This window comes from Rhyacophila brunnea, unplaced genomic scaffold, assembly GCF_057557595.1.
Source record: "Rhyacophila brunnea isolate RB1 unplaced genomic scaffold, BYU_Rbru_1.0 scaffold_5, whole genome shotgun sequence".
NCBI lineage: Eukaryota > Metazoa > Arthropoda > Insecta > Trichoptera > Rhyacophilidae > Rhyacophila > Rhyacophila brunnea.
In genome coordinates, this window is record NW_028233170.1 from 3855158 (window position 1) to 4423959 (window position 568802).

General features: G+C 34.0%; 17 protein-coding genes, 2 long non-coding RNA genes and 1 other non-coding gene across 25 annotated transcripts; 8 read left to right on the forward strand and 12 right to left on the reverse strand.

Annotated features, from left to right (window-relative positions):
- Positions 1-3549: 3549 nt before the first annotated feature.
- Got2 (glutamate oxaloacetate transaminase 2) lies at positions 3550-18458 on the reverse strand. Its single transcript, XM_085955356.1, has 9 exons — positions 18266-18458; positions 14803-14959; positions 12533-12676; positions 11344-11550; positions 10082-10177; positions 9424-9574; positions 4752-4926; positions 4112-4262; positions 3550-3895 (listed from the first exon to the last, which is right to left on the reverse strand). The coding sequence occupies exons 1-9, from the start codon at positions 18349-18351 to the stop codon at positions 3773-3775; spliced, it is 1290 nt and encodes a 429-aa protein (XP_085811482.1). The 5' UTR covers positions 18352-18458; the 3' UTR covers positions 3550-3772.
- A 6246-nt stretch (positions 18459-24704) lies between these two features.
- Positions 24705-50613, forward strand: Wdfy2 (WD repeat and FYVE domain containing 2). Its single transcript, XM_085955935.1, has 8 exons — positions 24705-24886; positions 26906-27086; positions 28857-29023; positions 30400-30513; positions 33189-33314; positions 36717-36913; positions 40652-40793; positions 49492-50613. The coding sequence occupies exons 1-8, from the start codon at positions 24726-24728 to the stop codon at positions 49640-49642; spliced, it is 1239 nt and encodes a 412-aa protein (XP_085812061.1). The 5' UTR covers positions 24705-24725; the 3' UTR covers positions 49643-50613.
- On the reverse strand, positions 46462-48202 carry LOC147065918 (uncharacterized). Its single transcript, XR_015071578.1, has 3 exons — positions 48127-48202; positions 47573-47778; positions 46462-47148 (listed from the first exon to the last, which is right to left on the reverse strand). It is a non-coding gene; the product is annotated as an uncharacterized LOC147065918 (long non-coding RNA).
- Positions 50614-61715: 11102 nt separating the features above from the next.
- On the reverse strand, positions 61716-103995 carry LOC147065919 (zonadhesin-like). Its single transcript, XM_085955293.1, has 2 exons — positions 103771-103995; positions 61716-65116 (listed from the first exon to the last, which is right to left on the reverse strand). Exons 1-2 carry the CDS (start codon positions 103856-103858, stop codon positions 63165-63167), a joined length of 2040 nt encoding a protein of 679 aa, XP_085811419.1. The 5' UTR covers positions 103859-103995; the 3' UTR covers positions 61716-63164.
- On the reverse strand, positions 93207-95581 carry LOC147065920 (uncharacterized). Its single transcript, XR_015071577.1, has 3 exons — positions 95506-95581; positions 94952-95157; positions 93207-94527 (listed from the first exon to the last, which is right to left on the reverse strand). It is a non-coding gene; the product is annotated as an uncharacterized LOC147065920 (long non-coding RNA).
- A 56207-nt stretch (positions 103996-160202) lies between the features above and the next one.
- Positions 160203-290079, forward strand: ck (unconventional myosin-VIIa ck). Of its 3 annotated transcripts, none has more exons than XM_085955936.1 (14): positions 160203-160394; positions 248640-248697; positions 258027-258287; positions 261576-261854; positions 263690-263974; positions 265329-266924; positions 268695-268922; positions 270102-270341; positions 272048-272212; positions 273815-274099; positions 275814-278282; positions 282283-282482; positions 283303-283570; positions 288277-290079. In XM_085955936.1, exons 2-14 carry the CDS (start codon positions 248680-248682, stop codon positions 288481-288483), a joined length of 6501 nt encoding a protein of 2166 aa, XP_085812062.1. In that variant the 5' UTR covers positions 160203-160394; positions 248640-248679; the 3' UTR covers positions 288484-290079. The 3 variants fall into 3 exon arrangements, with proteins under 3 accessions (XP_085812062.1, XP_085812064.1, XP_085812063.1); XM_085955938.1 differs by lacking the exon at positions 160203-160394 and adding an exon at positions 248354-248506; XM_085955937.1 differs by lacking the exon at positions 160203-160394 and adding an exon at positions 248459-248538.
- A 3875-nt stretch (positions 290080-293954) lies between these two features.
- On the reverse strand, positions 293955-308979 carry Su(H) (recombining binding protein suppressor of hairless). The gene is made up of 4 exons (XM_085955964.1): positions 308126-308979; positions 299002-299246; positions 295699-295924; positions 293955-294772 (listed from the first exon to the last, which is right to left on the reverse strand). Exons 1-4 carry the CDS (start codon positions 308969-308971, stop codon positions 294608-294610), a joined length of 1482 nt encoding a protein of 493 aa, XP_085812090.1. The 5' UTR covers positions 308972-308979; the 3' UTR covers positions 293955-294607.
- An 89-nt stretch (positions 308980-309068) lies between these two features.
- On the forward strand, positions 309069-317267 carry mus201 (rad2 superfamily protein mus201). 2 transcript variants are annotated; one of them, XM_085955940.1, is made up of 8 exons: positions 309069-309420; positions 309923-310028; positions 311508-311683; positions 313003-313232; positions 313598-313787; positions 313871-315713; positions 315794-316062; positions 316485-317267. In XM_085955940.1, the coding sequence occupies exons 2-8, from the start codon at positions 309941-309943 to the stop codon at positions 317175-317177; spliced, it is 3489 nt and encodes a 1162-aa protein (XP_085812066.1). In that variant the 5' UTR covers positions 309069-309420; positions 309923-309940; the 3' UTR covers positions 317178-317267. The 2 variants fall into 2 exon arrangements, with proteins under 2 accessions (XP_085812066.1, XP_085812065.1); XM_085955939.1 differs by lacking the exon at positions 309069-309420 and having other exon boundaries at positions 309578-310028.
- On the forward strand, positions 314305-314388 carry LOC147065924 (small nucleolar RNA SNORD66). Its single transcript, XR_015071681.1, has one exon. It is a non-coding gene; the product is annotated as a small nucleolar RNA SNORD66 (small nucleolar RNA).
- A 3505-nt stretch (positions 317268-320772) lies between the features above and the next one.
- Positions 320773-337714, forward strand: LOC147065925 (nuclear pore complex protein Nup93-like). Its single transcript, XM_085955945.1, has 16 exons — positions 320773-320858; positions 321102-321297; positions 322537-322717; positions 324670-324972; positions 325176-325318; positions 327482-327715; positions 328050-328191; positions 329191-329365; positions 329490-329595; positions 330280-330365; positions 331190-331316; positions 331424-331589; positions 332491-332571; positions 334164-334394; positions 336107-336307; positions 337502-337714. The coding sequence occupies exons 2-16, from the start codon at positions 321125-321127 to the stop codon at positions 337619-337621; spliced, it is 2469 nt and encodes an 822-aa protein (XP_085812071.1). The 5' UTR covers positions 320773-320858; positions 321102-321124; the 3' UTR covers positions 337622-337714.
- Positions 336658-343800, reverse strand: LOC147065926 (ADP-ribosylation factor-like protein 2-binding protein). The gene is made up of 5 exons (XM_085955986.1): positions 343223-343800; positions 342208-342458; positions 339545-339723; positions 339274-339370; positions 336658-337812 (listed from the first exon to the last, which is right to left on the reverse strand). Exons 2-5 carry the CDS (start codon positions 342331-342333, stop codon positions 337723-337725), a joined length of 492 nt encoding a protein of 163 aa, XP_085812112.1. The 5' UTR covers positions 342334-342458; positions 343223-343800; the 3' UTR covers positions 336658-337722.
- Positions 343801-344508: 708 nt separating this feature from the next.
- LOC147065927 (aldo-keto reductase 1B-like) lies at positions 344509-373780 on the reverse strand. Its single transcript, XM_085955982.1, has 7 exons — positions 373665-373780; positions 353089-353231; positions 351668-351809; positions 349415-349609; positions 348002-348201; positions 344969-345124; positions 344509-344648 (listed from the first exon to the last, which is right to left on the reverse strand). Exons 1-7 carry the CDS (start codon positions 373737-373739, stop codon positions 344603-344605), a joined length of 957 nt encoding a protein of 318 aa, XP_085812108.1. The 5' UTR covers positions 373740-373780; the 3' UTR covers positions 344509-344602.
- Positions 373781-379369: 5589 nt separating this feature from the next.
- LOC147065928 (aldo-keto reductase 1B-like) lies at positions 379370-391161 on the reverse strand. The gene is made up of 7 exons (XM_085955983.1): positions 391004-391161; positions 388197-388339; positions 386967-387108; positions 385682-385876; positions 383679-383878; positions 381309-381464; positions 379370-380072 (listed from the first exon to the last, which is right to left on the reverse strand). Exons 1-7 carry the CDS (start codon positions 391076-391078, stop codon positions 380027-380029), a joined length of 957 nt encoding a protein of 318 aa, XP_085812109.1. The 5' UTR covers positions 391079-391161; the 3' UTR covers positions 379370-380026.
- A 5459-nt stretch (positions 391162-396620) lies between these two features.
- LOC147065929 (aldo-keto reductase 1B-like) lies at positions 396621-409107 on the reverse strand. The gene is made up of 7 exons (XM_085955246.1): positions 409030-409107; positions 403594-403736; positions 402509-402650; positions 401471-401665; positions 400770-400969; positions 399093-399248; positions 396621-396666 (listed from the first exon to the last, which is right to left on the reverse strand). Exons 1-7 carry the CDS (start codon positions 409105-409107, stop codon positions 396621-396623), a joined length of 960 nt encoding a protein of 319 aa, XP_085811372.1.
- A 5203-nt stretch (positions 409108-414310) lies between these two features.
- On the forward strand, positions 414311-419898 carry LOC147065930 (coiled-coil domain-containing protein 43). The gene is made up of 4 exons (XM_085955984.1): positions 414311-414507; positions 414616-414840; positions 418263-418411; positions 419627-419898. Exons 1-4 carry the CDS (start codon positions 414343-414345, stop codon positions 419697-419699), a joined length of 612 nt encoding a protein of 203 aa, XP_085812110.1. The 5' UTR covers positions 414311-414342; the 3' UTR covers positions 419700-419898.
- LOC147065931 (secretion-regulating guanine nucleotide exchange factor) lies at positions 419820-426561 on the reverse strand. The gene is made up of 3 exons (XM_085955979.1): positions 426399-426561; positions 424219-425071; positions 419820-422075 (listed from the first exon to the last, which is right to left on the reverse strand). The coding sequence occupies exons 1-3, from the start codon at positions 426414-426416 to the stop codon at positions 421819-421821; spliced, it is 1128 nt and encodes a 375-aa protein (XP_085812105.1). The 5' UTR covers positions 426417-426561; the 3' UTR covers positions 419820-421818.
- Positions 426562-428377: 1816 nt separating this feature from the next.
- On the forward strand, positions 428378-434580 carry LOC147065932 (dnaJ homolog subfamily B member 12). The gene is made up of 2 exons (XM_085955980.1): positions 428378-429257; positions 433004-434580. The coding sequence occupies exons 1-2, from the start codon at positions 428529-428531 to the stop codon at positions 433367-433369; spliced, it is 1095 nt and encodes a 364-aa protein (XP_085812106.1). The 5' UTR covers positions 428378-428528; the 3' UTR covers positions 433370-434580.
- Positions 434581-444057: 9477 nt separating this feature from the next.
- Positions 444058-458409, reverse strand: Su(fu) (suppressor of fused domain protein). Its single transcript, XM_085955285.1, has 13 exons — positions 458309-458409; positions 456652-456863; positions 456222-456296; positions 455953-456049; positions 455679-455771; positions 455401-455480; positions 454155-454259; positions 453562-453785; positions 452105-452190; positions 448409-448559; positions 446854-447590; positions 446619-446757; positions 444058-444316 (listed from the first exon to the last, which is right to left on the reverse strand). The coding sequence occupies exons 2-13, from the start codon at positions 456851-456853 to the stop codon at positions 444137-444139; spliced, it is 2169 nt and encodes a 722-aa protein (XP_085811411.1). The 5' UTR covers positions 456854-456863; positions 458309-458409; the 3' UTR covers positions 444058-444136.
- Positions 458410-466067: 7658 nt separating this feature from the next.
- Positions 466068-470695, forward strand: Zw (glucose-6-phosphate 1-dehydrogenase Zw). Its single transcript, XM_085956101.1, has one exon. It carries the CDS (start codon positions 466435-466437, stop codon positions 467923-467925), a length of 1491 nt encoding a protein of 496 aa, XP_085812227.1. The 5' UTR covers positions 466068-466434; the 3' UTR covers positions 467926-470695.
- An 18160-nt stretch (positions 470696-488855) lies between these two features.
- On the reverse strand, positions 488856-567311 carry cnn (phosphodiesterase 4D interacting protein centrosomin). Of its 3 annotated transcripts, none has more exons than XM_085955942.1 (15): positions 567059-567311; positions 526475-526530; positions 504845-505032; positions 502493-502630; positions 501487-501666; positions 500366-500502; positions 499758-499823; positions 498434-498485; positions 497282-497348; positions 497100-497191; positions 495952-496005; positions 492479-492792; positions 491601-491672; positions 490059-491500; positions 488856-489190 (listed from the first exon to the last, which is right to left on the reverse strand). In XM_085955942.1, the coding sequence occupies exons 1-15, from the start codon at positions 567097-567099 to the stop codon at positions 488997-488999; spliced, it is 3093 nt and encodes a 1030-aa protein (XP_085812068.1). In that variant the 5' UTR covers positions 567100-567311; the 3' UTR covers positions 488856-488996. The 3 variants fall into 3 exon arrangements, with proteins under 3 accessions (XP_085812068.1, XP_085812067.1, XP_085812069.1); XM_085955941.1 differs by lacking the exon at positions 567059-567311 and adding an exon at positions 551448-552036; XM_085955943.1 differs by lacking the exons at positions 495952-496005; positions 567059-567311 and adding an exon at positions 551448-552036 and having other exon boundaries at positions 488857-489190.
- Positions 567312-568802: the final 1491 nt, after the last annotated feature.

Here is a 568802-nt window from a genome sequence, read left to right on the forward strand (position 1 = left end):
GAAGTCATGTTGACACATACCTGTGCGCATGCGCTTTAAAAATGTATGGCCATTTTTTAATAATATGACAATATTATGCGCATACACGTGTTAAATTTTGTCAATGCTCCAGGATTGAAATTTGCATTTTAATCATACTTTGATTTTTTATAGTTTAATTTATTTAATAATAGATATAGCTATCATTTCATTATGTGATGTGAGTTCGATATATTTTTTAAGAATTTTATTTATAAAACCTATTTTTACTTAAATTTGTAAAAATAGTGATCAGTTCAGTCGGTAGGTATGAGGTGAAGAGTAAAAAACATAATAACCCTCCAATCTTCTAAATATATTGAAAAATATTATATTTAGCTCCAGTTCAGTATATTTTTTATTTATCATTTACTTCTATCATTGCCATTATGTATAGAAAACGTTAAAAAAACAAACAATTTTTGACATGTTTCTTGATTCCAATAAAAATAAATAATAATTCTTCTTTCGACCATGTCCGATCCTAATAGGATCATATTGGCCTCCACAGAGTAGAGGTTTGTATTAACAGATTTTGTTTTTTACGAGAAATGGATGTCAGCCACTTGCTCAACCTATTAGGTCCATACCCTGATAGACAAAAATTGAAAAACAATACGTGTGTCCCGAACCTGGGACCCATGGTGTTATAGCCCAACGCTTAAGCCGCGCGGCCACCGTGAGTGTGTCAATATCTATAAATATTTTTAAAGGATTTATTTGAATTAAATGAATAATAAATGAGTTATATCAATTTTAGTAATCGGTGTGCCTTTATAAGTGATCCTGCAAAATCCACCATATCTCCAATAGATTAATGGATAGTCCACGTAATATGATCAAAGTCTAATGAAGCTACATATTATTATATTTTCTACATGTAACTTCACTAATAATATAATCTATAACTTTTTCAACCCATCAAAAAAATACACGAAAACGAAGCCACATGCCCAATTTTATTTTGTTTATGCAACGATTAAGGTTTAACTGACTAATAAAAATGAGCATATTGTTCTATTGATGAAAAAAAAAACAAACATTGAAACTAATCATTTAAGGTGAACATTCCAGCTACCAGTGGGGTATTCTAAATAGTTACTACATTTCTGTTATTTTTATTGCCCCAAAATAACACAGATATCACTCAGAGCAATTCCATAAACAAGGCTGTTGTCTACAATAATTAATTGTTTATATAACAACACATTTTACTTGATTCCAAATGTGTTACTCAATGATAATTGACAGCATGTGGTTAACATAGTCAATGGCGGCCGTGTTAAAAAATATCACATCTGACTGTTAACTTCCTCGGATAATAATTGAGTGACTGAATACAACATATCATATTTATCACTTGTTTTTGGAGTGAAATTTTAGAATTTAAATATGCATTATTAAAAAAATGTCTCAAATTGCAAGCGTCATATTTTTCCACTAAGTGCACTGGTAGGTGAAGTATCTGGGAGGTATTAGAATGACGTATTTCGATATTTTGATGTATTTCTATAAATAAATAAAACCTTAGAAACATGATTATTTAGAAATATATAAAAAGTATATCATAAACTATGTTTACAAGAGATGGCAGTATATTGTGTACAATATATTAATTTTTTTTTTAATAATCGTGTAGTGAGTGTAATGTACAGCGTGTACACACACTCATTTTCTATGGTTGGCCTTGCATGCACGGATTTGTAGAGCTTGTGGCATACATCTGGTTAGGGTTGACACACAAAAATGTTGTTTTCTCAGAAATATTGAATTGTGGGCATATCAGTACATATTTGGAAATAGGAGCCTCAAAACTATCATGGTATATTGTAGTAAGAGTATTAGTCAATAGGCGCTTACTGACTAGGGATTCCAATCGGATTCGGGATCCTGATCCATTTTCGATACATTTGAATCCCGGGATTGGTAAATATACTCCCGAAACTTTCGGGATTGATTTTTTTATCAATTTTTATTGAAAATAAAATATAACAGAAAAAATACTTTTAATAACACATAACTACATTAGAAATAAACTGAGTTTGAATGAAGTTTGATTTAGTACCCATGTGTTGTCAATATATTTTTATATACAATTTATATGAGAAAGATTGGGAAAAAACAATGCTTCACACATTTAACAAAGTGATTCCACCATGATCTCATAATATGTTTTACGATAGTTTCATATTTGGCTGACTAATTAGATTTATGAAGCGGAAAGGCCATAAACCATCATTTACTTTACTATTTTAAGTCTCGCTAACCCATTCATTAAGTCTTTACTATCAAAAAAAACAATCTCATAATATGTAAACACTAAACACAATATTGATTTTACGAAATTTTATAAATGAAAATCGTTTAGATTTGTAAATAGTTTAATATAATTTAAAAATTTCACATAATATGTACGATGCAGGTAAAATCCATGAAGTGAATTTGAGAAATAGAATAAATAAATCAAGAAACATTTAGTTAGACGTTTCAGCCATTTACACCTAAGCTGTCTTCTTAGCTAGAGTAAATTATACTAGATTTATTTTTGACCGATTTTATCAATGTTATTTGTATATTGTCGCTTAAGAAACAACACCGCGGAAGTCAATTAATTTAAATTTTCAGGGGCAAACAAAAACCGTCTCAAAAAATTGAAAATTGATACCTTTTAACTTATTTTTTTTTGTGTTTAGTTAAAAAAATGTTTTTTTAAAAGGTTAAAAGGTATCAATTTTCAATTTTTTGAGACGGTTTTTGTTTGCCCCTGAAAATTTTAATTAATCGACTTCCGCGGTGTTGTTTCTTAAGCGACGATATACTTAATTATATTATTAAAAAATGCCAATCCCGGGATCGTCAAGCTGTAATCTCGGAAACCCAAAACATTTTGGCTCGGGATTCGATTCCCTAGTACTGACAGAGCGAGCAGCCTCGGGCATTTCGTTCACGAAAATCGCTGCGCGAGGCAGCTTGCGGACTAGCTCGCCAAAAAAATTATCGTCATGCGAGGCAGCCGCGCGCAGCATCTTTGCGTATCGATAAACCGACGACTTCGCGACCATGCGAGGCTGCTCGCTCAGTCAGTACACACCTAATAACAGTGACTTTTCAGGATTATAAATTGAGAACTATGGGTTTAATATTTTATTTGGATATATTATTTATTATACAATACGAAAACAATCACACATTGGGAATAAATGCTTTTATTTAAAAATATTTTATAATATATCATCTGGAAAGAAGGCAAAATATGTATGTAGATATAAAAATATGGCAAGAAGAAAAGTTTTTCAAAAATAATAGTATGAAATTTATATAAAAATACAATAAAAAAAATATTATTTAAATGCTTGTGAAATGCGGAGTAAAAAAACAAAATAAAAAAGTATTTAAGTAATTTTTGTGCATTTTAAATGCTAGGTAACCATACGCTAGATCCAATCTAGTTGCGTATGAATACTAAAAGTACACATACCGAAAATATTAAAGAATAATATATTACTTATATTTGAAAAGTGCACTTAGTTTATAATACAGTGTGATTTTTGAAGGACTGTTACAATATGTGACAGTTTAATGATTTTTGGAGTATTATCATTTAAAAACTAAATAATCGGTGGACATAATAGCTCTCTATCCGCTTAATTGAATAAATTGTTCACCCTGTGAATCATTAATCTCGCCATTGTTTGAGGTGTGAATATCGATCAGTCATCGAAGGGCACGGTGGAGATAGGACGGAAGTGTCAGATTACTTGGTCACTTGATAGATGGCGTGGGCTAAGTATTCGACGTTCTTGCTGGTCACACCGGCGACTGAAATACGTCCGTCTTTGGTCAAGTAGATGCTGAATTCCTTTGTGATTCTTTCAACCTAAAAAAAGAGTAACCTATTAACTTTATAAAACAATCACTTTTGTAGTAGATCTTAGGTAAAAGTATTACAATGGATGTCTTTTTAATATATTTTTTTAACTCATGTAGTGAACTTGGTGTTTAAATACAGTTATAATTTAGCTTTTCACCTATAAGTAGAATAAAATTATGAATGTTAATTATGACACTTAATAGTAGTTTCAACATTGCTTGCCTGATCTTTGTTGAGTCCCGTGAAACAGAACATTCCAATCTGGTCCGTGATATGAGACCAGTCCTTTTGGCTTCCTTCTTTCTTGAGATTGTCTTTCAGAGATTGACGCATTGAAATAATTCTATCAGCCATCAGCTTCACGTCGGATAACCTAAATTGAGAAAAAGTAAATAATATGTTATTAAATGGGTCAATGCAATGAAATTGAAAAATATTGAGATCCCCACATCTTCAGAAAATACAAAACTGCGATTGTATTTATTTTAAAAATTTTGTTTAGAAGGCTGTTTGGAAAACTAGAAATATTGTGTCATTAATTTTCAGTTTGAATTAGGTATACAATAGGTACTATTATTTTTTACAATTTTTTTTTGGTAAATGTTTTAAGTTATAAAGAACAGAATGAATCGTAAAAACAAAGAAACCTCTAATATACCAATCATATAATAAAAAACTTGACAGGCCAGTTAAAACTAATGAGAAGTGGCTGCGCAAAGCTGATTAAAAAAAAAGTTTGGGAGTTTTTTCATATCATAATAATACGTACCTATATGGCAACTTTGATACCAGTTTTAAATAAGGAATGTTGTATCACAGTTAAAAATGTGATTATGACAGATCGACAAAATTAAAAATTCACCATATTTTCTTGAGCTCAGCATTGCCCAAGATTTCAGTGACGAGGCGGGCTCCATGAATAGGTGGGTTGGAGTACATGGGACGGATGAGAATCTTGATTTGGGAGAGGGTTCTCTTGGCTTCCTCGGGGGAGCCAGTCACCAAGCTGAAAGCTCCAGCTCGTTCACCGTACAGTCCTTGAATTTCAATTATTATATAGATAAGAATTCAGACATTATCATAAAAGATTATAACACTTTGTTGAAAATATCCTTCTCCTATAAAAGTGGAGGATATAAGTATATGAAAATGAAGGCTACTAAAGCTAATTATTTCATAATCTTTGAGATTTATTTACCAGAGCCGCATAAAATGCTGTGAATTTGTTTTACAAGCTTATACAATAATTGTGTCAACTCGCAAATAATAGTATGTAAGTAAGTAAAAGCGCCAATACTCAGTCATTGTTTACATATATTTGCAAACAATGGATTCAATGCCACCAAGAAAAATATTTACTTCTTTATAATAGTTACAAATTCGATCATACTAAAAAATTTCAGGAATCGCTATTAAATTTATTGTGATACAAAGAATTCAATATATTTACACACTATAAACATTTTCAATTAATTATAGTTTTTTTTTTAAATCTTCGTAAATGTGCCACAGAGGTGGACATGAGATTTTACAACTTTCTTTTTAGACCAAACCAAACCTAACATAATCTAACCTACCCCAACCTCATATAATCTTAGTTTGTGATAATGGTGTATCAAAATATATGAAAATTTCAAATTTTCAATTAACGATTATTGGATCGAAAAGCCGATGCGCCAGCAGAAAAAGGTATTTATTATAATTGTCTACATGGAATAAACTGTTTTCGTAAAAAAAAATATATAAAAGCTCGTGTCCACCTCTGCGGCACAATTACCACAAAATAAATCATTAGGAATATGACAGCTAATTTTTCATGTAGGGGAGAGCAGGTAGGATTCGTACACTTTTTACTCTAAGCCGTATAAAAACAAAACTGTAAGATATTTTTAAATAACTTCAATGCTGTTATATATCAAATATATTTGGCTTTAATAATAGTGAAGTATAGTTTAGATACAAATCAGCATGGCGAAGCTACGGTAACTTTTCTGAAAAATGGAAAACGTACGAAACTACCCCACACGTGGGGTAGCTTCGTACATAGTGTGGGGCACATTCGTACATAATGGGGAACCTTCGTACAGTCAAAGAAAATGCTATTTATTCAATGTAATATAATCATGTATTGAGATCAAAGCTAACACAGAATCAGTCTTCATGTAATAATAATTAACAGTTATTGTTTTTAAAGTGCTTATAACTACTTAGTCATGAAAACATAACACTTTTATTTATTTTTTTGTTAATAAAGGAACGAATAAACCAACATTATAAAATTAACCATTAGAGTAATAGGTCTTAATCGTATTTAATAGTTGTACTATCCAACATTATAATATATAGATCGGTCTTTTTCGAAGCTAAATATTATCCGGGCTGTTGCTGTAAAAGCAGATTTTGATAGCGGGAAAACACATACCACATCTGATATGTAAACTGTTCCTTCATCTTTGGTAGTGGGAAAGACAAATTTCCAGGTATGAGGCTTCTTCCTCAAAAATGAAACTTTGTATTCAACGGGACTATATTTTTTAAGCGCCTGCCCAAGATAATTTAAACGGTCTTTGTTTTCTTAAACTCTACTATCACAAAGCGTTCTTCTTTGATGTTCTCTGACGTAACTGGAGTTTCATTGTCAGTATCCGATCCTTCAGACGTCTCTTCGATGAGAGAACAAGAACTTTCTCTTAAACTCATATTAGCCTCATCCTCACGATCAGTTTCATCCTGACTATCAGTCTTTACAGTTTTATTTTGCCTCTTTGGTTTAGTTGTCCCTGAAGTTTTCTTCTGTCTCTTTGTTTTGGTTCTTGTATCTGACAGTAAATGTAATGCTCGCTTCACCTCCTTAGCCCTTTGTTTCCTCTCTTGCTCTTGCTTCTTCAACTGTTTTGCTTTTTCTATTTCTTCTAGTCTATTTTTTTCAGGGGTATCTGTATATATTCTCGATTTTCCTGGTAGTTTTCCTTTCTTCGACTTTTTAACGCATTTTTGTCCACTCTGGGATAAGGCCGGATAATTTCTGGAGTTATTAATCCTACAGTTGATGAAGATGCAGGTGCAGTTGTAGGTGATAGCAAGGAGGGTGATACTGGCGCTGAGCTCCATGAAAGATCTTGTTGAGTAATCTCTGTTTCTGCAGGTAGAGTTTCTGGCACATTGGCATCTTGGCCCGCTGTAGAAGTTGATTGTCCACCTTACGTGGATTCTAACGGCTGCATCTTGCATCATTGCATCTTCATCAACGTCTCCTGTTCCTGTCCCCTTTTTCACATATATTCGCGGCATGGTTCTGTAACAATAATATTTCTGGTGGACAATCTTTCTACTGCCACGCAGTTAGGAATGGGGAACATTCGTACAGTACGAATCTACCCCACTCATAACTGCACGTAGGTACCCCAAACCGAGAAATCAACAAATTAATTGAAAATAAAAATAACCGCTATAGTTAGCCTAAAATGACTATTTACATATTAAACAAAGTTATCACTTCATAAACTATACTAAGTCACTTATAACATTCGTGCAAAACTTATAACAGTTAAGCGTGTTCAAAAGTGAATACAAAAAATACTTACGTAGAGCGAAAACACGTATCGGCATGCTCCGTCGAAGCTGTTGGCCGCACTGATGCCCTGCCCCGCGGTTACACTATGCGTATGAGCGGGAGTCTTACACACAAACGTGAGCACGCCAAAGAATTGGATAGTGAAGATATCGCCACTGTACGAATGCTCCCTGTGTACGAATCCTACCTGCTTTCCCCTAGATATTTAGTATGATTCAGAGTCGGCCAAATAATGTGTTTTACAAGCACAATTTAAATGCCACTTTAGGTTCATTAATTTCTCTTCATGAATGATGTGGAATATGTATGGAGTTTTTTTAGAGTGTAAATAATACAAATTTATTTATTCTATTTTAATATCTATTAAAAAAGAAGTTGGTTACCAAAAATTTTATGTAAGTAGCATAAATTATAGCGTCATGAAATCGGTGTTTGAGGGATGCAATGAATACGTTCGGACTATTTTCATGTTTGTCTTTGGGGTTACATGTAAATTGTACATATTACATTTCACCGTAGCACAGTTCATCGTGAGCTATCTTATCAGAAAGAGATGACTGTATACTATTCGAGTCATCTCTATAGCACCGAGATGAAAAAAATACGTGTTGTTCTGCATTTCTAATATAATTACATACCTATTTTTACTGTCTTTCCCTTGTATTTTGGTAGTTTTTATTATGTATTTTGTAAGTGTTTTAGATACAAGTTGGTTCACAAGAAGCCAGGTAGGACCCGTGCCGTTTTTACAGCCGATTTTGGCAAAATTCATGAATTCAAGAATGAAAACCTAACCTAACTTAACAAATAATCCAGTATATCGGCTATTTTATATTATAAATTTGTTTGCCGCTCTCTTTCTTGTAAACCGACAAGAACCTTGTTTTATTTAGACATGAATTTTATCTCAGTACTATACGACCCAAAGAGGTTGGACGGTCTTTAATATACGACCATATATTTTCGATACAACATTTCACGGTGAAGTGTGATACGGCGAACTGCATACGTACAAATTTCCGGACACGTGTCTTTGGTTACCAATTCAACGACACTAAAAACTTTCTGGAACCGTCATTCAGGTGTTGTAATATGAAAAGTTATGGGTGTAAGAATTTTACACAGAGGTAGATATTCGATAATATTAGAGTATTCAATGAAAATCTCATTTTGATATGTATGTATTTATTTCATTGAAAATTGAAATTGATTAAAAATAATAACCCAATCGATAATTTAATTGAGTACTTATTCTCAATGACAAAAACTCTGCTTAACAATAACTCCCGATAGTAAATTAATTTGACCTTGCTCTCTGATATGAAATGAATTGTTATTGACAAATAAGTAGAACAAAGCAAACAGCTGATAAAACGGTTAGAAAAGTGTTGTCCATACAAACAAGTTATTTGTGTATACAGATAACAAAAATGAATAAATAATGATAATTTATTCATTTCAGAAGAAAATTGCATTAAGATTTAAAACAATCTAATTTAATTGCAGTTTCTTCGATTCAGCTGAAAATAGATAGAAGCAAGCGGGTCTGGAAACCTACATTTAAAAACTGGAGGAGTATTTATAAGTTTGGCAACACTCCAAAAATGTATTCGCCTTAAGAAATATTCAGATTACAGACGGCCCTCGACTTTCATATGTAATTTGTTTCTGAAAATGTGTACAAATGTTGACTGTACGAAAGTAGAGCAAAAAAAAACATCGAAAACTGTACTTTAAAATATTTATTTATCAATAATTGGTATAATAAAGAAAGTTAACGAGGTGTGTTAACAATCAGGTGTATTCTTTATAAACTTGTCAAGAGATAGTTGAATACCAACGAAATGTATGAAATAACTAATTGTACGAAAGTCGAGGGCCACCTGTATATCTTTCTCATGATTAAAAATGATTTTTTTTGTCATTAACTTAATCATTATAAATGTAATTAATACAATACCCATGTTCTTGGCAAAGCTCTGTGCCAAGGCGATGTGGTGTCCATCCTTGAGGAACATTCTCACTGCCTGGGCGTCCTTGGCGACATCTCCACTGGCGAATCCTTGATAAGCCATATCGAAGAATGGGAATATCCTACGTTTCTTGATAACCTGATGAAAATTTTAACGGTTTATATACTTACCAATCAAACAGTTTGGACTGTGCCTAGGGGAATTATATAAATTTATTGTACAATATTTGATAGAAATTCCACCAAGTATAAATACTTCTTTCATATTATATAACATATTTATTTATCCTCGATATCATGTTAACTGGGTGACGGATTAACCATGATGGAATATGTCATAATTGGTATTTATAGAATGATTGCATTGGTAATTTTTACAAGATGAAATATTATTTTCTTTATTGTGTTTGACTTGAGTCGAGATGACAGACCTTGTCACTCGACGCATCAGGTTTGGGCATCTGTTTAGTGTGGTAGTGTCATTATCGCCTAGCGCTGTCGCAACCTTTGAATATGTAGCTTTAAATTATTTTTAATGAAGCCATTGCTACAGGTCGCATAAAGAAGATAGTATGATAATACGTGTGAGGCGTCGAATCCCAGCAGTTAAGAGTAACTAATAATAAAATAATTGAAATATACATACGTTAGAGAGTTCCGCCCACTGCTCTGCGCTGGGATCCACTCCGGTAGGATTATGCGCACATGCGTGAAGCAGTATGATTGAGCCGGTGGGCATTTGCTGTAAGATATCAAATTGATAAAATAACAAGTGAAGAACACGTTTAGTAAATCATAGTCTTATTATTTCTAGACACATTTACACTTTGATACAAAAATAATGTAGCCATGAATATGCCTGTTAATTCTTGGTGGAAATACATTCTATTAATATAATAAAACACAAAATGTAGTACTAGAGCTATAAATGGAACTATAGCCTTACCATTATATCTTGGCAACGAATGTCATAACGGTGATCTGGGGAACTACGGACCCCCCGCACTTTCAGGTATAAATCTACACCCCTAACCTCCGCTGTAGTCCATAACACTGCATACGACGCTATAAAATTTTAGCCAAGATAATATAATGGTTTTAGTAGAGTACCTACTAAATATTGTGTTTTATTTTATTAGTATTCGATTGTATTGTTAGGTTTATGACAACGAGCCCGAAATGTCGAGGAAAAGAGGAGGACGAATACAAGACAACCCAACAATCTATTATGATAACAACTTACTGTGAAATGATAAATTAATGGTGGTTTGCTTTTTTTAATTTGATTGGGTATATGTAATATTTATTCTATGTAACAATTTGGTCATAAACAGTTAAGTATTTAGAAAAACATTGTCTGAATATTTTACCTGTTGGCATTTACAGTGTTTTCATTTATCACAGTCGAATAGGTATGTACCTAACTCTGAAGTAAGTATTTGAGCCAATTAATATTCTGTCCACCTTCTTCAGACATTGTAACGCAGAACGTAAACCAAGCAATAACTGTTTAAGTGTGAAATAAAATTAAGTCAACGTACGACCTCTAATACCAGATATTCATTTCATTCATAACAAGTGTACATCCTGGGTATATGATCGGTGTCTTCAGGAGCAACAAGGCCAGTGCCAACCCAACGTCGTCTATTACTCTACAGTCTACACTCTCCGCACCCCTTTTACTTGCAGACCTATTCCATACAGTTCACTTACTTCTCTCATAATTATTGTTACCAGTAAAATTGTTTTATTTTTATTTGACTGATCAGATAAACTTAAAGGCAATGAGAATAAAACAACAGATACAACAAATCAGTTTGACATAATATTATTATGATAAGAAATGCATTGAATATTTTATCTATGTATAAATATTGTGATGTTGATAAAAACGTTTTTCATACTTACATTAATATCTTCCATTGCTCCCTTGAAGTCAAATCCACAAGTCTTTGGGTCGTAATACCTGTATGCCTTTGGAACGAGTCCTGAATGTTTGATGATGGGTGTGTGATTTCCCCATGAGGGTGAAGGTAGGTATACTCCCCGGTCGAGCGTGTGGAAGGCTGAGAGGAATGCAAATCCTACTCGAAGAGCACCGGTTCCGGAAATTGCCTAAGAAAATAATCAAGAGAATATAACAATATAGAATCTTCGAGAACAAGATATTTTCTCAGAATAAATCTGTATATCATACATGAATATAATATTACGTATTGATCTAAATTTGAGACAAAGAATACTATATATTATTAAAAATCAAGCATGCTCAATAATAGGTTTAAATAATATTATATAGGATCTATCGATCTGCGGTTCCACCGAGATAAAACTTAATCGGACTGTGAAGAAAACCTGTACATATTTTACTTTTTGGTAAGATAAAAAAATTATTATTATTCTCACTCTACTAATAAAAGATTTATAAACATTCGCCGATGCAAATATACGAAGTACGAAAATATATGATATGTCAAATAGTAATGACTTTAATGTACTAAATACAAACTAACCTTAGTTTAATATCATTATTTTGGGGTCAAAACAAGATTTTAAATTTTTCAATAGTAGTTCCAATCAAATACTTGAAAAATGCGAAATGGAGGTAGTAATCGCCTTTTAAAGTCTAGTATGCACAGTATAACTGATAATCTGACTAAATTCACCATTCAACGGAATGGTAAATTATTCAGTTAGATTGCAATAACTAAATTCGTGAAGTAAGAACTAAGTGCAGAACTATTCTAACTCACATTTGAAATATATTTTACAGAAGTATTCTTTGAATCTTCCTATTTAAGTTATTTATTATTTATATAGACATATTTTATGCATCATTATTATCAATAGTCCTACCAAAATATGATGTATACATTTATTTATACAAATGATAAATATTTGAAGTAGGCTGTTTCAAAGAACTCCCTTCTGAAATATTTCAAATGTGAGTTAGAGTATTTCTGCATTCAGCTAATTTATAATGTTTTATCATTCTAATCAGTAATTGAATCAAAAACAAACATTTGTTAACTGATTGAAAATTCGTTTAGTTAGTACGTAGTAGAAGTTAGTCTTATAAAGTATAACGTATACCTACTTGAACAGTTGATGTAACACCATCAGCCACCTGTTGACTGTCGTCTCCGAGTGCCAAAGAGATGCTGTGCTTGCAAAAGTCTGCTGATCCAGATATCGGTGCGTATTCATGGTCCAGTGATTTTGACAGGATGTTTTGTTCAGCCTGCGGGTGTTAAAATAGGACATAATTGAAAATATTACATGTTCAGTTTGTTGTTCTTACTAAACATGTTATAATTATATTGTGTTGGTAGATACATTATTTATAATAATATGTGGACAAAAATACATCATTATGTTACTGATAAGAATTATCATAATGTTTGTTTTCTATTACGAAAGATATTTGTAATGCCATTCAGAATTTGATCGATCATCTGATATCGAGAGAATTAAGTATCATTGGACATATCTATTGCACATCACTCTATACTTTCTTCATTAGAAAAATACAATATCATAATAAATTGTTTACCAATAGATAAGTATCATAAATTGATGTGTTTTATTCATTAGAGAGTCCAAATTGGAGGATATTTTTAAAACTAATAATAATGAGATAGTTAGTCTTATTCTGCCTGATTTTAGAGGGTATGTCAAACATTCCACTTGCAATCACTCCGTAACACGACTTAGAGACTTACCAACTTTTGGTAGTAACCCCACGAATAATCATGTCCGGAAACTTGTACGTACGCAGTTCGCCGTATCACACTTCACCGTGAAATGTTGTTTCGGAAATATATGGCCGTATATTAAAGACCGTTCAACATCTTTGGGTCGTATAGTACTGACATAACATTCATGTCTAAATAAAACACGGTTCTTGTCGGTTTACACTTTACAGGAAGCCAGCAGCAAAAAACTTTTGAAAATAGCCGATATACTGGATTATTTGTTAGGTTAGGTTAGGTTTTCATTCTTGAATTCATGAATTTTGCCAAAATCAGCTATGAAAATTGAATTAATGTTCATATTGAATCTAATAAAATTGGAAACCGTATAGTATACGGTCATCTCTTTCCGATAATAAAGCTCACAGTGAAATGTTTTACGTACAATCTACATGTAACCACGAATTATATACTTACTAAAATATAATGGGATTATAGAAACTACATGCAAATAGCGGAAAAATGTGGCACTTAAAATGGAGGTTCCACTGTAGGTGTTTTAAATTTATGTTTTATGTATTATAGCATAAATCCTTATTTACCAAAAGTCAATAAATTATGTAATTTGTCCACCTTTTTTACCACTTACTTTACATTAAGTTTAAGGTATACCACGCCCCACATACCTACTCACATATTTATTAATGGCATGGCCACAGGATAGCAACTACATTGATGATCAACAGTTAAATTGGTTATGAAAGTGATGAACAGAACAAGTCTGTTATTACATAATAATGCAGGAGATAAGTGGTTATCACTTGAACTCGATGCATATCTAATATATTGTTTGCTGTGGGGACTAATCATATTTTAACTTGTAGAAGGAATGAATTTATGATTTTTCTTCAAAATTTAATTATAATTAGAAATTGGGGTTCAATAGAAAGTTATAGAAGAACGGACATTATAAACATCCATGCCCCAGAATCCAAAGAATTCATATTAATTGAACAAATAAATGTTGGATTCAAACTCAGATCCACTAATTATAAGGGCTTTTGCATATTTATTTTTTTACCACCGATCAATGTCGTATTAAATTATAACTCGACTGTCCCAAACAAAAATATCATTGTTGACTCGTTAAAACTCCTGATGATACAATTATATTGTCAAAATAGATTTTTATATTTTCTGTTCATTTAAATTAGACAAATTCATAGTTGCATGACAGTATAAATTCAGTGTGAGCTGTTGTATCGCAAACAGATGGCCGAATGGCATTGAGATCAATTTCATCTCTAATTAAAACACAAAATATACATAAAAAGCACAGGAATACAAGGGAAAGATAGTAGAAAATAGGTAGGTAATTCAGTATATTATATGTATATAGAATTCTGAATAATTCAAAAGTATTTTAGCAAGTAGGTGTTTTTGAAATGCTCCATGAACAAAGTGTCACTTCTTGATCTCAATACTATACGTCCAACTGTTTCCAGTACAACAGCTCACAGTGAACTGTAATACGGCAAACTTTATATATACAATTTACATGTAACCGCATAGTTTAATAAAACCATTAATGTCTTACTATATACCCCTGTAATTAAAATGTGATTAATCATAGAAATTTCCGATGAAACCTATTTTAATAAGATTACTATAATACCTTCTTAACGCTGGGGAGTACAAAGGGTTTGCCATTATCGTCGCGGTACGCACCAACTCCAAGATTGATCTTCTTCGTGTTGGTGTCTTTTTTGTAGGCTTCCGTTACTCCCAAAATGGCATCAGGTGGTCCCATCTCAACATGGCTCCACCACGAACTACAGACAAAAAAACGATCATTAAGATCCATTACTTGGCTACACAATTTATTGTCATTGCTTTAAAATATATAAATAGTTAATATAATTTAACATTGTATTTGGAACGAACGTGGAATATACAATAGGATAATGCTTACCAGCCTTTTTCACATCATGGAACAATATTAAAATTATAAAATTTTAGCGGCACAATAAGAATGCTTATCACGTTTTCAAAAGTTCTTGTAGTTAGTCCAATGCGTACGGCACTGGCTTCTCATCTGGGTTTGATTCCCAATGAAGTCACAATACAAACAGGCGATTTTCTTAAAATCCCGGTTGTTTCTGTGATTGGTTCACTGTTAATACTATACTTTACACTACTACTACACTACTATAATTAAGCCCCATAACCTGTTGTGGTGTTGTGATTATTACACCTAAAAAAAATAACCAGATGCAATTCTTTCTAATAAAGGTTTTTTGTACTAACACAATATTGCAATCAAACTAATTTTAATTATTTAAACAAAATTTATTACAATATAAAAATATTACGAAATAAAATTAATTCTTTTAATGAAATACTCGCGGTCGATGCTTGAAAGAGTCATAATTTCTATTCAATAAATTTTAAAGGTGACATTTTAAATTCTTAGTAGTGGCCATCGATGAGAAAGATTTGTCAAAGATATATGTGGTGGTAAATGGCAGATGAAACTACTTCTTACCTTTTCTGAAAATAATGGAAAATATTCTTTTACAGTAAAACAGAATTCAAACAAATACATTTGAACTGAAAATCAAGCATATTTTTGTCAACCAAAGAAGTAAAAAAGTGTTATTGAAACTTTGAAGAGTGCAGTTGGTAGATTTATTGATACATTTTTAATATCAGAATTAATATGTATCGCACCTATACAATTTTATTTGTCATCTTTGGTTTTACCAAATGTGACAATATTTGGACCTATCTTTTTCATAAGCATAAATTCATGCTATGTGGATGAAATACAAAAACAACTAAATTATCACTTGCGTTTCTGTAATCCCGGGATTGAAAAAATACCAATCCCCAGTTTGAAAATTCCACGCGGGTTTGCAATCCTTAACCTGTTCACTGCAAGGGCCGAGTTAATTCGTCTAATCATGTATGTCGCGTCAGGCCGTGGACGAGTTAACACGTGCGTTCTTGTAAATGTCATAATTTCTGAATAAACTTACTGTTTGTGTGAGAATATTCACGATAAACTCATGAAACATATTGGTTTGGTAAGTTTTCACAAATATTTATCATTCTCTGTTCCTATTTCATATTTTTTAAGGGATTTATCTTATTCCAAAAATAGATGGCCTACAAAGTGTCCATCTAGTAAAAATTGGCTGGCAGTGAAAATACATTTAAGATAGAATATGGAAACATGGGAATAAGTTGGAAAGATTTAGAATTTGGAATATAAAAACAATGACAATATTTTTAAAGTTATACTTCTTTAAGCGCGTTTTCAAAATCAGATCAATGTATTTTTGGCGTGTGACATGTAACACATAATTTATTTTTTCACACAAAAATAAACACGCTCAATTGGATTCGAACCACCGATTGTTCGGTTATCAGCCGAACGCACTACATTTACGCCACAGTAGGATACTCCAATCGTGACAATTATACAGTATAATATTATAGTTTAGAATTGTTCCGTTGCCTAGGCAGCGAATTTATTATTGTTGGCCATTTGCAATTCCTTACGTAAACAAACTATTAAACGTCGTAATGGTAGTTGTTACTTTAAAAATAAAAACAACGACAAATAATTATATAATTTAGTAATATAAGTTAAAGTGTATAGAAATAAACCAACGGCGTTCCAATAAGCAGTCCTTTTTCTTGAGTGTGTAATTTAACAAGATAATTAAGAGCTAGTCGAAGAATCTAGTTTATCACAAGTTTTGTTTTTGTTTTGTTACGCCAAAGTATAACTTCTAACGCACATACATAAGTACACACACCGATTTATTTTTATTTGAAGCATCAACTTTACTATCCCTTTACAATTTATTATGTTTCAATTAAAATAGTCCAATTAGAATCAAATAAGAAATAACGATTGGGTGATGTGAAATAATAGCATATTTTTCTAATTTCAAAAGATATTATGGTTGAATGTTAAGGGGTTTTTCAGTGACCTAGATATTTATTTACGACGCAAATACAGTTCACCCTCCATTTAAGATCATTATACTGACTGGGTAGCGGATTAACAGGGATGGAAAAAAACATTTCAAAGTTAAATTCAAAGCATAATAGTGTGAGAAAAATACTTTTCACCATTGATTTGAATTAAATTTTGAATCTGTGTTAGTTATACTAATAAGTGGTAAGCGATTCACCACCTAGTAATATTATATTTTTATGAAGAGGTAACTCATTTCTGTCAGCGCGGTTGTACCTAATCCGTAAACATTTAAATGAACAGTAAAATTAGTCAAGAATATCAGGATTATTGTATAGTTTTGAATATTTTCATTGACATCTTGGATTAACCAGAAAATTGATTCCGGGGAATAGACTTTTCCATCTAGTCTAGGTAGGTATCTACAAAAATGTTATTGAAAAAAATGTGTACCGATGTTCATTAATTTCTTTTGTAAGCAGATACAATATTAGAAAATTGTTTCTACATATTGTTTTGATAAGCTAATGTGTTCACTTTCTTCTGTTTTTTTATTCACAGCTCTAGTTATGTAATCTAATTATTTAATGAAGACTCTACCTACATATTATTACTACTTAAGACCATTTACCATCAAAATGGGAATGTGAAAGATAGTTACAATCGAGACAACCCTATGCGTAGGTCACTCAGCTGACCCAATGGACTAATTATTGTGTACCTACCTCTCTAAGAGTAATAACTTTAATTTTTATTAACTATAATGGTTATGATTGTTATGAATAAGCAACCGGGATTTAAATTTTTATTACCATAGTTTTTACATAATACAGGTAGGTACCTACTTACGATATTATTTAATTTTAAGTTTAGTACTTAAGTACTTTATTATTAAAAAAAAAACAAAGATATTTTCTTCTATCTACAAAAAAACATTTAAGTACCTAAATAGGTAGGTACCAACCGAAAGTTTGTTTTTAATATAAATAGTAATCATAGTGTAAGTTTTATATTTTAAAATCCGAATTTTATCACACCACATAATGGTGCTAACACTTGGAAACGTCTCTAGACTTATTCCCGGTAAAAATATTTGAATGACATTATTATAACAAGTTTGATTTTATTTATTTATTAAAACGTGTTATACCTGGCACGGCTGATGACAACATTGAAAGGGTTGGTTTTATAAGACTTTAGGGCCAAATTCGAGATATTCTTTACAGACTGAGCCATTTCGATAATTTTACGGAAGCCTGCTGAAATTGAAATTTACCGGACACCGGTAAAAAAAATACTGTGAAAAATGACGTATGTAACCGGGAACACGTAGCTGCTCAATGTCAAAAGGTTATTTTGAAATAAATTGCCATATGCAAAAAAATAATATAATTACATATTATGATTCCCATTGCGGAACTGTCATTCAAATTTGAAACATCGATATTATGTGAGTTGCCTTTTTTTTTTAATTATTAGAACCGTACCATAATATAAATACCTAGAGCGGAATGCACAATCTAAGATTTCGTTCCTAAGGATAAGTCGCCGAAAAGCATGACTTAACTATAGACAATCCTGAGTATAGAGTTAAGGAATCCTTAACCATAAACTACTTTTGTTATGAACACGCTCCCTTCTGTATTTCCATTTACCACTGACAGCTGCTGTCAAAATAAATTCGCATGTATCTAACACAGTCCATACACTCAAATTCATTTAACAATGTATCTCAATATGGATATTGATAGTGTTAATTCGTTTGGCATGTACTTGCAGAATATTATTTTATTTTTATACGCCAGCCCGCAGAAATACAAAATACCAGATGAAGAATGACAATTGATGCTAGTGTTACCATGTTAAAAAAAAATCTTGTGGTGCCTGTGGAATCACGTATAATGACTTATAACGGAAACATAAGAGTATTATAATTAAATATTAATATGTATTTATAGTTATTGCATTTATAAAATGCAGTTGTCATATTTTTGTCATCGTTTAACAATTATAAAATAATTTACCTAATTTACCTAACGAGAATTTTTAAATATGGTATTATTTTCAATAAAAATGATCTTAACTAAGGACAGTGTTTCTGCATAGTGTTTTCTGCTAAGGAAATTTTAGTTATGACAAATGTTTCTGCATTCCGCTCTAAGATTTCGTTCCTAAGGATAAGTCGCCGAAAAGGATGACTTAACTATAGACAATCCTGAGTATAGAGTTAAGGAATCCTTAACCATAGACTACTTTTGTTATGAACACGCCCCCTTCTGTATTACCATTTACCACTGACAGCTGCTGTCAAAATAAATTCGCATGTCTATAACACAGTCCATACACTCAAATTCATTTGACAATGTATCTCAATATGGATATTGATAGTGTTAATTCGTTTGGCATGTACTTGCAGAATAATATTTTATTTTTATACGCCAGCCCGCAGAAATACAAAATACCAGATGAAGAATGACACTTGATGCTAGTGTTACCATGTTAAAAAAAAAAACTTGTGGTGCCTGTGGAATCACGTATAATGACTTATAACGGAAACATAAGAGTATTATAATTAAATATTAATATGTATTTATAGTTATTGCATTTATAAAATGCAGTTGTCATATTTTTGTCATCGTTTAACAATTTTAAAATAATTTACCTAATTCACCTAACGAGAATTTTTAAATATGGTATTATTTTCAATAAAAATGATCTTAACTAAGGACAGTGTTTCTGCATAGTGTTTTCTGCTAAGGAAATTTTAGTTATGACAAATGTTTCTGCATTCCGCTCTAAGATTTCGTTCCTAAGGATAAGTCGCCGAAAAGGATGACTTAACTATAGACAATCCTGAGTATAGAGTTAAGGAATCCTTAACCATAGACTACTTTTGTTATGAACACGCCCCCTTCTGTATTACCATTTACCACTGACAGCTGCTGTCAAAATAAATTCGCATGTCTATAACACAGTCCATACACTCAAATTCATTTGACAATGTATCTCAATATGGATATTGATAGTGTTAATTCGTTTGGCATGTACTTGCAGAATATTATTTTATTTTTATACGCCAGCCCGCAGAAATACAAAATACCAGATGAAGAATGACACTTGATGCTAGTGTTACCATGTTAAAAAAAAAAACTTGTGGTGCCTGTGGAATCACGTATAATGACTTATAACGGAAACATAAGAGTATTATAATTAAATATTAATATGTATTTATAGTTATTGCATTTATAAAATGCAGTTGTCATATTTTTGTCATCGTTTAACGATTATAAAATAATTTACCTAATTTACCTAACGAGAATTTTTAAATATGGTATTATTTTCAATAAAAATGATCTTAACTAAGGACATTGTTTCTGCATAGTGTTTTCTGCTAAGGAAATTTTAGTTATGACAAATGTTTCTGCATTCCGCTCTAAGATTTCGTTCCTAAGGATAAGTCGCCGAAAAGGATGACTTAACTATAGACAATCCTGAGTATAGAGTTAAGGAATCCTTAACCATAGACTACTTTTGTTATGAACACGCCCCCTTCTGTATTACCATTTACCACTGACAGCTGCTGTCAAAATAAATTCGCATGTATCTAACACAGTCCATACACTCAAATTCATTTAACAATGTATCTCAATATGGATATTGATAGTGTTAATTCGTTTGGCATGTACTTGCAGAATATTATTTTATTTTTATACGCCAGCCCGCAGAAATACAAAATACCAGATGAAGAATGACAATTGATGCTAGTGTTACCATGTTAAAAAAAAATCTTGTGGTGCCTGTGGAATCACGTATAATGACTTATAACGGAAACATAAGAGTATTATAATTAAATATTAATATGTATTTATAGTTATTGCATTTATAAAATGCAGTTGTCATATTTTTGTCATCGTTTAACAATTATAAAATAATTTACCTAATTTACCTAACGAGAATTTTTAAATATGGTATTATTTTCAATAAAAATGATCTTAACTAAGGACAGTGTTTCTGCATAGTGTTTACTGCTAAGGAAATTTTAGTTATGACAAATGTTTCTGCATTCCGCTCTAAGATTTCGTTCCTAAGGATAAGTCGCCGAAAAGGATGACTTAACTATAGACAATCCTGAGTATAGAGTTAAGGAATCCTTAACCATAGACTACTTTTGTTATGAACACGCCCCCTTCTGTATTACCATTTACCACTGACAGCTGCTGTCAAAATAAATTCGCATGTCTATAACACAGTCCATACACTCAAATTCATTTGACAATGTATCTCAATATGGATATTGATAGTGTTAATTCGTTTGGCATGTACTTGCAGAATATTATTTTATTTTTATACGCCAGCCCGCAGAAATACAAAATACCAGATGAAGAATGACACTTGATGCTAGTGTTACCATGTTAAAAAAAAAAACTTGTGGTGCCTGTGGAATCACGTATAATGACTTATAACGGAAACATAAGAGTATTATAATTAAATATTAATATGTATTTATAGTTATTGCATTTATAAAATGCAGTTGTCATATTTTTGTCATCGTTTAACGATTATAAAATAATTTACCTAATTTACCTAACGAGAATTTTTAAATATGGTATTATTTTCAATAAAAATGATCTTAACTAAGGACAGTGTTTCTGCATAGTGTTTTCTGCTAAGGAAATTTTAGTTATGTCAAATGTTTCTGCATTCCGCTCCTAGGTATTATGTCTAATCGTAATAATCAAAGAGAAAGAGTAGTTGATAATAATGGATGTAGTTAAGTAGAAAACATCGAAGCCACAATTTTACAAACTGAGAAAAACGCATTTAAAATTTTGAAGTAACAAATTAACAAATTAACATTTAGTATACTTGTAAAAGATTCTTAAGATTAAATTTGTAATTTAAATACTTACATGGAATTATAGTGCATATTTATTGATTAATAGATTATTGAAAAACATAGGTACTAATTTAAAAGTTATTAAGTGTTTTGAGGGTTGGATGTTTCCTGCAAATTATAAACTGATTTTGTTGTGCTTGTATTTTCTTAAATATTGTATTGATCTTAGCACATAAAACCTTGGGACAATCATCTTTATTTGAATATTTCTTTATAAATAAAACACTATATTAGTACATTTATTTTATTTTACACATATATTTATTGGAAATTTGTTTAATAAAAAGGATCAAGCAATAATCATTAGAACATAGAATAGGTATGGGAACTGTGGTCAAAATAAATTTATATGTAAGTACTTAATGTTATATTGGAAGTTCAGGTTCAAAATCTAATATTTGAGAATTGTATCCATACACATCCTCGGTACTAATAATATTTTGGTGAACCTATACGGTTTTCATAGTGTATTTTTGCATAATTAAATGCATGATGCTTTTCAAACCATTTAATTTTGGAAGAGCAATAATTGCTTTTCCTTCTGGCCATAGTGCAATTAATAGACTTAAAAAATTGTCAGTCGATACACCCCTACGCTGTATATTTACTGCTACGAAATCCTCTTCAAAACTATTGCTCTTGATATTAAGTAAATATGGATTCTCCTTTATCAACTTTATCGCCCTTATTTTGAGCCAATTTATTTTTTGGCCATTGGTATTGACTTTTCTATTCACAATATGTTTTTCAAGATCTTTACTACCCTCGAAATCAATGCTTTTCATTTGCGTAACAATCAAAGGATTTTTCTTACAGCAATTTTCCATTACGTTTAAGTACCTATTCGAATGGAGTGTATATTCTTTGCTGGTGCTTAAGACTGCATTCAATATCACCAAAATCTTTGTCGTTAGGCAGATAATTATGTCCACTAGGTACACAAAATTTTAGTTTTACTGTATTGAGGGACGGCTTTGATTCAAGTAATGCCTTAAGCATTAGGGTAATCTTAATATTTCGGTTCTGTCCCCCACATGAGTCTCACCATAAAATTAAATCTTTAACTGCTGAAGATATTGTGACTTGAATGCTTTAATATGCATGATCCAACATGGATTACATCATTGCCGACTGAAGTAGAAAGCCGATACATTCACAACGGTCCTACTTTTTCCGCCCCTCCTGTTTTTGTCTATGGATGACCTGTCATTTCCTGTCATTATTCTATAGCGTGCTCATACTAACGCGTCTGTCGTGTTCACACCGGGAATGGTTTGATTGGAATAGATGAGTTAGATGATAAATAATACACTAGCATTAACACACCTTCTACAAATGTAACGCATAGATCAATGCTACATATTTTTTGGAAATCGATCTTATCACCGGTTTTTGTGTGAAGGACTAGTCTGACTTTAACAGTTGATGAATAACAGGAATGTACCTATATTATTTATAAATAACAATTATAGTTAATATGTTTGATTTGAGAATTTCATATAATTCAATTTGAAACGAGAAAAGGCGAATCATTATGTCAAGCAATCTGGGATCCGATTTCGACAGCTGAACAGTGGACCACTCGTTGCTTGTGCAAAAATTTATGCTCAGGCTTCATTAATCTCAAGATGGCGCTGATTACATACATGCGAAGATTTAAAACTCCTACACGTCCAACTCACATGGACGTATTCTGACAATATTAAAATTATAGTTTTGTCTAATTGAAATAAAAAACCACATGAACGTTTTCTCGATACTATTTTCGGTAAATTGTTAATAGGTATGTGGGTTAGAAAAAACAGAGATAACTTTTTCTGGGTGTACCTATATATCTGGTTGAACGTTTTCGCCATATTAAAATATTGATGTTTTGAAGCATTATATTATAGAGTCGTTTAACAAAGAGATTGGACTCGTGTTGGAGTCTTCAATCTCTTTGGTCGTGAAGCTCTAAAATATTATTCCCCAAAAACCACAATATACCACATTTAAATAGCATGCTAATTATATCGAATGGTCACCTAATCATTACGCGCTAGGTGCGTCTTTAGCGTCCAATGTAATAAATAAAATAAAATTCACTATGGTTGAATATTTTTTCAGCATGGCAATTTATGGAAATTAGTCACTATTCGAGAAATGGCGCTTGATACAGTGTTGCCAACCGTACTATAATTATAGTATTTGTACTATAATTTTGGTCCGCGTACTATGTACAGTGTACGTCGTACGATATAAAACAAGCATAGTACGCCCAAAATACTATAATTTTGAATATCGGAAAAAATATGTAAAAAGTACTAAAATTTCGATATTTTCGTTCGATAAATTGGTGCAGAGTACTTTAATTTCGCAACATTAGATGATTTGGAGAACTTGGAAAAAAATTTGCTCGAAAAACGTAAAAAAATCTCTTGATTTTCGTTTAAAATGAAATTTCTTGAATTCTTCGGTAAGCATTTCTGGTCGGAAGAGGTACCTAAATAAGCAAGGGGTCTCGGAGTTTCTCAAATTCTCCGTTATTTTTTTCTGAGAAACAAAAAAACCTATACATTTTCAACAGAATCTGATGACCCGTACTATATTTTTCCCCCAAATAATATAATTTTGGAAGCTCTGTAGTCTGTACTATAATTCCACTTTTAAAAGATGGCAACACTGGCTTGATCTCGATACTCGACGATTTGTCAGTTTTGGTCGAAGAAGAAACATGGCTGCTGAAATAAAACCAGCTCCTCGTACTGTCACTGACAGGTTCTCTACAGTTAAAAAACCTGCGCTTTTAAGTAAATTAGAAGGATGCAACGACGATATAAATGCTGCCGTTCTTATACCTGGCGAAGACGGTGTCATTAGTGTCAGTGATGACAAGTAAGAACAACCCCATTTGACAGTTGTCAATTTTATTATTATTGCACAAATATAGGCTAACGTATAATAATCTAATAAATAATTAATTATTCAACAACCTCACTTCTAGATGTTTATATATTTATCACTTATTTAAAAGGATATATTACTACGTAGCATATCGATAATTTTGCGTCATTTTTATCGTTAGGTAGGTAACTGGTATTACGTTTGATTTTCCATTATATTTTCGTTTGTTATCTTTCATTAAATCGCTAATTACTTCGTGAAAGATAATTAGTTAATCTGCATTCCTAATACTACATTCATGTGACCTGTTGTTATAAAGCAGATTGTTTGCACATTGGGTAGTCACCTACTTAATTATTTATTTACTCATCTCGAAGATGATGTAAGTGGCTGTTGGATGTGAAACAGGTAAATATCTTTTTTGCTCCTAAGCAAAGCGAAAAGTGCTTTCACTGAGTGGAAGTTATATTAACAGGTTTTTTGGGAGGGATAGTTGTTAGCCATTCATTCAACGTATTGAGTTCTTGCTCTGGATGAAACGCATAACTTGAACCTACAACCCATGAGAGGCGAACATTCCATTACTCCACTGTGGGTGTAAGAAATAGATTGCCTACCGTCTTCCATAGGGGCTGTAGATACTAAAACTAAAACCTATCTCAATGGAAAAGCACAATACTCTTATACATTTTTCTTCCAATTGCACTCCTTCGATCCCTTCAGTCTCCGATAGTCTTCGATCAGCCTTGCCCCATCACTACGTAGTCTCCCATCACATTGATCCGGTAGAGTCGTGGTCTTGCCAAATTCCACGACGTCGGTTAGTAATCAAAAGTAATAGTAATATACCTACTTTGATTTAAGAAACAAAAATCGATTGCCAAAGTAGCTGATTTGGAAGGAACGCTGATGGGTAGGTATAGAAATTGACCAATAGTTAAAATTTGTTCGCTATTAGTATGTCACGCTGTAGCATAATGGCTTAATGCGACGGATGAGGCGTATACTCGGGAGATACAGGGTTCGATTCCCCGTCGGGGTGACTTACTTTTTTCAAAAAAGATTTTTTCTATTGGTTATTTATACTCTATCAGAAAGTGTTTTTTTCAAAATAATATATGTTCAATAATCAGAATGATATATTCTTAAATCTTGTGAATTATTCGTTGAATAAAAGAAATAGTTAATTATAAATTATTAGCAAGTGCAAGTAGCTACATCTAAAAAATATTGGAGAAATTCCACGACGTCGGTTAGTAATCAAAAGTAATAGTAATATACCTACTTTGATTTAAGAAACAAAAATCGATTGCCAAAGTAGCTGATTTGGAAGGAACGCTGATGGGTAGGTATAGAAATTGACCAATAGTTAAAATTTGTTCGCTATTAGTATGTCACGCCGTAGCATAATGGCTTAATGCGACAGATGAGGCGTATACTCGGGAGATACAGGGTTCGATTCCCCGTCGGGGTGACTTACTTTTTTCAAAAAAGATTTTTTCTATTGGTTATTTATACTCTATCAGAAAGTGTTTTTTTCAAAATAATATATGTTCAATAATCAGAATGATATATTCTTAAATCTTGTGAATTATTCGTTGAATAAAAGAAATAGTTAATTATAAATTATTAGCAAGTGCAAGTAGCTACATCTAAAAAATATTGGAGAAATTCCACGACGTCGGTTAGTAATCAAAAGTAATAGTAATATACCTACTTTGATTTAAGAAACAAAAATCGATTGCCAAAGTAGCTGATTTGGAAGGAACGCTGATGGGTAGGTATAGAAATTGACCAATAGTTAAAATTTGTTCGCTATTAGTATGTCACGCCGTAGCATAATGGCTTAATGCGACAGATGAGGCGTATACTCGGGAGATACAGGGTTCGATTCCCCGTCGGGGTGACTTACTTTTTTCAAAAAAGATTTTTTCTATTGGTTATTTATACTCTATCAGAAAGTGTTTTTTTCAAAATAATATATGTTCAAAAGTATGAATTTTCTTTTAGGACTGTTCGAGTTTGGCTAAAACGTGATTCGGGACAGTACTGGCCAAGTATTTGTCAGTACATGCCGTCAGGATGCACCTCGATGTTTTACACGCCAGAGACCCGCCAACTCTTCATAGGACAAGAGAACGGGACCGTTTCAGAATTCACTTTAGCCTCAGACTGCAATAGAATAAACCCTGTAAGTGTTAAATTATGGCATTTTAGTTATTGTTTTGCCAAATATGGTATATTGTAATAACCAATGACATTATTAATGGACAACGCACTCAATACAGCAGCTAGCAAGTAAATTCGCGCATAGCGACATTCGCACATGTATAGGTAGACGTCATGCAATTTCCATTATGCGATATCACGCATCGGGAATTTATAGCAATATCACCTTTATTGTAATGGTGTTAGAACAGTGTTTCTAGTGTCAATGTTCTTTTTACGCGAACCCGTTCGAACCGAACCATTCGGCAGACCCAACAAAAAGCATCGGGATTTTATAGCAATATCACCTTTATTGTAATGGCGATAGATGCTTCGTCCATATTAATGTCATTGGTAATAACAGAGTAAAAAGTGTGGTAAAAAGTAAGTATTTTTCAACATAACCTTCCCATATAGGGCCAAGATACATGGCACTGCAAATCGACGCAGACTGCAGTGCCACAATACATATCATGCTTGATTAAAAACGTATCCATTTAGTATCAAGCAAGAACCACCACAGTTTGCATCAATTTGTTGCAAATTGCAGCGTCGTGTGTCTTAGCCCTTCGTGCTACACACTTGTTCCACATTTTTTCATTTTGATTGCAATGACTTCCTGATTCTTCCCACCGATCTAATTTTGCACTTAGAAAAGTTAAGGGAATATAATGGATGAAAAACTAATTGCAAGTTCAATTTATGCAACTTTGCCGTTGTAACAATTGATTTGTGAGATGGATCGTTGTCGTGGCGGAAAAGAACTTTCTTTGCTTTTTTTTCCTTGATCTCGTTATTTAAACGATTCAATAATGTCACATAATAGGCCTATCTTATTGTCCTGCCCTTTTCCAAGAAATCAATCAATGATTCTATGGGAATTCCATAAAAACACCATAGTTCAAGCAACAGCTGAACCAAAAATTTTGCATGAAACATTACGCTGTCAAGTTGAATACTGGCAATATTTTTTGCCGGTGTTAATGTTTAAGCTGTTTGTAATAGGAAAGGGGGAAACAAAAAATTAAAGAAGTTGACTGTAGTAGAGTTTGTTATTTTTTCAACCTATGCGAACTTGCCTCCTTTTTTCAGTTTCGGTAGTTTTCTTGGTTTTGTGCAGTACTGTAAAAAAATAAATTGTTACGAGGGTGTTGGCCGTTTCTTTTTTTTTCTAAAGAACATTTTATACGTTGGCGTTTGTTGAGTTGTTCACAAGATATTGTATTTAATGGTTTAGATCACTGATTCTCATTTTTTACACCCGCGGACCACTGAACATAAGAGAAACCACTAACACGGAGATAAAAATATTATTTGCATAGTAACGTATAATAATGTCTGATCACGTTTGATTTCGTCACGTAAAACTATTAATCTATTTAAAGAACAAAAACACAATGCACCAATACTTGCAGGTTCACAGGATTTGAAGATTTTATTGGAATTTTTAGCATGGGCATTTGGATGCCAAAAATTTGCAGACTACAAGAAAAATTCTGCAGTCCACCGGTTGAGAAATACTCATTGAGATGGTGAGAGTGTGAAAATCGTAGGTGATTTTGATACGACCACCATATTGGCGGTTATCAAGATTTTTCGATGGTTCTTTTTTTTGATCACATTCATTATCCTTACCTTTCAAATAATATATCATTTACTGTCATAGTCGAAGGAAGCGTGGAGGTGACCCTACTATGTGTCCCGAAATGTTTTACGTCAAAACTGAGACCGATTGTCGTTTGTTTGTCATCAGGTAAAAGAGTATTTGGCTCACACGTCCAGAGTGACTGGAGTAATATTTTCACTGGCCTGCGAGTGGGTGCTTTCGGTAGGGCGAGACAAGCTCTTTTCGTTTCACTGCAGCGAGACCGGCAGAAGACTCGGGGGCTACACCTTCGAAGCCTGGTGCACATCCCTGCAGTATCCTTTCTATCTAATTTATTGATTTATAATCTATACACGATTAAAATGCTTATGTCAAGTCATGGTTTTACGAAGGTTCAGAAAAACAGTATACTGAGGTTCAAAAATGTGTGCTTGCGCCTGATACAGGGTATACGGTGAAAATTAATTTTTATTTGAATATTTTGTAAAAATAAAAAAACCAATGTCCTGGGAGGCTGCAGACGCGGTGTATACGGCGGATCTACAGGATGCTGACATGACCTGGGAAGATGCAACAAGACTGACAAGCAATAGGGATTCTTGGTGGTGCTGTGTGGTGTCCATATCACTGGCGAAAGGTGGAGGTAGGCTGTTAAGTTTCGACATAAATAGTACACACTAAACTTTGTCAGTCATACGTATTTGTTTTCATTGAACTAAGGCTACAATATAGAGATAGTGTTGGTTAGTTTATAAAAACTATTTAAACCCTACGTCACCAAGCCATTTAGGCAGGGCTTAATGAATTTAAAAAAAACTAACCAACACCATTTGTAATAGTATGTATTCTTAATTCAACGAAAACAAATAAGTATGACTGAAAAAGTGTGCACTACTTGTGTCGGATCGCTCATAGCATACGTAAATTATTATTGTTTCGTTTAGGCAGGGTTTAATTGATTTTTAAAAACTTACCGACACTGTCTGCAAATTGTAGTCTTAGTTCAATGAAAATAAATTTGTATGATTGACAAAGTTTAGTATGCACTATTTATGTCGGATCTTAACAGCCTACCTCCACCCTTCGCCACTGGCCCATATGCTCCATCTAAGGAACGGATTTGGCCTAAGATAAGAATAATAGTAGAACATATAGATCCCTTTACCTGCTATTTATAGGAATATAGCAAAGGTTAAGAGCATAACATCAGTGAAATGGCAAATAATTTTCAACAATAGGTGGGACGAAATTTCGCACTCATTGCCATTCGGAGAGAGGTAGTCGAGATGCGAGCACGTCAATTTGTTTTGTGATGGCGTCGGAGGAATATATTCTTAAATCGTGTAAAGATGACTAAATTACATTACGCATGTACTCGAAAAAAAAACATGTCAATGAATATATTATTATTATTACTAATATAACAATAAACATAACATTAAATGGACGCATGTTGAGTTTTTATGACAAATTATGTTTTGTTCGGCGCGCGTCGTTTGCACAATCTGCGCGTCGCGCTGTCACAATCTTTTTAGACCATGCCTCAGCTGAAGTATAGCCTTAAATACTTAGTTGTAAAATTACAGTGTCCTGTTATAAGCTATGATATAAATAAGCCGACATCTGACTGTTAACTGTATCTTTGATTGAATGAAGTGTCAGATTATTTCCTTAATCTTTTCTTAATCAGATTTGATTCCCAATCCAAATTAGCATTTATCGGGGACTACAGCGGGCAGATCAGTATGATTAAATTGGACAACAATGGCACCAGCTTAGTCACCACTCTCAAAGGTCACACCGGGTATGTTCTATGGTTTCATTATATATGTAATATATAATAATACAGTCGAACTCGGTTATTACGATCTCGGACATTGCGAGATCTCGGATGTAATGAGGAAACATTCGTTGACATTTGGTATATGATTTTCTCCATACATTTATTCACTATTATAACGAGCAACTTATCGGATATACCGAGCTAAAATACTGTTAATGTGTCGATCGTTGAAAAACATTTCGTCCCTAAGCAATAAAATCCGATTGGACAGGATGCTGCCAGGGAAGGATTACGTTTATTACACTAGTTAAGTGTTTAATTGTTGTTTTCGCTGACAATAATGAAAAAGTATCCACGCACATGGTTGAAAAATCCAAGGTTTGTGAAGTCCGTAGGCCATTAGCGTCATAGCGTATTATTGTAATAACCTAGCAGCGTTCATTACAATAAACAACTTCTTTTATAGTTTATGAAGGCCATGCTTGTTTTGTGGATTTTTTATGATGGTTTTCAGATTTTTTATTTTCGACTTTTTTTGTTATGTGACCGCTTATTTAAAAATACCTATTCTCTGATATAATGAGTACCGCTTATAACGAGCAAATTCAGTCGGTCCCATCTTCCTCATAATAACCAAGTCCGACTGTATATTCAAATCGACATCTATTCTTTCTTAAAATAAATAACTGTAATTTCACATTGGGTGATTAACGTCTTTTAAATTTTAGACACAAAAATGCGTACGTTTCTCCAAATGGAAGTGATGTAATAAACTATTATTGATATTTTGTTAATTAAAATATAAACTACATAATTAACATAATTTAATAACCATCACGACTGGTTTCATCCAATTAGAACAGGTGGTGTACTATCCAAGTTTACACCATTTATTACGGTTCACCGAAATAAAATTTGTGAAAAAATATCCTAGCATTTCCTAACCAGATTTTCAGTAAAACATGGTGAAATCTTTCATCTGTTCATTATATTTTTTTGCTAAAGATATCATTAATACACTCTGTAGTATAGATTTATTATTCATTTGCTACATTTTGGCGCATAGCACATATAACAATGAACGTGTGTCAAAAAGAACAACAACAAACAACGCATCAAAGATGATGTGCTTCAAAGACACCAAAAGCATGATTGTCATTTTACAAGTTGATAAATAATATGATATTCTCTCATGATTGGTCAATACATTGCTTTTTGTACATGTGTACCGAGCAGTGGTGAAGACTCCATATTAGGTGATTATTTAAAGCCTTCCTTCTTAACCCTTTCAGTCACTTTTTTATCGGAACGAGATGACCATATTATGCTATACGGTCTGGAATTTTATTAGATTCAATATGATTAATTAGTTAATTCAATGTTCATAGATGATTTTGGCAAAATTCATGAATTCAAGAATGAAAATCTAACCTAACCTAACAAATAATCCAGTAAATTGCCTATTTTCAAAATTTGTTTGACATGAATTTTATGTCAGTACTATACGACCCAAAGAGGTTGGACGGTCCTTAATATACAGCAATACTGTCATGGCGACAAATTTAGTCATACGTTTTCGTCATTCTGCAGAATATTTTGAACGATCACTATCTATAAATTCAATGATGGAGAGTGCCAACTCTAATGTATTAGTATTTTGAATTATTCATTATTCATGCTAATTTCAATGAATTTTAATAGTTTCTATGTGTGCGTACATTAAAATTACTTGCGATATTGCATCCATTGATAATATTTTGGACAGAACTCAACCTGCAAAACGTAGATAATAGACAACATTCCTATAGAAAATACATAGTGCCAACCGCTAAAAACAAAAAACAGGCGATGTTGACGTGAGTCAAAAATGTGTAGGCTTGTAGAAAATGATAAAAAACATTCATTGAGTCATGTGGGTATCGATGCAGTGCGGTACGCGTGAGGTGACCTCATTGTTGTTCTGGTGATTTCGGCAGATTTTGCTAACTGACAATGTTTGTTTAAAGGTTCAAAATGTGCTACGGGATGGTATCATCAGTCTGATAATATTTTTAACACCAAGAAAAACGACATTACCCTGTAGCGCGGCACCTTACTGTGGCATGTGCGCGACGTGCCTCATAATGTAATCACAGCATATCTGTCAAATAATTTGATCATACATGCGTGATTCCACTCATTATGACAATTCTTGATACATGACACATGTTAATATAAGTGCGGGACAAAAAATATATTATCAAAATTAAAATATAACGAATTCGCACTCGTTGGGATTGCGATGAACGGGGGTCTATGACAATGTGAACTATGCGACAGATCACAGTGAGAGACGTTCTGGTTAAAAATTGGGTACCCAATTTTATCATCCTGTTTATTTGTTTGAAATAGATTTCTGTAAATTCTGACTATTGTGGCTACTGTCCGACAAGAAGATCTAGGCAATAACCGGAAGTCGCTAGTGCGGTTAAAAGTGGGAGGAGCTTGTTAGTTCACAGTTTTAACACATGGCAAATCGTCGCTAACCGGAAGGCGCTTCAATCAGAGCGCGATTAAAAATGGGAGGAGCTTGTCAGTTCACGGTTTTAACACGTAGCCAAGAAGATCCTGTTGGACAGTAGTTACCTGTAGTATTGAAATGTTATAGAATTTGATTGAAAGTGTTAACATTATGCATGTACATAATATGATTGTAGATCAGTTCGAGCTCTGACGTGGGCGGCCTTACCCCAGTTGCTATTTAGTGGATCTTTCGATCAGTCAGTTATCATTTGGGACATAGGAGAACAACGAGGAACTGCCTACGAATTACAAGGACACAGGTAAAGTAGTTTTCATTTTATGATTATATCACACTGTTGCTTTGATGTTAATATATCACACAGACACTGAATGCTCCAAATCGAATGCACAAAATATTAAGTACAGTAGAACCTCGTTGATAAGAACACGAATAATTCTAAATTCGCCGTAATTTGAAATTTTCGCAAAAGTCCCTCAAACATTATTTTCATATAAAACCATATTAATTCGAATTTCGTAATTCGAAACTATTTCAGAGTCCTGGCATATAAAAATATTTAATAAATCATAATAAAGTACACTATTTCATGAGCCAGTCATTGAGAATTGTGACAAACTTTCGTAAAACATCATAAATTACTTATTTTAAGAAGGTAATAAAAATAATCCTGACATTTTATGACCCATTAACACACACAGAATCGGAAATTTGGTAGGCACATCTATCATCGTTAACAATATTGATGAAAATCATTTTTTTCTTTTTTTCTTTTAATATTTTCCCTCCATACATTTCATAATTCATAATTTGAATATTTTTCAATTTTCGATCCCATGGAATTCGTATTAACTAGGTTTTACTGTATAACCAGGAAAGAGATGATTTTATTGTGGAGCTGGTAAACTGAAATTAGTCACACTTTCATGACAGTTCGTCTTCAGACAAAAATGTTGCTATTATAATAATATAACTACATTTTATATGTAGGAGTTCATGGAATGTAATCTAACGTTAGAAATAATATGCTTAAATACTTTAACCCTTTTACTCCCAAGTGACTTAGCCTAGCATATGTGAAAACTCCCAAGCGTTTTTTGCCAAAAAATCGTTGATTTAGTTTTTTTAAAATTTGAAACTTTTTTTGTGTGTTCTCAATGGTGTATTAAAGCAATAATAAGTAATAATATTGATAGTTTACACCGTTTATTTAGAAATGAACGGATAAAACTATGTTTGAACTACAAAACAAGTGTGACGACATTTTTTTTATTTATAATTGATATATCAAATTGTATCAGGGCTCGAAATGGAACGGAACGCACCGGAGCGCCGTTCCGGCTCGTGAAATTTGTAAAATTATCGTTCCGTCTCGTGGAAAAAATATGTTGACCGTCTGATCTAGATAGGACATAGAATAGAAAATCTGATACACACATTTAAAAAAAATACACATACGATTTGATAACTGTGTAAATATCTTCAGAAAGATTGTCTAGCGCTCCGGTTCGTAAACATTTCCATTTCGAGCGCTGAATTGTATAGTATAATCTATTCTTATCTAGTAAGAGAAAAAAAAATAAACATATTATTATTTCTCTATGAAATAGAATTTTTATAAACTAATCAAAAAAAATCGTATAGTGTCAAGGTATTCAAGAATATTATTCAATTCACGAAATCGCACGAGAATTCGATACAGTATTGAGGACCAACTGATATGGGAATGAAGTAATTTCAAAAAATAAGTTTCAAAGCACTAAAACTATTATAATAATATTTATTCATGTATTTTTTCACCATTCTACCAACAGAACAGTGAGCATTCATTGTTCGTTCAGTCAGAGTTCATTAAAATTACAAAATTTATAATTATATGATAAATGAATCATAAAACAACTAAAAGAAACCTCAGAACTTAAAATGTGTCATAAAAATAATGTTTTATTATTTTTATGACCCTCTTTGGCTTCGCGTTCGACAGCTAGAGCAATTATGACTTGTGAGTTATTAGGGTATGCCACAATTATAATCAAGTGTGACACTAAAATAACTATTAGTCACACCTAACACATACCGAATATAGTGTTTTGTCTACATGAGAAGAAATATGACCGGAAAAAAATTGGAATAAATCGTAAATTTGGATCCAAACTTTCGGCCGATGGATCGGCCCAGATGGAGTTTTCGCATAGGTATGGTGGGCCGAAATATCGGCCGAATGGGAGTAAAAAGGTTAATACAGTAAAACCTGTTATGTTAATTTTTAAACATAACCAACTTTAACCCGCTGGCAACTTGAATTATTATTGATGGTCAAGTTGACAAACAGATGTCACTGTTGGTATTTCCGGAGACAATGTCAGGTCGCGTGGAGTGACAGTAGAAACAGGGCTTTTTTATTTTGTCTGCCGCCCTGAACAGCCGTGCTCTGGTTGGGTCTACCCAATAGTAATTATGGACGTCACCTAACGGAGTACGATGAAGCCGTCATGTCAAGAGTCTCTGATCGTTCCAATTATTGGGTATTTTAAAACTATTTAATTGATCCACTATTCTTGCTTTATTTCTTTTCAAACTTAGCCACTTGTATTTAAAGTTAGATATTCCAAATTTCAGTATCGAGCTGCCTAATATCCATTTAATGTATTTTAAATTCTTGTCTTTGCGATAATATAGTTTCTGTCAAGTATAAATCGCTCTTTTATTTTATTTGTTCCCATATTCCATACTGTTTAATATTATCTTTCACGGTCGTAAGATCGTGTGGCGCCCAGAAATTTATTATGTTATTCCTAACCCTGGATTCCACGAGCCTACAGCCGTGCGAATCCCTTTTTTTTAAAATCCAAATTCCAGTTATCAGTTGCGAGATTTCTGAAGGAGTAGTGGAGTTCGGCTTGGAAAAAATCAGGTAACTTCACGACCCGGTTTCATGTCTCATGCTCATGTTTGCTTATTTTACTTTATTATAGAGATCCATTTATTTTGTAATTGTGACGTCAAAAATCACAATTACAAAATTTTATATAACAAACCTCTTCAATAAGAACACTGATAATTCGAAATTCACCGTAATTCGAAATTTTCACGAAAAAAAAGTTCCTTGAACATTATTTTCATATAAAGCCATACCTTTAATTCGAATTTTGTAATATGAAATATTTTCAGATTCCTGGCATATAAAGGTATTCAATAAATTGTAATAAAGCACACTACTTCATGAGCCAGTCATTGAAAATTGTGGCAGATGTTTTTTTAAAACATCACAAATTGCTTACTTTATGAATGAAGGTAATAAAAATAATCCTGACATTTTATGACCCATTAACACATCAGTGGCACAACTGCACAGATTTTAATTTGAATGAATTGTATCGGAAATTTGGTAGGCACATCTATATGGTCGTAAACAAAATCAATGACAATCAAATTTTTTTTTTCAAAATTTTATTATTTTACCTCCATGCATTTCATATTTCGTAATTCGATTTTTTTTTTCGATTTTCGGTCCCATGGAATTCGTATTAACAAGGGTTTACTGTATAACTTTTCAAACAAAGCAATGACACGCTTGAATCCTTTCTGTGTGTAGCGTTGTTGAAACTACCTAAAATAGCCTAATTTCTTGTGTGTCGCTTGAATTCTTCTAATTCTGAACCCCTTATATGATGTTTCACAATAATGTATTTGATATTTCTAGCAACAAGGTGACGGGGCTGTGTTACGCAGGCGGTTGTAGGCGTTTACTATCAGCCGGGGCAGATGGCGCCGTCGGTTGTTGGGACATGTCCGCCCCGCGTAGAGAGACCCCCGCCTGGCAAGAGGCCGACGCTTGTCATCTCTGTCATAAACCGTTCTTCTGGAATATTCGCGCCATGATGGACCAGAGACAGTTAGGTGAGAAAGTGATCTCAGTAATGTTTGTTGTACGAATGCGGGCAGTTTTTTCCGATTTTAAAACTTTAGATAAATGTTGTTTCGAAAATGTTAAATTAAAAATTAACATAATCACTCTTAATATCTTTCACCTCATTTTTGAGGATGGTGATTGCGACAATAAAATTACAGGCATTGCTAACAATTTCGTCGTGCCGGAGTGATCCTGCGCTGATCTGATTGCTTCAGCCATTATGTCGCTCCATCTGAAAGGTGTATGCCCTCACAACCTTCTTCTGTCGATATAATTTACATATATTATTTGCATCTTAAAAGAGGGGTGAAAAAAATTATTGTGTATTGGATTAGCAACTTTAGATGGTTTATATTATTAACCACAGTTGACAATAGTTGGTTTCATTGTGTTCAACTTACGACATTCTGATGTTTACACTACTGAATAATGTTATGTTTTGAATTTGTGATGATTAATCCCTGGCTATAGAATCTGTGTTGCCAACTGTTGTTGACAAAACCATGCCAAATGGGATACGAAAACAAGCTATTTGGCAGGAAAAAACGCTAGATTTTGTGAAAATAAAATATTAATACCTTTTAAAAAATTGAAAAAAATTCACAACACATTTTCCCAGAAACTCGTTTCAAAATTGACAAAAAATAATTAATTAGTCTAACAACCTACGATAAGTATTATTTAATTAATTCCAGGGAGTGGAATCCCCGATAATCGTCAATCCGATGCCATATGCCTAAGTACACATTAAATTACAATATCTGATATCGTTATATCACTCTAACGCCAAGAATGCTCCTATTGTTTCATTGTGTTGTTTTATTTATTACGTGCCGACCTACCTTCATTAAATATCTGAGTAAATAAACTAAATATCTAGCTTATTTTCATCACATTTAAAGCTGTTGAAGTCATCAAAAAATGCTAATAAAAACGCCATAAGCTAGATCAGGGGTAGTCAACCTTTTTATACCTACCGCCCACTTTTGTATATCTATTAGTAGTTAATTTTTCTAACCACCCACCGGTTCAACAGTAATGGTGATTTATAAAGTAGGGAAGTAATTTTACTTTATAAAATTTATCAAGCAGAGTTACAGCAAGTTAACCCTTTCTAAGCGTTACGAATCCCGACTTAGTACAACAGTGCGCGTTGTGATTTCAAGCATCAATAAATCGTAATAAATGTCAGTCAAACATACACAAATAGAGTAGTAAAAAATCGGAGTCAAGTTCAAAAATGATTATGACAGAACCTAATATTTTATGTGACTCTAAAAATAAACATTCGTCGCCTAAATCTGATAAGAAATTACGAACAAGACTTCTTCATTGAAAAAATGCCAGCTTACTCGAGCGGCGCCATGACACTTACGAAATGGTGCTGGACTAATGCGTCGATGACAGATTAACAAGTGTAAGAACAGTTCAGTATTCTTATAGTCTACCGGCTACCATTTCGACAAATATGCCATACACATAATGAATAATAATATGGTTTATGACTTTTATGAGCATTTTTGTTGAGTGTGTTGAAAAAATATCAGTCATAAATAACTCATTTTTATAGCATCCAGGACATCTCAAACTGTGTAACTTTTGTTTGAACTCGCATACACATTGCAGCACTGCAGGCCGAGTATAAATAAATCATCCTTGAGAACTACTGGCTATTTGAGAGTGATGTACTTACCACCAGTGCCTGGTTTGTACCCAGTGTTGCCAACCGTACTATAATTATAGTATTTGTACTATAATTTTGGTCCGCGTACTATGTACGATATAAAATAGATATAGTACGCCCAAAATACTATAATTTTGTCTTCGAAAATTTGGAAATCTGCGGCCCGCGCCGAAATATTTTTCCTAAAAAAAAACGAGCCGACTAGAAAAATGAAAAATCGGGAACCTGCGGCCCGCGACGAAATATTTTTCCTAAAAAAAACAAGCCGACCATGAAAAATTGGGAACCTGCGGCCCGCGGCGAAATATTTCTCCTAATAAAAACGAGCCGACTATGAAAAATTGGGAAAATTTTCATTTTCAACAGATGACAACGCGTACTATATTTTATCCCCAAATAATTTTGGAGGCTCTGTACTATAATTCCACTTTCAAAATATGGCAACACTGTTTGTACCTACCATTGACCCCGAACTGAATGGAATCGAATGACACATAGTTTATATAACAAAATGGTTTATTTTTCGAATACCTATTACAATTCGTAAAATATTAAATTTCAAACACTTTTTGCACTTCTAAATGCTTTATAGTCACCACAATTTTATTTTCAAGTTCATTTGTTTTTTTTTTATTATATTACTTCAATAACCTGGTACTAGAATAGGTAATCTCTTATTTTATTATAATGACGTGATAGTAAGTAACTCGAGTTATTTTCGACTATAAATATAAGAAGAATTCTACATAAAAAAAATAGTAGTCATGAATCAAACCCTTTTGAATAGTATTACGAAAAAAATAATTCTCAAGTGTCTGTCTCACACCAGCAGACGATGATTTGCCGCGCAGTGTATAAAAATTCAGTAGCGCGGGACCTGGTGTTTGCGTAATACGACAATTTCCGCATTTATGCGGGAACGGGCGTCTGAGTGTTCGTGTCTTTTCTTTATAAATGGCTGATAACTAGGGTAAATAAATAATTTTTGTCTGTTTCACCTAATACTATAACCAGAAAATAGTATTTAAAAATGTTAATCAATGATAAACAAAGAGACATATTAAATCGCGGAATTCTAGGTATATTTAAATGACACCTGGTTCAAATTATTTTCCGAAACTATAAACTCTCGGATAATATACTGGCAGATAGGCGAATGAATGCAATCTCCAAAAGCATTCCTTTTGTAAAAATATTTTGTAAATTCACTTTGATCAATGTAACTTTCGAATATTCTATTTAACAGTTTACGCACCAAATAGTTTTTCAATCACTAAAAAACAATATAACTTATTATATCGCAAACTCGTATCGTTACAAACACGTCAGTCAAATGTCTTCGACGCACATGCACTAAGAAGCGATAAGACACTATATACGCGGCAAATTTGAATTGGCCCGATGACTGATATATTTTTATTCAAGACACGCTCCCGAAAAATATTTATTTAAATTAGATAGAACAAAAGTTTAGGCTATCCATTGACAGATGTCAAGAGAAGGATGATTTTTGAATAAATTAAATCAATATTCGAATTATTCGCGCCTGGCGGAAAGCAGTACTAGGCAAACGAAAATCGAAATGACTTTAGTCAGCTGACGCGCGGATGACTCGCGCGTATAGGCTGACTAAAGTCAGTTGCCGCGTTAGAAAGGTTAAAGCATATAATATTAATGACTTTCCAAATACTTTATGTCAGACTTTCGACAGGTGTGGCAGAATAAATCTTTATAAAACAACTTACTGTAACTAGTTAAATCTATCTTTTTATTTATATTTTGCATACATAGAAGCATGAAGTCTGGTGAAATTACATTTAATTATTTTTAAAAACCCTACCGCCCACTATGAAAGCTAGAACGCCCACTAGTGGGCGGTAGGAACCAGGTTGACTACCCCTGAGCTAGATGCTAAATCTGGCAAGAAAAACACTAAGTTGGCAACGCTATATAGAATGGTCTAAGTGAGAACAAAATATATATATTACAAATAATAACAATAATTATAAAATCGATAATCATCGTGGATTTGGGCGTATAGGTCTTCGTCAGCATCATTGCCGGTGGTGCGGGATCGCTGTGTGCGACGCTTGTTCACCGAATCGTTTACCGTTGCCCGTCATGGGATTCGAGTTCCCGCAGAGAATTTGCAATTCCTGCTACAACACACTCAAAGATGAACCGTAAGTAACTACATTTGGCATATTTAATTCCCTTATTTTTCCTCACCTTTCAAGAATAAAAATATTGATTAAGGGGGAAGGTGTTCCATGTCAGCTATTTTCTGGTATTTTCAGAGGTTAAGCCTGAATAGTACGTAAGATTTGTAGAAAAACTATTTATATCATTATGAAGCTTATTCATCGTCAAATATTTATGTAAAACATTTGATAACTACATAAAGTATTTTTATGACGTAAAATAATATTCTTTGAAACCGTGAAACGTGATAATTGAGAACGAAGCCATATTTTTGTGACATTAATAGGCTGTGATGATGACAAATTTTTCCCTTAATTATTATCTCAAACGATTTATTATAGATAGTTGTAATGTTATAAAACATAATGTAGTAAAATATATTCAGTATAATTATAATATTTGCAGTTTCTATTGGTTCTAAATCTAATGGAAGCGAGTGGACATTTTGTTATTTAAATATGCTACAATTATAGACATACGAAATAATATAAAGCTACGTATCAGAAGGTTTATCATTAATCATTGAATAAATGATGAAATATCTTGTTAGTTATAAATTTGTAATACTAAATAGAGACCTTTTTAAAACAACTGTTTCCACGAAATATTCGACCATCTTGATATCCGCCAGACCCACCTGCGAATTGGTGTATGATGTATGGAATCTTTAGCTGGTATTATTTTAACTTTATATGACCAAAAAAATACGCCAACACACAAGTATTGTACAAAAATATGTTTATAAAAGTGAATGCTACAAATTGAACACAAAAATAGGCGAAACAAACACAAATTCGAACATATTATTCAAAAGGAAAACATATTTTGACATTTGAGGACAAAACAAAAAAAAATCTGAAGAAATTTGTATTTGCGTCAATTCTACGTTATGTCATACTAAATCATACATTATAATTTTTAACACTGTTGCAATCTATTTTGCCTAATATTGCAACATAGCAATCAGTTTTCTGTCCCTTTCTATAACTATCTCCCTCTACATTCAAAATAATTATGATTGTAGTAGGTATGTATTTTATAAATTGTGATAGATTTTATTTTATTTCAGTGACATATATCGGGTCGTCCAGTATTGCCATATCTACTAAAATATTATTGAATTGATATTTTAGTAAATAAGAGAATGAAGTTTTTCACCATTTGTATCTACTATTAGTTTTACTATTTTTATTTAATAAATAATACACATGAGGTTTTACGAATTTCACATTTGTTATTAAACATACTTACATAATTTAGAACACCCCAAACACATCGCGAAGTAAAAATATCTATATTTTTTACTTAGCCAAAATTATGAATCAACATAGGTTAGGTACCTACTGATGTTTATATTACAGAAAATTTAACTTTTACTAAATTATGAATTTGCGAGATTATAATAATACAGATGATTTTAAAGAATACTTTCATCAAATAACATAATAATGGATGCCTGTACTTACATAATATTTTCCAATGTAATTTTTTTTTTAAAAACTAACTTTAATTTCGAAAGTTTAGCCTGGCAATACTATGAACGTCATTTATTTCAGCGGGAATGCGAAATTTTCATCCTCTGTTTTTGACATAGGTACCTAACAATATTATCACAATTATTTATATCGATTGTACTTACAAAAAATGCCACGAACTCACTATCCGATGGCTGGAAGTTCCAAAAAAAGACGTAGGAGAAAAGATGGAAATATTAATTCATTAAAAACACAAAGGTTTGAAATTATTATTTTATAATTTGACATAATTATACATAGTTGAAAAAACCACATTTCACAGAAAATTTTGGTTCATAATATTTATTTATCTTGCAAAAGGAAGTTTTGCGTATTACTTATTAATACACACAATTAAGTATAATGATCATTTGTACTTATATTATTTTTATATTATGTTTGTGCCATGTCTTATTCGAAATTAGTGTGTCTGTGACAAAAATTATAATCTGGTACAATAATTAATAGCAGCTATACATTTTGTTTTCTGTTAACTATCTACTAAACTAATATTTTTGAATGTATTATAGTATTGATATATTGCCGAAGACTATGCCTGAGCATGGAAATCCTCAAAGCATACTACCTGAACCAGAATTTCATCCCACATTTGAACACGAACACGAAGAATTTATTATAGAAAATGAAATTGAAGATTCAAGCCCTAAATTCCGTGTAGAAGGCCGTAGAATTATAGACTTTTCATATTTTTTCCAACAACTTCAATTAATTAGCCACCATGATTCTCCATTTAATTGTAATTTATCACATTTAGAAATTTTTGGGGAAAATCGGGATAACTTTAGTAGTACATTTTTTATTCAATGTAAACTTTGTGGTAAAAAATTAAAATTATATACCACTGAAATGAACAAAAACAAAATGAATCTGTGTGACGCATTTGTATCCAGTATAATCAGTATCGGCAGTGGATTTTCAAATCTGGAAGAAATGTGTTCAGCAATTGACGTACCATCGATTACAGCAAGAACATACAGAAAGAGTCAACAGAAGGTGTACGAGTGGTTTGAAGAAACCAAAAATAAGAGTATGGAAAACGCTGCGAAAGAAGAGCGACAACTTGCAATCGAAAATGGTGACGTCGATTCTTCTGGTATTCCCATGATATCAGTTGTTGCAGACGGCTGTTGGTCGAAACGTTCATACAGATGCAATTATTCCGCAGCATCTGGCGCTGCCACGATCATTGGTCAAAGAACCGGAAAGATTTTGTACATGTCAGTGAAAAATAAATATTGCGATTTGTGCGCCAAAGCTAAAAATAAAAATATCCCTGCTCAACAACATAAATGCTTTTTAAATTATACCGGTCCGTCAGGTGGAATGGAATCTACAGCAATATTAGAAGGCTTTAAAGAATCTATTAATACACATGGATTGATTTATTCAAAATTGATTGCTGATGGAGATTCCAGCACATACAAAAAAATTCTTGATTGTCACCCTTATCCGAATGTAACTGTCGAGAAAGTTGAATGTAAAAACCATTTAATTAGAAATTATTGTGGCAAAATAGAGGCATTAACCAAAGACACAAGATATCCCTTGAATGTAAGAAAAATCATTGCGTCAAGAAAAAGACGTCTGCGGAAAGCCGTCATAGGTGCAATCAAGTATAGAAAACTACAAGATAGTACTTTCGAAGAAAAGGTTATCGCTCTGAAAAAAGATTTATTTAATGGACCGCACCATGTTTTTGGAGACCATACTTCTTGTCTACCATATTTTTGTACAAATGAACCAAATACAGAGGACATGCTTGATGTAAATTATGTACCAGCATTAAAAGAATGCAGTCTATTTTCTCAATTAATGATATATAATTCTCGTTTGGTGCTAAATTCAAAAAGTTTAATTTATAATTTTTCTACTAATATTTCAGAATCTTTTAATAACATGATTGCAAAATTTGTAGGCGGCAAGAGAATTAACTACTCTCAAAGACAATCGTACATGGGACGATGTGCAGCGGCGGTAATCGCATTTAATACAAATAAGTTACATTGCACAATTCAAAAACAAGTTTATAAAAATAGCCCAAAAGCCTTCATAAATCGCTTAGAATCAAGAAGGTTGAAAATAAATAAAAAAAAAATAGGAAAATCTTGGCGAAAACCAATACATACTGTTCCTTTATCTAATCCAGATTATGGAGAGAGTTGCCAAAAACCTGATATGGACAAAAATCAATATCAATTGTTAAAAGAAACTTTTTTGAAAAAACTCAAACTGACAAACTATGAGAGGAGGGATATAGAAAGACGCACCGTATTACAATCTGAATGTGCAGAATGGCTAGAAAGGCGACGAAACCTTCTTACTGCCTCTGTTTTTGGTAAGGTGTGTAAGCGGCGAGAAAATACAAAATTTGGGCCTTTGGTAAAACGTTTATTATATAGCCAATCATTAGCCAACGTGAAAGCGGTAAAATATGGTAAAGAAAATGAATCAATAGCTTTACAACAGCTTAGTGTACAAGAACGGATTAAGATTGAGAGATGTGGATTGTTTATCGATGATGTGTATGATTTTATCGGTGCAACGCCAGATGGCATCAGCGATGATGATACAATTATTGAAATAAAATGTCCTTTCTCAGCTGCTGGAATAAGTGCAGATGAAGCTATTGTACAGAAAAAAATTAAATTTTGGAAAGTAGATAAAGACAGGAATATGGTAATAGATAAAAATCACGATTGGTACTTCCAGATTCAGGGGCAGCTTCATATTACTAAGAAAGATGTCTGTTTATTTGGAGTTTGGACGGGACATAATTTTCCTGTTAAAATAGAATTAATCAAAAAAGACGAGACATTTTGGATTGAAAAGATTGAAAAAAAGATATATCACTTTTATATGAATTGTCTACTGCCAGAAATAGTAGATCCCAGAACCAGTAGATCTATGAATATTAGAGAACCAGAAAGGCTGAATTTCTAAATTTTTATTTTAAATTTTATTATGCTTAATATATTTTCAACAAGTCTATATTACATCACTATTTTATAGTTCATCAAGATATATCTAATTTACTAATATAGTTTACTGTTACGAGACACCCAGAACGAGTGTAATTTTATGAAATTCAAAATAATATGTATACTTACATCTAAATAATGATACCTGATCTTGCTGGCGATTCCACTGCGCCATATTTTGTATAAGCATTCGTCTCTGCAGCCGTGAGTTTTGGTTCCGTGTAAAAAGTACATTTTGTTCTCAAGGTCAAAAACCAAATTGGTTGTGCCAATGGCTTATAACCATTCCTCATAAATGATTATAACTGATATCACCTCATGATCAGTGCCACGCACGAGTTAACTCGCGGGATCTTTTAAACGTCATAACTTCTGAATGAACTGTTTGTGTATATTTTCTTAACAATATTTATCATTTTAGTGTGAAAATATTCACGTTAAACATGTTGATTTGGTAAATTTTCACAAATATTTATCATTCTATTCTTATTTCATATTTTTTAAGGGATTCATTTTATTCCAAAAATAACTGACCTACAAGTACCCACCTGGTAAAAATTGAATTTGGATTGGATGGAATTTCCTAGTAGATGTTCCAACTAAACAACATGACGCTTTCTATATATTATTTACTGTTAGTTTTGAAATTATTGTATTTGAAATAAATAATGTATCAATAATACACATAGAAATCAATAGATATATAAAATAGATATCACAGTTTAAAAATCAGAAAGATCAATGCATATTACCATTGTTTATGTTACAATATAAAACAACATTTATCATTGAACGTAGGTACCAAGAAAAATAGACTTCATTAAAATGTGTCAATATAGTATATACCCGATATAATTATATAAATTATTATATTGTTAATTACTCTGTGGGGTCCATATATACTGCTTCAATTGTAATTTAATTTTACAGTATAATTATTTATGTTAAGTACTTGATTTACTTATTATATGTACAAATGTAATATACTTACCTACTTATTAGGATATATCTTGGTGAATTTTAAAATAAGAGGAAATTAAATGGAGGTCATCGTGTCTAACTAGATGTCTAACTAGACGTTGTTAAGTCTTATATAAATATTTATACATTATTAAATTGTTTTTCTGTTTTTTATTGATGTAAAGACATGGCATGTATTCAAAGTAATAACAAATTAGCTGTGTACTATTTATTTAACTTATATTAAAACCCCAAGATTGATTTCGTCTTACGACATATTTTATTCTTCTAAGTTTTACTATGACATTGTAATATGAACCATGGATATAGTATAGTACTTAAAAAAATCAAAACTGGTAATATATTATTTCAATATTTAATAGTCAATTTTCATTTGAAGTCAGCATTTAATTACTGGTATAACACATAATTATTAACTGATATCTACAACTTCAGATGGACAAATTAATTGATATATCATATTATCAGTTTTCATTTCCTTTCAACAATGTATTCATTCTAGCAGCTATTTTAAATATCTTACTAGTTTTTATGTCATGGCACCTTACAAAGGCTCCGAGCAACCGTATACTGAGCTTCGAGAACAGATGTTTACGACGGATACTGGGTGTGCGGTAATTTTAGAAGTAACGGGAGATAAAAGAACGCACCAAATAGCCTCGCATCACGTTGAGAGTGAATACGCAACTTTGTACCTGGCCCGGCCACGTGCTGCGAGTGCCTGAAGAGAATCCCAATCTGGTTTGCCTGTTCTTCAAGCCAACCGGATTCCGGCGTCCTGGATGGCCGCTAAATACTATCTATATAGCATATCTGGCGGAGTTACGGGCTGCTAGTATGACCTGGAACGATGCAAAAAAACTAGAGTGACAGAGATTCTTGGAGGCGCCGCATTGTATCCATATGCTGCAACTAAGATGCAGATATAGCCGAAGAGAAGAATTAATATACAGCATCTAGAAAACTTAAAGTCTTTGAAATGGTGTTAGAAAGACAATGTTTCTAATATCAAAGTGATATTGAGGATGAAAAAGAAAAGACTTGGAGAGTAAGCTCTACCAAATGACATACCTGATATGATACAAGTAACTGATATGCAAAATTATATTATATTTTAGAATATTATGAATCAATTTAGCAACTTTTATATCATTATCGATAATAAATTTAGTGCAAAAATGTAATTATAAAATTGTTTTATTTTTTAAATATGTATGCGAGATAGATATAGCTATAGGTTACAAACATTAGTCACTTTATATTTACCTTTTGTAATTGTACTATTAAATCTATAAAATGGGTATATATGCTTGATGGTCTACGTCATAAATAATATTATATGAATCACGCCATGTTCGGATCGTACGCCGAAAGTCGGATTTATTTCATTATTAATTAAAAGATTTATTTCATTCCATCTTATTCATATGAAACCGTCGACAAGCAAAGATCTCGGTAGACATTTTCTCCATCTGCAAAAAACATAACATATGAACTGTTAATAGTGTGATTTTTAATCTTTTATAGTGTGCGACTGTTTGAAGAATGGTAATTAAAACGGATTAGTGATAATACAAAGCATCAAAAAAGATTGATTAACTAAAATAAAGTAATCAGGTAGGTAACATGTTTAATAACAACTAGAACGCCTTAGATTATATCAAACAAATAAATATGAAATCACAGGCATTCTCGCAATAACCTCTAAACTAACCACGCAACTAATGTAGACTAAGAAAACAATAAATTAACACTTGAATAATATATGCAAAACACACAGAATACTACTACAGTAATAAATAACACAATATTGTACTTACAGATAGTGTTTCTTATTCCTGATATAAAACACAATTCCTTCGTTAGGTATCTTGCAATTTGCTATCAACATAATCTGACAGGAGAAAGTTTTTTCTATTAGTCTATGGCCAAAAATACGGATTTACTTGGCCGGCTAAAAAAAAGATTTTAATATAGCAAGAACATTTTGAATATGCGACAAATAAATAAAAGTATATATAATATAGTTGTTAAAAAAATCTGTGTACATTATAAAATATATTTAATATTATAAATACATATATTTTTTAAATTCATGTTATAATTTGTAAACGACGAAGCACGTCAGCTAATACGCATAGTAAATGTTTAAACTTTGGTAATCAAATTCGAATGTGACAGAAAGAGAAAGAAAAACTTTTTAATCATATTAGCATGCGTAAAAGAGATGTAACATAATATCACTTTCACTTTAAAAATCATACCTAGTATTCAATGTCATAGTTCAACTTTAAATGAAAAAACAGAAACTCTAGGTAAGCATGTGTGCCCTTAATATTGCAATGGTCTTTGAGCCAGATAATATAATCCGTAATGTCACAGATAAATGATAAATCTATTTAAATGCAATGTCATGATTAATAAAAACAAATGGCTTAATTAATATAATCTATTCTTGTATTTTTTTTAATCATTCCTAAGATTAATTTTGTTTGCTGTAAAGTTTTGATGAATGATTATTTGTAATCGATATCAGCTAGGGTTGATTCACTGTTGGATGATGGCCTCGCCTAGTTTCTTTTACTTTTTCTTGGTTCCTGGAAGGTACTCTGCTGCCGGGAATTCGATGAATTCGTCAGGGAGTATAGAACGGTCTTGTGGTCCTTTAGTGTCAATTGGGCACCACCGCATGGCAATATTTGTCCTGTGGTTATCTAATCATGATAAATTAATAAAAACAATTAAATTTTTTTTTTAAATTTTCTTGGATGAATGTGCAAAGACATTTCCTAGCCTAGCATTTGGGCCTCTGCAGAGTGGATGTTTATTTTAAGACATTTTTTTGATTAGGAATGGTTGCTGGTCATTCACCCAACCTATTGAGTCCTTGCAATGGATCAAACATTCAAAATACAGTATGTAATTTTTACCAGACGTGGGATTTGAACCTGTACGCATTGGTTCAAAGGCGGGTGTCAACTATGTCACCATCAATGTTCCCTGTAAAGTGTGCGCGCGTGCTGACTGTGCGTTGGACAATGCTGATTCCACCAAAAATACTATCACGACATATGTAAATGCAAAACTAAAATAAAATCACTTGATAGATGGATCAATGAGTGGCGTATGTATTCAGATCGTCGCTTTCTGAATGATGATGAATGGTTTTTGGTATTTTTTTTCAGACGTGAATCGCTGGCATCGTTCCATGACGTGAAGCACAGCGTAGTCCACATGCACATGGACGAGTCGACGGGGCGACTTTGCACCACGGGCCACGACCACGTCATCAAACTGTGGGACGTCACCCCCTTGCTCGCGCCAAACGCTAACTGAAACACATGCCACCCCACGCACACAACCTTTTGTATCACACGTTGAAATTATTTTGTTTATCTTAATGTAGTCGCATTCCGCCAAAGCTCCTGCCTAATGGTAACGATTATTAATGCTTTTGAAGGTATGCTCCGAAAGAACTCTAGTTGTTTTATCCGCATATAGTTTTGTGCGACTCTTAGGATGTACTCCGATCGAATTGACTCGACTGCGATGTGATGACTGTTTTTGATGATGTTCTGATTTTGTCACTGTTTACACACACCCATTCCATGGAGAAATTCATCTATCCTCTCCCTAACCAATCTGACGCCGGTATGCAAGACATAGGCAAAAGCCAAGATGTTTACACATCGAAAACTTTTAAAGACGGTGGATGTATCCAAATATTAAAAATAATAGAAAAGAGAATGTTTATTGCTGCAAAATAATTACCATGAATGACAGAAAATTACCATGAGTCGGCTGTTGGTTTGGTTGCAATCAGTGTTGTCAACTGTCGTTCACGGATATATGCCAAATGAGGTTAAAAAATAAGCTAGATGGCAGGAAAAAATGCCAGATTTTCTCCAAATTTAAAGTTTACGAATAAGTCAAGGTTTTTTTTTTTTTTAATTTTACCTTGTGTTCAAAGTCATGATCGATAGAAAATTTGAATACATTTTGTCAACATATTTTTTCAGCACATTTAAAGCTGTTGGAGGCATATAAAATACCAGAAAAATTGCCATATGTTAGATGCATTTGTTACAAGCTAGATGGGTATCGAAAAACACTATGTTGACAACGCTAGTTGCGATTGGCTTGATGTGAGACATTTGTATAGATCATGATCGCTGTCGCATAGTTTTGTTGTGAAAACAGCCTTATAATCCTTAGTTGTCAGGGAAGTGTCTGTTTATGATTTATACGTTGATTTATACATTATTTGTAAAAATATACTTGTTTCTTATAAACAGCCGAGCTGCGTTAATCCAAATTGTTTAAATTTATTACCTAATTGTGTGTATGTATTTATTATATACATAACATATATATATATATATATATATTTATTTCATTTTTATAAATATTTTTACACACCAGTTCATATTGGGAATATATAAAAAAAAAAACAGATCTTTCATTATTAAATTAAACAATGTTTTATTGCAGTTAATATCTAATAAAAATTACCAAATGTCAAAGATACACATGTGATAAGTTACTCTTGAAAGATTTATTTGTTTTCCTCCAATCTTTTCCCAATTTTTATCTATTCTTATCTTGAACTGGTGCAAAGATGTGACACATTTCTTTTGAAAACACATGAGGTTGTATGCAATCTTTAGTTGTGTTTTTTATTTCCAAACAATCATGGCCGCTTTATGGCAACTATTATGGGATTATTTGTTGCTATTATAAGCAGCCTAACGGCTTATTTAATTGTGATTAATTCCATTTGTCTTTTATTTACCAAAATAGGTTTTTACAGTTTCAATAATATTGTTGCCAAGTTGGTAAACTGATTTATTCCACATAATAATATGTAACTTTCATAGATATGGACTTTTCAATATTTTTTTTCAACAGACTATTTTCAAAACATCACTTGACGTCTTCGCTACAATACAAATAAATATTTTTAAAGCCGATTAGTTAAACAATAATTATGTCGAGTTGGTCAGTTTACTACAATATCAACATTATTCTAAAATATGTTTCACGAGTCAAATGATTCACATTATGGGTGAAATATTCTCTGAATATTGATAATGCTTTGAAGAAAGTTAAACATGCGTCGTCGCATAACATAATTATACAATTTGAATGAAACATTTAGATCTGAGATTAAAACGTAATATGTAAATTCAATTTGTAAATAAATTTTGTAAACTAAGTAGGTAGGTAAAGATTTTGGATCACAATATTTTATGTAAAACTTAATACAAAGGTATAACTTATTAAGTGCATTCTGCACTTCATGAGTTTTACCTCTGGTACTATGATATACCTACTATTAAAATTACTTTAATTTTATGATTCTATGTGAAATTTGTTTGGAACAATATATTTATACATATTATTATAACAGAGATAGATAATAATATGTATATTAATTCTGGACACAAGAGTGTAAGTGTCGCAAGTCAAAAAGATGACATTTTCAGTTACATCACTTAAAAACAATCACCATTTTTTGATATCCATACCTTAACAACTCATACAGAGCCTGCTACGTGAGAAAACCGAATGTCAAAAGTCTGAGGGGATTGATTGAGAATTGATGACGAAATAGACATATGTGATGTACAGTGAAATCCCGAATTTACGTTTTTGAGGAGACTGGCAAAAACATTAAATAAAGGAAAAACGTATATTGTGGGTATTGACAAACCTAAAAAATTTAATTATTTTTTATTAAATCATACAAATTAGTTTGAAGCATATTATGTTAATGAGTTCTTTCACTTTGTCAAGAATGTTTCTTTTCTGAGACATAATTTGAACAGGTGTAAACACCATACATAAAACTTTTACAATCACATTGCATAAATAACCTTGCTCTTGCGCACTGCAGACATGTCCATAAATAGAAACGCACACACGCGTCTGGAATTCATTTCAAAGATTGCTATGCCTTGAATTGAATGTGTTCAAATAAATTGGATTTTAAATTTTAATACGTAATTTTAATTGAATTTTGAATATTTCAGACGTAGACTGCATGAAATAAAAATGTTAAATCGGGAATTATGGGACTGCAGAAACTATATGCGAACAAGGGGAAAATGTGAATTCCGGGCACGTAAAATGCGGATTCCACTATACTCAATATGGTACAAATAACATGAAAGTATGATGCAGACTGTCATTGTGTGTGTAATAGCTTTGGTAAACCTGAATATACAAATATGTGTGCCTAACCTGTTGATATATGCTAAATTCACCGTCAAACAAATGAATAATTGATAACAAAACAGTGACAGGAATTTATTGCCATAATAGAAAATAATGTGTTCTTCTCTTGTGACAACACTTCCACTCTCAGTTCCAGAATATATAAATAAATGGGCTTGTTTGCAATTGGATAAATAATATTATATTTACTGTGCACTGAACTTCAATGTATAATAAGACTGCTTATTTTACTAAGGCTTATTGCGTCTGTTTGCTGATCTTATGCGTACTTTCTTTGATAATACGTATAATGATTATCATCGCTTGGCATTATGCAGTTATGTATAATTTTACGGAAGGTCAGAAGTGTTTTGTTTTAGGATTTTTATCACCCATAAGGCTTGTGATAATCATACTCCAACAGATGAAGCAATGGGAAAACTTTATTTAAAATCACAATCATGTATTTATAAGTAACACTACCGACTGATGTTACTTGATTAAAGCTTCTATTTAAATACTGATTAAAAAAACTGATTTTAATTTGTTGTATTCAATGTGTTTTTCAAATCATTCATTAATTATTAACTGTGTTGATAACATAACCACACAAAATAACATCAATTAAATTTATGGTATTTTGTTTACTAGCAATTTCAATTCTGTATATGTTACAGATTTATATACATTGTTATTATATCAAGGTCTGATGACGTTGAATGCTGGAATCCATGTCGTATCCATGGCAATATGGCGATTTTTAATCAGTTCTGATTTATTTGTTTTTTATTTTTTGTTTTATGGCTGTATACTAAAAATAGACTTGCTTGAATTAACGATTAATATTATTATAGGAAATCTCACATACTTTATTGTGTTACTTTATATTATTATTCATTAGCCTACCCTTATTATCTTATAAGTATGTTTTCAAAGCCTCTACGGCATAATTCTACACATCGGTCTAATTATATTTATTGGGGGTTTTTTTTAATAATTTTTTTCAAAATTCTTTTTATAGTTATAAATGTTTTACTAGTCAGTAGAAAGAAAACAGGCGATTTCTTTATCAAAAAAAAAATATTGAACAAAAAAACGACATTCCAGTTATTTTCCATTGTCATTTTTTTTCACATTTATATTGAATTCATTTCTTATCGTTTCATCTTCATGAACATTATTATAATTATTATGTATATTTATTACTGAAAAATTCTATATAATATTTGCAATTTTATGTAAATATTTTTAAGTCATACTTATGATGCGTAGAGTTTAGTTATGGCCTGCTGACAACAAGCCTCTTATTCTAGCGAATCCATCCTCTGGATCCAAACACATGTTAAAAAAAATATTTTTCTTTATCTCACTACTCTGCCAGTTTTTTTATTTGTGACTTTTTAAATATTTACCTACCTGTTCTAAAATGAGATCATGTTTATAATGATTACTTTAAAAATACATGTATTATGTAATATATATATATATCAAAGATATTGAAGAAAACCTTCTTTGTTAGAGATGGGAGCCTTAAAACATGTAAGTGGCACTGAAAAATGGTTTGCTTTGCAGATTCATTTGTGGCAATCACTATTGTGCTTTGAAATTTATTTGAAATAAAAATCTACTGAGATTAAAACCCCTTGATTTTGAATATTTAGATTACAAACAACCATAATTCGTTAGGGTTACTGCCAAAAGTTGGTAAGTCTCGAAATCATGTTATGGAGTTATTGCAGTTTGAACATTTTGACATGCCCTCAAAAATCAGGCATATTGTATAATGCTAATTTCCTTGTGTTTTATGTGCATGTTCTATATTTCGGATAACGTTGAATTTTTTTTTCTTACATACATGTTTATAATATGTAGAGACATAATCTGTTAACTCTAAATACCTAAATTATCGACTTACCAACTTTTGGCATTATAATCAAATACCTTATAATCAAATACCAACCGTTGACTTGTTTGTACCTGTCATTTTGATTGCACCAATGTATAAAATATAAATCTCTTCAATGGCTACCATTTTATCCATATTAAAAACGTTCTCTAACAAGAATTTTATGGGAATTCCCCCAATTATAACCAAAATTCTTTGATATATATATTTTGTATTTGCTATTCTTGTGTTCAATAAAATATCTAATGGCATAACCATTTTCAGTGAAGAAGAATTGTATTGGCAGGGAGAAATATAAAAATGGCACGGCCGGTGATTGGCGTAATTCATTCGGCCGTTGTGTCAGATGTTCGTGGGTGATTTCATATGTTTGCTTGCCGTCGAGCTTCGGCCGATTTGCCTCCCACGATTTTTTAAACCAAGACTGATGTAATCTAAGAGTAAATTTTGGTTTCCTTCTCGAAACGATTTGATTCACCTCACGCTCTAATTGCATGGTACCTGTTATTGTTACACATTGATAATGTTTCATACATTTTAAATCATAGTGAAAGATAAACTTTCTACTGGAAATGTACCCAATCTCTCTCGTATAAAATTACACTGTAAACTTTTTGCATTCGGTATTACTGTGTCTGTTTTTGGTTAGGTTGCCACTGTGTTCTGATTTATCATCTATGTAAGTTCAATACCGCGGAAGAACCATTTGTCAAAATGTTCAGGAGGGACAAAAAACCGTGCCATTTCGTCAATAAAAAAGAAAAAAAAATTTAAATGCAGTTTATTGTGTCTTCCTGTTTGATATTAGAAAACATATTTTTACTATCGTATGCGTGTAACGCTGTGCAAATTAATTAGGGATATACACGGTCTTGCTTGCTTCTTTAGTATGGATAATTCATGCGCGGTATTCATTTTAACCGAGTGCAAGTAGTCTATTGGTCAATTTCAAAATTTGAATGCACCAATCAATGCGACTTTTGCCGTTTAGCTGAGAGCGCCAAAAATATGTATTTTGAACATATTGGCTCATACGCGGTATTGAACTTACATAGACGATATATTAATATATTAATGGGATTGATTTACATATCTTAAATAGATAAAAAGATAAATCCACTATTTAATAAACTATTATTCTAACTGAATTCAAAGTTAATACTAATCCGTATTATTAAACGTTATTAGTGGTACATATTATACACGAATTATTGTTCTGTAATGTTATAGAGGCTGTACACATACATGGATTTACTTGCAGCAATATTGTGTGTTTTAAACTATCGCGATAATAATTGTTTACACGTAAAAGTGCTCACTGTCTCGCCAATATTGTTCTACAAGAGTAAGCGAGACGCGATGTTGTCATTTTGTAGTACTATTTGACAGGTAGTGAAAATTGGTTAACCTCAAAATGAGTCTCTGCGTGGTGTAATTTGTTTTTTACCGGCAGGTTCGCCAGTATCGTTCTACTGCGCAGATATCGAACAAATCCAACTGTCGCGTGAAAATTCAGAAGCTTCCGAACTTTTTTGATTCTTGTAATCTTGCAACTTGCATGATAATACATGTTTACACTTGCATTTTCTTGTTATGGCCGCCATTATACGTACTATCCATGCACGTGTAAATAGAGTATTATAGTGATTATTAATATTATTCGATATTGCAGTAAGTTGGTTAAATAGTTTCTTGAATATGCTTGTAAATCTATCCACGTAAGCTGCTTAATCAGTTGTCCGGTTACGGATTAATTCAGATATTTTTCAATTCACAATATTCATTCAATAAAAATTTATATGAATTCTACCAAACTGAAACTGTTTTAAAGTCGTTTAATGAATTTTTCATATTTGTATGACATACTGACCTCTTTGATGAGTGTTGATGTCAGTCAGACAGTCACTTGTTTCAAGAACACGGTGGAGACTGAAAAACCAGCAGTAGATACGACACAGAACAATGGGAATTTATTAAAATTCGATAATATTATTGTTATAAATTTCAATGTAAATCTAGATTAATATTGGAGGTTTGTCTTAAATATAAATAATTTTCTTCGGTTTTCTAATTTTCAAAAGGGACAATAAAACATATGAAGTAACCATGTAAATAATGTAAAATTGTTTAAACATATCTAGTAATTCTTGTTAGGACGATAAACGACCGCAAAAAAATAAAGGAATTGAAATATTTGAATAACGTTGTAATGTCGCTTTCTTAAATTAGGATATATTTATTTCTAAATATAAATTAATTTAAAAAAAAGTGATTTCAAAACTTTTGATTTTGTGAAAATTCTATTGCAAATTGTGTATAATAAATTCATATAGATAAATAATGATATTATCATAGAAAAATGCACATTTTTAATAATACTATATTTATTAGCCTTCAACCTTTCCTTATACATCTAATATAACCGTGTAGTTATGTTTTTAACTTCAGGCAGTTTATGTTTTGTAGTAATCTAATCATTTACTATTAAACTAACAACTACAAAATCGTGCATATTTTTTATTATTTTTTAAAAACATTTGAAAAAGTAATTTACTTTGAAGAAAAATTAAGTCATATTTATTTATTAACTTAATATTTCATATTGTAAGCTAAATTCATATAAAAAAATCCAATATATACATATTATATTATAATAATATTATTATCTCATTGGCTCATTACATACATATAAATATAATTATTTTGTAAGCAAAAATTATTAATGTGTTTTATAAAAATTGTATTTCTTTTCATCATCATTGGAAACATGCTTTTTATAAGGACATGAAATAATCTAAAACAATGTTTGTTTTAAATTCTTAGAAATAACATTAAATATTGTTGAATCAATGATATATCTTTTTTAAATGTATATAGTATCTCATTATATTGTATTGTATTCTAAAATAAACCAATTAAAACTCACTTCAAGTTGTTTAAATCTCAATTGATTCCTGCGGGTCTATTCTTAAGAGCGTACTTTAGTGAAACAGCAAATAATTTTAAATAGTAGGTGCGACAAAATTTCTCACTAGTCGCCAATCGGAGATCGACCGTCAAGGTGTCCGCACGTCGATTTGTTTTGTCATGGCGTCAGATGAAAATATTCTTAAATCGTGTGAACATGTCTAAAAAACTTTACGTATGTACTTAAAAAAAAACATGTCAATGAATATACTATTATTATTAGTAATACAACAATAAATATAACATTAAATGGACGCATGTTGGATTTTTATGACAAATTATGTTTCATTCGGCACGCGTCATTTGCACAATCCGGCCATCGCCTAGCCACGATCTTTGTAGAACATGCCTCAACTGAAGTATAGCCTTAACAGTTATCACTTTAGCATGTTTCCGTTATTTTCATTGGTCCAAATTAACACGGAAGGCATTCCATTCACAAAGCCGTTATCGGCGGCTATCTCCAATAGTTGGTAAATTCGTAATACGGCGAAAATTTAGATTGGTAGACATGTTGGTCAAATTCGGGTATGTTCGTGCTGACGGATACATCTGAACCCAAGAATTTTGCATTGTCACGTCAGACATATCAATATAACTTAAAATTTTATTAGTCATGCCATTGGGCACAAAATATAATTACAGTAAAACATATATTTTGTTACTACTAGCAACTCAATATTCGCGGCCGTGATGTAATCATATTTCAAAACAGTCGATAATGCATCTCAATAATATGTAAAATTGATGTACTTACTCTATCTCGCTCTACAATTTAACACAACCAAGAACGGGGCTGTTAAAAGATAGCACTTTTTGACAGTTCAGACGGTTAGCTTATTTACATAATTAACCGCCTGAATACGTAAAGTGATGCATGTGATATATTTATCACAATTAGCTCTTTTTGGATGTTATGTGATATGTTAGAATAGGTGGAGGCTGGAGCATAATGGGGTCTGCTTTTCTCACCAACTCATAGTCGCTTGGAGGTCAGTGAGGACCAATATCAGTTGATAAATCAGTATCGTATAAAATAGAAAAAAAAATTATCAAATTGCAGTAGTTTTTTGAAAAACAATAACCATGATAATATAATACTAAATTTTTATAGCCATGCGGGTTGGCTATTTAACAAAATTTGACATTAATTAGGGACAAAAAGTTGTGTAAATATTGTATCTAATCTCATCATCACGATTTATATTTATTTTGTTATTTAAAGATAGTTTGTGTTACTGACCATACTGTAGTGGGATACGGGTGAGTTGATTTTGACAAATTTCCTTAAAACAACTGTCAAAATATTAACCTCAAACCGATAGATATATTATATAAAAATGTTAAAAAAAAACACTTTCTACTTCATACCTGAATCTATATCCACATTGGCATCTGGAGGAAAAATAATAGATAAAATATTCTAAAGCGTGGGATAATCAACATTTAAATATTCCAACTAGAGAAATAGTATCGAATGACTCTACTTAGGACTCGCCTGCAGTGGCGAAGGGTGACTTTTGGAAAGAGATAGGCTGTGGAGATCAAAGAAAAATAGCACACTTGTCAGGTATACTCACGGGAAATAAGACGATAATACGATATTACTACTGATGAATAGGTACACACTAATGTCAACATCACACTAAATCGATGAAATTTCAATAGCTCACTGACGATATAGAATTCAGCAATGAATATAAATTATGTATTTTCCTATTCCTACAAGTAACATACGCCTAAAAATATATCATCGGTAAATATTATCAACAGTCCAATATGACAAATAACTAAATAAAAAAATAATATACTTATATGTTCTATAACTGAATTAAATGATAAACAATAATCACGAGATAAAATTATTAATTATTTTTAAAAATATGCTATCTTTATATGACGTATTGAACAAATAGAAATTATTTTTTTTAATTATCACATCATTAATTATTATTTAAATAAAGCGCCAAAACGACAGTCCTCGACACTAAATATATAAGCTTTGCCTTATAAGCCTATAGATTCATATGAATATAAGCAGACTGCCCCGATGCCATTGAGACGTAGTTCATACAATAAGCTCGGCAAATTATCGTCGAGTGAATCGATATTAATTCAATACTTGCTAGAGGCGCTGGTTTGTCACTTATTATTTATTTATTCTACATTATTTTGACGATAGATGGCTTTCATTTATATTTATATTAAATATTAATTATTATTCTGACAATATATTCAATTAGTTCCTGCAAATTTTTTTATTTAAGTTTTTAAATTTAAATACTTGCTATCTATTTTTATTAGAAGGTAAGCTTCAAATAATCGCCTACTATGGAGCCTTCGCCACTGCTTAGCTGTATGTACAATTGTGACGTTAGAAGAATAGGTTATGATCGTGAATTTATAATATGCACTGCCAAATTGCCTTCAAGTGTCATTTTTAAATAAAAATAACGACTTGTGCATTTGAAAGATATTGTATAATCAAAATCCTATCACGGCTTGTTGAAATATCTTTTGAACGCTGTTACTCAAATTCACATAAGTATTGTTTTTTGTACTTTATATCTTATCTACATACTTACTCTGTTCACCTAAGAAGTTTATTACTTGTATGAGGAATATGGAAGAAAAATGAATAGTACAAGGTCGATTATTATTTTTTCCATTTTGATTTGGTTTATTTTGTTTTATAAAAATCATAACAAAAGACAAACTTATCTTCTAAAACATCATGAACATATTAAATTGTATTACTGTGACATGGACACTTAGGAATAGTATTATTACGGAACACTAATTACATATTCTATACATACATTTCCAATTTACTACATATAGGCTGATTGGAACTTGTTACTCTTAAAAAGCAACAGTGCCAGTCACTGTATAGAATTATTTGATTAAAATTAAACTTTAGTAGTGACTTCAGTTTGAGTATTTTATTACTATTGCCTAATAAATATTACACGAGTTACATAAAATATAAATTACTTAAAATTAATTATTTTGCCAATACTTGTTGAAAATTCGTCAACAAACTAATATCATTGAAATAAATGTTGGCGCGGTTGACACCAGTTTATTTCATTGATTACACATTTTCATATTAACATAATTTGTATCTAGGAACGTATTGACTTATTCTAATAATAAATAATAATATTACATTAGCCTAAACGGTTGTACCCTTCGTATAAATTAAAAATATAACATCATTTCACAACATAGAGTATAGACCGTCACTTCACCGCAAGTAAGAAGCTTTTAAATGATAATTAATTGTTATACTCATCTAGACAGAAGTTACCAGAATTTAAAATTAAAATCACCGGTAAGGTGGTATTAAAAAATTTACACAATGAACTACCACACATTTGCGTGATACCAAACCATCGTCTGTATTCGGGTAAAAGTCACTATCAGCAAAATTTATTAACATCTGTTTTATGGATTCCATCGAGAGCAAACATGCTGAAATCGTGACATTTCGTACACCTTTAATTTTTGAACATATTTTAAGCACCTATTTCAAAACTATGTTTAAGCCAATAGTGACTTTCGTCTGAATTGTTTATTTACCACAAAATGGTGAAGTTATTTTAATTAATGTTTAATATTTGTCGATGATACAATAGCAACTTGTAAAAGTTGTAGAATAGTTTTATTAATCTTTAGGACCTGAAGACGGCTCTTACAAGGTTTTAACTTAATTTTAATATTTTACTTTACTTAAAATATCATTAATACGATGAAAATTATATTATACAGATGAGGTTACACTTTTAATGACAATATTTTGCAGTATTTATTATGACATGCTGTTATAAGCTGACCACAACGTCCTAGTGAGGTGAAATAAAAGAGGTTATACATAGTGGTGATATATATACACATTTGGAATAATATATTGTTAGTTATACAGTTTATACTTGCGGTGAAGTGATTGGTTATATCGATCGATTCACTCTCACTCCATTGAGACTAGAATAAACTTTCTGTTTTTTTTACATCAATAATCTTACTGAGGTAATTAATTATTATTATTTAATCGTTTGTCCCGTTACATTCACCGGGAACTAAAATGAGAATTATTCCACTCAAATATCTAAGTATTTATTCTATAAATTAATGTACACATAGTATGTCAAATATAAAGATAGAACTTATTAAATGACATTTATAACATGATCTGTATCCACTGAATCCAAATATTGTTTTATATGGATAAGAATAATCCTTGCAGTTTTTATAATGGGCAGAACCTATTGTATTTTTTTTGCAATAGGAAGCTATTTGAACGATTTTTTTTTTTTTTTTGGTCATGTAAATAAATATAAATTTGAATTTTAAGATAGAACTCGTATCTGAAGATAAAAACAGTTAAGTACATAATTATTATATGTGTGCACAAAAAGATTTTTTTCTAATATTTAAATATAGTAAATGGATAACTTACTAAGTATAGTAAACATGAACAAATAATTGAAGTGCTGAGGATTAAATGAGTAAAGGTGACAAATAAATAAAAATATATATATATGGTGAGGAGCAATATTCACATCACTACATATCGACTGCTTAATCTCCAAACTAGTTAACTGCACTTTTGATCAAAAATAAGATTTTGATGGCATTTTGTTATTAAGCATAATATTTTCTTTGCTCATTCAAATTTTCAAATTCCTAAACCTATAAATAAATGCGTTATCGTTCTTCACACAAAACAGCAAATTTCCAATAAGAGAAGCTAGAATAGAGTATTAATTTATAGTGCAGCTTATTTGTAAAAAAATTCCAAGTGTATTTTTGGAATTAAATTCCGCTTTATAAGTTTTTTCTCCTTCCTGAACAATTTGCCCAAATGGAGTTAGCCGGTTTGCAGATTAAGCTGTCGATATGTCATATTCGTGCCTGAAACAAGACTCAAACATGTAATAATTATTCTATATGAAAAGAATAATATAACCATTTTGGAGTAACGTATATTCAATGAATATGGTGTGGGGAATAATATAAAATGTCATTAGCAACCGAATACCTATACTTATTTTAAAATTAACTTGTCATCCACAAAACACTAAAAATATAAATTAACACAAAGAAAAATCAATATTCTTTTCCGAAAATACTATTAATACATAATTATTTGTAAACGAGACCTCATTTACAAAATACGGGAAAAAATGTGTAGAATTTACCATCGCATTTTTAACATTGAAGTCGATTTATTCAACTTGGTCACCAGTACACTTATATTAGTTCAATCCTCAGCTTTTCAATTCCTCAGTAATTATTTAAAAAGTACTTAGTGAGTTTTCGCTATAAATGACGATATATAATAAATGTAAGGCCGCACCATCCATAATGACACAATGACCTAAAAGCGTCTTCGATTTTTTTAAATTGAGAAATTGAGATAAGTTGGTACTTATATAAATAATTTTGAAGTGTCAAAAGGCGGAATTATTCCGATGGAATGCCACTAACCTCACAATCATACTTATATTACATTTGCATGAGGGCGCTTATTAGGCTTGACGCGGCCCTGTAATTATTATAATAATATGGCATTTGAATGAAAAGTTTTGGATTGAAAGGAAATATCACCATAATATAAATCAAATAAAATTATCCTTCATTGGTTTAGTAGGTATTCTTTTTTCAAAGTTCAACAAGGAAGACAGTGACGAATGAAATTAATTTATCTAATATATTATTTCGAGCTTAGAAATAATTTGGACATTCTCATACTTAGAATAGAACTAACTATACAGTGTTTCTACAGTGACTTTGCGAACATTCATCAGGGCAAGTGTACTTGTCTTCAGGAACGCACAATTGACCGTTGAACACTTTTTTGCCTTCACAGTACAGCGTCGTTTTCCTCTTGTCAATGCAGATGTGATAAGACTTGCACCGAGTCGTTAGATCTGGGTAAAATCCATCTCTCTCGCACGTGACCGTCATCGCCGAGCAATTCCTGACGATGCAAGAGTTCACTCCGTCGAATATCTGCCCAGGTGGGCAAATGTTTTGTGATGCCAATTTATAATTGACGCATTTGAAATATTTCCTGCATTTAGAACCGTCTTGAAGGTATACTCCATCCGCTTTGAATAAGCAAGGGTTTCCATCTTTGCCCACGGGGCATTGGTATTCTTTTTGACTTACGCACCCTTGTCCATTGTATATTTTACTACCGGCGCATTGAATAGTGGTTAGTTTTTCTTCATTATCGCAAAAGAAATACTTTCTACAATTAGACTTAACGTCACGGTGATATCCAGTCGATTTTCCTTTGCATTCGTCGGATTGGAAAGGACATTTATAACTATCGTCACTGACGCACTTCTCTCCATTGAACACGTGAGATTCCTCACACAAATAAACATATTTATAGTTTTTCGAACACATATAATAAGCCCTGCAGCCTCCAGTAGTTTGCTGGTAAAAACCATCACTTTTGAAATCACAAGCGTCTTTTTCTAGACTCGGACATGTGTAAGTTTCAGAACGAACGCATTCTTCGCCATCGAAAACGTGTCCTGGACGACAAGAGAAGCTCATTCGCAAGTCTTTAGCGCAATGGTAGTAGTTTTTGCAGTCTGATCCACGCGTGCGATCTTGATAGAACCCGGAAGGCCTGTCAGAACAACCTGACCACGGAGCTGGATCTTCGCAGTGGAACTCCCCATTTCCAACGCACTCATTGCCGTTCCAAACTTTTCCAACCGGACACGAATCCCTATAAGCGAGTTGTTCAGACGAGCAATAGAAGTACGATCGACAGTCTTTGAAGTCACGATGGAAGCCGTCTTGTCTGTTAAGACATGGATTACCTTTAGTGGCAGCTGGACAGGCATAGAACAACGCAGAGACGCACATTGAGCCATCAAATGCGGATCCTTCAGGACACGATGCCCCGAATAGACTTTTACGGTTTTGGCAATAGAAATATCGTCGACAGTTTGATACTGGATCTACGTGGAAGCCATTTTCGCGATCAACGCACTCGTCGGGACATACTGTCGATGCCGCAGGAGCACACCTCTGTCCGTCGAAACGATATGAGTCAGGGCAACTGAGAGACGCCTTTGTTTCACCTCTTTCACATACTACATAATCGCGGCAGCGCGATGATACTATTGGGTGAGGACCGTCTGAAAGACCACCACAACGATCTGTTCCAGCTATTGGGAAGGCAACGGCTGTTGCTCTAGCACTTGGACATTTTCCAGGAGCAAAATTCTCAGCAGTTTCCACAGCAGCGAGTGATCCACCAGCGCACACCAAGGATCTACGGCAGCCTTGTGTAGTATCTGGATGTCTTCCGTCCGCTTGTCCAGTACACACAGGTTCAAAGCAAACTCCAGCCGCTCTGCTGCACTCTTGTTTTTTAAAATCGAACCATGACCCAGTAGGGCAGGCCAGTTCTATGGCTACACCTCTCTCGCACTTGTAGTAAAATCGGCATTGCGTTGATGGTGCTGTATAGAAGGCGTCGTCTCCCGGGGCGCACCTATGACGCACGCATGGGACGCGGCTGCGAGGTAGGCATTGTCTGGCGCCGGAGTTGAAGGCTAGCCCTTCAGGACAAGAAAATGTGGATGTGGCGAACCCCTCCTGGCACCGAAAGTATTCTCTGCATTCACTCTCGTGATCTGGCTGCAAGCCTTCTCCGGAACATGATGAACCTTCTGGTACCGCTTGGAGTGATCCTGTTGAAAATAAAAGAATTTCATTAGCTATCAAGATTAACAACAAGTAACAATAAATAAATTATTGTCAATTTATTTGAGAGAGCTACATTATTAATGAATGGGTAACAAAATTCAGCATGTGGCACCTCTGTATCTATCCCTGTAATAGCTTTACGTTAAGACTGCCTCTATAATGAACACCAATGCATCTCTTCTATACACAAGACTGCTTTCGGCCTTTACGGCAGCTAACTAGGGTAGGAAAGTATCGAAATATTAACACTTATCGTAAAAATTACAATAAATTAGCCGCCTGAACTGTTAAACTGTCTATCTCACTCTAAAATTTATCACAGTCAAGAGAGGTGCTGTTAAAACATAGTTCTTATTATAACAATTACAACTAACTTATTGTAATTGTTACGATAAGTGCTAATACTTGGATACTTTCCCACCCTAGATAGCGGCCGAAAGCAGTCTTGTGTATAGAATAGATGCGCAAGTCTGCTACTTCATTCTACTTGACACAACGTCTTGTGGTTGTTGTGGGCGATGGCTCTTGAACGTTTATTCTAAATGTTTCATATTTTTATCACAATGAACAATATACAAAGTGTACACGTTCTAGAATAATATCTAGTAACTAATATACACCTACCTATATAATGTGTAATAGGATATAGAATTTAAAGAATCAGAACACTTATTCTAAAGGTAACTTAGGTATTTTGGTATAAACCTTAATGTCATTGATGAAAAAATGAGGAAACGCTCGAGTAACCTCTTCGTTTTTGAGTATCCGGTTGGCGCAATATTGCTTGCGGCCGTAAAACATTCTCCAAATGTGGGGATATTACGACAATATTATTTATTATATTACACTTTTAATAATGAACCTTCGAGGTAAGAGAAATTTCAAAGATTAACACTAGCTAGGGAAATATCAAATACCTACTTTGATAGTGTTCTATGATCGTTTGATAAAAGTATCAAATTTATACAACAAATCCGATTACAATAATATTGTATGGAATGACAAAAAGGAATGCATTATTTACATAATATTTGGTTCTCCTTCAAAATGTATGCGTTTAACCGCGTTATTATCGGGTAAATACTAACAGCATTATTTCAGTTTATTTTTCAGGTTCTGCGCATCTATTCTATACACAAGACTGCTTTCGGCCGCTACGGCAGCTATCTCGGGTAGATTTGTATCGAAGTATTAGCACTTATTGTAACAATTACAATAAGTTAGTCGTATATACAGTCAAAACTGTCTATCTCGCTCTAAAATTTAGCATAGCCAAGAGAGGTGCTGTTAAAACATAGCACTTATTGTAACAATTGCACCATTGATGTGTACTCGATTTAGAGTCGCCGTGGTTGTCACAATTGGCGATCGCTTCATTATGGTATCCAAGCAGCCAACGAAATAAAAAAAAATATGAACCGGAGCGCTAATTGTAATTATAATTAATAATATGTATATTGTATACAAATAAGTGTGTTAGATTTTTTGTTATATACGTTCCTAGATCAGACAGTCAAATGAAATAACAGTCTTTAAAGTTATGGCATACAAGATTAGAATAGGTACGCAAATTTTCAGCGACGCATGTGAAAAACAGGATTTACGTCATAAATATTACTTTTTTTTACCATGAGTATGGCAATTATAAAAAATATAAAGTAAATGAATTACTAACTCAACAACCAAAATGCAACGTTTAATTTGTCCATGAGTCGGAGCGACAATATTCAGGACTTCATTAACCAGACCTTGGTTCCGGCGCGTTCCGGTCCATTTCAAGCCCGATGGATCATAGCGACTAGTAAGTGAGCATCCCATCCCACCAGTGGTTATAACTGCAATCCAAGTAGGTATTTATCTCTAGAATTAAACCACTCTCTGAGCATGGAGAATGTATGTGGCTGTGGAGTTTTCAAATGCATGTTCGAATGCATAAGACTCTGGTCTCTCATATGGGACCAGTAAGATTGGGGGTTATATGTCATGCGATTTTCTCAAAACCTTGTTGTTTTTGTGATGGTTATCGTGGCCATTCATGCAGCAAAGAATACAAATTGCATGTATCCGAAACATCACCCCCACATCGTAAAGCGGGCCCCTGGGCCAGGATGTTTAGCGCCCCCCTACCTATCGTTAAGTTTAAGGGCAGTGTGATGTTCTACAATACTGTTCCCAAAATGGTATTCTGCGAATTCCACGGTTCCACGATGGTGTATTTTTAACGTTTTTTTTTATTTTAATAAATGTGACCCTTCGCCATATTGGATAAAATTGCATTGCTATTAGTCAGGAAACGTTAAATATAATCATAACATAAAATTCTACACGTAAATATCAAGCAACACAACAATAATATTTTATATTATTATATTTTAATATTTCGTAAATATGATGCAGGCGACTTTTTTTAAAATTATTTGAGCAAATTTGTGTTGTGTATTTATCTCACTTAATTGATTGACCTAAACGCCGCCCCCCCTAAGCCTGGGCCCTCAGGCTAGAGCCCTGTCAGCCTCCTCTTGTAGGGGCCATGATCCGGAAGTAGAATTAGAGAAATAATAAGATTGTGATCTGTGAAGACGGAGCGATAATATTTAGAATTTCATGAACCGGAGCTGCGTTTAGGTCCATTTCGAGCCATTTACTTATCCAGATTATATAATTTTCAAGAGTGACATCTGACATATTCTTAAATGATGTCTGCATTAAATTGTTGTGTGTTAAGTTGAAGAATCGTTGTCGCGGCGCCGCATCGGAGGCTACCCGCTGGCGCTGCCGGTAATTGACTCGTAAACGTTGTTAGCTAATCACGTTTTAAATATTAATCGCCATTTAAGCATTATTGATAATCTTTTTTTCGTGAGCGGACACGGAGGGGGTCCCGCGGAGTGCTCGGGCGCCTCATAAATAAATAAATATATATTCTTATTATTTGGCGAGCCCGCGTGTCCGGGTCGGCCAACCGCGAGGTCGCCCTGCACCGGAGCAGGGATAACAATTTTCGCGCCAGATCGCAATCTTATTGTTTCTCTAATTCTACTTCCGGATACATGCAATTCGGTGCTGTTTAGGCATAACCTGATAACTGCGTTTTGGTCAATTTATGTTAAGGCTATACTTCAGCTGAGGCATGGTCTAAAAAGATCGTGACTATGCGATGCGCGGATTGCGCAAACGACGCGTGCCAAACAAAACATAATTTGTCATAAAAAATAGTTATATTAGTAATAATAATAATATATTCATTGACATGTTTTCTTTTTTGAGTACATGAGTAACGTTTTTTAGTTAATATCTTTACACGATATAAGAATATATTCCTCCGACGCCATCACAAAATAAATTGACGTGCTTACAGCTCGACTGTCACTCTCCGATTGGCAACGAGTGCAAAATTTCGCCCCACGTATTGTTGAAAATTATTTGCCGTTTCACTTATGTATGCTCTTAAGCGTAAAAATTGGGTCAGTATTAACTCCCATTTGGTAATATCCCAATATCTATGTTTCATTTAAAATGCTCAAACCGCTGTGGTAATAATATGATGATATGTGAACAAACACAGTGGTTAGTTTGGTCAAAACATGACGAAATACCTTATCATAATTTGATCGCTGATAAGTGACATTATTTTCTTAATAATTATTGACAATCTAGTAAAGTTATTGTCATCTTCATCTTCATCTTCAGTTATTTATTTTTTAAATGTTTTCTCAATGTTAGACAAAAAATGAACCAAGATTTATGTGGGCAATTCAAAGCTTAAAACTGGTCTCCTGTAAATTAATCATTTAAAAGGTTATGTCCAAACACCACCGAATTATATTCTTTGCTGCATGGATGGCCATGATAATCATCACAGAAGCACCCAGTGGCGAAGGGTGGAGGTAGGCTATTAAGATCCACCATAAATAGTGCACATTAAACTTTGTCAGTCATACATATTTGTTTTCATTGAAATAAGACTACAATTTACAGATGATGTTGGTTAGTTTTTAAAATTCAATTGAAGCCTGCGAAACCAAGCCATAATAGATAATAGTCAAAAAATACTCGTCTATCTATAATAATTTTACCTAAAATTATGCAATTAAATCATACATAATTTTATATATTTTGTAGATAGAATAGTTTTTTATCTATTATAGTTTGGTTTAGGCAGAGCTTAATGAATTTAAAAAAATGAACCAACAATAATATGTGTAATATTTATTCTTAATCTAACGAAAACAAATAAGTATGAATGAAAAAGTGTGCACAATTTTGTCGTATCGTCCAAAATATACCAAAACTATTAATAAAAACAAATTCGTATGCCTCAATCTCACTGGTCCATAGAAGAAACCAGTAATTTGTGCATTCGAATACTTGTGAGTGAGTCACTGAGTGAAATAAATAATTTATATATTTCGTTGAAAGCCCCTGGATTGCGTGACGTTGTTAAAAGCTATGTAATTCAATCCGCCTCGATGGAGAAGCGCAAATTCTTCTAATCAAAGCTCTTAGCTTTTATAATTAATCTTTTTAACAGTAAATTGTAAACTGATAGCCATTATTACTTACGTATAAAATATATAGCGCATGTTTCACAAATAACGCAGGAATGGATGAAAACATTTTCATTGGTATTATGTAATCTTATGATTAAATTTTGTAGACAGATTCATATTTTAATGCATGTTATTTTTGGGCAATAAAGCCAAGCAAGACGTGCTTGTATGTCAAGTACCTAGGTATATATAGAATGGAAAATCCCGGATCTAAATTCAAACTAATATTATCATTACATTGATTTATCAATATAAATAATTAAGTATAGTTGTGGGTGATGTTTTTTACAGCCATACTGCTTATTTTCTTCTATTGAATAGGGTTTTGCGTTGTATAACAATGACGTTTTTAAAAGTCTAAATAATTATCTTTCCTTTATTGAGGAGTATATTTAAAAAAAAGACAATAACTATACATATATTCAATATTCACATAATATTATATAAGTACATATTTTTTGACCACATCCGATCCTAATAAGATCATTTGGGCCCCCACAGAGTGGAGGTTAGTAGGTACAGATTTTTGTTTTTATGAGAAATGGATGTTATCCACTTGCTCAACCTATTAGGTCTATCCTCTGACTCCAAACACAAATTGAAAAACAGTGTGTATTTACAGATTCCGGATTTAAACCTGGGACTTACGCGATCTTGGGTGTGATCTATAACTTAAAACTCACAGAAGGCTTAGGAAAATAATGTTTACAAACTTAACGAAAGGGAAACCCATTATTTAAAACAATACTAATAAATGTCGATACTTAGGTATGCGAAAATTTGTTTTTCCTTTATTTACTGCCATAAAGCGTTAACTACATACATTTTATTCTAATTATTAGGAAATACAATACGATGTAAAAACAAAACTAATAGCGCCTGTACATATGCATGGATTTACTGGCAGCAATAGTGTGTATTTTTAACTATCTTTTTTTGATTCATACGTGCAATCTTGCAACTTGTATGACAATATAATACGTACTGTCAGCAGTAAATCCATGCACGTGTAAATGGGACATAACGTTAAAACCAACCAGTTGCTCTTGATGCAAAAAGATTACTACAATATAACTATTGAACTGTATAAATTATCGGTGTATTTTTTTAACGATTTAATACAATATTTATTTCATTATATTATTTGAATCCATAAAATTTTAAGTATCGCGTGTAAACAACACATTTCAAAGACATCGATTGATTTGTCCAATGTTTTCAGAATTCATGACAGACATAAAGAAATGGCTGACAAAAATATGCCAATAAGAAAATCTGGAGGGATAGTTTTGGGTAGCTTTCAGGGAAGATGAAGCAGATAAAGAGTCAATCAGGCGCTGAAGTGACCAAGTGAACTTACTAAGGATAGTCTTCATTATGCGGAATATGATTGTATTTTGAGTCGGAGAATAGATATTATACAGATGTGTTAAAATAGTGAGTTCCGCAATCTAAAATAAGCAACCGATAACCAAAAAATCATTTATCAAATACCATACCTATCTAAATTCTTTTACATTATTTGGTATTTTAATAATAAATAAATTCATTGACACGAATCGCTATTTTCAACCGCCTTGACAGTTTATTAACACGGCAACACTAAATGGTACTTAGTACAATTATCGAACACAGAATTCTTTGGTCGGTATTCAAAAAATACCGCAAAAATAATTCACAAATCGAACAGTTAATAACATTTACTCTATTAAAATATAGTATACGCTTATAGCAGCTACTGGTCTACTTCTAAAAACAAGTGCAAGGTCGAAGTGAAACTAGAACTGGGTCCTTCCGGTTACCGCGCCGCTTAAAGCGGATATGCAGATCGGAAGACATAAGTGCCGCCTTGGGGTTTTCTATGACAGCTGTGCAATAATTCTATCTCACACTCTAATCAGTAATCATAAAGCTGCTTGATCAACCATTTAAATCACACGATAGATATTAGTCATAATAACAATTAAAACAAACCGTTAAAATGATTTACTCGTACATAACATTATGACGTAACTAAGTGGTTCAATTTAGCATTAATTTATGAATGATCAAAACGTTTTTTTATAGTGGGCAATACAGCTAAAAATCATTAAGAGTAGCGTAATATGGTCAGTGTTGGGCATAACACGGAAGGATAATAACATAAACCAATGAGGTAAGATATGGAAGACACTACGAATTGCTGAAATATTTATAAAATACTTATTTCATAGCTACAAAGCTTGGCGAATGCATTAATGATCACTGAAAAAATTAAATTATTCAACTGTAGTCAAGATAGACTAAACGGTCACAGGGCCACTGTAAAGCTTACTGACTCGACGAATAAATAGATGAAATACGTAACAGCTGACCGTGTTTATTGAAGCTAGGTGAAGCCTTCATATAGACAGTGGATCAACCCTCTAGTATTTAGATATATTATAAGAATTTAACAGATCTATATTCTGTCGTTTAACACTTCTGATATAATCCGCAACAATTCCGAATCGACTTGCCGAGGTTTACTATACATATAGCGCCTGTACTCATGCATGGATTTACTTTCACCAAAAGTGTGTATTTTAAACTATCGTAATCATATCACGTAAAATTGCTGACTGTCTCCAAATCTCATTATTCAAGGGCAAGCGAGACGCGATGTTGTCATTTTATGGTACTATTTGACAGGTCGTGAAAATCGGTTAACCTTAAAATGAGTCTATGCGCGGTGTAGTTCATTTTTACCGGCAGGTTCACTACTATCGTTCTACTACGCAGGTGCTGATATTGCACGGTCCAATTGTTGCGTGAAAATTCATAAGTTTCTGAACTTTTTTTGATACTTGCATGCAATATTGCAATTTGCACGATAATACGTGTTTACACGTGCATTTATTTTGTTATGGTCGCAATAATACGTACTGTCACCAGTAAATTCATGCACGTCTAAACGGTAATATTTTAAGTGAATTTACGTAAGTTCACGTTTAATTGGATCTTATATTGATAGGCATATTTTTGAGGAATAGTTGTCAATCATTCTCTTAGTCCATTGGATCATTCGGTTCTTGTATACAGAGTATATCTTATTAAAACACCTAGAAAATTATCGGGAATTTATTATTTTTAATCTAAAACAATCAAAATCTTAAAATACGATTGTTTTAAGATTTTCGTATTGGTACATAAAAAGTATTAAATTTATATTTCCAAGTTGTGATCCCAAATGATCGTAATGAGTTTTCTGGGGGGTCAACAATTACTTCATACTAAACTAAACACAATATTGTCTGTCAATAGTGTCTCGAATTTTAAATAACATACAGACGTATCAAAAATGTGCAAGCGACAGATTAGATATTAATTAACTGCAAATGCAATTGTATTTATGAACATCGTTTTAGATTATAATTATATTCAAAAAAAATTGATTTATTGTGTTTTCCTTACCATATTTAAAACGTCTATTTATGAAAATGTGGCGGGGGTCGTAGGTTACTTGATGATTGTAGAAGGTTGGGAGCCCCTAGCTTAAGCAGTCTGTGATAGAATCAAAAAGTGAATTAAAGTTTTAAATATTTAAAATCGTAACTCATTCAAAAGCCGGACGCTTCTAACGGATATATGCAAACATATTAATTATTATCTTAACGCGAAAACAAGTTATATAAATCAATCTATAGGAATCCATATGGAAAAATATATTATGACATGAGTAAATAGTATCCGTCTCGACACCGACCGTAGGTCACGGATTCCAATCTTGCTTTTGGCAAATTTACATGGAATACATTTTTTTTTCAATATGCATGTAATCATCATCATCATCAGTCCGAATCTATCCACTGCTTGATGTTGCTACGTACTTTGGTATAATTTAACTATTTCATCCAATCAGCAGCCTTTATAGTCAATGTCTATATTTTGGATGTTTTATACCTTTTGCGTACCTACCACTGGATCACTAAATTTATCCAGCTATTCTCCATTTCCATATATGGTTGAAATTATAAACGTTACTAAGTGTTGAAACTTTCAAGATGTGGCTGTATAGAAGCAGTGACGTCCCTAGACAAAATGCCGCCCCTGGGAAACGCCAAAATAACGCCCAATTTTTTATACAGTATTTTTTATCATCCGTGCACGTATTGTTTTTGGTCACCATAGACGTCGAAGGGCAACGGAAGTAAACAAGACATCGCGAACCCGACAAAAAATTACTGTCCTGTTAAACCTTTTATGTCAATTAATACATTTTGTTTCCAACCAGTGAGCTGAATTTTATTATGGAAAGATATTTTCGTTATTAGGCACTAAGTTTAGGTATCTATTGCTATATATACCAAACGATTCTCCTCGATTTGTCGCCCTTCGAGTAACTGACGCCCCCAAACGACGCTCAATCTGCCTACCCTTACGGGACGTCGCTGTATATAAGCATCCTTAAAATGAACTGACCTGGTGACAAATCTTAACATTCTCAATCGAATGGGAAAGAACCGAGATGTCCTTCATAGTATAAAAACCATAAAACTACAGTAACTACCTCAGCCATATATTTGAGGACAAAAGTACAGTATTCCCCAACTTGTCATCCAATTAGAGATCAACGGTAAGCATAGCAGAGGACGACGCCGCATTTCGTGGCTTAGTTGATTGTGCAGTGATTGGCATGAGTGCAGTTTTATACAACTATTCCGGGAAGCAGACGATACAACAAAGACCGCCCTGATGGTGGCCGACCTCCGTAAGGGATGGCGTAATAAGAAGAAGGATATGCGATCAGGGGTAAGTAGTATAACAAAGATAAAAGCCATATCTAACTTCATTACTGACCAAAAAAGATCCTTATCAATGGCACTCAGCTCGAACAGGTGAAGAACTAACTGAATCTCTCTCGGACAAGTATCAATGCATAGATGTATACTTGATGAAATTGGTTGGAGTTAAAATCTGGGCTGGAGTGCTTTTGGCCACCTAACTAGTGTTTACTTCCCATAATTAATGTATTTGGAATCCAGAGAAAGTATCGAATGATTTGGAAAAAAAATCTAATAAATAACCATACCTTGTATTAATCTGTCAAGATAGCATCTACTCTGTTGATGTCTTTTTACATTTTTTAAAAAGGAATTATGATTATGTTAGGCGGAGTAAATTTTATTCATATATCTATTTTATAAAGAAATGACAGATTAAGCTGCAAAAACTGAATTTAAACTACATTTTTAATAAATTTGGTTGATATGATAAAATGACATCTATTATATTATGAACTATAAAGCCAATTCGTCACTGCATTGTTGCAAATCTTAATAAGGTCATAATTTTGTAATAGGTTGCTCGAGCCATTATTCACAACGTTACCAATCGAATAAAAATAAAAACATAACTGGCTTGCCTTTCATTGTCTCTGGAAATTGATTATTTATGGGCAACAGTGTGGCCACCCGTCGTCTCCGCATTCATAAAAATTCCACTCCGTCCAAATATTTTATATATAACTTGGAGGACAGTCATCACTGTATATGGCCTATTGAAAATAATAGGGTGGCCATGGGTTGATGACAATATTATCCGGGGAAATAATGTGGTATAGGTACTTAATTAAAATTAATAATCATTCATCTTCGACAAAAGAAGCCAAGAAAAGATAGTTATACGGGTATTTTACAGAATACGACAAGCGACAATCTATTTAATCCCAGGCATCCACACGAGAGAGATGGGAGATTTTGGGTCCGGACCCCCTCCAGGAAAAAAATTACAAATTATCGTGACTGAGTATCGTGACCCGGATGGTTTAGTTGTCGAACAGCCATCATAACGAGTTGGCCCGACTTCTCTCGGCATTTTACGACACGTAAAATCAATTGTACTCATGATATGGTGCAATCATCTGGGGCATCCAATATTTGCTTTAATATTTGACGCAACATGTCTTAAAGACAAGGCAGCACGGACGATACAAACGAACACCAACGATCTTAATAATTATGACCGTTAGACCATTCGTATTTGATAATTATACACGTTTAGTTATAGCAGCAGGCCATGTGTTTAGTACTAGAAACAAAGTGCGGAGTGTATGGGTATGAGGATGTACCCGAAAAATTGCGGAGATCCGTGGTTGAAGCAATGAGAATAACATTAATACTATCGACACAAGGTACTTGATGAAATTTGAATTTAAAATCTAATGGATTTAAGTTTTGTACTATTCCATTAGAGTCGTTTTTTGCGACCCGGGTTTTGCCTTTCGGCATCTTCAGGCACTATGTGTACTCGCCAAAAGGTAAATAAATTCTGTCAGTGTGACGACTCAAATGAAATAGTACAAAACTTAAATCCATTAGATGAGAATAACGTCTAATAGTACGGATTGGAGTATCTCCTTCATATTTTTTAATAATTCAAGTTTATAGATAATAATTTGATCGTATGTAATAAAGGTAATTCTTTATTATTTATTTATTTATATAATATATACAAATATTAAAAAAATCCAGTAATTAAAACATATCGTCTGCCGCCAATTATCCACTCAATCAATGATCCTTATCAACCTTGGTGCCATAATAGTGGATGAATGCAAGTATGTGTAATGAAAATTAAAAAAAAAAATGCATTCGGTGTCGAGAACTATGGTCACCCGAGCAAGTAATATGATACTACCGTTTATATGTAAGCAGGATGTAGATACATATCGTCAATACTGGCATCCCATTTTTTGTCCATTCGCACGAATGCTAATTTGATTGTGTTTAATTTGTCAAAACATGTATTCACCATTGCTATTTCCATTCATGACTTCGATTATGCCAACATCATAACCGCCTTGCGATAAATCATTTAGCACTTCCATTTTCCACAACTAAAGCATTTTATTTGAAGAAATTTAATGCACTTATTAGATGCAGTTTGAAATATATACACATTAAAATTAATAATTGCTTTCTTTTGTAGCTACCACGTTGCACTATTATTAGTTATTAGATTACTCTTTCATCAAGGGTCCATGCAGTGTGACAAAAACACGCCGTGTCAGCGACTCTGGACTTATTTAAAAAAACAGAACGCGCTCCGGCACTTCTTTTGCGGATTTAATCTGAGCATAAAATTATATCACAAGAAAGTTAAATTGTCGGATAACTCCTGTTTAGGTGAGGTAAATTATTGAGGGCGCATAGATCATATTATCACTTTTAACTCCTTTCTCCTTTGTTTCGGCAGAGTTTTAGTACAAGGGTACAAAGGACACTTCTTGTCGTCAATGATAAATGGCAGCAAAGAAAGTCAAGATTATTTTTATTTTCCGAGATTTATGGTTGCTACGTCAATCCCGTGAAGCTTCATCTCGGGACAATGAAATGTGGCACTAAAATATTTTCATTCTGATACGTTTATATCGCAATGGAAGGCGGCCGTGCACAAACCGCGGCGGCATACTTAAAATACGGAAACTTAGTACCACTCCACCATGGTACAGTCAAGATAAATATTATTTACCATCATGACCCACAACAATATAGTATAGGTTCTTACTATATCAAAATGTCCATTATTAATAGATACAAGGTAAGTAATGTTAATTAAATATGATTTAAAAAAATACATACATACAGTTACACAGTGGCGCACCCAGGATTTAATATTTGGGGGGGGCCAAGAAGGAGAATATAAATTAGTCCCATAGGCTCTTTTTCTTCTTCACAGCCTAATTTCACGTTTATCGGTCTTTTGTCTATTGCACTCGGTGTACCTACACCATGGTCCCCATGTCCTGAAACGGGCCCTCAGGCTAGGATATTTGGCGGGCCTCCTACCTATCGCTAAGATTAAAGGCAGTGTGAAACACTACATTAACGTTTTTCAAATTGTGTTTTAGTTCAAATTAAGGGTACTTATACAGTGAATTATTGGCGATTTTTAATATCTTTAATAATGGAGCTGTCGAGTATCGATACATAATAATCAAAAAATATATTGCACAATTATATAATTGAAAATGTTCATAGCCACGAAGTATAATAGCGCCGCAGGCGACTTTTCTTACTATTAAAGCTAATTTATGATGTGTGTTTATCTCACTTATCTGGTCAACCCGACACGCCGGGCCCCCCACAGCCCGGGCCCCCAGGATAGAGCCATGTCAGCCCTCCCCAGCCATGACCTACACCACTCCGGAATTCGGGTGGACACCGAGAATTTTTTGACAGTTCCATTAGGGATTGGGTTTCTAAAAAAACCTGACATTAGTGTTTCGAACTTTTTGTGTTAGAAATTAAAATCTAAGAAATTTTTCTAAAAGGGTGCTGGAGAATTGCAAATCATTTTTTTGCCGTGTTTTTATTTGTCTAAGCCCAAAGGTATAGGGCTTTCAGTTTCAATGTTTAAAATCATTCTGATAATTTTCATGTTTGGGGGGTGCCAGGGCCTCTTGGCTCCCCCCCTGGGTGCGCCACTGCAGTTACAAACATTAAATGGAAAAAAAAATCGTGTGGTTAACCAAATACTTAAAAAAAAGATTTCCACTTATAACACGGTGTTTATAATCATTATATTCTTTAACAAATTTGTATTTTTTTCGACCATGTCCAATCCTAATAAGATCATATGGACCTCCACAGAGGTTAACTCATTCACTGCTGACTAGATAATGACTTTTTAATTAATAACTTTAAAATGCACGTTAATTACATCGATCGGCCGCCTGGTCATTACGCGCCAGGTGCCAGGTCTTCAGCGTCCAAAGTATTAACAGGTTTTGTTTTTACGAGAAATGGATGTCGACCACTTGCTCAACCTAACCAAACAATATGTGTACTTGTCAGACCCAGGATTCGAACCTGGGACCCATGCCACTATAGGTCGATGCTTAAGCATAAAATAATTGTCAATTAAAAAAAATACAGATATATTAAGATAACATCAATTAAAATTAATATGTTTTGATTGAAGATAACCATAGAAGGCGAGCAATAGATTTGTATGCATGTTTGGTATAATAATAGCAGCATGGTTCATTTTGGACAGTGTCTAGACTCGTGACACTTTCAAAAAATTAACGAAATATAATTATTATCGCAAAACAACGATAATTCGTGACCGATTTTATCCACTGGTAAAAACATGCGTTGGAGTAAAATTGTACACAGCCAGTCATAATCGTTTTGAGGAGAAATAATTTATTAAACGATATATTTGTAAAATTATAATTTTGCAGTCTTGTGTATATCTTGTTTTTAACAAATAAAAAATCCGTGGTATAATATGAATATAATAACAGATATAACGTAAATTAAAATTTATAAGATTTATCTATTTTCACATTAAAATCTGTAGCATCGGACCAGGGAATGGGACAACTGGACGCCAGGACAATTGGACGCAGCACTATCGTAGACACGTATACAGAACGTAGACGAAGAATTTTAATCAGTTTCTATCTACTACTTAGTAGTTTTAATTCATTTTACTCTGAACATAATGTTTTTTATTGCGGATTGAAAATTACCATGCATAAGGCTTTATATAAAAATAAAAAAACTTTTTTTTCGTTGTGACTTAAACATATTCACGATTAAATCATTATTTACGTGTGCATATTTAAATTCTCACCAACTATTAAATCATAATATTAAATATATTTTTTTAAAGTACCTATAAGTACCTAACGTCTATTTATTTTCGAGTTGAGTGGCGTCCAGTTGTCCCGGTGCCAAATCGTCCTAGACCCGTCGGATCATGAAAAGTTTCTGGCTCTAAGTGCAGTACTGAGACATTGATGAGTAAATGGAAAATAAGAAGGCAGAAAAAATTGATAATGTCGTGTGTAATATTGTAAATTCATTTCCAATCTGTTTAATTACCAAACTAGATTAAAATTATATTCAAATTTTTATTGTTAGTTGACATAGAGGTATAATTGCCCTTCGATGATACAAATATCTTTAAAACGGTGGCGTCATGACTAATACATAACTATGATTTAAAGATACTTAATTATGGTATATACACAACTGACAAATAGTACCTATTATGCTATGTGAATATGTACTAATTAAATTACCGTGAAATGCCGCCATTTATAATGAAACTATGTGGGTTAGTACTGATTCTAAAAAGTCATAAAACATATAGGACGATATACTTTTCAAATTAATAAATATGTATAATGTGATATAACATAACCTAAATTACTAGTAGATGGACTAAAATAAATTGTAACCTCAATACTACAACTAGATAACTCAGATTTGGTCATTGTTGGGAAAATGAAATTTAAACTTTAAGTACTTGATTAGGTATTATAAATCTAGGCTAAAATTATTCTTTGAAATAAAAATGGAAAAGTGTGCTTGTCTAATTGGGAACAATTAAATAATGTTCACAAAATTAATACAGTTCCCATTAACTTCTGACTTACATAGTTTTATCATTTTGTAGAGAAAGAAATGTAGAATCGTATTCAATAGCTAATTCAAAAACAGTGAAAATCAAGTTATCTAGTTGTAGTATTGAGGTGACGAAATAAACATAAAGCGGACAATTATATTTACTAGTCACCAGCGTATACCGCTTTTTTTTTTAAACATTTTTTTTAAATTATTGAAGGATTTGTCGCCATTTTAAATATATAGACGCAGTTAGCTATGCCTGTTTTAATACTGAAGAATAAATGACATTATTTGCAGCACGTGTAAACTGTATTTTAAAATTGTCGTTAATAAAGAGTTATTTTAAAAGCCGATATAATAATGTTAAATGATTGGTTAGTCACAAGTCTTTGCCACTGGTATATACTACTTATAACAGAAAATGAATCCGGTTGGCAAACAATAAGGTTTAACTAGACGTTTTCCTTGACACTGCTCTGACAAATTAAGTGTACATAGATAATACTTACTTACAAGCAATAACTCGATAGGTATTTAGTTACAAGCTGTTTACGTTTCACTTTGGAACCTTTCAACGCCGTATTAATAGTCTGTGATAAGAAGTGACGCAGGCAAGCATTAAAGTTCAGACGTGTTTGACCCACGGTTAAATAAATAAGGAAAATAATATATTCAACGCAAACATATTGAACGAATAATACAAACTTTATGTTTTACAAACATGATATCAATTCTATTTTTTTAGTATTTTATTATTTGTAACTATATACAAAGCAATTTTCTCTGCGTTAGTGGCATTAAATTATTGTTTGTAAACTAAGAAAATGAATGTGTTACAACTGAAACTACTTATTATTTTTGTTCTTAATTTTTATAATCTTCATTAATATCATCGTCGTAATACGACCTTACTATGGCAACTGAGCACGGAATTCTTATCATTACTGTAAACTATCCCATCTTATATGGTTTTTGTACCTAATTACAATTTATCACAGAGCTAATTCACTATTCATAAAAATCATAACAGAGACCAGAAATTGCGAAACATTAAAAAAACCTATATGAACATACGGGGGTCCCGACAAAACCACCCGGACTCTGCCGCCAAAATAATTTAGAAATGAGACAATTTTTATTTTTACATAATAATATATTTTAGATACACAAATAAAAAACATACGAATAAAGATATATAAAAATAAAGATATAAAAAAAATAGTAGTTATTCCAGATATTCCATTAGGGAACTCAGGTATAAGCTATGCAGCTGCATCGGCTTAAACACGTATTATCGGCGACTTCTTTTTGTTTTTAGTACTGAGTGTTAAAAGCTGATGATCTTAAGTTATTACTCTATTAACAATAATTGCAACGGATTAAATCTCTAACTACACTGATTATCGCAATTATGCAATTTTCTATCGATACAAAATTCGAAAAACCAAAAAGCACTTGTTTTATATATTTTTGTATTTTTTGCGGTCGGTTTTGTCCAGGCGGATTTGTCCGGGCGGTATTGACGAGCACTGGTATTGGCGGATTTGGTTTGGTGGCAATGTCTGGGCGGCAATGTCCTGGCGGTTTTGTCGGGGTGCCGAACGTATGCTAACATTGATTGCACTGGATTAATGGCTTATTAATGGCGTAAGTACAAGTATAGTTATTTACTGTGTGATCGCGGTGTTTTGAAAAAGTAATTTAGTGCAGTAATAATAGCCTACGTCGCTGGGTATACGCTCTACGGCTCTACGCTTCTACGATTTGTGAAAAAAACCTCAACGATAGGTTAAGCATGAAACCCGAAAAAGTAAACATTAAAAATGAAATAGGTACGTTTTCGTAGTTTACTCGTATGCGTTACGCCATTATTATTGATTATGAACTAAAAACGATTTTTGTATTAATCCATTCAAATAAAAGTAACAAAACATATTTTTAGTTATTGTATAATGAAGTGTTATAAAAAAAATACCATCTACTATAATTTTTTTTATAACTTCTGCAAACATTTTTTAACCTGTCTAAATATACTGATACCCACATTATTTAAGCGTATTAGTAAATTAAAATATTTAAATCTATATGTACAAATCATGAGGGAGGCTGGTTTATTTTCGAGGATTTATAATATTACTTATAGATGCGCAATAATTTTAAATTAAACAAAGAATTAGATGTGACCCGGAATTGTTTATTAATTTAACTTCTATATTCACTTATCACTTAGAGAATATTAGTTATATGATGATGGGATTATGGTCTGAAACGTCAGTCAATGTCAATAGCCCGAAAATTATGGTAGATATTAAAGAATAGGAACTTTTATATAAATCGGATAGAATTATTTACGTAGGTAGTGAGAATCGTGCAACACTAAGGCCCGTTTCAGACGGGACACCGGTGTCGCGCTCGTATATAATAAGGAGGCCTTTGTATTCGAATAAAAGGGCCTTTGTATTATGTTTATGAAAACCCCGAGCTAATGAGTCAAAGCGTGTCCGGTACACTTTTCCGTCGGCCGCTACATTCTCAAGCCGCCGATACACATGTTTTTATGACCCCAGCCAGTTTTATGTTATAATTTATATCGCGAAATTATGCCTCGACTCATTAGCTCTGGGCGTTCATAAACATAATAAAAAGGCCCCTTTATTAGAATACAAAGGCCTCCTTATTATATACGAGCACGACACCGGTGTTCCGTCTGAAACGGGGGTAAGACGATCAGCTATGTTTAACCTACATATCTGCAGGCTTAATCAAACTATCTAACACCATAACTGCAATTAAAGATAACCCCAATATATTACAAACGTATTCTATATGCAAAACGGTTATTAAAAGTTATCTAAAATGCGAATCATTACAATAACATAATAACTCGAGTGATTATCTAATTAACACACCTGACGGGAACTCTGTTAAAAGTGTTATTTTATACTAAATGCATAGAATACAATATCATCATATAATTTTTACCACTGTTTTTTTTATTATGTTAGAGTTCTAAAATACTTGCTGGAGCGACCATTTAGACTAGCGGCTGAATCAAATAATTGTCTGTAGTTGTTAACGTAAAGGAAAGTTTATAATATGTAGTTGGTTTCCCATATTGAAAGAAGTCTTCAGAGGTACCAGAATGCCAGAATTTTCTTAATGAGACTAGAGGTTACCGTGACCTTAAGCAGTACTGTTGTCAATTTAATTACAAATAGAAAAAAATAATCGCTAAGTTAAAAATAAAATTATGCATAATATGAATGTACTTAATAGCTATCTATATTGTATCTAAATTAATTAAACTGAGTTATCGTTCGTTGTATGAAAGATATGCACCACGGTAATAAATACTATGAAGGATTGCGGTAGCCTTTGATAGTACATCGAATGTTTTTTTTAATCGGAAGGATAAAACTGTTTACTATGTCAACACAAGTTAATTGATCGTCTTGTCGTAGTGGTTATTTGCCGGTTAATTTTCCTAGAATATCGCGCAATGAATTTCCTATATTGTTGACAGATATAATTATTATTTGTTTGCTATTTGATTCAATAATATTGTTATTTTCGATCAAACGATTGTTAGTGTACATTATGTTTTAAAAAAAATCACTTATCCTTGCGGATACACACGTCTTGAGAAATTTAGATTAAAATATAAGAAACATAACAATATGTATGCTATGAGCAATTTATTAAAGTCTTTATTAAGCAATAAAGAGTATTCACATCAACTGACATTTAAAACAATACGCAGATAACGTTAGTTCAATCAGTTTAATATAAAAGTGGTAACTAGGTCACAAAATATAAGGATATTATAGATGTATATTTTTGTCACCGTGATTTACCCACCCTCATGTTTTAAGGGTGGTAAAAGATAAATTCACATGGTAAAGGACTGACAAGGCGAAATAGCAATATTTCTATTATTTTGATTTGGTTTGATCATCTGGAGAGAGTGCTTTCTCGTTTTCTCCGACCTTCGACCTAACCGTATATCATCAGTTTTTACTTGTTATAATCCTGTCTGCTGACTTTGGCTAAATGATTAACAAGTTTAAGAGTCCAGTGCAAGTAAACCGAGGGGAGTCTATCTCGAATGGGAAGTTTACTGATAATAGAATGTTTGTGTGTTTGACCGCCAACAAAACCTCCAACGCTTCGATACATTTTAAATACTTCTGCGCAACCTATACACAATACTGCTATCGGCCGCTATTGAGGGTAGTTTTTCATTCTTTGTATCGAAATATTAACACTTATTGTAGAAATTACAATAAGTTTGTAGTAATTGTTACAAGTGCTATGTTTTAACAGCACCTCTTTTGGCTGTGGTAAATTTGAGAGCGAGATATACAGTTTTGACAGTTTTTAGACGGCTATAATACTTCGATTCAAAAATATTATGAAAAACTACCCTCGATAGCTGCTGATAGCAGTCTTGTATATAAAATAGAAACGCAGGTCTCGTTTGTCTTTACCTTAAAAGTTTCAGAAGTATTTATATAAAAAAGTGTGAAGACACGAGATCTTACAAGCAATAAAACTTAACATACATAATTTTGAAAACACTTCTGAGAAAATATATTATAACCAATAGAAAAATCTTTTTGAAAATGTCAGACACCCCCCCAGGAATCGAATCTGCATCTCTCGGGTTTCGCGCCCACAAACATAGCCCAATTTGCAAAAGGCGCCATACTTAATTGCGACTTATTTTAACTAATGGATTTTAACACTCTCTGAAGGGCTTTCCAAATTGAGCTATTATTGCCGATCGGCTTTTGTATTTTAAATCAAAGTAGGTATTACTCTAATTACTAACCGACGTCAGGGATCACTCCAAGATTTTTTGTATTAAACATAAAACTAATTTAATAATAATTAACGAAGTTAAAATATTAATTTCACAATGTACCTACTAACAACAGTTTTTGCCTGCCTTACTGAAGTTTATATCCTGGTTAATATAAAATTATGGAAGTAATATTATAAATATCTTTAATTATAATTCTATTATGTGAAAATAATTGGCAAACGATTATTTTTATTGTAAAACATTTTAAATAGGATAATTAATACACATTTTTACCAATAGAAACAAGGATATCAGCATGGGGCTGTCGATTTACATTTAATTAATTATTATGGCGTCGTATCGGATTACATTACGGAATTTCAAAAATGTTGGCGCAAGTTGTAATTAAAAATACTCGGTTGAAAACAAAGACTCGCGGTTAAGTGAATAAATAATAATATCATAAACACGTCCGAATATTATTTTTTACCGCTACCGGATTCAAAAGCTATCGATTTTGGGATTTCCACGAATCGCAAGGAATTCCCGCGTCGAGTGTACATCATAAATTAATATGAATTGCTTTTCGTAGGCATTCTAATACACATAGAGATGGCGCTTAATTATACGTAAATTATAGCCTTTTTAAGAGTTTACGAGTGATTATTAATATGAATTTAATATCTTGACAGAATGAATGACGAGATTTTCCCGATTTAGAACTCGCGCAAATATATCAGAAGTTTTTTACTATCTTACAATCATTTCATTGGCGGTTTATTGGTTTTCCAAATTATTAAAAATTTAACGTGAGCTTTTAATGAGGAAAAAGCTCGATGCAATTAAAACATTAACATACATAGTAATATTAATACTATCGACTGAAGGTACTTGATGGAATTTGAATTTAAATTCTAATGGATTCAAGCTCTGTACTATTCCATTAAAGTAGTTTTTTGCGACCCGGGTTTCGCCTTTCGGCATCTTCAGGCGCCGTGTACACTCACCAAAGGTAAACACACACTGGCGACGAACACTCTTTACTCTAGCTTATATAATAAATCAATACAATAAAGTAGGTAAAAACTCCATTACCTACCTATCAAGTCAAAGGTCACAAAAAATACAATATACAAATTGTACACGGCGCCTGAAGATGCCAAAAGGCGAAACCCGGGTCGCAAAAAAACGACTAAAATGGAATAGTACAGAGCTTGAATCCATTAGAATATACATAGTAATATTTAATTTAAATTTATCATTAAACATATATTACAAAAATATCGATAATTACATTGATAATTGACAGAGAAACAATTCATTAGGAAATATCATATAGAAAATAAAATATCATGAATGTATAATTAATATACAGACACAAATTTTATTCTTAGATAAAAACAAGCTTTTTTGTAAAAAACCTAAAATTAATAAATATATTATTGAAATAACATACATAACAATATAAATGATATTCTCATTCACAATGAATTAAGTAAATCAAAAAAAAATAGTTTTTTGTTAATGCCAGAAACAAGGAGATGTAAGACCGAACCACGTAACCTCCTATTACACAAAAGATCAAGATGGTATGTTGGGCCTGGCTTGACTACGTTCTACGAGTGAAATTGTGCCCAGGAACACCGTTAAATACCAACCACACGATGTAAAGGGCAATGACTTTACAGAGTTCTTGGTAATTAAAAGTTTTGAGATTTTTCTGTGTTGGTAATATTACGATATACTTCCATAGATATAATATAATAGTATATAAACACGATACAGGATACTGGTATGACCTGGAATGACGCAAAAAAACTGACAAGCGACATGGATTCTCGTAGACGCTTTGTGGTGTCCATATGCTCCAGATCATGGCTGACATGGCCGAAGAAGATAATATACTTATGTGAAAATGAGTACTAAATCGTTACAACGAGATATTTTTTTATTCCACTTTTATTTTTCTATAGTCTTAGTAGGGTTGATACCCGTCGTCACATAAGATAGAACCGGCGCTGGAAATCTATTATATACACAAGGATGCTATCGGCGGCTAGCGAGGGTAGTTTATAATATTTATGTATTGAAGTTTTATAATTGTAATTGTTAAATAAATTAGCCGTCTAAACCGTCAAAACTGTCTATCTCACTCTAAAAGTTTACACTGCCAAGAAAGATGCTGTTGAAACATAGAACTTATTGACAGTTTAGACGGTTAACTTATTGTAACAATTAATCGCCTCAATACATAAATATGATAAACTACCCTCATAGCAGCAGCATAGATAGCAGCCTTGTGTATAGAATAGATGCGCTAGTACCAATATATTATCTTAAATCATAATTAATTGATATTATAAATATGATTAAGTTTAACAATTTGCATATATTATTACTAATTATTAAGTAAGTGTAATCAATCAATAAGTAACGACACGTATAAAACAAGATTTTAATTTACCTACACAAAATCATGGTGTGATTAATTCATCCAAATAAATTGATGTTTAACAAAAACTAGCGGGGATTTACCTCTTTCTGGGGTTTTTTCTGGATAAATAAACAAACTTTTAATAATCTACTCCATTCAAGAACTAAGTAATTATAAAGTTAAATATTTCTTTGCTAAGAGATAATCTTCCTCATTGAAACGATATTATGTTTTCAGAATAAATTAACTCATGGTTACAATCATGGCCCCCACAAAGGGGGGGCTGACAGGGCTCTAGCCTGCGGCCAGGGCTTAGGAGGGGCCCGAAGCAGCAGGTCAACTAATTAAGTGAGATGAACACACTGTAAATTTATAAGCTCTATTAGAAAAAAAGTCGCCTGGGGCGCTATAAGATGGATAGAAAATTTAGATGATAGAATATATAGCCTGTTTTTATTTTCATTTTCACATTAAAAAATTATACGGAGTTCCGCGGAATATCATTTGGGAAACACTAATATAGAACATTACACTGCCCTTAACCTTAGCGATAGGTTGGGGGGCCCGTCAAGTATTGTTGCCTGGGGGCCCTCTTCAGGATGTGGGGGACATGGTTACAATACATTAAATTTGCTAAGTAAAACAATTTTAAACACATTGTAAATACTACGTCAACTTCTAAGTGAGGAAATTTCTTGAATCGTTGGACTAATGTCAACTAAATCTAAACAAAGTTGTAGAATTTATATTTACAATTTAAAAATTATATATTTTCCTATATAGTCTCTTGTCTCTTAAAATATATAAGTTGGAAAATCCTTAGAAACATTTTATATAGGTAAATGCTAATGAAAAAATCTTCGAAAAGAAAGGTTGCCATTCAATCACGTGTAGCTTTTGAAAGCTGATCGATTGTTTCAATTAAGAACGGTGTATTCTTAAGGGGGAAGGTGTTCCATGTCAGCTATTTTCTGGTATTTTCAGAGGTTAAGCCTGAATAGTACGTAAGATTTGTAGAAAAACTATTTATATCATTATGAAGCTTATTCATCGTCAAATATTTATGTAAAACATTTGATAACTACATAAAGTATTTTTATGACGTAAAATAATATTCTTTGAAACCGTGAAACGTGATAATTGAGAACGAAGCCATATTTTTGTGACATTAATAGGCTGTGATGATGACAAATTTTTCCCTTAATTATTATCTCAAACGATTTATTATAGATAGTTGTAATGTTATAAAACATAATGTAGTAAAATATATTCAGTATAATTATAATATTTGCAGTTTCTATTGGTTCTAAATCTAATGGAAGCGAGTGGACATTTTGTTATTTAAATATGCTACAATTATAGACATACGAAATAATATAAAGCTACGTATCAGAAGGTTTATCATTAATCATTGAATAAATGATGAAATATCTTGTTAGTTATAAATTTGTAATACTAAATAGAGACCTTTTTAAAACAACTGTTTCCACGAAATATTCGACCATCTTGATATCCGCCAGACCCACCTGCGAATTGGTGTATGATGTATGGAATCTTTAGCTGGTATTATTTTAACTTTATATGACCAAAAAAATACGCCAACACACAAGTATTGTACAAAAATATGTTTATAAAAGTGAATGCTACAAATTGAACACAAAAATAGGCGAAACAAACACAAATTCGAACATATTATTCAAAAGGAAAACATATTTTGACATTTGAGGACAAAACAAAAAAAAATCTGAAGAAATTTGTATTTGCGTCAATTCTACGTTATGTCATACTAAATCATACATTATAATTTTTAACACTGTTGCAATCTATTTTGCCTAATATTGCAACATAGCAATCAGTTTTCTGTCCCTTTCTATAACTATCTCCCTCTACATTCAAAATAATTATGATTGTAGTAGGTATGTATTTTATAAATTGTGATAGATTTTATTTTATTTCAGTGACATATATCGGGTCGTCCAGTATTGCCATATCTACTAAAATATTATTGAATTGATATTTTAGTAAATAAGAGAATGAAGTTTTTCACCATTTGTATCTACTATTAGTTTTACTATTTTTATTTAATAAATAATACACATGAGGTTTTACGAATTTCACATTTGTTATTAAACATACTTACATAATTTAGAACACCCCAAACACATCGCGAAGTAAAAATATCTATATTTTTTACTTAGCCAAAATTATGAATCAACATAGGTTAGGTACCTACTGATGTTTATATTACAGAAAATTTAACTTTTACTAAATTATGAATTTGCGAGATTATAATAATACAGATGATTTTAAAGAATACTTTCATCAAATAACATAATAATGGATGCCTGTACTTACATAATATTTTCCAATGTAATTTTTTTTTTAAAAACTAACTTTAATTTCGAAAGTTTAGCCTGGCAATACTATGAACGTCATTTATTTCAGCGGGAATGCGAAATTTTCATCCTCTGTTTTTGACATAGGTACCTAACAATATTATCACAATTATTTATATCGATTGTACTTACAAAAAATGCCACGAACTCACTATCCGATGGCTGGAAGTTCCAAAAAAAGACGTAGGAGAAAAGATGGAAATATTAATTCATTAAAAACACAAAGGTTTGAAATTATTATTTTATAATTTGACATAATTATACATAGTTGAAAAAACCACATTTCACAGAAAATTTTGGTTCATAATATTTATTTATCTTGCAAAAGGAAGTTTTGCGTATTACTTATTAATACACACAATTAAGTATAATGATCATTTGTACTTATATTATTTTTATATTATGTTTGTGCCATGTCTTATTCGAAATTAGTGTGTCTGTGACAAAAATTATAATCTGGTACAATAATTAATAGCAGCTATACATTTTGTTTTCTGTTAACTATCTACTAAACTAATATTTTTGAATGTATTATAGTATTGATATATTGCCGAAGACTATGCCTGAGCATGGAAATCCTCAAAGCATACTACCTGAACCAGAATTTCATCCCACATTTGAACACGAACACGAAGAATTTATTATAGAAAATGAAATTGAAGATTCAAGCCCTAAATTCCGTGTAGAAGGCCGTAGAATTATAGACTTTTCATATTTTTTCCAACAACTTCAATTAATTAGCCACCATGATTCTCCATTTAATTGTAATTTATCACATTTAGAAATTTTTGGGGAAAATCGGGATAACTTTAGTAGTACATTTTTTATTCAATGTAAACTTTGTGGTAAAAAATTAAAATTATATACCACTGAAATGAACAAAAACAAAATGAATCTGTGTGACGCATTTGTATCCAGTATAATCAGTATCGGCAGTGGATTTTCAAATCTGGAAGAAATGTGTTCAGCAATTGACGTACCATCGATTACAGCAAGAACATACAGAAAGAGTCAACAGAAGGTGTACGAGTGGTTTGAAGAAACCAAAAATAAGAGTATGGAAAACGCTGCGAAAGAAGAGCGACAACTTGCAATCGAAAATGGTGACGTCGATTCTTCTGGTATTCCCATGATATCAGTTGTTGCAGACGGCTGTTGGTCGAAACGTTCATACAGATGCAATTATTCCGCAGCATCTGGCGCTGCCACGATCATTGGTCAAAGAACCGGAAAGATTTTGTACATGTCAGTGAAAAATAAATATTGCGATTTGTGCGCCAAAGCTAAAAATAAAAATATCCCTGCTCAACAACATAAATGCTTTTTAAATTATACCGGTCCGTCAGGTGGAATGGAATCTACAGCAATATTAGAAGGCTTTAAAGAATCTATTAATACACATGGATTGATTTATTCAAAATTGATTGCTGATGGAGATTCCAGCACATACAAAAAAATTCTTGATTGTCACCCTTATCCGAATGTAACTGTCGAGAAAGTTGAATGTAAAAACCATTTAATTAGAAATTATTGTGGCAAAATAGAGGCATTAACCAAAGACACAAGATATCCCTTGAATGTAAGAAAAATCATTGCGTCAAGAAAAAGACGTCTGCGGAAAGCCGTCATAGGTGCAATCAAGTATAGAAAACTACAAGATAGTACTTTCGAAGAAAAGGTTATCGCTCTGAAAAAAGATTTATTTAATGGACCGCACCATGTTTTTGGAGACCATACTTCTTGTCTACCATATTTTTGTACAAATGAACCAAATACAGAGGACATGCTTGATGTAAATTATGTACCAGCATTAAAAGAATGCAGTCTATTTTCTCAATTAATGATATATAATTCTCGTTTGGTGCTAAATTCAAAAAGTTTAATTTATAATTTTTCTACTAATATTTCAGAATCTTTTAATAACATGATTGCAAAATTTGTAGGCGGCAAGAGAATTAACTACTCTCAAAGACAATCGTACATGGGACGATGTGCAGCGGCGGTAATCGCATTTAATACAAATAAGTTACATTGCACAATTCAAAAACAAGTTTATAAAAATAGCCCAAAAGCCTTCATAAATCGCTTAGAATCAAGAAGGTTGAAAATAAATAAAAAAAAAATAGGAAAATCTTGGCGAAAACCAATACATACTGTTCCTTTATCTAATCCAGATTATGGAGAGAGTTGCCAAAAACCTGATATGGACAAAAATCAATATCAATTGTTAAAAGAAACTTTTTTGAAAAAACTCAAACTGACAAACTATGAGAGGAGGGATATAGAAAGACGCACCGTATTACAATCTGAATGTGCAGAATGGCTAGAAAGGCGACGAAACCTTCTTACTGCCTCTGTTTTTGGTAAGGTGTGTAAGCGGCGAGAAAATACAAAATTTGGGCCTTTGGTAAAACGTTTATTATATAGCCAATCATTAGCCAACGTGAAAGCGGTAAAATATGGTAAAGAAAATGAATCAATAGCTTTACAACAGCTTAGTGTACAAGAACGGATTAAGATTGAGAGATGTGGATTGTTTATCGATGATGTGTATGATTTTATCGGTGCAACGCCAGATGGCATCAGCGATGATGATACAATTATTGAAATAAAATGTCCTTTCTCAGCTGCTGGAATAAGTGCAGATGAAGCTATTGTACAGAAAAAAATTAAATTTTGGAAAGTAGATAAAGACAGGAATATGGTAATAGATAAAAATCACGATTGGTACTTCCAGATTCAGGGGCAGCTTCATATTACTAAGAAAGATGTCTGTTTATTTGGAGTTTGGACGGGACATAATTTTCCTGTTAAAATAGAATTAATCAAAAAAGACGAGACATTTTGGATTGAAAAGATTGAAAAAAAGATATATCACTTTTATATGAATTGTCTACTGCCAGAAATAGTAGATCCCAGAACCAGTAGATCTATGAATATTAGAGAACCAGAAAGGCTGAATTTCTAAATTTTTATTTTAAATTTTATTATGCTTAATATATTTTCAACAAGTCTATATTACATCACTATTTTATAGTTCATCAAGATATATCTAATTTACTAATATAGTTTACTGTTACGAGACACCCAGAACGAGTGTAATTTTATGAAATTCAAAATAATATGTATACTTACATCTAAATAATGATACCTGATCTTGCTGGCGATTCCACTGCGCCATATTTTGTATAAGCATTCGTCTCTGCAGCCGTGAGTTTTGGTTCCGTGTAAAAAGTACATTTTGTTCTCAAGGTCAAAAACCAAATTGGTTGTGCCAATGGCTTATAACCATTCCTCATAAATGATTATAACTGATATCACCTCATGATCAGTGCCACGCACGAGTTAACTCGCGGGATCTTTTAAACGTCATAACTTCTGAATGAACTGTTTGTGTATATTTTCTTAACAATATTTATCATTTTAGTGTGAAAATATTCACGTTAAACATGTTGATTTGGTAAATTTTCACAAATATTTATCATTCTATTCTTATTTCATATTTTTTAAGGGATTCATTTTATTCCAAAAATAACTGACCTACAAGTACCCACCTGGTAAAAATTGAATTTGGATTGGATGGAATTTCCTAGTAGATGTTCCAACTAAACAACATGACGCTTTCTATATATTATTTACTGTTAGTTTTGAAATTATTGTATTTGAAATAAATAATGTATCAATAATACACATAGAAATCAATAGATATATAAAATAGATATCACAGTTTAAAAATCAGAAAGATCAATGCATATTACCATTGTTTATGTTACAATATAAAACAACATTTATCATTGAACGTAGGTACCAAGAAAAATAGACTTCATTAAAATGTGTCAATATAGTATATACCCGATATAATTATATAAATTATTATATTGTTAATTACTCTGTGGGGTCCATATATACTGCTTCAATTGTAATTTAATTTTACAGTATAATTATTTATGTTAAGTACTTGATTTACTTATTATATGTACAAATGTAATATACTTACCTACTTATTAGGATATATCTTGGTGAATTTTAAAATAAGAGGAAATTAAATGGAGGTCATCGTGTCTAACTAGATGTCTAACTAGACGTTGTTAAGTCTTATATAAATATTTATACATTATTAAATTGTTTTTCTGTTTTTTATTGATGTAAAGACATGGCATGTATTCAAAGTAATAACAAATTAGCTGTGTACTATTTATTTAACTTATATTAAAACCCCAAGATTGATTTCGTCTTACGACATATTTTATTCTTCTAAGTTTTACTATGACATTGTAATATGAACCATGGATATAGTATAGTACTTAAAAAAATCAAAACTGGTAATATATTATTTCAATATTTAATAGTCAATTTTCATTTGAAGTCAGCATTTAATTACTGGTATAACACATAATTATTAACTGATATCTACAACTTCAGATGGACAAATTAATTGATATATCATATTATCAGTTTTCATTTCCTTTCAACAATGTATTCATTCTAGCAGCTATTTTAAATATCTTACTAGTTTTTATGTCATGGCACCTTACAAAGGCTCCGAGCAACCGTATACTGAGCTTCGAGAACAGATGTTTACGACGGATACTGGGTGTGCGGTAATTTTAGAAGTAACGGGAGATAAAAGAACGCACCAAATAGCCTCGCATCACGTTGAGAGTGAATACGCAACTTTGTACCTGGCCCGGCCACGTGCTGCGAGTGCCTGAAGAGAATCCCAATCTGGTTTGCCTGTTCTTCAAGCCAACCGGATTCCGGCGTCCTGGATGGCCGCTAAATACTATCTATATAGCATATCTGGCGGAGTTACGGGCTGCTAGTATGACCTGGAACGATGCAAAAAAACTAGAGTGACAGAGATTCTTGGAGGCGCCGCATTGTATCCATATGCTGCAACTAAGATGCAGATATAGCCGAAGAGAAGAATTAATATACAGCATCTAGAAAACTTAAAGTCTTTGAAATGGTGTTAGAAAGACAATGTTTCTAATATCAAAGTGATATTGAGGATGAAAAAGAAAAGACTTGGAGAGTAAGCTCTACCAAATGACATACCTGATATGATACAAGTAACTGATATGCAAAATTATATTATATTTTAGAATATTATGAATCAATTTAGCAACTTTTATATCATTATCGATAATAAATTTAGTGCAAAAATGTAATTATAAAATTGTTTTATTTTTTAAATATGTATGCGAGATAGATATAGCTATAGGTTACAAACATTAGTCACTTTATATTTACCTTTTGTAATTGTACTATTAAATCTATAAAATGGGTATATATGCTTGATGGTCTACGTCATAAATAATATTATATGAATCACGCCATGTTCGGATCGTACGCCGAAAGTCGGATTTATTTCATTATTAATTAAAAGATTTATTTCATTCCATCTTATTCATATGAAACCGTCGACAAGCAAAGATCTCGGTAGACATTTTCTCCATCTGCAAAAAACATAACATATGAACTGTTAATAGTGTGATTTTTAATCTTTTATAGTGTGCGACTGTTTGAAGAATGGTAATTAAAACGGATTAGTGATAATACAAAGCATCAAAAAAGATTGATTAACTAAAATAAAGTAATCAGGTAGGTAACATGTTTAATAACAACTAGAACGCCTTAGATTATATCAAACAAATAAATATGAAATCACAGGCATTCTCGCAATAACCTCTAAACTAACCACGCAACTAATGTAGACTAAGAAAACAATAAATTAACACTTGAATAATATATGCAAAACACACAGAATACTACTACAGTAATAAATAACACAATATTGTACTTACAGATAGTGTTTCTTATTCCTGATATAAAACACAATTCCTTCGTTAGGTATCTTGCAATTTGCTATCAACATAATCTGACAGGAGAAAGTTTTTTCTATTAGTCTATGGCCAAAAATACGGATTTACTTGGCCGGCTAAAAAAAAGATTTTAATATAGCAAGAACATTTTGAATATGCGACAAATAAATAAAAGTATATATAATATAGTTGTTAAAAAAATCTGTGTACATTATAAAATATATTTAATATTATAAATACATATATTTTTTAAATTCATGTTATAATTTGTAAACGACGAAGCACGTCAGCTAATACGCATAGTAAATGTTTAAACTTTGGTAATCAAATTCGAATGTGACAGAAAGAGAAAGAAAAACTTTTTAATCATATTAGCATGCGTAAAAGAGATGTAACATAATATCACTTTCACTTTAAAAATCATACCTAGTATTCAATGTCATAGTTCAACTTTAAATGAAAAAACAGAAACTCTAGGTAAGCATGTGTGCCCTTAAATACCGTATATATTCAGAATCATATATTTTAGTTTGACAGTTGATATGATGCAGTTTTCATTCGCGTTCAAAAGATATCGTAATTTAATGAAACGAATATTATAGTTTTACTATTTTTTAAACGTCATGACTGTCTTGCGTTAATATTATTTTGAGATTATAAAATAAATTGACGCGGTGCTAATTTTATTGAAGTTTATTTGCGAAAAATGGGTTGAAAACCATCTTATGTGATTCAGCATTTTCGTTTTTTTATAGCATTTAAATAGGTATTCATTAAAAGGATTTCGTTATACTAACATAGGCCAGGAATCTTAATGATTTTATTATCTAAAATATATTTATATGGTTTTGGAAGAATATATACCTGACGCTTCAGGTTTCATATCAACTTTCAAATAAGTAGATGACAACTAATTAACAATGTTATATGTCAATCTTTCATTTAGTGAACATTATTATAATAATATATATGGGTACATAAGCCGGTAGGGCCTAGTAAATCGTCCATGATTTCTCATTGCTATCAGTCGTAAATTATCGGTTATTATTGGCAATCCACAACTCTGCTTCATTCATTTGTATGAGAAAATGGATTCCTTGACTCGGATACCTCTATGATCGGAATATTGTTTTTGTAAGTTAATTAATAAACAATAATTGTAAACACATGATACGAAATTGCTTTTATTTATCGTCATTTCCATTACAAAATTGAATATCTGCAAAATATTCGTTTTCACATTTTTGTATACTTAATTAAAACCGCAAAAATCACCTTTACACAGATGCAAAATAACACAATTTGCTAAAATTGTATTTTCGTTGAAATTATGAAAACCTTTTTTGAATTGATTCAAGTGCCATACATTTTTACAACGTTTTTATTAGGTCGTATTCTTATTTGTCCGATACAAATCTTGCAATCGATTTTTAACTAACTTCCCGACTAGCTAGACATTTGAAACTTTTAGAATATATCAGGACACAATGCCAATGCATTTTTAATACTTTTAGCCATCTTTAAGTAGAATTGAATTCATTTATAGATAATTCTGTTTTGTATAAAAAGTTATTTCAGAAGAAATCCGTAATCCAATCCACTATTATTGGTTGCTAGGGTCATAACAACTAAATTATTAATATATACGTGCGTTACTATGGAAATCAATATGAGTGTCAAAATGACATTTCAATATTATTTATATCAAATATCAAGTCAAGTTTATATGATTCAACAGAAAATTTAAAAACGTTGTATATAAAAAGTTCTTTTTATCTTGTAATTTTTATGCTCCCATAAAAACTTGAGATTTTGCAGATACTTATACAATTTTGCAATGGAAACGACGATATTATAATTTAAAATTCATAAATAAACTTCAAGTTCATGACATTTTCATTTTAGATTATTACTACTTTTGGTTTGAATAATGTAGTATTGAATGAAAAACTTCCTAAATTATATACGGTATCAGCAGAGAATTAAATAGACGGTTGACTTTTAAACTTTATCTGGTGGCATAGAATTATGCAATTATACACTGCATTCAGAAAACTTTTATTTTCCAATATTAAAAATAATATTATTTTTATTTATAAAATCCTCTGATTTGTTTAACATCTATTCGATATTTCTTACGACGTAGCGTCAAACTGTGAATCAAAAAGAAAACGGATGTAATTTTTATCAACCACAGATAATAAAACTTGCGTCACATTTGAGCACACGTAATACATTAAAAAGACATTGTAAACCCGTGTAATGCAATTACAGGTTATTGTCAAAACAATAATACTAATTAGCATATGACGTCAAAAATGTGTATCTACGTTTCACTTGCTACCCCCGGGCACATTTATTATCGGCGAGCGTTATCAGTTGTGGAAAAGTTTCATTCAATAATTTGTGAACAGTAATTAGATAATATATTATGCTCTTCAAGTGTCGTGATTGTCTAGCTTATGTGCGTATATGGCGCGAAATTAAACGTATTAGTAATTTGTTATCAAAATACTGCGCCATTCATAATAATATTATTGTCTAGTCTATCGACATTTTAATTGTTTATTGAAAAACAATACGTAGCAGAGGAAGTACATCATTGTTTTCTTGGTAAACAAATCGGTAGTTAGATGGCAAAAGAGCCCATCTGTCGATTTAGAGAATGTTGAGGAGAGCAATAATAAGATTTTTATTTACTCTAGGGAACAAAATATTTGAGTCATATACACAACATTTTAGTATTATTTAACATGTTTAGGTATTGTTTGATTAGTTTGAAAAAAATCATATTCGTTTTAATTGAGTTATTCGATATTATAAGGCAGATGGGCTCTTTTCCCATCAAAATGTTTTTGAAATAATTATTTCAAATGTGTATTTGTTCCGATTGGTAGTAAAAATATTAATTTTGCTATTATTGTTAGAATGAATATTTCAATTTTAAATTAAGACATTTTTAAGGTATGTACAGTTTTTACTAGATTGTCTTTACCTTGTATATTGGTGCATAGTGTGTGGCATTTGATTTGTAATGCACTGACAAATGTGTCATTTTTCCACATTGAAGATAATGTATTTAACAACTTATGTGGAAGAAAACTTGAAAATAGAAAAAAATCCAGATGGGCCCTTCTGCCATCTGACTACCGAAATATAACACAAATATTATTAGAATTATAAATATTTTAAACATAACTATGATAAAACTCATGAAATCTCGGTTACATAACTAGTTTTTTACTTGCAATCGTCTACGACTTCGCTCACGTGATATACGGAAAGAAAATGTAGACTGATATAAACATTGTAGAAATATATTGACTTGTATTTTTAATTGTTTGATTTATAGGCATGCGTTTTTTTACTCTCACCTCACGTCATGTTATTTATTGATAAATAAATTATTCGTTCGATTTCTAGACGCATGTTTTACATTGTGCGCCTCATCTCATATAATTGCAAGTCCGTTATTTTTGAGATAGGTATCTATAATCAAAATGATAGTTTATTGAGTTGATAGTTACTATCTTTGCTTTTCAAATTTCACCAATATTGATAAAATAGTTTTTGAGGTATAACCGAACAACCGGATAGACAAACAAATGCTCCAATTTTATTTTTCGCATAGATATATGAAAATTTCAATGTCTTTAATCTTGCATGTATATTATATTATTCCATTACCAAAAATCTATACACTTCTCTCTAAATCTACAATACTTTATGCTTATATATATAAAAAAAAACAATTAAACCAGATATTTAAAAAATAATAATATTTTAACACAATATGTCTCAGTAGCTTTGTATTTACAAGCATATATTTTTCTGTAGATTTAGATGTCCTGATCAGTTGTACAATTACATCCAGTGGCGTATCAAGCACGTCTTCAAAAATCGACTAATAAAGATCCTGGCGGAGATATATTATTATTATTACCAATTTCCTGTTTTAAATTATATATTCTTTCTTCTTCGACCATGTTCGCTCATTGGTTAAAGTATATAGACTCCACACGGTGCCTCCAATAATCCATTCTGCTAGCCAATATTCTTGTATCTTCAAAGTTCATACTAGCATCCTGTTGCTCCGCCGTATATACTCTTTGGATGGTTCCGATTGGTTTGAAAAATATACAAGCCACTCGGTAATACGTGGTAGAGCCAAGTCTTTGCTTCTTTACTCTCAGTATGATGAGAGGCTGCTTTTTTGTTCTCTTATTTCATCGTTATTCATAAAGTTTTGCCGCCAAACACCAAATATCCATCGTACACTGTTCTCGAAGCTCAAGCACACATTTTCTTAAAACCTTTTTAACTTGAAACCTTACACAATTATAATCTTAGGTACTACGCATTATTAGTATCTACCTACTCAGTAATTTTCATCATTTCAGTTCATTTTTGCTTTGTTACGCTGTGCTCTGTTCATTTTGACACGTCACTTACTAATGTACTGTGTTCGGACACTTTTAAGTTACTAAATCACTCGCCACTTGACTAAATCACTCGAACAGTCCAAACCAGCCTTAAGGCTTGTCTATAAATATGTATATTATTTTACCAGAAAATATTATTTAGCGATATGAGTATCTGAAAATAATGTTAAATACTATGCAGTATGTAATTCAGAAATGTGTTTGTTTTTAATTTTCTTTAAATAAGTACGAGTATATTATGCATACGTGACTGAAAGGAAATAATTTATACCATATTCACATGCCGTCGGTAAATGGAAATATAATAAACACGTTTTATGATATTTATATTTTAGCGAACTCGATTACGCTACAAACCTCAAATGAAAATGGGCTAGACACATGGCTCGAAGAAGGGAAAATCGTTGGATAAATCTAGTCATCCAGTAGTACCCAAGAGTTACAAAACCTCCGTAAGGTAGACCTAGAGGCCGCTGGACCGATGAAATTATAAAGTTCTGCGGAAGTACGTGGCAACGCAACTCACAGGACCGAGAGAAGTGGAATCAGCTTGGAGAGCCCTTCATCCAGCAGTGGATAGATTCAAGGATGATGATGATATATTTATATGTTAATTATAATATATATATATTACAAAGGTTAATACTGGAAAGTTTTCCTTTCACCTGTCGTTTTTGTATGTCATTTTAGGGAGTTATTAGCAAATAAAGAACAAATAAAACTGTTGTTTGATTTCTAATGGAACACGTCTTAACTGTGTGATTTATTTATCTATTTTGTGGAATTATAACTGTAACGATAACGGGATAGGTTCCTTATACCGGATATTCAACATTCTGGAGAAATAGAGATTGTAATCCACCATAAAAATTACAAAACGTCTACTACTAAATGAGAACCTTCACGTCTTACAAAATATATGGTAAGAGAGTACTATAATGAGAACTAATGACATGCGGTGATTTAAAGCAATTTTTCGCCTGAAAAGTTTTTAAAATAGTGGATTTACACAAAACTACCTCTACTAATTAATAATCTATTGTTTATATAAAAAAAATCTTATATAAATAAAAAAATAATTATTGTAATATACATATTTCTATTTATTTTGAGCAAAATTAACTCTTTATTCACGCGTCTGCGTGCAAAAAATACAACAGAAAATTAAATTCCTCAAATATATGTACATATCCAATGTTAAATAATACCTATATACAGAGTAATTATTTAATTCTTTTCAATTAAAAGTATCTAGTAATCGGTAAAATTCCCTTATGACAAATGTGTATAATATAATATAGATAACCAAAGTAATAATTATAGTATTAGCGTCCCTCACTGTGTTAAATTTAATAAACAAATCTCTTTTACCGCTGTATTTTAATGTATCCTTGTCAAGATGTTATATTTAAAAAATAAAGATATAATATAATAGACCATTATGTTTAATTATTAATTTGCAGAGTATTATGAGTTTTGAAAAATACGACTATATTACAATAATTTATTATGCAATACTCAAAGTTGGAAAAATAAAATAATAATCATTACAATGTACGGATATGCAGTGTTTTACGTTTTACGAATTTAAAAAAAATGATGGGTAACTTTGTCGTTTGAATGTGTACATCAATGGTATTATTTTTTTGAATCTATTATTTGGATAATCGATTTTTTACTGAAGCGTTTTAATAATAGTTATAATGGATTTAACGACAATTTTATATAACCTTCACTTATTGCCGATTGTTATTTCAAATTACATTAAAATGCAGTAATTTAAAACAATGGATACTTAAAGTCATATTACCCATTTTAAAATAATATGTTCATAATGCTTAGAAGATTCAGTTTTACAAACGGTAAAAAGACACTAAATTAAAATTATTTTACTACACAAAGAGTATTCCTAAATTAATATGAAGATTTTTTTATGTGTAAAATAATGTGATATCATACTTATATTATTTAGCGAAATAATAACACATAATTATAGTAATATATATGTATTTCATAACTACTTTTTGATGCTGTTGTATTCTTAGATAACTAACAATTGCTAACTGGAGACTATTGAAAACCAAAGAGAAAAGGGAAGGAGAATTTAAGAAACCAATGCTTTATTTGGGATGTAGCACTATTGGGAGAAAGAAGAAATTTATACTTACACATTCTAGAGGTTATTGTGCTCATGTGAAAATACAATATTTGTCTTAACACCATAGGCTTAAGTTTATACGATGCATTGCAATGTTAGCACGAAATACGTTCTCGTAAACTTTAAAGTGTATTTGTTGCTTTATTTTATTTCTTATTTTATTACTCTTTGTATTATTAAGTCACATTTCTCTGTATTTTTATTTAAACAATTTTTAACACTTATTTTATGTCATGTCGCGAACGCTTTGAATTTGTGATTTGTTATGTTCATTATATGTAAAATAAATAAATTTGATTCGATTTGATTTGAAAATAAAATGGTTTTGTTAGGATTTTTAAACTATCAATGCATACGTTGATATTTATTTTAAAAATATATAATATACAATCCTAATGCGGTAATTTTTGAATTTTTTCATTGAGTAAATTATGCAATAATTACCCGATTAATTTGACGACTTCATCATGAATGTTCCAATATTACATATCTAATATTCAGATTACTAAATGGTGGATTATTAAAATACACCCATTTTAGATGCCATACAATTTTAAAAATATATTTCAACTAACCATAAAGTGACTATTGAAAATAATGGTAATATTTTATAAAACGACCCTTTTCTAATTTCTGCAATACACAATATTATAGGTAAGCTTTCATACCTTCATTTTTAACTTTGATTTTAATTGTGATGCAATTCACTACTCTATTACTAATATAACATTAACTTCTTCCCTATTTTTTTCTTAATATTCTCTTTGTGCCTACTTAATATGTAACTTACCTCACTATCTAGATCAATTTAAATAAATGTAATCACACGATATAAATCTACTTCCAAGAATATTTTTGAACGTAATTGGATTATTATCTTCTAAACTACTATCTAATTTATTTTACATCCTATTCGCCAATAGGTATGTTAAGTATAGTCAAAGATAAACCATCATATAATGTTTTAATATATTACCGGGTTGAATTTCGACTTAAAAAACTGCGTATTTTTTGCCCTCGTAGTCTCAGAAATTAGATTAAAATGTGTAAATAATGTACATTATTTTTTAAATTTAATTGTTTAATTTGTATTATTATTTATTTTCCGATCCTAATAGGATCATATGGGCCTCCACAGAGTAGAAGTTTGTATTGACAGATTTTGTTTTTTACGAGAAATGGATGTCAGCCACTTGCTCAACCTATTAGGCCCGTACCCTGACTCACACACAAATTGAAAAACAATATGTGTACTTGCCAGACCCGGGATTTCAGCCTGGAACCCACGGCGTGATAGTCTAACGCTTAAGCCTCTCGGCCAACGTGGGTGTATGTATACACAATATAAATTATATAAGTAACCTCCCTATTGGAACGTTCAAGGGCGATAAATAAAATTACTGGTTAATTGAAATATTTAAAATATATTTTTTAATGCCAAGTAATTTTTGTTTTGTAATCATTTTCGGACTTCTGTTAGTCCTGATGGTTTTTTTTTTAAAATTTAAAATAGTAAATGAAAATAAATACCTAATATTTAATTATTCAATTAAAATGTAGTAATTATGTAAAACTTACTTACTTGTTATTATAATTATACTTATAAGCATATTTGGAGGACAAAATAATAATAAAATATATTCTTACCAATAAGTGTAATGTGAATGACCGTCGCTAAAATGATTGTTCCCGCCATTATTGTTAATTTCTTTGTTTTATAAATAAATATTATCATTTAATGTTTAATTATATTTTTTAAATCACTGAAAACTTTTCTTTGTTAACCGTTTTACATTTATTTATGGCAGATTTATCACAAATTCGTATAATAATATTCCCTCAGTGGAAACCGAAGCGCGTCGAAATAACTCGACTCGTTAAAATGTGTTTGTTTACAGTCGGATGATCACTCTCTTTACAATAAGTCTTATACGGTTGGTGTTCCAAACCAAACTGCCCGTTTTTACCAAATTACACTTTTATATATCGGGCTGAGAAATACACCAATAAGCCAAATCTGCCGTAGGGTGTGGTGTGCCCACTGACAGACATTAAACGAATTTTGCCTCGGCAGATAAACGCTTTGTTTGACCCGCAACCTGTCGAAAGTCACGCGATGTAAGATGCGGCGCAATTAGGTTGCATTTTATTGCATCCCAATCCCAGCATTTCAAAGTAACACTAAAAAAAATAGCATCCACGCGGATTTCGATTACGTTTGAACACCATTTTTTTAAATTTGCGATACACTATTTAAATTTGAAACGATTTCTCGACATTCTATTTTCAAATATAATTTCTAAGACAAATGAATCATAATGGTATTTTTAAGGTTATGTTGCTTTATTATTGTTTCGTATTAGTTTAACATAACGAGCAGTCTCTGAGACTCCTCTGGATTTATTCACGTCACGTTTATTGGTACTCATATTACTCGTAAGTCACGAAAAGATTATGTTTACCTTTTTTTAATTGCTATAAAATGCTCTAAGGATTGTTGTCGCGATTCGCGTATTTCATAGCTGAGTATCGAACAATACTGACATAAGCCGAACAGAATCGCTGCACTTTTATATTATAAGGTAGGCGGCTGACACATTGCCAGTGCATCGCAGGGTCACACAGAGAACATAGTGATCTTAATAACGTATTAGCAACGATCGCCTATAAAAAATCAGCTGCAAATTAATTCAATGTTTCTTTCCCTTGGCAATGATAAACTTTTTGCTTATAAACACACTCTTGTGTACATATTATTGCTATGTGTTTATATCAAAGTTGTTGAAGAAAATCTTGATAGAGATGAAACCTAAACATATGAAAATAAAGACAACATATATCCACTAAATACCTTATAAGATTTCTCTTGGATTATCTGTAACGCACGAGAGAAAACATATGAACATATAAAAGAAATAGAGCAAAACAGGAGAAATACGTATTAAATATAAGTGTATAATATGTAATTACAAATAATAAATTATAAATTTAATCGAGTCGTGAAAGAAAACAATTAATACTCTCATAACAGTCTGACAGATGGTTAAAATGCGGTGACATATGTCGAGTGTTGAGAGTAGTGAGAGATTTGTGTAGTATCGAAGAGATTATCCTAGTATTATCCAAGAGACACCCACAATGTCCTTCTTCTTCTTCGACCATGTCCGATCCTAATAGGATCATATGGGCCTCCACAGGGTAGAGGTTTGTAATAACAGATTTTGTTTTTACGAGAAATGGATGTCAGCTACTTGCTCAACCTATTAGGTCCATACCCTGACTCACACACATATTGAAAAACAATATGTGTACTTGCCAGACCCAGGATTCAAACCTGGGACCCACGGCATGATAGTCCAACGCTTATGCCGCGCGGCCACCGTGGGCATGTCACGCACAATGTCCACGCGACTTAATCGTCGGACTATAGCGTCGTGAGTCCCAGGTTTGAATCATGGGTCTGGCAAGTACACATATTGTTGTTCAATGTGTGTATAAGTCAGAGTATGGACCTAATAGGTTGAGCAAGTGGTTGACATCTATTTGTCGTAAAAACAAAATCTTTTAATACAAACCTCCACTCTGTGGAAGCCCATAAGATATTATTAGGTTACTAGGATCGGACATGGTCGGAGAAAATAATAATAATAATATAGATAGAGTGCTGTAACCTATTGTAACCTTGGGTAACATACTCGATCGATTAAAAATCGAAACATCATGAATGAGAAAGAATTATCAGATACGTGTAGCAACTTGACATATGAATGAATTCAGCGATGACGAGCTCGGCAAAGTCAGGAGGCTCTACAAGGACTCCGACATGCTGATACAACAGGTTACAGACAGATAAATAAATAAGCCTGAAACAGTAGGACAAAAACGGTAAAACTGAATATACGCGTAAACGTATGAGACAGGAAGAAGACGTATGAGAATGTTGTCTGGTGGTACGGTCACCTGGTAATATTGGCTTGTTATCATAATATAAAACTCTGAAAATAGAATAAGAAACTCATTATTTGTTGCATAGAAAAATGGCACAAACTGGAACTTGCTTCAGCGATTTTTATTTATTTATTTAAGAAAACAAAACGGGATAAGTCGGTTATCCTGGATACAGCGGCAAACACATTTTGAAAATAGCCGATATACTGTACTATTTGTTAGGAAAACCTAACCTAACCTAACTTGACCTAACCTAAACTAACCCAAACTAATAAATAAACCAGTATATCGGCTATTTTCAAAATGTGTTTGCCGCTGTATCCAGGATAAACGAATAGAACCAACAAAACATTCACGTTCACAACAATATGAGATTTAAATTATAAACAAATATTACTATTACAAGAGAAAATAAGAAAATAACAATAATAATAACTTAAACAATTCTATACAATAAAATAAAGTCTCAAAAACAAAATGCAAAGTACCTACATCATTGAAAATGTCTATGTCTTTAGGGAGCGCATTTACTAGTCGTATACCCCTCGCTAATGGTGCCTGATAGGCTTGACTCAATGAAACAATTCTCACCCAGAATAAGACAAAGCTAAATGTAATTGACAGGCGGCGCATATAAATTTTTTTTTTTTAGACGCCAAGAAGAGAAACCATCCCTCGTGATAGCAGGCAAAAATGTTTCAAGAGCAGAAGTGACCTACGAGATTCAAGAGAGTGAATAGTGAATCGTTGTATATAGTATGACGAATTAGTTTCCCATAATCTAATCAACCCCTTGAAAAAACAAAAATTTTGTGGTAAAATTTGAGGCTTTTGTATATATTTTAATGTTATAAATTTAATATTATATTGTAGGTATAATGCTTATATATATTATTGTACAATATAATTAAATATAGCTTATTTTAAATACACTATACAACCTGTATAATAAAATGGCAATGAAAATATGAGTAATTTATATATTTTTGAGGATGAAATATAATACATTCATCGAACAGGATTGTTAACTGTCACAGTAATCGATCAATAAAAAATGTAGTATTTCAAAATAGCTCACATATATATTACGTCAATGATTTAAGAACACTTTTGTCTATCCTATTGGCAGTGGAAAACTATCAATTATTGATGCCAATCTGATTTTGAACAAAAATTCTAGGGAAAACTGTAATCGGATTTTAATAACTTGGCAACTCTGTGAAATGAAGAAATGCAAAAATTGGCAACTGGAAACAGCTGTAAAAATATTGAATGAAAGGAAAACATCCGATCTATTGGTCGAAAATTTGAATTTGAATCCGAGGGAAAATATTTGATTTACATAAGTGGAAAATCGAAAGGAATGTTAATTTGAATCTTGATGGAAAAATCCTGTTTGAACACAAACTATATGGCGAAACAAAATTGTCACATAATTAACTGAATCCCGAATGAAAATTTTAAATTTACATTTTTTTTAAAGATAAAAAATATAACGGTAACAATTATTGTCAAATTTACCCTATGTACATAATTCGTGCGCAGTAGAAGAAATCACAATCCGAGCTATTTAAAGGTTAAGTTTTTCGACTATAACAGTGGTGGTGAATCTATAGGACGCGAGATAATTTTGCATGGTACGCGTTTGAAGAGAAAAAAATAGATAAGTATAATAATAGTAAATGACAGACCGCATTATATAAATAATAGCAGGCAAATACTTTTCAAAAACAAGCATTACGTTTAATTAAAATATATTATAATTGTATACAACGGTTTTTAGACTTTATAATGTAATATTATCGCACTAATCTCATCAGGCGGCGGGGAATGCCGCGCCGCGAACCTCTATTTTTTATCGATTTACAATGCTTGGGACCATTGTAGAGATATAATGCCTCATCTGATTGTGTCAATTTGTGCGTAAAGAACTAAAATAATTAATACAATAACATTTTTTTTATTTATACCCACAAAAATGACTGCACCAAATAAGAAACAAAAACTTGGTGAATCTAGTAGACTTAAGTAATTCCGACAGTTGAAAAAGTGATAAAGCTACAAATGTGAGATATATTCTGTGATTAGTATATAGAAAATCGTCATTTTTTTAATAGTATTTTTAAAAACTATTTTTTCCGTATAAAAGCTCGCCACGTCAGATAGTTGAATTTTGGGAAATTTTGGCATGTGTACGAAAAAAGGTTCGCCAACCCTGCACTATAACACCATAAGAGCATAAGTAATATAACCACTCAAACATATTTACTTTTACACAAAAAATAAACCACCTAATAATCAAATTATATGTCATCACTGACATTTTGAAAAATAATTATTTCTGGTTACAGAATAAGATTCTAGGAAAGATATACATTGATATTTTTACTATGTACGTTGGTTAAATTATCAAAATTGGTCAGTTCCTTGAGTCAAGTTCCTAAACCTGCACAAATTATAATATCATATTCAGTCCTTCACAATATTATCAAGATGACACTGGTGACATTTGCGTCATTCAAAAACTGTAAATTATCCAACAAAGCATTGCGCAATTATAAATATAAAACTAAGTTGCATATAAATCAGAGATATACTCGTACTACATATTATTATAATTTACACTGCATTACAGATCTTTTGCAGATGAATAGATTCTTTGTTGAGTTTTTTTTTATCAACTCCGTGTGAACTTGAAAAGAATGATCCATCGCTTCGAGAAGTGATAATAAACTGCGTTTAATTCAAATATTGCCGCCATCAATCTACATTCTTGAAGCGAGGACTGGAATACATAATCTGACACCAGTAACCACCACATTTTATTACTTACCAGGTAAGCAGGAATTTAGAAAATGTGTTGAATAATGATGGTTGACCAGCAGTGGCGCAACTCTTAAGGTGGTCAGTTAAATTTATAGTGTATTGATATATTTTTTTTAATATACGTAATTCATTAATGCATACACCTTAGCTATAAATATTTATAATGGAAAAATTAGAAACAATCTCTAGTATATAATATATACATAATATTATATATAACTATTAGATATAAGTTTCGAGCTTGCGCTGCCCGGGATTCGCACCCATGTACTAAGTCATACGTGTCCTATCTAATGACGATGAAGTTAACTAGCGGTTTTTACATTACTCACTGCAGCGTTTTTTAAATTGTGTTAGTATACGTTTTATAACTTTGCACTTTTTTTGCAGTTTTTACTACATTGATACGCCTCTTTGCCTGATTACGTCGCATAAAATTAGATCAAATGATGTTCACTTGTATTAATATCTGTAGTAACAAGAAAATAAATAGATAATACATATTATGTAAAAAAATATTTTTAAAATAATTATATTACATCATCTTGCCGCCGGAGTGCAAAGTTATAAAGCAGCAACTCTACTTGGCAATGGGCTTTTGTATTTTAAATTTAACCGGTTTCAGGATCACTCCAAATTGCACTTGCCAGTATTTTTTATTAAACTATTTTTTTTATTCAATGAATAATTCACAAGATTTAAGAATGTAACATTCTTTTATTGGACATACATAATTTGAAGACATTTCTGAGAAATTTATAATTATTAAGGCGCAGTGTAGCAATGGGTGTTTGATTCGTTGAATAAAAAAAAATAGTTTTTGTTTCTATTTTAAATGTCGCTTTTTGGATACAAATATACACTCAAAAAATCGTTTACAAAATACTGCTTCAATATTATCACTCGTTGACTTATTAATATTGTTATAGTAATAAACTGTTTACTGTGATGTTTGGAGCGGTTCCATGACAAAACAGAACACCGATAAAAAATATAACTATAACCTTTCAGGAAAAATATAAATTTAATATTGAAATTATCCTATCTCTATTATGTTGATAGATTTTTAATAGCACAGATTTTCAATACGCCATAATAAATCAAAATATATACAGTGTTGCCGTACAGTATATATTATAGTGTTGCCGGCAAGCTTAGGATATCTCATCTTAATCAATATAATATATTTAAAATGATTGGGTGACTAGGTACAACGAACTAATGACCTAACCTAACCTAAACCTAACCAAATAGATTCTTCAAAAATTAATGTTTCATTTTTCCCCTGGCTGTTCTGTTTTGTCACTGTTCTTCTTTGTCATGTTCTGTTTTGTCATTTTCTGTTTTGTCATGTTCTCTTTTGTCACTGTTCTGTTTTGTCATGTTCTGTTTTTTCATGTTCTGTTTTGTCCGGTTACCGTTTGGAGCACCTCAAAAATATAACTATTGGGAAAAATATTAAATATAATATCGCGTGGGACTCGATCCAGCATCTATCAAATTTCAATTAATGCACTTTACCAATTGAGCAATCTGCACAATACTAATTACGTAAATACTACTAATAACTATGCACCTGACGATAACAATTTCTAATCACGCTGATTAGAAATGATTAGATTGGCCTATCGAATCAATCCTCATCAGATTAGCATAATTTTTACGCGTTTTCTTTTATCCTAATACATAATATTCTTTATAGAAGATCCTTTTCTACCCCTGCAGAACTAACTATAATAGTAAACGTGTCTTTTTTATCATACAGGGGATGAATTAATGATAAAGAACCGATTTAGGCACCGGTTGAAACTCACCACTGAATATGCCTTATACGTTTTATGAATAATTATACAATGTTTATTATTATCAAATTAACTTTAGTGAGTCTATGCTATGAGGTTTTTTATAAGCTTATTTTAGAACGCGTCTAGAAGAAATTTTTTCGATGTGTTTATTATAAGACATATAACAATTATTTTTCTTTCGATAATTCGTCAAAATGATTATATTCCGACTGCCTTTCTACAAGGCATGCTTACTTTTCACTCTCTTGAATCTCGTAGGTCTCTTCTGCTCTTTTTTTACTACATTTTTGCCTGTTATCGCGTGGAATGGTTTCCAATCCTGGTGTCCTAATGAATTTGAATTTACATGCGCCTGTCAATTACCTACGTAGTCGCAGCCATGATTTATTCTGGATCGGAACCGTTTCCTCGTGTCAAGCCTATCAGGCACCATTAGCGAGGGGTGCAAGACTAGTAAATGCGCTCCCCAAAGACGTAGGCATTTTATTATTATATTAATATTATTATATTATAATATATTCTCTTCTACTCTTTTGTGTGGGTAATATTTGTTATAATGTAAATCTCATGTTATGTACGTCTTGAATTTAGATTTATTATCTCCACAATGTTTTTTTTCTTAAATAAATAAATAATTAAACTTGTTGAAATTATGTTATTATTTTTATTATTGTAGTATTGGTACGCCATTGCATATGGCGCCTCTGAATGCAAAACACAGCACAGTGTGTTGTTTCCATTATTTTGCAGAGAGCTTCTCATCAAATTCCGCCGATTTCACGTTCACACTGCTCCCAAATGTTTTCTTGTAACCGTGCCATTATCGGCGTACTCGACATGTACATCGTAGGCACGAAATACATAATGTTTACATTGATCATACGACCAGTAACACTTTCGACTCAACAGCCGGATGTATTCGCTTTAAAAAGTGCGCCTAAGGGCTTTACACTCGCTCACTACGATACCTGACGAGTGATCCAAGTAAACAAATCTAATTTACGAGTTATTCTGGTGAAAAATTAACATTTTTAAATGTGAAAATAACATTATTCTACCATTATTCTTTAAATCAGATCAGATACAACGGCTGCCTTGTCAGAAGATTTTGAATACTTAATGACGGTATATCGCATACGGAAAACGCGTGTCAGAGGGCCTCAAAATCTTTCAACGCCTTGCATCCACACATTCCTAAAACTGCTGGCACACAGAGTGAGTTCCCTGTGCTGGTGCTCTAATTGTCATTATCGTTACCCATTTGCAAAACTTCTCTAAAAAACAGGCTTAATTTTGAATCTGATTTTCAAGAACATTTTTCTTCAAAAGGTTGCGTGTTGCGTGCGTCGGGGTCACCATTTTTGCGATGATGAAGTGGAGGAGATATAAGGTCGTCTTGCTTGTATGCTTCGAGGATAGTGTTTATTGGCCGTTACAAGAATAAATAAATACAATAATAAAGATGATAAAGATGACAGCGTGAGATTATAATCGCGGGTACGGATGTACTGGTGAGATCGATGTGATCTAGAGATTGATTATAGTAATGAACTGAGAGACTTGATTTGAGTGTAATACCGGTTGACTAGACAATAGTAGTGCATCTCGTGATGGACTCGTCGAGTGAGTAAGGATTCATGCATTGTCCTTCCAATGTATACAAATGTAGTAGATATATTACAAGAGATATTGTCGCAATTAACAAATCATAATATACCATATTGATCTAGTTATTGTTGAGGGAATGCTGATTATTATTGTTGACAACGAAACATAAGTGTGTCACTCAAATAATGCTTAGTGGTATGATTGATACACATATACTAAGTTAAGGCAGGTGTTGTCTAAATACTCAAAACTATTGCAAGTACAGGTATTTAGATATCTTATAATAGGTATCATCAATAAAATGTACTATTGTACGACAACATCTTTTTGGTTACGTGTTAAAACTGAGAACTAATATGCTCCGCCCATTTTTAACCACATTTCCATTATAAACTAACAAGCTCCTCCCATTTAGTAGACAACAGCGCCTAGAAGCGTAGCCTAGAAGATGTTGTCGTACAATATAATCACTAATTTTGGCAGTCTTAACTGGTAAAATCTTGATGAACATCCGTTATGTTAAAGAAACGGAATAAATAATATATAAAAAAACGTATTGTACTTAATTGCATGCATATTTAATGTTGTATTGTTTTGATTAATAGACAATTTTGCTGTAAGCAGATGAAATCATTCCTTTGCGTTAATAAATTATGGTAACTAAGTATCTACATACTTTTAACGGTATTTACGGCTTAATTGGGTAACTATTAAAAAAACTGTGGTCTTTATCTTCGACATTTACACCAAAAAGATATAATAAATAAATTAACTGCCATACACAAACTGTACTTGCGGGTTTATATCACTTAGTATAAAATTTGCAAAGGCAGATTGTTATTTATATGAGAATGACTGGGTCATCGATCAATCGTATTCTGAACGTCGGAAAAAGATGGTTGCAGACCTCACCGTGGTAACGAATAAATAAGAACGTGGGTCATGCTGCCATAGCTAAGGTGGAAATGCAAAAGAGATGGTTCTGAAAGGTCAATAAATACCATCCGGAATTACGAGATACTGGCATGATATGGGAAGCCGTGAAAACCCTGTCAAGCAAAACAGGAGACGCCGCGTGGTGTCCATAATAATATTATGCTTAATTTAAAGACCGGAATTGGAAAAAGAACTATATTTCGTGTTTCACTTTTGTTATTTTGGTAGATTTGTAGCAATCATACCACTCAGCATTAAATGAGTGACATACTTTAATATTATGTGTGTTTTGTTGTCAAAACAAAACAATATAGGTACCGATAATATTTTTTGTCAGCATTTACTCAATCATAACTAGATCAGTAGAGTCTGTTTTGATTTGTTAATTGCGACTACATCTCTTGTAACATAAGTAATAAATTTGTATAAATTGGAAGGACAATGCAGGAATCCTCACTCAACTCATAGAGTCCATCACACGACATACTACTATCGTCACAAGTCCTTCACTCGAAATAGTTAACCGTCATTCCACTCGAATCAAGTCTCTCAGTTCATTAATACAATCAATCTCTTGATCACATCGATCTCACCAGTACATCATTATCGACGATTAATATCTCATGTTATCATCCTTATTATTGTATTCAGTGTATTCTTGTAACGATCAATTAACTAACCCTCCTCAAAACGTCCACGCAACAACGACCTACTATCTCCTCTACCCCATCTACCGCCATGGATTTATTAATATTACTAGTCGTGTTAATGTGTACAATCATCTTAATTATTATTACATATGTTATAAAATAGTCCAACTTGAAATATAACATGTATTTGAATATTTAAGTGTATTATTTATTCACACCATTTAAATATATTATTATGATCATACAAATTTTATATTAAAAGATAGCGATGTATCTAACTACTTTTAAAATTATGTTCTTATCAGATCTCAGGTGTTAGATGAGATCTCTCCTTCATTATTCCATGACGCAAATATATTATAAACATAATAATGTTGGTAAATAATAAATTTGTAATTATAATATGTATAAAATTAAAATATAAATAACCACAACACATTGGATGACATAACTCGAAGATATCTAGCATTGCATTTATCATATTGTGAGGTTAACTTTGTGAATAATCTAAATTGAAGATGATTCTCTTCCGTTCTTACGTTTGAGACCAAACGTTGTCGATTCATTTCCGGAAACAGCTGTAAATTCTTCAAACGTTTGTTTTGAACCACAATAATGGTGTTACAATTGCTGGAATATTCTTGACATAATTGGAACTTATGACAAAATAAAACACAAATACGTAGGTACATAATCCACTTGGAATCCATTCTGGATAATGAATTATGTGAATCAATATGTATATTACATTATGTTTTCTTTTAAGTATAGTGATATCTTCTCATCAATAATTTACATATTTATTTAGAAACTATATATATCGCTAAGGTAGTTCATGAAGCATTTGTTTATTGTATTATTACAATAGTATTTTGTTCTCATTGACATCCCTTAAATCGTGTCCGGAAACTTGTACGTATGCAGTTATCCGTATGTACTTCACCGTGAAATTTTATACCATAAATATATGACCGTATATTAAAGACCGTCCAACCTCTTTGGGTCGTATAGTACTGACATAAAATTCATGTCTAAATAAAACACAGTTTACACTTTACAGGAAGCCAATAGCAAACTATTTTTGAAAATATCCGATATACTAGATTATTTGTTAGGTTAGATTAGGGTTTCATTCCTGAATTCATGAATTTTGTCAAAATGAAAATTGAATTAATGTTCATGTTGAATCTAATAAAATTTGAGACAATGTTATAATATATTATGGTTATCTCTTTCCGATAAAAAGCTCATGACGAACTGTGCCACAGTGAAATGTTTTACGTACAATTTACATGTAAACCCCTTAAATAGGAAGAAATAATGATAAAGGTAAATTGCTATAATAAAAATAGGGACAAGGTAGTCACAATACAAATTTGGTTAAATCCTTAAGACATCTATCTATAAATTAAATTAATACTGTTATCACCTTGATTAAAATTACAATTATTACGGTATTTGTTGATAAAAATTTAAACACTTTCAGATTGTAGATATTGGAAAAAAAATTGCAATGATATCATTTGCGTTGATAGCTTTGTGGTCATTATGGATTTTCTAATCTACATATTTGTGTCTGAGACGTTTTCATGAATTTATGTATTTTAAATACATAATACTAAATTATTATTAAATCTTGTATATTCAGACTTGAATATAATAATATAAATAAGTAACTCTCATTATCAAATTAATGATATATTTTTGTTCATCAAAAGTTGACCGAAACCTTGTAGCGATTATAATATATATATTGTTCTTTAGGGAAATACATTATTACAACCGACGATAAGAATTATACATTTAAACAAAAATCGTATTGCACTAAGCAGATTACATCGATTTTAATTAAGACAGGTACACAAACACTTTACTTTCGTTTCTTCCTCAGTTCGCGACCTTGACAATGTTTCTCGTAACTGATTGACAATAAGTAACAATGTAAACACATCACGCGTGTGCATGGGAACGAACATTCTTGAATATAATTTTATTTGCCGAATTTCTGAATTAATTTGGATCGAGCAGGTTTCTCGCAATAACTGATCCACTTCTTAGAACATATTTCTGTATTGAAATTGATTCGGTAATTTTCGTAGTATTTACTCACTAATAATAGTGTTCCCCGATCTTATATTTTGATATCTAGATAATTCAAAATATACAAACACTATTGAATAATATATTATGATATATCATAACAAGATTATATAGAATTTTCTGGTAACTGAATCTATTGATCAAAAGTTTCGTATTATCGTGTCAGTTTGGCATATATTATTTATTATCTGAAAATTTCTTTTTTTTTTTTAATTAACTATTTCTTTTATTCAACGAATAATTCAGAAGATTTAATAATGTACCATTCTGATTTTCGTTAGTAATTAATTGAAGTAGTAGGTACATACTTTGATTTAATAAACAAAAACCGATCGCCAATAGTAGCTTGATTTGGAAGAACGCTGATGAGCAGGTATTAAAAAGGCCAATAGTTAACGTTAACGTCAGTAGTATGTCACCTCGTAGCATAGTGGATAATGCGTGGATTGGGGCGTAAACCCAAGAGATGCAGGTTTGATTCCTGCCGGGTGTCTTACTTTTTTCAAAAAGATTTTTTCTATTGGTTATAATATATTTTCTCAGAAGTGTTTTTCAAAATTATGTATGTTTTATAAATTTCATTTAATAATCTTCCATCTTATTTTTTATCTTGTACTATTTTATTCATAGTTTTTAGCAATACATTTGAAAACAGTGAAAACAAATCTTCAATCTCGGGCTTCCATACAAATTGTAAGCATTGTGTTCACAGATTTTTATGGTTTTTTTTGCTTTGCTTCTTACTCTGGATTAAATATACATTGAAAATCAACGTGTGTTATTGCCAAATACGGCATTCTAACCCGTGTCTATGGCTTTAGAGATGCACGCTTGAAGGGGCCAAAAAAATCACATTAGTTATATTATATAATTTTATTTATTACTTATATAAAATTATTTTATATTTTAAATAATAATCAATACTTATTTATTTATATGTGATTATTAATTATTTTGGATAAAGCTGCAGTCATGGATGTTAGGCTTACGCACCAGAGCCTATCATTTTGCATACATTGCGATAGACATGCTGAGGTCACGTGACATAAATTACATACAAAAAACATCAGCATTCCCGTCGAATAATCCTATAATTACTTTAGAGATAAGTAGGTAGCACGCTTCGGCACATTTTTTATACCTTTAACAGGTGATGCTATAATCTGTATTTACCTATAATACATTTATACATACACGCCATATGTCGTTGGACAATTAAATTATTTTTATAGGACATAAGTGATGTATGTATTTAAATACGTCAATAGTCAATTAAAAAATATTTTTCTCAAGAATGTAGGCTTTAAATAATCGCCTAGTATGGAGTCTTCGCCAATGTCACACAGCCTACAAATTAGGCTGTATCCAAGGTATGTGATATAAGATACGCTACTTTCTTATCATTTTATTTTGTTATATTATTGTGGAGAAAAGTGGTAGAGTAGGTAAAGACTTCAATTACGTATAATGCGAATTCTAAAGACACACACCAATAACTATGCATCCTAGATAGGTAGTCAGTATATACATCAATGGCGAAGAGTGGGGGTAGGCTGTTACGATCCGCCATAAATAGTGGAAATAAAACTTTGCCAGTCATACGTATTTGTATGTTTGCAAACAATATTCGATAATAGTAAAAACATTCTCGTCTATCTATAAATTGTCTAAAATTATGCAATTAAATTAAAATGAACAAACAACGTGTGTAATATGTATGCTTAATCCAACGAAAACATTACAATGTTTTAGTCACTTTTAGTACAAAGATATTGTATGTCCAGTTTATTATGTTTTGAGAAAATCTATGTTTACAATTTTAGATGCATGAGAAATAGACATATTGTGTATTTGAATGTAACGATATCTTCTCAAATATCCTATTTGGACGTATAATATTTTTACAGCACATATGATCCAACATCTTGTGTATGTTGAGTAACTCAATTTTGACAGAAACTGGACATACAAGATCTTTGCACTAAACTGACTAAACTATCGTCAAATTAATAAATATGAATGAAAAAGTGTGTACAATTTTGTTGTATCGCCCAAAATACATCTATGACTAACAAAGTTTAATGCGTACTGCTTATTTTCTTCTTTCTTTCGACCACGTCCGATCCTAATAAGACCATATGGATTAATAGATTTTGTTTTTACGGGAAATTGATGTCAGCCACTTGCTCAACCTATTAGGTCCATACTATGACTCATACACAAATTGAAAAACAATATGTGTACTTCCCAGACCCAGGATTCAAACTTGGGACCCACAACGCTATAGGCTAACGCCATAGGCCAACGCTTTAGCCACGCGGCCATCGCGGGTGGCTGTTTATGGCGGATCTTAACAGCCTACCTCCACCCTTCGCTCCTAATATACATATAATATCTAATATAATATACATAGAATTTGACAGCATATCAATTTACTACTATAATAATCATGGATCGGAGCTCCTAATGATGAAAATCATGTGACAAAGGATTAGGAAGTTTATCTCCTGACTTACGTTAATACTTGTTAGAAATTATTATTGATATTTACAAGGACCGACGTGTAATAGGAACTGAATGTCGGCCAATGACTCGTATGTTTAGTTAACTCTGACAGTACAATAGTTTCGTTTTGAAATCCACTTACAGCATACCGTAAGAAAATGAGTGGCAACAATCGAGATACCGGACCTTATACAGTAATAAGCAAACACTTCTTGTATGTTAAGCAAATAGATATCATTTCACGAGGCAAAAAACCTGTCTGCCATTTGAAAATGACTTTATAAACATGAGCATTAGATTAGTGTAGAACAACTTTAACCAAGTTATGTTTTTACGAATCGATAAAGCTTATTGAACATAATATATAATTTTGAAAACACTTCTGAGAAAATATATTATAACCAATAGAAAAAGTCTTTTTGAAAAAAGTAAAACACCCCGCAGGTATCGAACCTGCATCTCTCGGGTATCGCGCGTCTATCGTGGGCCCATGTGCGTGGGCGCGTACTCGAGAGATGCAGGTTCGATTCCTGTGAGGTGTCTTACTTTTTTCTATTGGTTATAATATATTTTCTCAGAAGTGTTTTCAAAAGGTATGTTATGTATGTATGTAATTATGTATGTTTAATAATTAGAATGCTACATTCTTAAATCCTGTAATTATTCGTTGAATAAAAAAATAGTTAGATAAAACTTTAGTATGGTGTTTGGGAGAGGTATTAAACCTGTGTACATGCTATTAAAATAATTGTGAAAAATAAAATATATATCTACCTGAAAAAATATCGTAATTTGGTTTCATTGTTTAATAATATTTTTATCATGTTTATAATGTTTCATAATTATTTATCTAAATACTAAATTTATATAAAGATTTAATTTCATATTAAAAAAATAGTAGGACCTTTTAAATTGGTGAGTAATTTATATATATTTAAATTACTATAATTTTCAATTGTCTATATTATTTTTTTTATAAAAATATTGAAATACAAATACAACATAATTTTATTATAGATATTTAAAAAAATGTTACATAATAAAAACAAAGTTAAAATATGGTCGTTTCAATAGTTCTGAATAAATTTTGTCGTAATACTAACGTCAACATTACAAATTTTAAAAAGGCGGTTTTCAAAATACTGTGGTCTTTGAATGGAAAAACATCGCGCAGTTTGCCAAAATGCAGAAGATACTCAGATTATTAAATATTTAATACCAACTATTTGATTTTTAAAATCATTTATTATTATAAAAAAATTACATTGTACACATTTTATTATAAAAATTACAGTGAGAAAAATTAATAATCACAAGTTCAATTTGTCAAAGTATTTATTGTAAAAAAGAAAACCATCCCTAATTTTGAGTCGTGCTTGAAAATCGCTCTAAGTTTTTTGATATTTTCAAGATTGAGAGGCTAACTCGACATGTTATAATAATTATATCTCCAATGATGTCTGCAGTTCTTGTGGATGAATGCATCAAGCGACCCATAGACTCCTTTATCTGGACATATTTTCGAGTAGAAACCTTTTGTTTTCCGTGTCGACCCTCAAAATTTGTGATATCAATCATTTGCCACTTCTTGGTTTTATGGCTAAAAAGACTCTCATGAACAACACTTTGTAGAGCCGATACTTTGACTTTATTTATTCTAATACTTGTCTTTTGTCTTTTTCGCCATTCAGTACCATATTTCAAAGAAATCATTTATCTAGAATGTTGCTCTCAATATGGGAAAGACTAAAGTCTCCACCAGGTAAACTTAGTCCATTTCGATATGGCATATAATATACGACAAATAGATAAGCATAAATGATGAAAAAGACAATTTGTCTCCGAAATATTATTTAAATAATGAATCATAGAAACGACGTTTATTATCTTATAATGAGATATATGAAAAATCATTGATGATTCATAATATTAAGTATATTAATAAAAAAATGAATAAATTATTATTGTATGGATAATATATGTGTTTAGGTACCAATAAAAATATACGGATGCTAAAATCTTACAAAAGTGAATGATTGTTATTTTAATTTGAATGTTATTGAAAGAAGTCCGTTAACTGTATAAGTTAACTTAGTCATATTCTTTATCTGATTGTCCTTTACAAGATAAATGGTTCCCAAACTTGTATTATTACTTTCTTGCCATACGATATAATATTTTATTATTATTCAATATTATCAGTGAATTATTAAATAAAGAATTTCCTAAAAATGATTTATTTTTGTATCTCTGACTGAGTTCTAATACCTTGTAACGTTCACTTTAAAAAATTCATGGAATGAGCAATCCGCTTAGACATATTTTTATGATATAAGGAATTTTAAACCATAGAAATCATCCTAAATAAAAGTTGGACCTAGTGGGATTTTAACTAATATCTTTCACTGTCTGGCTCAAGCTGTCGACCCGTCTCTAATAAGAACTATGATAATGGTAATTATATCAAATTCCGCCGATGAAAACGCCGCAACCAATTTTTTAATTCAATCAACGCATAATATATTCTATACACATCTCACAGAGTAGTTTATCATATTATTTATGTATTGATGTATTATAATTTTTACAATAACTTAGTTATAATTGTTACACTAAGTGCTATGTTTTAACAGCACCTCTCTTGGCTGTCTTAACTTTTAGAGTGAGATAGACAATTTTGTCATTTTAGACGGCTAACTTATTGTAACAATTATAATACCTCAATACATAAATATGAAAACTACCCTCGATAGCCGCCGATAGCAGACTTGTGTATAGAATAGATGCGCTGATATTACTTACGGCGTTAGGTGTTAACTTTATATTTTATTAATGATGTCATTCATTGTACTTGCGAATATTTTAGTTTATTCAAAGCTGAGCAGATAGTCCAACAAGAAGATTTAGGCAATAACAGGAAGTCGCTGTCGTCAACTAAATAGGAGGAGCTTGTTAGTTCTATTAGTTCACAGTTTTAACACGTAACCAAGAAGATCTTGTCGTACAGTACACGATTTAATTAAATGTTAAATTATTATTATTATACATACAACATTTTAGTAGGTATTTATAGTATAAATGTTTTTCAAAATGATTAATTTTCAATAATAAGAATCTAGCATTCTTAAGCTTGTTATTAAATAAGTAAATACAAAAATTGATAACATCTTTTTTATGTGATACATTGCTAATATATTTTTTTTAGTAACACAGTAATAATATATACCTACTAATAATATAAAAATATCAATAATAATTTAATAATGTAACACTGTCTTATAATGAAAATGACAGCCATCATGCGGTGCCCAGTCCATTGATATTTTTCCAGTTGATGAGAGTGATGTGTTAAAATTTATTAAAAAAACTAAAAAATACTCACTCTTTGGGACCTGATAACGTCCCTACATTTTTTTTAAAGGGGTGTGTTGATTTTGTCAAAGGCCCACTTGCATATATTTATAATCTTACAATGGAGACAGGTATCTTTCCGGAAACGTGGAAGATGTCGAAGGTTACTCCAATCCATAAGAGTGGTACAGAGTCATCAGTGGAAAATTACAGGCCGGTAGCTTTTCTCTCTGCAGCATCAAAAATTCTTGAGATGATCATGCACAACATGATTTCTCCAAAAATTGAGTCATTTATAATAAATGAACAGCATGGATTTAGAGCAGGCCGATCAACCGAAACTAACCTGATGGTATTTACCAATTATGTGTCATCGGCCCTGGATAGAGGTCACCAGGATGACTGTTCTTACGATGACTTCTCGAAAGCATTTGACAAAGTCGATCATGATGTCCTGATGGAAAAACTCCAACTTATTGGATTGTCTGATCGATTTTTGAAGCTATTCGGGAGTTATTTTAGGAACCGTCAACAATACGTATCGTACGGCCTTTATCAGTCACAGACCTTTAACACATTTTCTGGTGTCCCTCAGGGCTCAAACTTAGGGCCGTTGCTGTTCACGATTTTTATAAATGACATAGCATTGGTAATAAAAAATGCTATGTTTTTGTTGTTCGCTGATGACTTGAAACTCTTTTTGGAAGTTGTCACCTTGGACGATTGTCGTCAGCTCCAACTTGATATAGATAATATATTAGATTGGGGCAGGCGTAACAAACTAGAATTCAATATTGATAAATGCAATCTTTTGTCGTTTACCAGAGCCTCAAAAGTGTTGTTTTTCCAATACTCGATGCATGGCAGAGTTCTGTCACGAATATCATCTGTAAGGGATCTTGGCATTACGTTTGAGAGTAAACTGACATTTATTAGCCATATAGTTACCATTTGTAACAAGGCGCTTAAAATGTTGGGCTTCGTCATGCGTACTTCCCGGGTCTTTTCGGATGTTACGGTATTAAAACTTTTATTTAATTCTTTAGTTCGAAGCAGACTTGAGAGTGGGTCTATTGTTTGGGCACCGCATCAGTTGAAGTATGGCCTTATGGTGGAGAGGGTTCAGAAGAAATTCTTGAGACTCCTTTATTTGAGGTTGTACGGATACTATCCGTGGCTTTATCCAACTGACTTTCTCTTAGGCATGCTTACATACTGCAGTTTGCAATTTAGAAGAAATCTTTATTTAGCTATGTATTTTTTTCGACTTATACGAGGTATAAATGAGAACTCTGCCATTCTGGGCAGTGTTGACCTGTGTGTCCCTGATAACTATCTTAGAAATAGAGAACATCAGTTGTTTATTCTACCAAGGTGCAGAACCAACCTGCCACTGGTAATGCCAATTGGGAGGGCGATAACTATGTTCAACGAAATTGCTTCGGGTGTTGATATATTCCACCTACGTGAGGATGAGTATAGGTGGACGTTATTTTATAAATTTTTAAAATAGGGTCTGCTTAACTCATCCGGTGTATTTCCATGTACCTATATAATTAATATTTTTGTATGTACATATTTGTTTAATAACATATTATCTATCTCTTTTTTATGTCATGTTGTGAACGTCTTAAACTTATAATTTGTAATGTCCACAATATGTAAAAATAAATAAATTGAAATTGAAATTGAAATTCATGAATGGCACAATGTCACTTTATTAACTTGTGTGAATGTAGACGTAAGATCAGGTGTCGTAATGAATATTTTGTCATTAATGAATGAAATACGCAATGTCGATATAATTAGAGCAATCTAAACAACGATAGTATATTATTTAGTCAATTTTGACTATATTTTGTGAATCATACGATACGTAGATCATTGAAATCTCAAACACTTTGTTTCAAAATCACTACGATACTACTACGTAAACGCCAGTACAAATAATAATTTATTATTATACTATTGTTTATATCAGATATCTTTACCGATTGTAATATGCATGAAATACGCGATTTTATATTAAATCTCTGTACAATACGTAATTGACAGTGGTTGTTCTTTCACAACAGTTATAGATAGCTACGTTTCCATTATACTATGAATCTTTTGACTTCGTTACAAAGAAACGAAATTTCATGTTCGAATTGGTCAATATATTGCGCAAATTTATTTATAAAAGTAGACTTTCATGGTTTATCTCCGCAATATATACATTTTATCTTCTTCTTCGTCTATGACCAAGATAATTTGGCCTTCTGATATTTTGCATTCAGTTGCACGCAGAGTGTTGCACTGTTTAATCGGCCTATCCATATAATTCTAGAAGGTGCTCTTCTTCACCCCCTCCGACCTTCGACCCGATGCAAAATCACAAGTTTTTATAGGTTATCTTCCCTTTGAGATATATCACCAAAAAACTGAGTCAGGCGAAAACAAACGAGGACAGTCTGTTTCTAATCTAGAAATCTACATTTATATTGCAGTCTGAGTAAATTTGAAATTGTACATAATTTTCACTAAAATACTTATTATTTTTAACATAATTATGCGGACCAGGAATATAATTACACGACATAAATTTATATTAAAACATATATTATTTATTTATATTAAATCAAGTTTAACAAAATGTATATGTTTAAGAAGTTTATAACACCAATGGTACGAGGGTGGGTCAATAAGTCCTTAGAAAAGCCGACAAGTGGCGCGACTAGTACTGTAAGCGGCAGTGGCGAAGGGTGGAGGTAGGCTGTTAAGATCCGCCATAAATAGTGCACATTAAACTTTTTCAGACATACATATTTGTTTTCATTGAAATAAGACTACAATTTACAGATAGTGTAGGTTAGATTTTAAAATTCAATTAAACTCTGAGAAACCAAGCCATAATAGATATTAGTCAAAAAATACATGTCTATCTATAAAATATCTAAAATTATGCAATTGAATCATACATAACTTTGAGTATTTTATAGATAGAATAATATTTTTTATTTATTATAGTTTGGTTTACGCAGGGCTTAATGAATCAAAAAAAAGAACCAAAAATATGTGTAATATGTAGTTTTAATCCAACGAAAACAAATAACTATGAATGAAAAATTGTACACAATTTTGTCGTATTGCCCAAATTAGACCAAATCTATTATGGTTTCGTTTAGGCAGGGTTTAATTGATTTTAAAAAACTAACTAATACCATCTGTAAATTGTAGTCTTAGTTCAATAAAAACAAATACATATGACTAACAAAGTTTGGTGTGCACTATTTATAGCGAATCTTAACAGCCTACCTCCACCCTTCGCCACTGGTAAGCGGTTTGTTTTCATGCAGCGGCACTACCGATTCAGTATGCTGCGAAGTTTCAATCAGATTGGTCGGGTTGTTGTGTGTTTTTCGTACATTTAAAAAAAAAAATTTGCTTGTGGAAAATGGAAAAATGGAAAATGGAGAAAATTGAGTTTAGAGCTGTTATTAAACATTTTAATATAAAAGGGTTAGCAGCAAAGGAAATAAAAAATGAGTTGGATTTAGTTCACGGCATATCTGCTCCTTCACTTGCAACTATTTATAACTGGTTAAATGAATTTAAACGTGGTCGTACATCAACAAAGGATGAACCACGCTCAGGACGTCCTGTAGAGGTGACTACACCAGAAATGATCAATAAAATCCACGATATGGTGTTAAGTGACCGAAGATTAAAGTTGAGTGAGATAATTGAGGTTACAGGGATCTCAAAAGGTAGCGTCATTTCTATTTTACATGACAAATTGGGCATGAAAAATATTTCTGCAAGATGGGTGCCGCGTTTGCTCACAGTCGACAATAAACGCAATAGGGTGGTGGCCTCTAAAGCCCTGTTACCGCTCATGCAACGCAATCCGGATGAATTTTTTCATCGCTTTGTGACTGTAGATGAAACATGGATACACCACTATACTCCCAAGACGAAAGAACAGTCAAAGCAGTGGATTGCGAAGACAAACCATGTCCAAAGAAGGCAAAAACCGTAAAATCAGCTGGTAAGGTTATGGCTACTGTATTTTGGGATGCACGTGAAATTATTTTCGTTGACTATTTGAAAAAAGGAAAAACAATAACAGGGGATTATTATGCATCTTTATTGGACCAGCTAAAAAACGAAATTGAAGAAAAATGGCCTCATTTAAACAGGAAAAAAATCCTCTTTCATCAGGAAAATGCCCGTGTTCACACATTTTTACGATCAATGGCTAAAATTGAAGAATTGAAGTTCGAATTGGTCGACCACCAACCGTATTCGCCAGATTTAGCCCCCAGTGACTTTTTCCTTTTCCCAAACTTAAAAAAATGGCTAAGTGGACAACGTTTTTTTTCAAATGAAGAAGTCATCGATCGGACAAATGCTTATTTTGAGGACCTTCCGAAAACTTATTTTTCTGACGGTTTAAAAAAAATTGAGAAACGTCTAACCAAGTGTATTGAGCTCCAAGGAGATTATGTTGAGAAATAAAAAAAAAATACAAAAATAAAAACTGTTGTAATGCTTTTTTCTAAGGAATTATTGACCCACCCTCGTACCTTCCAATCTGTCAATCATTTTTTTAATGCGTTTCTGCGAAACTTCGTCATTATTTGGGAAATCCGACATATTTTTATACCACAGGAAAGATATTGTCCTTTTCTTGAATTTTTAATATATGGTTGCTAAATAAAACCATATTTAAAGGATGTTATTGTCTAGTGACATTGTTTAAATGATCAAAAAACCGCAACCGTTTGAATTAATAATTATATGAATTATTAATTTCAACCACAACATTTTAAACTTAATTTACCCTTTTATAAAATTTAAATAATTAGTAGTTATGTTTATATATGACATATTTTACTAAAAATTAAGCTATTTATAATAAATTTAGCTAAAACAGTTTAATGCGGAAGAAACAGGTCTGAATGTAGTGGTAGACGCTTAGATCCAACAGTGAACTTCTACATGCAGAACAAGACGAATAAGCTTGATTAGGATTAATAAACCATTTCTTTTATTCAACGAATAATTCACAAGATTTTGATAATGTAACATTCTATATTATATTGAACATACATAACTTGAAAACACCTAAGATCTAAGAAAACACATAAGACCTAAGATAAAATCATATTTGAAAAAAAAATACGATACTCGAAGGGATTTTAACCCGTATAACTAACCATTGGTGTCGCGCCAATATGTGCAGTAACCAATTATACTATGATCCTCCTATCTAATTACGACCGATTGTCAATAAAAACGCAATTTGATAAGAATTTCATGTATGACCTACTAGTTTGAATTGTGTCTATTTTCTACTTCGTAATTTTAATTCATTTTTCTCTTACATAAAGTTTTTTATTACCGATTAAGAATGATTATGCCTGACGTTTTATATAAAAATAAAAGAACTGTCTTCTCATTGGAACTTAAACATAATATGCAAAATTAAATCACTATTTACGTGAGCATATTTAAATTATCACAGTATTAAATATATATTTTTAAAGTAAATATAATTCACGAACGTCTATTTATTTTCGAATTTCATTCGATTGTGTAGCGTTCAATTGACCCGGCTCCGAATCGTCCTAGATCACTTTTGATGATTTTACAACGTTTTTTTTAGCTCGTATTCTTATTTGTCCGGTACAATTCTTGCAATCGATTTTTAACTAACTTCCCGACTAGCTAGATATTTGAAACTTTTAGAATATATCAGAACACGATGCCAATGCATTTTTTAATACTTTTAGCCATCTTTAAGTAGAATTGAATTCATTTTCAGTTAATTCTGTTTTGTATGAAAAGTTATTTCGACACCATTATTGGTTGCTAGGGGTCTGGCGTCCTAGCAACTAAATTATTAATATATACGTGGGTTACTATAGAAATCACTATGACATGTCAAATTGACATTTCAGTATTATTTCTATCAAGTACAATTTTTTTTGATCGTTTAAGCTAGTCAAGTCAAGTTTATATGATTCAACAGAAAATTTAAAAACGTTGTATATATAATATTCTTTTTATTTTCTTTGTAATATGTATATTTCTGAGATTTTTTAAATTTACCTGAAATATTTACTAGTACCTACTGAACTATGTATAGTGACTTTTAGATATAACATATAGGAATGTATATTAATTAATATTATATAAAATAGATAGATATCGTAGTTTTCATAAATAGCAAAATTTAATGACGACTGCTAAACTATGAGAAACGCTTGCAGAATGTGAGAACATTTCCAAAAAAAAATATTTGTCATCGCTTTCCTCGCGCGCAAGTGTCCATCATCATCCAACCTTATAAAATAAATAAATCATCGGAAAACGAATTTATAATCGACTTTATTTTATTATAATACAAAGATAAAGAAACCATTTATGATTCGGTGGCGTAATGGTTGATTTGTCGCGAGACAAGGGCCGGATCTAAAAATATATTTATATTTCAGTTTATTTATTAAGTTTATTATAATATACTCAATATAGAGTTCAAGTTATAGGTTATGTTGTGTTGTGTTGGGTTGTGTTGCAATATATATAGGTACAAGCTACGTTCATAGAAAAATAACAATGGTGAATGAATGATTCGTGTCATTTATATAGGTAAACCAGAGATACTATTGACACCTGTGGGTTTATTCTATACTTATCGACTGCTAAAGCGATAAATACGACGGCTAACTAGGGTAGGTTTGTATCAAAGTATTAGTACTTATTGTAACAATAACAATAAGTTGGTTGTAATTGTTGCAATAAGTGCTATATTTTAACAGCACCACTCTTGGCTATGCTAAAATTTAGAGCGAGATAGACAGTAACTTTTTGTAACAATTATAATACATCAATACAAATATGCAATACATACTATCACGTTTAGCGGTCGATAGTCGTCTTGTGTATAGAATACACCCGCTGATGTTCATATTCTTATTTTAAATGTAATAGTGATTGGTGGAAGAAGTAACACCTGCACCAACGTCCTCTTCACGGTGGAAAAGTGCTATGGTAAGGAGTAGTAAAAATCAATTGGTACTGAAAGTTTTAGAGGTAAATGTATGTCTTCAGGCAAATTCCCTTCCTTTTTCAAAATTTATTATAAGGATCACACAGAGTTAAAACTACAATATATTATAACATCTTGTAGTGACGAAAATTGTACATTGTTACTAAATCATTTAACGTTTAATTATAGAAAATTAAATTAAAACTAACTAAATATTAAATATAATTATGGGAATTTGTTAAATTAATATTGATTTATTTTTCCTATATATAGACTTTTACCTCGTTTACGTGTGCATGGATTTACTGTTGACAGTATGTATTATTGCTGCTATAACAAGAAAATTCACGTTTAAACACGCATTGTCATGCAAGTTGGAAGATTGCATGCATGTATCATAAAAGTTCTGAATGTTCTGGATTTTCACGCGATAGTATAAACTTGCATGACGTATGCGCATGTGTAGTAAAACGAGAGTGGCGAACCTGTCGAAAAATACGTACATCGCGCAAAGCATTTTCGACGTTTACCAATTATTCTTTCTTTCTTTCTCCGTCCAACAAGCACTTTTCGTGACCGTCACCTTGTTTGGTTTCCATCGTGGATTAATATTATAGGAACTTCCGATTTCAGCTCTGCGCAGTGGACATAAATTTGTCGTAAGTTTATCGTAAAAGAAAAAATGTGACACGTCTTTATTGAGAAGAAAATTTGCAATTCCGTCATACGTCATAAATTTAGTCATCCTGCCCAATGATTTTTTTATACATTAAAATAAACATTCTAGAAATCGTTTTGCATTCATAAAAAAGATTATTTTAAAATGTTTAATGGCAAATTAACGCAATTCGTATTACTTCGCGACCTAATCAAATATTTTTTTATAATCAATATTATCATATTTTAAATGCATTTTTTGATTATTTAAATTTCCTTTGATGACTAATAAGTTAGTTATCATTTTTAACTGTATTACATAACACTCATTAAGTGGCGGAGTACACTGCAAGAATCCGTGCGATGCGCGCACATTGCAGGGGACCTAGCCGGTACTTGTTTTGCACGCGCGCATCGCACGGCCACTCGCAGTGTGCTTTGTGGCTGTTCTTTAGTTTATTCATAACTAGTTATTTCAAAACCATTGTGATATACAACGATATGATCTATGCGCCCGCAATCATTGCCCCCACAAGGGGGGGGGGGGGGGGGCTGACAGGCCTTTAGCCTGGGGCCCGGCGTGGCGAGTCGACCAGATAAGTGAGATAAAAACACACCACAAATTTGCTTTAATAGCAAAAAAAGCTAATTTCCTTCGACAATGTTATTATTAAAAATCATGTTGTTGCACGATATAATTTGTAATTGTGTATTGATACTCGACAACTCCATAATTCAAATGGATGTATTAAAATATACAAAAAACACTAAATATACACATTAATTTTGTTTGAAAATGCTAGCCAGATGTGGGGCCCATGCCCTCAATATGCACCTCACCTAAATAGTCCACCGCAGCTATCCGACCACTGATATCATTTTAAACCAGTCTAAGTCCAATTTCTTTGGCCTAGCAACCTTAAGACCTTGTCCACATGGAACGTGTCTCGCCGCGATTCGCTGCAAGTGCACGTGAACACCTCAATGAGGTCACCAGTACCTCGACCGCGCGCGACAGTCGTCACGGCGCGAGTACGACTTAATAAAGTCACATGTATTTGGAATGCGCGCGAGTCAAAACGCGCGTGTCTCGCCGTGATTTGCAGCGAGTGCATGTAGACACCTCAATGAGATCACATGTACCTCTAATGCGCGCGACGACAAGACCTTGAGAAGGCCTTAACCTCCCGTGGCGGCGCAGTACAACCTATTTAAAAACAATAACTGTAATATTGTTCACCTCAATATACTTACTTTGAATAAATATAAATTTTCCATTATTTAGATTCTAGGTAAGTTACCCACATTATGTCTCAATGACATCTTGAAGAGACCTTCATCCATTAGTTAACCGATAGCAGTGATGGCGAACCTATGACACGCGAGATGGTTTTGCATGGCACACGATTTGATAGTACCTACCTAATTCATACATTTTGTTTCCAACCAGTGAGCTGACATTTTTAATGGAAAGATATTTCCGTTATTACTAAGTTTAGGTGGCTATTTCTGTACATACATAATGATTCTCCTCGATTTGCCACCCTTTGGGTAACTGCCGTCCCCAAGCGACGGTCAATCTGCCTACCCCCAGACGATACTGATAATGCCTGTTTTTAAGTGAGTTTCAATAAATATTTTAAAGTTTTATTAATAATAATTAATCATCAATGTTTTTGGCAGGTCTGAAAAATGCGCCTAACCAACGATCGTCCTTTATTTCAACGAACTGTCTGCAACGAATGATAATTTGCCGTCGTGCGGTCTGTTGAGACCAGCCTCGTCTGCGGGTCATAAATCTCAACAACTAAATTATGCGATACATACAGTATCATTTTATTATTAAACCGACCTCTTGGAATTGTGAACATGATACACCTGCCATTTTACGATCCGCTCGTGGACGCAAGCCACGTTGGTGAATCACATGACTAATATCTATTCATATTCGCATTGTTTGTATCATCAATCTGGTATTAAATGTATTGTCACTACATTCTTTACTATAAAAGTGTCAAAATTTATTCGTACGTTTTTATACAATTGGCAATATAATTTTATGTCATAGATAGTAATATAATCGGTCAATGTTATTTGGTTGTAGGGATTGCAATACCGGTATTCAATTATTTATCGATACCGGTTTCAATAATCGAAAATACTGGTATTTTCGGTATTAAGAAAGTGTAGAGATTTCGTATAATCCTTCAACCGACATGGTATTGTCTGTGGTCATTTATAAACCACAGACAATAACGTAACCGGAAAATAAGCAGTTGTCTATCGGCCTTCCTTGAATGTAGTCGACACGCTCTACTGTCCATATGTCGCGCACCGTAGCTAAATTTTAAATCAATGTAAACCTTTCAACTCAAACTAAAATCAGTGTGACAGTCATTTATTTGTGCCGTGTTTATCCTAAATTTATTATTACAATATAAACCCAAGAAAATACCAACTCCGTGTATTATTCATCACTGCCCGATCACACCATATCACATACTGATCAAGCAACCTTCGAAGATTAAACATACATTGGGGGTAAGAACAGCACAACATTCTTACCCCCGATAAAAACGACACGTTTATGTTTTTTGAAAATGAATTTAATGTTTTTTTTAATTACTTACTACTGTGTTATACTTATATTCAATTTATTGTATAATATTAGTGCTGCCAAAACGCAAATATATTGACTGAAACTAATAAAAGTTAAATAATAATAAAACAAAATCTCTCAAATATACTTATAGAATTGTCTAGTATATTAATAGAAAAAGAAAACATTCGTGGCAAATATTTCCAATTATTCTATAACTATTAATCCAACAAACCTTGAATTTGAAAGTGATTTTCCTTTACCTGGACTTATAATATTTGTAAAAATTAGCAGTTCTAAAATATTATGATCTATATACATATTATTAAATTTATAAAGGTTAACACAGTAAAATGTAGGTAGATTCTTTAGGTTGCCATAAAATAGTGTTTTCCATAGATTTTAATAACTATATTTATTGATAGGTTCTTCTTTATTTTTACTATAACATGTTTTGGCGAATACCGGTATTCAATAAGAAATACCGAAATATTCATTCGGTATTGCAATACCCATTTGGTTGGTTTATACTTTATAGTTAGAGTGATCAAACGTCCTGGCTTTTTAGTAGTGTGTATTAAAGATAACACTTCAATATTTTTAGTTTACGTATTTGTTTCTGTCTTTCCATCACTAAATATTTACAATTTTGTGAGAGTTTAAATTATTTTTATGTATTCTGGGGTATTCTTTTGAAGTTTTTGTTAAATTTTTTTCTGATTATAACTCTTTTCTGGTGTACTTTATAATAAAATTAGTTACATAGTAAAATAAACTAGATTTTTTTACAATAATTTATATCCTAATACGTTTTTTACGTTAGGTGAGTGGTTCAAGCGCAGGAGCACGACAAATATTTGAGTCCATTGTGGCTATTGACGAAGACGGTTTTTAAATTATATTCGGGTGGACACTGAGATTTTTTTGACAGTTCCATTAGGGATTGTGTTTCTAAAAAAACCTTCGAAATTTTTGTGTTAGAAATTGAAATCTAAGAATTTTTTCTAAAAAGGGTGCTGGAGAATTATTACAAATCATTTTCTTGCCGTGTCTTTATTTGTCTAAGCCCAAAGGTATAGTTTATTGGCTTTCAATTTCAATGTTTAAAATCATTTTGATAATTTTCATTTTTGGAGGGTGCCAGGGCCCCTTGCCCCCCCCCCTGGGTGCGTCACTGCTTTCGTTGTAATAAACAGATAAATACAGATGAAAGTGACAGAAAAATAAACTTTACCTGTATTGTAATCAGGGTCGATTTCTAAACTGCGCTAATTCGTAAACATTTATTTTATTGTTACTTTCATAATAAAAGACAATAAGAATTTTATGAGATACTCGTATTTAAAGAAAATTGTCGTACTTATATGTATATACGTAAAATTTAACTCAACCCATTTTGCAATAAGGATGATTTTTAATAAACTTTACATAGCGCCTATAATAATATGATAGAGGATCTAAATAAAATTAGGTCATGTGAAATAATATAAATAGCTTATAAGGCCTGTAATGTGAAAAGTGGCTAAGTGAAAGAATGATTTAAATATGATTTAAATAATATGCTATTGAACTTTTCCCTAAAAACAAATTGCATTTTTTGACACATACATAATGTGCCAAATAAAGAATTATGTCGATTTTTATATACAAAAACATAATTACATCACATTGCTGTTACTATCTGTAACGAGAAAAATCAAAAACAAGTTACTTATTCAATATTTCCTATTATACAGAATATACTAAGTGAAATTAAACAGATTCTGAATTTCCTTGTATTTTTTCAACACCAGAATATCACTTAGCCACTTTTCGCGCTTTCGCACATACCTGTAGAAGATCACTTAGTAATAGATAACTCATGTTAGCAAAAAATAACTTTGCGCATTACTAAGAATATTGTATCAATTATTTGTAAGAGAAAAAACCTAATTGTATTACTGTATATCGTATATCGGTTTTAATAATAATTATTATTCAGAGTTGATGACCTCCTTTTCCTTGCCATTTTTAGTTATACGTGCCCTTAGTAATTTTGAGATCTTGATAAATGTGTTAAGTGTAAAATACCAAGTCTATTATATTAATGGTTAAGTCACTGTGGTGATTAGTATGTTATGAGCATATAAGATACGATTATTGATACCTGCCAATAATTTTCAAAGGCGTTCGTTTATATATAGCTAATTTAATTCAACCGAATATTGCAAAAATGTTTTAAAAAAATGTATGGACTAAATCAAGCTTTCCTGGAATATATTTTTGAAGTTATACTTCTTTATGGGCGTTTGAAAAATCAGATCAGGGTGTATTTTTGGCGTGTGACGTGTAACACATAATTTATTTTTTCACACAAAAATAAACGCACTCGATTGGATTCGTACCACCGATTGTTCGGTTATCAGCCGAACGCGCTACCATTACGCCACAGTATGACACTCTAATCGTGACAATTATACAGTATAATATTTTAGTTTAGAATTGTTCCGTGGCCTAGGCAGCGAATTTATTACTGTCGGCCATTTGCAATTCCTTACGTAAATAAAAACAACGATACATAATTTTATAATGTAGTAATATAAGTTAAAGTGTATAGAAATAAACCAACGGCGTTCCAATAAGCGGTCCTTTTTCTGGAGTGTGTAATTTAACAAGATACTTAAGAGATAGTCAAAGAATCTAGGTTATCACAAGTTTTGTTTTGTTACGCCAAAGAAGTATAACTTCTAACGCACGCACATAAATACACACACCGATTTTATTTTTCTACAAATCTACACCTTTGGAGAATACACAAATAAACCCCTCGCTTTCTTAAATACTCATCAATGATACAAATATCAACTGTGATGAGAATGGAAAAGTTTTCTTTAAGACCACGCATAACTTAGTAAAATCACTAGGACTAGGTTAATGTGAAGAAAATTAAATATATAGTTGTATACAGAGGGCCAGTTAGACTTTGTATTTCTTTCAGGAAGCATAAAAGTGATATAATAACATATATTATCATATATTAATAATAAGAGTAACATAAAAATCGAATTAAAGGAAGAATAATAACTTGTGCTGGGCCACAAATGTTACTTTGGTCTAATAAAAGTGCTACGTTCTAATTCACAAAACTGACATTTAAAATGCATCTTGTACAACACATTATAAATAAAACCTGTTGTCAAGTTTGGCTGGAAAACTTGGCGCATGACAAATCACATGGAAAGAGTGATGGGCCCATTTATACGACGAGTGCTGCGCGGTATCTTCGGACCCATCAATGATACACCGCCAGGGTTAGATGAAGATGTCATATCAAGTTATACGCTTTATCAGTCGGTTTACTGTCAACACACAATGCCAAGATCCCTTATAGATTATAGTCGCGAGAGAATCACTGTTCCGTGCATAGAATATTACCCAAATGCCTATGTAAAACTACTTACTGTTTATAAATTTATATATATAATATATATATATATATATTATATCATATTTGTTTTTATTTAAGAGTTTGTCCGTGTGCCACTGTAAAAGATATTATTTACTTTTAAGTAAGTTAAAAGTAATATACATTCTAGTTTGTATAGAGACCGGATCCAACAGTCAATAATGTGTGTTGCTGTTTTTTAATACTAACTATAATTCGTCATTTCTCACTTACCTATGCAAACCGTATAATAATTTAACTAGGCTAGGTCGTGCCACATCATTTTGGTTCTTTTAATGCATTCTCTAAACATCAATCATAAAAGTTAACTTGAAAGACATTTGCATGCGAATTCGCCATTATAAATATCATTAATTACTTGTATAGATTGGGTATCAATTAAAATAATGGCATATTCATTTCTTTGTGATTATTTAATGTGTATGATTACTCACAAACTACAATGATAATTTTCAAAAATAGAATTCACTGAAAACACAAAACGCTCTTTTATCTCTTTCCGATATTTTGAAGAAATCATTCTTGTATTAAATGTGAAGTTAAAATAAGGTTTTTGGGGCTGAATTGTCTAGACTAAAAACGAAAATCATTGGATAATATGAAAAGACAATGAATAAAATTTTGGAGTGGTAAATTAAAACAATTAAAAATTCGAAACATGCATTTTATCATTTTCTATTGTGAAAATCCAGTATCCCATAATGCATAGTTTTAGACGTTAGCATAGATGCATACAGTCCGTATATTTTAAAGTAGATGTTATATTAACAGATTTTTTTACAAGGAATCATTGTTAACCAACTCTTTGCACTGGATCAAAAATTCAACAATATATGCATTTGTCTAAGTAATCAGAGGATTGAACCCGCGACCCATGAGTCACGACTACATAAATGGTTTACAAACGTATTTTAGACTAGGGCCCAATTTATGGTTTAAGGTGCCCTGCGCTAAAACATATTGGTGGCCCCGTAGCAACAACAAACAAACCGCCATTTTACAAAATTTTAAATACAGACCTACAATCTGAAGAATGAGATGGGGGAGCCATTGTCGAAAACTACTCAATCAAGATTCGTAACTGGACAAAATCTGAAATTCAAATGTCATTTTCAAAATGGCGTCCAATGGTAGTTCGTAGTTACATTTTTGGCCATTCTTTAGATAAGTTTGTAGGTCTGTACTTTAAACAATCATCTGAATTTATTGCTGTATGATATTGTACCTCATTAAGCCACAGTTTTTTGGCTGATGCGTGGGAAGTTGATAATAATTGTTGTATGTCATAACGTCTGAAAGCTACGATGGTTTCCGATATACAAATTCCTGCATATTTATTATATTATAATAGTGTCGGTTGCCGCCGAATGCTTCGTTTTTCTTGAACAGAGCACAGGACGAACCAGTCAATCATCCAGAGACTGAAGATAAAAGAACGGCTCTCGACAATATGTCTGAGAAGAATTCTGCAGTTTTTTGGACATATTGTCAGGCGTGGACCAGACAACCTGGAGAGACTGATAGTTTTAGGTGGCCTCCAGGGAAGGCAAAGCAGAGGACGAGCGTCTGCGCGCTGGAGCGACCAAGTGAAAGAGCTGAGTGGGGGCACCATCCATTCTGCCTTGAGAGAAGCGGAAGATCGAGAAGGATGGAAAGTCTTGGTCGCTCAAAGGATGGCGAAATTCAAATGTGGCCACGATCTTCAGCCATGAGTGTCACGACCAAGAAGAGAGTGTCGGAAGGCAACTAATCTATTTACCCCATGGTTTTTTCATACAGATTTTCATATTTTAATTCTCAGACCTCGGAGCCCCTGCTTCTTTGAGGACCTGTGGTTACAGCTTCTTTAACCCTGTGGTAAGAAATGCACACCTCAGAGTAATAATATAAAGATAGTGGGTATTGTCCGGCAAAATAAAGCCGTGTATTCACACAGTAGAGTTCACACACACGACATTCACAGTAGAGTGTATTCACAGTAGAGCCTCAATTTTATTATTATTAACTTAAATGAAACGTTATGCCATCACGCTGCTTCTCAGTACGGCTACCTACCTATATTGAAATAACTAAAGTGATTGTTTTATATTTTCGTTAATATATTAGTATTATTCTGCTAATGTTTACAAGTACTTTAATATTAAAATTTTGGATCTGAGGGAGTATTCTAGTATTATATCAATTGATTCAATAGTATAGAGGAAGGGTGTTGGTGTTGGAATCTAGATATCATCATCATCATAATCAGCCTGAATCTATCCACTGCTGGATGCTTCCACTTCTCTCGGTCCTGTGCGTTGCGCTGACACGTACTTCCACAGAACTTTATCATTTCATCGATCCAGCGGCCTCTAGGTCTACCTTGCGGACGTTTTGTACCTCTAGAATACCACTGGATGACTAAATTTGTCCAAAGATTGTCTCTACTTTGAGCTATGTGTCCAGCCAATTTCAATTTGAGGCTTTTAATGAAGTCTATTACATCGCAAACCCTTGTCTGCTTCCTTATCCACTAATTCCTCTTCTTGTCATTTCGCGTTATGCCCAGCATGCACCTCTCCATACCACATTGTGCTATTCTAAATTTCTGGATCTCTCTTTTACTTAGGGTCCATGTTTCACACGCATATGTGATTACGGGAAGCAAACACTTATTGAACACTTTAACACCTATCCGGAAAAAAAAATCGTTTTTTTAAACGGTAGGTACATGTTCAAACACGCGCGTTAAGATGATCTTACTCCCTACTTCATTTATCATTTGTCAATTTATGGCTACGGCAGTATGTTGTAGCTTAGCCACTAGGAAATGCCAATAGAAATGGCGTATTTCAAAAAAATACTACCTTATTCTTAGGTCAATTATTATTATAAAACAATCATTATTCGTAGGATGTTTATCACATTTGAATGATCAAAGACATAGCTTATAATCAGAATCTTTAGAATTATCTTCAAATGTGTAAATCGTGCCCATTTTGTTGAATAATAAAATGCCTAATTCTTGTCAGATTTGGTATCACAGAGATTATAAAATATAATTTTTTATCGTAAATATTTCACTTTATAATGTTAACATTAATTTTACTAATGGTTTTGTAAATGCGTTTAAAAATTAATAAATCTAAAAAATCTTAGCACCACTTCACATGGATATACTGAAATATGACTATATTCTAAAACATTAGATCGAGAGTTTTAAAAGAATATTATGTTATGTAAAAAAATACTTTATGCAGTCATCAAATGTTTAAAATAAATATGAAGGATAATAAGGCTTCAAAATTATATAAATAGATTATCTACAACGTTTAAGGAATGTTCAGGCTAATGCTTTGAAAATACTATAAAATCTCCATTTTGACCATTAAGTAAGTATCTAAGTTTCGTATCGGGTCGCTTGTGGTGACTATTTTTTCTCGGCAAAAAGTCAAAATGCCGAAACGTGAGAAATGTTGCAGGTTGTACGATTTACGTAAAAAAATCGCAAGTCGTGTCTCATTCCGAGCCCAACTTCACCCGGATACGTCGTTACGTGAGTGAGCGCGGTTTGCCGTTAATTGATTCGTCGTTCAGAGTTTTTGTGATGTGGATATAATTAAGTAAATGATTAAACATACACGCAACATCGCACAGGGTATTCAGTCGATGCTTTAATAGCAACACTAAACTTACGCCAGGATGTCCAGCATCTTTGTATATTCCACATTGTTATATTTTTCAGTGTTTATTATGTTCAAACTTGTTTCAAAGCTCCATCCAGGAAGCCGTGAAATATTTAGGTATTTTCAAAATACCGACAAATTAAAAATTAAACACACACACACAATACTTAACCATGTTTGTAGTTGTGCATTTCGTATTTATTTCTTTAATTAATTTATTTGAGAAAACAATATATTGCGGACATAACAAATCATAATTATTCGGAATGTTCACAACATGAGATTTACGTTATAAAAATATTACTTTCACAAGAAGAGTAAAATAAAGTTTCATGCACTGCACATCATTAAAAATGTCTATGTCTTTAGAGAGTGCACTGTTTAGTCTTGCACCCGTCGCTAATGGTGCCTGATAGGCTTGACTCGATGAAACAGTTCTGATCCAAAATAGGTCATGGCTGCGACCACGTAGGTGCCGTAATTGATATGTGGATATAAATTTAAATACGTTAGAACGCAAGAATTGGAAACCATCCCTCTTGGTGGCAGGCAAAAATGTCTCGAGAGCAGTAGTGACCTACGAGATTCAAGGAGAGCATGCCTTGTAGAAAGGCAGTCGGAAAGTAATCGTTTGACGAATTTTTAATATGTCATAAAATAAATATTGTAGATATAGCCTATGTATCTTCATTTTTGTATATATTATAGGAAATATTACATCACTATGGTTGATCCTGAGAGGACCATATTGGCCTCCGCAGAGTGGAGGCTGTATTAACATAATGTTAGCCACGTGCTCAATTTTTAAGGCACTCCAAACACAAATTGGAAAATAACATTCGAATTTGTCAGATCCGAGATTTTAACCTGGGACCCATGATATTATAAGCCGACACCGCTCTGTCATCGTGAGCCTCAAAATGAGTGAGATATTAATTTCAATGTTTTTTTGTGTGCATGTTCTATTTTAAAACTTAGTTCGCTTAACAAACATCAGTGCAGTGCTCCCAGATATTATAATATATGGACATTAGAAAGCAGAAAAAAAGTTTTCTCACAATTTGTACTGCATAGGTTTACCTACCAAAAACGTCGCAATTCTATTTTATGTTTGTTAATATTTGAAAAATAATGTATACCAAAACGACTGAGCTAACAATGGCGGATGTAATCAGACCATCACGCGATGGCTCAAGGTGGGTGATGATTATTGTAAAACCTGTACTTTTAGTGATTGCCGTCCTAAGTAATGAGGAAGAAGTTTGAGTTGTTTTTATTATTTAAATTTTAAAATAAATGCACAAGTTAACAGTAAATACGTTAAAAATCAATGCAATATTATAATTTGTAAAATGTTCATTTTATTTTCATTTTTATAACTAATTTAATAATAATAGTCAATAAATTGTTTTCCATTCGGGCAATATTCGAACTCCAAGATATTCATACGTGTTTTAAAAAATATTATGTAAAGAAGTCCAAATTAAAAAGAACAACAAAAATGTTTGTGCGAACGAAAAAGAGAGATAAGTCTAAACTCTAAGAAGGAACGAGTTTTGGACAATATTATAACTATGTTAGACTTTTTCTTGTGATGCTTGTATTATTCTTCAATTGGGTTGTTATGACTTATCTCGCGGTGTCTCTCGTGGTGCAGTGTGTAAGGCGCTGGCCTTTCATCCTCGCTCCGGGTTCGATTCCCGGTGAGGACATAAATTATATTTATGTGATTTTCTCAAAACCTATGTGTCTGTGATTGTTTCACTTTTATTACTAAATACACTACTGTCATTGGGCCTCTACGCCCAATAAAATAAAAAGAATATATATATATATATTGAAGTTATACTTCTTTTGGCGCGTTTGGGAAATGAGATCAGAATGTATTTTTGTCGTGTGACATGTAACACATAATTTATTTGTTCACACGAAAAAAAACGCACTCGATTGGATTCGAACTACCGATTGTTCGGTTATCAGCCGAACGCACTACCTTTACGTCACAGTATGCTACTGCAATCGTGACGATTATACAGTATAATATTATAATTTAGAATTGTACCGTTGCCTAGGCAGCGAATTTATTGTTGTCGGTCATTTGCAATTCCTTACGTAAACAAACGATTAAACGTCAGACTGTCAGTTGGTACTTTAAAAATAAAAACAACGAGAAACCATTATATAATTTAGTATTATAAGTTAAAGTGTATAGAAATAAACCAACGGCGTTCCAATAAGCGGTCCTTTTTCTTGAGTGTGTAATTTAACAAGATAATTAAGAGCTAGTTAAAGAATCTAGTTTATCACAAGTTTTGTTTTTGTTCTGTTACGCCAAAGAAGTATATCTTCTAACGCGCGTACATAAGTACACACACCTTTTTTTATTTTTTAATATATTATATCCCTTTTTTTTCTAACACAGAAATAGCCGTGAACATCTTTGCATGAATAGTTGCATCATCTGTTTATGTCAGTCAGCTAATACATATGTAACTCATTTATAATTATTGTAAAGTATTTGTTTTAATAATGATAATACTTCACAGTTACCCTGTCAAATTAATGCGACGTAAAACTATCTGAGTTTAAGGATGTTCTTTACGTAAGTAATTGATATTTCGATTGGAATGTAAATGAACTTGTTTTAAGGTCGGAATGGAAACAATATAATACCTTATAACAATGTACTTGGACACCTAATAACATTTAAAATACGGCTTGTTCTGATTTTTAAGAGAGGGTGCAAGGCGGAACTCCATTCTCACGTGATCTGAAGGCTATTAATTTATGGATGCTTCAGATTTGCGGATTTTTATATCACGATGTTTAATTTTGAAGACGGGTAAATATAAATCAAATACTTAAAAATATTCTTTGTACAATAATATATTATACGTACGTGATATATTGCTCGTACACTCAAATAAGTGTGGAAATTATTCAAATAGTATTTAGACGTTGCGATGTATTGCAGGTATCCATTTTGAAAATAAAGTATTAATAACAATTACGTATTAATACGTAATTACGGAAGAAATAAAAGCCCGAATAACAGCTGCAAATAAATCGTACTTCTCATTGCTGCCCATATTCAAATCCAGAAATGTCCACAGAAAAACTAAGACTCGGCTCTATAAAACCGTCATACGCACAGTCGTTGCATACGGGTGCGATTCATGGATGCTAAATATGAAAACAGCTGAAATGGTGGACTGCTTTGAGAGAAAGACACTGAGGCGGATATACGGACCCATGAATGATGGTGGGAAGTGGAGAATTAGGTACAACACAGAACTATACCGCTTATACCAAGATTCAAAACTCTCCACCTTCATAAAACTCCAGAGGCTAAACTGGGCAGGCCATGTCCAGCGCATGCCTAAGTCATGGATACCGAAGAAGATCCTCGAAGGAAACCCAGGGGAAAAAGGCCAGTGGGAAAACCACGCACACGATGGGGATACGACAGATGCCAACCAGCTGCTAAAAATCAGGAACTGGAAAAGACGTGCGGAGGACCGTAGCGGCTGGAGGAGGCCAGGGCTCAACTTGAGCTGTAGCGCCATCGAAGAAGAACAATTGTTTTACTTCTATGTGTTGGATCTATCGCAAGAACCAAATGTGTACACCCGATGGCTAACAACCATTATTAAAAAAATAATCTGCAAATAGCCTATACTTTAATAACCCTGTATTATCCGTTTATGTCCGAAAATATGGACTAATCTTGCAGAGGTTTTAATGCAATTACTATATTTTTACTTAACTACTAATATTTATAATATTACTAACATTTATAATAGTTCTATTTGACTGTCAAAAATAGGGGTGAATCAAGGCCTAAACAAAAACAAACCATAAGTGAGAGTGAGAAAGCAATATGTAAGCTTATGTCTCCGCAACACGCGTTAGAGTAAGATAGAATTTCTACGGTTGAATTAAATGTGTTGTACACGTCGCCGGTAAATATTGATTTGGATGACTACAGTGATTTAAAAACTGCGAGCACGTGTTACTGAAATATATTATTTTTGTATTAAATATAAAGTTAGTTGTAATTATTTTAGTTAATTTAGTAGAAAATATGGTCAACTATGTCGTGTTTTAATTTGGTAGGTAGGGCTTAATTTTCAACTTCATGCTATTAATTAATTAATAACTAATATTAACTAAAATAATGCTATTAAAAGACGGACGCAGATTTTTAATCATGATGATTATTTCAATGTAAGTGCAGTTCATTTTACAGCCACATTCATCTTCTTACTTTTATCTATTTACGATAGAATAAAAAAAATAACCAGACTCAAGTGAACATGAATAGTGTCATTTAAGAGAGATATTTTTCTTCAAATTCGATACACATATATAATAAACAACGATTGATGCTGTGTAGTAATTTCAACACTAGTAAAATAATGACTGCGTTATTCTGTATGCATCAAACGACATTTTTACGAAATTAAAATAATTATAGATACATTGGAAATGCATCATAAACATACATATTAGAAAAATTCTTAAAATAAAATGATGGACTGAGTGAGATTTGAACACAAATTTCTTTTGCTGGGCGAGCGCACTTGTCAGAGAGCTTTTTTCTCCAATTAAAATGTACGAGGATATTTCAGAGTCTTTTTAAAGTTACGTATTTTACTGAATATGTTTTGTATTCTAAAACTTCGTTAAAAACGTATGTATGTATCAATATATCACATTAAACATACATAATTTTGAAAACACTTCTGAGAAAATATATTATAACCAATCGACAATATCTTTTTGAAAAAAGTAAGACACCCCCACCCCATAGGAATCGAACCTGCATCTCTCGGGTATCGCACCCACGTACATAGTCCACTATGCTAAAAGAGACATACTAATTTTAACTATTGGCTTTTGACGCGTACGGTTACATTGCTTGAAGAGATTCTTGCAGCCTGATAAGGAGGATTTATCACACTGGGTGTCAAAAAGGTGTACGTCTTCCAGATGAATTCCCAGTGACATCATCAAGGTAATGGATATGAAAAAATATTTTTTATATTGCTTGACTATGTGTAAATAATGTTGTGACCTTTGATTTTGAAGAGAATATGATCTTTAAAATTTATTTTATCGATTATCGAACGAATATGGAAAAATAATCTGGAAAACCGTGACAGTATTTATTGCCTGAATGGAAAGATATTTTCGTAATTTTATGCGCCTATTGTTAATTTAATATGTTTTATTTTAATTATCAGCCCACCATACGCTACTGAAGTGGAAGTTCCGGGTTCAAATCCTGCCCGAGCGCCTTTACAATGAAATAACACAGCGGTGCAACGGCATTAACGTTTACTTTCTCGGCGCCGGTATTTTATATTGTTGGGAAAAACTGAATTTTGTGAATTAATTATGTATATCAAGCAAAACAATTCTAATACTGGCCAACAATAAATTTCGTAATATATTAATTTCGCTGTTTAAATACAACATCGGGAAGTATTTAATATTTACATTTACATAGCGAATTCGTATAGATGAGTGCAGGCGCGAGCCCAGACAATTTATATGGGAGATCCCTCGTGTCCACGATCGTGTCGCGATCCACAACGGACCTTGTGTCAATTTTTTGTCGCCGTAGGATTGGTTTATCGAATAGACTAAATGTTCAGTAGATGAAAAACAAATTACATTATCCTATATTTAAATACACGGAGGTATTTAAATTGTTGTTTTTACAGCGTATGATTGTTATATTCATTACAAAGCAATTTCAAGAAAAGGTTGGTTCTGGTCCATTTAATATAAAAAATCATTCTACATTAAAAGGTCGATTTCGACAAAAACGGATATTCGACAAAAACGGATATTCGACAAACCAATGTTTTGATGAAACTTTTAAAAATCACGTTGATTCATAAAACTCTCCATTTTATAATGACACACCAGCAGGGACGACTCGTGGGGGTGGGAATATCATGCGTTACTTAGTTGCGGTACATTACAAATGGCGGAAAATGAAGGAATAAGTGGGAATAATATAACTTTTGAGAGCAGTGGCTATTTTCCATGAAGTAGGCAATACGGTCGCTTCATTAGAATGATTAGAACGTGTAACATCGATCGAAAATGGCAGTTTATCGCACAGGCAACATTTTCCCAAGAGGTCTCCAAACCTGTCAAGTCCTCAGCAGGGCTCGAAATGGAACGGAACGCACGGGACAGCCGTTCCGGCTCGTGAAATTTATAAAATTATCGCTCCGTCTCTTGGAAAAAATATGTTGACCGTCTGATCTAGATAGGCCATAGAATAGAAAATCTGACAGACATATTTTTATAAAATACACATACGATTTGATGACTATGTAAATTTCTTCAGAAAATTTGTCGAGCGCTCCGGTTCGTAAACTTTTCCATTTCGAGCGCTGGTCCTCAGACCTTCACATTGGTACCTAAAGATACCTAAAGATGTTTCGTGAAAATGCTCTAATTATCAGTAGATTATAACGTATACCTATGTGAATTTTTAAAAAAAATTTGTTGCACTGTGTCCACACTGGCAACTTCATTAAATTTCGATTAAAATATGTTTTGGTCAAACAAATAAATAGATAAGTAGGTACCCAACAATTTTTCATGAAATTTGAGATTAAAAATGAAAGGGGTACACATGCTAAGTTTGCTTTGCTTAGGAACGTCACTGTACATCAGTCTCCTAATTTGAAAGGAGTATTATATCACGGCTAATGAATATATGAAAAAAAAACAGGGGCATATTAACGTTGACTTATTAAGTCAATCTCACGCAGATCTTGAACTTTTTCATGTATTTATGCAGAGGGAACATCGATCATAAAAAAAGCGGATCAAAAGTGGGTCGATGTTGTTGAGATGTGGTCAGGATTATCTAAACTGTCAAGAGTATCAGCACATTCATTCTTGAAAATCTAAGAACAAAAAACAGACTTCAACAATATTATGCTGATATTCGATTAACTCTTATATTCTTTAACCATATGACTCACAGACGTAGATATGTAATAATTTGCAGTGTAAATAATTGTAAAAGAGGCAGAACACTCGCACGATGGTCTAATTAAGAATGAGATATCATCTGCATTTGTATCAGCAGTCCATCCCTCAGTTATAGGACTACTGAAGGATAATAATGAGCGATGAAGATTATGAAGATAACAGTCACCAGAAATGACTGGACGACTGGAAAAAAATATACTGAATATGAAGGCTCTCTTTCCCCTGCCTACCCACCTATTTCAGTGGCAAGTACATGATCTAATACAGTAGTAGCAAACTTATAGCACTGGCCATAAACCCTTTTAGCCAATGAATTGGTAGCCCTACACAAAGTAATATTAATCAGTCTTGTTTACAATAGTCATTTTTGTGCGAATAGTTTTTACGTTATGCTTTAATGTACATACATATCGTCACCTTACTATTAAGACCTCGATCTCTGATATTATGGAAAAATGAAGTTTGTTCGAAAAAATGTAAACAAAAACATATTTAAAATCATATAAAACCTTGGTTTTCTAGACAAGTATATTTTCCATTTATCGACAAAATTTAAAAAGTCGTAGGTCTCGTTGTTTCAAATATGGAATTAAAACCTCGTATTTCACGACCAGTGTTACTAAGTGTAACTAATTAACTTAACTAACTAAACCGACTTACGAGGTTTTAATAGTAAGGTGATGATATGACATACTATTGGTTGCGATTTTTTGAGATCGGTAAATCAACATTATACCCAGTATACCCCATAGATAGCCAGTAAGGGGCCAAATAGGGTTTATAGAATAATGTTACACAGAAGACGGAAATTTAAATATATATGGTACAACTGGACACACTTACATATTATTTATTTTATTATTAGGTACTCACTTCGATTTATGAAGGAAATGGAATGAAACTCTGTGTCATACTTCCCTACTTTTTACTACTTATTTACAAATAATAATGATTAATATGCATCACGGCTTATAATTATAAATTACATAAGTATGTATTTGTTTAATTATTGGTGTCATTAAAAAGTTTAAAGCATTTTAATTACATAACACGTTAATAGAGCTTAACAAAACATATTTAGTTTAATTTCAATAATATAATTATGGATGCAGTTGGCAGTAATCAATTATAATGTTTTTTAAATAAGATTAATTGAATACCATTAAATTTTATGAGACGGCCAGCATGAATCATTATTGATGAAGATACCCCTCATGGTGCACTGGTTTTGAATCACTGTCTTAGAGCCGCAATACTAATGAATAAACTGTTTTTTTTTCAATGAATACGTAATTTAAACCACGTGAGAATCATAAATAATAAAACATATATTTGTACCTGCTTAGATTTGAAATACAGAAATATAATCGCTAATATAAACAGTCTATGGGTGCATTTTTGTTAGAAAAAATTCGGTGTGGTTAGTGTTGTGCCCGTTGTGTAATCGATGAAATATGGAGGATGCGGGTACTCCCCTCTGATAAAAATATTTTTATAGAGTGTTCCAATCGATGCTAATTACTTATGTTAAAAATACAATTTGCATGCAATGAAAAATTTCATCATTTTAGAGAGAATGAGGGATTCATTTTGTAATATATTTTTTTATGATCATGCAAAGTGATGTTATTTAAAATGTGACTAAGCATATTAAAATTTACGTTTGTTTTCCCACAATTTCATAACATGAATTTACAAATTTACGTTTTCCACTATTTACTGATAAAATTTCCCAGAAAGTGGCATCAAAAAGGCTAAAACTATTACCGACGTACTAATTCAGACACTCTATTTCCCACTTTACCCAGGCACCAACGGTAAAATTTATATATGCTACTAAATTATGATACCTATAAAAATAGTATTAATATTTAAAGTTTATTATAAATTATATTTTCATTCCATAAAAAAATGTACTTATTAATATTTTTCTGCAGGCACTTAGCTTAGTTCTCATTAAATTTAAAACAATGGATTCTCGGAGATATTAAACGATTAGTAGATGATATTATTATTTATGATTTTGATATCTTTCATATTGTTAGATCTAATATATCGATACTTTAATTCAATATGGAAAAAAAAACTCTAAAACCCTTATTGTAACTAAGATAATGTGGTTTGATTTTATTTTGCACAGAATCTTCTTTCAAGTTAAAAAAAAACTTAATGCTTTTATTTAGTTCCTTATAAAATTAGCAGCTTTCAATGAAATGTTATAGTGCGATTATGGAGCGATTGTCATATAATATAGGAGGCCTTTGTATTCGAATAAAGGGGCCTTTGTTTTATATTTATGAACGCCTCAGAGCTAATGAGTCAACGCATAATTTCGCGTTATAAATTAGAACATAAAACTGGCTGCGGTAATAAAAACAAGTGTATCGGGGGCTTGAGAATGTAGCGGACGACGGAAAAGTGTACCGGACACGCGTTGACTCATTAGCTCTGGGGGGTTCATAAACATAATACAAAGGCTCCTTTATTTGAATACAAAGGCCTCCTTATTATATACGAGCGCGACACTGGTGTCCCGTCTGAAACGGCCCTAAAACTGGATTAATGATTAATTCCAGAATGCGTTATCAGATTTTATGACACATTCGGGTATTAATTTGATTAATTAATTTTTTGAATATATACCTACATTAAAACTGTCTACATCGAATGGATTTCTTTTCTGTTAAACCGGGGTATATAATATATTATAATATTAAAGATATAAATAATATTATGTAGATTCATGCTCTGCAATTAGTATAGTAAGTATACATTGTAATTTTTAGTGTTAACGATAAAATCAGCACTCATATATCGTGATTCTGAACAACTACTAAATAAATAATCGTATTTCGTATCCGTTTACGCGATGCTATATTAGATAAAACAATTTTAATGATTTTTTTAAAACAACTCTTTTATTGTTATGTTGTGTTCATTGTTTAAGTTGAACATTAATTTAAGAAAACTTAATTTCGCATAAACTATTGCAATCATAAATACTCGTACATACAAAAATATACACGAATTTGTTAAAAATAAAATAGACAATGTAACTTGTCGATAAAATCATTCTTCTCATCATATTAAATTTAACAAAATATATACGTCATATCATCGCCAGGCACGTGTAATTCTTGGCATATAACAAGAAAAAACGCCCTTCAAATGTATATTGGGAGTAAGGATTCCAATCCTGGGATCCCAAACTATTTTCGATACCTATGAATACCGGGATTGGTAAACATAATCCCGAAACTTGCGGGATTGATTGTTTTTATTATTTTTTATGGAAAATAAATAAAAACGAAAATATAACAGAATAAATACTTTTAATAACGTATAACTACATCAGAAATAAACTGAGTTTGAATGAAGTTTGATTAATTACCCATGTGTTACCAATTCATTTTATTTTTTCACATAAATTAATAAAAATGAGTAAGATTGTAAAAAAAACAATGTTTCGCACTTTCGTGATATGAATTTGAGAAATAGAATAAATAAATCGAGAAATATTTAGTTAGACGTTTCTACCAGAAAATGCTATTCTGGAGACCCACTGATCACAGGGGGAATCAACGGATAATAAATAACCATTTTTGCTGCCTTACGCAATCGTAACAACATCGGAAAAAACTAAAAAAACTAACACTTCATGTTAGCTTGTATTTATTGTCAACACAATATGTTATTCTTTTTATTTTAATTGAATTTGTATTTGTATTTGTTATCTTTTCATAAATAAATAGAACTGTTTAACTCTCACATTATTATTTATATTACAATATTATTTACTCCATTACACCTATGTATTTCCAAGATTTAACATGCAAAATATTAACAATAAATGTCTTAAATAGTATAAATTATTTATTTATTAATTTTTGACCGATTTTATCAATGTTTTTTTATGTATATAAATATTTTATATTAACTATCGAAAAAATGCCAATCCCGGGATCGTCAAATCGGCTCAGAATTGGATTCACTAATTGGGAGTAACCCAAGAAAATCTTACCAAAACTTGGAAAAAAAAACCTGTAGAAACTGTGTATTTGTTCACATTGAAAACCCTCAGTGAGAAAGGTGTCAAAAGACAAAACACCGAAATAGTATACCTTTTGGGTAATGTGGGTAGCGTACTGTATGCAAGTGAGACGCTGTGGAATATGAACGGTCATATAATATTATTACTTATATAATAATATATGAATTAAGATTCGCAGGTGTCACTACCCATTTGCAGGTGGAACTCCCAGAGCTGGGTAGAAGAAGATGGTCGCAAATACGGCCTCTATATCCATAGGAATACGACCAAGTTGATGGTTATTGATCCGTCTAACCTTCTACCACCAGTGAACCATTTTATATATCTGTCATTGACCGTTAGAGGAAAAGACGAAATGCGATGACACGTCTTACCACTAAATAAGAGGATTGAGGAATCTCAATTGCCATGAAATGCATGTGTAAACATTACGTGTTCTCTATTTTTCATGGACCCTAGAGGCTAAGAATTAGAAGGAATTTAAGCATTCAAAGTGCGTTGTTGGTACCGCAATGCTTCGTATTTCTTGAAGTTTCTTTTTTGCAGTTTTTGGATATATTATTTTGCGCGAACCAGATAACGCGAAGAGGCTGGTGGTTTTGGGTTTTCTCCATGAAAGGTAAAGTGGCTTACTGAGGGCAGTATTCAATCTGTCCTAAAAGAAACAGAGGACCGTGTGAAGCGGAGACTCAGCCATGAGTGAAATAGAGAAGAGCACCATCCACAACGCGTTGTGGCCACTTTTTAGCTAACGGAGTATTTTAGATAATTGGGAGTAACATGTTCACTGATAATGACAATACTTGTGTAGAGCCTAGACGAGAAGAGACCTTCTCTCTTGCTAAATATTTACTAAATAATTTGTAATTATCTTATGTGGAGAATAGCTTGCAATAGTTAATGGACACATACGATGTATCTATAGTCAGACACATACTGAATGTCGGATAGACTTAAGTAACTTTGACATCCGGCGGAAGCACCTGTAGACCCTTGTTGGGGGTCTGTCCGCCATATTACTTTGAAGAATTCCCTGACACCAGTGCCATTGCTGACACGCATATTCCAGTAGATTATAATTAATATTTCTGTATTGGTTCCTATAATTATGTTTCTGTATGTCTTCATCTTTTCCCATTTATACCTTGATGTTAGACAAAGGAAAAAATGTATAATAATAGACTTAATTTAGTAATGACATATAATAATTATCTTATAATACAAATTATGTTATTCATATATATATATCAGTTTTACTTCACACTTATAATTATTTCACAGATGCAACGATTAGATATTGACAATAATTATTGATTACACATTTACATCTGGAATTAAGGACGACATTAATGTCAATCATAATATCATAGAAGGTCGTCAATTATATTATTTATTACATCGTATTCACGATAAATTCCCATATTGAATTAATTGATTTGAATACCCATTCACGACTTTATAATTATTGATGTACTAAGAATTAGACAAGTTCAATTGACATAATTTTGTAGGTACATCAAAAGTCAAAGGTCGCATCTAACACATTGAAATATGTTCAGGAGAGAGAAAATTGTAAGTATTTTAACACATGTAGAAATTCCACTTCTTTGATCATGCCGATGTCGGAACTGCGTGTTCAGATCACGTCGGGGTCACCACTTATTATATATTCCACTTCAGCGGTGGACAGGTATTGCAGATGAAAGATGAAAGATGGTAGTAGGTAGTTGTTCATGATGATGGAGGAGGCGAGATTTTATTTACCGTTTCAATAATAATTACAAGAGTACAATCGATACAATATAATAAATATCATGACAATTCGGTGTGATGTGTTTTTAACGACAGGTTATAATCGAGTGACATGTCTAATCAATTACTACCCGCTTTTTATTGACCGGCGTACTATAGAATAATATGTTGAAATGATTATGTAATAAATTGCGGATCCGCTATCTCATAATATTACGAAATCATATTAGTATATACTGGCTGATTCTACGTGAAAATATTTATTTATATATGGAATATTTAATAAATAATATTATAATTAAGATCTGGGTCACAGGAATCTGATGACACCCACACACATATTCAGTGGTTAAGTGGTTAAATACCTAAAATATTAACCCTCCCGTTACTGTAATGTCAGGTTACATGGTTACAGGTCAGGCAAACATGTACCGTTTAAAAAAAAAACATCGGTTAGGTACATGTTCAAACACGCGCGTTAACATCATTTTACTCCCTACTTCAATTATAGTTTATCAATTTATGGCTACGGCCGTATGTTGTAGCTTAATCACTGGGGAATGCCAAAAGAAATGGTGTATTTCAAAAAAACACTACCTTATTCTTAGGTCAATAATTATTATAAAGCAATCATTATTCGTAGGATGTTTATCACACTTGAATGGTCAAAGACATAGCTTATAATAAGTATCTTTATAATTATCTTCAAATGTGTTAATCTTGCCCATTTCTTGAATAATAAAATGCCTAATTCTTGTCAAATTTGGGATCACAGAGATTATCAATATAATTTTTTATCGTAAATATTTCACTATAATAATGTCGATATAAATTATACTGATGGTTTTATAAATGCGTTTAAAAATTAATAAATGTAAAAAATCTTAACACCACTGCACAGTTATGTACTGAAATATGACTATATTCTAAAACATTAGAGCGAGAGGTTTAAAAGAATACTATTTTATGTAATAAAAATACTTTATGCAGTCATCAAATGTTTAAAATAAATATAAAGGATAATAAGGCTTCAAAATTATATAAATATATTATCTACAACGTTCAAGGTATGTCCAGGATCATGCTTTGAAAATAGAAAAAAGCTCCATTTTGATCCACGCTGAGCACATCCGCCCTTAAGCCTCTCGCTCTAATGTTTTAAAATATAATCATATTTCAGTACATGAATGTGCAGCGGTGTTAAGATTTTTTACATTTAATAATTTTTAAACGCATTTATAAAACCATTAGTATAATTTATGACGAGATTATTTTTGTAAAATATTCACGATAAAAAAATTTGACACCTAATGGGATCGGACCCAGGCAAACAACTCCGCTCGTTCGGGGCCCATAAGTGGACAGTCCTGCAGGACGTGCTCTGCGTCCTGCTGGTCGTGTCCACATGAGCAACCCAACCCATGTCTTGCCAAGCCAACCCCTGCAGTTTGGCCGCAAAGTTTCCATGGCCAGACTGAAGTTAAAGTCCCTCCACCAAACCCGCCCCGTACCACCCTCGGCCTTAATCGAGAGTATCACGGGACCCATCAATTGGTGATGTGAAGCATCTAAGAATTGGCCTGGGAGTGTCCTGGGAGAAGATGCCCAAGACTTAGATTGCTACGCTCAAAGTGAGCTCTGACTGAGTTTACTGAGTTTACTCTAATGCAAAGTGCCAGGGAGAGAAAAAGCACATGGAAATTACTAAAAAGAAAATGAACCTACTTGTTTATTAAATTAAAGAACGAAGCTAATCATACAGGCAGCAAAATTTATGTGAAGAGATCTTCACGCCCGTAGTAAGACGCCGCAAATTTTTTGAAATCAAGATAATTGGCCTTAGTAGCAACCAGGTCGGACGGGCCGATGGGTCCAACAGCTGGTTGGACCGACCTGACATGGCCAGTCTGTATAAATTGAATTAATCAATGAACTGTGGTTTAGCGTTAACATGCCAACACGCACACGATGTCTTGAGGTAACTAAACCTAACTTTCATCATGGTCGATCATAACCCGTGACTGGTGGTCTTGTGATAATCATTGGGGATTCAAGGTTAGCGGAAAGAAAGGATGAACGCGAACACAAATGGCCCAACCAGTGGATGTAGGTAATTAGAAAGGTACCGCAGTATATTCGAAAATTTTAATAATCCTTAGCAATCTTAATCCTTAAATCATGCCTCGAAATGGACCGGAGCACATCGGAGCACAGTTTCGCTTAATGAAATCTCCGAAATTATCACTCCGTCTCGTGGAAAAATAATATCTAACTGTTAAAGCTAGGTAGGCCATAATATAACAAGAGATTTAACGTACTTATTTTTATAAAAAATACATAAAATTAGGTGAATATGTTAATATTTTTAGAAAATTATTGAGCGCTGTCTTAAACGCATGGTATAACTTTTTTGTAACAAACAATATCGTTTTTATATATATCGTAGATTTAATCAATTTGATGAATTTAATGAAAAATAATTTCATCAATTAGAATAGTAAGCTTTCAATAGTATTTTTCATTCTCACAAAAAATAAAATAAATAATATAGTTTGATGCAAAACTATAACACTATGAAATGAATGGTCAATTCAAACAATTCACATGGAAGCTTCGTGGAACAGTAGATAAGCATCCACTGAATTTAGTCTATTGTATGATGAAAATATTAAAATTTATGAAAGCCGGCCATTTAACGCCAGATTTTTCAAAAATTTCGTATTCCAGCTTAGAAACTGATTAAAAAAAATGTTCAAGAAAATAACATAAATAAGTTGACATTGATACTACTGCAATCTCCATCTAATGTAACACTAGAAGAGGACTGCAGAGAAATGAGATCAGTTAAACTGATTTGCGATAGTACATTCAACATATATTTTTTTTAAATATGGATTAGGATTAGTTTTATTCAAAACGAAATGTTGCTCGAAAATCAAAGTAGAGCGGTAAATGAGAGTAACTGTGTATATTTATTAATTAAAATGGCATGGGTATGGCGGGATCTGCATTCAGCCAACTTAGAGTCACATGAAGGTCAAAGCTGTATTCTGTGAGGACCAAATGCCGTTTGTATAACGCGTGTGTGCTACCTGTGCTTCTGTATGGCTGTGAGACATGGCATCTTACTAAGCTTCAAAGGTCTCGGCTTTTGAGCTTTGAGAATCGATGTCTCCGCCGAATCTTAGGGGTAGATTGGTACGACCGCCTTACAAACACCCGAGATCGTGAGCAGACACAGCAGCCTTCGCTGATTAACGTAATCGCAAATAGACGTCTTACGTGGCTGGGAAATGTGTTCCGGAGGCCACCAAAGAGTGCGACACTTTGTACCCTTATGGCACAGCCTTAAGGGTTTCATCGTCATGGCCAGCCCTCCCTCACTCTGCAGCGGTGCCAAAAAATCGATCTACGCGCTGCAGGTCTGAAATGGCGGGAGGTGCAAGAGTTGGCGATGGATCGAGGGAAGTGGCGCAAACTTGTGCTTTTTCTATGCCCCACTGGGTCGTGACAGGGTGAAAGAAGAAGAAGAAAGTGGGTAGAGCGCCTGCCTCTGAAAGTTAGGTAGTTCCGGATACCAATCACGCGTAGGTATAACAAAATTACGTAAGTATTGTTTTTTCAACGCGCGTTTGATTCAGAGTAAGGATTAAACTGTTTGGGAAAATGGTTCATATGATAAATTATCTACTTTTTTATTTTTACTAATTTTAGTTCCTTCAGTCCTAAATGAAGTACATTTTATGGCGTAGACGTGCTACGTCGTAGAACAAGAGATATCTTAAGCTTAGTTATTTACTTGTTTCCGAATTCAAACGATTTACGACCGGATGTTAATGAAGGTCAATACCTTCTTTGGTAATTATGTAACCGTTGAGTATATTCTATCGTCGACTCTTTCCTTGGCTTCAATAATTGCATCGCAATAATTATTTCGATTGATTGAATCCACGTGATTAAAAATAATCTGTCAATCTGAAGAATGCCCATTAATCACTTAGGTAGAATGCCTGCTACAGCCTAGTGACGTATAAATGATTAAAAGTTGTGTGTTTTTCCGTTAAAGTAATGCTTAAATGAGTGTTGTTGAGCAAGTGCACTTATGATTGGATATAACCAGATACTTTGGTCAATTGAATCGTATAATTATGATACTCACATATTATTATATTACACATCATATTATTCACATAATTACAATACACTTACTTCGTTTTATTTATTTATAATACAGCTCTTTAAAACTGAAGATTTTGGTTTCGCGTTGCAAGAAAAAAATTATTCATACCATTCAAAAGCTTTTTTAGCTATTCCCAGCTATGAAATTGAATAATATATAGTATACCTGCAGTATATAATATTTAAAAATTACGCGTGGTAATTTATTTTGTCAGAGATATGAGATATCTGATAGAGATCAACGCAAAGTAAACCAACTTTTTGGGCAATGTCACCTGTCTTGATTAACCCCTTTTTTAGCGACGTAAAAACCATCGAGAGTGTCAACAGCTTTAAATATCAGGGGGAGTAGAACACGACTATGAGAAAACTCACTATGCAAATGGGAATATTTGTACCAACATCCGACTCAATGCAGTCTGTCTGGAACTCCATTACTCCAAATACCACAGTGCTGTTTTACGGTAGGGAGTCATCGTACCATATGGAGGCTCAGAGCAACATTTTGCTGAACTTCGAACTATAATGCTTTAGTCGGATACTGGGTATGCAGTGGTAAGACTTGAAACTATATCTCAAACCACATCTGAAATGAAAATGCGACGTTGGATTTATTCCGCCACGTGCTTCGGATACCTCGAGAGAGTGTCGACTTGGCATCCATGTTCTCCTTGCCAACCAGATTCCAGCGGCGTAACAAGGGTGTGCGACGGGCTAACCACCCCAGGCACAGCCTGATTGGGGGCGCAGGAGTGTAATTTGTGTGCAGTAAAAGAATTCGCAATCTGCATAATAGTAAGGTTAAGTTGTTCCACTATAGCAGGGGTTCCCAACCTTTTTGTAGTCTAGAGTACATTCTAAAATATCGGTAGGGTGGCGGGCACCACCTATTTTTAATCGACAAACTCCTTCCATAACTTCTCATTTTCCCATAATTTATTTTCTTATATTCATAATTTATTAATAAATAATAAACAAAAATGTTTCAAAATAATAAAACTATTATTCAAATTGCATACTCACAGAGAAATGTATTTACAAAACGTAAACAAAGTAAACAAAAAACACAAATACAAAGAAAACATTTTATAAAAAAAATTGAATATCAATATGTCAATGTGATCTTTGGCATTGCATATCATTGGCCAGTGCCTCATAATTAGGAGAGTATGGCGATAATCATGTTAGCAAACAATCATAAAGATGCTCATCGGTGAGTCGAGATCTAGGTATATCTTGATTTTATTAAGTTCATGTTTGAAAACAATGATTCGCATAAATATGTCGAACCGAAAAATGATTCAATTTTATATGCCGCTTTTTTCAAAAATGGGAACTTTTCTCTGTCCACTGTATTCCAAAAGTCCTCTGATATTAAGGATTCAAGCAAAATATCATTCTTAAGCTCCAAAATTGTCTGAAAGTGTCGTTCAACATTATGTTTTTTCGGCACTGCAATACTACTACCACACAACAAACAGACGCATTTATTTTTCACATTAAAGAAACAATATGATTCCTCCCAGTCAGTGTTAAAATTATAGGTTCGTTATCTTTTACTCGGTCCACTCATTTTAGAACTATATAGAAGGAATATCAAAACTCCTAATTCGTGTTTCGTCAGACGAAGATGTCTCCTAGCTAACTGTCACGACCCGAACGGGGCAGCAATCGCAATCACAATGACAACAACGCGGTTCCAGGCGGGGAATGCTATTTGCACATCACTCCTTGTACACGCCGAAAACCCGAACTGAGCCGATAATCGCCGAAGCAATCGGGACGGTACGAGCACGTGACTAATGTCACGTGCTTCGGCGTTCATCGGCTCAGTTCGTGGCGTTCGTTCACTTCGGGTTTTCTGCGTGTGTCAGGCTAGCGTGAAAATTCTGTCTCTGTCGAATAGTGGCGGGCACATACGAATCGTTCCGCGGGCGCCATGGTGCCCTCGGGCACGGGGTTGGGAACCCCTGCACTATAGTAACGACTTATATAAAATAAAGGGATATTATTGTTACACCTGTATAAAGCTCATATTCGTTCATGTATGCCAGGGGTCGGCAAACCGCGGCTCTTTGTGTATTGGCGTGCGGCTCTTTGCCAAATTCCCAATTCACATTTTTTACAAAAAATGTATAATTGTTGTCGTTTTAAATCCGCCCATTGCAAAAGTCGACAAATTATATTTTTCTCCATTTCATATTGACACGAACACTTTTGAAATAGATTTTGTTGGTTGATTTAACAAGTAAAGAGTTATGTAGCTCCAAATTTGTAGGTTTTGCTACCAAAATTGTGGATTTGGAGAGAGAAAAATGCAATTTAACTTCACAACACAGCGGAGCACTCTAAAAGATCTACATTATAAGGTAGATACTACGATTTTACATGGTATAGCTTTCCGAACTCATATTCGAGTCTACATAATATGTATGTGAACAATCATTTTCAAACATGAACAATATATATAGCATTTAGAGAAGCCAAATAACCGATGAGAATTTGGAGTCGCCCCTAAAATTGAAAACTACAAGTGACATACCAAACATACATACACTCTCTAAAGAAATGCAAGGAAGATCATTGTTGACATTAGTTTTAAGGAATGAGTGAAAATTGTATGTAACTCATTTTCTGTAAAAATTATATTTATAATTTCAACAATAAAAAAACTTATATTTTCGTTAGTTTTATTCGCAAAATCTTCTTCACTTGATAAATAAACAATAACATTCACTGAAATAAATCATATTTATAAAAATATATGTATGACTCTCGAAAAAAAATTTTACCGTTGTGATACTCATACTCATTTGGCTCTTTTGATCCAAGAGTTTGTCGACCCCTGGTGTATATCAATGACATTATGTGTTTACTGTAAAAATGTGGAATTTATTACCATCTACGTGCGCACTGGTGATGTATCTACCTTTCTACATTACTATGATAATATTTTACACATTCGAATGGTTGACAACCATTCATTTAAAATTTATTAAACAGTGGCGTTTTTTTACGAACTACATGAGGCAATCGTAAGCATTTTTATTTTGACCAGACACATGATTCCTACCTGTATCCACGGTTTAAGAGACGCGTTCTCTAATATTAAGTACATAGTCAGTTTATTGATGAAAATTTGATAGATATATTGTAAATCAGTACTTTTCAAACTGAGGGGCCCTAGACCCCCTGCCAGGGGGCCGAGAAATGTTTCAGTATTTAAAGAAAAAAATCATAAAAACGTGATTAATAACTCGCATTAAACAGAGAAACTTCTTTCCAATACAACTCGATGAATCTACTGATATTACAAACTATGCAGAATTAATGGTTTTGTAAGATATCAGTATTATTCTCAAATTTATGACGATTTGCTTTTCTGTTAACTTCGGTTACTTTTGGCTACACCAAAAGTAATAGATCCACCATAATCTAGGAAATCATGATACAATGTACATTTTTTAATAATAATTAATAGTAAATTATTAGTATGTGTACATTTTAATTATTATTAATAGTAAAGTAATGTTGGTCACTAAAGACTAAAATTTTTGGGGAGAGCCTTGGATTTTTTTCTGATTTCGGGGGCCGTGGTATAAAAAAGTTTGAGAAGCACTGTTGTAAATGACATTTAATCAATGATTATATTTGTATCACGCTGAAATTCAACGACATTATAATGTACGTACATAGTAAATGTGAGTAAGTTAGTACATTAAAATTAAATTCAATGTGAAAAAAATATAATCATTGATTACTGTTGTCTAAAGCGCCTAATATAAAATGTATAGGCAATCGTGGCGCATATTTAATTAACTCTGTTTTACCTTCGTTCTCAGGTGTGCAATAAAACCACCTGTAGATGTAGCACCTTGCCGGGGGAGGTCGGTAAAGCAGTTCCCGCCACAGCTGATGACACGCTGACGAAAGCGAGACAGGTAGGTTAAATTTTTACGGTCAAAACTGTGCACAGGTACCTACTTAGCGGTTAGGGCCGAATCTCGCTGTCGGTGTTTTCGTAAACTTTATGTGACAAAAAGTTAAAATGTGGTGTTGATGGTTGTGAATTGTATGTGACAGCATATTGACAGTGAACTTGTGCTATGGATTATTGCAGGAAAGCCAATTATACGTAAGTAACTGATTTTAATTTAATTTGCGGTAGCGGCGTTACCAACACGTAGCCTCTTTCATGCTGGCCCCTGCTCGCCCATCCGTTGAGGCTCCGGTGGCTTCTGCCATCGTCCCCCTAGTCATTCAACTCCAATATAAGGTATTAAAATACCCATTAAACCTTTTCAGTATGCATAAACAACCCCATAACAAATACACAGTAAAAAGAAAACAATTCGCGATCGTAGATACATAACTGTAAACTTTTAAATTCACACCCACCTACTTCGGATCAAAAGGTTCAAAAACAATAATTATATTTTACAGTTTACATTATATTTAGGTACTAATAATAATGTATTTATTAAATTAAGTACAATAAAACCGTTATTTATTATTGTAATTTATATAAAGACAGTTTCTTTTTTTCGCAATTTAGATGTGTGTACAGTTTTTAAAACACACCCACTTTTAAAAAGACACTTAAAGAATCCAATATATTTAATAAACTCTTTTGAATAACACGAAAACATGCTATAATAATGTATACATATCACTGATATATACGGTGTAATACTTTTATAATAAAGATGACAGCTTTCGCTATTAACACATCATTTCTAAAGAAAGCAATATGACTGGCTACTATAATATTTACATTTTAAATTACTCTATGGAATTATTTTATTAAATAACTATGTTTTAGTATTATAAAGTTTTATATTTCGTAATCTCTGTACGCAAATAATAATTATTTTATCTCGAAGAAGAGAATGTGAATAATAATATTATCTACCTGCCAAAATTGTATTTACATACTTACTCAAATTTTTCTAATAGCCCGAGGAGAAGAGAGCTAATATTTTCTAATCTTCTAATGTCTACTATTACTATGTGAATAAATCTTGTAGGTATATTAAAACACTTGTTTTTTTCTAATATAAAGAGGTTTAGTGCTATAATCTTCGTGTTTGGCGTATTCTAGTCTCCGCCAGTGTTATTAAATTCAATAAATTATTATGTTTTTTTTTAGTTTCGGCTGTGCCGCTCCGTTGAAAGTGGACCGTCTTTAATTCGCTTCATTAAAATTGCTCCAGTCTTTTAAAATGTACATAAATTAAATAGGAAAGAACTATTGCTGGGGAAGCCATTATAATTGATGCGTGCTTACTGCAGCGGTTAAAAAGACCATCAACTTAGATTAAAATTAATTTACAGTTTTAGACGCATGTAAAATAACAATTATAATATATTCATCTTATCAATCACTTAGATACAGGAAAAAATGTTTAATCACACATTAAAGTGTTTCGTTTAGACCAGAGGTTCACAAATTTTTTTGTCAAAGGGACAATTTTGAAATCAAAAATATTTGGCGGGCCGCCCTTTCTTTTGTAAATACCTATATTCTGTTTTTAAAAAACATAAGGCAACAAAATTTAAAAAAAATTTTCATTGTGTAAACTTAAAATATGTAAAAATTTTAACTTAATACTTGCATTATTATTGCTCTTATTTATACACTAAAAATAATATTATTTTTTTTCACAACGTGATTTATGCAATTGTATGTTTGAAACTAGATCCTGCAATCTAGGCTCAAATTTTGTGGTGTGAATACGCAAAATAGATAATAATATTAAGTATGGTTGTCTGTTAATTTTGACCATATGTTTGTTTTATTAATACTCATTTTAAAAAATTGTTTTTTCACAAATATAGGTACTTCCAAATAAATAAGCCATTTGATGAGCGTGTTTACTATATTTTGATATACTTACCTCAAGTGAATGTCCTTTGTAGAATTCAATTAAATTCTTATCACGATAAGATGTTTCTGCTTCCACGTTCTCTTGCAAATCTATTAATTCAAACTGCATATTTACCGGCATTTAATTTTAAACGTAGTTTTTAATATTCGATATGAAGAATAAAAAATAATACAGATTTAACATAAATCTGGCAGGACACATCAAAAAGTCACGCGGGACACACTTTATGAACCCCTGGTTTAGACCACATATAATAAACCTATCACACGCGGACAAACTTATTTTTTTGATACAAAGTAAAATGATTTTGGATGTTAGGTATTGTATTAAAAAAAATTAAAAAAAAGTATCCAAGGCCTTCTTATTCATACAGGCATTCCTATATAATTATTGCGTTACCTGAAAAACAGTGATGTAGTTTTTTCCAGTTATGTACCATATACCTACCTGGGGATGCCTTACGTCCCGTATATACGGGACTGTCACCGTATTTCACTACTCAGTCACGTATTACTATTTATCCCGTTTTTGTCCCGTTTTCTCCCTAAACTCTGTGAGTGAGACAGCCGGCGCGCGTAAAGTAAAATCAAGTTTGAAATATGACTGGGCTAAAATTTAGCTCAAAAGGATTAGCCTTGCATCTTTTTATTATTCTACGTGTTTATTTTATTTGATTGCTTAAACTTTACCGCTTTTATCAAAGTAAAATAAACCATTACCTACCGACTTTTTTCATGTTTCATTTATTTAGCCCGGATCAATGCTTGGCCATTATAGCAACCCTACATATACTACAGTTGCAAGGGGTAGCCACTGGTCACCTCAAGACCTCTAAGTATGTACCCAAATGTAAAACCATAAATAAATACAAAAATCAAGGTTAACCTAACCATAACAACATATTATAAAGGGCACTACTCCAATCATGGTTATCACAACAATATTGTCAAATAAGATAGCACGGTTAAGACGTTCTAGTTACGAGTTATGATAACTAATTTTGACACTTGCGAATGACATTCCTTCAGACATCACTGTGATCTAAACTCGTGAAAAGAATAAGGTCAAATATTTATATATCTGACATTTTCGTTTGTTTTAACAGTGAATAATATAATTATAAGTTTATCTATGTATACATGATCCATATTGCCCTGATTCAATACCTATATTTAAATTTAGAAGAAGTCAACACTTGAAAATTACCCGTCACCATACAATAATTGTATTGTTCTATTCAAAACGGATTTCGTCTGTATAACTTTTTGGCACAGGTTATGCTGAAAAATGGATTGGAAAATGGCTTCTCAATATGAATTTGTTTTGTGGTTATTCATTTGTTTGGCAAGTTTGCTGATTCCGTAGAACGTCCAAATATTGCCAGGATATTAAGATAAAAAATTGATCGACTATCACAATATATACGACACAAGTAGGTATGTATGTATAATTGTCATTTATATCTAACAATGAAAATAGATTTCGGATATAAATAAAGCGCCACATTTAAATTCCTTTCGCCATGTTTTTAACTCTTGATAGCGGTTTCCCATGAAGCTGATTAGTTGAGAAAATACAAAAATCTTTAAAATATTATCTACTTAAGTATATTTTTGACAATTTGAATGTAAAAAAACCGTGTTTTTTTTAAATCCTGATAACGTCACTGTTGCTATATTTTTACATCGAATGTCGGCTTATTGCAATGGTAAAATGTTCATAAAGGGGACTCCAAACATTTCAGCGCCTAGGCCCTGGATCCTCTACATGCCCAAAAGAGTGACTGTCTGGATGCCATATTTACACCAATAATCTTATAGAAATTATATCCAATGTGTTCATAAGGTGTACTCAAAAAATTTCAGCGCCTAGATCCTCTACATGTCTGGATGCCATATATACACCAATAACCTTATAGAAATAAATTATATCCAATGTTTTATTATTAACATTTCATAAGGTTACCTCTTGTTACAGTCAAACCTTTTATTGTCAATTTATACCAGTTACATCCCCAAAAAAGCGACTGTTTTGATGCCATATTTACACCAAAAACATTATAGAAATTACATCCAATGTTATAATTTATAAAATATTAAAATTTCATAAGGTTATCTCTTGTTACAGTCAAACCTTTTATTGTCAATTAATTGATTATGACATCAGTTGAAAATGTCAACATTCTTTATTATGAAATCCAATATATTTATAATTTTGTTTTCTCGTGAGTTTTCCTTCCTTGTCACGTCACTGGCCATTCAGCGTGCCACGAAGTCACATGATGCCACCAGAGTCGACCAGCGTTCCGCGGGAACTCGTTTTAACGGTTCCAAGCTGGAATGGCGGGAAACGTGAGCCATTTTGGATTAAGACCTTTCGCGCTGATCACTAAAATGTCAGAGTGGGTGTGGGGACGACTTTTATTTTAAATAAGTTCCTAATGTGACAAGTTAATCTATTTCTCATGATAATAATATTAACGAGAAAGTAGAATGATTTTAATCCGCTATTAATAGCACTCGTGAGAGAGAATAACTTAGCGAATAGGCCGATTGCCTTAAGGCTAATTCTTCAAAATTTGACCGATTAGTTATATTACTCGTTTTCATGTATCAACACGTGTTTTTATTGTAATTTGATTTCTCTTGATATAGCATGATATACCTATTATATGGCACGAATCATAAAGAACACACGCAATGTTAAATAAACTACGTAAAATTATATTTACCAACATATTCTTCCTTGTATTCCTAGCGTCACACAACCTTATGTGGGTCTTAGCTTCCTTCAGTTTTGGATGACCGTGGTTCTTCGGGTCGTGTACCTACACATGATCGACGGATCGTTACTATTATTATTCTTTTTAGCACTACAACAGGCAGGGTCAAATGACAGTAGTGTAGTAATAGAAGTGAAACAATCACAGACACTCAGGTTTTGAAAAAATTATATAAATATATTGTAACCTCACCGGAATTCAAATTCGGAGCCCCCAGATGAAAGGACAGCGGTTTACGCACTTTACTACGGGGGCCTGACATGCGGAAGTTCGGAAGGTATACGATGGCCCGGTTGATCTTGTACAAGGTGGAGGGTCGAGTTTGATTAAAACTATTGACGTAATAATGAACAATGTCTTCGTTAGAAGAATAAATCAAAAGACATCAACGCGAATATGCAATACTCACCCTTACACAAGTTGCCTAGGTATAATTATTAATACTTACATTAATATTTGTATATAATAAATACTAAATATACAAAATATTTAAAGATGAATGAGCTAAGACTATTTTTATTGAAAATATAATTCATTTTTCAAACGTACACACAATACATTGTAACAATTTGTAGACATATTGTTTTTCAATGTGTGTGTGTCGGACATGGTCGGGATGATTTGTACATATATGGAATTATTTTAACGGACATTTGCGTCCTGCGGACACATTGACAGAATAAGACAAAAATTCGGCAGACTGATATGCACCCTTATTGGAATGTAAACACTACGTGCAAACCATTCCTGATTCCACTCACTAGGTCTTCAATTCCGAGCAGTTCCAGATCAGCGTCCCATAGATCGTTCCCGCGTGAGCTTTCCAGCTTGCCTAACAACTCTATCGCAATGGCTGTCATGAATAGATATCATTGATATCAATTGTTTCATCTGCAGGATATGCCTGGAAAGGATGAATAATAAGTTTGCTGGCAAAAAGATAACATAGAGTGGCATATGTTTGCGGATTGGACAATATCAATAAGAATGCAAGAATCCTGCCTAACGTCGAAATCTGGCAATGAGAAGTAGAGTATCAGGTCTGTTCAAGGATAGTAGTGAATGATTGAACCATAAAGGCTTCGAAAGAAATTGCAAAATAATGATGTTTAGACTTTACAATGTTACTTATCGAATTCATGTTAATTTCTTCAGTCGATGCATCACTAAATTATGACATTGTCATTAGGGTTTACAGCCCGAGATCTCGATATTAAAAATATGAAAAACCGGGATTTTGGCATTCGTTTCAATAATAATTTAAAGAGTATGGCATATCTCTAAAAAATATCATTCACCTCGGATTACGGGTCGAAAATAATGTACATATTAATTGTAAAATATCAATTAAGAGAGTGCAACTAATTGTTAGAGTTTTCTTACGTATACAATTTATTTGGTTAATATAATAGCACCTGTACATGTTATGTTATCATTGTTTGGTACTATTTGACAGGTCGTGGATATCGGTTAACCTAAAAATGAGTCTCGGTGTAGTCCGTTTTTTTTACCGGCAGGTCCGCTACTATCGTTCTACTGCGCAGGCAATTATTGTTGCGTGAAAATTCAGAAGCTTCTGAACTTTATTGATTCATGCATGAAATCTTGCAATTTGCACGATAATACGTGTTTACACGTGCATTTTCTTGTTATGGCTACGATAATAAGAACTGTCAGCAGTAGATACATGCACGTGTAAACGGGATATATTTATTTTATATTGTCCACTAACAGACACTAAAAAAACGGGGCAAAAAGTCACCTGTTTTATATAATCCCCAGAAGTACATTAATCCCGGCAGTGATTTTTTACCGGTATTGCAATTCCTAATTATATGTAATGATTATTATTGTCATATTATCACTACGTCGTGCGATATTTCACGAAAAATGCTGATGGTCAGGTATAATAAATACTTGTTAGCTAATGAATACGTTTTTCTAGAGAATCGATAACGTCATGTATAATATTATTTCGAAGGAATAAAATAAATAATATGCCATATGTGTTCACAGTCAGTATTATTATAATGTACAGTTACGCGGACTGTTAACTCTTCTTTTAATTCAATTGCGGACAGTTGGTCTATGACTTTATGCACATAGATTTATTCGCTATTCATTATTTTAAAAAACAGAAGTCCACAATTCAATATTGTATGGCAAGTGTAACTTTATGGTTTTAACGTTAGTTTCTATTTTCCGCCGTATTGTATTTTAAAATTAGAACAGTATGCCTATTTTTATTAGCCGATAAACCATTTTTTCACGACCATCCTAACAGTAAAAAGAATTAGATGAACAAAATCGTACATAAGAGTGCATCATACGTAGGTACATGATTTGAGTTGCCCCATCGCCATCCGCCATGTATATGCAGCCGCGGTTTGTGCACGGCCGCCTTTCATGATGCTATAAACGTGTCAGAATGAAAAGATTTTAGTGCCACACTTCTTTGTCCCGAAACAATGCTACACGGGACTCGTGTAGCAACTATGCACCTTAGTGCTTAAAGAAAGAGTTTTAGAAAATAAAAAGAATCTTGACTTGCTCTGCCGTCATTTATCTTTACATAAAGTGTCCTCTGTACCGTGTACTGAAACTCTGCCGAAACAGAGAAGTGATGAATCTAAGGAGGGATCGGAATTATTCCGTCCTCCATATAACGCAGCAAATTTTTCAAATGCGTCAAAGTTGGCCTTGGTCGATATCAAGTCGGCGTGGTTTATAGGGCCCGTGTGTGGACGGAGCCTGGCAAACAGCTCCGCTCGGTCAGATCCCATCAGCGGACAGTCCCAGAGGACGTGTTCAGCATCTTGAATCTTGATGGTCGTGCCCGCATGTGCCATGGCATAGATTATTATTTTTCGTACGCCACCACTTCAGCCACACTATAAAGTTTTTGAAATCGAGGAAGTGTTATAATAATGTCCATATGAATCTTTATACTTAGGTACTTATTTATAGTTTAAACACTGGCCGATTTACTATCTTTAACCATTCTTACACCAACCTATTAAAAAAGAAAGTAAATAAAGGTTTTATTTCCTAAACAGAGAATATTGGCCTCCACAAAGTCGAGATTATAATAATAAGAGTGGTTGTTGGTTATATAACCGAATCCATCGGCTTCAAACACACTTCTTTCAATCCTTTATCAGAGGTAGGCAATGATTTTGTTTCTTGCTAAAAACAACAATATTATGTGACTTAGATAGCAATCGATTTTGTAAATGTAATTATGGATCTTTGTTTTGGGGGGGAGACGGCGATCACGTGTGTTAAATCGATCTACGCGGTCGAATTCCTCATTGAATGTAGGTACAACGTGTCTTACATTTTTAATCAAACGTATGCTCCTCAAATAAATTTCTTTGTATTGCGGCATTGTTTTAGTGGGTTACATTTAAAGATGGGTAGGTCGCGAATCGTGATGTAATATTTACTCATATTTTAAGGCTTTCGTGGACTGTACCAACACGATAAATAATGTTATTCCGGAAGTAAAATATGTATAATGTATTGATATTGATTCGACTGACTAAATTTATAATCGTTTGTAGTATTTCCTCTCAATTAGTCTGGATATTTGAGGCTCTACTGGGCCGTGTCCGGAAACTTGTATGCAGTTCGCCGTATCACACTTCACCGTGAAATGTTGTATCGGAAATATCATCATCATCATCAGCCTTAATCTATCCACTGCTGGATGAAGGCCTCTTCAAGCTGCTTCGACTTCTCTCGGTTCTGTGCATTGCTTTTTGCGCTATTATTTCTGATTAAAACCGGTCCGCGAAATATTTCTCCTATATTCACCGGGCCGCAGGTGTTAAAAGGTTGAAGAACACTGAATTCTAGAGTGCAGTTTTATTGGCTTGTGTGAGTTCGGATTAAGTTGACGTTGCGCCGATTCGGCTTGGCTTAGATCTCTCTTATATGTTGAATGGTTTCATGTCATCTCTAAACACATTACGGAAAAAAAATACTCGCTGAAAACATCGTTCACGATAAAAAGCGTACCCAAATAAAATAAAAACAATGGCGCCGACAATTTAAACCAATCACAATAAAATAATACAAAAAAATGTAACATTCTCTTCAGAAAATGAGCCAAAGACAAAGCACTCTCCTAATGACAATGAAGCCGTTAGAGCAAATTGCTTGTAAGTGTCGAATTTTCCCACCTTTTTGTGTTTAATTTAAAATACTCCGCCGGTAAGTATAACAATATTATGTTAACCAAATTATCGTGCATTTCTTTTTTTTTGTTTTTAGAGTGACACATCATGACGAATTATTTTGAAATCGTGGTACGATAATACAGCGTAGATAATATTGGTATTTTATATATATTATTATCAACTTTACTACACTATTATCATCCATGGTAGCTCGTGACATCCTCAAGTAGTAGACTTCAATCTCGATGGTACGAATCACATATAATCACTGACGTTTCGTATCTTAATAGACAAAATTTGTCTATTTTTTGCGGCCTGGATTCGCTTTTCAGCATCTTTAGACACTATGCACACTCGCCAATGGCAAATGCAAACTGTTATTTTACAACACTTCAGCACTTACAACATTTTCAACACTACAATACTTACCTATACTTAATAATAATGTGTCCACGATATTGTATTCTATTAATTTGATACATTCGGTTTCATATTGTGTGCATATTTTATTGTTTTTTTTTCAAATCAACAAAATAGGTATGAAGATTTCAGATCAGTTTACTACTCTCATTGTACACAATTGAATAAGTTAAGAGTTATTATGATCTCGTTCATTACACATTTCACTACGAGGAGGGTCCTGTAGCGTCCCGCTTTAGCTCAGTCCGTCGCAGACCTTCGAGCACAACATACACGCATTACAAATTTACGCACACAAATTAACATATTTATTTAATTGAATCAAATACCAGTCACTCACCTACAACCAATCTCACATACATAAATATATTGTGACCTCATTGAGATTCGAACTCGCGGCCCCCGGGATGAAAGACCAGCGCCTTACAGCGCCTGTACACGTGCATGAATTTACTGGCAGCAATACTGTATATTTTAAACTATCGTGACACTAACTGTTCACACGTAAAAGTGCTGACTGTCTCTCCAATCTCATTCTTCAAGAGTAAGCGAGGCGCGATGTTGTCATTTTATGGTACTATTTGACAGGTCATAAGAATCGGTTAGCCTCAAAATGAGTCTTTCCTCGGTATAGTTCGTTTTTTCAGGTTCGCATGTTCGCCACTATCGTTCTACTGCGCATGTAGCATGAACATTCAGAAGCTTCCGAACTTTTTTGATTCGTGTATGCAATATTGCAACACTGCAGGATAATACAATATGTGTACACATATATTTTCTTGTTATGACTACGATAATACGTACTGTCAGCAGTAAATCCATGCACGTGTAAACGGTGTATTACGCACTGCACTACAAGGGCCGAGAATGCTATAAAAGAAATTTTACAATACTTAAATCAGTTACAATTATTTTAATATCTATTTATCTTTCGAAAGATTCATACTTGTTTTGTTCATTAGTTTGCTGTGCGAAAACGTGTCTCGAATGGCCACAGTCTAATCGGCTTTGGAAATAATTATCTTCTGTAAGTGAATCGACTATAAGTACCTACTCTATCTGTAACACGGCATTGAATCTTCGCTAAATGAACTGGAATGTTACAATATAAGTTGTTCAACAGTGCAATTGCTATCTCTAATTAGAGTAAAGATGCACCGAAATCAACGCAAAAAAATATTTAAAAAAAAAGTACAAAAGTGAACGAATTCAATCGGAAATTTCGTTTTAATTGAAATTCGGAAACTTTCACACAATTTCAATGACATTTTAATCAGCGAGCAAACAGTTGCAAAAATACTATCGAAAGTACAAACGTCTATAGTTTAATCGTCAATAGGTGTGCTATAAAATATAAAATAATGTTGTCACATGCTCCAGCGCATCTATTGTATACACAAGGTTGCTAGAGTCGCTAGAGAACAGAGTTTTTACGAATAATGTTTGTCAGCCATTCACCTGACCCATTGGGTTCTTGCACAGGATCCAAAAATACCTTATAAGAACATATACATATAATATAATGGCTATGTTTAAATCACGTGAGACATTAATCATTAAAATCCACATCAATCTCTGACCAAGCCTTCAACTAGGATAATAATAATACCTGATAATACCTAACATTTATTGAAGGCATCATTCATTTTTCACAAATCGAATCGGTTAATTCCGCTTTTTCAATGCCTAAGCAAACAAAATCGGCTAAGCGAACTTGACATTCAGAAATCGTGTTCTCAGTTTCGTCAGAGAGTAATAATTATTTTATCATGCGCCTCGGAAAGAGTCCTACATTTTGCCGCCAGGCGTGCGCGCAGTACAAACAAAATTTTGTTTGCTTAACAACTTGACAGGAAAATGTACAAAAGTAAATAATTTAACATAGATAGGCAATTCAAAATATAGAATAAAGAACTGATTTTATCGCTCGATATGGACAATTGGCAGAATACTTGCTTCTGAATTCATGTGCTTGGAATCCCGCGTTTGACAAATTTTATTCACATAGTGTTTTTGGTACAGTTCGGTTATGAGGAATACAGCGGAAAACACATTTTGAAAATACCCGATATACTGGATTATTTGTTAGTTTGGGTAAGGTTAAGTTAGGTTGGGTTAGGTTAGGTTAGGTTAACCTAACAAATAATCCAGTATATCGGCTATTTCCCGTAAAAATCTCTTTCAAAAGACAGCTAAGATCCGCCTCAGAATATAGAGTCATTAATGATGGAGAAATCTATGATTTAATATGTTGGCAAGTAATTAATACTATGGACTGATTGAATTTAATGGAATATGAATTTAATATCTAATTGAATCGTTCGAAGCGATCCAATTATAGGTGATATTTAGTTTTATAATAAATCTATGTTATAAAAATATTAAAATCTTCCTTGCAGGTAACAATCTTGCAACCGTGCGACAAACAACCCCTTTATTTGTATAATTTTGAATTTTGTCCAGAAAATAAATATTCTGTTCATATCAAATAATTATTTAATTAGACTCGAATACTGTATCAGAATTTTAGAATAGTAACCTAACACCTAACATACCACATAAGCGACATGTTCTATGACTTTAAGAGTGACAAGGAGATAAGATAGTAAACCAGGCAGCCTTTCATCATGCTTAGGCCTGTTTCAGACGAGACACCGGTGTCGCATTCGATATACTATAGGAGGCCTTTGTATTATGTTTATGAACGTTGCAGAGCTAATGAGTCAACGCGTGTCCGTCGGCCGCTAAATTCTAAAACCGCCGATACACTTGTTTTTATTACCGCACCTAGTTTTATGTTCTAATTTATAACGCGAAATTATGCGTTGACTCATTAGCTCTGGGCGTTCATAAACATAATACAAAGGCCCCTTTATTCTAATACAAAGGCCTCCTATATTATATCGAGCGCGACACCGGTGTCCCGTCTTAAAAGGGCCATATTCTTGTTTCCATATTCCATTTCCATATACATATTCTACAGCAGGTTATTGAACCCAATGACAGTAGTGTAGTAAAATTTTAAAGAATCTTTTAAGTATTTTGTAAAATCTCATTAGAACACACATTTGATTGGACAGGGGTAAAAAGCGACGACCATATTTGTAGCTGTTTATTTATTGAAAGGGTAACCAATTTGTGGCTTCCCATTTTTAGTTGTTTCGCCATGTGAATAATTTTAAATAATTACAAACAGAACTGATTTTGATTGATGTGTATTGTTTTATTGTTCAAAACGCGACTAACTTTACAATGTTTTATTAGTAAAAAAATATAATGATAGTGTTCGTTAAATTCCTATCGGTGGATGATACTATACATTTTCACTTTACGCCTGGCTGACGGGTTACAAACAAACATTTTTTTTTTTTTTTTTTTTATATAATAACCATACCCTTGCTTTTTCGTACAAGGTGGTTGGGTGGGTTAGTTGCATTGATGTGGGGCTAATTAGGTGCCTCCATTTATATCTTTAATTTTCTTTATGGCCAGGATTAAATATTTTGTGTAGTGTTCTTGTGTTGTTCTATTGCTTAGTGCTTCGTGAGGCTTTTGGAGGTCAATTTCGTGATTATGTTGTCTACATCGAGTTCTGAGAGTCCATCGCTCCCTTTCTAGTATAGGGCAGTCGTTGATGACATGCCACACAGTTTGAGATGTGTTGCCGTCACATGGACAACAGTCGTCATCCCTCAATTTAAATCTTTTTAGATAAGCTCGCACCGATCCGTGGCCTGTTAGTATCTGTGTGAGTTCGTGTGATATTTTTAAGTTCCTGGCAAGAGTGATGGCACAGTTTATGTTTGGAATAAATTTCTGCGTTATTGATCCTGTGGCGGATGTTGTGTATCTGTGGTTCCATAGCTCTATGGTATCTTCGTTTAGTTTTTGTTTTGCGTAACTCAGAGGGAAGTGTGTATAGGTTAAAGGTCTTTTGTCTGTTGTGGCTTGTTTAGCGTATTTATCAGCTTCCTCGTTTTCGGCTATCCCTGTGTGACTTCTTATCCAGAAGAATCTGGGGTTTGTTCCTATCATTCGAAGCTGTGTTGACAGTGTTAAAATGTCTCTTACAAGTGGGTGTGTCGATGATGGGTTTTGGAGAGCTACCAGACTGGATTGGCTATCTGAGAATATGTTTACATAGTCGTGTCTGTGGAACTTTAATCTTTTGAGTGTCCACTCGAGAGATTCTCTGATAGCAAATATTTCTGCTTGGAAAACAGTGCAGTAGCTTTCGAGCTTAAATTTTCGGGGTGTTATTAATGTTCCATTTTCGTAGGCTACAAAAGCTGCCCCTACTTTGTTATCGATTAGACTGCCATCTCAATCACACAAACAAACATTGTGCATATATATTTTTAATGATTTTGTGTAAAATATATACCTAATTGTTTTTAGGTGCATAAGTATATTTTATAAAACTCTTCAACGATCACTATCACACGAATACTCGTATCTGAACAAGTTAAACTTTCAAAATACTTCATTGTTTTAGTTAAACGTGAAAATCTCGATTATTTAAATATTTTCATTCATTATATAAAAGGTATCTACTTGTAAATCTTCATCATTCAAAAAAAATTAATCAATTCTCGCGGATTCTCTGTTGCAAATTACAAAGTGAAACAAGACGTAAAACATTGTATTATTATTTCTTAGTTGTCAAATATCTAGTATGATAATTAATACAATGAGTAGGCATAAGGCATTTTATACGTTTAATCTTTTAATCCAAGAAATTAATTTTTCATTTGAAGCGCCAATTAAATGTAATCGATTATAAGACTCTTTTATAACGCCACTTGCTGTTTTGAAAATAAAATACCCACGTTGGCCGCGCGGCTTAAGCATCGGCCTATAGCGTCGTGGGTCCCAGGTTCGAATCCTGGGTCTGACAAGTACACATATTGTTTTTCAATTTGTGTATGAATCAGAGTATGTACCTAATAGGTTGAGCAAGTGGCTGACATCTATTTCTCGTAAAAAAACAAAATCTGTTAAGAGCGTACATAGGTGAAACGGCAAATAATTTTCAACACTGTGGAACGAAATTTCGGCCGCGTTTCCATTCGGAGAGGGTTAGTCGACCTGTTCGCACGTCAATTTCTTTTGTGGTGGAGTCGGATGAATATATTTTTAAATCGTGTAAAGATGACTTAAAAACGTTCCGCATGTACTTGAAAAAGAAAACATGTCAATGAATATACTATTATTATTACGAATATAATAATAAACATAACATAAAAAGGATGCATGCTGAATTTTTATGAAAAATTATATTTCGTTCGGTTCGCATCATTTGCACCCGCGATCCGCAATCCGCGATACACGATCTTTTTAGACCATGCCTCAGCTGAGGTTATAACCTTAATACAAACCTCCACTCTGTGGAGGCCCATATGATCCTATTAGGATCGGACAAGGTCGAATAATAATAAAATATTTAGATTGATTTAAATTATATGTTGATAACTTTCAGTTTTCTCATATTATAGATATTGTCTGTCAATGTATGGTTTTCCAACCACATTAAAAACAAGTGCTGTCGTTAGCTATAGATCCACCGGTATAAGTTTTCCGCTGAGTGAGGGCGCTTCATTTGTACCGATAACATTATTGACATATCATTCAATACTTTAGTAATAAATAAGCTTAGTTCTAAATTCGAACACCTGACGATTTATGATGGTATATCTATAGTTATAGTCCAAACTCTTTACTCTAAATAGGTAAAAAATGTGTTTTGTAGCTGTATTCCTACAGTGATTGTATTTAAACTTCCTAATTGTGATTTGTAATAAATTATACAATATTTCCAATCACTCTTGTAATCATAATTTTCTTATATTCGTTTCATACGAGAAAAATACAAGGTATAGTCGCAGTTCGTCTATATTTTTCTTCTTCGACCATGTCCGATCCTAATATGATCATATGGGCCTCCACAGAGTAGAGGTTTGTATTAACAGATTTTGTTTTTACGAGAAATGGATGTCAGCCAATTGCTCAACCTATTAGGTCCATACCCTGACTCACACACATATTGAAAAACAATATGTGTACTTGCCAGACCCAGGATTCGAACCTGGGACCCACGGCATGATAGTCCAACGCTTATGCCACGCGGCCACCCAGGATATAACTATGTACATGTACATACTATTTTGTGAACTGTTCAAATTATTGATGCTAGAGCTACACAATATTTTCATATACCCCAATGGAATTGACCAAGTGGTAAAGAGATAAGATATATAATATATTTTGGAGATATAGCTCAATAAGTTAATTGTGTCACGAGCTATATGGCATGTTGCACCATCTTGTTGAAACCACATATCGTTCAGATTAAAATCATCTAACGCCAGACAAAATCATATACTGTCTAATTACACCTCCAGACTAGGGATTCCAATCCCGGGATCCCGAGCTATTTTCGATACCTATGAATCCCGGGATTGATAAACATAATCCCGGGATTTCGGGATTGATTTTTTTATCAATTTTTATGGAAAATATAGAAAAATACTTTTAATTAGAAATAAACTGAGTTTGAATGAAGTTTGATTTATACCCATGTGTAGGTTGCCGATTCATTTCATTTTTTCACATAAATTATTAAAAATGAGAAAGATTGGAAAAAAACAATGCTTCGCACTTTTAACAAAGTAATCCCACCATGATATCATACGTTTTACGGCAGTTTCATATTTGGCTAACTAATTAGATTTATGAAGCGGAAAAGCCATAAGTACGCCATGATTATTTGCTTTACTATTTTAAATCTCGCTAATCCATTCATTATGTCTTTACTATCAGAAACAGCAATCTCATATTAAATTCACATTATTATTTATATTACAATATTATTTAACTCCAGTAAACTTGTGTATTTCCAAGATTGAACGTATACAATATTGACAATAAATGTCTTAAATAGTATAAATTATACTAGATTTATTTTTGACCAATTTTATATTAACAATGGAAAAAAATGACAATCCCGGGATTGTCAAATTGTAATCCCGTAATCCTGGGATCAGAATTTTGGCTCGGGATTGGATTCCCTACTCCAGACCATAAACCATACCAAACTATTAAATTTTGTGTATATAAAAGTGTTGAATAACATGACGTGGGTTTAATTACTATATGACAAATGTGCTTATTTACAAAACCTTTTAACCAAAAATGAGCTTCATCGCTGAAGATGATTTTGTCATGAAATTAAACATGAATATTAAATTTTGACGCACCGAATAGTCATTGGGAGTAAATTCTTGTGTTAACTGTATTTTATACGCATCCAAATGCAAATCTTTATGAATAATATGTTATGTGGTGCCATAGAAAATCCATGTTCTTGAGAACAACGTGTAATTCATTGTTCTGGATTTTTATTCACAACATCGATATTTTCAGCAGTACCTACGATTACGTTTTAGACGGATTGAATTTTAAAAATCGCAAACATTACTATTGAACTTGAATTTCCCAATTGCATTACGAATAGTAAGCTATGTATGTCGATTATTTTGACTATAAATTTCGCGTAATGTCCGAAACGTAACTCGGAATAGATTCATTATTGTTGTAATAAATTTTTACAATTTTTATACGCTGTTCAACTGTATATCTTTCCATGATGATTTGTCAAATTATACTGAACATAAATGTTAATTTTTGTGGGAATCAAAAAAAATCTATAATACTAATTTGATAACCCTTTATATTAAATTTGAATAATAAATTTTCCCGCTACATTTTCTCTGTTTGGTGTTAAATATAAATCTGCCATTTTTTGAAAACGGAATATAGGTAATGTACTTGTAGATAGGTAAAATCGGATTTCGCCAGCGGCATTACAATCAACAAACAATATTTTCCTTTTTAATATTTGCGCGGCACAAGGTGAACGTCCGGCCTTTTGACGTGTTTCTACCGTTCAACGTTCACAAGTCACCCGTAAAGATGCTGCTATACACCAATGGCGTGCTTCGGCGGGTCAATGCCAATATCTAGTTATATAATAATAATCATTGGAAATAATAATATTTAAAAAAAATATTCAACATTACTGCATTAATATACACTTTCTATCAATCAAATTCAGCAAGTGGAAGAGATTACAGTGTTAAAAATCACATCGGATTTAATTTAGTGTTACGTAGGTAATAATGTTTTGAAACCTTTCAAATTTCTCTAAATCTGATCTAACTTTTTCATTGTTTAGTACTCTGTTTTTTTCGCGAGATTAGATTGTCGATTGGATGGAGGTAAACGATGAATTTAAATAAAAATAATAACAACAATATACACTTGGACAGTGATCTTCTTGTTTTATTTTTAAAGTACCTGTTATCTTTCCATCTTTTGGGAAATCTACCGGAACGACAACGGATCCCAGTGCATAGTGATAATTTAGAGTTAACAACGAATTATATTGTGTCTATATATAATATATATATATATATATATATAAATATTATGTATCCTAGAAAAAAAACTCAAGGTCATCCGATATATAAAACATGCACATGAAGCAGAAAGAAATTAGCATTATGCCTGATTCTAGAGGGCATGCCAAACTTCAAACTGCAATCCATAACCATAACATGATTTCGAGACTTATCAACTTTTGTCAGTAATCCCATGATACGAGTACATAGTCGTTTATTTTTTTACTGCAATTATTTCAGCACAAATAATATCAATTAGCATTAAGGCCGTACATTAGTTGAGGCACGGTCTAAAAAGATCGTTGCTAGGCGATGCGCGGATTGCGGGTCGCGGGTGCAAATGACGCCTGTCAAAGGAAATATTATTTGTCATATAAATCCAACATACGTCCATTTTATGTTCTGTTTATACGGACGCCTTGGGCAGAATCCTTAATTGGGGGTTGCTGAACAAGCTGACCTTTGCCCCGAGCAAAACGGAAGCTGTCCTCAGGGGTAGTTCTCGGGTCAACATAATTCGACGGCCGCCCACGGTTCGTTTTGGCCAGACCTCAGTGCGTTTCTCCGAAAGGGTTACGTATCTGGGAGTAATTCTTGATGACAAGCTGTCTTTCGTTCACCACGCCAAGACGGCCGTCTCTAAGGCCAATTCGGCCTATCAGAGAATGGCCCGAATGGCGGGCAGCAATTGGGGACTTAAGCCTAGAGCCCTTAAGGTTGCATACGGCGCAATTTTCATGGGAATTGCCGGTTACGCCTCCAGCATTTGGCATTCTCGAGTAAACTCCTTAACTCTCGTGAGACGCGCACTATTAAGCGGGCAGCGACTTGCGCTGATCTCGCTTACCAAAGCCTACCGCACAACTTCTACTGACGCGCTTGCCGTACTCGCGGGGGTGCTACCCCTCGATCTGCACGTCCAAGTCAGAGGATCGATCACCCTCCTCTTGAGGGGGATCAGCACAATACTCGCCGGTGTCCATCTGACACCACCGCAGAGATCCGAGGACGTTCCTTACAGGAAGACTGTAAGTGACATTGTGTACAAGACCGCATTTGCGGCATGGCAGGCGAGGTGGACCGCCTCCCCCAAGGGGCGGCACACTTACCGTTTTTTTCCAGACGTATTCTGCAGGCACCAAACTAGAAGACTCCAACCTTCGCACTGGATTAGCCAGTTCCTCACCGGCCATGGCAACTTCGCCGCCAGACTCCACGAGTTTGGCTTGATAGTAGATGGGCCGGGTTGTACCTGCGGGCATGACCACCAAGATGTTGAACACATCCTCTGGGATTGCCCGCTTATGGAATTCGAACGAGCGGAGCTGTTTGCCAGGGTCCGTCCTCACACGGGCCCAATTGGTCATGGAGATCTGGTAGCAACCGAGGCCAACTTTGCGGCATTTGAGAAATTTGCAGCGTCGTATGGGGAGCGGGATAGTCCCGACTCTTCTGTAGACTCATCCATTTCAATTCGTGACACTCAGTATGCGGGTACACAAAGCGCTTAACGTCAGCGGACAGCAGAGCCAGTCCAAAAACAAACATTTTCTTTCTTAACTTTCTTCTTTCAGCACTACGGTGCATGGTTGCAGCATCAGTCCCGTGCGGCTCCGTCTCGGGACGGAATGAGCACTTAAAATCACTTCTTTCAGACACGTTTAAAGCGTCATAGAAAGCGGCCGTGCATATCCACGGTTGTGCATATATGACGGGTGGTGGTGGGCACTTTAACGTATGTTCTATTAGTAACAATAATAATATATTCATTGACATGTTTTCTTTTTAAAGTAAATGGGTAACGTTTTTAGTCATCTTTACACGATTTTAGAATTAATTGGCCCGTCGCCATCACGCAGCAAAGTGACGTGTTTCTGGCTCGACATTCTCTCACTGAATGGCGAGCGAGTCCAAAATTTCGTCGCGCCTACAGTTAAAAATTATTTGGCGTTTCACTGATGCGTCACCTTAAGTTCATAATATTTAAAGATGTCGCTAGGTTCTCTCGTTATGAATTTTTAATGTTCGTGGCAAGTGAATTTTATTAGCTTTACCAAATTCTCGTATTGAAATTTTTTTTACAAGACAAGTCAAGGCAAAGGTTAAGTTATCGTTTAGCATAAAGTTTTGCCACTCTCTCATACAATTTGACTATAAATATTTATTTTATATTATTATATATTTGACTATAGATAATGGGTGTGGAGTAACAGGCAACCGATCTCAAGTGTGGAAGAATATGAGATAAACTCAAAACGCGTGTCAAAAATACATTATTCTAAGCTTTTCCTTCATTCTAACAACTGCTCTCGGTTTATGCATTGACGCTCATTCAATATTGAATGTTGCAATACACATTATTGCACATCTATAATTTCTGTTTTATTTTCGTAAGACACTCACACATTCAAAGCCTTGCTTCAAAATATAGTGTATTGTGGTGTAGCCTATTTGAATACTATTTATTAATCTGTTCTGTGAATGTGTGAATTTTCGAAATATGAATATAATTTTACCGACACCATTAGAGCACCGATATGTATACAATGATACCTATTAAGATGATGTTTAAAACAAGAAATTTGATTGATACGAGCATTTCATGAAAAACAACAGCTAATGTCAACACGGGTTGTTTCTTTGATTGGATGGCCTCGGTTAATAATCTTTGGGGTTAAATTTTCTGTTATTTTATATATTCACATATTATTTATTACGATTTATACCTTCAAGGGTATTTTATAATGAATGCCGCTGTACTTATAAAATATGAAAAATGTTGCCAACAATGACATAAATTTGAACATTCTTGTGATGCTGCCGGGCGGCGTCTGACAGTCTCCAAACTCGTGCGAGAAAAATTAAATCAAATTTTTGAGATGGAATTTCCGGTGACCCACGTTGAACTCGTCTTTTTCCTTTAATAATGGCATAAAGTAATAACAACTTTCTCTGCACTTTCGTAATGTTGTTTTTATCATAGACAAAAACGGTAATATATGCTGTAAACAGTTTCATTTTTCAAAACGTTATAGCTTATATATGGTTTAACTACTTCAACCGGCAATGGTATGAAATCGTAGTGAAAATGTGTGACCAATGAATAAGGTTAAATTGGTGAATTGAGTTATCAACACAATCTTCTTCATTATTGGCGTTGTGTTGTTTAAACCTCTATGCGACGAAATTTAAATTTTACAGGAGAGACAAAAAATACTTTATAACCACACACATTGAGCTAGACCTTCTTCTCTCTCTTCGTCTTCTGTCGTCAATGGATAACAAGATTTATCTAAATAAGACGTAAAGCCCTCACTTAATTTTGAGTGAGTATTTGTAAATTCCGATGTAATGACTACTCATACATTTTATGTAATACGATGTTATTAAAATTAGTTATGTTTCGTTGGAGGTTTCTATAATTAGTTGTGTATAATTTTTTGTGTAACATAATTATAAGGCTTTACACCCACGGTGGCCGCGTGGCTTAAGCGCCAGACTATCACGCCGTGGGTCTCAGGTTCGAATCCTGGGTGTGGCAAGTACATATATTGTTTTTCAATTTGTGTGTGAGTCAGGGTATGGACCTAATAGGTTGAGCAAGTGGCTGACATCCATTTCTCGTAAAAAACAAAATCTGTTAATACAACCCTCTACTCTGTGGAGGTACATATGATCCTATTAGGATCGGACATGGTCGGAAAAAAAAATTATAAGGCTTGTTTACACTGGCTTAGTGCTGACCATTAGTACTCACACTAATTAATAATAAGCATTAGTATTGGGTCTGTTTACACGTATCAGTATTATTGCGAGTAGCAAGTACTGATGTTTAGTGCTAAGCCCTGTAAACAGTCAGTGTTAACCAGTGTTAGGGTTTAATGTGATATGCGGTATTATACGTATAAATAAAAAGGTGATATTGAAGGGAAAAAAACAAAACATTTTGATAAATTTGTCAGACCAGAGGTTTTACAAGTACGACGATGGTATAATAATATATAAAACATGGACCCCAAATGCAAGAGTGTGAGAGAAAAAAGCCACAACTTGAAGGAAGCTAGCACTAGCTACTATGCAATGACAATGGGCTGGACATATCGCTTAGCGGTTAGATTAATTTAAAAAAAAAAGTAAATGTGCCTTCGTTAAATGAATTCATTCTCTTATTGTATTAGTTCACAGTTTTGATCTATTTTTTTAATAATTAAAAAAATATATATTCTATCAAAAATACTCCCCATCACGGTGACATATTATTATTATACATCCCATGATTTGTTATATCATAACATAATCTATAGATTTTTTATGCTTAGCTCATAATGATACCCCAAATTTATTCTCTTTCGAATAGTTATTATATTGACATGTTGGCACTGACATAATTTTTTGCTGTCTATTTACTGATATGCTGATTTTATGTTATTGTAATTTTTCTTTTCCCATTTTAAATTTAACAATCGATTGTATTTTGTTGTTGTGTAAATTGTACCTAACTATAATATTTTAGTATTATTATTCTATGCATTGGTCGGACATCCATTCTTCTTTAGCTGTACGATTTTTTTTCTTTTTGTGGTATTATGAATTCTCCTATATTGAGTTTCATTTTTATTTTTCCATTTTCTTCTTTCGTCCAAAGACAGAATCTCATCAGTCATCCATTTTTTTATATTCTAATTGATTATTACTTATGGAGGAGAACACATCTTTTATCCTGTCCCACTTGTCTGTTATGTCAGAAGATGTAATGACTGAAGTTTTTATTTGTTCTATTTCTGTGTTCAGTGCGCTTTTCACTTTTTATTTAACTTCGGGATCATATAATATATAGTGCTCTATTTTCCTGTTGTATTATTAATTTTTATGTTTTTTTTTCATAAATGCATGCGGCATTTATTAAAAGCATACTTCAGTGAAACGGCAAATAAGTTTCAACTATAAGTGCGACGAAATTTCGGACTGGCTGCCAATCGGAAAGCGAAAGTCGAGCTGTGAATACGTCAATTTGTTTTGTGATGGCGTCGGGGGAATTAATTCTTAAATCGTGTAAAGATGACTAAAAACGTTACCCATATACTTGAAAAAATAAACATGTCAATGAATATATTATTATTATTACAAATATATCAATAAACATATCACTAAATGGACGCATGTTGATTTTTTATGACAAATTATGTTTTGTTCTGCACGCGTCGTTTGGACAATTTTCGCGTCGCGCAGTCGCAATCGTTTTAGACCGTGCCCCAGCTGAAGTATAAGCCTTAATATTTTTGTCAACTTATACAGTTGGTAGTAGGTGGGCGCTAAATACAAAAATAATCAATTTTAAATATTCAAATAAAGAATTATAGCATCCTGTGTTTGTATTCTAGCAATATTATGTTGAAATACAAAATAAAGACAATTGTAATAGCTCATAGCAATCTAATAGACCGGTTTCATTTATGTATAAGAATGGTAAAAAGGAAGTGTGCAGTCAATTTTACAATGGCGATTGGAGGAAAAAATCAAAGGAAATGAACGATGATACTCTACGGCATTCCATGCAGCCCATTAGGTACTACAGCTGTGCGAATATCTCAAGTGAATGTTGAACGTTTCCTACTTATCGTTAGCCAGAACTACTTATGAAAGCCAGTCGTTATCAAGCTGTACATCGTAGCACAGAGGTAATTTCTCGCATACTACATACAGATATGTCAAATAAAAGATATTTCATAAACATTTTAAAAGATTATTTTATGTTTGTAACAATCAGTTTCCTACCAACTACGTACTTACCTATATTTTGATTTAGTTTTCTTTCAAATTATGGAGCTCACCATATGATTATGTATGTAAACTCGCGTCAAGAAAAGGGATGTGAGACAAAATTCGTTATCAGGGCAGTATGATAATACGAGGGTGGGTCAATAATTCCTTAGAAAAAAGCATTAAAACAGTTTTTTTTTTTGTATTTTTTTTTTATTTCTCAACATAATCTCCTTGGAGCTCAATACACTTGGTTAGACGTTTCTCAATTTTTTTTAAACCGTCAGAAAAATAAGTTTTCGGAAGGTCCTCAAAATAAGCATTTGTCCGATCGATGACTTCTTCATTTGAAAAAAAAACGTTGTCCACTTAGCCATTTTTTAAGTTTGGGAAAAGGAAAAAGTCACTGGGGGCTAAATCTGGCGAATACGGTGGGTGGTCGACCAATTCGAACTTCAATTCTTCAACTTTAGCCATTGATCGTAAACATGTGTGAACACGGGCATTGTCCTGATGAAAGAGGATTTTTTTCCTGTTTAAATGAGGCCGTTTTTCTTCAATTTTGTTTTTTAGCTGGTCCAATAAAGATGCATAATAATCCCCTGTTATTGTTTTTCCTTTTTCCAAATAGTCAACGAAAATAATTCCACGTGCATCCCAAAATACAGTAGCCATAACCTTACCAGCTGATTTTACGGTTTTCGCCTTTCGCAATCCACTGCTTTGACTGTTCTTTCGTCTCGGGAGTATAGTGGTGTATCCATGTTTCATCTACAGTCACAAAGCGACGAAAAAATTTATCCGGATTGCGTTGCATGAGCGACAACAGGGCTTTAGAGGCCACCACCCTATTGCGTTTATTGTCGACTGTGAGCAAACGCGGCACCTATCTTGCAGAAATTTTTTTCATGCCCAATTTGTCATGTAAAATAGAAATGACGCTACCTTTTGAGATCCCTGTAACCTCAATTATCTCACTCAACTTTAATCTTCGGTCACTTAACACCATATCGTGGATTTTATTGATCATTTCTGGTGTAGTCACCTCTACAGGACGTCCTGAGCGTGGTTCATCCTTTGTTGATGTACGACCACGTTTAAATTCATTTAACCAGTTATAAATAGTTGCAAGTGAAGAAGCAGATATGCCGTGAACTAAATCCAACTCATTTTTTATTTCCTTTGCTGTTAACCCTTTTATATTAAAATGTTTAATAACAGCTCTAAACTCAATTTTCTCCATTTTCCATTTTTCAATTTTCCACAAGCAAATTTTTTTTTTAAATGTACGAGAAACACACAACAACCCGACCAATCTGATTGAAACTTCGCAGCATACTGAATCGGTAGTGCCGCTGCATGAAAACAAACCGCTTAAAGTACTAGTCGCGCCACCTGTCAGCTTTTCTAAGGACTTATTGACCCACCCTCGTACCTAACCTAACAAGGGTTTTCAATTCTGAAATACACGAACATAAAAAAATTAAAAGAAATTTCAAATTAGGAATATTTTTCAAATCAAGTGTTCTATAATTTTCTTAAAATTATATGCTATCTTAACTTTAAATTGTGAGTACATATCCATGTTTAAAATGGTTAATTTGCACTATTTAATGGTGGTTATTAAGCGAATTTTGAGGCATTTCAAAAATTTACTGCTTCATATGGACTGGAGGACGGAATAATTCTGATCCCTCAGATTCATCACTTTCAACTCCTGACTCCTCTTTTTCGGCAGAGTGTCAGTACACGGGTACAGAGGACGGCAGAGCAAGTCAAGATTCTTTTTATTTTCTAAAACTCATTCTTTTAGCACTAAGGTGCATGGTTGCTACATCAGTCCCGTGCAGCATCGCTTCGGGACAAGGAAGTGTGACACCAAAATCTTTTCATTCTGACACGTTTATAGCGGCATGGAAGGCGGCCATTCGCAAAACGTGGCTGTATATTATACATGGTGGGTGGAGATGGGGAAACTCAAATCATTGCCGGCTGTGGAGATCACTCATGTTTTTATATACAATATTCTCCTACTGAAATTGAAAAGTATGACGGTCAGGACAGGGAACTCAGAAATAATGGGAACTGAAATACCTAACGGGTGAGCAGTATCAAGCAACCTATCTCAAGTAAAGAAGAATCCGGAATAAACTTAAACACGTGTCAAGAATACGTCATACGTCGAATACTGACAACTGCTCTCGGTTTATGTATTGACGCTCATTTAATATTGGTGTATTACACACACTATTGCACGTGCATATTGCGTGTTTCATTTTCATAGGACACTCATACATTCAAAAGCCTGCATCAAAATGTCTTCTTCTTGGTCATACACTCATGGCTGAGGATCGTGACCACTTTTAAATTTTGTCATCCTTTGAGCGACCAAGACTTTTCATCCTTCTCGATCTTCCGTTTCTCGCAGGGCAGATTTAATGATGCACCCAGTCAGCTCTTTCACTTAGTCGCTCCAGCGCGCAGACGCTCTTCCTCTGCTTCGCCTTCCCTGGAGGCCACCCAAAACCACCAGTCTCTCCAGGTTGTCCAGTCCGCGCCGGAAAATATGTCCAAAAAACTGCAGAATTCGTCTCAGGACATATTGTTGAGAGCCGTTCCTTTATCTGCAGTCTCTGGATGATTGACTGATTCGTCCTGTGCTCCGTCCAAGAAATACGAAGCATTCGGTAAAGGCATCAATTGCCTTCCGTTCCCTTGTAGTGTATTGAATATAGTATATCGGAATTATATTTATTAATCTGTTCTGTGGTTCAGCCCAAGGTACTCTAAAATTAAATTATTTGCCTCGGAGCCTCAAAAATAATTACCTCAAATACAATAGCAAAGGCACCCAACTAATTAAAATTAAATTTAAATGATCAGCTGTGATATTTGTAGTTAGTTTTGCTTAGTAAATACGGCGGTAATAAACGCATTTTTAGTTGAATTTCTCTGCCGTATTGTATGGCACAAAGATCGAAAAACCGTTCCGATCTCAGTATGATAGCGGAATAGCCTTCGAAGCGAATGTATGTACGTAAATGTACCTTCCTTCTGTGGCGCACGCGATCTTTTAGACTTGATATTCGCGATCCGCGTGGCCATTTTAATATTACTGGCCTGCTCGCGAAACCCGCCAGACCGGATACCATTTTTAACGAGAAGAAAATACATGCACACAACTTTTTTTCTCGTCTTCAAATACGTTTTTATTAGCGAGTATCTCCGCACTCGGACAGCGCGAAAGGTCGTTCTAATTTTAAGAATGCTCGAATATGCGTCAATTTAGCTTTTTTATCACAATACCAAGTAATTGAAAAATTCTATGCCCAGTATACCAATTATCTTCGTTTCTTATAAACAATAAAATTACACTATGCATTCTATGCCTTTTACACATATGATAAATAAAACAATATTTTGAATTTCGAATTGAACCATTTGACAACGATGTACGTACTAATTGATTGGTGCTAATTAGACAATATTTCAAAGATATCTTTCGCACTCATTTACAGACCTACAAACTTATCTGAATAATGGGATGGGGGAGTCACAGTCGAAAACTACCCAATCAAGACTCGTAACTGGACAAAATCTGACATTTTCAAAATGGCGTCCTATGGTAGTTCATAGTTCCATTTTTGGCCATTCCACAGATAAGTTTGTAGATCTGTACTATCGTATAATACGTCATGTCTGACTAGATGAGACCATAAACAAAATATTATTGTAAATGTAAACCATGACATAATTCGTTCCATGGAAAAATGGGAAGTATGGAAAATATAGACGAAAATTAATACCTATACTGTTTAATTTTTAATACTTACATTTTTTTATATTTATTTATTTTACATATATAGTGAACTTTACAAATTGTTAATTTAAGACATTCACAACATGATATTTAGAAACAAAGAAATATTATTAAAACAGTATTATATAAAAAAAAATAGATCAGTACAAATTAAGTTATAACAGTAGAAAAGTGTAAATAGAAAAAATATTAATTTGATACAAGGAAGTACCTACACCGAATGAGCTAAGCAGACCTTATTTTAAGAATGTATAAAACAACCTCCACCTAATACTCATCCTCACGTAGGTGGAATATATCAACATCCGAAGCGATTTGGTTGGACAGAGTTATTGCCCTCCCAATTGGCATCACCAATGGCAGGTTAGTTCGGCTCCTTGGGAGAACAAACAACTGATGCTCCCAATTTCTGAAACAGTTATCAGGGACACACAAGTCAATACTACCAAGAATGGCAGAGTTCTCATTTACACCACGTATAAGTCGAAAAAAATACGTGGCCAAATATTGATATCTTTTAGCATTTAAACTACAGTATGTAAGCATACCTAAGAGAAAGCCAGTTGGATAAAGCCACGGGTAGTATCTATATAACCGCAAATAAAGGAGTCCCACAATGTAATAATACAGCCAGATGCATAGTAATGCCCTTATAATATGCCTCTTCACATATGAGACCGAAATTGGGTTTTGATTCGAAAATAGTTTTTGTCGTTTTTGAGATTATTGGTACTCTATACTTTTTTTCGTAGTCACAAGCAAATTGACAAAGTTGACTATTATATATATTTTTAAATTCTGTGTAATATACTAACTGTTTTGACAGCGGCCTCTAAGGCTATTTTGACTATGCATCTAGGTGTTAGTAAATAGACAAACCTGCATACAAAATATATGTAAGTAATAGGTATACATATATATATATATCGATAGAATCAATAATTATAAATTACACATGTTGGTCCATGCCAGTTTATATAAGATTGTGACATTTTTAATTTTTGAGACCAAATTTACATAATAAAATTATTATTTACGTGGTGCATGAATGATGGGCTATTTGCCGTTGTGCTTCGCCATTTTGTACGCTTGATTAGACAGCTAGAAAACATTAATTACAAGCTCATTATTTTCTTCGCTATGCATCGATTAAAAAATTTAAATACACTTAAGCGGGAAAAAGCGAATTCGAAAGTGTTGTTTACTTATTATTAAAATGCTTAGAAGTTTAATTTATTTTGGTTCACTGGTAATAAATATTACCTAATAGGTACCGATAATAATGACTGCATTAAAAAAAAACAATTTGATAACTACTAGTCAGATCATCTTATTTTCTTTCTTCTTCTTTCACCCCGTCACGCTCCAGCATTCGGTCATAGATAGGGCAACATGTTCGCGCTACTTCCCTTGGTACATCGCCAACTCTCGAGCCTTCTACCATGCCAGACCTGCAGCTGTGAGATTGAACCCGCGACATAATTGATATAGTTTCTGAAATATAATATGTACATAAATAATTTTGAAAACACTTGAGAAAATAGGTATTTTCGGGTTTCGCGCCCATGTATTATAGCGCCAGACTATTAAGAGCCATTAGTTAAAATTTGTCGCAATTTAGTATGATACCTATAGCATAGTGGTTTATGTGCATGGGCGCGAAACCCGAGAGATGCAGGTTCGATTCCTGCTGGGTGTCTAGTAATGGTTATTTATATTTTTTCAGAAGTGATTTCAAAATGATGTATGTTCAATAATTAGAATATTGCATTCTTAAATCTTGTGAATTATTCCATGAATAATAAAAATAGTTAAGGGGGGACATGCTCGTCGAAGGTTAAAATTGAGTTTTTATTGTATTTTCAAACCATGATCCTGGACACTCCTTAAACGTTGTAGATAATCTATTTATATAATTTTGAAGCCTTATTATCCTTTATAGTTATTTTAAACATTTGATGACTGCATAAAGTATTTTTGTTACATAAAATAGTATTCTTTTAAACCTCTCGCTCTAATGTTTTAGAATATAGTCATATTTCGGTACATAACTGTGCAGTGGTGTTAACATTTTTTACGTTTATTAATTTTTAAACGCATTTATGAAACCATTAGTATAATTTATTATGAGATAATTTTTGTAAAATATTCACGATAAAAAATTATATTGATAATCTCTGTGATCCCAAATTTAACAAGAATAAGGCATTTTATTATTCAAAAAATCGGCAAGATTAACACATTTGAAGATAATTCTAAAGATATTTATTATAAGCTATGTCTTTGACCATTCAAGTGTGATAAACATCTTATGAATAATGATTGCTTTATAATAATTATTGACCTAAGTATAAGGTAGTGTTTTTTTGAAATACGCCATTTCTTTTGTCATTCCCCAGTGGTTAAGCTACAACATACGGCCATAGCCATAAATTGACAAACTATAATTGAAGTAGGGAGTAAAATTATATTGACGCGCGTGTTTGAACATGTACCGTTTAAAAAAAAAAAAATCGGTTAGGTACATGTTCAAACACGCGCGTTAACATAATTTTACTCCCTACTTTAATTATAGTTTGTCAATTTATGGCTACGGCCGTATGTTGTAGCTTAACTACTAGGGAATGACAAAAGAAATGGCGTATTTCGAAAAAACACTACCTTATTCTTAGGTCAATAATTATTATAAAGCAATCATTATTCATAAGATGTTTATCACACTTGAATGGTCAAAGATATAGCTTATAATAAGTATCTTTAAAATCATCTTCAAATGTGTTAATCTTGCCGATTTTTTGAATAATAAAATGCCTAATTCTTGTCAAATTTGGGATCACAGAGATTATCAATATAATTTTTTATCGTGAATATTTTACAAAAATTATCTCATAATAAATTATACTAATGGTTTCATAAATGCGTTTAAAAATTAATAAACGTAAAAAATGTTAACACCACTGCACAGTTATGTACCGAAATATGATTATATTCTAAAACATTAGAGCGAGAGGTTTAAAAGAATACTATTTTATGTAACAAAAATACTTTATGCAGTCATCAAATGTTTGAAATAACTATAAAGGATAATAAGGCTTCAAAATTATATAAATAGATTATCTACAACGTTTAAGGAGTGTCCAGGATCATGGTTTGAAAATAGAATAAAAACTCAATTTTAACCTTCGACGAGCATGTCCCCCCTTAAGTAACTAATATGTACAATTTACACAAATTTAGGTTTGTAGGTAGGTAAACCTAACCTACCCCAACTCTTTAAGACTCTTCAGCTGAGGCATGGCCTAAAAAGATCGTGACTACGCGACGCGCAGATTGTGCAAACGACGCGTGCGGAACAAAACATAATTTGTCATTCAATCAAAATTCAACATGCGTCCATTTATTGACATGTCTGTTTTTCGAGTACATGCGTGACGTTTTTTAGTCATCTTACACGCTTTAAGAATATATTCCTCCGACGCCATCACAAAACAAATTGACGTGCTCACATCTCGACCACCTCTCTCCGATTGGCAACGAGTGCAAAATTTCGTTCCACCTATTGTTGGAAATTATTTCCCGTTTCACTGATGTATGCTTTTAAACTTGCTAATTATATGAGTAGTACCTACCAGTGATGTCCCTAGACAAAATGCCGCCCCTAGGCAGCGCAAAATGCTGCCCTATTTTTATACAGTATTTTTTATCATCCTTTCATGACTAAAATATCTAAGAAATGTGTTGTATAGATACATTACTAACAAAATATATACTTACCACTAAATCTAATTTAAATGCCATCTCTGCTTCAATAGACAACATTGCGAGTCCACGGTATCAGATATGTGCATTTAAAAATACACCTGACGACCTAAACTCGCGAGTGACTGTCAAAAATATTTGGATACGTTTTAAATTAGGGATCTACGTACCTAGGTACATATAATTCGAAAATCTGCACATGCCATTGCTGGTCATCAAGGACGTAACCTCCAAGGAAAATGGAAGTAAACTAGACATCGCTGCCGCCCCTAAGCGACGCTCAATCTGCCTACCCACACGGGACGTCACTGGTGCCTACCTACACATACAGGAAGTACCTAAGTATGCATTATATTTTTAAGAAAGACTATCACGTAAATCTTTTTATTAAAAAATATGTAGTTCATCGCAAGTTGTCCAAAAAATCTCTAATTGATAAGTGAAAACTAGCTCAAAACGTCAAATCGATACTACGTGATGTAAATACTATTCACGATGTTATTATTACGAGGTAAAAGAAGACTCAAGACACGTAACGTGAGCGATGACTATTCAAATTCAGACATTGAAATACTATTGGAAAATAACGTTTCATTTATTATAATAAAAAGTATATTATTATGCTAATTTGTCGTACTATAGATTGTGTTGAAACATGGATTCTTAATCTGAAAGAGATACTAAATTAATAGTAGCGCAATTAGGGATTGTAATACCGAATGAATATATCAATACCGTTATTTCGGTATTGCTTATTGAATACCGGTATTAGTGAAAACAAATTATAGAAAAAAGAAGTAGATACCTATCAATAAATATAACTATTAAAATCTATTTAAAACGCTATTTTATAGCAACCTAAAGTACCTACCTACATTTATTATGTTAACCTTTGTGAATATATATAGATCATAATATTTTAGAACTGTCAATTTTTAAAAATACTAGTCCCGGGTACAGAAAAATCTCTGTGAAATTCGACGTTGGTTGGATGTTCTATAAACGTTATATCAATAGTTATAGAATAATTGAAAATATTTGCCACGAATGTTTTCTTTTTCGAAATATTATGTTAATTCATCGCGACAATTCTATAAGTATATTTGAGGGATTTTGTTTTAATATTATTTAACTTTTGTTGGTTTCAAGTTAATATATTTGCGTTATGGCAGCATAATATAATATCATACAGTAGTAAGTAATGAAATAATAACATATACGTGTATGCTTTCTTAAAACCGAAAATACCGGTATTTTGGATATTTGAAACCGGTATTTCGGTATCGATAAATAATTTAATACCGGTTTTGAAATTCCGGCATGGCATGGATAGGTGAATGTTGCTCCTAATGCGAAAAAGGTAATGGAAATCAATATAATATAAATAATCGTACGGCATAATATGTCACGTGAAATAGGATTAGGTCGGAAATATAACTAGGTGAGTAAACTATACTTAATAAATTTCATCAAACAGTGGTAGGTATCCATGGCCCCCAAAGGGAGGGGCTGACAGGGCTCTAGCTTGGGGGCCTGGGTTCAGTAGGGGCCCAGCGTGGCAAGTCGACCAGATAAGTGAGATAAACACACATCACAAATTTGCTATAATAGTAATTTTTAATTGTGTATCGATACTCGGCAACTCTATAATTCAAATGGATGTATTAAAATATACAAAAAAAAACACTAAATGGGGGGGCAAACATCCTAGCCTGGGGGCCCGCTTCAAGATGTGGGGGGCATGGTGGTACCCAATACAATCATATTAAACAAAAAGGGAGTCATCCTGAAATATTCAGAATCTTTGAATTGATAAAGTTTGGAAAATTACACGAATTAAAGGCCATGGCGTTGCAAGAGCTAGTTGAGGTCTTCACCCTGCAACTGATGATAAAATGTACTCACTAAATCCGTTTAACGGCCCCACGATGGCCGAGCTGCTTTCACGTCGACTTATAGTGTTATACTATAGAGCGTTCCAGGTTCAAATCCTGGGTCTGGCAAATACACATATTGATTTTCAATTTGTGTTTGGAGTCAGAGTATGGACCTAATAGGTTGTGCAAGTGACTAACATCCATTTATCGATAAACGAAAATATGTCCACTCTGTGGAGGCCCATATAATCTTATTAGGATCAGACATGGTCAAAATGAAAAAAACTATGACAATTAATTAGTGTTGCCAACTGTTGGAAACAGTATGACTGACTCTTTAAGGCTATACTTCAGCTGAGGCATGTTCTAAAAAGATCGTGACTAGGCGATGCGCGGATTGTGCAAATGACGCGAGCAGAACCAAATATAATTTGTCATAAAAATTCAACATGCGTCCATTTAATGTTATGTTTATTGCTATATTAGTAATAATAATAGTATATTCATTGACACGTTTGCTTTTTCAAGTACATGGGTAAAGTTTTTTAGTCATCTTTACACGATTTAAGAATATAATATTCCTCCGACGCCATCACAAAACAAATTTACGTGCTCACACATCGACTGTCATTTTCCGATTGGCGACGAGTGCGAAATTTCGTTACACCTACTGTTGAAAATTATTTGCCGTTTCACTTATGTATGCTTTTAAATAAAATAAGTCGACAGCCATCGATGCTGGTTGAAAATCAACAATAAAAAACTTCATTAATAAAAATAACAGAAGTCCACAATGTCAAAAAATATGTACGACAAAGACGTGTACCTTTTTTGGTTTGGCAGGCATACGCATTACACGCATGGCCAGTGATTTAAATATAAATTTACTCTTTTTTGGAAACTTAAATGTATTTTTGTAGTACCAACGGTAGGTATATTGCCAGTTAAGATTTTTGCAAGCATACTTAAAAATATGATAGATATAGCCATAGACTAATATACTGTATACTAGATATAGCAACAAAAAAAACCTCTATCTTGGAAACGCTGATCCCAGTTCATTAGCTCTTAAAGTGACAGAGGTGTCGATTATAATATTGTGTTTTAGTGAACTTCAATCGATCATTTTTCATAAATAGAGACGGGGCGATCGTGAAACAACGCAAAGGAGGTATACCTAGGTAGTTAACGGTGTGTGGTTGAACTCTGTCAGTGTCTAATAAACCGAATATTAATACTGTTTGCTAGTAGCAAAGCATCGCTGTTATTTTTCGTTTGCAGTTAGCTTCTATAATTTACATTTAAACAGATATTTTCGATTGAATGGTATACTTATTCAAAATTAAATATCTTTTATTCAGATTGTTTTGTTACCATTAACTTGTCATCAATTCTTTACAGGGCTCGAATTGGACCGAAACCCAGCTCTGGTTCATGAAACCCCCGAGATTATAATTATTCTAACACACTTATTTTATAAAATGCATATTCATAAAGTTAGATAAATCTGTTTTATTGATTAATAAAAAAACACATTGATTAAATAACAAATTATTAATTAAAGATGTTCACAATATGACATTTAGAATGAAAAGAACATGTATATCAAGTTAGTACAAAAACAATTCAAAAAATAAATGAAACAATAAAGTAAAATTTTAAAAACAAAATCAATATAAATGTCAACGTCTCTAGGGAGTGGATTTACCAACCGCACAGCCCTCGCTATTGATGCCTGATAAGAGTGATAAGCCTGATACTAGGAATCAGTTTTCATTCAAAAGAGATCATGTGACCACCCATGTAATTGACGGGTGAATATAAATTCAAATTTTCAAGAATTTCATATTGATATTATCAAAAAACTATCGAGCGCTCCGGTTTATCAAATTTTCCATTTCAAGCACTGCCAATTCACTTACAAATTAATAATTCCCATAGCTCCTGATTTTAACCGTTTTATTCACCATACCAAATTGGCGTCATTATTGTCTGACGCAGTATCCGAAAAACTTTCTGTTAATTTTACAAACAGAACCAGTTCTTTCAGCCTAAGAGTAATATAAAAATATTAAAATAATCTACCTTAAACCAAACTCTGTGGTATTAAAATAAAATTACTGTAATTATTGATATTCTGTACCTAAACATTGAACACAATACAATGTAAGATCATCTTGTAATAATTCTTCTCTCATATTGAATATTTTTCCCGTCATAAATGTATAAAAACATCCATATTATTTAATAGTAATATTCTTACGTTTTATTTTGACTATATTTTTTAAGCGACATGTTTCCGCGTCTAAAAAGAAGCATTGCTGAAATTCATTAATTTTGACAATCTATTAGAGACAACGAAATGTCAGATTCGTCACGTATTGTTCAAATAGTTTGCACATTCCTACCCACGCCTACCACTAGTAAAGTTATCTAAGTTGACATTATTATTTTACGAGAAAACCTCTATCATAGTAAGTATGTTTATATTAAAATTTTTAGTAAAGTCGTCGTTTTTTTATAATAATCGCTGATAATCCTTGACACATTAGTCTGGCTACAGCAGAATAATCATTTTTCTATATAAAAAGTACCAACTAAACATTAATGTTATAAACATAATAATTATTTCAAATTAACATAATTACTAACTAGTTCCCACTGATTTATTTTCAAGGGCTTGTAACGGAGAGAAAATGACGCTAATTAGAAGCGTGGGAAACTTTGTCCCAAATATTCATTTAGTCAGCGCTTAGTAAATAATAAAAATGTTGTATGCACACTTTTTAATTTTTAATTAAGGTATAATATTGTACCCATGGCAGTGGTCCCAATTTTTTTTTTCTTGTCAGATCTAATGCTGGCTCTTCACAATGGCCGAAGTCAGGAAAACTTTGGCGCCCTTTAATTAAATTTTTATTTTGATTCCAAGATATTAGAAATTGTGTCATGATCAAAAGTCTCACTGATTCCTGAATCAAAAACACTAAACTAATACCTTGTCCAGACCAAGATACATCTGTTCTTAAACAAATGAATAACATATATAAACTGTTTACAAACATTAATGATATAACGGTTTGATACAATTTTTTATTATTTTGGATTCCACCGCGAATGGATAACATTAAGTAAATGAAATCTTATAAGTGTGACCATATTTAGGGGTATATTTTTACTGGACCAACGGATATAGCGACGTTGTTTTGATAAAATTCCGCACATTTGTACAATGTGGACTGTCCAAACTGCGGGCATGAAGATATTTTCACATATTTTTTGGATGTCCGTATTGTTTAGTTTTATTTTTGTTATATATTTATATTTAAATTCTTTCTCTTTTTTGTTAGTTCTCCACGTGTTTCTCTACCACGACACTTTGCATTAAAATCAACTCAGTAAACTCAGTCAAAGCCAATGACATTATTAATGGACAACGCACTCAAGACAGTAGCTAGCAAGTAAATTCGCGCATAGCGATATTCGCACGTGTATAAGTAGACGTCACGCAATTTCCATTATGCGATATCACGCATCGGGAATTTATAGCAATATCACCTTAATTGTAACGGCGTTAGAACAGTGTTTCTAGTGTCAATGTTCATTTGAGCGAACCCGTTCGAACCGAACCATTCGGCAGACCCGACGACAAGTATTGGGAATTTATAGCAGTATCACCTTTATTGTAATGGCGTTAGGACAGATTATGCCATTCGGCAGACCCGACAAAAAAGTGAGCGTCATTATTTTTTTAAGATGCTTCGTCCATATTAATGTCATTGGTCAAAGCTCACTTGAGAGCGTGACGACCTCAGTCTCGGGCACCTGCATCCAAACATCCAAACGTAGGGACTCGTGATACGCTCGATTAAGACCGAGTGTAGTGCAGGACGGGTTGGTTTGGAGGTCCAAGTTTGTGTTTGTCCAAACTATTTTTATTTTTTCAACAGTACCTACCTATTTACAGATAAAGACGTGCATTTCAAACAAAATGATCGTGCACGGATTGATCTGAACTAACATTAAACAAGTAATACTTGCACCTACCTGTACCCACCTACGTATGTTCAAGTATGCATACATACTTTTAAAGTAAAATAAATTACTAATTAATACCTTTTAATCGAATTAATAATCATTGAAGAAACTTTCAAATTGTTAAACCTAATTGCATCTGATATACAGTTTAACAAAATACAAGAGTTTAATTGATAATAAGATAGTTACGTGCTTGATAAAATAAAATCCAAAATAATAGGCTTCAGACCTTTAATGATGATAAATTTGATAACCATGAATAATTTGGTATGTATTCATTCTTCACATATTTGGTTACGACGGAGGTAAATGGTCATCATATCATTATGTGGCATCCGTAGAAGTGGTTCCGCGCTATTGGTTACAACCAGCTCCAAACAACATCGCGCATAACGGAACAGGTGCGTTCGTACCTACCTGCTGACTACTCGTTACTTTCCTACCTTAATAATATTGTATCTACTCCACGTTTGCCGGTGTGTGCCCCACCTTGTTTATAGACGCACACGCATATTTTTTTAACGGAACTGATCCGACATTAATAACTATTATGAATTGCAATCTATTTACTTTTATTATAAATGACTTCCTAGGGTTCCAGAAGCCTACGTTTTGTCAGTTTTTTTTAGGAATTACTCCAACCTTTATCCGATGGCAAACTGCAGCTCGCATTGAGAAGATTGTTCAAGAGAAATGATACGCAACACCTCATCCACATTCAAATTTCAAATCACATCAACATGATTTAAGTTGCCCCATCTCCACCCGCCAAGTATATGCAGCCGCGGTTTGTGCACGGCCGCCTTCCATGACTTGTTCCGAAGCGTTGCTGCACGTGACTGATGTAACAACCATGCACCAAGTTTTAGAAAATAAAAATAATCCCGTTGATGGGATCCGACCGAGCGGAGCTGTTTGCCAGGGTCCGTCCATACACGGGCTAGATTTGCCATTCCGACTAGATATCAACCAAGGCCAACTTTAAGGTATTTGAAAATTTTGCTGCGTCATATGGAGGACGGATATAATTCCGATCCCTCCTTTGATTCATCAATTTCAACTCCTGACTCCTCAGTTTCAGTACACGGGTACAGAGGACACTTCATGCCATTAAAGATAACTGACGACAGTGCAAGTCAAGATTCTTTTTATTTTCTAAAACTCAAGATTCTTCAAATCACATCAGTCTGAATATAAATAAATATATTTACAGTTTTATCTTTCATTTGTCCCCCACGATGGAGTAGAGGATGGAACGCTCGCTTCCTGTCACGAGTATTGTCTCGCTGGTGGATCATATTATTATACTAGTATTGTTTTCAGTGTGTTTTAATCAATGACATTATTAATGGACGACGCACTCAGTACAGTAGCTAGCAAGTAAATTCAAACGTAACATTCGCACGTGCATAGGTGACCATTATGCGATATCAGGCATAGGGAATTTATAGCAATATCACCTTTATTGTAATGGCGTTAGAACAGTGTTTCTAGTATCAATGTTCATTTGAGCGAACCCGTTCGAACCGAACCATTCGGCAGACCCGACAAGAAGCATCGAGAATTTATAGCAATATCACCTTTACTGTAATGGCGTTAGAACATATTATGCCATTCGGCAGACCCGACAAAAAAGTGAGTGTCATTTTTTTCCAGATGCTTCGTCCATATGAATGTCATTGGTTTTAATACATCAAATAGCTCGCATCTTGAAATTATCAATATTCGTAAAAAAAATCTTACATAATCACCCATATATTGGATGCGGAAATGTAAGTATCAATAAATATTTCCTTTACGTAGCTTGTGCTAAAATAAATTTAAGTTAACATAGAAAGATGGTTGCTAAGGATAATGATTAAATTTGCTTTTGTCATTTTTACAACAAGCTTTGCGCGCATAAGATTCATTAGTCAAGTTGACATTGCGATAAAACCACCTTATAAAGCGTATATTTTTATCAATGTGTTAGTGTCATCATTATTTAGAATTTGGAAGGACACTCACAGAAAATTTAGTAAGTTTCCAAAGAAAAACGTCAAAACTGGCAGCCATTTTAAGCAGCCAGTAAAAACAATGACGACAATTAATTCTATAATAAACAATGTTTCTAATGGAAAAATCCGTTCTTATTATTGTGAACATATTATAAATTATTATAAATTCTAAAGTGATAATTAATTGTCGAGAATCAAACACAGAGATATAGCTATCCATAATTTGTTTATTTTTTAACATTTACAAATTTAACCGTTCAACGTGGAATTTTAAGAAATGTGACATGTAAATACTTAACTTATTACTAAAAACATACATAACTAGCATTTTTCATCAATATATTATTTACATAATTGACCAATAGATACTTCTTATTTTGATTCTTCACATCTCAAACGATACTTAAATCATTGATCGCTTGTCACGGATCGATTCACAAATGTCGTTTTTTTTTTTACTTTGACGATGGTGTTGCGCAAAGAGATTGGATGTTAGATTGCGGTAAACGACATCTTGTTTGCGGTAATTCTGTTTTGAATGTAAACATGACCTCTCAGCGTCCGCTGTGATGTGAAATTTAAGTGAAAACGAGAAAGAAGTTTCGAAATTTTAATTAATAACTAATGACATTGAATTTAACCGGATTAAAATTCGTTTAGCAGACAGGTAATTTAAATATTGATTATATTATTATTATACAGGAAATACATAATAATACGGCAAACTGTAGCACCCATTAACTTACTAATTTATTTATTAACACATAAAAGCTCACCTCAAGACGACATGTATTTCATAATAAAAATAATATTATAGATAACAGAATACTATAAAATAAAAATAAATTGAAAAACAATAAAACTTGACTTAGAGCTTGTCCAGATGACGGGTGTCTCGCCGCGAGGTCACCTGTACTTCGACCACGCGCGAGAAGTGACACGCAGTTGCTACATGTGGACGGCTCAATGAGGTTTGTATGCGTTGCGTTGATGAGTCGAACAGTGTTTGCAAATGGCATATTAGAAGGTCATCGCGAAAAAACAGTCGGAGGTGACAAAGTTTATAACATCGACCACGCCGTTATTGATTTAAATATTTACAAAACCGAAATTAATTTAGACAATACCGTAATACATCACTGAATATATTATATAAGTATACATATCCTGACAGTGCATTGATGAGTCGCGAAGAAACAGTTCTGGGAAAAAACTGGGAAAGATCATCATATCAAAACGCAGATAATTTCTGGGACCATAAAAGTTTATAGTTCAAATAATATCTGGATTAATCTCAATTCGGAACTAATATTCTTACTACTAAAAAAATATAATGACATAATAATCGACCATGTCCTGACAATGTTGATTTTTCTTGAGAAGGCGGTCGTATTGTCTGAAAGCGCAAAGATCTTCAAAAATGCATTGTTATTTCTCACAATTATTCAGGTAGACAAAAAATAATCTAATAAATATTTTTTTTTAATCTTGGAAACATAATTATGGGTAGGTATATTTTTAATAGCTCCATGACGGCACAGCAAATCTCAAAGCATCCCTCTGAATCTAAATCTACCAGCGCCTCAGGTGCCCACTTAACTGAAATGGTCACTGCCATATTATAGAATATAGATTTATACACCATATCTATATAATATTATTATGGATTTACTCAACTCATTCTTGCGTAACATATGAATAACATATGAGAAACTACCCACATTTCATAGTAGGTATTTCAAATCTGCGTTATTGGCTTTACATCATTGTTATGCTATTCTTTTAACGTTTTTTTGATTAAACATACATAGTTTTGAAAACACTTCTGAGAAAATATATAATAACCAATAGAAAAAATTTTTTTTGAAAAAGTAGACACCCCGCAGGAATCGAACCTGCATCTCTCGGGTTTCGCGCCCATGCACATATACCAATATACCAAAGGCGCCATACTTAATTGCGACAAATTTTAACTAACGGCTCTTAATACTCTCCGAAGCGCTTTCCAAATTGAGGTACTATTTGCGATCGGCTTTTGTATTTTAAATCAAAGTAGGTAATACTTTAATTACTAACCGACATCACGGATCACTCCAAGATTTTTTGTTGTAACTTACTTGAACTTACTAATTTTTAATTACTATTTTTTTATTCAACGAATATTTCACAAGATAATGTAACATTCTAATTATTGAACATACATCTTTTTGAAAATACTTCTAGAAATTGTGATTGTCCATATATATTATGTTGATGGAAAAAAAGATGTTTCAGTGTATTTAGCTGCCTATAATATGTGTACTATGTGTACAATAATTGACGTGGTCCATCCTATCCATGGCCCCCACAAGGGGGGGGGGCTGACAGGGCTCTAGCTTAGGGGCCCGGGTTCAGGAAGGGCCCGGCGTGACGAGTCGACTAGATGAGTGAAATAAACACAGACCACAAATTTGCTCTAATAGTAAAAAAAGTCTCCTGCGCCGGTATTTCCATAATTCAAATGATGAAAAGGATGTACATATAAATATAATAAAAATCGCTAAAAATAGGTACACCTTAATTTTACCGCATACACCATGGAAAACGCTAATGTAGCGCGTCACACTGCTTTTACCCTTAGTGATAGGTAGGGGGGCCCGCCAAACATCTTAACCTGGGGGCCCGCTTCAGGATGTGGGGGCCATGATCCTATCACAGACACTACATTTTTTTACATTATGATAAGAATTATGCTTACGGTACGAGAACGACCATGTTTCATGTCTCACGTGGTCTATACATATAATTAATAAAGCAATACCATCCAAAAATTACAATAATTTATTTTCATATCGTTTATTTTGCCAATTTAGTGCATATTTAAATATTTATCGAATTGACATTCTGAGTCAATCTAATATTATGTGATAAACTTGAGATTTTTGACAAATTGAGGTGAAGTAAACCACAAATGATTTTTAATGCAAAATTCCTTCAGTTAATTTAAACATCAGGTATTAGAAATTTTCAGCTAGATACACTCTCAAAGAGAACTAATTGGTAAAAGTCGGTTTACAGGAAGCCAGATGGGAACCGCGCTAATTATCATAGTTAATTTCATGGCAAAATTCATGGATTCAATAAGGAAAACCTAACCTAATAACAAATAATCCAGTATATCGACTATTTTCAAATTTTGTTTGCCGCTGGCTTCAAGTAAATCGACAAGAACTAACTAAATTTTTAATGTCTAAGAGCGGCATGCACAATCTAAGATTTCGGTCTAAAGATAAGTCGCCGAAAAGGATGACTTAACTGACTATACTGAGTATAGAGTTAAGGAATCCTTAACCATAGACAACTTTTGTTATGAACACGCCTCTTTTTGTATTACTATTTTACCACTGACAGCTGCCGTCAAAATAAATCCGCGTGCTATAAAACAGTCCATACACTCATATTCATTTAACAATATATCTCAATATGGATATTGATAGTGTTAATTCGTTTGGCATGTACTTGCAGAATATTATTTTACTTGTATACGCCAGCCCGCAGAAATACAAGATGACAGATGATAAAATGACACTTGACGCTAGTGTTACCATGTTAAAAAAATATCTTGCGGTGCCTGTGGAATCACGTATTATGACTTATAATGGAAACATAAGAGTATTATAATTAAATATTAATATGTATTTATAGTTATTGCATTTATAAAATGCAGTTGTCATATTTTTGTCATCGTTTAACAATTATAAAATAATTTACCTAAACTATAAGAAAGAGAATTTTTAAATATGGTACTATTTTCAATAGAAATGATCTTAACTAAGGACAATGTTTCTGCATAGTGTTTTCTGCTAAGGAAAATTTAGTTATGACAAATGTTTCTGCATTCCGCTCTGAGTTTAAGAAACAATTTATATAAAATTATCATGTCAATAATTTAGCAATTTAATCTATTATTTTTTACAATGTTTTTTTACAACGTTTTTCTTAGCTCGTATTCTTATTTGTCCGGTGGTTCTTTGTCCGGTACAAATCTTGCAATCGATTTTTAGCAGCTATCTGCAGCAATATAGCAGAACATGATGCCAATGCATTTTTTAAATACTTTTAGCCATCTTTAAGTAGAATTGAATTCATTTTCAGTTAATTCTGTTTTGTATGAAAAGTTATTTCGACACCATTATTGGTTGCTACCCTGGGGTCCTAGCAACTAAATTATTAATATATACGTGCGTTACTATGGACATCAATATGACACGTCAAAATGGCATTTCAGTATTATTTCTATCAAGTACAAATGTTTTTGATCGTTTAAGCTAGTCAAGGCAAGTTTATTTGATTCAACGGGAAATTTAAAAACGCTATAAGTATATAAAAAGTTATTTTTATCTTGTAATTATTTATAGTAGATACAAGATCCGTTTCCTCAGTGAATTAATTTAAAATATTGCCTAATTTTTTATTTAATAATGATATTTTTAATATTATCTTGATTTGGTTGGTGGTCACTATAAATTGATTGGCAAATGCATTTATACATAAATAAAGAACAATATTTATTTCGGTAATTATGACCCAAAGATTTTTTTTAATAAAAATACGTAATATAGGTATATCAGAAAGACGTTGACATTAAGTCGGATAAAATTACTGCAAACATTTTATCTTCAGAACGACTTTCAACACCCACCCGCTCAAATCTAATTTTGGTTATGCCAAGTTTGCTGAGTAAAAGTGAAAAAATAATATTGATGATTTTACTTTTAGGATATCTTCATTCTTTAGCGAACCACTTATGTGTTATATTATATCCAATACCACTTTTGGAAATGCTAAAACACTCTAAAAATAACAAGAAGTTTTTCTGATCCTTATTTAGATAGTTGTTTTTATTAATATATACATTGCAAAATTACGAATATTAATCAGCGCATCTATTCTATATACAAGACTGCTATCGGCCGCTATTGACAGCTATCGATGGTAGTTTTGTATCGATTATCGTATTACAATAAGTGCTATGTTTCAACAGCATCTCTCTTGGATGTGCAAAATTTTCGAGCGAGATAGACAGTTTTGACTGTTGAGACGGCTAACTTATTATAACAATTATAATACTTTGATACAAACATATGAAAAACTACCCTCGATAGCTGCCGATGGCAGTCTTGTGTATAGAATGTATGATGCTATGTGTGATGTGATTCCATCAAACGAATTAAAAAAAATAACGGAATTGAAATATTTTCACCGTTAAGCTTTATTTCGTTTACTGTATAACATTATAATATACTAAAATATATTCGGTAATCAGAGTGTGTGATTTTTTTAGAAATTGCAATATTTCGCATTATACGAGTACATATAGGTATTTTTTGACACGTTATATATTTTTATGACATCGCAGTGAGTAGGTAAAATACAAAATGTTAAGTACAAGCGCAAGGAAGCAAAGCTTCGTCACAAGATGATGGCTCCTGACTCTCAAAATCCTCATGATCCACCCACTCAACTACAGGTACCTCTTCCACAGCGGATGTGGCTGGCAGTACTCTGACCCCGCGGGATCCCTTCCAGGGTTTAGCGGTAGAGGTAAAAGAATGTTTGGATGCCCTAAGAGTTAAACTAGGTTATGTAGCTTCAGAATGTACATCAGAATGAGACTCGGGCTCAAAGCCCAGGTGAGAGCTAAACGTGTAGAAAATAGGAAACGGGGTATACCCCCTAGGGACTGGGCGAACATCTTTGATGCTATGAAATGATCCATACAAGATCATAATTTCAAGCCGAACATCGCACTAAAGGATGAACTTTTTGTTTGTTGGACACATAAGGACAATATTCGGAAGAGGGTTTTTCTTAACTGTTTTCCCTCGAAAGACTTGTTTGAAAAGAGAAGGTAAAAAATGTAAATTCAACAATTCAATACTTAGCTAGATTACATGTGAGAAAGGGCATTAACGTACTCACAAGACCCAACCCTAAAAATATTAGTCAGGAAACCGAGGTCTACCTCTCAGACCTCACAAGGTCTCAGTTAAAAGAAAAAAAAGTAGGGGGGAAGTGAGTAGGTAATACTTTTAGCAATAAATGCTTTTGACGTTAATTTGTTAAAATACAGTGTATACTTATTCTTTTGTAAACTACGAGAACAATACTTCTATAAATATGATGGGCCATACATCCATAGTCAAGCCGTGCCTCGAATACAATCAATAATAATTATGTAAGAGTGAATAACCCCCACATATGATGAAATAATATTTTATTTCTCATAAATAAAAGAGTTCAATCAGCCTATATAATTTTGACTTCGCTCGTTCGCCATCTGGGCGTTTCGTAAATATGTAGGTAAGTATATACATATAGAAACACATCTTTCGTTTATTAAAATATATTACTTATAATATTATCAGTTGTAAAGATTCTGCACTACAAAATTATTATTTAACATTTACCTTGTCTTGTAAAAAATATTTTAATTACAAGAATTTGTATAATACAGTAATACCACGAAGTTACGCGATAGGTGGGTCCGAAGAAAATCGCTCGCTCAAGTCGAATTCGCGTAGGTCTGGGTACAATTTTGCATATAAATACATATAAATTTTGTTTAATCGGGACCAAGGACTAACAAAATTACTAGTTCAGAAGAAAATGATTTAATAAAATTGCAGTTCTTTCTACTTAAAAAAAAGTTAAAATCTAAAATTCGTCTGACGCCAAAATGCTTTCTTTATTTACGTAAAATTTTTCTTCGTAGCAAGCTATTTTTTTTAATCCCTTGCTTTGTAGTTATAACGCGTTCTTTGTTGGAGTCTGTTTTCTAAAAAAATAAGCCCTTTTCAAGGAAACTTAGATCCTTTGCCAAGCTTGCAGCTGTCATGTGCTTTTCTTGGTGGAACTGGGTCTGAAGTGTCGGATAAAAAACCGCTTAACTCCAAGTTCGCGTAAGTCGATGTATCACTGTATAACTAGACAATTTAATTTATTTGCATGCATGGCTATTTAGCCATACACTCATGTTCCTTCAATACCTGCGTTCAGACCATAGACTATAGATACATCTAGACGCCACCCGTTGCATTGCTAAATGAAGCTGCGTGCCATGCGTTTGGTTTGTGAGCGAGCGAACGCATTCGTCTACAAATGTTCGAGACCATAGACCATTTCGGTAGTGCTCGCCCAAAGTGCTCGCACTAGACGCTCAGAATTAAAATATATTTTTCTATTGTTTCACGTTATATAGTATTTTTAAGCGGTCAAAATGCAACCAATAGGTAAAGATATCCATAATTTAAGTCTTTTAAAGAAACACTAGGTCACTGATATTAAAATATATAATAATATATAAATACATTATCACGAACATGTATCAACTTACCTATGATACGTAATACCATCTTCTTGCTTATCAGTACGGCTACCATATTTTAATGCAACACACAGAACCATCTTTCCTACTTAATTAACTAAAAATATTTACCACTGACTTTATGTTTAACACAAAAAATAGCAATTTAGCAACACGAGTTACTACGCTACGTGAAGCGATTCACTGCGATTTGTCAGCGATACTTTTGGAAACTAACTAAAACATATGTAGACCTTTTATCTTACTCTAGCGCGTGTCGCAGAGATTATAAGGGTGCCGAATACTTTCTCACTCGCACTCATGCATCGTTTTTGTTCAGGCCTTGGTTCAGACAGTCGATCAGTATATTAATTCATAAATGTGTGTGCTGAATAAATACTCAACCTGTCTTCAGTTTAGTCAGTATACACGTGTATAAGTATGTCTTTCATCATCATCGGCACTACAACCCAATGTGGGTCTTGACCGCCGTCAGGAAACGTCTCCTCTCCCCTCTGTCTGCAGCAAGCTCAGTCCCAAATAAATAAAGTAGTAATTCAAACGAAATGTGTTCTATATTCCATGATCTTAGAGTCCTATTCGTTTCAGAACTGTATTAATATAATTAATTGTATATCTTCCAACAAAATTCCCAGGACCAAATGCGTTAAAGATTGTACAAACACAAGTTGACAACATTATAAAAAACGGCTATTTAACTCGACTCGCCTATTAAATCCCAGAAAGAAGTAAATAATAAAAACAAAGCTGTTTTTAACGCATCTTCTCTTCTCCTTCTTCTTTCACACTGTCACGACCCAGCATTAGGGCATAGGGCTTGCACAAGTTCACACCACTTCCCTCGATCCATCGCCAACTCTTGCGCCTCCCGCCATGCCAGACCTGCAGCGCGTAGATCGCCTTTGTAGCACCGCTGCTGAAGGAGGGACGCATCACCACATTAAAATTATTTGTGTAAACATCTATCAACATATTATCGGTACCAGACTTGTTAGAAACCCCATAACTATATATTTTTTCAAGATAATATCCTTACCAGAGTCTATGGACGCCACATTAGTAAAAATACTTTTGTAAAACATCTCGTCGAAATGTGTAGTGATTAGTATAATAAATTCTTATTTTTTAATATTAATTATTGGCTTCAGAATGAGTGAACCAATATGAAAAAATAATACAATATAAAAATTAAGAAATAATTGAACCCTAAAGGGTTCCGGTTCCAAAATAATTAACGGGTCCCAGTTCCATTTTCAGATTTGTTGTATCTACGGCTATGACATATTGCCAATTATTATTCTCCCTTGTCATTGTAGTATAGACGTATCTACGAGTACCAACTCAAAAAAAAAATAACATTATGTAGGTACTTGATTAGGTACTATCATTCATTGGGCTTTTGCCGCTTTGAAACAAAAACAATTCGTGATTCTAGACAAATAAAAATAACAAAAACATTGATAAAGTGTCCATTGTCCGATGACATTGATTTTGTTTTTATCGGCAACATTGGATTAAGTTTTATAGGCACCATTAAGTCGAGGATTTCTTACCACTTGATAAATTATAATTTTTATATTGATTTGTGACGTTTTCCGTTCGGTAAATAAATGTTGAAAATAATCTTAAAAAAGTGTTCTAAAATTAAACAATCACAGAAATTTTTTGTTACGTTTGTTTTATAACATTATTTTGTTAACATTGTGAAAATAATTACATCGTGCAAAAACGTATTACATTGTTTGTGCACTAAAGACTGTGTTAATAATTGTAATAATATCAACTAGGTACTATTATAAAAACACATAATAACACGCCTTTATAGTTTCAGTGGACACACTAATAATTAAGATGTTCATGTAACTGCTAAGGCATCTATCTGTTTATATTTTGTGTCTATATTTTTGTGCTGAATCCTGAAAGCTTCGACTATATAATATATACTAATATTGTCAGTGTATAATTGCGTATTTTCTATAAACGTTTTAGATTTTTTCAGGTTGACGTATATTTTCCAACAGTATCATTCCTAAAGAGCTTAAAATATACCCATCCATTCTGATTAGGGATTCCAATCCCGGGATCGCGAACTATTTTCGATACCTATGAATCCCGGGATTGGTAAACATAATCCCGAAAGTTTCGGGATTGATTTATTTTTTTTATCGATTTTTATGGAAAATAAAATAAAAACGAAAATATATGTAATAAAATAATCCGTATGTATATTATACTGGGAAATATTAATTTTCGTGTTTTCCAACAATATCACTAGTAACTATGCGGTCTTCGTGATACCCCATCGCAGAACGGATGAGATGTTTCATGGTGCTGTGGATCATGCGATTAACTTATTTGATGGCACCGTACAAAATGATTTTTTTAAACTATACCCAATGTTTATGGAGGTATTTAATAAATTAAATTTATAATTGTTAACACTTTACTTTAATATTTACACAATAACGTCACTGTACATGTCAAGTAGCGTAACCCTCAAATATCAAATTGTTCAGGAAGTGAAAAAAAAACTGTGGGCCAATGGATTTAGTTATTATTTTATACAATATTTATTTATTATTTTATATATAAGTATATTATTTTATTACAAATTGAATGGCTTACTCGGTACGTACCCTGTGGCTTACGCTTAGAGAGGGTTACAGCATTTGGCTGGAATATTTTTTGTCAAGTTACAAACGGCTTTAAAAATAATTTTGAATTATTTTGATGTGAATTTTTTTTTTTGGGATTTATGATACTTGGCCAATTCGTGTAAGAGTTTACAATAAGTCCATTACCATCAAAAAGTCACTTTGGTGAAAAGTGAGGGTTACGGCAATTGGCCTGTACAGTCACAGTAACATGCTTTCTCTTCTACTTTCTTGTTATATTGGTTGTTATTAGTAATTAAGTCATTTTTATGATTTGTCTTTATTATGTAATGCCATAATATCCTTTTTTACTAAATAAAAACAATTAAGATTGCACCAACGTCACTAGATAGTATCCTGTTATTCTTCATAAGTGACGTGATGAAAGAGTGTGTTTCAGGATTCTTCGGTTGAGCAAATGCAGCTTCTAGGAATAACCAAGAGTTCATCGTCCAAGCTTCATAAAAGAATTCCATATCATTTCTAGGTAATTAAAAATAGTTGAGATTCAAATATCCATCTGTCTATTTCAATTACAAAAACAAACGAACATCTATCCACGTCTTAAATTTATATCATCATCATAAACAATCATTAATCATTCTGACCACATCAAATACATTTTTAATTGCAAACGTAATAATATATTTACAGATTCAAAATCAAAATAATATGTCTTCATATTTTACCATGTATAGTTTTAACGTATACGCAGAGAGATTTTTAGAACCGATCTAGACCTATTGGTCTCCCATTTTAAGCCACCAAGCGTGACTGGAAAAAATAACAAAAAAGAAATGACAGTAATAGTGAATAAACAAGTTTCTTATTAATGTTATACATATAACGATTTAATTGTACTGCATAAAAAACCCTTGAGTAATGATTATATTATGATGCACGTCGCGTACTATCACGTGACGTGACAGTAAGCTGCCACTACGGGAAATAAGTGAGTAATGTCGTTTTTCTTGGTGTTTAATATCTAATCAGACTGATGCTCCCGTCCCGTAGCACATTTTGAACTAGTCTAAACGAACAATGTCAGTTGGCAAAACCTGCCGAAATCACCAGAACAACAATGATGTGACATCACGTTGTACCAGACTGCATCGACACCTGCATGACTCAATGAACATTTTTTATCATTTTCTATATGCCTATTCGCTAAATTCGCTAATTCGCGGTGATTCACTAAACCATGACTTTACTATCAAGAGATAGATCGACTCTAGTTGGTGATGGTGGCCAGTCTTAATGATTTTTAAATCGATTCAAAAAAAGAATTCATTAAGTGCTTACTTACTTCGGTTAGGTGTTGCCAGATATAAGTGTTAAAACATTAAAAGTCGTGCCGGATATAAAACTTACCGCTCTTAATGTATTTGCCCGGTCAATGTTTTCAATGAGCCGATCCACCTTTTGTCTAGCTACTAATAATGATTCTTATATGGCTTCATTGTAAAGCGATGGCTACCTATTCACTACGCGATAATGACTTACTTACAATGTTGATGCCAAGCAAGCTGAACATGACAATAATATAATGATATAATATTCTTCAGAGGATTATATTTCAATTACCATGAGAGACACGGGTCATGTTTTACCTGTATGTCTCAGGCATTCATTTTCAAAAATGAATTGCCAAAAATAATTTCAATTTAAGTATTCATTTTTTACATATTGTGGACATTATAAATTATAAGTTTAAGAGTTTGCTAAAGAGACCCTATTTTAAGAATTTATAAAATAACGTCCACCTAAACTCACTCTCACGCAAGTGGAATATATCAACACCCGAAGCAATTGAGTTGAACATAGTTATCGCCCTCCCAATTGGAATAACCAGTGGCAGGTTGGTTCTACACCTTGGGAAAATAAACAACTGATGCTCCCTATTTATTAGACAGTTATCAGGGACACACAGGTCAACGATAATATGCATGGTTAAGCTCTTCAAATTAAACAATAATTTTAAGTTCTCTATACATATTCAAAGATAGAGACTGTGTATAATTTAAAAATACTTACTTTTCTCAGTTTTGCAAAAACGCATGGTAAAATTTAACCGAATATTTTTAAGAAGATAAAAAAAAACATGCTCTCGAATTGGAGTTTGGACGGAATTTTCAGGTAAAGGGGAAAAATTGGCCAAAAAGCTCTTGTCTTTCATTTTTTTTGAATATAACAATTACAAGGAAAACCTAAAATAATAATAAAAAAACGTTTCGTCTTTGATTCTGGATGGGCAAAAATTTTTGACAAGAAAATTTAAAAGAAACTCGTTATGGTTTCTGAACGGATTTTTTGAGAGAAAAACACTGTGTCGATGTTAGAAATGCTGATCCTAATTTATTTATTTAAACCTTTCTGCATATGTACCACTCGTCAATTTAAATATTTTCTTAGTTTTTTAGCGTATATGTTCGCCACCTCTGTGATAAGGCAATATAAAATATACTATCGACCATACATTTTGTTACATATTTATAAATTCTTAAAATAGTGTCTTGTGTATTATATGACTAGGTGTTTTCAAATTATGTATATTCAATATATAGAACGTTACATTCTTAAATCTTGTGAATTATTCATTGAATAAAAGAAATGGTTTATTAATATTATAATAGTTGCATAATATACTTTTATACCATTTTAGAATGAAGCCATATTTTCTTTCATAAGTTATCTGTGATCATTGCACTTTTTCAAATTGTTATTTATTAACACGTATATTATTCATTCTTTTTAATTTACAGTGAACTAAAATAAATTCCGTAAAACTTTATATTGCAGGTTGTAGTTGAACCGTAATTTTGAATAAATTCTTTAGCTCCTTGTTTGCCATATTATCCAACGATGTACTGCTGAATAATAGTGCCGGATCGCATTTTTTAAACATGTTAATTCACTCTCCTCATATCCATCACTTTTTCCAAAGCACATCATGTTTCTTGACAGAGAAATGCCAATGATTATTGACTGACAAAAAATCGAAGTGACGAAATGCTAAAGATCAATATAGTGTCCCATCAACACTTTGAATTTGAACTGCCTAATCGCTTCCCTCACATTTTTTACGCCCAATTTACTAGATTACGATTGTTATCAAGTCAAAAATAATAACACATAATTTTCATTATTGACGTTACGCAAAATTATTGCATGTAACTCAATACTGATTGGCTGGAAAACTGCTATGATCATTTAATAAATATTTTTGTCGTGATCCATCCTTCACTATTCAAAAAATAATAAAATAAGAATATTAATATTATTTTTAGGTTACAAATCATGGCCCCCACAAGGGGTGGCTGAAAGGGCTCTAGCCTGGTGGCCCGGCGTGGCGGGTCGACCAAATACGTGAGATAAACACGTCACAAATTTGCTTTAATAATAAAAAAGTCGCCTGCGGTGCGGCGCTATTTTACTTAATGATTGTGCGACGTAATTTTTGATTATTGTGTGTCGATACTTGACAACTCCATGATTACTAAAGTAGATATATTTAAAATACAAAAAATCGCTAATACACTGAATAACTACCCTTAATTTGACCTCGAACACCATTTGGAAAAAGCGTTACACTGCCTTTAACCTTAGCGATAGGTAGGGGCCCTGCCAAAGATTCTGGTCCGGGGGCTCGCTTCAGAATGTAGGGGGCATGTTACAAATACATGATACATAATCTTCTGCTGGTGATTGGAAAAACTAATATCAAAGCAGACAAATCAATGTATACCACTGAAAATCGCTTCATAATATAAATTACTAATTTCAACAAAAAAAAGTTCAACTATGCCACCTGAATTCATTGAAAAGTTACATCAAAGTATGTCACTTCCACCAATGTGACAACCTAAACATAAATCTCACGTTTCGATTCACGTTTTTATAAATCAATATTTGATACTCTTGAACTAGCAGTAAAAAGAATAGAATATTTACCCAATATGTGTATGGCCTATCTTATCTAATCATTTTTTTTTGTCAAACACACAATTTTATTTATTACCAGTATTGATTTATGTGTATGACTACTTAGTCAACGTATGCACAATCAATTATAACGACAACAATACAAGACTAATATTTTTTTTCTAAACCACCTGTCAAATGTGTCAAATGAAAAGATTAAGAATGACACTACCTCAAGTTAAGTATTTAAAGTGATATTAATTGCTTTATAATAAGATTAATATTTTTACATATAGTAGTTATAATCATAATATATCCAGAATATTCCAGTAGGTAATTATAAAAACCATTGCTACCTTATTTATATCTAACTACCTACTAGCCAATCTTAAGGCTATATACTTCAGCTGAGGCTTGGTCTAAAAATATAGTGACTATGCGACGCGTAGATTGTGCAAACAACGCGTGACGAACAAAACATAATTTGTCATAAAAATTCAACATGCGTCCATTTAATGTTATATTTACAGGGCTCGAAATGTACTGGAACGCACCGGAGCGCCGTTCCGGTTTATTAAATCGGTAAAATTATTGCTTCGTCTCGTGGAAAAAATATTTTGACAGTTTAAGCTAGATATGCCATATAATAGAAAATCTAACACTTATGTTATAAAATACACATACAATTTGATAACTATGTAAAAATATCTTCAGAAAGTTGTCGAGCGCTCCGGTTCGTAAACTTTTCAATTTCGAGCGCTGTATATTTATTTTTATATTAGTAGATAATAATAATAATATTTATTAACATGTTTCTTTTTCGAGTAAATGCGTAACGTTTTTTAGTCATCTTTAAACGATTTAAGAATATATTCCTCCGACGCCATCACAAAACAAATTGACGTGCTCACAGCTCGACTATCGCTCTCCGATTCGGAACGAGTGCGAAATTACGTCCCACCTAAAAATTATTTGCCGTTTCACTGATGTATGCTCTTAGTAGAACCCACAACCAAAAATGGTTAAAATATGCATGGAGATATATTATTTTATCTTCTTTTTTCACAATGATATTGTGTAAAAGCATATTGTTGACCATGCATGACAAAAAGATGATAGTATATATCAAACGTGGTCAAATGTGGGTCCTTGAAAAATATAGTTATTTTCTTTCCCCATTTTACTCGTATTTTTGCGAGTTTTCCTTTCTAAACGTTGTAAGTGACAAGATGCTCGTATATGAATGCAACTGTCAAATACGCACGTATTGTCTATGCGTGTGTGCTGTGCTTTACTAATGCAGCTCAAGTCAAATGCGATAATTGAATTTTGGAAACTTGTGCCAGAATTCAAATATCCTAATTTAAAGAAAGCCGCTTGCCGATTATTTTCCATTCTCCGTACAACATATAGTTGTGAATCGTTATACTTACTCATACAATATGAAGTTTATAAAATCAAACCATCGTTCACAGCTAACAAACGAGCATTTGACAGATTTTCTGCGAACGGTTTTTTCTATATATGTGTATTTTTACACTTTATATAGCAATTAAAATGTGTGTATAAATTTTATTAAATTTGAATTTGTGTATTTAATACTACGTGAAAATGTGACTATATCAGTCGGGATCAATCCACTGCTAGATGAAGGCCTCCCCGAGCTTCTTCCAACTCTCTCGGTCTTGTGTCTTTCGCTGCCACGTATTTCCGCCGAACTTTACCAGTTCGTCAATCCAGCGGCTTTTAGGGCGACCCTGTGGCCGTTTCGTGCCCCTTGGGTACCCCTGGATGACGACATTTGTCCAGCGGCCGTCCTTTCGGCGAGCAATGTGCCCCGCCCATCTTCATTTCAGCTGTTTGGCAACGTCTATTACATCCCGTACTCCTGTCTGCTTCCTAACCCATTCATTTTTCCATAGACGGAAGCATGCATGATAAAATTGTTCGAAGAACAAAGCTGGGATGGAGTGCTTTCGGACGTCTGAATAGTATCTTCAAGAGTGACCTACAATTATGTCTTAAGCATAAGGAGTTCAACCAATGTGTGCTACTCGTGCTCACGTATAGCTGCGAGACGTGGACCATCAACACGAGAGATTTCCAAAAGCTAAGAGTCGCACAGCGAGACATGGAGAGGTGTATGTTGGGCATCACGCAAAATGACCGTAAGAGAAACGAATGGGCTCTTTATATACTTATATGAAAATCCAGAATGTGGCTCTTCGTTGACCTCGTGTATTGCCATCCCTGGTATAGACCATTTTGTTTTCCCACCACCACCCGTCATGTATGCACGGCCGCCTTCCATGACGCTATAAACGTGTCTGAAAGAAGTGATTTTAAGTGCTCATTCCATCCCGAAACGGAGCCGCACGGGACTGATGCTACAACCATGCACCGTAGTGCTCAAAGAAGAAAGTTAAGAAAGGAAGAAAAAAAATTTTGGACTGGCTCTGCTGTCCGCTGACGTTAAGCGGCCTATGTATCCGCATACTCAGTGCTTTTCACTATGCATAGTGCTAGTGCCAGTGGCCAGTAATACCATATTACATAAAATTAAGCTTAGTAGAGTAGGTATATATTATGCTTCATAACTTTGCACTCCGGTAATAGGATGAAAATGATGTAATATATTCTAAAAATATTTTTTTTTACATATATTATCTATTTATATAATTATTACTACATACATTAATACAAGTGTAATATATCAGTTGATCTAATTTTATGCGAGGTAATCAGGCAAAGGCGTATCAGTATAGTAAAAAGTGCAAAAAAAGTTATAAAACGTATACTCTACATGCGGTGTCACGGTTGCCATCTTGAATAAAGGCGGGCGACTTTTAGTTTTTTTCCGCTATATCTTATGAACGATATAAATATCTAAACATGATTAAAATAGTTCAACAACATTAAAAAATACACGGAATTTATTAAAAAAAAAAACATTTTATCGTATCTTCAACGATTACCAAGATTAGGACGATTAGTAAAGTTATTAAAATAGTAAGGAAAGTTTTTTAACACGACTTTCCATATTACATCTAAAGTAATGTCTTTTATCAACACAGATAAATGGTTAGCTATATTGGACTCATCCAATATACAGTTATTTTCTAAAGCCAAGGTACACACTATTCCAAAATTATATTAAAAACAAAAAGGTACAAGTCGGTTATGGGGAAGCCAGCGACAAACACATTTTGAAAATAATCGATATACCTACTTGTTTATTTGTTAGGTTGGGTTAGTTTAGGTTAGGTTTTTATTCTTGAAATTCATGAATTTTGCCAAAATCGGCTAATACCCTATCCATCCAAAATTTTTGAATGCGATTTTACGCCAGATGGCGTGCGAAACGTATAATTGCGTTCATGGATATTTTGTATATAAGCATCTCGCCGAATCCGAGCACAGAATGCCCCTCTACCATAAGTTTAGCGAACCGATTGCAAAATTTGCCAGAGTCGATGTTTGACAGATCGCAACTGACAGCCCGCGTTTGTTGATAATTGTCATAGGTACTTGTTTTCTTCCGTATTTCATTATGATTCAGTGAATTATTTTGATTACATATTGTCTAATGGTATTATCTATTTTACAATTGATCCTATAATTGGTGCTTCATTTTATTCAATCATGACTGCTTTATTTATACTAAACTTTGCTTTCGAATTCAAGAGTTTCGTTAGTAAATACACATCAGACGCAGCGCGGTTCCCGCCTGGCTTCCCCGCAACCGACTGGTATATACCAACAAAATTCTTTGACTATGATAAAGTTGGATATAACATATTATGTTTATTGAATCTAAATAAACAAAAATCTGATTTTATATAATTGCTTTATTGTGTGAGTAACTATGAACATAAAAATAATACTTTTTCACAATATAAAGTTACAAAATCTATTGACTTTTATATGCTGCCAGTGCAACATCTGTAATGTAAACGCGACAATACGTACTGCCAGCAGTAAATCTGCACATGTATAAACGTTATATATTGTGAAACTCATATATCATAATTTAGTAAAAGTGTTATTGATTACGCTATTATTATCAAATCTCTGTGTAATCGATCCACAAAACCACCCAATTCGTATCCGTACAACAAACATTTTAGCCCTCCTAAATATCAGGAATCTTCATTGTGCATAATTTATTTAAGTTTTTAATTTTCTTATATTTAGAATGTATGAAGTTTTCAAGATAAACTGATGTTACTTGCCATCAGATAAGGTTTTAAAATACCATAGGGCATACATAGACTATAGAAAGTTGTAAGAAAGAAATCCGCGGAAATAAAAAAAAAACACCGTGAAATGTTGTATCGGAAATATATTATGGTCGTATATTAAAGACCGTCGAACCTCTTTGGGTCGTATAGTACTGAAATAAAATTCATGTCTAAATAAAATACGGTTCTTGTCGGTTTACAGGAAGCCAGCGGCAAACAAATTTTGAAATTTTGTTAGGTTAGGTTAGGATCTAATAAAATTGGAACATTATTGTCTGCAATGCTCTACAAACAACGCGTATTTTTTTCATCTTGGTGCTATTGAAATGACCGTATAGTATACGGTCATCTCTTTCCGATAAGAAAACTTGTGCTACGGTAAAATGTAATACGTACAATTTACATGTAACCCGTGATGACACCATACTAACTTCACCACATTTCCTAAATTCCACTCTCCGAAAAATGTATAGATATGTTATCGCTTTATCAATCAGTTATCACCATTAATCTATCACGGTGGCCGCGCGGCTTTAGCGTTGGACTATAACGCCGTGGGTCCCAGGTTCCTAGGACATCCTGGGTATGCTTGGTCTGGCAAGTACACATTTGTTTTTCAATTTGTGTGTGAGTCAGGGTATGTACCTAACAGTGGCGAAGGGTGACTTTTGGAAATAGGTAGACTGTGGAGGAAGCACACTTGTTAGATGTATTTACGGGAAATAAGAAGATAATCCGACATAACTACTGAGGAATAGGTAGGTACACAAAAACCGATGAAATTTCAAAAGCTCACTGATGGTATAAAATTAAGCAATTAATTTGAATTATGTATTTTCTTCAATATAAATGCAAGATACGCACAAAATATATTGAAAACATCCGTTGTTGTGAATCTGTTCCATAACAATTTATAATTTAACCCGTAAACTAGACATTTAAAATACTTCTATATTTAAAACACAGACTTAGATACAATATCAGATTTTAACTTACATAATTGGCTGAATAAATTGTCGTAGTCTATAAATAAACTAACTGACAAATAAAAATCACGAGATAAATTATTTATTATTTTTAACAACAATCAATATTTATATGTGATTGAATCCCTAGAAACTATTTTTTTAAATTATCTTATAAATTATTTTGAATAAATGTGCACTTACGTAATATGTAAGTGTAAGCGCTCCTTAAATAGCTTACCAATTTATATGGGCCGCCGCAGACGTCTTGAAATTATGAGAAACAAACTTCATATAAAAAAAGTTTTCGATTCACGCGAACGTAATCCATACAATATGTAAAGCGAAACGAGATGTCGCTTATTTTTTTAAACCTTCGAGACATGCCATAAATGGTGCTTATTGAAATAGTGGAAAAGATTAAAATAATATAATAAAAGTAAGTAAAATTATTATGACAATTATACGATATATGTCGTTGGGCATATTGAATATATTATTATGTGATTATATTATTTAATATGTCAATATAAAATTAAAAAATATTTTTCTTAGGAAGGTAGGCTTTAAATAATCGCCTAGTATGGAGTCTTCGCCACTGGTACCTAATAGGTTGAGCAAGTGACTGACATCCATTTCTCGTAAAAAACAAAATCTGTTAATACAAACCTCTACTCTGTGGAGACCCATATGATCCTATTAGGATCGGACATGGTCGAAAAAAATTATTCAAGGCTTTCAACAGATTTAGATTTTGGTATGTAGAGGTACTTATTATCAGGTATGTGTAAGTTTAAATGCAGGTATGTCTACCGTATCAACTATGTTTTTCTCTTACGTCAACGGCAGGGCATTCCGTTATGTCGAGTAGTTAGTTATTTGAAGTAAGTTGTTGGAGAGGTATCACAATATTATTAGTAATCAACTTGCCATCTCTGCGGAGTTTTCTTGCCAAACCACTTCATCTATGTACCTATACACGTGCAAATTTCCGTATGATCTAACTGATTTTACTGTTACTCGGTGTTATTAAGTCATCTTATAAATTGTTTTGTATATAAATACTATAGACTAATTAATCACGTAAAGAAAATAGACAAATATTCAATAGACAATAAATATTGTTATATTTAATGGTGCTTCTTGTGTGTACAATTTGACAAATACGATTTTTCGGTTCCATGACAAAACAGAACAGTGACAAAACAGAATATGACATAGCAGAACATAACTATGACCTTTCAGGAAAATATATAAATTTAATATTGAAATTGTCCTATCTCTATTATGTTGATAGACTTTTAAAAGCACAGATTTTCAGTATGCCATAATAAATCAAATTATATGCCTAATTTTTGCATTCTTAATCGCTAAAAAGCCTCAAATAAACGGGACTTTGCCGGCAAGCTTAGGATATCTCATCTTAATCAATATTATATGTTCAAAATGATTGGGTGACTAGGTACAACGAAATAATGACCTAACCTAATTAATAGATTCCACAAAAATAATGTTTCAATTTTCCCCTGGCCCTTCTGTTTTGTCACTGTTCTGTTTTGTCATGTTCTGTTCTGTCCGGTTACAGATTTTTCATTATGTATCTACTGTGGGTGACAATCCCCGGCAGATTTTTTAATTCCAAGATTACGGGATTAGAATTTTTCACAAATTGATTTTTTTTATATATAACGGAAACTTAAATTTATGTTTTGATCAAATTAAGGTGCATGTCGCCTACTATCACGTGACGTCACAGTAAGCTGGTGCTACGGAAAAAAAAGTGTAGAATGTCATTTTTCTTGGAGTTTAAAATATTATCAGACTGATGCTCCCATCCCGTAGCACATTTTGAACCTTTAAAACGAACATTGTCAATTGACAAAATCTGCCGAAATCACCAGAACAACAACGAGACCACCTCACTTTGTAATGCTCTGCATCGACACCTTCATGACTCAATGAATGTTTTTTATCGTTTTCTACATGCCTATAAATTTTCGAATGACGTCAAAATCGCGTGTTTTTTGTTTTTAGCGATTGGCACTATGTATTGTCTATAAGAATGTTGTCTATTATCTATTGTCTGCGGGTTGGGTTCTGTTCAAAATATCTATGGATGCAATATCGCAAGTAATTTTGACGTACGCACACGTAGAAACTGTTAAAATTAATTGAAATTAGAATGAATACTAATTAAAAATATTAATACATTAGAGTTGGCAGTCTCCATCATTGAGTTTATAGAGATGGTGAACGTTCAAAATATTCCGCAAAATGACGAAACCATAGACTAAATTTGTCGCCGTGACAGCATGACAGTACGCGACATGCATCTCAATATAATCACAACTTTATAATCTCATATTGATTGTTTCTTCTTATATTATGTGACCAATGTAATCTTGCTATCTCAAAATCCTAGTAAAACCATATTGATCAGTAATAAACGTCGATAGAATAAAGGAGGTAGGTACATAAATTTTCGTCAAATCCTGTATTTTCTCAAAATTCAATTTAAATACATAATACAAAAAAACTCACTCTTCTGTTTAAAATTGTTGTATACTTCCGTTCACAGGTGATTTGATTGCATACAATGCAAAACAGTTCCGTGGATTGTAGAATAATAAAACCACACATTAACCCGGCCGGCTCATTCATTGTTATATTATTCTGTAGGAGAATCCTTTCACTAGTGTTTGAATCACAACGATTTGTTCTGCATCTATTGAATTCACCAAAATAGCTCTGTGACCATGCGGAAGATGTCATGTTGTATTTACTATGGGTTCTCAGTTTAATATCATTTCACGTTGTATAACAACTAACGACCGTGATTTAGCCAAACAAGTTTTTAGCGTAATTATTTTGACAATTAATTTTGTTCATTCGTGTTTTTGACAGATGTATTGTGCTATGAACTCATAATTACAATATAATTCAGTCGCATACTTCTACAGTTCTACGGTTTATATCTTTTTCGGTATTATTAATTTGGTCTGTGTTGCTATGTGTTAATCCTTCATTCATGATTCGACGTATTGGGCACTAGAACAGCGTTTCCCAATTAATTGTAGTAGTGAAACTCTTTTATATTATGGTGTACCTACCTACTTACAACATAATGTAATCTTTTAAATATTTTACTGCAGTAAACAAAACAATATCTCCCTACGCATTTCTTATCCTATGTTAAATTTCGGAGTCTTATAGGGCCTGTACACTTGCATGGATTTACTGGCAGTAATAGTGCGTATTTAAACTATCGCGACAATAACTTTTTACACGTAAAAGTGCTGACTGTCTCTCCAATCTCGTACTCTCCAAATACGTACTATTTGACAGCTAGTGAAAATCGGTCAACCTGAAAATTCGTTCGTAGTTCGTTTTTTTGCCGGCTGGTTCGTCACTATCGTTCTACTGCGCAGGAAAAAATCTTACGTTCGCATGAAAATTCAGAAGCTTCCAAACTTTTTTGATTCGTGCATGTAAGCCTGCAACTGGAGAATAATATCGTCACCGTTTTAGCAAAACCATCTATGTGTCACTTTTATCAAAAATGACTTTTAAATACCAAGTCATTCCTTATTTTTTTCTCTATAGGCCAGTAAAATGATCTATGTGTTGGGTAAACTCGCTCCGAAGTTATTTCAAAAAATAAAAAACAGCTATGTGTAAGGTTCAAAAACCACGGTTCACAAAAACAACTATGTGTATATTATAGTAACATATAGATGGTATTTTGATATCGAGAGTGTAATGTTTTTTTACAGTTTGGCTACACATTGTTTGTTTATATGTTATATGCTATGCATTATGGTCTTGCACGACGGCTTGAAAGATGCTTTCTCAAAAAGAGAGACAGGAAATATTCAATAATTTCTGGAAGATGCCTACATGGTCAATAGGGTATAGGCGAGAATTAATTTAAAAGTTGGATAAACAACTACAAACGTCTCGATGACAGTGGCCAATTGAAAGCAACAATGACAAGTAATAAGAATCTGACTGAAGATAAATAATTGGTAGTGCAACCAAAAATCAAAACGGAGAGATTTGTGGAAAAATGTTACATTATGGTTGGATCTAATTCCAAAGTTCCCAGCCATTATTGCAGAGAAAATACCTCCAGGGTGTGTGTGGAATTGTGTTTCCGATCCAAAATACAAATGCATGATGAATATAAAAAATGGTCTCTGGAAAATGGTCATAAAGCAGCAGAATATACTCCAGTATATTTACCACCAAAAAATCAGTATCCACCAACCACGTAAAGATCAGTGTGCCATCACTGCCATCTGCTGTAGTTATAAAATGAAGAATGTTTCAGAAATGGAATACAATAGCCACATTATTAAAAAAAAAAAAAAGATGCTAGAAGACCAAAAATGAAATGAAGGAGAGTACCAGAAGTATTACTGGACGGTTGTCGGTTAGTAATCACAATGGATCTCCAAAGTGTGCTGCTATGTCCAAAACACAGGCACAAATGTATTATAAACAAAAGCTGCAACTACACAATTTCACCATATACATTCTTCATAATGTATCTTCTAATGAATTTGTCTCATCTCATCGAAAGCAGGACAATACAATGAAATAATTCTAATATCGGATGGGTGTGGATATCAAAACCGAAATAAATTATTCGCTACTGCTCTAAGTTATATCTTTAGAGAGAAAAAACATCGAGATTCAACAGCTTTTTCTGGAAAAAGGCCACACCATGATAGAGGCCGATAGTGCACATGCTACCTAAAAAAAGTATTTTAAGCCTCCAATATATTCACCATCTGATTATATAGCACGTATGCGGCTAGCAAGACCAAAACAACCTTATAAAATTAATGTCATTGATTTTTAATTTTTAAGAATTATGGATAAGATTAAATCTGGATTAAGTTCAATCAGACCAGGAAAACGAATCGGAGATCCTGTTGTATATGATATTAAAATGTTACAGTATCTACCAGATGGAACAATCTTTTACAAACTCAACTTTATCAGTGCAACCGTTTGACTGCCTTTATAATATATATAATGAATCCTTGCCAATATCACAGTCGAAATACATACATCTTCAGGAATTAAAAAGTGTAATAGAGAAAGATCACCACTATTTCTACGATAACCTAACATTTAAACCTGCTAATAGAAAGTAAACGAACTTATAAATATAATATCATCTCACTATTGCATTAATAATTAATAAAATGATATTGCAATTTATCACTAATGCACTATGTATATTTCAACTATTATTTATGTAACAGTTTTTCATGAATTTATTATTATTCACATTTTGATGAATAAATTAAACTATGTGTATTTACAAAACGGTCAAAACAACTTATGTGACATCACAAACTGTATTTTTATTATTTTTGTATTAAAAATAAAAGATTTTTGTAAACAAAATAATAATCTTAGACCATTTTCTGATTATAATAAAGCATTCTTCATAATTTTAATGTTTAAATGTAACATTATTTTTTTATTCAGTTTTATCCTTCTCCTGCACAATTTGAGAAAGTGCACATAGATGGTTTTGCTAAAACGGTGACATGTTTACCCATACATTTTCTTGTTATGGCCGCGATAATACTTACTGTCAACAGTAAATCCATGCACGTGTACAGGGAAAGTCTTTAGATTAACAGAGAAATCGACACATTTATGCCAGGTTATCTATATGATTATTTAAAACTTATTTAATATATTAGCTTTTTAATGATAAATATCAATGAGTACCTACGAATATGTTTAAAGAGATAAATGGAATTTATGTTATTAAGTTATTTGAGTGAAGTGTGACTATTTTCTGCAAATCTGAAGCCGTGTCCACACTGGCAACAAGTTGTTGGCAACCTCATTAAATTTCACGATAACTATATAAACTTGTTTGATCAAAAATTATTTTAATCGAAATTTAATGAGGTTGCCAATATAGACACGGCTTGAGGGATATTCTGCGATCAATGAAATTACATTTTTGTTTGAAGAAAACCTATGTGATGAATGTCTAGAACGTAGAAAAAAACATGTTAGACAGTGACACGATACTTACCTCATTTTTGCCTAAGTTGTGGACTGGCTGCTTTCTACGTTACTGCACCTATTGCAACTTAAGAAACGATTTTATATATCCCATTCATCAATATGTCGGCAAGATTACACTTTTGGATAATACGTATGCCAACAACCCTTTCACCTGGCCAAACGTTCTAACGAGGACTTTTTTACACCATGATGCCACCGGACTTCTGATTGCAAAAGTATTTAGTATTTTAGTTGATCCCAGCGTATGTATATTCTAGTAATTTAAATCAATAATCAACTGATACTATTTCCTCGTTTATCGACAATATTATCACGTGTTGTGGCGAATCTACTCTACCGTGCATGATTTATTTATTATTTTTTTGTGAGAACAAACCAACGAATCGTGGTGGTTGCACTCAGTCATTGCCTTTTGTATTTCTCAACTGGTGCATGCCACAATTTCCAACGAATACACTTAGGTATATACTACCTACCTACCTATTGTGTGCAGCAACTTATACCCAAAGTGCGATTTGCATAATATGATTATTTAAATCACATTAAACTACTAGAAAAAAAGTAAAAGCATCGTCCATTTTATTGGCCAAGCTGACTAAAATCGTAAACAGTACAGTGTTGCCATTCTATTATATATCTCACATCCATATACGCTTAACTTTAACAAAAAAGATGGAAACTATAACCCAATGGCGAAGGGTGGAGGTAGACTGTTAAGATCCGACATAAATAGTGCACACTAAACTTTAAATTATAAAAACACTAAACTATAAAAAATCATATTTGAAAAAAATACGAACCTCGACGGGATTTGAACCCGTATAACGATTGGTGTCGCGCCAATCTGTGCATTAACCAATTATGCTACGAGACTTCTATCTAATAACGATAATTTAAACCTAGTAGGTTATAAATGAGATGCTTATCAAATTGCGTTATTATTAACTATCGGTTTTTGAGTATTAAATCAAGGAATATTAATTACCTTCTGACCAATGTCCGGCTCTCGCCAATATTTTTAGTTATGACGTCTACTTGAACTTGCTAACAATTTATAATAAACTATTTCTTTTATTCAAATGAATAATTCACAAGATTTTGAGAATGTAACATTGACATACGTAACTTGAAAACATTTCAGAAGTCATAATCGTTTGTTTTCATTGAACTAAATGACCACAATGCTTAGATAGTATTTGTTAGTTTTAAAAAATGAATTAAACCCTACCAAATTTAAGCCATAGTAGATAATAGTAAAACATATTCATTTATCTATAAAACATCTAAAATTATGCCATTAAACCATGCATCATTTTAGATATTTTATAGATATAAGAACATTTTTATCGCTTATGGTTTGGTTGGGGCAGGGTTGAATTGAATATTTTTATATATTAAGTTATCAATGATGTTAATTTTTATACACATTTTCTTCAAGCAATATTATTATATTTCATTTTCTTGTGACTAATATTTTCAGAATATTCTTTTTGAGCTTCTTATACCTAGTTAGGTATGTATTATTTACGTTGTCTCATTCTACGCAGCTACCTGTTTAGTTAATGTGAGCTAATGACTGCCATATTTGAATGAACGGTTTAAAAACCTACTTTGAATATTATTATTTTTGGCATGACATTAAAATGCACGTTTGCCAATGACCCGATTTAATTACCTGCAGCCTGACTTAATTAAATAATTTAACAAACTACAATATTATTAATTTAGCTGAAGGATAATGACATCGTTTCGACTATTATATACTTACACAAATTGTATTAGGCAATGTTCCAAAAATAAAATTGTCCTTGATATATTATTTGTAATATTATGGTACCATTGAACGAGTTCCAAATTTAATTCACAGTATGAAAATATACATTGACATTTTTAAATGGGGAATATTTATTATATTCGTACAATTAAATACTAGACTGTTTTCACAAAGTTCCGACAACATTTTTAAAAAGATGAAATTCACATCGGAAATGGATGGTTTCACAAACGATAGACAATTATTGTGAAATAGTAGATTTTCAATATGGAAATAAATAGTTCTCACTATTGTCAATAGATTATTGTAACACTCAAAAATGAATAGATGTTTTGATGGAAAATATTATATGTTGCTCTTTTTTACAGTTAAATTAATATTTTAACATGAGTACCTAACGAGAATACAGTAATAATATCATACTTTATTTGGCAGATCTGAAATATTTTCACCGTGACTATAGTCGACTATTGGTGAAACTGTTTCGCTTTGTGAATTTCCTCCTTTTTTACAACGTTTTCATTAGCTCGTATTCTTGTTTGTCCGGTGGTTGTTTGTCCAGTACAAATCTTGCAATCGATTTTTAACTAACTTCCCGACTAGCTAGGCTTTGAAACTTTTAGAATATATCAGAACACGATGCCAATGCATTCTTTTAGCCATCTTTAAGCAGAATTGAGTTCATTTTCGGTTAATTCTGTTTTGTATAGAAAGTTATTTCAGAAAAATCCGTAAAAAGTAAAAGACTATTATTGGTTGCTAAGGGGGTGGTCCTAGCAACTAAATTATTAATATATACGTGCGTTACTATGGAAATCAAAATGTCATTTCAGTATTCTATATTTGTTTGTTTGTTTTTTATTTACTTCATTTCGAGTACAAGTTTGAGCATATTGAGCATAATAGTTCAACAGAAAATTTAAAAACTTTGTAAATAAAAAGTTCTTTTTATCTTGTAATTATTATATGTAACTTGTTGTCGATACTTAGTTCATTTATATTTTTTAAATGTGATACTTACGTCACTTTTGTTTGGTATTATTTAGCTTATGTGAAAACTAATTTCTAAATGTTTCAATATTTTTTGTTGGCGTGAATTTTGACCAACGCGATGTGCGATTATCTGAATATAATAATGTGCAATATTATTAAGTTAGTATACTCATGTTAAAATATTATTTTAATTAATTTAACCGTAAAGATGAGCAAAATATATTTTCCTTCGATACACTTTTGAGTGCTACGAAACACTAATTTATTGACAAGTGAGAACTGTTTATTTCCATAGTGAAAATATACCTACCATTTGACAGTAAACTGTCGTTCATTTGTAAATCCATCCATTTCATCTTTTTAAACGTTGCCGGCACTTTATGAAAAAAGTCTATCAATAATAGTGCGAAGATTAGTATTCCCATTTAACATAGTATGGCAATATTAATGTAACGACTTTAAAATTATGGTAATAGGTAGTTCAAAATTATTAAGTCAGGAACTTCTTCTCTACTTGGTATGCAAGAATTCTTATTCAAATATTTTCTCACACTATTAAAGTTCACAAAATTGTTATCTTACTTTTAATAATTATTGGTCCATTAAGGTTTTTAACCATGAACTGGGAACTATTAGTTAATATCACCACCGTTATTCGTGGCGTAACGCCCCGGGGATTGTGTCACTTTCTGGGCCAGTCGATTTAAGACCATTAATTGGACTTGGTCAATTTCCACTTCAGCATTATGGCGCCTGTACACGTGCATGTTTTTACTGGCAGCAATATTGCGTATTTTAAACTATCTTGACAATAACTGTTTACACGTAAAAGTGCTGACTGTCTCTCCAATCTCATTATTCAAGAGTAAGCGAGACATTTTATGATACTATTTCACAGGTAGTGAAAATCGGTTAACCTCGAAATGAGTATAGTTCGTTTTTTGCCGTTCTCCTGCGCAGACGCCCTACTTCCAAACTTTTTTGATCCATGCATGCAAGCTGGCAACTGCAGGATAATACATGTTTACCCATACATCGTCGGTGTTTTGTAAAAAGGGCGAATCAACCATTTTGGCGAAATCGAGATTTTAATGAAAATACAATATGTACCCCACTAGCTTTGTTGTGTAAAAACGGCGAATTTTTATCTCCACAGGAAAGTACTTAAAAACGATAATCGACTAAAATTAAATTAATTAAAATTACGAAATAAAAAGCAAATGTGACATATTAGGCCTTTTAAAATATTATTTAATAATACCTATTATAATGACAGTATTCTTTCTAAGCTTTATTATAAACTTGTTAGATATTTATAATCATCTACAGGTAAAAAACAAATAAATGTCAAAAGTTAAAAATCCTCCTCCTGTAAAGTAGCATTTTGGTTAATTCGCCCTTTTTACAAAACACCGACGACATGTTCTTGTTATGGCCGCGATAATACTTACTGTCAACAGTACATCCATGCAAGTGTAAATGGGGTAAAAACTACCCCTATGTTGTAACTCGTGACATGAAGTCACCCGGCGACATGACGTCGTATGACAGCATTGTGACTAGGGAATCCAATCACGAGCCAAAATTCTGATCCCGGGATTTCGGGATTACAATTTGACAATCCCGGGATCCCGGGACTGGTCCCGGGATTGGGATTTTTTTCCATTGTTAATATAAAATTTTTATATTTACAAATAACATTGATAAAATCGGTCAAAAATAAATCTAGTATAATTTATACTATTGAAGACATTTATTGTTAATATTGTATACGTTCAATCTTGGAAATACACAAGTTTAACGGAATAAATAATATTGTAATATAAATAATAATGTGAATTTAATATGAGATTGCTGTTTCTGATAGTAAATACATAATGAATGGATTAGCGAGATTTAAAATAGTAAAGCAAATAATCATGACGTACGTATGGCCTTTCCGCATCATAAATCTAATTAGTCAGCCAAATATGAAACTGCCGTAAAACGTATGATATCATGGTAGAATTACTTTGTTAAAAGTGCGAAGCATTGTTTTTTTCCAATCTTTCTCATTTTTAATAATAATTCATGTGAAAAAATAAAATAAATCGGCAACCTACACATGGGTATAAATCAAACTTCATTCAAACTCAGTTTATTTCTAATGTAGTTATTTTTTATTAAAAGTATTTTTTCCGTTTTATTTTCGCTTTTATTTTATTTTCCATAAAAATTGATATAAAGATCAATCCCGAAATCCCGGGATTATGTTTATCAATCCCGGGATCCATAGGTATCAAAATAGCTCGGGATCCCGGGATTGGAATCCCTAATTGTGACGTACTACCGGAGTGAGTCAACAATCTTCGAGAAATTAACGCTACTCTGATACTGGCGTTAATCACTGTCCCCATACACAAATAAGGGTGTCGGCATAATAACATATATGGTGGGCCGTGCGCATTGCGTGGTTCGCCTCGATGCGTGTATTGAGCATACGTCACAATTACGTCATGTCGGGTGACTTCATGTCACGAGTTACAACATAGGTGTTTACACTTGCATGAAGTTACTGTTGACAGTAAGTATTATCGCGGCCATAACAAGAAAATGAATGGGTAAACATGAGTATTATCCTACATGAATCAAAAAAGTCTGGAAGCTTCTGAATAATTTTCATGCAAAAGTAGGGATTTTTTCCTCTCCTATTGAGGAAATGCCTATCCTATAAATATCACTATCAAGTTATCGTTCGGTAATGGGTAATAAATAATCTATTATTGATTTAAATTGAAAATTCACTTTCAGCCACAAATCCATTTTCAAAAGACAGTCAGTCATGGGAGATGAATGTTGATCTTGTGTTTTTTTTTACAGTAAAACGATGAAGATCATCGCTCACTTACGAATCGATCTCGAATCAATTTTGTATTATTGGCGTTCAATAATATTGCTCTCTATTTAATGCGGATAAATCGGTTACGCTCTCGAAAAAAGATTGTAGCTAGATTCAGAAATCTTCAGGAATTCAATTTTCACAGTTTTCAATCAGTATAAAATATAACAATGTAGTATTTTAGATTATATTAAAAAAACGAATCGTAGATTCTTGAACAAAACCGCAAGTAAATTGAAAGAGAATCTGTAAATTTATAACTTGTTTATATTGTGATAATGTTATGTCACTATCGCCAGACGTCAGGCTGATGCTAATGGATTTCACTCTTGTTCTTTCCAATCTTTTTCGTCCTTAGCTAGCGTCTTATTTTTTTAATTCAATTCAATTTATTTTTTCACATATTATGGACATTACAAATTATAAGTTCACGACGTTCACAGCATGACATGAAGTATAATTATAAAGAAAAGAACAATAAAAACGATAAAAATGAAAATATAAAAAGTGAACATAATATAAACATACAGAAGCAGTGAAAATACAATTATACATAATATATAGAATTCTAAAGAAATACACCCGCTTTCGAGTTCGCTTAGGAGACCTTATGTTAATGCCTTTATGTATATCCTGTGTTTACTATCGAGGTGTCTTTGAAGAATTTATAAACCCAAACTACCTACGTTACTTGATGATAATTAAAAAGTGATCCGTTGAGAAACATGCCTTATTTTAATAGTATTGAAATGATTTTTTTAATATCTTGAATTTTTCGACGGTTTTTTTATGTAAAGATCGCATACTTTGGTTCTGATTTGGGAAAAAGCTCCCGTCATCAATATGGACGGATCTGCTAGAAGGAAATCTAAAAAAAAATGTGTTGTTTTCGATGATGATCAGAATTTTCATTTGAGGCGAAAAAACCGATAATACGGTTTTTTTAATTACGAGCATTTTTACACACTAAGTAGACATACGAAAATATGTATCTTACGGCAGGGAAAACGTTTATTTTCCAATGATATTGTGTTTGATATGCAAGTAATTTATCTTTAGGCTTTGTGCTTTTAATTAATATAGATACCCTAATACTTAGGTATCCAGTGGCAGCTCTAACACTTATCGGATGGTGGGGTCAGATAATATGTCGAACCAGTATTCTATATTATCAATAATTCCCTTGTTCCATTATTATAAAGAAATGCATTTCGGCGCTATAAAAATACTTTCAAACAAACTGACTTGATAGGTAAGTACCTAATATTAGTGGACACCTATTATATATTATTATAAGGTAAAATAATAGGTAGGTATACATATATAATATAAATGCATTTTTATAAAAAAACGCAATCCTATACGACACGATGAAATCGGTATTCATACATAAAAAGGGTGACAGTTCTATGTCCTATGTTCCTGTCGTAGTATGAACTAAAGCGTCAATTACATTGAGCTTTTTTACGAGCTGATTATTGGCAAATTTATAATCTGCCTGTAAATTCGCCCAGTGTAATCATCGAACAAGCTAATAAGCAGGTTTTAAACACTCCACCGAGAAAAGTTGAAAGCCGGTCAACTTTATAAGCTACACGCCGGCTTGTGGGCGTATCGCGTCTGCGCAGTAGAGCGATGGTGGTGGAAAAACGAACTACTCATTTTGAAATTTACCTTTTTGACGTTTAATGGAAACATTATTATGGAGCGTAGCGACCTCCCGGCAAAAAAACGAACTACGTTCCGTCAAAATCGCTCGCTGGCTTGTGGCTTATCAGCGAATGGAAAATTTTGTGTGTAATCATGAAATCGCAGTAGCTGAACCGCCCGCTTTTAAATTTGCCAATAATCAGCTCATAAAAAAGCTCAATGTAATTGACGCTTAAACACACTTGAAGCTTTCAAGCTGAATAAAGCTGAATATACGTATAGCACTATAAACAATACGTTCAAACATTAATTTTGCAAATTGTTATGACAATGGGATAGCTAGTAAAATCACCGCCGCTGGCCGTTGATTCTATTACCCCGTTTACACGTGCATAGATTTACTGTTGACAGTAAGTATTATCGCAGCCATAACAAGAACATATTGTATGGGTAAACATGTATTAACCTGTAGTTGGCAAGATTGCATGCATGAATCTAAAAAGTTTGGAAGCTTCTGAATTTTCATGCGACAATAGGATTTTTTCGATCTGCGCCTGCGCAGTAGAACGATAGTCGCGAACCTGCCGGCAAAAAAACGATCTACGAACGAATTTTCGGGTTGACCGATTTTCACTACCTGTCAAATAGTACGAAATAGTACCATATAATGACAACATCGCGTCTCGCTCACTCTTAAAGAATGATTTGGAGAGACAGTCAGCACTTTTACGTGTAAACAGTTATTGTCACGATAGTTTAAAATACTCACTATTGCTGCCAGTAAATCCATGCACGTGTACAGGGTCTATTTTGTAGAGCGCAAGTCGTGTTCTATCGGTATCAATAGAGATGGATCGATAAAAAAATAATAGGGATGAGAAATTAAAATACTAAAACAGTTTATTCAATAATAAAATTTATTTACTGTTTATATATCGACAAAATATGTAATAAACATAAGTATGTACCTACATATTTAATTATTTCTACGGTAGGTATATTTATCTGTTTACAAAATGACAATTAATATGTCGTCAATGACACAAATGTTTGTTTTATTTCGTCATTTTCATTTAATTGTTACCGGGTCCGGGTATCATCCCCTTGAACCCCTAAGCTAGAGCCGCCACTGCAGAGGTAGCTATTCTGATTCACCTGCTGTTAACGCTGTATTTCTTTTACTCGATTGAGATTTCAACGTCTATCAAAATCAAATCAAAAGCCACGGGTGATCTCTCAATCGTTGATATAATTTGCGAAAGAAAATGGCCGCTAATAACTAAAATAATACAATAATAATTAATAAGCTTGAAGCAAAGAAAGATGACTAATTATAGTTTTACAGTGTCGGCTCCGAGAATAATGCTTATTGAAACAAATGGGTTCTTATTTTTAAAATGATCGATGTTACCAAGAATAAGATTTATAACTATAAAACAACTTCATACAAGTATGTAGACCAAGGCCTGAACAAAAACGATGCATAAGTGCGAGTGAGAAAGTATTCGGCACCCTTATAATCTATGCGACACGCGCTAGAGTAACATAAAAGGTTTACAGATCTGGGAGATGGTTTGTTACGGTCTCGCCGCCAAATCTTAGTTTGTTGCTTAACTAAGCGTCGATAACCGTGTAGCTAAAATTGCTATTTTTGTATTAAACATAAGGTCAGTGGTAAATATTTTTAGTTAATTAAGTAGAAAATATGGTTCTGTGTGTTGTATTAAAATGTGGTAGCCGTACTGATAAGCAAGAAGATGGTAATACGTTTCATAGGTCAGTGGATACATGTTCGTGATAATTTATTTGTATATTATTATGTATTTTAATATCAAGTGACCTAGTGTTTCTTTAAAATAACTTAAATTATGGATATCTTTACTTAATGGTTGCATTTTGACCGCTTAAAAATACTATATAACGTAAAAAAAGAATAGAAAATTATATTTTAATTCTGAGCGTCTAGTGCGAGCACTTTGGGCGAGCTGTAGCGAAATGGTCTATGGTCTCAAACATTTGTATACGAATGCGTTCGCTCACCCAACTACCAAACGCACGGCACGCAGCTTCATTTAGCAATGCGATGGGTGGCGTCTAGATGTATCTATAGTCTAAGATGTAGACACTTTTTAAAATTTTATGTATCTTCGTTTTCTTGTTAATTTTAACCCAGTTACATCTCACTAAATGTCAGAGTTGGTTGTGAGACGTTTTATCATTACCCTATCATAAAGTTTACAATGTAAGTAGTGATTTTATGGTACACTCACCGTGATGTTTAATAATCTGTAAATTTGTGTTCTATTAGTGGTCATAATATCAAAAACATACAAAAATTCGAATAAACAATAATCAACATGACTAGCTGTAGATTAATGGAATCCAATAATCCAGGCGGTACTATTAAAACACAAATCTACAAAAAAATCGGTGTGTGTACTTATGTCCGCGCGTTAGAAAATATATTTCTTTGGCGTAACAAAACAAAAACAAAACTTATCATAAACTAGATTCTTTGACTAGCTCTTAATTATCTTGTTAAATTACACACTCAAGAAAAGGGACCGCTTATTGGAACTACGTTGGTTAATTTCTATAAACTTTAACTTATATTACTAAATTATATAATGGTGTCTCGTTGTTTTTATTTTTTAAGTACCAACTGTCACTCTCACGTTTAATCGTTTGTATACATAAGGAATTGCAAATGACCGACAATAATAAATTCGCGGCCTAGGCAACGGAACAATTCTAAACTATAGTGTTATACTGTATAATCGTCACGATTGCAGTACCATGCCGTGGCGTAAAGGTAGTGCGTTCGGCTGATAACTGAACAATCGGTGGTTTGAATCCAATCGAGTGCGTTTTTTTCGTGTGAAAAAATAAATTATGTGTTACATGTCACACGCCAGAAATACACTCTGATCTGATTTCCCAAACGCGCCAAAAGAAGTATAACTTCAAAAATTACATATTACATTTTTTGTAAGTATATAAATAAAATATATATATAATAGCATTACAATAGGCCATAAGGCCTAACTACAATGTTATAGTAGTAGTTAATAGTGAAACAATTGCAGAAAAACACAGGGTTTGAGAAAATTACATAAATATATTGTGACCGGTCAGGTCATATCGAAAACATCAAAAATTTTAATAAATAAAAAAAAGGCACTAGCTTTTCACCCGAGGGCTCTGGGTTTAATTTCCGATGATGTCACAAACCATTTATGTAATTTTAATAGGCGATAATAAATTCTGCATAACCGTTAACTTACAACAATCTAAAATGATTCATTATTCTTATACGTTCTTAACTTAGCACTATATACTATGCAGGTCCATAACATTCTTCAGATATCTCTATTTGGAGCTTTCTGTCTCCAGTCGACCACTTTCACCCTCTCTGTATCTCTCTTGGCGTTGTCTACCCATCTCCTCCAGAGTCCATTGGAGTTCTTTCATAAATTTTCCTAATCTTTAACATTACTCTAATATCTAATACATATTTAAATTGTACATTATTTCTATCTTTCTCTCTTTTCGACCATGTCCAAACCTGATAGGATCATATGTGCCTCCACAGAGGTTTGTGTTAACAGATATTTGTTTTTACGAGAAATGGATGTCAACCACTTACTCAACCTATTAGGTAAATACTCAGACTCACACACAAATTGAAAAACAATATGTGTACTTGCCATACCCAGGATTCGAACCTGGGACCCACGACGCTTAAGGCCATGCATTAGTTGAGGCACGGTCTAAAAAGATCGTTGCTAGGCGATGTGCGGATTGCGGGTCGCGGGTGAAAATGACGCCTGTCAAACGAAATATTATTTCTCATATAAATCCAACATACGTCCATTTTATGTTCTGTTTATTATTCTATTAGTATCAATAATAATATATTCATTGACATGTTTGCTTTTTAAAGTAAATGGGTAAAGTTTTTAGTCATCTTTACACGATTTTAGAATTAATTGGCCCGTCGCCATCACGCAGCAAAGTGACGTGCGTCCGACTCCACGTTCTCTCAATGAATGCTAAGCAAGTACAAATTTTCGTCGCGCGTACAGTTGAACATTATTTGGCGTTTCACTGATGCGTCACCTTAAGCCGCGCTGTCATCGTGAGAGTAATCTATACCACGACTAAGTATTGATATATTATCCTCCACATACCTAAAACTATCACTTTTTCAGAGTATGTTTCGTGAAAATGCTGTAATTCTCAGTATACGGTGTGTTTCTAAATTTAAATATTTTTGATGTATTTGTCTATTTAAGATACCCGAAAATAAATAATATAATAAGCAATCGGGTACCTAATGAATTTACAGACTATTTTAAAGTAAAAATGAAAGGGGACGGCATTATAATTCTGCTTAAGGGCTGCACTTTCCTTTAAGCAGAATTATACTTGTAATTGAATTTTATTAACGCTATCATTATTGTAATCGTATGACGTAGATAGTATGATGTACATATGTTAAGATATTTTGAATCGGGGAGTTTCAATGACGGCCCGTATTACCGTATTAGTGGCCTAAACAATAATTGCTCCTCTCAACAGGTTTCGTAGAATAAATTAAACGTGTGCTGAACAGCTGCAACTTCTATAATAATTTATTCGGCTGGATATAAGAAGGATTATAATTTATTACATCATCGTAAGCCGTGAGTTCATTGCCAGTATAAGAATTTCTCAATATCTTGCTAATAAGGAACTTATATTTTGTAAATCAATTGGGTATTTTTTATTAGCGACCTGGTCAAATGGTAACCGGTGGCACAACTTTTCTTTTTATTATATTATTTCACTGTCGATCTCAGAACAAGTAAATTTATATACCTACTTATATAAGTAAAAGTATGATAGGAATACATTCTTCTCGGCTTTAGGTAGCTATAATATTATATTATCACTGCAGCGCTCGAAATGAATCCGAACGCACCGGAGCACAGCACGCCTAGTCGAAAAATTAAATATGTAATATACATAATTTGAAAACATCTCATGTTCCTCATCAATTGCAGGAAAAAAATACGACGCCCGACGGGACTTCAACCTGTATCTGCTGGATTCGCGCCAGTGTTTTTACCATTAAACTACGGACGTCTTAGATAATTGCGACGAATTGTGTCTTATTCGTTGAATAAAAAAAATAGTTTATTAAAATTTTATATTTCATTCCGGTTCGTGAATTATTAATGTAAAAAGTTCATACAAAACTTGTTGGAAACCTCGATTTTCGTCCGACAATATTATGCCCTAATATTGCATGCCAAAAGTTTAAAGACAGTTAGGTACTTAAACCGTGTGAGCTTTGGTAGGTTTATTTCTATAGATATAATTATTATATAAATATGTAAATAATTTCGAAAAATTATCGAGCGCTCCGGTTCGTAAAATCTTTCATTTCGAGCTCTGATTATTAGAATGTCAGGATGGGATATTTGCTCAGCCAACTCTTTCCGTGACTCACTGTTGTCCAATAAATCCTAGGCAGCCCGATTTTACTACAATCTCCTTCTAATTTAGTCGGTCCAGGGTGTTGGCGGTTAGAGCGCATTTATACCATTGTACCTACACACCGCGAAAGGAATGTATCGCGACGAGATTATTTAGTTGTTATTTATTACCTTGGTTACTTTATGCAATTGCTTAGAGTAACCAAGGTGATAAGAATTCAATAAACCCGTCGCGATGCATTCCACTCGTGGTGGGTACAATGGAATAAAGGCGCAGATAATAAACTGTCTTTAGGTAGGTATTTAAATAAGTATAGGAATAGTTTTTTTTTATATTTGAAATTGAATCGACATTAAGTGCGTTTACAACACGGAAGATCGATTCGATATTTAAAAAAAGATTTATAATATCTGTACATGGGAGGTAAACTACACTATGTCAAAAAAGACACTTTCTCACAATGGCTGTTCAAAGTTTTTTCGTGAAGTTTTTGTTAGAATACTACCGGTTTTCTCATACTATTTGTTATAATCTTTGGTTTAATGATACTTGAGGTGTTTCTCTACAATATTCAAGGAAAATTTAAAAGAAAATGCATTTGATTCTTAAAATAAATGATGTTTAATGTACATAGTGCTGTTTACCTCTAAAAAGTTTTACACATTCAAATTACATGGTGCAGAATTCTCTAAAAAACTTTTACTGCAATCAAAATACCTATCTTTAAGAAAGTGAAAGAACCATTCGATTTGAGTGATATTAATAATTTTCAGTATTAAAAGATAACAAGATATTAATTTTCAAATTTTATTAGGATTATAGTGATAGTAAGTATCTAAGTATGAAAAATTAGACAGCAAATTATAATACACAAAAAATATGTCTGGTCTTCTTTTTACAGCATCTTATAAAATTCGTGACACTCACTGGGTATAAATGGTAGAAGTGCCATCAAATCGTTGTATTTTGCCGAGGAAATAGGCTTTAAAGTATTTCTACGTGGCCCCAAAGAAGCTGGAAATCTCCCAGACCTTCTTTTTAACGAAATTGTTTAAAATAATTCTCCTTCATTAAAAGAAGTTTTATAATGGAGATCTCCTATATTTTCCTGACGAATTTGGAGATGAGTGCACTGAGATAGTAAAAATGCTTCCTTATCATTATTCACGTTCCTGTTAACAAAAGGTGAGTGTGTACCATCAAAGAGAACTTTAAAATTTTTAAAATCACTAAATTCTAAATTATGTACACGGAATTTATTAGAACAGCTCCTTATGAATTGCTGCCAATCCCATGGTGTCATTATGGAGAGATTGTTATTTTTTTCTTTTTCGTTCGATTACGGCATGAACTGTATCAGCCTCCATATGAGTGTGACCTTTTAATAAAAACCTATGGTTGATTCTCTTTATCTGCGGCCATTTATGCATGATCCAGAAGAAACATGATATTAAAATAATGTTTTTGTTTTGCCCATAACAATTATCTGACCATATTGTGATATTATCAATGGCAGATGTTGGTACTACTTATTCTGCCCATCTCAATAACGCCGAAGCCATCTCTTCACCACCTCGACCTGCCTTTGTTTCATCCCACATCATACAGTGGGCCGAGCCTGTTGTATCGTATATAGTGAAATTGAATGTCCACTGCTTCCTCTTGTAGAAACTTGTTCCACATGTGAGAAGAGGTGTGGGCAGACATTTTTGCAGATCCATCATTATAACAATACTTTTATTGTCACCTTTTGCTATTATAGAGTCTGTGTTTTTTAATTCATATCTTAATTGCGCATCATTGAGATGAGCAGAGTGAATGTGCTCAATGTTTTCTTTTTCATTATCTCCTAATTGAGAGTCCTTCTTTTGAGCCAAATACATGTCGCATGTATCATTTTGTGGAGGCTTAAACGAAAGCTTGAAATATCTGTTGAAAATATCGCCATAAACCCACTTCTTTACTCTGTGTTATACATCAATGTTTTCTGTTTCAAAATAGGCCAAATAAAGTTGGTGCATCTTTTCAATAGACAGTTCAGAAGACAAAAATTTCCTTGCAGATCTCTCCCTGCAGTAATGGCTCTCGTATGCCGGAAAGCTGGAAATGTGGGTTTGTACGTTTTCCATAACATCTTGGGGAGTTTTATTAGAAGGTACTATCTTCCTTCTCCTTTTATCCTCCTCTACCAAACCGCCAACTTGGCGCTTTTTCATTACTGTTATTACAGTAGAATTAAATGAAAAAGAAAGAAAATTAACAATCTCTCCATAATGACACCATGGGATTGGCAGCAATTTATGAGGAGCTGTTCTAATAAATTCCGTGTACATAATTTAGAATTTAGTGATTTTAAAATATTTAAAGTTCTCTTTGATGGTACACACTCACCTTTTGTTAACAGGAAAGTGAATAATGATAAGAAAACATTTTTACTATCTCAGTGCACTCATCTCCAAATTCGTCAGGAAAATATAGGAGATCTCCATTATAAAACTTCTTTTAATGAAGAAGAATTATTTTAAACAATTTCGTTAAAAAGAAGGTCTGGGAGATTTCCAGCTTCTTTGGGGCCACGTAGAAATACTTTAAAGCCTATTTCCTCGGCAAAATACAACGATTTGATGGCACTTCTACCATTTATACCCAGTGAGTGTCACGAATTTTATAAGACGCTGCAAAAAGAAGACCAGACTCCAGATTTCCCCGAGGATGATTGAATTTATTATCAATATTTTTATGTACCTATCATATTTTTTGTGTATTATAATTTGCTGTCTAATTTTTCATACTTAGATACTTACTATCACTATAATCCTAATAAAATTTGAAAATTAATATCTTGTTATCTTTTAATACTGAAAATTATTAATATCACGCAAATCGAATGGTTCTTTCACTTTCTTAAAGGTAGGTATTTTGATTGCAGTAAAAGTTTTTTAGAGAATTCTGCACCATGTAATTTGAATGTGTAAAACTTTTTAGAGGTACACAGCACTATGTACATTAAACATCATTTATTTTAAGAATCAAATGCATTTTCTTTTAAATTTTCCTTGAATATTGTAGAAAAACACCTCAAGTATCATTAAACCAAAGATCATAACAAATAGTATGAGAAAACCGGTAGTATTCTAACAAAAACTTCACGAAAAAACTTTGATGGCCAGTGGTCAACTGCACCAAGTCGTTTCGGTGTTGTTTCCCTCTAACCACTTATCACTTAGCACAATGGGGTAATGAACACCATATCTTCTTGGTGTTCTATCCCTCGGATATAATACATAACATAGTGTAATATGCCTTTCATTATATTCGTTTCTGGCAGGGTTACGACATAGTTGAGTATATCACTGGAAAGAGCATTGCGAGCTATGTAAAAATATGTAAAAATCTCAATTTTGCCAAAAATCGACATGGTGTAGTTTACCTCCCATGTACAGATATGTAAAATAGCTTATTAAAAACATGTAGATCATAAAAATAACCATATATTACGATGTAGGTACTAATAAGCATCAGATTTCCAACGGACGCACATTTTACAACAGTTTCTTTTATTGTATGTCTTTGAATTTAAAAAAAAATATTTTCGTTTTTAATGTTTTTAGACACTTACATAATTATTAAGGTGACACATCAGTGAAACGGCAAATAATTTTGAACTATAGACACGACGGAATTTTGGACTCGCTCGCATTCAGTGAGAGAACGTCGAGCTGGAAACACGTCACTTTGCTTCGTGATGGCGACGGGCCAATTAATTCTTAAATCGTGTAAAGATGACTGAAAACGTTACCCATTTACTTTAAAAAGAAAACATGTCAATGAATATATTATTATTGTTACTAGTATAACAATAAACAGAACATAAAATGGACGTATGTTGGATTAATATGACAAATTATATTTCGTTTGACAGGCGTCATTTGCACCCGCGACCCGCAATCCTCGCATCGCCTAGCCACGATCTTTTTAGACCGTGCCTCAACTGATGTACGGCCTTAAACGATTTAAATTTAAATTACCAGAAACGTGTATTAAACTCAATCTTTCGTATTTTGTCGATAGATACCTTCGGTAAATCCACAGTAGTACCACTTTTCCTAATTGCAAATTCGGTTAGATAAGAATGTCCAGTTCGTTGGTGTCTGCTATCCATATATTCTTATTTGATCTACCAATCAATATCAAACTTATATGTACTTATTTATTTCATCAATTAACTTCAGGTAAGTATGTAATATCTACATCTTGCGGAATATCCCTAACTTTCATCATGCAATCGGCAAACACCTGTTGTTTTGCTTCCGCTATTATACACACTTACCTGTAATACTAAATACAGGGGTAAAAAAGCACAAAGCAGATTTATGATTAATTTATTTTAAAAAGACATACTATTAAATTTGTAGTAGGTATTTAAGTTGGAAGCAGACAAGGGTTTGCGATGTCAGAGTTCATTAAAAGCCTAAGATAGAGATTGGCTGGACACTTAGCTAGAAGAAGAGACAATCGTTGGACGAATTTAGTCATCCAGTGGTATCCAAGAGGTACAAAACGTCCGCAAGGTGGACCTAGAGGCTACTGAATCGATGAAATGATAAATTTCTGCGGAAGTACATGGCAACGCAACGCACAGGACCGAGAGAAGTGGAAGAAGCTTGCAGAGGCCTTCATCCAGCAGTGGATAGATTCAGGCTGATAATGATGATGATTACATAAGTTGTCTGAATGCAATTCAACATATTATTACTAATATTATGTATTATACAATAAAATAGTATATTTTTTTCAAAATCCGAGAAGAGATTAGTGTTTCTTTCCAAAAAAAAATTCTATCCAAAATCAATATTGAGAGCTTTAGCTGTCCTAAAAATATAATTTTAGTAATTGGAATTTTAGGGGCGCCTGTCCGGTTGGGCCCCAATGCTTACATTCTGTTGTGATATGGTTGCTACGCCACTGGTGGGTACAGGTTGTAATGTTGCCTGATTTCTAGGCGCCTTCTAATTTGTTTCTAGTTAATATTACATACAATAGAAAACATCTATCAGTACGTTGAACGGCTAATTAATTTATCGATTGTTCGTAAAACTTTAAAATTCACTGTTGACCGTGGCCTTAATTAGCATGCTGCCTATTTCTTCACAGTATACTCTTCACCAAACCTTATCATCGGCATATTTACACACATTACGAAATATCACAAGTAGGCAACGTTAAATAATAATGAACCATTTAGGAAAACAAAGCTAGTTTTAAATACAATATGCCTTCAATCTTATGATGAAATTTTAACAAACCAGAATTTCACGATTGCCCTGTGGTTTGCTGTTTAAATAAATAAAAATATTGGCAATAATATATAAAATTATTAACTAATTAGTATGTAATCATTAATTTATTATCTATGACCTAAAGTGGTCAAATATATTTAGGTAGATAATAATCATAGACAATAAATACAGTTGTGTTTATTTCAAGCTTAATAGACTTCTTTTGTAATAACCCAATAACCAAACATATATTTAAAAATCGAATGACGTAAGAAACTTTATTTAGAATTTTTTATGAATGAATTATCGTTTGTTCATTCAATCTTAATTGATAATTGCTGGACAAATCTAGTCATCCTGTGGTACCCTGGAGGTAGAAAACATCCGAAAGATGGACATAGACCGCTGGATCGATGAAATAGTGCAGAAGTACATGGCAAAATAACACCGAAAGAAATGAAATCACATTATAGAGGCTATCATCACGTAGTGGATTGATCCTGGTGGATGCAGGTGATTTATGTAAACGTATAATCAAACAAAATAATGCGATGAAATAATTGAATTTGCTAAAAACCTAAAATGAAGATGGGTTGCCAGTATTTAGCTAGTAACTAGTTACAGAATAATAGCCCCTGTACACGTGCATTGATTTATTTGCAGCAATAGTGAGTATTTTAAACTATTGTGACAATAACTTTTTACGCGTAAAAATGCTGACTGTCTCTCCAATATCATTCTTCAAGAGTTAGCGAGGCGCGATGTTATCATTTTATGATAGGTACTATTTGACAGGTCGTAAAAATCGGTTAACCTCAAAATGAGTCTCACACGGTGTAGTTCATTTTTTTGCCGGTAGGTTCGCCACTATCGTTCTAGTGCCTACGTTCTACTCCTAAATTCCAACTGTCGCATGAAAACTTTTTTGATTCGTGCATGCAATCTTGCAACTTGCATGAAAATACGTGTTTCTTATTATGGCCGCGATAATACGTACTGTCAGCAATAAATCCATGCACGTGTAAATGGGGTATAATGCTCATTACGTTTGATCTCAATTTACTGGTCATTTTTTTATTATTAAATATTGCTTCAACTATTGACCATTAGACCTTCTAGATTCCGACAATTCACTTTAAATGGGTGCATACTTATACGGCAATCTCTGGTAATTCAGTTTATTTATTTCCGGCGGGCTCTATTGAATCCAATAAGCATAATAATATAGTGCTCCTTCTGTCCTTAGTGAAACAATAAGCCCATGTCCACTCCTACGCACAATATACATTGCTTATTCTCAAATGGCGTAGGCTACCGATTTTGTTTGAAATTAATACCTTCCTACATACTAACAATTGATAGGTACTAACTTACTGAAAGAAATAAAACCTCCTTATCCAATGTGTGTATGTAAATTCTGATTGAAATTTGAATTTGGAATAAGTGCGTTCGAATATGATTCGTAAAGCGCGACCCACATTGAGGTGCATGTGGTCTACTGTCACGGGCTGCCTCTATGGAAAAAAGTGTGTAATGTCGTTGTTCTTGGTGTTTAAAATGTTATCAGACTGGTGCTTCCATCCCATAGCACATTTTGAACCTTTAAACGAACATTGTCAGTTGGCAAAATCTGCCGTAATCATTAAAACAGCAATGAGGTCACTTCACGTTGAACTGTACTGCATCGGCACCTGCATGACGTTTTGAACGTTTTTATCATATTCCACACACCTGCACTTTTCGAATGTCATGTCAAAATCACAATTTTTTTGTTTTTAGTGGTTGGCACTATGTATTTTCTATGATAATGTTGTATATTATCTATAGTCTGCAAGTTGGGTTATATTAAAAATATTATCTATGGATGTCATGTCAAACTTAATTTTAACGTACCTACGAACACGTAGAAACTGTTAAAATTAATTGAAATTAGCATGAATAATTAATAATAATTCAAATTGCTAATATATTATACCTAGTAGGCACTCTTCATCAGTGCAATTCTTCAGTGAATTTACGAAGACCTTCTCCGTTCAAAATATTCTGCAAAATGACGAAAGCATGGACTAAATTTTCGCCGCGACAGCGTGACAGTAGGCAACATGCACCATGCCATGCACCTCAATGTTGTTCCCGCTTAATTGTCATTCCGTAATGTTGTTGTTGGTTCATAATAATAGGTAAGTATTTTTTTTTCGAATGTTTCGAAAATCTCTGCTAAGATGGTACCCGTGTATTAAGATAATTGAACGTTCCTTCTTCTTTCAAAATATTTCAGGTATATAAGAAATCCTCATAATATTAAATATTGCAACACATTGTTAAATCACTTTTATTACAAAGAAAGACAACAAACTACGTATTAAGTACCTATGTGACATATTAATAGATTTGACTTTTTACCAAAAATTATTATTATGAAAAAATTTGAAATATAAAAAAATGATTCCATAAAATCAAAATAGAACGGAAAAAAATCATTTATGTGGTATTGACCTTGTGATGCATTAAAGCGTAATTGAAAAAAATACTTATTAAGTACTTACTTATTAGTTTTTCTTTACGTTTTCAATTTATAATAAATATGCATATATGTTAAATAAGTGTATCGCATTTTCCAAAGACTCATTTGAGTGGCAAAAAGAAACACATTGTTGCAAATATCAATAATTGTGTGTTGCAAATAATATTTTAAAATAATAAATACTTGTTTTAATATTCATTACACAGGTATTTTTACTCTCTGTTGCATACCTATTTAATCATACAAACTTAAATTATGACTCCCAAATAATATATATTATCTAAGTTTTAATATTCCATAAAATAATATGAACTTTTATCGTGCAATAGTAGATTCACGTACATAACAACTAATTATTTATTTTTACTAAACAATTCTGTTCTACCATTCAATAAATAATGCCAATATTTCGATAAATTTAATGACGTTGGTAATAATCAAAAAATAATCACGTGTCATGTTGCTAAAATGGTGTACAATGAAATTAGGAACAAGTCGCTAATTATTCTAAATAAAATGTACCTATCTATGTAGATATTCGAACATAATAAAGAATATTTTGTATAGAAAACACACAGAAATAATTTCACTTTCAATAATTTAAATCAAATAGGTAATGAATTACTTTTTTATTATGGCTATGGTTTTTTTTAATCCATTTTAATTCACCCACACAATGTGGGTTACTCAATACACCTACGCGCCCTTTGCAATATATTACAAGACTAGTTGTTATTCCAAATATAAAATAATCGATTTAAAAAAAATGCAAGTCGATAAAACAGGTATCTACATGCATAGATAAAACGTTCAATCACTTTTTATTCGATGTATGAGTCACGAACAGCTACTGTGTGATGTTTCATTTTGTTAAATTTAATGCCTGGCATTAAATGCATCTCCATGATTAAGTTGTTCGTCTGTTGAAAAGGAAAATATAAACCCCCTTCATAGTTCTTCCTGTAGAATCTGTAGGTAGATGAATAGTTGTGTTCTGTTTATCTTGTGGAGAAGACGCACTTTACTTGAGTCAAATAATTTAATATCATAATTATATAATAAACATACAGTTTATTTCTTATTTAATCTGGAAATTATTGCGTTAGTGGTTTACCTATTTAGGTAAAAAAAATACAAAACTAATATAAAATACGATTGGCACCTACCAGTGAAGTTTTGTGATTTATTTAAAATGTATGTATAATATTAATACTATCGACCGAGGGTACTAGATGGAATTTTGGATTTAAATTCTAATAGATTTAAGTTTTGTACTATTCCATTTGAGTCGTTTCTTTGCGACCCGGGTTTCGCCTTTCGGCATCTTCAAGCACCACCAAGAGGTATATACACACTGATAACGAGTACAGTTAATTCTTACTTGTTTCTACCTATTTTACTGTATCCATTTATTATAAGTATAAGTAAGAATTGGGTAACTGTATCTGTTGTCAGTTTATTTTAATTTACCCTTTGATGAGTGCACATGGTGCCTGAAGATGCCGAAAGGTGAAACCCGGGTCGCAAAAAATGACTCAAATGGAATAGTACTAAACTTAAATCTATTACAATTTAAAATGTATGTGATTTGATCACATATTTGTTTAATGTCATTTTATTTATAGCTTTACAAAAAATGTATACAAAGTTATGAATTCTAAGATAATTGGTGCCAAAACATAAAACCTGTATTGCTATTTGCAAAATATATTTATAAAGCATTGATTGCTTTTTTCCTTTATAAATTTACATCGATGTATTTTTAAAAACCGTTGCATGCCAATTACACATTTCTACGTCAACGCAGTTAGAGGACTAATACGCCTACTAGCATGACAATCAACCATAACTCGTATTGTGACATGTCTATAATATTGACTTAAATAACCTTTCATTTTACATTCAAAATACTATTATTATACCTCTTTTTGAGATTCGTCAACGAAAATAATAAAGTTGTCAAACAAATAACATCGCATTGTATCCACTTTGTAACGATTAACTTAGACGGGTTTCATCCGTCGACATTTTCAACTGATGAACCGACAAAGACCGGTTCATGTTGATAAAACGTGTTAAAGGTAGAATAAACATAATACCTGTCAGTTGTATTGATATGTTTGTGATTATTAATCTACCTTCGTCAAAAATTAACAGTGACGAAAATTAATTATATATAACACATCTCAAACTCACCAATTGTGTCAGTGAAAAAATTGAGTTTGATATGTACCAGTTTCGAAGGGTGGAGGTAGGCTGTTAAGATCCGACATAAATAGTGCACACTAAACTTTGTCAGTAAAACGCATATGTTTTTATTGATCTAAGACTACAATTTACAGCTGATGGTGTTGGTTAGTTTTTAAAAATCAATTAATACCTGCCTAAACCAAACCATAATAGTTTTCATATATTTTGGGATATCCGACAAAATTGTGCACAATTTTTCATGTTTGGTTTCGTTGAATTAGCAATACATATTACCTACACATGTTCTTGGTCATTTTTTTAAATTCATTAAGCCCTGCCTAAACCAAAATATAATAGATAAAAAAATATTATTCTATCTTTAAAATATACAAAATTATATATCATTTAATGGCATAATTGTAGATATTTTATAGATAGTCGAATATTTTTTGACTATTATAGTCTGGTTACGCAGGGTTTCATTGAATAATTATAACACCATCTGTAAATTGTACTCTTAGTTCAATGAAAACAAATACTGACATGATGGGTATGACTGACAAAGTTTAGTGTGCACTATTTATGTCAGATCTTAACAGCCTACCCCACCACTGCTAAACATATAAGAATAAATTAAAATACCAATTAGTATACAACGACATTAATTATACACTAAAATTTAAATAAACTACGATTAATTGAAATGACAATGATTTTAATTTGCAAAATTATATCTCAAAATAATTAAATTCATGTGGTACCTACCTACCTACAGACCTACAAACTTATCTGGAGAATGAGATGGGGGAGCCACTGTCGTAAACTACCCAATCACGACTCGTAACTGGCAAAATCTGACATTCGGATGACGTTTTTCAATATGGCGTCCTATGGTAGTTCGTAGTTCCATTTTTGGCCATTCTCCAGATAAGTTTGTAGGTCTGTATCTATGTATATTGTATACCCACTGCGACTTTACAATATCAAAAACACACAAGACCAATAATTTATTTTTATATTGTTTCCACCTCAATTTGTACAAACTTCACACCACACTATAATATTTACGATATTATTATTATTTATTATGACAGATAAACATAAAACGAAAGATCACAGATCAGCATAATTATTATAATTGCCATCATTTTGCCTGCTGCTATAATTATTATGTAAACAGATAATGGTATTAAAATAATTTTGTACATAGTGACATATTATCATTATCGTTTTAAAACGTCCGGAGTACTTACTGTTCAGCATGCCTGTGTCTACTGTAACAATGAAAAAGTGTGCCATTTTATTATTTTTCAATGAGACCGGTAATTAATTAACTGCGCGCAGAATGTAAAAAAGATTGCTTTCTTTGATTATTGTGAAATAAAACAAACTTTTCACGTTTTGTGATGTTTTTTTCTTGCAGATCTCTCCAGTGACAGGCGGCACATGAGGCCACCGCCAAAATGGTGATCGTCACAAGAGTGAGTATTTTTAAAGTATTACTGTTATAAACCATTTAATTGAAAATAAATGATTCATTTAGTTAGGTGGTAAATAAAGGGAGGAATATGAAAAGTATGACAATTCCACAATGTTTTTAGTGCGGTTGAATTGGTAGCCATATAATAAAATGAATAATATTCGGAATATTCGCTCGTTTATAGCTGTCATCTATTCTGATTAATGATATTCTTAATGATATAGATTCTTCGCCATCCACAACGAATTCAGCTTTCAGGGTTCATAGTAATAATTTCTGGAACTGTCTTATTTAATTGATTGAATCTCAAATTTTGTTTAAATACTATATGCGATTTTTCACATAATAATATGGATTAAACTTTGTCGCAAAATCATTGGTCGCAGTTACCGTTTTTACAATTTCCCCTTTGTACCTATATTCAGGCTCGGTCTTAATAGCATAACCTCCACCCATGGCCCCTACACCTTGAAGCGGGCCGCCTACCCATCGCTAGGGTTAAAAGCAGTGGGACCTTGTACAGAATCGTTTTCTAAATGTTGTTCCAGGTAAAATTAACGGTTTTCGGTGTGTTTTTAGCGATTTTTGTAATGTTGAATAAATCCACTTGAATTATGGAGTTGTCGAATATCGACACAATAATCAAAAATTGCAACACCGTCTAAACATTTTAAAACTCTACAAATAAAACAGTGCGCAGGCGACTTTTTTCCCCATTAGGGCAAATTTGTGATGTGTGTTTAACTCACGTATCAGGTCGACTCGGCACGCCAGGCCTCCCCAAAGCCCCCCCCCCCCCCCCCCCCAGGCTAGAGTCCTGTCAGCGTAGTCTGGCTAGGGGCCATGCCTCTACTCCTCGCCACTGCCATAAAGATATTTTTCTTTGTGGAATGGCGATAAAGAATCGTTTGAGAATAAAGCTTTGTTTAGATAATGTATGTTAAACTTTACAGATTGTCGATTTACTGAACATTGTTGCCACGTCTTATAATCGCTCAAATCTCAATTTTAGTATTGTAAACATAAATACAACTAGACATATGAAAACGAAACGCGATTAATTACAATTCGTTTCAGGAAACACAACTAAGTAGGCAGTGTCAGATTAAACTTGAAGATAGCAACACTTAATTATCACTTTCTACACCAGAAGAGACTCTTTATCAGAATCGTCTATGTCCAATCGTGTTTTTAATAATACATACATTCATTTGATGCATGCGAACATTTTTTGCGTGCAAGCATTTTAGACACGCCATGCAGTTATCGTAGTATCGTAATTAACGTGATTTTATTGTTAAATATCTATCCGCGTACTGTACATACTTACGTGAAATATGACCAGTTTGTGGGATTTTGTCAATTCAATTCTAGAAACATCAAAATACTTGCTCCATTTCCGCTCCATGATCCGAGTAAACTAAACTCGTAAGTAAGCCTGAACAGAATAATAATGTAATACTTATAACAGTTATAACCATTATCAGCGCTACTATTCTATACACAAGACTGCCATCGGCAGCTATCGAGGGTAGTTTTTCATATGTTTGTTTGTGTCGAAGTATTATAATTGTTACAATAAGTTAGCCGTCTAAACAGTCAAAACTGTCTATCTCGCTCTAAAAGTTAGCACAGCCAACAGACGCGCTATTAAAACATAGCACTTATTCTAACAATTACAACTAACTTATTGTAAAAATTATAATAGTTACTTCAATACAAACATATGATAAACTACCCTCTATAGTGGCCGGTAGCGGCCGATAGCAGTCTTGCCTATAGGATAGATGTACAGGACTGGTTTCACTCACTCCAATAGGACATCAATGTAGTATTATTGAAACGGACGAAATCGGTATTAAATTGTATGGAATAATTCCTACATTTATTATTGTATTGTGTTGTATTTTAACTAATAACATAACTTAATCGTGAACGCCGGTTTCGTCCACAAAGGCATTGTTAACAGCTAGGCATTTAATTCACAATCGCTTTTGTTGTTTATTTTAGCGTAGCCAGATTCGAATTGGCGTCCTAACCACATAGTGGTAGATTTTAATATAATAATGAATTATTATCTAATAATGACAGTGATACAATTTGACTCGGGGTGCTTGAATACTTACTGTAATATTATATACTTAACGACCCACATGCTCAGCGTACGTCAAGATGGAGCTTTTATGCTATTTTCAAAGCATGATCCTGGACATTCCTTAAACGTTGTAGTTAATCTATTTACATAATTTTGAAGCCTTATTATCCTTTATATTTATTTAAAACATTTGATGACTGCATAAAGTATTTTTATTACATAACATAGTATTCTTTTAAACCTCTCGCTCTAATGTTGTGGAATATAGTCATATTTCAGTACGTCCATGTGAAGTGGTGTTAAGATTTTTTATATTTATTAATTTTTAAAAGCATTTATAAAACCATTAGTAAAATTTATTTCGACATTATTATGGTGAAATAATTACAATAAAAAATTATATTGATTATCTCTGTGATCCCAAATTTGACAAGAATTAGGCATTTTATATTTCAAAAAATGGGCAAGATTTACACATCAAATAAGGACAATAAGGCTTCAAAATTATTTATATAGATTATCTACAACATTTAAGGAATGTCCAGGATTATGCTGTGAAAATAACATAAAAGCTCCATTTTGACGTACGCTGAGCATGTCCCCCCTTAATACAACACAGTTCTTGTTTTAGGGTGGACTTTCGCTCTTACATCAGTTTGACACGATTTTTTTTTATTTGTTACTTTTCTGAGGATAGTTTTATTTTTAGTAAGTATATTCAGACTATTGCGGTAAAAAATATTAATTTTCATTTTGTATGATAATTATGTGGTAGGTATGTAATACAAATAATGTGACAAAAATATATAAGTAAGTATAATGATATTATAATGTAGTTTCCTTAGTTTCCTATATTAAAACGTCGTAGAAAATTCTCAATTCGAAAAATAAACTGAAACGACAAATAAAGTAATCTTTTATAATCGGTTTTTGAAAGAAAACAAATGACAATCATTCTCGTATTAGTTTGACAGATATATTTTTGTAGTAATTAGTAGGGACATAATAATATCCCTTTTTTGCTGCTAAAACTTTTTGTACCTACGCTACTGCTGTTTTAAGATTTATATGGTTTTCTAGAATAATAGTTGTGATTAATTGTGATATATCGAAAGTACTTAACGACATTGCAATTAATTTGTGACAGATGGGCATAAAGATATAAACAAATATGGTGGCGGATAGGCAACACGTTTTTTAAAATGACTTATCTCCGAAAATGTCAATATCTTTAAGAATAATATGTTCGATTCAAATGGTAGACAATTCAAGACTGCAAAAATCAAAGTGAATGTGTTAAAAATAGTGGTGTTTAAATAAATAAAAAATAATGTGTTTATTAGAGAAACTATCTGTACATATTACCCATTTCGCCCAGGATTATAATACATGTTGTAAGTATGTGGAAACGCCAGGAAAATATTCTACAACGCAAAAGTTCACCCACGCATACTAGCAAGTGTGCCTATATGTGGGTCCTCTACTTTTAACACTAGCCACTGGGCACCCAGATTAAATATTTTAAATAAAAAATGATTTGTATATTATCAAGTTGCCCACCATGGTCTAGTTCAGCGGTGGCGAACCTGCGGCACACGACAGAATGGCAGGTCCGTGTAAAGTCTCGAGTACTGTTACGCACATAGTCGGATTTATTACAACGTTTTTATTAGGTCGTATTCTTTTTGTCCGGTACAAATCTTGCAATCAATTTTTAACTAACTTCCCGACTAGCTAGACATTTGAAACTTTTAAAATATATCAGAACACGATGCCAATGCATTCTTTTAGGCATCTTTAAGCAGAATTGAGTTCATTTTCGGTTAAGCCAGCGCTCGAAATGGAAAAGTTTACGAACCGGAGCGCTCGACAGTTTTCTGAAGAACAATACATAGATATCATAGTTAGAAGACATAGTTATCAAATTTTATGTGTATTTCATAAAAATAAGTGTGTTAGATTTTCTATTATATGGCCTATCTAGCTCAGACGGTCAAATTATTTTTTCCACGAGACGGAGCGATAATTTTACCGATTTCACGAACAGGAACGGCGCTCCGGTCTATTTCGAGCCCTGCTTTTAGCCATTTTTAAGTAGAGTTAAATTCATTTTCAGCTAATTCTGTTTTGTATGAAAAGTTATTTCGGAAGAAATCCGTAATCCAATCCACTATTATTGGTTGCTAGGGTCCTAACAACTAAATTATTAATATATACGTGCGTTACTATGGAAATCAATATGAGTGTCAAAATGACATTTCAGTATTATTTCTATCAAATACATTTTTTTTGATCGTTTAAGCTAGTCAAGTCAAGTTTATATGATTCAACAGAATATTTAAAAACGTTGTAAGTATATAACAAGTTCTTTTTATCTTGTAATTATTTTAGGAATAAGAACCAGAAAGAAAATTCTGTCGAGTTTTACTTGGGATGGAATTTTAAATTTTGCGACAGTCTTGTATACAATTTGGTTTGCGGTCGACTTGCTTGGTGTCGCGTAAAAATGAGTTGACAATAGTAAAGTTTTGAACGGAACTTCGTAAATTCGCGGATGAAAATTGTTGTCCGGAAGAGCTGTAATACGAGGCAATTTTGATTCTGGACTAAATTTATTATATTCGGGGTTATTTTTTTTACGATAAGGGGTAAAAACAAAATAAAGTAACAGCTTTGCGTTCAATAGATCCACTTAATATTAGTATATATTATATATCAGTGAAGTAGTGGACTAAACAACTGCCTCTAAATCCGAGAGTCGCATGTTCGAATCCCGTGGGTGTATCAACCGTTGCTTGATAGATACATGCTTTTTTTTTAAATGTGTATTCGTATCGAGAAAATGGACTTACTGGGTTTAGGAAAATGAATAACAACCATTATTCACAAAAAAACTAGTACTTAGGTACTATATTAAGAAAACTCCTCTATATTAAATATTATATTTTTTAAATTTACATTTCACCCTGCGGTATAATAACAACTGACTCACAAACTGTTTCATACGTAGGTAGCGCTAATTTTACGTTAAATTATTAATAATATAGTAGGTATCACTTAGAAAATACCCGATTGTCTCCGTTAAAAATAATCTTTTATAATAAAATAACTAATTAGGAATTTTATTAGCATTTGGTAGTTTATGAGAAATAATGCGGGAAATGATCAGTGGCGGGTTTCGGGACTCATAGGTAGGTAGGTACATAGTAAAAATAACAATTATTTTCGAAGATGACAGTGACGACACCGATACTTAATATTAGTGGTTTATTAGTATGGGGATATCTGTTGATCTTAATTAATACCTATACATCTTTTTTTAATTTTTGTATAATTTATTAATAATTATATGACTGGTTTTGAACTGTTTCAAGGCCCCCTTCAAATCTTCCGACGAATCGAATATGTCATCTGCGTCAAAGAAAATCGGAATCACTAAACATGACATAGGTATCTACGATAGCACACGTTATGCAGAAGACAAAATGCAAGTTCAATGATATTTATAAAATCTGAAAATAATCATGTTATAGAATATGTGGGTTAAATACACTCGTCACAGTAGATATTAGTTACTTACTTAACTCGGTCCATCCTACGTCTAGCACCTACCTCCATGCGATACATGCAGTGCGTAGATCGCTTTTGTAGCACCGCTGCAAGGTTAGGGACAGTAGATATAGTAGAACAATTTTACAACAAGCGCAGATGCGATGCTTCTAGTGCGTAAGAATTACACAGTGTGAATTTGATTATTGTTACTGTTTATATTCCCAACTTCAGTTACAACAAGCCTATTGCATCGCTATCATACTATCAAACTTAAACGCTAATGTGATAAGACACTTATGCTGGAGTATTGTTCCAAATACGGTGACATATTTCCGGCGACCAGTTTAATCATCCAGACTACTCAAAATTCTTCTTCGCTTACATGTTCCTTACTTCTGAGGATTGCGACTACTTTTTAAATGTCCTTGTTATATCTCCATCGGTTTCTATATTCTGTCGTCCACGTAGCTGAAGATGTTGAGAAAGCCTTAATTTGGTCAAACCACCGAGTAGGGGATCTTCCTGTCCTGTATTGACCCTCAATGTTTGCAATGATGATAAGCTTTACCATATTACGTCTATGTGGCCAAATTACTGCACACCTTTCTAGAGACACTTGTTAGATAGTCTGTATTCTATTTTTATCTTTTCTTCTACGAAGTCAAAATTAATGGTGCTAAGTAATGTGACCACAATTTATTGAATCTTCAGTTTCAAAGGTGTAAATAAAAATATAATATAATATACAGTGTAAATATTGTTTAAAAAAACATTGCAATACGGCGGAGAGAAATCACATTAAACTTTACCGATTGTAAGTTATGTTATAGTGTTTCTGTTGTCACCGACAAACCGCCGCCATTAGAGGAGTAGTGGGTTAATAACCGGTAGAATGACACCACCGGGTGTATGAATCGGTTACCTGTATCATAAGTTTTAAATCCACTCGCCTCATATGCGCGATTCGCTCTGAAAACAGGAAGTTACGTTTGGTTCCGGTCCGCCGGCTGGAGTCCATATTTCACAAAGCTGATGACCATAAAGATGGCGGCCCGACTCGAGCGTTTGCGCGTCACCACTCACTCACCTGGTGCATCATGCGGAGAGCAGACAACACAGGTGATCGGAGTGGGCAGACCCATCTGTTGCGAATGCACTGCATCTCGTAATCTAAAAATACGCATTGATTGGCTACCTGATAAAACGTTTACAGGTTTACACTATCATATTTTAGTGCGCAATATCCGATATTAATGGCAGATGGTAAATGAACTATCTATGTAGGTATCTACGCCTTCGTACCTGAATAATTGACGAGCGTACAGATTTTCAAGAGTAATAGTAAATATTACATACTGCGATATAGAACAAAATTTATTAAGAGCGTACTTCAGTGAAACGGCAAATAATTTTCAACAGAAGGTGCAACGAAATTTCTCACTAGTCGCCAATCGGAGACCGACAGTCGAGGTGTCCGCACATCGATTTGTTTTGTCATGGCGTCGGATGAAAATATTCTTAAATCGTGTAAAGATGACTAAAAAACTTTACGTGTGTATTGTTGTTTTTATTTAATAAAACGCAATTTTTCTGTAGTACTTATTCCACTTTTAATCAATAGATTAGAACCGGTTTCGTCCGCCTCAGAGGGACATATTCAACTTTCAATCAGTTGAATATGTCTCTCTGAGGCGGACGAAACCGGTTCTAATCTATTGATTAAAAGTGGAATAAGTACTACAAAAAAATTGCGTTTTATTAAATAAAAACAACAATACAATGCAGTTCCACCATGGATTGACAGTTTACAAAATAAAAGAAGTTTACGTGTGTACTTAAAAAAGAAAACATTTCAATGAATATACTATTATTATTAGTAATATAACAATAAACAGAACATTAAATGACGCATGTTGGATTTTTATGACAAATTATATTTCGTTCGGCACGCGTCATTTGCACAATCTGCGCATCGCCTAGCCACGATCTTTTTAGACCATGCCTCAACTGAAGTATAGCCTTGATAATCACTATGACATTACAAAGCAATACTTGTGTATTGATAACTTCACTAATAAAGTGCGGATTTGAGTGCAATGTCGACCCCGGAAATATTGGACTATAATCATGGAGGCTGACAGGGCTCTAGCCTGGGGCCCGGGCTTAGGGAGGGTGGCGAGGCAGGCCGACCAGTTAAGTGAGATAAACACACCACAAATTTATTCTAATACCTAGTAAAAAAGTCTATAATTATTTTCAGTGTGTTCCCCGACTAATAAAAATGACTATTTATCCAATATGACGAAGGGTCGCATGTTACTAGGCTTTGGCTATCACAAAAACGGTCGCGATCAGTGCTTCATAATGATGCCGAGTGCTGACAATTCAAGTGGAATTATTTAAAAATACCAAAAATTGCTAAAATAAATACCTATCGTAGTAGATTTTTGGGTTTCCACCGTGTATATGATAATGGCCTCTACAACGAGCCCGAAACGTCGAGGAAAGAAGGAAGAAGGACACACGGTGGAAACCCAAAAATCTACTATGATAAAAAAAAACAACGGTGAAACCCTCAAACATTATAAAAAAATACTTCTATTATTTTACACGGAACCAGCGCTCGAATTGGAAAAGTTTACGAACTGGAGCACTCGACAGTTTTCTGATGATATTTTATGTGTATTGAGATTTTCTATTATATGGCCTATCTAGCTCAGACGGTCAAATTATTTTATCCACGAGACGGAGCGATAATTTTACCGATTTCACGAACAGGAACGGCGATCCGGTCCATTTCGAGCCCTGCACGGAACGCTGAAGTTCTGCCCTTAACTTTAGCGATATGTTGGGGGGCCGCCAAACATCATGGTCTGGGGGCCCGCTTCAGGATGTGGGGGCCATGAGTATAATATATTATTAATTTTTCAGATAAAATAATATGTAGGTATTCGTTATTTTTAGTCCAGAACAAGAACATCTATCTGTATATTATTATGTTCAATGTTTCCCATCCGCGTCGGTAAACAATTTTGATACATACATCTTTCGAACAGTTTGTATACAATGTTCACCGAACCTATATCGCACACCCGCAACTAAACTGCCACAATCTAAAAAACGCAAAACAGAAAAAATTGGATTTGAAGTTTCTACCTTTCGCATTTTTGTACTGTGTTTTTGAAATATATTTAGATATTGAATGAATTTTTGACTTCAATTTCATATTAAGTCATCAAATTCATAGTATATTATACTATGAACGATAGACAATAAAACGTAGTAATTAACTCAAAACACGTAAATTTGGACTTATGGCGGTAAAGTTGCGGGGTACGATATATCTTGATCTGCTCTATGCGTAACATCTCAACGGCTGTGGGCAAAACGAAGAACTTTTTTTCTGGGGACAACACAATCCGTTGACTGTTTTACTTCTGATTCTTTCTCATCCGCACATAATATGGTCTTTACCTGGTGGCACTGTAATGGGTGTGTTTTATTATTTTTTCTGGTCGGTATCAAAGTCGTTTCGCTACTTGTTTGTTCTTTGGATAAAAAAAAAAGAAAGAAGAATAATAATTTTAAGTTGGACAATGTATTCTGCCAGTGGCGTAGTAGATACGGTTTCGACATGAATACATACCTATCTAATTATACAATATTTTTTTTTCTCTTTCCAGGGTGATTACATCTGGATCGAGCCGGTGTCCGGCAGGGAGTTCGATGTGGCGATCGGGGCGCGCGTGGTGTCGGCGGAGGGGCGGCGCATCCAGGTGCGCGACGACGATGGCTCGGAGGCGTGGCTGGCCGCCGAGAGACGCATCAAAGCCATGCACGCTACCTCCGTGCAGGGCGTCGAGGACATGATCTCTCTCGGCGACCTGCACGAGGCCGGCATTCTCAGGAATCTCCTCATTAGATACAACGAGAATCTCATCTACGTGAGTTGCAAACCATTTTTCTTTACCAGGGTCCATATAGATATGTATCTACCAATGTTCCCTGTAAGGTATAATGGGGGGGTAAATGTAATATTGGGGGGGGCCCAAGGAGGAGAATGTAAATTAGTCCCATAGGCACTTTTTCTTCTTCGCAGCCTAATTTCTCGTTGTCTATTGCACTCGGTGTACCTACACCATGGTCCCCCCATCCTGAAACGGGCCCTCAGGCTAGGATATTTGGTGGGCCCCCCTACCTACCGCTAAGATTAAAGGCAGTGTGAAACACTACATTAACGTTTTTCAAATTGTGTTTTAGTTCAAATTAAGGGTACTTATACAGTGAATTATTGGCGATTTTCAATACATCCAGTTTAATAATGGAGCTGTCGAGTATCGATACATGATAATCAAAAAATATATTGCACAATTATATAAGTAATTGAAAATGTTCATGGCCATGAAGTATAATAGCGCCGCAGGCGACTTTTTTTTACTATTATAGCTAATTTATGATGTGTGTTTATCTCACTTATCTCGTCAACCCGACACGCCGCGCCCCCCACAACCCGGGCACTGAGCCCTCAGCCCTCCCCAGCACCACTCCGGAATTCGGGTGGACACCGAGAATTTTTTGATAGTTCCATTAAGGATTGGGTTTCTAAAAAAACCTGACATTAGTGTTTCGAAATTTTTGTGTTAGAAATTAAAATCTATAAACTGTTCTAAAAAGGGTGCTGGAGAATTACAAATCATTTTTTTGCCAGTGTTTTTATTTCTCTAAGCCCAAAGGTTTATTGGCTTTCAATTTCAATGGTTAAAATCATTCTGATAATATTCATGTTTGGGGGGTGTAAGGGCCCCTTCTCCCCCTCCCCCCCCCCCTGGGTGCGCCACTGTAACCACCTCACTTCAGTGTGAAAAAGCAAACATTCGTACTTAGCTTCCATAGAAATGCAAAGTTTTTTTAAAAAATGCCTGTTTTTAAAGGTCTGGATTTGATGAAATTTACCATATTGGTCTAGTACAGGTAATGTTTTCGAAACTATAGATTCCCTGTGTAAATAAAACAGTGCGTAGATATAATGTTAGGGTTTCTTGTCTTTGCGAGGGTAACAAATCCTTTAAATGAGCCTAACATTGACGGAGCACCATCCATACAAATTCCTCCGTGATATTTTAGATTGTTCTAAATATGAAGAAATAGAATCAAAAACATCTTGTCATGTCGTACGCTCGGTGAGTTCTTTGCAACATAGATATTGATCCACTATTTTGTTTTCATTTATGAAACGAAAACCTGTGAGGCCAACGGTAGACGCGTGCGATCGATTCGGCAACATCGAAATCACATTAGATCTTTCATCGGCTTTCATAATTTCACGAAGGACTTCTTCGGTTTTCGCTATTTCGCGGATTTTTCTGCTTTTATCATTATTTTCGCGGTGCACTTGCAACAAGCCAGCGGTGCACCGGTTAAGAACCACTGGTCTAGAGCCACAATATTTATGCTGAATTCCACCGATAAAAATGTTCTTTTTTTAAATTTACACCACCACCGACTGTGGTGGGCATGGCCCCCACATCATGAATGTTTGTGGTAGTTCTAGAAACACTAAAAATAATTGTAATATAAAATGATACACGTGAATTATTATCATGTAGTTACGTATATCATAATATTTTCATCATACTTCATATTTTTTATGTTAATTTTGATGAAGTAGAATAGCGCCACATGCGATTTTTTTTTATAATATAACAAATTTCTGGTGTGTGTTTATCTCACAATTAGACGAGCCGCCACGCCGGGCCCTCTTAAGCCCGGGCCCCCAGGCTGTAGCCCTGTCAGCCCATGGTGGTGGGTGTAGTCGTACTTTTCGTCGAATTTTTATCGTCGATTTTGGGTTTTTTAATAGTGAAGTTCCAAAATATTAATTGAAAATGGAAAAAAAGTATTATTGCATTTAACTTATAAGTACACAAACCTACCCAACAGAACACAGCCTAATTTCTCGTTCATCGGACTTTTGTCTATTGCACTCGGTGTACACCACTCCAGAACTCGGGTGGACACCGAGAATTTTTTGACATTTCCATTAGAGATTAAGTTTCTAAAAAAACCCGACATTAGTGTTTCGAAATTTTTGTGTTAGAAATTAAAATCTAAGAAATTTTTCTAGAGGGTGCTGGAGAATTTCAAATCATTTTTTTGCCAGTGTTTTTATTTGTCTAATCTATTGGCTTTCAATTTCAATGTTTTTGGGGGGGCCAAGTACCCCTTGCCCCCCCCCCCCCCCCTCTGGGTGCGCCACTGCGCACACATGTTTTCATCCCCGGCACAGTCCTCACACAAAATATTGTAAAAGAAAGTTTCCTTTGCCAGATTTTAGTTTTGCTCGAATGCACGAAACTATCACAAGCACAAATACAAATATATAGATTTAATACAAATATAAAAAAAACGTTCTGCAAGTTTAGTATTTAATTATCAACGTATATTTTTTTTCTTGATTTCCTATTTTTTTTTATTTACTTCAAAAATTATGGAATGTTATAAATTAATGTGCCAATGTTTCGTGCAAAAGTCGAAAAATAAAAAATGTTGGCCTATTTTTGGGAACCAAGTCTAAACAATGTGTAATCTATAGGAAATCTGTATATATTATTACATTAGTATGTATGTCTTGTTTTGTCTCATTCTACAATAATTGACATTTCATGATCATATAAAATATATTAATAATTGTAATTCTTTTAAAATGAGAACAAAGCCATATTTCAAGAGGTCCGGGATGTGGTTATGGCACTTTTTATTTTTTCTCTTTGATTTGACGATTGAAGATGAGAAACACATGGCATTATAATGACATAAGCATATAACTTTCCTACAAAGTCTACAGATTGTTCAGACTTAGCTGCCAAAGATACCTCAAAACGCAATAATTGTGGCACCAGCTAGACGCTCATGCATTTCCACAACCTTACCTGCGCAAACCAGTTTGTATCGGGAAGCTCGTGTGTATGGACGGGAAAACTGTAGCTCGCGCAAAACGCTGTAAAAGTGTTTCATATTTTTAGCACAAACTATATCGCACAGGCAAGTCACTGCCACCGTCTAGCCGGCGCATTAGATGTCATATTAAATACTGATATACCTTAGTTAATAAGCCTCAATAAAATATATTATCAACTAACCGATTAGTCCTTCCCTCATATTATTATAAATAAATAGTTTATTATATTTCTATGTATTGTAATCATTTCTGATATCAATTTTCTCATTTTCAGACTTACACTGGCTCAATATTGGTGGCAGTGAACCCGTACCAAATCCTCCCGATCTATACGGCAGACCAGATCAAGTTATACAAGGAGAGGAAGATCGGTGAACTTCCGCCGCACATATTCGCCATCGGTGACAACTCCTACGCTCACATGAGGAGGTACGGCCAGGACCAGTGCATCGTTATCAGTGGAGAGTCAGGAGCGGGGAAAACAGAATCTACTAAATTAATTTTGCAGTATTTAGCAGCCATAAGCGGGAAACACTCGTGGATAGAACAACAGGTAAATTGATAGATCACTACACCATCATTTTTTTAGACCCCATGCCTCAAAGCGAAGTTGATAGAGTGTCTACCTGTTAAACTATGGGTGCTGGTTCGATTCAGCATTTAACAAAAATCTCGTGTAATTTTTTCAATGTGTGTTTGATTAGGAGAATAGCTAACAACCATTCCCTTAATGAATCTGTTAATATAACATTAACTCTGGAAACCCATATGAGCAGATAGTCAAAAATAATTCCTCATAAGAAAAGGTCTTTTACGATATGCTCCATTTAGAATGATAATAATTTAAAGAGGTAGTTATCGATGTCTCCGCCGAATCTTAGGGGTACATTGGTACGACCGCCTTATAAACACTTGAGTTTGTGAGTGAACAACCCTCGGTGATTGAAGTAATTACGAAGAGATGTTTCACATGGTTGGGACATGTGTTCTGGATGCCGCCGTGGCCCCTTGCCTACGCGCTGCAGGTCTTGCATGGCAGGAAGCGCGAGAGTTTGCGATAGACCGAGGAAAGTGGCGCGAACTTGTGCTTGCCCTATGCCCCAATACAGGGGTGTGATAGGGAAAACTAGTAGTAGTTATTTCTTATTTGGGAAATATATATTTGCACATTTAAAAAAAAAATTCAGTGTGTATGTCAACCAGTAATTACGTTTAGTTAGTTAGTTATATACAATTAAGCTGTGCGAATTCTAGGATATGTAGATGATATACGTGGTGAATGCCTTACCGGAAATATTGCAGTCATCTTCATTTTATATAATTACCTTCTTCTTATTTGACCATATTATTGTCAGTCAGACAAGAGCAAATTGGAATCATACTGCAACTGCAAGAATCACTGTCGCTCGCAGGGGTGATGCATTTGACGCAGATTACACAATCCATTCGTCGGATAATTGCCCATTAGGCCAATAAATAACCACTTGCGTACACATCACTAATATTTATTTGACACACTGATCACACTGTACATCTTACATTATAAATATTATTTTAAATATTCGTATGGGTCATTCTAATATAATAATTATTTAAAATTTACATTTAATCCATCTTCTTAACCGGTTCTATGCCTTCAGCGAGTTTTCTCACTCTATGCACATACAAATAAAATTCAAATTACTAGCCACTGTCGATTGATTTGCATAATCTAAAAAAATAAACACACAGTGACATCTGTTTGAATAATTATGAAATACTAAGCCACAAATTATCGGTATTATAGCGATTTTAGTAAGAGCTTCGCTTTACATTCAACATGCGTCGTTAAAAATCTGCGGCCTGTCAGATACTGCCATAGTAATATTGTGAGACATAGAAAACGTTAAATCAAACCTGCACTGTACCTGATGCTTTCATTTTTTGAACAAACCTAACTGTCGAATTCACTATTGGATTTGTGTTATTATTATTAACAAACATGAATTTGATTATGCTACTGATTGTAATAACATGGGGTAGATAGATACAATGATCATCGGATGACAGCGCCAAAATGTATTTACATTCAACATAACATGTACATTCTATCCATTTTTATGTGCAATTACATTATTATAATATGTGTGATTTAATTGTTCAACATTCAAAAATTTATCGCGTATCTGTTGTGTTACTTTAAATATAAGATAATTTTGATTATATACAATCATTTTAATTACTTTACTGATACTAGATTTAAAAACTATTTTTACTCGTGTGGTTTAACCTAAATTCTTCATGTTATTCTTCATGACAATCATTTCTATTAAGTTTAGAATGACTTCAATTATTGCAGATAATATTTTAATAAACATGTAAAATAGCGATGTGCTTTTCTAATTCCAGATTCTTGAAGCGAACCCAATTCTAGAAGCCTTTGGAAACGCCAAAACCGTTCGGAATGACAATTCTTCACGTTTTGGAAAATACATAGACATTCACTTCAACAGCGGTGGGGTGATTGAAGGCGCCAAAATTGAACAATATTTATTAGAAAAATCAAGAATAGTTTCACAAAACCCCGATGAAAGAAATTATCACATATTTTATTGTTTACTGGCCGGGCTATCGAGAGAAGACAAACAAAAACTTGAACTCGGCGATGCTTCGGAATATAAATATCTAACTGGGGTAAGATAAAACTTCCTAATATCAAAAATTCATTAATAATGAAGTTGAAGAGAATCCTCTTATATAGAGATGGAACTTTAATATTGGCACACCTAATTTTCATACAAACTCTGAAAGGTTACGTATGAGGGTTATTTCTTTTACGTACATACAAAAATAGCGCTTGCGTTAAACTACAACTTGCTTCATCAATTTTTATAGGGAAACCATATAGAATAAGATTCAACATATTTGATAAACATCCACTGATTTATTCATTTTTTTCATTATAGACACAAATATATCACATATTCAAATATATAACTTAGTGGCGAAGAGTAGGGGTAGGCTGTGAGATCTGATATAAATAGTGCACAATTTGTTAGTCATACTCATTTATTTGCATTAAACTTTGAATAGAAATTGCAGATGGCGTTGGTTAGTTTTTAAAATTCAATCAAACCCTCAATAATTGGTAAAGCACATTGGCAAATGCAGGGGATGTGGGTTCAAATCCCGTCAGGCATCGTATTTTTTTCAAAGATTCTTTTTTAGTAGGTTTATTATGATTTGGTTTAGCCAGGGTTTAATTGATTTTTAAAAACCAACCAACGCCATCTGCAATTTGTATTCTAAATTCAATGAAAACAAAAAGATGAATGACTAACAAAGTGTGCACTATTTATGTGGGATTCCCACTATCTCTACTCTCCGCCATTGATATAAATAACTAGGAACAGCGTCAGAAAAATACATATTTAAAAAATCTTGAACCGGATGGGATTCGAACCCACATCAATCGCAGGCAGAGTAAGAGCATTACAAATTACGCTACTTACTCTAGTATTCAGGCCAAAACGTCCTAGAATTATGTATCTGAAGTGTTTTGAAAATCCATCAATAATGGAAATAATTTTTTGTAATTTTATTTTTAAACATCACCATTCATAGATCGCATCAGGAAGTCCTTGCACTTACTAATAATTTTAAGTATATAGTAAAATCTCATTTTTGGTCAAAAGTGCAGTTAGCTGGTTTGCAGATTAAACAGTCAATATGTGTGTTTGGACCCAGAGCAAAGACCAAACAGGTTGAGCGTGTGGCTAACATCCAAAACTCAGAGGAAAAAAAACTGTTAATAAACCCCTTCATAAGACGGTCAAAATCCACAATGGATTGTAGAGCGAATGATTCTACTCTTAAAACTAAGCATACCACCTGCACTTTGTATACAGTTTCAATTAGTAAATTAATGTATGTATGTAATAAATGTCAAATAACAAAACAATTCTAATTTCACAAATTTTGAGGAAACATGTTAGTGTAAAATTATTTTTTTACTTTCTCATTAATAATTTCTTAATTCTTTTTTCAGGGAGGTGGAATAACATGCGAGGGTCGCGATGATGCAGCGGAGTTCGGAGACATTCGATCTGCCATGAAAGTGCTATTATTTACTGAACAAGAAATATGGGAAATTCTGAGGTTACTAGCTGCTCTTTTACATTGCGGAAACATCAAATATCAAGCAACCGTAATAGACAATCTAGACGCCACTGAAATCACAGAACACGTCAATGTTAAAAGGGTAGCCAACCTATTGGGAGTGCCAGTGCAGCCGTTGATAGACGCTCTTACGAGGAAAACATTATTCGCGCACGGCGAGACCGTCGTGTCGACTCTCAGTAGAGACCAGTCGATGGACGTGAGAGACGCCTTCGTCAAAGGAATATACGGAAGACTTTTCATTCTCATAGTTAAGAAAATAAACAATGCTATTTATAAGCCCAAAGCCACGGCAAGAAGTGCAATAGGAGTGTTAGATATATTCGGTTTCGAGAATTTTAACCACAATAGCTTCGAACAGTTTTGTATTAATTACGCTAATGAAAATTTACAACAGTTTTTCGTTCAGCACATTTTTAAATTGGAGCAAGAAGAATACAATCATGAGGGAATCAACTGGCAACACATTGAATTTGTAGATAATCAGGACGCGTTAGATCTCATCGCAATCAAGCAGCTCAATATAATGGCGCTGATAGATGAAGAGTCGAAATTCCCCAAAGGAACAGATCAGACTATGCTAGCGAAGCTTCACAAGACACACGGAACGCACAGAAACTACCTCAAACCTAAGTCAGATATCAACACCAGCTTCGGCTTGAATCATTTTGCCGGAGTTGTATTTTATGATACCCGAGGATTTCTAGAAAAGAATCGAGACACATTCAGCGCAGATTTATTACAGCTTATACATATTTCCAACAATAAATTCTTACAACAGATATTCTCTGAAGATATAGGAATGGGATCAGAGACCCGTAAAAGAACTCCAACATTATCCACTCAATTTAAAAAGAGCTTAGATTCGTTGATGAGGACTCTAAGTAATTGTCAGCCGTTCTTTATCAGATGTATAAAACCAAACGAGCATAAGAAACCGATGCTGTTCGATCGAGGATTGTGCTGCAGACAGTTAAGATACTCAGGAATGATGGAGACTATAAGGATACGACGCGCCGGCTATCCTATCCGGCACAGTTTCAAAGAATTCGTAGAAAGATACCGATTTTTAATATCTGGCGTTCCGCCGTCACACAAGACAGATTGTAGGGCGGCAACTGCAAAAATATGCGCATCCGTTTTGGGAAGATCAGATTATCAATTGGGCCATACTAAAGTGTTCTTGAAAGACGCTCACGATTTATTCTTGGAACAGGAAAGAGACAGAGTTTTAACGAGAAAGATATTAATCTTGCAGAGGTCGATTCGAGGATGGGTTTACAGAAGACGGTTCCTCAGGATGCGCAAGGCTGCCGTTATTATTCAGCGGCAGTGGAGAGGAAAGCTGCAACGGATTCGATATGTACAGATGAAAGTCGGATTCGCTCGGTTGCAGGCTTTGATTAGAGCGAGAGTTCTCGCTCATAGGTTCAGACATCTGAGAGGACATATTGTATCTCTTCAGGTGAGTTTTCGGAACCTAAATAATTACTTTCCTTATAAATTAGCATAAAAATAATCAACAGTTCCATCCAGCATCCCAATTTGTCAGATGTGAAAATTTGCACAAAACTGTCATCCACATTATCATTCTTGAACTTATTTCTTTGCTACTTTCAACTCTTGAAAGGCAAAATTACACAATACTATTTTTTAAAGGCCCCATGTGCCATGTAAAGGTCTAAAATCAAGAATTTGAGGTATCTTTGGGAGCTATGCTTGAATAATTTGTAGACTTTATAGGAAAGTTCTATTTATCGTTATGATGCCCTGTCTTTTGTCATCAATCAACATTTCATTATGACATAAAATATAATTTTAATAAAAAAAAGTGTATAATTGCATAGTCATTTCATTGTTGAGAATAACGGCATATATCAGTCAGTGGCGAAGGGTGGAGGTAGGCTGTTAAGATCCGACATAAATAGTGCACACTAAGCCTTGTCAGTCACATGTATTTGTTTTTATTGAACTAAGACTAGAATGTGTAGATAGTGCTTGTTAGTTTTTAAATTTCAATTAAACCCTGCCTAATCCAAGCCGTGGTAGATAATAAGTCAAAAAATATTTGTTTATCTATAAAATATCTAAAATCATACATAATTTTATAGATAGAAGAATAGTTTTAATCAATTATGGTTTGGTTAGACAGGGCTTAATGAATTCATAAAAACAAACCAACACCATCTGTAATTCAACGAAAACAAATAAGAATGACTGAAAAAGTGTGCACTATTTTTGTTGGATTGCCCACAGTATACCTAAAGTATTATGATTTGGTTTCGGCAGGGTTTAATTGAATTTTGAAAACTAACCAGCACCATCTGCAAATTGTATTCTTAGTATGATTGACAAAGTTTAGTGTGCATTATTTATGTCGAATCTTAACAGCCTACGTCCACCCTTCACCACTGATATCGGTACATGAGATATCTGTGGTTATAGCACTATTCAGGATTAGCTACCTATTATATTTACCTCAAATTCTTCTGATATGGCATTTAGTCCCTTATTAGAGCAAAAACAATAATTCTCAATGCAATCTGAATTTAATCTTTTTATGTTTTGTTCAGTCGTGAAAATAAAACATAGAAGAAGACGTTTTCAGATGCACTGATTTGACAGACTGCAAGATCAAACAAAATGGTGATGTGCGATTTTGCCTTACAACAGTTGAAGTAGTATGTACATATAGGTACAACAATTAAGTAGATATTTCAAATTACAGGAAATACTTTTTGTAAATAAGGTGATGTAATCATAGTGTATATTTAATTAATGCAAGTGTTAATTAATTATAAATACTTGCAAAAATGTCAAAATAACCTTGAGTAGGTTGTAGAAAGTATTATTAATAACCCATTATTATTGTAAATAATTAGGTAGTTGATTAGATTTCATAATGTCAAAAACATAACATGTCTTTTGATTTTCAATATCAACGTGAAACATTGACACATTATCCAATCTAAAATCATCACATTATTAGGAAAAATAAATAAATTATTGAAGTGTGTCCAATTCTTATATGTATTGTTTAATAAAATAGTTTTGTTTGGGCCTTAGCAAAAAGATGTGTAGGTTTATAGAATATTATACTATATCGAATATCGAATTTTCTTAAGTACCAATTTTAAAGTAGATATCCCATTACGCATCATAATAATATAATATCAGACCATAACACTATGTTTTATTATTGAATGGTCTAAAAATGTATCTTTTTATATTTCAGGCTGCCGCCAGGGGATATTTGGTGCGGCGGTCGTACGGCCACAAGATGTGGGCAATTGTTAAAATCCAAGCTCACGTGAGAAGATTAATAGCCATGCGCAGATACAAGAGACTCAAGATAGAGGCGACTCAGCACAGAGAAGCTCTGAGGATAAGGAAACAAGATGAACTCCGCCTCAAGCACCAGGGAAATACGAGAGCCAAGGAAATCGCAGAGCAAAATTACAGGGTAAAAAACATTGTATTTATTCAACGGGTGTTGGTTTAATAAACTGGTAATCCAACAAGTTTAATTTTTCATAAATTATTCTAAAATATTGCAAACTAAATGATGGAATATTAATAATTGATGCACTGTTTAATTCTATTTTCTTTTGCTATAAAAACTTTCTAATTACTATAAGATACAAGGAATATTGCAATACATATCTAAAAACATTAAAAACAAAAATAAATACTTTAATTCAATGATTCACTTACAATTTAAAAAAAACTGATATATTATATAACATAGACTGCAGCAAGCTTAACATGAAGCGTGGCCGTTTCGAGAACTACAATACTGACAATCCTTTCATAATATAATGCAGCACCACGACGGCGGCCATGACAATTCAACTTATAATTTTCGCACTCTAGCCACACTTATTATTCACTCATCTGCCATACATTTATTTTATTGTCTATTGTCAATTAAATAAAGTGTATTGTCACATTGTCACCATTCTCTTGTGACACACAAAGCTAACCACTACTTGTCCGACAACAAGATCTCGTTGATAACCGGAAGTCGCTGTAGTCGTATGTGTCATGGCGGCAACGCGTGTTTAAATAATGTATCAGCGCTCTTTTTAGATGCGACTCCTTTTCAAGCCAGACCAAGAGTTTACTAATAATAATGATCGTTTTATATATATTTTTATTATAAAAAGCATCAAATTACCTAAATTGATAGATCCGTACACCATGGAAGCATAAAATGAAATGATAAATTTAGGTGCGTTGCTCATTTGAAACGGAAGTACGATTAACTGCATATGAGGGGCTTGTTAGTTGACAGTTTTAATACGTAGACAAGAAGTTTTTGTTAGACAATATGTGACTGTTTTACTTCTCCTGATCATCCGACTTCATCTTAACAATATAAAATGTGCATTCGTTGAAAATTCGATTTTAATTAGTACCAAGATTATATTTATAATTAATATGTGGTTTGATAAATTGATTCGAAGTTCACATAAAGATTTTTTAATAATTCTTAGTTTTAATGTATTTTATTTAAAATACATACTTGTTACAAAACTATACTAGACACTTTCTGAGTCGGAAAGGAAATTTGCTGAAAATGTATATATTGTGATTAATTTCTAATTTGGCATTTTAACATTAATACTAATCATATCTTTAGGATCGCATGCATGAATTGGAGCGAAAGGATGCAGAACTGGCGATAGAAGAACGCAGGCAAGTGGAAGTGAAGAAGACTCTCATCCAAGATGCCGTAAGGAAACAGGACGAGCCGGTGGACGACTCCAAGTTAGTGGAGGCCATGTTCGACTTCCTTCCCGACTCCAGCAGCGAGGCCCCCGCACCCAGAGAGACGTCTGTCTTCAATGATTTGCCGCAGCCGCGTGCTGACCAACAAGAGGTATGCCAAATTGACTATAAACTTTGTAACCCAAAAATTTCTCTCTGAAACACAATCCTTCTATTAATTAAATAATTTATTAACTTATTAATTTGATTTACCAAAGATATTGAAAAAACCTTTTTCTATAGAGATGGAGCCAGAATGTATGAAATTGAAGCAAAAAAAGGAGCACGGGTCCACTGATTAAGTTAGCTACAAGTGACTTTGCATTGCATTTTCATTTGCAGATAACTTCACACTATTGCTAAGACATTTATTTGTCAATTTGCAGGATGTATAAAAAGACAATCCATCACAATGAGTAGATAAGCAGCCAATAATACTACAAACATTCAAATATCATTTAAAATTTCTATAAAACCGTTTATAACACTGCACTCGTGTAAGTAAATACAATAAACTTTAAAATGGTCACCATTGCGTATGTAAGAATATCAGAATGGCTACTAAGCGATCTTAATATTTGTGGAGTTTACCAATTTCACCACACTTCATGAAGTGCAAAGTAATTTCAAATGTCATAACAGAAAACAAAAAAAGACTCATTCTATTTATATGCCAAGATCTTTGGTTCTTACTGACTTTACATTTTTTGGTATATAGTTATTTAATTATTCATAATATGCACATATAAAGATAATTCATATTAAGGTGGACAGTTAAAGCATCTATCTCTAATAGTAGGTATTCATACAATGACATCTAGAGACGAATTTATAGATCTTACATAGCAAAACATTGGCCTTCAGATTCTAGGGTGCTACATAAAATATCCGACCAAGTCATTAATAATTGACTGTAAAGGAACTGCCTAGGAATAGCATAATATCTAGTGTTGTGCACGCCTCCGGAGTTAATTATTTATTAGTATACAATGCCATTGTAGTCATCCTCAACGGGAATAAAAAATACCAATACATGAACCAAAAAAACATGAAATTCATTACAAATTTTGAACTGATACAGTGCACCATATCATATAATATCTCTTAAATTATAATTCATCCTTGACTTCACAACCATAACCTAGGTGGAATCCAGCTTCTTCAAGTAGCAAACTTCATGAAAAATGTTCCCCCTCTGTCTGAACATGCAAATTGTAATTTAATTAAAACCCTGTTAATATGAACATGGTTAATTCGAAATTCGTCATAAATCGAAATACTTGCTAATTCATAAAATCTATTTATAGTGATTTCTACTAATTTCAATGTGTGAACCATAAAAGTCACCACTGTTATAATCAGAAAGAAATTGTATCAGAAACAGAAACAATGTTACAAAATTACAACAAAAAAAACTTTTTCAAAGTTTTTACCGTACATTTTGTATTTCGTAATTCGATTTGTTTTTTCAATTTAAGGCCCCGTTGATTTCGAATCAACATGGTTTTACTATATTAACCTTTCAATATCAATAAATTACTCAAATCAGTTTGCTTTAGTCACTTACAGTTACCTGTCATATTTGAACCCTATACTCTAACTATAATGTGACTTATCGCCTGTTTCTGATAAAATACAAGCCTAAATGTAGCTCGTCTAATAAATCTAAGAATTATCTTGGTCACGTAAGTCGTCCAGCCGATATGTTGCTTTTAACAGAGTAATTCCTGTACAGCGAGTACAGGTTTTAATTCATAATATTATGAAGGTTTAATTTATTATGAATTATACTTAATGAAAATGCAATCTTTATTTCAGATGATAACACCAATGCAAACAGCATCAGAGGATGAAGAAGATTTGTCTGAATTCAAGTTCCAAAAGTTCGCTGCGACATACTTCCAAGGAAACATTACGCACCAATATTCCAGGAAGCCCCTCAAACATCCTCTCCTGCCATTGCACACACAAGGAGATCAGTTGGTAATTGCCTATTTACAATATTAATAATATGTTTTCTAAGATTCTAAAATCTGCCTCATACATAGCAATACTTAAACTGCTGTTTGCCTTTTTTTGAAATGTCTAATTTCTCAATACATACATAATATAAACTAGCCGTTGATAGCAGCAGATAGCAGCCTTGTATATAAAATAGATGTGCTGTAGAATTGAATATAATTTATATCAAATCATATCATCATTTTTAGAATATTTTCTTGCAAACATATTTGTAAATAAGTAGAAAAGTCGAATAACCAAATAAATAAAATTACCTTAAAGCAGGGGCGGGCAAACTTTTTGGATGGAGGGCCAAATTCAAGAATTCAAAATGAGCGGCGGGCCGCAAGTAAAACACCATTTTTAGATATACACATTACAAAAAAATTAATGAGAAGAATGAAAGTGTTGTACATTTTTTCAAATTCAGGTGTTAATTTTATGGTTGATATTTTCAAAACTGCTTGTAAATGGGCATCGGAGATATTTGATCGTAAAGAATTTTTATTGAGGTTCATGATCGAAAATGTTTATTCACATATATAGGTTGATCCAAAAACAACGAACATTTTTCTTGCATAATCTTTAAGTTGTTCGAATTTGTCTGAATTAAGGGCATTGTAAAATTTGGATATATCTTCACGACGATGCAATTCTCTTAAATCAGTGTCACAGTGCAGACCAATAATCTCAAGTTGTAGCTCTGTCAGTACACTATCAATATCTATTGAAAATGGATCGCGTACTGTTGCTAAACTTGTCTCAATTTTTCGGAAGTCACCAAATCTTTGTAAAAAATCGTCATTCAGAGCTTTAATAATTTTACCATATTCTTCAAATTTATATTCTGGTATATTCAGCAACTTCAAAGTTGGAAAGTGGTCCACGTTCTTATTCGATATTTGTCGAAGGAACAACTTGAGTTTTAATTGAAATCCATTCAAACTCTTCACCATATCGTGGGCATATATTATTTTTCCTTGCAACGCAGAGTTAAAAGTATTTAAATATGTCACGATGTTCAACATAGAAAATAGTGGTTACATAGTGTGAGACGAGACGCAAGGAAGACATACTGAGATAATCCATTAACGAAACAACAAATTCTTCAAATTTTAATCTATTGTCAATATTTTTTAAAAAAATATAAAAAAAGTTATTCGTAATCAGAAGTACAATTAATGATGGCGGGCCGCAAAAAAATACCCGGCGGGCCGCAGTTTGCCCTCTCCTGCCTTAAAGTCATCAAAATCTTTAAAAAAAAAACATCTTTATAAATATATATAAAAAATGTCGGCTGATGACATTGCAATCAATTCAGTTGTCAATCCAATTTAACACTATTTTACTAATCTGTACTACGTACGATGGAAAAGTACTTACAGTACAAAAATCAAGAAAAATATCCAAAATAATAAAAATGTAAGTGACCGACTATAAGACCAATAGCCTACTATTTACATATTACTATTAGCCTTTCGAAAACTTGTATTTGCTTGATTTTTTATTATTTTGATAATTCACATCTCCAATTTATGATATTATACTGTTTAGTTTCGTAACCAAAATACCTTTTTGTTTCAGGCTGCTCAAGCGTTGTGGGTAACAATACTCCGCTTCACAGGAGATCTGCCAGAACCTCGGTATCATACAATGGATAGAGACAACACCTCCGTAATGTCAAAGGTCACAGCAACACTGGGAAGAAATTTCATCAGATCAAAAGAATTCCAAGAAGCTCAATTGATGGGAATGGATCCGGAGGCTTTCCTGAACCAAAAGAAACCGCGGTCGATACGGCACAAACTTGTCTCCCTGACTCTGAAGAGAAAGAATAAACTGGGTGAAGATGTAAGAAGGAAACTACAGGTAATTATTAATACAATGTTATTTTATCTCAGTTGATTTCAAATTCATTTATTAACATAAGCGTTACAAATTACAAGTTAAATGCAATCACAACATGATATGAAACAGTTATTTTAGTACAAATATTAATATTAAAATAAATGATAATACAGTATGTATTTCCCAAATATACAACAAGCTAAGACCCCTTTCAAAACAGATTTTGCTGGCATACACTTTTGATGATGAATAGTTAGTATTTTACAAGGCCTGAACAAAAACAAACCATAAGTGCGGCACGCTTATATCTCCGGAATACGTGTTAAAATAAGATACAACGGCTAAATTAAATATTTTTTGTACACGTCACCGGTAAATATTGATTTGAATGACTACAGTCATTTAAAAACTGCGATCATGTGTTGCTGAAATTTATTGTTTTTGTGTTAAATATAAAGTTAGTGGTAATTATTTTTAGTTAATTTATTAGTAAATATGGGTAACTATGTTGTGTTTAAATTTGGTAGCCGTACTGAGAAGCAAAATGATGGTATAATGTTTCATAGTTAAGTTAATAATAATAAAATTTAGGTTCTACTGTGACTTATACTTATAAGACTACTACTAAGCTACTTATAAATAGCATGGCTTCATTTTGTCAAACAATACCCACTCTCTTTATTATTACTATGAGGTATTTTATTATTATTTCCTTTCAAAGTGTGGACCTATTTTAAGCCTTCAGAATCTCATAGATGTGAGAAGATCTTAATTAATTTTAAGTATTACGGCCTGCCAATCAAAAATTTGTTATTTAGATTCAGATATAAAAGATTTTTTTTAAATAATTTTAGTATTTCTTCCTCACCAAAATCATAGTACGTACGGTGTTTACATAGTAGTCGAAATCTAACAAAAATTATGTTGGTACCCATTTTATATGTAGGTAATTTCATACAATATGTGATGATCCATAAGTTTCACCCACCAAAAGCATAATATTAAAAAATGCTTCAGAATTTAAAGGCAACTTTGATGAACGTAATGAAATTTCAGCCGATAAATTGTTTAATTTATTCTCTATTAATATTTAATGAAATAAAGGGTTTACAGAAAAGGGTGTATTGTTCAAAATTGAAATATGATGGAAAATATTAAGAGCATACTTCAGTGAAACGGCAAATAATTTTCAACTATAGGTGCGACAAAATTTCGGACTAGCTGCCAATCAGAGAGCGAAAGTCAAGCTGTGAACATGTCAATTTGTTTTGTGATGGCGTCGGGGGAATTAATTCTTAAATCGACTAAAAAACGTTACCCATTTACTTGAAAAAGAAAACATGTCAATGAATATATTATTATTATTACTAATAGAAGAATAAACATAACATTAAATAGATCCATGTTGAATTTTTATGACAAATTATGTTTTGTTCTGCACGCGTCATTTGCACAATCTTCGCGTCGCGTAGTCACAATCGTTTTAGACCGTGCCCCAGCTGAAGTATAGCCTTAACTAATATTAAAACATGAATGAAACAGACTTTAATGACGAAATATTGAATTATGCACTTATCCATTTTTGGAAATGTATGCCTCAACTGTAGTATGGTTGACATACAGTGAATCACTTGAGAAACACTGACAGTACATAATGCATTATTAGTAGTTTCTTATAAATTCGTAAATTACATCATAACATTGATATATTATTATAAATGTTTTTATTTTTTAGGATGAGGAATACACTGCCGACAGCTATCAGTCATGGCTGGAGTCACGTCCGACATCCAACCTAGAAAAACTCCACTTCATTATAGGCCATGGTATTTTAAGAGCAGAGCTGCGTGATGAAATATACTGTCAAATCTGTAAACAACTCTCCAACAACCCTTCAAAGTCATCCCACGCCAGAGGATGGATCCTGTTGTCACTTTGCGTGGGATGCTTTGCGCCGAGTGAAAAGTTTGTGAATTATTTGAGAGCTTTCATTAGAGAAGGACCACCGGGATATGCCCCGTACTGTGAAGATCGTTTGAAACGTACTTTTAACAACGGCACAAGAAATCAACCGCCATCTTGGTTAGAATTGCAAGCTACTAAATCTAAAAAACCTATAATGTTGCCGATTACATTTATGGATGGAAATACTAAAACGTTGTTGGCAGATTCTGCTACAACTGCTAGAGAACTGTGTAATCAATTGTCGGATAAAATCGGTTTACGAGATCAGTTCGGATTCTCACTCTACATAGCATTGTTTGATAAAGTCAGCTCGTTGGGAAGCGGCGGAGATCACGTTATGGATGCAATTTCGCAATGCGAACAGTATGCGAAAGAACAAGGAGCCCAGGAACGAAACGCCCCTTGGAGATTGTTCTTCCGGAAAGAAATATTCGCACCCTGGCATGAACCGACGGAAGATCAAGTAGCTACAAATCTCATCTATCAACAAGTTGTGAGAGGTGTTAAGTTTGGTGAATATCGATGCGACAAGGAAGAAGATCTAGCCATGATTGCAGCGCAGCAATATTTTATCGAATATGCTCTAGATATGAACAGCGAACGTCTTTATACCCTGCTACCCAATTATATTCCTGATTACTGTCTGACGGGGGTCGAGAAAGCTGTCGACAGATGGGGCGCTTTGGTTGTCCAGGCGTACAAGAAAAGTTATTATTTGAAAGAGAAAGTCCCAGCGTTGCGGGTTAAAGAAGATGTAGTCAGTTATGCTAAATTCAAGTGGCCTTTGTTATTTTCTAGATTTTATGAAGCGTATCGAAATTCCGGTCCAAATTTACCCAAAAATGACGTCATAATCGCGGTGAATTGGACAGGAGTGTACGTCGTGGACGATCAAGAGCAAGTGCTCCTCGAGTTGTCGTTCCCGGAGATAACTACGGTTTCTAGTCAAAAAACAAATAAAGTTTTCACCCAGACGTTCAGCTTGGCGACCGTCAGAGGGGAAGAATTCACATTCCAGAGTCCCAACGCGGAAGACATTCGGGACTTGGTCGTTTATTTCTTGGAGGGACTGAAAAAGCGCTCAAAGTTTGTTATCGCCCTGCAGGATTATAAAGCCCCTGGAGATGGATCGAGTTTCCTCAGTTTCCTTAAAGGAGATTTGATTATTTTGGAGGAAGATAGTACCGGAGAAACCGTCTTGAACAACGGCTGGTGTGTTGGCCGGTGCGATAGAAGCATGGACAAAGGAGACTTCCCTGCCGAAACAGTATACGTACTTCCGGCATTATCTAAACCTCCGCCGGACGTATTAGCTCTCTTCAGCCTAGAAGCGGCATCCCACGGAAGACGATTGTCAGCAACGGTAGTAAACGGAACTGAACCGAGAGACAAACCGCATAACTTGGCTGAATATGGATTAGATCATTTCAGGGTGCCGCCGAAGAGAACCGTTTCAAAGGCACTAACTTTAACTACGGCTCGACGTGGTGGTCCTGAAGAATTGTGGCGGCATTCGAGAGATCCCATTAAGCAGCCGATGCTAAAAAAACTTATAGCAAAGGAAGAACTAGCAGAAGAAGCTTGCTTCGCTTTTGCTGCCATTTTGAAATATATGGGCGATTTGCCATCCAAAAGGCCGCGGATTGGAAACGAATACACTGATCATATCTTCGACGGTCCGTTAAAACATGAAATATTAAGGGATGAGATCTATTGCCAAGTTATGAAGCAACTCACAGATAACCGGAATCGAATGTCAGAGGAACGAGGGTGGGAGCTCATGTGGCTAGCGACGGGATTATTCGCTTGCAGTCAAAGTTTATTGCGAGAATTAACATTATTTTTACGAACCAGACGACATCCAATCTCTCAGGACTCATTACAGAGATTGCAAAAGACTTTACGAAATGGACAAAGAAAATACCCTCCCCATCAGGTTGAAGTAGAAGCTATTCAGCACAAAACTACACAAATATTCCACAAAGTATACTTCCCTGATGATACAGACGAAGCGTTTGAAGTTGACTCTTCAACGAGGGCTAAAGATTTCTGTCATAATATTTCACAACGACTTAATTTGAGATCGAGTGAAGGTTTTAGTCTGTTTGTTAAAATTGCGGACAAAGTTATATCGGTTCCGGAAGGAGATTTCTTCTTTGATTTTGTTAGACATTTAACGGATTGGATTAAGAAAGCCAGGCCGACAAGAGATGGTGCTACTCCGCAATTCACATACCAGGTAATTATAGTATAACTAACAAATAATATTACCAGGTGGCCATACCACCTGTCAACATTCTCATAGGTCTTCTCCCTGTCTACCTCTCTTATACGTTAACGTATATGCTCTGTCTTACTGTCTTTGTTCTGGTGTTTCAGACTCAATTATTTGTCTGTCAGCAGCTGGTGAGCTCGGCATGGTGAAGTCTTTGTAGTCTCCTGACTGCCAGGCACATCATGCTCAATTCATTCATTTTTCAAGCGGCAACGCTTCGCTGATGGTTCTTCGTCATTGATCTTCTTCCTATCGTGCCAATCCCTAGCGGAGATCGGCCACCGATCTTTACCTTATTATCTGCTAACTGGAACAGTTCAAATTGTTTCTATATTTGATTGATTGTGTATGTTGCCTAGGTTACAATAGGTTACAGCACTCTATCCTTATTATAATTACTCTTAACTGGATATGTGCTGCCAGCGTGCTAGCACGCTTTTCTATTCCGAGAACAGAGGGCCAGCCATGCAAAATGCGCGTGCAAAGACGCTCCACTTGAAACGCAATATATCGGCCGAGGCAATGTTTTGATTAATTCAATCGCATTGCCCACACAGCGACATCTCTTAGGATCATGGTGCAATACTTACATTTGTAATTTTCTATATTATCATCAACGAAACATCAATTTTAAACAAACCTTTCTTGGGTTACCGAAACGCGTCGCTAGTAGGGTTGTGCCACGGATCCGATAGTTCAAATCCGATCAAATCACACGCCGGGATTCCCGTTTACTTATAGTAGACGCAATCGAAATTATGGTTCGCTTATGCATATGAGAAACGGGGAATACTGTGATTCCTGAATATACACAACTACACAATAGGAGTGACACATCTTGGAATATATGCCAGTTGAATATTCGAAGTCGTATTTGACGTACCTAATTCGGTTTCGCGGCTGAAATATTTCCACTTTATAATTCATTTCAGTAATTTACGGGTACGATTTCATAATTTTTAAACCCTCGTAATCTGTGTTGTGTGTCGTAATTGTTTATTTTATTCGCATAGTGTTTAACTTATTTGACTTTTTGTGTTATATCTTTTTATAATAAGTCAAGTTTCTGGGATATTTGAACTTTTTTACATATAAACCTTTTGATCTTCTTCCTAATCAAAATGAAAGGAACACAAACTACATCAGAAAATGCCGAACAGGTCGAAGATTTGATGTACAGGGTTGGCCTAACTGTTGAATCGGATGATAGTGATTTTGATGAAGAGGAACAAGATGATTTGATTCCCAGTGCATATGAAGCTGCACAAATTGATGAATCTGTTCCAGTTTTCGAATGGGAAACCGATGATTTTGTCCCCAAAATAAATTCATTTGATAGCTCGAGGTCAGGAGCGGACGTAGAAAATGTTGATAGCAGAGAATCGGAGTTTTTCAAGCTGTTCATAACCAGCACGCTCATGGATTTCGTTGCCATTGAAACCAATAAACAATACCAATACGTCAAAAATCACTGCAATGAGTTGAGTTGGAGATTGAAACAATGGGTAGACGTAACAGTAGGAGAATTGTACCTCTTTTTGGCAATATGTCTTTTGATGGCCTGTAATTCGAGAAATAAAATACAACATCACTCGTCTAAAGATATTTTACTATTTTCTCCGATTTACTCAGATACAATGCCCCGCAATAGATTTCAAATCATTCTTCGCATGCTCCACTTTTGTGACAATACGCAACAAATAAGTGGGGACAAGATTTTCAAAATTAGATAGATTCCTAGTGGACTATTTCAAAAAAAAAGTTTGCGGAGTGCATGTATCCTTACATGAATGTGTGTATCGATGGAAGTTTGCTACTTTTCAAAGGCAATTTGTCATTTCGCCAGTATATCCCATCAAAAGCAAGCCGTTTTGGCATAAAATTTTTGTGATATGTGACTGTGCCACCGGATATGTACTGAATTTTATTGTGTACACTGGAAAAACCACCGAATATGTAACACACATGCACATGGGTATTTCAGGAAGTGTAGTCTTGACTCTCATGGAACCATATTTGGACAGGGGACATACCCTGTACGTAGACAATTGGTATACTAGCCCAATTTTGTTCCAAAAACTACATGACCGGAAAACGAATGCTTGCGGCACTGTAAGGAGAAACCGAAAGGGATTGCCAAAGCATACGGAGAAATTGAAAAAAGGAGAAATGAAAGCGTGAAACACAGACACTATTTCGGCACAAATCTGGAAAGATAAAAGGGAAGTGTCCATGCTGAGGACTCTTCATCCTGCCCAGCTCACCGACACAGGCAAAAGAACGTATCGGAATGAACCGATAATAAAACCGGAATGCGTCCAAGATTACAATAAAAATATGGGTGCAGTTGACAAATCAGACATGGTTTTGTCAAGTGTACACTCAACGCGCAAAACAATGAGGTGGTACAAAAAAATGTTCTTCCATCTAATCGACCTCTCACTGTTGAACAGCCACATACTGTTTTGCCAAAAAACTGGAAAACGTGTACCGTTGGCACAATTTCAATTAGAGGTCATTCGACAATTAATTAATGAATACAAACGTGTCGTGCCTTCCAAATCTTCAGTTAGGAAAAGACATTCAGAATTGCCATCGCGTCTCACAGAGAGGCATTTTATGGCAAAATCACCTCCAAGTGCTAAAAAAGTCAAAACAATGGCAAGATGTGTGGTGTGTTTATCCAGGAAACTTCGAAGAGAATCAAGGTATGAGTGCAAACAGTGCAAAGTGGTTCTCTGCGTTGAACCTTGTTTTGAGACATACCACACGGTAGAAGACTATTATTTTTTTTTTGTTATTTTTGTTATTCGTTATATTTTTATATGGTTTTAAGACTAAAGTAGCACGTTGTAGAATTACTTCTCATACATTATCACGTCTCTTTACTGTGTAAGTGTTGTGACAACCCTGACGTTTTGTGAAACATTAATTTTGTTTTATTTGGATAAATAACGGCGTAAATGGACACATCGTGTATTAATTTGGTAAGTCTATATGATATAGTATTAATATAAAGCCAAAAAAAGTATATTTACTAAGGTTTATTTTTTTAAAGAAAATCGCGGCCCTCCGTATATGGCCATACAAATACCTCTTCACATAGAACAGGTTAAATCTCTTGGATAATACACTAATTTCTCGATACTCTAATCACTTGATATACTATTACGGCACTGTAAGTATCTGTCAAGCTATTATGAGAGTATCATTTGTTTTCATTCACGGCCCGATTAAAATAAATGATTTCTACGATTTTTCAAATTTAGAGTTTGCGTTTATATGTGTATGTTTAATACGTATTCTCCACGTCTCTCTTGCTTTACAGATAATCCAAGACAAATATATATAGGGTAATTAGTAAAGTTTCAATTCATAATAACAAGACCAACGTTCAAAACATTTCGACAAATGAACATGCATTGTATACGTCAAGTAAATTTGTCGGACATTCGTTTGAATAAAATTGTGCCTTTTAATCGGCTGGTATGCATGCAAAATTAAATATTTCAAATAACTTTTTTTGTAAACTAATATACCCACAAAAAGGTAATCTTTTTACTGTCGAACAAGAACTTCTTATCCACATGTTAGAACTGTGAACTAACAATCCCTTCCAGTGCAGCTAATTGCACTTCCGTTTTCAAATGATGAACGCCCCAAATTTATCATTTCATTTTATGCTCCCGTGGTGTACGGATCTGTCAATTCAAATAACTTGAACCTTTTTATAATAAAAATACGTCTATCCTATCCCTCAAAACATTAGAGTTCTGCACTGAATCAACCACATATTGAAAATACATCCAATGGATTCAAATTGCTCAAGCAATCCGTGGGAGTAGAACCAGCTACAGTGCAATTTTGATTGCTAGTGTTCTGTCACTACTCTATTGCTAACACAATGATAATAAATGAAAAACAACATTACATTCCTATTACTTTATTATTAATTCTCTTTTAGGTATTCTTCATGAAAAAGTTGTGGACAAACACAGTTCCTGGCAAAGACAAGGCTGCTGATCTTATTTTCCACTTCCACCAAGAGCTTCCGAAGTTATTGCGGGGGTACCACCGCTGCACCAGGGAAGAAGCGGCTCGCCTCGCTGCCTTGGCCTACAGAGCTCGCTGGGGGGAGAACAAACAAGAGCTTCAAACCATACCGTAAGAACTCGTCACATAATTAAAATATTACAATATATTGAAGACGTATTGAAACAAACAAAAATCTATTTACTGAACACTTGGATAGTTTGCTAATGCACTTTTCATATTATTTGTTTATATGATCTTGATTTTACAAAGTTCGCGTGGATATAGATAGAATCCATTTGTCAATTAACAAGATGGTGAATTTGGATTGACTACTATTGAAAAGGAAAAATTGATAGAATTATGTTACACTAAAAATGCCTAATATTTAGTTTCAATATAAATTTACAGTGATATAATATGTAATATAGCATAATTTTTTAAATATTTCTATTTTTATAATGGAAACTGCCACTTTTGTTTCCCACTATGCACAACTGCCGCTTTTGTTATAAACACAACTGAAAACTGCCGGGTTTGTTTCGCAATACCATAAACTCAACTAAACTATAGTAGATAATAGAATATTTTTTTGCAGTTTGGTAAAGTGAGAAACATACTTTTGTCAATAAATTCTAATATCTCAAATTATGAATATTGATGGCAATGTTTGAATTATGGATTAAAATCCATTTGAGATATTATGACCGTGCCAAATAATTACAAATTCAAAGCAGCCACAACATGATATAAAAACAAAGAAAACTAGGTGTTAACAATATTTATATAAAAGACAGGGTAGTATGGGTAAAAAAGTGCATGGAAGCACACCGAGTGAACTAAGTAGAACCTATTTTAAAAACTTATTAAACAACTTCCACCAAAACTCACCCTCACATAACTGGAATATATTCATATATATCAACCTTAATATTATAATGTATTGTTGCAGGCAAATGCTGAGAGATCTCGTTCCCTCGGACCTGATAAAGGTTCAAAGCTCCGCGGACTGGAAGAGAGCCATTGTGGCGGCATACAACCAGGGTGCCGGCATGTCTCCGGAGGATGCCAAGATAACTTTCCTCAAAGTGATATACCGCTGGCCGACCTTCGGGTCAGCCTTCTTCGAAGTCAAACAGACAACTGAACCAAACTACCCCGAAATGCTGCTTATAGCAATAAACAAACATGGAGTCAGCTTGATTCATCCTCAAACAAAGGTATGTATTACATAACAAGGTTTAATTCTAAAAACATCCCATACACTAACACATTTTCTTTGATGGCAGCAATATAATATCAATAGCTATGTCTACATAATATGAATACGTGTATTAATTAAGGCGCTAAGTACCAAAAACATGAAAACTGACATTTTTAAAGAAAAATGTTCTACATACCAACGCCAATAACTTCAATTATAGTCAAGCAAGTCAAAAAAATACAGCAAAATAATTAAACCTGTCGACGTTCTAATTCCGTTGGTGTGTTTTATTTATAATGGTGTAAGTAGCACTGCAGTGGTCAACGGCATTCAATATAAAATAGCTGACGATGGTGTGTTGACACTTGCTAGTTCTTAATACCTAAAATTATAGAAGCTGCCGTGATTGCTTCACACTGTAAAACTACATTTTTCAAAAGGTCTGCTTCATGAAATTTTACTGCAATGACTCGGTATTTTGTAACTACAGGCAATACTACTTTTTGGTACTTAGAGCCTTATTTAATACACGTATTCATATGTTGATCACTTCATCTTCCACATCACTTTATCTTTTTAATTCTGGCTTTAACACCAAGTGGTTTTGCGCATGCTTTAGGTGGAAAGGATGATACGCACCACATACATTAATTATACGTGAAATAGTTTAAAAATTTTCTAATGCTGATTTTAATACAAAGATGCAAAAATTATAGTATTTTGAAAAACCTATAGTACAGTAGAACCTCGATATAGCGGACAAAATATCTCGTCAAATGTGACAGATGTTAAAAACATCCTGTTAATGTAATACGTGTTTATGTACAAGTGTCAATGCTTGTAAACAATATTCTGCACAAGATAATCTAATAACATTTATTGACTATACGTCAGATAATGAAATCCAACTATATTACACCCGTTCATGTAATTTTAGTGAGTTGATTATAATAATGTAGACAGGGCTTATGGGGAAGTATTGATAATGAAACCACAGAATAGATAGAAGAAGGGTTTCTTTAACATCTTTGCAACACACATATTTTGCATTGATTTCATGTATATAAGCAAAAATGACTACATATAATTATGTACCATGTTCGATCCTAAAAAGATCGTAAGGACCATCACAGGGTGGAGGTTGTATTGACAGATTTTCGTTTTTACGAGAAATGGATGTTGGCCACTTGCTCAACCTATTAGGTCCATACTCTGCATCCAAATACACATTAAAAAACAACATATTATGAATTTTCCAGACCCGGAATTCAAACAAAATGAGGCTATTAAATAGATCTCTGGGAATATTGCACTAATTGTTCGTAAACATCTCAGGTTTATCGTGTTTGTTGTTTATTGCTTCCATACAAAAATGCCACTTATATCGAACTGAAACTTGATTCAGTGATTTTTATAGTCTGGCATAGAGGTTGTCATCGAGAAATCTCATCTCGAGAAATAATTATTGTAAAAGATGAAACTAGAGAAACTAATTTAAAAATTATGAGAATTCTCATTTCTTGTGAAATCATCAAATCAAGCAGAAAACATTTTTTTTGCAAGAAGTGTTAAATAAAAGCTCTTGGCTTTGAATCAGAATGAATTGAGCATCAGATTGGAAAAAGAAATACCTAGAGTTATTTCACAAAAATAAAATTATCGAGATTGTTGAGAAATCAATACATAATATACATACTAATCTCAAATTTTCCGGATAAAAAAAAATATTCGTGAGTTATTCAAGAATTCTCGAACTTTCTAAACTTTGAAATTGAAGAAATCACCAGCTCTAGTCTGACTGAGTCTTTAATTATTATTAATTGTTACTTCTTTCAACTATCATGTCTTTCTACCAAGAAATAACAGTAAATTAAATTAATAATAATTAATATTAAATATAATATATAGATAAATAATTACATTTCATTATCATGAAATTGAGAATGTTTGAGTATCACTGAGTTCATATAATGTATGTTAATTAATAGGAAGATGCTCATAAATGATTAAACAATAAAAAATCTCACGCATTTGTGGAAAATAAAAGGGGGAGAACTTGTTTACACAATACAAACTTACCAGAAATAATTAATAGGTTATTACGTATGCAAGCAATTATTATAAGGCCCCTGGCCCCGGATCCCTCAATAAGTTTTCAGATTTTATTTTATATTTTAATGACATTGATTTGTAATAAATGTTTTTTTCGTCAGGTGAAATAGACAATTAGCTATTTTAAAATATCATGATTTTCATAGATAATACTAGTGGTTACCACGATATATCTGGTTTTGAGAGTTACAAAACACTTCAAAAGACTTTAATTTGCATATGTATTAACTGAAAGGGTTTAATTCCTTTGAAAAATAAAATAACAAAAACATTTATTATAAAGCACAGGTTCGCACCCATAGGTCACAACCCTCATGGCGGTCAACTATTACTAAACAAGTAGAGACTAGTAGAATGACACAAAATTCAATGTTTCCTAATTTAAAAGTGGAAGCAAGTTCAGTACGAAAAGTGTAATGTTTGACAATACATCAGTGGCGAGGGCTGGAGGTAGGCTGGTAAGATTTGACAAAAATAGTGCACACTAAACATTGTCAGTCATACTTATTTGTTTTTGTTGAATTAAGAATACAATTTGCAGATGGTGCTGCTTAATTTTTAAAATTCAATTAAACCCTGCCTAAACCAAACCATAATAATTTAGGTATGCTATGGGCGATCAGACAAAAATAGTGCACACTTTTTCAGTCATACTTATTTGTCTCCGTTGAATTAAGAATGCATAAAGGTGATCACAATTCAAAAAAGGTTTGGAATCCATGTTATAAAGTTTATAGGTAATAAAAACATATTAATATCATGTTTAAATTTTTTTGATATTGGTTAGTAAATCAAAATGAAGTTCATTTGTGAGGTTACACATAACAGTAATTATTTTTAGGTGACATATTTCTGTTTTGTTTTTATGTCAGTCATCATAAAAAACTTACCTAATTCACATAATATATTTGATCAATATTTTTTTATACGGTAATATTCTTCATATTCACTTTTCAATAATACGAAATGTTAATCACAGCTGTCTGGGTTTAAAATAATAATATGATAAGTAGTGGATACATTTTTTTTTCATGTATAGTGTCTGTCTCAGGAGCCACAGATTTATTCAGACTGGTATAAAATTCATGTCGTGTGTTTGATCCGGTGCAAGGACCTAATTACTTGATTACTTGGGCTAAGAACCATTATTCGTAAAAAAATAATCTATTATTAAAATAAACTCCACTTAGAGATTCAAATGCTTTACTTGGTAGTGAAATGGTAATTTAATTTTACAATTTTTAAGCGTATTCCTCAAAATATGACAGAGAATAATCACGACCCTAAATGGCCAAACTTTATACTGTACATGGCATTATTGACAGTCACAATAAATATATTACCAATAATTCTCATTAAGTAATTTTAAAAAGTAATAAATGTTTAGCACACGTTTTGAGAAGCTGTTGTTTTATAATATATTCCAGTTGAGTGAGTGAGGTGAATTAATTAGCATTCAATTTATTCATACGGATATCAAATAATTAGAGCTGTACTTTTTCTCCAACTTTCCCACGTAGGCTTTTCATTCCGCACTAAAAATAATTATAAATCTCATCATTCGCTCTTGTCATTTACGGCAGATTATTTTTAAATTATCAACCGTTTCACAAGATTTTAGAAGATAGTGTTGTTTTGCACAACAATGATAGCCTATTAACTTGTAGGCGATACGGTTTTGATTCATTGTAACTTCTTGGAATAAAGGGCCAATTACAATTTTGTCAGTCTATCTTGTAAATCTCTAGAATCCAAAATTTTAAAAATAACCAACAATCCAAAATGAATGAATTACAAAGTTTTTGTGGCTTGATTGGTAGATAATAATATCGGCTATTTAATAAAAATCAATTTAACTAACAATTTCTTTATTCAACGAATAATTCGCGAGATTTTAAGAATGTAACATATTTTTTATTGATCATAATTTTGAAAACACACTTCTGAGAAAATATAATTATAACCAATAGAAAAAATCTTTTTTTGAAAAAAAATATGACACCTAGCAGGAATCGAACTTGCGTCTCTTGGGATTCACTCCCACGCACATTGACTACAATGCTATAGGTATCCTATTTCATTGCGACAAATTTTAACTAATGGCTCTCAATACTCTGAAGTGCTTTCCAAATTGAGTTACTATCGGCAATCAGCTTTTGTATTTTAAATCCAAGTAGGAATTAATTTACCTTAATTACTAACCGACGTCATGGATCGCTTCAAGATTTTTTGTTTTAACTTACTTGAACTTGCTAATAATTTAATTCTATTTTTTTTATTTAACAAATAATTCATGAGATTTTAAGAATGTAACATTCTTCTTATTGAAAATACATAATTTTGAAAACACTCCTGAGAAAATATATAACCAATAGAAAAAAATCTTTCTTTTGAAAAAAATATGGCAATGCTAAAGGTATCATATCTAATCCTAACTCTCTGATATTAAGACTCCGTTTAGTAGACAAGGTGGGCTAGTTGGTGAAACACCTATGAAAGTACTTTTCCTTATAAAAAAAGTCATACAAGACCACTTTGTGGTGTGCCATATCATCAATTCAAAAAATCATAGGTACATTCGATTGTAATTAATGGAATAATTATTTACAGGATATTCTGGTGACGCATCCATTTACCCGCATATCAAACTGGTCATCGGGCAACACTTACTTCCACATGACCATCGGAAACCTGGTGAGGGGCTCCAAGCTGCTCTGCGAGACTTCACTTGGCTACAAAATGGACGACCTCCTCACCTCGTACATCTCCCTCATGTTGACCAACATGAACAAACAGCGTACCATACGGGTGAAATAAAACCAAGTCTACGTGACAATAAATAATAATACATATGTTGTTTTTTTTTATTTCTTTATTCATTGGCGAGTGTTCAGGGAAACCGTGCTTTATAGCCCGTTAATGACGGAGAAGTTGTTTATTATGACTTATTTAAATTATTTACGTTTATATTATAATATAAAGTTAATGACTCTTAATTACAAGTTTGCTGAGATATGATGATATGTTATATTTATTGTGGCTATATAGATTGTTTTAATTTATGTTTGAAATGAAGGACCGCTTTGTATTGGCAATCATATTAACAATTGTTATTGTTAAGCATTGATATTAAGAGTTTTAGCACAACTTTAAGATAAATAATATGATGTATTTACAAAACACAGGAGACCAAGTCCCGGACCCCCGATTTAATTGAAGTATTCATATCTAAGCACCCTCCCAGAATCCACATATTTCGTTAGCTACTGAGAATTTTCTGATTTAAGACATTCGATGCAAATCTGAACAAAAATGATCAGATGAAAAAGGGTACTTAAAAGACATGTGACAATTAGCATGTGACAATCTATGCAAAATGATCCGAGTTAGATTAAACGCTTGAATGAGGGGAAAAAAAGCTATAAATTGCGGGGTTTTGACTTTTATTGTATGTAAAAAGACTTGACAATATTATTGTTTCCCAAATTAAGTAATTATGTAAGTTTTGCTAGAAAAATTTGAGATTCATATTATGTTTGAATAATTAAGTAATATTGTACATAAAATGTTCAAAACACTGAACCATTGCTGGAAACAAAAAAAATTCATGGTGAATGTCGTTCACTGATTAGTGGAGCCTATTAGATTTGTAATGTAATATAATTCAGCAGAAATTAAATATTGTCACAAAAAAGGTTGACTATCCAGAGTTTGTTGCAATTAATGTTTTTCCAATCGATTTGAATTTGGGTTCTCATCTCGAATGATTACTGAAGCCTCATATTATGTAGCACATTATACTATATAATAATATTATACCGGAGCAAAGACAAAAAAGTTCAATGAACATGTTAAATTATAGTTCGGGCTGACGACTAAGTTGGTGCAAACGTAAATTGATGTACTAAAACTCTGATTATCAAAAAAATAGCAAGAGAAGTCGAATAACTACTGAAATTGTTAGTCAATTATTAAAATTAAGGTAGCATATCTATTGTTGCACAATACTTCAGAAGGCTGAAAAGAATTTTGCTATCCGAGTCTCTAAAACTGTAAAAGTCAACGATTCTTTGGGAAGGAGAGCTGATGATAATATTATATTATCTAAAGTCAAATAAATGCGAGAATACCGTGGGAAATTCCCACGGGCTGGCTAATTAGAATCTCTTACACTTGCTTATCCTCAGGTAAACTGCTGTGGCCTCCATTGTATTCAGCAAGACAGGAAGTCGTCTATACAATCATCGCTCTATGGAATTTTATCTTCAACAAAAATTCCCATCATATTTTTACACGATTATTATTCACTCTGATAGTGTTCGCCGTTCACACACACGCATGAAATGAAACATAGTCATGTTATTTTGTTACTTTGTTGTATTTCAAAAAAGACACCAAAACATGCTTACGGACAAAAACATAAGCAAAAAAATTCTTACAATAGTAATTATTATAAAGCGTACATATCGATTCTGTATATGTGATTACCTCGTATCTACTTCAACTGTCAATATTGCAATAACAAATTTTACAATGTACTTTAACAATGAACTCCATACAACTCAATACATACCTCCTAATATTTACAAACACAATTAATATCAAAAACTGATTAATTTTCATCGATGTCATTAAAATTTAAACAGTATTGTTTCTTCCATATATAAAGTACAGTCATATTGATATCACACATACACTATCGATATACAAGTATCCCTAGACTTACAAACTATGAAAAAATCCACTGTAAATCCGGGGACACTTGCAATAATAAATTTATTTATTCATCTTCGTGCGGGACATCATATTTGTTTTTTTGAAATAAAATATTAGAATGTCAATATGACATTCACATAAACAACCTGCGTGAGACAAAATATCAAATCTCATTTTTACTATGTTAAATAATTATTAAAATTATAACGTCAGCTCACTTTGCAAAACTTCTGAGTCCGAATTGACAAATATTTTAGATATTATTCTAGTAATGTTATTTCTCTGGAGGCCGTTTGATTGGGTAGTGAAAAAAAAGTTTTGCACGAGATATTTGATCGAAAAACGGATTCGGCAGTTTTACAAAATAAGCTGACAATAATGCTATGTATATTTTTTTTATACATAAAAATCTTAACATGAAATACTATGCGATTAAATTATTATTATATATAATATATGAGAATTTCGCTATGTTTTTTTTTAAATTACATTGTTTTATAAAATGTAAAAAAATAAAGCTTGAAATTAGTATGTATACTGAAGGAATAAAATGTAATATTTTCTGCAGCGGGTTTTAAACAAACGCTGTCGGACCCCGGCGATAATTTAAATTATCAAGCTAATGCATGAGAACATCATTTATGTGTAATTTATTCATAAAAAAAATCATGCCTGTAGAATATAACAGTTGTTGTGTATTCCCCAGTGTACATTTTATATATTAATGTGTTCTACTAATGAGTTCATTGTTTCCATGCTCGTTCTCACAGTCAAAATAAAATCTCTTTATAGCGAACGTTCCCACATCACTCTAAACTTAAAATGGTGACGTAAAATGTTGATTTATTATACATAATTGATTGTATTCATTGATAAGCGAAAGAGGTTGATGTTTTGATGCCGCCAAAGCGATCAACAAAAATATATACAAATTTATAACACGATGATGTTCGCAAGGATTATAAACGATATTGACACAAAGCCCAGTCGATTCGAAACGTATATTTATTTGACGCAATATTCTATGTTATGCTTTTGCTTTACGATACGTATTTTGTACACTATGTATTATAATTATATACATTAATTTTTTTACATTTGTCGGTGAAAACAAAAATATAAGCGAATATTAACTATTATTCCATTATACATTTTTATATTTTTAAAATATCTCTTAAAAACTATAAAGGTATAATTTTGTTCTTATGTCATGATTATGTATGAAATGTTGATACCGAGAAGGGTCTGAATTTGTCAATAAAGTAATTTTATTACTAAAACCTTGTGCATTTTGATTATTTCCTACAATTCATTAGAAGAATTAGTCGCCCAAATGATGACAGCAAAGATAAACGAGAATTATAGGTAAAATTTACATATAAATACAATCTGTACTGTAAATACACATTTATTATTGCAAAAACAGTTTTTCTGTTAAGGCTATACCTCAGTTGAGGCATGGTCTAAAAAGATCGTGGTTAGGCGATGCGCGGATTGCAGGTCGCGGGTGCAAATGACGCATGCTGAACGAAATATAAAATTGTCATATACATCCAGCATGCGTCCATTTAATGTTCTGTTTATTGTTCTATTAGTAACAACAATAATGTATTCATTGACATGTTTTCTTTTTTAAGTAAATGGGTAACGTTTTTAGTCATCTTTACACGATTTAAGAATTAATACCCCCGTCGCCATCACGAAACAAATTGACGTATTCACGCCTCGACCAGTACGAGATAGCAGGCACTTCTACTCATATGCAAGTTACCGCGATGTCAGATGCTTGCTACTTGTATGACTTTCCACTACATGGCATGAATATAATAATATGTTAATGTACAAAACATTTATACAATATTATACATTTGGTAGCCATAATAGATACTTGGTATCATTATCAGTTATAACAATGTAACATGATATTAGTATGATGTAGTTAACAATAGTAAATATTTTTTTTGACTTTGACCAAACAATTTATAAGATATACCCTTCTGACATAATAACTCCAACATGATCGCACATATAAAAACCAAATGTATCCTGAATTAAAAATATTACAAAATCATTCTTGCTATACATTATTTGTCCAAATTCAGAAAATATTGAGCGACTTTTTTTAAATAAAATATGCACAAGCTCCAATTATCAGGAGATCTAGTCGAAAAGGAACTAACTACATTGTGTAATAAATAATGAGACACTGATGACTGAATGATTTTAGTGTTTAAAGTCAGGTTAAAATATTTTATACAATGTTAGTAATACAACATTTATGACTTTCATATAAAGCAATTACATGTGTGAATCTTGTTTCACGCACAAATAGATGTGATGTAAAATTTGTTCTTAACTATTTTTTTGAACTTATAATATTATTATGTCACTTGTAGTCACTCAATCTTTAATTATCTTAGGAGTTTATCTCCAATTCAAAGGAGATTTTTTTGATATATTATTAACTAACCATATTGTATTTCCTTCACACTTCAGGTATTGGTAATTTCAATACATAATAATGTAGTTAGTTCCTTTTTACATATACACCAAATTGAGATAGAATGTTTTTCGTCTTAAATCTAATTTTAAATTCATTCATAATTATATAAAATTCAACTTTGTACAAAATCTACCTGAGATTTCAGGATACACAAATTATTTTACAGATTATTTATTTTAATATGTATATATTCGAAATCATAAGTTTTCTTATAGTATATGTTTGATATATAATATCTAATTTTATAGTATTGAGAATTCTGAAATTATAATGGCTAAACCGCTATTGGATAAAAATAGGATGGCGTTTTGCCCTTTTCATTAGGTCGGCACAGAGTGTAAATTGCTCCATGCTTCAATACTTTGGCAATGTTCATTTTCAAAGAACAAAATACTAAACGGGGGAAGGTATTGACGCTCCCATCCCCGGCTATGTCAAATTTTGTCGATAACGCTGAGAGAATAATTGTCGGCTTGGAATGCATCGTACGGCAACAGTTAAAATTTCATTCATGAAACACATTTTAAGAGGCCGTCAATCAGATATGCCACAAAGCATCACGAGTTACCTGTTAACAAATAAACATTATCCCATAGCACATTGTTCAATTATAACTAAAGCTTTCGTCAGCGAAAGAACTAGAATACTCTCATCAACAAATTCGGTGAAGTTGATTGAGTTGAGTTGATAAGCGAAGGTATCAGAAAAGGTGATACAATCTCGCCTAAACTATTCACAGTTACTCTCTAGAATTTTGACAGGGTAGATGAAAGGATTCGCAAAAATGATGAATACCTGATTCATGTTGCCTTTTTATTAGATGCAGAGGATATCCAATATAGAATGTAGGAACTGGCAAAAGTCATGAAGTAGGCAAAAAGTCATGATGAACCACTCGGTCAACTCAAGAGTCTTCGTCAACAAACAAATGAAACAGACTGGTCATATCTATTTAAGACAAGATGACTGCTGGATAAAATCAGGCATTCAGTGGTACTCAAGAGATACCAAAAGGCAAAGGGAGAAAAATTTTGGAAGGCCTTCCTCCAGTGTAACTAACTACTTTTTTGAATATGCGCCAAATGATGTCTGTTGAAAATTAATACTTAAGTGCCTGATTTTTGAATTTAATATCTTGAATATTAATTTTTAACAATAATTTAAAAAAACAGCATTCAGTACAATACAGATGCTGTTTGTAATGAATGTAACACATGGTAAATTGTATTTTTTACACAAGCAGCATGTGCTCCATTGAGGCTTCCAATATTCCAGTTCTATTTATCCATGGGTTAATATAAAAGTGACAATTGCCTCAATAAAACAAACATTACATAATATGTAATTTGTAAAAATAAATGCAATAGCGACTGAACGATAACATCATTTTTCCCCAGCATATTGTAACAGTGTATTGAACAACAATATGCTGTCTTATATTGTGCATATTTATATATATATATTCATTTATGCATAGAATTTTTTTGACACAATATGACAAATGGATAATCGATAGTGTATTTGAAAACAGGTTACACGATACCTTTCGCTCTTCAAAAACCCGCAGCGACACTTCAATTCCTAGCAATAGTCATTGCAAGCCTGCAAGTGAGGAATGTCGAAAGAGATGCATGATATTTCACAAACGTTTCGTAACTATTAATTAGTGAGCAATAAAATAGAAAAATCTCAATTTATACACAGATTACAAGTTTGGTTGGTTCAGCGCAAACCGCCGGACTGCTGCCAGGTGGACAGAGGGGCGTCTGGTCGCATCACGTCATCCACCGGGGTGCAGTGAGGCCGTGGCCCCGGTTCTGGGGTGTATGTGAAGGTTAGTCCTGTGGCGTATATGATACCGTCGTTTCTTACCAATGAAACTGGTACCTAGTGAGAGAAATGTAATTCTCATTAGGTATATGTAATTGTTCTTATTGTTATATATCTTTTAACATTCCACTATCAAAAAATCATAAAATAATTTGAGATCATACTCGAAATCTTAATTTCTGACTCCAAATCATTCTGTTTGTCAATATAGGCTTATTTGATCCAAACTAATAATAATTATTGTTCCTGAAGTCTAAAATACGATACAACTCAATGGTCAGTACGTCCCCCCAACACCGGATATGTGACTCGAATTGAATTTAAAAAAATAATAAATTCCTTTTATGTATTTGACTTGACAGCGATTTTGTGATGAAAAAATATTTCAATGATAGATACAATTAACACAATTTGAACCAGTAATTGTAATATAGGTACCAGTATTTGAACAGTATTTATTTCATTATGTTATTAGCCTCTATTATTCATATAATAAAATTACATCCAAACAATTATTTAATCTTTTTTATAGTTCATACCAAGAGCGAGAAAAGTTGGTTTTGCATATTATATGACCATGCAGAGATTCCTAACCTATTTGGTTGGAAGAACCCTTGAAATATATTGTTACATCTCGCAAAACCCCACGTGGCTGATAAATATGTTTGACTTTATTAGTTATAAACAAACATTGTTTTCCTTTTTAAAATTTTTCAATAATAACCATCGGGTGTATAATTATATTTAGCCAAACTAAACTATCAAAATGCTTCATTGTTTTATCAATAGGTCAAACGTGAAAACCTTGAATATTTAAAATTTTAATTCATTCACAAAAATGGTACTAATTTATTTTCACACACAACAGGTTTCCGCAGATTCTTGAGGAACCCAAATTGAGAATTACTGCAATTATAGACAATGAATCTATTCGTTCTACTGCTCTGTATACACGACTATTAATTGAATGAATGAGTGCAAACCTGAGTTGGCTGTCGAACCCACAGCCACTCCCCTCGGAACTGCGAGATGTCAGGCACGACGCACAGCATGGACTCGGCGCAGCGGTACATGGTCTCGGCTTCCACGTCTCCAAACCATACCTGCAATGAGGGCGTGAAGTTGTCGCCCGCCAGCTCCAACATGGCCACATCTCCGCCTCCGTTCAAGTTCAGGGAGTGGACCAACGGTACCGGGGTTACTGGAGACCTAACGAATGAGTGATTCATCATTAGCTTTAAATAATTAAACACGTGCATGTAGAATTTTATTTAATTCAAATAGTTTAATTAATTGAACAATTACAATACTTGATGCCAATTCTGCTTTTATCGTATTTAAATTGGATGTAATATGCAACAAGGAACCAACCCTCAACATGTTAAAATATGAGTTTTTATGTGGTTCCCATAAGAGTCAATTTATTAGGTAAAAAATGCCACGTGTATATGTGAATATTACTGCAATCTATCGTTGTAAGAGCCAACCAACATTCATCTATGGCAGGGGTGGGCAAACTTTTTGGATGGAGGGCCAAATTCAAGAATTCGAAATGAGCGGCGGGCCGCAAGTAAAATACCATTTTTAGATATACACTATTTATTATCACGAAAAATGAACATTATAAAAAAATTAATGAGAAGAATGAAACTGTTGTACATTTTTTTTAAATTCAGGTGTTAATTTTAAAGTTGATATTCTCAAAAATGCTTGTAAATGGGCATCGGAGATATTTGATCGTAAAGAATTTTTATTGAGGTTCATGATCGAAAATGTTTGTTCACATATTATATAGGCCAATCCAAAAATAACAAACATTTTTCTTGCATAATCTTTAAGTTGGTCGAATTTGTCTGAATTAAGGGCATTGTAAAATTTGGAGATTTCTTCACGACGATGCAATTATCTTAAATCAGTGTCACACTGCAGATCAATAATCTCAAGTTGTAGCTCTGTCAGTACACTATCAATATCTATTGAAAATGGATCGCGTACTATTGCTAAACTTGTCTCAATTTTTTGGAAGTCACCAAATCTTTGTGAAAAATCGTCATTCAGAGCTTTAATAATTTTACCATATTCTTCAAATTTATGTTCTGGTATATTCAGCAACTTCAAAGTTGGAAGGTGGTCCACGTTGTTATTCGATATTTGTCGAAGGAATAACTTGAGTTTTAATTGAAATCCATTCAAACTTTTTACCATATCATGGGCACATATTTTTTTTCCTTACAACGCGGAGTTAAACGTATTTAAATGTGTCACGATGTTCATCATAGAAAATAGTGGTTACATAGTGTGAGACGAGACGCAAGGAAGACGTACTGAGATAATACATTTACGAAACAACAAATTATTCAAATTTTAATCTATTGTCAATATTTTTTTAAAAATTATAAAAAAGTTATTCGTAATCAGAAGTACAATTAATGATGGCGGGCCGCAAAAAAATACCCGGCGGGCCACATGCGGGCCACATGAACCGATCAACATTTTTTGTTAAAAAATGCATTAATTTCCTCAGATAAAGCAAAAGTTATTAAAGTAGTCAATATAAATAAATAATTACTTAAATATAATATTTGAATATAAATTAAAATATTTATTCATGAATACCACATTGTTTACCAACATATAAAAGGCATTTATCTCAGAAGTACATTTTTGTGGATTGGATCTTTGTTGCATAATACCGTCAAATTATTAGTGTAAATGGAAAAAATAATATTCTGTATGTCGGGGCATTGAAATATAAATAATTGCCATTTACAGGACAGTTTGTTTTAAATAAGCAACAAAACACACCGAACCATCATTTAGAATATTTAGACGAATAATCGTCACATAATGTCATTTTCTACATAATACTGAAACAACAAAACAGAAAATCTTTATTGTTTTAAACTGACATGAAACTATTATTTATAACCGCCATCTTTGCCCATTTCAGTATACATATTTAATAATACTAAAATGAAATCCAATTACCAAGTAAGCAATCACAATTGTTATAAGAACACTTTAACCAAACACCACAATTTACAAGTTATTATGTTTGTGCCGGCAACATGACCAATAGAATAGGAAAATTAACTTCCCATCGACTAAATATATTGACCACAAAATAGGTGCACCACAACAAAGTTAACTATATCAAGAGGGAGTCCGTAGAACATTTTGTATTACAACACTCGATGATTTCGGAATGTTTTAAAATTAATACTATGTACGTTGGCGCATCAAAACATGGCAGTTATAAACAATAAACATCTTTACCAGCCGTTTTGATGTTTAAGTATTATGTACAAATGACATTATGAGATGATTATTCATATAAATATTCGAAATGACGATTAAGGATGTTTTGCTGCTTGTATAGTATGTACAATAAATAATTAAAACTGACTGTCGGTAAAAACTTAACATTGTGAAAAGTTAACAAATATAATAATACATAGCAAATACTACCCTTAGAAGAGAGAGAAAAAAAACATAAACAATGTTAAACAATAAAATATAACTTCAAAAACATAATACACAGTACATCACTGAAAATGTCTGTCTCTGGGGAGCGCATTGATTAGTCTCCCACTACTCGCTGATGGTTATAGTTATAATCATCACATTTGCATTTTAATGTGAATGCTTCAACTTTGGTACAAGTCGACCATATTTCATGTTCGAAATGGTCAATGTACCTATAAAGTACAACAGTGTCGAACTACAGAACAATACTGCCCATTCAAATTTCAGAGTTCATCTTGACAATGTGTACTTTTAATAATTTATAAAATTCATTGTTCAAATAATTAAATTTAGAATTGTGTTGAAATGCTTGCAGTTTTTGAGAGATCTGCGCATCTATTCTATACACAAGACTGCTATCGAGGGTAGTTTTTCATATGTTGTATCAAAGTATTATAATTGTTACAATAAGTTAGCTGTCTAAACAGTCAAAACTGTCTATCTCGCTCTACAATTTAGCACACCCAAGAGAGGTGCTGTTAAAACATAGCACTTATTGTAATTGTTACAATAAATGCTAATACTTCGATACACGTCTTGTGTATAGAATAGATGCGCTGGGCAATATTGTGAAGTTTGCTATTTGAAATGTCTTGCAGCCAATTTAATCATTAGTCTCAGTAGTTTTACTTTCATATATTATTTAGGCTCATCTCCTAGAGAAAATGTCTTCGCATATGGGTTAAGAACAAAATGGTATGACAGTGAATGAATACACTACAATTTGTATCAGGACAAACAAGCATTGTGTATTAAAATACCTGACAGGCCCCATCCCCTCGAAGAATTGATATTCGGCCTTGTCAGTGGAAATGATGGTCCAGCAAGCTCCGTCGTTGATCATCTCTTTGTTGGTCTCTTTGGGGCAAGGAGTGGCTTGGAATTGTATGATACGTTCTTGTGACAGGCAAAGGTACATCCTCTCCGTGTCCTTCATATAGAAGGCACACTTGTGAAGTTGTGACACGGGATCGTCAGCTTCTAATAGCGCCATCTGCTTATCAACCTATCGACAAAAAAATATATAATTTTAATATTGATGTGCTCGGCCATACAGTAAAATCTGTGTCAAAATTAACAGATTTGGCGAACATTCTTATGTTAGTGAGTAGCAGTAGCGAAGGGTGGAGGTAGGCGGGCGTGAAGATCTCTTCACATAATTTTTGTTGTCCGTATGATTAGCTTCATTTTCTTTGCTGTATACACAACATAACTTCATTTTCTTTTCATAATTTCCATTTGCTTTCCTCCTCTTGGCACTTTGCATTAAAATAAACTCATTAAACTCAGTCAGAGCTCACTTTGAACGTAGCAACCTAAGTCTTGGGCAGTCCCAGTCCAATTGTTTCAAATGATTCACATCACCTGTAGGGCCCCGCGATACGCACGATTAAGATCGAGTGTGGTGCGGGGCGGGTTTCGGTAGAGGGCGCTTAACTTCAATGTTAAGTTCCGCCATACAAAGTGCACATTAAACTTTGTTAGTAATACGTATTTGTTTTTATTGAACAAGACTACAATTTACAGATGTTGGTTGGTTTATAAAATTCAATTAAACCTCTGGGATTATGTGCTTGATATTTAACGACATTAGAGTTAAGGGTTATATTGGAAAAAATGGAATAAGAAGCATTTCTTGGATAGTAGTTCAACCAAAGGACAGTGACTTCAAATCCACAATGAATAAGACTGGGATTAAAACAATGATAACCAACCTTTAGTTAGAGGTCACATAAAATAAAAGAATAAATAAAACTATACATCTAACATGGCATTCAATTTCATTCAGAAAAATAATTATTAATGATAAGATATTTGAATGAAAAAAGAATATTATTCTCATTTGAAATGAATATAATAAAATAAAAAATGGTTGAACTCAAATACTATTAGATATGCAGAAGTATATATTTCAATAAAAATTGTACATACTTAATATTATCTCAGTAATAAATTACAAAATAATGAATGAAAAAAATATACAACTGTTTGATTTACTTCATTATAATATAATTTCTCACACTGCTACATAAGACCATTTTTAATAAGAAAAAGTAGAATGTAATCAACTACTCACTGTGAAAGTGGGTTGGTACAGATAGATTATGACTAACCAGACTGGCCATTCTTCCATACTGTCAAAATGGGACCATTAAAATCACAATTCAAACATTCGGATCGTGGGAACACATTGCTCTGATATTGGTCGTCAATTAGCCGAGAGAACATATTCATTCGACACTTGTTTTGCGTCCACTGAAAAATATTGACTGGGATATAGTCATAAATCAAAACCGGGCGCAATGTTGCAACTTTCTTCCATGCCATGCCGGGACAGTGACATCACGCAGTTAGCCGAAATTAATGAAAAAGCAGCTCTTGCAAATGTGCCGGAGTGAAATTTCTTGCTAGCGACACCAGCTGTCCTTTTCAAACTAAAATACGGCATTCGAGCTGTCTGCGGAGGTACATTAAATTACATGCGTTTCGTGAATACCAACAAAATCACATGGACATATTCGACGTGTTGCAGTCGAGACTAGTTTACCCGGCTAAAACAAACAGTTACATTGTTGTAAATACAGAAAACCGTGCCCATACAAACTCAGTTTGTCTGAGTCCATAAACAGACAAAAATGTGGTTGAAAAATTAACTCTACATTTAAATAAAGATCAAATTGCAAATCTGTGTTCATTTGTACTATCTATAAAGTGTATACGGTGGAGCTACGGGGTGCTGGTTTGACCTGGAACGAAGCAAGAAGACTGGCGAGCAATAGGGATTCTTGGAGGCGCCGCGTGGTGTCCATATGCTCCAACTAAGGGGCGGATATGGCCGAAAAAGAAGAAGATACCATTATTGTCATATTCAGAACACGTCTACAAATGTTTATTGACCTAACCGAACCTTAGTGTGTGATAATGATGCATCGAAATGTATGAAAATATCAAACTTTAAATTAACAATTGGTAAATCAATATAAAAAGGGTCTATATGCAAAAACAAAAATGTTCAGGAGAGAAGAAAACACTTAGCGAAATGAATTCAACAATTTCTATGTTTTATGTGTATTTTTTGAAAGATAAGAATTTTCCTATTTTAAAAATGATATTTTAAGATAACACATAATTGAGCAAATAATAAAAACAAAAAATAAAGAAAATCAAATTGTACATCGCATGTGGACCCCTCTTCCACGTTAGTCAACCTTAAGCGTGGCGATATTATGAAAATTAAATTCCCCACACTGTGTATACTGTTATATTATAGGCCCTTTAAATACAATAAAATCACATTTGATACCAATGTATTATATCCTTTATACCCTTTTGATAGGGGACACCTTCGACACCACGACAGAAAAAGGTATTTAATATAATTGTCTAGATGGGATAAACTGTTTCTGCCCAAAAAAATGGTCCATCCGGTCATCTGTGGCACTATAGCCAAAACTTTTTATTGGATCCCACAAGGATTGCAAACCCTGATAATAAATTGCAATGGGGTAACCAAAAGAATTTAAATATTGTCTCGAATTGACACGGTGTATCGTCACCCTGCTACTAAATGAGTAATCACTAAATTATTGTTATGTTATGACAACACTTTGACTACGCACCACAATTCCCATGATATTAAGTTTGTGTCATTAACTAATACCAATAGAATAGGAAAATTAACTTCCCATTGCTGAATCAGACTAAAATGTATTGACCGCAGAACCGGCACATCACTAAAGAGTTTGAACTATAACTAGAGGAGCCTTAAGCCGGCTCTAACATCTAAACTCATCTCGACGTGTCGAATACTAATATGTGACGTCAACGTTATTCACAAAACACACGTTATCTTATGGACCTTCGCACATTGCTGGAATAAAACATTTTAGTTTGAAAAAAACATCTGGAGGCACATGCAACTATTTTCACACAACATGCAGCGCAGGTATATTCCCGAAATGTCGCACTTTGTCATTCATTTTGACTTGCCGAGTGACATCACTGTCCTCGCTCGGCCTTGCCTATACGCACATAAGAAAGTTGCATGTCGTATTGCATTATGTGACAAGTGATTTAGATTTATAATAAACATAATTTTTAAATAACTATTTCTTTTATTCAACGAATAATTCACAAGATTTACGAATGTACCATTCTAATTATTGAACATACATAATTCAGAAAACACTCTTGAGAAAACACCGCCAATAGAAAAAAATCTTTTCTGTCTCCTGCCGTGTCTTACTTTTTTCAAAAAAGATTTTTTCTATTGAATATATTTTCTCATGAGTTTCTCATGTTTTCAGAATTATATATGTTCAAAATAATTTTTGATAATAAATATTATTTTTAGCTGATTTTCTATGTTAAAACTACTTAAAGTCCATATTATTATGTATGATAGACAATAATACCTTCCAAAATATATATTATAACTAAATTGTAAGAAAGCCATAGAATTGAAATAGGCGTTTGATAGCAATTACACGGGGGGGGGGGAGATTATTTGACTTTACCGTAAATATTTACCTATTCGAACTTTTGATGTCATATAATCTATATCAGTTTGTATTTAGTCTCTAATTTTATAGTAGAAGAATATTTCAAATCAAAATCTAAGGCTGTCCACTAATGACGGAACAATCCATAATATATACCGCCAAAGCAAATGCACAAATGTAAGAATTACGCAATCATTATGATGTTTCAAATAATCCTTTTTAATAAATTTAATTTAATCTAAATATCCTTTTTTATCGTTACTTTCGTGTTGGGACAATAATTGTTTTTCGAGTGCAAGCACAGAGTTTTCGTACCTATCAATCACAGTCGGAGATGGAACAACTAAATGTCTGCTTAGTATGAGAGCTCATAATATAATATCATAGTCTTTTAAACCAGACTGGCGGGCGCTATCATTAATATAATGGATGAGTCATAATGACAAAAAAATGACATTCAGGAAGTTAACAAACAAATGAAGATCTGATCGACCTTGTACAAGATGGATGAATAGTATCGTAATGTCCGAAGCTGTAGGAAAACGCCTTCGGACAGACCTGAATGGAAGTGGATGCGTACAATTATTTTTCAATTAAGTAATAAAAATATTTTAAACAATTATAAAACTTAATAAAATTATACAGTATTAAAAGATAGCAGGAACCCCAACAAATAATCCCCCTCCCCAAATTTATTATTTACATTTGTTACAGTGTGAATTGAAATGAGAAGGTAAGTATGCAGCATACAATAAGTTCAGCCAAATGAAGGGTGTCAACCCTAATGTTAAACCCTGAATGCGATTAGCGCTGCATACAGGAGAGGGAGAGACATATATTTTATAGATAGGGGGGAGAAAATTTATCATCACATTAAAAATAATATACCAAGTAGTAAGTACATTGGAAAACTATAACTACCTAAATATAATATAATATTCTTTATTGACTACTGTATGTAAATACATACAAATAAATACATTGCTTATCAAAAGCTATGTGAAGTACAATGTACAACTCTCGGCTGCCCGAGCTAATGGCGGAGAGGAGACGCAAATAATCTATTGTTTTTTAATTATTAAATCAATACTATCGACAGAGTGGTGGCGAAGGGCGGAGGTGGGCTGTTAAGTTCAGACAGTGCACGTGTGCACTATTTATGTTGAATCTTAACAGCCTAACTGCACCCCTCGTACTTGATGGAATTTGAATTTAAATTTTAATTGATTTAACTTTTGTACTACGAGGGTGGGTCAATAATTCCTTAGAAAAAAGCATTAAAACAGTTTTTATTTTTGTATTTTTTTTTTATTTCTCAACATAATCTCCTTGGAGCTCAATACACTTGGTTAGACGTTTCTCAATTTTTTTTAAACCGTCAGAAAAATAAGTTTTCGGAAGGTCCTCAAAATAAGCATTTGTCCGATCGATGACTTCTTCATTTGAAAAAAAACGTTGTCCACTTAGCCATTTTTTTAAGTTTGGGAAAAGGAAAAAGTCACTGGGGGCTAAATCTGGCGAATACGATGGGTGGTCGACCAATTCGAACTTCAATTCTTCAATTTTAGCCATTGATCGTAAACATGTGTGAACACGGGCATTGTCCTGATGAAAGAGGATTTTTTTCCTGTTTAAATGAGGCCGTTTTTCTTCAATTTTGTTTTTTAGCTGGTCCAATAAAGATGCATAATAATCCCCTGTTATTGTTTTTCCTTTTTCCAAATAGTCAACGAAAATAATTCCACGTGCATCCCAAAATACAGTAGCCATAACCTTACCAGCTGATTTTACGGTTTTCGCCTTCTTTGGACATGGTTCGCCTTTCCCAATCCACTGCTTTGACTGTTCTTTCGTCTCGGGAGTATAGTGGTGTATCCATGTTTCATCTACAGTCACAAAGCAACGAAAAAATTCATCCGGATTGCGTTGCATGAGCTACAACAGGGCTTTAGAGGCCACCACCCTATTGCGTTTATTGTCGACTGTGAGCAAACGCGGCACCCATCTTGCAGAAATTTTTTTCATGCCCAATTTGTCATGTAAAATAGAAATGACGCTACCTTTTGAGATCCCTGTAACCTCAATTATCTCACTCAACTTTAATCTTCGGTCACTTAACACCATATCGTGGATTTTATTGATCATTTCTGGTGTAGTCACCTCTACAGGACGTCCTGAGCGTGGTTCATCCTTTGTTGATGTACGACCACGTTTAAATTCATTTAACCAGTTATAAATAGTTGCAAGTGAAGGAGCAGATATGCCGTGAACTAAATCCAACTCATTTTTTATTTCCTTTGCTGTTAACCCTTTTATATTAAAATGTTTAATAACAGCTCTAAACTCAATTTTCTCCATTTTCCATTTTTCCATTTTCCACAAGCAAATTTTTTTTTTAAATGTACGAGAAACACACAACAACCCGACCAATCTGATTGAAACTTCGCAGCATACTGAATCGGTAGTGCCGCTGCATGAAAACAAACCGCTTACAGTACTAGTCGCGCCACCTGTCGGCTTTTCTAAGGACTTATTGACCCACCCTCGTACCTATTCCATTTGAGTAATTTTTTGTGATCCGGGTTTTGTTTTTCGGCACCTTGGTCACTGTGCGCATTCACCAATGTTAAATGCACGTTGATGCAACTACAGATAATTATTGTTTCATCAACATCATCATCCTGAATTTATCCACTTCTGGATGAAGGCCTCTCAAAGCCGAATCCACTTCTCTTGATCCTGTGCGTTGCGTTACCACGTACTTCCGCAGAACTTTATCATTTCATTGATATAGCGACCTCTAGGTCTACCTTGCGGACGTTTTGTACCTCTTGGGTATCACTGGATGACTACATTTGTCCAACGATTGTGTCTTCTATGCTATGTGTCCAACTCATTTCCATTTGAGGTTTTAGCGAACTCTATTACATCGCAACCCTTGTCTGTTTCCTTATCCACTCATCCTCATTTTTGTTTATATTATAACAAAATAAAAAATATAATTGAATGTTGTTGAAATAAATACCTACCTACCCAAAGACTTTGGTCTATACTTAATAATATAAACTTTTTGTATTTCAACATTTTATAGCGATTCTTGAACCATTTTAGAATGATTGAATTGGTAACTATAGAAAAAATAACATTCTCTGCATTGGCACCATTGAATGCAATGTTTGTTAATAAAAGTGAAAATGGCTGTACGTGTTGGCTAATCTCAAGCTGTGGTACATAGGAAAGATATGAACAGGTACGTGATTGAATTTTTTCTACAAATAAGTAATATTTTCATATCTAAAATTACTACTTTTCAGGATAGCCAAAGGAAGATTGATTTTGGACCATTTCGTATGGAAACTCCAATGTGTCCGTGTGGAATTTAGTAATTCAAAGGCGTTGATTCAACTCATCTCTTTTCTCATTTGTGCATAATATAAGTATATATTATTATGGTTCATTTGGCATATTATTTAACTCATTTTTTTATTTTTAAGACTTAACGCCCTCTTCCGTTCACTCATAAATTTATTTTATGTGTTGTGTGATACAAATATAATAGCAAACGCGATCTCCCAGTGACGAGCACACTTATCGATCAGGTGACATTTATGCAGTGTTGCTAACTGCACAATAATTTTATTAATCGCTTCCCCGGGAAAGTAGTGATATGATAGGTACTGCATGTCACTACTTGAATACATCTAGCGCCATCTATTGTCGAGATTAAGTAATGATTTTTGACTTGTACAAAACGTCGCTTCATATTAAATACCTAAGTGGTGATTTTAATGAAAATGAGTTATTGATACCACGTGATGCGCATTGTTTTTCTCTACCATGAAACATCAATTAAAAAATTAAATCAACAAATAAAGTCGATATTAAATTACTTAATCCTATGTGAGAGCATCCAAAATCATGCACCGTAATTAATCCTATGTGAGCGTCGGCTGCAATAGATCAGTAATAAAATAATTATACGTGAACACAGCATGCTTCTACATGATTTGATTCAACGTGTGCATATAGAATTAATCCTGTGATAAAAACATGGAAAAAGCTATGATTTTACCATTTACTTAATAATAAATTTATTATAAAAAAGAATGATTATCCAATTTTAATTTATGAATGATTATTTTTTAAAACAGTTTTTTTCGATTATCTCAGAATATGAGTCAAACCACATAGGAGATATTTAAAATACAGTGACGAAATGCATAGTATGTCATTTGAACTGATGTACTGAAAACTAGTGTTACTACGATATTGACGTTTTTCCGGATAAGGGGGCAATAATTATAGTTTTTACTTAAATACTTACCTACCATAATTTTGGCTATAAACAAAAGGTGATACAAGTGCAGTACTAACTTTTAAATATTCCATATTCCAATGCAAAAATAATTATAATAGGTACTTAATAAAATATCAGGTTGACAAAGAATGCGGAATGAATAAACAATGCGGTATAGTACAGAATATACTTTTTTCTATGGCTACAAATTCAACCACACTAAGAACAATGCGGAATCACTATCACGTGTTGTAATACAAACAGTTCATAAGACTCAGTCTAGTTATAGTCCTGACTCTTTGATACTGGATGTTATAAACATACCACATAAGCGTGAAGGTCAATAGTTTTGAAAGAATATAATATGATGTAGTTAAATCAACTTCGAGCGAGAGAAAACGATACAATAGGCTCTATGCAAGAGCAATCGGAAATAATAACGGTAACGATAATTAAATTTACCCTATCTAATTCATGCGTAGGAGAAGAAGTCGCAATTTGCGTAATTTAAAGGTTAAGTTATTCCACTTTAATTTATTTAAGTATCATAAGTGGGAACATTAGACATCTGAACCACGTTACGGATAATAGACCAATCAATATTTTTGTGAAACTAAGATAAACAGTCCAGAGGCAATGGAAAAACCACGGGAATATTTTCCCAGCAAAATGATTACGGCTGGATCACTTAAATCATCTCCGATGTCCGATAACAGATATGACACAGAAAGAAGAATGTAAATAGGTTTTAATTTGTCTTTTCTGGAGGTAATATTGAATTTATGATGTAGGTACTTATATTTTTTAATTTAACATTTAATCAAGTTATCATTCGTACTCAACTCATTATTTTTGGATACTTATATCACTCTAATTCTTCTTATCCGAGAACTCGAAGATCGATTCCCGGCGAGTTCACAATACATTTATGTGATTTTTATAAAGCCTGAATGTTCATGTGATTCTTTCACTTTTACTAAGTAGTACACTGGTGTCATTGAGCACCATGGCCTGACGTAGTGTTAAAAAGAATAGAATCTACAAATTCACAAGGTAAGTATATAAAATGAAAAAGTGGGTGCTTACCTTTCGAATGATGAGACGTGGCAATGCCATTCCGGTGACAGAACAAACCAACTTGACTGTCGACCCGTAATGCACATAACCTTCCCGCACTTGGAACTCTTCCGATTCACTCTCATTATCGTCCAACAAGTGAATCGTAAAAGCACCCCACTGCGTGGACGAAGCGTGAAAATTCCCGTTCTCCACGTGCAAGTACCTAGTGGAAACTGTCTGAGATCGGAGTCGGTTGAAGAGGGCAACTTTCGTTCCACTGGCGATGCACAAGTCCGCGTTCTTCAATGATTGTTTCTTTTTTGACGGTTTCGAAATCACTTTTATTCGCTTACTGTTAAACACACCGATATCGTGCCCCGACCCGTAGAACATTTTGACGGACAACATAAAGTGTTTTCTTTTATCTGAATCGGAAATATACAAAGTTTTAGCTGCACAATACTGTTTACCGTTGTTCAAATCTAACTGCTGCATGTCTTGCTCGGAATTTCCGATGCCTATGAAGGCGCAGAGCTGAGAGGCCTGCTCCGTCGCCCCTTCGCGAAGCATCTGCTCCTGTCGCAATCGCCAGCCGTCTCCGAAGAGGTATATGCAAGGCGGAGGGCAGAAGAACCTCTTCTCGTTTCCGTACGATTTCTGGGCCACCTTCGCGTGCAAAATGACCATGACCATGTCGGAACGGTCGCGAAGGTACCGCTCCATGGCCTCCCTGGTGAGGCGGCGCTCGTCCGGGCGGTAGGCCCCCTCGCCGGGGCCGGCCGCGCTCTCGAACCGGGGATACAGCGCCCCGTGCTGAGGCGGCGGCGAAGGAGGCGACTGAGCCATTCCCGGCAGTCCATACTGATGCGGCATCTTCGAGAGTAAATTATCTGTCACGACATCGCCGACGCTGGAGAGTCAAACTTCGGCGCGGACCCGTCGAAACTTTCAAATACTTTTTGACAACTTCACAGTGTACCGCTCCATGGGTGATGTGTGCGGAGACGCGAGGCGACAGACTCGACGAGAAAACGACAAACGAGAAACACAACAGACCGACGTCGCTTCTGTTCGCTGCGGAACGATCGCCTGGACGTTATCACGTTTCGCAGCTACACGAGTACAATAAAATAAACGCACTATACGTACGCCAATCTAGATGTACGCGGCTATCTCCCGTTCCATTCAAAAACACCTGTTCACTCGGTATATTTTCCGACAGTCCTGCCAACACAACGGACAAGTCCATTTGGAATTTTAATATTAACTTTTGTTTCAGCGCTCAATTCGTCGATCACTGTCAAAACATAGATTTACAGAAGGTAAACAAATAAAATGTTATCGTCTTTACAATGTTTTAAGCTCACAATTTAGAGTGGCAGCCCGTCGGCCGACACGTATTTGACATGACTGTACGCAGTTTAGATCTGTTAAGTTTGTTACCATTTAATAATGGCCCCTCTCCCCTCGTGGGTACTCACCACTCGCGAGTCGCGGACCCATCAAAAGGATGTTGGGGTTATGCATGGGGCGTGGGAAAACGCGGTGTGGGAAAGAGTGGGTGGCCTCGGTGTTTCTAAACATTTGATATTATACTACAGCCGCACGTCGTACTCATCGCAGCCGTGCCACTTGTACAGTGGCGCAGGGAGGAGGGGGCGGTGGTTACTCCAATATTCATAAAGCGAGACGATTCCGTCTGACGTGTCGGGAATCTCGTGGGAAAGCCGCAGCCGGCAGCTTGCCGGTTTGGTATGCGGCAGTGGCCTGGGAAGGTCGCATAGTCACATAACAATAACAGGAGTCGGTTTGATGCGATTTCAGATTTGATCGAGAGCAGATATGGGAGTCACTGGCCTGTGGCGACTCGTGGAACCCGCGGGGAAACCTGTGCCACTGGAGACGCTTGAGAACAAAGTTTTAGCTGTTGGTAGGAATAATTACGCATTTAACTTCCGAATAGCATTAATTATGGACAATCAAATTTTTATGATGGTTCTTAAAGTGTTTTGTGGTCGATATAATGTTGACCTTACGACGCGTCTATTTTATAACCATTTTAAAATTTCCGATTGCATCAAAATAATAATAAATTTAAATTATTAGGTAGTCGTACCTTGTCATTTTTCTTGTCTTTTCTTGTTCTTTGTCATGAAAAGGGGAAGCAGTTGAATGAAAAGTAATCAAATTGAAGGTAAATATGCCGCATAACTTTCTTTTTAGACCTAACCTAACCTACCCCGACCTAATATAATCTTAGTTTATGATAATGATGCATCAAAATGTATGAAAATTTTAGGTACTGTTCGGTTATCAGGAATACAGCGGAAAACACATTTTGAAAATAGCCGATAAACTGGATTATTTGTTAGTATTCCTGTATTCCTGATAACCGAACAGTACCAAAATTTTAAATCAACAATTGGATCGAAAAGCATCTGTGCTGACAGAAAAAGGTTTTTAATGTAAATGTCTACATGGAATAATCCCTTTTCGTTAAAAAAAAAAAAATTATAAAAGCTCATGCTGGCATCTGCGGCACAATTACCAAATTGAGAGTCATTCAGTTTACCATAATTTTTTGTCTTTATAATTTGAAATTAAATCCAACTAGGTACCTACCTAAATAGCTTTTGAAATTTAAAATTAATTGTACTTACATAACTACCTATATTTTCAATAGATTCAGCATTTACTTGTTGATAATTCATGATATTTTATTAAATGGATTATCACTAGGTGATATAACTTGGTATTCACCACATAAAAATATTGTTTTTACCACACGTGTTTCGCTTACAGGTGACCCTTTTCAAATAATATCGTCGCTATAGGATTGGTTTGTCGAATATCCGTTTTTGTCGAAATCAACCTTTTAATGCAGAATGTTTTTTTGTATCTAAATGGACCAGAACCATCCTTTTCTTTAAATTACTTTGTAATTGTAATGAATACATCATTCATATGCTGTAAAAACAACAATTTAAATATCTCCATGTATTTAAATATAGGATTATGAAATTTGTTTTTCGTCTCCTGAACATTTGGTCCATTCGACAAACCAATCCTACAGCGACAAATAATGAAAATATATAAAAAAGTTCACCATGAGAGTAAAATACATGTTATAGAAATAATATTTATATGTTGTGAATACGAAGCAATAACCCGTTTTATAAATGAATGTATGTACCTACATACATATTACAATGCTTGATACCCTCACAGTCACTTGTTGTCGTAATAGATTTTTGGGTTATCACTGTGTGTTCTTGTTATTTCCTCGACGAGCCGAAACGCCGAGGAAATAATAGGAAAGAACATAATACGGTGATAACCCAAAAATCTATTAATTGGTAAATTTACTTAATTCATTATGGACACAAATTTAACTGTTTATGATTTACAGATATCTCAATATGGCTGCATCAGATGGTAAAAGGATATCAAGATTCCCGTGGTGGAGCCGTGGCAAATGCCCATCTCTTAGGCCTATTTCAACGCCTCTGCAAACTGATGTATCACAGAATCAAACCAGTATTTGTCTTCGACGGAGGAATCCCGCACTTAAAGAGACAGACCATAGTTAGCATTTTTCTTATTAAATATTTCAGGGCAGCCTTCCTTAGACCAGAATTCGTATAAAACATGTTTCAATGTGCAATGATTAGGATCACATACGCTTGTCAAATCTTGAAACACCAACTGGTGTGTCTTTGGTAGACAACATACGTGGAAGAACAACATCATCAGGATTCAACTGGTGCCGATTGCATTTTATTACAGAAATAAAGACATCCTTTTTTCTGTCTTCTTATTTTCCATATACATATTATAACGCAAGAGAAGGAAATACTACTTATTTGAATATGTAAAATAGATCTATTGCTTTAACCCATTCACTGCGTTGCCGATCAGGTGGCCATTAGATATAATTAGCATGTTATTTAAATGTGGTTATTAAATATTATGAAAAGGTCCGCAGTGAATGGGTTAATCCGAATTTAAACACAGACGCTATAATATTGGTAGACACAGTTATTGTATGTTCAGCTTTGTATCTATATTTTGAGAAAATCGTTTGTGAATGATTAAAATCGAATACGATATGGGCATAATATTATCGTGTATTGGAATGATAGAATATCTTCTCTCAAATAATACCCTATTTGAAAGTACAATATTATTACGAATAAAGGTATAATGTAGACCAGTACTTCCCAAACTTTTCATACCATGGCCTCCAAAATTTACATCAAAAAAAAAATTATTTTAGCTTTATTTGGCATTAATAATTACCATAATTACATAATAATATATTTATCATAAACAAAATAAAATTAGAAAAGTTGACTATACGTGTAGCCTATATAAACAATTTTATGACAGGGATGTATGTTTTTACATAAATCAATATTGGGCTTAATGTTAGAAATGCTAATTCACAGAGAATCTTCCAAAGTCTCAATTGAAAGGCGTGACCTGTGCTTATTTTTTATTATGAATAATGATGAAAATGCTGTTTCCCATGGTTATATTGTTACAAAAGGAATTATGGTTACATATTATTTCGTCACTGTTCTGGCAGAAGACACTAATTCGAAAAAATGACATATTGAGTTAGTTATACCAAAATGTTCCTTATTTCAAACTTTACCGTCTGGAAACCTTCTTAATAAATAAACAGTCTTTATTTTAAAGTCATCCTTTTTACGATTACTTAATAAACTCACATGATAGACCATTTCAAACATTTTAACAACTTCAAAGTCAAATTACTCAAAACTAGTATTTTCCAGTTAAAGTGTTCTGCTAGAACAGAGACGATTTATTTATATATATTTATTTTCTTTGGATATGTATAATATATTATTTTCACGCACTTCACTAAAATATTGTTTCAGATGAGCAGGCAAAATAAAAAATCTCAAATGCACAGCAATATTAATCATGTTAGACAACAGCTCATGAATATTATCCTCAAGCAAACTGCTGTTAAGTCTGTTCTGTCCACCGATAAAGAATCTCCAACCAAAAGATCTCCAGTCAAACCGAGCAATGAAATTAATGATGATCAACTCTTTAAACTTCCTCCTATAGTAAAGAAAGAAGAAGACTCCTCCAGCGAATCAGAGTATGTTAAAAATAATTGCAGTACATATAAGTTAGTCCCACGATGGCCGCGTGGCTTAAGCGTCGGCCTAGGTTCAAATCCTGGGTATGACAAGTAGACAAGTACAATATTGTTTTTAAATTTTTGTATGAGTTATAGTATGGACCTAATAGATTGAGCAAGTGACTGACATCCATTTCTCGTAAAAACAAAATCTATTAATACAAACCTCCACTCTGTGGAGGCTCATATTGTGATCTTATTAGGATTGGACATGTATGATTGGACAAGATGTATTATTATGGTCTAACCGTCCAGTGGAGCTATTGTTCTTCACTGATGATTTTCTTCGTACCTTCATAAGTCTTATTTCTTTTATGATTCAGCTCGGAGACAACATCTACAAAGCATAACATTGATCTTCACTCTATTGATGTCAAATCTGAATATTTTAAAAGTTTAACTCCTCGAGAAAAGCATGATCTTCTTACAGAGCTGAAAGAAACCAGGAAACAGAGCTCGTGGGGACGTCTTCATGAGCTACCAGCACATAGTGATGACTTCTCTGATTACCAAGTATGTTTAATCACTCACTACATAATGTTTTATTTGCAATATAAATTGTGTCATATTAAAAAACAATATTGGTGTTTTTGCAGATGAATAGATTGCTCAAAAGACGGCAAGTTCAAGTATCACTAGAGGAAGCAGAAAAAGAAATCGGAGGTCATTTTTTATCTATCAATGAACTGGAAGTTCTTTTGAATGAAGAAGGTATAAGTACAAAAATCGAACAATTGCCTACGAGAAGAATTGCTTCGGATGATAGCACTCGATTTATTCTCATAAAAGATGTCCGAGAAGCAATAGAAGTTGCAACGAAACGAGAGGCTACTCTAAAGAGCGATCTTGATGATAAAAGTGATATTGTGTTACCGTCAACAAGTCAAGCCGTTAAAACAAAATGTACAGATGAACTCGGAGAAGAATTTGATGACGATCTCAAAGCCGCTATTGAACTATCACTCAATACTTCAGCCACTGCAAACGCAGTTGACCCGTCAAAAGAATCTGACAGGGTCGATTTAACACATTTCGCTGATGACTTTATTTATGATACTGACAGTGACTGGTCCATGGAAGAAGAATCTGATGATGAAACCGATGATCTGAGAAATGCCGAGCTGACTTTGGCTAAAGCTTACATGTTAGAAAATAGTGGGCTATCTGAATATGAAATAATGAGGATTATCAATACTCAAAAGGTCAAAAGAAAGAAATCTCGGAAATTCAAAAGAGCGTTTCGCATTAAAGAAGATTTGCCACAGGTTGCAAAGGTAAAATTCATCCATGACGGTGAAATTACCACACTTGATGAGGAATGTGAAGTAAATAACCAAAACAAGATTGAATCCCACGTACCCACTCATGTTCTATTGAAACAACAAATAGGCAACGAAGGCAAGCCGAACAATGTTACACCGTCAACAGTAATCAATCCTGTAAGAGAACCATCTATTAATGAGAATATTATAATTTCTTCTGATGATGATGATAGAGACACTGCAATTATAACAGAAGAAAAATTAGATGCTATTTCTAATCCATCTAGTTCAGATACCGATGACAGCTTTGAAGAAGTTCCTGAATCAAACTCAAAGAATGTTACACAACCCCTATTGCAACTTGTAATAAACCCTGAGGGTGTTTTGGAAGATGACATTTTTGCAGACGTGTTTCAGGTTACAAGTAAACCGAAAACTCCTGAACCCAAATCTGCAAAAATTACTCTGCGAAAGTTTGATATTGTTCCTGAAGTTAACTCAATAATATATGATGCCGTACCTGTACACCGTGACATTATTTCGGTAGAACAGGATAACCCTGCATCGTTTGTTGTATCAACCAAAACTCCTCTTAGTGACAATTTAAACTCTTTGGTAGCGAATGAAACAATAAGTATCGTCGATAATTTAGATACTACACCTGTCACGCCACCCAAAGAGAGTAATGATAGTATTGATATGTCAAATGAACAGTCCCCTCAGAAAGGTATGCCTCTTAACAAATTGAGACACTTGATTTCCCAAGAAGAGTCAAAATTTGCTGAAGAGAGAGAATCTCATTCAAAGACAGATGCTCCGATCGCTAGTCAAAAAATCTCCACCGAAGAGCTGTCGGTCTTGGCCGACGATTTGGAAGTACAAAAAGACAAATTAGAAAAGGAACACAACAAACTCAATAGGATGGGCCGTGATATTTCGCAAGAGATGACCAAAGATGCGCAAGACCTTTTGCAAATGTTCGGAATACCGTATATTGTCGCACCGATGGAAGCCGAAGCCCAGTGCGCTTTCTTAGAAACTACCAAGTTGACAGACGGCACCATCACTGATGATAGCGACATTTGGCTATTTGGAGGGAAAACAGTTTACAAAAATTTCTTCAATCAACAGAAATATGTATTACAGTTTCTAGCTGAAAATATTCAACAATGCTTTAGTAAGTATTTTGTGTCTTCGTCACATAACTTTTTATGTCTTGAATATGTTCATAATATTTGATGCTATTTTGTTTTTTAGAACTGCCGAGAGAACATCTGATATTATTTGCCCTTTTAGTTGGTAGTGACTACACAAGTGGTATAACCGGTGTTGGACCTGTGACCGCACTTGAAATATTAGCGGCCTTTCCCCCCATCAAGACTGAACTTATCCCACCTTATGTTACACTATTGGCCGGACTTAAGAAATTCCGGAGCTGGTATAGCTCAAGTCGAACAATGGGTAATTCATCTCTCAGGAACAAGTTAAAAAATATTTCTTTATCGGACAAATTTCCCAACTACAGGGTAAGCTCTTCTTTCTTGATTGATAGAGTTAACCTTTTTACTGCCGGTAGGTGTACCTATGTGTGGCGGTACCTTGCACGCCGCGAATTTTATTGTAAAAATAAAACTAATTTACGTTTCAATTGGTAAAAACAAATTCTGTATGTGATAGTATGTGACGACATTCCCAATATATGTCGTGTGTTCGACATATTTGTATGCTTAAAATAATTGATTTACCCCTGTTTCCTGTTTAAAGCGGGATGTCCAAAGATGTCATTTTTTTTATGAACGGCGTTCTGTTCACGGAAAAGTTCACGTCTTTTGGCAGCCATCCGGTTAATATAATTAGTAATAAGTTAATATATCAACATAATATAATCATTCTTGTTAATTTTTGACTTTACGGCATATTTTAGTGAATTTATTTATTCTTTTTGCAGGTTGTTGAAGCATATCTCTGCCCTAAAGTGGAAACAAGCAATGAGAAATTTAGTTGGGGCAAACCCGATATAACAGCAATTAGAGAATTTACTAGAGAAAAGTTTGGCTGGTCCCAAGATAAAACTGATGCAATTGTATTACCTGTTTTAAAAAGATTGGATTTAAATATTTCTCAACCATCTATCAGGGCATTCTTTAGAACAGACGTTAAACAAGTTGACGCTTTTGATAAGATGAGCAAACGAGTCAAAAGTGCCGTCGAAAGAATGGGAAGTGATAATTTGATAGAAGATTTCGATGATAAAGAAGGACCGAGTGTATCGAAGAAACCTAAAATTGTAACAGAAGGGAAACGAAAGAGAATGCCAAAAAAGAAACTTGAACAAAAAAATGCAAACCAACCTTCTCCAAATGCTATTCAAGACGTAATTCAATCACCACAAGTATCGACCCTCAATAATGATGAGCAGGCCTCTGACTCAAGTGCAGATACTCAAAACTTTTCTTATCCGGAAAGACACATTGAACGCTTTCCCCAGAGAGAAAAGGATAAAAATAAAGTATTGCAAAATAAAATAAAAGCAATTGAATTATTTAGGACTTCAAAGGGGGGTCCCGGATTTGTCGGCAAAAGGAAAAAAATCCCAATAAAATTAAAAGAAGACGCAGAGTTGTCGGAAAGCAGTGATTAATAAAGTTATAATATTGAACAATTTGGTATATTTCATTTGATTTCGTAGTGTATTGAATATTGTTTCCTATAAAATAAATGTCCATAACAATTTGTTTTTTTAAACTACACTGTACCCCCCCATCAATGAACCAATATTATTTTGACAAAATACTGGTAGAATTTTTGACCATATCACAATTCCATTTTGTGGGTGCCTATATGCTCCAACAGAATACTAAATACGAAAATAATGTCTAAATTCTACAGCTAGATACAAACAATAATCTTACATTGCATATTAATGGTATGTTAGGAATCAAATTGTTCCACTATAATAGTGGAACATGCACAGATGTGATTTCTTCTAGTGAGGACGAATTTGATTATTGTTTGGTTTATACCTGACAAAATGTATTGCATGAACTTTCTCGCTTGGCAAGGCTCTGCCTGTAGCTTACTTTCTGGCAAAACTATTGAACTTAACGCTTATGTGGTATGATTATAAATGCTGTTAGAACAATAATTATTATCTTTAGTACTAGTCTCATAATGTATTTCCCTTTTGAATTTTATGGATGAAACCAAAGAATTTTTATTCAATACTATTAGGGAATACAGTTTCAAAAGGGTGTCAACATTGCTAGGCGGGCTTTTCGACTGTTTATAGGGATGTGTTAGTAATGTCGGTATCGGTATCGAATACCGAATCCAATGTAACCACAGTGACATCCCGCAGGGGGGGGGGGGGGGCTGACAGACTATACGCCCCATAAAGGTGATACCTACTATTATATTAGTCTATGGCTGGTACACCCGAGTAACAAAAAATTAATCAGTTTATAGAATTAAGGGCCCGCTGAAGAGCCCGCCGTTCAAATATAATTTAGTATAAAAAGGACCTCGGCGTCGTAACTACGTCAATTTAAATCGATCTTTTCGCAAAAATCACTAATCATCGGAGATTTTATTTCAAGAAATATTATTATTATTACTGATAATTTCTGCCGCGCGGAGAATTATTATTATTTTATGAACACCTGCGAGATGAAGCCGATCAGAAAACAGGGCTGTCAAAATAATATTAAGCATTCATATTTTTTAAATGTTAATTTCATCATGGTTTTTAATCAAACCTGTGCAAGTACGTACTGATAACTTGGGTGGATTTTGTAGCAAACATACTATTGATATATATACGGGTATATTATTATTATAACCCAATTCAAATTGAACATAGGTTGATACTCAAATACTATTATAGTATGTTTATGATTTCGAGAAAATAATACGATGGTATAATTAATCCATATCAATTATTTGAAAACATTACATTCGCACTTTGCACAAAATTACAAACACATTCGAAGTTTGCCGCACACGTACAGACCACGTGATATTTGTTTACGCAAAATCGTCGCTTTTCAAAATGGCGAATTTGATTACCAGATTTTACTGCGATGAATCAGTATGTTCCTTTTTGTCTTTTTTTATTCGTAGGTTTGTTTACTATGTACACCGAGAAATTTCCATTTATAAACTCGGAAACGATTTTTACAGAAGAGTTTTGGAATATAATGCAACCAAAACTGGAAAAAATTCTATCATGGGTGTTGACTTCCTGAATTAGCTAACCCCAGGTCCATGCCACTACGTGAACCACAGTGGATATTAAGCCATTTCCACACTGGCAACCTCATTAAATTTTACGATACTTACCATAATTGCTTAAGAAATTTTACAATAATTATCGTAAAATCTAACGAGGTTGCCAGCAAATTAACTTGTTGCCAGTGTGGACCCGGCATTAGATGCACAAAACTTAAATAATATATATTATAAATAAAAATTTAAAATTATAAATATATATTATGATTTATGTCTTCGACAGCCCTGATGAAATAAATGTGAAATATGAGTCGGATCAGTCACAGAGCAAATTTATTAACACAAACAACTTTGACACGACCTTTTTATATTAACTAGTAGACCAGATATTATGGACCACATGTTAAAAAATCATATTTTCAATTCTCAAGGCCATTTCTGTAGAACGTCCTCTTAACACATACGAATTATTTATATCATAAATATTTTTTGATTAAATAATAAATTTTGTATAGTGGTTGGTAACACCTCTGATTCTTAAATAATGATCTGTGAAGATGGTATACTTGTGAAAATATTCTAGGTAGGTAGGTACTCAGGTAAATGCATTCATTGTATTAAAAAAATCGGTGTGTGTACTTATGTACGCGCGTTAGAAGTTATACTTCTTTGGCGTAACAAAACAAAAACGAAACTTGTGATAACCTAGATTCTTCGACTAGCTCTTAATTTTATTATCTTGTTAAATTACACACTCAAGCAAAAGGACCGCTTATTGGGAAGCCGTTTGTTTATTTTTATACACTTTAACTCATATTACTAAATTAATTATATTATTATTTATCGTTGTTTTTATTTTTAAAGTAACAACTGCCACTATGACGTTTAATAGTTTGTTTACGTAAGGAATTGAAAATGGCCGATAATAATAAATTTGCTGCCTAGGCAACGGAACAATTCTAAACCATAATATTATACCTACTGTATAATCGTCACGATTGGAGTATCATACTGTGGCGTAATGGCAGTGCGTTAGGCTGATAACCGAACAATCGGTGGTTCGAATCCAATCGAGTGCGTTTATTTTTGTGTGAAAAAATAAATTATGTGTTACATGCCACACGCCAAAAATACACTCTGAACTGATTTTCCAAACGCGCCTAAAGAAGTATAGCTTCAAAAATTCTCAAAAGTATCCAGATAGTGATGATATTGTATAAATTGAGTTTACTAACTTGAGTTAGGGTCAGTTTTATTTTAGCAAGTACTTAATTACGTAAATTCTTCAATCTTTCATGTGCTTCTATTATGATGTGTACCTACAAATACACTGACCGATTCAACAATAATTATTATGAGAGATATGATATTTTAGTATTAGGAAAGCTTGAGTTAAAAGTTGAGAAAAATACCAGTATTTACGATAATTTTATTATTATAGTTCTATCACAAAACAAATTAATAATTATATTAGATTACTCACACATGCACCGCAAGCCAATTATTTTGTATGTTATAAAAAGTTGATCCTATAAAGAAATCGACAATACAATAACTTCACCGATTATTAATTATTACTAGCGAGACAGACTGGCGAGAGCCAGCTGGCTCAGCTAGTTATTATGATTATCGGCACTGGGAATGGAGAAGATTTTCAGTTTGTCTAATGGCGGCACTTCGCTTAGGGACGTCACTATGTAACGACATAACAAATTAATAATATAACAATGCTAAATTAGCTAAATCAATAATTTGAAGCCAAAGGCTACTGCGATGTATTGAATCGAAGATGTGGAAATGTTTTTCCTAAAAGCTACATCGATATAGACATAGAGTATAGATGCAACAATTGCCTCTGTCTTGGTTTCTGATAAATTAGTAGGGTTTAGCAAGACGCAACCCGGCGCACTCTGTCTCGCTACAATATTGGGTATCGTATCGAAAGAAAAGTATCTGTTTAAAAGTGTCGATATTTTTTTTTTTGACAGCTCTGCCCATCCCTAAACTCTAGTTTGGCGTTTATGTTTTTGAGGTTATCTTAATTTGTCGGCGAGCGGTTTTGTTTAAATTATTTAAAATATAGTGATTTAATTTTGTAAGTTCCACAAATATAATAGCGTTCCCCCCATTCCGGATACGCCGACACCTTTATTCAATATGTTGGAATACTTTATAATATATCGTGTTTAATTTATTATTGGTACATAATATTATAGTCGATTTAAAATTTAAAAACTTTTACGGATGGTATTTCCACTTTAATACGGTTCTTGTTGAATTAACGAGTTTAACAATAGTCACAGTTTTCATTGGGTAAAGATAAAAACTTCTGTTATAGACTAGCTGATCTTGTTTAATAACATGATGGCAGATAATGGATTCAGTTCCCTTCTGCATTCGGCCGAGCAACTCGCCACTGACGTCGAAGGAAATGAGGAATTACCAAGAGTTGAAAGGTCCCTCGGTCAAGTCTTGGAAGCTTCTCAGGAATTGTATTCCAGAGTGACACAGACTGGCGCACACGATATACAAGCGTAAGATATCTTTATTTTCTCAATTTGTGTACAAACGAAATTGTAAATTCACACCAAATAGTCATTGTGCAAGGCTGTCCACTAGTTGCAAAATACATTGCAATAATCCACCTTATTCCAATTTAGGCTCTAGTCATATGTATCTTTTTACGAAATAATGGATTTTTTATGAACATACCTCCTTGTTTTTGAGCAGATTTACAGGGCCCTTTTATTCTTCACATGATGCGTCTATTAGTAAGTCAATGTATGTAAAATACAATATTAATCAGTATATCTTTTAAAACTCGTAAATCTCATTGTGGTCAAAATTTTATCTATACCTACGCTGGTATTAGCGAATACAGTCGAACTTGGTTATTACTATCACGGAAATAGCGAGATCTCGGATGTAATGAGGAAACATTTATTGACATTTCAGTTTATGATTTTCTCCATACATTTATTCACTTTAATAACGAGCTACTTCTAGGGTATACCGAGCAAAACTGTTAATGTTTTGATCGTTTATAAACCCTAAACAATAACATCTGACCATACAGTTAACTAGACCGATGCCGCCGGGATCGGATTATGTTTATGACACTAATTGAGTGTCTTAAGTACCTAATTGGTGTTTTCGCCGACAACATTGAAAAAGTATCCACGCATATGGTTGAAATTGCATATACAAAATCCAAGCTTTGTGAAGTCAGTAGGTATCTACCAGCGCCGGCGGCTCAGCACTTCATTACCGTAAACAACTGATTTTGTAGTTCATGAATGCCATACTTGTTTCAGGGATTTTTACGATGGTTTTTAGATTTTTTATGTTCTATGCTTAAATAAATTGTGGCGTGAAAAATGTTATATAACGAATAATGCTTATAACAAGTAAATTCAGTCGATCCCATCTTCCTCGTAATAACCAAGGTCGACTGTATCTCTGTGTAAGATTCTTTCACCCATAACACATATTATATTCATTTAACAAATCAATCAACAAAACTTAAATCATGTCCATACAACATGAAAATTTGGAAACCCCGTCAATAGAATCATTGTCATTTTATAGAATTTTTTCTTTGAATTTAAAAATGGAATGGATAATTTAAATTATTAGGTCTGTGTCAATTTGTTCTGATTGTGTTATCTGAAATAATACAACCAATCATCAAATAATCGGCCACCATCTTGGTATTTTATAGGCAAAAAAAAACAAATTTGACTTCAAATTCTTTTTTATTCTCTAACAATTAGGCATCTCTTACTTGGATCGAAAGGAATAGATTTGCCGCAGATTTCTCAAAAGCTTGAGACGTTAAGCTCACGGAGAACGTTTGAGCCCCTCCATCCTATCGCCGATTCTGATATCGAGAGCTTTCTGCGGAATGAAAGGGAAAACGCTATTCTTTCTCTCATCGATGAAGTGAACAAATCAGTAAGTCTATTGTATTTTAATAATTTCCGAAGCAGAACCTTTTCTATTTTGTCCACGTTGATTCTCTTAGCGGATAAATAGCCAAATGAACCACAAAATATATGTCAATGTAGTTTTGTGACATAAAAATTTCATTCCTGTTCTATATTGAAAAAATCAAGCGCCTGTACTCTTGCATGAATTTACTGGTACCAATAGTGTGTAAATTAATCTATCGCAATAATAACTTTTTACATGTAATAGTGCTGACTGTCTCATTGTCTGCCAGTGGCGAAGGCTCCATAGTAGGCGATTATTTAACGCCTACCTTCTAAGAAAAATTGATCTTCAAGTAAATAATTTAATTTAAAATAAATACACTGAAAAATCCAAGCCAATTGAGAGTCATCTATCATCAGAATTTAGAAGTTTTATTTTGTTTAGTAAGGTTTATAACCATAACTAGCGCTGTCATGATTCAACTATATTATGAATTAGATCCTTTTTCCAGGTCTGTTTTGTATGACTTCAGTCTCATGGCGCCGGTCGCTATCTAGCTTTTTATTCAGAAATCATAGGTTGTTTAGTTAGCGCTTACATCCTCTAGAGCACATTTATTCAAAATAATTATTAATAAGATAATTTAAAAAATATTTCTATGGGATTCAATCACATATAAATAATTATTGATTGTTGTTAAAAATATAAAATAATTTATCTCGAGATTTTTATTTATCAGTTATTTATACCTAAGTCTGTGTTATAAAAGTATAAAAGTATTATAAAATGTCTAGTTTTACGGGTTAAATTATAAATTGTTATGGAACATATTATTATACACAACAACGGATATTTTCAAAGATGATAGGTAATATATTATTATGAGCGTATGTTACGTTTATAAATGTTTAGAAAAATACATAATTCAAACTACTTGCTTATTTATAAACTAATTGTATCAAACTAATTGAACTTTTGAAATTTCATCGATTTAGTGTGCCTATTCATCAGTAGTAATATTGGGTTATCTTCTTATTTCCCGTAAATATATCTGACAAGCGTGGTTATTCAACAGCCTACCTCTTTCCAAAAGTCACCCTTCGCCACTGTTGTATGGTGCTATTTGATTGTGAGAATTGGTAAACGTCAAAAATGATTGCGCAGTGTAGTTCATATTTTTTCCAGCAGGTTCACCACTATCGTTGTACTGCGCATGCACATAATATGTCATGGAAGTTTCAACTATTGTGTGAAAATTCAGAAGCTTCTGAACTTTTTTGATCCGTGCATGCAATCATGCAACATTCACAATAATACTTGTTTACACATGAATTTTCTTGTTATACTGTCAGCAGTAAATCCATGCACGTATAAGGTTAGGAGTAGTTTTAGCTAAATATGCTTAGGTTTTACATATCCATAGTTTTTAACCAGGGAACTCAGAAATAATGGGAACTGAAATACCTAACGGGTAAGGAGTAGCTGATAACCGATCTCGAGTAAGGAAGAATCCGGGATAAACTTAAACACGTGTCAAGAATATGTCATATGTCGAATACTGACAACTGCTCTCGGTTTATGCATTGATGTTCATTTAATATTGGTGTATTACACATACTATTGCACGTGCATAATGCGTGTTTTATTTTCATTGGACACACACATTCAAAATCCTGCATCAAAATGTAGGGTACTGAATATAGCCTATCGGAACTCTATTTATTATCTGTTCTGTGTTTTTAACATTGAAGAGTGATTTTTAATAATTCGCATAAGGCAATCGAGGCCATCCACCCACTGGCATGAGGCACTGTGCAATCAATGAAGTTTTATATCAACATGAATTGTGGAGCTAACCCCACAGTAGGTTAAAACTGATTTTAGTGCATATGGGCATCTCCGTAAGCAGCAGTGATAAAATTTCAATCCTTCTTGTAGTACATGGTTATTGAAGAGCATTTTCTTTCTTTCAGTCTTTACAAGCTATTGAAGAACAAAAATGGGAGCACATGGTCTCCGAGTGGAATCAAGAGAAGATCAAATTGATGAACGCAATGATCGGCCCCTCGCAAAATTGGCTCGACTTGAAACGCGTTCCCGAAGCTCCCATCTTGGCTGAGGTGAACCCAAAGAAGATCGGCCGGTCCATGTTAGACGATCAGGAAATGGCGTATGCGAAACAAGTTCATCAGCACAACAAGGTTGTTCTGCAAGGCGCTATGAGGCCATCGCTTGTTCAAAAGTTTTCATTGGTCGCCGAAGAGTTTGATGACCCAGTACGTGTTTATTTTCTTACCCTTAAGTATTGAAATTTTATATGTAATGCAGTGTCCTTTATATTATAAGTCGACGACTAGGAAAGTTATTGTATTTATCATTTTTATAATTTCAAATGAATATAATATCTTCTTATGAATGTATCTTCTGTGGATTCTATTGAGAATCGCCTTATGTAATAATTGAATGTTATCTTTTGCAGAAAGTTAAAGAGATGTGGGGTATAATCAAAACAATCTCCAATATTCCTCCACTCGCGAGAAATGATGACCCTCTCAAATCACGGGCCACTCCGGTTGTGCAAAAAGCCATTATCATGCAGGGACGAAACTATCTACAACAAAGGTATATTCAAAACACATCTTTTCATTTTCTTGTTGCCAAAAATGTATACTAACTCTACATTATAAAAAAATATGCAAAGCTATATTGTTAATAGAATTTTTGATATGACCATTTGGAACTATTATATAACATTTCTAAACTGAACTCATTTAAAAAGAAGCACTATTCTGAATATAAATCTTGCAGAAATGTCATTGAACAAATATCATCAGACGAATTATTAGAATGCGAAAAGTCATAACTTGATGTGCGGCGGATTGGTGTACTAAAATCCCTTCTCGTGCTTCCCTATTTTGTCCCGTCACCATGAAAGCATTTGTGTGTGCTGTAGGTCATTTAGATGTGTTAATAATGCAATTAGTTTTGACAAGTTATGGTATTTTCCGACCATATCTGATCCTAATTAGATCATATTATGGGCCCCACAGAGTAGAGGTTCGTATTCGTATTAACAGATTTTGTTTTCACGAGAAATGGATGTCAGCCACTTACTCAACCTATTAGGTCCACTATACACCTACAATACGTATGTGTACTTGTCAGACCCAGGATTCGAACCTGGGACCCACGACGCTGCAGGCCGACACGTAAGCCGCGCGATCATCGTGGGTGTGATGGTAGAAAGATAATAAGTCTTACTGTGAAGAAAAAAACAACAAAAAGAACTTATTCGGGCAATAAACAAATCATTTCACATTTCAATGTTGCTATATTATAACTAAAAATATACCAACTCAATGAGAAAAAATTGACGTATGTTATTGTATTTTATAAAGGAAGTAGGGAATAATATCTTCCAATCCTGACAATATTCTCACAATCTATAACAACCTGAGCGCTGTCGCCGTGTTAATAATTTTGCCCAATATGAAGGAAGTGGAAATATTGGGTGCGTCATTATCGGAAATAGTGTACGTGGGGCTGGACATTCATTATGTTATCTACCTCAGCATGAAAACGATGACATTATTTCGCTGCCTCAGTACAAGTGTACACTATTTGACAAAAACCTGTTAAGAGAAAATGGCTGTCAAAGTTTTTGAATAAAAATAAGAGAGTAATTAGATATACTTATTATTATGTAAATATCCTAAAAAATGAACATTTTATCTAAAATTATAAAGAAGTACCTTAAATTCCCTCCCATATTTAAATTAAATCAATTTATGTAATAAAGTGTAGTATTGCAATAAAACAATTATACTCCTTTTATATTCATCATACAAAATAATGTATCTGAAATATTATGGTAAAATAAATTTCTGCAAAAATAGTGCAGTCTTGCCCAGAAACTTCAACTGATTCTCCATATTTTGTAATTTATAAGTCAAAACTGACATTTTGTCAAATTGTGTACCCTTGTACTGAGGTAGCGATTTATTACACTAAAATAAAATCATCAATGTTTCTTCTCAATAGAGGCGTCTAATTCCAAAAAGCGATAAGTCCACATTTGGTCAAAATCGAGAAAAAAATACGCACATATTTTTTGTATAATTTTACACAATATGTATTGATCTATAAATTCCAAAACGCGACATAACCCTAGGCAAAAGAAATATTTTAAGTCTCGATTTATTACAAAAAGCGCCAAGTCCGTGTTTCATATTATTTAAAGCTTGGTTAATTTCGCGCATGTTTAAGTCAACCAATAAGGGAACGTTCAATATTGAAAAAGGCGTCTCCCATGCGGTAGCATCTGGGAAACTCATGACAGTGCCACGGAAATATGTGCCTTATGCAGAGTAAATTAAAAAGTGAGGTACAAATAGCACTACTTCCAATTTTATTTTGCCTCTATTTATTACATTTAAGAGTTTATCGGCTGAAACAAATTGCCATTTGGTTCTAATTTTAACATAGAATACAACGGAAAAATAATCTCACGTTAAAAGAAATAATTGAAGCTTGAAACATAAAAACGTTTCCCGAAAATATTGAATTGTGGACTTGTCGCTTTTTGTAATTAGACGCCTCATATGTACTGGAGGCATTATATATACAGGAGCACCATGGGTATTTCAAAAGCTATTCTCAGTTGTATTGTACACAATACAAATACAAAAGCAAACCGCTTTTGCTGTGCCCATCGCTGCCACTGTAGAATGATTCCGATAAGTAGAGTAAACTTTACACTGTATGCATTCTTATCTTCATTTTCAGGTATAAAACCTACATGCGAAGTATTGTGATGGATAATCTGCAAACTGCTCAGAGGGGGGGAATACCCGGCACCTATCCTTTGGTGCGAGGGTTTGTTGGTTTAAAAATGCAAGGCCAGTCTCTATTGGGGCTCACAGACGGCCAGTTGGAAGGCCGTCCCATTTGGCCCATGGTTTATTATTGCCTCAGAAGTGGGGACCTAGAGGCAGCTCTGCATTGTGTCAAACAGTCTGGGTTAGAATGAATTTCATAACTTATAATGTAACGCAGGTTTTGTATATATTATTATTTGGTGCCCCCAAGTAGGGGTTTCTTAGTATGTCATATCCGTTGTGATGTCGGCGATGATTTTTGATATCTTTTACCTGTCTCTGAGATTCTTGAGATGAGACATTCTTATTACATGTCAGTGTTTCGTTTACTGGAAATTTTCCCATAAATAATATGCAGAAATTATGTAATGAATACCTTTCATAAACATTTCACAAAATATGTATGTATTAATGGAAATATTAAATCTTATTCTGATTTGTAATTATTGACATGTATCGTTTGCATTTGATTATAGGCCAGGATTTGAAGACTTCATCGAGGTTTTAGAAGAGCTAATCAAAAAACCAGGATGTCCACTTAACAGTAAACTGCAGACTTCAATCAATTTCCAGTATAGAAGAAACGTCAGAAATGCTACTGATCCTTATAAGAGAGCTGTAAGTTACAAATTTTTTATCTATTTCATTGGCCAGTATCGGTCTGTTGGAGTACACTGAGAAGAACAATAAGTACTGTTACAGTTGTGAGAATCCGCTACACAGACCAACTTTAATTTTATAGATTTCAAAATCACCATGCTTTCGGGACATACATGATTTTGAAAAAAAACTAATAGAGGTTCTTAATAGGAGAACACGAAGCGACAGTTATTTTTTCCTGCATACCTGAAAAGATCCTTTAGAGTCGCTAGTCAAAAATTTACATCAAACAATGCGCCTGTAACCTCAATTCACGTTTTAAAAATGTAATGAAGGCTTTTTTTGTGACGAGTGGCAAACGCTAAAGCAGTCCGTGTTTGATACACAATGTAAATTCCTTTGTTTGATTAAAAACTTTGTGACCACTCGGTAAATACGATTTTTAAATACACCTAACCACCCTCAAATATACACTCCCACTAGGGCTACACCCTCTGCCACCCTTGCGAAATAATAATATTATCACATTTCTTTGGATGAATTCATTCTACACGTTAATTAAAAATTGTGTATATTTATACAAATAAATCTGGAATCATTAATCCCACTCACCTACCTAGTCTAGTTTGTTTGCAAGCGATTGTTGAGCCGTTTGCAATCGCATTAAGAAATAAGCAATTGTGGGTAGCAGATGTCACCATCATTTTATTGGGTGAAATGCAATCAAAATAATCCGTAGATTCTATTGAAATTAAACAGATGAAATCTTTTCTCATCCTAATTTAAATACACACAAATAAGCCGATTTACAATATTTGTATGTATGTAGCACTAATTGCATATCATGGTTATTATGATTTCTTTACAAGTAAAGGTATAAGTTAAATAATTGTTTACATGCTATTGAGTCTTCACAAACAGCTAAGTTTGAAGTCAGAAAACGATAAACTCTTTCTAGGTTAGTCATGTCATTTTCTAGCTGTAGATTCAATGTTTTTTTTGTTTTTGTTTCTATAGGTGTACTGCATTTTAGGATGCTGTGATGTAAGCGATGAACATCCAGAAGTTGCGAAAACAGCTGACGATTATCTCTGGTTGAAGCTATGTCTAATTAAAGAAGAATCTGGCTCATCCAATTATTCAGAAACATTCACTTTCTCTGATCTGCAAAAAATGATTCTGGAGGAGTATGGTAATTATTTTTTTTTCTACATAATGCGATTCTATTATCAAGATAGTGATCATGTTACTTTCATGATTCTGTTTTGAATGTTGACTTCTAAGTATTTTCTTTCATCAAGGACCTTTCTTTCCAGGCGAATCACATTACAGAGCATATGAACAACCTTTGGTATATTTCCAAGTCTTGGCATTGACAGGACAGTTCGAACCGGCTATAGAATTCCTTTCACGGATACCAAGGTATAATTTTACTTGTATTTTCTTATTGTATGCTGTCATGACTATATTTACTTAGTGAATAAAATCTTGCTTGCGATCCTCGTGACTGGAAGTCCGGCACAGACAAACTGAGGAGAGTTTGTCTTCAATGGTTCACAGAAAATTGGTGGTCTCACCTACAAAGTATCGAATACGTCAATGTGACGTCTTCGTTATTCACAAAACACACGTTGCCAAGTGGAGCTCCTCAGATTCGTCGAATGCGACTGTTTCGTTTGAAAAAAACATCTGCTATTGCAATCGACAAGTTGCATGCTTCTCGGATTGGTCATTCCTATACCGGCTCGCCGATCACCGCATTCTATTCTATACTTTTCGAAGGCTACGCGCGACTGTCGCTAGGTAAATGTGTGCGGTCTTCACAAGCAACACTGGATCGCCTTTCTCAGAAGGTTTGATTTATGGCTGTGTGGCACACGAGGTAAGTTTAGATGTGAGAGCCGACATAAAAATACACGCCACACGCCTCGCTTTGCAAAACACCGCTACTGAGGCCTTACGCTAAAGATAAACAAATCCAAAACGAAATTGCAAACTGTTGTTCATAGATTGCAATAATATACAGTCACATTGTATGTAATAATAAAATCATATTATGCGTAGCAAAATGAGTTAGTTTTAATGTAACTATTTTGTCTTTTCCAGGTATCAAGTACATGCTGTTCATATGGCTATAGCGCTTAATGAATTATACTTATTAGGAGGACCGAGAACTGTCCAGGCTCCCTTAAGTAAGAAATAAAACATAATTTACCTACCTAATTAATTTAAACATTACCTATTTATTATTGTCTATCACTGTTACAATATATTATCTATTGAAACCGAAAATTATACTGCCATATCTTTTTTTATTACTTACGAATAATACTGCGAATGCTTAACAATGCAGTCTGCGAAAATTATAACTTGAAGTGTCATGGCCGCCGTTGTGGCGCTGCAATATATTATGAAAGGATACTTTTTTCCCTCCTTTGATTTAGAATGTGAATATCAAATACAAAAATAAAAATCAGTGGAGATATTTTTAGCTATAATGGTAACACTGAAATGTCAAAGAATATTTAGCTGTCATTTCAGAGACGTCATCGACCTTATTTATAGGGCCAGTGAGCTCATTTGTTTTTTTTCTTCTTCGCAGTAGCTACCACTACCACTTTTCAACACTTTTTGCATTATTAATACGTTTAAACACCTTTACATGAACTTGCAGCACGCACAAATAACGAACGTCAAATGATTGCACAAGGAGGAAATGGCTAGGGAGGATTGTAGTTCTCGAAACGGCCACGCTTCACGTTATACTTTCCGCAATCTAGTTACATACTAATTCAATATTAAAATCACTATCAAATGTAAGCTTTACAAAATTCATATGATTGCCTCTATGTATAGACTTCACAAACCAATGTCGATAAATTAGTAAATTTCACACAGGAATGCAATCTTGTTTTGGCTCTCCTGAAAAGTAGTGTTTCCTTTTTGTACACACAGGAATTATTGATTCTATTTCTTGAAATCGTGCGTCTATGTTTAAAACGGTTATTTTTTTCAGTCTCTGTAGACATTGAGGATCCCATTCCGATGAGGCGACTGAATTTGGCGAGACTAATATTACTTTACGTTAGAAAATTTGAAGTCACAGATCCAGCGGAAGCATTGCAGTACTTTTATTTCTTGAGGTGTGTGTCATTTTATCTCATTTTTAATACTTTCCTTTTAAAAAACTTGCTGACTAAATAATAATATATATACATATTATGACCAAGTGTTACTATAATTATTCCAGGAATATGAAAGATGCGAATGGGAAAAATCTTTTTATGGTTTGTGTTGGAGACTTGGCGTTGGAGTGCAGAGATTACGATGCTCTCTTCGGCCGGATCGACCCCATTACCGGAGTCAGAACACGAGGATTAGTGGATCAATTCAATTCTTCATTAACCGACAGCAAGGTGAGTGTTCTTTCCGTATTTGTTACGATCATAGTGAGCCAAACAAAGTTGACATATCATCTGAATCGAATTGTGCTTTTTCTATTCTTACGAATACTGGGGGTTAATAAACGCTCAATTTGTAATGATGATGATATTGTAAGTCCGGTTTTTGGGAATGGGACAATTACTATTACATAATAAGTGATTTTAATTTATTCAGGGAACCCAATCTGAAGGCTTTTCCATGCCTTTAATGTTAACATATAAATACGTAGGGCTATATTGCTTTAAGAATTTCGAGCTTCCAGTACCTATTCGTCAACCAATATATCACGGCTGCGATTTCATAGTGATGTATGTAGTATAGCGCACTGAAGCAGAGGGGTCGGGATATATTATATTATGAATGTGAAAGATCGGGGGATGTTTTTTTTCAGCAGATTGCCTCTAAGATGTCCGCAGCTATGATATAATGGTTAGTAAAGCTGCCATTTCTTATTTTATTATATCATCATCATCAGCCGGGGTGAATCCAATGCTGGATGAAGGGCTCCCCAAGCTTCTTCCAACTCTCTCGGTCCTGTGTCGTTCGCTGTCACGTATTTCCGCCGAACTTTATCAGTTCATCAATCCAGCGGCTTTTAGGGCGACCCTGTGGCCGTTTCGTGCCCCTTGGGTACTGTTGGATGACGGAATTTGTCCAGCGGCCGTCCTTTCGGCGATTTGGCCCCGCCCATCTCCATTTCAGCTGTTTGGCAACGTCTATTACATCGCGTACTCCTGTCTGCTTCCTAACCCATTCGTTTATCTTACGGTCCTTTCGCGTGATGGCCAACATACACCTCTCCATGCCTCGCTTTTATTTTATTATATAACTTGTTATAAATATTATTCTTGACTATGTTTTTATTCTTTACAGGTTATTGCCGCAAATGTAGCAGATGATCTAGTCAAGAAGGGTCTCTTTGAAGATGCAATCAACATGTTTGATTTAGCGGGGGTGAGTTTTTCACCTTCTTTCACACAGTTCCTGCATCTGGGTCAGAAATCTTTTGACTTTGCATATCTTATCAATTTATTGTATCAACCGTAGAACAGAGGCTAGAATCTACCAATATTAATCCATGGGTCGCAGGTCCCACAAGTCGAATTTGCATGTTGTTTTTTTTTTTACTTAATACAATGTACATATTATGATGGGAATTCTTCACATGTACCCAATTGATTGAGCAAATAGGTAACAAACAATCCTCTAAAAAAGTTGGTTAAACAACTATGGAGTGCCATACTACATGCACAACAATAATTTATGGTTAACTATTTCTTTTATTCAATGAATAATTCACAAGATTTAAGAATATATCATTCTGATTATTGAACATATATAATTTAGAAAAACACTTTCTGAGAGCATACATTATAACCAATAGAAAAAATCTTTTTTGAAAAAAGTAAGCCAACCCGACGGGGATTCGAACTCCGTATCTCCCAGGTATACGCCCTGATCCGCTGCATTACCAAGTAGCTTGATTTGGAATAACATTGATGAGTAGGTATTAATATTGACCAATAGTTAAAATTTGTCGCTATTAGTATGTCACCTCGTAGCATAATGGTAATGCAGCGGATCAGGGCGTATACCTGGGAGATACGGAGTTCGAATCCCCGTCGGGTTGGCTTACTTTTTTCAAAAAAGATTTTTTCTATTGGTTATAATGTATGCTCTCAGAAAGTGTTTTTCTAAATTATATATGTTCAATAATCAGAATGATATATTCTTAAATCTTGTGAATTATTCATTGAATAAAAGAAATAGTTAATTATAAATTATTAGCAAGTGCAAGTAGTTACATCTAAAAAATATTGGAGAAATTCCACGACGTCGGTTAGTAATCAAAGTAATAAGTAAATAGTTACCTACTTTGATTTAAGAAACAAAAATCGATTGCCAAAGTAGCTTGATTTGGAATAACATTGATGAGTAGGTATTAATATTGACCAATAGTTAAAATTTGTCGCTATTAGTATGTCACCTCGTAGCATAATGGTAATGCAGCGGATCAGGGCGTATACCTGGGAGATACGGAGTTCGAATCCCCGTCGGGTTGGCTTACTTTTTTCAAAAAAAAAAGATTTTTTCTATTGGTTATAATGTATGCTCTCAGAAAGTGTTTTTCTAAATTATATATGTTCAATAATTTATGGATTTGACTGATCAACTGAATGTTAAATTGTATTAAAATGTTTGCAGTTTTTGACATAAGCAAAGATAACTGTGAAGCTTACTATGTACAAATGAATCATCTACAAAACAAAATGCTCTTCATCCGTCTTAGTAATCATTTTTTGAATTCCACATTCTTGTATTTAGGATACATCTACATATAAAGATAGGATATCTTCAACATCTTTGCTAATGACAGATTCGACTGGTGATACATTCAAACTTAATTAATTTGCTCGTAAATCATTTTCACAATCCATTCACGTTTTGCTATTGTCTCCGCTGTTTCAATTTGAAGTCTTTCGCCTGCGTATACTATACCTATAACCTTGTTTTTTGTTATAAAAAATATCATTAATCTATTCCAGAATGTTGAACGAGTATTTGAGATGTGCTGCACTCTCTTGAGCCAAGTCGTAAGTGAACCGATGAGGGCCGGATCACTTCGGGAGAGACTCACGCACACGTGCCACAAACTCAAAGACAGACACATCAACACCACGCTGCCCATTCAAACGCAACAGACCTTTGCCATCCTGACCAAGTTGGTCACATTCTTTGATCAATACCATGCCAATAACTACGTGGGAGCACTTGAGGTCAGTATAATGGATTGTCGCAATGAACAATCTGACCTCACTGGAAAGCTTTTTTTTATTTAATAATCATTTACTGTCCAATCTACTTTTACCTTGATCGGCTGCATAATATATTATTGTCATTACCACTATAATCTAATCTGGGTAATCTCTCCCCACTGCCCTCGCCTGATTGATGCTGTGTAACCTTCTACATAGTCGAGCCACCTCAGTATTTTCAGGTCCGGGTTGACTAAATGTCAGTGGTGAAGACTCCTCAATATGCGATTATTTAAAGCCTAATGTGCGCCTGTACAAATGCATGAATTTACTGGCACCAATAGTGTGTAAATTAAACTGTCAAGATAATAATTGTTTACACGTACAGTGCTGATTGTTCTCACCAATCTCATTTTTCAAACGTAAGCGAGACGCGTTGTTGTCATTGTATGGTGCTATTTCGCTGGTTGTGAAAATTGATAAATGTCAAAATGCTCTGCGTGTTGTAAGTTCATATTTTTTTCCAGCATATTTCCCACTATCGTTCTACTGCGCATGAGGAGTCATGCAAATTACAGCTGTTGTGTGAAAATTCAGAAGCTGCTAAACTTTTTTGATCCATGCATGCAGTATGCAGTCTTTGAGCAGTATGCAGTATGCAGTCAGGCAAATTGCATAATTATCAATTAATTAAACGAAAAAATTATTTTATATTACGTTATAATATCAGTAACAGACCAACAAAGGCATATATATTGTAATAGTTGTCACAATATATCTACCTGCAGATGCGCTACAATTTCATTCATTCAGAGACAGGCTTTAAACGCAAAGGCTTTAAATAAACCATTTATTAACATTTTTGCACTTTTTATTATTTTTCGACTAACTTTAAATGTGGTTTTCAAATAATTTTAATGTTTTAAGTAATTTTATTTCAGCATTCACTTTTTTTACCTATTTACTTATATACAGTCAAACTTGGTTATTAGAGGAAGATGGGACCGAGTGAATTTGCTCGTTATATCAGAGAATAGGTATTTTTAAATGAGCGGTCAAATAACACAAAACGTTACAATTTAAACAAAAATACACATTTAGAATTTTTCCCCGAAACAAGCATGGCATTCATAAACAACAAAAGAAGTTGTTTATTGTAATGAACGTGGTAGGTACTTACTGACTTCAGCTTCGATTTTTTACATGAATTTTACATTTTACATGTGCGTGGATACTTTTTTAATATTGTCAGTGAAAATACCAATTAGGAATTTAGACACTTAACTAGTGTTATAAACGTAATCCGATCCCGGCGGCATCGGTCTACGGTCGGATTTTATTGCTTAGGGTCGAAAATGGTTTTAAACGATCTACACAATAACAGTTTTAAGAAAATTTGTGATGATATTTTTGCTCGGTATATCCGATAAGTAGATCTTTATAAAAGTGAATAAATGTATGGAGAAAATCATATACAAAATGTCAATGAATGTTTCCTCATTACATCCGAGATCTCGCTATGTCCGTGATCATAATAACCAAGTACGACGGTATTTGCAAAAATAAAATGTTCTATTTACAGTATAGAATGTGCTCGACGGTTTTTATGATTTTCTCTATGAGGTAATCGACTGAATATGTTGTATAGACCCTTCACAAAATGATGCCCATATGGTAAATGTCTTTTCTTTTCGTTAATGCGATAAATGATATTATTTATTTTTTTATTTTAGACGTTGGCTGCTTGCAAACTCGTTCCATTGAGTTCTGATGAAGAGCACGATAGAGTGGCCGCATTCAGACGATTAAGCGGCGAGGTGTGTAAAGTCATTCCCGATGTCCTCTTAGCCACCATCACCATCCTTTACAACAAGTATCAATCGCTGCGAGGCCAAGACCACTTGGTGCACATGACCGCTGAAGGCAAAGACAAGGTGAACAGTTTGTCACATTCAATACATTTTTGTTAACCTCAATTATCTAGACCAGTGGTCTTCAAACTTTGTCGACTCAGGGAACCCTTAGAATTATAAGCTTTTTTCGGGTAACCCCATCCCATCCTTAGAAAAATATATCTTAAAATAATTACATATTTTTACACAATTTGTCGAAGTCTAGGTCTATTTGTCGAATTTTTTTTTTGACTGATCTAGACTAAATAAAAAAGTATATTATGTATCATTTTACACCTACATACTGTGATTTTCAACGTCATACACAAAATGGGATAACAATGTACTTATTTTTTTGTCACAGTCCTGGGATTTAAAAATACTTTTTTGTTATGTATTATGTCAGATTTTATTTAAATAATAACAGTTATCAACATTAAATATAAACATAAGCACAACAACATTATAAAAAAATAATCATGACATCATAAAACCATCGACACCAACTTTAACAATAAAAAATGCAAGAAATAAAAAATAATATCTAATGATTTGAACAATACATTTACTACATGCAATATTTTATAAAATCTAATTTTATAACAAGGACTTTTTCTCTATAATCCCAGTCTTAATTTTTTTGTCTATGGCCCCTAACAAAACTTCAAAGCCAAATTTGTTCCCGCATGCAAATCCTAAACTGATTTGAATCACTTTAGCACTTTATTGTGCGCATGCTCTAAACTAATACAATCTGAAGTACACTAGCTGGAGCATGGAATTATAGGTAATTATCCATTTACCCTAATCATTAAAAGCCTTAATTTGACACTGCAGCAGTGACACGTCGCCTATTTACCTGTAGTAGTATGTCATCTGTCACTTTGGGCGACGGTTTGAAACATTTAGAATCATTCAAAAGCAGTTCAAATCTACCAACAAGACTCATCGACATATCGTTTGACACAATTTCAGTTTGCTCTAGTCAGAGTTTGACTTGCAAGCGTAGAATTATAATCAGAATTGCACCTTAACCATTTTCCGGACATCGGTGGATGATTCAAAAGGCATGCAGAAAAAAATCTATTTTCACAACCAACTTGGAATGCCATTATCGAAATTTTTTCCCACATTATTAAAATGTTTAGTTCGAAGATACATACAATCGCCGTGATGTCTTCTGATATCCTTTGTTGATAATTCGCAAGCTTATAATATATTCTTCTTGGTTTCTAGCAAGTGGAATATCTACGCGAGCAGGCAGAAGCGTTGACAAGCTTCGCGGGGAACATCCCGTACCGTATGCCCGGCGACACGTACAGCCAACTGACGCAAATGCAAATCTTGATGCACTAACCATCACTTCGTTTCTTACGCATTACTTATTTTTATAATTTTTTTTTTTACGTTCACAACATTCGAAATAAAATCTTACTTAATAACAGACATAACATGACTTATTTGTTCTGCCATTCTCCGCTGTTGTCGGTGGATAAGCTTGTTATCATAATTCCAGAGCTGAAGTCCACTGCCGAGCCTTCTTTAACCTAAACAAAAAGACTCAACATGATTCAAAATGCAAAGTAGTAAAACCCACAATACAGTCGAACTTGGTCATTACGAGGAAAATGGGACAGACTGAATTTACTCGTTATATCAGAGAATAGGTATTTTTAAATGAGCGGTCACATAACACAAAAAGTCACAATCCAAACAAAAATACACAATTAGAATTTTTCCCCAAAACAAGCATGGCTTCATAAACTACAAAAGAAGTTATTTATTGTAATGAACACTGGTAGGTACCTACTGACTTCACAAACCTTGGATTTTTTACATGCAATTTCAACCATATGCGTGTATACTTTTTCAATATTGTCGGCGAAAACACCAATTAAGTAGGTACTTAGACACTTAACTAGTGTCATAAACGTAATCCGATTCCGGCGGCATTCTATCCAGTCGGATTTTATTGCTTAGGCTCGAAATATTTTTAAACGCTCGAAACATTCACAGTTTTAAGAAAATTCTTGACCATATTTTAGCTTGGTATAACCGATAAGTAGCTCGTTATAAAAGTGTATGGAGAAAATCATAAACTAAAATGTCAACGAATGTTTCCTCATTACATCCGAGATCTCGCTATAGCCGTGATCGTAATAACCGAGTTTGACTGTATATATTAGTTCATTAAAAGTCATGTCTCAAATAACATGACTTCTCCAATCACTATCGTGATTAACCAATAAATTGATACATACTCAGGGTGATTCATCCCGTTGACCGTCTAGATGTGTACTTTTCAAGCATGATAAAAAAAACTACTAATTGTAAGTATCAACCTCAAAACAATATATATATTCATTCGTAAATAAGGAACAATGAATACTTCTACTATTCCATATCGTTATGCTCCATCTGTAGCAAAAATAACAAAGAAAACTACGTTGAACAAACTGGCTGAAATATTCTAATGCATGGTAATCGCCAATCTGACATTTAAATGATAGATCATTCGATATTGACTAAAAAGTATCTTTATACCTCGAAAGATCGCCTGAATTGTTCATCTGCATCTGCAACTTCCTATTATTTGTTATAATGGTATACTACAAGGTTCTAACTGTTCGTCCTTGAAAAAACAAACCCAACAATGAAGTAGTATTCTAAGCTGCCTCATTGTTACTTTTGTTTCTCCAAGGACAAACACTTAGAACCTTGTAGTTCTCCACTCGCGAGCTGTTGTGATGTGTTGAAAGTTTTAATTGACTAAATCAGTTCCCCAGCAAGCAGTAAATGTATATTCAAACCACAATCAGTCTAAGACGTTTTCACATAGAAACATACATCATTTAGAAGGATTTTTACCCTATCATGAATGTCAAATCATTGAGATAGCAATAGCAAAGTGAAAGAAAATCATCTACACATCGAAGATAATTTTTACACAAAATTTCTTACCATCACTCGTCTCGTTTTTAGGCTTTTAATTGTTTTAGTATACTTACGTTTCTGTAGTCCAGCATCATTTCTTTAAAGACGAGAAAGTCGGATAAAGTAAACAGCATTTCAAATACTTCTCCGTCAAGATCTGTTTTCATGTTCCTGAGATTCACATAAAATATTCATTTAGTGTTACATATTCACACAATAGATATTTGATAAATCAATATTTGGACAAGGTGCAGCCAATGATAATATCTTTCTTTTAATCTAATTATAGGACCCTCAATTTCTCTTACATATTAATAATGAATATAATCTTATCAGTTGACTTACTCTAGTTCACAGAGAAATTGTTTCATGCAAAAATCCGGGATCCGGTTTGTCAGATGAGTGTCAATAAAACTTTCCAACAATTTTGTGTATTTGCTGAATATGTCCATGTATATTAGTTTATTTTCTTCATTTTTATCAAAAGCCTGGCAATATTCTTCCATAAAATCAGAAATTACTTTCTAAAAATTAAATTATAGAAAATGTAAATTATACAATTTTATTGACATAGCTCGCTCTCTTCTCTTTCCTCATGTCACCTTGTCATAGAAAGTAATGACGATTCCGCTTAATTGGGCCACTGATTAATTGTGGCAACCGCTTATTTGGGCCAAATCTCAAGAACGGAAACCAAACCAAGGAACCGACAGTAATATATTATAATTGGAACAGCATTCCGCTTAATTGGGACAGTAAATTTTGGATCACAATACATATTATGTTACACGTAATAATATGTAATGTGATATTAAATTCATAAAAAAACAGCACTTAAATTACATGTTGCGTTGTTTTTAAACAGATATCACATAATGTTTACCGTCGCGTCAGTGTGGCGCTACACCAATCGATAGACCTGTTTAACGTTGGACTCGACCACTACATACTACTACCATACCGTATTCAATTACCGCTACACCGCCTCACATGTGCGACATAAATGTGTAAATTTGCCTATGTCAATTTTATTTTAAAGAAAAATATTTTTTTAATTTTATGTGGAATTTGCTAGTCCCGATGTGTCCCAATTATATTATATTATCCAATACCGTATTTATATATTATCAATATTTATCCAATAAATATACAGTACACCCGATCCTTGTTTTGCACGGTTTCGAAATATTTACACTGATTTTTTTGCTTTAACACAAAAAGAATAAAAATATGCAATGAACCGCACGCCACTGATGCATACATATGTTGTCACCTTATGCCGCCCAGAAATACATACGTACATACATGGCGCCACTAGTCACGCGCCGCGTGCTTCGGTGTCAGCGTCATTAAAAAATATTTCCAGCAATGAGAGTGATTTTTTGCCAGAGAAAAACAGCAGTAAACGGGCAGGTTTATTGTCAAGTAACGAGACTGAATGAATATATTTATCTATTCTAAATTTAATTTAAATCGAAAACTATGTATTTTTATGTATAAATAATAAATAAATTCTATTTAAGTTTGAGTACAAGAATTTCGTATTTTGAGTTGATTCAAGTAATGGAACCTATCTACCATTTTTGTATGGGCATCTTATCTTTTTTTACACGATTTTGTTTTGCACGGTAGTCTTTGGTATGTATCCCCCGTGCAAAAAGAGGATCGGGTGTATATATTATTTACATAAAAGTTGATGGTCAACAACCATTAGTTCTAAACACAAAACAAATCCTACTTATCTCTAATGTATGGTAGGTTTTGTTTTATAAGTATGAAACATAAACTATGTAATACTATGTTTCAAATGATCGAAACCACAGAAACAATATATAAACATACCACATTACCGAGAGGCTAGACAGTTTTGGCATGAAACAAGACATAGTCAGAGGGGGATTGAGTAAAAAAAAGCAATGCAATAGGCTTGATGTAAGTGCAGTCCACAATATTAACTATAATAATAATCACATTAGCCCTGCCTAATTCCCGCACGCAAGAAAAAATCGTATCTGCGCATATCTATAGTTAAATGTTTCATTATTTAGTAAACTGTATAATATAACAGATTTAACTTTGATTGAGCAGTTGTATGTTATATTGTAGTGTTTTTAAATAAAAAAAATATATACAATCTGGCATTTAACATGTTCTTTCCTGAAACACAATAATCTTCCGTTTTTTATAATATTATAAGGAATGAAGTTAATTCTTTAAGAAGATTATGGTACAGATAAATATTGCTACACCTAACGAATGGTCCCCATTTGTGGATGTCTCCTCTGTGGATCAAAGAGGCCCGAACCATTATCAAGCCGACGCATAGTAAGAGTTGATTGCGAGAATAAAAAAATAAATATCCGGCAACATTGTAAATCCCGGCCATTAAAAAAATATCTGCAACGCTGCAATTGTACTGCTTCGAAAACGGCAGTTTGTTTTGGTGGGCAGATGCTCTTAGACATTTAAAATGTAAACACATACATTACGCTCTCCGAAAAAATTTATAAAAATGTAGTATTTTTTTTATTAAACACCACAACATGCCGTGAAGCCCAATAATAGTGGTAAAACTCCCAGGCTTGAGGAATTTACATATTAGATTATGTAAATATATTTTAACCTCACTGAGAATCGAAACCAGAACTCTGTGATGGAAGCCAGCGCCTAATAATCATAAAGTAATAATTAAATAAAATCGCTGTTTTCGACCATCATTCCGGTGTTTAAATTATTCACTTCCAAGTCCCAAATGACAGACAATGTCCAGCATACTGAGCGAGAACAGGAAGCATCTTCTCACTCTCCGACTTGACGGAAGATGGCAATATGTACTATTTTTGTCAATGTGTTAATATGCTGACCCTAGATTTGGCATAAACTGCATAATCTTATGACCCAAACCAACACTGAACCTAACAAACGATATTAAGTTTAACCTTTAGATATATTGTAAGATGTCCTGTTTCATGAACAGAAACAAGTGAAATCAGGATATTGAAACTTACATGAAAAGTGCCATCCACAAGGATATCTTCAATGTGGCCAATTATAATATCAAATTGGTGATTTTTACTATCACCTGCTGCTACCTGAATTTGATTTTTGACCACATTCAAATAACATTGCTCCATTATGCATGTATTCAATCTCAAAAAATATTATGAGATGAGATAACGTAATAATTCAATAAGATGTCAGTATTTTCGTAATACAGCTGAAAACTATTATGATTCATTGTATTTCATAAAGAAATGATCTGAAAGATGAAGTTGTTTACAACAATTACCATGGTAACGATATTTAAGTCAAAACAATAGAACTTTCCAATCAGGTATGCCAACATAATTTAAATTATTGCCATAAATCAAAATCTTCAACTTTTGGTAAATAGAAAAAATGACAAAGAGGGCGCTTGATGGGGATACATGTAAATAATATGTATTACATTTCACCATAGCACAGTTCGCTGTGACCTTTCTTATCTAAAAGAGATGAAAAAAGGAAGTCAGGCAGGAACCGCACCAATTTTCATTGCCAATTTCGCCAAAATTCATGAATTCAAGAATGAAAACCTAACCTAACCCAACAAATAATCCAGTTTATCGGCTATTTTCAAAATTTGTTTGCCGCTGGCTTCCTGTAAACCGACAAGTACCGTGTTTTATTTATCTCAGTACTATATGACCCAAAGAGGTTCGACGGTCTTTAATATACGACCATATATTTCCGATACAACATTTCACGCTGAAGTGTGATACGGCGAACTGCAAACGTACTACTTTCCGGAAACGCTTGATGGAAGAGCATGCATCTAAAGCTATTTTTTTTTAATCTGCACTCTTTAAATTATTTTATTTTATTTCATAAAATGGACGAAAATTTTGAATGTATGAAAGCCTGATGCATGGAATTTGTGGAAGCGCTGAATTGAATTTAGGTGGTCTCCATATGGGTTTTTCTGAAAACTTGCAGTACCATGTATGATCATGAAGTTCTATGAAGTTGTTGGTCATCACTTGCCTTGAGAGATTGTGAAGCTGCTGGATTGGTGTTGAGACTCTGTGGCTTGGTACTGGGAGGGAGGGATTGGTCATGTGGCGTTGTCGGTAGGTAGATATTTGCTACCTGGTGATACCATGAGGTTGTGGTGTTGGGGCTGCGATTACGCGCGATCCGTGATATTCTATGTTGAAAAAATTTTGCGGTTCACGCATTTCTGATTGTTTGAACTAGGTAAATTTACCGAGTCTGAATTTTTTCACTTTTGGTGCGTTATATTGTCAGCAAACATTTTCTTTTTATAGTACCTATGTTTATTTATCACATCAAGTGGGATTATGTTTAGTGGGTGACTAATGAAATCCATATGAACACTTTTGACCGAAGTGACATTTTGATGGCAATGGACTTATGGCTTACTCGAACTACATTACACGAACTGGCCAAGTATCCTAAATCCCAAAAATTATTTCATATCGAAATAATTCAAAACTAATTTTTAAGCCATTTGTAACTTGACAAAAAATATTCCAGCCAAATGCTGTAACGCCTAAACGTAAGCTACTGGTGTGTTAATAAAAGAAAATTCTCAATTTGTAATAAAATAATATAGGTAGGTATATAAAATAATAAATAAATCCAATGCCTACAGTTTTTTTCACTTGGCTTGGACAGTGACGGTATATAATGTTAATTTATGAACGTTTGCATTATGACTGTGCTGTTGATGGTTCCGAGCCCTGCCTCGGACTGCTTTGAGCAACAACGCTACAACAGTATATGAGGCATATATTTTCATCACAAATCGAAAAATGAGTTAAAGATGCCAAATGAACCATAATACATAATATGCACAAACGAGAAAAAGGAAAAGTCAAATCAACACTTCTGAATTTCTGAAAAACATTGAAATTCCCATACAAAATGGTCGAAAAATTAATCTTCTTTTGGCTGTCCTGAAAAGTTGTGATTTAAGACTTAACGCCTTCTTGTTTTCGCTCACAGAGTTTTAATCTACTAATTTCAACTACTTACAATAAAAAAATTCAGCAAGATCACCAATAATATTGTTTGAATACCTAGTCCAGATCAAGGTACATCTGTTCGTAAATATTGTATAAAAACTGTTCAAAATTTGTATCAAAAGGGCGATTAGTAAACGTATACAAATCACCATGTTTTTTTTTGTATTCCTTTTACAATTATCAGACTATTTGGTAGCTGTAGTAACCTCGTTGCTTCACACAAAACAAGGTTTTTTAATTGAAGGAATGGAACATTATGCATAACACTATTAATAAAACATATTTTTAATTCATTGGTGTTTCTTGGTTATTTTATAAATTCGGATTTATAAACTTGTAGATAAGTGCAAAATTCATCCAAACATAACAAATATCTTCAAAACTCTGTGTTGAATCCGTAATACTTGTGTGTGGCACCCATTCTGAAACAGTCCAAAAAATAATATTACTGTAAAAAAATATAAAATAGCTGGAATTAACATGCTATCCCGCTTTCACCTTTACCTCGCGCAATGACCAAATATAATTTCAACATTAGTCACTACCATAATTATAACATTTTACAAACGTCGGTGATATCTAATTGAATAATTTTAACAGAATTTATTTTTAATTTGTAGTTTCGGGTTCAAAAAAATAAGATAAGTGTTTTGTAGAAAAGACATGATAATATGAAACATATTTGACTGATTATATACAGCCTCATATTATTATCATCATAGACATCTGGAATTAAACTTACCCAACCATGTTGATGAGTCTTCCGTTGCAGTCAAGAGCGTTGAGTTTCTGAATATCTTCATCACTCAACTTGAAGTCGAAGATGTCAATGTTTTGCTTCAATCTGTTGACGTTGACTGACTTTGGAATGACAATGAAGCCTCTGTCGATTTGGTATCTAAAAAGAAAGTAAATGTCTATCGTTAAAACAAAGTTAAAAATTGTTCACCATAATATGATTTACATAATCATATATTTGAAACTATGTAGGTAAATGTTATTATGTCCAATGGCAAAACTAAATTCCATTTTTCTTGAAATTATTCTCTACTTCCCGGTTTCAGCGGCTTTTATCCATTTTAGTTTTAGTGTTATATTTTTTAACAGAACCAGTTTTTATCATCTCCTATATATTATTATCCTAAGAGATTTTGGAAAATACGTCAACTTTTTTATTTAAATACCACTTTGTTGATTATTAAAGGAATTCACTTCAATTTTTGGAGTCCCGAATCTACTTCCATTTGAATCGGGCACAATCTGATAAAACTCGACACAATCACAGATAAAATCGTTTTTAAATCGCGTTTTATATCCGTCACCATACATTTTCGCATCTTGCAGTCCGTGTACCTCAAATTGATTATAATGTCGTTTAATACTTTTTATATAATCAATATTGCAAAATATCTTAATTAATATTCCACAAAATTATTCAAATCTGTAAGTAGCACATTGGCGTATTCTTGAGTTTTAACACAAAATAAATACATATTTCCTCACTAATTACTATGAAAATATAATCTAAAACCATGTCACTGCTTTTTATCTGTCAAACTAAAAGACTTAGATTGTCATTTGTTTTCTTTCGCAAAACAAGTTCATTTGATGTATCAGATTTCAAATTTAGAATTTGCAGGAATAAGTAATCGAAAAAATGTGACATTTCTATTAGCACCCATAAATAATCAATTTCAATCAAGATTGTAAGATGAAGATAATTTTAATAATTCCATCAATAAATTGAATAATTTCAGACTTAATAAATAAGAAACTACATTATATAGGTACATATTACGCTCTTCTCAATATTATAGTAAGTCGACTGTGATCTGACAATAGTATCTATCTGCAGTTTTGGCAAATTCTAGGTTATTGGTGTATTTTGTACAAAATGGTGACGGATCGAATGGAAATATTATTGTTCTACGAAAAAAATCCTAAAATGCTCAAATTTGACGTGGAAAATAGTGTCTATCTGCATCGAAGTGTCTAGAAACTAAAAAGAAATATTATCTATCTGCGTGATTTATTTTATTATGACATTACAATTTTCATAGATCTTTAAATGACTGTTTTAGTACTAATATTAAATCATTTCACTTGAAAAATAAAAATAATACTGATACCGACAAAAACAGTTTTTTGAACCCCCTGAAAAATTGACTATAAATGTCAGATAGATACTATTATAAGAAATAGTGGGTGCAATCTAAGGTGATCCCATTGAATAAATAAAACATAATATTATATCGCAATAATCTAAATGTATGAAAAATAAGACTATCATGCAGTGGCGATGGGTGGAAGTAGGGTGGATCCACCATAGATAGTACAGACTAAACGTTGTTAGTTATACGTATTTATTTACATTGAACTAAGACTACAATTTACAGATAGTGTTCTCATTCATTCATATTTATTTTCGTTAAACTATGAACATACGTTACACGTCATGTTGTTGGTTAGTTTTTTAAATTCAATTAAACCCTGGGAAACCAAGCCATAATACGCATCTGTCTATAAAATATTTTAAATTATGCCATTAAATCATACATCATTTTGGATATTTAATAGATAGAATAATATTTTAACTACTATTGTTTGGCTTAGGCAGGGTTTAATGAATTATAAAAAACTAACCAACAACATGACGTGTAATGTATGTTCTTAGTTTAACGAAAATAAATAAGAATGAATGAGAAAGTGCAATATATAAACATATTAGGTATATTCTATTAAAATGTCAGTAGTAGCAATCGGCGATTGCCAGCTGTTCTGCTAGGCCTATCAGTCTGAAGTGGTGTCAGACGATATTGTAAAGGCCAGACTCCAGAATAGACTACGCATATGACCTCGAATTTATATTGGCAGTGACGACTTTGAAATCGTAAAACTGACAAATCAGCGAAATATCAAACTCTCTGAGGTGAATGAAAATCTATGACGAAGGGAATATTATGGCGCCGCCTATACATACTTCACAATTATATTAATATCCAATACCGCCAAGCCGTCTGCAAGACCTAGCGAGACAGACTGGCGAGAGCCAGCTGGCTCAGCTAGTATATTTAAATTTGGTAATTTAACAAAGACAGTTACTATGGCAACTAACGGTATGACCACTATCAGCCAGTGGCGAAGAGTAGAGATAGGCCGTGGGAATCTGACATAAATAGTCATACTTATATTTAGTTTTCATTGAACATCAAGAACTTGAAGTTCAATGAAAATAATTAACATACATAATTTGAAAACTCTGAGAAATATATAATCGCTAAAAAATTCTTTTTCAAAATAATTCGACACAAAGCAGGATGTTCAATAAAAGAATGTGACATTCTTAAATCTTGTGAATTATTCGTTGAATTAAATAATAATGAAAATAATGACTACCAAAGTGTGCACTATATACTCATGTCGGATCTCCACAGCCTATCACGACCGCACCTGTGCTGAACCCACCTTCCTTTTATCTATGCCCATGTTAAAATGTCTGAGGAATACATTCTCTCTCATCAGAGGATATTTTAAAAGTAATTTTAATTAAAGTATGAAGAAAATTAAAAATCATACGTAATAGATTTTTGCATTGTCACTGCTTGTTCTAACTCCTTCTTTCCTCGATTATGAGAACTGCCTCTCCAATGAGCCCTAAATGTCGAGGAAATAAGAAGGAAGAACACGCGGCGATAACCCAAAAATCTATTGTGATAACAATGAACCATGAATGTCTGAAACATTATATTGTTACAGGATATTAAAAAAAGTTTACCTCAGGAGTACTTGCGCAGGTGATTTCTTTAGGCTGGTGGCGATGGCATTTACAATGGGGTCGCTTAGTACGGCTTTGTCTGTTGGGTTCTGACCAGGGCGCTGCGGAGATCCAAGGGGGCTGTAGGCTGTCAGGATGATACCGCGCTCCGCCATCCACTTGCCCAATTTCACTTGGGAAAGATACGGGTGGCATTCAACCTGAAGTTTATAACATAATATTATTATTACATGTCGATACGGTAATTATAAGGTATGGCATAATACAAATTGAATAAATCAAATTATCCTTATAGCCTATGTACACGTGCGTGGATTTAATGCTGCCAGTACGTATTATCGTGCAAGTTGCAAGATTGCATGCATGGATCAAAAAAGTTAATTTAGTTCGAAACCTGACTCATTTTTCGGTGATGTATGTATATTTACTTACAGCATGTAAGTCATGAAATAGAAAATATGCCTAATTAATACCTACTACTATACGTATCCGCTTATTAAATCGTGGATCTCTAGCTAGAATGTTGAGCCTAGCAAATTCTCATTAATTTTGTTTTTCAACGTGTGTTTGGACCCAGAGTATGGACCTAATAATTTGAAAGATCTGTTATACATGAAAACAGGAGCACGTAATTACTTATTAAATGATAAATGCTTATCAGTCTCAGAGTAATAATATAAAGAGAGTGGCTGTTGTTCGACAAAATGAAGCCGTGTTTCTCGCGTACAATGCACATTAGAATCTCAATTTTATTATTATTAACTTTTAAACGTTATACCATCATGTTGCTTCTCAGTATGGCTACCAAATTTAATCAACACATCAGTGCCACGGACGAGTTAACTCGCGGATTCTATTAAACGTCATAATTTCCGAATAAACTATTTGTGTATATTTTCTAAACAATATTTATCATTTTAGTGTGAAAATATTCACGATAAACTCGAGAAACATGTTGATTTGGTACGTTTTCACAAATATTTATCATTCTGTTCCTATTATCATGGTTTTTGAGTGATTTATTTTATGCCAAAAATAGCTGGCCTACAAGTGTCTGGCAGTCATAATAGCATATTTTCTATTAAAGTAACTAAAATTAATTACCACTAACTTTATATTTAACACAAAAACAATAAATTTCAGCAACCATTCATTTCATTCAAATCAATATTTATTGGTAACGTTTCCAAAAAATATTTAATTCAGCCGTAGGAATTCTATCTTGCTTTAACTCATCTTGCGGAGATATAAGCGTGCCGAATGCTTTCTCATTCGCACTTATGGGTCGTTTTTGTTCCGGCCTTGTTATCAGTAATATACTGATGAAACAAAATTCAGCTTCAGGTAACACTTTCAAATAATTCATTTGGCAGACTTTAATCGAAAAGAAAAGACAGTAGTGAATTGAGTAACCTGGTTAGTGACTGGTTTTATGGTGCAGATTTCAAGGATTCTTCCGATTTGTTCTGAGTTGAAGTTTGAGACACCGATACTCTTGACTAGGCCGGCACCCACCAGCTTCTCCATGGCCTTCCATGTGTCAACATAGTCGAAGTCTGCATACATCACCTCACCGTTGGCATCACGAGTGACTAGTTCCTCACTTTCCTAAAACACGAAAAAAGTACTGAGTTAAATATTAGGGAAATGCTTCACTATACAGTATTTGAAAGAACGCCTGCCTCTGGACAAAATATTGTTGTTTTTCCAATGTGTGTTTGATTCAGAGCAATGGTAATTAAATATTTTTTTAAGTTTTGACTGCGACCCAGTCTTATCACCTCTTCTTCTCTGAGTGAGGATCTGTTATTCAAGCCCTCTCTCCAATCCTTTACAACATTACTATTTTACCAAGCTCTTCCGTCTTCCACATTGGATTGTAGAGTCCTCATCTTTGAGTGCGCTTCTAACATACGAACTCCATGCGGATTAGTAGTTTACCCAATGAAGAAAAATTGGTATTAATGGCATGGTATATTAACAGCGCTCTAAATGGACTGGAAGGCACTGGAGCACAGTTACCGTTCGTGAAATCCTCAAGACTACCGCTCCGTCTCGTTGAAGATTAAAAATGGCACTCCGGTTTGGGAATTATTATGAAAATCATTATATTAATTTACATTTTATAATAAAGTTTAATAAGAAACTTGAAATGTTGTACACACATATTTCTACAAACAATAATAAGATTTTGCGTTGTTTTGTTACAAAGTTTTCAGGCAATCATAACATAATATATGTTCTGATTAATGAGAGTTTTATACCATTCCAAAGGATTTTGGTTTAGTATTCCAGGATTAGCCTTCCGACATCATCAATGTCCGTCGATATTGTATGATATTACTAATAGAACTATGTAATTGATCGTAAATAATGCATTATTTATAATTTACAAAGCAGTGATGTCCCGCGGGGGTAGACAAACCATGCACAATTTATCAGTGGCGAAGGGTGGAGGTAGGCTGTTAAGATCCGCCATAAATAGTGCACACAAACTTTGTCAGTTATACGTAATTGTTTTCGTTGAAATAAAACTATAATAATTTTCAGATGGTGTTGGTTAGTTTTTAAAATTCAATTAAACCTTGCGAAAACCAAGCTATAATAGATAATAGTCAAAAAATACTAATACTACTAATTATGCAATTACATTTTAAATAACTTTAATTAATATTTTATAGATAGAATAATATTTTGTATCTATTAGTTTGGTTTAGGCAGGGCTTAATGAATTAAAAAACAATATGTGTAATATATATTCAAACAAATAAGTATGAATGAAAAAGTGTGCACAATTTTGTCATATCGCCCAAAATATACCAAAAGTATTTATGGTTTGGTTGGCAAGGTTTGATTGACTTTTAAAAACTAACCAATACTTACTATCTGTAAATAATTGTAGTCTTAGTTCAATAAAAACAAATACGCATGACTAACAAAAATATGCACTATTTATTGGCGGATCTTAACAGCCTACCTCCACCCTTCGCTACTGCTATTTATATGTGGCATATAAAAGAAGGAAAAGTATTTTTGACAGTATGTTTTGTAAAAATTACTTTTTTTTGCCTGTGGTGCTGAAATACTGAAATAAGTAGTGCATAACATACCTATGTATAAAGACTGTTATTGCATTTGTCTGTCTATGGTAGGTAAATATTATATATGGTAGGTATATAACAAAAAAAACTTGACACTTTAATAATATTGTCTCTTACATGAGAACATGGGCGAATATTAGAGGATATATCGTCGCCCTCAAGGAAGAACTCACCAAATACAGTTTTTGCTCAAAATGAGTTATTTATACAGAAAATCTTGCAATTTTTAACTCTATCTTAGAAAAAATCACCAAAATTCTATCTATAGGTTTTATGTTAAAAATTACAAAAACAAAAAATTCACCAACTACATAGAAAAGATATTTGTGTTATGGAAAAAGTCAGGAAAAAGGTTACATTTTTAATGTAATGTACATAAACATAAAAATAACCAATCAAACAAAAAAAACCGTTTCCTTCTATGTATTTTCGTTTTCTAATGAGAGCAATTTAAAATTTTCAAAAAGTTTAAAAGTCGATTATCTCAGGATTTTACTTTTGTTGGTTGGTGAGTTCTTCCTTGAGGGCGACGATATATTGAGTAGGTAGGTAGGTAGATACTTACTGGATAGCACATGGGCCAGTGAATAAGGTACAGATCTAAGTATTCAAGTCCAAGGTCAGACAGAGTCCTCTTGCAAGCCTTTTCCACTACCTTGGGATCGTGAAATGTGTTCCACAACTTTGATGTGACGAATAAATCTGAACTGAAATAATAAAAAATACCATTGAATATGTAATTCCTTCTATCTACGCATTTTATAGGGAACACCATGCACATAAAAACAACAAAACACTATGCGGACATGATGGACCATCCTCTAATAATGTCAAAATTAAATTTATAGAATGGTAAAGAAAAGACTAAGCCGGCTCTCGCATCAAAACTCGTCACGTCTGCAACGTGTCGAATACGTTGATGTGACATCATCATTATTCACAAAACACACGTTGCCAAATGGAGCTCCACAGATTGATCAAATGCGACTTTTTAGTTTGAAAAAATAATCTACTGCTGCAATCGACAAGTTGCATGCTGCTCGGGCTGCGAGTCGAAGATGCCAGGACGCATATGAACACCTACGAATCGGTCATTCCTATACCGGCTCGCCGATCAGTCTGATTAGCCTGCAGCTATAATTACGGCTGCTCACCTAGCGCGTGGCCTAACAATTATAATAATTAATATGATTGTTTGTGTCGTCGGCGCCGTTTTATCTTTTCGACATGCCGCATCAGAATATTAAAGCAAACATTGGATACCCTAATGATTGCACCGATTCATCACTGCCACGGGCTTTGCGTGTCGTAGAATGCTGAGAGGATTGGGGCCAACCCTTTGATAAGGCAGATCAACAGCCAAATCACCCGGGTCACGAGAAGAAGTATTTTTCCACTCACCTAAATATTTTGTATTTTTTCCTTATTATTTCTTTTTAAGGCACGCTTACTTTTCACTCTCTTGAATCTCGTAGGTCACCTTTGCTCTTAAGACATTTTTGCCTGTTATCGCAAGGAATGGTTTCCAATCCTAGTGTATTAAAGAATTTGAATTTACATTCGCCTGTCAATTACTTACGTGGTCGCAGCCATGATCTATTCTGGGTCGGAACCATTTCCTTGTGTCAAGCCTACCAGGCACCATTATTAGCGAGGGGTGCAAGACTAGTCAATGCGCTCCCCAAAGACATTATTTTTCTGTATAAAATTGTACTTATGTTTATTTTATTACTTTCTACTTCTTTCTTGTGAGGGTAATATTAATTGTTAATTATAATGTAAATCTCATGTTGTGAATGTCTTGAATTTAGATTTCTTATGTCCACAATGTTCTGTTTTCTTAAATAAATAAATAAATGAAACGTCCCCCCCCCCACACTTGCGTGCGTGCCTGACTAAAATAAAACCAATCTCTGAGATTCTTGAAAATATCTACATAAGAAAACGAACCCGTGGCAAAAACAGGAGCTAATTAAAGATAATTACCGTTTGACGGTGCCATCCTTGATCTTGGCATTGATGGCGCTTCCGACCTCCTTTTCGTTTTGGTAACAGAAAGCTCCATCGATGTGTCTGTATCCCAAATCTATGGCGTCCTTTATAGCCTGGTCGACCTCACCAGGGGCAGACTAAAACATCAAAGAACATTATGTGAAGATAATAATAATATTATGATACAGTCCAGTGGTGAAGACCAGCTGTTGGAAAGATAAACGATTCGTAGCTGAGAAAAACAGCAAGCATTTTAAGGAAGATCTTTCATCCCATCGCAAAAAGCTTATATTGACAGTCAGGCGGAGACAGAGATACACCGCACATCGAACAATCTATCAAATTGGACAATGAAACTGAACTCTGCAACCTGGAATGTCGTACAAGATGGAGTGAAGCGGCTTTAAACAGACATTTATGGAGGGAGATACTGGAGTTCACACAGATACACAGTTCATAGTGAGGTCCGTGCCGGAAAGAAATGACCATATAGCATTGAGATCAAAAAACTTGATAGTTACAACCACCTACTTGATAACCTAGTTTTGAATCATTCAGAATTGTATATATATATACACGATATGATTGTAATTTTAAAATTACTTACTTACCTATTTTCTTGTCTTTTCCTTGCATTCCGCTAGTTTCTAGTAGATACTTTTTAGGTATTTTATTTAGACATGAATTTGATCTTAATGCTATACGTACATCGGTTTCTAATACGACATCTTACAGTGAACTGTAAAATGGCCAACTGAATAATGTACCCTCTTGTGGTACAGTGCGTAAAGCGCTGCTCTTTCAACTGGGAGCTCCGGGGTCGACCCGGTGTGGTCACTCTATATGTAAGATGTTTTTTTCTCAAAGCCTGAGTGTTTGTGATTGTTTCACTTCTATTACTAAATACACTAGTGTTTCACTACACTACTGTAATTGGGCCTCTTGGCCTGTTGTAGTGTTATAAAGAATATGTATATTTGTGTCGCTAAATTTCAAAATCAGCCAAATCCATAATAGATGAATAGGAGAAAAACAGCTATTTGTTTTCGCAAATACACAGTCACAAGTGTGAAAATTTATATTATTTCGAGTATAGAATATTTAAAATGAATAAATTCCACATTTTGATAATGCAGAAATGTTAGAAAGCAGTAGTTATTCAGCATTTCACAAAAAAGTCAAAAATACCTAAAGGTGGACTTGGCTGATTTTGAAATATAGCGACACATTTTATGTAAGTACTTATATATAAATTTCGGGATACAGCGTAATAAATAATGTTAATGCAAAATGTAATTCTCTGTAGGGCAAAGACAAGGCCCACTATAATCAGAGAAATGGGACAACTGGGCGCCAGGATAATTGGGCGCCGCACTGTCGAATGAAATAAATAGAAGTTCGTTACGATTTAATACAGAAAGTAGGCAAGGAATTTTAATTGGTTTCTATCTACTATTTGGTAGTTGTAATTAATTTTGCTCTTAACACAATGTTTTTATTGCGAATTGAGAATTAATATATCTGAGATTTTAAATAATAATAAAAGAACTCTCTTCTCATTGGAACTTAAGCATATGCATAATTAAATCATTAATTACGTGTGATATTTAAATTCTCACTAAGTATTAAATAATTATATCAAAATTTTACATAATACATAAATATATGATACTATTAAATACGTATATATTTTTAAGTAGGTACCTAACTATTTATAATTCACGAACGTCTATTTTATTTTCGAATTTCATTCGATGCGTGGCGCCCAGTTATTCCGGCGTCGAATCGTCAGGCCCTGGCACGAAACTCTAAACTTCGATGAAAGTGCTATTGTAGGCCTCCGAATCCTCGGCTAGCTCCGGGCCTGGAGTGGAGGTACATTCAGATGATGGAGAGCAGGTAGGCACTGTTTATGGGCATTTTCGCCAAAGTTTGTACATGTTTGAAATTTGGGTAATATTATTTTTTCACTCAAATTAACCATTTTTATATAGCTAGCAGATTCCTTGTTCTATTGCTGAATTGGTGATAGCAATTTTTCAGCAAAATATTGATTAATACAATATTTATATCATTTTTATTATGAAATTGGGCATAATAAGTTTCCGTTCCGTGACTACGAAACTTAGCTTTTAAAACATGAATGAAACACTTTTTATCACTTAAAAGAGCTCTATTAGATTAAAAAAACCATACACTTCAAAATAAAACTACAAATAGTCAAAAAATATTATTGAATTTTAATTCTTGGGCACATTTCGTTCCCCTCCGTTACCCTATGTCTATAATGGCAGAGCATTTTTCCTTTAGTATTTGAAAAAACCAATCAATGTTCGTTCTGCTATTTTTTTAAAGACAATAATCACTTTTACTAAATTTTATTGGAAAAATAAATAAGTTTCGTTATTTAATAATCAAATGAAAAATAGTTAACGTTCAACTTTTTTGGGGACATTTTCGGAATGGAACGAAATGGTAACGGAGTGTAATTTGTAAAGCTTAAGTTACATGTTACCATAAAAACAAATTTTTGTTTTATGAAATTTATTTGAATTTTTTGATAGACAGATAAATATTCAACGTGCGTCAAAATAACAAAACAAATCAAACTTAATCACTAAAATAGACATATTTTATAATAAATTTCACAATACTTGTAAAATAAGGTAGGTAATAATTTTGACACACTATACATTACCATAACTTTATTTGGCATTTATATTATTTGTAACTCAGATAAAAAATATTTTTAAGCAAATTAACAATATATGAAAAAAAAAATCAGCAAGGGATTCAGACGCGAGTTCCTAGCGCGGCACGGAGTATATAACTTTTACGAAAATAATTATAGTCAAACTCGGTTATTACGATCTCTGACATAGCGAGATCTCGGATGTAATAACGAAACATTTGTTGACAATTGGTTTATGATTTTCGCCATACATTTAATTCTTTCACTGTTATAACGAGCAACTTATCGGATATACCGAGCTAAAATACTGTTAATGTGTCGACCGTTTTAAAACATTTCGACCCTAAGCAATAAAATCCGATTGGACAGGATGCCGCCGGGGTCGGATTACGTTTATGACACTAGTAAAGTGTCTAAGTACCTACCTTATTGGTGTTTCACCGACAATAATAAAAAAGTATCCACGCATATGGTTGAAAAATCCAAGGTTTGTGAAGTCCGTAGGTACCTACCAGCGTTAATTACAATAAACAACTTCTTTTGTAGTTTATGAATGCCATGCTCGTTTCGGGGATTTTTACGATGGTTTCCAAATTTTTTATTTTCGGCTTTTTGTGTAATGTGACATGCTCATTTAAAAATACCTATTCTCTGATATAACGAGTAACGCTTATAACAAGCAAATTCAGTCGGTCCCATCTTCCTCGTAATAACCAAGTTCGACTTTATGTTGTCTTGAAATTTAATTGTATTCATCAACATAAAATGTAGCTATACAGGTTGATTGTAATCAAGACGTACTTTTCTGACATTTCGTGAATACCTACAGTTCTAGGTATTAAATCTAATCGAGTACACATTTCTGTTAAACGTGACAAAAAAATACTTTTTCATACATTTTTATAAATTTCTATGCCTAAAATGTATGGAGAAGTTTTAAAATTTTGGTGGCGTATAACAGAAAGAGTATGACAGAGCCAGTGCCTGTCTCGCAATTATTTCAGTCTGGTGTTTTTTCTTTTCCTTCTGTTGTTTTTTTTTATCTCCATACTTTTATGTGCGCTATTTTTGCGTATTCAGACATATCACATACTTTTTTAATCTTTATTATATTATTATATTATAGTCAGGTTATTTTTTATATTTTTTAATGAAAATATTTTTGTTTTTCATACGAACAGACAAAATAATTTTTTTTATAATCTATGAAGAACTAAACACACACTGTAAACCCAACTTTATGCATGCCATTTCGTTACTTTTACATTCCACATATACGTTACCACCAATATAGTTTCGGAGTGGAAGTAACGGATTCTGTTTCAGAAGTGTTTGAAGCCAAAATTTAGCTTAGTTTTATTGTTAAACCTGCGATATGTTTTATTATATCTGTAGTATGAAAGATAAGCTCCATATGTGTAGTATGTGAAATAGAAATATGTGTTTTCTTACCTTATAAATCGTGGTAACAGTAGTGGAACTTCTTAAATGACCAACCCAGAAAGCAACCTGTTCCGATAGCGATACCGACACACACCAACAATTTAAAGTGTACATGGCGATCAGTGTTATACAAAAATGTTGCTACATTAAAAAAAAACATATTTATAGTGAAAATTTTTCGCCTTCATGCTAAAATCGTGGTAACGGAATGTGGAGTTCCACTTTTTCAAATATCCTGGGACACACTTTAAACGTGATTTTTTTTCAATATTGGTACAAATTTACGAAAAAACTATATATTTTCCAAAAATATATAATGTAAGCTGTTGAAAACACTACGAATTTAATTTTACACACTCAAAATTAATGACGAAATCAGACTTTGTTTATTTGAATTTATGGGTGGGACATGGTAAAAACGCACTACCTTTCGATCTAAATAATCAATTAAAAATATATACAGGTCAGATAGTTGTATTTAACTGATTGAATAGAGTAAATTAATAAATTTGCATGTTAAAAGTACATAACTTTCCAACATTTTATAATATAATAACTATGAAAAAATCAATCAAAGTCATGGGACATGCCAAAAACGCAATGTACAAACTTTGGCGAAAATGCCCTTATACTTATTGAAACACAAAGTTCTATATTATATCCTAATTTATTAGAACCATAACCACAATAAAGTTACAATGTTTATCAAAATGTCTAATTTAATTAATCAAAGAAAAGTCAGAGAACACTTATTATTATAACTTAAGATTTAATGCCTTATTATTATCACTACGTTAACACTAGCGAGATTGCGCGAGCACGGGACCTTGTTGTATAAAGGTTGAGGACCGAGTCCAATAATCAAAGACAAAAAAAAAAAATGCGCGAATAAAACGACTAAGTCGCTGGGTGACACTTCACTCCTATCTGTCAAAGTGACAGTAGGTAGAGAGGTAGGTATCTGCCTGTAGGTATCAGGACCTGGGCGAGCACCTCCTCACAAGTCCTGGCGACTTGTATGTGAAAATGTAGAGAAAATTACGCCGCTGACCTTCGCAGGTTCAGGGTCGTAAAAGCGGGCGAAGACTGATATTGAATTTAAAAATATTGGGTTTATATGCAAATCTGGCCGATTTCATCCCTTAGCTCAACGTTTTTCGGGTGACAAAATTAATTAACGGTTTCCTTACGAGAGTGGCGGAAATTGTGCAATGACTAATTACCCGCGACATCTACGTAAGGGCCGACTAAGAAAAATTATAGGCGCGAGTCGGCGCTCGCCGCTGGGCAGCGTCGCTCACTCGTCACGTACGTCCTTCGAGTACCTAGGAGTACTGAGATCGTGTAATTGAAGAAGCAGTACCGCAGTGTTTCTGGGCCAGCCCCACGAAAACCGCACCTACGAAGGCGTGCGAGGCATCGACGGATTCGTGGTTGAATTACCTATCGATACAGCACACCCCCCGCGTGGTGGCGCTCTTCATGGCTGAGGGAGGGGCGTTCCCGCGGCGGCCGGCTTTACGGGCCCTAGCGGCGCGAAGGTACCTCTCACCCAGAAACAAGAGTACTACAAAGTTAGCCTGAATGATAAGGCGTCATATGCCAGTGGTTAACTGGGCATATTTGCGGCACCAGGCCTTCGACAGCGCATATCAATCCTTCGGCCAACTACCGTTGGGGGGCTCAACTTTGAGGCGCCCCGACGGCCTGAATACCTACTTGACGTTGGTCTAAGAATATGAACTCGGTAGATTGGTAATTTAATTACAAAATAAAAGCTTAATATAAACCCATATTACGCGGGGAAGTTACTCGATTCTAATATATAAACGTATTGGTCGCGCAATCTTTCTCACGTTAACAACTAATATAGCTCGGTGTCGCCACAGGCACATACTTACGACTAGTTGACGGATGTCATTCCGTCAACCAAACATATAGGCAGTAATAATTGCTTAGTACATACTCATACCTAGCCGATCAAAGATTTCCCGCACTTTATTCCAGTACGTGGTCTCCTTGATCGACCAAAATCATTGATCCGATTCTCCCGTCGCGCGTGAGCGTGATGCCGTCATACACGCGAGCGAGAGGGGCTCTGTCACTGCAAAGCGAGCAAATTCGTATCTCGAAATCGGTTTCTACACATACGACAGAGACGCCGTCGTATGTGCGAGCAGGAAAGCTGCCAGAATACCGATTCGGAAACGCCGCGCGCGGAATGACCGCGGATATTAATAATCGAAATTGAAATGAAAATTAATTGCGCGGGATCGTGATTATAATCGGATCGATGATTGCCTAGGCGTTGCTACGCTTTGTGATTGCACATACGTGCAAAAGGGAGCCTTCGCAACAGGCCTATGAGCATATATTAACAATTACTGTGCCGTGTACGTGCGACGCGCAGCGACATCGATCTATATGCACTTATCACTACGTACATCTTAGCTATCTAATTACATACCCTCAACGCCCATCCATAAGTCCCCCTTTATTACTATTTAATCCTTTGCCTTACATATAATATTTTACAATTTACACTATACATTATTATCAACAAATCATATTTAATTTAATTACCCTTTACCATATTTGACAACAAAACAAAAATTTAATCTTATACTATATTACCTATTACCTATTATTTACATGGTCAGTGGCGACCGACTTAACCATCCACAGTTCACTCTGAGAAGCCGTGGGGCCTGTCAGAGCAAACTGCGGGACTTTACATATGAAATATTTTGTTCAGCTTTGCCAAGGGTCATCATCATTTCATCGGTGGCGCATTGACTACCAGGGTCAGACCGAGCGGCTGGGTGGCATTACTCCTTATGGGAGCGCCCCCCACAGGGGCGGAAAAACCTGTCGGTGACAAATCCCCCCAACCAAAGCAAAACCACCGCCAGGATCTGACCTCAATTAGCCACCGGCCCCCCCTTGGCTCCGCCTCACAAGACAAAACAATACATGCACAAGACAAAACAGACAATTATCAACGTAAAAAAAAATATCTAAAATAATCATACACGCTACGGCATGCACATGACAAGGAAAGGGTAATTATTATTTATTTATTGGCCCAGAGTCGGGTACAGAATATAGAAAAAAAGAAACGAAATTTTATATAAGGCAAAAAATGGGATTTTAAGTAGTTCATTCCCGGGCTGCTGGTGACGAAATAGTCTGCCTGTCACCCTCCTGACGTGGAGTGTTTACTAGGACAAGGTCTTAAGAAAGTACCTTCCCACCAGTCCATCGTCAGGGGTGGGTGTACAGGTTTCCCGGTGTGAGCCAGGCAGCCCGTTCTGGGACTTGCAGAATCATACGCCAGGGAGATTCCCCCGGTCGTATCCTCGACGTCGCTGGTACATACATGGTATTTTTTTTTATTTTATTTACAACAAGAGACAAAATTTACATGCGCAATATATTAGTACAGAAAAAACAAAAACAAACAACAAAAAAATAATATCGCCGTTCCGCCTACTCCCTTTCGACGCGGTGGAACCCAACTCATACCCGTGTGAGTACTCCGCTACCCTGGGCCTCTGTCCCATCTACGCGCGCGGCGTCTTTGCTGTCACGCCACGTAAGGGCCTTCTGTTTGAGAGTTTTATTGGGCTAAGGCGTGCACTCCTTTGGCCCACAACTAGTTGCCTTACGTGCGTGACTCTTCTTGCGCGCATCCGGATAGCGGTAGTAAACAACGACGTATAGTTCTGGGCTCCTACCGTACGTCTTCGGACGCTGGTAGAACGGACCCTTTTTGGCGCCGTTTTCCCGTGCGTCCCGCCAAGCGGAACTCTCGTCTGGGAGGCCTTGTCCTGAAAGGTGTGTCGTCTAGGACGTCCTCTAACACACTCTTCCGGTATTCAAGGCCCCCGCTGACGCCGGGCACCGTAGTGCGGCCGTCAGTCTCGGGGTTTTCTGGAGACGCCCGTCCTGGTGGCGTGCGTCCCCCTGTATCGTCCTCCAACTCCCACGGGCGATACTCCCCTGATGGCGCGGGATCGATTGTATGACCCCCGCCATCCACTCCTTGGGTTTCCCCAATCTCGTCTTCCGTTTCGGAGTCATAGTTGACTCCTTCTTCCGCCGTTGGGATGCTTGACGGCCCGACCGGTTCGGTACCGTCACCCAAGCTCGCGGAAGTGACGTCCGGTGGCGCTGGGGGCGTCACCGAATCGTCTGCCCCCTCGTCAGTTACCTCGGCTCCCGTGGCCACAGGAGGTAGGTAACGTCGGAGTTGATCGACGTGGAATTTATAGGGCCTGCCACGTCGATTTACAAAGTATTGAGTGCGTCCGACTTTCATCAATATAGTGTGCGGACCACTCCACTTTGCATCTAGGCCGGCGCATGCGCCTGGCCTCTTCTTCGGGTGTTCCTTCGTGTACACCTGGTCACCTGTCTCGAACGTCAGCGGACCGGTGGTCGGCTCGGTACCTCGCCTTCTGAAGTACGCCGCTTGGTTGGCCGATACCGCCGCGTTCATCTCTTCCCTGTCTAACCGGACCTCATCGTCGAGTTCTGTCCGCAGTGGGTTGCTGAAGTGTCCCGGTCGGCAGATCGGGAACCCCCATAGCACTTCCGCGGGTGAAAACCCAGTCGCGGCGTTCCTCCGGCATCGGAGATCATACATGATGTCTGGAACGTGCAGATCCCATTTGTCATGGTCATCGCTCGCTAGACGGACACGGAGACCCTTTTTAATCTCCTGGTTTCGGCGTTCGGTGGGGTTACAGCGCGGCATATAAATCGCCGTCGTCCAGTGTTTAATACCCCATTTTTCCAAAGCCATACGCCACCTAGGATGATCAAATTGAGTCCCGTTATCCGTCAGAATCGCTCGCGGATAACCATAACGTTTCAGGATCTGATTTTCCACATACGGTAAGATCGCCGACACCGTCGCGGATCGCATCACGAAGGCTTCCACCCATCGGGAGAACATATCCGTCATCACAAGTAAATACTTGTTGCGACGACTGGTCGTTGGGTATGGTCCCATCAGATCTAACGCCAGGATCTCCCATGGCCTCACCGCTTCCATATGCGACGTCTGAGGTGCCGGAGGTTGCGGGGCAGCCCTCTTCCGAGTGGCGCACACCTCGCAACTACGGACGTGTCTTTCGACGTCACGCCGTCTCTTCTTCCAGTGATACCACTCCCTGATAGAGCGGTCGGTTTCTGCGGCACCTGGGTGCCCGCTCTGGTCGTGGTATACTTTCATCACATCCTCCCTTGTGCCGGCTGGTACGACTAGCTGCGGATCCATCCGACTGCTAATCCTTACCAGCATTCCGTCCCTTACGGCTAGTCCGGCGGGTCGTCTTCCCGCATTGTCGGGAGAATTGAAAAGCGCGACTGTCGCCATAATGCGTGGGTCGGTCTTCTGCTTCTCAATTACTGCCTCCCGGATGTTTACCATGATAAGCAACATCGCCGTAGCTTCCGGTCGTCTCGTCGGTGCTTCAATACGGGCGCATTCCTCTTCCGGACTAAGAGTTGCGCCCGCTGGTCCTTGCGGAAATCTCGAGAGGTGATCCGCTAAGTGGTTCTCACTGCCGGGGCAGTGTTCTGTCTCGAAATTGTATTCCGAGAGCAGAATCGCCCACCTAGCGAGTTTACCCTTCTGGTTCTTGGCGGTGTTCAACCACGTCAACGCCTGGTTGTCCGTTATCAATTTGAACTTCCTGTCTTCCAAGTAGCCGCGGTATTTGGTTATACCCCATACGGCGGCCATGGCTTCCAGTTCGTTAATATGATAACGAGCTTCCGTTTCGTTGACGCGCTTGCTCGCGTAGGAGATGACATCGCGCCCGCCATCGTCCCGTGGTTGGAACAATACGGCCGCGATGCCATGCCCACTGGCGTCCGTCTGGAGGCAGAAGGGCCTCTCAAAATCAGGTCTAGCCAATCTCAAAGGCTGCTTTAAAGCGTCCTTTATTCGACGAAAGGCGACCTCCGCTTCGTCTCCCCATTGAAATCGCACAGTTGAGCGAAGTAGTTTCGTCAGAGGCACCGCCATCTCAGCAAAATGCGGCACGTATTCTCTGAGCCAGTTACACAGGCCCAGAAAAGCGCGCACATCTCGCCTCGTTTTTGGCACCGCAGCCGATTCCACTTCGGCAAGGTGGTGCTCCTGGGGCTCATTACCCGTCTCCGTGATATGGTGCCCCAGGTAATCCACAGCCTGCCTCCCAATCTGGCATTTCTTTGGGGCGACTCGCAATTCGTGGAATTGCAGTCTTTCGAACACGAGCCTCAAATGCTGCGCGTGTTCTTCCCAGTTGCGACTATAGACAATTATGTCGTCGAGGTAGACGAGACAGATCTTGTTGACCAAACCGATCAGGACCTCCTGCGACATCAACCGCTGAAAAGCTCCCACAGCCTGCTTCAACCCAAAGGGGAGAACACGAAACTGGTAGCAGCCTCCATCAGCTGTCGCAAAGGCCGTCAAAGGCTTGGTTTCCGGGTGTAACTTGAGCTGCCAGTAACCATGGCGGAGATCCAGTGAACTGAATACCTTAGCGGTTCCTAGGTCCTTCAAGGTCTCTAGGATTAACGGTAGCGTGGTCGCTTCATCCTCCGTCTGCGAATTCAGCCGCCGATAATCCACACAAAACCTTGTGGACCCGTCCTTCTTTGGTACCAGTACCACTGGGCTCAGATATGGACTGGAGCTCGGTTCAATGACCCCGTCTGCCATCATCTGCTCAACGTCCTCCTGGATCTGTCGCTTCTTTTCTTCCGACTGACGGAAGGGACCAAGACGGAACGGAGTAGGGTTCTTCAGGAAGACCCTCACTTCCGTTGTACGACACAAGGGACCGGTCTCTGCGAAACGGTCCGCGAAGTCCTCCAAGACTTTCGTCAAGGCGATGCGGGCCGAATCGGGAATTCCGGGCGCTAGTTCCGCGGTCTGGATCGGACCCCCCGGTAAGGGCTTCCGAAGCGTCCTGCTATATAGCGTCTGTCGCAGGTCGTCACCATAGTGGATGCAGCGGCGCTTCATATCCACCACTGCCTGCTGCGCCTCCAGCCAGTCCAGTCCCATCAAAAATGGGACATGTAGGTTTCTGACCAGAAGGGCCTGCACCACTATCGGGCTATCCCTAAGGTAGCCCTTTACGGTAACGACCCCTTCGGTACGCAGCGATCCGCCCCCGGCCGTTACTAACGTTTGCGGTTTCGCGCACGGCACTATTTTATGGGGATACAGATCGCTACGCAGCAAAGTGTGCGTAGCTCCCGTGTCAATGACGGCTTCATACTCCCGTTCATTTCCTTCGATGCGGAAGGGTAGTGTGAGGAGGTGCCCTCCCTTTAATTCAGGAGTGGCCCCCCAGACACTATAAACCCCCGCCGAAGCCTCGTCGTCGACTACGGTGGCGTTCCGCACTGCTGACTCGCCATCGAATAGCTCCCCTTCCACGTCGGTACGATTATTTACACCAATAACACTATTTATATCACATATTTTATTTACATCACTAACATTATTGGACACATTCACATTATTTACATTTACACTAGTTAATTCACACTTATTATAATACACATCATTAATTACAACACATTTTACACAATTTATTCCACACTTTTCGTCGTCATTCGCACACCTACCGATGGGTGTCGCGATGTCCGAATCGAGCGGTGTGGAGGCAGTAACGGATGGTTCGGCATTTATTCGACTACTATGCATGGGGTTATTATATACAGTTTTAGGGCTACGGATTTTAGTTTTTAGTTGGCCAGCCTCAGCCTTGCAAGTTCTAGTGCGGGTTAAACAAGGGTTGCCAGAATCGGCGCTATAATTACTGGGGTTAAACAACACAAAGGGGCCGTCGTCAACTTTGACGCGACCCGAGCTACTTGCCGTTCCGGTCGAACTCTGGTTGGCTCGTGTAGTGCTGGAGTCTCGCCGGCCGCGTTCGCTCGGGATGGGCATACGATACTTACCGTGCCCATCGTCCCACTCTGTGCTGTTAACATATCCTAATCCTAATAAAGCGGTCTTATTATAAAAATATACAGTGTCGATGTGGCCATCATCGTGACCAGGGGGCAATGCCTCCCACTGGTCAGACCCGAAGGTCTTGGGGTTCGGGCTTCTTACGGCTCGAACCAGATGGTACATGGTTCCAGGGTTGGCATCCGACGCGTTCACTTCAGCCCCCACATGTACGTCGCCCGCACCTGGTAGTGGCGTGCTCACATATGTAGGGGCATAATTGACATTCGATCGCGCGTCCCTCCGGGCCACTGGAACGACAACATGTTCATCGTTTATACACAAATTAATAGTACCGCGACCAGATTCGGTCTTAAGCGGTATCTTAGCAATTGAATTGTCTTTTGACTTAAACACCTTAGCTTTCGCTGTTCTAATACTATTAATTACACCGGCACGGTTATTGTTTATCACCGCCAGTGTTTGCAAGTCGCGAGCAATGTCTTGCGTAGGCGTATGGTGGTCGTCCTTACACTTGACACTGCTCACTTTTCGTCGGGGCCCGTCGGACCGACGTCCTTCTTGGAGCCGACAATGGGTCGCCGGCGTCGGGGTGCGTCCTCATTCGGGACGGGACTGCTCCTGACGGCGCTCCTCCGGTGCCGCCTGACGCTGGACGCTGGCTGCGCGGCGATCGCCACGGTTGCCACCGCCTCTGCCTCGTCCGCCTTGGTACCCGCCACGGTTGGGGGGCCCCTGGCGCCTTGGCGCCTCCTCTTCTCCTCTGTCGTCCTGTCGAGCTGCTCCCTTCTGTCCGGTCTGCGGCCGGTCCCTCCAATTATCGTTGTTGGGTGGCCTCTTCGTCTCCGCGTTGCAGCCACCACACAATATGCATGGCGGCGGCGGCTGCTTTGAAGCCGATCGGTAGCCTACAGTAGGCTCGTCGGGCAGCGAGTTGAGGGTTTTGGCAGCAGCAACTAGCTGTGCCATCGTCCTCCATTGAATCCGATCCACTCGGATCTGATCGGCCCCCGTCAGCAGGAAGTGGAACGTCTGCCCCATCACCTCCGGCTTCATGTCCGGCATCAGTACGGCTGCTAGTTCCGCCTTCTGACGGAGGAACCGGTATGGCGTCATCTCAGGTCTCTGGCGTCTTACCAGCAGGTCTATCCTTTGCCTCTGACGGCGGGCAAACGACTCGAAGTGGAGGATACCATCTTCCTTAAAGGCCTCCCAGGAATCGGCGGGGTCGAACTCTCGTCCCCACGCCTTCGCTTCCCCTTCTAGGCGGCTGATAGCTTCCTTGACCCGGCAGTTCTGAGGACACCTCGACTCCTTGAAGTAGTCCTCGCAGTCTTCTATGAATGTTATGAACCGTTGCCGCGGGTCCCCCGTGAATGTCGTCTTCAGCTCCGGCTTGGGAGCGTACGGCCTCCTGCCGTCGTCCACGGGTACTTCTCGCCTCGGTCGGCCACTTTCGACTGTGATGTCCGTCCGCGGACTGTCCTCCGGGAAGACCTGGCCGTCCTGGAACTCCGACACGCCGAAGATGTCTGAGGGTCCACTGACAGCCGGCTCTTCGTCTGGGCGAGGCATGGTTGCGATGTCGCTGTCACTATCCGTAGAATATGCTCTGCGCGCTTTGGACCGCGTGTACATGCGAGCCCTTTTTTTTTTTTTTTTTTAGACAATGTGTTGTGTTTTTTTTTTTTTTTTTATTTTAAAATTTTACAAGTGTTTTGATTTTTATACAAAAAAATTTTTATAAGTGTTTATTTTAATCACTAAAATTTTTAAAGTATTTTGTTTTCGAAAATTGCACTAAGTGTTTTGGTTTTTATACGAAATTTTTATAAGTGTTTTTTTTAATCACTAAAATTTTTAAAGTATTTTGTTTTCGAAAATTGCACTAAGTGTTTTGACTTTTATACGAAATTTTTATAAGTGTTTTTTAATCACTAAAATTTTTAAAGTATTTTGTTTTCGAAAATTGCACTAAGTGTTTTGGTTTTTATACGAAATTTTTATAAGTGTTTTTTTTTTAATCACTAAAATTTTTAAAGTATTTTGTTTTCGAAAATTGCACTAAGTGTTTTGACTTTTATACGAAATTTTTATAAGTGTTTTTTAATCACTAAAATTTTTAAAGTATTTTGTTTTCGAAAATTGCACTAAGTGTTTTGGTTTTTATACGAAATTTTTATAAGTGTTTTTTTTAATCACTAAAATTTTTAAAGTATTTTGTTTTCGAAAATTGCACTAAGTGTTTTGACTTTTATACGAAATTTTTATAAGTGTTTTTTAATCACTAAAATTTTTAAAGTATTTTGTTTTCGAAAATTGCACTAAGTGTTTTGGTTTTTTTATACGAAATTTTTATAAGTGTTTTTGATCACTAAATATTTCAAAGTATTTTGTACTCGAAAATTGCACTAAGTGTTTTGATTTTTATTCGAAATTGTCTGAACATACACTTATCGCACTACTCTGCTCTTCCTGTGAGCTTGGTACACAAAATGTTATTTTACCAAAAAGTCGTACTCACTATTTCATTTATTTTCTGATGCTGCAGTGGATCTCAGGGTTGGGATCCGACCAGGTTCATGCGACCTGGACAGCACCATACTGTTGGGCGCCACGATGTAGGCCTCCGAATCCTCGGCTAGCTCCGGGCCTGGAGTGGAGGTACATTCAGATGATGGAGAGCAGGTAGGCACTGTTTATACTTATTGAAACACAAAGTTCTATATTATATCCTAATTTATTAGAACCATAACCACAATAAAGTTACAATGTTTATCAAAATGTCTAATTTAATTAATCAAAGAAAAGTCAGAGAACACTTATTATTATAACTTAAGATTTAATGCCTTATTATTATCACTACGTTAACACTAGCGAGATTGCGCGAGCACGGGACCTTGTTGTATAAAGGTTGAGGACCGAGTCCAATAATCAAAGACAAAAAAAAAAAATGCGCGAATAAAACGACTAAGTCGCTGGGTGACACTTCACTCCTATCTGTCAAAGTGACAGTAGGTAGAGAGGTAGGTATCTGCCTGTAGGTATCAGGACCTGGGCGAGCACCTCCTCACAAGTCCTGGCGACTTGTATGTGAAAATGTAGAGAAAATTACGCCGCTGACCTTCGCAGGTTCAGGGTCGTAAAAGCGGGCGAAGACTGATATTGAATTTAAAAATATTGGGTTTATATGCAAATCTGGCCGATTTCATCCCTTAGCTCAACGTTTTTCGGGTGACAAAATTAATTAACGGTTTCCTTACGAGAGTGGCGGAAATTGTGCAATGACTAATTACCCGCGACATCTACGTAAGGGCCGACTAAGAAAAATTATAGGCGCGAGTCGGCGCTCGCCGCTGGGCAGCGTCGCTCACTCGTCACGTACGTCCTTCGAGTACCTAGGAGTACTGAGATCGTGTAATTGAAGAAGCAGTACCGCAGTGTTTCTGGGCCAGCCCCACGAAAACCGCACCTACGAAGGCGTGCGAGGCATCGACGGATTCGTGGTTGAATTACCTATCGATACAGCACACCCCCCGCGTGGTGGCGCTCTTCATGGCTGAGGGAGGGGCGTTCCCGCGGCGGCCGGCTTTACGGGCCCTAGCGGCGCGAAGGTACCTCTCACCCAGAAACAAGAGTACTACAAAGTTAGCCTGAATGATAAGGCGTCATATGCCAGTGGTTAACTGGGCATATTTGCGGCACCAGGCCTTCGACAGCGCATATCAATCCTTCGGCCAACTACCGTTGGGGGGCTCAACTTTGAGGCGCCCCGACGGCCTGAATACCTACTTGACGTTGGTCTAAGAATATGAACTCGGTAGATTGGTAATTTAATTACAAAATAAAAGCTTAATATAAACCCATATTACGCGGGGAAGTTACTCGATTCTAATATATAAACGTATTGGTCGCGCAATCTTTCTCACGTTAACAACTAATATAGCTCGGTGTCGCCACAGGCACATACTTACGACTAGTTGACGGATGTCATTCCGTCAACCAAACATATAGGCAGTAATAATTGCTTAGTACATACTCATACCTAGCCGATCAAAGATTTCCCGCACTTTATTCCAGTACGTGGTCTCCTTGATCGACCAAAATCATTGATCCGATTCTCCCGTCGCGCGTGAGCGTGATGCCGTCATACACGCGAGCGAGAGGGGCTCTGTCACTGCAAAGCGAGCAAATTCGTATCTCGAAATCGGTTTCTACACATACGACAGAGACGCCGTCGTATGTGCGAGCAGGAAAGCTGCCAGAATACCGATTCGGAAACGCCGCGCGCGGAATGACCGCGGATATTAATAATCGAAATTGAAATGAAAATTAATTGCGCGGGATCGTGATTATAATCGGATCGATGATTGCCTAGGCGTTGCTACGCTTTGTGATTGCACATACGTGCAAAAGGGAGCCTTCGCAACAGGCCTATGAGCATATATTAACAATTACTGTGCCGTGTACGTGCGACGCGCAGCGACATCGATCTATATGCACTTATCACTACGTACATCTTAGCTATCTAATTACATACCCTCAACGCCCATCCATAAGTCCCCCTTTATTACTATTTAATCCTTTGCCTTACATATAATATTTTACAATTTACACTATACATTATTATCAACAAATCATATTTAATTTAATTACCCTTTACCATATTTGACAACAAAACAAAAATTTAATCTTATACTATATTACCTATTACCTATTATTTACATGGTCAGTGGCGACCGACTTAACCATCCACAGTTCACTCTGAGAAGCCGTGGGGCCTGTCAGAGCAAACTGCGGGACTTTACATATGAAATATTTTGTTCAGCTTTGCCAAGGGTCATCATCATTTCATCGGTGGCGCATTGACTACCAGGGTCAGACCGAGCGGCTGGGTGGCATTACTCCTTATGGGAGCGCCCCCCACAGGGGCGGAAAAACCTGTCGGTGACACTATGTAGTTATTATATTACTCATAGTTCTAATTTCTAATGCAATTATTATACTAATTATGTAAAGTTTGTAGAAATTGATGATTATTGCATATTGAAATAAATGGTAGGTACCTAATAATCTGAACAAAATATGCAATCGAAAATAATCATGTATTGCGAACAGGTTACATACCGCATTGCATTTGAAGATAATCAATACTAGAAAGCACTATTATCGTAATTCTTAATTCAGTGTCACTGAATCAATATTATAGTCAGCCTTGGGCAAAGGGCGAAAAGAAATGGAGGGAGTTGTAAAACTAGAGTGTGAATGTGTTTCCTTGAAAATTAAGAGATTTTTGAAAATATTAATGTCTTATTCAATACTGATTATACCAACACGGGATTTTAAGAATGTTAGATTCTTTATTACGCCATAGAAAATACATAACTTTGAAAAAGTTGGAGCGGGACTCGAATTTACATCTTTCACTTTCCGTATAGTGCTCTGTCCTTCCACTCACCCGGAAAGTGAAAGATGTGAGGTCGAGTCCCATTCAGTCCAACTTTTTGTTTCTAGGATATTCTCTAACAGGTATGCTTATAAGGATGTTCAATTCATTAATTATATATTTTAATGAAAATAAAATAATCGCTTCAACATTTTTTATTGCCACTTAAAATAATTTTATAACTCTTTTAGCGCGATCCTGAATGTAGGATATGTACTTATCTTTGCTAAAAATCCACAACCTTTTTTTCTTTAAATTTAGGTACCTACCTAGTTATAATATTATTACTACCACATATTACATAATATACATAATCTGTATCTACATTTTATTCTAGTTACCTACGTAAATAGTTACGAGTTTTATTGTACGAACGCTGCCGCTAATAATTTAATACATTGTATCTTGTTTGTATAGAATGACACGCGAAAGACAGCTAGTCAGGTTATCAGAAAAATTTTATTCCAACCGCTGTAGTGTTATCGTGTGTTGAAAACTGTATGCCTAACTCATTGTTTTTTAATATCTAGCAACAATAAACAATTACAACACAATTAAACTATATCAACAAACAATTATGCACCTAACCTATATCTATATTGTGTTGACATTTAAATATTGCCCTTTAACATTTTGTGTTTTTATCAAGCAAGTGACCAATGCATAATATGTATGAAACTAATTTATTGATTCTCCATTCTAAACAATATCTCGTATTATCGGTATACTCTTTTCTAAAGATCTTTTGCATATGATACAAGATTTTACTCATTTACTATTCTTAATAATATACTGTTTCTCGCAAATTAAATCATAATTGTTGTTCTCTATGTACTCTGGTTAGTTGTTTCTCTATATAGTAGGAATAGGAAAGGCTAACATTTACCATTGGATAATGGGTATGTTATACATAACTTATTAGAGCGAAAAAATCACGCAGAATATGAAAATGTAGAGAGTGAGCTGAATCGGCATTCTATGCCGGAGGATCTACCAACAACGCGGGATATGTACGTAAACCCCGAGGGCAAGAGACCCTGGAAGGCCGAAATTGAAATGGCTGGACTGCACCACAGGAGATTTAAGAATGCTCGGTCAAAGCAACTGAAGAGTAACGACGCTGAATCGTTCAGAATGAAAGAAGATTTTGAAGGAAGTTAATACTCCCCAAGAGTTGTAGTTCCATAAATAATGATGATACATAACTTACTGCAACCAATGATATTATATCTACAAGATACACCATTCCGTACATCTTAATTGAAAAATTGGTAATTTTCCGGAAATCTAACAAAGCCTGTAAGAATCACTCTTATTGCAATGTAGGTAGAGTTAAATTTCTTGTAAGTACATACAATATGTATGTATAACATGTCTATGTAAAACATGTATATGTAAAACTTAATTATTTTCTTTTATTTTAAATTAACGTCTAGATATACCATCATAAATCGTCAGGTGTTAGAATTTAGAACTAAGCTCATTACAGTATAAAAGTATTAAAATGGAACCTATGTCAAATGTTAGCATGTAGCGCCCTCACTCAGCGGACAACATATAATGGTGGATTGACGTAGGCAGTGGCGCACCCAGGGAGGGGGGGGGGGCAAGGGGCCCTGGCACCCCCCAAAAATGAAAATTATCAGAATGATTTTAAACATTGAAATTGAAAGCCAATAAACTATACCTTTGGGCTTAGACAAATAAAAACACGGCAAAAAAAATGATTTGTAATAATTCTCCAGCACCCTTTTTAGAAAAATTTCTCAGATTTTAATTTCTAACACAAAAATATCGAAACACTTATGTCAGGTTTTTTTAGAAACACAATCCCTAATGGAACTGTCAACAAATTCTCGGTGTCCACCCGAATTCCGGAGTGTGTAGGTCATGGCTGAGGAGGGCTGACAGAGCTCTAGCCTAGGGGCCCGGGCTGCGGGGGGCCCGGCGTGTCGGGTTGACCAGATAAGTGAGATAAACACACATCATAAATTAGCTTTAATATTAAAAAAAAGTCGCCTGCGGCGCTATTATACTTCATGGCCATGAACATTTTCAATTACTTATATAATTGTGCAATATATTTTTTGATTATTATGTGTCGATACTCAACAGCTCCATTATTAAAGTAGATGTATTAAAAATCGCCAATAATTCACTATATTAAGTGCCCTTAATTTGAACTGAAACACAATTTGAAGAACGTTAATGTAGTGTTTCACACTTCCTTTAATCTTAGCGGTAGGTAGGGGGCCCGCACAAATATCCTAGCCTGCGGGCCCGTTTCAGGATGTGGGGACCATAGTGTAGGTACACCGAGTGCAATAGACAAAAGACCGATAAACGAGAAATTAGGCTGTGAAGAAGAAAAAGATCATATGGGACTAATTTACATTCTCCTCCTTGCCCCCCCCCCCCCATATTAAATCCTGGGTGCGCCACTGGACGTAGGTATACAATTTAGGCAGTTTTGAAATTTACACCTATTAAAATTCCATAGAGTTAATTTTTCGTCACTATGATCTCTTTATTACGAAAGAATAAAAAAATATGGATTGATTCTAACAGACTAAACTTTAAGTCAGACTAATTTTTTTAGTCATTTTACGTTTCAAATACTACTACGTCAATGACTAGGTACAACGAATTCGGCATTTATTTGGTGCCAAAAAATAAATCGTTTACTATTACTTTATATTACTTTTACTTTTCTATTAATTTCGCAAAACGAGCGGTTACGTATGAACTTGTGTGACATCACGTACGAGTATTATTATGATTTTATAACATAGGTACAAACAAATAAATATCTCATCCGCCACACCAAGTTTGTCAGACTTCACATGCTAGAGTTAACCTTGCTTTGGGGCTATTATCTATGGTTGGGGGACCTGCACGCTGATGTCAGACTCATAATATCAAAATAAAATGCGGTATAAATAAACGGCGTGACAGTATAGTGTTTTCTTCTATGAAACAATCGCAATTTTCTGGTTTCTCACCTGCCATGTGCCCAGTCCGAAGATTGGCATATCCACTCCATTGTTTAATTTGACATTGGGAACTGTAGGTGCCATTTTCACGATCAAGTTTATTATTTTTGTCACACGGAAGACACGATCGGACGCAATCGGACGCTTGCGCATAGACTAATATACTATATACTACGCTTGCGCAAGACTGGATTGCTGAAGGACGAATCAGTTTATAAATACTCGGGATTGATAATCGCAAGAATATTATGTAACCAATTCAATTTATAGATGTACAATTTTTCGCACAATCTTTATAGGTAAGCCTAGTAGTACCTAGTTGCGAAATAATTATTGAGTTTAAATGATTTACATTAAGAAATTTTCTTCCACTCTACCTCATTAAAGGTTGAATGAGTTTCGAGTATGTTACTTATCAATTTTTGTTTTATCTGTTCAATTTTATTCTAATTCTAAATTCAAATTAAAAAAAAACGGAACGCCGGTAGCCTATCAATACATACTTACTTAATTTTGACTACATACCTATCTAAGTAGTTATATTATTAAAATATTATGTCGAAATAATATGTAGGTACCCAGTAATAAATGTATTGACACCCACGATGGGGACGCGGCTTAAGCGTCTGCCTACAGCGTCATTGGTCCCAGGTTCGAATCCTGGGTCTGGCAAGTGCAGATATTGTTTTTCAATTTGTGTATGAGTCAGAGTATCGTCACCGTTTTAGCAAAACCATCTATGTGCACTTTCTCAAATTGTGCAGGAGAAGGATAAAACTGAATAAAAAAATAATGTTACATTTAAACATTAAAATTATGAAGAATGCTTTATTATAATCAGAAAATGGTCTAAGATTATTATTTTGTTTACAAAAATCTTTTATTTTTAATACAAAAATAATAAAAATACAGTTTGTGATGTCACATAAGTTGTTTTGACCGTTTTGTAAATACACATAGTTTAATTTATTCATCAAAATGTGAATAATAATAAATTCATGAAAAACTGTTACATAAATAATAGTTGAAATATACATAGTGCATTAGTGATAAATTGCAATATCATTTTATTAATTATTAATGCAATAGTGAGATGATATTATATTTATAAGTTCGTTTACTTTCTATTAGCAGGTTTAAATGTTAGGTTATCGTAGAAATAGTGGTGATCTTTCTCTATTACACTTTTTAATTCCTGAAGATGTATGTATTTCGACTGTGATATTGGCAATGATTCATTATATATATTATAAAGGCAGTCAAACGGTTGCACTGATAAAGTTGAGTTTGTAAAAGATTGTTCCATCTGGTAGATACTGTAACATTTTAATATCATATACAACAGGATCTCCGATTCGTTTTCCTGGTCTGATTGAACTTAATCCAGATTTAATCTTATCCATAATTCTTAAAAATTAAAAATCAATGACATTAATTTTATAAGGTTGTTTTGGTCTTGCTAGCCGCATACGTGCTATATAATCAGATGGTGAATATATTGGAGGCTTAAAATACTTTTTTTAGGTAGCATGTGCACTATCGGCCTCTATCATGGTGTGGCCTTTTTCCAGAAAAAGCTGTTGAATCTCGATGTTTTTTCTCTCTAAAGATATAACTTAGAGCAGTAGCGAATAATTTATTTCGGTTTTGATATCCACACCCATCCGATATTAGAATTATTTCATTGTATTGTCCTGCTTTCGATGAGATGAGACAAATTCATTAGAAGATACATTATGAAGAATGTATATGGTGAAATTGTGTAGTTGCAGCTTTTGTTTATAATACATTTGTGCCTGTGTTTTGGACATAGCAGCACACTTTGGAGATCCATTGTGATTACTAACCGTCCAGTAATACTTCTGGTACTCTCCTTCATTTCATTTTTGGTCTTCTAGCATCTTTTTTTTTTTTTAATAATGTGGCTATTGTATTCCATTTCTGAAACATTCTTCATTTTATAACTACAGCAGATGGCAGTGATGGCACACTGATCTTTACGTGGTTGGTGGATACTGATTTTTTGGTGGTAAATATACTGGAGTATATTCTGCTGCTTTATGACCATTTTCCAGAGACCATTTTTTATATTCATCATGCATTTGTATTTTGGATCGGAAACACAATTCCACACACACCCTGGAGGTATTTTCTCTGCAATAATGGCTGGGAACTTTGGAATTAGATCCAACCATAATGTAACATTTTTCCACAAATCTCTCCGTTTTGATTTTTGGTTGCACTACCAATTATTTATCTTCAGTCAGATTCTTATTACTTGTCATTGTTGCTTTCAATTGGCCACTGTCATCGAGACGTTTGTAGTTGTTTATCCAACTTTTAAATTAATTCTCGCCTATACCCTATTGACCATGTAGGCATCTTCCAGAAATTATTGAATATTTCCTGTCTCTCTTTTTGAGAAAGCATCTTTCAAGCCGTCGTGCAAGACCATAATGCATAGCATATAACATATAAACAAACAATGTGTAGCCAAACTGTAAAAAAACATTACACTCTCGATATCAAAATACCATCTATATGTTACTATATATACACATAGTTGTTTTTGTGAACCGTGGTTTTTGAACCTTACACATAGCTGTTTTTTATTTTTTGAAATAACTTCGGAGCGAGTTTACCCAACACATAGATCATTTTACTGGCCTATAGAGAAAAAAATAAGGAATGACTTGGTATTTAAAAGTCATTTTTGATAAAAGTGACACATAGATGGTTTTGCTAAAACGGTGACGGTATGGACCTAATAGGTTGAGCAAGTGGCTGACGAAATCTGTTAATGCAAACCTCCACTCTGTGGCTGCCCACATGATCTTATTAGAATCGGACATGGTCGGAAATATGTATAATATTATATTATTAAATCATATTTTTGGAATAAACTGTTGTCAACAAGAATGAGCATAATAAACGAGAAGATTACAAGACTAAAAAACTAAATACGTAGAATAGGACGTCTGGAACCCTGATATCTAAAGGGTTACGGATCCGATTCGAAGTTCTCAAGATTCGGAACCAACTATTCCGGTCCTGGTTCCAATATTTTTTCCAAGAGGTTTTCGGAGTTAAAAGGGTGGGTTGCGATTCCATCTCCACCTCTATTTAAGACAAGTCAATTTGAGAGCAGACCCATGACGAAAACAATCGTAAACATACAATACGTATAAATTTAACGGTACAAACGGTTTAAAAGTTTAACTGTTCTTTCCAAGCGCTGCGCGGAGCACCATTTGGAAAACGCTGCGTAGAGCGTCACACTGCCCTTAACCTTAGTGATAGGTAGGGGGCCCACTTCAGGATGTGGGGGCCATGGGTAAGGAACGCCATGTGGTGCTTAGGGGCGGCAAATTAAGGAATAAACGAAACTTCGCATTTGAAAAACGATTCTCTAAAGATGAGACTGTCTTCGTATGCTGCGTTAACTGGATTTAAATAGATGTGAACGTGTATAGATTTCCACTTCTACTAGAGCATATCATGCTTCATAACTTTGCATCCGGCTCTAGGATGAAAATGATGTAATATATTCTAAAAATATATTTTTTACATATTATTTAATACTATATAGGAATTATATTAATACAAGTGAATATCATTTGATATAATATTATGCGAGGTAATCAGGCAAATAGGCGTATCAGTGTAGTAAAAACTTCAAATAAATGGAAAGTTGTAAAACGTATGCTTTACTACATTATTTCTGCTTATTACATGCAAGAAGAAAATATGATACAATAATTCAATTAATTTCTAATAAAATGTAATTAAAATTTAGGATAAAATTATAATATTATATTTTGAATAAGAGCGCTATTTAGCCACGGACGTCGCTCAACGAGCGACTAAGAAAATATATCTTTGAACACTTTCAACCCCTGACGCCGACTAATCGACCATGATTTAGAACAGTGCTCTTCATCCGGTGTCCGCGGACCGGCGCCGGTCCGCTGAAGCTTTCAACTGACTAAAGCGGTACCTACACGATTCGGGGATTTTCCACTAGATGAAATGCTGGCTGCTAAATCAGCGTTGCTATGTCTACTGAAAATTCAGTAGATCTAGGTACTGATATTTTTTGCCAAAATACTGATTTTTTGATTTTCCGCGAAATATTTCAATATATATCATTTGTTCGCCGGGCCGCGGGTGTTAAAAGGTTGAAGAACACTGGTTTAGAATAATAAATTGATGCTTTATTGATCTATACAGGCAAATAACTTACGGTTTTATAAACACTGTTTTCATAAAATTTTATGAAAATGATTGGCCACGAAAAATTGCTACTCATCGTCGATAAAATCTGTTGTACGTACCTGTGCATAACGGAGATTATATCTTCCGATAATTAATATCCAACAAGTATTAATATTTTTGTTATCATTATTGTGTTATCATAGTCATATATTATGTAAACGATTTAGGTATCACGTGTCTAATAAAAGGAAGATAATATAATACTTAATTAATAGTGATTACCACGTTTTGTATGAAGTCTATCATATTCATCAGGGAACTCAGAAATAATGGGAACTGAAATACATAACGGGTAAGGCGAAGCAGGTAACCGACTCCGAGTAAGGAAGAATCCGGGCTAAACTTACACACGTGTCAAGAATACGTTACATTATTTTTCTTTTGACCATGTCCAATCCCAATAGGATCAAATGGGCCTCCACACAATGGAGGTTTGTATTAACAGATTTTTGTATTTACGAGAAATGGATGTTAGCCACTTGCTCAACCTATTAGGTCCTTACTCTGACTCCAAACACAAATTGAAAAACAATATCCGTATTTCCCAGCCCCAGGATTCGAACCTGGGACCCACGACATTATAAGCCGACGCGAAAACACTTACCAAATCAATTATTTCCGGTGGTAAAATTAATTGACGCCGACGATGACCGAGCGGGTCGACATTATAAATAATGATGTGGGTCCCGGGTCTGGTAAATCCACATGTTGTTTTTCAATGTCTGTTTGGACTCAGAGCATGGACCTAGTTGGTTGAACAATTGGCTAACATTCATTTCTCGTAAAAGGCAAACATCTGTTAATAAATCCTCCACCCTGTGGAGGCCTACATTATGATTTTGTTTGGATCGGAGATGATTTATAAAAATATATATTTTATTATTTTGGACATTGATATATTCCACTTGACTGGGTGAGTTCAGTTAGCCGTTGTACCTACTCGATAACTGTTAGTATGTAATTGCTTTTTTAATATTCATAATATAATATTATACAGTGGGTAGGTACATACAGATTTTCTATGTTCAAGTGTGCATGTAGGTAATAATTATCAATTCATTTACTCAATTAATTAAAAATCAAATATGTATTTTACCACGTTGTTATTAGCTCGTATTCTTGTTTGTCCAGTACATTTTTTTTCTTGTTTGTCCAATACAAATCTTGCAATCGATTTTTCCGACTAGATAGACGTTTAAAACTTTTAGAATATAATCAGAACACGCGGATGACAATGCATTATTTTAATACTTTTAGCCATCTTTAAGCAGAATTGAATTCATTTTCAGTTAATTCTGTTTTGTATGGAAATTATTTCGGAAAAAAACGTAAAAACTAAAACACTATTATTGGTTGCTAACGGGGTTACTATGGAAATCAATATGAAATGTCAAAATGACATTTCAGTATTTCTATCAAGTACAAAAAAAGTATTTATTAATACATAGAATTGTCAAGTTTATATGATTCAACAGAAATTTAAAAACATGGTATATAAAAAGTTCTTTTATCTTGTAATTATTTATGATAATAATGTATTAAGCAATTATAATTTAGTTACAATACAAAATATATGTACATACAATACTTGGTACTCAGTTTAGATAGGTACCTACTGGTTTATTTCATTAAACTGGATTATATAGTCTGGTGGTCAATATTAAAGGTACAAACGGTAGGTACCATGATCATAGGAAAAAATCGTATTTGCCCTTGATTTAATGTGGCATTTAAAATTATTTTCATTAACTGAAAAACTTTTGAAATATTCACAATAATGAGCATTTTACGCTAACTTTAATGAATTAGATCAGCGCTCGAAATGGAAAAGTTTACGAACCGGAGCGCTCGACAGTTTTCTGTGGAACAATACATAGTTATCATAGTTAGAAGACATAGTTATCAAATATTATGTGTATTTCATAAAAATAAGTATGTTAGATTTTCTATTATATGGCCTATCTAGCTCAGACGGTCAAATATTTTTTCCACGAGACGGAGCGATAATTTTACCGATTTCACGAACAGGAACGGCGCTCCGGTGCGCTCCGGTCCATTTCGAGCCCTGAATTAGATAGGTATTAATTATACATTATTTAATATGTCGTGTTGAACGGATAATACTTGTGAGTGTCGCCATATCTGAAACACAAAAAATATTATATTATTAAGGATCACTGCTGCTGGTGAATCCAAACTGGCACAGATCCCTGGTTTCTTCAATAACGTGATCAAAATATCTTTATCTGGAAGTGTATGTACCTACCTATGGTAAATATGACATGTCTTTATGTGTCTTTTTCTGAGAAAATTTTGCCTCCGTCACTGTTTTCTCATTCTAATTTATGTAGGTAGTAGGTACCTACTTATATTATTTATGTACTTAATTAAGACGTTTTTTTTAAATCGCTATTTAGGTTGTGATAATTCCTACTTTTGTAAATGTCTAATGCGTCAATTACTGAACTAATTTACGAGCTGTTTGTTGGCGAATTTAAAAGCGGGCGATTCAGCTACTGCAATTGTGATGATGACACACAAAACTTTCCATTCGCTGAGAAGCCACAAGCCAGCGACCATTTTGACAGAACGTAGTTCGTTTTTTTACCGGGAGGTTGCTACTGCGCTTTACTGCGCAAACGCAGGCCCACACGCCGGCGTGTAGCGTGTAAAGTTGACCGGCTTTCAACTTTTCTCAGTAGATTGTTAACAATCTGCTTGTTAGCTTGTTCAATAATGACACTGGGCGACTTTACAGGCAGATTGTAAATTCGCCAACAAGCAGCTCGTAAAGTAGGTCAATGTAATTGACGCATAACCAACAATATGTTTCGATATTCATGAAAAAATCCATATTTTTCAGAGAGTAAGTATCATAGACTATAGATACATAAGTATAATATATAGGGCCCTCCTTCACCCTGCAGCGGTGCTACGAAAGCAGTCTACGCGCTGCAGGTCTGCTTGGCGGGAGGCACGGGAGTTAGCGATTGACCGAAGTAAGTGGCGCGAAATTTTACTTGCCCAATGCCCCGATGCTGGGGCGTGACAGTGTGAAAGAAGAAGTATAATAAACGTTCCACATAAATATGGTTAGTTATACTGTGTACCATCCATTCTGCCCTGAGAGAAGCGGAAGATCGAGAAGGATGGAAAGTCTTGGTCGTTTAAAGAATGACGAAATTCAAATGTGGTCACGATCCTCAGCCATGAGTGTACGACCAAGAAGAAGAAGAATATTGTATGAGTAGGTTGTACGTTGGTGTCATTCGTTATCATATTATTGTCAAGTCTAGTTCTATCTGCATGTCTGCATTACACTACTCTGCAAAGGGCAAGGGTCGTAATGGCTTATTAATAATAATTGTATTCTCTTACCCCTTCATACTCAAGAATCGTCCATTACAGTCAAAACTATTCAGCGTCTCAATATCTTCTTGAGTTAAAGTAAAGTCAAAAACATCAATGTTTTCTTGGAGTCTGTCAACGTTGATTGTTTTTGGAATGACAATGAATCCACGATCAATTTGATATCTAAAATAAAAAGATTGTGATCAGACTTATATCCAGTGGCGTAACAAGAAATATACGGACGAGGCGAAGTGAGTTTCGTTGAACGTGTAAGAATTTTGGTAAAAAATTTTACTTACGCAATACCTAAGTAAATATAACATTTTCGTTTATTTTTTATTGATTTTTTACCACTTTTAGTATATTCAATGTTGAAAATGCATTGTTTTTCTTTCATCTATTTTTATACTAACCAGAGACGTCCCTAGATAAAATGCCGCCTCATTTTTATACACCGTATTTTTATCATCCTTTCATGAGTCCAATATCTAAGAAATGTGTTTTATGGAAACATTACGCTCAAAATATCAGACTAATTATTCGCAAATCTACACGTGTCGTTTCTGGTCACCAACAGTAACGTCCATAGACAAAATGCCGCCCCTGTGCAGTGCCATAATGGCACCCCATTTTTGTTTGCAATACTTTTTATCATCCGTGTTCGTGTCGTTTCTGGTCACCAAGGACGTCGAAGGGCAACGGAAGTAAACTAGACATCGCAAACCCGACAAAAAATACAGCCCTGTTAAACCTTTTATGTTAATTAATGTATTTTGTTTCCAACCAGTGAGCTGATTTATTTAAAGGAAAGATATTTATATTTTCGTTATTAAGTACTCAGTTTAGGTAGCTATTTCTATATATTCCAAATGATTCTCCTCGATTTGCCGCCCTTGGAGTAACTGCCGCCCCCAAGCGACGCTCAATCTGCCTACCCCCACGGGACGTCACTGGTCACCAAGGATGTCGAAGGGCAACGGAAGTAAACTAGACATCGCGAAACCCGACAAAACCAGTCAGCTGAATTTTTTAATGGAAAGATATTTTCGTTATTACTAAGTTTAAGGGGCGCATTTTTGTTTTGTTAAAACACCTTGTTTACCGCACTGAATTTACATGATTTAAAGGAGTATCCATGGGAGAGAGGAGCATGTAGAGCGTGGGTGGCCAACCCGCGGCTCGCGGGCCGCATGCGACCCACTGGGTGTCAACTTGTGGCCCGTGGAGCAGTGAGAAAATAAAAATAATATCAAATGTTGCCGCTATATGTGCTAATTTAACTAATTGAGATTCGATATTGGCTCAAGATTTTAAAAAGCACCGTGTGCTTTTTGCTGTATTTGCAACGCCATTCTCCGTAGACGTGAATTTATTACCGGGAAATTTACAAATGGATCATTGTGAAATATGTTGCGATGAACAGTTAAAGGAGAAATTCCATCAGGTTGGTTTGGAAGAGTTTTAAAAAACATATTTGGACAAGGAGAAATATCCTGCATTTTACAAACATGCTCTAATGATGACTTCGCTATTTGGGGACACTTAGCATATCAAATGCCGAGTGAGAACACGAATCACTGATGTGCTTTTGGAAAACTGTTTGCGTGTAGGAACAACCTCACTCGATATCGATATTGATGCACTTAGTTCTGCCACACAAAATCAATATTCTCACTGACATTTATTATTTTTATATTATTTTGTTTATTTTTTGTTATTTAAAAAAAGTCTAATCTAGTAAATATGTTTGATTCTAATTTTTGTTTTATTTTATTAATATATACAATATATATTTCTTTTTTGTTTTGTATAATAAAAACATCGGTTGTGCGGCCCGGTAGGAAATCTCATTTTTAGAATCTGGCCCGGCTGCTGAAAAGGTTGGCCACCCATGATGTAGAGGCAAAGTTAATTACACGCAGGATGTAGCGTTGAAGACATGGCAGAAAAAATACTACCCCCCTCCATTTAGTTTCTTAACTGAAAGGTTATGGTTAGATAGCACCATGTAATGTGACGCCAAATCATCCTAATATAAACCGTCTAGGTTTCTGGATTTACAGGTTCGAATCCTGAGTCTAGCAAATCCACATGCTGTATTATCAATGTGTGTTTGAATCCAGAGCACGGACATAATAGGTTGAGCAAATACCAGTGTAAAAAAACTATGTTTTAAGAAACCTCTTCGGGAGGCGGCCAAGTATCTAGGCATTAAACTTGGTTACAGTCCCACAAACGTCTTATCTGAAGAACAGACAAAAATGCAACTGCTATGACGCCATATTGAATACGTCATTCCGCTGTCAGATTCTGTCCAGTTGCGAGTCTTGATTGGGTAGTTTTCAACTGTGGCTACCCCATCAATTTTGCAGATAAATTTTTGTTACTTTAACTTACCGTATCAGTATTTGTGCGACAGATCTATTGTATTTCTTCGCGATGGGCAATAGTCTTGGGTCAGCCATTAGATTCAAATCGGCCCTCTCTCCTGATGTCCGGTCGGGAGAACCTAATGGACTGTATGCTGTCAAAGTTATTCCCCGCTTAGTCATCCACTCGCCAAGCTCCAGCTGCGGTAAATATGGATGACATTCCACCTTCCAAAGAAATACGAACAAACGATTGGATCTCATTGATGAAACAAAACTAATTAATAATAAAACTTTAAGCTTCTACCATCGACAATACATTTAATTTATAAATAAGTCAAGGCCAATTAAATAAAGCAAAAGATCGTCCAGATGGAAGGGGATTGTTGCAGCGCTCGAAATGGAAAAATTTACGAACCGGAGCGCTCGACAGTTTTCTGAAGATTTTCTACATAGTAGAGTTATCAAAGTACCTATATGTGTTTTTTTCCATAAAAATAAGTGTGTTAGATTTTCTATTATATGGCCTATACAGCTCAGACGGTCAAATTATTTATTCCACGAGACGGAGCGATAATTTTACCGATTGCACGAACAGGAACGGCGCTCCGGTGCGTTCCGGTCCATTTCGAGCCCTGGATTGTTGGCAATATCTGTAATTTCCAAGGAACACAGACTTAATGGGAACTGAAATACCCAACGGGTTTAGAGTAACAGGCAACCGATCTCGAGTATGGAAGAATATGGGATAAACTTAAACACGCGCCAAGAATACGCTTGTCCTTCGTTCTGACAACTGTTCTCGGTTTATATGCACTGGCGCTCATTCAATATTGGTGTATTTTAGTTATTATAAGGTTGAAACACACTATTGCACCTGCACGTCTATAGTGTGTGGTTCATTTTCGTACGACACTCACACATTCAAAACCCTGCGTCATAATGCAGCGTATTGGGGTATAGCCTGTCGGAATTATATTTATGAATCTATTCTGTGATAATTTCAGTGATCACCAATTAAAACAAAAAAAAAAAAAAAATCACTGATCTTGGGGGGACCCAAGTCTTTCATTCAAGCCTTCAAACACCGAAATATATTCAATGGTTTTCAGATAATTTCAAGTAGGTACAATGCGAAATTATACATACAATAATTATTATTTATTTATAATATAGTGTTTAACCATTGACTAGAATCAGGACATTCATATTATAAAAAATCTCAATAATAGGTCAATGACATGAACACAAATTTTCCATAAACAAATATGCGGACATGTTAGTAGAATAGGGTAACAAAGATCTCTAGCACTAGCCAATCTTAATGCAAAGTAGGTAAAGCTCATTTTTTAACCATCATTAAAATATTGAAATTGTGTGAGTGGTCGTTTAGTGCTATTACTAGGGTTACCATAATACGTCATATTTTGAGGCCATATATCTGGCTGATTTAAAAAAAATATTTATGTAATTTTCTTAATTTTAGTAAGTTAATGTAAATGTAAATTTGAGTCAGAGTAATAGCAACCTAATAGGTTAAGCAAGTGGCTGGCATCTATTACTCATAAAAATAAAATCTTTTAACACAAACCTTCACTCTGTGGAGGTCCATGTTATGATCGTATTAGGATCGAACGTCAAAAAAAAAAATTAGTAAGTTAATGTTTTCAACAATCTTACTGGTACTGTGGTGACCATACTTTATATTATTAAAAACTTGTTTTAATTAAAATTTATTTTACCTGTTTTATCATTGTCGGTGGTAGAAGCAAGATGTTTTTTGTATGCATACCTAGGTGCTCAGTCAATTTGTTTTTATTAATATTAAGAGATTTTACCCAAATGGAAAACATATCCACTGTGTCCATTGTATTAAAAACCGTTGATAATTTTCTGATTTTAAGTATGAATGTCAATTATTAATTTTATTATTAGTAAACAAATTAAATAATTAAATTAATATTATCCAGGGCCGAAGGATGTAAATCTTGTAATATTTATAAATGGACATAATATCAATAATTAATTTACCTGATTAGTAACAGGAGCAATGGTAGCATTTTCCAAGAGCCTCTCCAGCTGTTCGTGGTTAAAATTAGACACTCCAATGCTCTTGGTCAGCCCGATTTTCACTAAATTCTCCATCGATTTCCACGTGTCGACATAGTCAATGTCAGAAAACACCACGTCACCCTTTTCGTCTCGCAAAACCAATTCGTTACTTTCCTAAAAAAAAAAATCTCAAATTACTTCTTAATCACATGTCTAATTATTTATTTATTTGTTTATTTAGAAAAAAAGAGTATTATGGTATTACAGAGATTGGACAACGCGCCATAATTCATAATACATACAAAATAATATAAGAATGACTTAATTACAAATAACAACCTAGGTATAATATAACAATAAAGTAGAAAAGAAAATATGTTGTAAATATTCGTTATTATCGTGAAAAATAATAACTTTACAATTCATCAAAAGCGTTGGTATTATTATAGATTAAATCATAATAGTTTGGTTAGAAATATTTTTTTCTGAAATATCAAGAATTCTTATTTCTCGAGAAATCATGAATGAGAATCTCGAGAAATTGTTACTTGGCAAAAATAATAAAGAGTAGATGAAACGGAAAAAGATTGGTCTCGGACAGAACTGGAATAAAAAAAATAGCCGGTTAAAAGTGTTTTTTTAAAAAAGCTCTCTACTTCGAACCGTAACGGAATTTTGCCGGTGAAAGTTTTTTTTGATGAGACACGTTTAAAAGGGTTGAATTTTATATCTGAGTGCCTACAAAAAAATTGAGTCCGTATAAGTTAAAAAAAAAGATACAAGTAAGCGTATTGATTTCACGAGAAAGGAAAAAAGTCAAGAAATCACAAGCGAAATAATAATAACTATCGTGAATACGCACCTAGTATTAGAACATCACTTTTAACCGATGTTTGAATTAAACTAATATATTATTATTTTATTGACATTTGGTCAACATTGCGTAATGCTAAACCTTTTTATAAGTACTTAGATACAATTATTTAAAATTGCCAAACATCGTTATAAATGTTCCTCTGAATTATTAATTAATCAGTCCAATTTAGGATCATTAAATTCTCAATTTATTTCATACGTATCGTCTATAATAAGACCAATGAATAATAATTAGTATTATGAATTAATCAATTCAAACGGTCCTTACTATACGTTTGCACTTTACCGTCCATCAGTTGGTTATTTTACGACGTGTATGGGATCTTTGGATTGACTTATTGGTATAATCTTGATTATGAAAGCGGTTGTTAATTTGTTAATACCTTACCGCAAAACCAAATGGAAAATGCATCAAATATAAATCAAGAAAATCCAATGAGAGATCTTCCAAAGTTTTCCGGCACGCATTTTCAACTAGATCTGGATTGTGAAATGTATTCCACAGTTTTGATGTTATAAATAAGTCCTCTCTGAAAAATTAAAATAATTATCAGGTCAAATCAATGTAATTTTTTTTTTAAATATATATTTATTGTTTTACCACTTCTTCTTGTTTACTGGTTATAATTGTTGCTGAATGGCCAAATGCAGAGATGTCGACTTTAAATTAACCTTCACTAAGACTTTTTTCTGTAAGATAATAATAATACCTACATAATAATATGGACACTGGGCCAACTGGACACCAGGACAAGTAGGCGCCGCATTGTCGAATGAAATAACATTCATTACGATTTGATACAGAAGGTAGGCAAGGAACTACTACTTAGTAGCTTTAATTGATTCTGCTCTTAACATAATGTTTTATTGTGGATTGAGAACTATTACGCCTGACGCTTCATATAAATGATTACAAGATAAAAAGAACTTTTTATATATAACGTTTTTAAATTTTCTGTTGAATTATTATGCTCAAACTTGTACTTGATATTAAGTAAATAATAATAAAAAAAACAAATAATATAGAATACTGAAATGTCATTTTGACATTTCATTTTGATTTCCATAGGATTCCTAGGACCACCCCCTTAGCAATCAATAATAGTCTTTTACTTTTTACGGATTTTTCTGAAATAACTTTCCATACAAAACAGAATTAACTGAAAATGAATTCAATTCTGATTAAAGATGGCTAACAGCATTAAAAGAATGCATTGGCATCGTGTCATGATATATTCTAAAAGTTTCAAATGTCTAGCTAGTCGGGAAGTCAGTTAAAAATCGATTGCAAGATTTGTACTGGATAAACAACCACCGGACAAACAAGAATACGAGCTAAGAAAAACGTGGTAATAATAATAAAAGAACTTTCATCTCGTTCGAACTTAAACATATGCACAATGAAATCATTATTTACGTGTGCATATTTAAGTTCTCAGAAAGTATTAAATAATGAGTGGTTTAAGCGTCGGCCTATAACATCGTGGGTCCAAGGTTTCCTGAGTCTGGCAAATTCACATATTGTTTATACTTGTAGGTTCTTAATAAATAGATAGCACATAAGTAAATAGCACATAAGATATCTTAGGTAAGCATATAAAGTATGTAACTTTCTCACCTCTTAACAATTCCTTCGTTTATTTTACTGGAAATAGCTTGCCCCACTTCTTTCTCGTTTAAATAAATCAATGCATTATCAAAGTGCCTGTAGCCGATATCAATGGCGTTCGTTACAGCACAACCGACATCTCCCGGATTTGACTGAAAACAACTTTATTATAATAAATTAATAATATAAAATAGATATATCAAATAAACCATTGCCGACTCAAGTAGAAAGTCGATACATTCACAACTACTGGTCCTATTTTTTCCGCCCCTCCCGTTGCTGTCTATGTATGAACTGTCATTGCCTGTCATTGATCTATAGTGTGCTCATACTGACGCGTATGTCGTCTTCACACAGGGAATGGTTTGATTTGAATAGATAAGTTACATGATAAATAATACACTAGTAAGTATTAACACACCTTCTACAAATGTAATGCATAGATTAATGTTACACTTTTTTTGGAAATCGATATTACCACCGGTTTTTGTGTGAAGGACTAGTCTGACTTTGACAGCTGATGAATAACAGGAATGTATATTATTTATTAATAACACTGATAGTTAATATATTTGATTTGCGATTTTTGTATAATTCAATTTGAAACGAGAAAGGGCGAATCAATATGTGAAGCAATCTGGGATCTGATTTTGACAGCTGAAAAGTGGACCACTCGTTGCTTGTGTAAAAAGTTATGCTCAGGCTTTATTTATCTAAGGATGGCGGTGAATAAATACATTAAAATAAATTGTAAAACGTCACACCGTTTATCAAAATTAACCTTTTAAACAATATTGTTAAGCTGATACTGAGGTTAAGAACAGCACATGCAATGGGTAAAAGATTTGATGTCCTCACGGAAAGAAGTGATTCGCACCTCTGCGATGAATGTGATGTCCTCCATTGTACATATAGCAGTACAATTCCCTAAATATTAACGACACAGAGTACAGCTGCGAATTGCGGATATCTTTGAGAATGTCGACGAATTGAAAGGTGCCATGGCATGGCAATGAGTAAGACGGAAGAGCTTGGCAGAATAATTATTTTAAAGTTCTTTAACAGAACTGAAGTGAGGGCCTGGTCGGTGGATCCTCTTCTATATGAGAAGAGGCGACATGACAACGACTCGCAGTTAAAGTCTCGGTAAAATCATAAAAAAAGAAAATATTGTCATCTGTATTACAAATATAATATGTATTGTAGTATTGAGGAATGGGACGACTGGCCTCCGGACAATTGGACGCCGCACTGTCGTAGACACGTGTAGACGAGGTATTTTAATCAGTTTCTATCTACTACTTAGTAGTTTGAATTCATTTTACTCTTAACATAATGTATTCTTTATCACGGATTGAGAATTACCATGCCTAAGGCTTTATATTAAATAAAAAACTGGAACTTAAATTATATGCACGATTTAATCATTGTTTACGTCTGCATATTTACATTCTTACCAACTATTAAATCATAATATAATCATTGAAGTATAAATAATAATATTGAATATTTTTTTTAAAGAACCTATAAGTACCTAACGTCTATTTATTTACGAATTCCGTGGCGTCCAGTTGTCCGGTGCCAAATCGTCCTAGACCCGTAGTATTGTACTGTATTTAGTGTTAGGCTAAATTTTGATCCATCGCCATCTGGAATTCTACACAGCCCCAATACCAGTATCGTATATGTTTTAATACAATCTTGAATCTTAATTAAATCAAAACTAAAAACTCGCACGTTAATTACTTATATCTGGCGTAAAGATATGTGAAACATAATTAGCATAGGTACGTGGTTGGACCGATTGTAGTGGCCCTCATTTCTTTCTTCCCACCTCCCTCAAATCCTTATATATTATTGTCACAAGACCACCATTCACGGGTCATGATTGACCGTAATGAAAGTTAACTTGAGTTACTTCAAGACAGCCGTCACGCGTAAGTTAGCTCAATACAACGAACGGGTGCATGTTGCCGCACCGCGTTAACTCAAAGACTCAAAAGTGACTCAAAATATATCTGTTCGTCCTTCGTTGCACTAAGTCTGTAATGGTTTGAGTGAACGTCGCGTCCATCAATCAAAAAACCTATCATCATCATTTATCAACCTCTTATATCATCCCAAAATCAATGTGTATCGTCCGTTTACCAGTGCATGAGTGCGTGAACACCGAACCGGCCCCAGCGCGCGCCAGCACTCTCAACATAAATGTCAGTGTCTGGCATCCTGTGTAACCCCCCCCTAGATCCGTAATCCACCATTACATAAATTACAGTCCACTGCTAAAACCGCCACCATTTTTTTTTTAAATAAACTAATATGAGTGTATTTGCCGAGCTATACGGCATAATACACAAATAATTTACTTAGTTTTCATAAAAATATACATATTTGAGGTTGACGTGTTTCTATATTATTATTTCACAAACAAATGGGTAATATAATTTAATTAAAATTAGAATATTCTGTTTTCACCATCATTAACGTGCATACACAGAAGAGTGACGTTACTAAAAATTGGCGGAAACCATCAGAACTATTGGCAGATGGCAAAAAACCATTAAATCTGGATGGAATTTTAATTGGTAATTGGTACGACATTTATTTGAAATATAATTCTTTATTTTTTCGAAATTTTATAATTCTTTATAGTTCGAAAAAAAAATATCTGCGTATCCGAAAAAGAATATTCGGCTCTGATACTTTTGTACCAATTGTGAATCGGTCTGATGATTTCGACCATTTTTCCTTCGTACAAATGTTTTCGTTTAAAATAAATTAACTAACTATTGTGAATATAAGTCGAGCTTACTTACCTTCCACATTCCCAATCCAATAATCGGTATTTCGTGACCATTATTGAACTTGACATTAAAAACAGAGGAAGCCATTTTGCCAAACAGTAATAATCTTGTAGAATAATAATTATAATGTCTAATTATGTATGTTCACTACACGGTGCCTTCGTTGACACTGAATTATACAGAGAATTCTGTACATACACGAACCAGAAAAACAAGAAAGCTCTCAAATTACAATACTACTCGTAAGTATTAATTTCTACTTACCATTACGTCTGTCTCACTAATACAAACATTTTCCGGTGGTTTATAAATCATGGTGCGTAAATTTCTGGTTTCTACGTTGGTCGTAGACTGACGCCGAATCCCATGGTGATGAAACCAAAACTACAGAATAGGACACTGGTATGGAACGATTGATTATCCCCAAACGGTCGGATTTGAACATACCTACTTTAATATTCATACATATCTCGTAGTTTGGTTCATATGAAGGTATAGTTGTTATTTGAGTTGGGTTTCGCGAATTTCTCGACAGGAATTCTCGAAAAATTTTCGAGATTTTTCATCCCGAATCTCGAGAATTGAAATTTTTAACATTTCAGGAAATCCTGGATCTCGAGAATCTTTTCTCTATTATCAAATATTAATTGAAAAAACGATTGAAACTATATGAAAATATTTATAAAATATTATATAATTCATAGAACTTAAAATGAATTGTTAATCTTTTTTCCAAAATTAAGGATGGATTACAAAGTATGGATGATTTTGTAAAACGTCTTCAGAATGATGATGATATATTTAGCGGCATTTAGATGGCATATTTAGCGGATACTTTTAATTAAGTACTTAAATAACATTAACACAAGCATTCAAGGAAAAGACGATTTTTTTTAAAATCTACTGACAAATTGATAGGATTTCGAAAAAAATAACTCTTTGGAAAAATCGAATAATAGGGAAAAATAAAGTAGATATGTTTCCTTCACTGAACGAAAACATTGCCGTGGGAATTATTCCTGCTATAAAAGAACTCTTCAGTTTATTGAAAGAAAAGATTGCATATTATTTTCCTTCTTTAAATATAGAAAATTATGACTGAATACGAAATCCATTTGCTACGATTGATACATCGAGTTTTGAATGTTCGTACCAAGAGAAGATGAAGAATTGGTCACCTTGTCAACGGATCATACTCGAACCAATCGTTTGAAAATAAGTTTTGTGAAATAACTATGGAGGAACTTTGGATTTCTGCCCAAGATGAATATCCAGGTCTCTACATGAGGGCACTGAAAATCTTGCTACAGTTTTCAACATCATATTTGTGATCAGTTTCTCAACAATAACTAATATAAAAACTAAAAAATGAGAAAGTCTTATAATTTTAGATGAAGAATTGAAGGCCTATTTTAATTCTAATTTTTCTATAATCTAAGGCCTAATCATTCTGAAATCTGCGAAATCCGACAAGCTCAGGTGTCACATTAATTGTATTGATTTCACATCAAATAAATTCCATTTTGTTAAGGGTAATTTTAGTTACAGTTTTTCCATATATGTATATATTATCTTTTCTTTAATATTTTTTTTTTGACTGTTATGTAATCTGTTTAATTTGTAATAAAAGTTATGTCCGCATATTTTTCTTTGTTTTCTGACAGTTTGATTTTGGTGCACCGCTTTTTTTCTTATGATCAAAAGTGCACCGTGACTTCGAATAGGTTAAGAATCACTGCTCTAGACCAAGCGGGTAGCACAGCCGATATTATTTGAGTAATGGTTTAGCATGCTAGGCGCACATGTCCAGCATGGTTGCTGTTAGTCACTTCCAATCCGCCAGTCGCTGATGACAAGCTCAATGGTTACTGCCACTATGCCTCCAATTTAATAAAAATGTTTTTCAATCCTTGCCGACGAAACTTGTGACATTTCGACAACGCAACAATTTTCTTTGTATATTAGATACATAGACGATGAAAATAACAACAAAATTTGTGAACAATTCATTCAATTTGTTCCTGTAACAAGCACCACAAGAGAAAGCTTATCTGACAAAATATTGGAAAGTTTCCATAATTATGGAATCGATTTGTCATATTTACATGGACAAGGTTACGACGGTGCCATACCAATGAGCGGGAAGTTTAATGGTGTCCAATCTCATATAACCGCCATATATCCACAAGTTTTATATGTCCATTGTGCATCACACAGTTTGAATTTGGCAATTGCGATGAAGCGTGTGCAAAAGCCAATAACTTTAATGTTGTAATAAAAAAGCGGCGAACTACATCGAAACAAACATTGAGGTGTAATGTTCCAGCTGATTCAGTAGAAGAGTATTTCAGAAGAACTATCTTTGTTCCATTTATTGACCAAATATTAAATCAGCTCAATGAACGTTTCATGCGACATCGCGAAGTACTGAAGCAGTTTATAACTCTTCTACCAAACGTAAAAGATGCTCCAACCTAAAGTGCATTGCAAGAATTTCATGAGCTGCGCGAATTTTACGACCGTGCCTTATATGCCTTCTACTAAAAAGTTGAATAAATCAAATGCAGTCACTCCATGCAGAAATGCTGTTGATGCCATATCAAAATGCGACAAAACGATTTACCCCAACATCTTTTAAAATATGTGAAACACTTCCCGTCACAACATGCGTCAGTGAAAGATCATTTTTAACCTTACGCCTTTTAAAACCATACATAAAACAAACATTATATAAGGTGTTCATGGTGACATACATAAGGTTACATACCATGACGTAGTCTAGATTAAATGGACTGGCCTTACTTTATACACACAGATAGATTAAAACACATTGACTGCTGACTAGATAATTACTTTTTAATTACCATATTTAAATAACATGCTAATTATATCGAATGACCTCCTTAATCGTTATGCGCTGGGCGCGTCTTTAGCGTCCAATGTATGAAAGTAATCACGGCCGAAGTAATTCAAGAGCTTTGTAAAAAGAAAGGAAAACTTGATTTTGTTCTGTAAATAAAATTTTCAAATCCTACTAAATGTTTTTTTTTTCATTTGCATGAAAACTATATTTAACCCTCCTACTTGCCCACCCCCAATAATAAATCCTGGGTGCGCCACTGTTCCGCCGGAGGCAGGTTTATGTCTTGTCATGAAAACTAGCAAAACGAAATGAATACCTATTCCAAAATTCGATAAAATTTTCACCAATGAACGAATTCTAATTTTTTCAAAGCACTTATGATTTCCGTTTTAACCAATGAACTCAGAAATAATGGAAACTGAAATACCTAACGGGTTTGGAGTAACAGGCAACCGATCTTGGGCTTGGAAGAATATGGCATAAACTTAAACACATGTCAAGTATACGCTTGTATTTCTTTCTGACCACTGCTCTCGGTTTATGCACTGACGCTCATTCAATAGTGATGTATTTGAAGGTTGCAACACATACTACTGCACGTATATAATTTGTGGTTAATTTTCGTAGGACACTCATACATTCAAAACCCTTCGTCAAAATGTAGTGTATTGGGGTAAGTATAGCATATCGGAATTCTATTTATTAATCTGTTTTGTGGTTTTAACATTATCGGTAACCGAATATTAGTTATAGCTCTTACATAAATATATTTCATATACGATAATATGTTGGGAAACTCTGTGGCTTAATTAAATCTATGCCCAGTTACATATATGACTATTCAAATAGCTAAGTATTTCTAATATTCATAAGTACGTGTGTGTAGGAATAATTCATGTTCAATGTAGGTATTTACTATTCATAATATAATACATAGCTTTGAAAATGTCAAAATTCACAGTTGTCCACAAATGTAATACACATCAATATTTCAATCGTACTGTTATGTCCTAGTGATGAGTCCTTTAAGGAAACAGGTGATTTGGCTGAAAGGTATCCTGTGCAGTTTGATGATGTTAACTTTCCTTAAGTTTCTTACCAGAATTGGGACACTCTGTGAAACTCCTTGATGTAATTCTTCACAGTTTTACGTATATAGACCGTATGTCTTGAAGGTAGATTGTCAGGAGAGTTACCTTCTAGGATGCTGGAGCGGTTTGGGCGTTCATAATTGATTATGAACACAGGAAATTAATAGTGTTTTACGTAAAGCAAAACATTACTATTTATTTTAGTCGTAATTTTAGTACAACATCTTTAACAGACAGAGCTTACGTACTGTACAATGATTTGGAGTCAAAAAACGAAGGGAATAACATTTCCTGGGATTTTATACGGCTTACTTTAATGGGTTCTTTGACTTAAAACAAAGTCCAATTTGATTCTGCAGGTGTCCATAGGCGTCTGTTTACAGCAACGAAAAATAACATTGATAACGGTTAATGAGTTTCTTAGTTCGGGTCAAAGGCTAAAGAGGGTGCAGATATCTAACCCAAAAAGTGCACACGTGTACAATCAATGTTGATAACAGATTGCTTTACTCCTAGTATGAGGATTAAATATTATGCTGCTCACACGAAAAACACATATATCATCTTATTTATTACTGGACACGTGTGCATTGGTTTAAAACGTTATCTCGGTTAATTTATTGTTTTTAGATAAATAACTAAATGTTGCGAGTCTTTAAATATAATAAAAATAAAAATTAAATTAAATATTTATAATATATATTATATTGTTTATTTAAAAGCTTAAAGTTTGTAAGATTCAATAATCAAATGGTATTGTAAATCTGATAGGTGTTATGCCTTATTAGTATACACAACAGTACGCAGAGTTCTAATTGTGTTGGTTTTAATATTAATAGTTTATTTAAAATTAAAACCATACAGACGAACTGTTATAAAAAGAATTCTGGAGATTTTTGAAAGATAAAATATATTGAAAACGATCCTCGGAAAATTATTGTATTTAATTAACTATTATAAGTACCGTTTATTTGTTGTATTATTTTATAAAATTTCTTTCTTAGGTGCATGCGCCGTTTATAAATAAAATAAAACAAATATATATATTTTAATAAAATATTTCGTTTATTCAAAGAATGAGACAAAATATTTGAGAATGTAACAATCTATATAATATTAAACATGGGTACATCATTTGAAAATATTTCATGCATAAATCCACTAGAAAAAAACTTTTGACCAAAAAAACACCCGACTGGACTTGAACCTGTAACCGCTTGATTTGCGCTACGTGCTTTTCCAATTAAGCTACGGGCATCCTACTTAATTACGACGATTTTAACTAGCAGTTGTTACGTGAAATGTTTGTCATTGTTAATGTGAGATGTTTTTCATTATTAATGTGAGATGTTTTCAAATTATGTAAGTATGTTAAATAAATATATTATTTTAATAGCACTGACATATCTGTTTATAATATCAAGCAGAGAAGTATTACATAGGTACATAGACTGGGAAATAAATAAAACGAAGCATTTCTTAATTACATGGCTTGTTTGAGCCTCATTTAGCATAGCATAATATTATTAAACAGTGGAAATAGGCGATGGAAGGTACAGAATTTTCTATTATAATAAATTATGTGAATCTTTTCGAGTAAATATTTTTTAAAGTGAAATGGTGCAGTTGTCTAAAAAGTTAGTGAAATGTTGCTGCAAGTTCTGTGTTCAAACTATTAAAATTCCGCATTAAAAGGATAATATTTATGAGTGTCGCCAATCCTGAAAAAAAATAGAATAATATATAAAATTTAAATATTATTTTACCGCGCTGGTATACAATTAATGTAGATATACAGCGAATATGTTACATTTTTTCATACCCTGTGATAAGTTTCAATGAGATTTTAAAATAATATTTGATTATTAAAATGATGATTAAACGTCTGGCCTGATAGATAGGATAAACCGAGGAGGTCAACAAAATCAATTAGCCATCGTTTGAATTTGGAATTAATAAGCACTACAGACCTACAAACTTATTTGGAGAATGGCCAAAAATGGAACTACAAACTACCATAGGACGCCATTTTGAAAATTTCATTCGAATGTCAGATTTTGTCCAGTTACGAGTCTTGATTGGGTAGTTTTCAACAGTGGCTCTCCCATCCCATTCTTCGGATAGGTTTGTAGGTCTGTACAATGCAAAAACTGCACAATGAGGCATAATACAATAATATGTTCGGAAACATTACGGAAATGCAGTCGAAGTAGTTGGTGGAGTGCCAGTCTAAAAAATATATTTTCTTTATTTTATTTAATAAATAATTACAAGATAAAAAGAACTTTTTAAATACCACGTTTTCAAATTTTCTGTTGAATCGTATAAACTTGACAATTCTATGTATTAATAAATACTTTTTTTGTACTTGATAGAAATACTTACTGAAATGTCATTTTGACATTTCATATTGATTTTCATAGTAACGCACGTATATATTAATAATTTAGTTGCTAGGACCCCCTTAGAAACCAATAATAATGTTTTACTTTTTACGATTTTCTTCCGAAATAACTTTCAATACAAAACAGAAATAACTGAAAATTAATTCAATTCTGCTTAAAGATGGCTAAAATTTAAGTATTAAAAGAATGCATTGTCATCATGTTATGATATATTCTAAAAGTTTCAAATGTCTAGCTATTCGGGAAGTTAGTTAAATATCGATTGCAAGATTTGTATTGGACAAGCAAGAAAAAAATTGTACTGGACAAACAAGAATACGAGCTAATAAAAACGTGGTAAATATAGTACATACCAAATGAATAAATATTAATGGTTATTGATATTGATATCTAGTACTGGCAAAAAACCAATTGAGTTTATATTATTTGCTTTTGTATCAATTTACAAGTCATAAATATTCAAATTTTAAAATGTTCGCCGTTTTGCAGTGTCATTGGGTGACATTTTTGATTTGTCCGTGACATGACACAAACTTCTCGAATTATGTGAATAGGAAATCAGATAGATCGATTTACCTGTATCATTTATTTTTTATAAGATAGGGCATTGCATGACCAACATTTTAAAAGTTTCAAGCATAATAAACCGAATGAAATGTATAAAAAATAATTATATGAAGATACTCGAATTAATCGATTTATCTCATTTCATATTCACGCATGGCCCCCACATCCTGAAACGGGCCCCCAGTACAGGATCTTTGTCGGGCCCCCCTACCTATCGCTAGGGTTAAAAAGCTCTACAGAAACGTTTTCAAATAGTGTTCCAAAGGGTATTCAGTGTATTTTTACCGATTTTATATTAAATTTTCCAATAAATCCACTTGAGTTATGAAGTTTTCGAATATCGACACACGATAATCAAAATTTGCATCATACAATCACATATCTTAAAATGTTATCAAATATTCTTAAAATAAAATAGCGCCGCAGGCGATTTTTTTACCATTAGAGCAAATTTGTGATGACTGTATGTTTATCTCACTTACGAGGTAGACGCGCCACGCGGGCCCCTCCAGAGCCCGGACCCCCTACTGCAATTCAGCGATCGTCATCGTTAAAGCCGTTTATCATCTTCTCAGTGGCATCCCTAGGGAAAGTTCCGCCCTTAAGCAGTATGAAAATACCGCCCTTTCCGTTATGATATTCAGAATTTACTTAGGTTTATTATTTCTTTACGGCTAAGTACATATCTTAAACTAATAAATGCAATTTAAAAGTAAACTTCTGAGCAAGGCACACAACAATTAATAATGGGAAGGGTATTGTGGAAAGTCCATATTTTTTGCTTTTATGATGATTCTTCAAATATTACACAGGAAAAACTTCAAACCGACACCTTGTAAACGAACGTGTACAGTAAGTACCTACGTTGAGGGGTTGTTTTCAAAATATTGTTTTCCTGTGGCTCCAAACAGTCACAGTCCAATCCTGTAAGCCACTAGCGATGATGTGAAACATTTTAGAGCAAGGAATGAAGGCCGAATTACTAGTGTGCTTTACATGTATTACAAAAATACGCTGGAAACCAATAGGCAACAACGTTAGAATACTTAAAACATTCGATATATGGGTTACACTGTACATACGTATTCTCTGTATCGGCTGGAAGAATAATATTATTATACTACGAATGTCCATGGAGGATGAAGACATAATCAAATAAGTTACAAACTACTTACCCAATCATTCCCAAATAGCGTTCATTGCAGTCCATCTCATCCAATACTAAGACGTCTTCGTCAGATATTTTTAAATTGAAAATGTCGAAATTTTCCCGAAGGCGCTCCTTTTGTATTGATTTTGCGAGAACAATAAATCCACGTTCGATTTGATATCTGAAATAATTATATATATGTCAATACTCTTTTGGTTCTGATGCGTGTCTGTTTGTTATGCCTATTTTTCAATATCTCCATTTACGTGACTCCGTGTGCATAAATCACTGGCGAAGGGTGAAGGTAGGCTGTTAAGATCCGCCATAAATAGTGCATACTAATTTTTGTCAGTCATACGTATTTGTTGTCATTGAACTAAGACTAAAATTTACAGATGGTGATGGTTAGTTTTATTCAATTCAACTAAACCCTGCCATACCAAGCCATAATAGATAATAGTCAAAAATACTCGTCTATCTATAAAATATCTAAAATTATGCCATTAAATCATACATAATTTTGAATATGTTATATTTATTATTATTTTTTTATCTCTTATAGTTTGGTTTAGACAGGGTTTAATAAATTCAACTCAACGAAAATAATGAAAAAGTGTGCACAATTTTGTCGAATCGCACAAAGTATACTAAAACTCTTATGGTTTGGTTAGGTAGGGTTTAATTGATTTTTAAAAACTAACCAACACCATCTGTAAATTGTAGTCTTACTTAAATAAAAACAAATATGTATGACTAACAAAGTTTAATGTGCACTATTTATGTCGGATCTTAACAGCCTACCTCCGCCGTTCGCCACTGGCATATATAAATTGAAAGAACAACGACCAATGATAATAAAATTATTGTTTACTGTTACATTCATGGCCGAATTTACCCTTTCAAATCATGGCGCCAAAAATATACATTGATTAAACGTGCTAAAAAATACAACATAATATGTAGGTACATCAATCTGGAAAATTACTTTTCCTATCGTGAATTATTTTATTTTTCAGGCTCTGGTGACCCCATCAATTACGGGGCCTGAGCTTATATCAAACCTGTAAAACCTGAAAACAAACATTACGAGTATAACCATCCAATCTCTTTGTTTGCTGCACTACAGCTGCAACGGCAAACGGATTCGTTAAATAATGTAATATCAACTAATATTGTTTTATTTAACTTTGATGGACGTATAAAATTAACCATACACCAAATAATAGCAGTTATATATTATACGTTTTTCTTAGCTCGTATTCTTATTTGTCCGGTGGTTCTTTGTCCGGTACAAATCTTGCAATCGATTTTTAACTAACTTCTCGACTAGCTGGGTATTTGAAACTTTTAGAATATATCAGAACACGATGCCAATGCATTTTTTTAATACTTTTAGCCATCTTTAAGTAGAATTAAATTCATTTTCAGTCAATTCTGTTTTGTATGAAAAGTTATTTCGACACCATTATTAGTTGCTAAGCGGATTGTCCTAGCAACTAAAATATTAATATATATGTGCGTTACTATGGAAATCAAAATGAAATGTCAATATGACATTTCAGTATTCTATGATCGTTTAAGCTAGTCAAGTCAAGTTTATATTATGATTCATCAGAAAATTTAAAAACGTTGTAGGTATATAAAAAGTTTTTTTATCTTGTAATTATGTTCACTTTCAACTAATTACTACAAGCAAATAAACCTAATTAAAATCTGAGCAGGGGTTTTCCTATATTTTTGTGCCAGTGGAATGAGTCTGGGATCCTGCAGCAGGGCTGGGTCGTCTGCTTTTGCTTGAGGTCTATCTGGAGATCCCAGAGGACTGTACGCAGTCAGGGTGATGCCACGGTCTGCCATCCATTTGCCAAGCTTTTTCTGATTCAAATATGGGTGACACTCCACCTGAAAAAATATGAAATGTTGTACACATAGTACCTACTCTCCGAAGTAGAATAGAAGATTTAGGCAATAACCGGAAGTCGCTAGTGCGGTTAAAAGTAGGAGGAGCTTGTTAGTTCACAGTTTTAACACGTGGACAACTCGTCACTAACCGGAAGGCGCTTCAATCGAAGTGCGGTTAAAAATGGGAGGAGCTTGTTTGTTCACAGTTTTAACACGTAGCCAAGAAGATCTTGTTGGACAGTAGGTATAGAGGATTACGAGATTGTTTGAATTTGTTCCATATTTAAATCTTCATATTTGCATGTTGGCAATATTATTGCCGAAAGTGAAAATGAGTTTTTGAATGAGGGAATTCACTTACGCGAGAAATTCTCGAGGAGCAAGTATCAACCGTTTCGAGAATTCTCAAGAAATAAAAACTCAATGATTCGTATGGTAGTTATCTAGAATAGGTCTACAATTTTCTGTGATGCAGGACATAGTAGGTATTTATTGTATTACCTGATTAGTAACTGGCGGTATTGTTGCCCTCATCAGAATCCTTTCGATTTGTTCCTTGTTGAAGTTGGAGACGCCGATGCTCTTCACAAGTCCTAGTCTTACCAGATTTTCCATGGCCATCCAGGTGTCAACGTAGTCATGGTCGGAAAATGTAACCGAACCATTTTCATCCCGCGGTACCAAAGTTTGGTCAGCCTTTAAAAAATAAAATGCAATGTGTAAAATAATTGAGTGAATGTATCAATCCACAAAATTGACCCCGTTTACGGGATTAGGCTAGAAACGACTTCTAGTGGTTTTATAACTAGGAGTTAGTTTAAATTTTGTAATACAGCTGGGGCACTGTCTCAAACGATCGTGACTACGCGACGCGAAGATTGTGCAAACGACGTGTGCAGAACAAAATATTATTTGTCATAAAAATTAAACATGCGTATATTTAATGTTATGTTTATTGTTCTATTAGTAATAATAATAATATATTCATTGAAATGTCTTCTTTTTCAAGTAAATGATTTAAGAATTAATTCGCCCGACGCCATCACAAAACAAATCGACGTGTTCACAGCTCGACTTGCGCTCTCCGATTGGCAGCGAGTCCGAAATTTCGTCGCACCTATAGTTGAAAATTATTTGCCGTTTCATTGAAGATGAATATTAAGATTAAGTAATATTCCATACATGTTTCTGTAAGAGTATAAAGTGGTTTTTCCTGAGCCTTGGACACTCCCGGCTTGATTTTAAAGATCGAGAACGAGTATGTTACGCCATAGTATACTAATGAATAGCAAAAGATCACATGAGATATGTCGATCTAGAGTGCGCTGGATCAGTCATGTTCTGAACCACGAAGGATTTGCGAATACTTATAGTAAAGAGGTGGCACTATATGGGGAGTCCGGGATGGATACATTTTCTGGGAGAGGCCAAGATCCCTCAATACTTGCGGTTAGGAAGAATGTGGAGACTGTCGAATAGTAAACGGAAATTCAACGTTCGTAATAATCCTATAACCGTCCACTGAGTAAAAAAGCTTACCGCATATCCAAATGGGAAGTGAATCAAGTAAAGATCCAAATACTGTAGGCCGAGATCTTCTAGTGTTTTTCTGCATGCCTTTTCAACCAACTTGGGGTCGTGGAAGGTATTCCATAACTTGGAGGTGATGAAAAGGTCCTCTCTGTAGTAAAATACAATATTAAATTTGTAGTTTATGTATAGAGGAATTGTAAACCCGGATGGAATTTTTTATCCAGGATTACATGACTAGTGCTTTTCCAACTTCACAATAATTAGACAAAACCCAGTTGTTCTGATTATTATAATTCTTTTTCTTTCTTTCGACCATGTCCGATCCTAATAGAATCATATGGGCCTCCACATAATGGAGGTTTGTATTAACAGATTTTTTTTATTACGAGAAATGGATGTCAGCCACTTGCTCAACCTATTAGGTCCATACTCTGACTCATACACAAATTGAAAAACAATATGTGTACTTGCCAGATCCAGGATTCGAACCTGGGACCCACAACGCTATAGGCCATCGTAATATCATTATAATCACTATAATAATATGCTTCAATTAGGATCGAACATGGTAGTTGTCTACCTCTTTTACTATAATAATAATATGCTATATAATATAATTTACGTGTAAAAAAATATTTTCTAATTATTTTAGTGTGTTTCCTGACTATTAAATGGCTATTGATCAAATACATCGAAGAGCGCATGTTACTTGACTACCACAAAAGAGGGTCCCGATCAGTGCTTCATAATATTATAATGCCGAGTGTCGACAACTCAATAATTCAAATGGATTTATATAAAACTACGAAAAATCGCTAAAAATACATGAAACGCTCATAATTTTACCTTGCGGAACCCTGGGGTTCCATTGCGGATACCATTAATAATTAGGGAACAAAGTGTAGAACATCACACTGCCCTTAACCTTAGCGATAGATAAGGGGCCCGCTTCAGAATGTGGGGGTCATGGTCACATTACTTGAGCATGTCTTCTTTCTCAAAGTTCGCATTAAAACTAACATGCGATTTAAAATGTTAAAATTGTAGGATTTAAAACAGTCGTGCTGTAACCAATAAATCTTTTCACTCACCTTAAAACAGCGCTTTGTTTAATTTTTTCGGACAATGCCTTTCCTACTTCAATTTCATTCTGGTAATAGTGGGCGCAGTCAATATGTCTGTATCCAATGTCGATTGCATCCTTCACTGCCGTCTCCACTTCCCCGGGTTTTGACTAAAAAATAAGTAGATAATATGAAAAACTTTTTAATAAGTATATAAATAAATACATCAACCATTGCCTAGTGCCTAATACGCGCCAAGAGCGTCTGCCGCCTGAGTGTCGGCAACATAGTGCCATCAAGTAGCGAAGGGTGGAGGTAGGCTGTTAAGATCTGCCAGTCATATGTATTTGTTTTTATTGAACTAAGACTACAATTTACAGATGGTGTTGGTCAGTTTTTAAAAATCAATTAAGCCCTGCCTTTCCAAACCATAATAGTTTTGGTATACTTTGTGCGATACGAAAAAATTGTGCACACTTTTTCATTTATACTTATTGGTTTTCGTTGGATTAAGAATACATATTACACAATATTATTATATTGTAGGTTATTTTTTTAATTCACTAGGTCCTGCCTAAACCAAACTATAATAGATAAAAAATATTATTCTATCTATAAAATATCCAAAGTTATGTATGATTTAATTGCATCATTTTAGATATTTTATAGATGGACGAGTATTATATATAGTATTATATATTATTAATTATTATGGCTTGGTTTAACAGGGTTAAATTAAATTTTAAAAACTAACCAACACCGTCTGTAAATTGTAGTCTTATTTCAATGAAAACAAATACGTATGACTGACAAAGTTTAGTGTGCACTATTCATGGCTGATCTTAACAGCCTACCTGCACCCTTCGCACTGGTGCCACCCCTCGCCAAATTAAAAATTATATTTTAATTGAAAAAAATGATTGTACTGTCATCAGAATATTCATAACAAAAATTATGACATATTTAATCTATTAAATAATATAACATTCTGAATTATAATGCAAAGCGACTTGAATTGATCGATATATTGCATCGACGGAGCACGGACGCCAGAATTTATAAAATAACCTTTAATGACATGGAAGAAAATAATTGCGATGCTGGTAACTTTTTTATTATCTGTGAAACAAGGTCATTAGACAAATTGTTTTTTCTTGAAATATTGTACTTTTATGGCTCAGCTAATTTACGGGTGATTGGTTCTTGGGACGTTTGCCACCCGGGTGTTTCGCACCCTCTGACACACCCGCTTGGCACGTCTTTGCAGTAGTCAAGAAACTGTCAATCAATGTTTTTGGTAGTCGATAAGCGAATAATTAAATGTAGGATAAAAATTAAAATAAAACACATATTAATTTTACGAATTTATGCGACGCAAAAAATAATTATGTGCTTTTCAACAACTGTAGGCATCGATCATTCGAAGTAAAAAAAGTTCAGGCTTGAAGTGTTATATAGTAAGTATACACGCACGTTCTTTCTCGATGGTTTTACGCTCATTCCAACATGTCTCAACGTGTGTACCATCTGGCTCGATGGTTTTTTGTTCGACATCGAACAAATTGCGCTATCCGAAAAAAATTGAAGTAATTCTTGCTCGATGCAGTTGAGTGAGGGGTGAGGACCCACCTGCAAGGCTTGAGTGGCCTCGCTCTCACCCGTGGTCGAAGTCGTGGCGGTCCGACGGTGGCCTCACAGCGTCTTGTGTCGAGTTGCTCGACTGTGTGGATGCAACGACGAGCATGCAAGAGCAAGAACGTGCATGGGTACAACGGGAATGAGACGACTGGCCTCCGGACAATTGGACGCCGCACTGTCGTAGACACGTGTAGACGAGGTATTTTAATCAGTTTCTATCTACTACTTAGTAGTTTGAATTCATTTTACTCTTAACATAATGTATTCTTTATCGTGGATTGATAATTACCATGCCTAAGGCTTTATATAAAATAAAAACTCTTTTCGTTGGAACTTAAACATATGCACGATTAAATCATTGTTTACGTCTGCATATTTACATTCTTACCAACTATTAAATCATAATATAATCATTCAATTATAAATAATAATATTGAATATTTTTTTTAAAGTACCTATAAGTACCTAACGTCTATTTATTTTCGAATTACATGGCGTCCAGTTGTCCGGTGCCAAATCTTCCTAGACCCGGTACAACGCTTTACCAGACCTATTAGAACACCGTTTTTTAATGGAACAGTTCCTTGTACGGTACCTACCGGTTCTTTAAAAAAAGAAATATACCTATAACAATTAGTATCCTTTTCAGTAAAGTATGCTTGTGAATAATGAATATTTTTATTTGAATTTCCAAATTCGTAAAGTATCGATTTTATTTTTTATACTAATATATATATTTCAAATATATAGAAGTATATTACTAATTCCTAGTTAACCACATTTTGTTATGTTATAGTTACATGTTATGTGTAGGTACGTAGAGTTCACTGGATCTCATACTAGAGACCGACATAATCTAACTGCTTACTGTCTTCGATAAAGTATTGACAATGACATTAAACACATTTTAACCTGACTAATCATAGAATTCTTTACGGATTTCTTATCTCTCAAACAAGATTATAGTAATCAGTGAATAGATAACAATGAGAATATTAGTTGCAAAATCGACTACACATTCTACATATTTTTATGTTTTGTTCTCCAACAAATATTCTACTGTGCGTTAGTCATTGAGTCATTGACTTGTCCAATCCAGCTACTCTCATTACTAAAATTGGCTTAAAATTGGATGGTATTCAAGTAAATTCGGTAATATACATATACTGATATTAAATTTATATATTAGGTTACCAATTGCTAAATATGGTTACCAATCTAACAATAAATTTGATTAAGTACCTAATGTGTTTGTGAAGACATCAGCTTATTTCAACATCTGCATTTCTAATTAGATCACTATATGCCTGTTAAAGCAAATAATTTAATTATGTGCAGTCATTATTAGGAATGGCTGCGATTTCTTGACAATATCACGGAATCAAAGTTCGTGGAGACTTTGCAACTAGTACCCTCTGGTAACTAACAAAAAAGATTATAAATTGATACAAAAAATTACTAAATAATTAGTCATATTGACGTCAGTTGAAACGTTCATAGGAAATGCACATAATTCTGATATAAGTATTGGATCCACTGCGTGCATAGAATACCAGAGGAATTACCAGCAAAGCAAGCTATGACGCATTCCCAGAGGGCAAGATAACTGAGATAGCTGGATTGCGATATGGTATGGCGAAGGTCTTATTTAAAACGGCCCTGGTCACCCATTTGAATCCCGCGTCTGGGAAATTCACACGTTGTCTTTCCATGGTTTTTTAAAACAGCATTGATTTAGGTTATCCTACAAAGTCCGAGATACTGACAAGTTTAGAGGCTACAACTGTGAAAATTTTGTCTATGCAATAGACGGACACTAAACTTGTGTGTTAAAAATATAGAAACATAACCAGGATTTTTTTTAAATCGTCTGTTGACTTTCAATACTCAGGTTGTGAAACTGAGCTTCTTTTTATGATTTTAGTATTTTGTGGCGAAGCACCAGAAATCTGCAACTGGCAAAGACTCAATAAGTTAATTATTAGTACCTATGGTATAGTTATGTAACTACAAGTAATACAAATCTGCTAAATAACATCCACTCTGAGGATTCAAATAGTTTTTGGAGGAGGCCAAGACCTGCTAAAGGCTGTAGTGCCAAAAATGGTGATAATTATTTTTAAATGTATGTATATAGGTACAACTGTACAGGGAATGGGACAACTGGACGCTGGACAATTGGACGCCGCACTGTCATAAACACGTATACAGAACGTAGACGAGGTATTTTAATCAGTTTCTATCTACTACTTAGTAATTTTAATTCAACATAATGTATTATTTATTGCGAATTGAGAATTACCATGCCTAAGGCTTTATATAAAATAAAAAAACTCTTTTTTCGTTGGAACTTAAACATATGCACGATTAAATCATTATTTACGTCTGCATATTTACATTCTCAGCAACTATTAAATCATAATATAATCATTTAAATATAAATAATAATATTAAAAAAAATTTAAGTACCTATAAGTACCTAACGTCTATTTATTTTTGAATTCCGTGGCGTCTAGTTGTCCGGTGCCAAATCGTCCTAGACCCACTGTACACTACACTTTAATACGTTATTCAGCGTGTCAGTTGCAGTAATTGTTTCGGAAATCCTGAAGTCAACGCAGAACCCTTTACTGAGTTCACCTCTATATTCAAATATCGTGTTAATAATGATGTAGTAAGCAGTTAATCAAAATAATTAAGAAAACAATTCGAAACTATACGGCATTTTAATTATCTTGGTATACTGAAGAGTTGTGAACACAATCAGATTAATAAATAGAATTCCGATAGGCTACACCTCAATACACTACATTTGACGCACTGTTTTGAATATTGTGTGAGAAAATGAAGCACACATTATAGACGTGCAATAGTGTGTGTTGCAACCTTCAAATACACCAATATTGAATGAGCGTCAGTGCATAAACCGAAGGCAGTTATCAGAAAGAAATACAAGCGTATACTTGACATGTGTTTAAATTTATGCCATATTCTTCCACACTCAAGATCGGTTGTCTGTTACCCCATACCCGTTGGGTATTTCATTTTCCATTATTTCTGAGTTCCCTGATTGTGAAACACTTGAACAGGGTTAAAATGGTATTTAATAAGGATGAAAATTAAAAAAATATTTAAGTCTATAATATCTAATAATGATATAATAGTCATTGCATGACACACTGCGAGAAATGCCTGTCTGTTAGATTCTGATAATATACAAGATCAATAATTGAAGGCGTCCCCCGAAAAGGGATCTATATGCAAAAACAAAATTGTTCAGGAGAGGAAAAAACGTTTTATTCGATCATGCGGACTTTTGGAGTATATCTGTGATAATAATTATGTTCATGAAAGCACTTTTTATCATTGACAATTTTTTTTTTGATAATAAAATAATCATATAGACCCATCTTCTACGGTAAGCATTTTTGTATTGCTAATATCTCAAAAACTGTGACAGATAAAATAATAAAACTTTCCAATAACGTGAGCAATGCTATGACCCGTTTCGGTCAATAAAATCACTTTTTGACATGATGTATTATAATATAGAACCCTTTTTGGGGACGCCTTCAATTTAAGAAGACGTGTTGGATATACATTTCTCTTGCACAATTTTTATGACTACTCGCAAGACCAGTCTATGAAAGGTCTATAAACTAGCCAACACGATCGTAAGCATTTAGTTAATTGAACGGAGACGAACAATAAAATGTAGATTATAATGAAATCATTAATGCAGGTATATCTAAATAATATTGAAAAAACAGGGTAGTCATTGAGTCTACAGATTACACTTTCTTTAAATAAAATTATCTAACTCACTTTCCATGTTCCTAATCCCAAGGCAGGAATCGTCCGTCCATCATTGAATTTGATACCAACTACGCGACGGAACGCCATCTTCGCGACTTTATGACAAATGGTATTTTTTTCACAATTAATTCCTTCTTATCTCCCGCCTTTTGATTGGAAGAGATCGATAATTCGATTCAATTATTCATTATCGTTGACTTGAATCTAAGTCTTTGATAAAATCGTCGCACAGCGTTTCTCAACAATTGATAGTATCAGGATCTAGGATACCGATAACGTTTATCACACAAAATTGTATTACATCATGTGCACTTTTGCAAAATCTAATATATAAAAATCAATATTTGTTTGTTTGTTTGTTCGTATTTTATGCGCTGCCATAACGTTGATCCGATTATGATAAAACTTTGTCAACTTATTGCTTGGACTTGCGCGAAGAGTGTAGGCTATATCTTATATATATACAAATGACTGTCTGTCTGTCCGAATGTCCTATACCATTCATCCGATTGCAATGAAATTTTGGTAAGTGGTTGTATGCACACCCGCGAAGGTTTCTAAATTAGAAAAACCATCTTCTTCTTCTTCATTATATCTTCTTTTATTCAAATGGTTCCTATACCATTCATCCGATTGCGACGAAACTTTCGTCAGTTATTGCACGCACACCCGCAAAGGTTTCTTAATTAGAAAAACTATCTTCTTCTTCATTATATATTCTTTTATTCTTATGGTTCCTATACCATTCATCCGATTGCAATGAAACTTTCGTCAGTTGTTATGCCCACACCCGCGAAGGTTTCTGAATTATTACAACCATATTCTTCTTATTCTTCTTCTTCTGCTTCTATTCGAATGCGTTCATATTCCATTCATCCGACTGCAATAAAACTTTCTTCAGGAATTGTGCCAACACCCGCGAAGGTTTCTGAATTAGTACAACCATCTTCTTCTTCCTCTTCTATTCCATCTTCTTCTATTTGTATGCGTTTCTATACCATTCATCCGATGTGTGTTGACGAGTGTTGTTCTCACGCCCGCAAAGGTTTCTGAATTGGTACAACCATTTTCATCTTATTTTTCTTCTATTCTATCTTCTTTTATTTTATCTTCTTATATTCGTATGCATTCTTATACCATTCATACGATTGCGATGAAATTTTGATCAGTTGTTGTGCGCACGCCCGCGAAGGTTTCTGAATTAGTACAACCATCTTCTTCTCTTCTATTCGTATGCGTTCCTATACCATTCATCCGATTGCAATGAAACTTTGGTGAGTTGTCGTGCGCACGCCCGCGAAGATTTCTGAATTAGAAAATAATCTTCTTCTTCTTTTCGTATGCGTTCCTATACCATTAATTCGATTGCGATGAAACTTTTGTCAGTTGTTGTGCGCACACTTGCTAAGGTTTCTAAATTAGTCTAATGTATAAAAATCAACATTTGTTTGTTTGTTTGTTTGTTTGTTCGTATTTTATGCGCTGCCATACCGTTCATCCGATTGCGATAAAACTTTGTGAACTTATTGCTTGCACTTACGCGAAGAGTATAGGCTATAAAATATGTCTAATATAATAATGTCTGTCTGACTGTTTGTCTGTCTGTCTGTCTGTCCCGTATGCGTTCCTATACCATTCATCCGATTGCGATGAAATTTTGGTAAGTGGTTGTATGCTCACCCGCAAAGGTTTCTTAATTAGAAAAATTTATCATATTCTTCTTCTCCTTCATTCTATTTTCTTTTATTCGTATGGTTCCTATAACATTCATCCGATTGCGACGAAACTTTTGTAAGTTATTGTACGCACACCCGCAGAAGGTTTCTAAATTATAAAAACCATATTCTTCTTCTTCTTCTTCTTCATTATATCTTCTTTTATTCGTACGGTCCCTATACCATTCATCCGATTGCGATGAAACTTTCGTCAGTTATTGTAAGCATACCCGCAAAGGTTTCTAAATTAGAAAAACCATATTCTTTTCCTTCTCCTTCTTCGTTATATCTTCTTTTATTCGTACGGTTCCTATACCATTCATCCGATTGCGATGAAACCTTCGTCAGTTATTGTGGTAACACCCGCAAAGGTTTCTGAATTAGTACAACCATCTTCTTCTTCATTATATCTTCTTTTATTCGTATGGTCCCTATACCATTCATCCGATTGCGATGAAACTTTCGTCAGTGGTTGTGCCAACATCCGCGAAGGATTCTGTATTAGTACAACCATCTTCTTCTTCTTCTTCGTTATATCTTCTTTTATTCGTATGCGTTCCTATTCCATTCATGCGATTGCAATAAAACTTTCGTCAGTAATTGCGCCAACACCCGCAAAGGTTTCTGAATTAATACAACCATCTTATTCTTCTTCTTATTCTTCTATTCTATCTTCTTCTATTCGTATGCGTTCCTATACCATTCATCCGATTGCAATGAAATTTTGATCAAGTGTTGTGCTCACGCCCGCAAAGGTTTCCGAATTGATACAACTGTTTTCTTCTTCTATTCGATCTTCTTATATTCGTATGCGTTTCTATACCATTCATCCGATTGCAATGAAACTTTGTTGAGTTGTCGTGCGCATGCCTACGAAGATTTCTAAATTAGAAAATGATCTTATTCTTCTATTCGTATGCGTTCCTATACCATTCATCCGATTGCGATAAACTTTTGTCAGTTGTTGTGCACACACCTGCGAAGGTTTCTAAATTATTAATATATAAAATACAAAGTGTGTTGTTTGTTTGTTCCATCCAATTTTGATTTTTTTTTTCTACATATTAATAACATTAATAACGTTTGCATATTTTGGATTCGATTTTAATTTAGTGGTCTTTTGTTTGACCTTTACTCCTATTAGAATTATTTTTATAATGCCATATTGTATTACACAGATATTTTAATATTAAAAAAATAATCACTTACCTCTTATTATTTTTTAAATATCTAAGATAAATATAACCACGAAGCAACCCTGTGCGAAGCCGGGTACTTCAGCTTGTACATAATAATATGTAAGTAATATTATGTCAGACATCACTGACATAAATCTGCCATAATCGTCATAATCGTCCTAAGTGGAACGTAAATAAAGTAAAGGTTTTAAGTAGGTACTTCATACCATAAATGTATTTTTATAATAACATTTTGGCAGACAACTATAGACGCGTTAGCAGATTTGGACAACAATGGTGTAAAGATATGAACACAGATTGTCAGTGACTCTTTTCTAAATAATACAGATAGAGTTAGTTTTCAACCACATTCATCTATATATTATGTTTAAAGAAGGATATGTGTATGAGTGGACTATAGGCAGGGTCGTATACAAGAGCTCTTTGGTTTTCCACATTCTGCGTGCCTGAACAATTATTTACCATCACGGCACGTGAGGATAAGTTCACAAGCTTATTAACAAAAATACCGACCATCTGCGACAAATACACAGAGTGTATACGGCGGAGCTACGGATACTGGCTTGACCGGGATGATGCACGAAGACTGACGAGCGACATCGATCCTTGGAGGCACCTTGTGGTTTGGTACGTCATTGATGTCTATATTACATGGGTAATTCGTTTTCGTCGGCCTATAACGCCGTGGGTCCCAGGTTCGAATCCTGGGTCTGGCAAGTAGGTACACATATTATTTTTCAATTTTTGTCTGTCAGGGTATTGACCTAATAGATTGAGCAAGTGGCTGACATCCATTTCTCGTAAAAAACAAAAAATCTATGAATACAAACCTCTACTCTGTGGAGGCCAACGTCATTAATATGGACGAAGCATCTGGAAAAAAAATGACACTCACTTTTTGGTCGGGTCTGCCGAATGGCATAATCTGTTCTAATGCCATTACAATAAAGGTGATATTGCTATAAATTCCCGATGCTTTTTGTCGGGTCTGCCGAATGGTTCGGTTCGAACGGGTTCGCTCAAATGAACATTGACACTAGAAACGCTGTTCTAACGCCATTACAATAAAGGTGATTATTGCTATAAATTCCCGATGCGTGATATCGCAAAATGGAAATTGCGTGACGTCTACCCTATAAATGTGCGAATGTCGCTATGCGCGAATTAACTTGCTAGCTACTGTATTGAGTGTAGTAGATTTTTGGGTTTCCACCGTGTGTCCTTCTTCCTTCTTTACTCGACGTTTCGGGCTCGTTGCAGAGGCCACTATCAAGAGATTCACATTTAAATATTATTATGTAGGTAGGTATGTACCATCTTACATACTGGCATGCTGTGGAAGATGCAAGAAAACTGGCTAGCCACCATAGCTCTAAGGACTGGATATTATAGTCAAGAAGGAGAATATTATTTCTTAAATATTATGATTAAGTATGTCACGATTTGTGTAGATTTAAAAAAATAATGCAACATTTAAAAAATAAGTATTGGAAAAGTGGTCATAAGCTTAAATAATGCGTACATACTCTGTCTGAGTCTAAGAAGTGGTGCGCCCTATAATAATAAAACATGATTATAGGTTTAACATAATGATTTGTTATAAAATCGAATAAAAGTAACGTCTCAACATTTTTATTAAAATTTAAAAAAAATAACATTTAATTTTTTTAATTGAATTTAGTCGATTTTTTTTTTCAATATTGTAATTCACATTTTTAGGGGAAAATTTTCTAGCTTGGCAATGAACCAGTGTTGCCAACCGTACTATAATTATAGTATTTGTACTATAATTTTGGTCCGCGTACTATGTACGATATAAAATAGGTATAGTACGCCCAAAATACTATAATTTTGAAAATCGTACTATAATTTTATATAAAAGTACTATAATTCTGCATTTGCCATTTCGCAATCGAGTGGTCTTCGAAAATTTGGAAATCTGCGGCCCGCGGCGAAATTTTTCCCAAAAAAAACAAGCCGACCACGAAAAATCGGGAACCTGCGGCCCGCGACGAAATTTTTTTCCTAAAAAAAACAAGTCGACTATGAAAAATCGGGTACCTGCGGCCCGCGACGAAATATTTTTCCTAAAAAAACAAGCCGACCATGAAAATTTGGGAACCTGCGGCCCGCGACGAAATATTTTTCCTAAAAAAAACAAACCGACTATGAAAAATCGGGTACCTGCGGCCCGCGGCGAAATATTTTTCCTAATAAAAACGAGCCGACTATGAAAAATTGCGAAAAATTTCATTTTCAACAGATGACAACGCGTACTATATTTTATCTCCAAATACTATAATTTTGGAGGCTCTGTACTATAATTCCACTTTTAAAATATGGCAACACTGCAATGAACGTACAAGAGTCAAAAATACTCGGAAAAGTGATATTTTTTGAGGGTGACGATGGCGGTGGCGGACGACGAATTTGGAATTTGGTTAAGCGATAAGCTAACAGCGCTCAACACAGATGAAAGTGTGTTCGGTGCTTATATTTCGGGAATATTAGACGGAGATGACCCGGGAGAGGAAAAGAAGGAAGCATTAGAATCAATTTTATCTGACTTTGTTGTATGTTTGACACTTGCCAAAAAATATTCAATTTTGAAAGCACTTGATTCGATATTTTTAAATGAAAACCTCATTAAACCGTCTCAACAACATTGAGTTTCTTTGCAGGAGAGTGACATCAGTCGACATGTCGGTGAAATAATGGATAAGTGGATCTCGTGCCATCCAATCGTACAGAATGGGGCTCCCTCAAACGCAGATGTCGAAGATAGACTAGTAAAATTATTAGGATCGCAATCACTAGCTACGTCTGCTCCGAGACAATACACAGAAGAAGAAAAGAAAATTAGACAAGCCATTTTATCCCAATACAGTGAGTTGTCGGATGATGAGGTTAGTGGTGTTATGAATTAGGTTAGGAATCAGTGCAAAAATAGTCAATTTTCCGAATTTAAAATCAATCTTTCATTGTAATAACAAAACATACGTAATAATAATATGCAGTGAACGATAATTTTTTTTTATATTGCTACCATGTCATTACATTTTAATAACATGTCAGGGTTGCCAACCTCGTCTTTCTAGGATAGAGATTCCAGCTTTGGTATAATTTTTCCACAGAACAGATTAATAAATAGAATTCCTATATACTATACCCTAATACACTACATTTTGACGCAGGGTTTTAAATCTGTGAGTGTCCAACGAATATGAACCACACAGATGTGCAATACTGTGTATTGCAACCTTCAAATGCACCAATATTGATAGAGCATCGGTACATTAACCAAGAGCAGTTGTCGGACCGAAGGGCAAACATATTCTTAACACATGTTTAAGTTTACCCCATATTCTCCCACACTCAAGACCTGTTGGTTATTTCAGTTCCCATTATTTCTGAGTTCCCTCAATTTCTCCTTCCCGAGTTCAAAGCTAGTCTCTCCGGCCAAACCCGTTCATAGGAAAAAATTATATAAAGTCACACTATTGTAGTAAATAATAATATTTTCATACATTTTCCCAACATTCTTGGGTGAAGAAAATGGCGTACATTTAAAACACCAATAAAACCAGGGAACTCATAAATAATGGCAACTGAAATACCTAACGGGTAAGCAGAAGCAGGCAATCGATCTCGAGTGAGTACGGAATAAATTTAAACACGTTTCAACAATACGTTATGTATAAGTGTATATTAGGTGAGTTTATATACAGTATAACCCCTATTTTACGTTTTATAAAAGACTGAAAAAAAAAACCTAATTGGAGGGAAAATGTAAAAGGGGAGTATTGAAAAAAATAACATTTAAATTTTATGTTTCTAAAAAAATAGCGTTTTATTAAAAAACAACATTCAATTTAAATTTTTATTGAAAAATCGGGCCAATCACAGCGTCGCTCGCCGACCAATCACCGTGCGCCGTTCTAAAGACACGGAGTTTTCCCTCCAAACACCTTATGCCGGGTCCACACTGGCAACATGTCGCCGGCAACCTCGTTAAATTTTACGATAATTATCATAATTGCTTAAGAAATTTTACGATAATTATCATACTTATCGTAAAATTTAACGAGGTTGCCGGCGACATGTTACCAGTGTGGACCCGGTATTACGCTGTTCGAATGTCACGACCCAATCATTGTCAAGCGCGCGTAACTCGCATATTTTTAATATATCCGACGTAAATCGCGGGAAAGAAAAACGTAAATGCGGGTATTAAATGTACTAAAATACATCGGGACTGGAAAAATTACACGCAATTGCCGGGAAAACGTGAATTCCGGGCACGTAAAAACGAGGTTATACTGTATATTATATTAGGCGAGTTTATATGTATTTTTTTAAAATATGTTATAAAAAAAGTAGGTACCATGTAAGAGTATTATTAAAGACTAATATCTCATTAGTTAACCCCATTAATTATTTTTCTTAGAATTGACGATTTACACCTCTTGAATGTAGTATTTTTATTGTTCAAAAGAATAATGATCTATTATTATGTTTTGACAATTTATTATAATATGCTGCTATCAAGGGTATTGTTATTAATAAGATAGGGTTTTTACTAATTAGGTTTTTTACTGACACTTCAACTATTCATAAGTTGTTTATTGTATTTTTTTGTAACCTTTGACTTGATAGGTAGGTAATGGAGTTTTTACCTACTTTATTGTATTGATTTATTATATAAGCTGGAGTAAAGAGAGTTTGTTGTCAGTGTGTGTTTACCTTTGGTGAGTGTACACGGCACATGAAGATGCCGAAAGGCGAAACCCGGGTCGCAAAAAACGACTTAAATGGAATAGTACAGAGCTTGAATCCATTAGAATTTAAATTCAAATTCCATCAAGTACTTTCAGTCGATAGTATTAATAATATAATACGTTATACGTTGAATACTGAAAACTGCTCTCGGTTTATGCATGTACGCTCATTTAATATTGGTGTATCACACTCACTATTGCTTGTGCATAATGCGTGTTTTATTTTCGTTCACATTCAAAACCTTGCATCAACATGTGGCATCTTGAACATAGCCTATTGGTGTTCTATTTATTATCATTCTCTTCTGTGGATAAAGCCATAATTAAATATAAAATAATGCTGATAATGTATAAAGTGTTCATTGTGCCGTAGTTGATGGAGTCTCCACTCCTGAAGTTAAACCTGCATTTTAAAAATTATTTTTTTTTCTATACCTATGTGTTTGATCCAAAGCAAGGCAAGTTCAATCCTAATAAGTCTGTTAATATAATCTCCACTTGGTGGATTCCTTTACGCTCCACTTAGCAGCAAAATAGTTTGAAAAAAGTATTTTTGCAATTGACACACCACAGGTGATGCAAAAATGTTTGTGTTCGTTCATTCTATATGTATATTATCTATGCAAGAGCTGATCATGAACTACTAAGGTACCTATAAAACCATTTAATCTTGAACTCGCGCAGATTGTGATTTCTTCTAGTGTGGACGAATTACATAGGGTGAATTTAATTATTGTTACCGATACTATTTCCGACTGTTTTTACACGAAGCCTATTACATCTGTGGGTGTCCACAACCCCAGGCCGTGTTAGCAAAATTCATCTCCGTGATTACAACAACGCGATAATCAGCGAATTTCCCAAGTTTTGCGTATCACTTCATCTACGGTCAGTACATTCTGCAAGTGACATCTGTCATCTGGTGGTCGACAATCTCAAGCCTTGTCAGCAAACGCTGCAAGGTAGCAGCAATGCGACAAGTATAAAAGCTTGCCGAACGAATATTCATTTCAATAAATAGCAAGTCACAGTTGATGGGATATGGCACTCTACCAACACGCCTCGGTCGGTGGTACTCACTCTCGGAACGTCTTGGACAGAGCAGACCTCTCCGTGTTTTACTTAGCACTGTTAACTTCACACCTGTCATTGTATTTATTTCTATGTAAATAAACTCTCACCTCGATCCACTCAACAACCTCTGGTCAATTCATCTCCAACATCATCACTCCCAAATATCGTTTTTTCTCAAACTGCTTCACATTTTCTGTCAAAACTATCGAACTTCACACTTATGTGGTATGTTTATAGTGTCAACATTAATATTATTTTTTTCTAAGCGGTTTCTATTTCATTGTTTGTTTTAACTTTTTGGGTTGGGTTTAAAGTTAACCCAAAAGAAGTTTAAATCATGCTTCAAATTATTTTCAAAACCTGCCATGAATACAACACATCTCACATGTGGATGAATGCTTAAATGAAGTCTCCGACTCTCCACCTCACATCCTCTGTTACCATTTACGCTTAGTTGTATATCATTACTTTTGCAGGAGAATGCGGTGAGCACAAGCGCCGCAGAAGGAGGCGATGACTTGATGAGAAACACAAATGCTTCCAATGTGGCGGCCGCAGCCAAAGAGAGGCGGGAGTACGCCAAGCAAGAGTCCCAACGGAAGAAAGACAAGGACAAAGAGGATAGGTACACACCACAACAACTCATAAAATTTAACTGTCTGTCCTTTCATGCAGGAATCACAAATAAGTAATATATTAAATAATGTACAAATAGTAAGCATTATAATATGTCCCTTAGATGCTATTATGTGTAGCATGGGCCACGAGTTTGAATCCCCCAACACGGTCAAATTCATGTGTGTTATGATCCTGCACTTAGCGGAGATCAAAATTTTTCTTGAAGCAAAAATTGTGGTGTACCTCTATGTCTTGGACCTCAAATCCAATACGTAAGGCACTGCCTACTGTTATTGGCTCTCAGGTTAAAAAGAATATATATATATACTCAACTCAACCTCATCATTTTAGATGTTACAATTATTTTAAAGGTGCTTTTAGACGTCAGTTCTATTGCCCGTTCAGACTCACTTGACAGTTCGGTTGGGAAACAGCGATGTATATTTACATATTATTTTTTATCCACTAAAAATGAATATTATTTTAATACTAAACATATTGGTTGGTATAAAGCAGTACCTATCTATTTAAAGAATTTATAATACTTGAACCGAAATTAGAAAAATACGGCAACATACCGTCGAACAAGAACTTCTTGTCCACGTATTAAAACTGTGAACTAACAACCCCCTCCAATGCAGCTAAGCGCCCTTCCATTTTCAAATGAGGAATTCGCCCAAATTTATCATTTCATTTTATGCTCTCGTGGTGTACGGATCTGTCAATTTACGTAATTTGAAGTTATTTATAATAAAATTAAAATATGTCAAAAACTAACAAAATCAGGAGTGATGTTAGAATTATTATTAGTAAACCTTTAATCTATTGCGAAGAATAAAAGAAGAGCCGATACATTATTTGCGTACGCCTCTAGCATGCCTTACTGCCATGACAGTTACGTCACTAAAATTCATCTACATGCGACTACAGCGACTTCCTGTTATCGCCGATTTCTTGTTGTCTGACAATAGCAATTTACGCGTTAATTTAACTGAATTGTGAAAATAGTCATATTATAACTATAATAGCAGCAGTGTAATTTCCATTTGTAGATATCAATTGAATACATATTTACACAATGTAATTAATTATATTGTCTTGAACAATGATAATATATTATATAGCTGCATTCTGTGATAAGGGATTCTTTTAAATGATGAGCAAATAAAACCGTGTCGCCATGTTATAAAATCTTTCTAATGAATTATTTGTAAATTTCCAGAGAGAAGCAAAAACAACTGAAAGAAGATAAGAAGGAAAAACGCAAAACAAGCAAGAACGAAAGAAAGCGGTAGCACTAAACATTATAATACCCAAATTTAACTGTATATTTATTTAATTTATTAGATTTTATTTACGAATAAACTTACAATGATTTAAGTGCTCAATCATTAAGGGAATTTCATTTTTTTTTTATCTGATTACATCCATTAAATATTTTAGTAAATAAATTGTGAATAAATGAACTGCTATATGTATAATATACGTGCACATAACTTTGTTTCATTTACCAAACTTCCATGCCAGTAATTAGGAATGAAAATATACCCTTGACCAAAAATATTGAAGAAAAGTATGAAATAAATATGAAAGGGACCACCGGTCCACTAATTTTCATACAAACTGAATAGTCAGAAAAGCGTTAACGATAACCGATACTACGGCTATATTATATCCACCTGTCTAAGTAGTCCGATGAGTGAGGGCGCCACATGCTAACATTTGACATCATTTATCAATACTTTTTATACTGTGATAATCTTAGTTGTAAATTCAAACACGATTTATGATGATATATATAATATAGTCGCTGCAATGACTGGTGAGTACGTAAAACTACCAGATGTTTCCTTACATTGTCTGCATGACATTCTAGCCAAACTAATGCAAGTTATCCATGGGCCCCCCTACCTATCGCTAAGGTTAAAGGCAGTGTGACACCCTACAGTAGCGTTTTCCAAATGGTGTTCACGGTAAAATTATGGGTATTTGTTTAGTGATAACGTCCGCAGGTGACTCTTAACTGTTAGAGAAAATTTGTGATTTGTGTTTATTTCACTTATCTGGTCACGCCGGGCTCTCCATGAGACCAAACCCACAGGCCCCCCTTGTGGGGGTCATGACGTTATCCCTCTTCGATAACTTATCTGATCTTATTACTTCACAGCAGTACCTCGTCTCTTCGGGGAAATCCCAGATCTCGAGAATCTTTCCTCGGGGTTCGGGATTTCTTTATTATCAAATATTAATTGAAAAAACGATTTTCTATATGAAAAAAGTGGACAGAAAACGAAAAACGTTCAAAGGCTGATCGGGGCATTTTACACAATTAAACTAATGTCGACTCAAAATGAGAGCGAATTTTTGCAACATCAGGAAATTTTCAGAAACGTACGCGATTATCAGACGCAGCGATTGACAGTCTATGTTTTTTGAAATTCTATTTTAATAAGTAATGTTTTGAATTATTTTTGTTTTCCTACTTCTATTTTGTTTGTCTTCTTACAGAAATAAATAAAAATCATATTTTTTAGAATTTGTCTGTTTTTACACATTTGATTTTCGGATTTTTAGTTTTTTTTTTTAAATTTCCCGATATCTCGAGAATTCTTTTCTGGAAATCCCGAATCTCGAGAATTCAAAATTTCATCATTTCGGGAAATCCCGAACCTCGAGATTGAGATTTTTTCGGGAAATACTCTAGCTGTGGTTAGTTCAGGCATCAGTCATGTTGCATAAATTTTGTACAAACTGAACTTGCTTCAGTGATTTTTATAGGAAAGCCATAAAACTTCCAACCATTGCAAACTTATTGAATGTAAACAAATTAAACTGCTGTGCAACTGTGTGAATTAGCAGCCAGCATTGCAAACTACAGTGCTACGTTTAGTCTACGAGCAGGACGGCATAATGACTCGAATTTGAGTATGAGAGATGTGACATGATTATCATGACGTGCAGAACATTGTTTACAAGCGGTGACACTTGGATTTAAACATGTATGACATTAAAAGGATGTTTTTAACAATTTTCATATCGAAGTTCTATTGTAGGTACTAACAAAATCTTAATAAAACAATAATAATTGTAATATTTATACCTTTCACAAGGTTTCCTATGATGTAAGCAAAATCCACCATTCATCGAAAAGATTGAAACTGTAATAGTGTGATTTTACTCATGCAATCATCGCAACCGAATTGATTGTACATTCCAATGGCAGTGATTTTACTTGTGAGATGATCGCTTGCAATAACCAACCAAAATAAATAATATGAATTCTTTATGACAATGTAAGAGTTTATTTGTAAAATATTATCACATTCACTGTCATATTGAACACATGAAAAAGGTCAAATAATACTTATAAACAAAACAATACAAGATAAATCTCTTATAAGAAAGCATCTGCTTTTAAACCTTTTGGTGACTGGGTGATAAATTTTCAATTACAACAGGTACCGTGACCACAATAAAACTGTGACCTGATCCAGAAATTATATTGTGGACATTTTTGAAACTAGATTTTATTTTCATGGGTTCGATAACATTATCACACGATCCCGTTCCCGTGTTCCCATGCTCATTCCACCCCCAAGCCCACAAAGAGTCGTCATTTGTCAAGCAAACACTGTGTTCCGATCCCAAGCTCAATTTTTTTATCACGGCATCTGAAAGAAATTCATTTTTTTAGATATTTAATATGAAACAAAATTGCTTTATTAATTGTGACGGCATGTACTTGGTACAATTCCATTTGTAACATCATTATTAGTTCATCATCATCGTTAGATAACTGCTTTTTGGTTTGAGGTAAACGATTATAACAAACTAAAAGAATAACAATACATATTTAGACAGCGATCAATGTTTTATAATATACCTGCAGTATATAGTAATGCATGGCAATTATTGTTCTAACATACTCGGATTAACTCGAAAATTTCATAGCACACTACATATTCATTTCATTTTAAATATTATTTCTTTATACCGACTGATATTTCTCATTTCTACTAAAAACAGCACTAATCACCATACAAATATGTTAATATTAGTTATAATTACAAAAACTTAATTCAAAATTAGTGCTTAATTGATGTTTTTGTGGATCAAATTTAGGCCACACCCTAGCAATTCAACGGTATGAAACGACTATATTGTAAAACAATAAGTGCAAGTGAAACATCTGAAGCGTGAAACCATATATCTATTTTAAGAACAAAACCACAACGCACAAACACAAGTGCACGGGTTTTGAAGATATTGGAATTTTTTGGTATTGGCATTTAGACACCAAAAATTCGTGGATTACCAGAAAATTTCTGCAGACTAAGGGTTGAAAAACACTGTTATAGATCATTATAGCGCCTGTACGTGTGCATGGATTTACGGACACCAACTGTGTGTAAAAAAATTCTCTGCACGGTGTAGTTCATATTTTTACCAGCAAGTTCGCACACTATTGTTCTACTGCGCATTCGTCATGCAAGTTGCAACTATCGCGTGAAAATTCAGAACCCGCTAAACACTTTTTTTATCCATGCATGCAGTCTAGCAACATGCACGAAAATACGTGTTTACATTTGCATTGGCGACAATACGTACTGCCGCCAGCAACTCCATCCACGTGTAAACGGGCTATTATATTGTGTGAAATTGCATATAAAGTATGTATAAATTTTAATCATGAGTAACATCGGCTTTTGTTATTAGACACTTCACTTCATCACTTAAGTGTGTTATATTATGCCTATTCGTGGCAATCGCCTTGGATGTACATATTACTAATGTTTGAAAAATTATAGTATTGAAATATTTTTTTGAGTCAAAGTAAACGTCAAATTATCACTTACTATCGAGTCTTCGCTACTGCTTAATAACAGTGTTGTAACTGAAATAGTTAATACCGTTTAAAAAAATTAAAAAAAAATTCGGTTAGGTACATGTTCAAACACGCGCGTTAACATCATACTCCCTACTTCAATTATAGTTTGTTAATTTATGGCTACGGCCGTATGTTGTAGCTTAACCACTGGGGAATGCCAAAAGAAATGGCGTAATTAAAAAAAACACTACCTTATTCTTAGGTCAATAATTATTATAAAGCAATCATTATTCGTAGGATGTTTATCACACTTGAATGGTCAAAGACATAGCTTATAATAAGTATCTTTAGAATTATCTTCAAATGTGTTAATCTTGCCCATTTTTTGAATAATAAAATGCCTAATTCTTGTCAAATTTGGGATCACAGAGATTATCAATATAATTTTTTATCGTAAATATTTCACTATAATAATGTCGATATAAATTATACTGATGGTTTTATAAATGCGTTTAAAAATTAATAAATGTAAAAAATCTTAACAACACTGCACATTTATGTACTGAAATATGACTATATTCTAAAACATGAGAGCGAGAGGTTTAAAAGAATACTATTTTATGTAATAAAAATACTTTATGCAGTCATCAAATGTTTAAAATAAATATAAATGATAATAAGGCTTCAAAATTATATAAATAGATTATCTACAACGTTTAAGGTATGTCCAGGATCATGCTTTGAAAATAGAACAAAGCTCCATTTTGACCTACGCTGAGCATGTCCCCCCTTAACTATGCTATTGATTAAATCAATATTTTGTTTGTGTGATTGCGAACACTTTAAAAAGCTGTTTAAATAACGTCATATTTGTTATTCATGTACAACATAATTATTATCACTGTCAATCGGCTCAGTAAACTGTTAAATTATATTATTATAACTCTTGATAATTGACGATAAAAATAGTGAAGTGAAATAATTACCTTGTATTTTAACAATATTTTTCACATTCGAGGCAACTTTAGATGCAAGTTGCCCATAATCATTTCTCCCAAAATAGATTGCTTCACCCCTCCTTAACAGTATTGCAGTGTGACTCCACCCGGTAAATACACATAGAATTTCCTCTCGACAGTCATCTGGTATCTCTACTTTTGTCGGAGTACTGATATTCTTGGTGGCGAGATCGAGGCCTAGCTGCCCGCGACTGTTATCGCCCCAGGCATAGACTTCTCCTGTTTCCTTGCACCACGCGACTGTATGATGTTGCCCGCACGCTACATCTTCTACTTTACCGAAGTGAGGCACCCTTTGAAAGGTATCTAAAGCTGAAACAGATTCCCCCAAACCTAATTGGCCCCGTTTTCCGCAACCGGTTGACCACACTTCGCCGTTAATATCTACTATAACTGTGTGACGAATTCCCATCTGTACGGTCTTTACTTTGAGTTCTAGTTGTATGGGTTTGACGGCGTCAGGGAAGTGTTCTTTCGGTAGACCTAGTTGTCCGTAAGTGTTGGAACCCCATAAATATAAAATGTGTTGATCTGTGACGGCGGCACTCGAGTCCCAACCACAAGTTATTTTAGTAAAGTTGATCCCGCTCAAGTCCCATATTCTAGTAAAAGTGTGTTGGTCTTTGATGTCGCAGCCCAGTTGCCGTTGCAGATTCCACCCGCATCCGTATATCCTGCCCTCACCATCCAGTAGCAAAGAATGACCACCTCCTCCACATATCTCATGAATGTTGCCATTCCACGTTGTGATAACAGGCTTCGGAGTCTCGCACTGCTCGGAAGCAGATCCTTGTCCCAACTGCCCGTGTGAATTTGCACCCTAATTCAATCAATCAATCTCATTATATAAAGTGGATTTTATTTTTAGTAAATAATTACTGATGGCTGCAACACAAAAAAAAACCATAAAACTATGGTATACCGTATCGTTAAATAACTAAAAAAAGTTGAAAATCAATCTAAAACCATTACGGTACGTTCAGTACCAGTTGTTATTAAGTCAGGCGCTGTTGTGCCATGCTTTGCCGATACTTTTGCAATCGTTAATCGAGAAATCTATCACACCTAGCCAGGTAACAACATAAATAAACATTTTTCTTTCAATTCTAAATTCAACCAGCAACCAAACGATTATTGAATGTAGGTAACATAACTAATGTAACAAAGACAAAATTAATTATTTGAATTCTCTTCGCAAATATAAAAAAAAGGATATAGTATTATAGCATAATCATTAATTAGACCAGTGGTTTCCAAACTTTATGTTACCACGCCTCCCTTTAAAAAAAAATCTTTGCGCCCCCCCCTCAATTTTCTCAAATAATACAGACACCTTTTTAAATAGTCAACAATATACTTAAATACAAAAATATATACTTATATTATATTCATTTTTAAATTAATTTGTTTTTTATGCGACGAATGTGCTTGTTTATTAGCACAATCAATGTTAATTATAGTAGTCGATCCAAATTCATCATCGTTAATTGACAAATGGATTCTATCATGGGCCACATCCTGAAGCGAGCCCCCAGACCAGGATTTTTCAACTCACTTTTTTTTTAATTTCAACCAAATAGACAAGTTAAACAACAAAATTACCATTCCTAAACAAATTTCAACATTTTGGTTTGACCCTTTTATTTCATTTTTCCACGAGATAACCAGCGCGCTTCACAATAGTATAGAAATAGAAGTGAGGTAAGTATTATAAAATTACTCTCCATATTTTCAGACAGGTTTGCAAACAACCTTTTATAGGACTGTTTTTTTGTGTAGTTTATAACTAGCAGCCGTTTTGTAAACTATGCATTTGCAAACTGCAAACTTGTGGCTACATTAATTGTGTGAAAGTTTTCGCGCCTCCCTTTGCAACAGTCAGCGCCTCCCAGTTTGGAAATCGCTGAATTAGAGAATAATTAACTAATTTTGTGGGTGACACTGGCGGTCGAATTTGTGATACAATTAAATAATTTTTAAATCCACGCGCGACGATTTTCTACTATTGTTAGATGCATTCGGGGTATAACATATTATTTCTTTTTTGCTAGTTACCTATCATAATATGTATTTGTTTAGACATGTACATTAATAATTGTAAAATAAATAATATATTATACTGAAAACTATAAAAGGACTCCATTTACCCAAGAATATACTTCCATTGCAATTATCTTGTGTTTTTTGCATTCAATTATGTAACAGCTATGTAAAATTACTAACTCTTCTTATGTATATATAGCCATGACTGTTTAATTTAGTCACAACATGAAATTCACAAACATACATAACCTAGTTTACGTTAACATTGAATTAATTGACACTTGACAGCCACAAATTGACGTTTGTGTTTGTGACAGTGTTGCCATATTTTGAAAGTGGAAATATAGTACAGTGCCTTCAAAATTATAGTATTTCGGCAAAAAATATAGTACGCGTTAGGTACCAATAATTTTCTGCATTTTCAAAAAATTAAGCGTGGGGTAGTTAACGTCTTGTTTTTTTTAGACAAAATATCCATGAAGGGTAATTATTAACGTCTTATTTTTTTAGACAAAATTCAAAAGTCAGTGGTTTCCAAACTTTATGTTACTACGCCTCCCTTAAAAAAGATCTAATCTAGGCGCCTCCCCCCCTTATTTCATAAATAATACAGACACCTTTTTAAATAGTCGACAAAGTACCTACCTACGAATACAAAAATGAAATAAAAAAACGAGGTTTTACTACTTACATTACATTAATTTTCGACGAATGTGCTTGTTTATTAGCACAATCAATTTTTAGTAGTCAATTTAAATTCATCTTCGTTCATTGACAAATGAATTCTATCATGGACCCCACATCCCGAAGCGGGCCCCTCGGGTCAGGATTTTTCAACCACATATTTAAAATATTTAATATTTTCGAAACAAACAACGCCGCACGCGACTTTTTTTTTGCTATTAATAAAAATATGTGAAAAGTGCATTAGCAAACTAACCAAGAACTCTGGCGTAGAAATCATATAAAAATAATGGCGACATGGCGAATTTTTTTTTTGTCATTTTGATTTCCTAAGCTACAATTTTTTATGAATGCATTCACTTTGTCGTTTTAAATCAGTGAATGCATTAGTGGTCCTTGGATTTATTCATTCACTCAATTTTTTTAAATTTCAACCAAATAGACAAGTTTAACAACAAAATTATCGTGAATAAACAAATTTGCCTCAAATTTCAATATTATGATTAATTTGACCCTTTTATTTAATTTTTTTACGAGATAGGATTATAAAATTAGTCTCCATATTTGCAGAAAGGTTTGGAAACTACCTTTTATAGGACTGTTTTTTTGTGTAGTTTATAACTAGCGGCTGTCTTATAAACTATGCATTTGCAAACTGCAAACCTGTGGCTACATTAAGTGCTCGGCCGTAGTCATTTGGCGGGCGCGTCGCGGCGGCGTCTTGCGAAACTCAAACGTATAACCGTGTGTATTATGCCCCAAAAAAGACACTGTCTACGAACATTTTACACACGGTTATACGTTTGAGCTTTGCAAGACGCCGCCCTCGCGCGATTACTACGTTCTTGCACTAATTGTGTTAAACTTTTTGCGCCTTCCTTTGCAACACTCTGCGCCTCCCATTTTGGAACTAGCTGTGTTAAGTAATTAACGTCACCTTTTTTAGACATGGGGATTATTTATTTATTTATTTTGCTTTTCACGGATTATTTTGGCGTTGTTTTTCTTCTATTGGCAACTTTTTTCCGATTACTCAAAATTATAGTATTTTGGGCGTACTATACCTGTTTTATATCGTACATAGTACGCAGACAAAAATTATAGTACAAATACTATAATTATAGTACGGTTGGCAACACTGGTTTGTGATTACTTTAATGTAGCCACAATCATAAAATTATTATAATGAAAATATATCATTCAGATTTTATTACTACATCAATATATTTTGAAACCAGCTGAAATAGGTATAAAAATCTATTTCATTAGAAATAGTGGTTGATTTTCAAAACTGGCATAATAATAAGTGATAAAATAAATACATTAAACCACAGACAATTTTTATTTGGGCTTTTTGGAGGTCTATTATTTTGTTATTCTGATGTTGGCGCACGTGTAACACGTAGTGATCCAATTTTTTATCCGCAGGTGACAGCTAGAATCTTTAATTAGGCACAATAATTAATTTCACAATTCGTTTACCAATTACCGAATCAATATCACAACACGCAGCGTAGCATTCCTGTTCTTTATTGTATTAATCATTCAAAATGGATGGTAATCGTGATGCGGCGAAGCTTTGCGTAGAAAAGGGTGAACAACAATTCAAGGAAGGTCGATTTCAAGAAGCTGAAAAATTCTTTCTACGGGCGAATCGCCTGTACCCGACCGAAAGAGGCCTTGAACTACTGAAGAATGTGCAAGCTGCCCTCCTCAACAACACAAACCCTCAACCTGCTGGTCAGACGCGAGAGCCAGAAACGGTTCGCCAACGGCCTACTACGACGAAACCCACGGAGCCCGAAAAACCAGACTATACACCTGAACAAGTCGATGCCGTCAAAGCTATTAAAAAATGTAGAGATTTTTACGAAATGCTAGGAGTGAAAAAAGACGCTACGGACAGTGATGTAAAAAAGGCGTACAAAAAACTCGCCCTTCAATTTCATCCGGATAAAAACAAAGCTCCGGGTGCGTCAGAAGCTTTTAAGGCGATCGGTAACGCGGTGGCTATCCTGACGGACCCCGTGCAGCGCAAACGATATGACGCTTGCGGATATGAAGACGAGAGACCGACCCGTAGGACAACTAACGCTGCTTATAATACGCACGGATTCGAATCTGATTTCACTGCAGAAGAACTCTTCAATATGTTCTTTGGGTCGACGGGGCCGGGCTATCAGCGGAGGGAACATCGATTTCAACGTGCCACTTACCCCCATCAACACACCGGGCAGGGGGGAGGAGGGAATCAAGGAAACTATTCCAGCTTATTACAGGTAATTTAAATTTCATGTGTGTGACGTGTCGAAACCATCTGCGTTACAATAATAAACTCCAGCTGAAAATACCAATTTGACAGATGTAACCTTCTGATTTTTTCTAACTCTTGGCTACCTCAAGCAGCCCGGTTATCCGCCCTCTTTCTCCAATTGCTAACTCCCAGCGCTCACAAATCTTTCTGTGGTTCATCAAGCTATCGGAAATCGTGGTTTTCCTGTACTCCATTTTCCTTTTGGCCCACTAGACGTGAACTTGAACGTGACTTGAATATCCATACCTGTCACATTGCCGACCTATCACTGGCATCTTTTAATAAACCTGACGACATCAAGCTAACTGTAACTACTTTGCTAAATTCCATACTCACAGATGTGGCCAAAACTTTTTGTAAGAATCTACGCTCAAATATCTGTAAATTCTAAAAATCAGTGAATCCACATGTGAACCCTAGCACAATACCGTATAATCGCGTGAATTTAAAGTATCTATGGAAACTAGTAGAGCCGTTTCACACAGAATACCTGTGGCAAGCCACCGGCGTAGCGAGATTCCGCATTTACATATAACTGAATGGGCGTGTTCAGATGGACACACACAAGTGTCACGTTCATTTATATGTAAATGCGGAATCTCGCCACGGCAGTGCCTTGCTATAGGTGTCCCGTGTGCAAAGGGTCCTAGAGTACCTATTACTGCTTATGAACCTTCTTTTAATTTCATCGCTCATATTATTATTATTACAGGTAATTAAATTAAATTGAGATTAAAAAAATACTAATCAATTTTTGATACATTTATATTGATCAAAACACCAGTCAATTATTGCCGTAATCAAAATTCATTTTAATAACAACTCAGATTGTTTCATAACCATTCAAATAAAAATTCATAGTTATGCAAAACCACTATTTATCTTTAATACTTACTGTCATAAAATTTCTCAATCTGTTATGTTTCAGTCTCCATAGATGTCATCACAGTCTTTGACTTTCTATTCTAAACATAGACAAAATATCTTTTACATCCACGGCTTTCCCTTGTTAAAAGGAGTTTCATCTAATATTATTTATGTTAATTCTCTCTCTATAAACAAGTTGAATTTAAGACTACTAGATTGCATAATATATATTTTGCATTGATTTGTTAAATTGGATTAAATACTTACTTATCGAATGACGTATGTCCTTGATAATAAAACAGGTACTTAATGCATCAATCAGCTATTATTTATTGCAATGTAATTCTGGTGGTTTCTGCACAAAGGTGTCCTATTCAATATACATATAATTAAATTATATTTGGCTATTCACATGATTTAATAATGTAATATTCTTCAAAATTAATATTATCGACCGAGGTTACTCGATGGCACTTGAATTTAAATTTTAATCGATTTGAGTTTTTTACTATTCCATTTCAGTCATTTTTTGCGACCCGGGTGCACACTGAGTGTGTATTTGCCATTGGTGAGTGAGCATAATGCCTGAAGGCGCCGAATGGCGAATCCCGGGTCGCAAAAAATCTATTACAAAACTTTGCCACTGTGTATTTACCGTTCTTGAGTGCACATAGTGTTTGATGATACCGAAAGGCAAAACCCGGGTTGCATGAAACGACTCAAAACTTAAACCCATTAAAATTTAAATTCAAATTCTATCAAGTATCTCCGTCGATAGTATTAAAATAATAACTGATATTTTAGAGTGGAATGGGAACAAAATATAAGTTCGGTACCTACTCACCAATATTAATTTTTGAATTTAAATCAACCCATGATAGTCTAAATCTCTAGACTTACAACTCCTTTAAACCTTTTCATTGTTGCCTCGCTTTGAAGGACTCTGTAGATGGGGCCGTTTTAAGACCTTCATAAATCCCTAGCATTTATATTTTGCGTGGTTTACCAACACTTTTTTCTTCGTGAATGGTTTTTGGTGATTGAATGTTTGGTGCATATGTTTTTTTTTGCCTGTCCTCATATTCCTCGGGTTCGATTCCCGGTGTGGTCACAATACGCATACGTAATTTTCTTGAGCCTGTGTCTTTGTGACTACTGTCATTGGTACCCTTGTAGCCTGTTCTACCTGAGTATTTAAATAACTATATTACTCTAGCATAAATAATATTATGATGGTTTTGGGACAAAGTATTTTTTTAATTATAAAATAGGATTTTTAAAAATGATATATTTTCATTAATAAGAGTTGCCCTTCCATTGGCGGAATTTGAAATACCTCAGTTAACATATCGTCTCTGTTCTGGCAGAACACACTAACTGGAGAATGTTAGTTTTGAGTAATTTGACTTTGAAGTTGTTAAAATGTTTGAAATGGTCTATCATGTGAGTTTATTAAGTAATCGTAAAAAGGATGATTTTAAATTAAGACTGTTTATTTATTAAGAAGGTTTCCAGACGGTAAAGTTTGAAATAAAGAACATTTTGGTATAATTAACTCAATATGTCATTTTGTCAAATTAGTGTCTTCTGCCAGAACAGTGACGATATGTAGGATTAATTCTCGTGACTCACCGACTGATCGGTAGCTTAAAGGATAATAGTAGTATCCAGACAGTAAAATACATGATTTTGAATCTCACTCAGTCCAACTTTTTCTTTAAAAGGTCTGTTTCGGAGATTTTTCAAAATTATATATTCGTCTTTTCTGTAATAGCGTAGAGTTATTTATAAAAAAATACTTTGTTTCAAAATCATTATGATAGAAATATATCACGTAAATGCGAGTTCAATAAATTGATGAATGACTGCCATTAATTAAAAAAAAATATTTTCCATTTAAATGCGATGAAAAAATCACCCCGCCCCGATGGATAATAGATTTTTCGATTTTCAGATAATTTTCATTACCTGTATTGTGATATACGTTTTTGCTGCTCTTGAAGATTTGTTGTATTTATGAAATATGAGAAAAGGGCTCTTCTACCTTAAATGGTTGCTGATCCCTACATCAGGAATAAAAGACATTAAATACTTGTAAGTCAAAACAATTAGATAAACAAGTTCATTCAATGTGTCTTTATTTTTGGCTTCACAGAACAACTGTTGATTCACTATACCTATATTATTTTTTAAATCAGCATTTCATTTCATGTACTTGTAGCCATTATTGTTTTTTGTAGTCAGTACTTAATGTCCATAATTGAATCAAAATGTATCTATTAATATTTTAACTGAACATATCTTACTCAATGTCCTGCTGCAGATGGAGGTGGACCATGGATCAAGCAATGTCTCCGTGAAATTGATACATTCATATTTAATGTTTTATCTTTTCTTTGATATATTTGCTATCGGCGCAATATAGCCCCGGATAGAAAACTCTCAAAAGAGCATGTTGAAGAACTGACATGCATTTTTTTTTTTGTAATATTGCTTGGTCTGTTTATGCATAAAGAAGTCCACAACTGAAAACGCTATATGACTATACTTTAAAACAATTTACAAACATTCAGCATACCTATAATCCTCATGAACAGGGTTAGTTTTTTTTTATTAATCAATAGAAAATATACAGAGGGTATACAGATGAAGTTCTGTTCCAAATGAATGTAAATACTTATTTAAAAAGCGATAAATGAGCTCATAAGCTCACAATGTACTGACCCTCAAACAGAATATTGTCATACCTAATTTGCAAGAAACTTACTTTTACAAACAATTTTGCTATGCTTCCCTTTTTTGTATTCTCTTTTCAAAAGTATTCATTTTGTCTTTTTCTTTTAGATGCTGCCCATTATACTCCTAATCCTTCTTTCAATGATGTCATCACTCTTCATAGCGGATCCCGTGTACTCCTTGACTCCTAGTCACAAATATCCGACGCCGAGGAAGACCGAACAGCTGAAAGTTCCCTATTACGTCACAGAAAACTTTCACACGGAATACCAGGGCTCGCTGCGGAGATTCGAGATGAGCGTCGAAGAGAAATATCTGGAGAACCTCCGCCACGCCTGCCAGCGTGAGCGGAACTACCGAGACACCATGGCGTGGAAGGCCAGGAACTTCGGGGACAAGCAGCAGTTCCAGCAGATGCAGAACATGGCCATGCCTTCTTGCGAAGCGCTTCAGAGCATACAAGTGCGCCACTAATAATGAAGCGTCACTCTGTAATAAATGAATTATGTGAATATGTATGCATTTTTTGATATTCAATTAATGCATTTAGTAAAATCACCGGAAGGGTCGACCGGGAAATTTTAAACAACTGTGTGTTTTCCAAACGATAAATGCAGCAAACACTGGCCGCAAGGATGGCTGTAAAAATTTACCAATAATATTATTAATGCTACTCTTGTAATATTTTTTTTTCAAAATACTAGAGGTCCTAATATTATGTTGATGATCATTTTCCTGTTCAAAATCTCCAGGCTTTGATTTTGCAACTGTATTCTAGCAAATACTTTCGGTCAATAATATAGATTCCTATTTGTTTTAACTACGTGTTAAATGATTCACTAAACTCAATTACCAAATACTAGATCAATGATATTATCAACTTAAAGAATATACATACTTCCATTTAAAAAAATAATATATTTTGAAAGAAATGACAAACATATTTATGTTATTTTTTTTTGTACACATTTGAATTACTTTTAAACATTGTTACATGTGATAATGTCATAAGATGAAACCCATCTAGAGTATGTGGAAAAAGTACTAAAAATATTAAAGAGGTGCTGAGGATTAAACAAGTACAAGTGACTAAATAGTTTACACAATAAGGCAAAGAATTTATATTCTTATTGAAAATACATAAATTTGAAATATATCAGAAACATATTTTCAATATTAAAATATCTAACATTCTTATAAAAGTATATTAGCGCTCGTCCAGCGTACGCGCGTTCGGCAGAGCGTTGAGCGGCGCGCGCAACTCAAATGTATAACCGTGTGTGAAAATGCTCGTAGACAATGTCTTTTTTGCCCGCGACGCTCCGCCGAACGCGCCTACGCTGGATGGGGCGTTAGTCTTATGATTCTTATAATCTTGTGTATGTTTATTTGGTATTTAACGAAATAGTGCGTTGGAAGCAGTTTTCATATCACCACTTATCTATACCTACGCTATAATTGCTTTAGATATAACCATTTTATCCCCAACATCGGAGTATACTCCAATGCTTTGAAGCTCTTACAAATAGTAATAGAGGATCATTTGAGAAGAAGGCCTCATGTACAGAATGTTGAAGTCGATTCACTCAACCCGGTCACCATGCACTTAAATTCATTAAATTATCAGCATCTCTGTGTTTGTTATTTCTTATACTATCATGTCTTTCCGCCCAGAAATAATATTTAAAAAAACTGTTTGGGTATGTGATGATTAAAATTTCAAGCCTTTGGAAGACAGTTGATGAATAATTCTATTCTTCCATCGATTGAATAACAAATTATCTCATTTAACCCGAACCACAAAGATTTAATTGAGAATATATATATGTAATAAATAAATATTTTATTAATGTAAGTGGTTTTACTATTATGTATTATCAATGCAAAAAAAATTTCAGCTATGTCCACTGAACAAAAAATCGCCAATAAATTGTAAAATAATTATTTTGTATCAAACGATTAGCATAAATGTTTTTAAAACAAATACAATTCATCAAGGACCCGCTTTGGTTTTCTATAGAGAGTTTCTGAACTTCAAGCAATTACGTGTGAACTGATGAGTGATGTAAAAATGAGTAGACGATTTTATTTTAGCTTATATATTATTTTAATATGTACCTATATGTATAATGGAAAATGTATTGAATTTTAGTTTGCTTTCATTATATGAGTACTGCGATTAAATAGGTCTTTCTCGAACGGAAGTCAGTTTTTCCATTACTATAATTATATTACTTAGAAAGTAGAAGATTATTAGGTAAATTTTATAGACAACTGTTGTGTATTTGTTATGTTTTTACCGTTTTATAAGAGGTTTTTTACGTCATTGTGATAGAAATGGTTTGGGCAGCTTATTTGGGCTGTATATTTTTTTCTTTTAATATTACCGTAAATAATATGCTATATTTCTAAAAAGATTTTTAAAGCATCAGGAAGATTAAATTTAATATTCATAAATGGTTCGCTGACACATCGATGGAACTGGATAATAGATCTTAAAATGTATGGAGCTAGAAATAGTACAGATCATATACAAAATCAGTTCTTTCATCTATATCCTTCTACTTAACGATTGTGGAAAGGAAAAAGAGCGTAATCCACACAAATCAAATTTTGCAGGAGCCACAAAAACGTGTTTATTATGGTTTTCGGTCAAAATTAAAATACAAAATCGACATAACCTTGAAGTACATGATAATTAATAATTTGGTTTTTATATCTCTAATGTGATAATTAATTATTGAGTCAATAAAAGAAAACCAACAAAAATTATGGTTAAGTTATTTTACCCATGTCACTTCCTTCTTTTTTTAAAAATAGTTGGCGAAATTCAGATAATAAATCAGCATTTCCAGCTTACATCCTTTGGACAAAACGTGTATTTAGTCGTGTACAACGTGATTGTGCAATAAAACTTATTTTGAACAAAACTAAGGGTTACGCCCTTTTTACTTTCTATAGTCGATATTTATATTAGACCATGTTTGATCCTAGTGCAGACCTCTGCAGAGTGGAGATTTGTTTCAACAGATTTTTGTTTTTACGATAAATGAATATTAGCCACGTACTTGATCTATTAGGTCCATCTGACTCCAAACACAACTTTAAAAACAATATGTGTATTTGCCAGACCCGGGATTCGAACCTGATTAAAATTCAATATCATATTACATCAACTTTATACGAATTGAAAATTTTATATAGTGTATATTTTCTTTCATAATTTTTATTTACTTTATCCCAGGGTGGGGAACCAGCGGTCCTGTAGGCCATTACGTGCGACCTTTTGATTGAATCCAAATTTTGCAGAACAAATTCTTTAATTTTTTGTAAATTTAAAATAGTAGATATTCAATCAAACAATCATCCCTGACTGTATACTGCCATAAATAAAACACTAATAAAGTCTCTAGGTCTATTTTGACATCTGTTATATTAATTTATGATTTACTCATCTGCAACCGTCACAGACTTACTGATTAAAGAGTACAACGAGTGGTTTACTGAGTGAGAATCATGACATCAAACTCAAAGTAGCATTATAACCACATATAATCTAGTCTAATGTCTTCACGCCTCCTAATTAACTACAGGTGGAATCAATTAATTTCTTAACATTGTAAAGTCCTTATATGGCATTAAAAAATAAGGGTTCCCATTGAATACATGCAATAGACTACCCCCAACCCACACTTTCAGCAATATACGTGAAAAAATTAGTACATGTTCGACAGTTGAATTTTCACAAAATAATATAGGTACATTTTGAAGTGTGTCTAATTGAAGTTTCTTAAATGTGGCCTTATTAGGTTACTGTTAACGTAATGCAGCCTTTCGTTATGATAAGGTTCCCCACCCGTCTATAAAATTGCTTAATACTATGTATAAACTTGCGTGGGTTACACATAAAGAATATTATTTGTTATTTGGACTCATATTATTTATTGTAATATTGAAAAAATAATACATACATGCATCTGTACTAATATATATGTTTATTAGACTAGTATTTATTAATTGAAAATATAAACAACAGTGTGTTGTAATATATAAGTTGGAAAAGAAATGATTTATTGTACAAAAAATATATTTCATCCGTTGACTGATGGCCGAATTGCGACTGAAATGGATTCCCTTGTTTACTCACCAACCAAAGTAGAACCCCTAACTTGAGAAGTCTTGTACATATTGATTTTAATAATGTTTTTTGTATGAATGTTGTATGTGATACGTATCATATTGTTAAATAATTAAATGTGGGTAAGGGAAAATGATTTCTTCATTAAAATATCTTTTATTTAAATATAAATAATTGGTAAAGTAATCGGATTTATTTTATTATTTCCTTATTAGAGGTTTTATTACACTTACCATATGGTATTGAATCCTTTAAGGCAGAAACATACTGTTATTACGTCACTGATATGACTACACGTGACATGGAAAGCTCGTGGCACAGGCAAATATTGTACAGTCATCTTAAATGTATCAAAACCACACTGAAGTTATCTCACTCGTACCACGTCAGATCGCCAACCTTACACTTAAAAGATTTTTGTTTCTGTAAATTTACACATTTTCAAATCACGTGATCAAACATAATTTTGTTTTTAGTAGTTTGGATGGTTGCTATGAATCGACTCCTTTGAATTAAATGAATGTATGTCAATTTTCAGTTATGTATGGTACTAAACATAATATTATAACAATACAAGTGACAGTCATAAAAAATTGCAACAGATAAAATCTGTAGTAAGATGGTAAATGTCGGTTTTTTTGACAAATTGAGTTATGTATACTCTCAGTAAGATCTACAAGATATCAAAATATGGTATGTCTAGGTCTTAGAGGTTGGGAGATATAAGCTGTGTCAATATGTGATTTGTTCATTTGAATATATTATTTTTGAAGTTTAAAATTGCTCTTGAACAATTTAGAAAAACTGACATATCGTGTTTTGCCATCTTACTACATAAATATAGTTCAATACGTATCCCCTGAAGACACTTTCTTGTTAATGTCAATGGAATAATAATTTAATTGGGTATCCTGTAAAGTAAAGAAAATGAGACACATTCGTTTGACCCTAAGGGGCCTAAATTTTACAGGGAATAATTAACACAATGTTTTTGTAGGTTGTCAGTTTTTGTTATTGAATCTTCTGATGGTTCTAGCATCTGAATTAACATGACGTGATAACAATCTGTTTCTGGCCTTATCTGTTTTCTATTTGTTGATAATTAATTATAACATTGAAGTATCGAAAAATGTTGTAGGGTTAAGTCACAATAATTCTTTCCATAAGGAAGGAAACTCACTGCCTATATTGCAACAATATTTTTAATGAGTGAAAATGATTGATCAGAAAGATGTGTATTTTAAATAATAATATAATTTGTCAAAAAGAATCAACAATGTTTCAGTTTGTCAGGAAAACGACCGCTTTTTATTATTTGTTTGAAGATTGATAGAAATACAATTTTGTTTCTTATCCTTGTAACACAATTCTGCCGAGTGAATATCAGTCGGATGGTTTGAACAATATTCCTCGTTCATTATTAAATCTAATGACATGGTTAATCTAAAAGAAATTTAGTCAAAATGTAAATAGAACTGATTAAAAAATATTGCACTCAAAATTTCTCTTTGTGCAGGGACACCATAAATATAAAGCCTCATTGGTTCATAATTTTATTTTTGGTGTGATGACATGTTAATCTTAGTGAGTAAAATTTTTATTTTATTTTTTCTTGCCCTTTTCATCTACTCAATAGTTTGTCTATTGACTAGATATCATTTGGTAAGTTGGTGCTACTAAATTATCTTTGGTGAACCAATCTAATTTATATCATGCATAATACTATGAATCTCGATTCATTTATGGCAATATTGTCTTTTCATCGAATTACACAGATTATAAATACATTCATCCGTGTGTTTGTTTTTCCCTTGTATTCAATATTAAATGGTGTATCCTTGATTGGCAATAAACTTTTCATCCTTCACACTAATTATTGTGTTCCCTTATAATATATTTTTTTAAATATTCTTTATGAAGTTAATTTATAAATGTTTAAAAATCTTTTGTGGAATATTCAAAATATGCTGAATTTTTCTTAATATGTATGTATTACTAGTCAGAAATATATGATTTCCAAATTAATCGATTAATCATGAATATGACTCACTTTTCTAGGTAATTTGTAAATTTAGTTATGTATTATGTTATAATTTATATGCTTTTATCTTGCATGTTGTCTTTTCTCTATTGGGTATGAATCAATTTTAATTTTCAAATATATAAGGAAAAATAAACATGTCGCGAGTGGAATACTACAAGGTTCTAAGTGGTTGTCCTTGGCGAAACAAAAGTAGCAATGAGGCAGCTTAGAATACCAACTACTTCATCGTTGGGTTTGTTTTCTCAAGGATGAACACTTAGGACCTTGTAGTATTAGGCTCGCGACGTGTCATCATCCTAATTTGCACTGAGATAATAATATGTATGTGGTGGGGGATTTACCATTTTTAAATGGTCTATTTCATTTTAAGTATTTATTTACTGTAACATCAATACCAACCCCCTATTTTATGCGGAATATAAAGACATTCTTAGCTGTAATAATATCGCCTTACAAATTATTAATACCTTTCCCAAATCTCAATCTTTATATGTACATTGTAAACGTTTCTTTATTAACATTGTATTTCTACACATTTAGAGCACCGGTTGTAACCACCGCAATAAATTAATTGCTATCGAAACGAATATGGATGACTCAAATTGCGTTTCAGATCTGTAATACTTTTATTATTCTCGTCACTTTAACCTTTGAGAATACATACATACTACAAGCACTTACAATATTACTATCTATATCTTGTGATTATGTCACTGATGCTATTGTAAATAAATAATCTATTTAATAAATATAACTTATTTATAAGACAATGGGTTTCTTTATTTTGTAGAAATTTCTCTCTTTCCATAACAAGTATTCCGATGGTGCAGGGTGCAGTGACGTCCCGTGGGGGTAGGCAGATTGAGCGTCGCTTGGGGGCGGCAAGTCGAGGAGAATCAGATAAATGTGTCGCTAGCTTTCAAAATCAGCCAAGTCCATAATATATAAATAGGAGAAAAACAGCTTTTTGTTTTCTCAAATACACAGTCACAAGGGTGAAAGTTTATATTATTTCGAGTATAGAATATTTATAATGAATAAATTCCACATTTTGATAACGCAGAAATGTTAGAAAGCAGTAGTTCTTCAGCAATTCACAAACAGTCAAAAATACCTAAAGGTAGACTTGGCTGATTTTGAAATGTAGCGACACAAATATAGGAATAGGTACCCAAATTTAGTAATAGCGGAAATATCTTTCCATTAAAAAAATCAGCTCACTGGTTAGAAACAAAATGTATTAATTAACATAAATTGTTTAACAGGACTGTAATTTTTTTGTTGGGTTCGCGATGTCTAGTTTTCTTCCGTTGTCCTTGGACGTCACGCCCTTGATGGCCAGCAATGACACGTGCAGATTTGCGAATTATATTTGAATTATAGATAGGGACATACTTAGATACCTCATTAATTTATCCAAATATTTTTGCAAGTGATTTGCGAGTGTTGAAAGTTGTCAGGTGTATTTTTAAATGTATCTGAAACCGTGGACTCGCAATATTGTCTATTGAAGTAGGGATGGAATTTAAATTAGATTTAGTGGTATATATTTTGTTAGTAATGTATCCATACCACACATTTCTAATATATTGGAGTCATGAAAGGATGATAAAAAAATACTGTATAAAAATGGGGTGGCATTTTGTCTAGTGACGTCGCTGGCAGGGTCTGATGTGATATCTCAGTGATATTGTATGTATGAATCAATAAAAGTGTCAATATTCCAATTGCACCCAATCCCTCAAATTGGCTCTACAATCCATTGATTATCCTGGTCATTTCATGGAATTTCTTACGACTTTTTATATCGTCGACTTACTATGGAAACCTTCTGTCTGTTTCAGAAAAAAGTTCAGGAGAGTTAAAACGTATTATTTATCAAAATTCTTTTATAAATATTTTTTTTTTTTAATTTATGGTACGAGGGTGGGTCAATAAGTCCTTAGAAAAGCCGACAAGTGGCGCGACTAGTACTGTAAGCGGTTTGTTTTCATGCAGCGGCACTACCGATTCAGTATGCTGCGAAGTTTCAATCAGATTGGTCGGGTTGTTGTGTGTTTTTCGTACATTTAAAAAAAAAAATTGCTTGTGGAAAATGGAGAAAATTGAGTTTAGAGCTGTTATTAAACATTTTAATATAAAAGGGTTAACAGCAAAGGAAATAAAAAATGAGTTGGATTTAGTTCACGGCATACCTGCTCCTTCACTTGCAACTATTTATAACTGGTTAAATGAATTTAAACGTGGTCGTACATCAACAAAGGATGAACCACACTCAGGACGTCCTGTAGAGGTGACTACACCAGATATGATCAATAAAATCCACGATATGGTGTTAAGTGACCGAAGATTAACCCTTTTACTCCCACGGGGCCGATATTTCGGCCGACCATACCTATGCGAAAACTCCATCTGGGCCGATCCATCGGCCGAAAGTTTGGAACCAAATTTACGATTTATTCCAAATTTTTTCCCGTCATATTTCGTTCATGTAGACGAAGCATTATATTCACTGTGTGTTGGGTGGTGAGTAACATTTATTTTAGTGTCGGCATTGTTTATAATTATGCCATACCCTAATAACTCACAAGTCATAATTGCTCTGCTGTCGAACTTGAGACCAAAGAGGGTCATAAAAATAATAAAACATTATTTTTATGACACATTTTAAATTCTGATATTTCTTTTAGTTGTTTTATGATTCATATATCACATTACAAAATGAAATTTGTAATTTTTGAACTAACAATGGATGCCACTGTATTTTTGGTAAGATGGTGAAAAAATACATGAATATAAATATTATTATAAATGATTTAGTGCTTTGAGACTTATTTTTTGAAATTACTTCATTCCATATCAGTTAGTCGTCGATACTGTATCGAATTCTCTTGCGATTTCGTGAATTGAATAATATTCTTGAATACCTTGACACTATACGATTTTTTTTGATTACTTTATAAAAATTCTATTTCATAGAGAAATAATAATATGTTTATTTTTTTTTCTGTTACTACATAAGGATAGATTATATTATAAAATTTGATATATCAATTATAAATAAAAAAATGTTGTCACACTTGTTTTGTTGTTCAAACATAGTTTTATCCGTTCATTTCTAAATAAATATTGATACATTATTTTTTTCTTTTGTTTTATTGATGTAAACTATCAATATTATTACTTATTATTGCTTTATACACCATTGAGAACACACAAAAAAAGTTTCAAATTTTTAAAACATGTGTAGAATTAGTTATTTAAAAAAAACTAAATCGACGATTTGTTGTCAAAAAACGCTTGGGAGTTTTCGCATATGCTAGGCTAAATCAGCTGGGAGTAAAAGAGTTAAAGTTGAGTGAGATAATTGGGGTTACAGGGATCTCAAAAGGTAGCGTCATTTCTATTTTACATGACAAATTGGGCATGAAAAATATTTCTGCAAGATGGGTGCCGCGTTTGCTCACAGTCGACAATAAACGCAATAGGGTGGTGGCCTCTAAAGCCCTGTTGTCGCTCATGCAACGCAATCCGGATGAATTTTTTCGTCGCTTTGTGACTGTAGATGAAACATGGATACACCACTATACTCCCGAGACGAAAGAACAGTCAAAGCAGTGGATTGCGAAGACAAACCATGTCCAAAGAAGGCGAAAACCGTAAAATCAGCTGGTAAGGTTATGGCTACTGTATTTTGGGATGCACGTGAAATTATTTTCGTTGACTATTTGGAAAAAGGAAAAACAATAACAGGGGATTATTATGCATCTTTATTGGACCAGCTAAAAAACGAAATTGAAGAAAAATGGCCTCATTTAAACAGGAAAAAAATCCTCTTTCATCAGAACAATACCCGTGTTCACACATGTTTACGATCAATGGCTAAAATTGAAGAATTGAAGTTCAAATTGGTCGACCACCCACCGTATTCGCCAGATTTAGCCCCCAGTGACTTTTTCCTTTTCCCAAACTTAAAAAAATGGCTAAGTGGACAAGGTTTTTTTGCAAATGAAGAAGTCATCGATCGGACAAATGCTTATTTTGAGGACCTTCCGAAAACTTATTTTTCTGACGGTTTAAAAAAAATTGAGAAACGTCTAACCAAGTGTATTGAGCTCCAAGGAGATTATGTTGAGAAATAAAAAAAAAATACAAAAATAAAAACTGTTTTAATGCTTTTTTCTAAGGAATTATTGACCCACCCTCATATATCAAAAAAGAGTGCACTTTAAATAATATTGTAGAGAAAACTTTTTTGTTTATAAAAGAATAATACATAATACCGTCTCTGTTCTGGCAGAACACACTAACTGGAGAATACTAGTTTTGAGTAATTTGACTTTGAAGTTGTTAAAATGATTGAAATAATGGTCTATCATGTGAGTTTATTAAGTAATCGTAAAAAGGATGACGTTAAAATAAAGACTGTTTATCCAGACGGTAAAGTTTGAAATAAGGAACATTTTGGTACTAACTCAATATGTCATATTTTCGAATTAGTGTCTTCTGCCAGAACAGTGATGATACGTTTTAAACTCTCCTGAACTTTTTTCTAAAACAGACATACGTAGAAGTTTTGCATAGTAACCCGACGATATGAAAAATGTCAACCATTTGCTCAACTTATTAGTAATAAGCACTAAATTGAAACACATTGAAAAGCAAACACTCTGTTTGAAGATCATCCCGGAGTTGTGGTGAAATTGAGTATTGTGGGTGTTTTATGAATTTTTTTCAAAAAAATATCAAGAATATACTAATATCAGGGCAATGGAAAATCCATCGATTCTGGCAAATGACAAATTTTTCTCACTACTGATTTCTAAAGGCCTCTCCAACTTGATTCTAATCTTCTAGGTCCATGAGTTGCCACTACTTCTGCAAAGTATGAACTTACATAAATTATTACTGAATCTTTGAATTTTAACTCGGTATGTATTTGTATTCCAAAATGAAAAATAGCAACACCCAAAGTAAAATATAATATTCATTTTTATTTTAATAATATATTGTAAACATTAAAAAGGCACATTTGATTAAGTTTCTAAGCTGATTAAGATTAATCTCCTATAGTAATTTTGAGACCCCGGAGAGGCCAACAAAAGATGTTTGGTGGAACGGCAGCCGTCGGTGGGGCGGAATGAGATTCGCTTTCCTCATCACTTCCTTCATCATCGAAGGCCATGACCTGCTCCAATTGCTCCGCCATCTCCCTTGCAAAATCTTCAGGTATCAGAACCTGCATTAACAGAAAAATATTACATTGCAGTATTTTATATACTTACGAAATATATACAGTAAAACCCTGTTTAATATGAATACTGTTAATTCAGAATTCGGCATTAATTGAAATATTTGCGAATAAGACAGTTCCGCCGCGATTAGCATTTTTAACTTGTAATTCATAGTATGAAATAGACTGTGGCAAGTATAACGTGAAGGGTGGCCATTTCGAGAACTACAATCCTCCCTAGCTCTTTCCTATTCGTTCCCATCGCCAAGCAATCATTTGACTTTCATTATTACATTATGTGCGTGCTGCAAGTTCGTGTAAAGTGTTTAAACGTGTTAATAATACAAAAAGTGTTGGAAGTGGTAGCAGGAGGATTATATTTATTATTAGTCGTGTTATAACCTACTGCGAAGAAAAAAAACAAAATGAGCTCACTGGGCTTATAAATAAGGTCGATGATAGGAGTCACTACAATGACAGGTAGATGATCCTTTCACATTTCAATGTTACCATAAAACTAGAAATATCCTGACAGATTGGAAAAATATTGTCGTCTGGTATTGTAGGTAAGTAGCACAATCTGAACCAAAGTAGAGGAAAAAAAGTCTCCTAATACTGGCAATCCTTTCATAATATATCGCAGCGCCATGACACTTCAAGTTATAATTTTTGCAGTCTAGTTTTGAATTTCCAGTATACTAAAATTTCCCATAAAGTCAATCGTAACATAATTACTTATTCTATGAAGGCTAACCAAAATTAGCATTAACATATGATGTGGTACGTCATCGGCGGTAGCGTCAACCTTGAAAGGATATTAGCAAAAACTGGTGCATAAAGGTGTAAGTGGCTGTATTTACAAACATTTTTATTACCTACCATTACGACGGAAATTAATTTTCCAAACAAATTTGATGTTCGAAAAAGTGTTTTTTATTCTTTAGAACTAAAAAACTACTTCAAATAAAATGAATTTCAAAATCAATATTGCCGATGCTGTTCAGTAACCGCTGATTTTGAAAAAAAAAATGTATCGAGCGTTTGAAGAGACAAAACTTTCGACATCTCCCTTCTATTATTTTCATAACACTGAGTAGGTACCCCTCGTCAAAAAAAAATTGTATATACTTTAATAACAATCAAAATATGTATATTTAATTTTTCCTTTTTTAGTACATAAGCAAAATAATAATAAATGAAAAAAATCCATTCATAATAAAATATAAATAAAATAAAAACTTATGAATAACATTCATTATAATCAATGAGAAGGATGAAATTGTTTATGTTGAGACGACAGATCATCGTAATTTGGTTCCCTGGTTATTAATTTTAATCTGAGATACGGTTCCACATCCAAAAGCCTGTTTCTTTTTTTGACTTAAAATATCTACAAATGCTGAAAAAGCAACTTCACTAAAGCTCAAATTACATTGGCAGATTGCGTCTAGCCCGATCGCCTGCCACGACTGTCAAAATCTATTCTCTATGGTTTTCAAGGATCAGGAGCGATCGTGAGTAAAGTGGGATAAATTCTATTTTCCGTCGTCCCAATCGTTTTGACGTAAATTTGCATGGGAATACTGTTCAGTCTTGCTACCAATCTAACGTAGAAATAGTTTTCGGTCAACCTGTATTTTTAATAATAGCAACACTATGTTTATTTTAAAACCAATCAAAAACAAGGACCAACGCGATTGAATTGTTGCGTGTAATTGCAAATAGTGAAAAAACGTTGGCCACGACGGTCGGCGTGGATCCTTGGATCGGGTTGGGTCTGCGCGTCTGCCAATGTAATTAAGCCTATAGATATGAAATTGGTGTATTTCAGGACTTTCTCTGTTAAAACTGGATACACATTTTGCATTTGCAACCCGAATGATGTTAAAGTACACTCCTTACATTTATTTTTCATGAATCCGTCTGAAGCTAATTCCAACAATTGCTCTTCTTCTGCATGCGATAAACCTTCTAGCATGGATGTTGTATTAATGCTTGTTGCATTAGGAGCAGCCAAAGCTCAGTGCAGTGCGTACCCCCACCAACCTCTTCCCGTACCCCAGGGGGTACGCGTACCACACTTTGGAAAACACTGATAGACCAACAAAGTGCAGAGATTTTTAACTGATCTTTTTATGATGTTTAGTAGTTAGCCATTCGTCCAAACCCGTAGGCTCAGAGATCCAAAGACGAATTTTGAAAAACAACTTGTGAATTTGACCCAATTGCAGGACGCGCAACCGACCGTGTTAACCTATACTCATATATAAAAATACAAATCGTGCACGGTAGGTATATAGTACATCACCTGAAGCCAGTCGTTCGCCGTTGCAATCGGATTCTGTGCGGAAACAATTGCTCCACTGACAGAAGGAGGAACTAACGTCACGGCTTGGCTTCCTCCGACCGCTGTCCAAGTGAAGTGGCGCCCGTGAAGAACTCTTCCTCTGAGAAAAACAAAACAATTACATGTATTTCAGCATGATCTTTTTTTTAATATGTGTGACAGTACTAAGTTGGATTGGATTTGTAAAAGTGGTTACCTCAACGCAAGAGGCAATAAGCTCCCAGCCTCTTTATCGAATATAAGATGAACGCCTTGTAAGTTTTCCGCTCGCGGCTCTGTTGGTATCCTTCCTCTACATCTCTTACATACGTCAACAGCATTTTGTCCAGATTCATTTTTGTCATTTTTATTTGTCTCAGTAATATACTCCGATACTAATATATCTGACTGTCCACAAGTGCAGAGGTAGCAAGCACCAGCGTCATTAATACCGTCTCTCGCTTGATATGTATTGTTATTACTGGCTTGCTCTAGTTTAACTTCCAATTTCACATCACCGATTTCCGATGATTCTTTTTTGATCGCATCAGTCGCGTTTGATTTATTCACAGGCATATTCATGACTTCTTCCAAAAGAGCGTGTTCGATTTTTGACATCTCGAAACTGTCAGTCGACATAGCTACATCCTTCTGCACGTTGAACGGGATTTTGATACTGTCATATGTACGATCAGGTCTGTCTTTCGAGTTTTCTTCCACTAAACAAAATTTAGCACTGTCGGTGGACATTTTGCACTCATTTGATGAATTGTCTTCAATTGTTTTTGGTGCATCTTTGCTTCCGGTTTCCTGAGAGCCAGACAGATCACAGTCGATGGGGAAATCTTTTGAACCATGAGGGGTTATCCCCGATAACCCTTTCTGTAAAACACATTTTATCTGTTCTTTTACAGTGGTTGGCAGTTCTGAAGTTTCTCTACTAGGCGGTTGGTACTGTAAAAAAAAAAAATCATTATATTCCTTGACGGAAAGCCATTATATTACAAGAGACAAAAAAAAAATTTCAACGTAGAATATTTAGAATGTTAGATTTTCATTTTTCTTGAATCCTGTGTATACATATTCAGTATTGAATAAAATAATTACAAGATAAAAAGAACTTTTTATATACGTTTTTAAATTTTCTGTTGAATCATATAAATTTGACTTGACTAGCTTAAACGATCAAAAAAATTTGTACTTGATAAAAATAATACTGAAATGTCATTTTGACATTCATATTGATTTCCATTGTAACACACCTATATTTTAATAATTTAGTTGCTAGGACCCCAGACCCCGAGCAACCAATAATAGTGGATTGGATTACGGATTTCTTCCGAAATAACTTTTCATACAAAACAGAATTAACTGAAAATGATTTCAATTCTACTTAAAGATGGCTAAAAGTATTAAAAAAATGCATTGGCATCGTGTTCTGATATATTCTAAAAGTTTAAAATGTCTAACTAGTCGGGAAGTTAGTTAAAAATCGATTGCATGATTTGTACCGGATAAACAACCACCGGACAAATAAGAATACGACCTAATAAAAACGTTGTAAAAAATGATTTAATAAATGTTGGCAAGTGTGTGGACTTCCATAACTAAATTCTGGGTAATTAACTCCTGACCCCAGCTATAAACCATACTAGTGGGATAATATGAATATTGTACAACTGCACCAGCTTCATTATATCAACATTACTATTATAACCTACGTTTGTTGAGTGAAAATAGTATAGATATAAAAAAACACATCATTGAATTACATTCGGAGAAACAGGATCCTGAGACGAGATCCACGGTTCCCATTTACAGACGGCAGCCACTCCACTCAACTCAGACGGAGAATGATTTGACGAGGGAAGAGTCACAGAATGAGATCGCTCCAGATTCGTCACTAACCATCTACCACCACACCTGGAAATATGTATATTATTTTAATTTATATCTTTATGTTTAGCTCTCATTTATTTGAACATACATAACTTGAAAACATCTCACATATTTTTTTATTTTTTTTTTGACGCCCTTTTCAATATTGAACGTTCCCTTATTGGTTGACATAAACGCGCGCGAAATCAACCAAGCTTTAAATAATATGAAACACGGACTTGGCACTCTTTGTAATAAATCGAGACTTAAAATATTTTTTTTCATAGGGTTATGTCGCGTTTTGGAATGGCTTCAAATTATTTGGTAAGTATATATATGCAATAACAGCAAGTATTTTATTAAAAAGGTGGGAATTATTTAATATGAACAGCAAGTAAAAAATGATTATTGGTAAGTATTAAAATAATAACAATGGAGTATTTAAATTATTATAGGGAATTATTTAAATAATTTTCGGGAATTATTTAAACAATTAATGGTAAGTATAAATATCGATTTGTCAGAATAAAATCTATTTTGGACAGATTTTTTCTTTTACAGAAATAACTTATCTAGTAGCTTCCTTATTATGTTAAATTTAGTAGGATAGTATTGTTCTTTCTATCTGGCTCTCCAGAACAAATTGTACTATTAGAATAGTATTTCTCTATTATTTCATCCCTTACACCCATTTGGTGTAGCAGCATTTGTGTATCTATAAAATGGCTCAATGATGCAATGTCAGTCTCCTGAGCAAGCTTCTAGTGCCTTTAAGATTCTATTTCATTTTAACTATCAGCTGTAACTTAACTGCACATTCCGAACCATCAGTTGTAGGTAGCTGTTATGGCTTAATTACATTGGCAGATGCGCAGACCCAACCCGATCCAAAAACCATCGTGGCCAACGTTTTAACACTATTTGCAATTACACGCAACGATTCAATCGCGTTGGTCCTTGCTTTTGATCGGTTTAAAATAAACATAGTGTTGCTATTATTAAAAATATAGGTTGACTGAAAACTAGATATTTCTTAGATTGGTGGCTACACCTGAACGCACTCCCGCGCAATTTTACGTCAAAAAAACTGAGCTGTCAAACCTAGCGAGCATCTGTTAAAATTTACGCGGCCGTTTGACATTTATAGAAAGTTTTGTATACTTATTGTTTCCGTTAATTCCGACAATCGCAACTTTTGACAGCTCGACTTTTTTATTCGTTCGTTGATCAGTATCAGAGCATAGACAAATCGGACGACTTATTGTCCTCGGACTTTTGGCTCGCCAATGGAGCGCTGGCAATAAGTTTCACGGTCTTGTTTACATTACATACTATAATAAATTGACAATATTAAATTATTATCTGATTCGGCATTTACACTCATAGTAAAAATAATAATATACATATGTAAATAATTAATATACTTACTTAAATTAATAGTTTTAACCCTTTTACTCCCACGGGGCCGATATTTCGGCCCACCATACCTATGCGAAAACTCCATCTGGGCCGATCCATCGGCCGAAAGTTTGGAACCAAATTTACGATTTATTCCAAATTTTTTCCCGTCATATTTCGTCTCATGTAGACAAAGCATTATATTCACTCTGTGTTGGGCATGACTAATATTTATTTTAGTGCCGCACTTGTTTATAATTTGGCATACCCTAATAAGTAATAACTCACAAGTCATAATTGCTCTTGCTGTCGAACTCGAGACCAAAGAGGGTCATAAAAATAATAAAACATTATTTTTATGACACATTTTAAATTCTGATATTTCTTTTAGTTGTTTTATGATTCATATATCACATTACAGAATGAGTTTTGTAATTTTTGAACTAACAATGGATGCCACTGTACTTTTTGTAAGATGGTGAAAAAATACATGTATATAAATATTATTATAAATGATTTATTGCTTTGAGACTTATTTTTTGAAATTACTTCATTCCCATATCAGTTAGTCGTCGATACTGTATCGAATTCTCTTGCGATTTCGTGAATTGAATAATATTCTTGAATACCTTGAACAGTATACGATTTTTTTTGATTACTTTATAAAAATTCTATTTCATAGATAAATAATAATTTGTTTATTTTTTTTTCTGTTACTACATAAGGATAGATTATATTATAAAATTTGATAAATCAATTATAAATAAAAAAATGTTGTCACATTTGTTTTGTTGTTCAAACATAGTTTTATCCGTTCATTTCTAAATAAATATTGATACATTATTTTTTTCTTTTATTTTATTGATATAAACTATCAATATTATTACTTATTATTGCTTTATACACCATTGAGAACACACAAAAAAAGTTTCAAATTTTTAAAACATGTGTAGAATTAGTTATTTAAAAAAAACTAAATCGACGATTTTTTGTCAAAAAACGCTTGGGAGTTTTCGCATATGCTAGGCTAAATCAGCTGGGAGTAAAAGAGTTAAAAGACGTTGAAAAAAACCTTTTTTGTAGTAATGAGTCCAAAACATGTGAAATTATAAAAAATCCACGAACCCTAACTAATTAATTTAGCATACAATTTTAATTGAGATAAATTTAATTTCATACTATTAATTACTGTTGTACCCAAACTGAGATTAATTTTTTTTATAAAATTAGACAATAATAGGTAATAAAAATGTACTTAGTTTAATTTTTTTTATTAATATGATTTCTGTAATATTTGTAGTAGGTACCTACCTAGATTACCTATATTTTTGATCAATTATTAATTTAATCTTTGAGGTTATTCGCATTTCTTTTGTGAAATGTCCATCTAGCTCTTTTTTCTGCACCTGTGGGACTTCTTAGTTGATCTTTTTTTAATAATAATGTAATTATAAATAGTTTGTTCTTACCGATATTCATGAATGCATAGACTAATATACTTTATATGATGCGATAATGGTAACCCTAAAATGCCGTGCGCCCCATTGAATGTTTTTTACTTTTCATTCTATCAAAATAATAATGGATATTGGTTTTATCTATTGGCCCATGTCATTTAAATAATGATTATTTATTTTTACTACTGATTTTTGAATATTATTTCTTGCTGTACCAATATTTTACAATCAACATTAAAACTGGCGGGCTTATACCGATACTTTGAAATAAATACTTACCATTCATTTAAAATTCTGACAGTTGTTATTTAAAAAATTTTCAAAATTGTCTATTAATACTTGCTTCAAAAATGCACGCCTTTTGGAATTTATAGATCAATACATATTGTGTAAAATTATACAAAGAATACGTGCGTATTTTTTTCTCAATTTTGACCAAATGTGGACTTATCGCTTTTTGGAATTAGACGCCTCATATAATACGTACACAATCTTTATTTTATTTTAATAGCGCTAAATAGGTCAACCGCACAAAAGATAGCATCATGAAACACATCTGTCCTGCGATAGGTATCTTACAGACCGCAGAATTATGAATGACATTGGTGTGACTATGAAAATTACATTGAGGAAAATACCATAGAAAAGATAATATAATAATTACAGTATTAACTGCACTAATTCGCTTCACGACATGCGTTGGCAAATAAATGCTCAGAATGAAATTGAACTTACGCGGGATCATTGGCGAGTGTTTCAAGAATAGGACTTCCGCCAGTTTTTTGGGCGGCTTTCAATTCTCGGTCTGTTACTCCGACCACCTAAATAAAAAAAACATGATCTTAATTAAATTGATAGAGCTTCGCATTTTATGATACATTTAAAAAATTCTTCAAATCTCCAAATGTTTCAAATGGTGAATGCTTATAGGCAGAAATAATGTAAGGTATCTATGATAGGGGAATATGTAAAATTAAAAATTGGTCAGTTATGTCAAAAAAGTTCACAATCATCACAACAAAGTTAGATTATCTGTGGTTACTTATCAGTCGGATATATTATCTAACTATAGGTTAATGACACACTCAATGTGTGGAATAAAAAATTTAAATAGGTACAAATTAATGGAAGCATTTACCAGATAATTAAATACTAACCATAAACGATTAGCATCTAAAAATTCCATAAGAGAATATTATAAATTCCATATCACAAGTTATGCCAATTATCTATCCATGTAATAAAATGATTCAATTGAATCCAGGAGATTGTAAAGGTGGAAATACATGGTTCAATTTGGTTAATCCAACCAAATTGCCTCATGTATTTGTACAGTCCTACAAACTTATCTAAAGAACGGTCAAAAATTGAACTACGAACTACCATATGGATGCCATTTTGAAAACGTCATTCGAATGTCAGATTCTGTCCAGTTGCGAGTCTTGATTGGGTAGTTTTCGACAGTGGCTCCCCCATCTATTCTTTAGATAAGTTTGTAGGTCTGTACCTTAACCTTTTCTGTGCCTCACAATATTACTATGGCAGTATCTGACAAGCCGCAAATTTTTAATGACACACGTTGAATGTAGAGCGAAGCTCTTACTAAAATGGTTGTAATATCGATAATTTGTAGCTTAGTATTTCATAATTATTCAAACAGATGTCGCAGTGTGTTTAATTTTTTAGACTATACAAATCAATCGACCCCCCGACCATGTCTGATCCTAATAAGATCATATGGGCCTCCACAGGGTGGAGGTTTGTATTAACAGATTTAGTTTTTACGAAAAATGGATGTCAGCCACTTGCTCAACCTATTAGGTCCATACTCTGACTCATACACAAATTGAAAAACAACATGTGTACTTGCCAGACCCAAGATTCGAACCTGGGACCCACTACGCTATATACCGACGCTTAAGTTGCGCGACCATCGTGGGACTGTAATCAATCGACAGTGGCTAGTAAATTGAGTTTAAAGTCGCACAAGATTACTTGCGAATTGTGTATGTTGATCACGGCCTCATTAGCGAGAAAACTCGCTGAAGGCATAGAACCGGTTAAATCAGTGTTCAACCAAATTGAAAATAGTTTGGGAATAAGACAGATCAATCAAATTAAGCCGTGTATTTTCACCATATCAGGATAATGAAGGCAAGACGAAACCATAAATTAACTAACAAATTACAGACCTGGACGAATTGCACTTTTCCCAGAGGGGTGTCGACTGTTCCTAGCTGTTGGTCCTGGGCAATAAGCATATGTCTGATTTTAAGTTTTCTTTTTCCGACAGCGTTGTTGCTTTGCTGGTTATTATGTGCAGAGGCCGGTACCGGCGCAGGATTGGCGAGAGCTTCATCGGAGCCATCGAGGGCGCTGTGCCACGACACATGATCCCCCACACACAAACGGTTACCTGCAAACAGTTATTTGGTGTGATGATAAATAATCATATGTGTCGCTAAATTTCAAAATCCACTATAACACTTTTTTGAAATAATTAAGATATATATATCGTTGGATTCATTATTAAAATCTCTACATGAAAATTTTATCGCCTCTTTCAAAAGCCGCTATAATTAACTGTCATTTATGAAACAAAATCAATGTGTCTATCAAATCCCGCTAACTGAAACATTCAAAAATCTTTTTAGTTCAAAAAGTTTTTATTGATTTTCTCAACATAATGAAAAAGTGTTATAGCGGGTTTTGAAACTCAGCGACACATATATGGACCAAATATCGACCAGGTATATCTTTTACAATCAAAGTAAATAGTATTTACCTGTCTTGAAAACATAGGTGGCGAGTCGCTGAAGAAGTGCGGCTGGCCAAGTCGGAGGGCGACCAGGTTCTCCGACCACTCGGAAACTCAACTCCAAACCCAGACCTAAGACAAATTATATTTTTTGTAATGAGTATTTGGGAATTCATTTTTGGAAATCAATTGGCACTCAGTGCCGCTGTAGGACCTGGCTCTGTAAAGACCAAATCGATAATCTGGTTCAATAAGGAAACAATTCAAAAAACCTTGTTGCGTATGGCATTTCAATTTTTATCACACCTTTTCAATTTAATTCAAAAACATTTACATATTTTTTAGGGAAATGTGATTTACTGATTTAGCCTAATAGAATTTAGCAATGCCCAATGAAATTTTACAGTTCAATAATCGATCACCCAAAGATGTTGAAGAAAACATTCTTGTATAGAAGTGGAACCTAAATGTATGACAGTGAGATAAAAAAAGAGCATCTGGGAACACTGCACTAATTTTCACTAACTCTTGGGTTGGGTTATCGTGCTTGTTGTTTCTTTCTTCAAAACCACAAAAGGTTCCATCTGGAAGAAGACTCAATATCTTCTGAATCAACCCAGACATTCCAGAATACAATCAAATTAATGACTAGTCCCAGAAAAGGATATTCAATTTTATTCAACATTTAATAAATTGTTTCTTTCTGGATTATAAAGAAAAATCTTTCCACATTAAATCACATCAATATCTAAGTCATAACCATGAATATTTTAGTTGTTTCTGTTTAGAACTAGGGTATCGAAATGCTACTTCTTCAATGCGTGTGTGCTACCTGTGCTCCCGAATGGCTTCAAAAAGTGGTATCTGACAAAAACACAAACATCTCAGCTTTTTTGTTTTGAGTCAATGTCTCCGTTGAATCCTAAGAATACACTGGTATGACCGTGTCACAAACCCTTGAGTTCGTGAGGTGTTACACATGGCCGTGATATGTGCTCCAGATGCCCGGACAAAATGACAACCCCAGGAATTCAATCATCGTGATCGACCATCTATCCTGCTAAAAGGGCAATATGCATGCTGAAGAACTAACAAGACAGAAGGCGTAGTCCAAGGGAAATGTTGTGATCTTTGACTTTTGCAATGCTTAAAAGCAGGACCGTGACTGAGTGAAATAAGTAATAACCATAACAGTTTGGATATCTCTTATGTTGTGGTGGTCTATGTTTAATATCAGTGTAGACAGAATGAGGAGAACAAAAATCTAACATACCTGAAAGTTGATCTGGTTGTACAGGACCCGTTGGAGGAGGGTGAACTCTTCCATCTCCATGCAAATCCGATAAACCAAAACTGAAAGATCAATTTTTAATGTGTTAGTAGGTACATAAATACTTAAATATTTATTTTTAACGATAATAATAACAAGATTAATGAGTAATATGAATTAATCGATTCCTATGGAATATTGCAAAATTCGTATCAATTTGAACTTTATATGAATTACATTAAAATGCATTAATTTGTAATTATCATCTAAGGACATCTTACCTGACATAGTGCCAATGGGGAGGAACATTTATATCTGGTCTACCAGTATTCCAAAACATACTAATGTAATCCAACGGATCGGGTCCGCCTAACCTACAAAAACAGAATTTCAAAATTTAATATTGTTGATAATAGTACATTTTTATTAAAGTGTGCTTATACTGTAATTCTCTTTCCCAATCACTACTGCAATGAATCTAAAACACAATTTCACATTAAGAATTTGTATCGAAAAACGATAGATTTATCTTCTTAGGTTAGATGAAATAGTTACCAATATTTGATGCGTGCCGTGACCTGCAGTGGATTAAGTTGATCGGGGTAAAGACGTGCGCATGCAGCACAAAGAGCTTGGAGTCCGATCACAGGACCTTCCGAAAGAGATATATCCATCAACAATTTAATCATATGACCAGAACACACCCTAGACTACATTATCAGGTATATTAACAGACAGAAATCAGAAATCAATTACTTACAATAATTAAATATTATTTTCTTTCATATTTTAGCAACACAATATTGGCATGTTCATTTCTTTACCTGGATAATGGGCGTTTGCTTGGGAATGCTGTTGGTGCAAACTCGCCATGGCAGAGCTATGATTCGTCAGTTGCCCTGTGATACAATAAAAAAGGTAAAATCAAAGAGTTTGGACTATAACTGGAGCGGTAATGCACAATTATCAATAGGGCCAAGTTATCCATCTTCCAATTATGCGATGCCTGTAGTGTCGTGGTTAATGATGATGCACATTCATCTTTACATGCGCCATGCATCAAAATATAATGAGAACTATATAAATCCTTTTTTTACCATGTTCGATTTCATGATCATAATATTGGCCTTCACATGGTGGACAGTTTTTTTTTATTTTACATTTACATTCGAACTATGCAATTTTGTTTCAATTGATTAAATTGAATTCGAACACTCAATATAAAAGCTTTTAATACGAAGCAATGTATCATACCTTGTCGATTTCCATTTTGATAGTCATAACTGTTATCGACAGGATTGCAGAGCGTAGCTGCTGGATTCGACGGTTGCCAGTTGGCATTGGAACATGTGGGCGGAAGTATCTGCTGTGCCCAATACTCTTGCCTGTTGCACTGGCCCGTGTCTTGGACTATTTGCGGAGCTACTACATTATTCATTGGTCTTAACCCATCCATCTTGAAAGGCCTGCAAATGTCAAAATATTAAGTTAATATTGGAATGAAAGTGGAAGTTGGGCAAACCACATCTCAAGAATGGAAGGAACCCAAAATGTTGCTAGTATTTATTCATCCGGCAATTGCGCGGTAGAACTCCATTATTGTTTGTTTCAAGACCATTATGTTAGTCAAACATAATATGAAAACATCTATTAGAAAAAATCTTAAAAAATAAATATGATACCGAACACGACACGAAACTGTATCCATCGGATTTCAGCCAATGTGATTTACCAATTAAGCCACCTCCATTTAACCTAATTACGATGAAATTAACTAGTAGTCATACAATTGAAGCGCTTTACGAATTTCGCTAATATTGGCAACTAGTTTTTGTGATTTCAATCAAAGTACCAATAATAGATACTTACCTTGATTAGGTACTAGCCAGCGTTAGGAATTTCTCCGAATAATTTAATAAAAAATATATTCAACAAATAATTCACAAGATTTAAGAATGTAACATTCTTTATTCCTTATTTGTGTTTTGGCAGAATAAAGGCAAAAATGCTTTTAATGGTAGATATTTGAGATTACGTAGACAATCGATATATATACACACATAAGCGCCCGCGATGGCTGAGCGGTAATGTGTCAGCGTATAAAGTCATGAGTCTCAGGTTCAAATCCCAGGTCTGGCATAATCATATGTTGTTTTTTCAATGTATATTTGAACCCAATACTTCCATGAACCTAATTTGTTGGGTAAGTGGCTAACATCCATTTCTTGTCAAAGAAAAACTTATTACGAAACCTCTTCGTGAGGTTGTAGTTCTGATGATGATTATGCTTTGAGGAAGAATAATTAACAATCTTAACATGATTTTACTTACTCATGAAATCAACATTCTTTCAATTCTCTGTGCCGAGACCTAACTTTTTCAAAACAAGTTCAGAATAAAAAATGATATCCAAAGTTCCATCTGAGCATGTTGTCCACCATTAAAGGTTTTGGAAGAAAAATGTTTTATTTTTTCTAAACATGAGACAAAACACTTTTATCACAATAGGAGTTTATGATTAAAATGATTCATGTAACATGGATACTCCTTTTTGGATCCAATTTAAATACTTTGTGACTCATTGGAACAACGAATAACGATTGTTTAAAACTTTTAATCGAGCTATTCAAAAGTTACCGGTTTTACTAAAAAGGAGCAATTTTAAGTTGTATTCCACAGTATTTACTTAACTGAAACGCATATACGTCAAACACAATAATTATTGTACTTTAAAACTTACTTTTAATATTGTACATTCTAAAAAAACTAATAAGTAAGCGCTCTTTCCTGAGACACAAAAGGATATGTTGAAACAAATAAGTTAACTAATAATATAAGAAAATATTATGTAAAACATTTACTATATCTTTTGAAATGAATAACTAGAAAAGAGCAATACAAAATAACTTACGAAATAGCATCTAATTATTGGATATTTATTTGACAACTAAAATCATGACAACATTGACAACAGATTGACAACTACCATAGACTAATCAAACCAGATTGATCAGAAGCACAAGTACCAACACGAAAATATTCATTTTCTTAAAAATCTTTGTTGTCTATTATGGTATTATTAGCCCAGGCGCGCACGGTGACTTTTGTCACGGTGACAGTTTAGTCGCTGTCACTGTCTTCCAATCGAGCGCGCGCACGGGTGACTAAACTGTCACCCGTCACGCTTTCATTCTAGCAATGAATTTCGAAGACGCAGCAGTGATATTCGTCCTCTCATAATCAGACATAGAAAAAATGCACGAAAGAGACGTTATTGGGTACATCCTAGGGGCGGCAGGTTGTATGAAAGTATGGTGAAGCAGGCAAGTATGGTGAGGCAGGCTGGTAAATAATTTGCGGCAAAATTTCCACGTTATTAATATTATATTATATGGGTACGTTATAATGACCAAAGTAAATCCTCCGTGATGCCCTGCATTTTTTTTATCGCATAGCTATGTCTCGTAAGTTGTCGGCAATTGTTGGCCGGCTTCATTCAGTTCTATGAGAAAGCCGATTCCTTGCCTCTCTTTTTATTTAATACCTCTATGGGTACATCCCATTAGTAATGAGAGGCTACTCAAGGGAAAGTTGTACACTTTATACGAGGACCTCCAAACCTATCCTGTCTTTTTATTAAAAAAAACATAAAAGAATGGTGAAACCTACTATCATTTTTTTTTCATTTATGTATAATAAAAGCAATAAAAAAACAACAGTAGGTAAATACCTACTGAGTTCGTACATAGATGACAAATTTTCACTTTGTAACAAATAAACGGTACTCAACAAAGTAAGTAAAAAAAAAAGTTTAACCACAAAGTTAATGCTTTAAATATGAATAAAATCGTCAATTCAATAAATACCAGTTACCCACAAAAAAAAACAAATAAGTAATACTATTATTTATAAGATAATATTTCAGAATAAAGTGCAAAACCAAGGTAAAAAAAGTTGGAAAAAATAATAATTAAACACAAAAATCCTCTTGGCAAATAGGTAAGTACTGCATAATATTTATTTTTTTAATTATTAATAACCATGTCTTCGCTTTTTGTCCAAGATGATTGTTAGTAGTTTTGAACAATCACAAACACCCAGACTTTGACAAAAACACATAAATACTGTGTCCTCACCGGGCTCGAGCCCAAAACTCTCGGGTAGAAGGCCAGCGCCTTACGCACTGCACCACGAGAACCGCCTACTGCATTTATTATTAAAAACTATAAAATGCCAGTTACACAACCAACAAATAAATTTGTATATCAAAATGAAGAGCAAGACAAAACTAAAAGATTCAGACAAATATATTTTAAAACAAAAATCAATAAGCTAATAGATAGGTACACCTACTCAGTGGCGCACCCAGGATTTAATATTGGGGGGGGGCCAAGGAGGTGAATGTTAATTAGTCCCATAGGCTCTTTTTCTTCTTCACAGCCTAATTTCTCGTTTATCGGTCTTTTGTCTATTGCACTCGGTGTACCTACACCATGGTCCCCACATCCTGAAACGGGCCCTCAGGCTAGGATATTTGACGGCCCCCCTACCTACCGCTAAGATTAAAGGCAGTGTGAAACACTAAATTAATGTTTTCCAAATTGTGTTTTAGTTCAAATTAAGTAATTAAGTATTAAATTAAAATCTACTTTAATAATGGAGTTGTCGAGTATCGACACATAATAATCAAAAAATATATTGCACAATTATATAAGTAATTGAAAATGTTCATGGCCATGAATTATAATAGCGCCGCAGGCGACTTTTTTTACTATTAAAGCTAATTTATGATGTGTGTTTATCTCACTTATCTGGTCAACCCGACACGCCGGGCCCCCAGGCTAGAGCTCTGTCAGCCCTCCCAAGCTATGACCTATACCACTCCGGAATTCGGGTGGACACGGAAAATTTTTTGACAGTTCCATTAGGGATCGGGTTTCTAAAAAACCGACATTTTCGAAATTTTTGTGTTAGGTTGCTATAAAGTTTTTTATAAAGGTGCTGGTGAATTACATTCTGATAATTTTTATTTTGGGGGGTGCCAGGGCCCCCTGCCTCCCCCCCCTGGGTGCGCCACTGCACCTACTGCTATTATTAATTATGGTATTTTCTACGTATATATTTGACTGTTTTAGGTAATGTTATATTAAAAAGGCAAAGTTGTAGCATTTTACGTTACTAGGAACTTTAAAGGAGAAGTTGGAATATTATCAGATCATATTATGCATTGGTCTCCGATTCATCAGCGATACTGATGATATTTGTATGTCCTCCCGTCGCAGCGTCGTGTGTTGAACTGAGCTGCGGACGTGTCGCTGAGCGACCATTTGTCGCCCGTGCGCGGGCTCCCATATAAAAGTACAGATACGGTGACAGTTTCGTCACTCAAAAGTCGCCGGCTGGAGGAACTAAAAAGTCACACAACTGTCACGTCGCTTCGTGCGTGCACCTCCATATACTGCAATGTATTTTGACGCAGCGACGAAACTGTCACCGTGACAAAAGTCACCCGTGCGCGGTAGGGCTTAGTCTATTATACTCGTAGTATTCGTCTTGCAGAAGGCGAGTAAATACTTGAAGCGAAGTGCGTTTTTACGCTACATTATGTAGTGTTTACAATTTACATAATATTGTATGTACCTACCCAGCGGTAAAAAAAAATACAAAAGGGTTTCATCGTACAATCTCTTTGGTTTCAAGGGACACTCGTTTGTATTATATTACCTACTTTATACCTAATAATATCTCCTGGAGAAGATAAAAGTAAAAAGAAGATAAGAGTAAAACATCCTGTTCACATTTCGGTGTTTAGGCAGGGCTCAAAATGAACCGGAGCGCAGCGCCGGCTCGTGAAATCCTCGAGACTATCGCTGACAGAGATTACAAAATCCGTTCAGGTTCCTTCCTTCAAAAATTATTCATAAAAACATTGTTTTCATACAATATGAAACTTCAGACGCAAGATAAGAAAAATATCTAAGACAAAATTATGTCGTTAACCTTGTTGGTTTGAGCATAAACCCGATTTTTATAAGCAATTATGGACAATCGAGAATATTTTGATCGATTTCAATAATTTCCTTTGTCGGCTGTTATAACTTGCGACTTGGAAGGCCACCCCTAGCTCTCTCCGCTCATTTCGGTCCCTAGATATTTGCTGCCACCATAGCTGCCACGTACATCCACCGATATTTATGAGCTTGTCTATCCAGCGGGTTTTAGGGCGCCTCTGTGGCCGTTTAGTGCCTCTTCGGTACCACTGTATGACGCCATTTGTCCAACGCTTGTCCACTCGCCGAGCTACACGCCAACCCATTACCATTTCATCAACTTAGAGACCTCTATCACATCGCGTACTTTGTTTGCTTCCTTATCCATTAGTTTCTTTTGTGATTTTTACTCGTACAAATATATAATATATATGTAGGTATATTAAAACATGCCTATTTTATGACGTTCGAATATTTTAGTAAAGTAAGTGTACCTAACCTCTCTTCGACGATACCAATGAAATTAAACCTTAAACAACAACATATGAGCAGTGCGTCCACAGAGAAACACTAATAATAAAAAATCTAACCAATACCATATCTAATTTGTATTTTAGTTAAATTAAAACAAATAAGACAACATGACTGACGAAGTTTATTGTGTACTATTGATGTCGGATCTCCACAGCCTATCTCCACCCTCCGCCACAGGTGCTTACCTGCTCTACAGCAGGTCGTCTCGGAAAAGGTTTGAACTTAAAACTTCCATTATATACCTATAAAATATAAATAAAGCATTTTACCTAAAACGATATACAACATCTTAGACACAGTGTAGTTTGATGTTATATGCATGCTCCTCAGTGTCGATAACGTCAAAAAGTTAATAGGTACCTAGGTAGGTATAAGGAAAAATAGTTGAAACCGCGCCATATTTTTTAAAATTAATTCATTCCTGTTTCGTAACCAATACCTATCTACGTATAAGTACCGGTCATAAAATAATGCCGATGTATACCTAATAAATAATTATTTATTTTACCTCATCATCACTACTGCTAGATAACTGGTCCAATATGGCCCCTTCCACTGTTCTCGATCATTTAGTAACTTGATCAGTTCGTCAATCCAGCTGATTTCATGGCGGCTTCGTGGCCGTTATGTACCTAGGTCATGGGCCCCACATCATACAGCGGGCCCCCAGGTTAGGATCTTTGGCGGGCCCCTCTACCTATCGCTAAGGATAAAGGCAACGCTCTACAGTAGTGTTTTCCAAATGGTGTAGGTACGCGGTAAACGTAATGTGTAGGTATGTTTAGTATTGTATTGTATATTTTAATACATCCATTTGAAATATGGAGATGTCGAGTATTGATACACAATTAAAAATTGTATCGTACAACTACATAACTTTAAATAATAATATTATTGAAGGAAAAGGCGACTTTTTTTACTAATAAACCAAATTTGTAATGTGTGTTTATTTTACTTATCTGGTCGACTCGCCTCGCCTGGCCCCTCCTGAGCCCGGGCCCCCAGGCTAGAGCCCTGTCACCCCCCCCTTTGTGGGGCCCATGACCTAGGTACTATTGTTACTAGGTAGCATTTATAAATCCTAAATTATCCAGGGCTCGAAATGGACCGGAACGCACCGGAGCGCTGTTCCTGTTCGTGAAATCGGTAAAATTATCGCTCCGTCTCGTGGAATAAATAATTTGACCGTCTGAGCTGGATAGGCCATATAATAGAAAATATAACACACTTATTTTTATGAAAAAAAACACATAAACTTTGATAACTTTACTATGTAAAAATCTTCAGAAAACTGTCGAGCGCTCCAGTCCGTAAATTTTTCCATTTCGAGCGCTGAAATTATCTTAATAAAAATAAGCGAATGCGCGATTGTAAAGAAAGTATAAGATTATGCTTTTATGTAAGTACGAAATAATTAATCATTTTCAATACCATTGTTTGCGATAGTTAATACCTACCTAAATGTAAAATATTTTTTTGCACTGAGAATGTATGCTGCCGATCGTATCTTGCACATGTTTGAAGTACATTGCATGACCTCAATTTAGTTTAATATTGTAATATATTATTATTAAAACTTTTATATATAAAAAAAATATTAATAAGTATACCTACCACAATGTCATGATACCTATCATCTGGATAGAAAAAAATAAATCAAATCTAATTCCGACGTTACCGTTTTCAAGTGGTATCAGCGTATAGGTTGTTTACATGCCTCCCACGAAGAGTACCGACTGTCTGCATGAGAGGGAAGCGAATCTAGCCTTTGGGGTTTGAGGTTTCGAATAATGGGTAAAGCCAGCTGACCATCTCCTGCATGGAGCCAGTCTCGAGTACGGAACATGAAAATGGAAATGTGAATCCTGCCGCCCGGGTGTCTCGCATCCCTTATACCCCCGTTTGGCGCATCTCTGTACGGATACTGGCATGACCTAGGCCCTAGCTAGAAAAACGCAAGAAGACTGGCAAGAGGCAGAGCTCCTTGGTGTGCTGCGTGGTGTCTAGGAGCTAAATAGCGGATACGTAACTATTAGAAGATTATTTTATAAAAATCGAATAGACGATAATAGTTATGTCGGTGTCGGTACATATTGTTTTTCAATTTGTGTATGAGCCAGAGTATGGACCTACTAGGTTGAGCAAACGGCTGACACCCACTTCTCGTAAAAAAACAAGATCTGTTAATACAAACCTTCACTGTGTGGATGCCCATATGATTCTATTAGGATCGGACATGGTCGGATGGTCGGTGTCGGTACATATGCATTTTGTCGATAAGAGCAGGATTTACCAAAATTTTCCTGCAATGGAACACTTCGTAAATCCTGAAAGTTTAACGAACACATTGCTTATTTTGTACCTAAGTAAATAATACATACCTAATCAATGAATTTTAAAAAAATGAGGGTAAAATAAAAACTATTTTTAAAACATACCTACACAACTAATAAAAAAATAAGGGAATCAAAGAGTACCTAAATAATATAATATAATAAATAATAATATAATAAATAATAATATAATCAAATAAAAATGTACCTAATTTCAGAGAGAACTTTGGTTCACAAAACGAGTACCTACGCACTGACATTTGTGTGCTCCCTCTGTGGGAGGAGTCCAATCTCTTTGAAGGGAATGAAATTCAATGACTTCAATGATTTTGTGTCTTTGGATTGCAAATCTTCCTGATATCAGGCACAATATTATAAAGTTGAATTCTTATATTTTGTTGCAGCATTGTAAGAAAATCCTGCTTCGCATAAATATGTCGTAGTAAACGGAAGTAAAGCAATAGTACCTAGCTTGTTTTGACAAACTTGGGGGTATGTACCTTTCTGATCAATTCGCGGAACACCTAACTAGGCACGTTCAGCGGAACATCAGTGTTCCGGGGAGGAACATAGTTTGGGAAGCATCTTTAGAGAATACCTAAAGTCCTAAACAAATAAATCAATGGTGTATAAGAAATTTTAAATAATTTAGTAATTTATTAATATGTAAGTATGTAGGTACATAGTGAAACTTGTGTTGTCTACATATTCAATAATAAATGGCCAACCAAATAACCCATAGCCTGAAGCCAACACATTATTGCAAGATAAACCAGTGGCGTGACTACCGCGATAAGTTAATTAAAACGGCAGGTAGGTAGGCCTACATACCGATAACACAAACCAGGTCTGGACAAACGTTTGCAGACCAAAAATCTAAATTTATATGATGTTCTCCAACTGTCAAGGTCGACCATAACATTATTGTACTTACTAGGTACCTATATTTTATTAAATTATAATAATAATAATTACACTAAGTAAGTATATCATTCAATTTAACAATGTATTTAAATAATATTGTCTTAATAAGTAGTCTTAATATAGGTACTTACACAAGATTTGAGAAGGAAAGTTTATTTTAATTGTAATTAAGCTCGTCTATAAGTCTAGGCCGTCCTATAAATCCGTCATTTTTGATATTTAATGTCAAATGTATTAGAGGTTGGTCACCACCGCCAATCCTACATAGGTAGGTACCTAGGCATTAAATAAATTATTGATGACCACAGAACAGATATTTCTGAGTTCCCTGTTGATGACAGTTCAGGTAGGTAGGTATATGTTTTTTGCAGAATAATAAAATTATTGTTTTATAATCGGACTCAGCGTAATCAACCTACGCCACTGATCAATATTCTACAGGTAAATAATACGTCAGCGTGAAGGTTGCTGGGTCATTTATTACCTACCTAGGTATACGTATTTTTAAAAGAGTCTGGTTAGGTCACCTTGAATAATAAAGATAACTGATTTTTTTCTAACGCGATTTTCGGTGCCTAATTGTGAATCACATTATTTTATTTACTATGTACCTACCTTCATACCAATTTGATTATAATAAAATTATTATAAAATTAAATAGCTATGGAATTCAATAGTACGGCCAATAGTCGATGTACACTGGATTTATCGGTTATTATCTTCTCTGTGTACCTACATCCAGTAAAAAAAATATAATTTTAACGACATATCATTTTCTATAACTTTGAATAATTCTTTATTTCACTGTTTGGCGATCGCTTCGCGAAGTGCGAACAGTAAAGTTCATAGTGCCAGTGCCACTTTACGGTACACAACTATACGTATTTCCGTGATTGGTAGAACATGGGTAGAACTGTCACTTGTCAAAATAGTGTTATGGTGATCGGGTCGTAGACTTTTAACGTATAAGTTATAATTATAAATTAAAACATACGTGATGGCTAATCAAGACTCCAAAAGAGATCAATGAAAATGATATGATATGACTCATTAAAGTTGTAAAATACTGGGACTCCGGCAAATCGTTCAATGACACTGGGTGAGAGTGCGACCGCGTCTTGTCGAATCACAACTTTCAAGGTTGTATAGTATTTTCTATGCCCGCTGCGAAGCGCGAACGTCTTTCAGTGCACCGCCGACCGCCGTTGTTGATATTTGTCTCTGCGAACGAACAGGTTGGTTAAATAATCGGCAAAATGAATTCGCGATCTTCGTCGCTCGTCGATACGCTGAGCGCGCACACTTTCGTCGTCCTCGGCGCCTCAGGGGACTTGGCAAGGAAGAAGATTTACCCGACCCTCTGGTATTTATATCGCGATAATCATCTGCCTCCAGAGATCACTTTCGTCGGATACGCCAGAACGCAGCTGACCGTTCCAGAACTGAAAGAAAAATGCAGGGTGCATTTAAAGCTGCATCCACACGAAGAAGAAAAGTTTGAAGAATTTTGGAGTAAAAACACTTACGTAGCCGGCGCGTATGACAAATTGAGTGACTTCGAACGACTGAACGAACACATCGTCAACAATGAATACAGCGCTTCGGCAAACCGTCTCTTCTATCTTGCCCTGCCGCCTTCTGTATTTGAAAAAGCCACGATCAACATTAAGAACTCTTGCATGGGAAAAAAGGGATGGACAAGGGTCATCATCGAAAAACCATTCGGAAGAGACGCCGAGAGCTCGCAGAAACTGAGTGATCACCTCGCGGGGCTATTCCGTGAAGATCAGATGTACAGAATCGATCACTATCTCGGCAAGGAGATGGTGCAAAATTTGATGACAATACGGTTCGGTAACAGGATATTTAGCCCCTCGTGGAACAGAGAAAACATCGCTTCCGTCCTCATAACTTTTAAAGAACCGTTCGGAACGCAGGGGCGCGGCGGATACTTCGATGACTTTGGCATAATAAGAGATGTGATGCAGAATCACATACTCCAGATTCTCTGTTTAGTTGCGATGGAAAAACCGACATCCATCGATCCGGACGACATCAGGGACGAAAAAGTGAAAGTTCTCAGGTGTATCAATCCTATCGAATTGGAAAATGTAGTGGTTGGGCAATATGTCGGAAATCCTGAAGGACAAGGCGACTCTGCTCTCGGATATCTCGATGATCCGACCGTCCCAAAAGATTCCGTGACTCCCACCTACGCCATGGCGACGCTTCAGATCCACAACGAACGCTGGGACGGGATACCTTTCATTTTGCGCTGCGGCAAAGCTCTCAATGAAAGAAAAGCCGAGGTCCGGATTCAGTATCACGACGTGGCGGGAGACATATTCAGCGGCAACACCAAGCGCAACGAGTTCGTTATCCGCGTTCAACCCGGCGAGGCGCTCTACTTAAAGATGATGTGTAAGAAGCCCGGCAGGTCGTTCGATGTAGTCGAGACTGAACTCGATCTTACGTACAGTTCCAGATACAAAGAAGTGGAGATGCCGGACGCATATGAGAGACTGATCCAAGACGTCTTCACCGGATCGCAGATGAACTTTGTTCGCAGCGACGAACTCCGCGAGGCGTGGAGGATCTTCACTCCTCTCTTGCAGCGTCTCGAACGTGAGCGGGTGGTTCCCGTCCCATACCTGTACGGAACACGGGGGCCCAAAGAAGCCGATGACAAACTCATGGCGAATAACTTCAAGTATTCCGGTTCCTACAAGTGGCACAGTAAGTGCTGAAATTAATATTCTAAAATAGGGTAGGTTATTATTTTACATTAAAAAATATTCATTTTACATTCGACATAGGTATATGTTTACTTACCTAAGAAAGTAAATTTTAATATTACATCAATACTGGCTATTTTTCTTTCAACCTCTATTGGGTTCTAAGCCGATGTATTATGACATCATTAAGTATACTTTTATCTATTATATTTACAATACTTGACTCTTCTTTTGCAATAATTTTTTTCCTGGTGTCTGTGTTTAAGTACTATGTTAAAAATGGAAATTCAATAAGTATTTATTTATTATTTTATAATTCAATGTGTAGTGATATATGTGTTTGTGTCTATGAATGTCATTATCTTATAATATAATGGGTCCTGCATCACATATTATAATATTTTAATATCTGGGAATAGAATTACAAGCTAAACTGCCGTCTCCTGTTTGAATAACCTGCTGTCAATGAAATGAAATTTGTATGAGCAGGGTTGAAAAATGAAAGCGCATTTATTTTTCAGATGCAGCGTTCATTATAGTACAAGTCAATGTTGAATGTATATTATGTATTTGAGAAATTATTATGTGCAATGTCTTACATATTATATGCAATTAATATGTTGTATGTTTAGGACCGAAAAGATGTAATGCTCAATCATTCTGTACATTGGATGTACGTTACTACAATGCATATTATCAATTAATGTGATAATCATATTTTAATAATAATATTATACTGTAAGCTCTAAGCTTTGTCTAGTTACGATTCTTCTTTTTATAATAAAAGATTTGTTATACACAACCCTGTAGTTTGATTTAAAACCTTCACTATTTGAGGCGCCCAGTAACAAAGTGGGCCAAAGGTACCTTGATGTTTTTTACAGGTAGGGCGAAAAACTGTAGTTATGCTTTTGACAATGTATATTTAAGTATTATATTTTTCCTAATATGTATACTGTAACCTTTCCTGAATACTTTTAAATAGTAAATTTAATTGACATCTAAAATATGTTCTCGGCCACTTTTGATGCTGACTATTTTAGTTCTATACTAGTTTGGCCGTTTTTGATATTCATTTACATTTTAAAAGTCGATTTAGCATAGGTTCTGCCGTTTTTGATGCACATGTAAGAATGGTAGAGATATTGATATAAAGAATTTTTTGGTATTAAAATGTAAATAACGCTGAAAAGTGCCTTTGACCCACTTTGATACTGGGCGCCTCATTTATTCTCGGACAATTATGATTTAATATTATCTACCGCCAAAAACAACACCTGAAAAATATTAATACTACCATGATTTTAATAATTAACTAGATACTGCATGTCATGTTTTTATTGACATCTCTACATATCGAAAAAAGATGTAACACTCAGTTTTTTCAAAATAGGTTTTATCGGATATTAACGTTGTACAAGACTAAATACACGTTATGTCCAAAGGATGTAAGTTGCAAACATTGATTTACTATCTAAATTTAGCTGGCAATTTAAAAAGAAATGAAGTGGGAAAAACGACTTAACGATCATTTTTGTTGGTTTTTCTTTAATTACGAGGGTGGGTCAATAAGTCCTTAGAAAAGCCGACAGGTGGCGCGACTAGTACTGTAAGCGGTTTGTTTTCATGCAGCGGCACTACCGATTCAGTATGCTGCGAAGTTTCAATCAGATTGGTCGGGTTGTTGTGTGTTTCTCGTACATTTAAAAAAAAATTTTGCTTGTGGAAAATGGAAAAATGGAAAATGGAGAAAATTGAGTTTAGAGCTGTTATTAAACATTTTAATATAAAAGGGTTAACAGCAAAGGAAATAAAAAATGAGTTGGATTTAGTTCACGGCATATCTGCTCCTTCACTTGCAACTATTTATAACTGGTTAAATGAATTTAAACGTGGTCGTACATCAACAAAGGATGAACCACGCTCAGGACGTCCTGTAGAGGTGACTACACCAGAAATGATCAATAAAATCCACGATATGGTGTTAAGTGACCGAAGATTAAAGTTGAGTGAGATAATTGAGGTTACAGGGATCTCAAAAGGTAGCGTCATTTCTATTTTACATGACAAATTGGGCATGAAAAAAATTTCTGCAAAATGGGTGCCGCGTTTGCTCACAGTCGACAATAAACGCAATAGGGTGGTGGCCTCTAAAGCCTTGTTGTCCCCCCTTCAACGCAATCCGGATGATTTTTTTCGTCGCTTTGTGACTGTAAATGAAACATGGATACACCACTACACTCCCGAGACGAAAGAACAGTCAAAGCAGTGGATTGCGAAAGGCGAACCATGTCCAAAGAAGGCGAAAACCGTAAAATCAGCTGGTAAGGTTATGGCTACTGTATTTTGGGATGCACGTGGAATTATTTTCATTGACTATTTGGAAAAGGAAAAACAATAACAGGGGATTATTATGCATCTTTATTGGACCAGCTAAAAAACAAAATTGAAGAAAAACGGCCTCATTTAAACAGGAAAAAAATCCTCTTTCATCAGGACAATGCCCGTGTTCACACATGTTTACGATCAATGGCTAAAATTGAAGAATTGAAGTTCGAATTGGTCGACCACCCACCGTATTCGCCAGATTTAGCCCCCAGTGACTTTTTCCTTTTCCCAAACTTAAAAAAATGGCTAAGTGGACAACGTTTTTTTTCAAAAGAAGAAGTCATCGATCGGACAAATGCTTATTTTGAGGACCTTCCGAAAACTTATTTTTCTGACGGTTTAAAAAAAATTGAGAAACGTCTAACCAAGTGTATTGAGCTCCAAGGAGATTATGTTGAGAAATAAAAAAAAAATACAAAAATAAAAACTGTTTTAATGCTTTTTCTAAGGAATTATTGACCCACCCTCGTAATATCACATTAGGCATATAAAAACCAAATTATTAATTATCATGCACTTCACGGTTATGTCTATTTTGTATTATAACCTTAACCGAAAACCATAACAAAACGTTTTTGTGCCTCCTGTAAAATTTGATTGTGTGGATTATGTCCTTTTTCCTTTCTACGGACGAATAAATATGTACTTTCCTTTTCTTTTAACATTTAAATAACATTTGAGATGATGAGGATTATTAGTACAAGTAATGTGTAATTAAAAATGAGTTAGAAGCAGTTTTCAGATCACCACTTATCTTATTATGCGTGAAATAAGATTCAAACATGTAGTGGCGTTGTTTGAAAAGATATAAGCATTTTATTATCCCATGGACGTGGTGTATAAAATGTCATTATTATTTTCATAGCAACCATATAATAATATTATTTGAATGTTTTAAAAACATAAAGAAAAATATCAAATTATTTTAATGGAATAATAATAAAGGATCGAAACCCTCATTTACTAAATGTTGTAAATAGAGTTTGCAAAACCATAATTTTACTTTGAACTTGGTCACCGAAGCACATGTAATCGTTCAACCGTCAGCACCTCAAATATACTAATGATTAGGTACTTAACATATTTGTAGATTAGAAATTCATAAAAAACAATTAAAACTGCATACCTACTTATACTCCTATAAAAACCACTAATTGACCTCTATAGAGGTCAATATACCAAGAAATTTCATTAAAAGAAACTTTACTACGTAAATTGCCATAAAGAGAAGTAATGATATGGAGATATTCAAGAGATATTCAATAAGCGTTGCTTACTAATTTAGTTACCCAATTAATTGATTATAAATGTTTTTTTTTTTTGAAATTATAAAATTTTCGTCTTGTAGGTTTCAGTGTAAACAATGTATATATTATTATTTAATATTCTGTATAATTATATACTACATACTTGTTCAAAATACGGTGTTAATCGATAAACACTATTTTGACCTTTGGGGTTACTGTTTATTTCCATTTTACATACACAACAGGTATTTCTAACTTATTAGTTTCATTGTTGTAAGTATATAAGGCAAGATCAATAATTTTAATATTCTACGACTGACTGTGGTGATCGTAAGTCAGTAGTGCAAACTCTTTACTTAACGATTATTTAAACTAGTGTTTCTTTACGGCGGTATAAACGCCCCCCTGTGGGAGTTTTAAATATAGTTTTATATTTTTAGCATTTGGGGGACGCTGCTGAAATCCGAGTGACGGATGACCCTTGTCCTTATGAAACGGGCGCGATGATTTATTTACGTCAGTGTATCTGAGTTCTTCTGTATTAAAATCAGTTTAATATAAATTGGCCCTTATTTAAAGATGTCAGGAAAACAGAAGAAGTGTCGTCAATTTGGTTTTGTTCCTTCTTCTACAAATTAACAATTGCTAATATATTTACTCTGTCAACATGTATTTTCTAATGAGGCAATGAAGCCATCGAGGTTAAATGAAGATTTTTTGAAGAAACATCCCGACAAAATTAATAAAGACATCGTACTTTCAAGAACTTGGAAAACATTTCAAAAGATTAATACCGTCACTGATATTTTTATGAAGATTTAAAGTTAGAACAATAAAGGACTAATCATATCTTATGAAATAGCATCAATTTCTATTTAAAAAAAAAATGTGTAGCTTGAAATTCACTTTATTTATATCAAATTGAGCGTCAATATTGTGACCATATCATAAAATGATTGGTATGTAATAAAAAGATGGGATCCTTTAACGAATTCCCATTTTATAAGGTTTTTTGAAATTGTGTGATTATCTTTGTCTTTAAATAGAATTTTTTTTTAACGTTTTTAGATACGCATTGATTATTTAAAACACTTATAAAAAATTATCTATTACTTGTCTCAAAATAAAAGCTTTGTATTTTTCTACCCTGGCTTGCCTGTTCTTCAAGCCAACCGGATTCCGGCGACCTGGAAGGCCGCTATATACAACCTACAGAGTGTATACGGCGGAGCTACGGGATGCTGGTTTGACCTGGAACGAAGCAAGAAGACTGGCGAGCAACAGGGATTCTTGGAGGCGCCGCGTGGTATCCATATGCTCCAGTTAAGGGGCGGATATGGACAAAGAAGAAGTAGATTTTTCTAGAACGTGCCTCTGGTAGGCAGCACATTCACACTAATAAAGGATTGCGAATATACATTTATGATACTGTATTCCTTGAAGATAACGGAATTTTCGCCTGTATCGCTAACATACTATAATTGTTAATTTTATATATTATTTACGTATTTTTGTTACATAAAATAGTATTCTTTTAAACCTCTCGCTCTAATGTTTAAGAATATAGTCATATTTCGGTACATAACTGTGCAGTGGTGTTAAGATTTTTTACGTTTATTAATTTTTAAACGCATTTATGAAACCATTAGTATAATTTATTACGAGATAATTTTTGTAAAATATTCACGATAAAAAATTATATTGATAATCTCTGTGATTCCAAATTTGACAAGAATTAGGCATTTTATTATTCAAAAAATCGGCAAGATTAACACATTTGAAGCCTAACCTAACCGAATTTTTTTTTAAACGGTACATGTTCAAACATGCGCGTCAATATCATTTTACTCCCTACTTCAATTATAGTTTGTCAATTTATGGCTACGGCCGTATGTTGTAGCTTAACCACTGGGGAATAACAAAAGAAATGGCGTATTTCAAAAAAACACTACCTTATTCTTAGGTCAATAATTATTATAAAGCAATCATTATTCATAAGATGTTTATCACACTTGAATGGTCAAAGACATAGCTTATAATAAGTATCTTTAGAATCATCTTCAAATGTGTTAATCTTGCCGATTTTTTGAATAATAAAATGCCTAATTCTTGTCAAATTTGGGATCACAGAGATTATCAATATAATTTTTTATCGTGAATATTTTACAAAAATTATCTTGTAATAAATTATACTAATGATTTCATAAATGCGTTTAAAAATTAATAAACGTAAAAAATCTTAACACCACTGCACAGTTATGTACCGAAATATGACTATATTCTAAAACATTAGAGCGAGAGGTTTAAAAGAATACTATTTTATGTAACAAAAATACTTTATGCAGTCATCAAATGTTTAAAATAACTATAAAGGATAATAAGGCTTCAAAATTATATAAATAGATTATCTACAACGTCCAAGGAGTATCCAGGATCATGGTTTGAAAATACAATAAAAACTCAATTTTGATCGTCGACGAGCACGTGGGCCGTTAAGGAATTAATTTACCTACTTTAATTTAACATGCTAAACATTATAACGCAATTTGATAAGCATTTCATGTAACAACTACTAGTGAAAATCGTAGTAATTCAATAAGATGCCCGTAGCTTAATTGGAAAAGCATACTGGCGCGAATCCAGCTGATACAGGTTCAAGTCCCGTCTGGTGTCATATTTTTTTCTACAAAATGATTTTTTCTAGTGTGTATATATGTATGAGTTGTTTTAAAATTATGTATATTCAGTATATTGAATGTTACATTCTCAAATCTTGTTTATTCATTGAATATTTTATGAAATAGTGGGTATAAAATATATATATTTTGATGCAAACTTTCAATATATTGCTTGACATAGCTTTCAAATAACATCTAAATATATTTTGATAACTAAACGAAAATTTGAAAAAATATTTAATAACCGAAATCCATCTTTCAAAATATACATATTTTTTGTTTTAGTCATCGGATGTTTGCTATGTGAAAAGCTGACTAGAATCCCAATGATTTTTTTCATTTCACACAAGTTTTCACTGCCAGAACTTATCAAAGCATATAATGTCACGTCAGCCCATTGACCAGTTAACTCGTGCATTCTTGTAAACGTCATAACTTCTGAATAAACGGTTTTTCTATATTTTCTAAACAATATTTATCATTTTATTGTGAAAATATTCACAATAAACTCGAGAAACATATTAATTTGGTAAATTTTCACAAATATTTCTCATTCTGTACTTATTACATATTTTTTGAGGGATTTATTTTATTTCAAAAATCGGCTTGCAGTGATAAGGTTAATAATATTATTTTTATAAACATCCAATTTAAATTAAATATCTCTCTCGGATTCATTTTTGTGAAATACAACCTCAAAGTAATGATATATAGGGAACGCCTATTGCTCGGGAAAATGAAGCCGTGTTTCTTGTGTAAAACGTACAGTAGAACCTCGATTTTATTATTATCAACTTAACTATGAAACGTTATACTGTCGTATTGCTTCTCAATACGGCTACCAAATTCGACCACTAACATTATATTTAACACAAAAACAATAAATTTCAGCAACACGTGCTCGCAGTTTTTAAATGAATTTAATCAGTCAAATCCATATTTACCGGCTACGTTTATAAAAAATATTTAATTCAGCCATAGAAATTCTATCTTACTCTAATGCATAGTGCGGAGATATAAGAGTGCCGAACGCTTACTCACTCGCAATTATGGTTCGTTTTTGTTCAGGCCTTGAGTACAACCTAACTTCAATACATTGTGTCAGACAAAATCATACGGATGCTATCAAACAATTTTCATTTGTGTGCGGTATTCTGTTATTTATAAAAAAAAATCCTAAACATGGTTACCTACTTAATGATAATTAAAATGACCTTCAACCGAATTATCATTACTAATTGTGTGCTCTAAAGAAGCACACGTGAGGGTCGTGAGTGACATGAGCATTGTTATCATATCAATGTATGAAACAATAAATTATTGATATGAATGTCTAAATTGGAAAAAGTACATTGTTGCGGAAAACGTCTTGAATACAAATTCATATAAATAATGTCTTTGCCAACGAGTCGTTTTCACAAAACGTTTACTGACATGAGTTTATCATTGAAAAAATCAACCTAATGCAATTTATACTTTCATTTAAAAGTGGAAACTTCAGTGAAACGCAAAAAATTCTCTAGGTTTCGAGACACTTTTTAACATAGCAAACATCTAATGAATAGAAGAAAATATGAATATTCATTAGTCATCAAAAATGTTTAAAGGTTTTTCAAACGAAATATCAAAAGTTTGCATCAAATATTGAAGAAAATAAAAGTGGAAAGTGTTTTTTAGACTCACTTTATCGTAACAATAAATAACTATTTTATAGCTTTCAATCATTTCATTCTCTGAGATATTATTAATAGTTCAAATATTACAAGAAGTAATTTTTTCTTCTTCGCCAAATGATTGCATAATTACGCAGTTGAAGCAATTTCACAAAAGTGGCAACACGTCTTTCTGTGTAATTTTTTTTTCATTTTTTCGATCAAATCTTTACAGTAAAGTTTAAAAGACAATACTAATAAACTCTATGCTTGCACTCAAAAAAGAAATCATTACAATCAATATTTGTTTTAGCACAAAAATGACCATAAAAAAGAATGTTTAGTTTACATTTAGTGTCTAGAAGTATTGTCTAGATATATTCATAGAAATGGAACGGCTGGATAAAGGGGTCTAGATCTAGCTGTTGTCTGTAAAGGTGGATAAATTCGGAGGGTTGGAACGGACCCTTTTTTGAGTTGTTCCGCTCCAGGGTCTGCTCCGCAACGGGTAAAAAGTTTTAATGGGTATTTTATGGATACAAATGTAAAAAAATAGTAGTTTTGGAGTAAGGTTTATTATTCATCCTTTTCATTATTAATTCTATTAAACAAAATTCCGACAGCAAATCGTCTTTTACTATCTGCATCTTCTGTCAAAAAAGTGATGTTATTTATCACTCCGCAGTGCTGCCGTATGTCAAATAATTCTAGTGTTACAAAGTGTCAAATACAATATTTTCATTGGATTTTAGGACAAAAATTTAATAATAAAAAATATCATCTGGAACAGTGGAACACTACAAATTTTCGGTGCTCCGGGTAAAACCCTATTATTCCGTGCTCCTGTTCCAAGCTCCGCTCCAACGCTCTGGATAAATTACATTCAAATCAAATCAGGGATATTTTTTATTCTGTATGATCTATCCACCTTTTCTATCCATAGTTCACGTGGACGAAATTGCTGGCTTAGAGACGTAAGTGACTGACGAACTAACTGATTTTGAGGCCCCCAAAAATCAAATAAAAACCATGAATCACATCATTGAGGATGACAATGAGACACATAATATTAGTGGTTTAATTTTTATTTTCGAGTACGCATCTGTTTGAGTAGTAGCCCCCTTAGTATCAGGGATTTTGTGTTATGCTTTAATCTTTTATACAAAATTTATGAGAAATACGCATCTTTTAAGATTCCGGTATAATTTTATTATTGAATCTGTGATGAATCGAGCGTCGTATGCATTAAAAAAAATCAATCACTGCTGGTCGATATCGCTAGTAGTAAATAAGATTAATAAAGTTGCACTAAATGAACTAAGTGCAGATTAAATGTGAAATATGTCAGTTATTATTAAGTATTTTTGCAGCCCTCATGTTTATTCTATCTGTATACCGCATTATCATAATGTTGTGTGCATTAATGCATTTTCTATTGCTATTAATTCATTTATCCACGAGTGATTATGGGTTCATTACTCTTAGTGATTGTGTATTATTTTGCAATGACTAGCTACTCTTTATTTTCATTCCCTTAGAGACAATAATTTTACAAGATAACTCTAAACAAAGACGTTCTGTAGAATGCCAACAAACTGCATGTTTTTGACTTTAAGAATATAATTTTACAATGTAGGCACTTGTACACTGCAATGATCTACTGAAGAAGGCGTTTCATCCTTTCAAATTATCGTGACATTGAATATAATTATTATTCAACAGTAAATTTAATGACAGGTGCAAGATATCTATAATGACAGAATAATTTCATGTTACAATATAATTTGGAAGTTATAATATAGGGTAAAGCAAATTCTATAGCATTCTAAATAATATGACGTTTGAAATTTTTCACTGTGTTCATAGATTTACATTTACAAGTTAAAATCATAAGAGTCCACGTTCCGTTTGGACTCAACTATGCCTTAGCAATATAAAATATCATTGCCTGCATACTTTAAAATTAGCTTAACGGCCCACATGCTCAGCGTACGTCAAAATGGCTGTTCAAACACGCGCGTTACTATGATCTTACTCCCTACTTCATTTATCGTATGTCAATTTATGGCTACGGCCGTATGTTGTAGCTTAGCCACTGGGAAATGCCAATAGAAATGGCGTATTTCAAAAAAATAATACCTTATTCTTAGGTCATTAATTATTATAAAGCAAACATTATTCGTAGATTGTTTATCACATTTGAATGGTCAAAGACATAGCTTGTAATCAGTATCTTTAAAAGTATCTTTAAATGTGTAAATCTTGCCCATTTTTTGAATAATAAAATGCCTAATTCTTGTCAAATTTGGGATCACAGAGATTATCAATATAATTTTTTATTGTAAATATTTCACTATAATAATGTCGACATAAATTTTACTAATAGTTTTATAAATGCTTTTAAAAATTAATAGATATAAAAAATCTTAACACCACTTCACATGGACGCACTGAAATATGACTATATTCTGTAACATTAGAGCGAGAGGTTTAAAAGAATACTATTTTATGTAATAAAAATACTGTATGCAGTCATCAAATGTTTAAAATAAATATAAAGGATAATAAGGCTTCAAAATTATGTAAATAGATTATCTACAACGTTTAAGGAATTTCCAGGATCATGCTTTGAAAATAGCATAAAAGCTCCATTTTGACGTATGCTGAGCATGTCCCCCCTTAAAGCCTATCGTATAATATGGTAAATATCTGTTTATATAGACTTAATCCAAATTCACGAAATTAATCAACACAAGTTTCATTTGCTTTAAACAAAATATTCTCAATTGATAATAATTGTAACCAACAACAATTGATAATAATTGTGCAAACAACAATGCTTTCTAAAACATTGTGAACACCAGATATAACTTTAACTTGTTTTTGTTGATTCGTGACTACATTAGAGAAGATTTAACTTTTGATTTAATTAATAAGAGTTTTCATACCTCAAATTTTAGCATGTCGACTACTAACGAAAATGGTTGAAGGTCCATTTAAAAAGATGTCCATATTTTTTATAAAATTTTAAGGCAGTGTAGGGGGTGGGGGTAACAAAATATCACATTCCTCACTGACTTCCACATTTACCCTGACTGTTAGACTTCTCGTCGCTTCAACTGCGAAATACCGCACTTTCTATGTACATTCCCCATACCCAGATACTTCACAATTTTAGTGTAGCAATAAACACCTGACCTGCAGGTATAACTAAGGGTGTTCACTTACTGTCGCATTCGGAAGTGGTCATCAATTGCGCGTGGCTTAACGGTCATAATTATTAATATCCTTAGTGTGCGTTGGCCCCGAATCCTTCCTTGTGTATGCGCCTGCGATTACTGGTATCTAAGTATGTTGATAAACGGGTTATGATTATGAAGGTTTGATCACTGGTACATTGCCATTTTTTAAAAATAAATTATATAAAACAGGTGATACACTTAAACGTATCTTTTAGCCAGATAAACTCTATGTATCATAACTGATGTAACGATAACTGATGTAACGATAACTGAGACGTTTACTTTGCAATAGGCTTCATGTAAGAGCGGTCAGAAATAGTATCGGTAACAATAATGAAATTCGTCTGCACTAGAAGAAATCGCAAGGTTATATTGTTCCACTATAACACCATATGAATACGTGTATTAAATAAGGCTCTAAGTACCAAAAAGTAGTATTGCCTGTAGTTACAAAATACCGAGTCATTGCAGTAAAATTTTATGAAGCAGACCTTTTGAAAAATGTAGTTTTACAGTGTGAAGCAATCACGGCAGCTTCTATAATTTTAGGTATTAAGAACTCGCAAGTGTCAACACACCATAGTCAGGTATTTAATATTGAATGCCGTTTACCACTGCAGTGCCACTTACACCATTATAAATAAAACACGCCAACGGACTAACAACGTCGACAGGTTTAATTATTTTGCTGTATTTTTTTGACTTGCTTGAGGCACTTAGACTATAGTTGAAGTGATTGGCGTTGGTATGTAGAACATTTTTCTATAAAATGTCAGTTTTTATTATTTTGGTACTTAGCGCCTTAATTAATACACGTATTCATATAGACTCCGATTTCTATAAGCTGGCGTACACCTCATCGCTAGCATCGCATTGACGATGGAGTTGGCGGGGGGCAGACGTAATGCAGTGTTAAGATGCTGAAGCGGATGGAATTTAGGAATTTAGTTCCACTAGTTCATAAAAGAACTGTGATGACGTGTACACCATCTTATAGAAATAGGACTAACATAATAGTGCATTCTAAGGACTGAGGAAGTTGAATTGTTTTGGTCATCTTTGAATATTGTATTTAATTATTATTCATTACTCGTTAAATAATTCTTCTTCTTATCCCATGTCTGCTTCTTAGTTAGAATATAATATGGACACCACCACTCTACACCTATATTATACACTGTTAGTAACTTGAATTTTAATTCCTCGTATTATCTCAATGTTATGTTAAACTTGTTCATAATATTATTATTATCTACCCCCATGTCTAGAATTTTATACCACATTCAATAACAAGGGTGTTATTCCCTTAATTTGCTTATCTACCACACATCCGTTGTAACTGTTCATTTGGTTAATATTCTCTCTAGAATATTCTCCAAATACTTATTGCATCTTATCTCTTTTACATTTTGTTACCAACATAATATCTAGAATTTATGCTTTATGAAGTCGACATTGTAACTTATCTGTTTTCATTTAAAATTAGGGATAACACACCCCCGATGTATCTAAAATAATCACACATAACCAATTATGTAATTTGTACTATATAAGGCTCCCTCTTTGTCAGGGCTCGAAATGGAACCGAACGCACCGGAGCGCCGTTCCGGCTCGTGAAATTTGTAAAATTATCGCTCTGTCTCGCGGAAAAAATATGTTGACCGTCTGAGCTAAATAGGCCATAGAATAGAAAATCTGACACACTTACTCTTATAAAATACACATACGATTTGATGACTATGTAGATATCTTTTTTATTTGTGGAGCGCTCCGGTTCGTAAACTTTTCCATTTCGAGCGCTGCTCTTTGTACATGTGTACATATAGAGACCGACACGTTTAACTTGTCATATATTATATTCTATAAAAAGAGTGTCCTATAATCGACTTTTTTTTCATTTTGTCCTACATTAACTTCAGAACATCTGGTATGTAACCCTATATTCATATCTTAATAACTCATATGAAATCCAAAATAAAACTTGACAAATTTCAAGTACGAACTGAATTATTTCAATTTCAATTCAATTCATTTATTTTTTTAACATATTGTGGACATTACAAATTATAAGTTTAAGACGTTCACAACATGACATTTAGAAACAAAGATATATAAATATAACAGTATTACATAAAAAAAAGAGATATATCAGTAGATGAATTAGATAGGTACAAGGAAGTACGCCGGATGAGTTAAGCAGACCCTATTTTAAGAATTTATAAAACAACATCCACCTAAACTCATTCTCACGTAGGTGGAATATATCAACACCCGAAGCAATTTCGTTGAACATAGTTATCACTCTCCCAATTGGCATTACCAGTGGCAGGTTGATTCTGCACCTTGGCAGAATAAACAACTGATGGTCTCTATTTCTAAGATAGTTATCAGGGACACACAGGTCAACACTGCCCAGAATGGCAGAGTTCTCATTTATACCTTGTATAAGTCGAAAAAAATACGTAGCTAAATAAAGATTTCTTCTAAATTGCAGACTGCAGTATGTAAGCATGCCTAAGAAAAAGTCAGTTGGATAAAGCCACGGATAGTATCCATACAACCTCAAGTAAAGGAGTCTCAAGAATTTCTTCTGTACCCTCTCCACCATAAGGCCATACTTCAACTGGTGCGGTGCCCAAAAAATAGACCTACTCTCAAGTCTGCTTCGAACTAAAGAATTAAATAAAAGTTTTAATACCGTAACATCTGAAAAAACCCGGGAAGTACGCATGACGAAGCCCAACATTTTAAGCGCTTTGTTACAAATGGTAACTATATGGCTAATAAATGTCAGTTTACTCTCAAACGTAATGCCAAGATCCCTTACAGATGATATTCGTGACAGAACTCTGCCATGCATCGTGTATTGTTTTATAATATTCTGAGCCATCCAATGGAAGCAAACAACAAATTCGTTCTTTGATGCGTGCAAAAACATCGATAAGGTGCCGAAGTGTGACAAACATTTGCCGGTCTTGGGCTACACAACTCGAATGTTGCTCACTTCACAATGGTGACGGTGTACATTCGCCTTACTCGGGGCATTGTGAAGAGGTAGCATAAATGATGTAATTCAATGACTCACTACGTCACTACATAACATACTACATAATATACAATAACTATCTTTGTAATCAGAGAAGTTCTCCATTAGGTATTAGGGTTTTCGAAATTATTAAATTAGGTACATATCTAATAAATGAAGGCCAAAATTTTCTATTATTTTGCAATCTGTAGTTAATATAAAAGTTGCCAAGTGATTATAATAGATACAAATTTACCTTATTTTATTTTAAAAAAATCAACAATTAAGAATTATTGATAACCTTCCATGAATTCACTGGTGAGGTTTTTCCTTTCTCACTTCACTTTATGTAAATATGTCATTGTAATTGACAAAATTGTTAATCGTTTTTGTTAATTTAAATTTAAATATTGATATACTTAATTAAACCACAGTGGATAGTGTCAATCAAAAATAATAATTTTGATAATACAGAATTCAAGACAAAATTCTTTTGTAGACAAATTAAGAGTACATTATCCAGATAACAAGTTTAAAAGTAAATTTATGTATTTCCAATAAGAAGAATTTAACATTTTTTTAAGACACTGCAGAGAACCTTTTCTATAATTGAAATTAAGTAATTTTAAAAGACCTCAAAAAACATGCATATCCTAGAAAAAAGGTAACTCTGAAAAGAGTAATATCCAATTAAGTCAAAGATGTTGTAAACCTCATTCTATAGAGATGGAACTTAAATCTATGAAATTGAAGCAAAAGATATCAACTTTGGTCCAGATGTGAAGTTAGCTACAAGTAACTTCATATTGCAGGATCATTTACAGAGAACTTCACACTACTGGTATGACATTAATTATCAGCCAATTTTCAGGGTGTAAAGATAATCCGTCACCATAAATAGATAAGTACGTAGTTACTAATACTAAACTTCGGTATTACTGTAATTAGTGTATAACCATTAATAACTGCAATCGATTGGGTATTGAAAATGAACATAAAAAATGGCCTCCATATTGCGTGGCAACTGAGCGATGTTCATATTTGTGGAGTTTACCAACTTAACCATGCTTCATGCACTTACTAAATAATTTCAAATGTTATAACAGAAATAGCGTATAAGGCTCCTTCTACTTATAGTCCAAATTCTTTGGGATTAACTAAATTCACCGCAAATAATTCCACATTAGAGTTTCATTTGAAACAAACTTCATAATTGTTATTACCTACATATTGTCAAAAACCTCAAGCATTCCAACATAAATGTAGATTGGCCTTTATGAACCATGATTTTAGAGGTGGACGAACGTTCTGCCACAATTTCATAAAGAAATTAGTCAATATTAGTCGATCTAGGACCTAGGTACACTAGGTACTTTGTTGAAGAAAGCACTCGTTAATTGAGTCAAAAACCTTTTATAGGAAGGTTTTCATTTTTAATTTACCTTTAATTATTTACTCAAGATATCTGTGATGTTTCCTCTCCCTTCCTACCTTAAAATAAAGGGTAAAATGCAGTGGCGGCCGGTGATCATAAAATTAGGGAGTGCATGCCAAAGACATGCATTTTCCTTTTTGTGGTATTGAAAAAAATCGGCAATAGCCTTCAGAGTGGAGGTAGGCTTATGCTTAAATATATAATACATCTTGGGGGGGGGGGGGGTTGAGAAACGAAACGACACTCACATTCACCGACAGCATTTATTTATTGTCAAAGTTATAAAGTCCAAGCTTCTGGATATGATAGGTATGATGCAAAAGGCATACAAACTCTTTTCGATTTTTATTGTAATACATTTCATATGTGCCAACGTAGTTTCCACGTTTGATACTCCTAACTTCCATAAATTATAACTGATGCAAGTATTTTAGACAATATGTCATTGGTACAAAGCCTTAAACTCCTCATTTGTGTAGCTCCGATAGGTAGTACGCGGGTTATGGTCGGTTGAAGTTCACATACTGACGCAATTCGGGCATATCTTATACTCCCATTTCGGTTATTTGCATCCCACATTCTCCGCATATAGCTACGCGCTGTATCATTTTGATAAATACTATGGATCGGTGATTTTTCAACGGGATATAGTTACTATCTGTTAAAAAATTGCTAATACTTTGTACACCTCAACTCCAGAATTGCACTCCAAATGGGACTGATTTGAAAGACGTATTCAAAATGAAAAATACTTCGGTAACACGAATATTGTATTTGATAGAATAATTTATATTTCTTTTCTTCAATAATTGACATTGGAAAATTGCTTTGTTCATCTTCTTAAAAAATATTTTATCCTCTTTTACGTTCAAAATAACGCTCATACTCCACATACACTATTGAAATACCTAATATTGTAGAAATTGTTACAATGTAACGCTTTTGTTAAATAACTACTTCTCTTAGAGTAGTATAAGTAGGTACGTAAAAAATTGTAGTATGTATATTATATTATGTAAAGGTTATTAATAGTTTATCAATTACTTACTTACAAGTTTACTTTGCTCTAGGCATAATAAAATTATTTAATTTTTAAAGGTAAAATAATTATAAAATTGGTATTTGTATGTTGAGATTGCTACACCTAACTTAATGAACACAATATCACTCTAATCGATATTTTGATCGATTCAATATTATATGGCAAATAACGTAGCATTTACCTCATAACGTACGAAATAATAATATAATAATTTGAAATATTACGCGGGAATCTTGTACCGACTTCAAAAGCGTTTGTGAGTTGTTATTATTCGCGCCAGTCAAACACAGCATTGTCGTGAAATGTCGTTTGCGCTCGTAAGCTCAGATTGGGAGGCACAGTGTCCCAAGTGAGGTAAATATTGCACGTTCGGAAATAAAAAAAGATCACAACTGAGCCCACATTATCGGCAGCGTGAAAAAAAAAATCATCGCCAGGCGGTTCGATTTCTCTCCTGCACAATTAATACTACGAAGGACGTACCTACGCATTCATGCAGGCCGCCAGAAATTACGCGCATTTTATGCGTGCAGACGGGCGACAAATTAAAGATATTTTACAATAATTAATTCATACAATATGTAGGTATTTGAATAAGTACTTATTATTACATAGTTACGTAATAATTTGGGAGATCAGTGCACCTTTGCTCCTATACAAGAGCCGTCCCTGGTAAAATGGCTAATGACCATTCCTTACTTTATAGCCATTACTATCAATAAAGTAAACATACCATATTATTCACTCCTAATCAAAGCATATGGCCCTCCACAGAGTGGAAGTTATATTAAAAGACTTTTTTTACAAGGAATAGTCATTGGCCATTTTCTCAATTTATTGGGTCCTTGCACCGAATTTTAAAAACATGTTTTTTATCGGTAGTTGCTGGATTGAAACCGCAGTTTAAAAAACAGGTGCTCTACCAACTATGTCACCACGGAGACAATTATATCAGTAGGTAATGAGGTGATTTTAAGGTAAACAAATTATTGTTATAAAATAGCTCAGGTATTAAGTTTAAAATAACAAAACAACTGCATGCTTCACTAATTTAAAAAATTTCATAACAAATCGATCATCAACGAAGCTTGAAGGAACTAGACTATTTTCAATACTGTTATTGGCAATAAACTCAATAACCATACATAATTTGCTCAGAAACAAATCTTTTAAATACACCCAAATTATTCAACAATTAATTATTCATTGAATAAAATCTAGTTTAATTAAAAATCATTAACAAAGTTAATATGTATTTATTTATATTAATAAGATAATAATCCTAAAATAACGTATCCTAAAGGAAAAACCGATGTTTCATAAAAAAACCAGAAATATTCTGGAATTTACACCTAAAATACAATAATAAACATTTCTTATTTATAAAATATGTAAATTTTTGCAATAAATAATTTGTTATTTTGCCTAATAAATGAACCTCAACCTTAAAACAATCTAAAAAGAACTGGCAGCTTGTTAATAAATATTTGCCTCTTATCTGTGCTAAATATAAAAAAAGTAAACATGACTCTTCATACGTTAAAACTTAGTATGCAGATTATAAAAAATATTGCAGTAGGTGAATGCATGTTATTCTCGCTTGTTCATATTTTTTAATTATCATATCGTCACCTTACTATTAAAACCTCGTAAGTCTGTTTGAGAAGAATGTTGAGGGGAAGGAAAAAAACGTAATAAAAACAATATTTTAAACACCTCTCTAATCGATGAATCTGCTAACACCGGTTGTGAAATACGAGGTTTTAATTCCATGTTTGAAACCATGAGACTTTAAAATTTGTCGATAGACGGACAGCATACTAGTCTAAAGAATCAAAGTTTTGATATGATTTAAAATGTTTTTTTGTTTAAATTTTGTCGAACAAACTTCATTTTTACAAATCGGACTTACGAGGTCGTAATAGTAAGGTGACGATAATAAGTAAATAATTTTTCTTTAATCATTTAGATGTACAAAATTAATCCATCTATAATTAATATAAATAAAAACAAGTTTTCAAAAACTAATGATACATAATATTCTTCTTCTCCTTAATTGGAGCATGCAACATCAGGTTGTGCTTCAAAGAATTCCTATCGCTCGCCAGTCTTCTTGCATATTCTCAGGTCATCCCAGCATTCTGTAGTTCCATTTTGTCGATCGCATTTAGCGACCTTTCGGGACACAGGAATCCTTGTAGCTTGAAGGAGTTTCTTACTGTATTTTGAATTTTGATAGCTGTTTAATATATTATGAACCTATTGATTTTTGTAAATGGCTGTATCATAAATAGCAACCGTAGTGGATTGAATGTTCAGTCGTCAGCTCGTATACTGCTGGATCAAATTCAGCATTTTTGCAAAGCACCGGAGAGTGATCGCACAAATAATGGGACAAAGTCATGAATCTATTGAAGACTATTTTCAAATTATTATCAATGTTTCTACACATAATAGAGAAAAATCAGATCACTGTCAGTGGTCATTATTATGTACCTATAGCAATTGCGAAGACTCCATACTAGGCGATTATTTAAAGCCTACCTTCTTAAGAAAAATATTTTTTAATTTTATATTGACATATTAAATAATATAATCACATTGATACCAGCTAAACCATGGCATCCTCAGAGGATCCAAGGCCATGAGGCCTGAATCATCATTGGGCTGATTCATGCAAACATGAACAGATCGACTGCGAGGCAAATTTCTAGCCCGTAAGCTTAGATGTACGAAAATTTATAGTCGCCCTTTTGCAAGTTCTACAAAATTTAATGAAATCATTCTAGCCCTTAATGTATGTAAAATCCTGCATTTTCTTTATACCTACATTAATTCTAGAAGCAAGCAAAGTAAAACCTAGAGTCATTATAAATTTTATACTTATTCAATTTTAAACATACAAGCAAGCTGTAATTTAGTGCAGTAATGATAATCCCAGCAAATGCAGTCCCTTTCAAAGCATGTACCTGGAAAAGGTCTGCTTGAATATTTCTGTGGTTAGCAAAAATTCTCAGAAATATGACACCCAATGTACCTACCAGCCAGGTACATAGGGTGTAAAGGCTGTCCTTTTGTCATTTTTCAGTGACAGAATTTGTAGGTAATAATATTTTTAATTTTTGCCCGAGTTAACCTACTCCAAAAAGGTTGATTCATTCGGTTTTCTGACTCCCGAGGAGCGTGACGTCGGCTGTGGCGCCACGCTCGCCGGCGTCACCGCCATTTTAAATTTATTTATTTTTTTAAATATTTTGTACGCTGTACTTTACTGTATTTATATTCCGAACAATAAACGCCCTGTTTTCGCCTGTACTTCCGCGTTGTCAATCAACATAAGCATGTCCCGGAAAGAAGAAGCAGACGATACCACCATGACTTGACGATGACATTTCATCATCAGGGGGGTCCAGCGCTCATCTTACCTACCCCCCCCTTTCGGAGGTGACAACATAATAATATATTCAATATGTCCAACGACATCTATCGTATAATTGTCATAATAATTTTACGATCTTTTCCACTATTTCAATAAGCACTATTTATGGCATGTCTCGAAGGTTTAAAAAAATAAGCAACATCTCGTTTCGCTTCACATATTGTATGGATTACGTTCGCGTGAATCGAAAACTTTTTTTATATGAAGTTTGTTTCTCATAATTTCAAGACGTCTGCGGCGGCCCATATAAATTGGTAAGCTATTTAAGGAGCGCTTACGCTACATATTACGTAAGTGCACATTTATTCAAAATAATTTATAAGATAATTTAAAAAAATAATTTCTAGGGATTCAATCACATATAAATATTGATTGTTTTATAATAATAATTTATATTTATAGTAATAATTTATCTCGTGATTTTTATTTGTCAGTTAGTTTATTCATAGACTAAGACAATTTGAAATCTGATATTGTATCTAAGTCTGTGTTTTAAATATAGAAGTATTTTAAAATGTCTAGTTTACGGGTTAAATTATAAATTGTTATGGAACATATTTTCAATATATTTTGAGCGTATCTTGCGTTTATATTTAAGAAAATACATAATTCAAATTAATTGCTTAATTTTATACCTATTCATCAGTAGTTATGTCGGATTATCTTCTTATTTCCCGTAAATACATCTAACAAGTGTGCTTTCTCCACAGCCTACCTGTTTCCAAAAGTCACCCTTCGCTACTGATGTATAGCTATTGACGTTAAAGGAAAATGCAATATTAAAACACTTATTTATAAAAGTATATTTTATTTATATTAATTACAAAGATGGCAAAGTCCACAAGTCTTAAACGACATAAAAACAAATGTATTAACAATAATAATATTATAAATGGAATAGTAGATGGGCACGGCGGACGGGCAAGGATCCTCGGCTATGGATCGGAGCGGAAGTTGTCTCTGGCCTGCCGCAGGACGGACCGTGTCTTGTGTATCTCCTGACAGATGGCCTTGTGCACCATCTTCTTGCGGGAGTCCGCCTCCTTGATTTGCATCACGGCAGCCTCGTAGCGCCGCTGAAGCCTCGAAAGACGCTCGTTTAGTATCACGTTTTGAGTCGCCATATCACCTGGAAGAAATCATCCGAGTGAGTAATTGATAGAAAAAAGACACATGAATTATGAAATTTTCCATATACTTTTGTTGCCCTTCCACTATTATCCTCATATTGATTCAGCAAGGAATTATTTCAATGATCCTACAGAAGGAAAAACAATCACTAGAGAGTAATATGTATGTATATCTATCTATTTGTCTGGGCAAAGAAATAATGTGGTTTCCTTGACAATGCAATAATTCAAAACAGCAGTTGCAACGGTTAAAATACACAAATTCAGCTTCAAATTAATACCACATTCATGTTTATCGCCAAAGAAAACAATTTTTCCAGTAAGTTATCATTGGCGAAAAGTTATTTTGAAGAGTTGAAAATAATAAAAATGTGTAAAATGGGAAATCCCTCGATGGCCGAACGTAGCTTGTCGGCCTATAATGTTGGCGGTCGAATCTCGGACCTGGCAAAATTGACACATTTTTCAATGTGTGTTTGGCCCAGAGTATGGGCCTAATAGGTTGAGCAAGTAGTAAGAAAAAAAAATCTGTTAATAAAACCTCCACTCTGTGAAGACCCACAATTTCATCTTGCGATCACAACATTGTGGTGTAATGTTATGTAAAATGGTATATTGGCGCCTGATAACTGTTGGGCTATTGTGTGTCAAGTTAATCTTGAAAGACAAAAAAAATCTCACAGAAACAATTTGTAATTGTTATTTTCTTTGTGGTTTACCTGCTTTGGGCTGATTACTATCTTTTAGTTATATTGCATCTAAATTAATTTGCATTTTAATTTCCACACTACAGAGTAGAAGGTTAATCTCCAATTCTAATAACATAAAATTTAATAATGTATCAAGTGAGTTAAAATAGGAACTAACTGGAAACGAGGTCATCGTTGGACGCTCCAGATTCGACCATTTCCAAACTGGAGAGCCGATCGCTGTCGATTCCCTGATCAGGGGAGGGGGCCCGGGGTGGAGAGGGGGAGGCGCCTACTGGAGAGTCGGAGCAGCGGGAAACGTCAGAGCGCCAGCATTCAAGGTGGACCACCTTGTTCTGTAATTGTGCGCAGTGGGACTCCAGCTCACTGTGGCGGAGGCGAGCATCGGCTAAGCAGCGAGCAAGCCGTTCAGCTTCAGCATCGCTGCGCATCCGCTGTTCAGCCGCTACGTGCCGGTCCAGTGAAGCCTGCGAGGCTTGAAGCGCCGCACCGTCTGCCTCCTTCCGTAAAGCGTCATACCGGCTCTTGCTCACCCACTCCGCTTCCATTTTGGCCTTTAGCTCCCGGCTGCTCTGATCGAAGGCATCTGTCATCTCTCGTGTTCGTCGGAGGTGTGCTTCAGCCTGCACTTTCGTCTTCTCTCGTTCCTCTCCCAGAGCTTGAATGGCTCTTGCGAGTCGATTTTCGACGTCAGTCTTGTCTTGACCGAGTCGTATTAGAACTTCTTCATGTTCCCTGTCACAGCGGGTGAGCCGTTCCTCCGCTTCGTTCAAGCGACGGGTAAGAGCGTCTATGCTCTCAAAGTTTTTCTTGGCTTCGACGTCACCGACCTCGAGCCGCTGCTGCAAATCTTCAATTCGAGCGTTGGCCTCCTCCAAGAGCTTCTCAGCGCTGTCTCTCTCACGAGTTAGACGCTCCACGAAAGCGTCAGTCTCACCGTGATGATCGTGAAGGCGCGGGCTGTCGTCCTCGCTGGAGAGGGAGCGGTCGCTTTTGGGGTCGCCTGCCAGACGGCCCATCCGGGCGAGAGATACGCCACGATCGGGCTCCGACCAGCATTCCGATTCGGAACGGTCCGCTCCCATCCCTGCGGTTCCATGCCAGGTACTGTTCAGTTGCGACTTGCCCGCACGGCGGCCGGACACCTTTGTCTTGCGCGACGGGAGTTTTCCTGTGTCGATTGAATACTTTAAGTCGGCCGAGAGGAATTTGTCATCAGAGTCTTCGGCGGCCGTAGTGGCACAGATGCAGCGGGAGCGTACGTCGTGCAGCTGTGAGCTGAGTCTCTCGATGGCCGCTCTCTGCCGCAGCACGACGCTTTGGATCGTAGCCTCGTCTGCCGCTCTCTCCTCTTCGTCCGGCCGGGCATATTTGGCGATTCGCACTCCACAAGAATCGTCGAGCGTGGTGTGGTGTCCTAGCAAGCGGGTGAGGTCCTCGATCCTGAACGACTGGGACATGTTTCCGAAGGTGACGTCCGCAAAGGTATCCTCCAGGACCCTGGAGGCCTCTGGGTCCAGTTTCAGGCCGACCGGCAACTCCAGAGACTGCTCCATCAGGCTCTTCACTTTCTTTCGTTTCTCTTCCCCCAGCACGCATCTGCAAAGTCAGAAGAGAGTCATATTATATCACCCTCGAATATACACGTACAATATCTTTACCTCATTGATATTTGAGCGTCAGCTAAAACCGTTCATACCTATGAGATAGTAAAGTATCCAAAAAGCACGCCATCTCTGTTAATCTGCTGGCCAACATTTCTTGAACGTTCCTGCAAGTCATTAAAGAAATATGTGTTATGTTTAAATAAACCTAATAAGAAAATTTCAATTTAAGCTAAGTATCTAATATTAATTGTCGCAATGCACCCTTCGAAAAAATTAGACCAATAAGCTTGCAGTTATTTTATGACTCTATGAGTAACATACATAAGTAATACATTTCCAATGTGGACAGTCAAACAGGGGACTCAGTATTTTTCATAATTGGATCACCCTGAAACTGTGATGTTATAATTCGTCTCTGTTCTGGCAGAACACACTAACTGGAGAATACTAGTTTTGAGTAATTTGACTTTAAAGTTGGTAGTGTTTGAAATAATGGTCTATCATGTGAGTTTATTAAGTAATCGTAAAAAGGATGACTTTAAAATAAAGACTGTTTATTTATTAAGAAGGTTTCCAGACGGTAAAGTTTGAAATAAGGAACATTTTGGTACTAACTCAATATTTAATTTTTTCGAATTAGTGTCTTCTGCCAGAACAGTGACGATATTATGGTCGGTTGGATTTTAAATGTTTGTTTTTTTTATACTGCCTTCCAAATACAGACTTCCCTAAACCCCCCCCCCCCCCCATTGGGGATATAATTATTTTAATTTATCAATTCATTGAAATTTTTTTTTATTATATAATATTATAATAGAAGCAATGTGTAGGTATTGCTATTTTGTTTTTAACGTTCCAATGTAAATTAAAATAACGGTGATTTCATTTGAGAATACTGTATAGATTTTGTTAGTTGGTTAATTAAATTTTTTGTATATTATTATGAAGAGAGTAAATTATAAAGACTCACTTGTGTTCTACATCTTTTGATTTCACTTCATCAATCGGTGACATTTCAACGATGGCATTTTCATTTGATTTCTGTTTTGGTACTTTGCAAATTGACTCCCGTAGACTGATCAGTTTATTTTCAAGATGGTTGTCCATCCAACTCCAATCCTTGTCTTCACTCTGCGAAGAATTGTCCGCCGCTTCACTGGCTTTGGACATAATCAAACTTCTAATTTCCTGCTCCAGCTCCGTAATTTTGTTATCCTTTTGAATGATTATATCGGTATAGTGCTGGAAGTCATTTGCTTCACTGTCTCCGCTTGTATAATCCGTCTAAAAAGTATAATATCGTACATCAATTAGTTATTCAAACACTCGCAGGTCTCACAAACCAATTTCTTTTGTAACCTTTCGATACGCAATTTCCCAATCGTGTCTTTTTGTATGCACATGTTTTTTTTTTGGATACAAAGTTTATATTCTTCAAAGTGAATCGAAATACATAATTCAACATTAATTTATATTTATAATAATTATTACGGTAGGTAATAATGAGTACCTACCCACCTACTTTTAGATATTTTTTTATAGATAGATAATAACTTTTCTGGTACATACTCACAATTTCATTTATTATAAACATACGATTTTGTAACATTCCTTACCTACATACATATTCTGAATATAATTAATATTGGAAATTATTCAAGTACTCAACGTTAATGATTGGTCATTTACGATTGTAACTTATCTATCGGCTGGATGCTGATGAAGATTATTTAGGACTATTTCTAAAGACAGTATTTTTTTCGCACACAGGCGACTCTACCTCTCACGGTGACCCTGCTTAAGGCTATACTTCAGCTGAGGCACGGTCTAAAACAATCGTGACTACACGATGCGAAGATTGTGCAAGTGACACGTGCAGAACAAAACATAATTTGTCATAAAACGTCAACATGCGTCCATTTAATGTTATGTTTATTGTTCTATTACTAATAATAATAATATATTCATTGACATGTTTTCTTTTTCAAGTAAATGGGTAACGTTTTTTAGTCATCTTTACAAGATTTAAGAATTAATTCCCCGACGCCATCACAAAACAAATTGACGTGTTCACAGCTCGACTTTCGCTCTCCAATTGCCAGCCAGTCCGAAATTTTGTCGCACCTATAGTTGAATATTATTTGCCGTTTCACTGAAGTACCGTCTTAAGATAACGATTCACCTTTATACATCCAAATTTGTGGTAGCAGTATTATTGTTCGCTATTAAACTTGTGAAGTCTATTTATAATATTATTGTTTAGAACAGAAAACTTGACACCAAGATGAGTGATTCACAATATTATATTATATCTTTTTCAGTGGCAGTTTGGCATGAAGCAGAATAAAATAAAAAAAACAATATTTATGATAAATATAAAAACCAATTCAACGCCAATGATAGTTTATTGCATAAACAATATTTTTGCAAGGAGACCGCCAAACCTATCAATGCTTCCAAATACCTAAACCGTCACTGTCCTTTTTTAATCAAAGCACTTAACGAAAATTACCAATGTATCTATGTCTCAGTCTCATTCTTTTTGTGTTTCGTAAAATGAAAATGGTTTTAATTTTTTTTTAATAAAGTTACATGTTTATTGATCACAAAATTACATTATGCACATATATTCACATTGTCTTGATTTAGCCTAGAAGGTTTGTTTGTTTCATCATCGGAATTTGGAGAGAGAGGGCCGTGAGGTGATTTGGAGTGGGAAGAGATGAAGGAAGTTACTACCGGTAAACATTCCAAGTCGCATTTGTTAGCGTCATCATTAGCTGCAAAAATATTAAGCTCCGTCAAGCCAGCACTCACTTTACAGGTGAACTATTACAAAACTAAATAATTGCAACACTTCAATCAATGATAGAATAAAGATGACCGAGATCATTACAGAAAACCCTCAATTACCAAATTGTTTTATAACATGGTTTAAAAAGAAACTTATTTTTAATTTTCGCTTTTTTTATAAAAGGCATTGTGAAAGATAATAAAAGCGTATTAAATACACGTGTGAGGCGTATTTAGCATGAGGTTTCACAAGTTGGACTGATAATTCAGCCATATGAGAGTGAATATATTATATTGGCATATTTGCTACAAAGTATAATTACATATAGTAATTATAATTAATTACATATATTACATATAGAACCTCGATACAACGGACTAATGCGGGTGAGGGGATGGCTGTTAAAGCCGAAAGACTGTTATATAAAAACACAAACAAAATCCTGTTTATTCGTTTTCGGATATATCCAGACACACCCGTTGCGGAGTGATATTAACGTTCGATGTCGACGCGCTTGTTTCGGTAACCATACTTTGAAAAAAGACTCCAGTTTTGTTTCCAAAATCCAGAAGACTACTCGAGTGCTTAAAGTCAGACAACGTTATCTACAAAAAAGTGTTTTTTTTTTTTTTTTTGAGATAACGTTATTTTACATTTACGGCTACATGATAGTCAAAAAACGTTATGTCAATTTTTTCTAATTTCTTATTAAATCGTCAGTAAAGTTTAATGCTAACTACATAAGTTACCCTTGTTTTCATATTTTTTTTAAACTATCCCTATAAATTTTAACATCATCATAAGCAAGATAAATGTACAATACACAATAAATTACAAAATATTAACATTAGGTTTTAAATAAACATTTCCCTTGTTAAGTAACAAGAATCTAAAATAACGATTTTTGGCTAAAGGTAAAAGTTGCACTTTTGTAGATAGTGTTGTTTGACACTAAGCCCTCGTACTGTTATTTTATAATCAACTCTAAAATTACAAAAATGCATATAAAACCTCGTTATCTGACAAATAATTAATAAATGTTATTAGATCGTCGAGATGCGGTCACTGATAACTTGTGTTGTTTCTTCTCCTTCGCTATTTTCACTTCCATCCTCTTTTTCCAAGATCATAACTTCATCTGCTATTTCACTTTCAGTCATGATGTGATACCCCCAGGGTCTCCTTCATCAATTTAGTGGCCAGTGTTGCAAACTACGAGCAGGATGGCATTATGACTCGAATTCGAGTGCGAGAGGTATGATATGATTATCATGCATGGTACATTATTTACAAGTGGTGACACTTGGACTTAAACATGCATAACATTACCAGGACGTTTTTAACAATGTTCACATTTGACCAGATATTTTGTCTGTTATATCCGAAGTCCGTTATATCGAGGGTCTACTGTATTGACATTTTATCTTGTAATAATAATTAAGTTTTTATAATTTTTTTATTACTAAATAGACTTGATGTTGTATTTAATTTTGAGATAATATCACGCTGTCTACTTCTTTAAGTGAGGTTAAACTGTATTCGCTATAACATTTCCCTAAAAATCAAGACAATGTAAAAGTGAGAACGCAATGAGATTTGTGATGTAAATAAACACTGAAAGACCAATATGGAGAAGAATCAATATTTACCGCAGATTTACTTGACTCCAGAGGGAATTGAAGCCCAGCACGTTTAGATTGATTCTGTAAAAAAAATTACATATTCTCAATTTCAATAATCCTTAAAAAATATTTACAATAATTCTGGATAATAAATAAAAATTGAGGTGTTAAAAATTGAACTAATACAGGTATGCATAAACATGTGTTCCACTAACATTCTGTAAATAAGGTCATGTTCTCAAATGACTTTTATTGCTGTTTCTTTATATTCATGTTTTTGTTGTTGCCAAACCTAAAAATTCGAATTATATACGTTTGCTATAAAAATAATAATGGAATTTTATTTGATCTCACTAGTCAAAAGGGCGAATTGGGCATTTTGGTGAAAATTAGTTACTTGCGGTCTTATGCAGCGATTTCATATAGCGATTTTTGTCATTCAACTGTATGTTGAATGAAAGTTGAAAGTCAGTTTATAAGTGCAATCCATATTCCATTTGCAAGTCGAATAGAACAAACTTGACGTCCTTTCCACTTTTAGTCAATTCTACAGTGATTCATCACTCGATCTGGTTGAATAGAGCAAACTGAGTGGTAACAACTCGTATCGAAACGTCAAACTTGTTTCGACTCGACTGTCGTGCGTCACAGAGTGTTATGGTTTAAGTTTCTGAACTAAATATTATGAGATCTTTGTCCAAAAAAGTTTTTAAGTGGCCAGACGGAATGATGTCAACGAACTGACAAATTCATTTGACGCCATTTTGATTATAGTTATTGTTTCATTTTAAATAGATATACGGGAACATTTCTTTCCAGCCTTTTCAACATTCAACAGACATGTGAGAGTGCAGAATTAGTTGTTTAGAATTTCATTTTTAGGGCCTCAAATTCCCGTCAGAGAAACACCAAAGCCATCGTTGTAAATTGGACCTTTCCACTTAGCCCTCTCGCTTGATATAGAATGTTTTAAGGATGTTATATCAATGATACACATTGTTATTTTTTACAATTTTCTAGAGAGGTTATGTTATATAACCCGTGAAATAGCGGCTTGAGTCCTCGTAAATGAAAGATGTCCCATACTACATTGTGGGGGTTCATATACTCCACTATATGTCTGGAGCGGTAACAGTGAAAAACAATAAAAATTACATAACATTAAGTGAACGTACATGTAGCTGAGCGATACGCTCTTCTCTCCGTTGTAGGCTGGCTTTCATTTTGTTACTTTCCTTGCTCATATGCTTGATCCGCACCAAACAACCTAAAATTAAATATAAACTGTTAAAAAGAATTTTCTCATTCATGTAATTTAAATTTAGATTAGAATTAAATATAAGCAAGTAACACTTACTTTGAATCATTTGTATAGCGTTTTTGTTCTCCTGTTGCAGGCGTTCCACTTTCGTTTGATCATCATCCTACAAACAAAACGCATCATTACAGGTATTGTAGTATGTATACATTCAAAAACTTTTTTAAAGGTTGTACTCTTTGCGAAAAAACTTGGCTATTATTTTGTTAACTGTCAATTCATGGTGGAACTGCATTGTATTGTTGTTTTTATTTAATAAAACGCAATTTTTTTATACTACTTATTCCACTTTTAATCGATAGATTAGGACCGGTTTCGTCCGCCTCAGAGGGACATTTTCAACATTGAAACGTTGACAGTTGAAAATGTCCCTCTGAGGCGGACGAAACCGGTCCTAATCTATTGATTAAAAGTGGAATAAGTACTACAAAAAAATTACGTTTTATCAAACAAAAACAACAAAAAACTTGGCAACCTAAAAAAAATATTAATACTATCGATTGAGGGTACTTGATGGAATTTGAATTTAAATTCTAATCGATTAAAGTTTTGTCCTATTCCATTTCAAATATTTTTTTGCAACCCGGGATTCGCATTCCGGCATCGTCAGGCACTACGATAAATGCATACTGACGACGAATACAGTTCATTCATATAACAAATTAATACAATAAAAGTAGGTAAAAACCTATTACTTATTAAGTAAAGGATCAAGTATACAAAACCATTTTTGAATATTTGAAATGTTAGTAAAAACGCATAGCAGATACTTTTGATACTGATTATAAAAAGATTCAGTAAGCGCATTAAATTGTTATTATTTCTAAACAATGTAACTAGGTCATGAGTTGAGAATTTAATAAAATTAATTAACGAGAAATGTCACAAAATATACACATATATCTACTAAATAACAAATAAACAATGTTAAAGTATAATCGGTAAACTGAATGCATCAACCTTGCCACTAAAATGTCAAGCTTTTGTAACTTAACCTTCTGGTTACAAAATCTTTTGCCTACACTAAATTGTACCCAAAAGTTGAATATGATAATAAATATTTTTACATTTGTAAGCAAAATCTATCACATCGTAATAATTATAAAAAGCTTTGGGTCCGAGATTTAATTTTGATATCAATATTAAAATTTGATTTTAGTGTCGATCACAAAAATAGAAGAAATCACATACATCATTTTCCAAATCTATTGAGTCAGGAGTTTTCACTCGGCGGACCAATTCCCTGAAACAAAAAAAAACAACACAATATTATATCATTCAATTTTTTTTCAATAACTGATTTATTCTATGACGTACACTCGTAAACTATTTTTCCACGTCGCTTAGGGAGCCACTCCCATACTTCCTCAAACATGCTAGATTCTGCAATTTCTCCAGACACGCTGCCGCATAATCTTCAAACATTTACCACTAATAACATTACATGCACGAGAACAAAGAGTATGGATTTATAAAGACGAAGCCTATCAAACTCTGCATTACCATTTGCGATTGAATCGGTAACTACAGAAATGTTAACATTCTTTGTTTGTAAATAATATGCAAATGGCAGCCTACTGAAGCTCAATTTTTAAAACAAGCAGTGTCATGAAAATTTGCTTGAAAAGTAAGAATGGTGCTTCGAACTGTGTCCGAAAATACTACATAAATATTGGGCATACATTTATGGCCGTGTACGAGTTTGCATTACATTTTAGTGTTTAGTCTATTGAGTAACATTATTAAAACGATTTATTCTTAAAATACGTAGATTTATCCTTAAAGAAACTGCTTACGTAAATTATTTACCTTATAATATTAATATTACAATGGTAAATACGAGAATGTAAACAGAACTCCCGATGTATCGATGGCTCAGTTCCATAGTGCTACAACTAGGAATTATGAGTAATGGCTGATCAAAGTTTTGACTCACCATACTGACTTGTAGAAAAGTGATAAAAACATCGGGCCTACGAGGACAACTAGTAATTTTTTCAAGTTGTCCTCTGCGACTTTTAGATGGAGTTGTATAAATAGAAGAAGAAATAAAATTTCTCATACAAAAATCAAAGTCGCTTGTATAGGTTAGAACTAATACTGCTTGTTTCAAAAATTGGATTCCAGGCTTTGGTTACTTTTTATGGACTGCTATAAATACTTATGCGATTGTGTGTGATTTAACGGTTCATTTACTAAAATGACTACAGGCGCTAGAAGATAAGTTTCAAAGTACACGTGTGAATCTTGCTATAAATGAATCCACAATGAAATAACTTATAACTAATCTAAGCCATCTTTCCTTTCATAAGGATCCACCTCCATAGAAGAATAATTTCCTTCAGCATCTTTGTAGGAGAACCATAGTCCAGTCGATCATAGCTAATGAAATATATTATTGAAGTACAGATATGCCTGTTAACCTCCATTTTGGTTTATTATAAATAAAAGTTCCTCCGGTGCAGTCTAGAATATATTCTACTTTAAAAATACAATAAAGAGATTTAATATTCACCCGCTAGCTGGATTGCCAGGTTCTGATTTTCTCTTCACAGGGCTCTTACTTCGGTGAATCAGTCCCCTGTTGAAAAAATTAGACTTTGATATTTTGGAAAAATTGATGTTCTGTAAACAGCTGATCAAATCAAATATTTGTTGAAATGCTTAATTGTAGCGGCATGAAACTCAAACACTCACTCCATTCTCGTCAACTTCACTGACGACGTCTACAACCAGAAGGCTATAAATACAATCAACCAGAGGATCATGACAAGGGATGTTCATTTGTACAACCATTATTATCATGCATAGAAAAATTAATATATGTACAATTGAATACGAGGGGCTTAATAAACAATTGGCCTAAGCTAAAAAAACCAGTGTTGAGTAAATTTGATTTTAAAAGTTAAGTTGTTCCGACAATAAAACAGAATAATGGCTCTACAAGAAAAAGTTTTTTATCTATTATATTATAATAATATATTAAGGATTGTTTGAATCATGTATTATAATAATTGTATCATCATTTAGATTTCATATATGTAATTATATTCCTCTAGTTAATTAATTCTATGATTCAAGATAGCATAAAGAGTAGCCATAAGTGCTGTAGTAGGTACTCACTGTATTTGTCTGATTTGTTGAGAAATCACTTGGTCTCGTGCCGTGAGAGATTGCCGGAGCTGTGTGGAGGCATCGCGTTCACTCGCCAATAATGTTCTCAGCTGATGACATTCACATGGGGCGGTGTCACTGTGTGCCTAAACATTACACAAAAACAATAATAATTAAGTATCGTGATACGTGTTGCTAACCAAACCCGATGGCGAAGTGTGTCTGTTCGTAAATTTTTATTCATATTAATTAAAATACATTTAAATAATGATTTTAACTGAACAAACCTAGATTTTCTAACTTTAATTTTCATTTTAAATAACTGCGGCCGAGTTTCATACCAAACGTTTACACCAGAAGAAGACTGACGTGGGAGAACTGTTATTATCATACAATTCTCTCTTTGCAAATACAGTTTAATTTTTCTGGTAGGTATGTGGCAAGTCATTCGCTAGGCGCCTTATTTTTCCATATTTAAAAGTCATCGCTGATTTTAAGGCTATACCTCAGTTGAGGCATGGTCTAAAAAGATCGTGGCTAGGCGATGCGCGGATTGCGGGTCGCGGGTGCAAACGACGCATGCCGAACGAAATATAATTTGTCATATAAATCCAGCATGCGTCCATTTAATGTTCTGTTTATTGTTTTATTAGTAACAATAATAATATATTCATGGACATGTTTTCTTTTTAAAGTATATGTATAACGTTTTTAGTCATCTTTACACGATTTAAGAATTAATAACCCCGTCGCCATCACGAAACAAATTTATGTATTTAGAACTCGACGTTCGCTCTCAGACTGCCAGCGAATCCAAAATTTCGTCGTGCCTATAGTTGAAAATTATTTGCCGTTTCACTGATGTATCGTCTTGATACATTTTTATCATTAGTTATGCTTGTAATATTCCCGATTCCATAAAGATTAGATAGATGTCACTGTGTGTAGTTTAGATATGCTGACAGATAAATTAATGTCAGATGCCAATGTGTCTTCGTCACTGGTATTTTTCTAAGATAAACTTTACATATTCACTTTGTAAGAAGTCTTTCCACTTCAACCGTTTTTTCTATTTACCAATTATACTCATTTAATAACGACAGTTTCTTAAAAAATATTGCTGTCCTTACCTTATCGTGCAGAGCTTTGATTTCTTTAGGTGTGGGACGAAGATTGAAAGCGGTCGCATAGAGTGCGACACTGTCATCAGCTTCCGTGGAGATTCCACCCGCGTGACATTCCATGGCCACAATCGCTTTTTGCTGACATTTCATTCCATTTGCAGCTTCACGCAACATCTCTAATTGCTCCTGAAAACAAAATTAACCGTGAAAATGGTAATATTAATACAGCCCAAATGATTAATGATAAATTAACTCTCCCACCTGTCGAATTATTCTATGATTTTAACGTGTGGAACCTGTTACAATAACAATTCATTGTGCATTAATTAACCGATTGCATCCTGCATTTTTTTGTGGTTAAGTCAGTATAAAGTTAATATCTCGGAGCGCCACAAAAAATCATAAAAAGTACCTACCTATTCAACACAGGAAGAATTCTATGGACGGGAATATAATGAATTTGAAACACGAGGCACTCTCATGTTTGAATCGATCGATAGGTTAAAAAATAGAAACAAGAACCCAAACATGTAGAACTTTTTAGTCTGTAATTTGATTGCTCAACAGATAGGATTTGAAAGATATTTCTGAGAATAGAAAAAGCCAATCAAGATTTTAAAAATATATGAACAGCTGTCTGTAATGACCTATTTAATAATAATCGTTAAGTGGAGGTATTAAGGATATGTTAAGTTTATATTTATTATTACCTCTTTTGGTAATGGGAATAGCTAATAATTTAGGTGGGCAAATCTGATTTCTTCTGTGTGTCTATGAACGATATCGCTAAGTGATTAGTTGAATCTCTGTGCCTCGCTCAGCACCTCTCCTAATCTTTCTTTTTTCCTGCCCATACTATTGAATCTCACTTATAATGTGATAGAGCTCATACAAATAGCCCTGAATCATTGGACTGCGATCACCAACTGCTCTACGAAACACGAAAATATCCAAACAAATCTATGTAATATTTTGATTCAATACAGACAGTACGTTATAAAAGTGCAATTACCTGAAGGCGGTTATTGTGAGCATTCAGTTCAGATTCCTTCCTGGCAGCCGTTGCTTCCACTGTTTCCAAAGCTCTGGCTGCAGCGCACAGTAGATCCTTCTTCTCATTACACTCTCGCCGAAGGCTTTCCAAGCTGACCTGCAATATCAAAAATACCATATGAATTGACGGGATGTACCAGTGAACAACTTATGTAAATCGACATCAAAGTTAAATATGTGATTGTGAATTTTACATTATTATGTAACGTGTATTCAACATTTTGTAAATGAGGCATTGTTTTCATTCTACGAACAGAATATCAATATTTTTTATGTTTATTTCTAGTGTTGTGAAGGATAAGGTCAAAACATTCAAATTAGCAATCACAGAATGTAATCCAATGTTCGAAATAAAATGTCTGTAACTTTTCATACAAATTGGTTACATGTATGAATCCTTTGTAGTCATTTAATCCTCAGCACTTCAATGATTCTGATCAAAATAACACCTTCTTCTAAAGAAACGGTGCCTCTATATTATGAGAGTAAAACTGAAACAAATCGTTGCTAATGTTAATGATAACATTATCAGATAATGTTTGTAGCAAAATTCACATATCAACTCTGATATTTATAAGCTAGGTCCACACTAACATAAAAATGACTTACATTAATGCTAACGAGCCCGAAAGAAACAGTCAGTCGCAAATCGCATTTTATTTACGAACAGTGTATTCAATGCGGCGGTACAGAATATTAGAAATCTATTGTACCAATTCAACCATTCAACCATTCAACCATTCAACCATACAATATGTCTTAAAATTGCTATCAAGTGTTGTGGCACAAAGAGTTTGATAGACTCCCCTTGATTAATCCAAAATGGATCAAGCAGCTCATAAGATCCTACTGATATTCATCTTATCACAATTATTGAAAATATTTAAGTAATAATATTACAAATAGAATAGTGGTTGCATATCTGGAAGGGTATATTTTAACACATTTTCTATTTTTAACGTAAAAATCTAAAAAGGGCATTCTTTTTCCAAAATCAAGTTATAAGAATGCCATGTTTGAATATTGCCCATTCACATAAATTTCTGGTTGCATCTTTGAGTTTGGGCAATATTGTTGAAAGAAATTATAAATTTGAAAATATTACGCTGCCGAGCCAAAATAATAAACACACCGATTTATGTGTGAGACTTATTAAATGGTCTTTATTTATATAAGCGTCGAGTGTTTTGTTTACCGAATAAACAAAAAAGAAATCTAGCAATTTCCCAAAACCCGGGATGAAAATAAATCAAGTTTACATGTAAACAAAGCAGGAAACGTGTTCTCTTCAAAAATGTTCAGAAATGACCTCTGATTGGTTTTTGGCGGCGGGCCAAAGTTACACTAATTTGCTTTATGCTCACACTTCAAAGCCATTAGGAGAAAATTTTGAAATATAATTGCAATGAAATCGTTCAGATGCATTTTAAGCCATCGCATTAATAAATGATAACTAGACTAAAACTGATCAGGTTACTAAATTGATAGAATTACTTTTTTAAAACATGTTCGATCCTAAGAAGATTTTATGAGAAATGGATATTAGGACCATAATTTGGGTTGAAACCCATATTGGAAAAACAATATTTTATGAATTTTTGCTAGACCCGGGACCGACGACATAATAGGCTGACACATTACTGCTCAGCCATCGTGAACGTTCCCATGCAAAAAATAGACCCAGTCTAAATTATGACACTGATTATTCACATAAAGACTTATTTCAATTCCTCAATTATATAAAAATATGTACGAAGGTAATATTCTTCATATTAAAATCTTATTGTTAATATTTGTTGTTCATGTTACCGTACCTTACATTTTAATAATTACCAAGAGACCCGAAGATGTTAAAAACACCTTCTTATATAAAGATGGAGCATAAATGTATAAAATTGAAGCGAAAAAAGGACCACTGGTCCACCAATTAACTTAGCTACAAGGCCTACAAGTGACTTTGCATTGCATATTCATTTACTTACAACTTCACACAGCTGCTACGACATTTATTAGCCAATCTGCAGGGCATATAAAAACACAATCTGTCACGATGAGTAGATATCTTAATATTTGTGGAGTTTACCGACTTAACCATGCATCATGCGAATGCAAAATAATTTCAAATGTCATAATAGAAATAATGTATAAGACTCCGTCTATGTATAGTCAAAATTCCAAATTCATAGTAAACCAATATTCACTTCATATTTTTACTGATTTTACTAGTAATCCTTTTTCTCCATAAATTTCCCCTAATTGTGATTATGGAGGCATCATTAGTTAGTCAAGTAAGCTCCAATGAATACCATACCTTAAGTTCAATGTTCTTTTTGAACAGGTCATCTTGATTGGCCGGTGCGTTGGATGCAGTCAACCTCTCCTCCAGGAAATAAACTCTCAGTTTGAGGTTAAAGTTTTCTTTCCGCAGGGCCGCCAGTTGATCCTCGTATTCCTTCATGGTCCGGCCCTGGCTCGGCGAGCCGTGCATAGGAGAACGGCCTGGAAGGAAAAATTGCAACCATCAATATTGTACTTAATTAACAGTGAAACAACCGAAATAACTATCAACTTAAAAGATATTTTTAGACTTTAGTGAATGATAAAATTAATTAAAAATAGAATTCTACTAAGTAAATTCTAGTTTACCTAATTAATAATCAATACATTGCTCTAAAAATTTTATTTACATAACACTTCCTACAGTAATTAGAAATTTATCGAATGTCATGTCAGTAATTACTCGTTTTTATTCATTGTCTATGTGTAGTTTCTAGAACTTATATCAGCAGACTTCTTACAAGGAATGGTTGTAAATCATTCTTCAAGTTACTGGGTCCTTGCATGTGATTTTTACCAAATGCAGAATTCTAAAGGATAACCATGTCTTCAGAGGCGGGCACTAAAATACAGTATATCTTATTTCATATGACATCTGTTTAACAATAAGTGAGTCATATAAGTGGACGCAGCCCGCATGTGAAAAATAAAGAAATGACAAATAAACAACCCTGCTCATAGACATCTGAGTCTGCTCATCAGTGCTACCAAACACATCATTCGTAAAAATATGCCGGATAGGGTAAGAAAATAAAATAAGCATTGGTTTAACAGGAACAAAGATTGCAGAAAAAATTATTGATTCACAAATCACAAAAAAAATACTTAAATAATACATACAACTCAATGAAAGTACAAAATTTGGTTATCACATTAATTTTCAAGGAAATCTTAAGTAATGTTCTAGTACTTTTATGACAAGTTTTAGGCTGTTTGCTGTGTCAGAATACGCTAGATTTTAACGCCGTAATAATATGCTAGATGCGATTTTCGCAAGATAGATGATCTGGCAAGAAAAACGCTATGTTGGAAACGCTGCAGTGCTCATACAATTTTCAGCATTTTGTAAATAGAAATGAAGGTAAATGTGCCGCAGAGGTGGAGATGAGATTTTACAACTTTCTTTTTAGACCAAACCAAATCTAACCTAACCTAATCTACCCCAACCTAATATAACCTAATATTACCTCATATAATCTTAGTTTGTGATAATGGTGTATCAAAATGTATGAAAATTTAAAATTATCAATTAACGATTATTGGATCGAAAAGCCGATGCCCCGACAGAAAAGGGTATTTATTATAATTGTCTACATGGAATAAACTGCTTTCGTAAAAAAAAAATATAAAAACTCGTGTCCACCTCTGCGGCACAATTACCGAAAGTAATGTGGTTGAAAAAATTTGATAAGGCAAATTTGGTTAATATCTTGCTGACTGCTGTTGATGCCTGCTCAGCTGCTGACATGTTCATTATAATATTGAGATGTTGCATGTGTGAGTGCACTGGTTATAAGTCAATGGAGTCAATTGAGAAAATTTATTGCACGTGAAATGGCGCATAATAATATAGATATGCAGTAATTTTCCGTTCTTAGCTACGAGTATACTACAAATTCGTATATTATTACAAATTCGCGTACTAAACAAACGAATCGATTGTAATCAGTACTAAATACAAAAAGCATGTTTCCAATATAAGACAACATCATTTCCAATAATATTCACAAATTGTACAATCAAATTATATGATCAATGAAGTTTAATGTCTGACAATTTATTACCTATATCCTTTGTATTTTTTCTATAAACATAATTCATTGCGGACGAAAGTTGATTTTTGTTTACCTTCGGGAGATTACAAATTAAAAACACCAGCGTCTAATTTAGCGAAAATGTGCTCTTTTACGAAAAATTAAGAAGAAAATCCAGATGGAAGGCATTTTCCTCGATCAGTTATTTTTGTTGTATTCACTTGTTTTAGTTTAAAATGAAAATGTTCTTTTACTAATTTTATTGCCGGCTGAAAAAACGCGACGTCGCTTTTTTCGTGATTTAAAAAAGTTCAGAATGAAGCGATTTCTATTATCAAAACTCTATGTGCGTGTATTTTTGTATTGGTCACATTAATTTGGAAAGAATAGGTATCACATTGATAATACATTGCTAACTGTAATGTTTTTTATAATTCGTAATTATTATAAAAAAATATATATTTTATGGATAGAAGACTATTTTTATCTTTTATAGTTTGGTTTAAGCACGGCTTAAGAGCGTACTTCAGTGAAACGGCAAATAATTTTCAAGAGTAGGTGCGACGAAATTTCTCACTAGTCGCCAATCGGAGACAGACAGCGAGGTGTCCGCACGTCGATTTGTTTTGTCATGGCGTCGGATGAAAATATTCTTAAATCGTTTAAAGACGACAGAAAAACTTTACGCATGTACTTAAAAAAGAAAACAAGTCAATGAATATACTATTATTATTAGTAATATAACAATAAACATAACATTAAATGGACGCATGTTGGATTTTTATGACAAAGTATATTTCGTTCGGCACGCGTCATTTGCAAAATACGCGCATCGCCTAGCCACGATCTTTTTAGACCATGCCTCAACTGAAGTATAGCCTTAATCAAATTTTAAAAACCATCTGGATTTTGCATTCTAAGTTCAATGAAAACAAATAAGTATGACTGACAAAATGTGCTTTATTTTTTTGGATCTCTACAGCCTACCTCTACTATAATGATTTAGTCTTGGCAGGGTTTAATTGTTTAATAAAAACTATCCAATGCAATTTGCAATTTGTATCCTTAGTTCAATGAAAAAAAAGTATAACTTACTACATATTTTAACGTGCACTACTTATGTCGAGTCCCCACAGCCTACCTCCACCCTTCGTCGCCGATATGAATGCAACTCCACTGAACTGTTCCGGGTAGCAGACATAAAAGTGATAATCACCATGATGATGGCCGATTTGTTGGGGGATGGAGCAAAATAAGCAAAACATGGAAATGTATATTTTATTTTGGATAAGTTGATATTTAAAATAAATTTCAAATCGCTACTTGCGGAAAAAATATGATTCCATATCAAACTACGCTCAGAGATCGCAAAGTATACACTAACATGGTATGTAAGTAGATATTCAAACTATATAATCGTAATTACTATCCTTGAAAATATAATATTAGATCGCATGTGAAGGATGAGGTAACTTTTAATGGTCGTTCAACGGATTGATTTGTTAGGTTAGGACACTCCCCTAAATAATGTTATCCCAGAATCGTTCAGCCAAATCATTGTTTCTATTAAAAACAATCATTTCAAGGTACATTTAACATTCATTGATGCATCACGTTCTAGCGGAGATTAGCAGGTAACCATACCTACGAAGCAGTTAAGTGAGCATTACCTTGTAACATAACCATAATAATATACGAACATCTGTGATAAAGATACGGTGGCCATACATCAAATAATATTTGGGTTTTGACTATTTCCGTGACGGGTATACATACACCAGTGGCGTGCGGTCCATAGATGCTGTGAACGAGGCGCATCCCTAAACTATTCTAAAATTTAATATATCCATAAGATAGGGTATGAAGCTTTAATAGCAATAACACGTACTGAGCACGCTACCATGCCCCCAGTATGGACGATCAAAATTATGAGGCACAATAAATACACAACCTACATAATAATAAATATCTTACAAAGTATCTACTTTACGCATGTAGGTAGGTACCTATGTATATACCAATGGCGAAGGGTGGAGGTAGACTGTAAAGTTAAGCACATAATCTGCTTCCCGTATTACTACCTGTTTTGATAAATAAAAACTACTTATTTTGAAGAGCATCCCCCATCACAGATGTTACCGCACGCTACAGGTATACACAAATACATATTATGACTGTTTCGTTACAACTCAAAAACTACTAAACTAATATTGATCGAATTTTCATAGCAAATAGAGTACGCAGCTGTAGTATTGGTTTCGTACAATAGTATTTTTGACTGAATTACCAGTAGGGTACGCCGGTAAAATGAGTATGGGTTGGGAAAAGGGGTTGCGTTTATTTTTCAAGTTTGAGAAACACTATAGACCAGTGGTTCTTAACCTTGTTGGAAGTACTGACCCCCACCAGTTTCATATGCGCATTCACCGAACCCTTCTTAATTGGAAAAATAAAATATGATTTTTTTTCAAATTCAAAACATTTATGTATATATTTTACTGGTGCACAAAATGAACCGTGCATCAACATCACTGTGTTCAAAGAACAAAAACCATTAAAACATGATTTTCACACAAAACAAAAACATAATAATGAATATTTACTGCAAATCAGTGTGACTTCTGCTGTTGCCTTTCAGAGACCAGTTCAGAAATGCGCGGCTTCACCTCTCATGTCATTTTTGCAACAAAGTCTGTTCCTTTTCTTCGTTTTTATGTCCAGCATCCTCGAAACGGATTGCTCGCAAATATATGTTGTAACATAGTATAGACTTTAAACTGTCAAAAAGTGCCATGTTTTAACAGCCCCTATCTTGCCTGTGTAAACTTTAAGAGTTAGATAGACAGTTTTGACAGTTTAGAGACGGCTAATTTATTGTAACAATTATTATAATAATATCTCAATACATAAATATGATAAACTACCGCCGATATGCGTATATTTATTACCTATTGAAGTTTCGAAACTATGTATAAACATAACTGCTGGAAAGTCACAACGACCTCAGTATTCTGAAGGTATTCATCGACATCGTTTCATCACTACTGAATACATACTAATGCACATACCTACTAATGAAGGAAACTGCGCCCTGACAACCAAACGAATAACACAAGGACAGAGATCTCAGGAATCAGGACAGAAAGACAAAGAGTCTTATTTTATTACCTACCGACGAAACAATGCGCTAATTAAATGAAATAAACTCTTACGGCCAAGTAGTCTTTGTTTGCTCCAGATCACTTGGTCGCTTCTGTTTATCGAATTATCAAATTACGAATTGCGTGGGCACGCCGGATATTATCTTCTATTTTGTTTCGTTTATTATTTATCGTTTCGGTGGGAGTGGGCTATTAAATGGCGGAAGATATCTATGATTCCGAGAGGCGATCGAATCAATTTTAAATTTTTACAGCAACGTATCAATCGGGTCAAATGGAAGCAAGACGGCACAGTACAGATGATATTGTATAATGCTTAATATGTTGTGATAACATCGACATGGTTGAAATCGCAATAAACATTATCAGTTTCAGGGCTGCGTCTTCCAATATTGTGTGTGATCTGTATATTTGTCCCTGTGTATGCAAAGCCCAATCGAACGGTGTGCATGTTCGGTCATTCAGTGGAAGCAAATAGTAACACAAAACGATGAAATATGTTATTCGTATTAATATGTATATTATATAATATTATTAAAGATGGGGAGTCAGGATCCGAAACCCCCCCTGTAGCGGTGAAGGGCAGAGGTAGGCTGTTGCAAACCGACAAAAATAGTGCACACTAAACTTTGTCGGTCAGACGTATTCCGATCAACAGCCAAGAGTTTTTCTTCTACAAACTGGCGTGTGGTCCCCCCCCCCCCCGCTTCAGCATTCAGCACTGCATTCCCTCTCATTGAAAACTTGCAACAGTCGAACGCGATGGCACAATGCTTTCCGTACGCGAACGCCAGCTTATAGAATACAGACTCTACCTCCATCCTGCCTCAGACTCTGCCTGAATTTGGGATGTACCTACAAATGAATTATCAAGACGCCGCCAAATATTGAACAAATGCATTGATGAAGTAGCCAAAACCAGAGACGGACACTGGTGTAACACTGTAAAGTATAGTATAGGTATGTATATCCCGACAATGGATGCTCATCAAAGCCAAAAAGAATATGAAGGAATAGATACCTACTTAAAATCTTTGGAATAAAAGAAACATGTTTTGAAACCTGATAACTTGACAGAAGCTGCGCAAAATGGGCCAGTTGGGACAAATCAAATATGTCTCGAAACGTAGGTATACAATATACATAATAATACGTTTAACCAACGTAGCGATATATAGGTAACAAACACTGTTTGTGTAGCAAAAAAATATCGTAGAAGCACAAAATAACATTTTTACTTCATCCACAAAAGGTAAGCATCATAATCAAAATACATTCATTAAAATCTGGCAAATGGATGAAAATCATTTGGATAATGGCATGAATGAAAACAAGTCCGAATCTTGTTTTCACAGCTATGGACAGGTGAATACTGAGCATAACGCAAAAACAGAATAATTGGATAAGAGGATCACAAACAACGAATGGTACGCGTAATATAGTTCACTAAAAACCGCAAATGGAACTATGCTGCATAATATATAAAGAGCCAGTAACGTCCCGTGGGGGCATTATAAAAGGCGTTACGAATGAAGGAACGAATACAAATATTACAACTTTTGAGAGCAGTGGCGGTTTTCCACGAATTTAAAAAAATAATCGAAACATAAAAAACCCAGACAGCCGATGCATCTATAGTCTAAGACAGTGCTCCGCAACCTTTTCTCACCCATGGCACACCAAAGGTATTCCCATAATTGCGCGGCACACCACAGGTAAAACAATTTATGCATCAAAACATGGACCCCCCATGCTGAAGCGGCCCCCCTACCTATCGCTAAGGTTAAAGACAGTGTGATACTCTAAAGTAAGTAGTGTTTTTCAAATGGTGTTTGAGGTAAAATTAATGGAATTCATTGTATGTTTAGCTATTTTTTGTATTTATTAATATAAACACTCCCCAATCGCATATTTAAAAATATTAATATCAGCCTAGTAATATAGCGCCGCAGGCGACTTTTCTTAACCATTGGAGAAGATTTGTAATTTGTGTTTATCTCACTTATCTGGTTGATCTGCCACTGACTGCTTATCATTTTTTATTATAGCTTGAGTTGAAAAACGTTGCTCACATAGATATATGTGGTATAAAATGGGAACTGAACTGCGATAGCCTTGTCGGAAATCTGAGGATATTCATTATTAACCGAAATCCAGAAAATAGCCAATGGAACATTGGAGAAATTCATGTTAAGCGTCACGTCGTTCCTCAATTCAACAAAATTTCTCACGAATATAATTATAGGGAAAGTGCTTCTGTAGAATTTCCGGCATTGGTTGCAGAAGGGTTTCGAATCCAGGCGTATTGATTGTATGAAAGTAATGATGAAATTTCTTTTGCAGCAAAGTTATAAGTTTTTGGGCCGGACTCAAAATTCATTGCTTGTTTTCAATGGTAGTGAATTTATTTAATATATCTATGGTAGTGAAGCATATCAATATATTTTCATTGTGACCTTGCATTTTTTTTTTTTATTAATTTCACTCTTCATTCAGGTGCTCGAATATATTACCAGCCATGGTACGCAAATTTGGCCATTAAGTAAGTATTGTATAATATACAAAATTATTTGCATTTTTTGACACAATGCGCCGCGGCACACCTAGCATCGTCTCGCGGCACACCGGTTGCGGAGCATTGGTCTGAGAGACAGCCTAACTATTGGCGGTTTATCGCACAAGCAACATTTTCACAAGGATGCCTCCAAACCTGTGAGCGCATATACCTTCACGTACCTACCAAAATTCATCACTGTCTGAGAGTATGTTTCGTGAAAATGGTCTAATTCTCAGTAGATGGTGTGTATGTCAATTTAAGATTTATTTGTTATTTGTCTGTTTCATACAGGGGAGCAGATATAATGGGAACTGAAATACCTAACGGGTGTGGAGAAACAGGCAACCGATCTCGGGTGTGAAAGAATATGAGATAGTAAAGAATACGCTTGTATTTCGTTCTAACAACTGCTCTCGTTTTATGCATTGACGCTCATTTAATATTGGTGTATTTGAAGGGTGCAACACACACTATTGCACGTCTATAATGTGTGGTTCATTTCCATAAGGCATTCAAATATTCAAATCCTGCGTCAAAATGGAGTGTATTGGGATATAGCCTATCGGAATTCGATTTATTACCTAATCTGTTCGACGAATTTGCAGATAATTTTTAATTAAAAATGAAAGTCTGCTTAAAGGCGGGACTTAATGTAGTCTGTAGTAACAAATAATGTAGTCTCTAGCGGTACCCAATACGTAAAAAACGTTCAAAGGCGAAAGTACGTGACACTTCACAAGACCGAGAAGTGGAATAAGATTGGAGAGACATTCATCCAGTAAGTCTTACTATATATTCGTCATAATAATCAGTTGAGATTTATTGGGATTTTGATTCAGGAAATCAAAAATTATTGCTTATACAAACGATATCTACTTGAATACAACTAAAATAGTAGGTGACTCTTGGTTATGAAAAAAAGCACACCAACCCGTTCAGATAGCGTGGTGTCCGGACGAACAAATTCCCACATGCTATCCACTATGCAGACGCTGTAGAAAATAGAACCAGAGAATTATTCAGCAGGTTTGTTGACATCGGGAAAAAATACACATCAAAAACGTCCCCATGTTGCGTTTTGTCAACGCGTGTTATATAAGAATATTTTTGGTTTATTTTAAGAGCACCTAAAATCTAAACCACACTTCCGCTCACCTAGTCTAGATATCTCCGCATCAAAATGTGCATCGCAGTGGCGGAACTTCAATTTATGCGCTGTGGGTATCCAATAAAACACCTAATCTGTTCGACGAATTTGCAGATAATTTTTAATTAAAAATGAAAGTCTGCTTAAAGGCGGGACATAATGTAGTCTGTAGTAACAAATAATGTAGTCTCTAGTGGTACCCAATACGTAAAAAACGTTCAAAGGCGAAAGTACGTGACACTTCACAAGACCGAGAAGTGGAATAAGATTGGAGAGACATTCATCCAGTAAGTCTTACTATATATTCGTCATAATAATCAGTTGAGATTTATTGGGATTTTGATTCAGGAAATCAAAAATTATTGCTTATACAAACGATATCTACTTGAATACAACTAAAATAGTAGGTGACTCTTGGTTATGAAAAAAAGCACACCAACCCGTTCAGATAGCGTGGTGTCCGGACGAACAAATTCCCACATGCTATCCACTATGCAGACGCTGTAGAAAATAGAACCAGAGAATTATTCAGCAGGTTTGTTGACATCGGGAAAAAATACACATCAAAAACGTCCCCATGTTGCGTTTTGTCAACGCGTGTTATATAAGAATTTTTTTTTTTTTTTTTTGTGATTTTACCGAGGCTTTGACTGCGACTCGCTGTCATATCGCCTCTTCTCTTCTAGAAGGGGATCCGTCGATCAGGTCCTCACTCCTATTCTGTTAAATAACTTTACAATTTTGCCTAGCTCTTCCGTCTTACCCACCGCCAGGACACCCTTCAATTCGTCGACATTCTCATAGATATCTGCAATTCGCAGCTGTACTCTGTGAATTTCATATTTGGGGCATTGCAGTGCTATATGTACAATGTCCTCTAAAACATGACATTCATCGCAGAGCTGCGATTCGCTTCTTCCCATGAGGACATCAAATCTTTTGCCCATGGTGTGCCCTGTTCTTAGCCTCAGAATTAACTTAAGCTCATTCCTCGTCAAAGAAGACTCTACAAACCAGGGCACCTCTCGTGGTGATGGTAGAATTGACTTACTCCATTTCCCCTTTTCTAATGATGCCCTATGGTGAAAATCTATCCACATACTATGGCACATTTTTTTTATAGCCTCATTCCAGTCCAGGTTTTCTGGTATCCACTGATGTGGTACCCCTGAATGGCCGGCTTCCTTTGCCAGATCATCTGCCCTTTCATTTCCCTCAATGCCCATGTGCGATGGGATCCATTGAAGGCATAGATCTCCTCCTCTATTTTTCTTGGCGTCGATCTGGTCAAGGATGTGGTATGCTATGGTTTTACTGTTATGTGAGCGAGTTGCTGCGGCAAGATGTTGTAAAGCGCTTTTGGAGTCTGTTAAAATGACAGCGGATTGCGCCGAGAAATCATCGCTTAAAGTGTATTTAATTGCTTCGTTTATCGCGATGAGTTCCGCCGTCATTATTGGTATCGCTGGGTTTAGCTTCCAGCTCTTGTTTATACCTACTTCTGGTATCACAAGAGCTGCTCCTGCTCTATTCTGATCTTTGGATCCATCTGTATAAAGGTGGCTCCATCCTGCGTACCTCTCTGTCAGCATTTTTTCGACACGCTCTCTTGCTTTATCGGATACTATGCTCCGTTTTGGTTTGTCTATTCCTTTGACCTCTAGTTGGATAACAGAGCTGAGGTCGTAGGTACCAACTGGCCTCCTCAGCGAATACATACCTAGGCATTTTGTATTTAATACCTCCCAACTTTCTGTGGCTTTAAGGATTCCTACCAGTAGTGGGAGCTTTCTTTTCTCATAGTATGTATTGCTTTCAACGAGCTCGTATAGGAGTTTCACCTTTGCCAATATGGGGTTATCTATTATAGATTTCCACTTCATCCATGTCTTGGTAGCCAGTGCCCATCTCCTGACATTCAGTGGAGGTACGCTGAGCCTTATATAAGAATATTTTTGGTTTATTTTAAGAGCACCTAAAATCTAAACCACACTTCCGCTCACCTAGTCTAGATATCTCCGCATCAAAATGTGCATCGCAGTGGCGGAACTTCAATTTATGCGCTGTGGGTATCCAATAAAACGCCGTCGCCTGCTGACGTGCAGTACGTATAAACTTATTTATAGACATAACATAACTGATTATCTGGTACCTACTTATTTCATATGCACTTATAAACAATGAATGTTCTTTTGTAAAATTGCAGAGACCAAGCCCGTATCACGCAGAGCAGGAATAAATTACATATATATTATAATATAATCATTCAATTGTGGCATTATTATAGAATAGATTTTAATCTATTGTCTCTAATCTGTTTTAACAGATGAATTGAAAATGTGAATGCTATGGATGCCTACAGTAATATGTATATTAAAACACCTTCTTTAAAATCTATTTTATTTTACATTGGCCATGGCATTTTATAGATATCATTGGCACCACAACCAAATGTTGGTCTTAACTGCCATCATGAAACGTCTCCACTACCCTTGGGCTACCGCTAATTGGGTAAGACTCAAATAACTATGCTGTGTTTTTTCTACATCGTCCAACCAGCTCAGGATAATATACAATACCTAATTACTCGGTTGTCTTCAAGCTTATATTTTTGAGACGATTGAAGAATCTATTTGATTTTCTTTGAGGTGTCTTGACTTGGACTGTCTCAAAACTAAACCGTAGTAGATTTTTGTGCAAGTGTGACTCTTTTACCGATCTAATTTTGCAGCGCATCATTTTATCTACACTAGTTGTTATATGGCACATACTAATTTAGTTTCGTGGATTAGGAATACATATCTAGACTCATATCGCTTCCCCGAGAAATTGTGTGTCTTCATTTGAGTATTCTTCATAATATAATATGACAATGACTCTAAAGTCTAAGTGTAATTCCGCCCAATCCGCTACCTACGTCCTTGACTTGGCCAGAGGTTCCTTTACGATGCAAAAAAATACCAGTCTTCGCCCGCCACTGTGATTTGCTATAAATACTACGTAGGTGCATAAAATTATATGGCTCCTAAACAAACTTGACTAAATCACAGCAAAAGTTATGTAAATGCAACAGCCGTTCGTAGTTGTTGTCATTTGGTCATGTCTAATTGCGTCTAATGTATGCGATAAAATTCGCGCAAAACACATGTCACGCCGAACCAAATATGCCCGACAAGCCGGCTGACTGATCCAGTGATCCAAAGTGGTGACGTTTAAACGAGGGGTCGCGCGTCCGTTCGGGGGGTCTCGGAAAATACCGGTAAACACGAAGTCAATTTAAACTAACAATGTTATGTAATATTAGATAGATAGACGATGTGACAATGTTCAAGTGAAAAATAAGGTATGATTACAGATCATAAAACCCTTTGTACAACTTGCTGTGTTTGACCAGGGTGTGTACGTATGGCCAACCTACCAAATTCTGACTATTACTCGATACATACATATTACGAAATACTAGTAATACTATATATCGGGATATCGTGATACGAACCATACACCTGAAAGCACAGATGTGACAATGGAAAGTTGAGCCTATTCGATATATTAAAACATATAAATATATTATATTAGTTATAATAAAGATGAGCTGATAATATGAGATGATAACATAGACTGCAAAGACATTCAACAACACAAAGACGAAAACCAACTCGTCCCGCACCAAATCCGGTCTTAATAGAGCGTATCATGAGGCCTTATCTTGGGATGTGAACCATTATTAGTTTTATACGCCTGGTAATGTCTCGGGAGAAGATACCCAAGTTGAGGTCGCCACGCACTCGAGTGTGCTTTGACTACGTTTACTGAGACATAGTTTAATCAAAGTGCCCATGGGAAAGAGGATGGTTAGAGAATAGATTATTTATGTAACAGTCGAATAACCAAAGAAATTAAGTATCCAGTGACCGCCAACAAGATATTAGGGTAGAGTCAGCTGTTTAAAATTTCAATTTTTTTTACAATATCCGCTTTCTTATAGTAAATTGTTCACTAGCAGCGATTATTTTCATGGCGTAAGCTGTAAGGTCGCAGAAATGCGCCGTCGAAAGAAGTTTTCGTGTTGCTGACATACGAAGCACACCTTACACTACCACTGGGTCACCAAATAACCCGTCTTGTAGAAGGGGTTGAGGATAAAAACTTTAAGAATCTTTTAAAAGATCAGTAAAATTAAATACGAATCTACAAAAACCTTCAATAATATCTGATAGGTATTAAGTATATAAATGGGTATTCCAGTCGTTAGCTGTGTGAATAATTTCAACCTTGCATTTATTGCAGTTATTTTCACATCAAAGACCGTCCTATTTTGCGTTAATTAGAGCAAAAATTCAGAGGCCGAGTGCGACTTTTAAAAAGTCTACGTGGGTATACAAAAATGTGTAACCAGACTACTGGACAAACTAATTGGGTTCAAGTACATTGGTACACCAGACAACAATCAATGCGGTCATGCTCTTCAATCGACAGCAATTTAATGGCCACATCCAGCGCTTTAATGATTGGCATTGAACTTCCCCCATATCCTCATCAAGGCATCACAAGCCGTGGCCTATCCATCTAACCCCCGCAACCAGCCCGTATCAAAAATTGAGTTAAAAAATATTACGTGTCAAAGTGTAGTTATCACGTTATTAATTTGATGAAAATTGTAACAATACTGAGGATCGTGGTCTTTATGAGCAGTTCCTATACTGCACAGGATTCTTCAACAGTTGTCTCTTGAACATGGCCCCCACATCCTGAAACGGGCCCCCTTACCAATCGCTAAGGTTAAAGCCAGTGTGACGCTGTACAATAGCGTTTTCCAAATGGTGTTCGAAAAGTTAAGGGTAGGTATTCAGTGTATTTTTGAATATCTACATCTGATAGAATAATGGAGTTGTCGAATATCGACATATTCTAAAATTGCATTGTACAATCACATATTTTAAAATATTAATATTATCGAAAGCAAATATCGCCGCAGTAGACTATTTTAATATTAAAGCAAATGTGTGATGTGTGTTTAGATCACTTATCTGGGCAACCCGCCACGCCGGGCCCCCCTGAGCCCGGGCCCTCAGGCTAGAGTCCTGTCAGCCCCCCTCTTGTGGGGGCCATGCTCTTGAATCATCTCAACGGATTGCCGATATCAATGAAGACTATAATAATATTATACATAGCGTACTGGAAATGAATTAACTATATAAAATATAAATGAAAATGCACAAGTTTTAGATACCCATTTACAGCATTTATTATGCATTTACGAAAAAGAAGAAAAATAACTGAATAATTTAGATCTTTATTTTGTTAATATTTTTTAAATTTATTATACCTAGAGTACTTATACGTTATATTATATTATCTTTGCACTTTTTACTACAATGACACGCCTCTTTGCCTGATTACCTCGCATACAATTAGATCAAATGATATTAACTTGTATTGATATAATACTTATGTAGTAATAAGAAAATAAATATAATATATTAGGTAGTTACCTTCATCATTTTCATCCTAGAGCTAGAGTGCAAAGTTGTGAAGTAGCAACTCTACTTATAGATTACTTTTCAAAAAATCTCGTAGTCATGTGATTAAATTTAACTTTTAGGGTATATTATTATGTTGTAGATTTGCATACGACATTAAAAAAATAATTGAGGTAGTGAGGATTAAAAGAGTAACGGGCAGTTTTCACGCAACAGATAAAACATGAGTAACCTTTATTCAGCATTTTATTCACACTATTGGATTTCACTCCACGGACATACGAGTTCATTTTTTCAATATTTGCTCTACTCATTATCTCATAGGTATCATTAATTCAAATAAAAAAAACGGTTCCGTGACAAAACAGAACACGACAAAACAAAACATGACCAAACAAAACAGAACATGACAAAACAGAACAACGATAAATATAACTATGACCTTTCAGGAAAAATATAAATTTAATATTGAAATTGTCCTATCTCTAGTATGTTGATATTTTTAATAGCACAGATTTTCAATACGCCATAATAAATCAAATTATATATCTAATTTCTGCATTACTAATCGCTAGAAAGCCTCAAATAAACTCATCTCGGTGTTGCCGGCAAGCTTAGGATATCTCATCTTAATCAATACAATTTTATGTTCAAAATGGTTGGGTGACTAGGTACAACGAAATTATCAGTTTAATAATTCTGCAGAGATAAAAAACGGAATTTTAATATTTGTGTTTGCAATAGTTGTGCATGATTATTAAAATCAAACATATAAAATGAGGTATTTACGCCGAATGGCCAACATGCAGTGATTACAATATACAATTTTATATACTCTATATATAAAAAAATGCATTATTTTCAAAATAACGGTATTGTAAAAAAAATGAAAGTATGTATTATACCTTGATGATATCACTTAAAATTGTTTTTTTTTTTAAATATTAAATGTATATAAGTATATGTATTTAATTTAAAATTTAATTAGGTACCTAATAAATAGATTCCACAAAAATTAATGTTTCATTTTCCCCCTGGCTGTTCTGTTTTGTCATGTTTTGTTTTGTCATGTTCTGTTTTGTCCGGTCACAAAAAAACTTATAGTAATGAGTGAATGACTAATAATAGTCAATTTGAGTACAATAATTCATTTACAGGTTATCGAAAAGAGTTATGTAGAATTTACGATAGCATATTTAACTTCGATTTGGATTTACTAAACTTAGCCACCGGGTGTGCAGGAGTGAGAACCGATCTGCAGTGAGTTATAGTTGGAAAAGTAAGATAAGTATTACCACACAGTCCATTTAGACGTCTGCACATCGTCTGGACATACTCGTAATATTTCGAAATCGCATCGCATTACTTCATTGGCAATACCGATTAGTGAGAAATGGCTTACCACCACGGAAATAGTTTTGGCAAAGAAAATTGAAATTTCCAGCGCAGCGCGGTATACCTACATTTGACGTAGGTTCGAGTAGCATTCTATCTGCTTAAATATATAATATGATTTGTGGGCAGCTTAAAAATGAAAATATTTATAATTTCTAATTATACTCCACGCGGGAAAACCATTCAATACAAACAACGGTGGTAAACAAGTTGCCTCGGTATTCTATACTGAAAAGTTAAAAATAATTGATGCGGCTCTTATGCGCGTGCGGCTGTTTTTTTGCCAAATCCACTATTTTTATTTGTTGTCATTGATATATCGTTGTCATACAACTAAAAGTGAACAACCGCTAAAACAAGATTTTACAGTAGAGCCATTTTTGTGTTTATGTACTTAAATGGTTCCAGTACGTAAAAATTTACATTAAGGGTTATAGTTTGTCAATTTATGGCTACGGCCGTATATTGTAGCTTAACCACTGGGGAATGACAAAAGAAATGGCGTATTTCAAAAAAACACTACCTTATTCTTAGGTCAATAATTATTATAAAGCAATCATTATTCATAAGATCTTTATTACATTTGAATGGTCAAAGACATAGCTTATAATAAGTATCTTTAGAATCATCTTCAAATGTGTTAATCTTGCCGATTTTTTGAATAATAAAATGCCTAATTCTTGTCAAATTTGGGATCACAGAGATTATCAATATATTTTTTTATCGTGAATATTTTACAAAAATTATCTCGTAATAAATTATACTAATGGTTTTATAAATGCGATTAAAAATTAATAAATGTAAAAAATCTTAACACCACTGCACAGTTATGTACCGAAATATGACTATATTCTAAAACATTAGAGCGAGAGGTTTAAAAGAATACTATTTTATGTAACAAAAATACTTTATGCAGTCATCAAATGTTTAAAATAACTATAAAGGATAATAAGGCTTCAAAATTAAATAAATAGATTATCTACAACGTTTAAGGAGTGTCCAGGATCATGGTTTGAAAATACAATAAAAACTCAATTTTGACGTTCGACGAGCATGTCCCCCTTAACATTTAATTTTTTTATATGTAATAGACAATTGAATTTTCATTTTCAGAACATAAGAAATTTATTTACTTTATGAGATAGAAAAAATAGTCACTTCACTTGGTCAATTTTACTTGTGCGACAATAATGTAGTTAATTAGGTAGTCCATAGTAAACACCATCGTAAGAAACAAATAAAACATTTTGCTTTGTTTTTAATAGTAGATCACATTATAATACACATATTCAAGATATAAAACATTCAGCTCTAATGTAATTAATTATTAAATAATAATAATGCAACAATGAAAAGAAGCATTCTGGTTCTACAAAAATCAAATTTTATAAACAAATATGTTTAAAATCACCTCTTACTTAGTTTTGACACATTTCTCCCATTGATCTACATCTATGAGTAATTTTATAAACGAATTTTGTAACTTTTAGTGCGAGACAAAAATTGATACGTCAAACGTGCCCTGTAAATTTGTCATTTGGTCAATTTTTCCAGGTAAAAAAATGTGTCAAAGCAGATTCAAGTCACTTTGACAAGCTCGGGTTAGTATGTTTCCAGGCTGTAAATCAGCTGGACATTTTTCCCAGACAACCGCAACGTTAGTAAGATGTCAGAGGTAGTTATTTAGTGCTATCAAATGCTATAACTATTTTACATTAGGAGCATTTCTCTCTAAGGTTTTTATGAACAAATAAAACAGGAGAGCAAAATGCAATTTAATTTCACGACACAAGTGGAGCGCTCTAAAAGTTATATAGAATGTACATACAGTCCTACGAACTTATCTAAAGAACGGTCAAAAATGGAACTACGAACTTTGAAAACGTCATTCGAATGTCAGATTCTGTCTAGTTGCGAGTCTTGATTGGGTAGTTTTCTACTGTAGCTCCCCCAGGTCTGTACTATGATTTTTAATACTTGGAATAGTCCTCCGAACGACTCACAATATGACCGATTGAAAAAAAATCGGTACAAGTCGGTTATGGGGAAGCCAGGGGGGAACCGCGCTAATTGTCATAGCCAATTTTGGCAAAATTCATGATTTTCAAGAATGAAAACCTAATCTAACCTAACCTAACCTAAACTAACCCAACCTAACAAATAATCCAGAATATCGGCTATTTTCAAAATGTGTTCATTTATTAATTAAATTAATATTTTAAAGCAGGCTTTTTAGATGTGATTAAGTAACGACTCAGATAATCATATTATTATAAGTAGCTTGGTACATAATGTATAATCTGAGAAAGTAGGTAGTTATGTATATTTAATAATTAATGGTTAAACCCAACCACCTAGTTAGAAAGTCGTTGAGCCGCCACTGATTGTATCCATCATATTTATTTTTCACATTTCTCCTGACAAAATTATAACGTCACCGTTTTAGCAAAACCATCTATGTGTCACTTTTATCAAAAATGACTTTTAAATACCAAGTCATTCCTTATTTTTTTCTCTATAGGCCAGTAAAATGATCTATGTGTTGGGTAAACTCGCTCCGAAGTTATTTCAAAAAATAAAAAACAGCTATGTGTAAGGTTCAAAAACCACGGTTCACAAAAACAACTATGTGTATATTATAGTAACATATAGATGGTATTTTGATATCGAGAGTGTAATGTTTTTTTACAGTTTGGCTACACATTGTTTGTTTCTATGTTATATGCTATGCATTATGGTCTTGCACGACGGTTTGAAAGATGCTTTCTCAAAAAGAGAGACAGGAAATATTCAATAATTTCTGGAAGATGCCTACATGGTCAATAGGGTATAGGCGAGAATTAATTTAAAAGTTGGATAAACAACTACAAACGTCTCGATGACAGTGGCCAATTGAAAGCAACAATGACAGGTAATAAGAATCTGACTGAAGATAAATAATTGGTAGTGCAACCAAAAATCAAAACGGAGAGATTTGTGGAAAAATGTTACATTATGGTTGGATCTAATTCCAAAGTTCCCAGCCATCATTGCAGAGAAAATACCTCCAGGGTGTATGTGGAATCGTGTTTCCGATCCAAAATACAAATGCATGATGAATATAAAAAATGGTCTCTGGAAAATGGTCATAAAGCAGCAGAATATACTCCAGTATATTTACCACCAAAAAATCAGTATCCACCAACCACGTAAAGATCAGTGTGCCATCACTGCCATCTGCTGTAGTTATAAAATGAAGAATGTTTCAGAAATGAAATACAATAGCCACATTATTAAAAAAAAAAAAAGATGCTAGAAGACCAAAAATGAAATGAAGGGGAGTACCAGAAGTATTACTGGACGGTTAGTAATCACAATGGATCTCCAAAGTGTGCTGCTATGTCCAAAACACAGGCACAAATGTATTATAAACAAAAGCTGCAACTACACAATTTCACCATATACATTCTTCATAATGTATCTTCTAATGAATTTGTCTCATCTCATCGAAAGCAGGACAATACAATGAAATAATTCTAATATCGGATGGGTGTGGATATCAAAACCGAAATAAATTATTCGCTACTGCTCTAAGTTATATCTTTAGAGAGAAAAAACATCGAGATTCAACAGCTTTTTCTGGAAAAAGGCCACACCATGATAGAGGCCGATAGTGCACATGCCACCTAAGAAAAGTATTTTAAGCCTCCAATATTTATTCACCATCTGATTATATAGCACGTATGCGGCTAGCAAGACCAAAACAACCTTATAAAATTAATGTCATTGATTTTAAATTTTTAAGAATTATGGATAAGATTAAATCTGGATTAAGTTCAATCAGACCAGGAAAACGAATCGGAGATCCTGTTGTATATGATATTAAAATGTTACAGTATCTACCAGATGGAACAATCTTTTACAAACTCAACTTTATCAGTGCAACCGTTTGACTGCCTTTGTAATATATATAATGAATCATTGCCAATATCGCAGTCGAAATACATACATCTTCAGGAATTAAAAAGTGTAATAGAGAAAGATCATCACTATTTCTACGATAACCTAACATTTAAACCTGCTAATAGAAAGTAAACGAACTTATAAATATAATATCATCTCACTATTGCATTAATAATTAATAAAATGATATTGCAATTTATCACTAACGCACTATGTATATTTCAACTATTATTTATGTAACAGTTTTTCATGAATTTATTATTATTCACATTTTGATGAATAAATTAAACTATGTGTATTTACAAAACGGTCAAAACAACTTATGTGACATCACAAACTGTATTTTTATTATTTTTGTATTAAACATAAAAGATTTTTGTAAACAAAATAATAATCTTAGACCATTTTCTGATTATAATAAAGCATTCTTCATAATTTTAATGTTTAAATGTAACATTATTTTTTTATTCAGTTTTATCCTTCTCCTGCACAATTTGAGAAAGTGCACATAGATGGTTTTGCTAAAACGGTGAAACAAAGATAAATTTATAAAAATCCATTTACAATTTCTTTGAATTTGTGGGTTTAATTTTCAATCCCGATTATTGAGCTATATAATAATATTGATAAAAAGACAATAGGTATTATGGAATTATGTTCAACAGCTGCGGTGTCATTCATGGGGGCAAATTAGAAAAGCGTTCCAATTCAATTACATATGCAAATTATTTTCTAATTTCCAATGAAGTAAATACAGACAGCTAGTAGATTGCTTTTTATGCGGGGTGTAAACAAATAAACACACTCACATATTACATAAAAATGTCGAACGTACATCTACCGACATACTTTTTTTCTGTAGACTCTACATAATATTAATTATAAATTTGGCAACGTCAAGTAGGTATGAACATTACAGTCTACGCCGCGAAAATTCTTTTCAATAATATGTAGATATTTATTTTAACTCCACTCAACACAGATATATCGGGAAACCAAACAAATGGCAAGTAAATTGATTTGAATGTAGACAACTGACGTTGGATTTTCTTTATCAGCGGAAACTAGACCATAGGTTTTCAAATTCGGGTACCAGCGGTGTTCAGTGAGCCACGGGTAGTTTTTTTGATTATTTACAAAGTCAAACGATTTTCATTAATTCTGAATTGAATAGACTTTATAATTACATATAATATACTTTATAATAATATTTGGTCGACACTACTGAAATGAGCAAATCTATGACGATGGCGTATTTATGGTGTGTTTACATTTAAAATTCACTTCAACCTGTACTTCTCTTATTGAGCGGTAACGTTTCGGCTTATAACGTCATGTTTCCCGGGTTCAAATCCTGGGTCTGGCAAAATTCACACAATGTTTTTCAATACATGTTTGTAATCAGTGTATGAGCCTAATTGGGGATCGCAATACCGGTATTTCAAAACCGGTATACCAGGATTTATCCATACCGAAATAACGGTATAATCGCTAGCTTTTTCGAAAACGAATTTAATGTTTGCAGTGTATTTGTAAACATTAACAGCTGTTCTATAATTTATCACCTGCATATAATACATATAACCGAATATCATTAAGGTACTTAGATACATTTCCTATATAACATCTAACTATAACTAAAATGTAATATTTAAATACATTTTTATACCTATATTTATTGATAGATAGGTACTTCCATTTTTTCTATACGTTTTAAAGAATAAATACCGAAATACTTGTGCTTCGTGCCATATAAAAAAAATCTGGTTAAATTATATACTTTCAATTAAAATTAATTTAATTATTGACAAATCCGAAATAGGACTTGCACCCATAATATAGTGATACTGATGATGTACGCGACCTCTGTTTTATTGCAATAGCTAAAGTTTGACTCGATGAACAATCAATATTATACAATCGCAAACGACAGTAAATTCGCAAATAAGTACCGGAAGTGTTTTATTTTTTAAATAATGCCGCCAATTATGAAAATATGAATTTTTGTTTAAAAATCGTCCTGAAATCGCTATTAATACTGAATCTGAATCGCATTCGTTTACTTAGGATCTATGACCACACAATATGTAAGTGCTTGAATAAAAACAGATTGTTTGCAGTGAATGTTAATGGTGTGATCTCATTTATTGAGACGAAAAAATACTTACTGAGGGCATTGAAGTCTACATCGAGGGTGACTTCCTGAAGTTGGCTCGGGCTGGTGCTGAAAATAATAAAAAAACTGACTTAAGAATTTCATCAAATTTAATATTGAAGATGTTCCACCTACTTTAGTTTTCATCCTTGGTGGATATTACATAATCATAAGTAGGTATACATATTACATCATAGGAATGGACAAAAATGGGGTTTGCAGTCCCCGGATATTGCTCGATTTCTTAATTCAGGATTCCGAGATTTGAAGATATTTGAATTCCGGGATTTTAAGATAAATTTTTACACTAAGTTAGACAAAAAAATGTATCGGTAATCTGTGTAAATTTAAAAAAATGTAATTAAAGAAAAGTTTATCCTAAATACAACATAATATATTGAAATCGTAGAAAAATACCATTAATATATAAAATTTTACGGTATTATGCCATCGGTATGCAAAAATATAAAACATTTTTTTCCCCGACCATGTCCAATCCTAATAAGATCATATAGACCGCTCCACAGAGTGGAGGTTTGTATTAACAGATTTTTTGTTTTTACGAGAATTGGATGTCAGCCACTTGCTCAACGTATTAGGTCCATTCTCTGACTCATACACAAATTGAAAAAACAATATGTATACATATTTGCCAGACCCGGGATTCGAACCTGGGACCCACGACGCTATTTGACAGTCACAATGGCCGCGCGGCTTAAACGTCGTAATAAAACATATTATATTATTTTACTACACCATCAATGACGAAAGTTATTAATAAATGTGAAAGTTTGTTTTTTGTTTTCTGTCAGAATGAATTAACATTGTAATTGAATATTATTTTTAATTATTTGGGAGCATTTTTATCTGTGTGTCTAAGATATAAGAGTTCATCAAAATATCTTCGCGTTCGTCGAAACCTCATGACTGAGAATCGCGACCCAAATAGTGTGGCAATCGCCTAGCTTTTCCATGGTTCACGGTGGTTTACTAAGAATACTAAGATGATAGTTACAATCTAATTTCATCAGTCAATCATCGATAGCCATAGCAATAAAAAAAGAATGTAAGGTACCTAAAGAAAAATTACTTTCAAACTGATATACCTACCTAATGGTAATGAGATTCCCATAATAGCTAACAATTAAGTTAATTTCCATGCTACTACTAATACAAAACCCGAGTCGCTAAAACAGATCTTTATCGAAAATAAATTACAAAACTTATAATAAATTAAAATTTATTTCGTTTTACATTAAATACCCACCCCTTAATAATATGTCATCATTGAGTATATCATTCTATACTTAGTGGTTGAGAGAATCTGTTTAATATTCCACTTTGCATCAGTGTTTAATAATTACGTCCTTCGGAGAAACATTTTTATCTCTAATTACCAACGTCTTCTGCGAATACATTACAGATTTACGCACCGGTGCATTAGATATCATTTCATATAAGATTCATTGCTTGACTGTCCGATATAAATATAATCAGTGCGCTTCATAATTCATACGATTTGATTTACCTACAATATCAAATATGATGAAGTCGAGATAAGCATCCATCTGTATAGCGGGAAGGTATCTTAATTCTAGCCATTTACTTCAGCCATGGACCCAAATAATAAACTTATTGATTGATAAAAGTCAGCGGAATCATAAATTGGTTATTTATAATATACATTGAAACACAAATTTCGGGAAAATGCGATGACATGTTTTATCACGATTGGAAATCAACACAACAATAAATATTGTGAACAGTATTATTTAAAATTTGAATGTCTGAGACTCATTCTGTGAGATCTGGTTGGTTAGTGAAAAGATGACTAATTTGCACAATGGCCACGATTCTCGGCCACTAAGGAACAACCGAGAATAAAAATTCAATGAATAACGAGACCAAGAGAGAAGACAAGCGAGGCTATCCTCGATTTGTTAACGCTGTTACACCTCACTCTAAGATTTTTTTGAACGATGCTTGGTAAAAAAAAACCATGATATTTGGCTAGCTTAAGTGTCGAAGAGGACAAAGAAGTGCTTCTCCAAATGAACAGATCAAACCAAGAGCGACACAAGCTTTATACTGACATACATCCTGCGTCTGCTAGAAAATTTCAAATTATTCGGGTCGCAACCTTCAACTACGACGCCACGACGAAGATTCTTTTCTCATTATTTTTTTAACACTACAACTTGCCAAAAGGTCCAATCTAGGGACGGCAGGTTATATGAAAGTATGTATGGTGAAGCGGCCACGTTATATTATAAAAGTATGATGTGGCAGGCTGGTAGTCAATTTGTGGCAAAACTTCCACGATAACATTTAAAAGACGTTTAAAAGACCATAGTAATCCTCCGTGACGCCCTGCATTTTTTTTTATCGCGTTGCTATTTCTGGTAATTTGTCGGCTATTGCTGGCTTGTTTCATTCGGTTATATGAGAAAAACAATTCCTTGCCCCTCTTTTTATTTAATACCTCTATGGGCCCAATGATAGTAGTCTAGAGCTAGAGGAAGCAGTTATGAAAGTAAACTAAAACTATCATATTTTGGCAATGATTATATATCACTGTATGCAGTGTTACGGACTATATCGGGGAGGATTATACCAAAAACTGCGGGGCAATCCGTAGTTCCCCGGATCACCGTTATAACATCAGTAGCCAAACTATAATTGGCAAGGTTATAAGTAGACACGAAGGCCTTGAGAAAATCACATATGTATTGTGTAAATATATTATGATTTTATCGGGAATCCAACCCGGAGCCCCAGGATGAAAGGCCTTACGCACTGGATTACGAGGGCCGTCCGATGTCGAAATTTACTTCAAAATCATCATTACAGTCTTTCACGTACAAAACACAGCAGATAAGCAAAAATAAACAACAGTTGAATCCCAGCTTTACAGCAGCAAACGCAATGTATGATGTGTAATAATCGTGAACAGGAAGCACGTTTTATATCCCACATTATAATTACGAATATATGCAAATTTCGTGATCATGATATGGCATGACCTAATCAAGGACCAGAATATATTAATGCATCTAGATGAGAAGTTAGTACACGGACAAATAAATAGCGAAAAATGAACACGACATATCCGATTTTAAATGTAGACTTGGCAAGCGAGTTGGCACTGGCTGCGATCACCGTATTTACGAGTGCTTCATCCGATTGCAGTGCACTTACGATTACATACAGATTGCAGACGACTAAACATAAATTTTAACATGATGCATATCAGCAGTACTATATTATATATAGAACTAGACCCATATAAACAATTACAACAAGAGGTAATAACAATTAGATACATGGGATACTGCAGTAACGAAGGGTGGATGTAGGCTGCTAATATCAACCATAAATAGTGCACATTAAACTTTGTTAGTCATACGTGTTTGTTTTTATTGAACTAAGACTACAATTTACATATGGTATTGGTTAGTTTTTAAAAATCAATTAAACCCTGCCTAAGCTAAACCACAATTATTAGTTTTGGTATATTTTGGGCGATAACACAAACTTGTGCACACATATTATTGGTTAATTGTTTTTAATTCTTTAAGACATGTCTAAACGAAACTATATCAATAAAATATCCAAATTTATGTATGATTTAATTGCATAATTTTAGATATTTTGTAGATAGACGAGTATTTTGCGACTATATTATCAAATATGGCTTGGCTTTGCGGGGCTTAATTGAATTTTAAAAACTAACTAACACCGTCTGCAAATTGCAGTCTTATTTCAATGAAAATAAATACGGATGACTGATAAAGTTTATCGTGCACTATTTATGGTTGATATTAGCAGCCTACCTCCACCCTTCGCCACTGTGGGATAGTCAATAATAAGAATCAGACTGTGTTGTGCCTGTCTACGTTTTATTTATGTATTTCATAGAAGATTGATAACACCACAAAGTAGTATCATCATAAATTGTCAGATTATATGTATAAATTAGATATACCGTATCTATGTTATGCTGTAATAAACAGCTGTTCACTGAACCTCTACGTCAAGTATTTATGCTGTAATTGTAACGTCTACGGTTTGGCTGTCTACGTCGTCTTCGAGCTACGCAGCGCGAGATTTGCGTCATTCGCGAAATAGCTTTCGCGGAAGCCTTCGTCGCTAAAGAACATAAATGACTAATTTATCTTCTCCGATGCGAACGCGCGTCGGTTAAATTGCTATACGAAAACCAACGAAATTCGACAAGATTAATCCAATATAACACAAACACAATGAACAATCGGAATCATTTCCAAGAAGTACAATGTATTAGTCAATCTGAAACAAAGTAAAGGGAGTGAAATAATATATGTTGGATAAAAGGTAATTCGTGTGTCAGTTTGGTGACACACTAAGCAAATATAATATCCATCAAACTGACTACATATGTACATAATATGTGACAAGAAATGAAAATATAATTAATATTAAATTCTACAGGTTTTGTCGATAGCTATTTCGGTTGTAACACCATTATCAAGACTATCTATTTATATATTTACTTATATAGTCTTGATAATGGTGTTACAACCGAAATAGCTATCGACAAAACCTTTTTAAAAACCTGTAGAATTTAATATTAATTATATTTTCATTTCTTGTAAAATGGAATTCTACCAAGTAAATGCTAACTCAATTAATAGATAATATGTAACAATTATATTATGTTGACGTGCGCAAACGATCATAAATGAACAAAATTGACAGTATTATTAAAGTTTTAGACCATGTCCGATCCTAATAAAATCATATCGCCCTCTACGGAGTGGAGGTTTGTGTTAACAGATTTGTTTTTACGATAAATGGATGTTAGCCACGTCTTGCCCAACTTATTAGGTCCATATTCTGACTCAAACACAAATTGAAAAACAATATGTGAATTTGCCAGTTCCAGAATTCGAACCCGGGACCCACGTTATAGCCGATGCTTAAGCCGCTCGACCATCGTGGGTTTGGTATTATTAATTAATAATATTTAATTACTTGAATTGTAATTTTACGAATTGGTAAAAGTTTTATCAAACCATTTTTTAATGATAAAATTAATTGAAAATGGCGGCCTGTTGTTGACCTCTTTCTTGGTTACCTTCTTACGTACGCATTTTTTATACACAACGTCAGCTGAATGCACAACCATTCCAACTCACATTGGAAATATTTTACAGATGAGTTTTTTGAAACAGCCTACTTCAGTTATTTATTATTTATATACACAAATGCACAAATTTTCATCAATAATTCTACTAAATTATGATGCGTACCTACCTATCCATAAAAATAAAATTGTATTCAAACAAATAATTTCAGTAAGTTGTTTCAATGAACTTCTAGAATATTTCAAATGTGGGTTAGAATAGTTCTGCATTAACCTGACGAATTGATTTAAATTTAAGTCGTTCTATGTGATTGGTCATATTAGTATAAACCTAAACAATGACGGTTCATTCGGAGATCCACATGGACGTCCGGTTGTACATTAGCAATTAGTGGGTACGTTGAATTCATGGTTTGATTTTTTTAAAAATATATGAACTGAATATCTTGAGCGAATAGATAATAAATAACCAATCATATTTTAAAACGACAGATCATGTTAATAAGATAGAAATGTGAAAACAGTTGTCATGGACCAATACTATGAATCCAGGTTCGGTTTACGACTTAACGATGGTTAGGTCATGAAACACAAGACAAACAGAGAATGAAAAATCACAGAATAGTGATAATAAATAGAATTCCGATAGGCTATATGCGCGAGTGTTCTACACACACCAACATCAAATGAGCGTCAATGCATAAACCGAGAGCAGTTGTTCGACGTATGACGTAATCTTGACACATGTTTAAATTTATCCCGTATTCGTCCTTACTCGAGATCGGTTGCCTGCTTCTCCTTACCCGTTAGGTATTTCAGTTCCCATTGTTTCTGCGTTCCTTGTGCAAAACCTTATTCGAACTAAAATATAGTCTTTCTTACTTTTGAACTAGTACTCACCATGGGGCCTACTGATAGTGTTGTTGTAGTAGTTAAGGGGGAGAGGCATAGAAATTCATTATAATTCATTATCAAATTAATTCTTTAAACATATTTTAAACGATCAATACCTACCTATCTAAATACAATGGGAAAAATAAAATATATTTTTTTATTTCAAAGAGAAAGCGACAAACAATAAAAAAACGGCTAAAAATAAGGGTTTTACTACTAGATACATTTATTGTTCCAAGTAATTTCTTGAAACAAAATTATCGATTTAATGTTGTTTAATAAGTTTTCTTGGAACTAGCGAGTTGCTTTTGTCAATTAATTATAGTTTTAATGTTTTTTTTTCAATCTAAAAAACATTGATTTTTACGAAAAAGAAAAATGCATTTTATTCGGTTATTTTTGAATAATTGCATCAAATTGTTCAAAATATTTTTCTTAATTTTTAGATATATTCCATGTAATATTTTAATTGCGTTGTAATGAGGTTTTTGTTAATTAACATTTATTAATTACTATGCACCACGAGGTGGCGCCTCTAACGGCGAAAAGTGGCGATATAAGATTTGAATTGGTGTGCTTTCTAATTACCGTAAACTTATTTTTCTAAGCATCGGAAACATGTACCTATAAGATGAATATTTCATTCCTAACGAAGTGTGGTGTTTTGTTGGGTGGTTGGTGCCAAGTTTAGAAAAGTCCCTTAAACTACGATTTAAACAAAAGAAACATAATTTATTTTATTACGAATTTTCTGAAACAATTTGAGAAATTTATGTTAGCATTTACATTAAGGGGCGGCTGAAGAGCTCGGTATTCAAATATAATTTAGTATGACATCGACCTCGGCGTCATACGCACGTTAATTTAAATCGATCTTTTGGCAAAAATCACTAATCATCGGATATTTTATTTAAAAAAAAACATTATTATTAGTATTATTACTATTGTCGACCTTCTACATTATTATTATTGTGGACAATCTTACATTATTATTTGATAAACACCACCTGCACGTGTCCGCTGATCAGAAAACAGGGCTGTCAAAATAATATAATATTTGTAAAATGTTAATTTCATCATAGTTTTTAATCAAACCTGTGCAAGTACATACTGATAACTTGGGTGGATATCGTGGCAAACATACTATTGATATATCTACGGGTATATTATTATTATAACCCAATTCAAATTGAACATAGGTTGATACTCAAATACTATTATAGTATCTTTATGATTTCGAGAAAATAATACGATGGAATATATTATATAATCCATTTTGGTTGCCAGTTTTTACTGCGATGAATCACTGTGTTCCTTACTGTCTTTTTTTATTCGTAGGTTTGTTTACTATGTACACCGAGAAATTTCCATTAATAATATCGGAAATGAGTTGGAATATAATGCAACCAAAACTGGAAAAATTCTATTATGGGTGTTTACTTTTTGAATTAGTTGACCCCAGAAAACAGGTACATGCCACTACGTGAACCACAGTAGATATTATGCCGGGTCCAAATTGGCAACATGTTGCCGGCAACCTCGTTAAAATTTATCGAGGTTGTCGCGCGACATTGTTTTGCGCCAGTGTGGACCCGGCATTAGATGCACAAAACTTAAATAAAATATATTATAAATTAAATTTAAAAAGTACAATTAATTGCGTCGGCAGCCCTGTCAGACACTTTTTCTAGTGACAGTCATTTTTTATATGCCCGCCAGTCCGATGGATTAATAAAAAAATAATGACGTGTCTAGTGACTGTATGTTAATAATTATTTTTAGGCACTCTTAATATAATATATAATTTCGCCCATTGGCTTTACCTACCACTTGTTTCACTAGTATAAAAGTGAAGTTGCGCAGGCAATAAAAAGTCACTTTCTTTTTATAGGCAGACAGTAAATTCTACGTTTTAAAAAATATGCATTAGAATTAAACAATACCTATTATTTTTAATATGTAGGTCCTAAACATTACAAATAAGCACTATTCATTAGTAATGTTTTTTGGATAGCACATGAAATAAAAATGTAGGTTGATATGTATGTCAACATCCTTCGTATGTTTAGTTCTCAGACAATTTCAGGTTAAAAAGTTATTAATATATTATTAAGTTTATATCGTGGCCAACACATAATCAAAAAAGTTATCATATCCATCATATCAGTTGCAATACTTCCCACCAAAGAACTGATAAACATATTGAATTTAGTAACATTAAATGTTATTAGTAAATTTATTAGAAAATAAATTTTATTAGAAAGTACTATTTTTTGGTCACCCCATAGCTTCACTTCACTTGTAGGGAGTTTATTGAGACAAACATTGGCGGCAACCTTTTTATATTAACTAGTAGACCAGTTATTATGGACCACATGTAAAAAAATCATATTTTCAATTCTCAAGGCCGATTCTGTAGAGCGTCCTCTTAAGCCGTCTTCTCATTTGTTTACTTGTATATTGATAAAATAAAGCAAACATTCACCATAACATCATCAGTCAATTTCAATACACAATGAAAACCACATCCACCTGGAATGTCCTAAAATGGGTACCATCAAACGGGGTTATTCTGCCTGATTTTTCTAAAGCGTGCTGTTAATTTTTATTTTCTGACATTTTTTTTTGTCTACGTATCCATTGTTATGTGGTTTTTATGGTTATATATACTAAACTGCAATTATTAAAAATAGTTAATATTATTTATATACATTCTATGATATTGATTTTACTGATACAAATATGTAGGCGTAATTACACTATCTCGGGGTTATTTTGGCGTTCCACTAATAAATAATAGACAATTTATTATATTTATTGATATTAAAAAATAATACTATAAAAAAGTGTTTTGACGACCCTACCTCAGGTGGAATAACCCCAAAACTTCATGTCGCTCTTCGATACAAGTCCGCCTGGCGTATTTTAAGTCTTTAAAATTCAATTTATTTAAATATAGCTATGCCAACATATAATGGAATGGAGAGTAAAAATATTAATATCGTACCTTTTGTATTTCTTTTCGACAGTTGACGCAACTGCATATGCACACACCATTTGCAAAAGTCAAGTTTTATATTAACATTAAATGTACAATATGACTGACAATTGAGAATAAGGTTATAATGAAATATTTTGTCTACCCGAGTTTTAAAATAAGTAGTGGCCATACAAACAAAATATTTTTTACTAGGCGTAATAACCCCATTTGACGGTACAGGAAGAGATGAGCGGTTCAATTCAATTCAACCAGCTGTTGGCTGTTTGGCCCATCGGAACGCCGGATCTGGTTACCACATAAGCCAACTTGTTTCATTTTGAAAATTTGCGGCATCATACTGTCAACGTGAAGTTGTTTTTACTTCCTTAGATAATTAATAATTATCAGTTTTGTATAAGCTACCACAATTTTTGATTTTGCTTATGTCATTGTGTTCCTTTCTTTCATGGCCACTCTTGACTAGTCATATAAATTCAGTTAAAGCACACTTGAGTGCATGGCAACCTCAGTTTGGGTAACTGCTCCTGAGACATTCTCAGTTATAAAAAAGCAATCAGACGAAATAATGTTCGCGCTTACATAGTAGGTAGGTACAAGTTAATTTTCCTGAATCATCTCATGAAAAGACATACATATCCTGAACGCGTTTGATATATGCATTGAATTCTATTACCATTTCTTATGTGGTTGTGTAATTAATTGCAACACTGAATACCCTTAATTTTACCTCGAATACCATTTGAAAAACGCTACTATAGAGCGTCACACTGTCTTTAACCTTAGTGATAGGTAGGGGGGCCGCCAAAGATCCTGGACGGGGGGCCCGCTTCAGGATGTGGAGGCCATGGAAATCACTATATACTTTTATTCAAATATCTATACTTATGATGTTTTTACAATTTTATTTTTTACAACTTTAGTTGTTTATTTGTATATTAAGTAATATGTTTTTTTGTTTAATTTTTTATGCGCTTCTTGGCATAGGAAAAGTTGCTTTAAATGATATTTGAATACAATTTTCTTTAGTAGGTTAGAAGTTTGGCAAGAAATGAGTCCTGGCACCTTTGTTTTTTTTTAACCCTGGGTAGGCATATCAACTTGGACGCTAAAGTTAAAAAAACGATTAGGTGGTCAATCGATATAATTAGCATGCTATTTAAATGTGGTAATTAAAAAATAATTATCTAGTCAGCAGTCAATGTGTAAGTAATTATTGTCGTGTTTACCGGAGCCTCAAAAGTGTTGTTTTTCCCATACTCGATGCAGGGCAGAGTTCTGTCACGAATATCATGTGTAAGGGATCTTGGCATTACGTTTGAGAGTAAACTGACATTTATTAGCCATGTAGTTACCATTTGTAACAAGGCGCTTAATTTGGAAGAGCGCTGATGAGTAGGTATTAAAATTGACCAATAGTTAAAATCTGTCGCAATTAGTATGTCACTGCGTAGCATAGTGGTAATGCACGGATGGGGCGTAAACCCGGGAGATGCAGGGTTCGATTCCCCGCCGGGGTGACTTCCTTTTTTCAAAAAAAAAGATTTTTTCTATTGGTTATATGTTTTCTCAGAAAGTGTTTTTCAAAATTATAATAACTGTAATTATAACATCTGTTTTTAGATTTTTTACTAATATATAATTACAGTGACATCTAGATAAGATGCCTCGAAGATTCATTTAAATTGGATTGTAATTGGAATTAGACTCTGATATAATTTTGACGTATATGCTTTGTAATTCGGGTAATAGATGGCTCTATGAAATCGAAACTTTTGATGTCATCCCCCTTAAGCAGTGAAACAATCTACAAACACCTAGCAATGATAAAATCACATAGATGTCATGTGAGCTAACCGGAAATCGAACCCGTCGACGAAAAGCCAGTGCCTATACGTATTGAACTACGAGGCACGTCGACTCATAACTGTATGATGCAGACGGTCGTTTTGTGAATAATATCTTCAGTTCAGTAAAAAAAAAACTGGACGTGTTATCAAAAATGATAAAAGTGTGACTTCCGTACTTTCAGTTCTGAGGTACAGATTGAACATCACGTTCACGTTGCATAAGTAAGCATATTATACAGCCTACACCCCCCATCACAGCAGCGTAATACAGCCCCATACCCACCCTCCGACGACGATGACTCATACAATATTCTTTTACAACTAGGCGTCTACTCTTGGTGAACGATGACGCAGCCTCCAAGGCGCCGCGCGTAATAAGAGGAGGCAGGTACGTGATTAAGATTACTCACGTTAGACATCTCCACAATAACAAGGTTAGTAGGCATCACTGTGTGTGAAATTGGAGTGATTCAGGTTCAATACCTGGAGATTTTGTGATTAACAATATTATTTATAAGTCAACTCTGACCTTGCTTTTGCCAAAAACTCTACGTTATGATTTATAAATTGTAAGAAACCATGAATGTAAATAATAACAAACTAATGTAAAAATTGTAAAACAGTCAGCATTTTTAGTTGTTACGTGTAGTCTCTACTGTGGAGATTCGACATAAATAGAGCACACTACACTCTGCAGCAATAATTATAAAATTATTTGTTTTTTAAATTTAATTAAACCTTGTCTAGATCAAACCTTAACAGTAGAGGTAGACTGTGGACACTCTACTAAAACAATACAGACCTTTTCAGTCATACTATTTGTTTTATTGGACTAAGAATATTAATTGCAGATGGTTTTTAAAATTCGATTAAAACCTGCCTAACCAAACCATAATAGATAAAAAATATTCTTCTATCTATAAAATATCTAAGTATGATTTAATGGTATTATTTATATATTCAATAGACCGATTATTTTGTATATCTAATATCTATCATGGCTTACTTTGGGCAGGGTTTAATTGCATTTGAAAAACTAATAAATACAATCTGCAATTTGTATTCTTAGTTCAATGAAAACAAAAAAATATGACTGACCAAGTTTAGTGTGCTTATACCCACGATGGCCGCGCGGCTTAAGCGTTGGCCTATTGCATCGTGGGTCCCAGGTTCGAATCCCTGGTCTGACAAGTACACATATTGTTTTTCAATTTGTGTATGAGTCAGAGTATGGACCTAATACGTTGAGCAAGTGGCTGACATCCATTTCTCGTAAAAACAAAATCTGTCAATACAAACCTCCACTCTGTGGAGGCCCATATGATCCTATTAGGATCGGACATGGTCGAAAGAAGTTTAGTGTCGGATCTCCACAGCATACCTCCACCCTTCGCCACGGAGTTACGCATGTTATACATATGATAATATTAATACTATCGACCGATGGTACTTGATGTAATTTGAATTTATGGTTATAATTCAGTATTGTGCCTAGGTACTTAAAATTATGTGAAAACCACGGATTGATTTTCGAATATAATATGTTACAAGAGCAAAAATAAAAATATTTATATTATAAAAAACTGAAGGCCACGATATGACGCTTAGATTGGTGAAGCCACTAGTTTAGTATGTATTATGTATGTAGTTGATTGTTGAATTAATAAGAACACTATCGAGGGTTGAGGATTAAATTTCAAATAGTATGGAGAACAGAACAGACAAGCGTAGAGAGATATTATCGTAGAAGCGGTGAACATCCACGCCGGATTGTAAAGTCAATGATGATCGCAAATTATTAATATCATTGAATTCAACATAATTATTATTGTGATCGATACATATTTGCGATACAATGCGAATGATTATACATAGGTACACATGACATAATACTAAATAAGAGGAAATAAAAACATAATGTTCCTTCCGACTGAGATTTGTATCATTTGAACGTCTTAGTAGCACCATTGTCTGATGCCAAAAAATATAAACTGGTACGTAGATAATAAGATTAAGAAAATTACAACACTACAAATTTTTAATTTTAATTTCATTAGTACATGGAAAAACCAGTTTCAAAAATTTTCTCAGCCAGACAACGCCGGTCGTGAGAAATTTTATTATTGTGTAAAATGATTTATAATTTTCGTATTTTCTACGACCACGCGATAGGCGGAACCGAATATTTAAAAAAATCTCCCATCTGATGAGTCTAAAAATAATATCCTATCTGCTTTGATCTTGGATATTCTGTATTTCCGACATCGACATGTCCACGCCGATTCTGCGTTCTGCATTATTTGTCGCCATAAAACTCTTTTATGTAAAGAAATATTTTCCAGATTATACTGATATTAACGAATAAAATTTGACTTTATTATATTAGACAATAAGTATCGTCAATACGTAAAACTGTTCATAGTTGATTATAGTATATTATAGTACATATTTAAGTACCATTACAAATGTAATAACTTCAGTATGCCACATGATAATATAGTATACCTTACAGTTCATATAAAAGTGAAAAATCTTTCAGTGCCTACCTACCTAATTTATTTATTTATTAAGAAAAAGAGTATTATGGCATTACAACGATTGGCCAATGCGCCATAATATATAATTAATACAAATTATAAAAAAATTACGTAATTATAGATCTACCATCATAAATTGGCATTTCAGCGAGGGCGCTAGTATGACATTGAGAATTTTACCATAACTTTTTTATATATTTTTATTCATAAAATTTAACAGATTTCTGTACAAATATTATGCAATCCATAATTCGAGAAACATATTGTAAAATTAAATGGCATTTATAACAAATTTATCCTCGATAAACAATTTTAGTTTCAAATTCGACCGGCTGCCAACTTACGATGGTAGATCTTTACATATCTGTATACCAGAGGTAAACTATTGTAACTCCAAAAATCGTGAAATGGAGTTATTGTTATATTGTTACTTCATTACTTATCCTGCATACGTGGTAAACAGCTGTAACTCATATTACTCTTATTATAAAAGTTAAAAATTAAAAATGTCATTGTAACTCCATAACTATTGGAAGTAAACAACAGTAAGAAAACATACAATTCTTTTGATGAAACTTATAATCGAACTACAGCGGTAAACAAACAAAAAGGTTTTGATAAATAGATAAATTTTATCTTTTTCCATTCACGAATGCCACAAGTTGAAAGTTACAAAAATCACAAATTCGTCTCTCCTGTGAAGTTGTCATTTTGGATTTACCGTAGTTTTCCTCTGGTATATCTACAGATATAACAACCAATATAACAAGAAAGTATAAAAGCAAAAGTATATTGTTATTATATTATATGTAGTTAATTTTCTGGACTACATTGTCTATAAGTTCACAAAATTATTGATGTCTCAATCATGTCAGATAAGTAGTGAAGCGGGGTGCCATAACAATAGGTGTTAAATTAAACCAAACAACCGCAAAATGTCAGCTTTGAGTTTTCCACAAATTTCTATAGTAATTTTATCATAATTATTACACTTGCGCATCTATTCTATATACAATACTGCTATCGGCGGCTATCGAGTGTGGTTTATCATAATATATTATCCGTCGAACTAAACGTCGAAACTGTCTAAAAGTTAGCACAGCCAAGAGAGGTGCTGATAAAACATAGCACTTATTGAAACAATAACAACTAACTTTCGAGTTTTGCAGTCGTCAGTATTGTGCATAGAATAGATACGTTGGTATTATTATCAGCAGGGCTTCGAACTATTATTTTTTTTCCGTTTCGGTTTTCGTTCCGATTCAAGTAAATATATATAATCGGTTCGGTTCCGGTTTTCGTTCTGACAAAAATAACGAGTTTTTCGGTTTTCGGTTCAGTTCTGGTTCGAAGCCCTGATCATCAGTTCAGTAATATAAAAACGGTGACAAAATTTAGTCACCAATAATGACATTGATCCTATAAATAAATACAAAAACTAGAAAGCAAGAGATGAAACACAGAATAATCCGAATTATTTAATCCAAATAAATAATATTAAATGTGGCGCATCACATAAAGATTTTCCTAAGGGCCAGTATAAACGTACAGTGATTAATTATCAATTAACAAGCTTATTCCTAGTTTCCTAGCATTCGAGATTTAAGAGATATCTGTATACATATTTATAACCGCGTATCGAATGGAACTAATATACTACAGATAAATAAAATAATATATGAGAGGCAGGTGAAAAATCGTAACGTATCCCTAAATTCCTTCCTACTCCATTCTGGGCCACGTTTGCTATAAATACTTAATAGTATCTCTCAACTGGTGACTGATCGTGACTTATGAGATGTAAAAAGCTATACTAATCTCAGAATTATTCCGAATAATATTTTAACACGAAGTATAACATTGTCACTAATTAAATTAACTGACATATTAACATAATATTTTCAATCCATTTCCAACGTCTACAATAAATAATTAATTGATTATATTTATTACCCTCTTGTGTGCAATAATTAATGTGGCCATTAATATTAATAACAAGGCTAATATATTATATTTGTCGTAGGTTAATTGGCATAAAATAAAATTCAAGAGATATCTATTGAAATTCCAAGAAAGTTATGTTCAATAAAAATGCACTGAATCACATAAATCTCGATACATATCGTGTAATAACCCAGTTATTGTTTACTTGAATTAAACAAACATGTAATGATTGTATAATGATAAACGAAGTGAGTCAGTCGAATTCGTATAAATTATTTCTTAATAGTATTAGGTACTTAATATAAATTTCCACAAATTAGTTTTTTTAGACTGAAGCTATTTATTATTTAGAATATCGAAATAAATTAATCCAAAAAAATTGTGATTCAATACCATTCATGACATAACAGAATAGGTACTATCAAGTTAATGCCATATCGTGTATTAATTGCCTCGGCGTTGCAAACATTAATTTGTTTCAAACACTTATCCCAATTGCATAATTATTGTATTTCACTAAAAAATACAGTTTAGTAGCTGTTGATTCGAATTAATTCCATATATCGATTCATATAATATTGTATGCAAATTAATATTTTCAAAAGTCAACGAAACAATATTTTATGACAAAACGAAATTTAAACCAATGGGCACACGCAATCATTGGCTGTATCTTATCTATTAAAAATTAAGTAGGTGGCTAGGTAGGTACTTTATATAAATATATTTTTTTAATTAGCTTAATTATTTAAATGTTGTTTCATAACAAACGTCATTGCCATTAATGTTTTGTAAATGTAAATATTATAAGTAAAATTTATCTGATAATTGAGTAAACAAAAGTGTGGTAAAAGTATTACAAAACTGGAGAGTCAATTTCACTTACTTCTACTGAATTCATTCGGGCGAAGTCAAAGTTGCTCAGAAAACAAAAGATAAGATATTTAAAATTTAAATCAAAAGAATATTATTCAGTTAAAATTTCGGCAGGCCGGTTCAACGACATGCGTGCGAGAGTCGCTGAAGGTTTTATCTCATGGTCACGAATCTATATCAAACTTTCTTACTGGAAATTTACCAGACAGTGGGCAATGAAATAAAATGACATCGGTGACAAAAAATGATTTTTATTGAATACCACACCGTTACCAATGCGTAGGTATAACATTAGATTCAAAGGCCCGTTTCAGACGGGACACCGGTGTCGCGCTCGATATAATATAAGAGGCCTTTGTATTCGAATAAAGCGACCTTTGTATTATGTCTATGAACGCCCCAGAGCTTATGAATCAACGCATAATTTCGCGTTATAAATTAGAACATAAAACTGGCTGCGGTAATAAAAACAAGTGTATCGGCGGCTTGAGAATGTAGCGGCCGACGGAAAAGTGTACCGGACATGTGTTGACTCATTAGCTCTGGGGCGTTCATAAACATAATACAAATGCCCCTTTATTCGAATACAAAGGCCTCCTATATTATATCGAGCGCAACACCGGTGTCCCGTCTGAAACGGGCCAAAGACTCTCGACTCTCGTTCATGCACAGTAGTAATATTTATTGTGTTAAATTATGACGACATTGATGACGGTTAACATGTTTGCAGATACACTGAAAATAAATGCTGACAATTATTAGTAGAGCCGTAGCTTACTAAATCTCCCGGCATTGGCAGTATAAATATCCACTGTTAATATTAATTATCAAAACTGGGTATTTTTTTAGTGTCGGAGAAATATCACAATTAAATGAATAAATGAAATATTTATCATTGGTCGAGTTTTCTTCGGAATAATACATATTTACACGTGCATGGATTTACTGCTGGCAGTACGTATTATCGCGACCATAACAAGAAAATGTATGCGTAAACATGTATTATCATGCAGTTGCAAGATTACATGCACGAATCAAAAAAGTTCGGAAGCTTCCGAATTTTCATGCGACAGTTGGGATTTTTTCGATCTGCGCAGTAGAACGATAGTGGCGAACCTGCCGGCACCGCGGAAAGATTCATTTTGAGGTTAACCGATTTTTACGACCTGTCAAATAGTCTCATAAAATGACAACATCGCGTCTCGCTCACTCTTGAAAAATGAAATTGGAGAGACAGTCAGCACTTTTATGTGTAAACAGTTATTATCACGATAGTTTAAAATACACACTATTGCTGCCAGTAAATCGTATGTACGTGTACAGGCGCTATAAGTATAGATAAATGGGCACCCATCAGTAGCTATAAAGAAAAACAAGGTCCACTCATGTCATATTATAAGACAAGTAATGAATTTGCATACATGGCTTGCCATAACTTAATTGGGTAGGTTGTGCAGTGATCAGATATTCATTTTTTTCTCCATATATTTGGTTAGTCGGGTGAAAAAAAATGTTTAATTCATGCACGTTCTTAATGCAAATTATGATTGTTCGCAAAGTCACATCGACGCCATCTTTGAAACGCCAACGAGAGCAAAATATTGTATGCATCAAATTATTGAAATTGCCTCAATAACGTTTTGAAAGGAAAGAAAGTGAAAATAGGTTTGAGATAATAGACATACCTAATCAGAGCAATTATTACAGCATGCGATGCACAGACATGCAACATCTGAAATGACGTGATGTTCGTGCAACACAGTTTATTGCTCATACCAAAAGATATTGTAAACATTATTTTAATCACAAACTCGCCTTATCTCTTCTCTTTGTGTACATAACAAATTTCCTGCATACTTACTTGGCTTTGCGATGTATATTTTTAGGAAATGGAATTAAGTATAAGTTGTTCAAATTCACGCGAAATGCTTGATTACCATGGAAAAAATGTGGCACTTGGATAATTGTATAAACGCTCCATAAATAATGAGAATATTTTGTTTTTTGCCATTAAATAAAAAAGATAGCTTTAATATGATAAACAGTTTGTTGGCTTGATAAAATATGAATGGGGTGCTTATATGTAAGTACAAGAGTCCCTATAATAAGAAACAATCCCGAGCTTTGACAGGAGCATAGCCAACTGAGTTTTGTAGACAATTAGCAAAATGCTTCCAAGTAACGCAATGCATGGCCTGCCTACCGCAACGTCACTGGATATACCTTAATTTGATAAATATGTACCTACTCTCCTTCATGCTGTTGTTTTCAACTAGGTATTTAGGTAGGTACTTAAGTCTCAAGAATAAATTACTTTAGTAAAATAAATTCAAATTATGAAATTCCGGTATTAGGTAATTTTTGCCATGCCATCCATACATTAAACAATATGCAGATAAAACACTAAGAAAACAGGATAATAATGTAAAATTGTAAGCTGTATGATAAAAAACAGCAACCTTTAATGCTGTAATGACATTTAGATTCAGGAAGTTTATCGAGCGCCTTCAAACTATATTATATCTAGTATCTACTTCTAAAATAAAATTAATAGCTTCTACCCCTAAAGGTCGTCTGCGTTACTCCATTCACCCCCTAAATCAAAGCTTTTAGCACTAACAATATCTAGCTTTTAGCGTGTTTTCAGATCAGAAATGGAAGCTATCCTGTTACTGTCGTGGCTTTTTATTGAGTGTCAATTTATTTAGGGGGGTGACTTCGGGCATCCAAGTGCACATGTTCAAATTCAGTTAATTTACTTAAAATACTATCGAAAATATAAAATATGTTTTTAAAGATATTCTGTAACAGAGGTTTCGCCCTTCAAATACACATTATGTATTACTAAACAAAGACTACGTTTTTATACATGCAAGATCAAACTTAACTTCAATCCAGCGACAGTTTCTACAGAAATACCATCATAAATCGTCAGGTGTTCGAATTTAGAACTAAGTTCATCTCAGTATAAAAATGATATGTCAAATGTTGGCATGTGGTGCCCCTCACTCAGCGGACAACTTATACTGGTGGATCTATGGCATTTTTTCCTGATCAACATGGGCATTTTTGGGGCTTTGGGTGATGATACAAATTTTGAGATTTTTTTAGAAATTTATCCTTTGAAGACGAGCACCATTTCATACTGATACTTGTGAGTATCGATAGCCTTTCTTTCGATACAACGGCAACTGTGAATAGGTACCCCGTGTACAAATGCCTTCGCCTGCCTTTGCGGCAGTGGCGAAGGGTGGAGGCAGGCTGTTAAGATCCGCCATAAATAGTACACACTAAACTTTGTCATACGTATTTGATTTCATTGAGAGAAGACTACAATTATTTACAGATGGTGTTGGTTAGTTTTTAAAATTCAATTAAACCCTGCGAAACCAAGCCATAATTTATAATAGTCAAAAAATACTCGTCTATCTATAAAATATCTACAATTATGCGATTAAATCATACATAACTTTGAATATTTTATAGATATATATTTTTTCGTATTGCCCAAAACATACCAAAACTATTATGGTTTGGTTAGGCAGGCTTTAATTGATTTTTAAAATACTAACCAATACTAGCTATAGATCAGGGGGGGCAACAAACTTTTTGGATGAAGGGCCAAATTCAAGAATTCAAAATGAGCGGCAGGCCGCAAGTAAAATACCATTTTTAGATATATACTATTTATTATCACGAAAAATAAACATTACAAAAAAAAATAATGAGAAGAATGAAAGTGTTGTACATTTTTTAACATTTTTTTAATTCAGGTGTTAATTTTGTAGTTTATATTCTCAAAACTGCTTGTAAATGGGCATCGGAGATATTTGATCGTAAAGAATTTTTATTGAGGTTCATGATCGAAAATGTTTGTTCACATATATAGGTTGATCCAAAAATAACGAACATTTTTCTTGCATAATCTTTAAGTTGGTCGAATTTGTCTGAATTAATGGCATTGTAAAATTTGGAGATTTCTTCACGACGATGCAATTCTCTTAAATCAGTGTCACACTGCAGATCAATAAACTCAAGTTGTAGCTCTGTCGGTACACTATCAACATCTATTGAAAATGGATCGCGTACTATTGCTAAACTTGTCTCAATTTTTGGAAGTCACCAAATCTTAGTGAAAATCGTCATTCAGAGCTTTAATAATTTTACCATATTCTTCAAATTTATATTCTGATATAAGGTTCGAAAGTGGTCCACGTTGTTATTCGATATTTGTCGAAGGAATAACTTGAGTTTTAATTAAAATCCATTCAAACATTTTACCATATCATGGGCATATATTTTTTTTCCTTGCAACGCGGAGTTAAAAGTATTTAAATGTGTCACGATGTTCAACGTAGAAAATAGTGGTTACATAGTGTGAGACGAGACGCAAGGAAGATGTACTGAGATAATACATTTACGAAACAACAAATTCTTCAAATTTTAATCTATTGTCAATATTTTTTAAAAAATTATAAAAAAGTTATTCGTTATCAGAAGTACAATTAATGATGGCGGGCCGCAAAAAAAAAAATGGGCCGCAGTTTGCCCCCCTGCTATAGATTGTAGTCTTAGTTTAATAAAAACCATATACGCATGACGAACAAAGTTTAATGTGCACTATTTATGGCGGATCTTAACAGCCTACCTACACCCTTCGTTACTGCTTTGCGGTTACATTGCTTGGCAGCGTAACGGGTGAAAAGGCAGTAAGTGAGTAAGATATACGATGGAAACGGAAACCGCACAAGAGACAAATTTTGACTGTTATGTCGAATCTATTAAATGCGGTCTCCTCTAAGTTAACAACACCTCGTCGGCATAACTACAATAAAATCTGTGACCGAGTTACCCCACTGATCTACATACTATTATTTAAATTATCATGGTCCATCATCTATCATGTCATGTTAGTTAAACGGAGGTAATTTCGATGTCTGAAATATGCGGCGATATTACACTCCATTGAAAAATCGGTGCGTAGGCTTGGAAGTGTGGCAACGATCAACCGTTGACCTCCTACCTACGTGATGTGATGAGCGATGAGTCGGTGACTGGACTGGTCAGTGGCCAGTGACTGCTTCGCTGGACGCCCTATCACCGCTGATAACGATCGAAGCCAAGTTTTACCAACACGCAAAATCAAAAATAATAACGTACAATATGTATTCTCAATCCAACGAAAACAAATAAGTATGAATGAAAAAGTGTGCACAATTTGTCGTATCGTCCAAAATATACCAAAACTATTACGGTTTGGTTCAGGCAGTTTACTACCCAATACCCTGTAAATTGTAGTCTTAGTTCAATAAAAACAAATTCGTATGACTAACAAAGATTAATGTGCACTATTTATGCTGGATCTTAACTTAACATCTCGACATGTACAGTAGCTAGTCGTTATAATGGGCGCAATCTCGATAAAACATTTGTATTTTTTTTAAAGTAGGTACTAGGTAACTTTGTAAAGCTATCTTGTCAATTAGTTATTGTTCGAAGAATTACACACCCCCGCTTGTGGAACGCCTTTCATGCACACACGTGTACAATTATTTCGTTTCAGCTGATCTGACTTATTATATCATTCGATCTGACTCCGACTAATTCAATGATTAGGTTCGTTCCTGTAACTGTAACAGCAACATACGATCGGGTTAATTGACGAGTGTCGTCCATCACTACGCTCTTTCATGTTAGGCACATTGTACGATCCAAATAAACATCATCATTTTAACTTAGCAGAAGGGCAATCTGTTATTCACATTATGTAAACACACATCAAGCAACTCCATCGTGTTACGTATATGGTAATCCGTAAACGAGCTAACTCCGTTCATGTCAATCATTCATCATAATATAAGAAAATGTACCAACAACTTTCAAAGCCAAAAGGACAAAAATAAACGTAACTATCTATAGGAAAATTGTAATTATATTTATAGTAATGGCTATGTATGGGTTCTGTTAATATTTTAGTTATAAGGATTCTAAAGATCATTAAAATATATTTATATTGTGATTAGATTACTGATTACGAATTGAAGCAATGATATGTAGATACTAATTCAATAATTAAACCTATTACTAACTACATATTTCCTGGTGATTATTGAGGATTATAGATAGACAATAAAATAAATAGGCAGGCACTTAGTTAAGTTTAAAATTCAGTTGAAAAACCAAATAAAATAATATTAATGGGGTTAAAGCTCGATTACAAAATGTAATAAAGTTAAGGTAATTTTAAGTACTTGATGATTAATTATTGTGGGACTTTCGATGAATCAAAAACATAACAAAATTATTTTACATGGTTATTGGGATCACAGAATTCCCTGATAAGTACAAACATTTTAAATTAGATAGTTATCAATATATAATTTAGATTTAGCAAGTACACGCCTATTCAATTCAAACTGGATTGAATAGAAGATGAAATTTATACTTACTTATTATTAAATAGATAAATCAAAAATAAGCTATTTATTTATAAGTATTTAAAATTAACATAGATATTATAATGTTAAGTTTCGTAACGCAATCGATTCGTCAAAAGATTTAAAAGGGGCCTCGAAACATTTAAAACCATAGTCATATAATAATTATCCAATTATACCAAAATCCTAAAATCAGACATTGGGTCGGATCTCAACGTCACTGAACGCTCCAATGTAACAGAATAATTCTCCGTGGAGGGACATTGTATTATAATACATTTATTATGTATAGCTATTGACTTAGTATTAATCAAAAAGAATATATATTTATATGTAGTTATTTAGACTATGAAAAGGCGTTTGATTCCATCAAAAAAATCTCAATTATAGACACCCTTAGCAACCAAGGAATTTACAGACGCTACATAAACATATTGAACAGTATATACAGTGATGCCACAGCATGCGTGAAACTCCACAAACGGTCGTGTAAATTCCCCATTAACAAAGGTGTCCGGCAAGGTGATACCATTTCACTTAAATTATTCACTGCTACTCTTGAGGACTTATTTAGCAAACTTGATTGGGAGGAAAAAGGTGTTCCAATTAACGGAGAGCACCTCAGTCACCTGCGCTTTGCAGATGATATTGTTATACTCTCACAAGACCCGAAAGACCTCCAAGGTAGAATGCAAGAACTCGCGGATGTCAGTCAAACGGTCGGTCTAAAGATAAATGTCTCAAAGACAAAAGTGATGAGGAACTGTTTTTCGGACCCTGCGATTATCTGTATTTCTGGCACCCAACTCGAGCAAGTCAGCAGCTACATCTATCTCGGACAGCAGGTATCCATAGACGGAAGCATGCACGATGAAATTGCTCGAAGAACAAAGCTGGGATGGAATGCTTTCGGACGTCTGAATAGTATCTTCAAGAGTGACCTACCATTATGTCTTAAGCGTAGGGTGTTCAACCAATGTGTGCTACCCGTGCTCACGTATGGCTGCGAGACGTGGACCCTCAACACGAGAGATGTCCAAAAGTTAAGAGTCACACAGCGAGGCATGGAGAGGTGCATGTTGGGCATCACGCGAAAGGACCGTAAGAGAAACGAATGGGTTAGGAAGCAGACAAGAGTACGCGATGTAATAGACGTTGCCAAACAGCTGAAATGGAGATGGGCGGGGCACATTTCTCGCCGAAAGGACGGCCGCTGGACAAATGCCGTCATCCAATGGTACCCAAGGGGTACGAAACGGCCACAGGGTCGCCCTAAAACCCGCTGGATTGACGAACTGGTAAAGTTCGGCGGAAATACGTGGCAGCGAACGACACAGGACCGAGAGAGTTGGAGAAAGCTTGGGGAGGCCTTCATCCAGCAGTGGATTGACCCCGGCCGATGATGATTCTACACTAGATTGGTTTCGTCCGCCTACTTTTCTCTACCAGGACATTCTCAACTAATTTATGTAATAAACTATTATGTGTCGCTCATCATAAGCAGGCTCAGAATGCCGCCTCTTGCAATAATTTAGTATGGTATATATATATATGCGAATTTATTATGTATCGGCCAACATATTTTATTATTGCTTCTGATCTACGACAAATAATAGAAAACTTCTTTATAAGTTTGACATAAACACAGACGAAAAGCGTATTTCGACGAAATATACTTTCAAACGTTATAAATATTCGCACTCGTTCTAATATTTGCCGCCCCTAAGAAGTGAACGGTCTACCTACCCCATGGCCGCCACTGCTGAAGCGGGCCCCGAGGCCAAGATCTTTGACTGGCCCCCCTACCTATCGTTAAGCTTAAAGGCAGTGTGATGCGTAAAATTAAGGATACCCAGTGAATTTTTAGCGTTTTTTTGTGTTTTTAATACGTCCACCTGCCGCAGGCGACTTTTCTTGCCATTAAGGAAGTTAGTGATATGTGTTTATCTCATCTATCTGGTCGACTCGCCACGCCGGGCCCCTAGGCTAGAACCCTGTCAGCTCCCCCTACCTACCCCCACGGGACGTCACTGATATAAACTATGAAGTTTATTATTTTCGTCCTTCGGCCTCTTGCAAAAGAATGGTGAGAGAAAAATTGCTTAAAGGGTGAATCATTTCCATGGAAATTATACATAGTAAGTTTTATTCTACATTATATATATTATTTTTTATTTCTCACAAAATAGTTTTATAAAAAAAATACAAATTAAAATGTTTCGTCGTCTTTAATGGATCCCTCAATAAATTAAGTAAAATCGAGTAGCTTATAATATTAAGAATAACAGAACTAAATTATTACGGTCATAATAAAGCTTTGTTTACCTGAATGCACTTAATTCGCCTCCCAATACTGTGACTCTTCGAGGAGGGCTAACTAGCCCCGCGAAGCTCCTTTCGAAGGACGACATAGTATTAATCCTTTTTATCACAATTTCACAGACATGTCAGCAAATAACGTCAAATTTATCATAATAAACACATTGTCACTACGCTGATTTTTGCAACGGACAAAACAAAACAACACCGTTCAACTGTCACTGTCGAGACAAATTCAAACGAAAATTCGCGAGGGAAAATTTAATAACGAACGAGAATCACGTCTCGATTGTGAGACACGCGTATCTATCTAGTCACAAAAAACGACGTCAACAAAACACAACGTTTAAATCCGTCGTAAAAACAGGGAAAACAAAACTAGCGTCGTCGCATCCTGTCCTGCGATCGTGGATGATTAATAATAACCGGAGAGTGTTCGGGGGGACGAGCCCGCGTTGTCAATTGAATGAAGGATGGTTGACGAATGACGCACGAGCGCATTATTGCTTGCAGCGGGTTTGATAAAGGCACGATGTGTTTAGGCGTAGCGCCGCGCGGGAGCGGGGCGGCGACTGGGAGCGCGCGAACTGAAAATAGACGCGAATGACCCGATTGCCGACGGGAGATCACAACAGCAGGGTTGCCGAATAATAAAACGGTATATTATAATTTATTTTAGATATTTCGGGAAAAAAAAATTGTGTCTTTGTGGCGATCACACGTGACGATAGTTAAACGTTCAAAAAAATTCACAAGCTAATTAAAAAAAACACTACCATGAAAAAATAATAATAGAAAGTGCATTGATGATTTATTAAGGCAAATACACACTATTAACACGTCACGTGAACTCATATGCTAGAACCATTAGAACATCCAATAATAAAAATTGCCTGGCTTTTGTATCTCACTGAAAACAAAGATAGTGATGAGATCACGTGACTCAAAAATGTGAACATTTGCAGAAAAATTCATACAACGCGTGTGGTTGGTGGTTCGACATGTTACGAGCTACGTGACTTCTGGGTGGTTCTGACACATGCATTTATTATGCACACTTTTTGCCGATGGCACGAGCTTGCCGTGAACTCACGTGTGCTTACGTGATAACAATGAAATTATGCCTTTAGTTACACATACTATAGCCGGCAACGTATTAGATTGTCTTATTTAGCATACTATTGAATAATTCGAATTTCCGCCAATCGAATTATGTGCACCATTGGATTATACTTTTTATAATTTATAATATTATCTATATATGAATTGTAAAAAAAACTTTGACAACGTTTACGTACACACAATCGTACATACTGCATAATAGGGTTCGAAAAACATGTTTTCTTTCGAAAATTTTAAGGCCTGTGACACGATGCACGATTATTAAAATATTATTGCATTTCAAAGATTTTCTTCAAATGGAGCCTTCTGTGATATAAAAATTGCTGAAGGCAAATTTAGTTAGCACATGTCACGTTTGTGTGCAAAAACATAAACAAAATATTTTATCAGAGTTTATAATATCACTGTCACACGTTTAGGTTTAAATCTTTATACAAAACGGTCTTCTTCAATAACTTTGTGACAACCCTACGTCGGTGGCAGCAAAATAATATTATAGGGAGAGGAAAGTGAGGGGGGACCACAGCATCCCGATGATGCGCTTGCGCGTTGCACTATCATCTGCCGCCATTAGGGAGCATTCAATTGTTCGAATCTTCGTTTCAGAAATGCCCTCTGGCAATATATACAAGGAATTGAATTTAATTCGTTACTAACATAAACTTCGCCGATAACAGTATCTATGCTGAGACGACTGAAAAAACTACCTACCGCAAACATGCAAAAGAGATAATAATAATGATAATATGCCTAAATAACGTAATTATAATAAAAGTATAATATTTTTAATGATCATTTTCGTTGGAGTTTTGATGGGATTTGAAATAAATAATCACTACAGACCAGTGGCGAATAGTGGAGGTAGGCTGTTAAGATCTGCCATAAATAGTGCACACTAAACTTTGACAGTCATACGTATTTGTTTTCATTGAAATAAGACTACAATGTACAGATGGTGTTGGTTAGTTTTAAAAATTCAATTACACCCTGCGATAACCAAGTCATAATAGATAATAATCAGAAAATACTCGGCTATCTATAAAATATCTAAAATTATGCAATTAAACAATACATAAATTTGGATATTTTAAAGATAGAATAATATTTTTTTATCTATTATAGTTTGGTATAGGCAGGGCTTAATGAATTTAAAAATTTATTTTTAATCCAACGAAAACAAATAAGTATGAATAAAAATGTGTGCAAAATTTTGTCGTATCGCCAAAAATAAACCAAAACTACTATGGTTTCATTTAGGCATGGTTTAATTGATTTTTAAAAAATAACTAACAAGCTGCAGTCTTATTTCAATAAAAACAAATACGTATGACTAATAAAAGTTTAGTGTGCATTATTTATGGCGGATCTTAACAACCTACCTCCACCCTTCGCTACTGGTAGAATGTCAGGCAGACGAATAATAAGATAAATGCGACAATGCCTACAGAAGTGGGACGAAAACTATACACAATTTTGACAACTGTCGGCAGTTTAAAAATACATTATTTCTTCATTACAAAAATACATTGGGTGACAAATTTATTAAAATTACTGGCATTAATTATCTAAGTATGTATTCTTTCCAGTCGAACAAGGATTTACGCCAGTTTCCAACCAAGCAATTTCATCGATGCGAAGTGCATATTATTTGCCATTAACCGAAAGCGAGACGGTTTGCAAATGTGGGCCAAACGTACGCGCTATTTCCAAAAGGTTCCCTAATCAATTTGTCCCAACGCACAGCTGATTTTGACACACCGCACCCGCATAACATAAATAATTGCAATGCATTTTTCAATACAGAGTGCTTCTTGCAAAACCATGTGGCTAAATATGATTAACTTATTACATTAATTGTGTATTTATACTTAAATGGAGATACTTAATTAATGTTTATTAATTATCTACAGAATTTCTTATCGCTCGCTAAGCTTCCTCTTGCGTCTACTTAGTCTTAGGTCATCGAGACATCATTGCATCATAACTCTCGTGTCTACACGTCACAGTGGCGAAGGGTGGAGGCAGGCTGTTAATATTTGACATAAATAGTGCCGATTAAACTTTGTCAGTCATACGTATTTGTTTTTATAGAACTAAGACTACAATAATTTACGGATGGAGTTGGTTAATTAAAAAAAATCAATTAAACCCTACCTAAGCCAAACCATAATAGTTTTGGTATACTTTGGACGATCCGACAAAATTGTGCATACTTTTTCATTCATACTTATTATTGTTTTCGTTGAATTAAGAATACATATTACACAATGTTGTTGGTCAGTTTTTTTTAAAATCATTAAACCCTGCACCAAGCCATAATATATAAAAATGTTATCATATCTATAATAAAATATCCAAAATTATGTATGATTTAATGTCGTAATTACAGATATTTTATAGATAGACGAGTATTTTTTGACTATTATCTATTATGGCTTGGTTTTCGCAGCGTATTATAATTGTAAAATTTTAAGAACTAACCAACACCATCTGTGATTTATTGTTGTCTTAGTTCAGTGAAAACAAATACCTATAATTGACAAAGTTTAGTATGCACTATCTATATCGGATCTTTAGAGCCTACCTCCACCCTTCGCCACCGACACGTCATGTGGACGGTGTTACAGTCTTCCAAGACGCCTAGTTAAGATTCTCCTGTGGTAGGTACCCTAATCACTTGATATATGAAAAAACTACCTGATGTAAAAATATAATTTTATAAAAATTAAAAATGGTATGTTGGATACTGTTACGTAGTTTATTTTGTAAGTAACATAAATACACTTTAAATTGAGCAGAACTTTTATATTGAATCGCTACTAAAAGGAAACATTTTTATATGATTCTTGAATGACCTATTTGTAACTCGCAAGTGACTGGATAATGTATAACAGGGGTAGTCAACCTTTTTATACCTACCGCCCACTTTCGTATCTCTGTTCGTAGTAAAATTTTCTAACCGCCCACCGGTTCCACAGTAATGGTGATTTATAAAGTATGGAAGTAACTTTACTTTATAAAACGTATAAAGCGGAGTTACAGCAAGTTAAAGCATATAATAATAATTACTTATCAAATACTTTATGTCAGGCTTTCGCTAAGTTTGGCAGAATGAATCTTTATAAAAGAACTTACTGTAGTTAAATCTATAGTTAATCATAGAAACAGGAAGTCTGATGAAATTACATTTAATTAATTTTAATTGTCATTGGGAATTTTATGAAAACATAATGATTTTTTTTAAACCCCTACCGCCCACCATGAAAGATGGAACGCCCACTAGTGGGCGGTATAGACCAGATTGACTACCCCTGACGTATAACAATATTTTGGGGCATACTTCCAAATTCCTCACAGCACATCGGTTGGGAACCTCTAGCATAGAATGTGAGTTCATAGATTTGTTTTTTCAAAATTATGTATTTTAAATCGTACAATCTTAATTAAATCTTGCATATATTTAGTATTGAATAAAAAAAGTCATTACCTAGTCTAGTCTTTCATTAAAGATTTCGTATTCCCAAGTGAAAAATCTTCCTCTCAGTGATCAATGATTCACATTCATGACTTACGGCTAAAGACCACTCCGGAAAATGCATCGTCCGATGCATTTTTATTTTTCAGACCTCACTCGCCCCCCTTTGGTTTTTCTAATTATAAACACCTCGTCGGCCAATCCATCGCACTTGCCTCTCTTAAAATAAATGGTACCCGCTCCGCAGGGCTCCGAACTCCTGGGAGATGTGCTCGTGTCATCTGCTCATACGACATGCTCACCAATTAAAAAATACACACGTTAAAGGCAAATAGTTTTTTTTGCATCATTATGTTCTGTTTTGTTTTTGTGTATAAATTGTAGCGACTGGCTTTAGCAGTTTTATCCATTCTGTTTATCTGTCTGACCAATTGGTTACCGTATGCAAATTTGCAGTAAATAGCTCGGGTTAGTATCGGGTTCCGGCCAACACGCTTTATCCACAAAACAGATTGGATAAAACTGCTAAAGCCAGTCGCTACAATTTATACACAAAAACAAAACAGAACCCAAAGACGCAAAAAAAATCTATTTGCCTTTAACGTGTGTATTTTTTAATTGGTGTGCGGTAACCGGACAAAACAGAACAGCCAGGGGAAAAATAAAACATTCACTTTTGTGGAATCTATTTATTAATTAAATACATACTTTACGATATATATATATATAAATATTTAATATTTTAAGTGAAATCATTCACTGTTTTCTAGGTATAATATACACTTTTTTTACAAAACTGTTATTTTGAAAATAATGCAGTTTTTTTATATAAAATTTTATAATGTAATCACTGCAAGTTGGCCATTCGCCATAAAAACCTCAATTTTATTTATCTGTTTGATTTTGATAATCATGCACAATTATTGCCACTCACTAAGGGTCTCATACTTTTTCTTTATAACTCCAAGGTGACCTGTATGAGCACTGGCTAATAATAATCGTTGGTAGAAAAATGCATTATTTTCAAAATATCGGTTTTGTAACAAAATATACATAATACCTAATAAACAGTCGATGATTTCACTTGAAAATATTAAATTTTTACATATACCTATTTCATTTATAAACCTAAGTTTTAAAAGTACTTAATAATAAATAGATTCCACAAAAATGAATGTTTTATTTTTCCCCTGGCTGTTCTGTTTTGTCATGTTCTGTTCTGTCATGTTCTGTTCTGTCATGTTCTGTTCTGTCATGTTCTGTTTTGTCACTGTTCTGTTTTGTGATGTTCTGTTTCATGGAACCGTTTCTGAGATGTTTCCGAATTATGTATCCATGTTAATTAAAGTCATCTTGTAAATTATTCTTTGGATAAAAAAAAAATATTTTAAATGTTTTAATACAAATGTCCACGCACAGATTTTTGACTATTCGTCGGTTGTAGCGACAGTATCATAAATGTAAAATGGAATTCTACCAAGAAAATGCTAACTCAATTAATATGTATATTTAATTTGATAGTAGTGTTTGCAGGATATCGACAGGGCCGGTCCTACCAAATGCGAGACCCAATTACAGTGTATGCGCTAGGCCCCTGCCCCTGTGTATGGAGGGCTAATATTATATTATTCCCCTACAATTAACGGCCGTTGCTTAATTGAAAAAAAACTATATATTTTTCAACAATTTACTGGATAATTCAATAACACATAAATAACAATACTACGTATCACTCTGATGTTTTCATGCCTTTTTATCGGCAAAATCATTCATATACTTATATTTTTTTTTTCAAATTTTGAATAATTCTTATCCAAGTACCTATTAGGAATTAATAACATACACTCACAAACTACAGTAGCTTATTTTATTCACCTAACAATATTGTTCCGTACTTCTTCCCTTTGGTGTCAATGAGAATATCTTAGATCTGAGATGCCAAAAGTGCGAGGCTCGATTGGACCCATCGGTCAAATCGCCCTAAGACCGGGCCTAGGTATGGACGTGCGTTGGGTTTGAACCAGCACTCGAAATGGAAAATTTTACGAACCGGAACGCTCGATAATATTATGAAAATATTAACGTTGTTATCTAATTGTATATGTATTTTATAAAAATAAATCTGTTAGATTTTTTATTATATGACATATCTAGCTCAGGCGGTCAAATTAATATTTCCACGAGACGGAGCGGTAATTTTGGACATTTTATGAACCGGAACGGCGCTCCGGTGCGTTCCGGTCCATTTCGAGCCCTGGTTTGACCAAGTGGTTGCGCACATGCATATGTGTAGCGGCAAAGGTTTACAAACAATTGTATGCGGACATAGTGTATATTGGTCTGAACTAAGCACAAGAACGATAGTCTCTGGATCACCGAACTCTAAAAATAACGTCAGAATTTACGCTTGACGCCACCGTGAATGAAAAATAAAATTCCGGCCGACAGTGAAACTGACAGAATTAACTTAAAACACAATGCAATGGGACAAGGAAAACAAGAATAAAGCGATTAAATGCGGCGCCGGAACAATTCGCATCTCCTCTTCATGTTGCAGATTCTCCTACGAATTACAAACAAGGTGCAAAAGACAACTAAAAATGCTCAAATTTAAATACCAGCAGGAAATAAACAAACGCACAGTCTAGACATAATTAAATGTACGCACGGCCAGTTAGTTGAACAAGTAAATTTGAAAATAAGCACAAACATTGTAAATACGTAAATCATTAATTAATATGGGAATTGTTTCGTGTACACGTAGACCCTTTCTAAACGATCACATTTAATGTTTAATATTAATATAAATTAACAGACACCTGTGAATAAAAACTATAACTATTTTGTTGTTACTTCATCCACTGCAGAGAACTGAAAGTTTATATATTAAATTTCATACAAAAAATATAAGTATACTTAGAATAATTAACGCTGTTTATTGCTGAGAATCAACACCATGCAATGGTGTAGGGCAGGGTTTGCGAACTTTTTTACGTACGCGTGCCAAAATTTCCCAAATATTATTTTTCAACTGTCTGACGTGCCGAGCAGTTATGGAAAAAAATAGTTTTTAAAAATTCTATTAAAAAAATGACGATGCTCTAGATACCACTCACAGAAGATAGCACATATATAGCTTTATCACATTTTTTTCAATTACGCCATACATTTCAGTCCACCAATTATAAAACTGTCTGTCAGAATTACTACTGCTAGCTGCACCAAGTTTTTGTTTCTTATTTGGTGCAGTCATTTTTGTGGGTAGAAATGAAATTGTTTGTTAATGTATTAATTAGTTTGTTATTTACGCACAAATTGACAACAGAATTACTCTGTTCAGATGAGGCATTCTCTAGCTACAGTGATCTCAAGCATGGCCCCCACAAATGGGGGGTTGACAGGCCTCTAAGATAAACACACATCACAAAATTGTACTAATAGTAAACAATGTCACCTGCGGCGCTATTTCACTTAAACCATAATTAAAATTACGTGGCTGTGCGATGCAATATTTTATTGTTTATCAATATTCGATAAAAAATACCCTCACTTTTACCTCGAACACTATTTGGAATACACAACTGTAGATAGTCACACTGCCTTCTACTTTAGCGATAGGTAGGGGGGCCGCCAAAGATTCTAGCCTGGGAGCCCGCTTCAGGATGTGGGGGCCATGATCTCAAGCATTGTAAATCGATCAAAATTAGAAGTTCGCGGTGCGGAATTCCCCGCCGCCTGATGAGGTTATTGCTATAATATTATATGTGACACATAGGACCGACCTAATTATCCAATTACATATTTATTATTTTATTTATTTAAATTATTTAAATTAAACGTAATGCTTATTCTTGAAGAATATTTGCCTGCTATTTTTTATACAATTTGATCTGTCATTTATTATTATTATAGGTATTTTTTAATCTTCAAACGCGTGCCATAGGTTGGCCACCGTTGTCGTAGGGTTAAATAATTGTATGGTGTATACCTATACATGTTTACACAAAGTGCTTTTTTCTACTAAACGGGCTCGATATATAGATTTTTATATAGAATAGTGTAGTTTACTAATAGTGTGTTTTTCTCACTTAACTGGTCCATCCGCAACGCCGGGCCCCAAGGCCGGAGCCCTGTCAGCCCCCCTCGTGTGAGGGTAATGCACAATAATATAGAAATGAGGTATAATAAAATTAGTCTCCATATCTTCATATATAGGTTTGCAAACAACCTAACTTGTATAGTACTGTTTTTTATGTAGTTTATAACTAGATGCCGTTTTATGAACTATGCACTTGCAAACCTGTGAGTACATTATTGTGTTAAACTTTTCGCGCTTCCTTTGCAACAGTCCGCGCCCCCCAGTTTGGAAATCGCTGCACTATGGAGTGATTTACCTATATTATCCGTATCGACCAAAGTTGAAAAAAACTTTCTTTAATAGAGATGGAGCCTAAACGTATGAAATTGAAGCAAAAAATACCACTGCTCCACTGATTAAGTTACCTACAAGTGACTTCACATTGCAGGTTCACGTGCAGAGAACTTCACACTACTGCTATGACATATTTTTTCCATTTTTTGCGATAAACTACCATAACAATAAAATGTATCACAACGGGTATTAATTACACAACAACAATAATTAATTATTATGTTGTCAGGATTTTTTATGCTTCGATTATTTATTTACATACATTGTAATGAAGTGACCGCACCTGCCTGCTTCATTGAAAACCACCACTACTCTCAAAAGTGACAATATTTGTATTCGCTCCTTCGTTTGCCGCCCTTTATAATGTGTCACCCATATGCAGGGCTTTTTTGTAATGTAACGCGGTGGAACGGCGATCCGGCACCTTTTTTCACGGTATTTTTAATGTTTTAAAAGCAATTAGACGAAACAATGTTCGCGCGTACATAGTACAACTTAATTTTCCTGAATCATCTGATATGAAAAAACATATGCTGAAAAACTATCTCGCGTGATATTTGCATTGAATTCCATTGCCATTTCTTCAAATGAATGGAACGCAAGTTTTCGCAAATGAATCTAATTATTACCCCATTAAGAGCTTCGTTGAAGACCAAAACAGTTTCGGTACTTTTGTTCATCAAACTCGTCGGACCACCTTTGACACTTTTCGATCCTTTCAAAATACGTTGATCAGTGGTTACTAAGTGGAAGAGCATTCGGCCATAGACTCTACACTAATAAAAGGAATCGAGACAATTTGTCAGACGAGAATTGGACTGAACTTTGAAAATCACCATTGCCACCACAAAGGTAGGGCTGACAGGGCTCTAGCCTGGGGGATCGACTAGATAAGTGAGATAAACGCACATCACAAATTTTCCCTAATCGTAAAAAATAGCCTGCGGCGCTAATTACGTTGAAACATATTAACATTTAAAAATATGTGGTTGTGTAATTGCATTTTTTGGTTAATGATTGGTAATACACTGAATACCTTTAATTTTACCTCGAACACCAATTGAAAAACGCTACTATATAGCGTCACACTGCCTTTAACCATAGTGATAGGTAGGGGGGCCGCTAAAGATCCTGGACTGGGGGACCGTTTCAGGATTTGGGGGCCATGGAAATTACTATATACCTACTTTTATTCAAATATATGATGTTTCTACAATTTTATCTTTTACAACTTAAGTTGTTTGTTTGTTTGTTTAATTTTTTGTGCGCGTCGTGGCATAGGAAATGTTACTTTATATGATATTTGAACATAATTTTCTTTAGTAGGTAAGAAGTTTGGCAATAAGTAAGTTCCGGCACCTTTATTTTTCGAAAAAAGCCCTGCCCATATGCAACGCATGGCCTGCCCACCTCCACGGCACATCACGACCAGTGGGTAAGACGCTGGCCTTTCATAGCTCCCGTGAGATTATTATAATATGTACTTATGTGATTTTCTCAAAGCTTAAGTGTTTGTGTTTGTTTTACTTCTATTAGGTACTAATTACACTGTTGTTTCACTACACTACTGTCATTCGACATCATGGCCTGTTGTAGTATTAAAAAGAATATATATTATAATATTATAATAATTGGGAATTCCATATTTGAAAAAGTAGCACAATTTAGGTACTTAGGAACTGGGATCTCTGAAAAAAATGATCTTGACACAGAGCTTGCCTGCCGACTGAAGAGTGGAAAAAGAGCGTTCTTTGCATTGAAGAGCATATTTGGGTCCAAACTGCTGTCCAGAAAAACGAAATTTCGGGTATACAACGTGATCGTAAAACCTATAGTTCTCTACGGATGCGAAACCTGGAGCATTACGGAGAAACAAGAAAAGGCTATCCAAGTATTTGAAAACAAAATTCTCCGAAGAATACTTGGACCAATGAAAGAGGACCAAGGGTGGCGCATTCGTAAGAATGCCGAACTTTACTAGTCTTCCGGCAAGAAGGCTAAGATGGGCCGGTCACGTTGTAAGGTGCGAAGAAAGCAGAGCTCTCTACAGGGTCTACAAGGGAGACCCAGTGGGTATCCGGCCTCTAGGCCGACCTCGGAAGAGATGGTCGGACGCCGTCAGCAGGGATGCAGCGAAGCTGGGTGTGACCGACTGGAAAAGAGAAGCTCTGGACAGAGACGCCTGGAGGATGGTTGTGCAGTCGGCCATGGACCTAAATGGACCTTAGCGCCAGTTTAATCATCATTATAATATAATATTACAATATAATATCTTTGGGCCAATCAGTGAGGATGGCATCTGACGACGACGGCACAACCGTGAACTACTCCACGAGCTCTTTGATGAGCCTGACGCCCTAACGTCATCAGATATATTAAAGCCCAACGTCTACGATGGACCGGCAACGTGGCACGTGTAAAACAAGTATTGGTAAAGCATCACACGTAAAGGATGTGGTGAAGGAAGGCCACAACGTCGCGTCGGTGGGTTAATGGTCTACAAAGAGACTTGTGGCACTATGAGTGACTGGATCGACTGAAGGAGACCGAATAGAGCGGAAGAGCGACACGGTATACATCCACCCAGAAGAAGAAAGTATTCTTGGTAAATGCGGAATAAAACCGATAAAGAAAATAAATGTTTCCAAAAATGGTCAATCGGATAAAAACAATAACCACTTCAAAAGTTTGGCTTACGCGTAAGTCAGTTTTAAGATACCTATGCCTACCCACTGCACCATGGCCCCCACAAGGGGGGGGGCTGACAGGGCTCTAGTCTGGAGGACCGGCGAGGAATTTGCTTTAGTAGTAAAAAAATCGCCTGCGGCGCTATTTTCCATCAATTATATTATTATTTAAAATTATGTACTTGTACGATACACTTTTTAATTGTGTATCCAATGCTCGCCATCTCCATAATTCAAATGGATGTATTAAAATATACAATAAAACACTAAACATACAAATTAATTTTACCGCGTACACCATTTGGAAAACGCTATTGTAAAGCGTCACACTGCCTTTATCCTTAGCGATAGGTAGGGGAGGCCGCCAAAGATCCTAGCATGGGGGCCCACTTCACGATGTGGGTCCCATGTACTGCATTATACGGTTGTCTAATTGAAAGTATTTAGTTTTTTTTCCAATAAATACGAAGCGAAGGGGAGCTTTACCTAAACGTCCTCAACACTAATAAAATTATTAGAATGACGTTGGGTCACTACCAGTGGCGGCCGGTGGTCTTCAGAATAGCATTTTCTGGTAGTGCGCAATGGTTTACCTTCTATACCCAGCATTGGAGCATAGGGCAAGCACAAGTTCGCGCCACAACGCCAACTCTTGCGCCTCCGCCATGTCAGACCTGCAGCACGTAGGTCGCTTTTGTAGCACCGCTGCAGGGTGAGGGAGGGCCGGCCATGGCAACGGAACCCTTGAGGCTGTGCCATAAGGGTATGAAGTGTCACACTCTTTGGCGGCAACAGGAACACTTGTCCTAGCCACGTAACAGTCGTAAAGCGTCTCTTCGTGATTACCTTAATCACCGAAGGCTGCCGTGTCAATAAGCTAAGATAATATCTTAGTGTATCGTGCACTAATACGTATTTGAAACGTCGAACTTCTCAGAAGGTAAATTAAATATGTCTCTGTTTATTTATTCTATTTCTTAAAAAAGTTTTTAAACAGTTAAAATGATTTAATATCAATAAAGAAAAATAAATATCACGATTTATGGCTTTACGCTCGAACAATCAATGCGTCAGCCAAATATGAACCGTTCTAAAAACGGATGACGTACGCTTGGTCACTTTGTTAATAGTGAATAGCAGTATGTTTAATTCTTAAATTTCACATTATTATTAATTTAAGTGAAATTATAAAATAAACTAACATTGCGTGGGTAATATTTATATTGTAAATCAGCGTTCCTTCGAACTCAGATTTATTTCTGATGTATTTATATGTCATTAAAAGTATGTTTCTCTTATATTATCGTTCTTATTTATTATTCAGCTATGACCTACTACTCATGTAGTGCTGCTGTGTTTTTTTTATTAAGTATATTGAATGTATTTGAGTGGTTTAGAAATAAATGCGGGAGTTGGTATTTTCGTAAAAGTTTGGCGATTCATTAAATCTTAAATGTGAAATTGTTAAAAATTAACTCGCCAACATCGTTATAAAACAGAAACTGGCGTTTTTGTTTCTAGAGTCCTAATTTCGTGCGCCGATCATAAAGTGTGTACAAAATACACAAAACGCTAAAGGCCATATTCCATTGGCAGACGCACAGACCCAACCCGATCCAACGATGGACGCCAACCGTCGTCGCTAGCTATTTGCAATTACACGCAACGATTCAATCTCGTTGGTCCTTGATTTGATTGGTTAAAATAATACTAGTGTTGCTATTATTAAAAATATTGGTTGAGTGAAAACTAGATATTTCTTAGATTGGTGGCTACACTGAACGCATTCCCGCGCAATTTTACGTCAACAAAACTGAGCTGTCAGCTGTCAAACCTAGCGAGCATCAGATCTGTTAAAATTTATGCGGCCGTTTGACATTTATAGAAAGTTTGTATACTTATTGTTAATTTATATAATGAATAACTGGGCGAGCTTGAATCTCCAAACCAATTGAGTAATTCGAATATCGAAATCGAATAATCCAAAGACTAATTTATTGTAGCGAGTGGCTATATTTCAACTGGCTCAGGCGGTCAGGACTCGCCGTAAACGAAAACACTGGGTCAAAAGTTGGCTAACTGAAGAACAGCGTGATCGCCATTGAATATGGCGGGTTTTTTTACGTTCCACACTATATCTTTGGCGTGTATTTATTCGACGAGGACTGTGTCCTCGGTGATACTCCATATATATATTTTAAGTTTTCGCCATCTTGTAGTTGTTCAGTTGAAATCGACCAGTAGAATGAAATGAACGACCGTTTGCATGACTCAGGCGCATATTCGGCTATTTTCGTACGCTTTCGGCAATCTTCGCTTGATAATGAAAGGATCGCACGACGGATAATAGAAAATTTTCCACTTTCGACCCGATCGCTCACGATCCTTGAAAACCATATAGAATAGAGTTTGACAGTCGTGGCAGACGATCGGGCCAGACGCAATCTGCCAATGGAATATGGGCTTAACACAGGAACATTGGACTACCGTTTAAGAAGTATACAATGGCCTCATTGTAATCTTGTGCAAACTGAAAATCCATTTGGATCGCAATCGCTTTGTGCACATGAATGGTGTATTGTTCATAATACTGCTACATGTTCTACTTCGCGAAGTGAGTGATACACATATGAATAACAATGAAAAGTTGAGTGATATCTTCAAAAATGCAGGCAGTGCGTAGCACTTGGATGGTATTAGAGGAGCCGCCGCTGGTCACTACCACTTTGCTTTGATTAGGGTTTGTCACTCTGTCAGAAAATGAAATCAGTAAAAACCGAACACAAGTCAAAAAGGTACCTAGTACTTATGCTTACGCAGGTAAAAAGATACTTGAGGTGCTGACGATTAAAGTAGTATAAGTGACATTTAATTATGAATGAGTTGTGTGCTGTATTTATCACAAGGCCCTCATATTATACCTACCTATATAATAGATACATTTATCGCTGTATAAAAATTTTATAATATCCGTGAAAACATATTCTAGGAACTGCTTTGAATGAAAAGTTTTATAACCATTTTGTTTTATTAGGTACGCGAACTTCTGTCATTTTGCGAAATGGGAATAGGTAAATGCTGCTATTATTTTCAGGTAATTTTATAGTACTTAGGTACCTACTCCATGTCGTTTTTGTGATCAAGGTCTTTTGAGACCTACTGTAACCCAATAATATGTAGGTTCTTCGGTTGTTTTTCAGTATATTGTGTTAAGTGTAATACTATATATATGGAGTGTATACGGCGGAGCTACGGGATGCTGGTTTGACCTGGAACGAAGCAAGAAGACTGGCGAGCGACAGGGATTCTTGAAGGCGCCGCGTGGTGTCCATATGCTCCAACTAATGGGCAGATGTGGCCGAAGAAGTGTTAAGTTTTTGGCCTCAAAACACTCAAAATGACGATATGGGGTAGATACTATAATAATAAGTATTACTTATTTTCATAGCAATGTAGGTATCTATTTTTAATGTTTTGGGCATGACTTTGTACCTAATGGTTAGGTCCTTACGATGTACCTATCTATAGTATAAGGTCCTAACCCTTCAAATGGGCACTAGAATCTCGGTAAACTGACTACTGACTGGGACCGACCATATTAATATTGTGTGGCTTGCGTTTTAATAAAATAATATGTGATTTGTAGTTGGTAGAGTCCACTTTGTAGACATTCACCATTTCGGTCGTATTGGAATTAATTAAGATTTTGTAAATAGCAAAGCAGTAGTATCACAATATTCACAAATTTTGTTATTGATTTTAGGTCACTGTTCTCCATGTATATCTACAACCGCCTATTCACAATAAATATTATACATACACAATATATAAGCAGATATATACATAAATTCCGTTGACGGTTTATTCTAAATAACTAATAACACCATAAAATAATACTTACATTTCGTCATTTTTGGTGTAATCGTTATACGAATTTTCCATTGTGAAGCAGCTTCTGCAAGCTAAAGCTTTAATTCGTCTCAAATCGTATGTCTTTTTATAACTAATAGGTAAAACATTGGATAAATTCACTAAAAGAATAGCACGTTAACTACTTGCAAGTAATATTGTTATTTCTAAACTAATTACCGAATCGGAAACTTCAACCGTTGTAAATTGTAAACCGCCGGTTTGAAAATTGACAGTTGAGTTGTGACTTGCGAAGCAGTGTTGCCATATTTTCAAAGTGGAATTATAGTACAGAGCCTCCAAAATTATAGTATTTGGGGAAAAAATATAGTATGCGTTGTCATCTGTTGAAAATGTAAAGGTTTTTGTTTCTGAGAAAAAAATAAACGAGAATTTGAGAAACCCCGAGACCCCTTTTTATTTAGGTACCTCTTCCGACCAAAAATGCTTAACGAAGAATTCAAGAAATTTCATTTTAAACATCAAGTAAAGTTAAGTCAAGTGATTTTTTTATGTTTTTCGAGCAATTTTTTTCCAAGTTCCCCAAATCTTCATATATTGCGAAATTATAGTACTTTTCACCAATTTATCAAACGGAAAAATATCGAAATTTTAGTTCTTTTACATATTTTTTTTGATATTCAAAATTATAGTATTTTGGGCGTACTACACTTGTTTAACATTTTACATAGTACGCGGACCAAAATTATAGTACAAATACTATAGTTATAGTACGGTTGGCAACACTAATGCGAAATGAAGTATTGTGCGAAGTGCAGCCAATTGAAGCAAACATGATAACTTCACAGCTGTTAAAGATAAAGTAAACCTTTTTATTACGAAATATTTATTTTCAGGTGACAGCATTTCCGCAATTTTTATATTATTTTAGTTTAACTATATTATCTTATATTACCACAATATGGGACTTACCTTGAAAACAGGTGTTTTTTTTTCAGGTAGGTACCAATTGGACGGTGCGTATTACCTAGGCACCTAAATTTATCGGAAAAAATTAAATAAAACGATTTTATTTTCTCATTCTATCTTGTGTCCTTTCATCAATTCAATAATTATTACCTATTTAATCTCATTTCCACAAATGTTTTATGAGTTTGCTTGTTAATATCTGTACCTCAGAGGCAGACGGATGCAACTCCGTTTTTGGGGAAAATGAGTTTTTTTAAGAATCATGCTAAAGGCTTTATCTATTAGTGGCAGAGAGATGAAAGTCTTAGTCCAAGATATGCATAGCATAAAGATGCAAATGCCATACCTACCTTAGAAGCAGAAGGATGCAAATCCAATAATCCACTAAGATAAAATTCTCTCAAACCGTCTGCAATATGTACTAGACGAGAACCAGCCAGGAGAACGAGCTTTAGAGGAGGATACAGCACTATGGACCATATTATCCAAGTCATCAGAGAAATCAGAGCGGTAACAGGATATCCGCTATCCATGGGTTTTATAGACTATGAGAAAGCGTTCGATTCCATAAAGAAATTTTCAATACTCGATGCACTCAGAAATCAAGGAATCCCCGGGCGCTATATAAATATTTTCAATAATATATACAGTAGCGCAACAACATCTCCATAAACCATCGTGCATTTCCTATCAGCAAAGGAGTCCGACAAGGTGATACAATCTCACCTAAACTATTTACAGCTACATTTGAAGACTTATTTAGACAACTTGACTGGAATGACACGGGTCCCCATAAATGGAGAATA

What these genes read in the sequence shown, in the direction of transcription:
- LOC147065928 (XM_085955983.1), bottom strand. Translation starts at nt 391,078, where the DNA reads ATGGCTTCCTCTGTTTTTAATGTCAAGTTCAATAATGGTCACGAAATA. An exon ending in GTCGCACAAATACTGATACG is followed by an intron (nt 381,465 to 383,678) that starts GTAAGTTAAAGT and finishes TTTTTATTTTAG; the next exon opens with ATATCAAATTGATCGTGGAT. An exon ending in CGATTCTTGAGTATGAAGGG is followed by an intron (nt 380,073 to 381,308) that starts GTAAGAGAATAC and finishes TTTGTGTTTCAG; the next exon opens with ATATGGCGACACTCACAAGT.
- Got2 (XM_085955356.1), bottom strand. Translation starts at nt 18,351, where the DNA reads ATGGCTCAGTCTGTAAAGAATATCTCGAATTTGGCCCTAAAGTCTTAT. An exon ending in TACTCCCCAGCGTTAAGAAG is followed by an intron (nt 12,677 to 14,802) that starts GTATTATAGTAA and finishes TAACACCCGCAG; the next exon opens with GCTGAACAAAACATCCTGTC. An exon ending in GCTGAGCTCAAGAAAATATG is followed by an intron (nt 4,263 to 4,751) that starts GTGAATTTTTAA and finishes TTCTCAATTTAG; the next exon opens with GTTATCCGACGTGAAGCTGA.
- mus201 (XM_085955940.1), top strand. Translation starts at nt 309,941, where the DNA reads ATGGGAGTCACTGGCCTGTGGCGACTCGTGGAACCCGCGGGGAAACCT. An exon ending in GAACAAAGTTTTAGCTGTTG is followed by an intron (nt 310,029 to 311,507) that starts GTAGGAATAATT and finishes TATGATTTACAG; the next exon opens with ATATCTCAATATGGCTGCAT. An exon ending in ACTTAAAGAGACAGACCATA is followed by an intron (nt 311,684 to 313,002) that starts GTTAGCATTTTT and finishes ATATTGTTTCAG; the next exon opens with ATGAGCAGGCAAAATAAAAA.
- LOC147065931 (XM_085955979.1), bottom strand. An exon ending in AAATATTGTTAAAATACAAG is followed by an intron (nt 422,076 to 424,218) that starts GTAATTATTTCA and finishes AATTTCTTTCAG; the next exon opens with ATGCCGTGATAAAAAAATTG.
- LOC147065929 (XM_085955246.1), bottom strand. Translation starts at nt 409,107, where the DNA reads ATGGCGTTCCGTCGCGTAGTTGGTATCAAATTCAATGATGGACGGACG. An exon ending in TGGGATTAGGAACATGGAAA is followed by an intron (nt 403,737 to 409,029) that starts GTGAGTTAGATA and finishes CTTATTTTTTAG; the next exon opens with TCAAAACCCGGGGAAGTGGA. An exon ending in CCTGCTCAGATTTTAATTAG is followed by an intron (nt 399,249 to 400,769) that starts GTTTATTTGCTT and finishes TAATTATTTCAG; the next exon opens with ATATCAAATCGAACGTGGAT.
- LOC147065927 (XM_085955982.1), bottom strand. Translation starts at nt 373,739, where the DNA reads ATGGCACCTACAGTTCCCAATGTCAAATTAAACAATGGAGTGGATATG. An exon ending in TAAAACCAGTCACTAACCAG is followed by an intron (nt 348,202 to 349,414) that starts GTTACTCAATTC and finishes TATAAACTTCAG; the next exon opens with GTTGAATGCCACCCGTATCT. An exon ending in AGACTCATCAACATGGTTGG is followed by an intron (nt 344,649 to 344,968) that starts GTAAGTTTAATT and finishes GGACTGTTTCAG; the next exon opens with AATGGGTGCCACACACAAGT.
- LOC147065919 (XM_085955293.1), bottom strand. Translation starts at nt 103,858, where the DNA reads ATGATAATATTTATTTATAAAACAAAGAAATTAACAATAATGGCGGGA. An exon ending in CATTCACATTACACTTATTG is followed by an intron (nt 65,117 to 103,770) that starts GTAAGAATATAT and finishes TATTTTCAACAG; the next exon opens with GATCACTCCAAGCGGTACCA.
- LOC147065932 (XM_085955980.1), top strand. Translation starts at nt 428,529, where the DNA reads ATGGATGGTAATCGTGATGCGGCGAAGCTTTGCGTAGAAAAGGGTGAA. An exon ending in ACTATTCCAGCTTATTACAG is followed by an intron (nt 429,258 to 433,003) that starts GTAATTTAAATT and finishes TTTTTCTTTTAG; the next exon opens with ATGCTGCCCATTATACTCCT.
- ck (XM_085955936.1), top strand. An exon ending in ACTCGTGGATAGAACAACAG is followed by an intron (nt 261,855 to 263,689) that starts GTAAATTGATAG and finishes TTCTAATTCCAG; the next exon opens with ATTCTTGAAGCGAACCCAAT. An exon ending in ACACACAAGGAGATCAGTTG is followed by an intron (nt 272,213 to 273,814) that starts GTAATTGCCTAT and finishes TTTTTGTTTCAG; the next exon opens with GCTGCTCAAGCGTTGTGGGT.
- cnn (XM_085955941.1), bottom strand. Translation starts at nt 551,533, where the DNA reads ATGTCGTCCTTCGAAAGGAGCTTCGCGGGGCTAGTTAGCCCTCCTCGA. An exon ending in TGTAGACTTCAATGCCCTCA is followed by an intron (nt 505,033 to 526,474) that starts GTAAGTATTTTT and finishes TTTTCCTTCCAG; the next exon opens with GCCGTTCTCCTATGCACGGC. An exon ending in CAACAAATCAGACAAATACA is followed by an intron (nt 499,824 to 500,365) that starts GTGAGTACCTAC and finishes TTTTTTCAACAG; the next exon opens with GGGACTGATTCACCGAAGTA.
- Zw (XM_085956101.1), top strand. Translation starts at nt 466,435, where the DNA reads ATGAATTCGCGATCTTCGTCGCTCGTCGATACGCTGAGCGCGCACACT.
- LOC147065930 (XM_085955984.1), top strand. Translation starts at nt 414,343, where the DNA reads ATGGCGGTGGCGGACGACGAATTTGGAATTTGGTTAAGCGATAAGCTA. An exon ending in GTGAGTTGTCGGATGATGAG is followed by an intron (nt 414,841 to 418,262) that starts GTTAGTGGTGTT and finishes TTACTTTTGCAG; the next exon opens with GAGAATGCGGTGAGCACAAG. An exon ending in GACAAGGACAAAGAGGATAG is followed by an intron (nt 418,412 to 419,626) that starts GTACACACCACA and finishes GTAAATTTCCAG; the next exon opens with AGAGAAGCAAAAACAACTGA.
- Wdfy2 (XM_085955935.1), top strand. Translation starts at nt 24,726, where the DNA reads ATGGCTGCTGAAATAAAACCAGCTCCTCGTACTGTCACTGACAGGTTC. An exon ending in ACTCTCAAAGGTCACACCGG is followed by an intron (nt 30,514 to 33,188) that starts GTATGTTCTATG and finishes ATATGATTGTAG; the next exon opens with ATCAGTTCGAGCTCTGACGT. An exon ending in GATGGACCAGAGACAGTTAG is followed by an intron (nt 36,914 to 40,651) that starts GTGAGAAAGTGA and finishes TTGGGCGTATAG; the next exon opens with GTCTTCGTCAGCATCATTGC.
- LOC147065926 (XM_085955986.1), bottom strand. Translation starts at nt 342,333, where the DNA reads ATGGAGCAATGTTATTTGAATGTGGTCAAAAATCAAATTCAGGTAGCA. An exon ending in TTGTGGATGGCACTTTTCAT is followed by an intron (nt 339,724 to 342,207) that starts GTAAGTTTCAAT and finishes TTTAATTTTTAG; the next exon opens with AAAGTAATTTCTGATTTTAT. An exon ending in TGATGCTGGACTACAGAAAC is followed by an intron (nt 337,813 to 339,273) that starts GTAAGTATACTA and finishes CTTTTTGTTTAG; the next exon opens with GTTAAAGAAGGCTCGGCAGT.
- LOC147065925 (XM_085955945.1), top strand. Translation starts at nt 321,125, where the DNA reads ATGATGGCAGATAATGGATTCAGTTCCCTTCTGCATTCGGCCGAGCAA. An exon ending in CATTGTGTCAAACAGTCTGG is followed by an intron (nt 327,716 to 328,049) that starts GTTAGAATGAAT and finishes ATTTGATTATAG; the next exon opens with GCCAGGATTTGAAGACTTCA. An exon ending in CAGTACTTTTATTTCTTGAG is followed by an intron (nt 331,317 to 331,423) that starts GTGTGTGTCATT and finishes TAATTATTCCAG; the next exon opens with GAATATGAAAGATGCGAATG.